A 511,850-nucleotide genomic window follows, 5' to 3' on the forward strand; every position below is an offset into this window, starting at 1 on the left:
TTATGTAAACTGGAAAGGTTATTTGAATTGTTTTCTAATAAGTAGATGATTAATTGCATTTACCTGTCAGGACATGATGGTAATTTAGATAATAACACATTGTCTTGTGTTCTGAGAACACTATGGAGAATCCAAATTTCATTTTCTGGGCAATATACTGAGGTCATTTGGCACACACAAAAGAGAAAGTGGGATAAAGTTTTAATGTTAACTGCAAATAAGTTCTGGGAATAAATATTTTTTCTAGGAATATTAATACTTGCCTTTGTCATGCTAATTGCACATCTCACTTAAAAAATGGAAATGCCAAATATTTCCAGGGAAATATTACATTTCAATGGCTGAGATAGTCAAAGTGAGTCCAGTCCTGAAGACAGTAAATCCACAAGGGGAGGTGGTGGAAGATAAACTGTAATTCTATACATGAAAAGACTTAATCCCACTTGAAACTTTATAGTATCTATGTATTTGTCTACATAGTTAAGGTTGTAGACAGCAAAAGTATTTACATTAAACTACTTATAGAAATTATTTTTCTTCTATTCAGGAAGACCATTACACTAAGTTAAAATGGGGAACTTAGAGGAAATACTCCTTGGGAGACTTACTCAATTCAGAATTTCTCTTTAGCACAAAGTTCAGAGAAGTAATTAAAGAGGTCTCAGGTGTTTTCATCTGTAGGTCCTTCCTTCCAATCTGAATTACAGCCCATGGGTAAGGTTGACACTTGTGGTGGAATGGATGAATGTGAATTCAATTTCTTCTAAACACATGTCTACATCGAAAGACTGTAATCATCGCACAATTCATGGCAGTGAAGTGACCAAGGATTTAGGTGGGCCCTTTCGCTCTTACCTTTAGATGCAGTGCCTTCGTAAGAAAGCCTAACGTGGACAAGCTAGCACAGGGTGTGAAGCAGGCGGGGCCGTCTGCTTATATTTGCATTACTCTGTCCATCCCAAATGACTCAAATCAGCTAATTTTTACCATTGAGATAAAACACAATCAAAGGGAGGAATTAATAGTTACCCAATCCAAGTCATAATGGAAGTGTTTTGTGAGCAAACTTCACATTGCTCCCAACACACATGCACACACACACACACACACACACGTTTAATATGCCAAATGGAAGTGTGTTGATAGTGGTTCACCTTTCCAGTATTTCTCAAGGTATGGTTCACTGACACAATTAATGGTGACAATCTAAAAGTGGAAACTGTAATTTTTTTTTTCCCCTGGGAAAACTGTATACTGTATGAAGAAAACCCTAAGGGTGGGTAAAAATGTTCACTTTTTATTTCTACTGGAGGATGCGAGATTGGGAGGGAGGCATGAAGAAAAAGGCCAATGAAGACTTCATGGCATTAAGGACTGTGGAAAACTTTTTGCCAAGGGCTCAGTACTAAATGCCTGGGTATATATTCTCAGAATGAAATGATAGGAAAAAGGTATGGACAGATGTAGGGCTTCTGCATTTTCCAAACTGAACTCTTTTATTTTCATTTGCTCTTTCAAACCACAGGAAGAATGTTAACTGAATGAGCCTATGAAATGCAATAGAGTTCAGAATGCTTAGAGAATCATAAAAAAAGACATGGACGTTTTTGCTATTTTATTCCTGGAGAGAGATGATTGTTGTAGGCACTTTCCATGACTCACGGAGCAGATTTATTAATTTTCTGGCCATAGAGAAATCTTAACCTCACATTCTTAGCTATGTAATTCCTGTTCATCAGAAACTGAGTCCAAACTGGAACACTTGGGAAGAAGCACTAACATTCACCCATCAAAGCTGTGGGTTGTTACCAGATCAGTGGTACCTCCAGACTCTGTTCCCATATGCAATTTTGCTATAAGAAAGACAGCTGATTAAAGACATACACACCTTAGAGATAACTTGTCATATATTTTCAACTATGGTGAGTTAGGCAGAACGCAAAGCAGAGTGATAAGAATGAATGTTTTCACCTATTTATTTTTATATTACACATGTATATTTTATATGTTCAATGTAGGCAAGAATTGTTAATATTACTGTGAGATGAAACGTTAAAAGTAACTCAGGAAAGGGTAGTATACATAAAGACCAACACAAATGCATGAGGTGAAAAGAGAATAGGATAAGGTTTAAATGATTCAACTCCTAAACAAAATTAATATACAGATATACTGTTTTCCATTTGGTAGATGAGAAAATTATTTGATGTTAGAATTAAGTATCCTTATTTTCTAGTTTTCTTGAATACAGCGTCTTCAAATTTTCAACTGTCAGGAACTTAAAAGACTAGCTATTTTTAATCTGGGTTCCAAGAGAAAAAGAAATACTTAAGCTGAATTGATTGCTATACCTTGGTTTTTACTTTTTTTTTTTTTTTAAAGCAAATAGGCTAGAAATAATGGGACCCATATTGCCATCCACATTCTAATATTACCCCCAAAATGAGAGCAAGTAAAATCATGCTCATGATTCTTTGATAATAAGAAACAATACCTTCTTAGAAGGCAAATAAAAGAAATTCAAGATCACTAACAATGGAGAAGAGAGTCAACAAAATTTTCAAAATTCTAGCATTGTAAGATTAAGCTTATCACAAGACGGTCAGTGTTCACACAACTATCATAAAGTGAAAATTAAAATTATCCTTGGAAAATTCACGTGTCTGTACAAGGTGTCATCTTCAGGCTACCCTGGCTTGAGTTAAAGACCTTGTGGTCTGAATTTTTCATGAAAGCTTGTCTGCAGCTTGAAAGCTTGAAGCTGTTCTCCAGTGTGCAGTCCTAGCCTCTGCACAATGTGTGATTAATGGCAACTAGTTTGATTAGTTTAAATCTGGAACATAAATTTTAATTCAACTTCCTTTTCCCCTTTTAACAGTTCTGCCCAGCATCCCTGTCATGCACAGGCAAAAATCTTTATTTTCAGAAGGAATAAATCCTTGTGGATTTGAGAGAAGTAAGTCATCTAGGATCAATGATGAGTAAATATAATGCCAAAGTGTCACTTTAGAGACCATTTGCCTCAAGAAAGATGGATGCCCCTTACCTGATATTAAACAATGCTTTTCAAAATCTCTTGAGTTTGGATATATAGTTGTTTACAATTTTAACAGGAAGGATCAGCATCTTAGCTTTCAGAGTCTAAAGTTGGTCTTCACACTTTTCCATTATAACTTTGTTGTTTACATGTATGATGGAACACAGGAAACACAAAAGATCTGAAAAGGGCCACAGAGCGATGTGTTTTCATAAGGGAAGTGTTTTGTTTATAAATTTTTCTAATGTTTTCTGAACAGTTATACGAAGTAGAATATGACTGATGTCAATGACTACAAATAATTTCCCTCTAATGAAAGTCCTATATCCTGGGAACACAGCACCTGCTTTGCTGCCAGTGAGTAGGGACACAGTCAATTCTGCCACTAGTAAGATACTTGGGTAGACAAGCGGCACTCCAGAACCCCTGGGGTGTGATTAAAATTTTCCTTCTCCTTTGTGCTAAAAGCCTCAATCATTTGAATGTATCTCTTTGCAGTGTCTGTGTGAACATGTTCACAAGAAGTCTGAATAAAAATGAGGCACCATTTCACATTAGTATCTTATTAAAAAACAGCTCTAGCATTCCTGGTGACAAGTGACTAATTCAAGCAAATAGTTACTATGTCTGGGCTTTATCGTGTTAAAGAGAAAATGTGTTGCTAAAAATATGATGACCCCTGGCACTTTATTGCTATGGTCTAAGCAACTGCGGCTAATTACTGATTTTCTGTATCATCTAAGCCAAATCAAGAATTCCACCTAGAGCAGTTACTGCAGAAATATACTGTGTTAGGCCCCAGCTAAGCTTCTGTTGATTTGAAGTTTTTTTCCTACATAAAAAGTACAAAAATACTCACTGAAGGTTACTGAGAAATTGTTTGATTTGACATAAAGATGAAGACACACTTCTTTTCTTAGTACACGTTGTCATTCACAGGATAACTTGCATCACACGCGATTTAATGAAAGCTCTCAAATAAGCGATTTTATTCCTATCCATGATTGCAGACATTTACAAAACCATAACATCTGAGTTCACCTTAAAAAATAACTTATATAAAGCAGTGATATACACAGCACAAAATAGTTCAGGGAGGGGCAGGAGCAACTTTTAATAATTAAAATGTAAACGTGAAAAAAAGGATGGAATAAAAGTCCCTACTCATTTCTACGTAAGATGTCATGTGATAGTTATTTTACAATGTCCTGTGGGTCAATGTATGCATGTGCGTGTGTCCATGTAACATACACACATACAATACATTCTCTTTCCCACACATATACATACACAGATAATCATTTGCAGTTCAGTTGAGGGCAATTCTAATGCGCCGCTCCGTACAGTTGTTCGAATCACGTTTGGACCCGCTTTCTTCACAAAATAGGGGAGAGAGCAGGAAATAAAAAGGTTGGTTTGGTGTGACTGAGATTCCTTTGTTTAACTGTACACTGTGATGAATAATTTTCTTCCGTAGTAGTTCTGTGAAGGGCTGACTCACTGTGGTTTCCATGAGGAGACTTGGTAATGGATCACACACTCATTGTCATGCTAGGGGAGTACTAGGAGAGAAGAATCCATATTTTAACAACAATTCTACAGGCCACTGACATCCCCCTTGGTAAACAACAGTAACTGTGAATTTTAATGCTTTTTATGAACAAGCTTTTAATACAACATAAAAACTTAGAAAGCAGGAAAAGAGTAAATTATATAGAACTGACTGTCCTGAAATGTTAACTATTTCCTCTGGAAAGCAACCAGTCCTGTCCTCTCTCTGAGCGTAAGGGGCTGATAGGTACCTGGTCCCTTAGCTTTTTTTCTTCTAGCCAGATTCAGGTTTTATGGGCCCTTGGAACAACTAGGGCAAAAATCTAGCCCAAGGTCGAATCATATGAAATAAGTATGAGGGGCAGGCTAGTCTTCGTTTTTCTGCTAGCTTGGTTAAGATGGGAGGCTACTAGCCTCTTGGTGCTTGTTTCCTCACCTGTTAATTCTGCTTAATGATAGTGTTAATCTTAAAGGGGTTTTGGGAGGTTTGAATATAAACCCCTTAAAACTATGTATTTATTGGAAACACAGAAATGTGCTCAGTAAATGCTGGATTAATAATTGAACTTCTAGCTGGCCATAAGAAATCCTCACTAGAGCACTGAAAAAATATCAATACTTAAAGAGTCTGATTTATACTTCAGCATATAAACTTCCCTGAAACTCTGACTCCAATCTCAATCCACAAGCATTTCTGGGTGGAAGTAGGGGCTCTGCCGCCACGTGCTACTTGTCTGTTTGAGGCTGACCACTGGTAGAGGAGAGGCTTTCAGAAATTTGGAAACATAGTCTTATAAACGATAAATAGAGCAGTTATTCTGATAATGATGCCAATATACCCTCATAAAAAGCTTTTCTAAAGCTTTTTGTTTTGTATTGGGGTATAGCTGGTTAAGTGTTGTGATGGTTTCAGGGGGACAGTGAGGGGACTCAGCCATATACAGACATGTATCCATTCTCCCCGAAACTCCCCTCCTCTCTGGGCTGCCACATAATGGTGAGCAGAGTTTCATGTGCTATGATGAAGGTCCTTGTTGGTTATCTACTTTAAATAAGGCCCAGGTATTACTTCTTGTCCACAACTCCAGATGTGTTTCTAATGAGCAGCCATGTTTAAAAACACCTGGACTATATGATCTTTTATGTTTATCTAGTTTGTTTCACTTTTTCTATTTCATATTCAGTGCTCCCAATTTCATTTAGTTTGTTTTCCAATTTCTCCATCACTGTTGTGTTTGATGTTCTTTCTCAAGTCTATCAAGTATGTGTGTGTGTGTGTATATATATATATATGTAAATAGTATGTATAGTATATATTTTAGAAAACATGAATTTTTACCTAACTAAAAAGTTTGACATTTGGATTCCATTTTTTTGACTTAGTATGAACAGATGCTAGATTTCGAATTGAAAAATAATAGATATGCAATAAGCAACAAAGGTTTACTCTATAGCACAGAGAACTGTAGTCGATATTTTGTAATAACTTATAAGGCAAAACAATCTGAAAAATGATACGTATGTATGTTTACCTGAATCACCTTGCTGTGCACCTGAAACACTGTCTGTCAACTATACTTCAATAAAACACACAGATTAAAAAAAACTAAATACAGCAGTGTGCACATGTCCACCTAAACTCCCCAACTATCCCTTCCTCCATGCTTCATCCTCGGCAACCATGTTTGTTCTCTAAGTCTGCAAGGCTCTTTCTGTTTTGTAAGTAAGTTCATTTGTATCATTTCTTTTTAGATTTGACATATAAGAGATGCCATATGATATTTCTCCTTCTCTGTCTGATTTCATTCAGCATGAAAATCTCTAGGTCCCTCCACGTTGCTGCAAATGGCATGATTTCATTCTTCTTGACGGCTGAGTAATAGTCCATTGTATACAGGCACCACATCTTTTCTCCATTCCTCTGTTGATGAGCATGTAGGTTGCTAAATGTCTGGGCTCCTGTAAACAGGGCTTCCATGTGCCCTCATACTCTTGAGGAATAGACTGTGATGGAAGAGTTCTAGAGTAGCATTGCCCAACAGAACTTACTTCAGTGGTGGCCATGTTCCACAACCTGTGGTGTCCAGCATGAAGCCACTAGCCACATGTGGCAACTTGAGTGCATGAAACGTGGCTAGGAACTAAAATTTTAACATGATTTAACTTGAACTTGTTTAAATACAGCTGGTGGCCTCTGTCTTGGACAACACATTCTAGATCATCTGTCATGGGAGAAGCATCTGCTACAAATGGAATGTTCTCTGGATGAAGGGGGTTTCCAGATTAGATGTAAATATGAGGTCTTAAATACTTTACATGTTTTATAAAAAACTGAGGACCAGGACCTTTTCATACTGTTCATGGGGTTCTCAAGGCAAAAAATACTGAAGTGGTTTGCCATTCCCTTCTCCAGTACATCAGTTGATGCTTTTGAACTGTGGTGTTGGAGAAGACTCTTAAGAGTCCCTTGGACTGCAAGGAGATCCAACCAGTCCATCCTAAAGGAGATCAGTCCTGAATATTCATTGGAAAGACTGATGCTGAAGCTGAAACTCCAATACTTTGGCTACCTGATGTGAAGAACTGACTCATTTGAAAAGACCCTGATGCTGGGAAAGATTGAAGGCGGGAGGAGAAGGGGACGACAGAGGATGAGATGGTTGGATGGTGTCACCGACTCAATGGGCATGAGTTTGGGTAAACTCCAGGAGTTAGTGATGGACAGGGAGGTCTGGCGTGCTGCAGTTCACAGGTCACAAAAAGTCGGACATGACTGAGAGACTGAACTGAACTGAGGACCAAGGCAAAAGGGAATTCCTTTTAATGTGGTACTAATGATTGTGCCTCATGGAAAGAGGCAGATCAAGTGAGAGGGTTTGGTCCATTCTGCAAGGGCTTAACCAGGAACAATGATGATCCTGAGAAGAAAGGCATGAACCTTCTGAAAACGGAGCAGAGAGAACAGATGATGTGAACTCCAGATGAGCTAAGGTGGTGTAGGAATCAGAAATGAGGTATAAGGTGTGGACTAGATATGGATGGATGTGTTAATATGGAGAAAGCAGGATTTCCCAGGGAAGAGTGCAGGGCGACGGTGGTTCAGCTGGCAGAAGTCTGGACTGAAAGGCATCAGTTTGATCTATGGCTTAAACCCCAAAACCCCACATTGATCTTGAGTAAAAGTAGATGACTAGGCCTGAAAACGGGTCACCAGAGCCTAAGAGGAGGATTGTTAATCCTTTAAACACAGGTCCAATCAAGAAAAAATCTACTTGTTAATCATTTAATAGCCTCAAATTTCCATTCAGTCTAGAAAAGCTAAATGAGACATGTTACTGACTTTCCATGTTGGAGTACAATGAGTAGGTTGATAAAAGGGGAGACTGCTAGAAAAGACAAAGGGGATTCGATTTTAAAGACAATGTCTTCCCCTTTAAGCTTGATAGTGGCAGCAAAAAGCAAAGCTAAATAAAGCCCCAAACCCCAAACAGTCATAGACAAGGATCTGTGAAGTGGAGCCCACCCTGACCCTGTGCTGGGAGGGCTTCTACCCCCAGCTCATCAGGAGAAACCATGCAAATCTCCACAACAAGGAACGGCAGCATGCTGCCACAAACTATCCACAGACTTTGACAAATGATTATATTTTGGTATTTGACATTTAGGAGCAAGACTAAACAAGAAGATAAATGGATACCAATGTTTTATTAAAAGTAGAAAACATTAGAATATGGCAAAATGGGCACAGGAAATTGGATGTTGTTCAGTCACTAAGTTGTGTCTGACTCTTCACGACCCCCATGGGCTGTAGCCCACCAAGGTCCTCTGTCCATGGATTTCCCAGGCAAGAATATTGGAGTGGGTTGCCATTTCCTTTTCCATGGGATCTTCCCAGATCAGGGATGCTTTCTACGGCTACTCTTATTTATAGTAAGAATCGGTGAATCAGTCATGTTGCACACAGAACCTTCTGTGATGATGGATATGTTCTATTCTGTGCTGTCCAGCACAGCAGCCATTAGCCACACATGGCTACTAAGCCCTTAAGATGTAGCTAGTCTAATTTAGGACCTGAAAATTTTAACTGGATTTAATTTTAAACAACACAGCAAAATCATCAATCATTATTTTAAAGACAAAGACTTTAATGGGTATATTGTGCCAACCTAAAAACAGTAAAAGCCTTTAAAGCTTTTCTGAAAGGACTTCAAAGGGTATGTTGGAAAAATTTTCTGGGTAAGTCATAATTAATTCTACAGACCATCTCATTTAATGCACATCCTGAATAATCGGATTTTAAAAATCCCTGAATCCTTTTTTCATAAGGATTATTCCAGTTCTTTCATATGTCAAGTAACATTAGGTAATATTGTTAAGAATACATTGCAGTATTCATTCTAATTATACACTGTTTAAAAGTATGCATATATCCAAACAAATATATGTGGACATGCCCTGCTACCAAGCATGTTTATTGGTTGTTCCTATTTCTTAACACTAGCAATTGTTAAGATTTTAAATCTGTAGTATTTCAAATGTCTTAAGCAAATCTTACAGTAAAATGAGAATCTGTTACAGATTCATTGGGAAGTTAAAGAGAGTTAGGTTTATTCAGGGAGGAAACTGAGTGGAAAAATAGGGTACACCGAGAAAGTCAGGGCCAGATTTAGTCAGAAAGAATGGAAGCATCATCTCTAAGCAACACGACTCAGAAAAATTAGCAGGCATCTAATAAAATTTAAAATTTGAAAGTACAAGTAACTGTAAAATGAGGCTCTGAGTATATTTGGAATAGTAAAATAGATTGTGTGTAACTAGTAAAATAGTTACTAAATAATATATAGTTATAAAATAATATATAGTTACAAAATAATATAAACTAATAAATAGTAAAATAGATTGTGTCTATATAAATGATGGGCTATTTGCACTGCTAAGGCTGTAAACCACTTATCTGCTGTTGCTTTTATTGAAACTGCTTCAACTAAGTGAGATTGAGGGAAATTACAAATTTTCTAGGAAAACTCACAGAATGTGCAAGCAAAGAGGAATTTTGCTATTGATTGCTATTCAAGCAGAAGAGAAACAGCTGACATTTTTTTCCAGAAGTAAAGAGAGAGTAGGTGTTAAACGGGGTATCGTGCTTAGAGACATGAAATACTCATGGCTCACTGTCCTGAGGCCACACTGCAACTCTTCTGTCCTGCCACTGCGTCAGTGTGCCATGGCATATTCCCGTGTTTACGCAGGAGGCTGTGACATCAGGTTCCCCTCCGTCAGATGGGAACAGTTTGGCCTTACAAAACTGTTGACTGCGTCAGTGTTTGGTTTAGCATGTGTAGCATGAACCAGAGAATTTATTATACCCACTTAAGGTACCGTGGACTTCATCGGAAGTATCCATTAAATCTTCAACCAATGTGTGTGCATTTCTGTTCACACACTAAGAACACTTCAGATCCTATGTTTATTTCTAAGCATCTAGATATTTTCTTTTCTTATTAAATAAGAGATAATATTACAGGTACCTGAGCTGAACTAAAGTGAAATAAATCTAGTGTGTATGTGGCTATGTTAAAAAAAAAATACATGCGGGCATATGTGATTTCTTTGCAATAGCAGAAAATGACAAAAGGCAGTAAGGGTAATAAGAAATGATCTACTGCCTTGTTGATAATTCCTATTTGGCAACATGATTTTGACAGCATGTTTGCTCAGCTGATTATAGTTCAATGCTATGGTGAAGTATTATGCTAAATTAATTCAAGAAATAAGACTGCTTTCTCCTGAGAGGTATGAAGCACTATTTTGAATTAAACCTTTTTGTATTGTTTTCAAAACCAAACATTTTCTAGAGTTTGAACACTAGGGGGCATCTTTGTTTTTTGAAATAAAGGCTTGTTTATGACTTCCCCCCGCCCCAAAGAGTCTGAATAGTGGCTCTATTTTTTTGGTTCACATTTTTCTACATAAAGTATGTTGGCACTTCAAGTTTTCTGCCTTTGGGTGGACATTTCCGTCTGTATATGGGTTATATTAAGCAGCATGTATGAAATAACTGGGACAGTGTCTGTAACAATCAGTTAATAGATGTTTGCTTCCTTCCCAGGCTGCTTCTGTGGTTAAACTGCAAAATAAAGAGTGACAACGCTCAAAAGGCAGACTGCTCAAAAATTTTGGCTTTACAGACGTTATGTGCATTAAACACTAGAATCTGATTGCATGTTTAGTCACAGGAAATGTTTCCTTTTTGAATTCATTAAGCAGTTCTGCTTTTCCTTGATGATAGTAAAGCTAACTTAGGAGAGATACCAGGTCTATTTACAGCTTTAAGGCCTTACTACATTTGTCTACATATGTCTACATACTACTACAATTTGCAATGAATTTCTTTTGTCTTCCTCCTCTCTGCTCCGTTTCTTGATCTTTTAAAGTGCAAACAAAAATGTAGTAGAAGAATCCATATCAAGGGCGTCATTCATAGTGGAGACCCCCTCACAGGGTGGGGGGCGGGGATGGCCAGTGGCCAGTGTAGACCTGCTTCTAGGGCTGTGCTATCTGCTTCCAGGGCTGCGCTACACTCCAGGCAGAGGCAGGTTTTCCACCCCCATCCAAGTAGTTCTCTTTGGGGGACTTTTCTAGTGGGGACGAGAGAGGGGAGGGGAGACAGGCTGGAGCTTTTAGTTTTTTGTTTTTTGTAACTCTGCATAGCAGCTTGGCATTTTACCTCCTTCCGGGCTTCAAGGGTAGCAAGGCCGGGCTAGGGGAGGGGGAAGCCCTGCTCAGCTGCTCTCTATGCTGTGCACACAGTCCCAAAGGGATGTGCTGTTTGGTGTGTGCATAGTCCACCTGGGGCCAGAGGGCGAGGCTGGTGTTTACACAAAGTAGATTTTAAACTCCCCTTCTCTCTGGTTTTCTGATCACCACGAAAAGCTCTCTGATGCCCACTATGAAGCTGGCCCCTCCCCGACGAACAGCTGTCACCAACAAGGAGTCTGGGAAGGAAGAGTGGGGAGAGTTCCTCTCGTCCCAGCCTCTAATGTCACATGGGATCTCTTTAAAGAAGTTTTCTTGTCCAATACAAAGCTAATAAATTTCCTCAGTGCTCTTTAAACACATGGTTTCTATTAACAGTACCTGTTAATCTGACACGTGGTTTAATTAGTTGTGTGAACACATTTTCCCCATCAGATTTGCATTCTTTGAGGTCAGGGACGTGTTATGTTTATTTCAGAATACTTTGTCCTTAACCTAGTGCTCTGCATACTACAGGCTCAACACATGTCTAATGGAACTGAATTAATTATCATTTACCTCACTGAATTATAAAATTTTGTTACTGGAAGAATTAACATAAAATGAAATTAATGTCTCTAATTAGATAAAGACAATAGTAACTAATTAAAATTAATTTGTCCATAGTCTTGAAGCAAACTAGAGAAAGAACCAGGATCCAAAAAAACAAAATCCCATAACCCTAAGCGTTATGACAAACTACAAAGTTTCTCACATTTTTCTGTTTCCTCATCACTGATGGGCTAATCCTTTGATTTTTTTAAATATAAATTTTTATGTATACCTTTCTTGTCCCCACTAATCATATATAGCATGCAAAAGCCAAACTAAAAATCAGTGTAATCGTATGTCTAGTTTTAACAGAAGTCAAGTGTAAAATTACAGGAAGTCTTGTCCCAGGTAGAGGTGCTAGGTCAATAGCAAGAAGTAGAAGACTCCACAGAACACTCAATCTTGGGCTCCATTTGGGGACGTGGCCATTCTGGGTTCACGTTAGGCGCGCTACAAGCTACTGCTTCAAGTTCTGATCTCTGGTAAAGGCTGAATTAGGGCAAAATGAAGGTAAAATCAGAAAGGTTTCTCTTCTGATTCTGCTTATAGTTTGGTAGATCCTCCATAATTTTAATAATGGCAGCACATGTACTGGAGGCACTGACCCTGTGGACGTGAAATCAGCCTGGGTTCTGAAGTTCTTCATTCCAGTTCAGGCATTCTTAGCAGAGAACGTGGATCAGCACCACTGAGGAAGCTTTTTCACCTAGAAGTATGCTGGGCCCCACTCCCGGAAATCCTGAGTCACTGGGTCTAGGGAGGCTTCTGGGAAATGGTATTTTTAAAAATTCTACAGGTATTTCTAGTGTGAAAAAAACCCAGCTAATTAACTATTGTCTCGTGTGATCATTCCTTGAGAAAGATGCCATGTTGCCCTTTTGGTCTCTCCAGTGCCTAGCATATTGCTTTGGTGAGGGCTCAGTAACTGTTAGATGAAGGAATGAATTTTATTGCTTCCCTGCTGCTGTCTGGAGTAGGCAATGGCACCCCACTCCAGCACTCTTGCCTGGAAAATCCCATGGACGGAGGAGCCTGGTAGGCTGCAGTCCATGGGGTCGCTAGGAGTTGGGCACAAGTGAGCGACTTCACTTTCACTTTTCACTTTCATGCATTGGAGAAGGCAATGGCACCCCACTCCAGCACTCTTGCCTGGAAAATCCCATGGACGGAGGAGCCTGGTAGGCTGCAGTCCATGGGGTCGCTAGGAGTTGGGCACAAGTGAGCGACTTCACTTTCACTTTTCACTTTCATGCATTGGAGAAGGAAATGGCAACCCACTCCAGTGTCCTTGCCTGGAGAATCCCAGGGATGGGGGAGCCTGGTGGGCTGCCGTCTGTGGGGTCGCACAGAGTTGGACATGACTGACGTGACTTAGCAGCAGCAGCAGCAGCTGCTGTCTATTTTTATGTAGACATGAACGCTGCCTTTGTTTAAAACTATAGTCACACAAAAAATGATGTATCTAGTTCAGGTTAAATGTAAACAACGCGTTAACACAGCAGGCAGGAAAGTCTAGAGTGTGAAGTACAGGCATCTTAGAGACAAGTTTTGGAGCCTCAAAGGGTGACCCAGGACGCTTCAGTCACGTGGAGACTGAGGAAGGTGATCAAATGTGCAACCTGTTTCTAGCAGGTTCCTTCATAATGCATGATTTCTGTAGAAAAATTGTTCTTAGAATTTTCATTTTTGTAACCATGTACGTATAATCAGAGTTGAAAGTACATTTTTTTATGTTTTCAAAGAAATTCCACATTATTTTCTCTTAAAAGATCAACCTATTGAACTCTAAATAGTCATAATAATGGCTTCATGCATTTATTCTAAAGAAGAGCTTCAGAAATAAAATCTGGATATAATAATGTAGTCAAGGGAATACTTACACTCTCACTCTGAAAAGGATTTAAGAAATTTCCCCCCATTTCACCATCATCCCTTGGAGTGCCCGGCTGATTACTCAGGCTCATATTATTGGGAGAATTCTGTAAACAAGATTTAGAAAACAAAGCATTTTTAAGATTTTAATTTCCCTTTTACATTGTACTGTTTCAAACATGGAATCTATAGCATCATCTCTAAGAACAAAGTAGACATAATTCCTACCTCAGACTTCTACCATGGGTTCCAGTTCATCCTTTGTACCTTGACAAGACCTATATACTTTCCCAAATGAAAATTAAAAAACAGAAACCCCAAATGACTCACCATAACTCTTCATGTTAATCTCAGAATCAATATTTATTCAAAATCTCACCTTCAGTTTATGGAGTTCATAGGACTCCGGAGATTTTAAGAAACATTTCCAGGAGGCCCATGATGAACAGAGCGGGCTACCCATTGATTAGAACGGATGGAACAATGCCTTCCCTGGGTGATTTTACTAAAGGTCACTATTTTCATAAACATTTCCCTTTAATTCTACATGCGTTTTGCGTAAGTAACACGATTTTAGCCATTACTTTTATATGAACCATAAGGAAAAAAAGGAAAATAGTTAACGATAGTTAAGAACAAGAGGAATAAATACCCTAGAACTTTTGAGAATTCAATATGTACTTGTAGAGGGAAAGGAGGCTCCCGTGTGGAGTGATCTCGAATCTTTTCCAACCATTTGTTTGAGTAGATGTATTCAAAACTCTTAGCATAAAAAGGTTGATAGGAGCTATCCAGTCAAACACTAAGTTAGCAGTATATTGCTTTATGCTCTATTTAAATTTTCTGGTCCCATTATTACTGTGTGGTTTTAGCCACATGAGGTCATCTGACACTCCACCTCGATGGGGAATGCAGAGTGGCCAGCAGCACGCAGAGCTGCGGCTGTGACCGAGGGATTCTTGCAAAAATAAACGGCGAGGGTGAAAACTCTTACTTGGTATTTCAAATGGAAGCCAGGCTTTGGAGTCTTTTCCTGAGTCACTGCCATTTATATTCTGTTTCTGAATAAGTTTAAAAAAAATTTTTTTTAAAGAAAATTTCTGAGGATTCTGACTTATGTCATAAAAATGAAAATTTCATGAATGAGTTATTCCCAGAAGAATATAGGCTTTTAAAAAATATGGTTACAGTGTAAAGCAGAAACAGGTAGATGAGCTGGTGGAAATACAGCTCGTGTCTTGCCGTGCTCTGCACCTCAGAGGGAGGATCTGAGAAGACGGATTCTCTGAAGTCCATAGGAGCTCCATTAGCCGGTGAACCCCAAGGGCCCAGGAACCACTGCCTAATGGCATAGAGAGGGTTCTATTTTTTTGACAATTGTTTTTCCTATGAAAATGTGAATTTCCTAAGTATAAAATAACTGAACTTTGAAATGTACAGGGATAACTTGATTTCCTGGAAAAAAAATTAAGTAAAATTGAGGTGCAATTATTTAAGCTTCAACTCACTAAAATAAATTATTAATCAACTGTTTTAAAAATAAGGAATGATAATATTGACTTAGTTCAAAAAAAGGGAAAATTTATTTTTAAAAATACTGTAAGATTTACCCCAAGTCTAGCAGTCTTTTTGGTCCAGACAGATTTGTCATTTCATGGAGAAACTGTAATCTTGGAGTAAAAAATAATCTAACATAGCTCTATAAGGGTATTTGAGCTGGATACTTGGACGTACTCAAAAAAATGATGAAATAAGCCCTCTCCATCCTTGGGTAATATTCAGACCCCTAGTCAGAAGCCTGCAAGATACTCTGAGAGGAACAGCATCTCTGACTAAGCTGGGGTGCTCCCAGACTTTGTTGCACTTCTGCCATGTATCATTCCTTTAAAAACTTTTTCATTTCATATTTAAACATTTTTTTAACATTGGAGTATAGCTGATTTGCAATGTTGTGTTTCAGGTGTATCGCAAGTGAGTAAGTTATACAAATACGTATATCCATCCATTCTTTCTAAGATTCTCTTCTCATACAGTCCATTACACAGTACTGAGTAGAGTGCCCTGTGCTACACGGCAGGTCCATATTAGTTATTTATTTATTTAGAGTACTGTGTATGTCAATCCCAATCTCTCAATTTATCCCTCCCCCGCTTACCCCATAAGCTTCTTTTTTACATCTGTAACTCTATTTCTGTTTTGTAGATAAGTTCACTTGTACCTTTTTTTAAGATTCTACATATAAGTGGTAACATTTCTTAATTTACAACTCTGAAAGTCTGGCCACATTCATATTGATTCCCGATTCAAAGTGTCAATTAAAATATTTGAAGTTTAAAAGTAACAGTACATTAATATTTAAATACTTATAAAATACTTCATGGTGGTGCTTTCCCTGCAGTCTTTTCATAGCATGGTGACTCAGTGTTAAGCTGTTTTATGAGCAGGTAGTGGTGTAGGTAAGAACATTGGGAGGAAAGTTAAAAGGACACAGCCTTATACATAACTAAACTAAGTATCAGATTTCTGAAACTTTTTCCTATCTAGGTCACTGGGTGTATCTGAAAATTGTGAAATGATATAGGACATTAAAAAAAAAGTGAGGTAAATTCCGTAAAATGTTGTGAAAACAACAGAAGTTGCTCAACGGGGAGACTTAAGGAAACCATCACAGTGCTGTTGATGGTCCCTGGATGACATGATGAGGATATAGGGAAAGACATACTCAGTATTGGCATTGTAGGTTGGGGTGAGGGAGCAGGTTATGGTTCCAAACACCAGCCCAGAGCAGGTTATGACGGTGGGTGGCAATGAAGTGTCTATACGTTGCATGTAACTGCAGCTCTGTTTTTGTGTAGTATCTCCAGTAGATTTCATCCACAAGACAAGACTGTAGTGCACAAACATGGTTATGTTGGTCAAACAACTTTTTAAAATAGGAAATTTAAAAATGTTTAACACTGATGCTTGACAACCTAGAGGGGTGGGATAGGGAGGAAGGTAGGAGGGAGGTGACATGTGTATACCTGTGGCTGATTCATGTTGATGTATGGCAGAAATCATTACTGTATTGTAAAGTAATTATCCTCTAATTAAAAGTTAAAATAAATTAAAAAAAGAAAAAATACAGGTTAAATTGGAGAATTAGGAAGATGCAACTGGAGGCTCAAGAAGGATTGTGAACAAAAATAAGCAGTAGTGTTTATTAAAAAATATCATTTTCCCATTCACAAAGAATGACTAGAAAAAGAATAGGATGAAAAGGAAAGAGCCCGGGAAATAAGAGAAAAGAGAGGAGAGCTTCTTGAGATAGCTGGACATGTGTTGGAAAGGAGGAAGATAGGGAAAATGAAGTTAGTGACACCTTGCATAACTCAGTGTGAAAGACTGAAAAATTAAGCAGTGAGTGGAAAGAAGTAGGGAAGAAAAAATTGGGAGGGGAGTGTACGGTACGTTTGATGCTGCTGATTAGAGATAAAGTGACCATTAGTGTAGAGGAGATGGGACAGACAATCGTGGTGCCATCACCCTGACAGCCTGGTTAGAGCCCGCAACCTGGAATGAGCAGTGAGGCGCTGCAGAACTGAGATGCTTAGGAGTCCATTTGAAGATGGATGCAACTAGTCATTCCTAGTACACTGTTGAGTGGCAAGTTTATTACCTGGGCATAATTCTTAGGTCAACTGAAATGTATTTGAACTTCCTTTATAAAAGTTTTTCCTTATTGTAGTTGTTTGGTCTCCTTAGTTATACTAAGCTTTTTGGGGGCAGAGACTATATCTTGTTTAACTTTGGATTTTTATAGTCCAGATTAATGCCTTGGCACATTCATGTTTACTGAATGAAGGAATTCCCGCCTACATATATGAACCACTTGAGGGTGAAGATTACGTTTGTATTCAAAGAAGTCTTTTGTATTTTCCCACAGTGCACAAGGCAGTATTCAGTACACAAAAGTACACAGTTGGCGGTCAATTAATGCTTCAAGAATAAACAGTACATCCTTAGGCAAGAGAATGTTACTAGCAGTAGACACAGTGTGATGCAAAAACTTGTTTCTGGGAATAGGAATGGAAAAATAAGCATAGATGGCGTGGCAACAGATCTGATCGGAAGGTAGATTAGAAGATGGTATTTCATTTCTCACTATGGCCTTTAGCAGTTTTTAAAGTGCTTTATAATTGCAAAGTACTTCCCCATGCAAAATTTTGTTTACATCTATGTAGTATACAAGGTTATGTTAGTGGAAACTTTAGGAAGATGGCCTTAAGCAGACTGGATGTTCCCGCCTTTGTGTAAAATAAATTATCTTTAGATATTAGAATATGCTTCTCAAATTTAACTTCAGACATTTTACTGTGACCACAAAGCACAATTCAGCCAACATCAATTGTCAGATACCTAAGATTAGCCAATATAATCATGGTCACCTGGTTTGTAAAGGTGCTTCTGAGAAAGAAGTCTCTAATGGAATCATACAATGAATCTTATTTTGAAAACAAGATTTTTGAAGGCTTACCTAATATAATTTCCCACAGAGGTAAGACAGTGCCCATTGTATATATTTATCTATTTTTAGAAAAGAAAGAGCTTCCCAGTGGTTCCTAAACACAGACATCCAAACTGCATGTCAAACTTCTCGGGCCAAGCACCCAAGCGATGCAGATATAATGTCAGGATGCCAATTAAACTTCTCTCTCTCTTTTTCAGTTTGAAGTCTTAATTTGGAAATATCCATAGCTCAACTTCATTTTACTTTTCTTGGCATCAGGAATTTTACTTTATTATACATGAATATAAATTCAAAGTGGAATTAAAAATGAAGGCATCCTTTAATGAATTTCTGTATTTACTGGCAAAAAGCAGACTTCTGAGAGAGTCACTCTAGTGGTAGTTAATAATTAGTTCTTATCAGCCATTCTAAATATATATTTGACCCACAGAGAACTATTTTAAAATTCATCATGACCTAGAAACTATTTAGGTATTCTTCTTCAAAAAATATACGGCATCTTAGCAAAGGATTAATTTTAGATACTCAGATGATTGACAGAGGAAAACCATGGACATGTGCTATTAGAAGGGTAACTTTCCAACTTCTGTTAAGATAACTTCCCTCTAATTACTTTCTTACTCTATTTTATGGAACTGTAATAATGATTAAGGACATCAGCATTGCCTGATAAGGGTTTGAATGACAAATGAGATGTATAAATGTAATACTTCTTGCATATAATAATCACTTTTTCAAATTTACCTCTTTCATGTTGCTCTAGACTCCTTTACATTTTCAAGATTATCTAAACGATGTCAGTTTGCTTTACAAATGTGCAGCAGCATAATGTGATTAAACTGATTGTTATTTCCTGGGTATCAGTTAATCATGTATATCACATCCTGTAAATGAATCTTAGCATGCTTTGAAACCTTCTTAAAAGACTCATTTTACCCTTTCCCACAGATTATGTGCATTAATATTTTAAACTTTTACTTAATTGTATCTCGCCTTCTACTTTCAAGCTCTTATTCAAGAACAAAATTCATAATGTTACTCTCATAATCTTAAGAGTTCAGATTAAAATCACAGAATATACAATACTCACCTTGGAAATACTGTCCATATCTCCTGAGCCTAAAACAAAATAGAGAAAAGCCTTTATTAGGTAAATATTCTATTTATATATTAAATATTCCTTTAATATAAACAAATGCAATAATCAAGTACACTGTATGTATTTTTCAATGCATGTCTCCTGGATTTTTGAATCTCAAAAAATTACTTTTCTCTATACTATGTGGTGAATAAGTATCATCTGATGGCTAATTCAAAGAAAAACTGTAACTACTTCCCAATCATCTACTTTTTTTGTATAAAAAAATAACTAGAAACCCAGTGGCTTTTTCCCCCTTAAAATATGTGTTTAGAACTCTGTGCTAAGTTTATTTTGGATAAATGGCAACCTAATTGTAATTCAACTGCAGCTTAAAATGGACAGGGCAGGTTTTTGTCTTTTGGTTGGGAGCTCCTATTTATCTCTCAAGAATTTGTATGGCGCCCATGAAAAAATAGGTGGAAAAGCCTGCTGAGAAATTAGTGCAATAAAATATAAGATTAAAAAAAAAAAAACAAACTATGGCTATCATAAATTCCTGAAAGCAAAATAGCAGACATGCATATCCTACTCAATTCAAAATTTTAACATGTGTATACTAATATACATATATGTATATGTTTATAGATATGTAACTAGATAGCAAGAGAGAAATCTCTTTTCTGAACTGATGCTTCCATAAATCTGATAAAATGTAGAATGGGCACTTGCAACATGACCTGACAATATTCTGAACCACATTTTACTATAATAACCCAAATTGAAGTATTTTTACTATTAAAATTTTGGCAGCAATCAATATGTGTGGCAATCCGTCAAAAGTTAAAATGTCTTCAAAATATAATGTTGTAGTTTTATTTTAATTCTTAGGAAAAATGGATCATCAATACTAATTTATTTTCTTACCTAAGAAATGGAATCACAACTTAGGTAACAAAAATAATCAAATCCTTGCCACAATTTTAGCTTTATTTTCAACTATTTACATAATTATCCTGGTATAAAAACATTATATTTTAATAGCACAGCATTTAATAGACAGTCATAAAATGAGAGCCTATTAACATGATTAAGTTATAAACAAGCATAATAAGCTGTTAAATACTAAATATATATAACTATGTAAAATATATAGTAATATTCATGATAGATAACAAGTAAATGTGAAAATATTCTGAAAATTCTATTCCAGTGAGTAATATAACTGAGAATCCTCTATGACCAAATGCTATCTTTTTACAAATGATATTACAATTAAAAGACTGGAAAGTAAATCATTTTGCAATAAATTAGAAGGTAAAACTCTAGAATGGTGCTGTCCAGTAGAATTTTGTGTGATGCTGGAAATGTTTCTTTGTGCTGTCTGTTATGACAGCCATCAGCAAATGTGACTATATGCACTTGATATGTAGCAGTGCAACGGAGGAATTGAATTTTGTGTTTAATTTAAAATCAGTCACACATGACTAATAAACACTGTAATGGGACTGTACAAATTAATATTTTGAAATCTAGAAAAATAAGCATATATCCTTAAAAGTAAAAAGTCTATCAAAGTGTAATTTCTTGATTACTGAAGTTACATAGCTTTTCAGAATATAAGAGGATGGTATTTCCTGACCTAGGGTGAAAGTTAAAGGTGTTCAGTCATGTCTGACTCTTTGCAACCCCATGGACTATACAGTCCATGGGATTCTCCAGAGTAGAATACTGGAGTAGGTAGCTTTTCCCTTCTCCAGGGGGTCTTCCCAACCCAGGGATCAAACCCAGGTCTCCCATACTGCAGGTGGATTCTTTACCAGCTGAGCCATAAGGGGACCTAGGGTGGGGCTGTGAAATCTGTGTAAACCTGAGTTACTCATGGGCATGGTTTCTCCAACTTAAGTAAAAGATGGTTCTTTTTCAGAGGAAAAAAATTAGCACAAACCTCCAACCCCACTGTCAACTTTTAAAATAGTTTACGATATATGATGATGATAAACATACAGATATAAAATAAACATTTTTCCTTTATTTTTGCGTTTGGCCTGCCTACATATACAGTGTGCTGTGTGACCACATCAATTTTTTACCACTTGTTTCTGTTTCTAACTGTTGTGAACTTTTTGCTCACCTTGCAGGTAGCTGGCTTCATTTCGTAAGGAAACATCATTTATGAAGTATGTTTTCAACCATTATTTGTACTACTTGAAATCAGCTTTATTATGAACACAGACAGTATGGGCAGTGTTTTTTCTTAAGAGAATCAATTTATCCACAATATGGTAACTGGTTTTACTTTTTAAAAAGAGACAAACATTAAAAAGGAGAAATAAAATTAAGAAAGTTTTGCAGAGAACCAAAGCTCCTCTGAGCCTATGTCTATAGACCTTGGGAGATACCAGAGGCCCATTGGGAGGACTTCACAGTCCTCCAGGTGCCCAAAGCTGCAGCATCTCTTTTTATCATAAGCACTCAGATTTCGATAGGTTAAAGGAAATACCTGTGAATATGAGCTCGGATAGAACAGTTCTCACACATCTGAGTTTTCAACTGTTCTCCAGCCATCATAGCAAATATACTATGGATTAAACTATCAGTTGTAGGTAAAGCTGAAACATTTCAAAATGAGCTCCTATACACAGAAGAACTTTGTAAATCATGATATTATGTCAAATTAAGGTTTTGCTTTGAATTCATTTCTGAACATCAGATTTAATATCCTTACCTAAAGAGCCATTCATGTGATGTGACTCCATTCCTCCTAATCCACCCATAGGGCCATCTGACCCAGGGCCCATTGGAAACTATTTAAAAGATGGAAAAAATGACTGTGATCATACTGAAAACAGTTGTTTATCTCAATGTCACAATATCTATCTTCAACACTGTAAGATACTCCTACAACTTATTTTCATTTACAAGTTATAGAGATTATTTTCCTAGATTTCCCCCCAGCTTTCTAGAATCTCTATCTGCACTGCTATTTCCCTTATTTCATCTTCTCTATGTTCTGGATCTTCAAGCTAATCCTTATCCATATCCAAAATTTCCTTAAGATATCCTTAACCAGAAAGCACATATATTTCAGTGCAAATGAGAAGTACTCTCTCCAGTGCTGTTGACAAATTTTGCTATTATAAACCAGAGGTAATTCTTAAGAAGCTGTTAAAAGTATTGGCTTATTAACAAGAACAACTGAACATTATACATTTTTTGTAGCAGACAATTTCTCATTGTTCAAATGGACAAAATAAATAATGTCATTTTGCAGGTTAAGTATATTTAGTGCCTTGGGGATAGCTGAATACACCTAAGTTGTCTTGGCAATCTCAACCACGTCAGTTTAATGACAGTTAGGCATTCAAAAGCAGTTATATTTAACATTCTTTCAAAGTAGTGTTACTTTATTTTCAAGTGAAACCCTTACATTAGGAGTCTAGTTCAACACATGTGTGAACAGATGTGCTGTGATAGACTAGGTGGTGGAAAAGTCCATGGCCTGCCGCTCAGTCTTTGCCTCAACTCCCTGGATACCTCGGAGGAAGCTCAGACTCCACTTTGAAGACAGGCTATCTACAATCACCTTATATGTACAGTTAAGATACTGAAAACACTTGTTCTTAAAATTTCTCATGCCCAGATAATTTCTTCCATATTGAATGCATGTATGTGTGTGGTGTATGTATGTCTATAAATGTTGTATGTATGTGTGCCTATAGATGGGGTGGTGATGGTTACTCATCAAGGAGGCTTTAGGGGAAAAAAACTGCCTCAGCAGACATGCTGTATATCACTGACTCTGTGTGGAAATAACATGGCTTTCCATCACCGTGCTCGCCCATATCACATGCTTATATATCTTCCCAGGGTGATGCCAATTCTGTTGCCTAAAAGTATGGATTGTTTTTTATTTTCCAGTGACTACTTGGAATATGTGTGCCTCTAAAGAGAGGTCAGAGAAATTAACTTTGAACTTACTGTTGTTTTTCAGCCTCCCCCCGCCCCGCCCCCGCCGCCGCCACCAAAGCATAGTTTAGATCTGGGCTGAGACACTGGTGGCAGTGAGGCTCACAGCCTGAGCTCCTCCTTGGTTTGGTCCCTTTATCTGGCCATCACTGTGCTTTAAGCAACACTGACTGTAGGTATGATACTTCAAGCACAGAACACTGCAGTCCGAGCCCTCAACAGGCATTGGCTTTTACTACCCATGGCTCAAATAAATGATATTTGAAAGAATGACATGCTCATCGTCTACTTCTTTTGAATCTCTTCGTAACAAGTGAGAGAACCAGAATGGAACACACTTAGGTGCCATCAGTTCAGCTGCCTGCAGAAATGTCTTCAGCACCATATGCTCTTGCTTTCCTCCCTTATTCCTTCCCTTTCAAATATCAAGTCTTAAGATATGAAATTGCAGTATGAAGTGCTTTTCTATATTTGCGCTGCATTTCTGAAATGAACATTGTTCATGATTGTATTCAATGTTTTTAAAATCTCTGTGAAAACACCTTTTAGACATTACTGACAGGAAACTGTTTTTTTTCCCTGAAAAAGAATTTATTTGATTATATAAAGGGAACTGGTAATTGAAGGTAGTGCTGCTTAATAGAAGTAAAATATGTAAAGTTCAAGTGTGAAGTACATAAGTAAATTTGGATTTAGTAGCAGCCATCTTTAAAAAGTAAAAAGAAACAGGTTAAGTTAATTTTAATAGTTTTATTTAGTTATGTAATCAAAATTATCATTTAAAAATAGTCAATACAAAACTTTAATGAGATATTTTTTCATACAAGTCCTCAAAATCCAGGGTGTGTTTCATACTTGCAGAACACCTCAGTTTGGTCTAGCCACATCTCAGTGCCATACCCCACCGACGACTTCAAGTTTCCCTTTGTTGGCCTCACTGATAGGAAGCTCAATTATAATATTTCATCCCCAGTTTTTGGTATACTTTGGGGAATTCTTTACACATGTTTTGATTTTTCTTTGAGCTACCTTTTAGTCATATATATATATATGTAAACTGTATTGTTAGAAAAATATTTTGTTAACATGTAGGTTTCATAGACCAATACCATTTTTCTGTAAGCGTTTGTAGAAAAATCACAACCATATGCCTTATTAAAAATGCCCAAATTCTTTCTGTAGAACTGCTTAAGTTCTATATTTAAACTCCAGATTTCAAAAATTTAAAGAAAAACAAGCATATTCAACTTCCTAATTTAGTTTTGAGCTTATTAGGAAAAAACCAGAACCACCTGAATAAGTTAATGATGTGCAAAACGAGGTGATCATAAACGATTACACATTACCTGTCACCTTCAAACAGTCGATATAAATTATTAGATATTTGAGATGAAATAAGACCACATACCAACATTTTATAATTAAGTTCCATTTTACATTTACATTATACTAATATTAAATCTCTTGTTATGTATGTTATAGATAATGTTTTTTTCCAACCCAGAACATAGAGTCTGATATTTTGATATCCAGTAAGGTCCTGGATAATAAAATACAAAGCCAGTATCAACAAAAAGAAAGGTACTTAGAGACTTGAGTCTTCAAATACATTTCAAAAATTTTTAAAAAAGGCATAGTTACATTAGGCCTGTTAGGTCCTGGAGGTACTGCATTCATTAAAGTATACATGTTGTCTCCAGAGTTGGTTGAATCTGAAACAAAATATTATTGAATTAATATCTTTCATTATAATTTACACCCAAGTCATCACAAAATAATAATCAAAGATGATCTGGACACCTATGTATATTAATAGCTGTACCACTTGAAATAATCATTATTGATGTTCAGAAACAAGTAAGCCATTTTCTGACCCAGAAATTATCATTCTGAGGTCATAAATTAGGAATATTTACTTAATAGGAATAATCACTTGAATAGTTCAGGTCAAAAGGAATATCACTTTAAAAGTCTAAAAAATTATAGTAAACTTTTCCTTCTTTAAAAATATGAAAACCTTTTGACTTCTCTAAGCAATTTATATGAATACCTATAACAAAAATCTCTTAAAATTCAGATTTAGTAAATTTTTAGTTATTATTTATTAAGGTTTCTTAATATACCAATTTAAAAAATATATTTAGGCAGGATGATGGAATATCCTGGCTTACTTCCCAAAGAAAGAGATTAGAAAAAGACGATACAACTGGAATGAAAATTCTCTTGCTTGAAGTAAAAGCCAGCTTTCACTAGTACAACTTCCAATAAAATTTTTTTAAGTCATTTTACTTTTGATTCATTATAATAAAAATAACTGTAATGTATATCCATATAAATACACATAACATTTTACATTTCATGTCTATTACTAGTCCTCATTAAGTCTGAGTATAGGTGTTTCTAACGTATAGCCTAGAGTGAAAGGCTTAATGTTTTATGTTTAGAAACTAATAGTTATAAAATGTTTTTCTATTTTCCCACAATTATATAATTCTCTTAAATAAAATATTGTAGGCCTCTACTTTGAAAAAGTTGTTTTACACTGATTTAAGGCAGAAGATAAAAATCATTTGCTTCCTTACGGCAATAATCGTAGAGTGAGAAATAGGCAATTACTTTTCCTCTTATTTTTTCATTATTAAACATTAATTTGTTATTTTAGAGTAAGATGCCATTTATCCTTTGTTTATAAACAGTGATCCATAATCCTAAATATTATTTTTTACATCTAGATTAACACATCATATTATTAAGAAAGTTGAAATGCCCACATCCGGCTGACCTCTGTTTATACTAAGTAAGCTCCTAATCTACTTTTGTGGCCTGAAGTATTTTTACATTTTTATGTATACTATACACTTGTAAACTCAGGCTACTTTTTCTTTCCTGCATATGTGGATCCTTTTCCATCACCTTATTTTTGTTCTTTTTCCTCCAGCGTCTTTGCTACCCAATCTCCACTTACTGAGATGACATTCTCACTCTTCAAGGCCTACTGCCGATGATACCTCTTCCAAGTTTTACTTCCCCTGATACTTAAAAGTGTGTGAGTGCTCCTCCACCACTGAATTATGCTTTGCATTATAGTTAATATTTTGTCTTATTCTTCCCTCTGGCTTCAAACTAGGTTATAAGTTCTCTGAGAGGAGGAAAGGGGCCATGTCTTACTCATACTGTATACTATAGACAATGAATACCTGCTAACTTAGATTCAACTCATGGCATAAACGCTATCCCATAAAAACTTATCTTTCAGAAAAGCTGGGTTTGTTTCTTAAACATAGGAAAACTTAATGGCTTTTCACCTTTATTAGTCTTACTAATTTTAGTAATTAATTTGAAAGGAAAATGGGCTGTATATTTTAAAATATGCAGAAAGAAAATTCATTGCTTTTAAGACTAATCAAAAGAATTTAATCTGAAAATGAAAAAACATTCAGGGAATAAGTTTGGTATTTTTTAGAAAATGTCTGATTTATAGACAAAAAAAATATACAATAGATATTCTGGCACCTATTTTTTGGAGGCTGGGGAATACTGGCTTCATATTAGAGGACTGACTGATAAAGAATGAGTACATAAAAGAGCATGCAGAAAAGCCAGCAATACTGGTGGCAATTTTTGGCTTGAAAGGAAGAATTGATCAGATTACTTATCGCCTGCAAAGTTTAGTGTCACTCCAAAAATTTTATTTGAGTACTGCAAGTGAAATATTTGTTAATCATATGCTACCTTCATAAATAAAACCTTAACTTCACCAAAAGGAATGCAAACGTGGGCAAGATGTTCAATTCATATACTTCTATCTTCAATGAATTCTGTTTCACTTCACTGAAGATGTTCTGAGGACAGAGATCTATGAAATATTTATGATTCATTCCAAAGAGTTAGTGAAGCAAAGTAAAATTGTGAACCAATCAAATTTCTGCTTTTTCTAAATTAAGGTTTCAAAACTTAAAAATACTTATTGGTATGATTAATGATATTCAGTTTCAAACTTCTATATATCTTAGATTTCAACAAATTCATAAGATATGAATTTGAGGGCAACATAATAAAAATTATTTTCTAATTATAAAAATTTCCCACATATTACCCAGAAGTTAAAACTGATAGTCTATTTCTTATCTACTTTTTAGATTTCAGTGTAATATATTTAAAAATAATATTGTGATCACATTGTATTAAATCATGAACATTTATTTCTCTGTGTCATTAAAAGTTCTTTGACAGTAATCTTAATGGCTAAAGTTTTAGTCCATAAAACATAAAAATTTAAAAATATCACTAAAATTGGATTAGGCATGAAAGTTGTTTCTCGTCCTCTGCTGGCTATATCAGATGAGCATCACTGTATATGATTCTTGGGCTATACCTCAAATCGTTTCTAGTCGTAGGATTATGGAGTCAGTGGTGTGAACTTGTTCATGGCTCTGCTACACGCTGCCAGGCACTAAGAGGGCTGTACTATTAACATCACTAGAGGCCTCAAGACACAATACATCCACTAGTTTGTATTCAAGTCTCAAAGGAGAGAGGCACTGAAAATAATCATATGACATGATTCCAGGAATACTGAAGTATTTTAGTTTAAAAGATGAAAAAACTTCCCCCATTACATAGTGGATTAGCTAACCAATAAATACCTATAGACGTGTAGGATAAATGATACTGATAGCACATCCACATCTGTTTTAGGTGCTAGATACAGTGAGTCTGATTTGCTGTATTAAACCTAATGGGTCCATGTATTTCGTATGTTACTTGTGCAGAAATTTTCTCAAGCTGTGGGATTTGGATCTTTTCCACAGTTTCAAGCAAATATCTAGTCAGATAAAATTATTGGGCAATTCATACAGATCAACACTGTTTTCATTCTGTAAATCTGTTACCTACACAACAGAAGTGTTCTAAATGCTTAAAGTAATTGGAAAATAGTTACTGAAGAGCACTATTTCCTCCTACTTGCTACCTCTACTCAACTTATGAAACCACCAGTGAGATAAAGGATGCTACTGACTTTCCCTCATAACAGTTTCTGTACTCTATTATTTTACTCTGAGAAATACCCATGTGGCTCATTCAATTACAGTACCTGCTGGACTAGGCATGATGGGTGTTCCTGGTGGCCCTCCACCTCCAGGAGGACCCTAAATAAGTACACAAAATGTCAGTGAAAATAAGGCATTGCATTTAACAGTATAAGGAAAAACAGAAGTTAGACTTTATAACAATCCAATTTGAAAACAGCAGAGGCAATATATTTTCTCCATAATTTACTTTCTTTGAATGCACAATCATTTCACTGTTATACAAAATAAGATTTAGCTTAAATATACTGAGGTTGTTTGACAAGTTTCTTAAAACAGTGAGCCTATAACACTGATTTATAATTCATGACTTAATCACATCAGGTATAATGAGGTTAAGGAGAAACGATTTAAGAGGGCCTTTACAAGTCCATAAAATAGAAATAATTCATGTGTATTTGTATTTATGATTTAGTTTACTGTAATTTTCTTGTATTTTGTATCATTGGTTTTTATAGGCAATTGAAAACCAAAAGATATTCATATGCTTTAAAAATATATTGATGCTATTTCTTCTGTCAGTCTCAACTACAACATCTCTGATGCACTGTACCTTCAGCCATCACATCAATTAGAGGCAAGGCTGACTAATGTGAGGGCTCCTAAGGCTGTAGGTACAGTCAATTTGAAAGGGATGTTAGGTGACTCTAAAGTTAATTCAGTTATTTCACACAACCAAAATGGATAATTCAGGCAATGAGTTTTAGAATTTTCAGAGGGACATGGTCAAATTAACTTTTAAACAGCTAGATTTTTGTTTCATTCTGAGTACACAGACACAGTCCACTAATTATTCCAAATAATACATGTATTGCTATTTACTAAACAGCTTAAATTTACTTTTAAATATGTCAAATTTATAATTTCATAAAGCTATATATGAAGTATATTTTTAATTGACTTTAAGAAAAAATAGGTTGTACCCAAACTGTTAAACTTTCATTTTGGCTTCATGGGGAACATGAAAAAAGTTACCTTCTTAGTTTGTACAGCTTAAGGGAATTCTGAGCACTAAGTTCCCAGGCCCAAAACCGTGTGTATTTTCCACTGTGCTCATAGAACACTGCCTCCACGTAAAGTAAAACGGATCAATTGATATTGATCTTCCAAAGTACTCTTTTTTCCTACTCTGGTTAATCACCGCCTATGAATATTTCCTTGGGAAAGATTTTCTGTTTTACCATTTATTCCTGCTTCTCTGCTAAACAGTATAACAAACTATCTTCTGTGATGGCCTTTAGACGCAGCATGGATTCTAATGTGATGATGGTTAAAAGGCCATTTGTAAGTTCAAGACATCATGTAAACCCCATTGATTTGACAAATATAAATCACTGGAAATTTTTAACATGTACAAAATGATAAGTGCTCTCGATTTCTAACAGTGAAAATTAACACCTCTCTCCCAAATTATTAGTCATTATTCTGCTATCGGATTCTCTTTGTGATTGGGAGAAAGTTTAATGTCTTCTTAGACTCTGTGTATGGCAATGGGGTGCTGTGGGGGTGTAGATTATGAAGAACTGCAAATTCAAGCATACCACTGTGGAACTGAGGGTGCTTCTTCATGATTGGACAGGGTATTGTACTGGCTTACAGAAACACATGCTGAAGTGAAACACAGTACTCAGGGCAATTTTGGCCAGATTGATAACTGTTTCACTAATGAACATCAACATATGTACTGAGGTTGGCAGACGAAACAACTCAATACAAATCAGATGTTCACTTCTTGGCCAATACACAGGGGCTCTTCTTAACATCTGGACAACTATTTCATTGCCCAAATAAAACATAACATCAATTCTTATGAGCAAACAAACCCAAATGTACTTACTACATAATTCCCAGGAGATGCTGAGGAGTATGGTATCTGGAACATGAACAGGACAAAAAATAGACATATTCTGATTTATGTGGCAGTAAGGAGACTGACCTAAAATGAATCTATTTTCTAACTTTTATCAAATTTTAAAATTTATCACAAAGGATAATGAAGGATAAAGGCATTTATATATGAGTGCTAGAAAACTGAATAAAATGCAGAACTATCTTGAATTTATTAAAGGGAAAGGATATTAGTCAAGAAGAATTTAGACAGAATTACAGTTTCAAGTTATATTGCTTTCAGGGCAGTTATACTCACTGCTTGATACTAGTGACACTTATTCTATTATTAGAAAGATATATATTTGTGCAGCTAAAAACCAGAAATCAGAATTTTTCAAGTTAGCAGACTTTACAGATGAAATTTCTAATTTATGTGCATCTGGGATAGATTACTTTTTGAGAGACAGTTTTCAGGCTACTATGTTCATGCAGTATGGGTCAATACTTGATATATAAACCTCACTGTTTCCCCTTTTCCTTTCTAACTACCTTCTAGAAAACAATATAATGAATGCAAAATATGTTGTTAATTTAAGTCTTCGAGGACTACTAATCTGTGGGGATCAAATATGGGGAACATATTCCCTCTTAACCAAGCTCTTTTCTAGAGATCAGAAGGTATTAATATGACATTGCTATGAAAATTTAAGAAATGAAAACTGGGAAACATATATTTAAAAATAACTCCTTAAGTGTGGATATTAATAGAGAAGTTGATCCAAATATTCTTTTTTGCACACAAGCTCACTAGCTTACATCTTTTATCGTCTGCACATCCAGAAGAGCTATTTTTGCCTTCTTCTGAAAAAAGCCAGTAAATTACTATCTTCTTGGAGTAAGGCAGCCAGGGCTAAAATAGGACCTTAAGAATGGTGAAAAGATTATAGTGCCTGTACCTAAAGGCTCCCTCTACATCAATACCTTCCTTCTAATTAAACACAAAAATAATACGAAATCATAGAGCAGAAAGACAACAAAGCTATACTTTTTCTAATGATTTTAATATTCAGTTATTTGAAAACTCCTCATTGTTTGGCATCCTTGCTTGGCTTTAAGCCCAGACCACAGGCGTCTGAGCCTCTGCTTGGGCCACTTAATGTGTAACTCAGCACTGCACACGGCCGTTACTGGAGTGCCCAGTGTCGTTAGTGGTGATGATTATGTCTGTGAGTATCAGGATCGCTATGGCACTGTACGTTTACTCGACTGGGTGAATGAACACAGCTTTGCTCTCTTGGTCTTTTGCAGTTCATGATCAATCATCCATCCTCTGCTAATTATTTTAAATACGGGTACCTGCTGTCTCCAAATCACCAACTTATCTGCAGGCTCCAGTTTTCATCTCCTTATAACTTAAACACCAGGCTCATGTTCTTTCTGTCTCTATTGCCTACTGTCATCCTTAAGCAACTTCAAGATATGATCTAACAACTCCAATACTCTTGCCTTGAGAATTCCACGTGTCCATGGGAGACTGGCGGGCTACAGTCCATGGAGTCACGAAAGAGTCAGACATGACTTAGCGACCAAAAACCCACTCTTTAGATGTTAGGAACACACTCACTGCCTTTACTTTACAGAAATACCCTCCCCGTGCCCCTCCCCCAAGCCCAGTTTTTCCATATATGAGCATGACTACATCCTAAAAGTTTTTGCACAGGGATCTAAGATCTAAACAACTTTCCTGATTGACATCTTTCTTGTTCTTCATGATACTCACAAACAACATTCTATATTCCAACCAGAGTCTTATCCCATCACAATTCCAGCATTTTCTTTCTCTAATATCTTAAATTCATTATCCTGAAGTCTACTTTGCTAATTCCCAACTCTTTGATCATCCTCTAGCCAACTGTTCTGTTTTATAGCAGAGAGTGCCTGGCAAGGAACACAAAACAGGGTTGACGAGGTCCAACGCATGATCATGTTCTCCAGCTTCAACCTAGGTTTCACTAACATCTGGAAGCATTTTGGCTCAGCTGTTATGGAAGCCCCAAAGTATTCTAGAGGTGTGCCAGTAAACTTGAGGGAAAAACTCCCAATCTGTAGTATATGCCAATTTATGCTGTGTAAATATTCCTATAAGGCAGATTTCAAGCTACCAATGATTTTAACAATTGGCTGACAAAGTTCCTGAATTTTTAACAACTGACTTTTGTGAACTGGCTCTTATCAGTGGTTCGACTATCCTGAGTTAGTACTTTGTCCTTTGGTCATACATTAAAGCCATCAAATTCTTGCTATGCCTTCATCTTCAACTAAACACTTCATTGTTTACAGATTTAAATTTTCATCCACTCATCTCAGGTAGGGGGAAAAGAAATCTTTATTTCCAAAGTTAGCTCCTCTTGAACATCCCATTCTCCTAAGTACAACTTCTCTCTCTTCATGGTTTCTTCAAACACCATTAAATATAATAAACATTTAAAAATACTTAAAAAAGTTTGTTACCCCCTCCAGTTCAATTCCTTTCCATTTTTGCCCTCTCAAACTCTTGTACTCACTGTTTTCTATCTCAAAGTCCTTGCCCTCATTCAGAGAAAAGGAGCATTTGGGCTCTTATCCCTAGCACTCTATGGAATCTGAACTCTTACAAATAAAGCAGTGTCTGTCAGCCTAGTCTGAGAACCAAATATGACAGAAGCGGTACTATGTGGGTACAGAAGATCAGAAGATGTATTTGAGCTGGGAAACTGGGAATAAGAGAGAGAGTGGGGGTCCATTACACGGACAAAGAGAAAGGTCAGCATTTAATAAACAAATGTGAAAGTACTACACAGTTTATTAGGGAAATGGTATGTAATTTTACAGTTGTTGCAGTGTGGGACTTATAGACGATTGTGATAAATGATGAGGCTACATGGTCTGACTAAATTTATGCTGTTGGAAACAGCAGGTTTTGAGAGACGTTCAAATTTACGTATTTTAGTAAGATAACTCTACAGGCATCATGGAGCATGAATACAAGTTAGGAGAAACTGCAAAAAGTCTAGGCAAGAGACGATAAAAAGCGTTCTAGGCAATGCTGATTAAGATAAGTAGGGATAAGGGAATTTGACAGACTTTTCGCAAATGTACTCTGCAGGGCTTGGGGACAAACTGGGTGAGAAGTTAAGGAAATTCCAAGGTTTCCAACATGCTGACTGGGTGGATGATGGTGCTACTAATTCATATATAGGGAGGTAGGAAGCAAGGGACAGGTTTGGGGAATGCCTGATGTTGTACTTGAAAGCTCTAGTAGACACTGAGTTAGAACTGATCAACAGATATTTAGAAATAGTGGTTAAGAACTCACTGGAGTTCAGGACCAGAGATAAAGTTTCAATTAAATAAATCCCCATTGTGTGCCATGCACAATACTTAATATAGGATTTGATTACGTTTAGTGTTACTTGAAAATGTTAAACTGAAAAAAAGCCCAAAATTGGAATTAAAGAACATTACCAATCAAAAAAGGGTAGATAATGGTATACTAACGCATATACATGGAATCTAGAAAGATGGTACCAAAGAATTTATTTGCAGGGCAGAAATGGAGAAAGAGACATAGAGAACAGACTTACAGACATAGGGAGAGGGGAGGAGAGGGTGAGATGTATGGAGAGAGTAACTTACATTACCATATGTAAAATAGATAGCCAATGGGAATTTGCTGTATGGCTCGGGAAACCCAAACAGGGGCTCTGTGTCAACCTAGATGGGAGGGAGATGGGAGGGATGTTCAAAAGGGAGGGGATATATGTATACCCATGGCTGATTCATGTTGAGGTTTGACAAAATCAAAATTCTGTAAAGTATCCTTCAATTAAAAAATTAATTAACTTAAAAAAAAAGGGTAGATAATGTGACTGGAGGAAAATCTGGAGAAAACAGTCTATAAAATGTCAAGGTAGACTTTTAAGAAGCAAGAAGTGGGAGCAGGCTGGCTAGGAAATGCCTAAACTGGGCTTACTTTGAGCCTTACGGGGCTTGTCTTTCAGCTTCTCTGTGACACGCCCAAGAATAAATAATATAAAGGAATATGCTAGTACAAATATGGAAGAAAATATTACTTAAATGAAGAAAAGAAATTAACAGACATTTAAAACAAAACTAAGGTGATGAATATTTCAAAGTTCAGGTATGATGACAGAAAATAAGTCCTTAGTTTTGCTCAGTGGAATATCACTAGTAACCTTCACGTACTTTTCACAGGAACTGGAACGGTTGAGAAGTTTAATCAATCTTTGCCCATCACCTGCTATATTCCTGGCATCGCACTGCTGCCCAGGAATGAAAAGGAAGAGTATCAAGGAATTCACTGCCCAGCAGAATGGTGGTGGTAGAGTCAGTGTGGGAGACACAGGACTGTGGTTTGACACCGAGGAAGGGTTGAGAGAAGTCGTCTCTCAGATATCCCTTCCAACTCTAGAAGAGAGAAAGACTGGGGGTTCTAAGGTTGTCCCGGGATTTGTTAATTGGCACACTGTTAGGGAGAGTTCCAGCCAATGGAGAGAGATAGATGAAGACTCCTTTAAAAAATGAAAGAGCAAGATATGTAGAAACATTAAGAGGTGGGATAAAGAGACCAGACCAAATGGCTAGCATTGAGAAGAACATTACTAAGAGGAAAGATCCATACCATGGGACCTAACAGAAGCAGAAGATATTAAGAAGAGGTGGCAAGAACACATGGAAGAACTGTACAAAAAAGATCTTCACGACCAAGAAAATCATGATGATGTGATCACAAATCTAGAGCCAGACATCTTGGAATGTGAAGTCAAGTGGGCCTTAGAAAGCATCACTACGAACAAAGCGAGTGGAGGTGATGGAATTCCAGTTGAGCTGTTTCAAATCCTGAAAGATGATGCTGTGAAAGTGCTGCACTCAATATGCTAGCAAGTTTGGAAAACTCAGCAGTGGCCACAGGACTGGAAAAGGTCAGTTTTCATTCCAATTCCAAAGAAAGGTGATGCCAAAGAATGCTCAAACTACGGCACAATTGCACTCATCTCACATGCTAGTAAAGTAATGCTCAAAATTCTCCAAGCCAGGCTTCAGCAATACGTGAACCGTGAACTCCCTGATGTTCAAGCTGGTTTTAGAAAAGGCAGAGGAACCAGAGATCAAATTGCCAACATCCTCTGGATCATGGAAAAAGCAAGAGAGTTCCAGAAAAACATCTATTTCTGCTTTATTGACTATGCCAAAGCCTTTGACTGTGTGGATCACAATCAACTGTGGAAAATTCTTCAAGAGATGGGAATACCAGACCACCTAACCTGCCTCTTGAGAAATCTGTATGCAGGTCAGGAAGCAACAGTTAGAACTGGACATGGAACAACAGACTGGTTCCAAATAGGAAAAGGAGGACGTCAAGGCTGTATACTGTCACCCTGCTTATTTAACTTCTATGCAGAGTACATCATGAGAAACGCTGGACTGGAAGAAGCACAAGCTGGAATCAAGATTGCCAGGAGAAATATCAATAACCTCAGATATACAGATGACACCACCCTTATGGCAGAGAGTGAAGAGGAGCTAAAAAGCCTCTTGATAAAAGTGAAAGAGGAGAGTGAAAAAGCTGGCTTAAAGCTCAACATTCAGAAAACGAAGATCATGGCATCTGGTCCCATCACTTCATGGCAAATAGATGGGGAAACAGTGGAAACTGTCAGACTTTATTTTTCTGCGCTCCAAAATCACTGCCGATGGTGACTGCAGCCATGAAATTAAAAGATGCTTACTCCTTGGAAGAAAAGTTATGATCAACCTAGATAGCATATTCAAAAGCAGAGACATTACTTTGTCAACAAAGGTCCATCTAGTCAAGGCTATGGTTTTTTCTGTGGTCATGTATGGATGTGAGAGTTGGACTGTGAAGAAGGCTGAGCGCCGAAGAATTGATGCGTTTGAACTGTGGTGTTGGAGAAGAGTCTTGAGAGTCCCTTGGACTGCAAGGAGATCTAACCAGTCCATTCTGAAGGAGATCAATCCTGGGATTTCTTTGGAAGGAATGATGCTAAAGCTGAAACTCCAGTACTTTGGACACCTCATGCGAAGAGTTGACTCATTGAAAAAGACTCTGATGCTGGGAGGGATTGGGGGCAGGAGGAGAAGGGGACGACAGAGGATGAGACGGCTGGATGGTATCACGGACTCAATGGACGTGAGTCTGAGTGAACTCCAAGAGATGGTGATGGACAGGGAGGCCTGGGGTGCTGCGATTCATGGGGTCGCAAAGAGTTGGACACGACTGAGCGACAGAACTGAACTGAAGAGGAAAGAAATATGATTAAAAGTCTGATAATACTGAAGTGTAGAATTTGAAGAAATGTGAGTCTAATGTGTTTCTTTTTTTTCCCCCGTAAAATAAGAGACAAGTTTAGCTGATAGAAAAGAGGCCAAGGACAAGGAATGTAGGAAGGGCGTGTGACTAAGGGAAAATAAAAAACTGCTGGTCACACATCAGTGGGTACTCAGCAGAGGTTGAACTTTATAGATTTACTATAACATAATGTGTTAAGCACAATTATAGAAACACACATTAGGCACTGTAGAAGAATCAAAGGTGGTGCTTTACAAATTCTTGAAATTTAACATTCCAAAAACAAAGCTCACAGCCTACCCTCTAAGCCTGCATTTCCCCCTAAGTCCTTATTTCACTCTGTGTTACTCCCATCCTCCTTGGTGACGTTGTTGGGTTGCTACATCATGGCCAACTCTTTGTGAACCCATGGACTACAGCATGCCAGGTTCCTCTGTCCTCCACTATCTTCCAGAGTCTGCTCAAATTCATGTCTATTGAGCTGGTGATGCTCTCTAACCATCTCATCCTCTGCTACCCCCTTCTCCTTTTGCCTTCAATCTTTCCCAGGACCAGGGCCTTTTCCAGTGAGTCAGCTCTTTGCATCAGTTGACCAGAATACTGGAACTTCAGCTTCAGCATCAGTCCTTCCAATGAATACTCAGGGTTGATTTCCATTAGGATTGACTGGTTTGAACTCCTTGAAGTCCAAAAGACTCTCAAAAGTCTTCTCCAACACCGCAATTCAAAAGTATTAATTCTTTGGTGCTCAGCCTTTTTTATGGTCCCACTTTCACATCTGTACATGGCTACTGGAAAAACTTTTTATAGCTTTGATTTTATGGGCCTTTGTTGGCAAAGTGATGTCTCTGCTTTTAAACATGCTGTCTAGGTTTGTCATAGCTTTTCTTCCAAGGAGCAAGAGTCTTTTAATTTCATGGCTGCAGTCACTGTCTGCAGTGATTTGGGAGCCCAAGAAAATAAAATCTGTCAGTTTCCACTTTCCCACCTTCTATTTGCCATGAAATGATGGGACTGAATGCCATGATCTTAGTTTTTTGAAAGTTGAGTTTTAAGCCAGCTTTTTCATTCTCTTCTTTCACCCTCATCAAGAGACTCTTTAGCTCCTCTTTGCTTCCTGCAATTAGTGGTATTATCTGCATATCTGAGGTTGTTGGTGTTTCTCCTGGCAATCTTGATTCCAGCTTGTGATTCATTCAGCCTGGCATTTGGCAGGATGTACCTTGCATATAAGTTAAATAAGCAGGGTGACAATATACATCTTGGTTGTACTCTTTTCCCAATTTTTAATCAGTCCATAGTTCCATGTACAGTTCTAACTGTTGCTTCTTGATCTGCATACAAGGTTTCTCAGGACACAGGTGTAAGGTGGTCTGGTATTCCCATCTCTTTAAGAATTTTCCATAGTTTGTTGTGAACCACACAATCAAAGACTTCAGAATAGTCAATGAAGCAGAACTAATGTTTTTCTGGAATTCCCTTGCTCTCTCCATGATCCAATGAATGTTGGCAACTTGATTTCTGGTTCCTCTGCCTTTTCTAATGCCAGCTTGCACACATGGAAGCTCTTGGTTTATGTACTGTTGAAGCCTAGCTTGAAGGATTTTTAGGATAACATTAATAGCATGTGAAATGACTGCAATTGTATGGTAGCTTGAATATTCTTTGGCATTGCCCTTCTTCGGGAATGGGATGAAAACTGACCTTTTTCAGTGCTGTGGCCACTGCTGAGTTTTCTAAATTTGCTGACATACTGAGTGCAACACTTTAACAGCATCATCTTTTAGGATTTGAAATAGCTCAGCTGAATTCTGTCATCTCCATTAACTTTATTTGTAGTCATGCTTCCTAAGGCCCACTTCACACTTCAGGACATCTGGCTCTAGGTGAGTGACCACAGCATCATAATTATCTGAGTCATTAAGACCTTTTTTGTATAGTTTTGTGCATTCTTGCCACCTCTTCTTAATTTTCTTTTGCTTCTGTTAGGTCCCTACTGTTTCTGTCCTTTATCGGGCCCAGCCTTGTTTGAAATGTTCTCTTGACATCTCCAGTTTTTCCCAATCTCTTTCCAAGAGAGCTCTAATCTTTCCCATTCTACTGTTTCCCTCAATTTCTTTGTGCTGTTCACTGAAGAAGGCCTTCTTATCTGTCTTTGCTATTCCTTGGAATCTGCATTCCATTGGGTATATCTTTCCCTGGAAACTAGTCTCAAAGACCTGAAATCACCTTCAACTTCATTTCTTTATCCTCAAATCCAACAATCACCAGTTATTTTTGATTACATGTGTGACATTTTTATCTCCTCCATCCTTTCTCCACTGCTCTGCCTCAGACTCTGACATTCTGTAAGGCCTGTTACTCTACTCTTTTAATATTGTTTCTCTGTATATCCATTTTATATACTATCATCCTAAAACAAAACTCTGTTCCACGCAGATGATAATTCCAGATTTTTCAGCATTCAAAGCCCTGAACACATCACGGTCCCTCTTTCTTTTTCTAGCTTTGATGCCTTCTCTGCCTTCCAAAGCGATGTTCCAGCCACTAAGAATCTAATACTTTTTCCTCACACATTTCCTAAAATCCCTCTTCTCTTTACTTTTGTCCAGGCTTTTCTCCACCTCCAGTCACCAGAATCTCCCCAACATAATTAATCTTTTCCCTCCACCCCTCCCCCATATATTATACAAAATGTCCATTAAGATGAAAATGCAGATGTAGACGATAAGACCAGAGAGCTAGAAGATCAGAATCACAGAACTACACAAATCTCTTATTTGACAGATAATAAAAATTAAGGCCATATGTTTGTCTGGTTAAACTAGACAGAAAATTCAAGAGATGTGACGACAATCCAAAAATCCTGAAATATTTACGACTGGTGCCATGGTAGATGAATAGCAGAATACCTAGAGGTTCTCTTTGGCTTCGTTAAAAAAAAAAAATGATTAGCTAAGTAGCTTAACATTTTAGCTAGGGAGTTTTCATCAACTGTGAAATTCAAAACTACCTTATATGCATTGAAATTCTGTTCACTAGAAACCAGGGAGGGGAACATTCTCTGCGTCACTGTTGAGCTGAAAGTGTTCTTTTATTTTTTAGTGCTCTTTAAAAAAAATGAGCATCTTATTTTTAATAGGGCAAAGCTCCTATCTGGAGTAAGATATTTGTATTTCTCTTAGGCTTAATCACTCTAGTAGAGCCTCATTTTTCCTTATAGGAGTTTTCTCTGTCTCCTGTCAAGTCAGTGAGTTGATGAATACAATGCTGTACTGATCATCTGTTGTTTCTGCTCAGCCCCTCTTCTGCCAATTGTTCCTTGCATTTTCTTTGAACCATATCTCCCTATTTTTCCATGTGGTTCAGGTGGGGCTTAGGGGGTTGAGTGCATGACTCAGGGCTGGTGGATAGAGCATTGCACCCCCGGGTCATAACTGGTTCATGAATAAGCTTATGTATCCGAGCTAAGCAAATCTACTTCAGTTAGTTACTTCTAGTACCTATGCTTAACTGATGAGAGTTGTGCTCTTTTGTGCTTAACAGGTTGCTGTGAGGATACAAATGTGGAGCTTCACACAGCCTTCTTGCCAGACTCGTGGAACAAGGGTAAGTGATGAATAGGGACAGGGTCCTAATGGTGTTATTTGAACCCCTGGAGCCAAATGTGTCCCCCAGCAAACTTACATCTGGACTTTTCAGATACATGACCCAGTAGGAGTCTTTTTCAGTATGAGCCTAGTTAGGCTGGTACATATAATCAAAAGTATCTCCTGACAAAGCTAATTCAGGTATTTTTGATAAAAGTGCTTTCTGCTTTATGATTAAAACCTGTTTTACAGTTCAGCTCAAATGTACAGTTCTTTGTGAAAAACATAAAAAATAAAAAGGTTGGCAGACTTGTAAGTTTCCAAGTAAGAATTAGAGGCCAATACTGTTATACTCGGCATAATGGAAGTTAAAAGTAAAAATCATATTCTTATCTGAATTAAAATATAAATTAAAAAATAATTTTATTTAGTTTTGGCTGCACTGAGTCTTTGCTGCTGAGTGCAAGCTTTGCCTAGCTTTGGTGAGCGGGGGCTACTCTTCATTGCGGAGTGTGGACTTCTCACTGTGGTGGTTTGTCTTGTTGAGGAAGACACAGACTCTGGGGGTTGGGGTTTAGCGGTTGTAGCACATGGGCTCAGAAGTTGTGGCTCGCAGGTTCTAGTTACAGGATCAGCAGTTGGTGCAGGGGTTTGGTTGCTCCTTGGTATATGGAATCTTTCTGGACCAGGGACTGAACCCATGTCCCCTGAGTTGGCTGGCAGATTCTTATCCACTGTGCCACCAGGTAAGTCTCATAAATTTGTTTTTAAAAATGTTTTTCCTGCTGCCATGTAAAGGGGTGCCAAAAGATTTTTGTTCGAAACATATATGACAAAACTATGTAAAGATACAGATTACACAGATAAATAAATTTATTGTGGATAGCGGTAGGCAGACTTCTTACTTTCAGAGAAGTGAATAATAAACATGGAAAACAGAAAGTCTAGAATGAACTCTGTTGTGCTGAATCACAGTTGAAGCACCAGTGTGCACTCATGGACGTTGCTTTTACATTTTATTGGATTTTAGCTGATGTACAGTAGTGGGGTACTACTACTGTAGTACTGTTCAAGGGTACCGCAAAGTGATTCAGTTATACATACACATATATTCATTCTTTTACAGATTCTTCTCTTATATAAGTTATCACAGAATACTGAGTAGAGTTTTCTTGGTATATAGTAGGTCCTTGATTATCTATCTTGTATATAGTAGCATGTGTATGTTATTCTCAAGCTCTTGATTTATCCATCCCTTACACATTCTCCCACTTTGGGAATCATGTTTGTTTTTGATATCCGGGAATCTGTTTCTATTCTGTAAATAAGTTGATTTGTATCGTTTAAAAAATCAGATTCCACATATGGATGACATCATATGATATTCTGATTTGTCTGATTTAGCATGATAATCTCTAGATCCATTCATGTTGCCACAAATGGCATTATTTCATTCTTTTTTTTTATGGCTGAGTAATATACCATTGTGAAAGAGTGAGGACAGGAGAAGGAGGGAACTACAGAGGATGAGATGGTTGGATGGCATCACTGACTCAATGGACATGAGTTTGGGTAAACTCTGGGAGTTGGTGATGGACAGGGAGACCTGGCGTGCATGGGGTCATAAAAGAGTCAGACACAACTGAGTGACTGAACTGAACTGAATATACCATTTATACACAGCACATCGTCTTTATTCATTATGGACACTTAGGTTGCTTCCATGTCTCGGCTAATTGTAAACAGAGCTGTAGCGTGTACTCCTGGTTTTAATATGGATAGATACAGAAAGATACAGATATGTGTGGCTGTGTGTGTGTGTGTGTGTGTGTGTGTGTGTATATCTGTTGGTTGAGATGGCTAGAAGCTAGGTCACACCAATGGCTTCTAAATACTACTCTCCACTAAAAGGAACCAAGGACCCTTATATAAATGGCTGTTATCAGGGTTAAGGCTGGGAAAATATGAGCTTCAAAATGCTCAAAGTGTAACAGGGATATGTCAAAAGGACAAATGACCCAACTTGAAGGGTTCTAACTGGACAAGTCTGACATGATTTTATTTAAAAAACAAAACCCTTTGGACAGAGTAGAATCCACAAGTACATCAGATATACATGAATGATTGGAGAAGAAAGAAAAACTCACCTAGGAAAGAGTCAAGTAATAAGTAGAGAAGGAAAGACAGAATGAGAAAATAGCCATTTGACAATCAACATAGTGAAATAATTCAGGAGAGAATTATCAATGGATACAAAAAGCAGCAGATTAATGTATGATCTTCATGGCAGTGTCAAAGTACGTCTCACAAGCAGAGAATTACAAAGGGAAAAACAATAAGTTAACAGTGGAGAAACATAACAAGCACCACCTTAACTAAGTGACTGAAGTTAATAAAAGTAACACAAGTAATAGACAATTACCATCACACACCTCCTGAAATGATGCACTGAGAAAAAACACAAAATTATTTCTGGGGATTCCTGACAAATATATATAACCTGAATCTAATTGTGAGGAAACATCCACCAAGACCAAATTATGGGAGACTGCACAAAATAACTGGCTTGTGGTCAACAAAACTCCAGGGTTAAAAAAGACAAAGGAACTGTTCCAGGTTAAAGGAGACAAAGGGACTTGACAAATGAATGTAAGAAGTGAATGGGGATTTTCTTTTGTTACAAAAGACATTGTAGGGACAACTGGTGAAATCAAAATAAGGTGTGCAGATCAGAAAACAGATTACATCAATATTAATTTTAAAGTGTTGATCCTTCTACTGTGAAAGACAGTCTCTTTGTTTTTAGGAAACAAAGTTCTTAAAAGAAAAAAAAAAGTATATAAAACATATTTGGAAACAGCAGAAACAAAGCAACCAACCTTTAGCAGGCTACCCTGAGGAGCCCTGGGCATACTGTACTGACACAAAATGAAAACTATTTGTTTTAAATACAAAACAAACTATTTATTTTAAATACAAAAAGTCCAAAGAACTTGGAATTCAAAATAACACAGGTAAATTGTCACTACAGTATAATCAATGGTATGCAGGGGAAAAAAAAATCCCTCTTGAATACTTTTGCTTTGTTTCATGTAAGCCTTATGTTTTTGCTAGAAAGTCATCAGTTGCCTATGATTTTTTCTTCTCATAAACAACCATATTTCGGAGGAATGCTTTTCCTTTCAGTGCTCAGGATGATGATTCCTTTCTCTTTGTGAAGAGAAAACGACAGGTGTTCTCACAACTTTTCCCTATCCCATCAAATTCTTTGAGGGTACGAATACACATATGTGGTATACATTAATCACATTAGCAGGGATTGCTTTCAACTTGATTATGGGCCTACATGTGTGCTAGCCCAATGCCCACTTTGGAGTGGCTGTTGGACAGTGGTTTAATATGCACAGCTCCTTCTCTTAACTTCTAGTGTTTCTCCGGATCTACAATAAGGTAGAGCTGCTGACCTGATATGGTGAATTCTTCTATCCACACTGCTTGGCTCTGTGAAATCCTGAGGAGTGTTTTTGGTATTGTAAGTCCCCTAAATATGAATGAGTTCTGTTCCGTGAGTGCATTTGCAAGTCCAGTTTGTTGTAAGTCCAATAAAGTTAGCCTAGGTACCCAAACTCACATAACTGGCTATATAGTATTGTCCTGTAAGAGGTTTGTAATACTTTTCATACAAATAATACATTAAAAAAACAAACACAAAATAAACATTTTTAATCTTACACTATAGTACCTTGAAAAGTACAGCAGTATAGTACAACAGCTGGCCCTTCTTAACAGTACCACCTATATCACCGCTGCTTCTAGACATCCTGGACTTGAAATAAAGATACTGTATGGCTGTACTCTACACAGCACTGTCAAGTACACAAAGCACAACTGTTTGTGGAGGATGCAAGCAGGTGACAATATACACCAGACACGTGAATTGACTTACATGATTGGACACGTGAACACATGTTCATATCTTTTAAAGTTTGAAACTTGAAGGTTCATATGTCAGGGGCTCACTGTACTTTAAAAATCAAAAGAAAGAACAACTCTTTCCTCATCTCTGCCTCTAATACTCTTTACTCGGATGATGCTAGGTACAATGTACCACCTTCAGTATCAGTCCTTCCTCGGTGGCTTTTAGAGGATAGGGTCTCCAGTTAAGAGTACAGAAGGAGGTGCAGGGGGAGGTGGGCAGTGGTGGGTGTGAGCTCACTCCCACCCTGCCGTGTAGGCAGTGTAGGGATGGCTGGCTAAGCAGGCACTGAGGAAGGAGAGAGGTCTTTTTGCTTTTAGGTAGGAAAGCTTACTAGTGGAGGTGGGTCATCGATTGTGCTTTTTAATCCTGTTTCACCAGATGTGCAGATAACAGAAATATGTTCCAGAATCTGACAACAGGAAGACTGGCAGAATTCCTACCGTTATTAAAAAATCGTTTTCCTGCACCTTTCGGTATATTTTAATGGGAAGTTCAAAGAAAGCATCTGAGCTGCTAGTTAGATGCCATTTTAAAGGGAAGTCTTAAAGTTTGAAAGGCACATAGAGCAAAAAGGAAATAGAACCGTGAAGTATTCAAAAGCATATACGCAAATGAAAAACTGGAGTGAAGATAGTCATATATAACATAACCAGGTAAAAGAGTATCTTATAAGATCTGCTGAAATAGTGCACTGAAGACCCAAACAGAAGCAACATCATCATTCTCTCCACCACAAGCAATTTTATTTAATTATCAAACGTCACAGCTATTGAATCTAAGAGATAGGCAAGTAATACAGATTAAACATTTTCTCTAAAAATATGACAGTTACTTAATTGAGAAGTAAGTGATTTCTACTTTAGAACAGCAATAGATTCAGGATGACTCTGTCTACACCATCCACCAGGGAAACCCAAGGATACTAGGGTGGGTAGCCTATACCTTCTCCAGCAGATCTTGCACACGCAGGAATTGAACTGGAGTCTCCTGCATTGCTGGTGGATTCTTTACCAGCTGAGCTACATGGGAAGTCCATACCATCCACACTTCACATTAAATTTTCTTGAAATTTAAATTAATGTTAAACATTGGATCAGTTTCATGTTTGCTGAGAATTAAGGCCACTGCTAGTCAATGTAGGTACCTCTGCATATAAGCAAAAGGCAACCCCTCTGGGTAAATACTCCACAGACTTCACGACTGGAAACCAGCTCTTTCAGTCTCCTATTGACTCTGACTCAGGCATCTTTGTGCAGTGCACATACCACACAGATGCACAGAGCAGAACTCTCTCACATATTGAACCCAAGGTTTCAAAAGTCAAGAAAGCTATTTCCTGGGTCAGTAAATTTAAAGTATTATTTTTAAGACTGAAAGCTTAAATTTTAACCTGTGCCTATATTTGTGACATTATTAAGAAATGTATTTATGCAGTCAAATCACAGCCACAAAATGTGTAAGGAAAATTCCCATGATGCCAGATACATAGACACCATAGATACAAGCGTAAGGACGGCAGTTTAGTCCACAGACACAGGCAATGGTATACTTGCTTCCTGGAGCAGCAAGAGAGCAAGCCTAGGTACAACTAGAACGGCAAATAGAATCATAATACCTGGTAACAATCGGTTTTATTTGGCAATTTAGTGATTATTATAGTTATTTTAGAAGGTGAATTCATTATATGATAGATTTTATGATAAATGTAGGCTACTGCAGTATTCTTTTTGCAATAAATCAGGCTATTCCTCTATTTTTGAATGTCTGTTAATCTACATAGAATGCATCTTTACCTTACATCTTGAAGTGAAACAAATCACATAATTTCAAAGATTATACTTATTTTTCTAAGAATATATAAAAACACTTTTGAATTATTACTTAAAAAAGGTTAATATAACCAATTGTGGGGCTTTGAAAAGGAACAGATTTTTGTTGTTAAATGTTACAAAGCACAAAGAAAGTGAAAAAATATATATATACTCACTGAATTGGCATTTGTTGGGTTTGGCCAAGGTCTACCACCACCTGGGCCCCTACAAGACAATATGATAAACGAAATTTTAACTCATGCTCTGAATGTTTCACAATAAGCAACAACATCATAAAATACTAACATTTATAATTCAGTTACCATGCTGTTCTAGTTCAGCACTGCAATTACTCTTTATATTCTCACAGCTTTTTTAATTACTGAAATCCAAAAGCCTTATCATTCCCCAAACAGCTTTCTTTCCAAATCAAACTACTTTTACTAAGCCTAGTTTTAGGTTCAGTTATTATAATAACCACTAAAAGTGGTAATCACCTATAGCAGTAAATATATATAAATATATTGAATCATTGTAAGATTCTGCTTTTGGAGTAAAAATCACTAATTATGAGATAAATACAAACTATAATTGTGACATCAATATAAGCCCTCTCTGTATCATTCAAAATGAAATTGTAAACTACTATTATATATAAAATTATTGCTTGTATTAAGCTACAAATAAATGTATATAAAAGTTCCCTCCTCTTCAAAAAATTTGCGTAGAATATCACATTACTTTATACATCTATATGTCAATCTATCTTTCAGTGCTGACAATTTAGTTATTATTAAACAAGAGGATCACATTTCTTGTTTTCATAATTGTAGTTCAAGACAGTGGTCAGAGTAAATCTTGGGGGGAAAAAAACAGGAGGTAATCTATGCCAATGTATGTCAATACATTGCTTCATGTTAGGGTGGAGAAGCATGCTCCCTATTCTATAGCTTAAAAGAGACAATGATTTCAAGACAAAATTAATGCCTAGTTAAGTTAAAAAGTTCTCCTGTCCATATGCTTTTAGTATTAACTGCACCTGAATAAATACTGCCTGATGAAAAGGAGACTACTGTTAGCACATCCTCTGTAATTAGGGTCACTCAAAATTCCCTTTCCCTCTAATATCAATGAAAACACTGAGCTTTTTAATTAAAAAAAATAAAGTCCCCTGGTTCTTACTCTAGGGACCTTAAACCTAAAATTCTAAATGTTAGATAGAAGTTGTCCAAGTTAGCTGTATTACCCATGTTTGGTTGGAATATTTAGAACTGTTTTGAGTAGTATTTTGGGATTCCCAAGGAATGCAAACAGCAGGGAAGGGCATGAGAAATTGTGTCCTTAGGCTCCATTAGGATGCCCAAGTACAATTTTACCCAATTCTGTTTGAGGAATAGAGGGGGAAATAAGATGCCGGGGTCAAAATATTATGCACAGCCAGAAGGTGAGGGACACATGTATTGTTTCTGGAAATAATTCCTCTCTAAGATAATGATGATGACTTTACAATTAGTTACTGGAGGACTTTAGAAAGGTGATTTTACATAGAGGATTCAATGTCTTGGGCAGAAACTGAGGTTAAACATAGGATATATGTTGATCAAGTGAAATATTTGACTTGCTTGATGTTAAATAAAACAGTGGAGAAATTAGGAAATATTTATCTTACAACAACATAACAATATATTACACATATCCAAATCATGGCCAAACGTTGTTTGCAATGATATGCAGATAATCTCATAATTCTGAAGTATTATGTTTAAACAAGGCCTGTGTGAATAAGATATATTAAATATAAAATAATTTTTACTTAAAATTTGCTTAATGTTAATATATTAAACTAAATATTAAAATAATTAAACACTTAAATAAAATTAAATGATTAAGCTAAATTTATTCTAAGAACCATAAAATACCTTTTACGTATTTCAATTGTTTGACAAATACTAATGTCTCAGCTCACCATGTATTTCATAATAAACTGCATTTTACTGTAATGGGTTAAGTATTAATTCATTTGGATAAGCTAAATTTCCCCTATCATGACCACTGTGTTAGAAAATATTTTAAGTTTTGCAAATACTATTAAATAAAGTGAGGGTTATAGTAGTGAGTAATTCTATTAGAACAACTTCTTAAGTGCAGTAAGTTTTCTCTACTTTTGAGGGCCATCAGTATTATCAATAGAGTAATTTACAAACTATAATGTAAGCATTATTTTGAATGTAAATTTCTACGTAAGTATAGTTTGAAGTAGAATCAGTTAATCTCATTTAAAAAGAGAAAAATGAAGCTTAAAAGAATGTTGTTTACGTAGGAAGTTTTCAAGGCTGGTCTTCCTTTGTGTTTTATTTTAACTGATTCTAAGCGAACTCTCCTCTCTTTACATTTGCTACTCATAAATACTACCTAGACCTCAAACCTGATGGACACAGTTGCAGCTTGCTACAATTTGCTTGTCCCAAATTACAATTCCTCTGCAATTCCCAAATAAACTCATCTTTTTAAGCTCTCAAAAAAAAGTCTGTAATTTTTGGTAGGGTGTATGGATATGATGAAATGAAGGCAACCATGACTACCAAAGAGAAAAAATATCTTTTCTTCTATAATTCAGTCATTTTATTTTAAGATAATAATTATGTAAACCTTATAATTCTATAGGGTATGATCTAGAACCTAAAGGGTCTAGATCCATTGAAATTATTTGTCCTTTTAGTTCCTATAAAATACCAAGGGACACAAAGTTGAATTAGAAATGTTTTAAAATGCTGAATCTTACATCTTCTTTTTAAATTGTAAAAGTGTACTTTATTTAAAAATACAGTTTTCTTTTAAAAATCTATGATACGTTTGAAAACATTTACATTGCGGTTACAGTTTGTAAATTCTACTTTGTTACTGAAATTGATATTGAATTTTAATTCTAAATATATACTACTAGTTATAGAAACACTAAAAATAGGCTCTTATTTTAATTTTAGATGACACTACATATTTACCCTGAGTTTAGAGCATGGAAATATAAAAATCGTACCAAAATAACCATTTTCTTTGGAGATGACCAATATGTTTTTTTAACAACAAAATAATCAAACTTTTGTTCCAAATGGTTTGGTTTCAGTAAGAGAGAAAGCTTCAGTTAGAATATGGTATTTATTTACTTTCATGACCAGGGCTGAGTATTTTTTACTATCATTATATTTTGGTATCAAATAATGAAAAGTGACAAACTAAAGAAACCTCATCCAGATATGATCCTCTGGTAGATCCCTCCTGATCCCAACACAAATATCTAGACTATTAAAAAATGTAGCCCAAGGTGGTGCCTGTTGTTCAGTTGCTAAGTCATGCCCAGCTCTTTTGCCACCTCCCAGACTGTAGCCCACCTGACTGCTCTGTCCTTGGGATTTCCCAGGGAAGAATACTGGAGTGGGTTGTTATTTCCTTCTCCAGGGGATCTTCTTGACCCAGGGACTGAACCTGCACCTTCTGCACTGGCAGGAGGCTTCTTTACCACTGAGCCAGCAGGGAAGCCCTAGCCTAAGTAACACTAATTCTAATGCTCTTTCCTTTAATTTTTAATTTATCCAACAAGTAAAAAAAATGACATAAAGAAAGTCATAATTTCAGTTAGAAATACTTACTTGCCATTACACAGTAAGATTTAATTTTTTTAACGATAACAAATTATGGAGTGAATTTCAATAAAATTTATTGAGTACAGTAGAGACAATAATATGGTTTATTTATGTCTCTTTAAATTTACTTTTGCTTTATTGGGGCCAAAATCAATAAAACAATGAGTCTGTCTGGTTGGATCGTCCATATTTCAGAACTTTCTCTGTTAGAGGGAAATATTTATGATGTCATTGTCCTTAAAGGAATCCTAATTTATAGAAAACTTAAAATTATATGACCCCAAGTAACAGTCAACAGTAATTAATGGAGTGTGAATCTGTAAAGCTTAAAATTTCTTTAAAAGCCAGAAATTATACAAACAGTAACATAATATGTAATTAAAAAATATTTTAAAATATCTAGATATATTAAAATGAGAAACCCAAACACTAACAGAAATAATCACTTGAAATTTTCAGCCATACTTTTAGTCTTCATAGTCTATGGAATTAAATATACCCATGATTATCTGTTTAAACGTATGTGAGAAAGAAATTAGACAATTTTAAGCAGTTATCTGATTTCCAGCGGTCACATGAAAATGACTTTTCTTATACTAGCAAAACCAAGTTGATCTAAAGTCGACCACATCACTAATTATCATGATGAGTAATATACCAAACGATATTAGATACATTCTTAATATTTAATGAGAATTCAGGGTTGATCACAGCATTCAAAATGTATACTCCTTAACATATATACATAGAATTCAAATTATCCTTTAAAAGCTATTTCATTTTAAAGTCAGAATCTTAGGTAGGTAAATTTTATATATATCTAAATCCTATTATTGAGAGTTTCAACTTTTGATATAAGCACAAAATATCACTCCTTTTCATAGCAATCATTAATAAGGCTAAACCTTTGAGGAATTTAAGGAAAGACTTCATGTCTATCCATTTTTACTTTAAAAGTAAAAAGATGGGATAGGAAAATTTGACCTACTTTTTTCCCCCTTGTTCTGTCAGTTTTGAGCCTGGTTGGTATCCACCTATTAACCTATTTTCTATTTTAGGCAAAACTGCTTTCCATGAAAATGGTTCCAGAAACTTAAACAAACCCCTATGGACATCAAACAAAGCTTACCTCAGTATATTTTCAATGCCATTAAAGGATGGCAGAGTCATTTAGTTTGATAGATAAGTAACCAAAACATGGACTAATGGGGAATATGGAAATAGATGAGACTACCCAAGCCATATACAGAGCTCTTTCATTATTTCTGATAAATTTTATTTAGGCTACATCATGGAACTGATCTTCTAATGAATTAATGAAGGCCATTAACAAGTTCTGGGTGTATATGGAACTTTGAGGGCAAGTAAGATAATCAAAAAGAAATTAAAATTCCTTAACAAATTGGATTCTATTGACTGACAGAAGCAACTGCTCTCTTTGGTTTTGAAAGGCCTTTATAGTAAAAAACAAAAACAAAAAAAGTCTATTAGTTTACTCCCTATCTAAGTATATCTTGAATTTTCAAAAGAAATACTATGGAAAGTTCTTTAATAAAGAAGAAACTACTAGAAACTTCTTCCTGGGTTAACAGTGGTCCCAACAAAGCAAATATACATATATCTTTAGGAAGGACATATATAGGTATATATATTTCTAAAAGTTTAAAACTCATAGGAATCATGCTATATCTGTTGCAAGGAACACTATTCAATTGTCTACTTCTGGAGAGTTAAGTCATGGTCCTAGTGTCATCTCTTCATATTTTTGTATGGACTGCATGAATACTATGAGCTTATTTACAAGAGATTCATTTTTATGATAAATAGAACATGAAAATCAGGCTAGAAGTTGGCTTTGAAATGGAAAAAAACTTAAAGGTTGCAAAGGAAGGCAGAAAAACAGAGAATATGTTGTGAAAACGAAGCAAACACTACAGTTCACGTTTAGTTCATTTATACTGTCGTTTCATTTTACATTACAAAGAAATTTAGCTTAAATTGTGTTACAAATTGGTGTGACTTTAGAAGACAGATAATAGAACACTTTACAGGACAATATAGCATTTTGCTTACATGTTCATTCCAGGCATTCCAGGGCCACCTAAAGCATTCAGTGGGGGTCTCATTGCACCTCCATAGTTCTGTAATGATAACCAAGGGTCAGACTACCACAAAACAAAAAAACAAAACCAAAGAGGAGGGGGGAAAGAAAGGAGAGCAGGTTAATGATTTCCCTACATAACTCCTGGTTGGGTAAGGCCTGTGCAATTCATTCTCTGAAGGGTCCACTCTTGTACTTTTGCTTCTATTTAGCAGTTACATTGGTTTGTGTCTTTCAAAAACTACATGAATATGTATGATCATTGGAGCATGTTAAATGATTAAGGTATAGTTACAATTGTAATATTCAATTATCTTAATTTCTTGATATCTGTACAACAGTGAACTTTTTCAAGCAAGACATTTCATAAACCCCAAACTCTGTTTTTAAAGAAAAAACTAAGTCAACATGTTTGAAATTGTCAGAATCAGAACAATTATGTAGTCTAAAAACAAACAGGTGAATCTAATATAAGCAAATTGAATACAAACTTCTGTCTGCAAAATAATATATTCCAGAAAGAAATGTACTAGTATACAAATCCACAAAAATATACGAACACTAAAGTATACTTAAAATATGCACGTGTGAGTTATGACTTGACAGACTTCTGTCAATATTTGAATGTTATGTGCATTCAAAAAATAAAAACATTTACTGTATATATCAGATTAATTTCCATAAGGGCTAAAGATTAATTTTAATCTGATCATATTAATATATTTTGAACTATCAACTAGTATACTTCATGCTTGGCTTTCTGACATTACTATTCCTCAACTTTTCTGACCATTCTTCAGCTTCCTTTGCTGATTCCTTTTATTTGGCCAACTCTTTAAATATTTTTTTTTTTCCTCCAAGTTCTAGCCACAGCATCCTTATAAAGAAATATGCATTTATGGGTAAACTTATCCACTACCACTAGTTCAACAATTATTCCTATGTTAGGAATCTCAAATCTACTTTGTCACGATGTCTCCCCTAAGCTCTTAGACAACTCACATGTTGAACTTCATATTGGTTGTTTCTGTCTGGATACCATTTCACACTCAACATACCTAAAAGTCACCTCCATTTTATCCTCTCGCCGCTGCGTTCTTTATTTTGCCTTCCTCAGTCAGTTCTGTGGCATCACCTTCTATACAGTAGTCTAGGCTAAGAACCTCTGGGAGCTCCTTGATGATTCTTCCTTTTATTTCAATTTCCATATCCGAGTTACCAAGGTCTATTGATTCTACCTGTGAAATAGCTCTTGAAACACTGCTCCCTTTGTATCACTCATCTTTGTCATTTACTGACACTTCTGTCCTCTCTTAGTTGGTCTCTCTGACTAAGCCTCTCCCCCTCCCAGTCTATCCTCCATACTGCCTCCAGAACTGTGCTTCTTAAACTCAGTCCTCTTTATGTCGCTTAAAAGCCACGATGACCCACCCTGTCTATCAAATGAAGTCTATCCTTCAGCATGGCCCCATGATGTTATTCACAGACCAGGCTTAGCTGCCCTCATTTCCTATCATATTTACTTTCTTCCCTTACCCCCACCTCTACCCTCCAGATTTCTGAATTTCTTGTGGTTTAGAAACATGCAGTGGATTTTTACACTCATAACTCATCTGCTATGGCCTTCTGTGTAGTAGATGCTAAGATGACAAGGAAATATTCAGTGAGAGGAGGTCTGTTAACTCCAGGGAGTAAGCCAGTTTGTAAATAAACCTACCTAGTTACATGTTGTTCTCATTATTAAGAAATCATATTTAAATGTCTCAAATGAGGTGCTATGGAATAGGAGAATGGTATCTATCCATAGCGGAGCTATTTCTCTTAACCTCTGGATCGTACACGGGGATGGCAGCAGCGGTATTAGCAAGGAGTCTCTGAGAAGAAAATTCGAGTCTGGGAACAAAATTTACATGATAGACTATAACAGAAATTCTTGATAAAACAAACTGCCCCTCATTTTTGATCCTAGAAGGTCTGTGTTTTATTTTATCAAGGGATACATTTACTTTGCTCATAGCTCTGGACATAGATAGTGGTTTGGAAATCTGTTTCCCCTACCCCATTTCCTCTGCTCCCCTTTCTATACGTGTGTTAACTGGTCAGATTCGCCCAATGATCCATTCAACCTTAACTTTCCTGTCTACAAAGTGATAATATCATCTCTCTTACAAGCTTATTGGAGGAAAAATGAAATCATACAAAACACCTATTACAGTGCTTGATGCATTAAAGGCAAGATACCTGGTGCTCAAAAACTGTAGTTGCTAACTCTTACACTGTTGATAAGGGACCAACTTAAATGAGTCTTCTCGTTTTCCCTTGGGCCCTCAATCCTAACAAAATTACATGCTTTTGACGTAGTGACTCCCTGCCAGAGAATGCATATTTATTTTTTTGACTTTTTTTCCTACTGTTTAATAGTTTTTCTTCATGTATCTGCATCTCATGCTAAACAATAAGTACCTGAAGGTAGAATCTGTTCTACTTATCTGTGTAGGTCCAATGCTCATGTATCACAGTTCGTAAGTGTTACAGGATATCCATAAGAAATTATCCAATACGTATTCTGAGAAACTTATAATATTTTCATTTTGCAAATAATCTGAAGCAAACAGAAAACAGGAAGATAAGAAAGAATAACAACAGGCTTTCTAATGGGTAACAAAGGCAGAATGGGAAGAGCTCATTTGGAATCACTGAATTTTGAAGCTGATGGCAGCTATACAATTCCATCTGGTTTAATCTCTCTCCCAATGCAATGGTCCTGACAAAGGACTGTTCAGACTCTGCCTGGAAAGTTTACAAAGAATGTTTCTGTGATTGGGCAGTTAAATTTCTAGAAAGTTACTATACTGAACTAAATTCCACTTCCTATCTTAGATGTGAAATTACAGAATTAGTTTACTTCCTCTTAACATCTTATCATTTCTTCACCATAAGTATTTGACTTGGAAGTCATGATATGTTCCTATTTGCATATAACTCACTTTTCCTCCAGATTTCTAAAGGAACTAGAACTAGTTGGAGAGTCTTGAAGTTTTCGGTTAATCATATGTATCTGCCGAGCCTAAGAACACAGACAAGCTAACAATATATTATTACAAGAGCCACACAGAAAAATGACGTCAAGTCTGATATTAGGGAAGACATTTTTCTTGATTGAATAAGTAATTCTGCTTTTTTATTGAAATGATACTGGTATCAGTCCAAAAATCATGTATTACCACTGAACTTTGATTCAAAATAAATTAAGGGGTGGTAGAAATATACCAGGATTTGGAGCAAAGTTTTATTTCTTCCTCCATGCAGTAGGTTTTAATCATATATTTACTATATTCTAGGTGTGCATTTTGCCTCCACCTGCATTAAGAATCATTTTAAATAATATTTCTTTTAGGAATTCAATTATTTCAATAGATAACTATTGTCCCTCTTCACCACATTGGTATTAAGCTGAAAAACCTGGAAATAATATCTGTGATACAAAGGAGATACGTATTTTGTTTGTGCATAAAACTAGAAACAATATTCCAGAGATGCTTCTATAATTCAGCTATAAAAAAGCAGAAGCATCCTGTTCTTGGGTAGTATCTGTATTATTAAATATCTGTCATGAGAGTCTTTTTTTTCTCTTTTAAGAAACACAGCTAACTTTTTATTACAGATCTCACAGTTTATAATCCATATATTACATATACCAGGTGTTATAAGTAAATATCTCATAAGAATCCTTCAATTCAAGTGATTTTTCTTCACATTTAACCTACTGTATCACTCATATGAATATGATTCCTGTTTTAAGTACATGGTATGTATAAACAATTTCATTTAACCTTTTATACTTAAATACAGTATTACGTAAGTTGTTGCAGGCATTTCTGGTTTCTGAGGTAAATTCATACCAGAACACTTTACTTCCCCCAAATTATAAAGAAATAGGTAGCAGGGATATTAATCCAAACGGAAGAAATAAACTACTCTCTTTGGGTTTGAAAATGCAAAGAAAGAATTCATGCTTATATGATAAACTGAGTAAAACTCTTCAGTAAGAGATTACTCACCAGAAATGTTTTCTTACTTTCTGTTGTAATTTACTCATAACACAAAACACATAAATTTTTGGCTCAACATTTTAAAATATAAATGCTTTTTTACTTCTGCATTTTCAAATGAGATCTAAGTATTCCTATGTTCAACAGCTTAGGTAAGCATCGGTATATCTTTCAAATACTGAAAAACTTACTCAAATCAGACTCTAAAAGTGTTGAAAATATTGGTCTGGAATGACAAAAACTCAAAGAGCAGCTAGCCAAAAAGTAAGTGACCTGAATGAAGAATAACTAAATTACAGACATCAACTTTTGACATATATTCAAAATGTATCTATTATGAAAATCTTTTGAGAAAAAAAAATTCTTCAAGTTGTATATAGCTTTAAAACTGGTTGGCTTAGTTTATTAAAGACTATGCATCTGCTCCAGTCACTTCATGGCAAATAGATGGGGACACAGTGGAAACAGTGGCTGACTTTATTTTTCTGGGCTCCAAAATCACTGCAGATGGTGATTACAGCCATGAAATTAAAAGACACTTACTCCCTGAAAGAAAAGTTATGACCAACCTAGACAGTATATTAAAAAGCAGAGAGAGACATTACTTTGCCAACAAAGGTCTGTCTAGTCAAGGCTGTGGTTTTTCCAGTGGTCATGTATGGATGTGAGAGTTGGACTGTGAAGAAAGCTGAACGCCGAAGAATTGATGCTTTTGACCTGTGGTGTTGGAGAAGACTCTTGAGAGTCCCTTGGACTGTAAGGAGATCCAACAGTCCATCCTAAAGGAGACCAGTCCTGGGTGTTCACTGGAAGGACTGATGTTGAAGCTGAAACTCTAATACTTTGGCCATCTCATGTGAAGAGCTGACTCATTTGAAAAGACCCTGATGCTGGGAAAGATTGAGGGCAGGAGGAGAAGGGGACGACAGAGGATGAGATGGTTGGATGGCATCACCGACTCGATGGACACGAGTTTGGGTAGGCTCCGGGAGCTGGTAATGGACAGGGAGGCCTGGCATGCTGTGGTTCATGGGGTCACAAAGAGTCAGACACAACTGAGCAACTGAACTGAAAAGTATATTCAGCCAGTGAACTATTCTACAGATCTTATAAATTCTAATTGCCATTAACAGATTAATGATGGTTGGTCCCATAAATCACCATCCCTAACATGAGCAGAAATAGTAAAAAATAATTTAAATATCTAGATTAGAGTTTTATAAGATCTTAAGAAAATATACAGGAAAGAAATGAGCCTAAATATATTTTTTTTTATTTTGACGATCTCACAAATATTTACATAATAGGTATCTCTGAAAAATTTGTGCTTCATGTTCCAATACAATTTATATAGTTGATCCTTGAACAACATGGGATTGAACTGTGCCAGTCCATTTACAAGTGGATTTCTTTCAGTAAATATATTATTGGAACATTTTTGTGGATTTGCAACAATCTGTAAAAACTTGCAGATGAAACGCATAGTCTAGAAAGAATAAGAAAATTAAGAAAAAGGTATGTCATGAATGTATAAACTATATGTAGACATAAGTCTAGACTCAGGCATAAGGAGAGTGATATTTAATATAAAATGAATGTCATAGTTTTCTTACTGTTTTAAAATTTTGCTTTCGAAGACCTACATTACTCTATAGTATATGCTTCTCTCTCTCTCCCCCTTAATTAGAGAAACCAAGTTATCAGCCTATCATCACATGTAAGCAGTTAAAAAAAAATTAACAATATTTAAATACTGTATTCTGAATATGCCTGTAATACTAGATGCCATGAAAATGTTATAATGATTCATTCATTAGTGTATAGGCTAGGCTATGATGAAGCAAGTGTTGATTATTACACTAGGTTACCATAAAACTATCATAGTGCTGCTTCTTCATATCAATGCATGAACTGTTATACCTGTAAATAAATAGGAATATATTCACCTTTTCTTTTCATTTTTGACATCTAGTGTTTTAAATATATGTAATATCTACAATGTTTCATATCATTTAAGACTATATATATATATATATTAGACAAATCTTGTAAGCAGGTATCTACATATTTTAAGACAATATTGACATAGATACTGACAGATGATTCATCTTATAAACTTGATGATGTAAACTTATGGTATTGATAAATATAGTGCTGTACTGTAATTGTATTTTCTTATAATTTCCTTAATAACATTCCCTTTTCTCTATATTACTTTATTGTAAGGATACAGTATATCATACGTATATTTATACAATATGTGTTAATTGTTTATGTTATCAGTAAGGTCTCTGGTTAACAGTAGGCTGTTAGTTAAGTTTTAGGGAGTCAAAAGTTATACATAGGTTTTCAACTGTGCAGTGGTTTGGTGCCCCTAACTCCCACATTTTCAAGGGTCAACTGTGTATTACTACATGTTGATTAGGAACTCTTAGATATAAGCCACATTTACCTGGGTAAATGTGGTTAGAGTCTTAAAAATCTTCTCTGGGCACACAACAAAATACATAACATTTTTAAAGTAGATACATGAAACAAATTCCTAAAACCATCACTTTATATATATAGACTGTTCTTGGAGAGAATAAGAAAAGTAAATAATCCTTTTAACCAGTGGTATGATACACTGACCTCTGACCTATGAGGGAGAAATGTACAATTCTGAATTCTGGATTCGTTTCTTTGAAATATAACATTGCAAAATTAATTTCTACCTCAGGCAGTTTTCCCAAGAGAGACAAAGAGAGGTTTTAGCTAAAATAAGTGATAGCCTGGAGCAGCATACTAAAAAAAAAGTCATCAACAGCTGAATAGGTTCAATCTTGGTGTATCCTCCTGGGAAACTGTGATAGAGAAGTAGGCTAATAACATCTAGTGTATACTATTGTATTATACTTTTTCAGCAAGACCCATTTTAATATTTACTTCTAAATGGTTTTCTATTGTTTTCATACTCGAAATATGGTACTAGATAATGGTCAGTGGCATTCTTTAAAAGACTTACAGAAATATATTTTGTGCCACTTGTTCTATTTAATTCAATTAGGTTTTAAATTATCTTAGTTATCTTTTATAATAATTACTATAATTTTTCATATTTCCTCAATATACAAAAGGGTAATAGTTATCTTTTTTAGTAATAATTACTATAATGGATTTCTACACAATGTATTTTCTAGAATGTACCAAGGGCAAATGTGGTAGCATCTGTTGAAACATGGCTTGATGTTACATCTATTTGGACATGTCATAGACAACATATCCTCAAGAGCTTAAAAACTATGCCATATTAAGTCATATATATATATATACACACACATAATAGAAACCAGCAAATAATATAGTTTGTGTAAGATGAAGGCAAAAAACTCAGCCTCTGGCTTTCTGCACTTATTATTTACCTGTGGTCCTAAGGGCACCATTCCTCTTGGAGGAGTCATTCTCTGCATTGGCCCACCCATATTTGGATGACCTAAAAAGAGAAAAAAGTGTGACAATATTAGCAATGTAATGAGCATGGGTGCTAAATCAGAAGCTATAGCCTCCTTTCTGCCTCGTGTTACATCTTATTCACTAAGGGACTGAATTATTGACATCACCTCTACTTGGCTTCCACAGCCAGTCTTCTACCTCTTACACAGGGCTGTCCCTGCCCCCACTCTCCATTACTGTCTTGAAGTGAAATCTTCCTCTTCTGTGTTGAATTATAATACATCTGTCATAACATTTGCTCCCCTTCTTTTAGAACAGTGAACAGAGCCATACATGTTTGTGGTACCTAAACAGGTCAATGGAAGGACCCAGTTACTGGGTTTGTTAAACTATCAAGTAAGTCACTTGCTGCTTAGCATCATCTTTCCTCCTGCTTATCTTTTTGGTGGACAAACCTCTCTATCTGAAAAAGGCAGAGAAAATTACAAGTGATATAGTCACTTTGATTCTCACTTGCTAGAAGTTATATAAAAAGTTTTAGGAGTTAAGCATTAAAACACATTTTGGATATTTAATTATTCTGTTCCTTGTGTTATCACTGTGCTATCAAAAATAGTTAAGTTAGCAAAAAATATAATGACTTGGCCATGTTACCAAGTAAAAATGCAACTGATATAATTATGAAAGATCTATACAAATAATACCTTCCCTAATAAATACAGGGTTTCCTTTGAGATTCTGCACATCAATTTAACTTTTACTTTAAAGTAGTCACCTTGTTGTCGAGTTGGGTCCATTCCACTGGGAAGTAATGGCTGACTTCCTGGGACACCTCCAAGTGCCTAGCATATTTAGTAAAATAAAAAGCAGTTTAAGTATTGTAACTATTTATAAAATAAGAACTTTTAACAATTATAGAATGCATTTGAGTATTTCACAAGATTTTTTTCAAGTTGTATTTTTTTATATTGGATTATGTTTGATTTACAATAATGTGTTAGTTTTGGGTGTACAGTATAGTGATTCAGTTATATTGAACATATGCATGTATCTTCCTTTTCAAATTCTTTTCTATTATAGGTTATTACAGAGTATTGAGTAGAGTTCCCTGTGCTATACAGTAGGTCCTTGTTGATTATCTGTCTGTGTATACTAGTCTGTATATATTAATTCCAACCTTCTAATTTCTCTCTCCCCCACACCTTTCCCTTTTGGGAACCATACATTTGAAGTCTGGGAGTCTGTTTCTCTTTGTAAATAAATTCATTTGTATCACTGTTTTTAGATTTCACATAAGTGATATAAAATGATAATTGTCTTTCTTTTACTTCACTTAGTATGATAATCTCTAGGTCCACCCATGTTGCTGCAAATGGCATTATTTTCATGGCTGAGTAATATTCCATTGTATATATGGACCTTCTTATGGATCTTCTTTATCCACTCCTCTCTCAGTGGACATTTAGGTTGCTTCCATGTCTTCAGTTCAGTTCAGTCACTCGGTCGTGTCCGACTCTTTGCGACCCCATGGATCACAGCACGTCAGGCCTCCCAGTCCATCACCAACTCCCGGAGTTCACTCAGACTCACGTCCATGAAGTCAGTGATGTCATCCAGCCATCTCATCCTCTGTCATCCCCTTCTCCTCCTGCCCCCAATCCTTCCCAGCATCAGAGTCTTTTCCAACGAGTCAACTCTTCGCATGAGGTGGCCAAAGTACTGGAATTTCAGCTTCAGCATCATTCCCTCCAAAGAAATCCCAGGGCTGATTTCCTTCAGAATGGACTGGTTGGATCTCCTTACAGTCCAAGGGACTCTCAAGAGTCTTCTCTAACACCACAGTTCAAAAGCATCAATTCTTCGGCACTCAGCTTTCTTCACAGTCCAACTCTCACAACCATACATGACCACTGGAAAAACCACAGCCTTGACTAGACGGACCTTTGTTGGCAAAGTAATGTCTCTGCTTTTGAATATGCTAACTAGGTTGGTCATAACTTTCCTTCCAAGGAGTTAGCTACTCTTAAGTAGTACTGCAATGAACACTGGGGTGCACGATCTTTTCAAATTATAGTTTTCTCCAGTTACATGTCCCTGAGCGGGATTGCTATATCACATGGTAGCTCTATTTTAGACATTTAAGGAATGTGCATACTGTTCTCCATAGTGATTGTATGAATTTATATTCCCATCAACAATGTAGGTGGGTTCCCTTCTCTCCACACCCATTCCAACATTTATTGTTTGTAGACTTTGATGATGGTCATTCTGACAGATGTGAGGTGATACCGATTTTTGATTTGCATTTCTCTAATAAATGGTAATGTGGAGCATATGTTCATGTGCTTTGTGGCCATCTGTATGTTTTCTTTGGAGAAACGTCTATTTAGATCTAATTTTTATTGTTTCTTTATCTTAAGCTGCATGAGCTGTTTGTAGACATCTGGAGATATCCCTTGTTGGTTGCATCATTTGCAAATATTTTTCCTCATTCTGTAAATTGTCTTTCTGTTTTGTCTATGGTTTCCTTTGCTGTACAATAACTTTTAGGTTTAACTAGATCCCATTTATTTTTGTTTTTATTTTCATTACTCTAGGGGGTGGAGCCAAAGAGATATTGCTGTGATTTATGTAAAAATGTTCTGACTTTGTTTTCCTCTAAGAGTTTTATATAGTATCTGGTTTTACATTTAGGTCTTTAATCCTTTTTGAATTTATTTTTGTGCATGGTGTTAGAGAATGCTCTGATTTCATTCTTTTATATGTAACTGTTCAATTTTCCCAGAACCTCTTATTGAAGATGCTCTTCTCCATCCATTGATCTATTTGTTGTTGTTCAGTTGCTAAGTTGTGTCTGACTCTTGTGATCCAAAGGACTGCAACACTCCAGGCTTCCCTGTCCTCCACTGTCTCCCAGAGTTTGCTCAAATTCATGTCCATTGAGTTGATGATACTATCTAACCATTTCATTCTCTACTGCCCCCTTCTCCTTTTGTCTTCAATCTTTGAGCATCAGGGTCTTTTCCAATGAGTCAGTTCTTTGCATCAAATGGCCAAAATATTGGATCTTTAGCATCAGTCCTTCCAGTGACTATTTAGGGTTAATTTCCTTTAATATTGACTGGTTTTACTGCCTTGTAGTCCAAGGGACTCATGAGCACCACAATTTGAAAGCACCAATTCTTGATAGCTCAGGTAGTAAAGAATCTGCCTGTAATGCAGGGATCCCCAGTTCGATTCCTGGGTCAGGAAGATCTGCTGGAGAAAGGATAGGCTACCCCACTCCAGTATTCCTGGGCTTCCCTGGTGGCTCGGCTGGTAAAGAATCCGCCTGCAGTGTGGGAGACCTGGGCTTGATGCATGGGTTGGGAAGCTCCCCTAGAGAAGGGAATGGGTACCCACTCCAGTATTCTGGCCTGGAGAATTCCATGAACTGTATAGTCCCAAGGGATCACAAAGAGTCAGACACGATTGAGTGACTTTCACTTCACTTTCTTTATGGTCCAACTCTCACATCCATACATGACTAATGGAAAACCATAGCTTTGACTATTTGGACATTTGTTGTCGAAGTGTTGTGTCTGCTTTTTAATATGCTATCTAGGTTTGTTATAGCTTTCTTTCCAAGGAGCAAGCGTCTTTTAATTTTATGGTCGCAGTCACCATCAGCAGTGATTTTGAAGCCCAATAAAATAAAATCTGTTACTGCTTCCATTCTGCCCCTCTTCTCTTTGCCATGAAGTGATGAGGCCAGATGGCATGATCTTAGTTTTTTGAACGTTGAATTTTAAGCCAGGTTTTTCACTATCCTCTTTCACCCTCACCAAGAGACTCTTTAGTTCCTCATCACTTTCTACCATTAGAGTTATTATCTGCATTTCTGAGGTTGTTGATATTTTTCCTGGCAATCTTGATTCCAGCTTGTGAGTCATCCAGCCAACATTTCACATGATGTACTCTGTATTTAAGTAAAATAAGCAGGGTGACAATATACAGGTTGGTTGTGCTCTTTTTCCCAGTTTGGAACCAGTCAGTTGTTCCATGTTTGGTCCTAACTTTGCTTCTTGACTTGCACACAGGTTTCTCAGGAGACAGATAAGGTGGTCTGGCTTTAAGAATTTTCCATAGTTTGTTGTGATCCACACAGTCAATGGCTTTAGCATAGCCAATGGCTTTAGTATAGTCAATTGAGCAGAAGCAGATGTTTTTCTGGAACTCCTTTGCTTTCTCCATGATCCAAATGTATTTCTGTTTATGGCACTCCTATACTGTTTTGAGTACTGTAGCTTTATAGTACAGTCTGAAGTCAAGGAGCCTGATTCCTTCCTTCAGCTCCATTTTCTTTTTCAAAATTGCTTTGGCTATTTAGGGTCTTTCATTTTTCCATATTTCCAGTCAAATTTTAAGATTTTTTGTTCTAGATCTATAAAAACTGCCATTGATAATTTGATAGGGACTACATTGAATCTGAAGGTTTCCTTGGGCAGTATAGTCATTTTGACAGTATTCTTTCAATCCAAGAACATGGGTATATATTTCCATCTGTTTGTGTCTTCCATTTCTTTCATTAGCATCTTAAATTTTTAGAATACAGTTTGCTTCCTTAGGCTTGTTTCTAGGTGTTTTATTCTTTTTGATGTGATGGTAAATGACACTGCTTCCTAAACTTCTTTTTCTGATCTTCTGTTGTAAGTGTATAGAAATGCGATATTTCTGTGTATTAATTTTGTAGTCTGCAACTTTACCAAATTCATTGAGCTCTAGTAGTTTTCTGATAGTATCGCCAGGATTTTCTATGTACAGAATCATATCCTCTACAGTGGCAGTTTTACTTCTTCTTTTCCAATTTGGATTCTTTTTATTTTCTTTTCTGACTGCATGGCTAGGACTTCCAAACCTATGTTGAATAAAAGTAGTGACAGTGGACATCCTTGTATTGTTCCTGATCTTGAGACGAAACGCTTTCAGCTTTTCACTGTTAAGTATGATGCTGTGTGTGTATTTTTCATATATGGCTTTACCCTGTTTAGATATGTTCCCTCTATGCTGACTTTCTGAAGAGTTTTTTTTTTTTAATTATAAACTGCTAATAGATTTTGTCAGATGCTTTTTCTGCATCTACTGAGATTATCATATGGCTTTTATTCAATTTGTTAATGTGGTTATCTCACTGATTGATTTGCAGATATTGGAAAAATCCTTGTATCCCTGGGATAAATCCCACTCGATTTTGGTGTATGATCCTTTTAATGTATTGTTGGATTTGATGTGTTAGAGTTTAGCTTAGGATTTTGTGTCTATGTTTATCAAGGACATTGGCTTGTCACTTTGTAGTATCTTTGTATCGTCTTGGTACCATGTTTGAGGGTGGCTTCAAAGAATGAGCTTGGGAGTGTTCAGATCTCTGTAATTTTTTTGAAACAGCTTCAAAAGGATAGGTGTTAACTCTTCTCTAAATGTTTGATAGGATTCACCTGTGAAGTTATCTGGTCTGGGGTTCTTTGTTGGCTTTGTGTTCTTAAACCAAAGTTTCGATATCAGTGCTTGTGACTGTTCTATTCATATTTTCTATTTCTTCCTAACTTGGTTTTGCAAGATTGTATGTAAGAATTTGTCTGCTTCTTCTAGGTTGCCCAGTTTATCGGCATAATGTTGTTTGTCTCTTATGATCCTTCATATTTCTGTATTCATTGTAACTTTTTCATTTCTGCTGTTATTGATGTGAGCCCTCTCCCTTTTTTTCTTGATGAGTCTGGCTAAAGCTTAATCAATTTTATCTTCTCACAGAAGCAGCTTTTAGTTTCATTGATATTTTGTACTATTTCTTTGTCTCTATCTCATTCTTTTCTGTTCTGAGTTTATGGTTTCTTTTCTCTAACTTTGGGTTTTGTTTGTCCTTTTTCTAGTTGCTTTAGGTATAACGTTAGGTCGTTTATTTGAAAATTTTTCCTGTTTCTTGTAGTAAGATTGCATTGCTATAATTTTCTCTTAGAACTGCTTTTGCTGTGTCCCATAGGTTTTGGATTGTTGTATTTTCATTTGCCTCGAGGGAATTTTTTTGATTTCCTCTTTGATTGTTTCAGTCATCTACTGATTGTTTAGTAACACACTGTTCAGCTTCCATGTGTGTGTGTTTTGTTTTGTTTTGTTTTGTTTTACAATTTTTGTTTGTAGATTTGTACTCTTATTTCCTTGTGGTCAGGAAAGATGATTGATATAATTTTAGTTTTCTTAAACTTATCGAGGCTTGCTTCATGGTCCAGTATGTGATCTATCCTGGGAATATTCTATGTGCATTTAAGAAGAATGTGTATTCTGCTGCTTTTGGATGGCATGCTCTATAAATATCAATTTAAGTTCATCTGGTCTAATACGTTGTTTAAGACCTGCGTTTCCTTAATGATTTTCTGTTTGGATGATCTGTCTATTGATGTACGTTGGATGTTAAAGTCCCCCACTTTTACTGTGTTACTGTCAGTTGCTCTTTTTATAACTGTATTTGCCTTATATATATTGAAGTGCTACTATGTTGGGTGCATATATGTTTACAATTGTTATTATCTTCTTGGATTGATCCCTTGATCATTTGCAGTATCCTTCTTATAACAGTTTTTATTTTAAAGTTTATTTTGTCTCATACGAGCATTACTATTCCAGCTTTTTTAAAAAAATTTCCATTTGCATGAGAAATCTTTTTCCATCTCCTCACTTTCAGTCTTTATGTGTCCCTTGATCTAAAGTGGGTCTCTTGTAGACAGCATATATATGGGTCTTATTTTTGTAACCATTTAGTTAGTCTATGTCTTTTGGGTGGAGCATTTAATCCATTTACAGTTAAACTAACACTGATATATAGGTCCTTATGGTCATTCTGCCAATTGGTTTGGGGTTGTTTTTGTAGGTCTTTTCCCCCTTCTCTTTGTCTTTCGTTCTCTTCTCTGGTAGTTGTGTGATTGTCTTTAGTGTTGTGTTTAGATTCCTTTTTTTTTGTGGGTATATCTATTGTAGATTTTTGATTTGTGGTTACCATGAGGATTTGATATAGCAGTTCATGTATACACAAGACTGTTTTAAGTTGCTAGTCTCTTAATTTCAAATGCATTTCCAATATCCTGCATTTTCACTTTCTTATGATGGCTGGATTTGATATCTTCTTTGTGTGGATGATTTCCTATCTTTACTGTATGTCTGCTTTTACCAGTGAACTTTCCCATTTGTAATTTTCTTGTATCTAGTTGTGGCCTTTTCTACCTAGAGAAAGTTCTTTTAGCATTTGTTCTAAAGCTGATTTGGTAGTGCTCCTAACTTTTGCTTGTCCGTAAAGTTTTTGCTTTTTCCATCTAATCTAAGTGAGACTCTTGCTGGATAGAGTAGTCTTGGTTGATTTCTCCCTTTCATTACTCTAAATATATCATGCCATTCCCTTATGGCCTGCAGAGTTTCTACTGAAAAATCAGCTGATAACCTTAATGGGAGTTCCCCTATATGTTATGGGTTGCTTTTCCCTTGTTACTTTTAATGTTTTTTCTTTGTAATTTTTTTCAGTTTGTGTTTCACTGTGTTTCTCCTTGGATTTACCCTGTATGGGATTCTCTACACATCCTGGACTTTGGTGACTGTTTCCCTTTTCATGTTAGGGAAGTTCTCAGCTACTGTATCTTCAAATATTTTCTCAGGCCCCTTCTCTCTCTATTCTCCTCTGAGACTCCTAAAATATGAATGTGTTGGTGTATTTTTCTGTTGTTGTCCCAGAGGTCTGTCTCTCAGACTGTCCTCATTTCCTCTCATTCTTTGTTCTGCAGCAGTTATTTCCACCATTGTCTTCTAGCTCATGTGAATGTTCTTCAGCCTCATTTATACTGTGACTGATTCCTTCTAGTGTATTTTTCATTTCATTTTTTCTACTGTTTATCACTGTTCTTTAAATTTTTTTAGTTCTTTGCTAAAAATTTCTTGTATCTTCTCGATTCGTGCCCCATTCTTTTTCTGAGATCCTGGATCGCCTTTACCATCATTTCTCTGAATTCTCTTTTGGGTTAATAGCCTATCTTCACTTCCCTTAGTTGTTCTTCTGGGGTTTTACCTTGGTCCTTCATCTGGAACATGTTTCTTTGCCATCTCATTTGGTCTAACTTGTGCGTGGTCCCCCTGGCTGCAGGATTATAGTGCCTCTTGCTTTTGGTTGTCTGCCCTCTGGTGGATAGGGCCGGTCTAAAAGGCTTGTGCAGGCTTCCTGGAAGGAAGGATGGTTGCCTGCCAGTGGTGGGTGGAACTGGGTCCTATTCCTCTGGTGGGCAGGGCTGTCTCAAGGGCTATGTTTAGAGGTCATTAGAGGTGGCTGTTGGCTCCGGATGACTTTAGGCAACCTGTCTGCTGATGGGTGGAGCTGTGTTCCCATTCTGTTGGCTGTTTGGCTTGAGGCATTCCAGCTCTGGAGCCTTCTGGCTGTCAGCTGGGGCCAGGTCTTGGCAGAAAAATGGCAACCTCGAGCACAGTTCACACGAATGAGTACCTAGTACCTCCATCAGAAGTGTCCTCATAAAACTTCTATTTTACATTTTGTGAACTTTATAGGTCTGTACACTCTGTATAATTTCTTAGTTTTAAAATGATTCCATTTTGCCCAATTTTGTGGCAAACAAAAGAGCTATTGTTGGAAACAAAATCTAGCCAAAAATTGTCCTATTTATCCCTGAGAAGTTTAATGCCCTTCCCCCAAATTGATTTATTAAAGATACAAAAATAACTAATTTTTCTTCTTAAATGTAAATTATTTCTACAGATTATTTTACTCACTGGGGATTATAATAGAAGCAGAACTAGGAACGTCAAGGGGCTAACTGATATTATTTTGAATAGTTATATTTTCCCTAAGAAACTATTTAGAAAAATAATACTCCAATTCAAACAATTTGCTGAGTGGAAAGAGAAGTAGAACTGAAAAAAGGTGGAGATTAACAAATGTGGTTTATTTTACGCAGAGGTGTAATACTGGTTACATGCTGAATTGTAAGTTTCAAATAGTCATCTGAGCAGCATTTAGACCTGGACCAAGCTATAAATGATTTAAATATACTGACCCTATGAAAAATGTATTTATACATATATATACATAATCCTGACAAGGATTAAACCTGACATAATCCTGGCAAGAATTTCTATGAATGTTCACTAATTTAACTTAAAACCAAAAATATTTTAATTTGTTTAAAATTTTAAATATTTCAAAGAAAATGTGCTATTAAAGAATTTCCATATCCAGATCAGAACTATTTCCTTAACTGTTATATTGGGATGCAGTAATTTTGTAATCCTTTGATTTTTGTTTGTTCACAAGCACACTCAATGTCTGTCTATTGATTTCTGATTAAATGATCTATTTCCTGTTTACCTTTCCAGGCTAATCTCTTGCCACTGACACAATGACATTCTAACTTCGTTATTCCAAACCTCTTTAAGTTTTCTTTTTTTTTTTCAACTCATGTACTCAGGACTGAGGATTATATTTAGCCTTCTTCCTCCTTTTATATGTAAAAGTCAGGCATCTCCAACAGTGAGATGCCTGGCTTTCATTATCTTAATTATCTTTAATACCATTATCTACCACTTTCATATGACTCCTCCGTGCCTCCCTGAATATCTTAGCATGCAGGGGAAGTAAGGGCTTCTTATGTACTTTTATAGATCCTTATACGTCACTTTAATATGCTCATGGTTTGTCATCCATCTGCTCTGTATCCCCAATAATCTGTAAGTTCAGAGACTGGAAGCTATCTGTGCCTGTTAATTCAGAGTAATAAATACTTCCCAAAGGAATAAAAGAAATTTTTTATTGGACAATTTTAGGAATCATCAATGACAAAGTCTTAAGAATGGACTAGATTTCAAGAACTGAGAAGAAAAAAGGTCAAAAACAAAGATAATTTTCTTAAAATACCAATGAGATAAGAAAGGAAAAAACTGAATAGCTAAAAAATGAGCAAGTGGACTGGGACCATTTATTCCAGAGTGCATGAGGGGAGTTTCAAGAAGTGGCCAGCACTATCAAAAGTTATAAAGAAGTAAATTAGGAGGGGTGAAAATGTATGATTAAACAACATTATTTTCAATTGTGAGCTTGAAGTTCTTCAAGTGATTCTAGTTTAATACTCTGATTCTAAATTTCATTGGTAATACCATGTTTTATCACTGGAAATCATTTTCTTCAAAAGTTTATTTTTCTTCTTGTTTATTTTGAAATATTAGAACAATTGACAAGTCTATCTGCTATTATCACTAATCCTATAAAAATCTTTATCAAGGTCAAGTTGTCTTTCCAAAATGACTCTTTACCCACATTTAACTCTTTGGTCACTAGTGTTTGTCTTTTGGTAAGTCAAATCTTTACTTTTTAAAAACATTTTGATAAATCCCAGGATGACGAGATGATGGTTTTACGCATCAAAAGGGTATGATCACTAGACTCTTTAAACCCATAATATCAGGAAAAATATACATTTTGTGGGTTAATATTATATTCTCATATTTGTCAACATGTCAAATGTATTCCATTGAGACTTAACTAGTCACAAATTTTGGGACACATTCTTTGCTTTATAAAAGATCTTCACTTTGACAGAAAATAACACTAATGATGAGGATGCTTAATAACAACAAATAGAAAGTCAACAATAATATACACTTGTGAGCCAATATACCTGTTAACAGAGTTCCAGGAATGGTGAGAAATTCTAATTCTATAATGTCAATAAATCAATAATTTATTCTTGGTGCCACTCACTAACAGTCTCTGTACTTCTGGCTGTCTTGGTTTCCTTAGCAGTGTTGAATGAACACTGAATTTTTCAGATTAAACATTTTATCTATGAGAAGGATAAAGACTTCCAGGTTACGGATGCTTCAACACCACCGACCTATTCTGACAGTTGAACCAATTCCAGTGTAATTTCTGTTTCAGGTGTTTTCCCATAGGTATTTATTCTTTGCAACCTTGCAGATTTTTGTAATTTTACTTTTCCTTTCATCATTTTAGACACTATTAACCCTTCCTGCATTTTTGGCCATAGTGATATTAAACCATGTTTCAAATACTCAGTCCTATAAATATATAAACAGTACAAGCCATTGTGTATTTAGTCCAGAATCATGAAAACTGCCTTGGAAATAATTAATTGTAAATTCTGGAGAAGCTCTTTATTAAAGGCAAGTCTTTTGCATATTCAAACGACTAGTCAACATCACTGAAGAAGTTAATAGTTTACTTTTTATTTTCTTAGATACAATCTACCAATAAAATAAAGTTTTGATAATTTTAAATAGACTAAATTTAAAAATTGAACATTTGTTTTAATAGACATCATTCCAATTAATCACCAAAAATAGCATTGCCAATTCTACTGTAATGACTACATAATGAAATTGAAGAAATGTTCTGCTGTTTGAAAATGTTGTGCTATTAGTTAACAGTATAAATGTTGTTTTAGGAAAAGTTTAACAGTTTGCTCAAAGTTCTTTAAAAACAATAGTTTAAATGTAAATTATTATAAATTTGAAAGATGTCTGGATTAATAAAGCTTAACTATACACGGGGAGGAGGACAAAAAAGGGCCACTCAAAAGAGTACAATTGTCTTAAAATATACTTAGGTAAAGACTGTTCAAAATTATTGACAAAAAACAACCCATATTGTAACTCTTAATTACCTTTAACTTTTAAATTGCCTCTTTTAAAAATCCAAAGGCATTATATATTAGTTCTTCAAAAATATCTCAAACAGCCTAGATTTAGAATTCCACATGTCTACCGCCAATCCACTCCTCTTTCCAAAAGTCTTTCATTTTGTCAGTTTCTTCGGATGTGTAACTTAGCTTAGTAGCTTAGTATCTTATATGTAGCAGGCATTTCAACAGTGTCAAATGGATGCAATTACAGTAATTCCAAGATATTTTCATAATTCATATGGAATAATGGAGTCAGAAAATTCTCACATACATAAGGAAATTCACATTTCCCTAAGGTAGATTCTTGCTATTTAGTGGCTAAGCCATGTCTGGCTTTGCGACCCCATGAACTACAGCACGCCAGGCTTACACACCTCTTATATCTATGGATATATCTATGGATGGGATGTCTGAAACACCATGAAAACTGCAGTGAAAGATACAACTTTTTGTCCTTAAAAAGGAAATTTAAAAGACTCAGGCACCTATAAGCAGATCTGACTGTCAATATACACAGGTTCACCCACATAGAAAATAAAATCCCCATATGTTGAAACGCTTGGCATCCGTGTACTTCTTTTTCCTGTTTCCTGCCATGTTCCCCTGGCCCTATGTACTGAATGCAGATTCGGTCTGAAGGAGAAAACTCCTCCAGCTGCTAACGTGAGGACTTGAGCACTGCAGCAGTGGGATGATCCAGCAGTGCTGCCTGCGTAAAGGTCTCCCCTGGGGATGACTGTGGGTGCTGGCACGGCCAGTTGTGTGTTAGGACACTTCAAGGACACTAATTTCAGTAAGAGGAGAGGGGAAGCAAAACTCCGTTTTTATCAAATGTGCTATCAAAGAAACACAATTTTCTAGTTTCATTTTTTTGGTCAGGAAGCAAGCAGAAATTTTTTAGGAAAGAAAAAATTTATTGTGATAACAGGCTTTACTTCAGATCTGGGTAAATGATGATAAAAACAAGTGAAAGTGACAAAACAATTATCTTAAAGTAAATATTCCAAACAGTTAAGCACTCAATTTACTCTTCTACACACAAACACACACACATGCACGCATGCTCTTTAGTCTAAACTTAAAACTATAACATACCTGCAAGTAAAAACTGTGCTTTATTCTCTTTAGCAAATAAATATTTATGTAATTGATAAACTATTTGAGGACAAAAATCTATGAAATCTCAGAACTCTTGTAGGTAAAAATAGTTGGACAATCTACTGTTAACTACTGATCTAACCCTTCTAGAAGAAGCTGATTATATGTCAGATACGTGACTATAATTGGGCTAAATTGATATGTTACAGCCATGATATCGTAACTGTATAATATAAAAATAAACTTAAGTATGTTCATAGAAAATTTCACTGCCATCCTTTACAGTGTAATCTGCATTTACCAAAATCATACATATTTTGAAGGTTTGGATCAAAGTATATGGTAGACTCCAAGGGTCAGCAAATTTTTTCCTGTAAATATTTAGATAATAAATATTTTAGGGTTGCAGGCCACCTACGGGCTCCATCATGACTCAAATCTCCTATTGCAGTGTAAAAGAAGCCACAGAAAATGCATGAATGAAAGAATGCGGCGTTCCAGTACAATTTTATTTACAAAAAGTCAACCAAACTATGGGCCAACCGTTGATGTAGATTATACACCACTAGAAGTACCATAAAATGAGATGAAGGATAATTTAGCATTTTTATAAGAAAGAAATATATGTGACATTGTCAAGATCTTTATTGACTCTTTAGAAAAAACAGAAACAACAAAACATCAAACTTCAGTAGCACACATAAAATCTTACCTGGTTAGGTATCCTCAACGGGGGCCTTGGACCTCCAGGGTATCGAGGTGACATAAAAGGCTATTGAAGCAAAACAAATAAATAAACAAAACGAAACAAATGTAAACTACAGATCTGAAAATAAACTGCTTTGAAGAATTTTAGAATTATGCAAAACATAAATCAAGTTTACTTCTGCGGCTAATTTCAGTAGAATAAATGCTTTTGAGAAAAAGTACTGTCCTATTTTTTTTAGTTTGTAAAATATCTGGAAAAACTGCCAAATTTTTAAAAAATGTGAATTATTAAGATAATGCTATACAATTGGCAAAAGGTAAGATTAAGAAATTTAGGCAACTGAATTTTAGTAACGACTTCAGGAACAGGATTACTGGCTACATCATTATACAAGTTGGATTCTGAGTATATTCTTTGGACCAAATTACCCAATTTGGTTTTTGTTTTCCTCTAGTAATTTTAAAGTTGCCAAATTTCTTCATCTTTTCTTTTGTTGTTCTGTTTAAAATGGTAAAGACATTTCTTTCCCAAGGGACATTTGTAGTTAGAAAACCTTCAGCTTTCTTTCATTAAGAGTTTGTTGTAATTCAAAATTGATTATAAATTTTAAAGTTGAAATTTCTTTGCATATTTTGAGCCTAGCAGACTGAGGTGTGTACATTTTTAATAAAGTTTTTATCAAAGTATAGTTAATTTATAATGTGTTAGTTTCAGATGTAAAGTGATTCAATGATACACATACATATATATGCAAACATATATACTTATTTAGATTATTTTTCATTATAGGCTATTATAAGATATTGAATATAGTTCCTGTGCTATACAGCAAGTCCTTGTTGTTTATGAATAGTAGTGTGTATGTGTTATGAGGTGTGTACTTTTATTAACAGAAAAATGTCCTTATATTAAAATACAAGTTGACTATTTTGTTAGATGACTCAGAGGCTGCTAAGATGTGCTGACTCTGACAGTCCCAAAACTATCTGAAAAATATGCTAAAAGTATCATTTTGATGATTGTTCAGTGTTGAGTGGAAGAATATTTTTGACACAGATTTGAGCACAAATTAAAAAAATTATTCAAAATTCCATTTTTATAAATATAATTGTTTGATTATAATACATAATTACATGTAATGTAAGCAAATTATCAACTTTGAAGGGTTGAATATTAAATATTAAGAATGAATTCACTGAAGACTTGTACAGCCAATTCTATAGTAGTTCACATAATTCTAAATTCCATTTTTATACTTTCTACAAATATTGTTAGAAATTAGACCTGCAGTTCATGGCTACACATATTTTCCAGGATTATTTTACAAGCAGCATCTGAAAGATAAAACTATAACAAATTTACGTGGTACAGACTTTCTCTTTTGGAGACTCGGACACATCAATAAGAACTTTAGAATTCAGCAATTTGGCTTTTTTGCTCACTGTGTTCTCATATGTTAATGTAGTCTTAGGAGATCGTTTTGAATAGAAACAGTGGATTATTCAGGTAATAGGGTCAACTTCAGCTGATAAAACTTAAATGGATTTTCCAGTTTAAACATTTAAAAAATGTTTAGTTTTTACACATTTGATCAAAGTTGACTCTACCAATTCTGAAGTGCTGCTCTAAATTGAATTAATTAGTTAACTATACTGTCAACTAGAAGCTCATCTCAGTATTCACACTCTCTCTGCTACTTTCTTGATCACCTAATTTCATTTATGAAACTGTCCTGGACTCATTTAAACAATTTAATAATTAAGTGTGGTGTCACTGATTTTCGAATGGTTGGCTTTCTTTCATAAAGTGTTTTATGACATAGTCACTAAGCCAAAATACAATATCAATTTAGTGTTTGAGACATGGAGAAATAAAAATAGGTCACTAATAATTCCTGTCTATAATAAAATCACTTCAAAGTGGAACACAAGGTAGAAATTGTTAACGCTACTAAATCCTGGTAGACATTGAAATGCACCTTGTTTGGGACAGAGAATCTGAGATTGTATGTTCCTCTGAATGTAAAATAATGTTACAGTATTAATACAAATGGACTATTTAAAAAGGGAAACTTTTCTCTAATCAGTGGCATTGTGAGTAAGTGTGTTCTAACAGGACTGTTGTACTCTCCTATCTGAACACAAGGCCCCATTGAGACACTACTGAGACAGAGGGGCAGTGCACGTGGTTGTGAACCTGAAGGCCCCTCAATAAGATTGGGAGAGAGGGTCTCTTTTAAATTTATTTCCCCTTGAATGCCCTCCAAGAAGTTCACTTTTTTCTTTGGGGGGCGTGGTAAAAAACAAAATTGAAACCCACTTATAATTTTCAATCTATTGCTATACAATTAAAGCAAAAAATAACAAAAAGCTAGTTAATTTAGATAACAGTGTACTACTTTTCCTTAAAATATAAAAAATGGGTAAGGATTTTTCTTTGGGTAAAGCATTTTAATACTAAATTAGCACTGTAGCCCTTACTATTCAGATTGATTCTTAAGTTATTCAGTTAACCACTGAGGTCCTCAGCTGCTTGTTGAAGTGCAGACACAGTAACTGAACCAAGAGTTTAGTATTAGAAACAGAACATTCTGCTATATTTGTGTTTCACTATTCAGAAGTCAATTTGCTTTCAAATATAATTCAAGATATTTATTTTGGTAAAATGCTAATATAAGAGATGACCTATCGATAGTATGTGTGTGTGTGCTAAGTTGCTTCAGTTGTGTCTGACTCTTTGCAACCCTATGGACTGTAGCCTGCCAGGTTCCTCTGTCCATGGGATTCTCCAGGCAAGAATACTGGAGCAAGTAGCCATGCCCTCTACCAAGGGATCTTCCTGACCCAGGGACTGAACTCGAATCTCTTACATCTCCTGTGTTGGCAGGCGGGTTCTTTAATATTAGCACCACCTGGGAAGCCTCTACATCTTTTGATAGACCTGTCAGTACTCTCTCTGTTGATAACCTGCAAAGAACAGATTCCTCAAAGGAGCCCTTAGCTATGAGAGTGTGCTTACTTTTTATATTTGGGGAATTCTTTTTCATAGTTGGGACATCAAAACATTTGCCTGAAAATGTCAGGAGGATGAATCAATATTTTAAGTGGAAAAAGCCTTCCCCTGAAAAAATGGGCTAAACAGTTATAATGCGTGCAGAAAAAACATATGACTGGGAGTCAAACGGAGCCTGGATTCTAGTTTTTGTATGTCCACTAATTAGCAGAGGGACCCTAAATTAAAAACCTTTCAGGGCTTTAGCTTTCTCAATCTAAAATGAGAGTTAGACTAGATGATCTCAAAAGTCTCTTGGGAAATAATTTTAAAATAATAATTTTAAAAGTCCCATGATTCTGTGTTAATTATTTCCAACACTACCCCTAAGTGTAAAGGTTAGCGTACTACAGCTATAAATATTTGAAGTGTGCGGATGGGACTGGGATGGGATATCCGTGTATGTTCCTAAGGCACAAACTATCTTTATCAAGGAGCTAGAGAAGTTTGTTCCCACGCTTTCCAGAGAAAAAGAAAAACCTAGTTGAAGAAAAAAATATACTCCAACAATGATGCTCTTTGTTCAGATCAAAGGTCAACAGAGAGAGTAAAACAGCTATACTTATTGATTAAAAGGTATGCTAGAGATTTGTTCATTTACCAAATGTTTACTTAACACCCACAAAGCCACTGTTCTCAGTGGCTGGACATATCAGTGAACAAACCAGATGAAGATCATTGCCTTCTGCTTAGGATTTTTCAAAGTTCACAGTCCTAAAATTAACAGGAGAAACAATTTTATGGAAAAACTATTTTCTACAGTCCACTAATCTGGAAGAAACAGACTGTTCTCTTCACCAAATGGCAAATATCAATGAAAACCAAAAGAAAATAACATTTCAATCTGGTGCCTTCCCTCAGAAGTCATATGACATCATCCCTACTTGACAGAACATGTAGCACTATGAATGACTGAAATTCAAGGCTCTGCTTTTAAAAAAGCTTTCCAAATTAGGGCTTCCTAAGGTTCTTTATAATATATAAGACTAACTGAGTAGCACAGTTAGTACCCTGACATATGGAAAACATTTACAGGCATAAATTCTCATTTCTACATGTTTCAGCGATTTACTCAGAATGAATGGGATAAGCCAAAGTGGAAGCAATAAAAATATATACAAAGCCAGAAAAATCAATAAATTATTTGATGACTAAATGAAAGAAAAATAAAAAAAACTAGTAGAAATATAAACCAAGTGTTCAGCTCATTTCCTCCAAACAGTCTTTTAGAGAAAAGATCACACCACTTAGAATCATAATTTATTTCAGAAAGAATGTCATTCCATCTTAAAGGATTATTATTTTCCACTATATCAAGAATTATTCATGAAATATTAAACTTCTGCTTTCCTAAAAGAGATTTTCCTTTATGCTTTTCCATTTCTGCTAGTAGAAAGTCGTAGTCTCCCTATTATTTGATCTTCATAAGCCATTAGTGCTTTATCTCAGTTCTCTAAGATTTAGAAGGAACTGGCTCTTTCTCTTCTTTCCTTCTCTGAAAACTTGGAACCCATTCCGCCCTCATGGAAATATTTTCCAAGTAATTTACCCATCCTGAAATTATAGGTGGTGAGAACCATTTTAAGCCCTAACTTCTTTTCATATACATATATATATATATATAAATCATAAATATGATTAATAATCAACAGCAGAATATTTTTTGAGATAACTCTGTTCTCTCCTTTCTCTGCCGAGTCAGTTTCTACTAACCCTCCAGAGGCTGGTTCAGGTGCCACCCCTCTTTAAGGAAGGTCCATAGACTGAGCGACTGAACTGAACTGACAGGCTCCTTTCCCTCCGTTTTCTGAGCACGTTGTTCACACTGTTCTCATAGAGCACTGAGCACACTGCAGGGGAATATGTGCCTTGATATGAAGGGAACCCACTTCAGAAAAAGAGCACAAAACCAGATCAGAGCCAAGTACCTTAATGTCAAGGTAATCAATCCCTGAAATAAAACCGGTATTTCTAAGAATCCTTAAAATTGATGTAGCAATGTACAAATCACCTTATTTTAAATATTTCAACATGGCTTTTGAAACTCTTGATCTTTAAGAGCAAATTGATAATAAAGAAAATTTAAAAATCACTGAAAAAGCTAAAAGCTTCTTTAAAATACCATCTTAAGCATTTTCTATATACTACATTTTATTTTAGGAGCACAATTTAGAACAAATCAATGATGAAGAGAATACTACTAAGTTCTTTAGTATAAACAAATCTAACATTTAGGACACTTTACAACTCTGAAAATTTGTAAGTCAGAGGTATGTTATACAATTTAAAATACTGAACTTTTTTGAGGATAAAACTGTGAAATTTGCTTCTATTTTTGAAAATACAGTATTTTTAAATGACAAAGAAATACACAACTGCAAAGTTTAAGAAAATATGAACTTAGGAAATAATCTAAAAAATACATACACACTTAGAAAATGACTTCACAAAACTACTCAAATGAAGTTTTATAAGTTCTGTAATTGTATGATTATAATAAAATCTGATTTAAAGAATTTTATTTCAATACACCTTCCTGACACATTTTACAGCAAAAAGTTTTTAGACTTAACTAGGTCAACCTCCTCATTCTATGTAAAAGCAAACCAAAGGTCAAATTTCTTAACTGCCACTTTAGTTTTCTTGGAGCTATATAACATCCTACTACAGTAATACCTTTGTATTGCAGAATAAAGGCAGGTACACAGACTACATTCTTATGACCAACTGACCATAAATAAACTGCCTGACAAGGTACTTCCTCCTAGGCCCCTCAGCAACCTTGCAACCCTTCATTTAATGCAGAATTCTTTATCTTTGCTCCCATTCAACTTTGAAAAGCTGAAAGGACAATGGTATTTCAAGTAATCAAGTTGCACATAAAGTAGTAATTAGCATGTGTTCTTGATTCAACAGATGAAATTCAACAACAGAAATATAAAATAAATCTAGTAAGCTCTAGCTCTCCTTGAACATTTTTGGTAGAGTTCTGATAATATACGGCTTCCCTGATAGCTCAGTTGGTAAAGAATCTGCCTGCAATTCAGGAGACCTCAGTTGGGTTCCTGGGTCAGGAAGATCCCCTGGAGAAGGGATAGGCTACCCCTTCCAGTGTTCCACCCTGGAGAATTCCATTGGTCACAAAGAGTTTGACACAACTGAATGATTTTCACTTTCTTTGATAATACATGTTATCTTCAGTTCATTTATTATTTTTAAGTCGAATACAGGAAGAGAAGAGAAGACAGGTTAGGAGAACAGTACTATCATTATAATGAAACTGTTCATTATAATGTGATAACTTATAATGAGGTTCAGGAAGAAGGGAAGGAAGCAGTTAGCACATTATAAGAGAATTTGCAGAGTTACATTCAATAAATACTTGGTTGCTTCCATAGCTGGCTCACTGACTGAGTGAACAACATTGATGAAAGACTGTAAAAACCAGCAAAGGTGTAATAAAGTTTGGTTCTCTTGTATAAAATCTCATCTGGCCAATTTATGTGTCTTGTTAAAAATAAGTAGCATCAACTGATATTGCAAAGGGTAAGGAACAGTATTGGCACATTATATTTGGTTGTCTAATGAGAAAATGCTTATATGTATAGAGGGGAAAATTCAGCTTGTTTATGTAGGATAAATCATATCTTTTAGAGGACCTAATAAAAGTAGGTAAGGAACAAAGTGTTGGAGACCCCAAGACCGTATCTAGTTATAATGACAATATCCACATTAACAACATATAAGATAATTTCTGATTAAGATGACTTCCCTGGTGACTCAGACAGTAAAAGTGTCTGCCTACAATGTGGGAGACCCGGGTTCTATCCCTGGGTTGTGGAGATCCTCTGGAGAAGGAAATGGCAAACCACTCCAGTACTCTTGGCTGGAAAATCCCATGGATAGAGGAGCCTGGTGGGCTACAGCCCATGGGGTCACAAAGAGTCAGACACTTCACTTTCTAACATGACTGAGAAGGTCTTAAACTCTCTCCTGTTTCTGGGGTTTCAGGGTTGAAAATAGTGATTCTTAAGCAGTTTTACAGAGTGCCAGTATTTAGTAACCACTTTTTGGTATAGAAGGATGTCAGGTTAATGTATGTATGATTTGGAGGAAAAAACGGTATGACGACTTACTAATTTTTTTCTCTGAAGCAGAGGCCAGCTATGAGAAATGCCACCAACTTCATATAGTGGGGCATTTCAGTGGGGGTGTCTGTCTATTACAGTGCTGCATGTACACATGAGACTCCATTCTTTTTGGACTTGATTCAAAGAGCTATAAGCCTCAGGTCTTAGAAAAAATGTTTTAGCTTACATATTTTCTTTGCATTAAGAAGAGGCTGGGCACTGTGTAAAAGTATTAAACATTCTCCTTTCTTAACATCATATTGTCTTTGGCACATAACCATTTTTAGTGCAAAAATGTGTAAGAAAAATGGTTATTTGCTAAAAAGTAATTTGCTTTCAGCAATATTTAGGCAAAAACAAGGTACAAAGTGATAAATAAGAAAATATGGGTTATTTTCAGTAACTATATTAATTACATAAAGATCAAATATCTACCTTACTTGGTCCTGTGCAGATATGACTTGAGATAGATTAATCTTCCGATATTTTTTATGTACTGTTTTAGGCAGACACACAGAAATAATATAAAAGTCTGTGACATAAAAATTATTCTAGAATCTTTCAACAGAAAAAAGTGTCTTGAATACAATTTTTTTAATTGATAAATATAGAAGGTTGTAACTATAGTCCTATAAAGGTAATAAAAATATGTTCATTATGAGATTTTTATCCCAAGCATAAACATTGTCTTAAAATTTAAACATTACCTTTTTTATTCATTCTGTGTCCATTTTTTTAGTTTAGTTCAGTTCTCTCTATATGATTCTCCTATATAGATTTCTATTCTCTATTTTGCTATTTGATATTTCACTAAGAAGTAAATCTTTTTCCTTAATTGTGATGAGTTGAAAGCATATGCTATCAATAATAAACACTATTGAGAATACTATTTTGAAAAAAAGCATCAGTGTTGTGACTTGTACATTTGTTTCTGCCATCGCACATATAGTAAAACTGTTCACATTTTTATAATTCCATGAGATGCTTCATGATTTTTCTGGGAAAAGTAATGAAGCATAAATTATACATCAACTGAATTTCTTCAAAGTTATTTTACAATTCATATATCTTAATTTGTTCAGTTCCTTTTCTGTTTTTCATGAAAATCTCCATCAGACATTACTGACACCCCAGTGGATAAGACACTCTTGATTAACACATCTTAATTCCAACTAGTATTAAACTAATTTAGCTCACAAAATGACATGCTTGTGCTGGCATATTCTGCTAATAAGCATATAAATATGTAGTTTATTTTCCATACATCTTAGATATTCTATCATCAACAACACAACACGCATAAAATAACTGTAAAGTAAGATGTTTTTTGGGCAAGACTAATCCAATTCAGCACAGAGTTATTAGCAGGTTGATTCTTTGGATATAGATTTAGTCTAAGCATCCAAATTGCTCACTTCTATTATGGGCCTTTTCAAAAAGATGAGACAATTTCTCAAGCTTTCATTACCATATATTAGATACTGGTTTTTGGCAATGGACTTGTCGATTATGAATGACCAAGCTTCCTCCAAGCTGCCTTCTGGTCTAATCAACTAACAGAAGTTTGAATACAATCTGTAAAAACATTAATAAACTGTTTTAGATCAATTTATATTCATAAATACACAAAGACACTTTTTTTTGGTGTCTGTGGGACAAGTAGCTGGAGTCCTATATAAGCTGAATTTGGCTCTGTGCTGCCTCCTATCACTGACTCAAGTCACAAGGACAGATCAACCCACATTATATAGTTTAAAAAAATCACCATGGGTATGAAAATAAATATGTAAGATTTATAATTCAGGCTAAAGGATTAGGCTGACTCAAAACAGATGCCAAAATAATAAGTTTTCAAAATTACTCTTAATTTTTCATTGAAGGATGCAAAAGTATTTCCCTCTTCCCCAGCATTTTCCCTATTTTATATTCATGCTTCCATCTAAAGTTCCAGATGACAGTGTTGGAGATAGACACTTTAATTTACCTAAACATACCATTAGGTTTAAAAAAAAAAAGTTATGTTGTTCTTATCCTTCTGATATCTTGATATGCTGCGGAAGTTTCTACTGATTAAGCAGCAGTCTTTTCGAATTCACAAGCAGTAATAACATTTGCTATAGAAACCTGCCTATGGGCTTGGTCTCTGATACAAGCGGCAGATATATACACACACACACACACACACACACACTTTCTTTAGAAATGAAATGTTATGCTTCATATTTGCTTGGTTACTTACCTGCAAACATGAAGTCTATCTAAAATTACTTATGTCCAAACTATATAGAATACTCTTTTCTACTGAACAGATTTTTACAGAAATTATTAATGCTCAAAAATGTCTGTTTTGAAACTAGAGCTTGCTAATTTGACTAATGCCAAACATTACGAAAATAAGCAAGATGGGAGAATTCAAATTGAACCAAGTGAAGTGACCTCTTCAATTTAACGGATGCATTTTGAACCACGTGTGTTAAGCAGATACAGAATACATGTACAGAATAAAACTGAGAAGACAAATTTGAGTGGAGAAAATATTATTGATGTCAGTTATTTGTAATGTCAGATTATTTATAGAATATAGAAATGACAGAGAACCGGCAGTAGTCACAGTTGAAGGTATCTTTAGTAAGTAATTCTGTTTTACTTTCTCGATAAGCATCCTTCTGTGTACAAAGAATATCTGATTACTCTATTCCCTAGCACTGTGTCTTTAAACTCAAGATTATACCTGATAGTTGGGTATAATAGATAGTATCTGGCAACAGCCAATACTCTCTGCTCACAGGTGCCAGCAGAGCTGTTTTCTTTGTCCCTCGGCAGGGATGGACAGTTTATCATAGCCAACACTCATTCGCAGCAGCATTTCTTTGACCTCCCCCAATTCCCCCTCCAGTTACTGCTTCATCTCTTACTTTCCCTTTAGAGCAAAACTCTTTGAAAGAGTTTGACACACTCGTTGCCTCCAATTTCTCTCTTCCTGCCACATACTGAATCCACTTTTATGCGACTGTCACCCCCATCACTCCACTGAAACTGGCCTTATCATGGTCTCCAGTGACCACCTCATTAGGTCCAACCGTCAGGTGTGAGCCCTCAACTAATTTGAACCATCGGAAGCATTTGACACAGCTGATCATTCCTTATTTCCCTGAAACATTTTTCTTCTTGGCTTCCAGGCTCCCACAGCGCCTGATTTTCTTCCTAACTCATGTGCGCCTCCTTCCCATTTTTCTTCCTGGTTACTCATCTTCTTGCCTTCTTCATATCAGAGCCTTGGGATGCTTCTCGTCTCTCTCTACTCATTACCCTGGTGATGTCATCCAGGCTCACAGCTTTCAATATTATCCATATGCTAATAACTCCCAAATGTCTCGAGCCCAAGCCTCAGGCATAAAACTCCAGATCTGATACCTTTGCTCTCTACTTGACATCTCTTGAATATCTAATAGTCACCTTAACCTTAACAAGTTCAAACTTAAGCTTCCGATATTCCTCTCATACTTCCTCTTGCAGTTTTACTTACATGAGTAAATGTCAGCTCCGTTCTTCCAGCTGAACAGGTCAAGAACCTTGCAGTCACCCTTCATTTGTCTTTTCCTCTCACAACACATTTCCAGACCGTTGCCAAGATCTATTGGCTCTAACTCCAAAATATATCTAAAATCCAATCACTTCTCACCATGGTTACCACCTTTGAGCCATAATAACCTCTTGTTAAAATTTTGTCATGATATCCAAACTGGCCTCTCTGCTTCCACCATTCCCTCCAATAGACAAATCTCAGCATAGCAGCCAAGAAGACCCTGCTAAAACCATCCACTCAGCAAAACCCCAAATGACCTACAAAGTTCTACTTGATGTGGCTGTCTACTACCTACGATTTTGTGTATCTGTCTTCCCCACTGACACTCCACTATAGTTACTCAGGCATTTTAGCTGTCCCTGGATAAGGCCAGTCATGTGCTGAACTCAGGGACTTTACACTGGCTGCTCCCTAAGTCTACAACACTCCTTCAGACACCAGATTCTTGTTCCCTGACTTCCTTCAGGTCTTCACTCAAATAGCATCTTCTTGTTGAGACCTTCTGTGGCCAATCCATCCAGAACTTCCTCTACATTGTCAGTTCTTTTCTGATTCATTTTTCTCTCTAGTCTTTATCACAATCTAACATGTCTTCTATTTTTAAATATTTATCTTGTTTACTGACTGTCTCTCATAGTGGACTCTAAGTTGAGTGTGGGCAAGGGTTTCTATTTAGCTTGTTTATTACTGCAGTAACTCTAGCATGGGTAAGGGGGAGGCAGTCAATATTTGATGCTGAATGTCATCAGCTATCTTACCCAGTTGTTCTCAATTTTAGCTTGTAAGACTCACTAATTAAAAAAAAAAAAAAAAAAAAGAACAAAAACCAAAGGATTTCCAGCACCATGGCCCCACCACCAAGAATTCTGATATACTAGGAGGCAGGTGACCCCCAGGACTCTTTGCCAGTGTTACACAGACCATGCTTGGAGAAACACTGTTCTTAGTCCTAACCCTTTAGATTTCTTACAGGCTGTCATGATCATATTCATAAAGAACTGGAATGGGCCACTTATAGCTCACAGGCTAAATGTGGTCCACGGCTTGTTTTTGTAAGTAAGGTTTGATTGCAGCTGCTGTTGTTCAGTCACTAGGTCATGGACGGCTCTGCTACCACACGGGCCGCAGCACACCAGGCTTCCCTGTCCTTCACTGTAGCAGCGCTCTTCAGCCTACACAGTGTCTATGACTGCCTTTACACCACAACAGAGTTGAATAGTGTCACTTCCGAGCCTTCAACTCCTTCAGTATTTACTACTGGGCATTTTATAGAAAACGTTCATTGACTTCTGATATAGACAGAAGACACATTATTTCGGAACAATATCATCTAGTGATAAGTTATTTTAGCTTTTTTAGGGTGTTTTTTTTTTTTTTTTTTTTTTTTGGTCACACAACGCAGCATGTTCGTTCCCCGTCTGGAATGGAATCTGTGCCCCCTACAGTGGGAGCACGGAGTCTTAACCACTGGACTGCCAGGGAAGTCCGATATGCTATTTTTTCAAAAAGCTGAAGGTATTCTAATGTATACTTAGGTCAAATCTATCCCACCTATATAGGGAACTTGCAATATATTTAATATTTGATTTATATTTGATGGGCTTCCCTTGTGGCTCAGCTGGTAAAGAACCCACCTGCAATGTGGGAGACCTGGGTTCAATCCCTGGGTTGGGATGATCCCCTGAGAAGGGAAAGGCTACCCACTCTAGTACTCTGGCCTAGAGAATTCCATAGGGTTGCAAAGAGTTGGACATGACTGAGCGACTCTCACCTTATATTTAATAATTCATTTCTTGATCTTTAATTCCCCAAAGAATGGTGACCATTTTTGTTTTTGTTTCTATAACAAACATTAAATAAAATACTAAGATTCTGTTATAAATTGTCTTTGGATATTTGCTATACATTTTTTGTTTCCCAGGGACCTATAATAAAAATGGACGTATTCTGGGAAGAATTTTCAGTAGTAAGACATTGGTCTAGGATAGCCAGGTTAACTTTTTCATAAACTCATTTTGGCAAATAAACAAAAAAGTAAGCTTTCTAACAAGAAAGTATTTCATTCTGTTCTAACTGAAAAACCCAAGTAAAGACTCTGAACCCCTGGTACCCCCCTCTTTGCTTGTTGTCCATCTAGTCAAAATGTTGGGTCTTTAGTTTGAAACTAATTTTTTTTTTTTTAACTTAAGTTACTCATGCCGAGAAGTTTTAATTTGTTCTAAGAGTTGAGGCTGGAAAGACTACTACTACAACCGTAGGAAAGCATTATCAAAGCCAGCAGCTGTCAGGCACCTTTATTTTTTTAGGCTGCTTTTATCTGTATAGTAGAGAAAGATTTGTTCTGTTCTTGGTATTTAGAATCCTTGTTCTTTAAAGATTCAAAACTACATTTCTAAGAAAATGAAACTTCAGCTTTATTTCTTGAACTTTGGTAAATAACCTTCTCCACCTCTACTCTCCATATCCTGGTGTATTTAATTCTGAGAAATACTATACTTAATGACTGAATTTTAGACTATATATTAAATACACTGATAATGATAAAAGTTATAGTTCAGTAAGTCAATTCAACTTGCGATATTCAGTAATCATTCAAATTAAGAAATGATACACTTCCTAATCTTTTGGTTTGTTACCTGAGGTCAAAGATGATATCTACAACTTCTGGAGAGAAGGAAAAAAGAGTTTCTCTTGGTTTAGAGTATTTCCTAAGACTAGCTTCTGAAACAGACATAATCAGAAGGGATAAGAAGAAAGGCAAACCATTGGGAGAGAAGACAATTGAAAGCTTAATAATAGAAGGGAACTATTTAAGAATATGTGTAAGTAAGGCATAGACACTAACTATATATTAAATAATAGGGTAAAACAAGTCCTCTGATAATAGAACAGTTATATTGTGAAAGTCTGAACATGAGGAGCAGAGCAGAGGAGTATGCTTAGTTATGAAGGTTCCCTGATAGCTCAGTTGGTAAAGAATCCGCCTGCAATGCAGGAGACCCTGGTTTGATTCCTGGGTCGGGAAGATCCTCTGGAGAAGGGATAGGCTACCCACTCCAGTATTCTTGGGCTTCCTTTGTGGCTCAGCTGGTAAAGAATCCACCTGCAATGAGGGAGACCTGGGTTTGATCCCTGGGCTGGGAAGATCCCCTGGAGAAGGAAAAGGTTACCCACTCCAGCATTCTGGCATGGAGAATTCCAGGGACTATATAGTCCACAAGGTTGCAAAAAGTTGGACACAACTGAGCAACTTTCACTTGTTATGTCCAGAAATAAGTCAAATAAATATATACCTCCAGAAACATTTAATGTTGTAAAAATATTTCTTCCTGTTTGTCCTTTTCAGTTGCAGTGTTAGATTAACTATTTTTCTTCTTTTTGACTCTTTTTTCCTTTAAAATATTAAGAAATCATTATTACCCTGAGTTTTGTTTTTGTCTTTGGTGCTTTATAAATGTCATTTATACTGAGCTTTTTCTAGCCAATAACAGTATCATGGAGAAAAGCGGAGATTTATTTCTATTTGTTTGTACTTCTTATTACGTTATTATTATGTCAAAGCATTCGGTCAGCTTGCAACTGTGCAGTCTTGATAAAAATAGAACCTTCGGAAAATATACCCAAACAAGTAGAGACACTGGCAAACCACCACTAGATGGCAAAGCCGCTTTACCATTGCTGACACTCTGCCTGTAAACAGATTGTGACTTATAAACGTGCTACAACACATTTTCTACCATATGAGAGTTTTGATCAATTTGGATTTTAAAATATGGATGGCCACCACAGTCTGAAACTAAATTACTTGGTATACTTTATCTTAAACAAGTATATATAATCTTATTCATGTCAAACAAAGCTTTACATTTATAATCCATCATCAATATATTATTAGTTTTCAACAGTTTTCAGTAAAGATTACAGATCCAGTGACTAAGAAGATAGCAAATGGATCAAGATGAAAATTAAAGCACAATATGGTACACGGTAAAAATGAACAAAGGGTGACACAGAATTCAGAATTAGATATTTACAAGTATATCCCACATTAGTTGTACACTCAAAGATACCTACATTAAACCTATTAAAAGGTTACATTGTGTTTTCATATGAAAGTTTTAGATGTACTTAAAGTGATACAAACAAGATGTGGTTTTCTTAAAAGTTTTCTTGTGATAAGGGCAGAAAGGAGGAAATAAAGTATTTTTCACTCCCCAGATTTTTTTTTTTTTTTGGGTGAAATCAGAAATGCTTTAATTAGTATGTTATAATAAATATGTTTAAATAACTGTAAACAGTTATGTTTATAAATAAATGAATTTAAATAAGTACAAGTAAGTTAAATAAGTATAAGTTATAATAAATTCACAAGAAAAGATTTCTTATTGCTCAAATCTAGAAAATTATAACACTTCTTAAGGTGACAGAGTTAACAGTCTATTTTAAAAAAAACACAAATGAGAACTTTGTTTATAAATGCATTTAACTAAACTATTTTATTATATACAAATGTGAAGAAAATCTAATTGGTTCAAGGATTAATGCTGCCTATTTGATAAAACTACAGAATCAAATTTTACCTGATTTTTAGTACGAATGCTACAAGAATGAATATATAGCAGACTGAAGCTTTCAATCCATGATTCAAATTTCTTAGCATACAGTGAACCCTGTGAATAATACTCTGGCACTGGGACAGGAGAGCCATAGTACAGATTTAGTTCAAAGGGCCTGTTATGTGTATTCATACCATGCCACAATACTGTATTTTCTTCCACCAAAACTGCCAAATGGCCACTTACACTATCTTCCCTCTGACCCTAGTAACAAGATTCCTCATCTTAAGAAAGTTATTCTAAAGTTATTCACCCTTTCTGTGATAGGTCGCTCTGAGAATTCATAGTATTTCTTATACAAATTACTCCTTTGACAAAAGACTCCAAGTAAATGAATGTGCCTTACTTCAAATGGCTTCATTTTACTAAACTAACACCTTTGTTTGTATGTTCAGCTATACCCCTTGATTTTACTTAATTGAGCTCATACTCAACAATACAAGCACTTCCATTTCAATAAAAAATGACAGTTTAAGGGTTTAAGTCTGAACCATGTTGATTATCTGTCACTAACAGATGCTAATCTAGAGTCTGTCTTCCAGGATGGACTTATTAAATGTATAGGGAATTGACCATATTTATATTGGAGTCTAAGTTAACTGTATTCTTGGGCTCTAAAATCACTGCAGATGGTGACTGCAGTCATGAAATTAAAAGACGCTTCCTCCTTAGAAGAAAAGCTAGACAGCATATTAAAAAGCAGAGATATTACAGTGCTGACAAAGGTCCATCTAGTCAAGACTATGGTTTTTCCAGTAGTCATGTATGGATGTGAGAGTTGGACCATAAAGAAATGAACTGTGGTGTTAGAGAAGACTCTTGAGAGTCCCTTGGACTTCAAGGAGATCCAACCAGTCCATCCTAAAGGAAATCAGTCCTGGGTGTTCACTGGAAGCACTGATGCGGAAGCTGAAACCCCAATACTTTGGCCACCTGATGCAAAGAACTGATTCATTGGAAAAGACCCTGATGCTGGGAAAGACTGAAGGCGGGAGGAGAAGGGGACAACAGAGGATGAGATGGTTGGATGGCATCACCGACTCAATGGACATGAGTTTTGAGTAAGCTCCAGGAGTTAGTGATGGACAGGGAAGCCTGGTGTGCTATAGTCCATGGGGTTGCAAAGTCGGACACTACTGAGCAAATGAAATGAACTGATTCTTCATGCTGTTGTTATGACTTCACAGATTTAGAGTTTGTAATAATTTCATTTGGTAATGTATTTGTCTATAGTTATAATAGAAAAGGGGAGCTTCCCGGGTGGCTCAGTGGTAAAGAATTTGCCTGCCAAGCAGGAGATGCGGGTTGGATCCCTCAGTTGGGAAGATCCCTTAGAGAAGGAAATGGCAATCCACTCCAGTATTCTTGCCTGGGAAATCCCATGGACAGAGGAATCTGGCGGACTACAGTCCATTGGGTCACAAAAGTACTTCTTATGGTATGATCACATATTGAGTGAAGCTCAGAATTGAAGATGGCGAAGCTTTATGCTTTAATTCAACGCATAAAGTGTCGCCTTTCTTTACTTCCATTTATTCATTAAATTCTATTAGGCTCAATCCTTTCCTGGTCTAGTACCACTCCAACTGTTCCCAAATAAGCTTTGCACTTCCTCACTAAGAATGGGGATTCAAAACTATTTTCATTCTCTGCGTAATTCTAGGACGTCACTATCTCTATGGAGCTGGACTAAAAACTGGTATGTGGCCTTGAATTATCATTGTCTTGATGACATGTCTACTTACAGAAGGCAGCTACTCTCCATTAACAACAGGCATTGTGGCCAGAATCATGCTGAAGGACAGGAAAGTGATATTGATATTTAGGAAACAGACCCCGAGCCCATCATCAACATACTGCTGCTTTTAAAAAAATGTTTGATGACTTGAGTTTCCCAGTATTTTAGAGAGGGATTTCTAGGGAGACTGAACATACTTAAGCCTCCTGAATAAGGAAAATGAGTATTTAAAGGATTAGGTGGAATGGTCTCCCTGGATAAAAAGGGATGACATTTATCATGCTCAAGCATATTTAAAACTTTTTGTACCTCCTATCTTTCCTAACTAGATAAAGACATGAAAGTTTTCCAAGGGTCTAAAGTAGAAACCTCAGAATCATCTTCGATTTCTCCAAGTCCAACTTGTTTAATCAACTAATGCCTAGTGAACATAACTGTGTGTTGCTTCTTCCTCCCCAGTCTGCTGCTGTTGCTCCTAAATATTAACAGGTCCACAGAGCCTCTTTCTTGAGCTACTGTCGCAGCCGTCCAGCTGGCCCCCTGCAATAGCCTCTCTCGTGGGTTCTGCTGCCTTCACTCTTCTTTTGAGTGTTAGTGTTTTGGGAGTTCAAGTATACATCCCTGTAGTCTCTCATTCTGTACTTCCCCCCTGAACAGTCAGCCTACACCTGTGGATTCAGGTCCTTGATATGATGACAATCCCGCAACTTTTATGTGTAGACTAGATCACTGTCATGGCCTTCAAACTTTTATGCTCATTGGTCTATGGGCTATTTTTAATTGGAGGTCTCACCTCAAATTCTGTGGTCCCTATCATCAAATCTCATGTGGATTACTGTAACAGCCCTCCTAAATAGTCTCCCTACTTTCAAAACTGTCCCTCTGCAATCCTCGCTACATCCTATAACTGGAGTGATTTTTCAAAAAAATGCAAATAGGAACAGGCATCCTTCTAGCTTAAAACCCTTCAATAGCTTATCACTGCCTTTAAGATCAAGCTCAAACTCTTAACTAACCTATAAGGCCCCTCAAGGTTCCTTTGGAGCCTCACTGCTAGTCATTCTCTCTTTAGCTAATAATTAAGCTCCAATTTTTTGGAATTATTTGGTCTCTGCTTTCTTGTCTGGGTTTCCACAATTTTTTTCCCCTTCTCCCCGGAATGTTATTTTCATCTCTCCCTGCTTCCTTTGCCTAATCATCTTTAGATGCCAACTTGGATTTATTTAATGTTTTGGCAATATTTTTCTGACAATGGTTCTCCCACGATTGAGTCTGGTGGCCTTCTGATTTGCTTAAACACACACTACTCATTTAATATAGCCATTTCTTTCTAAATTTGAATTGCCTTTTCTCTTTCTCATTTACCACAGTGTACGTTTTTGAGGGCAGGGATTTTGTATACAACTATATCATAGGTGCTTAACAAAGCGTAAATCTGCCCTATAGTTTGAATTCTGGTCACTGACCTTCTTAAAGATGTCCAACAGCCCCTACAAGCCTAGTGAATAAAGCCTCAAGTTCTTTACACGGCACACAAGGCCCTTTTCAAGATGCTAGAGTTTATCTTCCAATTTCATTTCCAGGAATTCTTGCCTGCCTCCCTCCTCTATTGTCCATTCATATTTCGCTGAACACCTCTGCATAGGTAATTCTGACGCTTCCATGCTTTTGCTTACATTTTTCCCACTTTCTAGAGTATTGTTCCTCTGATTGCTTTCTTGGAAAACTTTTTCAAAACCACCTTTAGCTCTAGTTCAGGCAGACTTAATAGTTCTCGTCGCTAGGTCAACATAGAACTTTACTCTGTTTCAGCATATATCTTGCTATATTACAGTTATTTATTTTAAATAATGACTCACTGGTTAGACAGTGAGCTTTAGGAAGGTACATGTAAACACATTCATGTTTAGATGACTGCCATAGTGCCTGACATCTACTGGGAGTCAAATGTTTATCTAATTGGATTAAAACAAAAATTAATTTTGTTTCAACTACTCTTACCAAGACTTAGGCACAAGGCAGGTAAAGCAAGAATGGTTCATTCTACAAAATGTGAAAATGAAAATGTATAGGTTTATACATCTTTGCTTGACCCTAGGAAGAATTTGGCTTCTTTCCCAACTCATCCTTTATTTTTATTTTTTTAAGTGCTTCTACTAGCTCTTATAAGTAGGTAAACTCTTCTGATTTATTCCCTAACTCCAATCTATCCTTAGCATGAGGAAAGCACATAAAATGAGCTAGAAATATTTTATGAATAATGATCAACTATGAGCATTGGCTCAGAAGGTAAAGAATCTGCCTGCAATGCAGGAGGCCCAAGTTTGATCCCTGGGTTGGGAAGATACCCTGGAGAAGGGAATGGCAACCCACTCCAGTATTCTTGCCTGGGAAATCCCATGGACAGATAGGCTACAGTCCACAGGGTTCCAGAGAAGGACACGACTGAGCAACTAACACACACACACAAATGAACTTTAAACAGTAAAGTCAAGGGCAGAAGTTCAGAAAGCCTTGCTTTGAATCCCAGTCCTGTGACTTTCTGACTTTGTACAAACTGCTTATCATGCCTTGGTTTTTTTATTTGTGCAACAAGAATGATGATAAGACTTACTTTACTCTTAGGTTATTGTGAAGATTAGGAGTTTATATATGTGAAACATTTAGAACAAAAACATGGCATACAGTAAGTAGTTACTAAGTGTTAGGTTTTATTATCTTAAATAGTGATTAATTATATGTTCCTATATTTTAAGGTGCTTCAGTACAGAATGTGAGCTCTAAGACTTTGAATATCAATATAGAGTAGCCAGACAAATAAGCATATCCTAAAGGACTTTACATTTCAGAGTTAGTACTCAGTTCTAATTATGACTTTTTAATTCAATTGCTGTACTGTGGAAAATTACTTATTTTTCTATTTTCACATTTATAAGTACATTGATCTATTCTGTAATGATGATATGTATCAACAAATGATTTTCAAGAATCTTGAAAATACAAAACACAAAAGTGACAAAATAGTTTGTAAGTACCCGATGTAATTCCTTAACAATATTGCCTATTACATTAATTCCCATACTGCCTTCCAATTGCAGCTCTAACGCCTAACTTCTTCCTAATTTTCTCAAAGGGTGTTATAAAATTAACTATGTAGTTAAACTTCAGAATCTATGTTGGTTTGGGTTAGAAAACTGTCAGATTTAAATGTGGATGCCATAAAAGTAATGCAATTTAAAAAATCATTATCATCTTTTGCTAAAATAAATGTGCTTGTTGCAAATTTAAAATACTAACATATGCATTTTAAAATCTGATTTTGTTATATAATGATATTGATAAAAATCTCAGTTTAAAAGCCACAAAAATGATTCTATAACAAAAATATTTTGTTATAGCCTATAATTTTGATAAATGAATAGGTTATGATTTAGCCATAGCGTGAAAGTTCAGCCAAATCTTGATTATCTTTGGTCTATGGAGATATGGATGGCTTTCATAGTTAAAATCCATGTATTATTCTAAAACCTCATCCATTAGCCTTTTCTTCCACCAAATCTTCACCACATTAGCTTAATGGGCTAATTTGCACTTAAGCTACCTTTCTTACTTGAACAGTGAATGGCAAAATAAATACACGAATAAAAATTGGACAACAAATAAAACCTTGGAAGGAAGGGCTAATCTACATACTAAAACAGGTCTCTGAATAATCAAGAGTTGGCTGCACAGTATTATGTTTACTTTAAGGATTACAATAGCCTCATTCTCTTTTGTGTCTTTCAATAAAATTGAACAGGAGTTCCTATGCCTTAACAGTCCTAGTCAGAGTTGCTCTGAGTACCTGAAAGAACCCTGGTGGTACAGGGCCTACTGGCATGCCATCTCCTGGGGGAATGTTTCCTAGCACTGGACTGGGAGCTGCTGCAGCACTCTGCAAAGAATAAAGGAGAAACAAACCTAGATCATTACAGAGAAGGCACAAAACCAAAGACTGATGATAACAGACTGTAGGAAGGGAAGTTTTTCATTCCTGGGAACAAATATTGGTAATTTTTCCCACTCCAGAGGTAAACTAAGATATAGTAGTTACTTTGGTATATGACTAAGTTATTTGGTTTAAACAGATCTCTTTAAAACTTTTTAAAGTTACAAACTATAATAAGATGCTATATTTGAGTGATATATAAAAGGCAATTAATATGATAAAACGATAGAAATTTAAATAAATGCTTTATTTTAAGGCAAAGACTTATGAAATGGCAACATCAACAACCAATAGGTAAATAAGTAACAAGTTTGAAAATGATGGTTGTATGAGATGGAAAAAGGAGCTCTGTTTAGATTAATTCTCTGTCTTTAGGTGGCAACACTCACTTTATTCATTTTCTAATATAAATGCTATAATTGGTAGCCAAAATAGCAAAAATAGGGTGGTGAGGATGAAAAAGTAATTAGGAGACTGAATAAGAGAAAGGAATTAGATTTGCACAGATTAGTCTCATATAAACAGATTATTAAAAAATCAGATTGAAAAATTCAAAGTCTACTTTACTTGCAAATTATTTCATGGAATCCTACAGCTTCATGAAATAGTAATATGAAAAACTTTGGGATAGGCTCTTCGTAATTGAGTCAAGGTTTTAGATTTAATTCTTACATAGAGCAGTAATACATACAACTATTTTACAACCATGGATTTCATCCCTCAGTCTGTTTAGATACATTATAAATCCTAAGAACAGTCAAGAAGGGATCAGAAATATGTAAAAGACAGATCAGTATGAATCCAACAGTTCTGTTATGAAAGTAACTCAAATCCAAGATCTAGTGTATGTGTTACACTTTTCTCCCATCAGTTTATTCATTCATGCATTAAATTCCATGAGAAGATGTAATATCTCAGTATATCTGCAGCATATATTTCCCAGTATATAAACTGATAAGATACTAAAGTATGTTTATTCTATAGTACTGGAAGTTATTATCAATCAAGGCCAATGATTTTGGGCTTTCCTGAGGAAACCTAGATTAATTTGGTTATCTAAAGTGTTTCCCTATGAACGCCAAAATTCTAAACTTCTGATAAAACACATAAATATTAAAGGAGAAATAGTATTTCTTAGATATTAAGATTAAACATCAATCTATCCCATTTTAAACAAAAACATGCAATTTCATTCAGTGTACATCAATACCTACCATTTGTCACATATTGTTGTAATGTGCATTTTATATCAACACTCATGTTTTTTTAAAAAATTAAAGGCAAATTGCTTTCTCATTTTAACTAAACTTGTATAAATTTTCATATATAATATTAGAGTAAGAGAAAACTTTACCAAACATTTATCTTCTTTTAGTTAAATATATATGGTTACAGGCAGATCTAGGAAGAAAGATTTGATCTACATCTTTTGACAGTCAATTACTATAACGGGGAAGTTGCTCTTAGTACTAAAAGTTAGACAGAGGGTGTCACTATTGTTCTAATTAATTGTAGAACAGTAACCTTTTCCTGTAAGAAAAAATTTACTTAAAAGAGACAAGTTTGTAAACCACACTCACCTTTGCTTTTACAGAAACATACGCTACTATGTTGAGCAGGTTTACAAGAAAAAAATAGAATTTAGTGAATTGCTGCAACTGCTTAGTGCTGTACAAATATGCTATTTCTCTTGTAATTCTTTAGCAAGTATACTGGGGCTTAGGTGGCTCAGTGGTATACAGAATCTGCCTGCCAATGCAGGAGCCGCAGGAGACACAGGTTCGATCCCTGGGTTGGGAAGATCCCCTGGAGGAGGAAATGGCAACCCACTCCAGTATTTTTGCCTGGGAAATCCCATGGACAGAGTAATCTGGTGGGCCACAGTCTACGGTGTTGCAAAGAACTGGACATGACTGAGCATAGCATAGGACTGTAAGTATATTGAAAAAGCTTTTGCCTATCTAAAGGGAGAAATATTTGTTTGTATCGAAACTAAAACTTAACAAGTAAAGATGTTAGGTTGTCATCGGCTCCTTTTTTTTTTCTCTTTTCCGGGGGTCAGGGGGGCAGATCACATTGTTAAAAGGTATAAAATATACTAGTTTTTTATTCAAAGTTCTTCACTGTATATGTTTTGTAAGGGCTTTTTTCAGCTATTGTTTAAAAATGAAACAAATGATATAGATAAAGATTTAAGCAAGTTAAATCTGAAATACCTTTTTAATTTTATGACTTCAAAATTATTTAATAAATTCAATCAAAATATATCTTGCCAAGACACTCTTATCAAGCTCTACAACATAATAGCTGATGCAATAGAGAAAAAAAATCCTTGCCTTTTTGGAATTAACATTCTAGTGAGGGGGGAAAAACACAATTAGTGCTATGGAGAAAAAGAAAACAAGAAATAAGAGAGTTCCCAGTTAAGAGGGTAGAAATTATAATTTTAAATAGAATAGTCAGAAATGAATGAATCAACCAAACAAATGGATCAAATTATGGTGACTGATTTAAATATGCTGTAGTTGAGATCACCTTCCTACATTTTAAAGATGTCTTCCATACTTATATTTTGCACCTATTCCTTCACAGTGTCATGAGAATTATTAGAAAATTTTTCTTTCATAATAATCATATTGTGGCCATAACAATAGAGAGGTCTTGAAAATAGTTTTGTAGCCACATTCTAGTACAGAGCATGATGCTTTAGTTTTCTGGTGTAATAGCAACTTCTAGACTTGGCCTAAGGACATAAATCGAAGTGAACGGAATACTAGTAACTATCAAGTTTATTTACCCAGTACAAAGCACTAGTGTAGAGCATTTCAGTCCACACTTCACTTTGTGGATCACAGTTGTGAGCTGAATTATCCGTCCATTCTTCTGGGATTTACTGACAAGGGATAATTGCTCCCTTTGTTGTACTGTGTGGACTCAAGCTTAGAGGACCATTTGGTACACCACGGTAATCAATAACAAATACTAGTCTGAAAATAAACACTAAAAAGACACGTTAAATGTTACTCTAAGCACTGGAAAACAGTGTATTTTTCAAACTACCTAAATTGCTCATTTATATACAGTAGCAATATAAATAATATTAAAACATGCTTTGAAACTGTAAGCCACGGAAGGATCAGGTTTTAGGGATTAAAGCTTTATGTAGAAGGGCGAAATACTGCATTTCTTGGGTTTCATGGCTGAATTTCTGAGACTTGTTTCAAGTTTACTTCCAACTCATGAGACAAATTTATCTCATGACTGGAGGATCCACAAAAATTTTGTTGGTTCTAACTCATAAAGTATGTATTATTCGGGGCGGGGGGGTGGTGGGTTGTGACTGAATTACAAAAGGAGAACAAATAATTTAATTATACTAAGAGCTACTACAAAGCATTAGCTTCACTGGATTTGTGTGAATTCCCATTAGAATACCATGGAAAATCCTTTATATATAATATATCCACAATTATTTAGGGTTGACTTTTTATGTTCCCTCTGCTGTGAAAAAGAAAGACATAAATAATATGGTTTTAAAATATTTCTTCTAATTAAGTGAATATTTTTGGAGCAAATATAAAAATATTAATTACCATTAAAAACATTTTTCTTTTTACTGGTTTAATTTATATGATTTTAATATATACTTTCAGATTTGTATTTTCTAACTGCTCTTAAATTAACTTTGCCACGTGACTTGAATTTCAATGCTTTTTTTGAAAGTAAAAATTTTAATTTAAAAAATATTTTCCTAAATCACTATCTTTACTTACTTTTTATAAATACAATATATTAAATTTTATATTTTCAAATGAAATAAATTATGGAACAATTATTTGCTTTCCCAAGGAAAATATTACAATGAACTTTAAAGAGTCACCACAAAATGAGTCTTCATGTTGCTATATATTTAAGTCTCCTTTCTTCGACTTTGTGTTTTCATATCTTTCTGCCTTGTAACAAGGCACAAGTCAACCTATGCTCCTTCCTCATGTTATTTACTTTTCCCTTGTATATGTGTCTAGCACCATTTCCCATTTTCTCTTCAATGCTATTATATAACTGAATTTTAATACTATTTTCATTCTCTAATTCCCTATTTCTAAATGTAAAGAACAGTGAGGTATGCTGTTATTTTATATTTTCATTTTTTTAACAATCTAAAATAAAAGCTAGAAGAGTTCTTATTTTAACCTTAGTTATTATCACTAGTAGCCTCTGGTAGAAAAAAAAAGTTGTATATACTTTTGTAAGAAAGTTTCAAAACAACAGGCATAAAATAAAATTTTGCTTAAAATTAAAACTAGGATGCAGTCAATTATAAAATACACATTAAGTAACTAACAGTTTTAGTTACTAAGGTTGGTATAGAACCACCTGCCTAGGAATACACTGGGAATCAAGACATAAAATCTATGTTTGGTAGAAAAGGAAAATGATCTTTAAAGCATATGTAAAATTGTGAAGGTAATAACAGAAACTAAAATAGTGATACACTTATTGGAAATAGGAAGAAATGAGTAGGAAGAGACCTGGCAGAGAATTATTGGTATTTACTCTTAAGACATTTGTGCTATTTTTAAGGCAGATACAAGTGTTGTTTTGAGAAACATTTAAAATGTTGATTCAGTAGACTCCCTTATCTATGGGGAATAGATTCCAAGACCTTCACTGGATGCCTGAAACTGCAGATAGTACTGAACCCTGTATATGTTTTTTCCTATACATATATAATTATGATAAAGTTTAATTTATAAATTAGGGACAGGAAGAGATGAACAATAACTAAAAATAATATGATTATAACAAGATACTGTGATGAAAGTTCTATGAATGTGGTCTCTCTCCTTTCCTTCCTCACTTCTGGCAGTGGCTTTTTCATCAACAGATGCAGCTCTTTTGTAATTTTTATATCATTTGATCTAAACCTATTTCTGCATCTGTGTAACCATCCCTTACTGGCAGAAAATGGCTTGATATCACCTGGTTCAGAGGATCTCTCGCTGAAGTCTTGTTCATGTCTCCCAGCCACAAGTGCTATTATGCCTTTTCTACGTTAACCAAGTGCTCATCATGCTCTGTGGCCATAACGTTTGCAGTCTGAGGTGTGAAAACCAGCAGAGATGTCTTTTTTCCTTTGTCACAATTTCATAGAAGACTTGTTCTTAGCAAAGATCTTAGCAACCTCAGCATACGATTGCTTTTCTTTCCTTATTAAGTCTAGAACTTTCAACTTTTCACTTAAAGGAAGCCTTTTCCAACTTCTTCTGGTGTATCTGAATTGCCCACATCACTACTGTTGTGCTTTGGACTATTAATAAGCAAAGTAAGGGTCACATGAACACAAGCTCTGTGATACCATGAGAGTGGATTTGATAACCCAGACAGCTGCTGACTGATCAATGGGTGGGTTAAGCTGGACAAAGGGATGATTCATGTCCTAGGCAGGATGATGCAGGACAGGGTGAGACTTCATCCCACTACTCACAATACTGTACATTTTTAAACTTATGAACTGCTTATTTCTGAATCTTTAATTTTTTTCAGATCCTAGTTGTCTGTGAAAAACAAAAATTGCAGAAATCAAAACCACGGTTAAGCATGGCTCTGTAGTAGTTTTTCTGTCTTCATAATTTTAATGCAGAGCACAGTTAAATACTTTGGCTACTGGTTGAAGACATGTTCTTTACCATACTAAGAAATATTTCTATGCCTAGTATTTTTTAAACAATTTTCAAAGATCAGGAATAATAAGAGATACATTGCTTTTTCATATTTGATTGGTATTATTTAGTTTTTCTTTTGGGAAGCGTGATATAAGTACTATATATTGACAGTTTTCTTAAACCATCATTGTATTTGAGATAAGCCATGCTTGATCATTATGGATGATCCTTTTAATAGACTAATAATTTTATTAGCTAAAATATTTTATTTAGGATCTTCATATCTATTTTCTAAATGAGACAGATTTAGAAAATTCCTTGCTAGATTATATTTTCAAATTTAAGCATTAGGATTATTCTGCTTCCTTAAAATGGAGTGGATGGCAAACTCTTTTGCAATGCTCTGAAGAAATTTACATAATATGGTGTTTATCTACTTTGTGAAGTTAAAAAATATGCAGTGATAAAACTGCCTGAATACAAAGGCAATTTTGGAAGTAATTATGGTCCTTATTATTTTTTATAATTTTTACCTTATTTACTTCAATTCTGTTCATTTATCCTTTTCCCAGAAAACTTCATTTCTTTGGGACTTTTTGTTTATTCATATACACACTACTCTCACATGTTTTACAAAGGTCCTCTGTAGCAGCTGTGAGAGCCTGCAGGTAGACCACCACCATCTGTCCAGAGAACAGCAGCCAGGGACCACAACCCAGCTACGTGATGCTGCTCAGTATCCGTTGCTCTCACCAAGAATTAAGCTCTTACTAATGTGAGCAGAAGGGGTACACATCATTTTCTGGATGCCTCCTCCTGCAGCTGCTGCTGCTGCTAAGTCGCTTCAGTCGTGTCTGACTCTGTGCAACCCCATAGACGGCCTCCTACCAGGCTCCGCCATCCCTGGGATTCTCCAGGCAAGAGTACTGGAGTGGGTTGCCATTGCCTTCTCCTACCTACTTTTAATTGCAGATCCAATTTCTGTCATGCCTATAAGACCAATGACCTGAACAATGGTGGAGGACTCGCTAGCCTTAGTCTCTGGATGACTCGGGAGCACAGCCGGCCTACCTGCTCTGGCCTGCCTTCCTGAACCGTTGGTCCTTAACAGAGGCTGACTTGCTTTCTCCTAAATTGAATTAGTGTTGTCATCATTGTCATCATTATCTTTGCCAGGAATTGTTCTATTAATTCACCTTTTTTTCCTATTTAATATATTTTATTCTTTAAAATTTTTTTCTACTTTCCTTTGTTTAAAAAAGGTTTTATTTTCAAACTTTTTAATAAATTAGTAAATATTTTCTCTTTTTTAAAAAGATAAATAATATGAAACTGTAAATTTGGCTCTGAATTTATCCTTGATTGCATCTGCAAGCTCTGATGGTGGTATTCATGGCTTTTTCCCTAGATCATCCAATAAATACAATTTTAATTTTCCAAAGAGTTACTGGATATAACTGGAAACCAAAATTATACTGATTAGATGATTTAGAAAAAAATGAGAACACTAATATCAAACTTTGTACATGTAACCAAAGATATACTTTAATTTACAAATGGATGGAGGTTTTATTTTCATTTTTAGTTTCTAGTTTCCCAATTGTGCCCAGGTAAGACATACCATGAGCTCCCCAGGTGGTGCCAGTGGTAAAGAACCTGCCTGCTAATGCAAGAGATATAAGAGATGCAGGTTCCGTCCCTGAGTCAGGAAGATCCCTGGAGGAGGGCATGGCAACCCTCTCCAGTATTCCCGCCTGGAGAATCCCCATGGACAGAGGACCCTGGTGAGCTGCAGTCCATAGGGTCACACTGAGTCAGACATGACTGAAGTGACTTAGCATGCACGAAAGATACACAACTTCTGTATTTAGGAACTTTTGAATAATTTTTATATGGCCTCATCAAGGATCAATTTTCATAATATTCCAGGAATGCTTAATAAAATATCTGTTTTCTTGGTCTACATTTTTATCCATTTGCCAAATACCTTTATATTGTCCCTAATTTTTGTCCTCTTGCTCTTTCAAATATATATATAATACCCTACAACTGCTGCTTGTCCATTTAACTTTTCTTTTTCATGTTTAATAATCACTGCCTTGAATCTATTTGTCCTAAAATTAATATTTCAAGGTCAGCTTTTTGTGTGCTCATATATCAAATCACCTCCCATCCATTTATTTTAAAACTTTACGCTGTATTTTGTTTAACTGTTCCACTTGTCAGCAGAAAAGGCCTCTAATATGCATCTAATGAGATGTCCTTTAAAGCTAGAAAGAAGAAACTTTTTTCCATCTTAAGCTTTAAAGGTATTAACGTTAATACAAACAATACTGTTTACCTTTCTTTATGAAAAATGAAGGTGGCTTTCTCTTATTCTATATCACCCTCTCTATTTCTTAACCCTTATTATAAACACCTAGAGTTATAGGTATAAATTTTTGTCTTAATCACTTCTTCTTTCAGTAATAATTTTTACCTCTACATTCAGTTTTATAATCAGTTTTATACTTTCAGCATTAAAAAAACCTCCAATTTTGTCTAGTTTTTTCCCTTTCAGCTTAAAATAACATAACTGTGCTCCTCATATGAGTTGCAATTTGCATACATTTCTTAGTTGGCTAGAGGATGTATGAATACCATTTTCCAAATCCTTATATGTGCAAATGTCTTTTTTAACTCACATCAAAACTACAGATATCACTGTACCACTGTTGTCTGGTATTAATGTTGCTGAGAAGTCTGATGCCATCTGATTTTTGTTCCTTGGGATGTAAACTGTTTTTCTCTTCTAAAGATATGATGGATGTTTTCTTGATATTTATAACTACCAGTGTTTCAATTCCATAGGTATTGATCTCTAAATTTCTTGTCTAGTGAGATGTGAACCTTTTCAATGATTGTATCTGGGTTATTTTTTTCTAATTACAAAAGTTGAGGGGAAATTTTTTTCAGTTAATAGATGTAAAGGAAAGACCTGGCAAACCTTGCAAATGTTTTTAGCATATAAGTATATAGTTATGATATTTTTGATAACTTTGGAAATATGCTTCGGAATCTTGCTAGGACAGGATTTTTACAAGTTAATAGTGCCATGGAAGGGCATCCCTGATGGCTCAGTGATAAAGAATCTGCCTGCCAATGCAGGAGATGTGCGTTCGATCCCAGGGTCAGGAAGATCCCCTGGAGGAGGAAATGACAATCCACTCCAGTATTCTTGTCTGGGAAATACCATGGACAGAGAAGCCGGACGGGCAACAGTTCATGGGGTCACAAAAGATTCGGACATGACTTAGCAACTGAACAACAATAGTGGCATGGAAAACTGGCCAGTACACTTGTAGAAAGCACTTCGCATGCATACCACCATGTGCTATAAAAAGTAATAAATGTTGATTAAGTGATCTTTCTTTTCAGATACTATCCAGTATAAATTTTGAAGTATGAGAAAAACAGTGTGCATTAAACATGTTCACTGTCATATATTTATAGTAAGAAATAGTCAAATTTAATAATAATATAATACGTCTATAAATTGCAGTACAAATAAGTGACAGAACCTGTTTCAACCATCAAAAATCATAGTTACAAATGGAATTATTTGGGAAAAAGGAATTTATTTATGATATGAAAAAGGAAGTGTTAGTCACTCAGTCGTGTCTGATTCTTTGAGACCCATGGACTGTAGCCCACCAGGCTCCTCTGTCCATGGAATTCTCCAGGTAAGAGTACTGGAGTGGGTTGCCATTTCCTTCTCCAGGGAATCTTCCTGGCCCGGAGGTCAAACTGGGTCTCCTGATTCTTTACCATTTGAGCCATCAGGGAAGGTCTTATTTATGATGTAGTGCTATTTAAAACATTCCAAATACAGAATTGGGTGATTATAATTATGAAAATGGTAAACAATTATCTATCAAAGACAGTAGATACTAAAAATTAAGTGTTAGAATGTTATAACTGATAAACTGTTCACACACTTTCTGAAATTTCATGTTTCTGTTTGTAATATAAATAAAAATTACTATAGGTTAAAAATACACACTGCCAGTTTTGTCAATAGCTATAAAAACAAGACCAAATGCTATTAATAACTTAAGACAAACCTAATCCCTAATTTTAAGTTTAAATAAAATGCAGACATTTCTAATTTAAAAAGGACCTCTTATTTCAACAACATATGAAACACTTAATTTTCAGACTGTGATGAACCAGTTTTTCTGTTTTGGAAAGTTAGATCCCAGAAACAATCTAAAAATCACTTTCATTATTGCCAGGCATTAGTTTGCTCTGTCTTCACTTTCATTTTTAGTGTCACATGCTTTCTACCCTAGTCTACTCCACTCAGTCCCCCCTAAAGAGTCTAGAGAACCAGTATCATTGACTACTTGTTTTAAAAATATTTTATAGGTAGTTTTCACAAAACTTAATTATCCCGGGTATAATACTCAAACCCTTTAGGCTTCCAAAAGAGGGCAAGACCCAGAAATAACATTAAAAACAAAATCAAAAGTAGTTCCTGAGTACTCAGAAACACAGAATGTAAAAGAATTGATCTAAACATTACAGCTAATGTTTGCCATGTGGAAGAAAAAAAGTGCTTTGATTTGGCTGGTAATTTCTACAAAATGCTACCTTTTTCACACGAAAGGCAAGAAGCATGGGAAATATGATAGGCAATAGAAGGGAAGCAGCAAGTGATGCTAAAATATGTTTTAAGTGCAAGAGAAATGCAAAAGGACTCTGATAAACACAGTGATGATTTCATTCCTAAAGAATACTTTAGCAGGAAGACTTTGATTTAGTTGTTAATTTTCAAAATAGCAGAAACCATCATATTTCATAGTTCAGAAATCAGCTTCCTTAAATTCTCTATTCAACTTTAATCAGAGAAGGTAGATTATAAGAAAAATGGCTGAAAAATTGGGAGATTTAGTTGGGTGAGGGGTATTGAGTACTCACTGTATTATTTCTAAACTCTCCCTTTATGTTTGAAATTTTCAAAATAACATGTAGAAAAAATATGAAAACCTGAAATAAGCTAATGAAGTTAGGCTGCAGTAATGTAAAATAATTCAGCTTAAACATGTGGCAAGACTGTACTTCCCAAGATAAATTGAGGGAACTCTACTTGAACTGCACCACCACATGAACTATTCTCTACTTCCATATTTTCAATAACTTTATAAAGGAAAAAAAAGAAAAAGAGTGGACATAAAGAATCTGCTTTGAGACAATTTAGTTCCAGGTGATATCTTCGCATCCGTACATGCAACCCAAATATTAGGTACCTACTATGTGCCTGGAGCTGATCTAAGTTGCACAGATTGATTTTGATCACAAAGAATTTTGAACCTAGTATGATGATACTGCTTGAAATTATGAGTTGTGATGAAAACTCAAATAGCATATAAAATTTTCTGTTTAAAAATGAAACAAAATGGGGACATTTTAGTCAAACGCTTACTAAAATAACCTTAAGCGGTATTTCAAAATACCATAGTTTAAAGGAAAAGCAAGGAAAAAGTGTTAGGTTTTTAACCATTATTGATTCTAATCGTTGCCCTACTTTTTCCTTTTTGACTTCAAAGCTGGAAGCCTTTGTCTTTTTTCTACACTATTGATTCAGTATAAAAATCCCTAGGTTTCTACCAGTTTGGGGTCTAGGTATTTTAACTATTCTTATGGTAAGAGAAATTGGACAATCAAAGTCATCCCTTGGCAAAAAATTGCTTTCCTCTATGGTAGACAGACTAGCTCCACTAAAATACCCATGGGTAATCCTTGGAGCCTGTGCACATTGTGGTTTCTAGAACCTGAAAGCAGTCTCTGGCTGACTCCTACAACCACAAAGAACTGAATTTTACCAACAACCTACATAAGTGTGAAAGCTGATTCTTCTCAGAGCCTCCTAATAAGAACCCAGCAGGCCCAGACCTTGATTTCAGCCTTGTGAGACCTAAACAGCCCAGTCAACCCTGACTTCTGACCTAGAGAACTGTGAGATAATAAACTTGAAAGCTGCTAAATCTGTGGCAATTTGTTAAGTCATAAATAGAAAACTAATAACACTCTTCCTCCAAAATTACTATTTCACTTTTAAAAACGTTTTCCAGGAGGCACCTAGAAATGAGGGAACTCTCTGGGTTCTTAGAGGTTATTGGATTTGCTCTGATGCATAGTGCTTATTTGCAAATACTATAATTTTGATTAAATGAATTGTCTTTCCAATCTCCCAACTGAACGTTTAGTTTTGTGGTATTCTTGGTCTCACAAATCTTTTAGTGGCTTTGAATCATATCTCAGGCTTTTCTCTTCCACAGTTAAGAGTCAGGAAGCACAGTGAGAAGAATGGCACAGGAAGCGTCTTTTCTCCGGTTATAATCACCTGCCAGGACTCTTAACTCCACCTTCTTAGCCACAGAGACACAGCTCCTTAACTATTAATTGAAGGATCCCCAATCCCACTGAGAGTCCAGCCAAGCTAGTTCCACTGACAGGAAAATACAAAGACACCTGAAACCATCATTTAGGATTCACCATCATATCAACTTTGCTAGTGGTCCCTGACCCTGTACACTGATTCAAAGAAACTAGGATCCAGCTTCCATCCTTATACCAGGAAAAAGCCCTTTCCTTACTTTGATTTGCTGACCTTTCAGTACCAGGTCCCATCTACTAGCATCTCAATGCCTTAGAGACAATAAGAAAACATTATATTGAGTTCGTTCCTCATATTCATTCTAAGAAAGTATGTTCTGCCACTGGACTTCTGCCACGGTTGAGTCATCAGTCTTTGCAGTTGGATTCCCTTGGCACCAAGAGTTAACTTGTTTAGACATGTACGCCTTGTTTCTTGCCATCCTCTTCCCCCTCTCCATGAACAGCTTTTCCCACCTGCTGAACATTCCCATTACTCATTCTCTAGCATCCTACCCTCTCTCAATTGCTTTCTCTCATCTTACAGTAGCTTGTCTTAGAATCCAAGGCACACTTTCTTTCAAGTCATGCACACATGACTGCAGAATATCTATTTAAGAAGTTTTTTTTTTTTTTTTTAAAAAAAAAACTTTGTCACAGAACAAATTACAGTCATGGAAGTATAGCTCTGTATCAATAGCAAGAATTTCTGTCATCTCTGTGCAGTTAATTTTTCCAGGAGGAAGATAACCACCCTATACTCATCTTTTAAGAAGTCATAGTCCATAAGAGTCAGTTAAAATGTTTATGTAAAAGGCACAACTTCTGTGAAATATCTTTTTCTCTTTTGTAATTTACAGCTTTTGTAGGAAGAAATTTAAAGTTAGTATTTTTGAGTTTTTTCCTTTAACAGCATTATTAGCATGGACCTGAAACAATGCATATCTAATATGACAAATTTTTAAAAGTTCTTAAATTTTATACATAACAAATAGTTCAAATATGCTTCAGTTCAATTCAGTTCAGTCACTCAGTCGTGTCCAACTCTTTGCAACCCCATGAATCGCAGCATGCCAGGCCTCCCTGTCCATCACCATCTCCCAGAGTTCACTTAGAGATGCCATCCAGCCATCTCATCCTCGGTCATCCCCTTCTCCTACGGCCCCCAATCTTCCCCAGCATCAGTCTTTTCCAATGAGTCAACTCTTCACCTGAGGTGGCCAAAGTACTGGAGTTTCAGCTTCAGCATCATTCCTTCCAAAGAAATCCCAGGGTTGATCTCCTTCAGAATGGACTGGTTGGATCTCCTTGCAGTCCAAGGGACTCTCAAGAGTCTTCTCCAACACCACAGTTCAAACGCATCGGTGCTCAGCCTTCTTCACAGTCCAACTCTCACATCCATACATGACCACAGGAAAAACCGTAGCCTTGACTAGGCGGACCTTAGTCCTTAGTCCTTAGTCGGTGAAGTAATGTCTCTGCTTTTGAATATACTATCTAGGTTGGTCATAACTTTTCTTCCAAGGAGTAAGCGTCTTTTAATTTCATGGCTGCAGTCACCATCTGCAGTGATTTTGGAGCCCAAAAAAATAAAGTCTGACACTGTTTCTACTGTTTCCCCATCTATTTCCCATGAAGTGATGGGACCAAATGCCATGATCTTCATTTTCTGAATGTTGACCTTTAAGCCAACTTTTTCACTCTCCTCTTTCACTTTCATCAAGACGTGAGGTGTCTCCCAAATATGCTTAAGAAGAAATTTTAATAGGTGTGAAAAAATTTATATTATTTCACTACATGTTGGGATGATTTCTATGCAAAGGTTAATTTCTAAGCTTCAACATTGATATCATTTCTCCAAAAGTTATAATGAATAAAAAGAGAACTTGAAAGTAACTTGAACAGAAATACTATTGTTTACTTTTAAAAGATGGTAATTACTGTTTTGTTAAAAGTAGTATAACAGATGGATTATAAAAGTCACAAAATAAAAATAATAATAATAAATGAAAATATTTGTTTCTATGGCCTCCAAACTACAAACAGGGGCTAAGTCACTGAACCAGTTTTCCAAATCTTTGTTTACTAACATAAAGTCTAACTTGGCTTAAACTAATTCTGCCACTAGGTTTGGAGGAATTTAATTGCTGCCACAGACAAAACAAAACGTTATCGTGTGTTAATACATATAAATATACAAATTAAGGGATACCTGCAAAGGGAGCTTTTATATCTGTGTAATGTTTTGGTGGAGAGATAATATAAAAAATGCCTTATCAAAGATCTGAAAAATAATGCCTATAAAAATAGACTAAAAATGAGAAATTCAGTAAATAACTGGAACTCTCTATTAGATCAGAGAAAGGTAAAGAAAATCATGCTAAAGATCTGCTTTAAAGAAAGTAAATCTCATGAGGCAGTGATTAAGATAACATTTTGGCCAAACTTGACCTGCCATTCTTTTTCTCTAACCTTCAACTGCAACGTAATAGTAATAACAGTAATCACTGATGGTCACTGATATAAAATACGTACGGCATTGAGTTATTTAAAATATTTAGAGAAGGATAGTTAAGTATATGTTCAACACAAAGAACTAGTGTGACTTTTTAACAACAATAACAAAAAAACAAATGCACAAAATCTTATATTACACAGTGGTAGTGGGCTCTAGAGTATGCCAACACCCCTCAAACCATCTGTAATTCCTTCTAGGAAACTATCTGCCTTCAGACACATTCTTTAGGATATTCCCAAGATAAGGAATATTTATCCTTAAACAGTTAATTTTCTTTTATTAACTGGAAGAAGGCAAAATTCATTTGATCCAGTGTTTTGTAAATAATGGTTAATAAGGGTAAAATTTTGATTCTAAAAAAATTTTCATATGACAGTCTTTCCACATAAAAAGGCTTTGAATTCAATCACAAAAATTTGTAATTTTTAAAGTGATGACATGATTGAGATGCTTCAGGTTTACTTATATTTTTAAACCAATTTTTTGTCCTCATAATTTTCACTGATTAGTGCATTTTCTATCCAACAAATATTTGTGCCCACTACATGTTTGATACTATATCAAGTAGACCTTGGGCTTCCCTTATAGCTCAGTTGGTAAAGAATCTGCCTGCAGTGCAGGACCTAGGTTTGATTCCTGGCTTGGGAAGATCCCCTGGTGAAGCAAATGGCCACCCACTCCTGTATACTTGCCTGGAGAATCCCATGGATAGAGGAGTCTGGCAGGCTACAGTCCACGGGGTTGCAAGAGTCAGACACGACTTAGTGACTAAACCACCACCATGAGTAGACCTTATCCCTGTTCCCAGGAGCTTATGATTTAGCGAGGTAAACAATTATATATTTATTTGTCAAAGTGATAAATGCTAGAAAAAAAAAAAGGAGATGTACTTTAGCGGATTACAGACTGTCCCCTAGAAGTAAAATTTAAGCAGATAACTGAAGAAAGTGTTGGTGATAAAGGGGCAAAATGAGGCAACAGAGTTAAATTATTACAAACTAAAAGAAATGAAAAGTAAAGGCCCTAGCATGGGCAAGAGAGTGGCAGACTATAAGAAACAGTAAGGAAGGTCAGTGTGGCTCAATAAGTGATTCCAAAGTGTGGTATGAGAGATGAATTTAACTTTATCATAAGGCCAATAAGAAGCTGACAAAGGGTTTTGATAGATGCATATGATCATCAGATTGATTGTTTTACATAGGTAACTCTGATAGCTCCCTTGAGAAAATGAAACAGAGGGAGCAAGAGAAGATTCCTTCTGAAGTAGCACTGTGGTGGGCTGAGGTCTTTGGGCAGCAGTGGAGAAGAAATGTGAATAGATTCAAAATGTTTCAAAATTTAAGAATTGCCAAGACTGGTGAAGGACAACAAAATGGGAGTAAGGAAGAAGGACATGTCACGGATGACCCAGATATCTGGCATAAGCAGCGTGAGGATGCAGTGGGATGGGCATCACTTTATGTGCACCAGGTTTGGAGGCAAAGTGTGACGAGAGGGGGAGAAGCATCAGCTCAGTTTAGAACATGTAAGACATGCAGCAAGAACGTTTATTTACTAATAACTGGGCTCTTACAGAATATTTCCAGAGAGGAAATTCCATACACCCTACCTACTTTAACAATCTTATTGATAGTGAATTTTAAACACACTTCTTTTCATTTAAGTCCTTCTTTTCCATTTTCTTATAGAGAAAACAATTGATTGCTACCTTAAGTATGTACTTATAACGATATATATCTTCATTAACAAATGATGAATAAGAATTTATGGTTTACGTAACTCTTGCATAAATTCTCTTGTAGTACCAACCATGTTGCATTGAGATTTTCTCTGTTCAGTTTGAAAATACTTAGCCCTAAAAGGTCAAAGGTGTTTTCCTCTTTTTGTTTACACAGCGTTTAGTCATGCCTGGTGTGTGGTCAGTAAAAAAAAACAGCTGAACAGAATCCATGCTATTACGATGGCATGTTTTGTTCCAGCTAAAATAAGTATTATGTCACTTATAGAATTAATATCTTAAATCTAAACTAGCCCATGTTATTTTATGTCAAGCAAGCATATCAAGTTCCTGGAAGACAAGTTGACAGAAGTCAATGTGGCTGGTACATGCTTTGCTATTTTCTAAACAGGCTTGGACAGTTTTAAAGGACACTAAAGTGAAATAAATTATACAATCTTCATGTTAGCATTCACTGCAGGTGATGAACATGAATCAGTGGTGCCATTACATGGGAAATGTCAACTTATTTTTAGTATCATTTCATCTGAATAGTAATTTGACTACTGTAAGATGACCACATAATTCATTTTCAGGATCAAGTTCTAATATATGGTTGCCAATCACATATAACCATTAAGTTAACTCCACTTTAAACACCATTTTGAAAATGGATACATAAAATAGCCATTTATTTCTTTGTGAAATCACTATTGGTGATTACTCAACTAGATAAAACTAGATATTTTGTCTAAAAATAAAATTTAAGGCAAAAAGCATCAGTATATAAAGAGGGTCTTAAGAATAAAAGGAATGATTTACAAGCAAATTATATAGATCCTAATGCATCTAGCAGTACATCTTTAAAATATACACAGCAAAACAAATTGGGTAACAAAATTACAAATCCATCATCACAGTGAGAGACTGAGTCTTCTCAGGAACTGATATATTCAAACAAATTAAAATTTAGATTTGACCACCATTAACAAGCTTGATTTAATGGACACTTCTAAGACCCTGAACCCACAAACAGAAAATGTACACTTTTTTTCACTTAGAATATTCATAAAAAACTGATCACAAACTAGGCCACAAAGAGGCACAGAAAAGCCAAGAATATATATAATATGGATTATATTCTTTGAACACAAAGCAATAAAATTAAAAATTTTTTAAATTATCCAGAATTATATACTTTTAGAAACTGAAAATACATATTTCTAAATATGTACAACCACAATGGAAAACTATTTAGATCAGAACTACAAAAGTCCTACATTTTAAAACTTGGATAGCTAAAACAGTACTTAGAGAAAGTTCACAGCTTAAATGTACACATTAGCTGATGAGAAATGGCAACCCACTCCAGTATTCTTGCCTGGAGAATCCCAGAGACAGAGGAGCCTAGTGGGCTGCCATCTACAGGGTCGCACAGAGTCAGGGACGACTGAAGCGACTTAGCAGCAGCAGCTGATGAGAAGAGCTATAGAAACATTAGCTGTTTTAGATTTATCACGGTACAGTAATATAGGGAGCCACCATTTGAAATTTACAAACATATTTATTATGTTTCTATTTTAGACTTGACACTTGCCAGATGTAGTTGAGTGGAGCAGGATGTAAGACTCTATTCTTAAGTTTATTGTAGAAAAGAAAGAATGATTATTTGATTGTGTAAGGTACTGCATATAATCAAGTATGATACGTAATGGTAAAAACACAGCTATGGGGTGAAACCAACTATACTGTGTGTATTCTAGCCCCCAAAACTGCACTGAAGTGGAAAGTTAAAAAAAGAGATCTCAGAAGGAAACAAACAGCATTCAGACTGGGGGAAAAGTTATTATAAACTGTAGTGTATTTTATTGCCTTGTTAAAAATATTACACGTTCTTTGTATGAAACCATCTCACGTTCTTTGTGAGAAACCATGGGTATTCATGCCCAAGTTGAGGCACGGCAACCTATCCCACACACACTAACCCCCTGATGCAGCTCTGATAAGGCGATCCCAGAGAAGTCTCCGTCCTTTCTGCAATACCCAGGAGACCAGTGCCTCACCAAAGTGAAAGTGAAAGTCACTCAGTCATGTCTGACTCTTTGCAACGCCATGGACTATACAGTCCATGGAATTCTCCAGACCAGAATACTGGAGTGGGTAGCCTTTCCCTTCTCCAGGGGATATTCCCAACCCAGGGATCACCTCACCAAAGGCACAGGTAATTCAGAAAACAGCTTATTATAAGTGCTACAGGAACCTACATTAAGACAAAAACAACCAAACATTGGGATTAACTTCACAGAAGATAATCATGGTTAAGCTGAATCTTGAAGAAGGGTATTCCTTATAGAAAGGAATAAAAATAAATAAAAATTCAGACCAGAATAAAAACAAAAAAACTAAGAAAGCAATGAAATACAAAGGAACTATAGAAGACAGGAAATTTCCTTGCTTGGTCATTGGGGGAAGAAAGAGTTGTATACATGAGATAGGACCAGTTGCTGGGAATTCTGGAAAATATATCAAGAATGCTGAGAACTATACCACAGTGTATTTGATTGAGTGAGTTGATAGATATTATATGTCTCAAAGATACAAAGCAACTCAGTAACATGATGATAGTGACATTTTTCTGGCAGTAAAAAGATGAAAGAAAAACGAGTAAAAAACGAAAGCAGACACCAGCATTTTAAAAGATCCAGGTTTTCAGTTTGAAAAAATGGATGGCAGACAGGGTGATACAAAGGAATGGACACAGAAGAGAAGGCAGCAGAGAAACAATGCAGGTTTCAGACAGTATGCTGCTGCTGCTAAGTCACTTCAGTCGTGTCCGACTGTTTGCCACCCCTGCCAGGCTCCTCTGTCCATGGGATTCTCCAGGCAAGCGTACTGGAGTGGACTGCCATGCCCTTCTCCAGGCAAGAATACTGGAGTGGACTGCCATCCCCCCTCCAGGGTTCAGACAGTATAGTACTGTGCTTAAAAACAAACAAACAAAAAACCAGAAGAACAGGGATCTTGTGTGATACTGGTCAGCTGCTGAAACTCTCAGTGCAATGGTTCCTCCTTCAGAAAATGTGCATAATAAACGTATCTATCATGTAAAGTTGTTGGATAAATAATGAGTGAATTCAAATAAAGCAATTAGAATAACTGACATAAAGTAAAGGATCATTCAGTTCAGTTCAGTCGCTCAGTAGTGTCCAACTCTTTGCGACCCCATGAACTGCAGCATGCCAGGCCTCCCTGTCCATCACCAACTCCTGGGGTACACCCAAACCCATATCCATTGAGTTGGTGATGCCATCCAACCATCTCATCCTCTGTTGTCCCCTTCTCCTCCTGCCCTCAATCTTTCCCAGCATCAGAGTCTTTTCAAATGAGTCAGCCCTTCACATCAGGTGGCCAAAGTATTGGAGTTTCAGCTTCAATATCAGTCCTTCCAATGAACACCCAGGACTGATCTCCTTTAGGATGGACTGGTTGGATCTCCTTGCAGTCCAAGGGACTCTCAAGAGTCTTCTCCAACACCACACTTCAAAAGCATCAATTCTTCGGTGCTCTGCTTTCTTTACAGTCCAACTCTCACATCCAAACATGACCACTGGACAAACCATAGCCTTGACTAGACAGACCTTTGTTGGCAAAGTAATGTCTCTGCTTTTGAATATGCTATCTAGGTTGGTCATAACTTTCCTTCCAAGGAGTAAGCATCTTTTAATTTCATGTCTGCAATCACCATCTGCAGTGATTTTGGAGCGCAGAAAAATAAAGTCAGCCACTGTTTCCACTGTTTCCCCATCTATTCGCCATGAGGTGATGGGGCCGGATGCCATGATCTTAGTTTTCTGAATGTTGACTGAGCTTTAAGGCAACTTTTTCACTCTCCTCTTTCACTTTCATCAAGAGGCTTTTTAGCTCCTCTTCACTTTCTGCCATAAGGGTGGTGTCATCTGAATATCTGAGGTTACTGATATTCCTCCCGGCAATCTTGATTCCAGCTTGTGCTTCTTCCAGCCCAGCGTTTCTCATGATGTACTCTGCCTATAAGTTAAATAAGCAGGGTGACAATACACAGCCTTGACGTCCTCCTTTTCCTATTTGGAACCAGTCTGTTGTTCCATGTCCAGTTCTAACTGTTGCTTCCTGACCTGCATACAGGTTTCTCAAGAGGCAGGTCAGGTGGTCTGGTATTCCCATCTCTTTCAGAATTTTCCACAGTTGATTGTGATCCACACAGTCAAAGGCTTTGGCATAGTCAATTAAGCAGAAATAGATGTTTTTTTGAAACTCTCTTGCTTTTTCTATGATCCAGCGGATGTTGGCAATTTGATCTCTGGTTTCTGTGCCTTTTCTAAAACCAGCTTAAACATCTGGAAGTTCACAGTTCACGTATTGCTGAAGCCTGGCTTGGAGAATTTTGAGCATTACTTTACTAGCATGTGAGATGAGTGCAATTGTGCGGTAGTTTGAGCATTCTTTGGCATTGCCTTTCTTTGGATTGGAATGAAAACTGACCTTTTCCAGTCCAAATGCTGAATTTTCCAAATTTGCTGGCATATAAGGATCATTAAATATTAGCTATTGTTTCTATTGTTATTTGTTTCTAGTTTGAGTTGATATACATGTAGAGGTATTTGAGAGTCCAAGGGGAAAATACACAACTGGAAACATGGATGAAAGATGAAAGTTAGATAAATATCTTGGATGTTTTCCCATCCTTGTCCCATGGCCATTGTCAAAATCAAGTCCTCCCTTGTGTTTTATGAAAGATTGTTACAACAGCCCCTGTTTTTTTCCTGTTTCTCTCAGGCCCACATTTAATGCTGCCAATAATTACCTTTTTATAAGCACATATGTGCTCATATCAAATCTTCACATGAAAACTTGAAAATGAATGAATGAAGGTACCTCATGTCATATGGGAGAAAGTCGATTACCTGGCATAGTGTAACATATAACTTATGATCATTTGAATGTTCTTCTCTCGTTTGAGTCAATGAAGTTTTCAGGAGAGGAGGGCTACCTATTTAAATCACTAAATCTCCTGTGCCCAAGAGCACAGAAAATGTTAAAAGACATGCTCACTGAAAGCTATGTTAATACATATAGTGGTTATTTTATGGTGCCGAGCAAACATTGGCAAATACAGGCTCTGAAAAAAAGAATCTGGAGGGAATAAACAAGAAAGGTTTAGAAGGCAGGAGAGGTAATCATTTGGAATATTAAAAATGCTGAATGACACACTGATCAGGAAGTTTTAGGAAAGGAAAAGATGCTGACTTTCAGGTCAGTTAAAAAAACTAATTATGAGCTTATATATTAACCTGTAAATACAGGTAAATACAAATAAGATATGATTACAGCTCTAAAGGAACAAATGTACTATAAAGTGGGAACTAGACACACTAAAAAGAAAGAGAAATTCATGAAGAGTTCATCTGGGGAGTTTAAAGAAGCCTTCTTGTAAATTATTATTCTGGAGCTTACTCTTGAAGTAAATAAGAATTAACAAGGCAAAGAAATATAATTACAGTGAGGTTTAGTGTGAAAGCTATAGCATAAGGTGTGAAAACAAAGTTGCTAGGAAATACAGGTAGTAGCTATGGATCTTAAAATCTTAGCTAAGAAAGACACTACAGAAATCATAAGGTAGTTAAAAGGAATAAGACAGTCAAGTGGAGGTTTTATTTAGATAGGGAGAGCATATAAGAAAATGATAAATTGAAAGCAGGACTTCTAAGAGACAAAGAAATGAAACTGAGAGCATAGCTGAGAAAGGGAAGAAGGACCTTTCTTCTGAAACAGAAAGCAAGGACAAGATTATAATCATCTATTGGTAAAGAAAATAAATATTAATCGTGGTGAAAGCAGTATATCATGAAGTTCATTCCAGATGGTCTTGGTCGTCTGTCAAAAAGGACATGAAGTTATCAGCTGTTACTGAGAGAAGCTGAAACTGAGAACATTTGGAAAGGAGATATTTGAAACAATTGCTATAAAAAGGAAGCTGTGAACTAAAGAGCAAAGAGTGGTACTGCCAGGAATATACATGGCCAAGTTTATGTTGAAAATGCACACCTGAAAAGACAAAGTCTGTTTGATAAGAAGAATGGTTCACTGAGTTTTTCCTAAAACTGCCATTTTGAAATTCTTCATCAGGTGAATTGCAAATATCCATGTCTTTGGATTTGCTTATTAGAAGATTACTGGGATCTTTTGGTGATGTCATGATTTTGATTTTTCATGTTCCTTTAAGTTTTCCACTGTTGTTTGCATTTAAAATAGCAGTCACCTTCTCCAATTTTTATTAACTCTCTTTAGAGTAAAAATACCTTGTATCAGTCCTGATAGAGATTCCAAGGTATTCTTTGATCTATGGACACAAATGCTCCACGCTTGTTGCTCCCTCCGGTGGTTGAATTCTTAAGCTGGTCTGCTTCAGATTCTACAGTGTACCAGGCCAGATGCTAACAGCCCTCTGTTTTTCTGAAGGTGGCACCTCAGCTCAAGTTTATTATTTCTCCATTGCCCACAGAGCCTGGTCTACTGTCTGAGTGAGCACCTTGCTTATCAGAGCTTGCTCTCACAGCAGCCCTGGGGGCCACCCAGGGAGCCAGCGACAGAATAGGGAGAGGTGTGGGTTTCGCATGCACACCCTGGGGATGTCCACCGGTCAGTTGAGGGGATCCACGGGTGAAGTTTTCCCTTTGGCTGGTGGGTGAACATTCTAATAGAGTCCAGAGCACAGTCAGCAGGTTTATCCAGCTAATGCCCTTTGGGAGCATTACACTGCTCTCCTATTCTGCTTCCTCCCCTAGCCAGGAAGCTCCCTCTTTAATGCTCTGGATGTTGTGAGAGAGGAATGTGTCTCTCTGGCAGTACTCCACACAGCTACCACCTGTCTGGTGTAGCCCTAAACTGCGCCTCCTTGGAGGACGAATGATGCTGGCAGAGAGGAGCTATTCCTCTTACCCACTTCACTGCAGCCACTCTTTTTTCTCCCTCGTCTCTAATAGGGTTTTGGAAACCTGGACTTTCACAAAGGCTCTCTCCCATCTCTGTTCTGCAGGTGCTCCAAGACTGCAGCCAAGAGTGTCCAGAATTGGTTCACAGTCTCCTGTATGTTCCACAGCTGGTACCCAAATTGATTACCTATTACCCCATGCACTGGTTGGCGAGGTTGCTGGATTCCACAATTCCACAGAGTTACTTCTGTTAATGTTTAGTTGCATCCAACTTTGTGCAACCCGATGGACATGACAGGCTTCCCTGTCCGTTACCATCTCCCAGAGTTTGCTCAAACTCATGTCCATCAAGTTGATGATGCCACTGAGTTAATGGATGGATGTCAGACTTTTGTTATTGAAGTTGGGGGCACAAAAATGAGGGTTGCCTTATGCTACCATTACGCTAATGTCACTCTGCCTGGGCATCCTTTATTTTATCTGGCAATCCTAGCCACACTTAAGAAAGAAACAAATTTTTACTACAATGCACTGAAATTTACAATTGTTCTATAACCACTTGACTAAAGTATGAAAATATTTCAAGGAGTAGTAATAGAAGTAATTAGTAGTAGTAATAATAATAATGATAGTCATAGAAAGAATTAGGTTTGTGAATGAAGTCTGAAAACATAACCACATAGTTTATTCTGATTAAGTTGATAAAGAAACAAGTAGCTCTCTCAGGCATAGTATATGAAATAACTGAGGTTCAGGGGATTCATTTATGATACTTGTTGAGTGTGTATTAGTTGTGATGTATTCTGGGAAATATAAAAATGAATAAAACACATTTTGTGTTTTCAGGGGCACAGCAGGGCAGCTGGTACAAACATTAGAGTAATTCTTGTATAATGCAAAAAAGCAACATACACCAAACTAAGAGGGAAAATGGTGTTAATGCAAAATCTTTAATGTGACACCACAAAAAGTGTTTCAGAAGAGACAGGAAGAGAAAAACTGATCTGTAAGAAAACAGAGTATTTTATTTTTGATTTCTTCGTCATGCTATGACATGCTATGGCAAAGAACCTATGCTCCTAGAATCTAAAGTCCATTCCATTCTTGGCAGACAAACGAAATTCACTTACTTTCCTTTTGCCTTTAATAGTTTTTAAAGAGAATGCTTAAGTATAAACCCAGCTGATCTTATTAAAAACAAGCACGATGGCTACCATTTATTGAGCACATACTGGTTGTTAGGCCTTGCATGTACCAAGTGCTTTATATGATCTCATTTAATCACATGATCTCACTTAATCATTATGCTAGCCATGAATAGGATTATGTTTCCCACTTTACAGATAAGAAGCTATGGCACAAATATGCTATTCAGTTTGTCCAAATTCAGTTTGGTACAAACTATGTACCAAAATCACTTTAAATTCAGTTTTGATTTCAAAGCTTGTATTCATCATCACTAACCTATCCTGTATAATGATAATATTTTTAAAATTTATTTATTTTAATTGGAGGCTAATTACTTTACACTATTGTATTGGTTTTGCCATACACTGACATGAATCTGCCACAGGTGTACATGTATTCCCCATCCTGAACCCCCTCCCATCTCCCTCCCCATCCTAGCCCTCTGGGTCATCCCAGTACACCAGCCCCGAGCACCCTGTATCATGCATCGAACCTGGACTGGCAATTTGGTTCCCATATGATAATATACATGTTTCAATGCCATTCTCCCAAACCAACCCACCCTTGCCCTCTCCCACAGAGTGCAAAAGACTGTTCTATACATCTGTGTCTCTTTTGCTGTCTCGCATACAGGGTTATCATTACCATCTTTCTAAATTCCATATATATGCATTAGTATACTGTATTGGTGTTTTTCCTTCTGGCTTACTTCACTCTGTATAATAGGCTCCAGTTTCATCCACCTCATTAGAACTGATTCAAATGCATTCTTTTTAATGGCTGAGTAATATTGCATTGTGCATATGTACCACAGCTTTCTTATCCATTCGTCTGCTGATGGACATCTAGGTTGCTTCCTGCAATGAACATTGGGGTACATGTGTCTCAGTGTGTATGCCCAGCAGTGGGGTTGCTGCGTCATATGGAAGTTCTATTTCCAGTTTTTTAAGGAATCTCCACACTGTTCTCCACAGTGGCTGTACTAGTTTGCATTCCCATCAACAGTGTAAGAGGGTTCCCTTTTCTCCACACCCTCTCTCTAGCATTTATTGTTTATAGACTTTTGGAGAGCAGCCATTCTGACTGGCCTGAAATGGTGCCTCACTGTGGTTTTGATTTGCATTTCTCTTATAATGAGTGATGTTGAGCATCTTTTCATGTGTTTGTTAGCCATCTGTATGTCTTCTTTGGAGAAATGTCTATTTAGTTCTTTGGCCCATTTTTTCATTGGGTCATTTATTTTTCTGGAACTGAGCTGCAGGAGTTGCTTGTATATTTTTGAGATTGTCAGTTGCTTCATTTGCTATTATTTTCTCCCATTCTGAAGGCTGTCTTTTCACCTTGCTTATAGTTTCCTTTGTTGTGCAAAAGCTTTTAATTTTAATTAGGTCCCATTTGTTTATTTTTGCCTTTATTTCCAATATTCCGGGAGGTGAGTCATAAAGGATCCTGCTGTGATTTATGTCGGAGAGTGTTTTGCCTATGTTTTCCTCTAGGAGTTTTGTAGTTTCTGGTCTTATAGTTAGATCTTTAATCCATTTTGAATTTATTTTTGTGTATGATGTTAGAAAGTGTTCATTTCATTCTTTTACAAGTGGCTGACCAGTTTTCCCAGCACCACTTGTTAAAGAGATTATCTTTTCTCCATCACATATTCTTGCCTCCTTTGTCAAAGATAAGGTGTCCATAGGTGCGTGGATTTATCTCTGGGCTATTTTGTTCCATTGATCTATATTTCTGTCTTTGTGCCAGTACCATATTGTCTTGATGACTGTGGCTTTGTAGTAGAGCCTGCAGTCAGGCAGGTTGATTCCTCTAGTTCCATTCTTCCTTCTCAAGATTGCTTTGGCTGTTCAAGGTTTTTTGTATTTCCATACAAACTGTGAAATTATTTGTTCTAGTTTTGTGAAAAACACCATTGATAGCTTGATAGGGATTGCATTGAATCTATAGATTGCTTTAGGTAGTATACTCATTTTCACTATATTGATTCTTCCGATCCAGGAGATTATTATATACCTCAACCAATCAAGTCTTTAAGCCAAACTGCTATACAGTTTGAGTTATTATATTGATATAGAAGTCAATTTTTCGGTGAAATTTGAAAATGTCTCCTACCACAAGATGTGTGAACACTTTCTCAATGTTTTAAACCTTAACTTTCAAGAGCTTTAGTACTTTTTAGGTTTGTTACATTTATAGTAACAGGTCTTTGAAGTCTAAGGGATAAAACTTTTTATTAGCAGAATTCTTCATATATGTTCCAAGATAAAACTGCTGGTCTTTGTTACAAAGACCTTAATTTTCTTAGAACAAGTGTCATTTACATTTACCCTCTTCACTAAATTTAGTAAAATATTATGGCTCCATGGTAACTATTGAACAGGCTACTGAAGAATAGAAAAACCAGCAGATGTATAATTCAATTATTTTTATAAAAAGTGACTTTACAAAAGAAATTTGCCTCCTAACACCATGCCAATGGCAGCCCACTCCAGTACTCTTGCCTAGAAACTCCCATGGATGGAGGAGCCTGGTAGGCTGCAGTCCACGGGGTCACAAAGAGCTGGATACGACTGAGCGACTTCACTTTCACTTTCATGCATTAGAGAAGGAAATGGCAACCCACTCCAGTATTCTTGTCTGGAGAATCCCAGGGACGGAGGAGCCTGGTGGGCTGCCGTCTATGTGGTCGCACAGAGTCAGACACGACAAAAGAGACTTAGCAGCAGCAGCAGCAGCAGCAGCAACACCATGCCAATCTTATAAATGTAAAATTTTAAATGTCACAATACATTCTGTAGAGTCTGAATATATACATTTTCTCAAAAATCACTCACAAAGGATTCTCTTATAATTTACTGGAATAATGATTGATTGGCATTCTCAGCTCGACTAATACTAATCATCACTCATGTACTTTGGGCTTTTAGTAAGGGGCAAATCTTGACCAAAGAAATAAATAAGGCCCATCAAGAAATATATGTTCAGATAGTACTATACCAGGCTTACAGTTCTGAGAAAATGTTTTAACTATGGATCTAATGTACATTACTTCTGCCCAAATAGTGTTCTTCAATGACATCTGTATGAATTAAAGGGAAATGAGTTAAAACTGTCCTTCCCTTCTCTTCCTCATGCAAGCTCTGAAATGTTTTAAAATGTTTAATATTAGGAGGTAGTTTTAAAAGCAGAGATTTAATACATACTTAACTAGCATTATATTCATTTTCATATGAGAAAGACTAACCTAGATGCTTGATAAGCAAGGCATACCATATATTTTTTAAGTTATCAAAATAAACTTCTAACTGCTGAGTCACTATTTGGCTTCAAGGCTTAAAGATCTTAAATTTCCAAATTTTTCAAAATCATCTTTGTCCTTTTAACCTATAACTTTGTTTGTCCTATAACCCATAACTTTGTTTTTCATCTTAACTGAACCATTGAAATAAAATAGCATTTGATTTTTCTTTCTGTCTTTCTCTCTCTTTACCGATCAATCCCTCATTTCCTCTGATGTCAGATCACGCTGTCAAACATATCACTGATATATCCAAATGTCTTCCATGAATCTATTTCTATTTATCTAAATTAATTCTATGTTTTTTAAGCTATGATATGACCCTCCCTGTTCTGAACTGGGTTTCCAGGCCTATTTTCTACTACCTTCCTACATATATCCTATATCCCATTCTTGTTTTGTACATGCATCTGCTCCACCAAGCTAGAGCTGTAGGCCCCTTGGAAAGAAGAACAATGCCTACATCATTATCCTATATACAAATGGGGTTTGACAGTATCTGTTGAAAGATCTACTAAAAGAATACACAATTAGAGATTATTATGATAGTGATTTTACTGAACACTTACTTCAGTATGGCATTTTGATTTTGTAAAGTACCATAAGAAGTCATAATCTTAAGGTCACTAGGATTTGGTATATTCATCCTCTTTTTCTGTGCCTACTTTTCTGAGACAGTGGTCTTCTCTTGAGAGGATACCAGGTCCCCTTCTTTTCTATGTTATACTTCCCCATATCCTTCCTTCCAATCTCCACATGTGCAGATTCAAAGCTCAAAGATATGAAAGAATATCTGATATATTTACTCCTGCTTGTTGATGTACTACTTGAACTTCAATGCAAATTAATGTTTAGCCTTTGTTGCTATACTTGAACATTAATTAGTAGTTACCTATATTTTCTACTCCAAATCTACTTTCTAGAATTTGGAAAGCATAACTATACTTTTGATGATATTTTAATCTTTGAAGTCTAACATTAATTTTTTTAAACTTTTTATGTTTGGGTCTTGACTCTATATTGCAAATTCCATGGAGACCACAATAATGTCTTACACTCTCATTATCGAATGAAATCTGATTCAGCACCTTAGACTTAATAGCTAGGTGTTAAATAAATAGTGTTATAAAAACAACATATTAAATTATCCCAATTTGTTTTACCAAAGAAGTTTTATTAATGAGAAAATGAAAAGCAACAGTTTAAAGATTTTAAAAGAAGGATAAAAACATCACATTGATCCATTACTTAACCTTTATTCTGAATTTGTACCAATGATTTAAATCTTCAAACTAATCCTTAGTTCTTAATTGAGCTGAAAGGGACAATTTGATTCTTTATATATATCTCACATGATCAACAAACTCTACTTGACTTAAACATGTATATATAATTTCAGGATTTGGCTTTTTATTTATATTTCATGATCATGGATAAGGACTTATTCTGAGTTTCCAAAATACAGGCATCATATTTTACTGTAAGAATAGTAATCATACAAAAAAGAAAGCTCATGTTTTTATAATTAACTAAGAATCAATTTCTTTTTACTATAAAAACAGCTAATTAGCCTCTAAGATTTTTCTGTTCTGTATTATCTCATTACATCTTCAAATACATTTGGTTTCAGCAATTAGATAAACAAGACCTTATTTTTCTTAAGTATATGTAACTGTTTCATAATAATAAATTTGATGATTCTATATTCAGAAGATATTTAACACATGCATAAGCACCAGGTTTTCTAATTAATAGTATTTCAAGTGAAGCATCTTCTTTATCCACTTTTTCAGTTTTATTATACTCATAATTTTAAAACTTTCAGAAATGCAAATGCTTGTTTTATTCTGAGTTAACCTATAAAATTCTGGAATTCTAGAATCAGTCTCTTGAAATGGGAAAGCTTGAACAACAAATGAGACTCTAAGACAATTATCTACTTGTACTCTACTACTTAGTAAAAGTATCCTTTTCCATAAAGGAATATAACAGAATTTCTTCCAGTAAAGCACTCAAATCTTACTGGAATTTTTTTGATGGTCACTTGTCAATTACAGGATTCAGTAATTATATTTCAGTACTGAAAACCATATAAAAATTAAGTTTTCTAGAATTTAAAAATGTATACTCTATTAAATTTAGAATAATAAGAATTTGTATTTTTATGTCATTTTCCTTTTTATATCATGTGTACTCTTAAAAAATGGCTAAGACTATTAAAATGTTGATAACTATTAAATATTTCTAAAGTGATTATGCTTTATATGGTAGTTGTTAAGTTTCAGAGAACTTCAAAGAACTTGGAGCAGGCCATTTTACTGGAGTGGGTTGCCATTTCATTCTCCAGGGGATCTTCTCAACCCAAAGATCAAACCTGTGTCTCCTGCATTGAAGGGTGGACTTTTTACCACTGAGCCACCTGGATAGCCATTTTAGGAAAACAACTAATTAAATATGAGAAGGTATAAGTATGTCAACTCACATTTTACTAACCATCTACCATAGATATGTATTTTTAAACAAATATAAACTGTAAATATTTGTGATTGCTTTCATCCATTTTCCAGTTGCATTCATTTGGGATTAGAAAAAATTGTTTACAGATTTATCTTGTTTCATGTTATTATTTAGTTGCTAAGTTGTGTTCAACTCTTTTGTAATGCCATGGACCAAAGCCCACCAGATACCTCAGTCCATGGGATTTTCCAGGTAAGAATACTGGAATGAGTTGCCATTTCCTTCTCCAGGGGATCTTCCCGACTCGGCGATTGAGCCAGTGTCTCCTGCTTGGCTAGTATGAAGCTAATAATGTTAGCTGAATGTGTGAATATATGTGTTAATTCTTGTATTGAGTGATACATAAGCAAACAACAGTCTATAAAGTATGTTTAGCCCTCATCACATGGCTGAATTGGTTTCACAAAGTATATATTTAAAATAAATATCCATATTTAAGAAATGGAATAAACCATCGATTTAATTATAGTCAGAAACTATATGAAGAAACCAGAGATTTTACACACTCAAGACAAATAAGACAAAATTACAGAAAATAACATAAAGGTGTGCTTGTAGGGAGGAGATGGTAGAATAAGCACTGTTTGTAAGAGTTTAATTTCTTAGTTAATTTATGACTTGAATGGTGATAGACATTTAGTAATTATAAAGAGCTTGCACGTGCAAAATAGACTCACAATTTATAAATTTTTCATCTATTTTGCACACCAATGTATGTAACATAACATGCAATACTATCTCATCCCTTGAAAAGGCAACATTAAAAATAGGTCACAGCTTCTGACGGAGATACAAACTGCCAGGATGAGGACTGGGAGCACAGCAGGAGTTCATGGAGGACTGGTAATGATGAGACTGCATTACTGCTGATTCTCAGCTCTGCTGAAAAAGTTGGAATTCTCACTCCAGGCCAGTGGTCATCCAGCCCTATCACAATTTCTGTGTGGTCTTGGGTGAGTCACTTAAACTCTCTCATTTGATTAACAGCAATCCTGAATTGACTTTGCTCACAAATGTATTATAAGGTACAACAGAGCCATGATAGAATGTGCACGTAATACATATTCCTACACTCACTACCCTCATCTTCCTAAATACCTTTTATATTTTATTTTCTCTAAGACAACTTTTCCTTGGAAGAAAAGTTATGACCAACCTAGACAGCATATTAAAAAGCAGAGACATTACTTTGCAAACAAAGGTCCATCTAGTCAAGGCTATGGTTCTTCCAGTGGTCATGTATGGATGTGAGAGTTGGACTGTGAAGAAAGCTGAGCACTGAAGAATTGATGCTTTTGAACTGTGGTGTTAGAGAAGACTCTTGAGAGTCCCTTGGACTGCAAGGAGATCCAACCAGTCCATCCTAAAAGAGATCAGTCCTGAATATTCATTGGAAGGACTGATGCTGAAGCTGAAACTCCAATACTTTGGCCACCTGATACGAAGGGCTGATTCATTTGAAAAGACCCTGATGCTGGGAAAGATTGAAGGCAGGAGGAAAAGGGGACAACAGAGGATGAGATGGCTGGATGGCATCACTGACTCAATGGACATGAGTTTGAGTAGGCTCTGGGAGTTGGTGATGGACAGGGAGGCCTGGCGTGCTGCAGTCCCTGGGGTCACAAAGAGTCAGACACGACTGAGTGACTGAACTGAAGACAACTTTCAGATTTTCATATGTCACAAAAGCTAAGAGATTAATTCTAAAAATATGAGAATCTTTCAGAAAGAGGATTTATTTTAGAAGGGTGAAGGGTAAAACCCTCCAAAATACTGGTTTTACTTTTTCCTCACTTCATGTAGAAGAAAACTTGAAAGCAACGTCATGAAAATGAACTAGACACTTGATCTCTGACAAATGAAGAGTGGCATGCAACCTAATACTTGTAGCAATATACTAGTTTGGAAAGACTACTCAACTAGATTCCATTCAAAACTCTAAGAATGATTGTGAAACCATCACTATAATACCTCAGAGCAGGGTTCTCCAGCCTTTAAAATCCATCACTCTAACAGACCTTATCACTCCACCTTTCATATATATACCTGTCAGCTAAAACTGTTAGATTTTACCTTCTCTAGCTTTTAATATAAAAATATAAAAATTATATCAAATATGTAGTTTCCATTGCCTAAACTCTCTTTCCACAACAAGATTTTGATACATTGCCACTGAACGTTTCCATTTACTACCCTACTAGCCATATCCTAGATTTGTACAGGATATTTTTCTTACTCACAACATTAATACACAGCATTACCGAAGTTAACTTAGAAAGCTCTGAGATAGCTATTTTCCAGTAGTCATATAAAAAAGTTTTTAAAGTATAACCAGAACAACTTTCCTTTATGTTTCAATTACTCAGAAATTCAGTAACTACATCACCAAAAATATACATATTGTTTCATTTATTTATATATGAATAAAATGATATCATTACAGCAGCAGGGAGTAGAAATGAGACAATGACAGGGTCTTGTTCTGGCAGAACAATTTATAATTAATTTTTATACAAATGAATTATATGCATAGCTAACTCTTTTCCTTTTTTCCTCTTTTCTTGCTATCCCTTCCTCCCCTCCATCCTTTCCTCTCTCTCCCATTCTTCCTTCTTTCCATCCAACGCTGGTTTTTGGCTGAGACCACAATTTTGATAAAAAATAAAAATTGCATTACTCAGGAAGGAAGCTAATAAGTTTACCCTCCTTAAATGCCATTAGAGACTTCCTGAATAAATGAGAAGCACATTAATTTAAAAAAAAAAAGAGAGAGAGAGGGTGCTTACATAAGCAACAAAAACAGATTTTGGTCTACATTATGTTTAAAATCAACCTGAATAATAAATGTCAGATATGGATAAGACCTATTAGAACACCTTGCACATCTATGAACAGTGTAGTTTGCTTCCAACAATTGTGTGGATTTCTTCAGTGCTGTGTTAAATAACAAACAGCAAGACTTCTACCACTTCCCTTTAAGGTCATCCCATAATACACTGCATTTTAGTAACAGCAAATTTTTTAAAAATATAATCCTTACTAAAACCTTCATTCAAAATCATTGTTTTATTCATTGTCATAGTAGTAGAATAGATGGGGTATTATTTACACATATAAATACACAGACATACATGTCATGTGTTTAATTATAAATATATTACTGAATATATTTAATTTTATATAATTAGTTTCATATTTGACACGTGGGCTTAAATTTTACACTTTATATAAAAATCCATCTGTAACCACATGTATTCTGGTTCTAAAGCTCATTCACTTTTTTTTTTTCTTAACAAGGTTATATAAAAATTCCTCTTACAAGTTACATTTTAATTATAGTTAACCATCAGCCTATTGACTCATTTTACTCATTTTAAAGGACAAAGAGAACAAACATTCTGGGGGTTATTTTTTGCTTGGTTTTATGTTTGTTTTGCATGACAGTTTATCTGCAAGTCATCAGTTTATAGTCGAAGCTTCAATCTTGAGATTGCCTTAAACAAATGATTTGGTCACTATAGACATAATAAATACCATTCAGAGTGATACATTAAATTAAAAATATATGACTTAAGAGATGAGATTTGGTAAAAATTGGTTTCTATTTCGATGACTCCTAGCATAGTGCAGCCCCTGAAGTCAATTTAATGTTTGTCAAAATCCACTGAACTTTATAGCGAGCATCTGGGTAGCGCTGCAGTGCAGATGTTGAATGGAATATCACAATAAAATTACTTAACATCTCATCTGGTTAATAACAATACTTCATTGAAAAAATTACTTTCTGTAATTTCTGACTTAGTTTTGCCCAAATAAAAGCTGTTCACTTTTTTTTTTAAAGCACAATTGTGATTGCCTACAAAACAAGCCCTCAAATATATTAAAGGTTTTATTCACAGCTAAATAATATTAATTTTTCAAATTAAATATAAACCACTAATATAAACCATTATCTACAGGTCACAAAAATTAAAAACATCTTCATAAATCAAACTTAAAATTCTGAATCTCTGTAAATGAGTAAAAAAGTCTAAACATAATTTATAACTTAGAAACTTCTATTTTCTCTCTTTTTTGTGGGAAACTATATTATAGGGTAGTGCTCATATCAGAGGCTGGTCAAATATAAGGAATTGAGGGATCTGCAAGTGTTTATTAGAGATGTCATCTAAAAATTTCTCCAACAGTTTGGTAACCAACAAGAAGCATTTTCTTTACCCATCTTCCAGGAGTCTCATCTTTGTCTAACCCTGACACACACTCTATTCTTTCTAATTAATTCATTTTGGCTCCTATGTCTCATCCTATTCTACCACTAGATGATTTTATTAGTGGTACAGTTAATACATGTTCACTGTAGAAAAATCAGAAAACACATGAGAGCCAGTAAGAAAATAAAAATCAACTGTAATCTTACGATTCAGAAACTATATTTTTATATAAATTTTAAAAAATAAAAATGAGATTAAGGTGTAATCTATATAGATTTGTAAAGTGATATTTCCATTTAGCAATATATACTAAATAGCTTCCAATTTTCTAATTCCGTTCACATTTTTAGTATCTTAATTTCTTTTTCTCAAAAAATGTTTCCAAGTCCTTACTGCCTTATTGTAGACAAAAGGTCAGCAAACTTGTCCTGAAAAGAGCTAAATAGCAAATAATTTAGGCTTTGTAGGTTATAGAGTCTCTACTACAACCATTTAACCCTGGTGTGGTAGTGCAAAAGCTGCCACAGACATATACCAAGAATGGATGTGGTTATGTCTCAGCAATGTTCCCAGCAAAATTTTATTATAAAAACAGGCAGAGGGCTATAGTTTGCTGACCCCATATTCTAGACGACTGCTTAAAAAGAAATATTGCATATCACAATCTCTATCACCCATAGCTGAATATTTTACAGATTATCTTTACACTCAACCTTTTCTATAAATGCAGATTTATCCCAGCACATACCACCAAGGGGTATGTTCATTTCCTTTGGTAACTGTACGTGTGAATTCTTCAAAAGTGGTTGAAAATCATCCATGCCAGAACAGTACCAGAAAGACTTCCCCAGCTCATTCTGTGTCATAGAAACCTGTATTTCAACAGCAAAGTGGAAGGATGCTCTTCCTTCTCCTCTCTAGCCAACAGAAGTCCAAGTTAGTAACTTGGTGACACAGAATTTTCATCCCTGTTTCAAATCTATGAGTGAGAAATTGAGATCGAAGGAGTTGGAACAACAGAAAACTTACAAGCTTATATGCATCCACATCCATGCTTTCCTCCTTCCCCAATGTGACAATATGTCCCTCAATTCATTTATATTCACTGTGGCTCTTATTCCCTATTGCTGTGTCCAAAAACTCTTTATTCTCTGTCTCCCTCTTTCCCTTCCTTCCTTCTGTTTTCTCTCCAATCCTCCCTTCTTTATGTGTTTCCTCTCATCGGCATTTAATTTAAGATTTGCTTATCTTAGAAGGTCTGGCCTTTCCTAAATCTCAAAACAGTGCTTGCCTATGGCCCTACTCTCCCTTTTCACACCCCAGTTTCAGGAAAGAATTGTCTACACTTCCCTTTTCTCATTTTTCTCATTTATTCCCCAATCCACTGCAAAGGTTTTTGCTCCCATTTGATTCACAAAAACTGACTGAAGTTGTCAGTGAAACCCTTATTTTTAAATCCATCTGTCATTTTCACTACTTCTCTTGCTGGTCAAAAGCATAAATTGCATAGTCAAGTTATCTGAGCTCAAATCTTGATTCTATTAGCCAAGAGTTTTCTTGGGCAAGTTACTTAGCCTCTCTGTACCTCACTTACCTCATCTGGAAAACTGGGATATGTTAATATGCAGTTCAAAGAACTGTGATAAAAGTTAATACAGCATTGCAAAACTGTTTCCAAGAGAGCTTAGTCCACAGTGTCCTATATATGAAAAGTAAAAGTCACTCAGTCGTGTCCAACTCTGCAACTCCATGGACTATACAGTCCATGGAATTCTCCAGGCCAGAATACTGGAGTAGCTAGCCTTTCCCTTCTCCAGGGGATCTTCCCAACCTAGAGACTGAAACCCAGGTCTCCCGCATTGCAGGCATATTTTTTACCAGCTGAGCTGCTGAGAGGTCTAATAACTAACAACCTCTACATAAATGTTAGTTATTACAGAACTCTTAGCAGCGTTTGACACTATGAACCTCTCTCTCCTTTCTGAAAATGTCTCTTTGCATAACAGACTTTCTATGTTTCTTTTTCTTACCTCTTTGATTCATCCTTCCTAATTTCACTTTCATATTTCTCTCTTTATAAGTTGGTTGCTCTCCTAAGCTCACCTTTCTACTGACATCTTCTCCCTAGGCAATCTCTCTCATTCCCATGACTTCAATTACCATTCTGTGTCTTCTAGCCATTATCAACCATCAAGACTTCTCTCTCTCTCAATACAGACACTAGTATAAACTGGCTCTAGTACGTCACCACTTGGCTATCTCAAGTCAAGCTACACATGTTTAAAGCTCATTCCATCTTTCCAACTCCTACCCCATCTTCCACATCCAGTAAAGATCCTGTCACTTCCAACTCTTAATAGGTACTAATATCAAATCTGTTCACATCTCTCCTTCCCTCCTGCAGTCGAGGAAACTATCAACTTTCATCTATATTATTTCTATAGACTTTACCTGAGTCTCTACCTTGAGTATTAAGGCCCTCTTCAATACAGTTATACAATGCAATCAAAATATACTAACTGCAAATCTCATCAATGCTGAAAAAAGTTTAGTGGTTATGCACTGCCCTTCTGAAACTCTGGCACTCCATACTGTAAACAGATTTTAAAAGTATTTATGGCCTATTTACCTCTTCAGCTTTGTGTCATACCACCCACTCACCATCTACTGCAGTTTTCTACATAGCTGATCACCTCATCTGCAAATAAAGACAATTTTACCTGTTCCTTTCTGTTTGCCCTTTTTTTTCTTTTTTCTTGCCTGAGTCCTTTTTTCTAGCCAGTCTAGTTCCTGGCTACAACCTTTAGTATGGTGTTGAACTTAAGTAGTAAAAGTGGACAGATACCCTTGCTTTATTGTTGATGGTAGAGGGTAACATTGAGTATTTTACCACAAAATTAAGGAAGTTACTTTTTATTCCCAGTTTGCTGTGGGTTATAAAAAAGTGAATGTTGGATTTTGTCAAATGCTTTTTCTGTATTTACTAGACGACACATTGCCTTGACTGATTTTCAAGTGTTAAACCAACCTTATATTCCTACAACAAACTCCACTTGCTTACAGTATTTGTCCTCTTTATATATTGTTGGACTCTGTTTACTTAAATTTGTCAAGAATCTTTTGCATATATATTCACATGGGATACCAGTCTTTAGTCTTCTGATGAGCCTTTGTCTCATTTTGGTGGCAGGATAATGCTGGCCTCACTGAATGAGTTGGGAAGTGTTCTCTCTTTACTTTTCTAGAAGAGTTCATGTAGAGTTGGCATGATTTCTTCCTGAAAATGTTTGATAGACTTCTGGATAAATCTGTTAGAATATGGATTTTGTTTTGTGGAAATGTGTTTACATATAAATTCAGTTTCTTTAATAGCTATTCAAATTATCAATTTCTTCTTGAGTTGGCTTTGGTAACTGTGTCTTTCAAGGAATTTGTCTATTTTATCTAAGTTTCAGAATTTATTGGTACACAGTTGTTATTATCTTAATACATATAGAATCGGTAATGATGCCATCTCTCTCAGTCTTGATACTGGTTTCTGTGTCTTATTTTCTGACCAGTTAGCTACAGATTTATTCATTTTGTTCATTTTCTCAAGGAATCAACTTTTGGTTTTACTGGTTTTCTCTATTTTTGTTTATCTTGTTAATTTCCACTCTGATCATTATTATTTGTTTTCTGTCTGTCTTCGGTTTTATTTTCTCTTTTCTTCCCCTACGTGCTTGAGGTTGAAAACAAGGTCACTAATTCAAGGCCTTTCTTCTTTTCTAAATAAACAGATGATATTACTGCAAGTATTGGTTTAATGGCAATCCACAAATTTTTAAGTCGCTTTTCATTTTCATATAATTAAAAACTTCCAAGCATTTGGGAATTTTCCAAATATTTTCCTGTTCAGTTCAGTTGCTCAGTCGTGTCCAACTCTTTGTGACCCCATGAATCGCAGCACACCAGGCCTCCCGGTCCATCACCAACTCCTGGAGTTCACTCAAACTCATGTCCATTGAGTTAGTGATGCCATCCAGCCATCTCATCCTCTGTCATCCCCTTCTCCTCCTGCCCCCAAACCCTCCCAGCATCAGTCTTTTCCAAGGAGTCAACTCTTCACATGAGGTGGCCAAAGTACTGGGGCTTCAGCTTCAGCATCATTCCTTTCAATGAACACCCGGGACTGATCTCCTTTAGAATGGACTGTTGGATCTCCTTGCAGTCTAAGGGACTCTCAAGAGTCTTCTCCAACACCACAGTTCAAAAGCATCAATGCTTCAGCGCTCAGCTTTCTTCACAGTCCAACTCTCACATCCATACATGACTACTGGAAAAACTATAGCCTTGACTAGATGGACCTTTGTTGGCAAAGTAATGTCTCTGCTTTTTAATATGTTATCTAGGTGGGTCATAACTTTCCTTCCAAGGAGTAAGCATCTTTTAATTTCATGGCTGCAGTCACCATCTGCAGTGATTTTGGAGCCCCCAAAAATAAAGTCTGACACTGTTTCTACTGTTTCCCCATCTATTTCCCATGAAGTGATGGGACCAAATGCCATGATCTTCGTTTTCTGAATGTTGAGCTTTAAGCCAACTTTTTCACTCTCCTCTTTCACTTTCATCAAGAGGCTTTTTAGTTCCTCTTCACTTTCTGCCATTAAGGGTGGTGTCATCTGCATATCTGAGTTTATTGATATTTCTCCCGGCAATCTTGATTCCAGCTTGTGCTTCTTCCGCCCAGTGTTTCTCATGATGTATTCTGCATATAAGTTAAATAAGCAGGGTGACAATATACAGCCTTCATGTACTCCTTTTCCTATTTGGAACCAGTCTGTTGTTCCACATCCAGTTCTAACTGTTGCTTCCTGACCTGCATACAGGTTTTTCAAGAGGCAGGTCAGGTGGTCTGATATTCCCATCTCTTTCAGAATTTTCCACAGTTTATTGTGATCCACACAGTCAAAGGCTTTGGCATAGTCAATAAAGCAGAAATAGATGTTTTTCTGGAACTCTCTTGCTTTTTCGATGATCCAGCAGATGTTGGCAATTTGATCTCTGGTTCCTCTGCCTTTTCTAAAACCAGCTTCTAAATTTATTTCACTTGGTTAGAAAGCATATTTGTATGACTAGAATCCTTTTAAATTTATGAGATTTAAGTAGTAAAAGGATTCTAGCTAAGAATACTGCTTAACTTGGTAAATATTTAACATGCTTTTGAAAAGAATCTATTCTGCCATTATGGGTAAAGTGTTTAATAAAGGTCCCTTAGGCCAAGTTAGTGTTGTTCCCATATTTTACATTCTTACTAATTTTCTACCCAATTTTTTTTCTATCAATTATTGATAGAAGGGTATCGCCAACAACAACTTCTGGATTTCTTTCTTTTTTAATGTAATTTTTAATTTTTATCTTATATTCCAGTATAGGTGATTTACAATGTCGTGCTAGTTTCAGCTGTACAGCAAAGTGACTGAGTTTTACCTATACATGCATCTGTTCTTTTCCAGATTTTAACCCCCGTATGTTATTAGGGTATTGAGTAGAGTTTTCCATGCTATATGTAGGTCTTTGTTGATTACCTATTTTAAAAACAGTAGAGTGAATATTTTAATCCCCAATTCCTAATTTATCCCACTCGTCTCCACTTGCCCATTAGTTAAACATAAATTTGTTTTCTAAGTCTGTGAGTCTGTTTCTATTCTGTAAATAAGTTCATTTGTATCATTTTTTAGAATCCACATATAAGTGATATCATACGATATTTGGTTTTTTTTTTCTGATTTACTTCATTTACCATGATAATCTCTAGCTCCATCCATAACACTACAAATGGCATTTCATTCTTTTTTACGGCTAATATTCCATTGTATATACATACCACATCTTCTTTATCTGTTTGTCTCTTGATGGACATTTAGGTTGCTTCTGTGTCTTGGCTCTTCTAATAGTGCTGCTATGAACACACGGGTGCATGTATTTTTCAAAGTATGGTTTTCTCTAGATATATGCCCAGGGGTGGGATTGCAGAATCATATTACTGTTTTCCATAGTGGCTGTACCAGTTTACATTCCCATCAACACCGTAGGAGGGTTCTCTTTTATCCACACCCTCTCCAACATTTATTGTTTGTAGACTTTGAGGATGGCCATTTTGAATGGTGTGAAGGTTCCTCTATTTTATTTTTATAGTTCTATTAGTTCTAACTTCCAGTATTTTGAAGCTCTGTTAATAGGTGCATAAATGTTTAAGATTACAATATCCTTAACCATTTAAAAATGTTTTAAAACTAAGAATTGCATACATTTAAGGTATACAACATGGCGATCTGATATTCATGATGAAATACACAATGACTACAATCAAGTTAATTAACATAGTTACCTTTCTGTGCATGTATGATGAGAACATCTATAAAACTGCAACTTTGTACCCTCTGGTCGCCATCTTTCCCACCCCTATTAACCACTGTTCTACTTTTTTATTTCATGTATATGACTTTGTTAGATTTTACAAACAAGTGAGATCATGCAGTTTTTTCTTTTCCATTCGGTGTCTGGCTTCACTTAGCATAATGTCCTCCAAGTTCATCCATGTTGTTGCAAATGGTGGATCTCCTTTTCAAAGGGTAGATAATAATCCATTGTGGTGTGTGTGTATATCACAAAATTTATTTGACCCCTTTATCAGATGAAATGATGTCTATATCCTTGGTTTTATTTCTTTGCTTTGAAATCTTTTTCTAACATTAATATAGCCACTCCAACTTCATTTAGTATTCTCCATTCTTTTCATTTTTAATGTATTTGTTTCTTTATACTTAATGTTGGTTTCTTTGGGGCAGCATAGTTGGATCTTGTTTTTTCATCCAATCTGGAAATCTCTGCTTTTCAAATCGGATGTTTAGTTTCTATTTAATGTGACTGTTGACATGGTAAAGTTTAAATCTATCATCTTGCTGTCTTCTGTTTTTCATATCTACTCTTTACTCCCCTTTTCCTCTGCTTTACCCTCTTTTGGATTAAATGAATGTTTTTTAATGATTCCTTTTTAATCTCATTTGATGAGTTATTACCTGTAACTCTTTATTTTAGTGATTGCTCTAGGGTTTATAATATGCATATTTATATAGTATGTAGTAGTGTAGTGTGTTCGTCGCTTGGTCATGTCTGACTCTTTGCAGCCCCATGGATTGTAGCCCAACAGGCTCCTCTGTCCATGGAATTTCCCAGGCAAGAATACTGGAGTGGGTTGCCATTATCTTCTCCAGCAGGTCTTCCTGGCCCAGGGACAGAACCCAGGTCTCCCGCTGTGCAGGTACTCTTTACCATCTGAGCTATACTTATGATACCACTTCGTGCATATGCCAGCTCTTTATGTACAGCATAAAGAACCCTGTAACAGTATGCTGCATTTCTCTCCTTCCACCCTTTGCATCACTGTGGTGCACTGTCATGTGCACATGTTATAAACCACAGGCTACGTTTTTTCTGAAGTCATTTATCTTCAAGTGAGATATGAATTATAACAGCATTTTGTGTATTTATTCACATATTTACAATTTCTGATTTTGTTCATTCAGTTGTGCAGATCTGTCTTTCAATTATTAATATTTCGTGGTTTTAACATATATAAGTCCCACAATCAGTGACTGAAAAAGACTGCTCTTCCTATAAACTTAAAAAAAAATATATTGAATAACAGAATTCAGTAGTGTATCAAGTGAGTCTTTTACTATGTGCCATGATTAATTATATAATAACTTCCTATTTAGAAATGGGAGTCATGTTGCTACTAGATTCTTATGTTATTTCCAATTTTTAAAAAATGTTGTGTTTAAATTTTAAGAGTGGAATAAATTATATTTGGATTTAAACATTATCCCTAGATAATAGTCAGAGAACCTTTATAGTTCACTGTCCTGCTGTTTAGATCAGAACATAGATGTGAGTGTGCACTCTTTACTGTTAAAGAGCTGCAGAAAAATGTAAACGCCAGCCAGAACTTGGACTTGTAGGGGAAGCAGGTACTATGGCATAACAGCAGATAATTCTAGCTAGATATGAATAGAAAACTACCACAGTACATATTTTCCCACCCCTGGTCTCTGATACCCCTTACTCTCTTCACACTCCATCAGACAAGAACAGCATACTTAGATTTTATAGAGATACATTATAACAGACTTGACAATAAAGCTATGTTTTATAAATAAGTTCTGTTCTCATTAGGTATTACAATAGGTAACACTCTTGAAAGTAGAAGAATGTGTTTAAGAAATTACAGAACTTTTAAGAACCATTACAAATTGATATAGGATTTTTTGGTTAAAGACTACTGTCTCACTTCCCAGACTTCAGCACTGTCTTCTGATCAAAAGGATTTCTCCAATTCCCAGAGATCTTTGTCTACATTTAATGTTTTCAGAAATTAGTTTTCTCACCTACTTTAATAAAATACATGTCTAAAAGTGCTAGAGTAAAACATCACACCAAGTAATATAATCACCCAATAAACCTTCTTCAAGAATGTTCCTTTTCTGATTTACATTAGAAACCTCCTATGACACTGGAAAATTAAGAGACTGAGAATACAAAAAGGAAGTAAAATATTGTCCACAGTCTCTTAAAACCTAGAAAACAACGATGAGTATTATCTCTAAAAGGTGGCTATAGGTATCTTTAAAAATCTTGCTTCTTATTCATGGCAGTAAATGATGGCAATGCAGTATGTGAAAAAACAATAGTCAGTCTGTGCTTTTTTACCTGTTAACCCTAAAAAAAATAATTCTAGTTAATAACTTCTAGTCCAGGCTTCCCTGGTGACTCAGTGGTAAAGAACCCACCTGCCAATGCAGGAGATGCAGGCTCAATCCTTGGGTCGGGAGGATCCCCTGGAGGAGGAAACTGCAACCCACTCCAGTACTCTTGCCTGGGAAATCTCATGGACAGAGGAGCCTGGCAGGCTACAGTCCACGGGGTCACAAAAGACTGGACACAACTTAGTGACTAAACAACAAACTTCTCGTCCAAAACAGCAGCCTTAGGAAATACATCCACAAACAAATATTGTCAAAAACAGGCAAACTAAATTATTAGATAAAATTCTTCTATTAATTCTAAATATAAGAAAATTTTTAGATTGAGGGGAAAGAACTACATTTTGTTTCCAATGCCCCTATGTTACTGAGAAGAAATCCTGAGTTGCAGCAGAAAGAAAGAAAGAAATCAATAAAGCACTACAGAGTAGAATTGCATCTAGATAGCAACTGTACACTGTAAATGCCTCTCATTCATCATAATCTGCTCAAATTAAAGATTCATTTTCAGAGTCTTGAGAACTCACTAAAGCAATGTCACAACTCCTTTTTTTTTTTAAATCACATGAAATATGAAGGCAGTCTTGAACATGACTAAAATGCTTAGACCTTTTTTTACTTATATAACAATGATGACTAAGCAGTGCAAAAAAGAAGTACAATTCTAGCAAGAATGTATTTTCCATTTTTATTATTTATCTTAGTGGTCCATAGCAAGTGAGATACAGTCTTTCAAACCGCATTAACAGAGAGGACTCAAAGAAAAATTCACTTTCCTATATGTCATTTTTCATGTAAATGAATATCTTAAGTATATAAGGATATGGCATTTTATAAGAGATAATTGATTAGATTGGTCTATACACCAAATACCTGACACTAAAACAACCAAGGAGAAAAGGGGGAAAAAACAAGTCATTAGAATCATCTAATCATATGATATTGTATGTAAGAACAACCACATCATGTCCTAAGGATCTCATGAATTAAACAAAACATACTTTTTTGGAAAATCTGAGATATTAGTGTTTATATATAAACTCCAAAAGAAACATAAAACAGGTACTAAAACTAAAATTTAGTAGTTTAACAAGGTAGAAAATCAATATATAGGATATAAATGATTATATATTAAGATTCTAAAAGCAGAACTTATACCATAAAAATCATAAAAATATTTTGCTATTAAAAAGCTACAATTCACTAATAAAATAAATTTAAGATTTAGGTCAAGAATGGGAAGGCTCAACATTGTTATTATTTCCCTTTCCTCAATCTATAAACTCAACAGTTTATAGATAGTTCCAATCAATATCCCAAAAGGATTGCTTTGTAGAAATCAAAAGCTGACTTCAAAATTTATTTAGAAATGAAAAAAGAACCAGGATAGCCAAAAAAGTTTGAAAATGAAGAACAAAACTGCAAGTCTCACACTATCTTATTTCAAGACTTATATAGAGAATAGCAAACAAGATAACAAGGCCATGGAGAAAGAATCACACGTGCCGGTGATTTTGAAAGTGAAGTTGCTCAGTCGTGTCCAACTCTGCGTGACCCCATGGACTATAGCCTACCAGGTTCCTCCATCCATGGGATTTTTCAGGCAAGAATACTGGAGTGGTTTGCCATTTCCTTCTCCAGGAGCTCTTCCCAACCCAGGGGTTGAACCTAGGTCTCCCGCATTGTAGGCAGACGCTTTACTGTCTGAGCCACCAGGGAAGTCCAAGATGCAAATACAATTCAATGGAGAAAGAAGAGTCTTTTCAACAAATGAATAATTGGATACTGATATACCAAAAACCAAGAGTCCAAACTGTGGACCATACATAAAAATAGAAATGAGTCACAGTGGGCCACAGAAAGAAAAACTTGAAACTAAAACTTCTTAGAGAAAACATAGGGGGGGAAAAAATCTGTGGAATCTTGATCTAGACAAGGATTTCTTAATATATCACCAAAGTAAAAACTGATAAATTGGACTTCATCAAAAGTAAGAACTTCTCTGTTCTTTGAAGAACACTATTAAGAAAATTAAAAGACAAGCCACAGCAGGGAGAAAATATATTCAAAGGACATTCCTGATAAAAATTTTGTATCCTGAATATATAAAGAACTCTCAACTTAAGAGTAACAACCCAGTTTTAAAAATGAGTAAAAGATCTTGACACCTTACCAAGCACATGGAAAGGTAATCAGTCTCATTATTCAACAGTAACATGCAAAAAACCCAACAGTTAGAAGCCAGTACATACCAATTAGAATGACTAAAAACAGGAACAAAAACCCCCACAAAACCTGCGGATAACAAGTACTAGTGAAAACACAAAGCAACTAGAACTCTCATGCACTGGTGGGGGGAAAGGAAAGCACAGACACTTTGGAAAACAGTTTGGTATTTTCTTATAAAGTCAAACACAGCACCATACAACACAACAATCCCATTCCTAGGTATGTATCCAAATAAAGAAAAAAAAACCCATAATCCTCTGTTTATATTGGCTTAATTCATAACTGCTTCAAACTGGAACAACTCAAATGTCTCTCAATCGGAGAATGAATAAACAAGCTGAGGTATATTCATACAATGGAATACTATTCATCAAGATGAAGGGCAAACTCCTAGTGTGGTGTTGTTGCTTAGTCACTCAGTCATGTCTAACTCTTTGCAACCCCATTGACTGTAGCCTACCAGGCACCTCTGTCTGTGGGATTTTCAGGCAAGAATACTGGAGTGGGTTACCATTTCCTACTCCAGGGGATCATCCCAGCCCAGGGATGGAACCCATATTTCCTGCACTGGCAGGCAGGTTCTTTATTTGCAACAGGGAAGCCCAAACTACTACTAATAACATGCAACATTATGGAATAAGCTCAAATATATTACCTAAGTGATTGAAGCCAGATTCAAAAGGCTACATACTGTGTGATTCCATCTTTATGACATTCTAAAAGGACAAAACTAAAGGGACAGAAAACAGATCAGTGGTCATCAGTGGCTGGGAATGGGTTAACTACAAAGGGCTAGGGGATAATTTTCTTAGGTGATGGAATTGCTCTGTATCTCCACCCTAGTGGTGGTGGCATAATTACACATTAATATAAAGAGTGGGCAGGAAAAACACCATTATCAGACAATGAGAAATACTCAGTACTAAGTTATTCGATCATGACTATAGGTTGAAAAACATGATCTTCCCAAATGTCAACTAGTCCTGGATACTGTTCAAGATTTTACTACTATAAGGGAATATTCTACCATTTAGTAGGTAAAAATAACATTTAAAATAATTGAAAATCGGGAAACTACTGCATATACAGGTAACATGCAAAAATAGGGCATGCATGTTCTCTGTTTTCAAGACCATCTCATTTCTTGTATTGAACACATACCTACTGAAAGCAAGCACACATAGTAAAAAATATCATCAACGGACAGAAATAACACACTATGCCGTCTTAGGGAAAAACTCACGGGCTGTCAGGACAGACAAACAGGCCTAACTTCCAATTTCTTTTATGCAACTTACTTAAATTAGGAATGTCAATTAAATTACCTTAGTTGATTACACAAGAAGTAACAGAAAAACGCCAAGCTCCTTGCTGGCTTCTATATATTCAATGAGTCCCTCCCTTCTTTTCTTTCCTTGTTCTCTTCTCAAAACCCAAGTTTTACCCGAAGTTCTAGATTTGAGAATGTAAAGTAACTTCTTTTTAAAAGAATAGTGTTCTTATTAAGAAAACCCACATGAATTAGCCCCACCAGCTTCCCTCTCATTTATATTGCCACAACCCCAATTGGTGATGCACCATTGATCTATCATTATCAATGAGTAGTTAGCATCTCAGGGGCGGCCAGCATCGAGGCTAATCAGTGATCTGTGAGGCAGACAGGTTTGAAGAGCTCTGCTTATAAAAAGTGATGATAATTTGTTTAGCTAGTCAGACTGAATAGTATTTTCAGACCTAAGAGAAAACTGGTTCAGCAGCAGCAGCAGGAAGAGCCAATACACAAAGACAAGTAGTGTGTGAATGATTGTATACATGCAAAAGAAGGGTGTGTGGGGGGGTGTGTAGAGAGAACATATTTGTGTGTGGGGGGGGTGTGTGTAGAGAACACATTTGCCAGGAGAGGGCCTGTGTAAAATGGCTGGGTAATGAGAGAGAGAAAGAAGCTAGAACTTAGAGCTGCCTTGGTACCCAACAGCTTTCTAGATTTGGCTCTTTATCCTCTTTATCAGTCCTTATAATCAGACTCCTTTTTCTTAAAATGGTATATGAAACATGTTTCATTGCCTATTCTGTACTAACCACTTTCAGAATTTTTTTTTCCTGAGATTGTCATCCCTAAGGACTATGCACAGCTTATTGGTCCAAAGGAAGCATCTGAGCCAAAGCAGCCTACTCCACCCAGACTCTCTCAAGACCAAGTTACTCATACAGACAGACAGTGACTGATTCTCCAGCAAAAGACAGATAGACTTGTAATCAGCATCTTAGAATATCAAAGTTTCATGTAAAATAAGGCTATGAGTTATGAGAAATCAAGAGAAAACTGGACTAAAGAACGAGCCTGTCATTTACAAGCTTTGGTATTCAAAAGCTCTCTCCTGGTTTCCTGCTCCTCCTTATGATGGTAAACATCACCTTACAAGACTCTTACAAGGACAACTATGATGTCAACAATGGGTGTGCAACTATCAACTGTAAACTGTATCCCAATTACAGGAACATTACAATGTAGAAAAAAGTGCATCTTGTAAGTGGTGAAATAATATTTCAATTTGGTTGAAATAATATTTCTACTTGGTTCATTAACTGTATTCAAAGGGATGCTCTGGTGCTTGAAAACAGTTCTGCTCTCTTATTTAGAGTTCCTCTTCCAGTCTCTTTCCACACGCATATCCCTATCATGGAAATCGGTGCTAGAAACATCTTTCCAGTTGCTGCCAAAGAAACATACATACATACACTTTTGTGTTCCCTGTCTAGTTAAAATTTCAAAGCACCTGAAAAGAATCAATTCCTATGATTCTCACAACCTACTTCCAATCAAAGTCAACTGTGCAAATGATACAATATTATGTACAGCTTTCTTGTGCATCTGCTCCTCTCACTATCCCTTTCCATTCGCAATGCTTGATGATTCTTTACCATATAATAAGAGCTGCTTATTACTGTCTTTAGTTTCTTTTAGTTATGTACTTCAAAATTTAAAAGTTGGGACTGCTTTTTTCAAACAGTACAGTAATGTGGCATGGTATCTGAAATTAACCAATTTTTAAAAAATTTAGACAAAGTCATATTACCAGAAGTAATGTCTGTTGGTTATCATCCTGTGATAGCAACTCTTAAAAAAATTTCTTACATACATAGAGCATAGCGTAAGTAATTTCTAATACCGGTAATAAACTCATATCCTCACATCACGAAAACATAAGCACAATGACCTGGAATTTTTAGGATCAAAAGATAATTTTTGAAAAGTCTCACAAGGATTTTCTGACGTGCCAAAATATATAAATAACACAGATGTAGTTTTTGAGTATTGTAAAAATTGTTTTTCCATTTTATATGTCTGTGGTTCCACAGCATTGTACACATAACTTCTATTATAGATTTATCAAGTCATATTATAATTTGAGTTTTGTCTCTTCATAGACCATAATAAACTCATTGAGAAAAATATACCTGCCAATGCAGGAGATGTGGGTCTGGTCCCTGGATCAGGAAGATCCCTTAGAGTAGGAAATGGCAACCCCTAAAGTATTCTTGCCTGGAAAATTTCAAGGACAGAGGAGCCTGCAGGCTATCAGTCCATGGGGTACATATCCCTCACTGTGGAGTCTTCAGTACCTATAATAACTGCTTACCTCAGAGTAGGCACATTATAAGGATTTAATGAATGAAATAAATATTCATTTCATTGCATATCTTGGTAAAATGATCAAGGAAATTTATGCTAGTAACTCTTAAATTTGTAGCATCTCACACATTCAGAGAAAAGTTTCCAGCCTATATACTCAACTTTCTTAAGCTGGCTAAAAAAGGTTGTATGTTCATATTTCTTAGCTTTCATTCTTAAAAAATACTCAACTAAGAATTATACTTCCATGTCATCTATCATTTAGCAGTAAAAATTCACAGGAGAAAATATCAGGCTCCCAGAGAACCATAATAAAAATGAAAATTCCTGGATACATGTATACAGTAACTAAAAAAAATACAAAGATAAAATTTGGGACTATATTTGTTAAAAACAGGCTATGAGTAATATATCTTCATTCGGTTTACTAATCTAGACTCTGATAAACAACTGCTAAATAGCTTTTTATAATATTAATGCAGTGTGTATAAAAGGCTCAGATCGTAAACTGAGTCCTTATGAGAGTAAGATAATTTTATTCTGTCCCATAGTTTATTCTGAAAATGTGTGTTGTCATTCAAAGGGAAGACAGAAAACAATACAGTTGTCTACATACAAAAACAGTCATTAGAATGTATATGCTTACACAACCATTAAAAAATTTTCCTTTGTACACAGGGGACAATTTTTTTTCCTCTATAAATAACAAGCCATTATTTGAAGCTGGGTATTAATCCTGCATGAATGGTCTTACAAAATCTAGCTTGTAGAAGAGTCTACGTTAGAAATGTAAACATATGTGTGAAAATATCATAAACAAAGATACACAGAAAAATATAAGAGGAAAGAAAGAAAGAGGAAGAGAGGCAAGATCTACCAAAATCTTGCCCAAATATCAAACTTTTCTGAGGCTCTTCTGAAGTAGAGAGGATGGCTGAGAATTCTAAACACGTGCTACTAACCTAGGTCTTAGAATAAAAGAAAGGCAAAGGGCACCAAAATGCACTTAGTATCTTTAAAAGTACTGAATAAATTTTCCAAAGAAAGAAAGGATTGCTGTATTTTTCATTTTTTTGAAAGATTTTTCTGATGTGGAGGATTTTTAAAGTCCTTACTGAATCTGTTATAATATTGCTTCCAGTTTATGTTTTGTTTTTTTGGCCATAAGGCATGTGGGAGCTTAGCTCCCCGACCAAGGATTGAACCCACACCCTCTGCATTAGAAGGTGAAGTCTTAGCTCTTGGACCTCCAGGGAAGTTCCTTCATTTTTCTTTTTAAATTATATATGGTAAAATTCACTCTTTTCTGGTGTAAACTTCGGTGAGTTCTGACAAAAGCACAGTGTAAACACCACGTTAATCAAGATAGAAACAGCTTTTTCATCCCCCAATTCCCTCATACTCTCTCTCTCTGTATCCTGCATCTTATTCCAGCCACTAAATTTTAGCCATCCTTTGTTTAGTGAAAGCAGTTTAACAAAGGTAGATGGGGGAATGGGGGGATAACTACTTTTAGTTAAAATCTTAAAAAAATATTGCACAGGAGATACATTTACATCCTAGAAGTAATCCTCCATTACTCCACAATGTTACAAAACAAAATAAAATACACAATTAGACTGATGACTTTCTCTAAACATCTGATTGCTCTCCAGTGATGAGAACTTCCACTGCTGGTACAGTCACGCCAAATCTACTTTGTTCCACAGAATTAAATCAGTAGTATCCTCACAAAATGTCCACAACTAAAGTCAACCTCTACATATATAAGCAGCAACTAATACAGTAATAATTTAAAAGGCATATCAGACAGCTTTTTGCTGCCAGGGTTTTTTAAAATCCTCTCACAGGTAGAGCAACAGCTGTTACTGAATAGTTCTGGCCACTAGAGAATTTCTTTTAGCACAGTTTGACATCATGGCCTAAATTCAAAGTGACACCAAATTAAAGCTTGTTATGGTAATAATCATGGCAGTGTAAAGCGGTTTAGAAAAACCTGAAGTCTGAAACTTCAGATATAATTTCAATTTTATCACTGTTGAGTCTAAGCTAATTTCAAATATTACTTTAAGATAACACTAAAATGACTTAAAAATGTTCAAAACCTTGATAAAAAAGGACAGCCTATAAACAGGCAATATATTAACAACAAAGTCTTCCATTTAAATGCTACATTACTTGTCCAGCAGAGGAACAAGACAGGGTAAATATCTTTTCAGAGCCTAGATACCTAACTTTGGAGCTTTTATAAGCTTCCAACATTTAAAACATAATACACAGAGTGATGTCAGCAGGGTGGGGGGACAGGAAGGGCCAGTTCTCATCCCCACACAGCTACACTGATTTAACAACCCCATGTAGGCCAGAAAACCTTGAGAACCCCAGAAGCCAGCAAAGAAGATGCCACACCCTAAAAGAGTACAAAATCAAAAACTACAGTGACATGGTAAAGAAGGGCGATCTCACTGTACTTGTGTCTCCCCTGACTCCCAATTCAGCACGGAAAAAAATCCCTTCAGTGTGTGATTTCTATTCACTTAGGAGAGGGCGAGGGGGAATCCTATGTCCCGAGACCCTCAGGGTGCTGCCCCAGAGAAACGCTCCTGTTTCACCTCACCCAGAGCACTAACATTCCACCACAGTCTGAATGCCCCGGGAAAGCTGAGAACAAGGAGGGATGGCAGGGGGCACTCAGCAGTGGCCGGTGTGGACTGCAGCTGCCGGTGTGGAGGGCAGCCGCGGGCATGGGCCCCAGCAACAGAAGAGGACCGCAGCAGCCAGCTAGGATCTGAGTAGCCTGGGGGAGGCTCCCAGCAGCTGGGGTGGCTACTTGGCTCTGTGGGACTGGAAGAAGGCACACAATCCTGAGACTTCCTCTGTGGGAAGGAGGGAAAGGGCAGAGTAGTGGAATATGCACCTAACATCCCAGCGGCATCTCAGGGCACTGCCCTGGGGAAAAGGTGGCTACCAATAGCTCTGTGGGATTGGGAGAACGTTTACTGAGAATTCTCCCCCAGGAGGGAGGGAAGGGAATAGGATATGCACATCCATGAAATGATCTGAGACATTCTCAGAACTTCTAGTGGGGCTGACGGGTGAAAGCCTTTTCTTGGCCAGTGCTAATCCATAAAGCCTGGAAGAAGTTTCTCCAAATATACAGACACCAAATGCAAACTTTGCAAGACATGTTCATACAAAAAATCAGGGAAACACGCACTGCCAAAGGAGCAGAATCAACATACTCCAAAGTAATGGAGATCCATGAATGGCCTGACCAAAAAAAAAAAAAAAAAAAAAAATCATCTTTTTTTTGGGCTGTGCCCCATGACACAAAGGATCTTGGCTTCCTGATCAGGGATCGAACCTATGTCCCCTGCAATGGAAGTGTGATGTGTCTTAACCACTAGACCACCAGGGAAGTCCCCCAAACAGTCACCTTAAAGAAGTTCAGTGAGACACAAGAACACACAGATAACCAGATGAAGTCAGAAAAACAAAACATGAACAGAATGAGAATATAAACAAAGAGAGAAGCTGTTTAAAAAAACCACAGAAATTCTGAAGCCAAAGTATAGAATAAGTGAACTGAAAAATCCATAAGGCAGAAAGTTCCATAGATACACAAAAAATAACACAGAATAGCCACTGGACCAACAGGGAATTTCCTAATCAGCCTTCAAGAGAAGTAGAACCACCTATTTGTGACAAAACAGACGGAGCTGGAGGACATTGCACTAAGTGAAGTCGGTCACAGAAGGACCAATACTGCATAATTCCAACTATATGAGAAATCTAAAATAGCCAAGCTTACAGAAGTAGAAAATAGAGTAACAGGTGCCAGGTGATGAAGGGAGAGAAGACAGGAAGTTATTCTATAAAGTTACTGGCATACAAGATGAGTAAGTTCTAGAGATTTGCTATACACAGAGCCTACAATTACTGATAAAGTATTATGCTTTAATTTGTTGAGAGTAAGCAGATATCAAGTTAAGTTCTTACCACAAAGGGACACAAACAAACTTTCGAAGGCGAAAGATATGTTTAACACCTTGGTGTTGGTGATGGTATTACAGATTATGCACATGCCCAAACTCTTCAAGTTGCATATAATAAATATGAATTTTGCATCAATTTTACTCAATGAAGCTATGGATCTCAAATATATATATATATATTCATATACCCATAATTCCCCAAATATATATAGAAGAGAGGTTAAATTCCCTCTAATAGTAATACTATAATGGTGTTACAAATATTATAATCAAACATGGTAGATCAATTAATATTTTCTGGCTGACTAGTATCTGAATAGTATCAGAGTTCTTGAAAATTAAACCTTCCAGTTATCTGAAATAAAGCAAATTACAGAACTTTTGATAACTAACTTCATTGAGTGGAAACAAGTCTTTGAGCAATAGTACTTAGTATGTTTAGTTTTTCAATTACCCCAACCTCTGACAAGCAATTAGAGAAATATAAAAAGATCACAGTACACTGAAATGAGTCTACAGAGAAATGCCCTCAGAACACCAACCACCAAATCAGAGATGCTGCATATGGTGGTTCTGGGTTTGCATATTGCTCACTGTTCAGAGGCACCTGGCTGAGAAAGCAGAGAAGCCTGGAACTGAACACTCTTCACAAGTTATGCCACGTCCCTTAAGGGTAACCCACAGAAAATATAAGGGCAAATTATTACAGAATAGTTTTGAAAAAATATTACCTTGTCAACCATTAAAGCAGCTCAATGTTAACATTATCCAAGGAAGCTCTCAGACAGAATCTTAAAGTCAGAATTAATCTGAAGTTATTGCCTCTCTACTTCCTCCAAATGAAATCCATCGTTTCCCACTGTAACCTATACTGAGTACTTCCATGCACAGATGTGACCATTAGGTAATTCCTTGTGATAAGCCAAACTGTATCTCTTTGAAACTTCTGCCCTTTGTAATTACTGCTATTTTACATGATAGCCCTAAAGGATTTTTGAAGACCACTAACAACTGTTCTTTTCCCCTCTTCTTCACTGCAAATAACTGGAGTCCCTTTAATTCATTATTTTATGACATTATCCTAGACAGTGGCTACTCCAAAGTTCCTAGGGCAGGATAGAGAACTGTCTTAAAGTTTCTTCTGTGGGGAAAACAGAGTTTCTAATTAGCTTTTATATGATACCACTTTTGTCTCCCTAATAGCTGTCCAATTATGTCAAAGATAGTAGTGATAGCACTTAGTTTTTGCCACAAATCAAACTTTGACCTACTGACTTGTAGGTTTTAAAAGATTTGTTTTTTGTTTCTTTGTTGATTTGTTTCTTCCTTGAATGTTTTTAGGGGGATAGCCTTAGCGAGACTTTGGGGGTGGGAGTGCAGGAGGCAAAAACACATTTTGTAGCCCTCTAATAGCATCTAGGCTAGTCACATTCTTCTCAAAAGGTTGCGTGCAGGAAGAAGTGAAAACAGAAACAAACAAATGTGGAACAATTCCTTCTTATACTACTGGAGCACAATATTTAACTTATCAAAACCCCTCACATACATTTTCCCTATTGAGCTGCTTTCTAGTCATAACTCTAAATTAATACTTTATTTTTTTAACTTAAATATAAACTTTGTTATATTTATGTAATTAGCTAGTGTTGGATTATATATTTTGTAAAAATTGAACTATATAAGTTCAATTATGTATATGAAAGACTTGTTTTCTTTTTTAGTTATTAGAATAAAGCTTCCATGAGTAAATAAACTAAAATACTTAATAATATTATTTGTCAGGAAGTCCTACAGGCAGGATGTTTCCTAATTCTACAGGCAGGATTCTTCCAGTGGTCTTTTCCTATTAGATTTCTAATAAGCCAAAAGAGACCTAAATTCTTTTGATACTACAAATGAAAAATGCCTTAGGAAAAAAATGTGAGCTCAGTTTCAAAGTAGTCATGGCAATCCATCTAATTAAAAATTTTATACTTTTCTTCCCTTTCTAACTCTTCTACTTCAGTGAAATTAATCAGTTAACATTAAATTTTAAAAATTAGTAAATATTTTTAATTTAAAAGATTCAAAGAAAAAGCAAATCATCCATCTGGAAAAATCACCTACAAGTCTCTACATATAGTATCACACCAGATATTTAATGAAAATGAAAAGGGCATTCTACTTCTCTCACCAACTTGATGGCCTAGTACATATATACTTTACAAAGAATATGAATTCATGGGATTCCAGGAAAATATCGAATAACCAATTAATCTGAAAATAAATCTGGGTAGCTCTAGGAATGTTCTGCGTTTATAGTAACATTTTTAGAGCCTCAGGGACAAGTGTTGAGGAATAAATCTGTTTTACTTTCTCATGCCAGTGAATTCCTTTGTGGCAACTTTTAAACCACAGGAATTATCCCATTTGGAGGCTATAATTCTCTTATAAGATGTGCTTCCCAATTAAAGACCACATCCAGGAAAACATGTCAGTAAACATTATGGCTCCATGGGGAAATCTTGAGGGGTGATTTAAGTTGTCATTAAGAAGGTAGCTTATTTACATTAGATTTACAAATTTTCAAATAAATTCTAGCAGAAAAGGAAGGGCTTCCTGGTGAAAAGACTATAGTTTTAGGCAAACAATAGAATCAATATATTCTGGCACTGAAGAGGAATTTCAGAGATCATATAAGAAAGCCTTCATTTCACATAGAGTGGTTCATCCAAAGTACTTGACTTTGGCACTTTTCCTTTTGTAACTTGCCTGATCTCGAGCAAGTCAGAACTCCATACTAACAAGACAATACCATCCCCATAGACTATGTCACATAACTGGTTTTCAGGGTATGATTTCAACATGTACACTGCTACCATCCCTGTCACATCTACAACTTGGTAGCCCAGATGTAGGTCCTCAGGGACAGGGAATGAAGGAAATGGCTGCAGTGACAGTCTCTTTCCCCTGCTTTCCAACAAATCCACGGTACCACAAAAGGTCAATCATCTAATTATTAAAGTTTTGGGGAAAGTACATTGTTGTGCTTCATAGACTTCTACCTGATGTACATGTAACTGGTTGTCTGAGTAGCCAAAGAGACTCCTTGGCTCATCATCCCCAGACAGATGTAAACAAAGGCACTGGAGGCTGTTATTAAGGTTACCAAAAGATCCTCTTCAAAAGTATTTGAAATGTCCTGACACGACCCTTTTGGCAGAAAGTGAAGAGGAACTAAAAAGCCTCTTGATGAAAGTGAAAGAGGAGAGTGAAAAAGTTGGCTTAAAGCTCAACATTCAGAAAACGAAGATCATGGCATTTGGTCCCATCACTTTATGGGAAGCAGATGGGGAAACACTGGAAACAGTGTCAGACTTTATTTTGGGGGGGGGGGGGGGGCTCCAAAATCACTGCAGATGGTGACTGCAGCCATGAAATTAAAAGACGCTTACTCCTTGAAGGAAAGTTATGACCAACCTAGATAGCATATTCAAAAACAGAGACATTTCTTTGCCAACCAAGGTCCATCTACTTAAGGCTATGGTTTTTCCAGTAGTCATGTATGGATATGAGAGTTGGACTGTGAAGAAAGCTGAGTGCCGAAGAAGTGATGCTTTTGAACTGTGGTGTTGGAGAAGACTCTTGAGAGTCCCTTAGACTGCAAGGAGATCCAACCAGTCCATCCTAAAGGAGATCAGTCCTGGGTGTTCATTGGAAGGACTAATGCAGAAGCTGAAACTCCAGTACTTTGGCCACCTCATGTGAAGAGTTGACTCATTGGAAAAAGACTCTGATGCTGGGAGGGATTGGGGGCAGGAGGAGAAGGGGACGACACAGGATGAGATGGCTGGATGGCATCACCGACTCTATGGATGTGAGTCTGGGTAAACTCCAGGAGTTGGTGGTGGACAGGGAGGCATGGTGTGCTGCGATTCATGGGGCCGCAAAGAGTTGGACACAACTGAGTGACTGAACTGAACTGAACATTTCATCACCTTTACAAAATCGTATTTAGAATCAAACACCGTATCAATACCTGTAATGCTTGGATTCTCATCTGGAATGGGAAGGCACACCCCTGAGAGACCAGAGGACCTGGGAGCTAAGGGGCTCTTTCAAACTTGCAACTCTAAAGATAAAAACATGCTAATGCCACAATCCACAAACATGTACCATGGGATATCTTCAATATTTAAGAGAAACACAGGAGTATTCACAAATGTTGAGTATTGTGTGAACTACTAGCTCACACTAGTGCAGTTTTGATATTAGATGATGTGAAAATTAATGTGAAAAGGAAAATGAATCATGTGGTGTCTGATCTGATTTCAAGATTTGAGAGGTTGTGCAGTGCCCAACAGGTGCTCAGACCCTGAAAATAACTGTGATTATTTTAAAATGAAAATATATTTTTTCTATAAATTTATATATATTTTTAAATGGCTATTAAACTCTTAGATCACAGATACTTATTTACTTAATAAACAACACTGTTAAGGTTGTTTGTGTTAAGGGGCCCCAGGAAGAATACTAAGGTACTAAGGACTCTATGAACTGAGACAGTTTGAGAATTCTATGCTAATGTAGAAGTGAGATACATATAGTGACTTAAGGTTATACAAAACTTCAAAATAAAAAGACTAGAATCCCTAGTCATAAACACAGATACACCCAAAATTATAAATCATAGACTCAGTATTATCATGTATTATCAGTTGTCAACTGTACTTTATTATATACAGCACTAACTAGATAAGACAGGTTTCCAGAGTTCAACAGCCTCAGGTTCAAAAATTAATTTTATCATTAACTGTGCATCTTGACTATTTAAACCTGTTTCCTAATCTGTGGTAAAAGGTACAATAATAGTACTTACTTTATAGTATGTACTGTAAAGATTAAATGAAATAAAGCATGAAAACTACAGAGTAGGCCCGCACCCAGGGTGCCTCTTTAAGGACCTGACGCGCTGATCCACAGACTAGGACCCCAGCCAGGGGGGCCCCTCTATGTGGCTGAACTGGAGGAGCTACGGAGAAAGACTGGTCAAAGAGGCCTTCTGATTGCCAGCTACAAGAAGCTCGAAAGAAGACTCTGGTAGGGCCATAACTCCTGCCATGGAGGCAGTCCAGTGTCCCTGTAAACGTGGCACTGCCAGGGTCCCCGCAAGCCAAGTAGCTGCACCACCTTTAGGCTCAGCCCTGAGCTGCCACAGGCAAAAAAAAAAGCCTTGCGTCTATGCACGTAGGGTCGTTTCGGTTCTGTCCAATTCTTTGTGACCCTGTGGACTGTGGCCTGCCAGGCTTCTCTGTCAGGGGGGTTTCTCCAGGCACTGGTGCATATTGGCTAGTACTGGTTGCCATACCCTTGCAGAGCACTTTATTTCCTGCTTCCCTAGCTGCCAACTCCCCTGAGTAGCTGGTGCTGCCAGAACCCCTTAGACCCAAGCAGCTGCACCACCTCCACACCTGGCCCTCACAGGCAAACCCAAGTCCTCCAGGGAAGCCTCAGGAGCAAACCCCAGTGGACAGCCCACATGCAGAGGTGGAAATAAAACCACAATTGAAACCCACGGGCAGTGTGGCTAAGGGAGAGGACCCAAAACCTTCCCATCAGCTGTACAAGCTGCAGATTAAATCCACACAATCAACTAGGCAGACTGTATGTCTACGGAATATATAAAAAGTCATTGAGAACTCCCACAAAACAAAAAGTACTAGTTCTGATAGCTGTGGACACCGGAGGCAGGAATATACAGGAGTAGGACCAGATCAGAATCTGAGCTGCCCCCACAGCAAGTCCAGAGATAGCACTGCATTGCAGGGCATCTTAGGGAGGTGAGGTGGACTGTGACTACCAGGGAGGGAAAGGACTCTGACAGCAGTGACTCAATAAAAGCATTTATTTTTCTTATGTTTTGACTTGTTCTATAGATGCTTTTGGATTTTTTTCTTTTTTTTCCTTTTACCCCTCCCCCCTCGATTTTATTGCCAGTAGGAAATCTAATTAAGTTTATGAGCCTTTTTTTTTTTTTTTTGCTTTTTTTCTCAGTCACATTTTTTATTGTTGTTATAAACAATGTTGGGTTTTTGCAGTTCTGGGGAGTTTTCTTTTTTCTCTTTTCTCCTTTTTTATTTTTTTAACCTATTATTATTTTTTCTACACGTATTCCTTTGTTTGCTTTTCCCACTGGTCTTTTCCCCTTGCAGTTAATCTTTAAATATAAATCTTCTTCATCTACCTCCATTTAACTGTGTATATCTGTTCTTTCTTTTTTGTCTTTCTTTCCTTTCCTCTCAATATATTTGTTAGTTTTGTCTTCACTGCTTTATTCCCTACTTGGCACCTTGCTTTAGTTTTGTTTTCTAGTTTGTGCTTTAGTTAGTTTGGTTCTTAACTGGTAAATAAATTTTTGATTCCCTTTGTTCATTGGGTTAATCTACTGTATTTTATTTTTGTTGGACTCTTTTGACTTTGCTCATGGGTGTATATGTAAATGTGTATATTCCATTATTTTAATTATTATTTATCTGATTTTGTAACCGCCATTTGTCTTGGGTTCATCTGTGGTTTCTTGTTTTTGGATATTTGTTTTAATCTCACTTAATGCCGTAACAAACCGTGTGTGGGATCTTCATTCCTCACCAGAGATCAAGCCCTGAGCGTTTGGAGTGGGAGCACTGACTCCAAGATCCTATATTACCAGAGAACTAACCCTAGGGTGTATCAAATAGTGAGAACTCACACAAAGGAAACCACTTGAAACAAGACCCAGTATCACCCAACCACTAGTAGCACCCTGTGCAGGACGCCTCATCTAAACAACAAACAAAACAAAAATACAAACCCAGTCATCAGCAGACAGGATTACCATCCCACTCAGCCTTGCCCCTCAGAGGAAAAACAAACAAACAAAAACTCAGCACAAATCTCACCCCATGTGAAGCTTACACAAACCACTGGACTAACCTTAGAAGGGAAGAAACCAAAAGGTAGAAAGAATTCAACCTTGAAGCCTGGGAAAAGGAGATCTCAAACACAGTAAGTTTAAAAAAAAAAGAAAAGGCAGAGAAATACTACACAAATGAAGAAACACAGAAGTCCAAATAAATGAAGAGGAAATAGGCAAACTACCTGAAAAAGTATTCAGAATAATAGTTAAGATGATCAAAACCCTTGAAAACAAAATGGAGAAAATGTAAGAATCAATTAACAAAGTCCTAAAAGAATAAAAGAATAAACATGCAGAGATAAACACAATTACTAAAATTAAAAAATTTCTAGAAGGAATCAATAGCAGAATATCTGAAGCAGAAGAACGAATCAGTGAGCTGGAAGATAAAATGGTGGAAATACCTTCTGAAGAGCAGCATAAAGTGAAAAGAATGAAAGGAAAGGAGGGCAGTCTCAGAGACCTCAGGGACAATATCCAATTCACCAACAGTCTAATTATAGGAGTCCCAGAAGAAAAAGAGAAAAAGAAAGGGTATGAGAAAATTTTTGAAGAGATTATAGTTGAAAATTTCCCCAACATGAAAAAGGAAATAGTTAATCAAGTCCAAGAGGCACAAAGAGTCCCATACAGGATAAATGGAAAATTAATGAGGAAACACAAGTCTTATATGATACATTAGATGAGATGGATCTCACTGATATCTTCAGGACATTCCATCCAAATTCAGAAGAATACACCTCAAGTGCACATGGAACATTCTCCAGGGCAGACCACATCTTGGGTCACAAATCAAACCTCAGTAAATTTAAGAAAATTGAAATCCTATCAAACATCTTCTCCAACCATAATGCTATGAGACTAGACACCAATTACAAGAAAAAAACTGTAAGAAATACAAACACGTGGAGATTAAATGACACATTTCTAAATAACCAACAGGTTACTGAAGAAATCAAAAGGGAAATCAAAAAATTATGAGAAACAAATGACCATGAAAACACAACAACTCAAAACCTACAAGATGCAGCAAAAGCAGTTCTAAGAGGGAAGTTTATAGCAATACAATCCTACCTCAAGAAACAAGTAAAACATTGAATATACAGCCTAGCTTTACAGCTATAACAGCTGGAAAACAAAGAACAAAGAAGACCCCAAAATTAATAGAAGGAAAGCATAAAGATCCAAGTAGAAATAAATGAAAACAAAGTGAAGGAAACAACAGTAAAGATTAATAAAACTAAAAGCTGGTTCTTTGAGAAGGTAAACAAAATTGACAAACCTTTAGCCAGACTCATCAAGAAAAAAAGAGAGAAAAATCAAATCAACAAAACTAGAAATAACAAAGGAGAGATTACAACAGACAATGCAGAAATACAAAGGATTTTAAGAGACTATTATGAACAACTATATGGCAATAAAATGGATAACCTAGAAGAAATGGACAGATTCTTAGAAAAGTTCAATCTTCCAAACTGAACCAGGAAGAAGTAGAAAATATGAACAATCCAATTACAAGCACTGAAATGGAAGCTGTGATAAAAAAAATCTCCCAAAAAAACAAAACCCCAGGACCAGATGGCTTCACAGGAGAATTCTATTAAACACTGAGAGAAGAGCTAATGCCTATCCTTCTAAAACTCTTTCAAAAAATTGCAGAGGAACATTATCAAACTCATTCTACGAGGGAACCATCACCCTGATACCCAAACCAGACAAGTTCAGTTCAGTTCAGTTGCGCAGTAGTGTCCGACTCTCTGTGACCCCATGGACTGCAGCACACCAGGCCTCCCTGTCCATCACCAACCCTAGAACTACTCAAACTGATGTCCATTGCATTGGTGATGCCATCCAACCATCTCGTCCTCTGTCATCCCCTTCTCCTCCCATCTTAAATATTTCCCAGCATCAGGGTCTTTTCCAATGAGTTGGTTCTTCACATCAGGTGGCCAAAGTATTGGAGCTTCAGCTTCAGTATTAGTCCTTCCAACGAATATTCAGGACTAAAAGAAAGCTACAGGCCAGTATCACTGATGAATACAGATGCAAAAATCCTCAACAAAATTTGAGCAAACAGAATTCAGCAAATATCAAAAAGCTCATACATCATGATCAACTTGGGTTTATTCCAGAAATGCAAGGATTCTTCAATATATACAAATCAATCAATGTGATATACCATACTAACATATTGAAAGATAAAAACCATATGATAATCTCAATAGATGCAGAAAAATAATTTGAAAAAATTCAGCACCCATTTATGATTAAAATTCTTCAAAAAATGAGCACAGAAGAAACCTACCTCAACATAGTAAAGGCCATATATGATAAGCTTACAGCAAACATTATTCTCAATGGTGAAAAACTGAAAGCATTCCCCCTAAGATCAGGAATAAGACAAGCGTGTCCATTTTTACCACTATTCAACATAGTTGTGGAAGTCCTAGCTAGAGCAATCAGAGAAGAAAAAGAAATATAAGGAATCCAGATCGGAAAAGAAGTAAAGCTCTCACTGTTTACAGATGACATGATACTGTACATAGAAAATCCTAAAGATAATATCATAAAATTCCTAGAACTAGTCAGTGAATTTAGCAAAGTTGCAGGATACAAAATCAATACCCAGAAATCACCTGCATTTCTATATACTAACAATGAAAAATCAGAAAGAGAAATTAAGGAATCAATACCATTCACCATTGCAACAAAAAGAATATCTAGGAATAAACTTACCTAAGGAGACAAAAGAACTGTACACAGAAAATTTTAAGACACTGATGAAAGAAATCAAAGATGACATAAACAGATGGAGAGATGTTTCATATTCCTGGGTAGGAAGAACAAATATTGTGAAAATGACTATACTACCAAAGGTAATCTACAGATTCAATGTGATCCCTATCAAATCACCAATATCATTTTTCACAGAACTAGAACAAAAAATTTCACAATTCATATGGAAACACAAAAGACCCAGAATAGCCAAAGCAGTTTTGAGAAAGAAGAATGGAGCTGGAAGAATCAACCTTCCTGACTTCAGATTATACTACAAAGCTACAGTCATCAACACAGTATGGTACTGGCACAAAAACAGAAATACAGACAAATGGAACAAGCTAGAAAGCCCAGAAATAGATCCATGCACCTATAGGTATAGGTGCATTTATTTTTGACACAGGAGGCAAGAATATACAATGGGGCAAAGACAGCCTCTTGAATAAATGGTGCTAGGAAAACTGGACAGCTGTATGTAAATTGCACTCATCTCACATGCTAGTAAAGTAATGCTCAAAATTCTCCAAGCCAGGCTTCAGCAATATGTGAACCATGAACTTCCTGATGTTCAAGCTGGTTTTAGAAAAGGCAGAGGAACCAGAGATCAATTGCCAACATCCGCTGGATCATGGAAAAAGCAAGAGAGTTCCAGAAAAACATCTATTTCTGCTTTATTCACTATGCCAAAGCCTTTGACTGTGTGGATCACAAGAAACTGTGGAAAAATCTGAAAGAGATGGGAATACCAGACCACCTGACCTGCCTCTTGAGAAATCTGTATGCAGGTCAGGAAGCAACAGTTAGAACTGGACATGGAACAACAGACTGGTTCCAAATAGGAAAAGGTGTACGTCAAGGCTGTATATTGTCACCCTGCTTATTTAACTTATATGCAGAGTACATCATGAGAAACGCTGGACTGGAAGAAACACAAGCTGGAATCAAGATTGCCAGGAGAAACATCAATAACCTCAGATATGCAGATGACACCACCCTTAAATGGCAGAAAGTGAAGAGGAACTAAAAAGCCTCTTGATGAAAGTGAAAGAGGAGAGTGAAAAAGTTGGCTTAAAGCTCAACATTCAGAAAACGAAGATCATGGCACTTGGTCCCATCACTTCATGGGAAATAGATGGGGAAACAGTGGAAACAGTGTCAGACTTTATTTTGGGGGGCTCCAAAATCACCGCAGATGGTGACTGCAGCCATGAAATTAAAAGACGCTTACTCCTTGGAAGAAAAGTTATGACCAACCTAGATAGCATATTCAAAAGCAGAGACGTTACTTTGCCGACTAAGGTCCGTCTAGTTAAGGCTATGGTTTTTCCTGTGGTCATGTATGGATGTGAGAGTTGGACTGTGAAGAAGGCTGAGCGCTGAAGAATTGACGCTTTTGAACTGTGGTGTTGGAGAAGGCTCTTACTGCAAGGAGATCCAACCAGTCCATTCTGAAGGAGATCAGCCCTGGGATTTCTTTGGAGGGAATGATGCTGAAGCTGAACTCCAGTACTCTGGCCACCTCATGCGAAGAGTTGACTCATTGGAAAAGACTCTGATGCTGGGAGGGATTGGGGGCAGTAGGAGAAGGGGACGACCGAGGATGGGATGGCTGGATGGCATCATGGACTCGATGGACGTGAGTCTGAGTGAACTCCAGGAGATGGTGATGGACAGGGAGGCCTGGTGTGCTGCGATTCATGGGGTCGCAAAGAGTCGGACACGACTGAGCGACTGAACTGAACTGAACATGTAAAAGAATGAAATTAGAACACTTCCTAACACCATACACAAAGATAAACTCAAAACAGACTAAACACCTAAATGTAATACCAGAAACTATAAAACTCTCAGAGGAAAACATAGGCAGAACACTGGATGACATAAATCAAAGCAAGGGCCTCTATGACTCACCTCCTAGGGTGACGAAAATAAAAACAAAAGTAAACAAGTGGGACTTGATCAAACTTAAAAGCTTTTGCACAGCAAAGGAAACTATAAGCAAGCTGAAAAGACAAACCTCAGAAAAGGAAAAAATAACAGCAAATGAAACAACTGACAAAGGATTAATCTCCACAATATACAAGCAGCTCATACAACTCAATGCCAGAAAAACAAACAACCCAATCAAAAAAGTGAGGAAAAGACCTAAAAAGACATTTCTCCAAAGACGACATACAGATGGCTAACATACAGATGGCTAACAAACACATGAAAAGATGCTCAACACTGCTCATTATCAGAGAAATTCAAATCAAAACTACAATGAGATATCACCTCACACTGGTCAGAATGACCCTCATCAAAAAGTCTACAAACAATACATGCTAGAGAGGGTGTGGTGAAAAGGTAACACTCTTGTACTGTTGGTGGGAATGTAATTACTAATACAGCCACTATGGAAGACAATATGGAGATTCCTTAAAAAACTAGGGATAAGACCACCATATGACCCAGCAATCCCACTCCTAGGCATATACCCTGAGGAAACCAAAATTGAAAGAGACACACGTATTCCATTGTTCACTGCAGCACTATTTACAATAGCTAGAACATGGAAGCAACCTAGCTGTCCATCGACAGATGAATGGATAAAGAAGTTGTGGTATATAAATAAATGGAATATTACATAGCCATAAAAAGGAACACATTTGAGTCAGTTCTAATGAGGTGGATGAACCTAGGACCTATTATACAAAATGAAGTTAGGCAGAAAGAGAAAGACAAATAGCATATTCTAATGCACATATACAGAATCTAGCAAAATGGTACTGATTAATTTATTTACAGGGCAGCAATGGAGAAACAGACATAGAGAATGACTTACGGACATGGGAAGACGGAAGGAGAGGATGAGATGTATAGAAAGAGTAACATGGAAACTTACATTACCTTATGTAAAATAGATAGCCAATGGGAATTTGGTGTATGGCTCAGGAAACTCAAACAGGGGCTCTGTATCAACCTAGAGGGGTGGGATGGTGAGAGAGATGGGAGGGAGGTTCAAAAGGGAGGGGATATATGTATACCTATGGCTGATTCATGTTGAGGTTTGACAGAAAACAACAAAATTCTGTAAAGCAATTATCCTTCAATTTAAAAATTGAAAAAAAAAATAATCAGACCAAAATGAAACCAAAAAAAGTAACAAAACAGAGAGAATAAAAATTTTTAAATGATAGATTAAAACTCCCATGTGTCATAAGTATACTAAATGTATACAGAATAAACACTGTGATTAAAAACAAAAGATTGTCTTATTAGATTTTTTTTAAAAGTCCACTACATGTCAGTAACAGGTCACAAGTCTTAAATATAAGGATGTAGAAACTTTGAAAGTAAAAAGAAAGACAGAAAAAGATATAGTGGCAGCTATCAGCCAAAAGAAAGCTGATGTAATAGCAGGCAAAGTATACTTTGAAGCAAATATATAATTGCTAATTAACATATATACACTCACTGCTATATATAAAATAGATAGCCAATAAGGACCTAGTGTACAACACAGGGAACTATACTCAATATTTTGTAATCACCTATAAGGGAAAATAGTCTAAAATATATATATAACCTCATATACATATGTATAACTGAATCACTGTGCTGTACACCTGAAACTAATACTGTGTATCAACTATAATTTTAAAAATACAGGAGTCATTATCACAAAAGCTGCTTAACAAAATTTAAAAATAAATAATGCCTGGAGTCTGTGACAGCATTCTAAAGTGATTAGACAGCAATCAGTAAAAGGGAAATTTGTTCAAGAATTCTATTTCTTACATTCTTGTCAATTCAGTGCATATACTACATAGCTTAACCTCAGATCTGAGATGGTAAAAATGTTCTAGTTGAATTCCCTGTATGTAAAACAAGAAGAAACTGAGATTTATTTTTAAATCTCTCCAAAGAAATTACAGTACGCCCATTTTAAGATCACACAGACAATTTGTGGAGAATTTAGTTCATATTATCATTGAGAGTCTCCAATGCCAAGTCGCATGGCCTCTGTCTCCTTAAAGCTTAAAAATTCAAACGCGTTATTTACTCTGGACTAATTTTATACTCAAGTGAATTATCTGAGCTTAACTTGCTAAAATATTAACCAGTATATAACACATATGGAACTAACTATGTTAGGCACTAAGTATCTTATGCCTTTTAACTCGTTCAATCCTCATAACCAGAATTAGAGATAAGTACCATAATTATCCCTTTTTTATTAACAGAGAAAGTGAAACACAGAGAGTTCAAGTATCAAGATCACACAGATAATAAAGAGAGAGGACTGAAACCTAGGCTCCAGAGTCTGTGCTCTTTATCAACTAAGAGAAGCCTCTGGGCTTATGGTTGCCTCTACCACAAGCTAGATATCTAACTTTGGCAAGACATTTCATATTTCTACATGTTTTTCTTAACACAGAGAAATGGAAATTTTACCAAACATTACCTAAAATCTATTTTAATTTTTATGTATTTATATCCTTCACCAGATATAAGTAAGCAAAGCTTTATTATATATTTATATCCTTCTATCATGTAAGCATACAAAACTTACATGAACACTGCTAAGTCACTTCAGTCGTGTCCGACTCTGTGCGACCCCATAGATGGCAGCCCACCAGGCTCCCCCGTCCCTGGGATTCTCCAGGCAAGAACACTGGAGTGGCTTGCCATTTCCTTTTCCAATGCATGAAAGTGAAAAGTGAAAGTGAAGTTGCTCAGTAGTGTCCGACCCTCAGCGACCCCATGGACTGCAGCCTTCTAGGCTCCTCCATCCATGGGATTTTCCAGGCAAGAGTACTGGAGTGGGATGCCACTGCCTTCTCCAACATGAACACTAGGCCTTTCCAGATAGTTTAATTATAAGTTTCCAATTTCTGAACAACATAACTAATATTACCATAAGAGTAAAGAAAGCAAAACTATTAATAAAATGCCAGCATATTTTTCCGTAATTTTTTTTGTACAATCATTATAAAGGCAACTGTATTTTCCATTAAAAAGGTAATTCTTGTTTCTTGGATTTTGAATCTCCCCCACACCCTGCCCCTGCCAAAAAAAATCTCTTTTCTTACAAAACTATAGAAAATTTTCAATTGGACACATATTCATGTAGCTGAAGATCACATTTTCTTTTGAAGCTTCATATGGCGTATGACTAAGTTTCGATCAGCATGACTTGAGCATAAGTGACCTGTACAACTTTGAGGTCATTCCTTTCAAAGTGAGGGATGTGCTCTCTTCTTTCCCTTCTTTCCTCTTTTTAGCTGACTGGATTTGAGTATAACTGAACCACTCAATGGAAACTGTGTGTTGAAGGTGGCATAGCAACAAGAAAAGAGAAGCCTAATTCTCTGATAATTGTGGGCCCATCATAACAGCCAAGATATTTATGAGTGAAAAATATACTTCTATATTACTGGGGAGCTCTTAACTTCAGTCACTGATCATGAATCCTAACTACTTTAGAACTAGGAAATCAATCACAAACTGATTTGTATATTCACACAGAAAGCTATAATTAGGGCATATGTTCTTATCCCTAGTCTTTAAGATAAATGTCAATAACACAGTAAGAGGAAAAACTAAAACCAATACCATTAAACTCCCATACAATATAAAGCTATGACATGTTACTATAAAAGACATGTAAATATGCTATGTACATTGATTATACAAGGCTAATATGACTTTTGCATGTAAATATAAAATATATATTAGTACAAATCACAGCTATATGTGGTACTGCATAAATGTGACCTAGAATTAAACCAGTCAGCTATAATCTGACTAAACATTTAATTACTAACTTTGCTTGCTCCCTTGGAACTTAATTCAAGGAAGTTTTACTTATTTCTGTATTTTCGTAATGACAGCTTCTTGTTTTCTTTCAAACCAGCCCAGGGCAGCTTAAATATACTCGGTTCAGTTCAGTTCAGTCGCTCAGTCGTGTCCGACTCTTTGTGACCCCATGAATCATAGCACGCCAGGCCTCCCTGTCCATCACCAACTCCGAGAGTTCACTCAGACTTGCATCCATCGAGTCGTTGATGCCATCCAGTCATCTCATCCTCTGTCGTCCCCTTCTCCGCCTGCCCTGAACTACCCCCAGCATCAGAGTCTTTTCCAATGAGTCAATTCTTCGTATGAGGTGGCCAAAGTACTATATACTACTTCTCTCAAATAGTTTCCTAAGTGCAATAATTTTATTGATCAGAGAGCTATATCTTATAAAAATATGCTGAAATTCTTCACTACTCTTCAGTTTAGTTGGCATTTGATGACAAATTTGATGTGCTATGGATAATTAATGCAGGATATTAACCAGAGTTCTAACGTAAACTGTAGTATGTCTGAGAATCTGGGTCCACATCGATTCATGTGTTTCTAATGAACACCAGAAGATGGTCTTTTAAATAAGGTTTAATTTTCTCAGAATTAACTGCGAGGAATTAAAGACAACTCTGTGGGTGATGTGTGTACAGAATTACTTGTCACTGACCACCAATCACAAAACTTTAGTCACTAGACTGGAAAAAGAAAATCTGTAAGGCACAGAGGCAAAGTCCTAGGCCCGGTTTTGTGTAATTCCCTTCTTAAGTCAGGAACTATGGGTTGACTGGAGTCTAGATGTCTAGATGCACAATGACCTTAGGAACTCCTCACCTTAAACTTTTCCACTTATATGAAGCCACTTTGTCATATATTACTTCTTTCTGCTTTTACTGTAGGTTTGGAGGTTCTCTCATCTTTTGTCTGTCTCTGACTCTTGGCATTTGTGCAGGAGAAATACTTGTCTCTGCTAGGTAAGGAGAAACATCCCTCTTCTATTGATGCTATATTAATTAGCAGGGTATTCAGCTTCCCAGTGTTAGACTATCATGCTAAACTAATCTGCGCTCCTTTCTTGTGTTGCTTAAGGCTGAATATTTTCATTAACTCGGTGGCTTTAAGAAAACTTTTCATTTTTTACTGTAAGTTTTTTTTAATGTTTATGATATCAATTGTGATATATTTATATTCCTCCAAGTGAAAAATTTCCCAACATTTGAAGATTACTTAAGTTATTTAAAAAATAAAAAGTTATAAATAATTTGTGGAGGAAATACAATATAATTTCTTCAAAAGAAGAATAATCTTTGCATTTCTCTGATAACGAGTGATGTTGAGCATCTTTTCATGTGTTTGTTAGCCATCCGTATGTCTTCTTTGGAGAAATGTCCATTTAGTTCTTTGGCCCATTTTTTGATTGGGTCATTTATTTTTCTGGACTTGAGCTGAATAAGTTGCTTGTATATTTTTGAGATTAGTTGTTTGTCAGTTGCTTCATTTGTTATTATTTTCTCCCATTCAGAAGGCTGTCTTTTCACCTTGCTTATAGTTTCCTTTGTTGTGCAGAAGCTTTTAATTTTAATTAGATCCCGTTTATTTTTGCTTTTATTTCCAGTATTCTGGGAGGTGGATCATAGAGGATCCTGCTGTGATTTATGTCGGAGAGTGTTTTGCCTATGTTCTCCTCTAGGAGTTTTATAGTTTCTGGTCTTACATTGAGATCTTTAATCCATTTTGAGTTTATTTTTGTGTATAGTGTTAGAAAGTGATCTAGTTTCATTCTTTTACAAGTGGTTGACCAGTTTTCCCAGCAAAAATTAAAAAAAAAAGAAGAAGAATCTTGTGTTAATATAAACACTATTATACTCACTTTAAGGCTGCTTTGAAATCATACTTAAACAGTGGCCACCATGGACTAGATTACAGAGAATAATAAGGACTGAGGGAAATAAACTTAAAATATCCTATGTAGTACAAAGAGAATTAGAAAAGCATAAGAACAAAATTACAAGGAAAGCAAAATCATGTCTTTAATGAAACATATTTGTATTTTTCCCACATAAAATTTCCAATTTCCACATAACTTAAGCCAAAAAATTTAATTGTAACCCTATATAAATCATTACATCCTTTTTTCCACCTCTTTTGCTTCATGTTGAGATTAACTTTCAAGATGCAAACTAAATATTTACTTTAAAAATGGTAGCAGAAATATGTTATAGCAAAAGTAGGAGTAGCAGCTATCATTATTAAGTGCTTACTATATACCACTGTAAAATGTTAAATGAATCCTTCTTACACCTCTATTAGACACATTTTAGCCCCATTTAACTGGAGCAAAAAATATATAGAAAGAGGAATTAAGTAAACTTGCCCAAGATGAAACAGTTTACAAATGTTTCAAACAGGACTTAAACCCAGGTAGGTGCACCAGGAGCATACTTCCAAACTTTTCAAAAACATATTAAGAGCATTCATAATTCTGTAATTACTCCCTTAGAGTCAAGTTTTCCTTTAATTAGCAATTACACACATACAGACTAAATAACAGGTCGAAGATACCACATTGGCAACTACTTCCAAACAACAATCAGAGGATGTTTGAGTTACAGAGCCTTAAGGTTGCATGCTGACATAATTCTACTAAAAGTACTCTGTTCTCATTGTTTTCTCTTGGCCACTCCAAAATCCCAAAGAATTTTTGAACTTGGAAAGAATCAGAGTAGCATTACAAAGACCACACTGACCTATTACCTTAATTAGAAGATAAATTTTACTTCAAAAGAGATGTTATATGATTGAATTTAAATTATTTCTAGATTTTTAAAAAATGTATACAATGCAATGAAAAGAAAGAAAAGGGACAAAAATAAAGTGTTGAAAGACTGGAAAGCAATGAGAGGGAAAGAAAGATGAGTAGGAAGGAATATAAACAGGGCAAAGAGAAGAAAATGAATAAAGAGAAGAAAATTTAATAATGAAAAAGATTATAAAAAGTAAACTACTAAAATAACTTAGAAATTTACAAAAGTAAGTTACACAAATAAAACAAATCATAAAAAATAGACTGAGGAATTCCCTTGTGGTCCAGTGGTTAGGACTCTGCTCTCACTGCCAAGGGCCCAGGTTCAATCACTGGTGGGTAAAACTAAGATCCCATAAACCACACGGTGCAGCCAAAAAAGAAAAAAACTATTAGCAAAAGTGAAAAACGAAAAGTGAGAAAAACCTGTGGCTATAACCACTCTTTCCTTGCAAACATCTACTAAGTACAGATCTCTTTGTCACTCTTTTTTCTAGACTACTATTCTTAGGCAGTAGCTCTTCAGATGCAGTGCATGCTATTCCATAAGTCAGGAAAATACTAACACACCCTAATCCCTTACTCACAGTCTCTTTCTCTTTTAACACTTTTTTCTTTTTGAAGTGCACAAACTAAAATTCAAGAATCTAAATGTCCTCAGTCACTCAGTCGTGTCCAACTCTGTGACCCCACGGTCTGCAGTCCACCAGGCTCCTCTGTCCATGGGATTTCTCATGCAAGAACATAGGAGTGTCGATGCATGAGACAGGGTGCTCGGGGCTGGTGCACTGGGATGACCCAGAGGGACGGGATAGGGAAGAAGGTGGGAGGGGGGTTCAGGATGGGGAACACATGTACACCCATGGCTGATTCATGTCAATGTATGGCAAAACCACTACAATATTGTAAAGTAATTAGCCTCCAATTAAAAAAAAAGAACATAGGAGTGGGTTGCCATTTCCTCCTCCAGAGAATCTTCCTGACTCAGGGTTAGAATCCATGTCTCCTGTATTGGCAGGCAGATTCCTAACCACTGAGCCACCTGGGAAGCCCAAGAATCTAAATGGTTATATGAAATACTAAAAAGCATTTTACAAAACACATATTTTATTAATATACTATTAATCAGTTTATACTGCTCTTTTGCAGTATGACATAAGCATACTTCCTTTCAAAGGTTAATATATTACTTACAACAGGCAATGTTAGAAGCTCTTGCCAACTTGCCAATAACATATTTGTCATAATGCAATAAAAATCAAAAGGAATGATGCTTTCCTGTCTGGTCCTTTTCCAGGCTAACACTCATTTATATAAGTAATTCCATTTATCTTAAATCTGGAATTTATTACTTATGAACAAACTTAAGAACAATGCTTTAACCAAAAGTATATATAACATAAACCCAAATTCCACCAGAAGGAAATGTTATTTCACAGAATTGAAAGAATATGAGATGACATTACATTACTCCTAATTCATTTAGAAACATCACTGGTGTTTCTTCTAATGCAGATGAAATTTTGATTATAAATAAAATCTGCCTTTATAAGAATATTCACAAATCCACTGATTCACAGCTGGGTAAGTATATTTATAAATTAACTTCTGAGTGGTTTCAAAATATGTTCACGGACCCTAACTGGAAAGAAACAGACATAAAATGAAACTCTCTTTGGAAAAAACTTCCAATTTATACACGTTCATGAATAGCCATTCGAGAGTGACTCTCTTCTAAAGTCACCAATGATTGTGATAATACAAAATCAACCAAGTTGTTACTGCAACTTGGTCTGGGTAACACTTCAGCTTTGAAAAATTGAGGAGAAATTTTAATAGAACAAAGGATATACTTCATAAGGAAATATAATCTATTTAAAAATTAGCTATGTAACTTGTCATAGTTACATAGATATGTAACTATCCTGTATTAACAAACAAAATAAAATGAACCCTAGTGATTAAAGGCACTGATACTTGAGAACACTCCAGGAAATACTCTAAAATGTGTCAGAAAAAAAATTATTTAAAACTACTTGTTACCATAATATCTTAAAAAATAGCTAACTTATACTTTTTCCACACCCAGTCTGGGCAGGAAGAAAACAATACAAAGGGGCAGTCAGGGAATAACACACTGATCTGGAATGAACTTCTTGCCACCACTCTTTGGCAAGGCATAAGACCCTAAGGCAGTGACAACAACCTTCTCTGATATTGCCTCTCTGTCCTGTCAGACTCCTCTATGCATGTATCTTAATGAAAAATGGGGTCAGTCAATCAACTTTGGCACAATAAATGTGTTCCCAATCCTAAGATGTAAAAATAATCTTTTAAAAGACCAATGTATCAGAAGTGAACTTATTTATAAAACAGACTCAGGGACTTGAAAAACGAATTCATGGTTGCTGGGAGGAAGGTTAAGGGGAAGGGATAGTAAGGGAGTTTGGGATGGGCATGTACACACTGCTATATTTGAAATGAATAACCAACAAGGACCTCCTATATGGCACATGGAACTCTGCTCAATGCTGTGTGGCACCCTGGATGGGAGGGGAGTTTGGGGGAGAGTGGATACGTCTATATGTATGGCTGAGTCCCTCTGCTGTCCACCTGAAACTATCACAACATTGTTAATTGGCTGTACACCAATACAAAAACAAATTTTCAAAACAAAATTTTACAAAACCAACGTATCAGCACAAAGTAAATAAGAGACAGTCTGAATGAAATTAAAAAATACATGTTTATACACATGTATGTATATGTTTGTGGAGAAATCTGAGGGCAGAAGAATTGATGCTTTTGAACTGTGGTGTTGGAGAAGACTCTTGAGAGTCCCTTGGACTGCAAGGAGATCCAACCAGTCCATTCTGAAGGAGATCAACCCTGGGATTTCTTTGGAGGGAATGATGCTGAAGCTGAAACTTCAGTACTTTGGCCACCTCATGCGAAGAGTTGACTCATTGGAAAAGACTGTGATGCTGGGAGGGATTGGGGGCAGGAGGAGAAGGGGACGACGGAGGAGGAGATGGCTGGATGGCATTGCTGACTTGATGGACGTGAGTTTGAGTGAACTCCGGGAGTTGGTGATGGACCGGGAGGCCTGGCGTGCTGCGGTTCATGGGGTCGCGAAGAGTCAGACATGACTGAGCAACTGAACTGATGTATATGTTTTATACTTGAATTAAAGTTTACTTTTCATTTTAAAGATCAGGAAATGAGCCTGGCTGAGGTTCATTAACATACTGCTTATGGTCCATGATCACATGGCATTTAAATAGCAAGCATGAATAAAAATCTAGATCTATCCATCTGACTCCAAAGACACTGTTTGCTCTCTGTGATTATACTACATTGTCTTCCACTCAAAGTAAGTATAGCAAAATGATTAATCATTCCGTATTTATTCAATGTTTGTATAAATATACTGGGCATTGTGCTGGGCACTGAAAGTTTACATCAATATATAGTGGTACCAAATTATACCAATAATTAAAATTTGTTTTTGTTAACAGCCATTGCTATATATGAGGAAATAAAGGGTAAAAAGTACAGATACCGAATGGACCAAGAAAGGATTTATGAAGAAAATCATATCTAGAGTAGGATCGCAAAGGATGAATTATATTTAACAGGTGAATAAAGAGTTCAACCATTAGAAAACCTCAGGGAGATAGTTCCAAAGTCTCATGACCGAGAAAGGGCTGCACTGGTTTCAAAAGTAATGGATTTGAGCACAGCTTTAATGTATATTCACAGGGGAGTAAAATAGGCATATTGAAAAGCAGAGATATTATTTTGCCAACAAAGGTCCGTCTAGTCAAAGCTATGGTTTTTCCAGTAGTCACGTATGGATATGAGAGTTGGACTGGGAAGAAAACTGAGCGCCGAAGAATTGATGCTTTTGAACTGTGGTGTTTTTGAGAGTTCCTTGCACTGCAAGGAGATCCAACCAGTCCATCCTAAAAGAGATCAGTCCTGGGTGTTCACTGGAAGGACTGATGCTGAAGCTGAATCTCCAATAGTTTAGCCACCTCATGCGAAGAGTTGACTCATTGGAAAAGACTCTGATGCCGGGAAGGATTGGGGGCAGGAGGATGAGATGGCTGGATGGCATCACCGACTCAATGGATGTGAGTTTGAGTGAACTCTGGGAGTTGGTGATGGACAGGCAGGCCTGGCGTGCTGTGATTTATGGGGTTGCAAAGAGTTGGTCATGACTGAGTGACTGAACTGAACTGAAAATAGGCAGAATTGGCTGAAGTAGAAAATTAATAATGAACATAGAGAATAGAACCAGATCATCATGAAACTGAATGCCAGATAAAGACATCTGGATTTCTTCTTGAAAGTACTAAGAAATTATTAAACTTTTTGAGTAGAGGAATTACTTGAGAAAATCAGTATTTAGTAACTATGTATTAGTCTGGTAGAAGGAAATGTAGCCAAAAGCAAAAGATAATTTGCAGGATGTTAGTAAAGAAAGAGAGGGAAAGGTCAAACTAAGTTTCAAATCATGGAAAAACAGAAGAAAAATGGTATCAGAAACAGAATTATGGAAGTTAGAAGGGGATAATAAGTCTCTAATTGCTTTTTCAAAAAGTTTCCTGTTTTTTAGGTTTAGCTGGGGTCGAGTGGATTTAAGTATTTTAAAAACACTTTATATAAAGTGGGATAACCTAAGTATAAATGTCCAATGGACCAACTGGTGAAGTAAGACTAAAGCTTGAGAGGGACTGGGGAAGTCATGTTAATAAGGATGATGAAACGAAATATGAGGACAAAAGAGAAAAACTGACAAAGTAGTAGTTCTGAGTGTTAAGGTGCAAGAAGGGGATTGACAGAGGAAAAAAGAGATTAAAGTACACAGACCTTGTTAAGGACGGTTTAAAGAATAGTTACTTCATTATGTTTTTAATTTTAGCTGCCCTGTCATCATCCATTGGAGAAATCGGAGTGGAAATATACTGGTTTTAAATGATACAGTTTCTACCATATAGTTTCAAGTAGCTGACGGTAAAAACGGTACCTGGCCTCTCAGTCCATGTGCACAAACACACACACCCATTATGTAATCAGACAAAGGCTTTCACAACAGGAAAGGAAGCTGTCAAACAGCCCCCAGATACTACCTGGTGAATAGTTTTGCCAGTTCCCGTCCTAACCAACTGCCAGCAATGGTTTGCAAATTAATTAAAACATATGGTCATTAAATTCACAGGAATGCATTACAAAAAGACATTTTTTGCACAATAGATGTATTCATAAGAAGTTACCAGTAAATATCATTTTTAAATTTAAGAAATGCTGAATCTTAATTTCTGATCTTAATTTGGCAGTGACTCAACTCAATTTTCAGTTTATTTGCTTGCCCTCTAGCCCCTCAGTTAAGAAGCTAATGTTCTATAAATAACATTTAATGAATTAAGAAAGCTTCTTATTTCATAGACCATACAAAAAAGTTTTGTAAAACAAACAAAAAATTAGTACCCCTTGATATGCACTTTGAAAATTTGAAGTGTAGGGAGAGGGTGAGTGATGTAAGGTTGGACAAAGAGGTTTTTCTATAGAACAAAAACTGTTCTATTAAATTATGGTCTCTACAATACAAGATACTAAAGCAAAACTATAGCAATGATTTACTACTGTTAGAATTTTTTTTCACAGAAATCTGCCTAATTGAATAGCAATTAGACAGAATTTACTTCTTTGAGGGAAAAAAAAGGTTGCATTAGTAGGCTAAGAAATGGAGTCAGTGATAAATCCTCAAGAGTGAAGAACCTATGTTAGGTCACACTCTTGGCACTGCTCAGGTGGGCAGTGAAGACCATCAGCCGTGTTAATTCCAAACTCTACTCAAGCTCATGAATATTTACTTAGTACCTACTGAGCAAGGCTTGCAGGGAAGACAGATAAATGACAACTCAACCAAAAGACAGCCGATGCAGAATCAAAATCCATACTGGTTTTCGGTGTCAGTTTCAATTTCAGATTATAAATCTTAATTTTTTGGTTGGGAAAAGAACATCACTGTGTCTAATCTCCCAATTCTATGTTCATATCTCCATATTTTATTGTTGTTTCTGTGTTGTATGTATTAGAATTACTGTGTATCCCTGGTAGATTGGTCCTGGATGGAAGAGACTGATATTTTACTACAGATATTAAACAATAATATAGGTATCTTAATATCATCTCAGGTCTAATACAATACATCAAGTATACATCTGTTCAATGTCAAGGTATTTATGAGGCAAAACATGTTAACTAAAAAAAAAACTTATGTGCAGGTGAGTAAAAAAAATATCACATGTAGCTGAGGGAAAAAAAAAAAAAAATTCCTGAATAGAAGACAAGGACACCCAATGACACCATATGTTAACACCAAATGCTGATTATATTGCACTTACCTTCTGATTCCTCCATTATTTTAAGGCATAAATGGTTAAAGATAATGAATACAGTTATGTTCATGAAGGTCTTAAGACCATTTAAGATCTCAGATCTAAAAAAAGAAAGAAAAAACTATAGACCAGGTAAACAAAACAGTCTGCTTTCTATCCAGAGTAGCAAGCAACGCAGGAGAAAGTTAAGTAAAAGTACAGATTTTATAGGTCAAATATATAGTCCATCAACCTGGTTTAGTAGAAATGTTAATGATCTGGTACCTGATAAGCACCCACTGATTTCAATTCAAACATAACATTTATTGCCTAGGTCTGTAAGAAACAGAGAGAAAAGAATTAGTGGTGAGGTATACTGCAAGTGAGATCAAGAGTACCCACAGGTCAGAAATTTGAAGCTGGAAATAACCATGAGCATATAATCCCTGAAGATATGTAGCAGTACTAAAGAGGCCAATGGATGGATAGGAGGCGTGAGCTGACACTGGGTTTAAACGTAAAATGAAAGTGTATGACTAGATGAGCCGAAAATTCACTTTTAGCTCTAAAAATCTGTTACTTTATACCATATAATCTTTGCAGAGGCAGTACCATGTTAAAGGAAACCTCAGAGCCAAGAAAAGATATCCAGTAAAAATAAGAGCAACTCTACTAAGCTGAAAAATTCAATTTCAGCCTTTTAAAAACAGTAGAGAGAAAAATTATGACTTCTCCCCATAGAAGATAAACGCAAATGTTTCTACTGAGAGAATCTATCATTTATAGCTACTTATTGCCTAAAATTGAACATAGTACAATGATTTTTTGAAGTATAAGTACAGGAGATAAACTGTATTTTATATTTTAAAAATGCTAAGAAGAATAGTCTTGTTCTCATAATGAAGTCTATGTGCCCTGTCTCCTCAATATTTTCTATTTGATTGGCTCCTTTTAAGAAGGATACATGCAAAATACACAGTCCAAAATCAGGAGTGCTGTGCTGTGCTGGGTCGTGTTTCACTCTTTGAGATCCCATGGACTGTAGCCTTCCAGGCTCCTCTGTCCATGGGATTTCCAGGCAAGAGTACTGGAGTGGGTTGCCATTTCCTGCTCCAGGGGATCTTCCTGATCCAGGGATCAGCCTGGAGTGTCTTGCATCTCCTGCACTGACAGGCAGATTCTTTACCACTGAACCACCTGGGAAGCCCAGTACAAAATAGCAGTAGGTCATATAATTGTTCCAGAAACAAAATAACTTAATTCAACTTTGTACTAGCTATAAATTCTAAATAAAACTTAATTCAGAAATTTAGAGCTTACTAGGTTAAAAATATAGAAATGTCTTTATCGGCAACAATCAAGTTCTTTCTCAGCTAAGGCCTTTGATTTTCCTCAGTTTTTCAAAGGGCTTCTTAAACTGAGTCTCAAAGTAAATAGCTTATCCCTTGGAATTTAAGTTCAGTTTGTTTAAGTATTAGGTTAAAGCTCTGGTTGTTTTGTCTAAGAAAATCCATCTTCTTGAGACAAAAGTAGCTTTCTTTGTTGGGGGTTGAGGTCTAGAGCTGCTATTATTTTTCCCTTTATAAACTTTCTAAAAATACTGAAAATCAAACAGGTAACAAAATTAAGTTTTATTTTAAGGAAATTGAAAAATTTATGATACCACAGATGAGACTTTTTAATCCATTTTAATCATTAAAAACCTATTAGTTCAATATGTAATTTCACAAATTCACAAAAAGAAAACATTCTTCTGAAACAGCTTATATTGAACCTAGTATATATGTACTCAATTTTTGTATTAAACTTTTATTATACCATATGAGTTCCTTTATAATATGCATTTCTCATTTACAGAAGACATGTGAAGAATCTAAGTGAAAAAAATTTTATAGTGATTATTGAAATTTGATAGTAAACACATATGATCAGAGAGACTGCTCTCCTCTTTGAACATATATTCTGAAATATAAGTAAGCAACAGAGGAACTATTCAGAAAAGTACATCAAACAAATAACTGGCACAATCACACGTATGTTTCTCTTGCATTTTATAAAGGAGATATTTTCATATATTTCCAATCAGAAATGTGGTTTCCCATGGGGCTTCTTGTAGCTCAGTCAGTAAAGAATATGCCTGCAATGCAGGAATCTACCCGCAATGCAGGAGACCCAGGTTTGATTCCTGGGTCTGGAAGATTCCCCTGGAGAAGGAAATGCAACCCACTCCAGTATTCTTGCCTGGAAAATCCCACAGTCAGAGGAGCCTGGTGGGCTATATAGTCCATGGGGTCGCAAGAGTCACACATGACTTAGCAACTAAGCCACCACCACTGTCCAACTAGTTTTAGAATACATTAGATTACTGATGACAGATACAAAAACTACTAATAAAGAACAGCTTCTTGGCTTTCAAAAAGAACATGGAATTTTTTCCGATATTTGCCTGACATAAATTCCTAAGTCATTCTAAAATTTCCACCCAAAGTTGTTTTCTAGCTCTTATTTCAAATCCAGCTTCACCAAATGCAGTTCTCCACTGAACTAATGTTAACACACCAGATGCTGAACATATTTGCTATTCTTCAATTTTTTAATATAATAACTATATCATGGTAGTCTCCATGCTCAAAAACTAGTTTGAAACAGGAGAATTATAGTTAGTCAATATAACACTGGTATGTGCTATTTAATTAACACTGCAAATGTTACTATACACGTCATAAAGCTGGAGAAAAGAGAATAAATCAGCCAATTACTGAGCTATTCATTAATAGCTAGGTGGTGCTTTTAGTGATACATGACATATTCAAATATTTGGTTTAAAATGTTTAATGTCCCATCTAGAGGTTTGCCAAGAGTTTTGTTGTATTAGTAGACAATGATTAGTTAGCTGAATTTCTAATAGTTCTTACAGTGTATCTTATATTTGAAAGAATTAACTTTTCACATTAAGACAAATATTCATACATAATTATAACATGCAAGGCAGCTTCAGGTTAGGCAATAGGCTCTCATGAAACATTTTCTACTTCTTATTAGTACAAAGAAAGAACTTTTTATGATATAGCTTTACTATCCTGGACTAGACAACCCTTTAAAATTCTATTTTAACCTTAAAAAATACTGCAGGGGAACAAAGCACAGAAGATTCATTCTTATAAAAGTTGCTTTCCAAATAATTGAGTACTATGCCAGAGGAAAAACACAGGAAACAAAGGCCAAGTAGGGAACCTACTATGATATGAAGAATCAGAAAAACCCAAACCAGTACATATATAAATGCTTAAAGCAGGAGAACTATAACATTTAGCAGCAAGAGAACCTTCTGGTATAAATATTCAGTGAAGCAGCAGGGGACCAGGTAAGAGCAAACTGAGGAGGATACACAGCTTTGCTGTGCAGGAATTTCATACAAAATAAAAATTACATGTTCAGCATACCTAATGAAACAGTTATAATTTTTAAATGATGGCCATAAATACTTCCACACAGCTTTTTCACATATATCATCATATTTAATCTTCAAAACAACCCTATGAGTTAAGCAGTTTCCAATTAGGAAACAACACGAGACAAATATATAATACTTGTATCTCATATAAACTATTAAATAAGGAAAGTAAGTCTTCCTAGAAAGTCTTAGAGTCCTCAAAAGCAGAAAATATATGGTCAACAGCACTGATACAAAAAGTGTCTGAGTTTACATTTGCTTCAGAGCAAAAATACACAACTTTCTTTCCCCCCTCGCCGACCCTATCTTCAGTTTTCCCTTAGTCATGCCTCTCTGTTTCCCTAGCATATGCTTTGTCTTTTTTTTTCCTCTTCTATTTACACTCCTTATCTTCAGTTCAATACCAGTTTCCTCTTAAAAGGCTTCCCCAAGGAAACCATTCTCTATTTCTCTCTTCTCTGCATACCACATGTAAGAAAATCCTAAATCTAGATCTTCTAAATTTCATTTGCAAATCAGTTGTTTGAAACTTGCAACGAAGTTTTATGTGAGAAAACGTGCTATAAAATTTCTGGGTGTTTCATAAAAGCCTTTGAAATTCACAGCACAAATGCTATTTGCGGAGAAAAGCCAACGGAAAATTGTTTTCATGACATTAAACAGCCTATAACAAAAGCTAGCATTTGCTCAATTAGCAAAATTAAGGTCTGTATTGACCTTAATGGAGCTTTTTGGATGCTTTTTGGAAGGATCTTCAAAGTCTAAAAGCAGTGTGCCAAAGGAAAAAATAAAAAAAGACAACATTGCAGGCTTGAGTTGCTACCCTTAGAGAGGTCTGCATGCAAGGCTGGTCTCTAGATGTCTTCTGGAAACTGACTGGGGAGGGTTCGTACCACTCGCAAAACAGAAGCTCACTATGTCTAAATTCTTTGTATAAGCAACATGGTCTCTACTGAACACTTGTTTTCTTTCTAAGAGAGTGTGCCTGAATGACCAGCCCCCAGTAAAAACCTCAGGCACTGGGTCCCACAGAAGCCTCCCTGGTGGAGGTTTTACATTTTTTTTCTTCCAGTTTTATAGAGACATAATTGACATAGAACACTATCTAAGTTTAAGGTGTACAGCATAATGATTTAACTTATATACATCATGAAATCATCACAATAGTGAATATCCAGCATCTCATATGGAAACAAAATTAAAGAAATAGAAGAGATTTTCCCGGGATGAGTATTCTTAGGACGTCATTTATAACATAGGGCTGTAGTAATTATATTTATCATGGTGCACATTACATCACCAGTACTTATTTATCTTTATAACTGGAAGTTTGTACCTTTTGACCACCTACATCCAATTCCTCCTTCCCTACCCCTTACCTCTGGGAACCACAAATCTGATCTCTTTTTCTATGAGGTATTTTTTTAACTACAACAATATATTAGTTTCTCTTACACAGCATCAGTTCAGTTAGGTTCAGTTGCTCAGTCGTGTCCCACTCTTTGTGACCCCCATGAATTGCAGCACGCCAGGCCTCCCTGTCTATCACCAACTCCCGGAGTTCACTCAGACTCGCGTCCATCGAGTCAGTGATGCCATCCAGCCATCTCATCCTCTGTTGTCCCCCTTTTCCTCCGGCCCCCAATTCCTCCCAGCATCAGAGTCTTTTCCAATGAGTCAACTCTTCTCATGAGGTAGCCAAAGTACTGGAGTTTCAGCTTCAGCATCATTCCTTCCAAAGAAATCCCAGGACTGATCTCCTTTAGGATGGACTGGCTGGATCTCCTTGCAGTCCAAGGGACTCTCAGGAGTCTTCTCCAACACCACAGTTCAAAAGCATCAATTCTTCGGCGCTCAGCCTTCTTCACAGTCCAACTCTCACATCCGTACATGACCACTGGAAAAACCATAGCCTTGACTAGACAGACCTTTATTGGCAAAGTAATGTCTCTGCTTTCCAATATGCTATCTAGGTTGGTCATCACAGCGATTTCATATTTCTATACATTTCAAAATGATCATCTGTCTCATCTCTTTCTTACCTCCCCACCCTTTTTTCCCCTCTAGTAACCACCTGTTTTGTCTCTGTATCTATAATTGTTTCTAATTTGTTTTGGTTTTTAGATTCTACATATATGTGAAATCATACAATATTTGTCTTTCTCTGTCTTACTTATTTCACTTAGTATGATACCCTCTAGGTCCACTGATGTCTCAAATGGCAAGATGTAACTCTTTTTTATGGCTGAGTACTAGTACACTGTATACCTATACCACATCTTTATCCATTCACCTGTGAAGGGACACTTAGATTGCTTCCGTATCTTGGCTATTGCAAATAATGCTGCAATGAATAAGGAAGGGGAGGTGGTGCTGGGATAAGGAACCTGCCTGCCAATGCAGGAGACATAAGAGACGTGGGTTCGATCCCTAGGTTGGGAAGATCCCCTGGAGGAGGGCATGACAACCCACTCCAGTATTCTTGCTTGGAGAGTCCCACAGACAAAGGAGGCTGGCAGGCTGTGGCTGGGTTGCAAAGAGTTGGCCACACTGAAGTGACTTTGCACACGTGCTGGTGTCTGTTGCTACCTGTGGGCTTTTCTCTAGCAGCAGCAAGTGGGGACTACTCTACCTTTTCTCTACCTGTGGGGCACCAGGTTCTCCTTGTGGTGGCTTGTCTGTTGCAGAGAAGAGGTTCTAAGGCACACGAGCTTCAGTAGTTGTGGTGTCAGGGCTCAGTAGCTGCGGCTTGCGGGCTCCAGAGCAGAGGCTCAACAATGGTGGGGCAAAGGCTTAGTCACTCCATGCCAGGAGAGATCTTCCTGGAACAGGGATCAAACCCATATCTCCTGAACTGGCAGGTGGCTTCTTCACCACTGAACCACCAGGGAAGCCCCTATATCCTTTGGAATTACTCATAGCAGTGAATATGCCTATACACTGGGCTCTGTGAATCCTTCTAGAAAATCACTGAATTTTCAAGTGGTCTTAGTACAGTAACCCAATACAGGCTGTTACTATGTTTTCATCTCATTTCCACTAAATGTATGAATATTTAATCCTTAATACAAATAAACTAGTAACAGTATTCTGAGTCTTCTCATTTCTGATTAGGGTTGTTTGAGGTTCTCTATATATAAAGGAATGAGCAAAAGAGGAAGATTAATAATAATGAAACCATGTTTAGAAGAGGAGAAAAGTTCAGTAAGATGTCAATATACACATAAGAGGGGAAAAAATACTGCTTGAAACAGAATAAACTGAGATGTGACTTGGGAAACGGGTCCAGAGTAAAGAGGGGAAAGGGAGGAAACTTGGAATATAACATTCCTATAAAGAAGGAAGAGGTGGTATATGGAGACGATGAGTCCAGTCATTATGTCCTTGCTGCCATGTTGGTGCAGAATGTCTCCACTGCTAAATGCAGTGAAGAGCAACAATTGACATCTGAAGCACATGTGGATGAGTACTTAGTTAAAACTTGTTTATCAAGCTCAACTTTCTCATAAAACAGTATGGGGTCACCAAATTTTCAAAAAACTATGGATACATGAGATAGATAGCCTTTTCAGAGAAAATCTTTTTTTTTTTTTTTAATACTTATTGACAAGATGCCTAAATCCAACAATATGTTAGGAACAAATACGAAATGGAAGGTCACATATCAAAAAACCAGAACTTCAAAAATATCAAATAGGAGCAACCAACTGTTACATGGGCAACTAATAAAGTAAACAAAACAAAACAAAAAGATCTTTAAAGGTAAAGGGGCATATTTTGAGATAAGCAAATTTTGACCACAAAAGAAAAACAGGGAAGTCTATGAAGCAGAGCATGAGAAGTGAGATAAATCAAAAAACAATTCAAGCCCTTACCAAGAATCTTTAAACCAATAATTAAAAGTTCTTTAAATAAATCCAAAAAAAAGGAAGTCAGATAGACTATAGCTGGTCCACTTGATCTTGGTAAAAATAAATGCACTCATGGGTGAAGAGTATATAGGGAAGGGTAATAATAAAATCACAGTTTGTATAGAGTTTTACATTTTTCAGAGACCATTTATACACAACATTTCAGTTGAGTCTTACAACAACTCTGTAAGAGGAACAAAGGTGTTAAAATACTCTTTTAAAAATGAAAAAAGGATATTCAGCTAAATGACTGATTCTAGATGAACTGATTCTAAAAGAAGACCTACATAGGACCCATATTTTTCTAATGCTTAAAACTGGGATTTCCTTCCCCCGCCAATATATTTCAAAATGCGTCTCTCAGAAGTTGCCTTAGAGATGTATTTAGGGTGAACAGGAAACAGTTGAAAAGAACTATCAGGCTCTAGCCAGAAATTTTAAAAGAATTTATCAGAGAGAAAATCAAAGTAAGAACGGCGTACCTTTCAGCTCAAATGTGTAACCCCGGAGCATAAGCAACACAGGTGAACAACATGATTATATAATACCTAACTACATATTCTGTTTCCCACATAGGATGTAAAAAGCTGGGAACAGCATCATTTCCAACCTTACAATTAAAAAGGCAGTTAATCTACAAAACTGCCAATTTCCTTGAACCCATCAGAGAGCTCGTCTAAATACAGACAGATATCTCTGAGGAGAAACATGCTATGGACCCCAGATAACCTGAAGCGGAGACCAGAGGGAATGCAAACTGAAAAGGACCCAGCTAAAATCTCTAAATTGCTAAAGGCTGGGTGTGAACTAGCATGAGAACACAGAATCCCTGAGATCCAGAAAGGTCACAGCAAAGCTCATCTAGTCACAGACTCTTCTCCACATACCTCACAAGGTGCTCACAAGAAAAACTAAGAGAAAGCAAGAGACTGGAGAGACTCCCTCCTGGAGCAGACCTGGAGGAGAAGAAAAGCAGCTATTGTGGGGCTGGGGAAGGGGGTGAAGCGCCAAGCTCCATCTAGTCCCCTCTCCCCTAAGAAAGGTAACCTCCCTGATGGCTCAATGCAGGAGACCTGGGTTCGATCCCTGGGTTGGGAAGATCCCCTGGAGGAGGAAATGGCAACCCACTCCAGCATTCTTGCCTCAAAAATCCTGCGGACAGAGGAGCCTTGTAGACTACAGTCCATGGGGTCCCAAAGAGTTGGACATGACTGAGCAACTTCACTTTCACTTTTCCCCTAAGAAATAACAAAAACCTATGGCCTTCAGGGCACAGGCAAAAACCCATTAGAGATGAAGGAAAAGAACAGGGGAAAAAACTCTCCACTGTGGAGAAGGGGTAGAAAAAAATTCTGAACCAAGACTACTAGTGATCCTCTACCACTGGGACAGGACAGGACTGCTCACAGTGTGAAACACTTGAGACCCAGGGAAACAACCCCTGACTAACAGGCTGAATCAGGGCAACAGAGACTGCCATCCTCTGTCCAATACTACCAGGCTGGTGAGCATCTAGTAACAAGCAACGCGGCCAATGTCTAGAGGAGGTGCCAGATAGTAAAACCCTCTTCAAAGCTCAGAAACAAACAGGGGACTTAAGAGCTAAATGCAGACCAGATACTGAATAAAACTCCTAAGCAAATCAGCCTTCATCCTGAACACAAAGTAATGCTAGAGAAATTTGAAGTCTGTGGTAGACTGACACCAAAGCAAAATCCAAATCCAAATCCAGCTCAGTCCCTGACTAGATTAACCTAACTGCTCTCCCCATACTTGAAAGGACTACAAAAAGAAGGGATCTGTCAGTTTGCAACATGAATAAAAGTTACCTTAGCCTCTACTGTCCAATACAAGATGTTTAGCTTTCAACCAAACAGACAAAAAAAAAAGATATACAAAAAAAACAATAAAAATGATACACTTTCCATCAACAAAGAGCTAGAAATAAATATTGATATAACATCATTAGAATTATCAGGCAGAAAATTTTAAACATCTACAATTAATGTGTTCTAGTGGCAAAGATGGACCACAAGCATGAATGAATGGAAAATTTCAACAGAAAAAAGATGGAAATTAGGTAAGACAATCAAATAAAAATGCTAGAAATAAAAACCCTAGTAACAGAGGTGAGGATTGCCTTTGACAAATTCATCAGTAAACTCAACACAGTGAAGAAAGCAGCAGTACATATGAACGTAAGTCAATAAAAAGTACTCAAACTGAAACACAAGGAAAGAAGAAATAAAAAAGGGAACAGATGATTTAAGAGCTATGGGACAATATCAGTTTAACTTATCTACAAGAAGAGAAAAGGCAAGGATGGAAAAAATACTTGAAAATACAATAAACGAGAATTTTTCAAAACTGATAAAAGACAACAAAACATAGATCCAACCTGCCCAGAAATTATCAAGAGGATAAAAATCCTACATAGACACATCACATTTAAATCCCTGATAATGAGAAAATCTTGAAGGCATCTAGAAATAAAAAGACATATTACATACAGAGGAACAAGGATTGGAATTACAATAACCATTCATCATAACAGCATACACAAGACAATGGAACAGTAATTCTGACAGAAGCATCAAATGTCATGGGGCACAGACAAGCTATGCCTACTATACGCCCTTTCTAAATTCTTCAACCAAGGACCCGTAACTGCTTTATACCATTATTTTGGGGGATGATACAGTTACACAGACACAGGAAGTAGAATAGACAGCTACCTACATATCCCTACCTTGACCTTTGTTTCCTCCATATTGATACCTGAGAAGACTTTTTTAAAAAACACAAATCTGATCAATGTTTTTCCCTCTGTAAAGTAAAAATTCCCATCAGCTGCAATGTGCCCTCAGAGAAAATCACAACTTCTTAAGTTGGTCTTCAAAATTCTCTCTGATCTGGTCCCTTTCTACCGATCCAGTCTCATTTCTCAGCATTCCCCCTCATACCTTTTGTTCTAGCCATATCAAGCAACAAGATATCTCTTAAGATTGCATACTTAGTTTTACTTCTGTACTGGTTTATGATTTATCAAAATTTGAGAGGCTCCCTTCTGGTCCAAACCCTACCTTGATTCTTAATAACTAAAATCATTAACCCTGTCCCACCAAAAATGCAAAGAAATTGGGCTCCGCCTTTATTCTTCAGACATATGTGATGCTAAGCAGTAACATGCTCTTCTTCTTCTGAGGAAAGTAACAGTCTTAAATAGTTCAGAACCTTACAGCATGGTTGGCATTTGGCAATGTATAATACAGAGAGTACTTGAAACCTGATACCTGAAATTTAGCCTCGCCAGTAGGACAATTCTCTGGAGGGAGGGGAAAAATGAAGAATGCCACATCTCTTTTCTTTTCCCAGGCCCCAAGTTGTAGGCTAATGATGCTAGATAATCACAGGTCTCATACATCATTAGGTAAAAAGTTCATTGGTGAGTCCAATCACATCACTTTTACTTTCTTTAGGACTGAAAAGGACAAGCTTCTATTTTTTACCTTATTCTTAAAAAAAAAAAAAAAAAAAAAACCTGAACAAAAACAAGCACATTTTTCTAAACCAGAAGGCCTTTGCACAGGGACTTTGAAGCTATTATGTATTTTGTTATCTAACTTCTGGGAGAAGCCAGAGAGACCCTCACAGCTGTGTGCTTAGAAACAACCGGCAGTGGTCACAGTCTACTGATTCCATAGGGGGAGAGAGCAAGAGAAGGGAGGGGCAGAGGGGGGGTGGGGCGGGGGTGCAGGGGAAGGGGGCAGCGAGGCAGGGAGGAGGGAGACAGAGAGGGGCAGACAGGGAGAAGCGGGCAGGGACGTGGGGGGAATGAAGTTCCAGAACGCCTGCCTCAGGAAAGGAGTTTTACCAAGGACAAAAGTCTGTGCACACGCTGCTCCCTCTGTCTAGAACAACCTTCCTTCAGCTAATTTTTCACTCAACTCATTCCAAAGTTCCCTGTCAAAATGCAGTTCGACATCTCTGCTTTTCAACAGTCATCAAATACCTACGGAGGGCCCACTCTACTCTGGCAATGAGAAGAGAGGTCGTGGGGATACAGGCAGGGTTAGGACCTCAATTTTCCTGCACTCACAGAGAAGCCTACCGAACTCCAACCTCCTCCTCCTCCTGGAAGCCTTCTCTCACTTGTGAAGGCTACGTTTAAAGCGTGGGTGTGCTAAGTCACTTCAGTCCCCCATGGACCACAGCCCACCAGACTTCTCTGTTCGTGGGATTCTCCAGCTAAGAATTCTGGGTTCATTTTTCTGTCAGAGCTCATTTTATTATAATCATCTGTCAACGAGTTTCTTCTAGTAGAAGCTCCTTAAGGGCTGGGACTCTTGTTTTATTTCTACCCCTTGAAGACCTAGACTTTTGTCCGGCAGGGTCAATAAATGAAATTTTAATTAAAGAAGGAGTAAAATAAAAGAGTGTTTTGAGATGGTCCAACTGCCTTTTTAAAAATAAAAGATGTAGATTAGATGCTAAAAATAAGATAAATCACAAATAATAATAATTTTAGAAATTTCTATCTGTGGGTCACACATAATGCATATCATACACTAAAGCTCTACAAAGTTAAAGATCCTGCAGATATCTTAATTAAAAAATAAAATTCACACCAATGTTTCATAATACTCGTGGCATTGTTATAAATAATCATAGAAAAAACTGTAAGGAAGAGCTGAGTACATGAGACAGGAAAAAGAGGAGGGAAAAAACAAATAATTTGATAATCAAAAAAATTTAAAGGACAACACTAAATTCCTTACAACTTACTTTGCCTGCATTTCTTACCATAGCAACAAAACAGTACAGTAGAATAGATATTAATGAAGCACAGAAAGGCAATTCTTTCCTTTAGGAATGCTTTCTTTATAACTCTTCATACTCAGTTACCTGTGACTGAATACACTGAACAATAGAGAATAAAAATATCACTATGTAGGGTATACGTTTTTTTAAATAAAAAAGCAAAGTCCTTTCACTGTTGGCCAATCTATCTATACAACCGACCACATGCAAATGAAGCACTTATATCACTGTTTTAAGCCATCTCTGGATAGTCGTGAAAAACAGTAAGTGCAAGTAAATAATCTTTAGTGATATAATAGTTATTTCATTAACAGATAAATTCTGAACTTGGAAAAATCAGCCTTATATATTTCTAAATTGAGGCCTCTGTGGATAATTTCCATAGATCCAATTTAATAAGATGATCCTGTGAAGAAGGCTGAGTGCCGAAGAATTGATGCTTTTGAACTGTGGTGTTGGAGAAGACTCTTGAGAGTCCCTTGGACTGCAAGGAGATCCAACCCGTCCATTCTGAAGGAGATCAGCCCTGGGATTTCTTTGGAAGGAATGATGCTAAAGCTGAAACTCCAGTACTTTAGTCACCTCATGCAAAGAGTTGACTCACTGGAAAAGACTCTAATGCTGGGAGGGATTGGGGGCAGGAGGAGAAGGGGACAACAGAGGATGAGATGGCTGGATGGCATCACTGACTCGATGGACGTGAGTCTGAGTGAACTCTGGGAGTTGGTGATGGGACAGGGAGGCCTGGCGTGCTGCGATTCATGGGGTGGCAAAGAGTCGGACACGACTGAGCAACTGAACTGAACTGAACTGAACTGATATGTAATATATATTCATTTTTCAAAGGCTATCTGCATGTATAACATGAGCTAATGCTGAAACAAATCCATCTGGCAGGATCAGAAACAGACTGGGGAGGGAGGTGTGGCTAGACAAGAGCAACAGGAGGAATCCTGGTTGGGTACCTTGACTCTGGTGGTGGATACAGGGACCTACAAATGATAAAACTCACACAAAACTAGATACACAAACACTGCTGCAGCTGCTAAGTCCAACTCTTCAAGACCCTGTACACACACACACACACACACACACACACACACACACACACACACACACACACACGAGTACAAGTAAAACTGGGGAAATCTGAATTAGATTGGTGGATTCTATCAAGATGTTGGAATCCAAAGACTAGAGGACACAGAGTAGTTCCAGTGAGGGACTAGGTCCTGATCAAGGTACTGACTGGTTACAGGTATTCTGCTGAATATCAAATCTAGTTATTGTACTAGCATTTTGCAAGATGTTACCATCAGGGGAAACTAAGGGTACATGGAATGTATAATAATACAAATGTATTTGTGTTTCTTACAAGTGCATGTGAGTCTATAATTATCTTAAAAGTTTTAAAAGCTCAATCTGGCACAATCCACCCAATTTTCACAATTCACATTCCAACACAAGACTCACTCACTCCCTTCCCCACAATCCTCAGATATCTCTTCATAATTATAGCAATAGTTCAAAATTCAGGATCTAATCACCTAAATCAGGTCAAGATTCAAATGGTGTTCCTGAGTACTGCATCTTGAGTATAATTCTTCTCAATACAAAGACCTGTGGACTGAAGAGACTAGTTCTTTACCTCCCACACATCCAAAATACCCAGCTTTCCAGGCCAGGATAATCACAACAGATCTCCATTCAAAAAGGTAGGAGAGGAAGTAGAGTCTAGGAGGCGTGTAAATGTCACTGGTCTATAATAATTCGAATATCCAGCAGGGTCCATGTAACCAGTACCTTCATGAGACCCAGGTCCTATTCAGTGGGAGTATTTCTCTGTGTTCTGGGTTCTGCTCTCTTGATTCTACCATTTGAGTCACATTTCCTCTTCCTTAAAAAAGAAGCCTGTGTTTGTAAAACTTCTCTCAGCTTTCTTCCTGCCTGTAGGGACCTAAAAGTCTCTTCATTTCGTGTTGCTTCATTCCAAGTCTGAAAGTGAAAGTGAAGTCGCTCAGTCGTGTCCGACTCTTTGTGATCCCAGGCTCCTCTGTCCGTGGGATTTTCCAGGCAATAGTACTGGAGTTGATTGCCATTTCCTTCTCCAGGGGATCTTCCCGATCCAGGGATCGAACCTCGGTCTCCTGCATTGTAGACAGACGCTTGACCGTCTGAGCCACCATTCCAAGCCTAGGCTCATATAAATAAATATTTTAAAAATTTTATATATAGGCTTCTTTTGAATCAATTTATGAATCCATTAATTCGGGCAAAAGCCATGACATAGATCGCTTTGAAGTAAGTCCTTCTCAACCTTGGGCCCTCTGTGAGGCTGCTGTAGGACAAAGCCCATGGATTCTTAGAAGCCTTTCTGTTTAATGGACAGGAACTAGGAGGCAAGCCCTCAAAGATTCTGGGGGTGGGGTGCTTTTTCTGTGCCTGAAAGAGTCCATGAGGACTACCTCAAACCTTTCTGAGACTGTAAAGATATAGTTGCACCTTAGTTTCATTTTTGCCTTGAGACCGCATTTCCCTAACTTCATTCTGGATGTGATCTTTGTTTCGAGGTCCCTTCTTACTTTGAGAACCCTTTGCAGGCTGGAAAACTGTCCTGAATCCTTTATATTTCCTCAAAATTGTTGAAAACAAGAATTCCTGTTTTAGTTCATTTTCCTCCATCCATATCTCATGAGATATAGCTAAAAGAAACAGTTGACAACACTTAGACATTCTGCCTGGAAATCTCCTTTGCCAGATCTATCAGTTCACTAAGTACATTTCCTATTTTCCATGATACCCTGGGTGACAGTTTTGCTTAACTTTCTGCCACTAGACAATAAAGGTCTTATTTCCAGCTTCAAATACCATTGTCATAACTCTCTTTCAAGTCCTCACCAGCCATCACCATGAGTCCCTTCCAGGTTTCACCCACTGGCTGCTCCCATGTACTTCTCAGCTTTTGTTACAGCGCATTCTGTATCAGAACATATCAAATTACATTCTGATTATCTACTGCTGTTCCATTCCTGGGTTGAGAAGATCCCCTGGAGAAGGGAATGGCAACCTACTCTAGTATTCTTGCCTGGGAAATCCCATGGACAGAGGAGCCTGTCAAGCTACAGTCCATGGGGTCGCAAAGAGATGGACACAACTGACTAACACTTTCACTTCATTTATCTACTGCTGTATAACAAACCAAACTCAGTAGCCAATAAATAAATAAATAACACTTTTTATTTATTATTAATGCTTGTGTGTTCTGCAATTCAGGACCTTGGGCTGTGAGTAGCAGAAACGGCTATGTGTTCAGACTGTAAGATACCTGGACCTCAGCTGTAAAGATCCAAACAATTAAAATTAAACTCTAAATGTCTATCAGAAAAAAAACATGGTAAATCAGCTTGCAAAATCTTGCTTATATCTTTAAAAAGCAGGCTAAGCTCAATGAGGTCACAACATGCTTTCAACCCCAGCTAAAATGGCAACAAAGGCCTTAAAAATTAAATGCTTTGATTATAAGACAAAACTAAATAAACCTTAACTGATTTAAAATTTAAATATTTCATACAGATAGGCACTGATGATCAGATTTTTTAATAACACCATTGACCATGTAAAGTGTTATAAGATACATGCTATTTTCCATTGAAAATGAAAATATTATTTGAGAAATCTCATGGCAATTCCTTCAAGATTTCAATATGATATAAATTTACTTTTAATATTTTGGACCAGTTTGATTAAAGAGAATTTTTTCCTCCACTTAAAATGAAGTAAAGAGATACCAAGAACTCATGAGACAATAATTTAAATAATTTTTTAATAAATCTGAACAATGTTTAACTATATATTTAAATTGAAGAGCTTTTATTTTCATTAGATCACTTGTCCAATATATAAATTAATCTCTGATTTTCAGAACTTTCCTAAATATTAAGGTCTTATTTCTCATTCTTCCTTTCTGGTTCATTAGATAGAGCTGAATCATGGAAAATTTATTTTATTAAGTAGAATTTTATATTTCTTACTCTTTATTGTAAAAGTCAATCCTCAGCATGATTCATTAAAAAAAAAAAAACCTCTTTCTTTTTAAATAAAATGTACAGAAATAAAAGTCTAAACTGAATTACTGTTTACCATCCTGAATTTAACTGATTCAATTCATTGACTCTCTCCAAAAGAGAGACGGGGAGAGCAGCACCACACAGCAAATTAAGTAACTACCTACTTATATTTACTCAAGGGGAAAAAAAAAACACGCACTCTTTTTTCTCTACAAATATTTATGGACAAGATCTATTATTCATTTTTTACATTTCTAATTAACTCCCATTATTAGTAAAAATAAGTAAAGTTTTATAGAAATCACAGTTGAACCAAAAAAATCCCTAGAGTTTTGTTTAATCTAAATTAATCAACCCTAGGTCTCTAAGCATCTCCCTTTATTGCTTGTCTAGACTATGCCAAAGCCTTGAACTGTGTGGATCAAAGCAAACTGTGGAAAATTCTTCAAGAGATGGGAATACCAGATCACCTGACCTGCCTCCTGAGAAATCTGTATGCAGGGCAAGAAGCAACAGTTAGAACTGGACATGGAACAACAGACTGGATCCAAATCGGGAAAGGAGTACATCAAGGCTGTATATTGTCACCCTGCTTATTTAACTTATATGCAGAATACATCATGCAAAATGCTGGGCTGGGCTGAAGCACAGCTGGAATCAAGATTGCCAGGAGAAATATCAATAACCTCAGATAAGCAGATGACACCACCCTTATGGCAGAAAGGGAAGAACTAAAGAGCCTTTTGATGAAAGTGGAAGAGGAGAGTGAAAAAGGCTTAAAACGCAACATTCAGAAAATTAAGATCATGGCATCTGGTTCTATCACTTCATGGCAAATAGACAGGAAAACAATGGAAACAGTGACAGACTTTATTTTGGAGGGCTCCAAAAATCTTTGCAGATGGTAACTGCACCCATGAAATGAAAATACACTTATGCCTTGGAAGAAAAGCTATGACCAACCTAGACAGCATATTAAAAAGCAGAGACATTACTTTGCTGACAAAGGTCCATCTAGTCAAAGCTATGGTTTTTCCTATATGGAAAGCTATGGATGTGAGAGTCGGACCTTTAAGAAAGCTAAGCACTTAAGAATTGATGTTTCTGAACTGTGGTGTTGGAGAAGACTCTTGAGAGTCCCTTGGACTGCAAGGAGACCAAACCAGTCAATCCTAAAGGAAATTGGTCCTGAATATTCATTGGAAGGACTGATGCTGAAGCTGAAGCTCCAATACTCTGGCCATCTCATGTGAAGAACTGACTCACTGAAAAAGACCCTCATGCTGGGAAAGATTGAGGGCAGGAGGAGAAGTGGACAATGGAGGATGAGATGGTTGGATGGCATCACCAACTCTATGGACATGAGTTTGAGCAAGCTCCAGGAGTTGGTGATGGGACAGGGAAGCCTGGTGTGCTGCAGTCCAAGGGGTTGCAAAGAGCTGGACATGACTAAGTGACTGAACTGAACTGAATTGAGTATTCTGATACGAATAAGGAAAACATGGGGTGCTGTTTGTTCCTGACAGATACTAACAGCCAATGAAAATTACATATACATTTAAATTACAGAAAACTGTATATAATTATCATTTCTTAAACTTGCTAAACTAAGGGGAAACAATCCTTCTGGTTTTTGTATTATTTTTAAAAAAACTACTGAGATAATTTTTTCGTTTCCATTCAATCTTGCTATTACTTTAACTCTATGAAAATTGTTTTAAAAAAGAAGAAAGGCAAAATATTTTAATCACATTGTCTAAGTGAAAAGCAACTTGGTTAGAGCACTGATATACAATCTTATATTTTATCTTTTAATGTAGTTGATATACAATATTATGAAAGTTACGGTATACAACTCACCCATAAAAAAGAATGAGATTGTGTCATTTGCAACAATATAGATGGACTTGGAGGGTATTACATTAAGTGAAATAAGTCAGACAGAGAAAGACAAATACTATATGATATCACTTATGTGTGGAATTTAAAAAATAAGACAACCTCCTATTTTAAATTGATAAAGTGGACAATTTACTAAGGTCACAGTAATTAGGAAAAGTCCTCACTAAAGAGGCAGAATGTGACTTTTATCCTGAATGACAGGAGCACTTGCAAAGGCAGAAGCAAGGATATTATAAAATGAAAGCCTACTTTTCCCTCTGATGGAAACTGTTAAAGTTGACCACTGTTCAACAGAATTTAAATTTGAGAAAGGAGGCTGAGAGTTTATCAGATAGTATCTGAAAAACTGATCTGAGCAAGTGGGTCCCTGAGCAAGGGAACCAATCAGTTTTGTTCTAGAAATGAACATTTCTCAGATAAGACAGAAGAATTCTGTAGATGATCCAACTGGATGCACAACTTTGACATAGGAAAATACAGAAATGGGATAAAAGTAACTGAAAGGAGCTACAGTAACAAAAAGCAGAAAGCTTCCCTCACAGTAATGCCTGATGTTAAATCTCATTGGCAAGCCTAAACATTCATTAAGAACACAAAAGCTTAGTTACTCTCAAAGCTAGTATTAGCCTGAAAATCCCAGCAAGTAGACAAGATGATGGAAAATTAAGCATTAAAAGGCAGCAGAAGACCCAGGAGGAGAACCTTTTAGGGTCAGCTAGGAAAGTACCATCCTTATTTATTCTGCCCTTTCACAGAGACCTCTTGGAAAGTGAGAGGTTTCCAAGGATACCACAAGTTCTAAAGAACCAGGCAATGGTGCCAGCTCAATCCCTGCTCTGAACTTGAAGGAGAATGAGCTCTCATTCAGTCAAGAGAGGAGAATAATTCCCAAATAAGAGATTTAAAATACCCCTACCCACACCACTTTTCCAACAACTCCTTAAATAAATAAATAAATAATCAGGAATGTGGTCTTGGAGGTAAAACCAGGTAAGTTCCATTTATATTTCCAACAAAATCTTGCCAGGATTCCAAAGTCTCTGCAAACTCCCCGGTGACTGTTTTGTTACTTCCTGTATGTCTCTGTAGTGAATAAAATCAAAATTCTAGACATAAAGAAAGAGAGCAGGCACTGTGGGAGAAAAAAATTGACAAAGGAAAATGGGAAGAAAAAGTCAAATGTTATACTCAAGGTCTGGAAAAGACAGAGGAGTATGCAGGCAGGTGGCCTGTGATGGAACAGGTCTCCAGATTTAACTTAAAACAAGTTTCCAATGTTTCTTCATGGGGATATTACAGGTTAGAGCAAAGAGGAACTTAGTCTGGTTATGTGGTTACATGCTGATGAAAAATGCATATGGAAACTATGCCCATAATTTTTAATACACATTAAACTAAGATATACTATTATAAGCAATAAAGGAGTTATTTCTTGATATCTAAAGACATCTCCCCATTCCTTTTATATATTTGAGCTTTTGTCCATAGTAAAAAATTATAATTTCAGCTCTGAATATTCTTCTTCATTTTCTCTTTTCATCTCTCTCTTAAGGCTGACAAAGAAACGATGATGATCAGGAAGAGGGCTAAGGTGATAAACAGGGTAATTATCAAAGGAAAGAAAGAAGAAATATCAAATGGATCACGTATGAGCAGCAGTACAAAGCTTCCACGGAAGTTGGGACACAGTTTAGAAACAGACGCTAGGAGTTCCCTGGTGGTGCAGTGGATAGGAGTCCTCCTGCTAATGCAAGAGCCATGGGTTTGATCCCTGATCCAGGAAGATTTCACACGCTGTGGAGCAACTAGGCCCATGGGCCACAAGTACTGAGCCTGTGCTCTAGAGTCAGTATGCTGCAACTGCTGAAGCCCACGCATCTAGAGAACGCGCTCCCCAACAAGAGAAGCCACCGCAGTGAGTCCTCACACTGCAGCAAGAGTAGCCTCCACTTGGCACAACCAGAGAAAGCCTGTGCAAGGCAACAAAGATCCAGCACAGCCAAAAAAGTAAGAAGTACTAAAAAAAGAAATAGCATGCCTGAAGAATGCATATTCTTTCATCAAACACTGAGTACCAATTAAGTACAAGCCACTAGACCACCAAATTGAATGTAATGGACTTTTACAGTCTTCATGTATGGTTACCTCCCTAAGGTATGAGAATTTTTACTGATCTTTATTTAACAGGCAAGTCAACACATGTTTACTAAAGCAAAGTTGCAAACAAACAAGGAAGGCTAATACATTGGGGTTTCCCTACTATTAATCTAAGTTTAAAAACCTTCTGGAAGAAGCCATAGGTCATTTAAGTCCACTTAGTTCTTCTCCAAACTTGAATCTACTTTCTCCCCTTGACAATACATGACTGCTTTCTAAAATGAAATTGTAGCCTATAAAAATCATCCAGGCATTTGACATAGTAGGAGTCTCAAGTCTTGCTTCAAAAACCATAAACAACTTTTGAATATCTTAGGAACTCAAGATAGTACGTTAACACCAACACATTGTATTGGTTGTTCTAGGATAGAGAGTTCACATTGGACACAGCCAGCAACAGGGAACAGATCTGGGAATTTACTGGGTTAAAGTACACACCACTCAAGCCATCTAAGCCTGACTGGCTACTGTGTAACTGTTCACCTCTCATCCTTTCGTATTTTTCCTCTGTCTTAATGCTAGCTTCTTCCTTTCTGTCAACCCCTAAAGGTATTTCTTTCCAAAGTTCTATCACCAGGACTCTATTCTTATTTTACCCTTATTCCCTCGTTAATTTAACTCACATTTATAACTGAACCTTCTTTCTTCCTTCCAAATTTCAGATTTCTGATAACAGTATCATAAGTCTCAGTTAATAAGTCATGTTATTTTTAAATAATTTTACAGATTATTTTTAAAATTTATTTCTTCCTCAATGCTTACAACTAGATAATCTCAACTTTTTAATTCTTCATTTTCATTCTTAATTTTTCATTTCATTTGCCACCACCCTCATTCAAGGGCTTTTCAGCTGACATCAAGACTACTAGGATAGCCTCCTCACAGTCTTTGCCATTAGCCCTTTCCCTTTTTCAGCTCCTCTTACACATGCCCTCAGATTAACTGTCCTGAAATAGAATTTACTATTTTCTGAATATGCTTTTAAAAAAATGACTCTTGAGTACAGACAGAACGAAACTTTCATCCAGAAAGGTTGAAAAAGTACTCAGTGAAAATTTGGAAAGCCTGAGTTTTCCCAGCTAAACCTCACTCCATTTTTAAACAATGGCATACCATATCGTTTATGTCTCTAAAGACCCTGATGCTGGAAAAGATTGAAGGCAGAAGGAGAAGGGGATGACAGAGTATGAGATGGTTGGATGTCATCACTAACTTGATGGACTTGAGATTGACCAAGCTCCAGGAGATGGTGATGGACACGGAAGCCTGATGTGCTGCAGTCTATGGGTTCACAAAGATTCAGACACAACTGAGTGAAAGATGTCTTCTCTGGGTATGTACCAAGTTTTTATGTATTGTAAACAGATAAATAGTAAAATAACTAGGTCAGGCCAAATAAGCAGTTTTCAACCTTTTTTAAAGTTTTTTATTTAAAAAGGAGATTAAAAGAAGATTTATTTAAAGGTGAAAAGGTAAGCCTCAGAATGGGAGAAAACATTTGTAAACAAAGCAACTGACAAAGGATTAATCTCCAAAATATACAATCAGCCCATAAAGCTCACTATTAAAAAAGCAAGCAACCCAACCAAAAAGTAGGCAGAATACCTAAACAGACATTTATACAAAGAAGACATACAGATGGCAAACAAACACACAAAAAGATGTTCAACATTGTGAATTATTATGGGGTTAGTCGCTAAATCTTGTCCAACTCTTGAGATCTCCATGGAGTATAGCCCACCAGCCTCCTCTGTCCATAGGATTTTCCAGGCAAGAATACTGGAGTGGGTTGCCATCTCCTTCTCCAAATTATTATAGAAATGCAAATCAAAACTACAATGAAGTATCACCTCATACTAGTCAGAATGGCCATCACCAAAAATCTCTACAAACCATAAATGCTAGAGAGGGTGTGGAGAAAAGGGAATCCTCTTATACTGTTGGTGGGAAAGTAAACTGATATAGCCACTGTGGAGAACAGCATGCAGGTTCCTTAAAAACCTAAAAAAGATCTACCATATGACCCAGCAATCCCACTACTGGGCACATACCAAGAAAAAACCATAATTCAAAAGGACATATGTACCTCAATGTTCACTGCAGGACTATTTACAATAGCCAGGAAGACATACATGCTCAGTCAGGTTCAACTCTGCAACCCTACTGACTGTAGCCCGCTAGGCTCCTCTGTCCATGGGATTCTCCAGGCAAGAATACTGGAGTGGGTTGCCATGTTCTCCTCCAGGGAATCTTCCCAACCCAGGGATCAAAACCGTGTCTCCTGCATTACAGGCAGTTTCTTTACCACTGAGCCACTGGGGAGGCCCAAGACATGGAAGCAACCTAAATGCCCATCAACAGAGGAATGGATAAAGAACAAATGGCACGTGTATTCAGGGGAACATTACTTGGCCGTAGAAAAGGAGCAACACTGGGTCATTTGCAGAGATGTGGATGGACCTAGAGACTGTCATACAGAGTAAATCAGAAAGAGAAAAACAATATTGCACATTAACACATATATTTAGAATCTAGAAAAATGGTATAGATCTTATTTGCAAAGTAGAAATAGAGACACAGACATAGAGAACAAACATGTACACGAAGCGGGGAAAGGAGATAGAGGAGGAAGAGTTAGGAGACTGGGATTGACATATATACACTATTGATACTATGCAAAAAAATAGATAAGTGATGAGAAAACACCGAATAGAGCAGGAAACTCTACTCAATGCTCTGTAGTGACCTGAATGGGAAGGATATTAAAAAAAAAAAAAAAAAGTGATGCATGTATTCATAGAGCTGATTCACTTTGCTATACAGCAGGAACACAACATTGGAAATCAACTATATACCAATAAAAAAACAAAAGAAGATTCATTTATAGCATAAGTAACTAGTTAAATTGGAGTTCCATTTAGTAAGAAAGAGAAAATACAAGAAACTAGGAATAGGTGGAAACTGAGCTACTCTGGTTAACACAGAGGAAGCCAAGCACCTTCTGGTAGGATTCTCTCACTCTTGCTCCTAGGCACCTTCAATGGTCCTTCCACTGCACCCCAAAGTCCAGGGAACTCAGCATGAAACCACTGAAAAAGATGACTTACAGTTTTAAAATGCTACCATCTGTTAGCGAAGCATTGATCTTGAGTCTGATTTTTCTACTCTGGTCAAACAGCTCTTCTTACCATTCCTTAAACATACCTAGGATTGTTTAAAAATCAGCCAGTTTTTCAAAATCTCCAAAATAAATTTATAAGTTTCAAATCTCTAATAGAAAGTTTGATATGCATGCTACTTTTGAAAGAGTATCATATTTCTGTCATTTATGTTATGATGCTATTGGCAACATAATCACAGGCAGTGCAACATCTGCCTCAAAAACAGTTAATTAAGGCCTTTCCATCTTCATTTTTCCACATTCACCAGAAATTAGACTTTAATAAAATCACATTAGTGGGAGGAAAAGGGCCAAAGATGAATCCATGAAACAACATACTTTGATGAAACAATATGTTATTTTTCACAGTGAAACAAACTATGAAGTCAGATCTGCTCTGCTGTTTTACCTCTTTTCCATATTAACTTCTTCACTTACCTCTTTTTGAACTTTATGTCTATATGCTGGTTTAGTCGCTAAGTCATCTCCGACTCTTGTGACCCCATGAACTATAGCCTGCCAGGCTCCTCTGTCCATAGGATTTCGCAGGCAAGAATATCGGAGTGAGCTGCCATTTCCTTCTCTATAGGAGCTCCCCGACCCAGGGACTGAACCTGCGTCTCTTGCATTGCAGGCAGATTCTTTACCAACTAAGCTGCCAGTACCCTGTATCTCTATATAATGCAGTAAATTATTCTAAGAGATTAGGTGAAGTAGAATTCTTCCCCAATGTGTTTATAGTTTCCCTGATTGTCTCCTGTTATGCATGTTTACCACTGAATGACTGAAGTAACATATTGCCCTACAGGAAATCTCAGGATCAAAAGTAACAGGGAGAATATCTGATAGCTCTTAGCAGTACTTAGATGCCCCCCAGAAGCCATCCTATGCCCAAGGACAAGTTGATAACACTCATACACCTCACAGGTAAAGTGATGAACGTAATTCTTCAACACAGCTTGCACAAAAACAGAACAAAATAATCAACTTATATTGTGCTATAAAGGATATAAGCTGGTTTATAGCACTTATATTTGGCAAGAGAAATTAAACTTAATCCTACAGGAAATGAAAGCAAGAGCAGAAATAGTATGGCAGATAAGAATAAGGCAAAAATCTGCAGCAACGTGGATGGACCTAGAGAGTGTGATACTGAGTGAATTAAGCCAGACAGAGAAGGAGAAATATCATACAACACCCTTTATATATGGAATCTAAAAAGAAATGATACAATTGAACTTACAAAACAAAAGAGACTCACAGACTTAGGAGAACGGACTTATGGTTGCCAGGGGGAGCTTGGGTGGGGGGAGCGGGCAGGGATAGTTATGGAGTTTGGGATGGACATGCACACACTGCTATATTTAAAATGGGTAACCAACAACGACCTACTATATTGCACACAGAAGTCTACTCCATGTTATGTGGCAGCCTGGATGGGAGGGGAGTTCGGAGAAAATGGATACATCTATATGTATGGCTGTGTCCCTTCCCTATTCACCTGAAACCATTACAACATTGTTTATCAGCTACACTCCAACACAATATAAAAAGTTTTTTAAAACGTTTAAAAAGAATACAGCAAAAAATGAATCTCATTACAGTGGTCCTTTGGTATCTGTGGGGAAGTGGTTCCAAGATCCTGACAGATACCAAATCCGCCCATGCTCAAGTCCTTGACATTAAAAAAAAAAAAAAAAAAGGCACAGTCCAGTTAGCCTTCTGTCTCTGCAGATGTGGAACCTGTGTGTCCCTACCCGTTGAGCTGAACAACTACCAGTATTGACCGACAAGTATATTTTGGCTCGATCTTTGTTTTAGGACAATTAAGGAATCATCTATTCATACTAGAGAACTACAAATATAATCGCTGTTTTGACAGTTTTTATTATCTTAATGGATTTAAAATATAACTTTATTTGTTCCTAGTCTATCAAGAACTCTAGTTTACATGTACTGTTTAGGAGAATTATGGTCCAATGTGAGACTTTTCATCCATCTGAGCATTTACTAATTATGTCTACTATATGCCAAAACTGAATACATATCAAAAGTTATGTGTATTTATTCTCCATATTCTAATCTATTTCTCTCCATATTCTTATATATCCATAAGTTTTGATGAGTCTATCAATATAATGCTATCTCCACATATATTATTCAAACTTCTTGAGAGAAGGTCTCTTTTGCCATGAGTGTGGGAACTATATCTGTTTTGTTCACCACTACATTCCCTAGAGCCATGCCTCCCCAAAGCCTCTGCTACCTGCTTTGATTCACTTATTTCTTTACAAGCTGCCATTTTATCTCAATTTGTTTCCAAATACAAAGTGAGTAAAAGTAGCACTAAATGACCTCCTTGCAACTACATATTCAGTTATATTAAAATAAGAAGTGATAAATACTTATTAGATAATATTTTAGTCATTCATTTATATAAACACAAAACATGATTTGAACATCTCCTGTCAGGCACCCTGCTGGGTAGAAAGAATGAAGAAGATAAATAAGACAAAGTATATTCCCTAAGGAAGCTCACAAATATTAGAGAAAACATCCTATTATGAAAATCTAATATATAGGGACATTCAGAAGATGGACAGAGGATGTTATAGGATCATGGCAAAGAATGCACCTAACTCTCTACAGTAGTTTCTGCACAAATATCTTTCTAACATACAAAAATATTCTTCTCCTACTATTTTATGTACAAATAGGTGTTTTTATATCATTAAAAAAAAACTACCCCATCTCTACAATCCTGTAACATAATTCTTTTCAGATGTTACAAACACTCTCTTAGGTAAGAATAAAAAAAACAGCCACATTTTATCAACAATCATAACTCAAGCCTATCACTTTACCTAAACAGTTGAATGATTTAAAATATTTCCAGTTTAGCAATTAACAGACTACTTCATTCTGTGGATATTTATTGAACATCTATTATTTGACAGACCCAGGGAAAGAATGGGTCTAATCTTCTCTGCTCTCAAGAGCTCATTGTAATAATGCAATTTCATTACCATCATATTACTAAGGCAATAATATATTTTGGCTCTATCTTTGCTTTAGGACAATTAAGGAATTTTCTATCCATGCCAAAGAACTAAAATTATAATCACTGTGTATGTTTTTAGTTAAAAGTTTAGTAGCATGCATTGACATTTTTGCTAAATATTTTGGAAATAAATGAAAGCAGAAACAAATTATTAAATAAAATAATTCTATGTTAAACTGTAGCAGGAAAAAAAATTCAGTAAACATTAATTAGCTCCACATGAAAGCACTGCCTGAGATTTCAGAGTGAAATAAAAACATACTAATGGGGAGAAAAGGAAAGCTAGTCCACTAAACTTTATAAGGTAGCAGGTATTACTTCTAATCACTTGAAATGATGGTTTACTTTTCAATGATAATATTGTATGTATATAATAATAATTTTATATTTAGATAAACCTGGTTTTCACTTAGGTTAAAAATAACAGGCTAACAGGCCAAGCAAGATATCTCCAAAACAATCATCCTAAAATCTCTCTTTTCTTACAAAATGAGTTCTTAATTACTAAATTTTCCTCCAACATTTCTGATCTTATTGTGTACTCCCCTCTAGACAAATCAACAGGTAACACACTTCATAGAATCTGTCACAGAAGAGTAGAAACACAGGTTTCTGTGTAAACCATCCCTACATTTTCTCCATCAGTTCTCAAGGATGAACTATAACAATGCCTGGAAACACATTAGAAATGACAGTGCTCATTCTTTTTCTAAAGTTAATTATTATAACTTATCTAAAATCTTGTTACTTTAAAATAAAAGTATAAGAAGCCATACAAAATAAATTTGAGACACTATGTAATTTTATAAAGCAAGCATATGGTTAACCACCACCATCTCAGAAGCCCAGGCCACAAGCCCCATTTCAATCAGAACCTCTTCCTACCTCTCACTGTCCTGACAAGTACAGTAGTCATTTTCTTGTGTTTTTTATAGCTTTGTCATCCAAAAGTACATTCCTACACACTATTAACTGCTGATTTCTAAAGATATTCTTATTTTACAGTTGGTACTCCATACAGATTGTAAATAATGTATTTTAAAATATAAATGCAAGAAGATAAAAATTTTACTCATTTAAATGCTTCCTTTCTTATTTTTTCTCACAGTAAGTATGAACAGGGTGTTGTTTTTTTTTTAAAGAAAAAGATATTAACTAACACTGCATCTATAATTATTTCACAAATAAAATGATACAATGACAAAAGTCTGTATTCTTAAACAGGCAATGGTTAGAAAACAAATCAAAAAAAGTTAAAAACCAAAAGTCAAAAAAATGTTGCTGGGATAATTATTATCAAAAAAGTTATGGGAAATTATAGAATGGCTCAAAATAACATCTATTCACTTTACCTATCTCTCTTTTAGTATGTGTATTTACCCCAAAAAAAGTTTTTAATGGGAAGTACTACATATGTTTATGACTATAACATGGTACATGAAAACATACGACCACTTCAAATTTACTGGTTTTTATTTTCTAATTTTAGAAGATTAGAACTCACTGTAAGGTGAAATTTGATCTGCTTTAAAGTAACTTTCTTGAATATAAAATATAGAAATAGATAAAAATCATGCATAACCCCAATGTCAAAAGCTAACACTTTTAACATTTTAACCTATTTTTTAATTAAAAGGATTATTCATAATTTACCTTATTATCCCTCTACTATTTCTTTTTAAAAAGCAGTTTATTCTTTCATTATCCATTCAATCTCAAAGATAAATGAAGACTATAAAATAACAGGACTTTTTAAGTGTATCAGAATTTACACATGGAAGTATTTTTTTATTCTAAAAACGCAGTTAATAAATAAAATATTTTTAAGAATGTTTCTTTGAGAACTACCTTGAAATTCAGTGGGTATATATATTAACCACTATTCTAAAATGGTTCCCAGTGGACTCTAATATAACAATATAACAGGACAGAATGTTACCAAAATCTGTTTGTTCCTGTTTCCTGTTTCTTCCCTGAATCTTTCAAACATCATCTACACCTTAAACATGAATCATGTTGATCATTCAGAAACTGTCTACTATTAAGAATTTAGGAAATCCCACCCACAAAAATTACCATAAAAGTGTGCTACAGGAAACAAACATTCTTAAAAATCCAGTTGCAAAATAAAATTACATAAGCCAAACTCTACCTTTACAGCAACCTCCATTTAAAAAACATTTAGAGATGTATTACTGTTAATTAGAGATGTATTACCATTAAAAGTAAATTGACTTAAAAAGGTATAATAAAAATTCCATCTAAGAAATCAAATCTCTTAAAACTAATGTTTAAGATAAAAGTGAAGACTCTTGAGAGTCCCTTGGACTCTAAGGAGATCCAACCAGTCCATTCTGAAGGAGATCAGCCCTGGGATTTCTTTGGAAGGAATGATGCTAAAGCTGAAACTCCAGTACTTTAGTCACCTCATGCGAAGAGTTGACTCATTGGAAAAGACTCTGATGCTGGGAGGGATTGGGGGCAGGAGGAGAAGGGGACGACAGAGGAGGAGATGGCTGGATGGCATCACTGACTCGATGGACGTGAGTCTGAGTGAACTCTGGGAGTTGGTGATGGACAGGGAGGCCTGGCGTGCTGCGATTCATGGGGTCACAAAGAGTTGGACACGACTGAGCAACTGAGTGAATGAACTGAACTGAACTGAACTGATGAAACACTTGATAAAACATGTGCTAACTGATAACCAATTGCAAAATCCAAATAATGATTTTTTTCTAAACTACATTTTCTTAGGACCAAATTAAATGAGGAAGAGTTATTCTTCCTATAAAATCTACTCTAATTTCACTCCTACCTCTGGTCATTGCTTGTTTTCAAAAACCTTGAAATATTTAAGTGGGCTTCTCAAGTTAACAAGTGTGAGTACTCTCTGAAATACTGAAAAATGCCTTATGAACGCAAAATGATTACAATGATAATGGCTAAGGCAATGACAATGGTGATTATCCAATGCTTCCAAGAAGGAGATACTAATTAGTTCAGTATTCCTTTTAAGATCTCCATGGTGAATAGACGGTTGCATCTTTCTATACAATGGGATTTTGAAAAAATGCTTATATAATTGATTTCTTAGGATGTAGATCCATAAATACTGTATGTCATTTACAGCAGAACACTGGTACGCTCTAACGCCATCTAGTTGTCAAAATTATCCCATTAAGGGCAGGCCAAATCTAGGCATGTCTTTCCTGACGTAAGAGACAGATGAGATGAGTATCTTACTCTAGCCAGAATCTTCACACTATTCATGGTTGGGTCTCTGTTTTCCTTTACAGCCATTACCCCAAGGGTGAAAAGGGAGAATCAGATTGTTCAAATAAATGCCGTGGCCTGGGCCCTGTCTTCTCTGCCTTTTCTGTGCTTTTTCTTTATATGCAGCACCATCCCTTTTACTCACCTTGTCCCCAAGAGCTAGTGTTTAGCACACAGCAAGCTTTATGAGTACAATCAATATCCGATGAAGTAATCACAAGCAGTCTCACTTTAATCAGTTTAGTACACGTTTAAAGTATTACACAGTCCCTGTCAGATGCCCAAGATTTTCACTGAAGTCTGCGTACTCTTCCTTGTGCTATGTTTGGGGTTATAATTCTGGCTATTTCCACCCTCCAGTCTAAGGCTGAAATACTTCCTTTGGAAGTAGTGGAAGAAGTTCCTTTTCCTTTTTGAGGCCTGGTTCTGGTTTTGAAGGGTATTTACACAGAATGATGCCACCCTTTCACCAACTAAACATGCATCCCTCTGGTAAATTTTCAGGTACTTAAAATCAATATTTCCTCAGGCTCCAGGCCTAATTGCACTTCCTCTAAACCAAGGAAACTAGTTTTCCTCCATCCCAAACTCAGTCTGCGCGTCTTATGGTCAGTTCTGCAAACAGTGTTTTCCTAGCCCCTCTCTCACTGAAGCACAGTCTCACTGAAACTTCCCAGGTGATCCAGAGGCCAAGATTCTGATCTCCCACTGCAGTGGGCCCAGGTTTGATCCCTGGTCAGGGAACTAGATCCCACATGCCACAACTGAGATTTAGCATGATGTAACTAAGGGATCCCACATACCACAGTGAAGATTGAGGGTCCTATGGTTCTGACACTGAGACCCAGTGCACTGCAGCCAAACAAATAAATTTTAAAAACAAAACAAAACAGTCTTGCCATTATTCAATGCCACTTTTCCCTAAAGAAAACCTACTCCCCCTGTCCTCCACCTTTCTTTTACAATTCTGCTTCCTTGTGCCATCAATTCTCTAAAATCACATTTATAATTCTTCTTAAAAAACACACACAATATATATCACCTAGTCACGGATAGTCCACTGCCCTGAAGAACTTAACAAAAAGTCCATATTTTCATTTTTTGTCCAGATATTTTTGCTCTCTTATCTTTTATTTCCTTTAATTCACAATAAATTTACTTATGGAACTGAATACAGCCTTATAATAATGTAACTCAAAGTTGTAAAAAGAATAATGTAATACTTCTATATATTTTTTAATGGAAATGCAGAAGAACTTTTATAACATTCTTATGATGACTTTTTTGTGGAATAATTACTACTTAATTTTTACATATAGGCAATTACACAAATCAGGCACACTTAAAGGTAAGAAACACCTCTAATAGCTTGAAGTTAGGACTACTCTCTTGCCCTAAGCTTCTTCAACAAGACTCACACATCCATTTTTGTTTCACTTTTAAAGTGATAAGCCTATTTCCCAAGAAAAAAAACAGTAATTCCTTAAGTACCAAAGGAAAAAAATGGATGGTCCAATATATTTTTCAAGAACAGTGGTTAAAAACAAAACTGACAATATAGCTTAGTAAAACTGTACAGAAACTTACGTAATCATGGAAGGCTTTTGCTTCACTTGAATGTTCACATGTTTCCCGTCTTTCTGGAGCTGCACAGTAGAGATCCCAAAATACACTAAAAAAGTAATTATAGAAACATTAAGAAAATCATATAATGTCAAATGAGAGAGCACAATTCCAAAAACAGAAGGCAAATATTCCTTACACAATATGTGTTTTCTTCTTTAGGACAAATATTTATTTGAAAGATTTAAATTCAGAGAAGGCTCTTATTGTAGTAATAGGTATAACCTAGCCATCATTCAGAAATGCTAAGATTTTTCTAAAATGACAATAAAAAAATTAAAACTGTCATTCTTAATTGTCTTAAGAATGACTTAAACATTTGATTGAAATAATTATAACACTTTTCACAACTTTCCCATGAAGAATAAAAGATTTCTTAATATCAATAAGAATAAATTAACTTTATTTTTAAAAGTGAAATTCACTTTTTAAAGATAATTTTATTGTCCAACCCCAGGCCAATACCCTAACCATTAGGTCACACCTGCCAAATAAATATATTTTCTTAAAATATCCTCTGGTTTTCCTTCGAAGATAGGTTGGTCATTTTGAAAATTAAAAAAATCACACACTACTTTTTTTTCTTCCTATTCAAGAGCAATAAAAGCAAAACAGAACTGGCTGGGAAAAATAATTATACTGCTTACAAAACACATAAAAATTAACAATCATGTTTCATAAAATTAACAGTGAACATGAACAAGGGATTAAAATCAAGAAAGCAAATGTCTGAAAGTCCTAATGATAAACAAAAGCAGTTTTACTGATCAACAAATATTTTTTTACCGTACATTTCCCTCTCTAGAGAATTGGAAAGTATGCTAAGCCAAATGGTTAATGGCGTAAGTTTAGGAATAGGACATATCTGAGATAGAAGCTGGCCCTTCCACCTACTAGCTCAATTCGTTTAAACAAGAAACGATTTTCTCCTCTATAAAATGGGGCTGTTGAGAAAATTAAATTCTATAAAACAAGCACAGGGTCTTACAGTAAACATATTATTAATAATATAACTAACACTATAATTAGCTTGCACAAAAACTTAAAATGCATACATATTGTTAAGGCAGGTCATTGGGCTGAGGGCACAGTTAACAATGGCACAATGAAGCTTGGTAAATCAAACTGGTCTCTTTGTTTTGACCTTTGAAGTCTCATTTCATCTGGATCTCTCTCCTGAGATAGGATAAAACATTCTCTAGGCATTGTAACAATTAATTCAGTAAAATAAGATTACTCTTAGAGGCAAAATATATGAAAGATTAAGTACTGACATTTATTTCCTTTTAAATTTCTACAATAAGCAAGAAATACAAAGCAAACAATAAAGACCAAATTAATTCAAATAATTTCAATTCCTGAACTAGAGTGCAAGCAGTTTAAAGTTGTGCTTGGCTTTCCTATATCCCTTTTGGGATAAAAAGTATAATAATTATACACAGACAAGGATACAGCTTAAAGTTTTCCACCTAGATCAGGTGTGTTATGAATTATTATGTATTGCAATTATACTTATTTTCATGTTCTTAAGGAGCTTCAAAGTTCTTAAAACTAAAATTTTATAATGGCTGTCTTTAAATTGTATTTAATCACAGAATATTATATGCAATATCATGACAATGTTCCTCTTTATGGATTTAGTAAGTGGTCAAAAATTTATAAGAGCCAGAATAAGGATAATAAAACAAATTACTAACGTAGCATAACTTTATATATAGTGTTTCTAACAATCCTACAGTATTAGATATATAAAAAAATATAAAAATAAACATTATTTTCCTGAATAAAGGTAAAGAAATATATCCTTTTAAAAACATTTACCCAAAGAAGAAATACACTGTTCTACAATAATAGAGATAAGGTGAAGTCTTAACCACTGGACTGCTAGGGAAGTTCCTAAATTATTTTAAAACAGCATACAGGTATTAAAAATATTCTAGAAAGACTCATAGAGTTATTATGGCCAAAAAAATTTTCTTATTAACTAAGTAAAATTTGTCTCAATTTCCTTTCCAATCCTTTGTATTTAGTGGAAAATTCCAAGTTGTTGTTGTTGTTGTTGTTTACAATGTCTTCCCACCAAATCATCCTTTGTATTCCACATTCCTTCCCTACTCTCCAACACATTTCACTTTTTCCATACAGTCTGACCACTTCTGTTGTTTACTTTCTTTCTTGCTAACACTATTTATTCCCTTCTTACTGTGATTATACTCCTCTTTTTATCCTAGTTGTTGCCTCCTGCTGCTGCTGCTGCTAAGTCGCTTCAGTCGTGTCCGACTCTGTGCGACCCCATGGACGGCAGCCCACCAGGCTCCCCTGTCCCTGGGATTCTCCAGGCAAGAACACTGGAGTGGGTTGCCATTTCCTTCTCCAATGCATGAAACTGAAAAGTGAAAGCGAAGTTGCTCAGTCCTGTCCGACTCTTCGCGGACCCCGTGGACTGCAGCCTATCAGGCTCCTCCGCTCATGGGATTTTCCAGGCAAGAGTACTGGAGTGGGATGCCATTGCCTTCTCCCCATCAGAGTGCTAGCATGCTGCAAAATTTGACTTTTCCACTGCCAGGCGACAGAAACTGGATTCTTATGATAACCTTATTTATTGGTTCATTTTTTTCTGCAATGTTATACATATTTAATTACAGGATATAAATACATGAGCCCAAAGACATTCCAAAAGGTTTTTATATATAAAATTAAATTTTAAAGTTTCTTCCATTAAAAGTTGAAATAGGAAGTTTTAAAAAGTGTGTATTTTTAAATTATACAAATAAAAAAAGACATTAATTTCAGGGGAAAGAAGTTCTTTGGCATTTGTATCCCTGAAATTCATGGAAGAGAGCTGGGAACTTTTATTAAAGCATATTAACAGGAAACATGGTTTCAAGATGGATTTGATCACAGTGAGCGTAATGAGCACGGGAGAGAGGCATAAAAATTACAACAGTACTGGGCATGATACAAACTGAAAGAAGAAAAGAAATCACAAGGGACATCATATTAGGAACAAGAAAAACATTTCCAGAAAGTAAAATCACACACTTTCCCCTAAGCCATACTAAAGGGAGAAATTTCTCTCCTCTCCAAGGCCTCTGCCCCTCATTTCTGCATACTTTATTCTGCATTTTTGTTCACGTTTATTCTCTTTCAGCATCTTCAATCTCCCCTACTCTTTTTACCTCCATCTATATACATGCTGAAATCTATTCCAAAAATAAAAATACAAAAATGCTAGGTACTATTCTATGTTGTTAATCCTGAAACTACTATATATATCACCACATACTTCAACTATTCTTCATAACCCTGGAGCTGGAAAAATGGAACATAACAGTCCCCTAAATTTCATGTTCACTATTCCACTGAAACTGTTCTCCCCAAGAAGATCTAAGAAAACCTTAGTTCCCAATTCAGGAAAACTTTTTTTTTAACTTATACCTGCTGCAGAATTTACTCTCTCCTTTGAACACCTTTTCTAGTTTCCATATATTATTCCTCCCTGATTACCCTCCTTCCTCTCTAGGTATTTTCTTTTGAGGCTCCTCTTTATCTGTTTACACTTAAATGTTGACCTTCCTCAGAGTCCCAACCCCAGGCTCTGTTCTTACTTGTTACGCTGTATATTACTATAATTGTGGATACATGTCATTATACATTTGCTTAAGGCCACAGAATGTACAACACCAGAAATGAACTGTAATGTAAATTATGGACTTGGTGTGATTATAGTGTGTTAATGTAGGTTCATCAGTTACAACAAGGGTACCACTCTGGTGGGGAATGTTGATTATGGGAAGGCTATACATTGTGCAAGCAGGAGTTATATGGAAAATCTCTACCTGCTCCTCAATTATGTTATGAACTGACCAAAAACTACTCTAAAAAAGTAAAGCATTAATTTTCAAAAAAAAAAAAAAAAAAAACAAAGAGATCTTTGAAACAACGGGAAAAAAAAGTTAGAACCCTGCTGGACTTAAGGCCCATAATAGTCATGGTTAGCTACACACAATGATCAGAAAAGCTTAGGATCTGGGCAATGTCCTGAAAGAGGGGATCCTTAGCTTTTCATCAGTTCTCAGAGGACCCCATAACTTCAAAATCATTAAGAATCACTCATTTATATCGATAAAACAGGCACCTCAAAAGCTACATTTAGTAGTTTTAGGGAAGAACATTAAAAACACTGAAAATAATGTACCTTTCGCATGTGCTAGACTTAAATGAAAATAAATATGGCCTAAAATATTTATGTGCCCTTTATTTACAATTTCTTTGATATCTATAACTAAGTAAAAACTACTAAAAATACCAAAACCACAGAGAAAGAGCTCCTCTGAATCTAAGAGCCACGGAAAAAGGAAGAGCCATAGCAGATTTAAGAGCTGCACCTACTGATAAAAACGACCAAAAAACTGAAGTCTGATAGAGCAAAAAGCCAAAGTATTCAGTGACTTATTATCAACCATCTACAGGAAGAGGACAGGTTAGATTCATGAGGAAGGGAGTAAAAGAGAAATGGGTGTGAGAAATGGAATTAATTCTATAATGAAAAACTTAAAATCTTCATTTTGTTAGCCCACTAATCCAATAGGGACAGACCTCTAACGTGGTTTCTTGTGTCACTTTATAGATATAATAGGAAACATATAAAATATAAGGGTGTCGATAAGTGGGGAACCTCAGTTACATTCAGCAGGTAAGCATTTATAGTCTAGATCTAGATAGCATAAAAACAGCTTATGTAAAATGAAAAACTGACTTTTAAAACATTATGTTACAAGATGTCAGTCTTAAGCCCCAGGAAAAAGCACAACAACATTGCTTAACTGCAATGAACCGTTATTCCGAATACAGGAACAACTCTGAACCAAAGGACCGCACCTGTTCCTGCCATACGTATTGGGAGACTAACAAGGGAAACCCACAATCATAACTGACCAAGTGTGGTTCCATTCACCATGGGACTTCTAGTAAAGCATGTTTTCAGGAGAGAGATTAAAAAGATGATGGCATTAAGTAACAGACCAGGAAACCACATTCACAGCTCTAGAATAGAACTTTTATTTTTGTTTTTTCCTTCTAAGTATGATGCTAAGAGATGAGTCTATAATATACTGAACAGGAAATGCTTCTAAATGAAGAAATTTTTTAAAAAAAAGAAAAGAAAAACTTTAGCTTGTCCATTTGAATACCTAGACTAATAACTGCTGCTGCAAAAAGTCACAAACCTGGGTGTTCTGGTGCCACAATAAAATTTATAAGTTCTGTTATCAACTGAGCCTTTAATACTGACTGACCATTTGTGTGTACATTCCTAGGCAGTTCTATCTCTGAATCTATCTAGAACTATTTCAAACTTTTTTAGACTATTCTAAAAATTCACCACCACCACCAGCACAAGTCACAAGGGTGGGGCCCTCATGATGCAATTAGTGCCCTTACATAAACAGCCGTCAGAGAGCTAGTCAGGCAGTCAGCATGTGCTTGCTCTGTCTCTCTCATTCTCTTCTGTGTGCGCTCTCTCTATCCATGTGAGGACACAGTAAGAAGGCCACTATCTACAAGCCAGGAAGAGAGTTCTCATTAGAAACACACCATGCTTGGCAGATTGAACTCGGGACTTCTGGCCTCCAGAACTGTGAGAAAGGTAATTTCTGCTGTTTAAGCCACCCAGCCTATGGTATCTTCTTATGGTAACCAGAGTTGACTAATACACACTCATACTTACAGCTGGAGAGTCCAAATTGGTCACAATTCCATCTTGACTTAATAGCAGTATCTTTAAGTTAACTATATTTAATGCTGGTTTTGAGCTTGTTTTTATTTTTTTATTTTTATAAGTGCTACCTTTCAGAAAATAATTGCAGAAAATTAAAAAGTATAAATGAGAAGCACGAAACCACAAACAGGTACGTGCAAGCCTAGTGAAATGCATCATCAATCTAATGAAAACGGAATAAAAGATACTTACCACCACCAAGAATGTAAGAATCCTGGTGGCTCCCCCAATGTGATGTTCTTTTCCCATCTTATCTAAAATGAATAAAATAGATATTAAACACTTCTAATAGTACTTTCCCCACACATATGGCAAAGCAATATTTTCCCACTTAAAATATCAAGATAATATATAGGATTTTAATCATTTTCATGTTATTCTTTATCCAAGTTTTACAAATACTCATTTTATATTATAATTTGCTGACTGAATAGTCGGAGAGAAATTGCCACCATTATTTTCCTGAATTTGCTTCCCACTGTGTCAGAATTTCAGAAGCTATTTCAGGATCCTAAGGCACATGAAAATCACAATTATTAACACCAATATGGAAATCAGCTATCACCACTAACCCAGACACTTGCAAGTACTTGGGCTTAATATGTACAGACTCCAAATTAAACTTCAAGGATTGAATTTTTGAATAAGTTTCTGATTTGAGGGGATGGAACTAAGAAGGCATATGTAAGAATTTTAAAAGATGGTAATATTGACTTTCCAATTATTTATATTTCAGATGAATTGAAGTTCACTATAATAAAAATTTAAAACAAGGTCAATATTCTCAAAATTAAAAGTTCTGATTAAATGTTTTTTACAAATTAAATTTAAAAATTGCAAAGCTGAGTGTGTATTTATACAGTGCCTTTTCTAAGCACTGGATAGCATTAAGAAGAAAAGATGAAAATCTTTGCATTCAAGGAGATTACATTTTAGAGGAAGGATTGCTGTTGTTTAGTCGCTAAGTCATGTCTGACTCTTTGTGACCCCATGGACTAGCCTGCCAAGCACCTCTGTCCATGGGATTTCCAGGCAAGAATACTGGAGTGGTGGTCATTTGCTTCTCCACAGGATCTTTCTGACCCAGGGACTGAACCCACATCTCCTGCATTGCAGGTGGATTCTTCACCATTAAAGAGAAGCTCAGTAGGGAAAACAGACCATAACAAACAAACGCCCTTGCCCCATCCCCTCTCCAAAAAAGACTGCATTTATACTAAAAGGTGACAAATGCTATGGAGGAAAATAAAGCAGGGAAGGAGGATAAAGAGAACAGACAAACTATAAGAAGTTATAATTTTAGCTAAGGTGATCCAGCTTCAAGAACAAACAACCCTTATATATAAGTATAGCTTTTAGTTTATTAAATAACTAAAAAATGATTTAACAATATTCCAATCAGTAAAATGTGCCTGTTGGCCCTTACCACTACTAGGAAGCAAACAACTATAAATACTGACTGATTCAAAGAATTCTTTTCATCACCTACTATGGAAGACGTTATCTCAACAGGATAAAAAAAAACAAAAATATTTTAAAATAAAAACTCATATTGTGATTCTCAATGTTAAAACAAACAAAAAAAAAACCCTCTTTAAGGAAGAGATGTAAAACTTAAGCATAATTAAAATCACTGAAACTGACAGCATTTTTACAGTGCTTATGCATACAAAATATAAATCAATGAAAACTCTGATGTAAAAAAGCAATTTGCTCTCAAAAACCAGAGAAATTCTCTGAAGATTAGAAAATTATGTATGTGATAGCCATTTTAAGAGCTAAAAAGTGAAACTCTAAGAGTTAATCAACTTAAATTTATAAAGTCTAAACATAAACAATGAACCAGAAATGTTATATAAATGGAAGTCAGACCCTAACTTGAATTCTCCAAAGTAGAAACATTCGAATTTTTTTTTAATCTATGCTACCTTTTATCTGAAAATTTCCGATGATCAATATTTTCTCTTTTTTGGTTCATGAAAAATAAGAAATGGTACTTAATGAGTCTTATGAGAAATAAAGCTCTAAAGCTCTTCAGACCGCTAAAGTTATAATTTAGTCAAAAACCTGTGTCTCATCTTTTCTCTCAATCTTTTCTCTTACCATCTTTTCCCAAGTTGATGTCTTTTTGAAAGGGCATAATGATGCACCTCACAGATGTGCCCCAGACATACTAATATTCCTAATCCCTGGAATCATCCTAAGCATATAAACAGGAAGTTTTTCAAAGTAGAGTCCTTACGTTTCATCTCAGCTCATCTTGACTTTTCCTAATACAACTGTGAAATACTTAAAAGGAGAATGTGAGAAGACTTATGAAGAGTCAAAGCGGCATGACTAGGTCTGAATGACAGACTGTGCTAGAGGTTATTAGACTCACAGTCTAACAAGAGTCCTGCTGCACTGCATCACCTACTAAGCAGATCATTTTCTTGCACTTTCACAACTTCCACAGCCAGTCATCAGATGTTTCTGGAGATAAGGTACTCTAGGAAAACACCTATATGATTTATATTTGATATGGTCTTCTATAAGAGGAAGTCTGAAGGTAATGTATTTGGATTTTAAACAATATGACATCTTATTACTCCTAAGAGAAACAAAATGTTTCACAAACATCATCTCTTTCATCCTCAAAATACTCTTTTCTATATCATGAGGGAAGTTCACCTTTCTCACTTTAAATCACAAGTCTATGGAAGAAACAGCTAAAACTTTGGTCAAACATATTTAAGTTAACACAGAAGTCATCCTGTCACAGTTATTCAGTGAACAACAACCAATGTGCAATGTATTTACAAAAAGGAGATGGTTCTACACAGGAATTATGTTTCCACAGTGAATGGTAGTCTTTTGCCTCCAAACTAATTACTATTCTTGCTACATGCGTGCTTAGTCGTGTCCAACTCTTTGTGACCCCATGGGCTGTAACCCACCAGGCTCCTCTGTCTATGGGATTTTCCAGGTAAGAATAGTCGTTGGGTTGCCATTTTCTTCTCATGGGGATCTTCCCAACCCAGGGATCAAACCCATGTCTCCTGCACTGGCAGGTGTATCCTTTACCGCTGAGCCACCTGAGAAGCCCCAAATACTATTCCAGATAATACTTATTTAGAGAAAGCATGAGGTGATATTCAGGAAAACAGACCCTGATCTACAGAAAGCTTTGTCACATTAACTGCAGCACTGTTACAAACAATGAAAATTAGAAACAGCCTGAGAAACATTCACCAACAGTGAATGCAAAATAAAATTTACTACTTAAACACTACAGAACAGTGTGTAATCATTAAAGAGAATAAGATAAATCTATATGGAAAAAGCACTATGATAGACTGGTTTTTCAAATGAGATGAAGAAAGGCTACAGAATAATACATACAGTATAAAACCTTTTCTGTTCAAACATATGTGTGAATATGTATGTATGAACTTGGTTTTATGTATATTAAAAAAATGACACCAAACTTATAACTATTCTCTCTGGAAAAAGGTAAAGGACTTACATTTTGAAGTCATATTCATACATATAATTTTTTTAGCAAACGTAATGATGGATGAGCTTGAGGAATAGCCAGAAAACACCTCTAAATGTCAAAAGTCACTTTAGAAACAATTCTTCTGCTATCTAAGAAGAGGTGTTTTCTGTTGTACTGAGTTTCATGGGCTTCAGGCTTGTTTAGGTGCTTAAATGGTATCTATGCAAATAATTTCTATTTTTTCTTCTTGTATTATCCCAGCCTCTGTATGTATTCCCTAGTCCTTAGGCTTTTTCTCTTTAAATCCTCCACCTCCCTTCCTTCCATCATCAGTCCAGCTAAAAGCTGTATTCTCCTGTAACCTTGTAAATTGCAAGGCCAATGCCTACCACCATACTTTACATCTAAGGGCCTTGTCTGTGATTAGGCAGTGTCTCTGTAATACAATCTAGTGTTTTCAGCATTTCTACATAAATGCAGAGCCAAACACTGAATCATGAATGAACAGTATACTGGCAAGAATAAGATATGCCATATGGTTTATAAATGAAAATTATAAATTTCAATGAACATACTCTCTGATACAGCCATTCTTCTAGGAATTTATTAATACGGTCACATGTGCAAAGTTACATATAAAACAATTTTTGATGAAACATCATTTATAATTGCAAAAGACTGGAAACAATATAAATGTCCATTAGTAAGGGGACTGGTAAACTATATTATGGCACAGGTCATAGAATGAAAAATGCTACAACCACAAAAAGAGAATATTTATAAAGTTTAGTGAACTGACAGAAAACAAAGTCAAGTAAAACAAAAATCAAAGCACAGTAAGTGTGTATAATAAAGAATCTGTGACACATACACACATACATACAGATGTACTTATTATTTCAGCATTATTTGCTCTGGCAAGGTATACTAGTCATTTATTTACCTATTACCTCTCAGCCCCACCCCCACCGTCCTATATCCTCCATTCTCCACTCAGTACTTGGATTTTGAAAATTACATTTCCTAGTCTCCTAGCCAGCTAGTTTCCCTTAAGTTCTATCAGGAGATACTACTAGGAGATCAAAGGGCAGGAGGAAGAAGAGAAGCTGCCTGCCCCTGGCTCCAAAAGAAAAGTGGTTGCTTGTTGCAGAAACAGCAACAAAGTAGAGGTGGGGCAATTCTGGATGCTGGTAGCACCTTTTTTGGGGGGTTCAATGGCACCCCACTCCAGTACTCTTGTCTGGGAAATCCCATGGATGGAGGAGCCTGGTGGGCTACAGTCCATGGGGTCACGAAGAGTCGGACTCGACTGAGCGACTTCACTTTCTCTTTTCACTTTCATGCACTGGAGAAGGAAATGGCAACCCACTCCAGTGTTCTTGCCTGGAGAATCCCAGGGACGGGGGAGCCTGGTTGGCTGCCGTCTCTGGGGTTACACAGAGTCGGACACAACTGAAGCGACTTAGCAGCAGCAGCTTTGTCAGTGTGGGACCACGTCAGATAATATAGATCTACTTCACCAGCATCGCCAACAGCACAGCAGTACATCCGAAGCTCATGAAATCCAAACTTTACAGAGTATTCCTAAATCCTTCCATATTTTTTGAAAACCAATATTAAAAATTTAATATCATAAAAGAATAAAGCTAGTTCCTATGTTAAGAAAAGAATCTGAATACCTATGTATATATAGGCTTCCCTGGTGGCTCAGATGGTAAAGAATCTGCCTGTAATTCAGGAGACCTGGGGTCAATCCCTGGGTTGGGGAGATGTTTGTTCCTAGAAAAATTCCTGAGACTTCTAAGTTAAATATAATCTACTGTTTACACTAATTTTCTAAAACCATCCATGTATAGAAGTATAGGTGCAGCTATACACTAAATGTAATAAAAGTTAAAACTTTTACATTCTAATTTTAAAAATTAAAGCAAACAGATGTACGACAGGAAGAAAAATCTGACTGCCCTCTGAAGGAAATGTAATTCAAAACTGTGCTATTTAATGTGGTACTCATTAACCACATGTGGCTCTTTACATAGAATTAATTGAATGTTCTTCGATTTTTCTAGCCACTTTTTAAGGGCTCCGCTGTCACATGTGACTAGTGGAGAATTTACTAAACAGCAGAGATTAGAGATCATTTCCATAATCACGGAAAATTTTAGAGAATAGTGCTGTTCTGCTTTAGAAGGAATGCAGAAGTCTTTATAAAGGAAATTTTTTTCTTGGGAAATTGGGAAAACTCCTTGATGAGTCCTTCATATTTCTGGCCCAGAAAGGCAGAGGCTCTTAGAAATGGTTTGAAAGTAAAGAACAGATAGCTAACATTCTACATAATAAAATAACAAGGATTTAGGAGGCTGCTAATTTAGGAAGGAGTACTCTGGGGGTCTGGGAGTATTCAGAAAAGGAGCAATTGGCAAAGTTGTAAGGACTCAACAAGACAAAAGGCAGGAGTTCAGGACAACAGCTTGTGAGAAATTCTCTGTGGCAAAAAGACCAAAGAACTTAAGGATAGTTGTGTCTAATATCCGAGTCAATGTTGTTGCTTGTGCTGTACTTAATCAACGCTTAATAGTCTTCAGTTTTTCCCTAACTTTCAGTAAGAATCCTTCATACCCAAGAGCAATGCGTTCGTGGGGCTTTAGGCTATGAAGGCAACAGGAAAGCTGAGGCAAAGAAAAGCTATCAAGCTCTTGCCGTAAGGAAGAGCAGCAGTGCTGCAATACTGAGTGAGGGCAAGAAATTACAGCAAGTGAAACATTAACAACCTCCCCTTCCTTGTAAGCCCCAGAGATATGAAAGAGGACCTGAGACAATGTGTCACATTAGGGTTTGAGTTGGAGTCATTTTGGCAGAAAAGGTAACCCTAGGAAGTAGGAGGGTTGTGGGCTATCGAGGTGACAGACACTTGGAGCTATATGGCACACAGGCTATATATTTATATTATTGTTGTTCAGTCGCTAAGTCGTGTCTGACTCTTTGCAACCCCATGGACTACAACACACCAGGCTCCCCTGTCCTTCAGTATCTCCTGGAGTTTGCTCAGATTCATGCCCACTGAGGTGGTGATGCTATCTAACCATCTCATCCTCTTTTACAGTTTTATTTTTAAAGAAATAAACTACACAAGATAGAAAAGAATTTTCAAAATAGCACTTTTGAGCACTTACCACATGCCAGGTCTTTCAAGTTATTTCATAGGTACTAACTCATTATTATCTTTTTTTCATAATTGAGAAAATGGAATAAGTAAATACGATTTAGAACACAATTCATATCCAGCAGTGTGGCCCCACAGTCGTTGCTCTGACCCATTATACTATGTTGCCTCCAAGTTAAAGTTCAAGAAACATAGGGAAGTCACTACTATTATTTCCTCTCTTCACATAGATGAAAAAATAAACAGAACAGAATTTTTGAGTCTATGGAGTTCAATAATTTAGCATTCCTAACAAAAGCTGAAGAAGCCACCCACTAGATGTCTTTAAGCTTCTATTTCTGGCTACCTTACTGGCTAATTTATGGCAAATAAGGGTTAGTAATATAGTATAAACAAGGTAAAATTATTAAGAAGAGAAAATCTGGGTCTCTGCAACACTTTTAATTTTATTTGCCTCATTCTGAGGCACAAATGCCATGCAAAATTTCAGGAATAAACAGGAACTATCTTATCTAAAATGAAACAATATAATCCAGCAAAAAGACAGTTTTTAATGAGTCCAAAGTAACATTTAGGATTTAGACATGGTTTGGAATCTATGATGAATCAGAGGTAACAGTGAGCTGGTCAACACAACCTGGCTAGACAAATGTTTTAATTTCTATTGTTAGTCCAATGCTACCTCTTTTAACTAGGAAAAAAACTGCTGGACTATGGATGTGAGAGTTGGACTGTGAAGAAGGCTGAGCACCGAAGAATTGATGCTTTTGAACTGCGGTGTTGGAGAAGACTCTTGAGAGTCCCTTGGACTGCAAGGAGATCCAACCAGTCCATTCTGAAGATCAGCCCTGGGATTTCTTTGGAAGGAATGAGGCTAAAACTGAAACTCCAGTACTTTGGCCACCTCATGCAAAGAGCTGACTCATTGGAAAAGACTCTGATGCTGGGAGGGATTGGGGGCAGGAGGAGAAGGGGACGACAGAGGATGAGATGGCTGGATGGCATCACTGACTCGATGGACCTGAGTCTGAGGAACTCTGGGAGTTGGTGATGGACAAGGAGGCCTGGCGTGCTGCAATTCATGGGGTCACAAAGAGTCGGACACGACTGAGCGACTGAACTGAACTGAACTGAATGAGTGTCCTACTATTTTGACTGATAACCAAAGCTACCAAAAGCAATCCAATTTCTGACAGGCTAAGCTAAGGGCACTATCAGAAAGGCTAAGCCCAAGTGAGAACTTAGATGCTGAGATTCACATCTTCCTTGCTCAGATGATGCCTGGAGTTCCAACTTGACCTTCTCACAACTTCATCCAGAAGGCAAACCCACACAAAATGAAAGAAGTGGCCCAGCACAGAAAATCCTGGCTGACAAGGGCTCACTAATGTCATAGCCATCCATATCCTCACTCATCCTAAGGGAGAAAGCCGAAACTGGTAGAAGCATTCTACTTCACCTTGAGCCAGAGTGAGAACATTGAATACTTGAGTAATTGGTGCCACTTCAGTCATTTCCTTTTTATCACAAATATCCAATTCAAATAAGTAAGTCTCATTTTTTAAGTTCCCTGTTTAACAGTACTGAATTAGGTAAAAATCTAGTATAGTGTAAGAATTTAGGTAACATGGTCCTTTACTACACAATTGACTCAAGAAGTCATTCTACAACGTTCTGAATGTGCTAAGTCACTTCAGTCATGTCTGACTCTGTGCAGCCCCATGGACTGTAGCCTGCCAGGCTCCTCTGTCCATGAGATTCTCCAGGCAAGAATACTGAAGTGGGTTGCTATGCCCTCCTCCAGAGGATCTTCCCACCCAGGAATCGAACCCATGGCTCTTACGTCTCCTGCATTGGCAGCTGGGTTCTTTACCACTAGCACCACCTGGCAAGTCCCATTCTACAACAAGCAGTCTTAAATTTTCCAGATGATCCAAGTGAAAGTAAAGAGAGAAAAAGCAATGCTAAATAGGATATAAAGCTATAAAAGATTACACTGTCCATAGTTTAAGAGGATGGGTATTCACACAGACACTACAGTACAAAGCTAATGATGCTATTCTTTTACTTAAAAGAATAAAAGTTCCCTTTTGCTGAGATGATAAGCCCAAGCTTCTTGGCAGAATATGCAAAGGCTTTCATGTTAAGAATGCACTATCAGCACGGAGAGGTGGAGCCCTGAGAAAGGTTTCCTAGAAAAAGCTACCTCTGAGCTAGTCAAGGAGAGAAGGGGAGGAGATTTTAGGCAGTGAATAGCACTGACTTTAAGCCCAGATGAGAGACGTCTTCTGGTACGTATAGACAAACACAAGCAGTTGGTATGATGGAAACTTAAAGCATGAAGGAGGACAATATAGCAAGCTATTGAAATTTCACCAACTGAAATTATAGTCAACGGTCCCTATCTGCAGGTTCCACATCCACAGATTCAAACAACCACGGGTAGAAAATGCTTGGAAAAAATGTTCCAGAAAGTTTCAAAAAGTCAAACTTGAAGTTGCTCACAATGGGCAACTATTTACATATCATTTACATTGTATTTACAACTATTACACAGCATTTGCACTGTATTAGGTATTATAAATAACCTACAGACGATATAAAATACATGCAAAAATGAGTGTAGGTCATATGCAAACCCTGTGCTGTTTTACATAAAGGACTTGATCATCTGGATTTTGGCATCCCCAGGGGAGGGGGGCAGGGTCCCGGAACTGATCCCCAGTGGATATGGAGGGATGACTGTATCTAGAACTCTAGGGTGTACTCAGCAGTGGCCTATTACAAATCTACCGCCAAACTTTCATTTTAAAATCAAGATAATTTTAACTATACAAGTATCTGTGTGTGTGTATGTTTGTATATATTTGTTTTTTAAACCCTACAAGTATTTTTTATTGCAGGATAAAAATTCCTTTCTGAATACTTTTAACATCTGCACTCCCACAAACAACTACTCTGGAATGTATATTCTTTCAGACCTTTTACTTTACTTCACATTCATAAATATGTACCCACAAAAATATATACTATTGCTTTATGTTCAATGGTTTTCATGTAACTATCCTGGGAATCACATACACTCATCTCCAAAGTCCAGTAATACTGTATATCATCCTGGTGACAGGAGTTTATTTTCAGCTTAACTGATTCCCCTTGTGAAATCAAACCAGACTGATAATGGAGAAATCCTCAGTTTTATATTCCAAATGCAACCGGAGAAACTAAAATCATGGTAAATACTTGTTTAAAAAATGTGCAAATCTCTTCTGAAATTATAATTTTATTTTTACCAAATAGCACTAAAAACAGTTTCCATTTTCCATTGAGTTCAGAAGCATATCAGTACAGTATCTATTATCTGCTCAATCTACATAACTTATTTGAATCCAAATATCTGAATGTCCTTAAATAAGTTAGCAACATTTCTTTTGTTTGATGAAATGATTATGAATGTTGGCAAGAAAAAACAGATTCAGAAAGTTGAGCCAATTCAAACAATTCTTTATCTAGGAAAAGTGATCAGTAACTCCTTTCATCAAGTTTTCAACTGCATTAAAACAAAAGTTTAAAATCTCCATAACTGACTTTAGTTTCTTTTAAATATAAGTTGGCAGTAATTAAGGATATAATTATTAAAAGTATCCTGTTTGCAATTTCCATTGCTTCCTTTGTAACATCAAACAGTGATTGTGACTCAGAAAGGTGATAGACCAAAGTCTTCTAATTAATGATTTAATCAGGGATAGATACGTTAAACGTGTTTTGATTTAAACATACTTTGAAATCACACTTTTATTACACTGCATATATTCCTTCTATGGTAAAACAACTGACTTAAGTTCTGAGCATACCTCTCAATTTTCTTACTTGCAAATAGGCCCCAATGGTTCACATATACTAATTAATTAGTTCAATTAGACTGGGGGGATACATGTGTTTGTTTACTTGTGTGCTCGTTGGGGGATAGTGAATCTCAAGAAGGCTGTACCTCAGGCAGGGACTTTGGTCAAAGGGTTGCCTGTCATGTCCCTGATCTTGTAGAGGCAAACTAATGAGATCACTAGAGACAACAAAATTTTGATCAGCACTGTCCCACAGAAACATAATCATAGGCCACAAATGAGAGCCACAGATATACTTTTAAATTTTCTAGTAACTACTTTTAAAAAGAAAAATAATGCTAGTAATTTTATTTCACCTAATATATTCAAAATATTATGCTGTCAATGTGACCAAATTTTTAAAATTATTGATATTTTGTATTCTTTTTTTCACAGCAAGTCTTCAAAATCCAGTGTGTAACTTCATATTTATAGCACTTTTCAATTCAATCAGTCATATTTCAAGTGCTCAAAAAGCCACAGTTAGCCAGTGGCTACCCTACTGGACAGCACAGATACAGAGGGAAAAACAGGGGCTTGGGAATTAACATGGACCTAAGGTTTGAATTCTAGTTCAATAACTTACTAAGCTGTGTGACCACAAACTAGTTATATAGAGCCCTGAAGTCGTTATCAGTAAATCAGAAATAATAGCAGATGCCTGGCAAATTTCTTAGAAGAACTAGAGATAATATGCTCACACATAATGTAACTCAGTAAAGTCCTCCTCTTCCTCATTATTACATACATTGAAGAAGAAAAGGTAACACTGTATGAAAGCTAAAATTTAAGGTTTAAAAATTGTGAAGGAGAAAAAGAGAAACAAGAACTTGAAGCAAGATTATCAAAATCTTTTCTAACTTAAGTTTGGTCATCAACCCACTATTATCTATACAAAATAAAAACAAAAACCATATTTTCCAAAACTGTGAATAATGCCAAAATAAAATATTTCTAAAACTAGAGACATGATGGTGTTTGCCTTTTTTTCTTAAAGCAAATATGCTTTCTTGATTATTGTTGCTGAGGGTACTATTAGTTTCTATTCCTCAGGGGGGATAAATAGCTAGGAAGTTGAGTAGGAAGTTATTTGCATGGAAGTGGCATCTTGGGATACTGCAGATGCTTCCAATAATCTGCAAAGACTACATTACGCATTTGGATAACTGAACATTCACTATTTTCACATAACTGTTACATTTTATTTTTCATTCACTTATATAGGATATCAAAATACAATGCAGAAAATATACATAACATACCTCTGATAAAAATGTTTGGGCCGATTTCTGAGCTCCTACATGGAGCAGATACTCATATACGTAGAGTGCTAACCTGGGAAAAGAATAAAATATTTATTGAGAAGAGGTATATTTAAAATTCATTCTTTAAACAACGCATACACCTTTTCATTACAAAAGTATTTTTCACACTAACAGTGACAGAAAATCAACTCTTCCAACATCTTTTCAATGGGAGTTTATGCATGTACGTTCAGAAAGAACTTAATAATTAAAACAGGACACAAAAGAATAAGATACATTGTATCTTTTGGCAAGAAACACCTAAATTGTCTTGTATCATCTAATTTATCATACCCTAAATTCTCTTTTGTGTCTAACATGAATTATCAATTTAAAACCAAACATTAATAATTCCCACAACCTATGTTAAGGTATAATTATTAGTATAATAAATAATTGGACTTTTAAAACAACACTATATCCTTCCATCTTTTTAGTGAATGTTATTATAAACTTCAGCTGTTTACACATCCATATGCCAAAATGGATGTTGAACATCCATTGTAATATTTATTCAGCACTTTCTCCTTATTCTTTAGATGTTCTTGTTAAACCAACAATATTTTAGTTAATAAGAAACTCAAATTAACTACAAATCACATCATTAAGTAAACTTTAAAGATACTAGATTATATTAGGCATTTGGGGACTTACAATTTAAAGGTTAACACAAAAGTACATATAAATTCATCACTCAAATATAGAATATTAAGTATGCACTATCCTCTTATAGTACTCTCATTAACTAGTGGATTCAGAATTTTAAGCTAGACCATGTGGCTCAATTTTAGTTAAGCTGTTAACAAAATATTATTCATAAACCCAAATTAGTCTGAGGCAGTATTTTTAATGATATCTTGGACCAATGCCCAGATAGCTCACAACACTTCAGTTTCTGCTACACTGTATTTACCAATATTGAGCCAGGTTTACAGTAAACAAAACAATGTAACAATAACCACAATTCTGTGCAGCTACACCATTTATCTTGCCAAGTGAATTTATGATTGTTAAAGACTGATGGCATTTGCAAAAATGAGTATTTTCTTCATGTTTATGAAAACATAACATGTACTTGCTATGAAAAGGGAAAGCCTGTATATAATAATTGCTCTGTCCATTTAATTATTTCTCCATTCCCAAACTGTCAGACACTTAAGATGAGAATCATTCTGTAGTTACTAAGCACCATGAATAGATACATGTTAAAGTTACTCATAGATGAAAAGCATGTTGTTGACAGTGAGCATAGGAATATAATTTAGAAACATCTATTCTCCTCAAGTTGAATGCCATTTCCCAGGTCAGTGCTTCTCAACTCGTCTTCTGCCCTAACACAGCTGAGGCACATGTCACATATCTGTGTGATGCTCCGTGGGGAAGGTTCATACCCAACATACATCATATAGGATATGGGAGCTAAAATGTTCCTGTAGTTTCAAACAAATAAACCCCACTGGTGATTCTTATCACACATTCTTCACACACACATATTCCACATACCCTGTCCCTCTAGTAACTGCTTTCAACCCTATCACATGATGCCCTGGCAGGTTTCATCTTGAAAGAGAAAATATCCGTGAATTTCGCCTAGAGAGACCAAAGCCTCAAAATTGCCTGCCAGTGGCATCATGGCCCTCCTGCTGTTGCCCTAGAGCCTCACGTTATTCCTGTGGGTTGTAAAATCTTAGGCCTAGAGCCAAACCAGTCATGAAGGCTAGAAAAGAAAGCCAGGTCCAAGTCAAGGGCCCAGTGGTGAGGATGTTCCACCAAGGTGGAGAAGCTGTAAGTTGAGAGGCACTGAGTGAAGCGGGGGCATGGTGGCAGATCCAGGGATGGGGATGAGGCAAGAGAACTGACCGGAGAACAGTCAAGGCCAGGGCTCGGCTTAGCTGTATCCTTGCAATACAAACCATTCCTTAAAGCTGAGCAAGCCATTTCCTTGGAATCTCTTCTTTGTAATATTAAAGAAGATAATATATTTCTTATATGTTTCTCCCAATTAATTAGGTAACAAAAAGTGTATCTCTTTATGAGTAGAATTTAAAGCAACAATCTCCCCTCTTTGAATGACTCCAGGACAGTGATTCTAAAAGATGTACTGGTGGGGGTAGAGAGGAAGGGGTTTCAAACTATAAAACTAAAGATTCTGAAGCAGCTTCCTAGGTGTGTGCCTGTCCTCCTATCCTTCAAATCTCAGCTGTAACAGCACATCATATTTTTACCAACAGCATGAGAAAACAGGACAGGGCTGAGAAAATCTACCTACAACACCGCCTAACATATCCTAACATTCTATCACCTCCCTGGAACAAAATGAATGCTTCCCAGGCAGTCAGGACCTGTGCTCTGGAAAGAGTGGCAGGGAGCATCAGACAGGTGAACAGTTAATCAACTCCACTGCCATGGTGACTATGAAATACATCACTAGCAAATCTCTGAATTTCGCTTCTTTTTTTTTTTTTTTTTACTTTATTTTACTTTACAATACTGTATTGGTTTTGCCATACATTGACATGAATCCACCACGGGTGTACATGCGTTCCCAAACATGAACCCCCCTCCCACCTCCCTCCCCATAACATCTGTCTGGGTCATCCCCGTGCACCAGCCCCAAGCATGCTGTATCCTGAGTCGGACATAGACTGGCGATTCCTAGAGGAGAATATAGGCAAAACACTCTCCAACATAAATCACAGCAGGATCCTCTATGATCCACCTCCCAGAATACTGGAAATAAAAGCAAAAATAAACAAATGGGATCTAATTAAAATTAAAAGCTTCTGCACAACAAAGGAAAATATAAGCAAAGTGAAAGACAGCCTTCTGAATGGGAGAAAATAATAGCAAACGAATTTCGCTTCTGTCATGGTGTCCAACTCTGCAACCCCATGGACTATAGCCTGCCAGGCTCCTCTGTCCATGGAGATTCTCTAGGCAGGAATCCTGGAGTGGGTTGCCATGCCCTCCTCCAGGGCATCTTCCCAACCCAGGGATCAAACCTGAGTGTTTCACACCTCCTGCACTGGCAAGTGGGTTCTTTACCACTAGCGCCACCTGGGAAGCCCACCTCTGTGCATAGGATTTTCCAAACCCATCTCTTTAAGTCCAATCCTCTCTACCAAGCTACAAACCAGCTTCTCCAAATCAGTTTGAAATTTCTAGCAAGGCAGTTCTCTCTTAACTTGACCATGTCCAGGGTTAAATTCACCTTCTCCGTCTGTTTACAGTACCCGTGCTCACTTTCAAGGAAACATAATTTCTGAGTCAGTTTCCTCATTTGCAAAATGGGAAGGATACTTTTCTTGCAGTGCTGTTGAAAGGATTGGAGAGCACAGCAAATAGTAACAATGATTGCGACAGTTTCAGCTAATTATGTCACGTATTACATTGCCAAGCTAATTATGTCGCAGCTAATTCTGCCACATATTACCAAGTCACCGATGCCACAGTCGCTCCCACATTTGCCATTCCTTTCACTCCTCCCCTGCTCCCCTGCTTAGTGGTTCTCCTGAAGGGCCACTAAGTGCCACAGTGACAGAAGTATTTATTTTACCTTCAGGTACAGATACTGTTGATTCCCATTAGCTTCCTACAGAGGCATGAGGGTCACCAGAAATAAGAACCTTCAGCTGGTTCTGAGGGAAAAGCCCTGGAATAAATTAATTTTGTATGACGACAAATGTTTCCAGGGGAGTGGGGAGTGACACCTGTCCATCCGTGCACGTGAATCACAGCTTGGTCCCTTACCCACTAACATGAGGTCACCAAACATTTTATTCAGATTCAATTTCTACTGAACAATGAAAATCTAAAGGTAAATACTGAATGCACAAATATTTTAAATGGGTACACTGTCATATTAACATGTGCCTTTTCCTTCTTAGGATCTTAAGAAATTTATCTACTTTTGAAAAAGCACAGAGTGGCTATTTAATCTAATGGCTCATGAAATGAAAAAGTGAAAGTTGTTAGTCACTCAGTCATATCTGACCCTTTGTGACCCCATGGACTGTAGCCCTTCAGGCTCCTCTGTCCATTGAATTCTCTAGGCAAGAATACTGGAGTGGGATACCTACTCCAAGGGATCTTCCCAACCCAGGGATCGAACCCAAGTCTCCCACGTGGTAGCCAGACTCTTTACTGTCTGAGCCACCAGGGAGGCCCCAGTGGCTTAAATAATGTAATTCAATTACATAGAAAAAAAAAAATTAGCAATCATGCAGCTAGAGTTTGGTTCCAGAAAGCAGACACACTTTTTTTTGAAACACAGATTAACAAAAAAGTACATCAAAGGTACATGGATCATATATCTTTTTCTTCATTTCATTCTAAATTTCAAATAGATATCAATGACTGAGTTAACAAAATCATTTGACCAGCAACTCTAGAGAGAGACCCAAATCTGAAATAGCTCAAGACCTGCTTTACTCCCTGGTTACTGTAGGCACTATACTTTTAAATTAAGAGCAAAGACAGAGGTTACAGAGGAACACTGAAAACAGCTAAAGCCTGAGCCCACTTGGCACTGCCCTCAAAACACCAATTACATATCAGCTACAAATGTGATGCACATTCAGTTCACTGTCTGCAAGTTACACACATATACACTCATGGTGCCACAGGAGGCAGAACAGAAGAGGCACTGACAAAACTTCACAATTCAAATTCTATCAATCTCCAGTTCTGATGGAGTGAAATCTATTTCAGCTAGGTTTCATGGATTCAAAATCTCTAGTAAGTTGGGGTGGACCAGTCTACAGTTTAATGTTTTAAACTGTTTACAAAAGGAAAGGGGGTAATTCCAATCACATTTTATTTGGTACGTAATTCTAACAAACGTAGATTTTTTTTATGAGTCACAAAATATATAATTAGAAGGGAATTAAAGATATATAAAAATGTTAAAACTCTGATGATCCCTCAAAAAGAACCAAATAAAACTAAAAAGTAACAATGGACTGAGAAAAATGGATATATGACACATAGGACAACAAAAAGCTAATATGCTTAATACATTCTGCTCATATACTATGACCTGCCAGAACATGAGAAATCTTAATTTTTAAATAATGAGCAAGGATGGACGTTAAAGGCCAAGTAAGAAGAATGGCTACCTATGGCCAGTAAATAATCCTAAGGAAAAATATTCAACCTCCCAGCCATAAACAATATTTTAAAATTTCACCAATGAATGCAGCAAAGACTCTACAAACATTAAAGCATTCAGTGCCTAAACGATAACATATGGAAGTGTAAATGTACAAGTGAAAAACATAGGATGTAGAATAGCTTATATAGTACACTCCCGTGTGTACTACACATACACATGTATATTCCGCCAGAGACAGTTCACACACATACAGGCACAGGAGCAACAAGTGTCACTCCCCAAGCTTCCCCTTCTGGTGAAAACATATATAGCCAAACAATATCTTTTATTGGAGGATTTTTTTATCCCTAGGGAGTGGGAGCCTAGGATAAGAGGTAGACTTTTTTTTAACTGCATAAACATTCTTCTGTTTGATTATTTACCCAGTACTTCTATTACCTATTTAAAAAAAAAAAAAAGGAGTAAATGGGAAAAAATTAAAATAATAAACATTTTGTAACCCCTGATCTAGTAATTTTTATTCTAAAAAACTGTTTTAAAGAATTAATCAGAAATCCAAGCAATTTATAATGAAGTTTATGGCAAAAGTGTAGCAGTGAAACACTGGTAACCTAAATATCTGATGAGAAAAATAATTAGATTGTGATATATGCAGGTAATGGGAAAATACATTTTTGAAGATGTTTAATGAAATGAAGAAATGTTCATAATTCATTGGTAAAAGTGCAAGAATGTATATGCACAAATATACCATACTACATTTAGAAAAAGAGTAGAAGGAAATTTGAGTTATAGCTACTGGTAAAAACATCAATAACTGTAAGAAGAAACAGATGATAAGCAACTAATATGGATGTGGCGGAAACAATAAACAAAGCATAAAACCAGTATGGTCTAACTAGGCTAGGAGAAAACACCCCCATGCCTCCTTCAGAAGGCCTGAGGACAACTCTTGTAATAGCACTGTCATTATTATATACATATCATTATTAATAATTAATAATCATAATGTTAGCTTTGGGTCTCCAGTAAAAGATCACACTTTGTGCCATTCATGCTGCATAAAGATCCAAGATATGTGGCTAGATAAAAATATTAAACCGCTGATGTTTTCTGCAAACATTTTTCCCCTAGTTTGTTATCTGATGTAATTTTGGTCAGGTTTTCTGGGGCTCCCCTGATAGCTCCGTTGGTAAAGAATCCACCTGCAACGCAGGTGACCCCAGTTCCATTCCTGGGTCAGGAAGATCTGCCAGAGAAGGGATAGGCTACCCACTCCATATTCTTGGGCTTCCCCTGTGCCTCAACTGGGAGAGACTGCACCTGCAATGAGGGAGACCTGGTTTGATCCCTGGGTTGGGAAGATCCAGTATTCTGGCCTAGAGAATTCATACAGTCCATGTGGTTGCAAAGAACTGCAAAATACAGCTGAGCGACTTTCACTTTTGGGGGGGGGGGGAGCGGAGAGCAGAGAGGGGTGACACATTTAGACACTTCTGATTAAACTTTACATGTAGAAATAACTATTAATAACATGAAAATAAAAATTCTAAATTTCATAGAAAATGGGCAGAAGCAATAAGAAACATCACAACTAATTTTGAAACATGGAAAACATTAAACCTTACTGGGAATCAAAAAATACATATTAAAGCAACAATGGGCTTTAAATTCTCACTTAAATAATATGTTTAAAAACTGGATATTCAAATACTACTGATGGCAATAAACTGGTACAGTTTTCAAAACCAATTTGGCAGTAAGTATAAATCAACAACTTGCTAAAAAAGTTCACACACTTTGATCCAATAATATAATACCATTACTTGATAGTCTAGCCTAAAGAAATTTTCCTAAATGTAGAAAAGCTTAATACACAAAAATTTTTAACCAAAGAACATGTAGAACAATAAAAAAATAAAAAAAATAAATAATAGGAAAGTGGCTGGATCTGTAGTAAAATATTTTGCATTAATTTCATGTTTGAAAATATAATTCAGAATTTATATATATTCATTGAAAAAGCACTGAAGAGACTTCTCTCTGCTTAATTCTTGAACTTTAAAATGTGAAAAAAATGTCATAACCATACCCTCAAATAAAATTATTTCAAATTTACCTTGTGAAAATTGCCAAATCTAACAAGGAAACAAAGGTTTACTATTCATGTAAATAAACTCTATTGCATGGTTGCCACCATGTATCATTGGAAAGACCTAAGGCAATGAAGCATTTAACTAACAGCACATCTACAACAGACACTGTCATTTAAGAGTTTGATTACAGCAAATTCTCAACTACACTTATGATAGGGACTTTACAGTCTGGAAAAGGAGTAAAGAATCCACTCTATAACCCAGCTATCTAATTTGAGATTAAATCTCTTGCTCTGGAAACTGGAGCCGATTATACAGAGTGAAGTAAGCCAGAAAGAAAAACACCAATACAGTATACTAACACATATATATGGAATTTAGAAAGATGGCAATGACAACCCTGTATGCAAGACAGGAAGAAAGACACAGCTGTGTATAACGGACTTTCGGACGCAGAGGGAGAGGGAGAGGGTGGGATGATATGGGAGAATGGCATTCTATCATGTATACTATCATGTAAGAATTGAATTGCTAGTCTATGTCTGACGCAGGATACAGCATGCTTGGGGCTGGTGCATGGGGATGACCCACAGAGATGTTATGGGGAGGGAGGTGGGAGGGGGGTTCATGTTTGGGAACACATGTAAGAATTAAAGATTTTAAAATTAAAAAAATAAAAAACTATTTAAAAAAAAAATCTCTTGCTCTGAAGGAAGCAGTAGAAAATAAGGAACTTTGACGAACGTATAAAAAGAGTTTTTAAGACTACTGTTAATCTACAAAAAGGTTTTCCAAGCTACATATAAATAAAAGGTGAATAGTGCCTGTAGTACAGAGCTAATTCCTTACTCACTCTCTACATGCACATATATGTATGTATGTCAATGTCTATGTATGATAGATCTCTATAGAAAAATTATTATTTCACAAAAGTCAGTCAATAAAAATGGCCTAATGTGTTTGAGCTGAATTTACAAAATAGTTAAGATGGATATGACTGTTTTATTCATAGATTTTTAAAAATCTGGTGAGCAGGATTCATCACAAGTTTTCTTTACGTTATACATGCTAGTTATAATAATGATTTAATGTTTATAAAATGTTTGTTTGGGGAATGTGCGCCACTCTTGGATAATATTTAATCATGCCCCCACAATATTCCTGTGAGGCAGACAGTCATGAACTATGTATAAACATCATTAGGTAAGAGCTCATACAATGAAAAGTCCAACAACCAATAAACACGTATGTCTGTCAGCCCGGCCACAATATCCTATATTTACTTTTCACAGGCAGGTCTACTATCTACTACCTGCCTTTTACATGTGATTCTTTTAATATTCCAAAAAGATGTAACATTGAAGGTGAAAAGCAAGATAAAGTGTGTGTGTGTGTGTGTGTGTGTGTGTGTGTGTGTGTGTGTGTGTACGTGCGCATGTGCGCACTCAGTCATGTCCAACTCTTTGCAACTGCAGTCCACCAGGCTCTTCTGTCCATGGAATTTTCCAGGCAAGAAATACTGGAGTGAGTTGTGATTTCCTTCCCCAGGGTGATCTTTCCAATCCAGGGATCAAAACTGTGTCTCTCATATCTCCTGCACTGGCTGGCAGAGTCTCTATCACTTGTACGACCTGGGAAGCCCTCAAGAGAAAGTAACCATTTAATATGAGAAAACAGATATCCATCCCAAATTTCAGTGATGGAAACTGATTTTGTTAGTATTTCACCATCTTATGTTTAGCAAGAAGAAAAAAGATACAAGTAAACATAAAGCCTTCAGAGTAACAAATTCCAAACTCATAAAATTATTTTGGTTAATTCACCTGTCTGCCCAAAGGTAGAGGGAAGACATGGTAAGAGAATAACTTCAAAAAACAGCTATTTCTAATTTCTATTGAAATTTAACTACTATAACACATTTTGTTTCATTTATCTCTGTATCTCCAGGACATAAAGAAGTGCGTGCCCAATAAAATAATTTTTAATGAAAGAATGACTCTCTTAGACCAGGCATCAGGCATTAACAGAACTTTCTGGTTTCCTCTAATCAAAGCAATACAAGGGGAAGCACAAGGAATCTCCTTAGCTATTTCAGCATTAGCACCCTCTTACCATTCGTAAGATTCAGCCTCTCAATAAATACTACAGTTTAACAACATGAATGGTACCCAAACAATTTCTTCACAGATTCCTAATCCTTATATTCAAAGGATAATTTTTTTTAAGAAACAAATTAGTCCATCAAGTTGTGGGTGGTAGATATTTGTTGTTTTGTTATTTTTAATGAAACAAATCCTCAAAAGACAACAACCTCCCTATTTCCTTACAGGAAATAAATCAAGGTCAGAAAATAAACAATAAAATGACTGTGGAGGGTTAGATGAGGGCTATTTTATACAGAACGGTCTAGCTGTTACATTTAGCACTGGTGGGCAGTATGTGGTGCAAACTGGACATCCAAAATGCACTCCCCATCTTTTGTCATTAACCATGTCAAATCTGCATGTCATTAACCAGAGAGGCCTCAGAGAATTTAGAACAGAATTAAGTTCTCCTGTGCATGCATGCTAGGTCACTTTAGTCATGTCCAACTCTTTGTGACCCCACTGACTGTAGCCCACCAGGCTTCTCTGTCCATGAGATTCTCCGGGCAAGAATACTGGAGTAGACGGCCACACCCTCCTCCAGTGAATCTTCCCGACCCGAGGATCAAACCCACATCTCATGTCTCCTGCATTGGCAGCTGGGTTCTTTACCACTAGCACCACCTGGGAAGCCAAAGTTCTCCTAATGGACTATTAAAAGTCATGTTGGATCTAGACTCCTGCTGCTGCTGCTGCTAAGTCGCTTCAGTCGTGTCCGACTCTGTGCAACCCCATAGACGGCAGCCCACCAGGCTCCCCCGTCCCTGGGATTCTCCGGCAAGAACACTAGAGTGGGTTGCCATTTCCTTCTCCAGTGCATGAAAGTGAAAAGTGAAAGTCAAGTTGCTCAGTCGTGTCCAACTCTTCGCGATCCCGTGGACTGCAGCCCACCCGGCTCCTCCATCCATGGGATTTTCCAGGCAAGAGTACTGGAGTGGGGTGCCATCGCCTTCTCTGCTAGATTCCTACCCACTGCTATATTTAAAATGAATAACCAACAAGGACTCACTGTATAGTGCAGGGAACTTTGCTCAATATTATGTAACAACTAATTGGGAAAAGAATTTGAAAAATAATAGACAATGTACACATGTAACTGAATCACTTTTTATATACCTAATCTAAAATGTTTGTTAGTTTCAAATATATTCCAATATAAGTTTCTTAAAAAGGTCATGTTGGATCTAGAAAATAGAATTCTCTTATTCCTGATGCACTGTATAATTCCAGTGTTGACTAATGACACATATCAGTGTCCGAATTTGTCTCCTAAGTGATAAAATGCCAAGAGTTAGCTGGATCACAGCTAGCTAACAAGTAGCAAGGAGCATTTGGCAGCCTCTGAGAGACTGCTCATGGGATTTTAAGTAGTTTAGCAATGAAACTATATCAGCCTGATCAAATTTTCAACAGAGCTTACAACCTGGTGCTAAGGAGGTGTGAAAAATTAGAAATCTGTTTCTAACATTGTCTTTGTAAAGTTCTTCATCGTTAACAGTGAAGTGAAAAAACAGGTTTAGCATGTCAAAACCAGTGTCTATGCAATCACACAAAATATTAATATCCATCCTTTGTTTTAAATACACTTAGAAAGTCTATTTTTTTATTCTCAATATCAGTTTGAGAGAAACAGATACCTCATATACATAAAGATATTGAAGATACTAAACCTTCTATTGATCTGTACTTCCCAAATTTTCTATAATCAAGAAAAAATGATTTTAAAACTTAGTCATGAGCTCATGTTTCCTTCCCCAAGCTTATTTTAAATTATAATCTATGTGCAACATTTTCCTCAAGTACAAATGAACAATAACAGTTTATTCTAATCATGTTAATAGCCAAGAAAATACCTTCTTTCTAAATAAATTACATATCCCAAGAAATTAAGATGGAAAACATTTAAAAGCAGTTTAATGTTATTTCTCTTACTACTAAGCACTGAAAATAACCTACTCAGAATTTCTTCCTGGCTTTACCATTTTTTTTTTTTTTAATCTCATGCAAAAGTTTATCATAAAACTAAAAATGAGTTGTTCAGTCACTAAGTTGTGTCCGACTCTTTGTGACCGCATGGACTGTGACATGCCAGGCTTCCCTGTCCTTCACTATCTCCTAGAGTTTGCTCAAACTCATGTTCTTTGAGTTGGTGATGCCATCTAACCATCTCATCCTCTGTTGCCTCCTTCTCTTCCTGCCCTCAATCTTTCCAGGTGTCAGGGTCTTTTCCAATGAGCCAGCTCTTCAAATCAGGTGGCCAAAGTACTGGAGCTGATTGGAAATTAAGCTGCATTATTTAAATCTCTCTCTCTCTCCTACTTATTTACAAAACAGAAACAGACTCACAGACTTTAAAAACAAACTTGTGGTTACCAAAAGGGAAACATGGCAGGTAGGGATAAATTAGAAGCTTGGTACTAAAATATACACACTACTATATATAAAAGTAATCAACAAGGACCTACTGTATAACTCAGGAAACTCTACTTGATATTATGCAATAATTTACATGGGGAAAGCATCTGAAAAAGAATGGATATGTGTATATGTACCATATAACTGAATCACTTTACCATTCCCTTGAAACTCACACAACACTGTAAATCAACTGTACTCCAACATAAAATAAAGACTAAATTTAAAAAATCTCTTATTTCTGTTTTTTAAACAGTGCACATAGCAGAAGCTATATGTATAGGTAGCACTTTCTTATCATTAAAGATCATTTCCCTGGTGTACCACAGGTCACATGCCAGATGGTTGCAACCCACATCACACAACTAAGTCTAAGATCTGTAGTTCAGGATCTACCTTTTCTTCTGAAGCTGTTCAAACTTGGGATCACAGATGTGAACACTACATTCTGATAGGGTATTAGTAACTTGGATCCACCACAGGTCTAGGGAACTGTAAATCCTTCAATATCTTTCTATTCCCTGCTTCATGCAAATAGTCTCCTCACGAAAAGACTGAGGCTCCCTGATGTGGACTGAAGTCACTACAGCTTACTTCTCTACCCTCATGTTTCCATGTGATGAGGACTTCTAAGGGGACTTTCACTTTCACTTTAAGGAGTCCATGAATAGAAATGAGAACGTAATGTGACATTCTTATTTTTTAAAAGTCTTCCTGTTAATTTCCTTTTCTAATCTTTGCACATACTATTTTCGCATTTAGATCTATTCTGCTTTGTATCTGCTTTTCTTTAGCACTCACTTTACATTCCCTGTTATTTCTTGCACCTTTTTATGTTTCACCTTGTTCTAATTTCCTTAACCCCAGTCAAATCCACAGTCATCAGTTCAGTTCAGTCGCTCAGTCGTGTCCGGCTGCGACCCCATGAATCACAGCACGCCAGGCCTCCCTGTCCACCACCAAGTCCTGGAGTTCACTCAGACTCACGTCCATCGAGTCGGTGACGCCATCCAGCCAACTCATTCTCTGTCGTCCCCTTCTCCTCCTCCCCCCAATCCCTCCCAGCATCAGAGTCTTTTCCAATGAGTCAACTCTTCGCATGAGGTGGCCAAAGTACTGGAGTTTCAGCTTTAGCATCATTTCTTCCAAAGAAATCCCAGGGCTGATCTCCTTCAGAATGGACTGGTTGGACCTCCTTGCAGTCCAAGGGACTCTCAAGAGTCTTCTCCAACACCACAGTTCAAAAGCATCAATTCTTCGGCACTCAGCTTTCTTCACAGTCCAAGTTATAACATATTTGGTGATGTCTTTAGTTGGACCTACCTTGTTATTGCTATATTTCAAGTATCCGCATTAATATGCACCATTCATTGAGGCCAGTGTTTATAGTTCATTTTCCACTTTCCCTAGAGGAATTCTGGAAGACTATTTCTCTTAACAAATTCCAGCAATGTCTCTGATCTGTACTTCTTAGGGCACATGCAGAACTGGAAAGAAATGCTTCAGAAGAATACACCCATAGACACAGGACCCAGAACACCACAGAAGGAAATGGGCAGGTATTCAAAGGAAAATCCAATTCAGGAAAGATAACAGGATAATTTTTCTCTCTGATTTTCAGAAGGTATAAATGTATGATAATTGATTTTTTATCATTAGTTGGAGCTATTTTTTTTAAAGTTCCATATAAAATAATTAAGACCACAGGGTTTTTCCCTATGAGTTAATTCATTTCCTAGCATTAGTCAGAAATATTTAGACATTTAGGCATTTACTCTTTCATTCTAGTTATTTATCTCTTTATTAGACAACTCTTATGCAAACATCTATCTTGTGTAAATTACTGAGAACCAAGGAAATAATAATTTAGGACCCACCACAGCAGAATGTGTAGCAATATGGTCAAAGAATGAATCTTTACACTAAGAAAAAATTTTTACAAGTTAGTAGCATAAAGATAATTCTAAAATCTAATATTAGAAACAAAAATTATTTTGAAACATGAGAAATTTTATAAACACTTAATACTCATCCCCATCAACAGTTAGTAAGCTCCTACCATTATTCTAACTCTTAAACCAAAGGGAAAAAACACAGAAGATATACATTTTGTCTTCCAGGAATTTTCAGACTTGTTAATGGGAAGAAACATATAATTAAAAATAAGATCAGTAAACACAAAGTGGCATATGACTGGCACACAGGCAACAAAACATCAAGAATTCAGAATAGGAAGAGACCATTGTAAGAGACTCTTGACAAAAGGGCTTTAGCTGACAGAGGAAATAGTACTTAAGCTAGGTATTAAGGGAAATGGGATAAGCAGGAAGAAAAGAGGATGTTTAACCAAAGGATAATAGCCTGAAAGAATTACCTAAATTATATACAACACTGTGGCCAAAATAAAATTCTCTATATACCTTAAAGCAATAAGAATGGTTTCACAAAATATTATTGAGACAGATTTCTACTATCACTATGCAATATAAAGATTTTACTCTATTATATAAAACATGATGGAGTAATAGTAGGAACTTCTAGTATTTTACAGCTTATAAAATGTGTTCACATATGAAAGTAAATATTCAATTATTTACTAGCAGTTTATAGCAGTTATTTTATTAAGAATTCCTCCGCAGAGTTATCAGGTTTTTTTTCAACTTTTTAAAAAATAAGCTTTTCTATGTACATTTGTAATTCAGAAAAATGTTCATCTAAAAGGGATTCCTTATGGTATTTCCTATGGATGGATGTGCTGCAGTCCATGGGGTCACAAAGAATTGAACACACGACTGAGCGACTGAACTGAACTGACGGCATTTCCTAATTAAAATTTAGATTTTAATTTTAAAATACAAAAGCTTATTTTTTACCCTAAAATGTAAGCAGAAGCCCACATTTTTACGTATCAGAAAGGGATATATATCAAAGATATATATATTTTCCTACATATCTATACATTTAAATAAAGATATTCTGATTCTCCAGTTACATTTGTATCTAAAATAAATGTTTAAAATGTATCTCTACATAAGAAGCTAAAATAATCAATAGATAAAAGAGAAAGACAGGGGGAGATAATAGGATTAAATACAGGAAGCTCTACTAAATTAATCTCCAGATATTCAATTTCCAGTCAGTTCCACAAAGAAGCATTTAGCATCCATGGATGCCTAAATCAATGAAAAGAGTAAGCTAAGAGACTGTGACTTCCTTAAGTAACTATACAAATAATCAAACTAACTCCCTGATCTTAGATAAACAATCATAGCATAATCATCAAATTTAAAAATAAAACGGAGATAACTAACATATTTAGATTCCTACATTAGTATCTGAAAAGAACAGGTACTCTGAAACACCGCACTAAATCTGATAAGTTAACAAAATTAAATGTACAACTCTGCACTTGAATCAAAACTCTTGTATTGACAAAAATCTTGTAGGACTGACAAATGTAACAATAGCCTAAATTAAAAGACAGGTTTTAGTCGACTGCAAGTTTAACATGAATTAATAGTGTACTTAACTACCCTTGCCAAAAGAGCTAATTTTACCTTAAATGCATTAATGGAGTATAGAACTAGAAAAGGAAAGATAATAAGTCCTAGAAAGACAAGGGGGAAAAAAAAAAAAAAAGACAAGTTGTGAGCAATGACTGGAAGTATCACTGATGCATAACCTGAAGAAAGGGAAAGCTCAAACCCTTAATAGGTTGTCAGCTATTAGAGGGATTGGTCTTATTTCACATGGCTAAAGAGGGTGGAAATAAAACCAATGGGTTAAAGTGATAAGAAGGCAAATTGCAACTCAATATCCCAAAGACCTTTTCTGTAACCATTAGAGCTATCCAAAAATCTTATAGGCTGGAAAAAGAATCATTTTGGGGTTGGAAAACATGAGAGCCCAATCTCTGAAAAAGTAAAGGCACAGTATGGGTTGAAGCTGGGGATACTGCATGGGCTTTATTCGTTAAACAGAAGTTTGGATCAGAGGAACTTTAAAATACCACTCAGTACAAGATTACCTAATCCTAGTATCACTAAAATATGGCTCAGAGCAACTGAGGGGCTTCCATATCAACAGAACTATATGGTAAAAGGGTTGAGATTAGGATATATGACCCAAAGCTTAGTCTGCTATATTTAGAAAAATACTGCAAAACAGCCTAAGTCAATACCTTTCGTGAAGAAATTATACTGCACAGGAAATATCACTCTGTGACCAAGTAAAAGATGGAAAAGTAGCAAGTTTACCTGTCCAACTCGACCTAAGCAACTGCTGGTACAACCACCACTCCCGCATGCTGCTCCTCTGCTCAAACATGAAGCAGATTAACTGTTTCTCCACAGCCTAAGTCTGCGTGGTTCCTACAGATCATATGGCTCTATGCCCCAAGGTTTCCAAACCAAAAGTGGAAGATAAAAGCATGCTATCTATCTATACTTACGGGGAAAACCTAGCCATACGAGTTAAAGATTAGTCAACTGACTCCATGTAAGTTGGTTTGATGGGTAAAATCAGAGCATGCAGAGTTCCAATCAATAAGTGGAAAGAGGCATATCATAATAAAATTCCTATCTAACAGAATATGTGATTTCTAAACATATTTACTCGTTCCAAATTCTCCCAGATGTTAGCAGAGAATTGCTACATTCTACATTAGTTTAATCCTTTTAACCTAATCTACCCTATAATTAGAAACCATATATTTTATTCCAAAACAGTTGAGGATAAATTACACTAATGTTGACAATTACAAACCCAGTTAAATAGAAAATATTTTATAATAGGTTCATGGTACTAGACCAGATTACTATGTCATTTCAGTGTTTCCTTGGCATACCAAAATATAATTTATAGAATGGAAGGAAAATATTTTAGCAAAGGTCTGCCTTCCGTAAGTGACAGCCCTAAATATCTGCAAAATTAAATGTTTAAAAGCAGAAAGGTTTATAGATCTAAACAGTGTCAGGTGCACAGTCTATCTATTTTTAATACTTCCCTTACGATTAACCACAGTAATGTCCAGGAGAAACAGCACGGAAGCTCCAAAAAAACAGAGAAACCAAATTTACAGAGCTTTAAGTAAGCTTTTATTCACCTCCCTCAAACATGCACACACCTGAGCGCGCACACACGTTTAACCTCTTCTAGAGCAGAGACTCTTAAGTTGCTTGGAAGTCTCTCCTCTGAGCAGTGAGAAACCCAATTTTTAGCTTGACATATTGATACCAACCAGGGTTCTTGGCCTTTCCCAATCAACAGAAATTGACCAGAGGCCAGATAAATTCAGGCAAGGCTTTACTGGGGCCCCTGCTGCAGCAGGAGGGAGCATGAACAAGTAACTGGTTCCCTTGCACACGTGCTCCCTGAGTGGGGACGAGCTTGTCCTTTTTATGGGGTGAGGGTAGGGGTGTGTCCGGGCATTGGGGCATTGGGTGGAGGGGTGACTTGGGTGTTCTGCCCACCCCTCTGGTGATGGTCAGTGCAGGGGGCATGCTCAGCACTCTATTTTTGCTCCTGGTTCTTCAGAGGTGACAGATGAGTTTTTTGGTCTTCTGTATCTTTTGGTCCAAAATTTGACCCAACTATTTATGCAAGCAGTTGTTTTTAGTTAAATAGTTCTTTATATTTTGCTGTTTTAGGAGAGGTTAGTCCAGGTGCAAGTGTTGGAGCACTCGCAGCAAAGGGTTGCAGGTCTCAGTCTGTCTCAATATCACGCCTCAGCTAAAAAGCGTATGTGAGTAGCTCAGTCGTGTCCAACTCTTTGAGACCTCATGGACTGTAGCCCGCCAGGCTCCTCTGTCTATGGAATTCTCCAGGGCAGAATACTGGAATGGGTTGCCATTCCCTTCTCCAGGGGATCTTCCTGACCCAGGGATCAAACCCAGGTCTCCTGCATTGCAGGCGGATTCTTTGCCATCTGAGCCACCAGGGAAGCCCCAGCTAAAAGGTAATATTCCCCTATTTCCCTTGAATTTGGGTGTATTCACCTGCCTCAAGTTTGGCCAAGGAGATGGAGATTTAAGTTGGAAGACTTACACAAAGGGGTGTTGTTCTACATTCCCGTATCCTACATTCAGCCTATAAGGCTGGTATGACTGCTGGAGTTCCAGCCTCCCTCTTGGACCATAAGACCACTTTAGGAATGTCAAATACAATGAACTGAATGTTTGTGTCCTCCCAAAATTGATTTTGGTTAAAACTCTAATTTGATTTGTTAAAACTCTAATTCCAGTGTGATGGTATTGAGAGGTGGAGCCTTTGAGATGTAATTAGGTCATGAGAGTAGTATTCATAATGGGATTAGTACCTGACAGGCAGAGACTAGGGAGCTAGCTAACTTTCCACCATAGAAGGACACAAGAAGAAGTCTACAACAAGGAAAAGCACCTCCCTCCAAACACACCATGATGGCACTTTGATCTTGGGACTTCTAGCCTCTAGTGTTCTTCATAAGACACTCTGCCTACAGTACTTTATTATAGCAGCCCAAGCTTACTAAAACACTAGAATAAAAAGACAGAAGAGATATAGACCCATGACAGCTTCATGGAACTGCCATTTCAGTCGTGGATTCTCAACCTTCAGACTTCTTTTACTTAAAAGGAAATAAATCTTAATCTTTTTTAGGGTTTCCAATTATATGCAACCTAACCAATTCCTAAGTACACATGCTGATTAAGTCAGGCTTATTCTCCACCCTTCCCACTGTATGATTTCCACACAACTCTACCTGAACTGCTCTTGCTATGCAATCAAATGTGGTCACTGGTTATTCCTTGTCTTAGTTTATCCTGTTAGTATATTTGATAACACCACAGTACAAAAGCATCGATTCTTTGATGCTCAGCTTTCTTCATGGCTCAGCTCCACATGAAATGCACTGCTGCTGCTGCTGCTGCTGCTGCCAAGTCACTTCAGTCATGTCTGACTCTCCGCAACCCCATAGGTGGCCATTGCTTGCTCCTGAAATGCACTAGAGCATTCTGTTCTTAAAAAGGCCTGCCCTCAAGAGAAACCAGTTTACAGCCCAAACTGTTGGGTTTCCATTGGAGCCTAACCTACTGGCGTAAGTAACATACACAACATAATATACATCCTGTCCCACCAAAGAAGGTAAAAAACAAAAACAAGAAACAAACAAAACAAAAAACTGAGAAGCACTGGTGAAATTCACGGTCCAGGAACACAGGGTCACCAAAGACTAAGACCCAGTCCTAGGACCGTGGAATACACACCCCACCTCTTCACTGTATAGCTAAAGGCCTTCGTTACTACAGCTCCTTTTACCCAGCACATCATGTCCACCTTTCAACAAAAAGTTACAAGGTACCCAAAACGACAAAAACACAGTTCAAAAAGATTGAACAAACACTGGAACCAGAGTTTGACACGGCAAGAGTTTTGGAATTATCAGACCAAGAATCTTTTAAATTATGATGAATATGCTGAGGACTTTAATGTAAAAATTAGGCAACATGAAAAACATATGGTTAATGTAAGCTAACTAGATTATTATTACTAGAAACTTCTCCCTTAACATGACTGTAACAGTGCTCTCTTCATTTAATGGATTTAAGTTCTTATTTATGCTAAATGATATAATATTTATCTTGAAACGATCACAAATATTAGGTAACTTAAAGATGATTTTAATAAAGACTTTCAAATGCATAAAAATAGCGGTTTTAACATTATCCTCAATGGTGAAAAATTGAAAGCATTTCCCCTAAAGTCAGGAACAAGACAAGGATGCCCACTCTCACCACTACTATTCAACATAGTTTTGGAAGTTTTAGCCACAGCAATCAGAGAGGAAAAAGAAATAAAAGGAATCCAGATTAGAAAAGAAGACATAAAACTCTCACTATTTGCACATGACATGATCCTCTACATAGAAAATCCTAAAGACTCCATCAAAAAATTATTAGAGCTAATCAATGAATATAGTAAAGTTGAAGGATATAAAATTAACACACAGAAATACCTTGCATTCCTATACACTAACAATGAGAAAACAGAGAAATTAAGGAAACAATTCGATTCAGCATTGCAACGAAAAGAATTACATACTTCGGAATAAATCTACCTAAAGAAACAAAGTGAAGTCACTAAGTCGTGTTCAACTCTTTGCAACCCTGTGGATTGTAGCCCGCAATGGATTCTCCAGGCAAGAATACTGGAGTGGGTTGCCATTTCCTTCTCCAGGGGATCTTCCTGACCCAGGGATAGAACCCAGGTCTCCCACATTGCAGGCAGACGCTTTAACTTCTAAGCCATCAGGGAAGCCTTAAAGAAACAAAAGACCTATATATAGAAAACTATAAAACACTGGTGAAAGAAATCAAAGAGGACACTAACAGATGGAGAAATACACCATGCTCATGGATTGGAAGAATCAATATAGTGAAAATGAGTACACTACTCAAAGCAATCTATAGATTCAAAGCAATCCCTATCAAGCTACCAATGGTATTTTTCAGAGAACTATAACAAATAATTTCACAATTTGTATGGAAATACAAAAAAACTTGAATAGCCAAAGCAATCTTGAGAAAGAAGAATGGAACTGGAGGAATCAACCTGCTTGACTTCAGGCTATACTACAAAGCCACAGTCATCAAGACAGTATGGTACTGGCCCAAAAACAGAAACATAGATCAATCAAACAAAATAGATAGCCCAGAGATAAATCCACGCACCTATGGACACCTTATCTTTGACAAAGGAGGCAAGAATATACAATGGAGAAAAGACAATCTCTTTAACAAGTGGTGCTGGGGAAACTGGTCAACCACTTGTAAAAGAATGAAACTAGAACACTTTCTAACACCATACACAAAAATAAACTCAAAATAAATTAAAGATCTAAATGTAAGACCAGAAACTATACAACTCCGAGAGGAAAACATAGGCAAAACACTCTGACATAAATCACAGCAGGATCTTCCATGACCCACCTCCCAGAGTAATGGAAATTAAAGGAAAAATAAACAAATGGGACCTAATTAAACTTAAGAACTTTTGTACAACAAAGGAAACTATAAGCAAGGTGAAAAGACAGCCTTCAGAATGGGAGAAAATAATAGCAAATGAAGCAACTGACAAAGAATTAATCTCAAAAATATACAAGCAACTCCTGCAGCTCAATTCCAGAAAAATAAGCAACCTAATAAAAAAAATGGGCCAAAGAACTAAAACAGACATTTCTCCAAAGAAGACATAAAGATGGCTAACAAACACATGAAAAAATGCTCAACCTCACTCATTATAAGAGAAATGCAAATAAAAACCACAATGAGGTACCATCTCACGCCAGTCAGAATGACTGCTATCCAAAAGTCTACAGACAATAAATGCTGGAGAGGGTGTGGAGAAAAGGGAACCCTCTTACACTGTTGGAGGGAATGTAAACTAGTACAGCCACTATGGAAAACAGTGTGGAGACTCCTTAAAAAACTAGAAATAGAACTGCCATATGACCCAGCAATCCCACTACTGGGCATACACCCTGAGGAAACCAGAATTGAAAGAGAAACGTGCACCTCAGTGTTTATCGTAGCACTGTTTACAATAGCCAGGACATGGAAGCAACCTAGATGTCCATCAGCAGACGAATGGATAAGGCGGCTGTGGCACATATACACAATGCAATATTACTTAGCTATTAAAAAGAATGCATTTGAATCAGTTCTAATGAGGTGGATGAAACTGGAGCCTATTATACAGAGTGAAATAAGTCAGAAAGAAAAACACCAATACAGTATATTAATGCATATATATGGAATTTAGAAAGATGGTAACAATGACCCTATATGCAAGACACCGAAAGAGACACAGATGTAAAGAATAGACTTTTGTACTCTGTGGGAGAAGGCGAGGGCGGGATGATTTGAGATAACAGCATTGAAACATGTATATTATCATATGTGAAAGAGATCGCCAGTCCAGGTTTGATGCATGAGGCAGGGTGCTCAGGGCTGGTGCACTGGGAGGACCCTGAGAGATGGGGTGGGGAGGGAGGTGGGAGGGAGGTTCAAGATGGGGAACACATGTACACCCATGGCTGATTCATGTAAATGTATGGCAAAAACCACCACAATATTGTAATTAGCCTCCAATTAAAATAAATGAATAATTTTTTTAAATGGTTTTAAACTGATCCATGTGATCTATGGCCATTTAAATATTTCATAATGAAGGACTTCCCTAGTGGTCCAGTGGTTAAGAGTCCACACTTCCCAATCTAGATTTCCATCGACAGATGAATGGATAAAGAAACTGTGGTACATATACACAATGAAGTATTACTCAGCTATAAAAAATGCATCAGTTCTAATAAGGTGGATGATGCTAGAGCCTACTATCAAGAGTGAAGTAAGTCAGAAAGAGAAAGACAGTATCATATATTAATGCATATACATGCAATCTAGAAAGATGGTACTGATGATGCTATTTGCAGGGTAGCAAAGGAGATACAGACATAAGGAACAAACAGGGTCACAGTGAGGGAGGGAGAGGATGGGATGACTTAAGAGTGTAGTACTGAAACATATACATTACCATATGTAAAACAGACAGCCAGTGGGACTTTGCCGTATGATGCAGGGAAACCAAAGCCAATGTTCTGTGACAGCCTAGAGAGGTGGGATGGGGAGGGAGGTTTAAGAGGGAAGGGACATAGGTATACCTATGGATGATTAAAAATAAAATAAAAAAATTTAAAAACTACTAAAAGTTATAACTAATAAATAGAGGGAAGATGATTGCAGAAAGAAAAAAAAAGAACCCACGCTTCCATTGCATGGGGCACAGGTTCGATCTCTGGGTGGGGAGCTAAGATTCCCCATACCATTTAGCAAGGCCAAAATAAATACATAAATAAAAATGTTTTAAAAAAAACTGGCTTAAAAGTAAATATTTCTTAGTGATATTACAGAAAAAAGGAAGTGTCAATAAAAAGAAACAGCACACAGGCAGAACCTGACTTGCAAATATTAATTCTGTAAATCTGCCACATCTGAGAAATTCAAGTCCTTGGGCAGGCTGCCTGCCAAGATTCCAGTTCCCTTTTGGGCAACTATTATTAAATATTCCCCTCCAGTTTCCTGTTCTACTCATCCAACTTACATTACTCTACTCCCCTTTAACACCATCTTGAATCCATCCCATTACTACTCCATCTACCCTGAACTCCTGTTCTTCTTCTTCTAGGTGCAAAAGCTTCTCTACCTCCTGAATGATCTTTCATACATCTGGCCCCCTGCATAACTACTTCACCCATCCCCCTAACTGCCCAAAGCCCATACCTCCTTCCTGTCACAGCTGCAGGGGACACTCATTCTCCTATTGCCATCATCACTACCACAGTTGGTGAAGAAATCTCTGACTGCCAGTGGGTGGGGAAAAAAATGGAAACACCCCTGCTGTTTAAGGCATACGGAAACTGGGGTGGGGAAGGAAAGAACATTCTTCAGTTATTAAAATTTCTGGAAAGCAAAATACAGTCTCTGAATTTTAAAGTTACAGCTGGAACCTATATCCCCAAAGATGAGACCATAATATTGTTAGTTCTGGAATTCAGCTATATTATGGGTACCATTTGGGAATATAATTACAATTTATAATATTTCCTCTTTGGGGATATGTTCCCTTGTATCAAACAAGCCAATATACATACCACCTTTTGAAAGACAACCTACCTAAACACTGGTGACAGCACGTAGAGTTATTCTTTCATATTATCCTACAGTAAGAAATTAAAAGTATGAGGAGATAAAACTAAGCTGCTGAAGAGCAGGAGCCTTGACTGTCTTGTTCAGCATTTTATCTTGCACCCAGCATCTGATACACTTTAATCTCTCAACAACTATCTGGGGGGGAAAATGGTGGGAGGAGACTGAGGACAGGAAGAAACCCAACATCCACAAGAGTACTGTTCCATGATGAACTTGTGTCCATGATTAGTTAAGGAAGACTACAGTGCATTTCCCTGGTGGCTCAGATGGTAAAACATCCGCCTACAATGTGGGAGACCCAGGTTCGATCCTTGGGTTGGGAAGATCCTCTGGAGAAGGAAATGGCAACCCACTCCAGTACTCTTGCCTGGAAAATCCCATGGACAGAGGAGCCTGGTAGGCTGCAGTCCATGGGGTCCCAAAGAGTCAGACACGACTGAGCGACTTCACTTTCTTTCATTTTCACAGCACATTTCAGAGAAGAAAGGAGTCCTCTTTAATCTTTCAGGTTACCTGAGATAAGCGGGGATTTTATTTTTGAATAACCTTAATTTATTCATACCCAAAATCTTACCTATCCAGAACAAGCTATCAAAAATTAGGTCTGTACAGTTGAAAAATGAGACATTAAGTCATCTTTCACTGGTAACACTGCAAGTTGACATTCGATTTTAACTGGCCAGAAAAATTAAATGGAGGACTGAGAACATTTTTCTACATAAAGCTAAGAAGCAGAAGAAAAAAAGACTAGTCACAGTAGAAAACTCTCTCAGACTGAATTATCCAGATTGGCTGGGTTTGGTTCCACTTCTTCTTTCATTCATTAAAATAGTTATACTCTTAGGTAATGTTTTTATGACAACAGTCTATGACAGCTTTTATTGGAATTTACAACCTGGTATTTATTTACATAGAATGCTTCATTAATATCACTTGCCTGATCTTCTGTTTTAATTAGATTAATATCATTTGAAATGAAACCACTGTTTCAGGACTAAAGCACAAAAAGGTAAATGTAATAGTTAACAACTATGATCACTAGCTTTAACATTTTTAATATTACTGTTTCTTTAACTATTTAGTAGAAAATTTTGAAGAATAAAGTGAAGCAAGACCTGAGGTTCCAGTTCTAGTCTCATGTTCTGGAGATGACTAGAATCTCGTAAGGAAGAAAGTCAGTTCTTAAAATAGGCAAGGCAAAACACTGAATTAAAATATTACATTCCATTAAGTATAAATCCCTTAAATCCACTAATAATTACTCACACACCCAAAAGATACAGTAAGATGATAAATGTGTCAAATGAACAAACACTGACATTATAAAAATAAAGCCAAAATTATCTGCCCCTCAAGTAAAATTTTCTAAAAAAATTTATCTAAGATCTCATCTATACATCCTTTTGAAAAATAAGTTCTTTACAGGTGTTTTATATCCTAATTAATTTTTATATTCAATTTCTTTCTCAAGACACTATCTCCTCAAAGGCTAAAAATGATTTTGAGAAATTTATGTGACTATTTAAAATAGACTAAAGTAAGTCATACAAAGACAAATATCATGATATCACTTATATGCAGAATCTAACAAAGGCTACAAATGAACTAACTTATCTATAAAACTGAAAAGTTGCAGATGTAGGAAATAAACTTGTGGTTACCAGGGGGAAAACAGGGTGTATAAATTTTAAGACAGGGTTTGACATACACATACTACTATATATAAAACAGGTAACTAATAACGACCTAGAGTATAGCACAGGGAATTCTACTCAGTACTCTGTAATGGTCTATATGGGAAATGAATCTTAAAAAGAGTGTATACATGTACTTGTATAACAAGTTCACTTTGATGTATATCTGAAACTAACCCAACATTGCAAATCAATTATACACCAATAAAATTTTTTCTAAAATAAAATACTCAACTATGACTAACACAGAATATGAATGAACTACAAAGAAAATATACAGGAAGTAAAATATTTTACATATAAAATACCAACCTAAAAAGCATATCATCAAAATTAATTTTAAAAGTTTTTAGTATATTAAACTTAATTATTCCACTTCATATGTAAATGGTAAAACAGGTGGCCTAATATACTATATGATGCCATCTATACTACAGGTATTTAATAAACACCTTTGTCTAATGTTCTACCTATTTCCACAATTCTTAATTTATACTAGTTTATTTTTTATAAATGGCAAAAAACAGCTCAAAATAAAAAGGTAAGACAGTACACACCAAGAATTACCCTATAAACAAAAAACTCATTTTCAACAGTAAGGAAGGATTGATGGATAGCAAGAGGAGTGGAAAGAGAAAAGGCATTTATTTCAACTGTGCATGCTTTCGCCAAGTTCAGATAAAATAATAAACACCAATCTCCACTGTGCAACTTGAAAAAAAAGAAAAAAAAACGAATTAGCCAGTGGTTGACAGTAGAGTCCAACAAATTTTTACAATTTTAGTCTGTCAGGAGTAAGTTTAAGAAATAAAGCAAAAGTGAAAGTCTCTCAGTTGTGTCCGACTGTTTGCAACCCCATGGACTATACAGTCCATGGAATTCTCCAGACCAGAATAATGGAATGGGTAGCCTTTCCCTTCTTCAGGGAATCATCCCAAGGTCTCCTGCATTGCAGGCTGAGCCACAAGGGAAGCCCAAGAATACTGGAGTGGGTAGCCTATCCCTTCCCACCAGATCTTCCAGACCATGGAACTGAACAGGGGTCTTCTGCATTGCAGGCAGATTATTTACCAACTGAGCTATGAGGGAAGCCCCTAATAAAGCAAAAGAAGTGCATAATTTAAGCTTACTGAGCAAAAGAATTCTGATTTAACAAGTACTCTGAATGACAGTGGTATTCACTAGTTTAACTAAACTAATATAACTTTTTGTTAGTTACAAAGTCCTTATTCATCACACATTGTAAAGTATTAGTTTGAGACTGAGAAAGATTCAAGATCAAAACAGGAAAAATACTGCAACAGTCTAAACCAATAACTGCTAGGTGTAATGTAAGGTACAGTGTTGGTCATAATCACTGAATGCTCATTGCATCTACTCTGGGTAGCCATTCTTCAATTCCCACATCATGAAGAAAAAAAAAATCCACTGAAAAAATCATTAAGAACTTCCAGGCAGCTCTCTGGTGCCACTTTGCCCAAGATGGCAGCAGGACAGGGAGTTAAAGTGATTATCTTAGCATCACAGTCTTTACCCTCCCTCAATAATCCTGATCTCTGCAATAACTGCCATGCCCTGCCTATGCCTAACTCACAGGAATGAAAAGCAGTGGGGGAAAAGTGGAGATGAAGGAAAGAGATTAAGTCCTTGGTCTTAGCAAGCATCTTTCTGTTCCACTGGGTTATTTCTAAACAAGATACAAAAAAGGAAGCCAAAAATTATTAGTATGATGGATGCATAAAAAAATAAAAATATGTAAATGAGTAAAAATAAGCATGAGTTTTAAAAGACGAGAAATAAGTGGACTTTTCCCCTATTGTTACTCTCCAATATTATACCGAATCCTAACTAAAGGCTTTAAGAACAAGTTTTAAAAGATAAATTACAGACTATCATATGAGGAGAACTACAACAAAACAAACATAAATCTCTCAGAGATCCTATCTTGCCTGCAAAATTGAACTGCCCAATAAATTACCATTTGGGGTGGTTGTGACAGTTAGAGATCAGCTATGTAAAGTGTCTAGCCCAATGCCTAGCACGTTATGGTTAAAACAGTAGCTATTATTATTACGGTAAACAGTCAGAATATACTGATAAACTTGAACTTGACCACATTATGAAAGTACTATAATCCTTTTTCCTTCAAGCAGGACTTTAACAGCCAGAAATGTAATCCTCCAAGTTGTGTAAGACTTCAAGATTTCTAAAGCAAAACAGAAGAATAATATGGTCATAAATTCAATTGGCCTGATTAGCTCCAATCCAGCAGCAACTTCAGCTGAGACCCTGTAAAGACAGACTATCATGAGTATAAAAGAAAAGAAAAAGAAGTCCTAAATGAAACCCTATTACAGTACCTGGGGTAGCTAGGTTCAGGATTCCAGGATTCCTAAAGCTCATATCCTGGGTCTCCCAGGTCCTGAGTCTCTCCATCCTCCACCTCCTAACTCCAACTGTGAAGCCAGAAAAAGCCAGAGGGATAATGTGCTTAATCGCTCAGTTGTGTTTGACTCTTTGTGACCCTGTGGACTGCAGCCCGCCAGGCTCCTCTGTCCATGGGGATTCTCCAGGCAAGAATACTGGAGTGGGTTGCCATTGCCTTTTCCTAGGCCCATCTAATCCTCAAGTCTTTGTATTTCACTGTCCATCCTCGATCAATCTGAACAAATTCTTTTCTTTATTAAGCATCTAAGTGTCAAACACTCTGCTAAATGATTCCACTAAAGATGTCTCAAATGAAAAGAACTTTGAGATTAGGTTAATCTCATAAGGTCTTTTATTTTAGTCCTATCAAAACAAGCCCAGCAAAATACAAAACCAGTAAGGCAACAGATATTCTCATCATTTTATTCTATCACTAGCCTCCAAAGAAACCCTGGACTAAAATGATTACTTCCTTAGCAACTCAGAGCCTTTATACACAGTACGTACCATTCCATAAACCCATCTTACCTCTGAACCCCTTTTTCTTAGAATGCCAATTTACATAGTAATTGATGCTTTCACAGAGGATTAAAACTTAAGTTTAACTGCATCATTAATAAGGATGATTACAAACAAAGATACATGAGACTAATAAGTCAAACCTTGAAATAAATAAATGTCAAATTTATTTTTTCATAGAAAAAAAGACTCTGTAGTACTTGGAACGGACAAAAAATATAGATTCTTCCTATTACTCAGTGTCACTCATACACAGGGCTTTTATGCAAAGCAATGGAAGGAAAGTAGCGGATGCCCCAAAACAAGATTCTGAAGATACAAAGTATATGAAACGCAATGCCAGTAAGTTCTGAACAAATGCAGGAATGCTATTTTTCAACCAAACTTATCAATTTACTCTTTTATCCAGACATTTGAGAATGAATTCTCTGCTAGTGCTCCAACCCAGTAGGGAGAACCCATATGTCACACAACCCAATGCCAATTCAAATGGTGTCACTATTTTTATTGTTTTACTTTTGACTGTGTGGATCACAACAAACTGGAAAATTCTCAAAGAGATGGGAATACCAGACCACATTACCTGCCTCCTGGGAAACCTGTATGCAGGTCAAGAAGCCAGCAGTTAGAACCAGACATGGAACAATAACAGTGTTCAAAATTGGCAAAGGAATAAGGGAAAGCTGTATATTGTCACCCTACTTATTTAACTTAAATGCAGAGTACATCATGTGAAATGCAGGACTGGATGCAGCACAAGCTGGAATCAAGATTGCCGGGAGAAATATCAATAACCTCGGATATGCAGATGACACCACCCTTATGTTAGAAAGTGAAGAGGAACTAAAAAGCCTCGTGATGAAAGTGAAAGAGGAGAGTGAAAAAGGTGGCTGAAAACTCAACATTCAAAAAACATTCCAAAAGATCATGGCATTCGGTCCCATGACTTCATGGCAAACAGATGGGGGAAAATGGAAACTGTAACAGGTTTTATTTTCTTGGATTTCAAAATCACTGTGGATAGTGACTTTAGCCATGAAATTAAAAGATGCTTGCTCCTTGGAAAAAAAAACTATGACAAACCTAGACAGTGTATTAAAAAGCAGAGACATCACTTAGCCACCACAGATCCTTATAAGTCAAAGATATGGTTTTTCCAGTAGTCATATACAGATGTACAAGGTGGACCATAAAGAAGGCTGAGCACTGAAGAATGGATGTTTTTGAATTGTAGTGCTAGAGAAGATTCTGGAGAGTCCCTTGGACTGCAAGGATATCAAACCAGTCAACGCTAAAGGAAATCAATCCTGAATATTCATTGGAAGGACTAATGTTGAAGCTGATGTTTCAACACTTTGGCCACGTGATATGAAGAGCTGACTCATTAGAAAAGACCCTGATGCTAGGAACGATTGAGGGCAGGAAGAGAAGTGGGCAGTAGAGGATGAGATGGTTGGATGGCATCACTGACTCAATGGACATGAGTTTAAGCAAACTCTGGGAGAGGGTGAAAGACAGGGTAGCCTGATGTGCTATAGTCCATAGGGTTGCAAAGAGTCCAATATGACGTAGCAACTGAACAGCAACAATATAGGAAGGTAGATCAGAACTAGTTTTTGCCTCTTTCCATTATGTACCCTTAAACAGCTACATAATATCTTCATAGCCTTTAGCCTGCTAAGAGATCTGTGACCCACTCCAAGCTGCCATTAAAATCTCAATTGAACTACTGGACAGTGTAAGAAATGTGACTTCTCATGCTATGTCTAAACCTTAACATTCTCAAGCTCCAGTAGCTAGGAATAAGAGCAGATATTTATACACAGTCTCCACTGTTTACTACAAAAGACAAACTGGTCATTTTAATGAGGGATCTTTGTCTTTCACCCTCCCTTTTCCCCCCGCATATCTTATTCTGTATTCTTCGTGTGGTGGCTACTTTATTAAAATGGTTCAATATTTAATTAAGGATTAAATGGTAAAGCAGTTTGCCCATTAAATTATAAGAACCTTCAGTGTTTACATAGCTTTTTAAAAATTAATTAAATAACTTAATAGAAGTTTCAAAATTAGATTTAAACGTGAGCTTTGAGAACACAAATTATTTTGAAGATATTAAGCCATGACAAAACACATGCACAGTCATGACTTCAGAAGACATATGCAGTGTTTTCAGCCCAGGAGGACTCCCAAAGCACTAGCATCCTCCACCATTATCTGCATTTGTCCGTCAGATGGACACACAAAATTCAGCATTCATTTAGTGATTCTGTGGGACGAGAGAAGCAGATCACGTTATCTGAAGAGGCCCAGAGGGAAATGCAACACATATTTCCAGGGGAAAAAAGTCAAAATAAATTACTTTAAAACTCTGTTATTTAAATTCAGTTCTTCTCTCACCTAATTATTAAGCATTGAGTCTAAGTCTTCATGTTTATTTTCCTAGTAATAGAAAACACTGGATTTATTCATGCTTATTAATGCTTTCTCTTCAAAAAGGAGTTTAATAAAGTCAGCTTACTTCAGATTACCTTTCAGCTTATTTTAAACACTTTTTAAAAAAATTTACAGATCCAGAATTGAGTGCTAAGGTTTCCCTTGTACCCACAGGCAAATTCTACATTTTGTTTCCTTATTATATTTATTCTATTTTCATGTATAATAAATGTACTGAGATAGAGCTGAAAATATCTACTACCTAAAATATCAGAATAAATGCCAATGGAGCTTTCCTGTTGCTTTAGTTTCTTCGACATGTGAGCAGAAACCTGGAAGCTGAGGTGCTGAGTGAATACCTAAGGCAGGCAAAAAGCCAGGCTATCCAAGCCCTGTTAAGTGGTCACATGATCACTGTGGTCACAAAGCAGCACTGGTACTTGTCCTACCTAAGCAGTGAGGTGGAGGGCTGGTGATTCTCCTTAGTCACCTGGTACTCTTTTGTTCTCCTTTCTCAGTCCTCGCACTGTGGCATATAATTAATGATGGCATGATTACAATTTGTGAAGGGTGTGGCAGGTTTTCACTATCCTATTCACTAACTTCTATAAAAACTGTAAGCTTACATATGCTCTCAGTTACCTACCAGTCTTTAGAAATCCCATCACCAGCTCCCATTTCCCTGCCACATCAGCATCTGGTTAGTTCTGTCACTTACATTATATTATAAACCCACTGTTTTCCAAATTTTGCATGCATAAATACATACACATAAACACACACACACAATTTTGGAAATGTTGGGCTAAACTTGAGTAAGGTTCTTTATTGCTGGACCACTTAGAACCTTTAATGTGCTAATCTCAATTTCTTGACACAAACATAATATGCCACATTTCCAAGTCTATTTGGCGATAGAGACCTTTTCTTAAAGAACATTTTCAATGGTACACACCTTGAAAAACTCTCATCTAAATTACTCAGAACAAAATATTTTACATGTAGATATAAATTATCTATTATATATAAAACAAATATGTATATGTAGCAGCAAATATGTATATATCTATATGGAAAAAGTGTATATTCATACAAATATGTATATAAAACAAATTTAAATATATCAATTTATCCACTCATCCATTTACACACCCATTCCACCAGTCATCCAACAAATAACACAGAGTATATAAAAATGTAAACATTTCTGTGCTTGGTGCTCTGGGAGATAAAGAAATTTGGAAATATTTTTAACACACTTTCTATTATTTTCTTATTAATCTCCACATAAAACAATGGTGCTTTTTTTTTTCCTGTGCTCAGCTTTCTTTATTTTTATTTTTATTTTTTTTTAATTTTAAAATCTTTAATTCTTACATGTGTTCCCAAACATGAACCCCCCTCCCACCTCCCTCCCCATAACATCTCTGTGGGTCATCCCCATGCACCAGCCCCAAGCATGCTGTATCCTGCGTCAGACATAGACTAGCGATTCAATTCTTACATGATAGTATACATGATAGAATGCCATTCTCCCATATCATCCCACCCTCTCCCTCTCCCTCTGAGTCCAAAAGTCCGTTATAGACAGCTGCGTCTTTTTTCCTGTCTTGCATACAGGGTCGTCATTGCCATCTTTCTAAATTCCATATATATGTGTTAGTATACTGTATTGGTGTTTTTCTTTCTGGCTTACTTCGCTCTGTATAATCGGCTCCAGTTTCATCCATCTCATCAGAACTGATTCAAATGAATTCTTTTTAACAGCTGAGTAATACTCCATTGTGTATATGTACCACAGCTTTCTTATCCATTCATCTGCTGATGGACATCTAGGTTGTTTCCATGTCCTGGCTATTATAAACAGTGCTGTGATGAACATTGGGGTACATGTGTCTCTTTCAATTCTGGTTTCCTCGGTGTGTATGCCCAGCAGTGGGATTGCTGGGTCATAAGGGAGTTCTATTTGCAATTTTTTAAGGAATCTCCACACTGTTCTCCATAGTGGCTGTACTAGTTTGCATTCCCACCAACAGTGTAGGAGGGTTCCCTTTTCTCCACACCCTCTCCAGCATTTACTGCTTGCAGATTTTTGGATCGCAGCCATTCTGACTGGTGTGAAGTGGTACCTCATTGTGGTTTTGATTTGCATTTCTCTGATAATGAGTGATGTTGAGCATCTTTTCATGTGTTTGTTAGCCATCCGTATGTCTTCTTTGGAGAAATGTCTATTTAGTTCTTTGGCCCATTTTTTGATTGGGTCGTTTATTTTTCTGGACTTGAGCTGCATAAGTTGCTTGTATATTTTTGAGATTAGTTGTTTGTCAGTTGCTTCATTTGCTATTATTTTCTCCCATTCAGAAGGCTGTCTTTTCACCTTGCTGATATTTTCCTTTGTTGTGCAGAAGCTTTTAATTTTAATTAGATCCCATTTGTTTATTTTTGCTTTTATTTCCAGAATTCTGGGAGGTGGATCATAGAGGATCCTGCTGTGATTTATGTCTGAGAGTGTTTTGCCTATGTTCTCCTCTAGGAGTTTTATAGTTTCTGGTCTTACATTTAGATCTTTAATCCATTTTGAGTTTATTTTTGTGTGCGGTGTTAGAAAGTGATCTAGTTTCATTCTTTTACAAGTGGTTGACCAGTTTTCCCAGCACCACTTGTTAAAGAGATTGTCTTTACTCCATTGTATATTCTTGCCTCCTTTGTCAAAGATAAGGTTGTCCATATGTGTGTGGATTTATCCCAGGTCCAGACGGCTTCACAGCTGAATTCTACCAAAAATTTCGAGAAGAGCTAACACCTATCCTACTCAAACTCTTCCAGAAAATTGCAGAGGAAGGTAAACTTCCAAACTCATTCTATGAGGCCACCATCACCCTAATACCAAAACCTGACAAAGATGCCACAAAAAAAGAAAACTACAGGCCAATATCACTGATGAACATAGATGCAAAAATCCTCAACAAAATTCTAGCAATCAGAATCCAACAACACATTAAAAAGATCATACACCATGACCAAGTGCGCTTTATCCCAGGGATGCAAGGATTCTTCAATATCCGCAAATCAATCAATGTAATTCACCACATTAACAAATTGAAAAATAAAAACCATATGATTATCTCAATAGATGCAGAGAAGGCCTTTGACAAAATTCAACATCCATTTATGATAAAAACTCTCCAGAAAGCAGGAATAGAAGGAACATACCTCAACATAATAAAAGCTATATATGACAAACCCACAGCAAACATTATCCTCAATGGTGAAAAATTGAAAGCATTTCCCCTAAAGTCAGGAACAAGACAAGGGTGTCCACTTTCACCGCTACTATTCAACATAGTTCTGGAAGTTTTGGCCACAGCAATCAGAGCAGAAAAAGAAATAAAAGGAATCCAAATTGGAAAAGAAGAAGTAAAACTCTCACTGTTTGCAGATGACATGATCCTCTACATGGAAAACCCTAAAGACTCCACCAGAAAATTACTAGAGCTCATCAATGAATATAGTAAAGTTGCAGGATATAAAATCAACACACAGAAATCCCTTGCATTCCTATACACCAATAATGAGAAAGTAGAAAAAGAAATTAAGGAAACAATTCCATTCACCATTGCAACGAAAAGAATAAAATACTTAGGAATATATCTACCCAAAGAAACTAAAGACCTATATATAGAAAACTATAAAACACTGATGAAAGAAATCAAAGAGGACACTAATAGATGGAGAAATATACCATGTTCATGGATCGGAAGAATCAATATAGTGAAAATGAGTATACTACCCAAAGCAATTTACAAATTCAATGCAATCCCTATCAAGCTACCAGCCATATTTTTCACAGAACTAGAACAAATAATTTCAAGATTTGTATGGAAATACAAAAAACCTCGAATTGCCAAAGCAATCTTGAGAAAGAAGAATGGAACTGGAGGAATCAACTTGCCTGACTTCAGGCTCTACTACAAAGCCACAGTCAACAATGGTGCTTTTAAAAGAGAGTTAATATGTTAAAATTCTTGAAGAATCTATTAAAAGAAAAGATAACAATAACTGATGTTCCTAAAGGAATTATAAGTGGCAAAGTAAAAAAAGATCTACTTCACAAAAGTGCTTTAAAATACTAAATGTTACAAGTATAACTTAAATTATATTTATGTTACACAATTTTCCAGAAACAACTAAAGTTAAAATAATCAACTGATTTTCTAAGCAAAAATTTTAAATGTGCTTACATATCTACTCTAGGTTTTAAAAGCCATAAATACACTAAGACAGTTAAATGTATCTTAATTAGATTCAACTAATCAACTGACAAAGGTCCACTGAGTCAAAGCTATGGTTTTTCCAGTAGTCATGTATGGATGTGAGAGGACCATAAAGAAAGCTGAGCACAGAAGAACTGATGCTCTTGAACTGTGGTGTTGGAGAAGACTCTTGAGAATCCCTTGGATTGCAAGGAGATCAAACCAGTCAGTCCTAAAGGAGATCAGTCCTGAATATTCACTGGAAGGAGTGATGCTGAAGCTGAAGCTCCAATACTTTGGCCACCTGCTGTGAAGGACTGACTCACTGGAAAAGACCCTGATGCTGGGAAAGATGGAAGATGGGAGGAGAAGGGGACGACAGAGGATAAGATGGTTGGAGGCATCACCGACTCAATGGACATGGGTTTGAGTAAACTCCAGGAGTTAGTGATGGACAGGGAGGCCTGGCATGCTGCAGTCCGTGGGGTCGCAAAGAGTTGGACACAATTGAACAACTGAACTGAATCAACCACTGTGTAATACCAATTACTTTGAATTTTTGCCCTGAATTCTTCTAAGCCAAGCCTTCTTTCAGTTCTCTCATTTTATTCCTGACTTTTATACTGAAAAACTACCAGAAAAATCTTTAAATTATTTGACCATAAATACTTTTTATCAAGTAAAACTTAAGGAACCAAGATGCAGATGTAGAGGACAGATTTCTGGACACAGCAGGGGAAGGAGAGGGTGTGACAAACTGAGAAAATAGCATTGAGACGTATATATTACCATGTGTAAAACAGATAGCTAGTGAGAAGTTGCTGTATAACACCAGCAGCCAGGTGTCCTGTGATGACCTAGTGGGGTGGGATGGACCGGGGGTGGGAGGGAGGTTCAAGAGGGAGGGAACACATATACTTATGGCTGAGTCACACTGTTGTAAGGCAGAAACCATCACTATATTTTAAAGCAATTATCCTCCACTTAAAAATAAAATTTTTAAAAAGTGGTAGGACATTCCAATCTGGACAAGTAGGCAACCAAATACACCCATGATTAGTATGTGCTGTACTTTATAAGCAACCTTCCTTAATTTAAACAAAGACTACTTATGGCTCCGGTCTCTACAGCTTTGCTAGGTACTCCTCTGACCTTTCCCTTTCACACATCACTGCCTTGTCATGGCGAAGGGGCAGAAGACATCAAGAAGAGATGGAAAGAATACACAGAACTGTACAAAAAAGACCTTAATGAACCAGATAACCACGATGGTGTGGTCAGTTGCCCAAAGCCAGACATTCTGGAGTGTGAAGTCAAGTGGGCCTTAGGAAACACTGCTGTCAATAAAGCTAGTGGATGCAATGGAATTCCAGTAAAGTTATTTAAAACTTTAAAAGATGATGCTATCAAAGTACTGCAGTCAACATGTCAACAAATCTAGAAGACCCAGCAGTGGACACAGGACTGGAAAAGGTCAATCCTTATCCCAATTCCCAAGAAGGGCAGTACTAAAGATATTCAAACCACTGGACAATTGCATTCATCTCTGATGCTAGTAAGATCATGCTTTAAAATCTTGCATGCCAGGCTTCCCCATTACATGAACCAAGAACCTCTAGACATCCAAGTTGCGTTTAGAAATGGCAGAGGAACCAGAGATCAAATTGCCAACATTCATTGCATCACAGAGAAAGCAAGGGAATTCCAGAAAAACATCAACCTCTGTTTCATCGACTATGCTAAAGCCTTTTGACTGTGTGGATCATAACAAGTGTGGAAAACTCTTAAAGAGATGGGAATACCAGACCATCTTAACTGTCTCCTGAGAAACCTGTATGTGGGTCAAGAAGCAACAGTTAGAACCCTGTATGGAACAACTGAACGGTTCAGGATTGAGAAAGGACTGGCTATTTACTGTCTCGATGTTTAATTAACTTATACTCTGAGCACATCATGAGAAATTCCAGGCTGGATAAGTTACAAGCTAGAATCAAGACTGGAGGGAGGAATATCAACAACCTGAGATATGCAGATGATATCACTCTAATGCCAGAAAGCAAAGAGAAACTAAAGAACCTATTGATGAGGGTGAAGGTGGAGAGTGAAAAAGCCAGCTTAAATTGAATATTAAAAAAAAAAGTAAAAGATCATGGCATCCAGCCCTATCAGTTCAGTTCAGTCGCTCAGCGTCTGACTCTTTGTGACCCCATGGACTGCAACATTCCAGGCCTCCCTGTCCATCACCAACTCCCGGAGTTTACTCAAACTCATGTCCATTAAGTTGGTGATGCCATCCAACCATCTCATCCTCTGTCGTCCCCTTCTCCTCCCACCTTCAATCTTTCCCAGCATCAGGGTCTTTTCCAATGAGTCAGTCCTTCACAGCAGGTGGCCAAAGTATTGGAGCTTCAGCATCAGTCCTTCCAATGAATATTCAGGACTGATTTATTTTAGGATTGACTGGTTTGATCTCCTTGCAGTCCAAGGGACTCTCAGGAGTCTTCTCGAACACCACAATTCAAAACCATCAATTCTTCGGCACTCAGCTTTCTTTACAGTCCAACTCTCACATCCATACATGACCACTGGAAAAACCATAGCCTTGACTAGATGGACCTTTGTTGACAAAGTAATGTCTCTGCTTTTTAATATGCTGTCTAGGTTGGTCATAGCTTTTCTTCCAAGGAGCAAGTGTCTTTTAATTCCGTGGCTGCAGTCACCATCTGCAGTGATTTTAGAGCCCAGAAAAATAAAGTCTCTCACTGTTTCCATTGTTTCCCCATCTATTTGCCATGGAGTGATGTGACCAGATGCCATGATCTTAGTTTTCTGAATGTTGAGCTTTAAGCCAACTTTTTCACTCTCCTCTTTCACTTTCATCAAGAGGCTCTCTAGTTCTTCACTTTCTGCCATAAGGGTGGTATCATCTGCGTATCTGAGGTTATTACATTTCTCCTGGCAATCTTGATTCCAGCTTGGGATTCATCCAGCCCAGCATCTCGCATGGTGTATTCTGCATATAAGTTAAATAAGCAGGGTGACAATATACAGCTTTGACGTACTCCTTTCCCTATTTGGAACTGGTTTGTTCCTCCATGTCCAGTTCTAACTGTTGTTCTTGACCTGCATACAGATTTCTCAGGAGACAGGTAAGGTATTCCCATCTCTTTCAGAATTTTCCACAGTTTATTGTGATCCACACAGTCAAAGGCTTTGGTATAGTCAATAAAGCAGAAGTAGATGCTTTTCTGGAACTCTCTTGCTCTTTCAATGATCCAACGGGATGTTGGAAATTTGATCTCTGGTTCCTCTGCCTTTTCTAAATCCAGCTTGAACGTCTGAAAGTTCACAGTTCATGTACTGTTGAAGTCTCGCTTGGAGAAGTTTGAGCATTACTTTGCCAGTGTGTGAGATGAATGCAACTGTACAGTAGTCTGAACATTCTTTGGCATTGCCTTTCTTTGGGACTGACATGAAAACACGTTTTCCAGTCCTGTGGCCACTGGTGAGTTTTCCAAATTTGCTGGTATACTGAATGCAGCACTTTCACAGCATCATCTTTTAGGATTTGTAATAGAAGGGGAAAAGGTAGAAGCAGTGAAAGATTTCCTCTTTTTAGGCTCTAAAAATCACTGCAGATGGTGAATGCAGCCATTAAACTAGATCTCTCGGCAGGAATGCTATGATTAACCTAAACATCACAGTCATGTATGGTTGCGAGAGCTAGACCGTGAAGAAGGCATAGCACCAGAGAACAGATGCCTTCCAACTGTGGTTCTGGAGAAGACTCTTGAGAGTCCCCTGGACAGCAAGGAGATCCAACCAGTAAATCTACCCTGAAAATTCATCGGAAGGACTAATGCTGAAGCTCCAATATTTTGGTCATCTCATGTCAACAGTCAACTCATTGGAAAAGATCCTGATGCTGGGAAAGATTGAAGGCAGAAGGAGAAAAACGGTGTCAGAAGATAAGATGGCTGGATGGCATCACTGATGCAATGGACATGAACCTGGGCAAACTCTGGATGATGGTGAGGGACAGGAAGGCCTGGCGTGCTATAGTCCAAGGGGACAAGAGTCGGACGTGACTGGGCAACTAAGCAACAGCAATAAGCTCTGTGCTTTTCCTTTCATTTATGCAAGGTCAACACAGCTTCCTGAAATTAGTTCAACCCCTAATCCTGTGCAGTTATTTTCGATGTTTCCACCCTACCAGTATCTATCTTACCCATCTCAGAAATCACAGTACTTATGATCTATTATCACTCATAACACCTATTATGTTTCAGCTTATATTATTACTTTATACTGCCATTTAGCCTTTCGTGTATCATAGTTTTCTATCTATCTATACTGTAACCTCTCTGAAGACAAGGAACATTTCTTACCCTTCTTTACATCCTGTAGTAAACCTTAAATAAATAAGTACACAAATTACTTCACAGAATAATAAAGTTTCACATCTGAACGTGCAGATCTCTCATTTTGCAAATATGAAAGGAAGTCGAGAAAGGTGAAGTAACTTGCCCAAGGTTATTCAGTCAGTTGGGAACTGAATCAGGGCAAGAATTCAAGTGCGTAGATCTAATCTAGCATTTTTTTTGGTTTAGCCTAAGTTAAAAGAAAGAAATTGTGCTAACAGATACTTGTTTACTTTGCAGCTTTAATAAGCACAAAAAGCCAACCTGTGTGTAACCAAAAACTTTGCACTGCCTCAAAATTTTCTTCAATATTAATCACTGGCAATCCTAAGAGTGATGATGATGATACATATAAGATGAAGGCAATCCAGTAAAATGTCTAGTGGCCCAGAGCAGTGTTACTTCTTCCCTTTAAAGCATGATACAGTGGTGGTGGTAGGGCTGAGGGTGTTAACAAACTAAACAGGTCGGTTACCAGGTTTAGTTAATTGGGGTTTTATCTAAATAACACTAACGAGCTACTTGTCTCCCTCTAAATCTTACTGTTCAAGAAGTCTTCTCACCATTTATTTATGGAATAATCTTAAAAAAAAAAAAAACTAGCTGCTTGATAGTCTGATTAACCTGATTTCCTTCAGAGACTCTTCTATCATCTGCCTAAGTCCTCCAGGGAAGTAGGGCCATTTAGATGCACAAGAGAACAGCTGGAGCATGAAGTGACAGATAGATTTACTTTAGAGATTTGCCCCAAGAGAAGTGCTTGGTTCTCAGTTAACTTTGTGTATTCTAACATAAGAAAATACCAGGGAAATAAAATTATATATAGGGGTATTTCCACAAACTACTCATTAGATAACTTTATAGCTCTAAGAACCAGAACAGGGAGAGTTCTGTCAAAAGTGCCTTCCATTGGCATTAAATTAATTTCATCTGAGAGTTAACAGTGCAGTGAAGATCAAATGAGTTTCTATTAAGCTTAAGCTACTGGGGAAGAAAAAAAAAAAAAAAAGAGTCCTGACCTCCAGTTAGGCTTCTTTTACTAAAAGGTTTAAGTGTTATTGGTTAAACAGTCCCCACCCAAAAGAGATTTGTTAGAATACTAGCCCCCAGTACCTCAATGTGACCTTATTTGGAAACATGGGTATTATAGATGCAATTTGTTAGGATGAGGTCATATTGGAATAGGGTGGGCCCCTAATCCAATATGACTGGTGTCCTCATAAAAAGAAGAAATTTGGAGAAAGACCTGCTTAGAGGGAAGATGATGTAAAGAACCACAGGGAGAGGATGGAAAGAGGTTTGGCCAGGCTACTCCCTCATAGCCCCCAGAAGAAACTAATCCTGCCAACAGTATGATTTTGGACTTTTAGCCTCTTGAACTGTGAGACCAGAAATTTCTGTTGTTTAAGCCACTCACTGTATGACACTTTGTTCCAGCAGCCTTATCAAACCAATACAAAGGTATCTGTAAGGTAAATGTAAAATAGCAATAAGCTAGAAATTTAAAAGTCCTAAATCCTAGGTTTCAAACTGGTTACTTCTGGCATAAATCTCTGCTTCAGTTCCTTACCTAAACCTCTTTTAGGCTGTTGTGAAGATAAGGCTTAATAACATGTATGATAGTTCTTAAAAAGTACAAAGTATTAAACAGAAAATGTTATTTCCCAGCATTTAAAATTCACTCAAGAAAAAAAGCAAAGGCACAAAAAAGGTATATATGATCCCTACATTTTTTTCCTCAGAAACAAATTAAAGTATTAGTCACTCAGTCGTGTCCAACTTTGGCAATCCCATGGACTTTAGCCCTCTAGGCTCCTCTGTCCGTGGGATTTCCAGGGCAAGGGTACCCACTGGAGTGGGTAGCCATTCCCACCTCCAGGGATTTTCCGGACCCAGAGATCAAACCTGGGCCTTCAGCATTGCAAGTAGAATCTTTACAGTTTGCTGGCTCAGACTGTATGAAACTAATGACTTCAGATGTTAATCAAAAACGAATTCAAATACACAGTGCAAATTAAAGCATATCATGGTCAATATTTCCTTATCTATTAATTTTTACAATAGCAATCCCCACTAAAAACAAATAAACAAAAACCACCCAGAAACATTCATAACTATCTAATGATTAATTTTTCTGATCTTGTTCTATGTCTGCTATATTCCAGGAACTGGATACCAGAGCTCAGAGACATGAGTACTAATTTCGAGGCGCTCCCTCTACAGCAAAGGAAATAGGAAGTGATTAAACAAAGATTCATATAAACTATGACACAGTTATGCACATAGCACAATAGAGCAGATACAATTATTTGTATGTATACTGAATACAATAGGGCTTAATTTTCTGGAATTAACAATGCTTTACATAGCACATATAGCAACACTTTAATGAGTTAATTGAAAAGCTATTCAATGTTTTTTCTTAACTGTGAATCATTGCTTAATGTTAGAGATAGAGAACTTTATCCCTCATATTTTTTAGAGCAGCCTTAAAAGCCGGTTGATTGTTTTTTTTCTTCTTTAATTTGCTACACTTGTATTTTATCATTCTCTTTTACTGGGGAAGAGAATTATAGTTGAAGCTAGGTAACTGGATATTTATTTTCATAAGAAAATTAATGTTCTAGTCCACACTGAAAATTCTACTAAAAATACCTTTCATATCAACTTTGTATATGTGGCCTGTGTTTCCCAATTAAAGCTGTCTTTGATGGCTAAAGATCTCCCAGGTCCTTAGGAGTCAGCTGAGTACCAATGATCCAAGCATGGTCTTTTAACTAAATACAAAAGAACAGTATTCTGGGTTGATCTTTACCCCTAGGTGGAGGATAACTGGGAGAGGCAGGGACTAAAAGTCAATTTAAAGACAATTAAATCTACTAGAAAAACACTTTTACCGTAAATTGCTGTTGTTTTTTTAAGGGGGAAAAAAAGTAAGACAACGAATTCATTCTGAATCAAAGTTAAAGGTTGACTATGAATAGTCTGATCTAAGAGCCAAACTACACAGGAGTGTAAAAGTAAGCATGAAATAGTGAAATGACTCAAAAAGTCTTTATCACCCTCTTTGTTTACTTATGTCAATAAGAACTTGAAAGCTATATTTGCAAAGGCTAAAACACAAAGCAGATAATCTCTCGATGGATAACTGAGTTGACACTACTAGGATCTGGGAGTTGCAAAGGCAGCAGAAGCAATGGCCCCCATTTTCTGGAAGTTTAAAATTCAATGAGCAGAGAACAAGTAAATTAAATAAATGGAAACAGAAGCAAATACATATTCAACTATATAAGTAAGTCTCTCTGAATTTTTTCTCCTGATCTTTCTTTTCTAAGTTGTACCCCTTTCCTCTTTCCTGCTTTCTCTTCTACAGCAATTAAGACAATAACCTCTCGAATACATAGTTTCCTTCATTTTCTCCACCACTGTGTGCACAGTTCCCCTTAATAATATCTGAATTACAACTCACAATTATTAACAAATCTTAACCTAGCTCATGATATACAAAATACAGACATATGAAAATGTGAAAAAGGAAAAAGAGAAACCCTAGAAACTTGACATATTTATGTCCAATTTGATCTCCAAGAACTTAAGGAATTAAATCATAAACGGAAAAAGAAAAAATAGAGACTTCTAAATGATATGTGGTTTCTAAGAATTTAAGATAGATTTTTCACCTTTCTGAAAATTTAAAAATAAGTCCATTTTAGTTTCTTTATATACCATTATTCTTTTAGAAAGAAAAAAAAACTTATAAGAACAGTAAGATGAAAAAAAACATTAAAAACTCACCATAGCCAGATGTGTAACACTTAGAGAATTATTCTTTTGTATATGTTAGGAGTAAGTCGGTCTGGGAGGCAGAGGTTCTCTTTAATTCAGTATTTTAATTTAAAAACTTAAAAATTCATCAGCAGAAAAGCAGACACCAATTCTTACCAATACTTTTTATTTGTGCTTTTAATTTTACACTGTCAATCCAAATACTCAACTGAACAGGCAGCTCTTACAGAGTACCCTCAAATTTACCCTCTTTATTAAATTAGAAGAGAAAAAAAATTTCATGAGAATGAACTCTGGCACAATAATTCCAACTCTACTACAATAATTCAGTAATGATTTGTTGGGGGTAAAAAAAAAAAACAACACCTCCCTTTTGATCCTAACTGCCATGAGTAGAAAAGGTTGTATGATACAATGGTAACTAGCAGCCCAACTATAATGGGATGTAAAAGGTAAATTAAATAATGGAGATGGGAATGAAAGAAGATTGTCTAGTAGATACTCTGGGAGAAAAACGTAGCTTCTTCACAAGCACAGTGCTTCCTGGTGTTTGACTGTAATTTCAGTGTTTCACATCACACATCATTTTTCCTTCCTAAATGAATCCCGAACAAGAAACTTTGTGATCAAGACTAGCACTGGCTAGTGTTCCTCTCAAACAGAACTGAAACGATCACAATGAGCTTTTAAATTACATGATAAATACCTACATAATTATGAAATTAAGTCAAATTTTTCTGTGAAATTCCTGAGAAATTTCTGTGAAATTCTGTGAATTTCTAGAAATTGGTCATTTTCTAGAAGCCAAAGTATATTATGAGAGGCTAACAGATGGAAACAGAACGGAAGACTTGAATTAGAAAATAACCTCTCATGCTTAATAATACCAAAAGGAAACTAAAAAGCACATTTCCATAGAAACAAAACAGTGTTTCAAATATAATATGAATACATAAGTACTAAGGAAATTCCAAGCATCACTCTCACAGAGTGAGTTGGAATAGTGATAGATGAATTCTAAAAACAAATAAGTGAGCCATGTTTGAATATAAGAAAGAAGGAAAAATATTCAGGGAAGAAAGAACATTACAGTCATGAAAACAAGAATAGAAATCTGTTAATCAGGTAAAAAAATTAAATGTGATTAGGATTTGTTTATATAAATAAATAATTATTTTAATATCTTTAACAAATTACAATAAATCCTAAAGAACAAAGGCAAGGAGATATATTTTTGAATGTACACTTGAATATGACTACATCTAATGCTCTTATAAAAATAAAAATAAAACCTTTTATTCTTTCTTTCAGGCATAAACTGAAATAGTTAAGAGGGTGCAAAAGCCTAAACAGAGAAAGTTTAATTCTACAAAGTTAATTGTTTATTCACAACTTGATGCAGGAAGGGAATTAAATAATTAGGTGCTTATCTTTAAGAACATCTTTCTTCCAGCGCCTACTTAAACAAAGGAAATAAAAAGCCAGTCTGTTTTTAAACAACTAAACTCAGCCAACTGACTGATTCTGCCCAATAATTCTCAATGAAATATCTGTTCCAAATATTCTCAAATATGGATAATTCCCCTTTGAGATAATTACTTTGTGAAATTCGAAAAGGGAGACAGTTTCCTATAGCTCAGCCCTTTACCAGAAATTCACCATATGTTTAAATAAAAGTATAATGAAGCAAGAGGTAGTCTTTGGAAAGTATGAATCAATGACAGTTCAATAAAGGAGGATCATCAGAAATATATCCATTTGTATAATGAGGGAAAAAGTAAAGCCTCTGAAGTGAAGTGAAGTGAAAGTCGCTCAGTCATGTCTGACTCTCTGGCGACCCCAGTCCTGTAGCCTGCCAGGCTCCTCTGTCTGTGGAATTCTCCAGGCAAGAATACTTGAGTGGGTAGCTGTTTCCTTCTCCAGGGGATCTTCCCAACCTGGGGATAGAATCCAGGTCTCCCATACCGCAGGCAGATTCTTTACCATCTGAGCCACCAGGGAAGCCAAAGCCTTTGAGCATATACCAGAAAAATCTAAGTAACAACTTATCTTCAGATAAATCATCAAAAGGAAAATATTTTTATTTCTATAGCCTCTTTGTGATAAATGATGCCTAAACAGATATATGAATTATGGCAAACAAATAAATTGATCATTCTGCCTGATAGGAGAAAATTTAAATCTTTATCTCAAACAAAAGAGATAATAATCACAACAGCATATGGAGGCAGTACAGCACAACCGTCAGGTGTGTGGGTTCTGAAGTCAGATTATCTAAATTCATATTCTTACTCCACCACTTCTTAGGTTAGTTGTGATGCACTATGGCAAAATTACATAACCTTTCTATACCTCAATTTCTTCATCTATAAAAGGGAGGTATAAGAGTACCTTTTCCAAAAAGTTGGTGTGGGGTGTAAATGCGTTCAGTGGAGAACTCAGACAGTCCTTGGCGCTTAGTATGCAACTGTAAACTATTTAAGCTATTTTTATTATCACTGTTGATATCATAGACATGACCTATTGTAGCTATCATTAACCACTAGCTCTACATGCAAAATACCAAATTATGACCTGAAGAAGTCATATGAGAGTTTAGCTGAAACAGAACTTGTGAATAGACAGAGGGATATTCACCAGGTTTTCTAAAAAGCAGGGGGTGGGGGGAGACAGTACTATCAATTAAAAAATTAAGATTTATGCTTTACGGTGGTAGACTGAACTTATATTGACAAGCACACTCTCCCACCAAAATGAGAGTAAAGGGTTTTGGGGGTTTGCTTTTTTGTTTTAAGGCTTAAATGCACAAGGACAAAGCATTTAGGAGACGAGGTTAACAATAACAAAATTACAGTAAATGTCTTTTCAGAACCTAGAAATGTGAATACTTAACAGACAAAAATGGAAAGTAAAACCAACTCAATAAGCATGACAGAACACCCGAAAGACAAAGGATTATAAACAGGAGGACTGGTTAAATATCTGCCTGAAGAGCTGTTATATTCCTAATTCCTCACTCCATTTCTCCGAAACTTCAGATAGCTTAACGCTCCTCCCCCACCCCTGAAGAAGACTAAAGGTTTCTTTTCTGGAGGAGATCTTTTTAAAAATGGCCGTATCATTACTGAATGACATAAGGCAAGTTTAGAACAGACGCATAACACTAAAAGAAAGAGAGGACTAAACAAAGTTTATGTACTGCTTCCTAAACCTGGCTTCCAAAACACTAGACAGGCTTATACCTTCCAGCCAGGTAATCAAGAGTCTTCTCAGGGGGATCTAAGCAGCCTCAAATAAATCATTTAAAAATATGGACATCAGAGATTCCCCAGCTGAACAGCGCAGCCCATTTTCCCTGAAAAGTAGATTACAAAACTGATATTTGTAAATTTACAAGCCTCATCCAGAGACACAGAACTACTGGTCAACTTTTTAGAACTCTTATCCCTGGGTCGGGAAGATCTCCTGGAGAAGGAAATGGCAACCCACTCTGGTGGAAAATCCCATGGACGGAGAAGCCTGGTACGCTACCGTCCATGGGGTCACAAAGAGTTGGACATGACTGAGTGGCTTCTTTCTTTAACTGAATAGATGAGCCAAAGGCCACCACACATTTAAGGACTCCTGAGGCAAGAAACGCAGAGATCAAAGCAAGCAAATAAAAAATCATAACTTGGAAGGAACAGATAACAAAGAGAAGAAAATTTCCTAAAACTGTCATTAATAATCTTCAAAGAAACAAAAGAAAACAAGCATCCATGAAACAAGAACAAGACAATACTAAAAAAGAGAAAGAGGTCCTGTAAGATGAAAAAACGTCTAATCTATAGATGATTAAAGACAAAACTTTATGGAAGATAAAACTGAGGAAATCTCCCAATAAAATAAAACCAAAGAGAAAGATGTGGAAAACAACTGAAGAGAAAAGCTAAAATAATTGGAGACCAAACCAAGTTCTTACAGCATCTGAAGAAAACAGGTATTCTAATGAGGGGATTAAGGGAAGGAAATTAAGAACTAACTCAATAAAACTTCCCCAGAACTGGGTCTGATTTCCTATATCAAAAGAAGCCACCAAATACTTAGGATGCTGCTGGAGAATGTGCTCTGCCAGAGGAGGACCCAACAAAGTACAGTATCAGGTGACAGGGGATCCATTACAATAAAGAAGCAGAAGGAATCTCTAGGATGATGGACAGGATGGGAAAGGAAGGGTCTAGGATAACAAACTATGAAAAAGACCAGAAAAATACCCAGTATAGATGAGAACAAGTCCAAAGAGACTGAAAGATTATCTTCAAGAAAATAAAATTAATAAAATAAGAGGATAATTATACAATAGGGTAAAATTTGAGGATAAGTATACAGAAAATGATGCTACCTTTTAACAAATAAGTGTATTCCAGGAATAAAACTATGTATAAGAAAGAAAAAATAATCATAGAATATTACTACATGACAGAGCTATGAAGAGCATCTATATCATTATAATAATGTCATCATAAAATACTGTTCTAACCAAAATTAGAATAACTGTCCTGGGAGGATGAGAAGGAAAGAAACGTATATACGGATGTGGAAAGAAGACAAGCAAGAAAACAAAATTTTCACCTTCAACTGTGGGAAGTCAAACAGCATCTAAAAAAATCAAGTAACAGCAATGTAAGTTTGTTATTTAGAGACAGAACAATACGTAGCAAAAGAATCAGTTAAAAATTGTTGAAGGCAGTTATCCCTCAGAAAGAGAATATGCAAAAAGCGTGATGGTAGCCAATGTAGTCTGCCATTACAAGCCTCACAGAACTATTTGGCACTCATTAAACACTGTGTTTATAAAACACTGATAAAAATTTTATTAGATCAAAATAAAAAATAATTTTCCTAATCATAATTTTAATACATGTTCATACAATATGAAAACTGCAGAGACTAAGAATAAAGTAATCTTCCCATCCAAATAAAACTATTATTAACATACTGCTGTACTGCTTTTGGGCTCCCAAATCACTGCAGACAGAGATTACAGCCATGAAATTAAAAGACACTTGTTCCTCGGAAAGAAAGCTATGACACATCTAGACAGCATATTAAAAAGCAGAGACATCACCTTTCTGACAAAGGTCCATAGAGTCAAAGCTATCGTCTTTCCAGTAGTCATGTATGGATGTGAGAGTTGGACCATAAAGAAGGCAGAGCGCTAAAGAACTGATGCTTTTAAATTGTGTTGTTGGAGAAGACTCTTGAGAGTCCCTTGGACTGCAAGGAGATCAAACCAGTCAATCCTAAAAGAAATCAACCCTGAATGTTCATCAGAAGGACTGATGCTGAAGCTCATGCTCCAATACTTTAGCCGCCTGATGTGAAGAACTGACTCATTAGAAAAGACCCTGATGCTGGGAGAGATTGAAAACAAAAAGAAAAGAGGACCAAGGGGATGAGATGTTAGATAGCATCACCAACTCAATGGGCATGAATCTGGGCAAACTTCAGGAAATAGTGAAGGACAGGGAAGCCTGACGTGCAGTAGTCCATGGAGTGGCACAGTCAGACATGACTTCTTGACTGAACAACAACTGCCTTTGAATACTGTGCTACACAAACTCACACGTGAAGTGTGGTGTGCGTGCTCAGTCATGTCTGACTCTTTGCGACTTCATGAACTGTAGCTTGCCAGGCTCCTCTGTTTATGGGATTCTACAAGAAAGAATACTGGCGTGGTTTACCATTTCCTTCTCCACACTTATGTAAGTAGACTTTTTTTAAATTGCGGGTTCATGCAGGATATGCAAATGTACGTAATTTTTAAAATTATATCATTAACATTTTTATGTCCTTAAATACTCCTTTAAAACCCTATACTATTCCACGTTATCCTCCAGCATCACATATTTAACCATTTTCCTATTTACTCTTCAGCAAACAAATGGTTAACAAAGGTCTCCTTTCTCTCCTGACTTCCTTCCTCTCTCTAGACCCTTGGGTCTCTCCTCTCCCCAGTCTCCCCCGTAAACATTAGTGTCCTGCAGGATTTCATCCTCCATTTCCTCTCCTCACTCTGGATAACTCCCTAACAACACAATACCAAGATAAATGACAATCACAGTTTCCTTAATTCAACCTTTAAAATAACTTGAATGTATCCATTTCCATCGATCTCCACTACTACAACCCAGTCTAAACCGTCATTACCCACCAGCCTAGAATCCTAGTTGATCTCCCAGACTCTATTTCTCCTCGCTTTCACAGCATTCTCTAACATAACAATTAGAATCTTTTAAAAACACAAATCTAATCTCACAGCACCCTCCTTCAAAGTTTTCAATAGCTTACTGTTGCAGAATAAACTCCAAAGTGCTTTCCTGCCTACGAGGTCCTGAATAATCAGGCCCCTGCCAATTTCTCCAGCTTCATTTCATACTACTCTCCCTCTGCTTCACTATGGTCTGACCACACTAGTCTTTCTGTTCTTTGAATTTACCAATAAGTCTCTTGCCTGGAGGGCTTGGCACATGCTGTTTCCTCTGCCTGAAACAATTCTCTCCACATTTCCCCAGCTCCTACCTTGGCTGACCCCCACTAACTCTGAACAAGACCTCAAAGCTGCTCATTTTATTCTATGTAAACAGTATCTCCTGCAGTTGGGTAACATGGGAGCTCTGAAACCTAAGGCAGCACTTTAATAAAATAATTTGTATTTTTCTGTTAAAAGTCTGTGTCCCATGAAAATGTAAACTCCATAGGAGCAACTTGTGTGCAATGCTGTTTCCTCAGGGCCTACCATAGTGCTTTATAAACAGTAGATAGCCACTGAGAAACTTTCAGTAGGCAGGTCAAGAAGCAACAGTTAGAACTAGACCATGGAACAACAAACTGGTTCAAAACTGGGAAAGGCTGTATATTGTCACCCCATTTATTTAACTTATATGCAGAGTACACCATGCGACATGCTGGGCTGGATAAATCACAAGCTGGAATCAAGATTGCCAGGAGAAATGTAAATAACCTCAGATATGCAAATGATACCACTCTAATGACAGAAAGTAAAGAGAAACTAAAGAGCCTTTTGATGAAGGTGAAAGAAGACAGTGAAAAAGGTGGCTTAAAAGTCAACTTTCAAAAAACTAAGATCATGGCATCCGGTCCCATCACTTCATGGCAAATAGGTAGGGTAAAAATGGAAACAACAACAGACTTTATTTTCTTGGGTTCCAAAATTACTGCAGATGTTGACTGCAGCCATGAAATTAAAAGGTGCTTGCTCCTTGGAAGAAAAGTTATGACAAACTTAGATAGCATGACCTTGCTGACAAAGGTACGTACAGTTAAAGTTATTTTTCCAGTGGTCATGTACGGATGTGAGAGTTGAACCATAAAGAAGGCTGAGCACACAAGAACTGATGCTTTCCAATCGTGGGGCTGGAGAAAAGTCTTGAGAGTCCCTTGGACTGCAAGGAGATCAAACCAGTCAATCCTAAAGGAAATCAACCCTGACTATTCACTGGAAGGCCTGATGCCGAAGCTGAAGCTCCAATACTTTGGCCACCTGATGTAAAGAGCAGACACACTGAAAAGCCCCTGATGCTGGGAAAGATTGAAGGCAGGAGGAGAAGGGGACGACAGCAGATGAGACTGTTGGATGGCATCACTGACTCAATGGAACTGAGCTGGAGCAAATTCTGGGAGATGGTGAAGGACAGGGAAGCCTGGCGTGCTGCAGTCCATGGGTTCTCAGAGTCAGATACGACAGTGACTGTACAATAAGCCGTTTGTTGAATGAGTAAGTGGCCCCCAAATGTATATTCTGTTGTTCAAAACTCTAAATTCTAAATCCATATAATCAACCAAAATCTTCACCTAGATGCCCTATAAGCACCTCAAACTCAACATACTCAGGCCTGAACTCATCCGTCAGATAGTATCTCCTCAACAACCTTTTCCTCATGCTTATTTTCCCATTAATGGTGCCCTGTTAATTCTGCTCAAGTCTTTCTTGAATCAGGCCCCTCTTCTCTACCTATTTCGTCAAAGGCTTTCAAGCTCAGAACCTTACCAAATCTTACCTTACTTACCACACTAGCTTAATAAGGCATCTCCATACCTTCACATCAACCTCACCTGTCTTCCAACCTCACTGTCAACATAATGATTTTTTTAACTAAAAAAAAAAAACTTGATACTATCACTCTCTTGCTTAGGCTTTTTCCATGACCTTTTCCCCACATGTGCAATATTTCTACTACTGGCAAGTCCCTGAATGTAGTAATCTCCCTTAATCTTGTGCTTTTGTCTTTTCTAATCCCTCTGCCTGTATGACCATCGTTTCTTACCCATTTTGTTATTTTTTTTTCAAGACTTGACTTAAAGATATGCTTTTCCTGACCGCCTCAACCCAGGCAGAGCTGGGAGCCCTTCTTCTTGTTTCCACAGCGTCCTAGGCATCACAGCATTTACTGCCCTATAACAGAATTTACCTGTCTGCCCCTCCATTCCATCCTCAGTGCACAAAAGTGCTACATGTTGTTTAATCTTTGAACTTCCTGAGTCTATTAAACAGTAAGCCCCTCCCCCCAAAAAATTTGCAGCATGACTGCTTAATATCATCGGTAATACAAAGTTTGGTATAAATTTTTCTAACTTCTGCATAATTAAATAAATATATGGTTTGACTCTCAGTAGAAGAATTTTCCATTTTAAAATGTCCTTTAGTTAATTATCCTTTAAATACTATATTCATGGTTCTAAAACTTAAGAAAATAGATTGTACTTATTGACTCAATACAACCTGTTGGAGACACTTCTCAGTGATCTCTCACAGCCCTATATGTCTTGCTGGGAAGGCCAGAAATGCGAGATCCTGACCACTCTGTACCACAGTCATTTCTCAGGAGTATGTCTGCAGTGAGCAACCTTGAGGGATGAGGTAGTATCACCCTCCAGGATAAAGAGCAGTCTTGGTTACTATGACAGCAGAGTCCCCATCCATGGTCCTTAGCAGCAACTCACTACATATACAGCACCCAAGTGTGCCACACTGTATCAGGGACCTGGGGCAAGCAGTCTTTTCTACCAGCAGTCATGAAACAGTAACAAGCCACTTATAAGCAGAGTGAAATCAAATCCCAGACCTACCAGCCCACGTCATAGCAATTCACCAACCTCTGGGACCAAATGGTTTAAACATGACATTTAAACCATGGAATGACACTGCCATTTCTTCTTTACCACCCACGGCATCACTGACTCAATGGACTTGAGCACACTCCGGGAGATAGTGAAGGACAGGGAAGCCTGGCATGCTGCAGTCCATGGGGTCACAAAGAGTCGAACATGACTTAGCGGCTGAACACCAACTTATTTAAAACAAGTATAATACATGAAAATCTACATTCCCCACAGAACTCAACTTATTATACTTGTCAATATTTTCTGCCTGCTTATTTATACAATTTTACTGGTTCAACTATTTTGTCCCCAACAAAACTTCATGATTCTATTTAACTTTTTTATTCTTATCCTTAAATGGAAGAATTTTCCAGTATATTAGCTCTCCAATAATAAGATCTAAAACCCACACCCAAATAATTCACAAAACCTACCTAAAAGGTACCAGAACCAATCCCTGGAGCATATGTTGTTGAGGTCTCGCCACGTTAAAAAAAGTCATCAACGCACAGCTAAAGCATCCTGGTACCTATTCTGAGTCATAAATGAGTCACAGAGAACTTTAGATTGAATTCTAGTCTTATAGGCCCCTGAGAACTCTTTTGTACCACCCTGTGGAAGTTAAGTAGGCTTTTCCATTATTTTAAAGTTTTTCTTTTTGATAACACTTTTCACACCTTCCCAAGCATTAATCAAATAACGAAGAAATTATACTTCTGGAAAAGACAGGGAAAGGAGACAAGGAAAGCTCATAGTGACAGATTATCAACAGGGAAATATTTTTTAGGAATTTACGTAAGAATAGTAGATGGGGGAAGAAACTACCAGGGTTTTTCAGGCAATAATTTAAGTAATGTACAGAGACAGAGGTCAGAGGACTAGCAGATCTAAAGTGGCAGACTAGCGAAGAAAAACTACACAAAAACTGAGAAAAATAAAAGATAGCAGTGAGAAAAAAAAAAAAAAAGAAAAGGGAACAGACATGGATTGGCTTTGAAAGCAGGTAAAGTAGGCTAGCTCTCACCAGGTCATCCAGTAACTACCATTCAGCCTCACACCATCAGCAGAGCTCAGGCTCTGCTAGGAAACCCAAGTGGAAATAGTCTCTACATTCAGAGGAAAGCAAGTGAGACTTCAGAAATCAGGAAGTCGGTGGAAGCTGAAGGTCGCACAGCTTCATGGAACTGAGGCTCTACATTAGTTAAATTTATTAACACAACTGTGGCAAGAAAGAATATAAAATTTGCACTTCACATATTCCCAGGAGTGCCGCACGTGGAAAGAGAATCTGTCAATATTCAATGAGACTGAATCCTTAGGGGAACCTACCTAAAAAATGCACTGATTAGGGTCTTCCCTAATACGCAGCCACTACTAGCTGCATCACAAATAAGACTGGAGCTTCATTATCACACGAAAGCACTTTGGGCCACAGAAACTCTAACGTAAACTTCTAAGGCCATTTCTAATCTAGAAATTGCTATAACCCCTTACAATAAATCTCTCACTTAAAATACAATTGATATTTAGTGAACACTAAATCTGTGATTTTTCTCTACTTTTCCTCCACTTATGTTTCTAATAAAAAACATGAAAGATACTTTTGCCAGAATCACATAATTCATCTTTTCTTCAGTAAACATTTGTTATGTTTACTCCTACAGTGTTCCCACTGAGGCATCCGTGTTTATCAATTAGGATCCAGATGAGGTCACCACAGGTTTCCAAACAGAGTATGATGATAACTTCCTGCTACAGAAGCCAACGGGCTGCCTTCAGGTCGGGAGCAGCAGCAGTATAGAAGATCTGGCCCTATGCCTTCTGCAGCGGTGACAGCTGCTGGTGGCTGCCCTCTGAGGTTACCCAGCTCCCTTCTCCAGGACTTACAGCCACCACGCTCCTCCTCTCTCGCCCATTACATCCCCCAAATCCCCCAGAAAAGCTAAGGCCCATCCCAAAGGACAGATTACCACCATCATCCAAGCGAGCTCATTACTTCTCAAAAGACAGGTCTTCTCATTGTCCACGATGGAGACAGAGAGGAAAGGTGAAGAACAGACTCCTCGCACTAACAGAGGGGACACCACAAGCACCCAGGATCTTTCTACTCATCCTGATCATGAAACTGAATTGAGGCTCGACCAGAGCAGCTAAGGGGACTCCAGAAGAGAGCTGGGCCCATGTTTTAAAAGGTACTCAGGACTGGTTTTCATCAGGTTTAGTAAGATGACAGGAATGGACACAACTGCCTTTCAAAGAAGAGTTTATTACTCTCAGTTCCTTAAAGAGGGCAAGTGGGCAGGCGGGCAGGCTGCACCACAAAGGGCTACAGGGGAAACACCAGATGGGGCAGGAGGCAGAAGGAACAAGGGGAAGACATGGGCACAAGCCTCTACTGTGGTTTTCCCAGGAAAGTCAAGGTAGGGCAGGGTACTTCACTCAGGATTGGCAAGTCTGAATCATTTCAGCAGCCTCTAGGTCACAGGGGCTTACCACTGTTTGGCTGCAACCTGGCCCTTGGGTGCTATTAGGGCCAAGGCATGGCAGGTTAGCCTGAAAGAGCTCAATAAAGGTGCTGAGTAAGGGCTCTTGGTTGGTGGGTTTGTAAATGCAAGGCACATTCCCAGAGGACTGCTATCTTGAGGAATTCTAGCTATCTCCAGGAATCAGCTAGTGCTGGGAGGGGCAATCTGACCCCAATCAGCAAGGTTCCAAGATATCAAGGTATCATAAAACACAGAAAATAAAAAATATGATTAATACAGCCAGATTGTATTTCTGGGCTCAGAGTTCATCTAGGCTGCTGTTTCATAATCTCTGGTCGCATGGCATGTTCTTAGCTAAAGAGTTTTCCTAAACTAAGAGCCCTCCTTGAAGCGCGATCAAGCCCACCTCCACCTTATATCACCACAACCATGTGTTGGTGGAAAATATATCAGAGCAGCCACTTCAAATGGTCTTCCCTTAGTCTCATGTTGATTACTTTTTACATCACAATTTGAAACCTGTATCACAACCCATCCAAATGATGGCTGGCCTTTGTTACAACTTCTGAAGAAGGCACACTACTGCTGTCAGAATCATTCAGAACAGTAAGCTTCAGGTGCTATAAAAGCATACACGCTAAGCTTTACAAGCTCAACTGTTAGCTACTGTTCAGATGTTTGCATAAAATTTCAACAAAAAGAACACAAAAATAATGCCTCAGGATTTCAAAGACATCACTAGTGTTTATCATCGTCTAGAAAAAAGGCAAGAAAGCTGACTAGATAAATACCAAGGCATCTCCCCCTCTCCTCTGTTGCTAAGCTTTTGAACAAAATTTTTGCTCTACTTTACAAAGCCATCAGTAATGCACTCTTTGAATTTACAATTTGGGTATAACCATAGTTCAGTCCAGTAGATGTTTAGCCATAGGAAAAACTTAAATCTCTACACTCGTTTTTTTTCAATGCATTTCACTGTTGAACTATTTGTTATACATGCTGCTTGATTATTTCATGCAAAAGTAAAACTAGATCTGTGTAAAACACACACAAATAACATCTGTAACCAGGGGTTTTCTTTTTGCTCTATTGTTTTCACAGTCACAGGCATGCCTGCTTATTAACCTAATCATCACAAAACAAAATATTGGGTAGAACAGTGGTTTTAAAACAAAACTAAGTGGGAAAAAGTAGCCCAGATACACAGACAGGTTCAGTTCCACATTCTCTAGTATGTTTATCAACCACCCAGCTTAATACCATTTTCAGAAACTTCAGAAAATAGTCACAATTGTAGAAGACCTAAAATCTGCGAGCTACTAGTCTGGATGGATACCACAACAAATATTAAGACTACTACTTGATGGGATGGTTGGTCACAGAAACAAAATAAGTCAGCTATTTAATCCTTCTAGATCAGACTTAAGAATCACAAGATCTAAAAATATTTCCAAATATTTTTCTTAACTTCTGGAGAACTCTCCCAACCCAGACAACAAGCAAACAGTGGAATGGATTATGTTACAGTGTCTAAAGTCAACAACTATTAGTGTCTAGAATATTCAAGGAATCCTTGCTGAGTAGGGGAAATGGGCAAATGATATAAATAGCAAATTGACCTTATTCACTCAGCACATATTTATGAGTACCTACTTTTTTAAGTGCTAGGATTATAGGTGTGTACAGCACAGATAAACACACCTGCCTTCAAGGAACTTGAGCAGGAGAAATAAACAAATAAATGAATAATAAAGTTAACATAGTATGTCTTGTGATAAACACTAGGAAGAAAGATAAAACATAACAAAGACACAGGGTGATGAAGAGTGCTCTTTTCGATAAGATGGTCAAGGGTTTGATATTTAAGCAGAGATCTGAATGAAGCGGGTGAGCCAAGCAAGTAAGAAAGAGTTTTCTAGGCAGAAGAAACAGCAAGAACAGAAGACTCTAAGGATATTGGTTAACAAGTACATGAAAAGATAACCAACCTCACTAATAATCAGAGAAAGGCAAATTTTAAGTAATGCTATATACCACTTTACCGGAGAAGACAATGGCACCCTACTCCAGTACTCTTGCCTGGAAAATCCCATAGACGGAGAAGCCTGGTAGGCTGCAGTCCATGGGGTCACAAAGAGTCGGAGACAACTGAGCGACTTCAGTTTCACTTTCCTGCACTGGAGAAGGAAATGGCAAGCCACTCCAGTGTGCTTGCCTGGAGAATCCCAGGGATGGGGGAGCCTGGTGGGCTGCCATCTATGGGGTCGCACAGAGTCGGACACGACTGAAGCAACTTAGCAGCAGCAGCAGCAGCATACCACTTTACAAATATCAGACCCACAAAAATATAATGTGAGAGAACACCAAGTGTCAGCAGAAGTGGAGGGAGAGGGAGCCCTCGTGCACTGTGGGCTAGACTGCAGAGGTAAGCCGCTCTGGAAAGCCAGCGGGCAGTACCCAGTGAAATGATGAGTGTGTACACTCCAAGATCAACAGATCTTGCCCTGGAACATCAGAGCTCTCCTAAAAGCCCTCAAGAAGACATGGATGAACCTAGAGATCATCATACCGGGTGAAGTCAGACACAGAAAGAGAAATATGGTATGATATAGCTTATATGTGGAATCTAAAAAAATGATAAAATGAACTTATTTACAAGACAGAAGCAGATTCACAGACTGAAACACTGAACTTATGGTTGGGGGAAGGAGAGAGGGGAAGGACAGTTAGGAGTTTGGGACTGACATGTACATTACACACTGCTATATTTAAAATGGATAACTGACAAGGCTCAATATTATGCAATAACCTAAATGTGAAAAGAGTTTGAAAAGGAACAGATAAATGTATAACTGAGTCACTCTGCTGTACACTTTAAACTAACACAACAGTGTTAAGCAACTGTACTCCAATACAGCATAAAAAGTAAAAAAAAAAAAAAAAAGGTATTCCACTTTAATTCTTTTAAAAATTGTACAAAGAAGGTATGCTCAAAATGTGTTTAAATACATTAAAAATCAAATTTAAAAAAAAGACATGTATGAAAATGGAAATCAGAGTTACATAAAAGGTATGATTAGAGTGTTGAGTGAAAAGATCTAAAACTACCACCACTGCAGCAGAATACCATTTATATAAATGAAAAACATACATGTGCATAAAACACCAATATATTTTTTAAAGATACACACATATTCAAAAAACTCAAAAGCAGGTCTGGCTCAATCTCTGTGAGATCTCTGGGTCCTGGTGCGCATAAGGGTTTGTTTCAGCCATCCGAGCATCTCTGGCTGGTATGCGGTTTGATTCTACATGCGTTTTCACCCCTCCAACCATCTTGTTGGGGCTTCTCCCTTGCCCATGGGGTAACTTTTCTTGGTGGGATCAAACACTCTCCTGTCAATGGTTGTTCAGCATCAAGTTGCAATTTTGGAGTTCTTGCAGGAGAAGATGAGAGAAAAGTCATCTTTTCTCTGAAACGATGAGTCTGAAGTCAGTACTTGGGTGCAATCTCAAAAATGAGAGAATGATCTCTGTTCGTGTCCAAGGCACTCATTCAGTATCACAGTAATCCAAGTCTATCCCCTAATCACTAATGCCAAAGAAGCTGAAGTTGAACGGTTCTATGATGACCTACAAGATTGTCTAGAACCAACACCAAAAAAAAAGCTGTCATTTTCATCATAGGGGACTGGAAAGTAAAAGTAGGAAGTCAAGAGATACCTAGAGTAACAGGTAAGTTTGGCCTTGGAGTACAAAATGAAGCAGGGCAAAGGCTAACAAGAGTTTTGCCAAAAGAACACACCAGTCATAGCAAACACCCTCTTCCAACAACACAACAGAGAATTCTACACGTGGACATCACCAGATGGTCAATACCAAAGTCAGATTCATTGTATTCTTTGCAGCCAAAGATGGAGAAGCTCTATACAGTCAGCAAAAACAAGACTGGGAGCTGACTGTGGCTCAGATCATGAACTCCTTATTGCCAACTTCAGACTTAAATTGAACAAAGTAGAGTGAACCACTAGACCATTCAGGCATGACCTAAATCAGATCCCTTACAATTATACAGTGGAAGTGACAAATAGATTCAAGGGATGAGATCTGATAGACACAGTGCCTGAAGAACTATGGACGGAGGTTCATGACACTGTACAGGAGGCAGGGATCGAGAACATCCCCAAGAAAGAGAAATACAAACAGGCAAAATGGTTTTCTGAGGAGGCCTTACAAATAGCTGAGAAAAGAAGAGAAGTGAAAGGCAAAGGAGAAAAGGAAAGATACCCGTCTGAATGCAGAGTTCCAAAGAATAGCAAGGAGAGATAAGAAAGCCTTCCTTAGTGATCAATGCAAAGAAATAGAAGAAAACAATAGACTGGGAAAGACTAGTGATCTATTCAAGAAAATTAGAGATACCAAGGGAACATTTCATGCAAAGATGTGCTCAATAAAGGACAGAAATGGTATGGACCTAACAGAAGCAGAAGATATTAAGAAGAGGTGGCAAGAATACACAGAACTATACAAAAAACATCTTCATGATCCAGATAACTAGGTGTGAGTGATGGTGTGATCACTCACCTAGAGCCAGACATCCTGGAATGTGAAGTCAAGTGGGCCTTAGGAAGCATCACTACGAACAAAGCTAGTGGAGGTGATAGAATTTCAGCTGAGCTATTTCAAATCCTGAAAGATGATGCTGTCAAAGTGCTGCACTCAATATGCCAGCAAATTTGGAAAACTCAGCAGGGGCCATAGGACTGGAAAAGGTCAGTTTTCATTCCTTTCCCAAAGAAAGGCAATGCCAAAGAATGCTCAAACTACTGCACAATGGCACTCATCTCACACGCTAGCAAAGTAATGCTCAAAATGCTCCAAGTAAGGCTTCAGCAGGATGTGAACCAAGAACCTCCAGATGTTCAAGCTGGATTTAGAAAAGGCAGAGGAACCAGAGATCAAATTGCCAACATCTGTTGGAGCACAGAAAAAGCAAGAAAATTCCAGAAAAACATCTATTTCTGCTTTATTGACTACACCAAAGCCTTTGACTGTGTGGATCACAACAAACTGTGGAAAATTCTTAAAGAGATATGAATACCAAACCACCTTACCTGTCTCCTGAGAAATCTGTATGCAGGTCAAGAGGCAACAGTTAGAACTGGACGTGGAATATGCACTGGTTCCAAATTGGTAAAGGAGCTTATCAGGGCTGTATATTGTCACCCTGCTTATGTAACTTATATGCAGAGTACATCATGAGAATTGCTCGGCTGGAAGAAGCACAAGCTGGAATCAGGATTGCCAGGAGAAATGTCAATAACCTCAGATATGCAGATGATACTACTCTAACGCCAGAAAGCAAAGAAGAACTAAAGAGCCTCTTGATGAAAGTGAAAGAGAAGAATGAAAAACCTGTCTTAAAATTCAACATTCAAAACACTAAGATTATGGCATCCTGTCCCATCACTTCACGGCAAATAGATGCAGAAATAATGGAAACAGTAACACTTTATTTTAGGGGGCTCCAAAACTGTAAAATTTTAAAGAGATAGGAATACCAAACCACCTGACCTGCCTCTTGAGAAACCTGTATGCAGGTCAGGAAGCAACAGTTAGAACTGGACATGGAACAACAGACTGGTTCCAAATAGGAAAAGGAGTACGTCAAGGCTGTATATTGTCACCCTGCTTATTTAACTTTTATGCAGAGTAAATCATGAGAAATGCTGGCCTGGAAGAAGCACAAGCTGGAATCAAGATTGCCAGGAGAAATATCAATAACTTCAGATATGCAGATGACACCACCCTTATGGCAGAAAGTGAAGAACTAAAGAACCTCTTGATTAAAGTAAAAGAGGAGAGTGAAAAAGTTGGCTTAAAGCTCACCATTCAGAAAACTAAGAGCATGGCATCTGGTCCCATCACTTCATGGGAAATAGATGGGGAAACAGTGGCTGACTTTATTTTGGGGGCTCCAAAATCACTGCAGATGGTGATTGCAGCCATGAAATTAAAAGACGCTTACTCCTTGGAAGGAAAGTTATGACCAACCTAGATAACATATTAAAAAGCAGAGACATTACTTTGTCAACAAAGGTCCGTCTAGTCAAGGCTATGGTTTTTCCTGTGGTCACGTATGGATGTGAGACTTGGACTATAAAGAAAGCTGAGCGCTGAAGAATTGATGCTTTTGAACTGTGGTGTTGCAGAAGACTCTTGAGAGTCCCCTGGACTGCAAGGAGATCCAACCAGTCCATCCTAAAGGAAATCAGTCCTGGATGTTCATTGGAAGGACTGATGTTGAAGCTGAAACTCCAATATTTTGGCCACCTGATGCAAAGAGCTGACTCATTTGAAAAGACCCTGATGTTGGGAAAGATTGAGGGCAGGAGGAGAAGGGGATGACAGAGGATGAGATGGTTAGATGGCATCACCGACTCAATGGACATGAGTTTGGGTAAACTCCGGGAGTTGGTGATGGACAGGGAAGCCTGGCATGCTGCAGTTCATGGGGTTGCAAAGAGTTGGACACGACTGAGCAACTGAACTGAACTGAAAATCACTGCAGATGGTGACTACAGCTATGAAATTAAAAGATGCTTGCTCTTTGGAAGAAAAGCTATGACTATCCTAGACAGCATATTAAAAAGCAGACAGATTACTTTGCCGACAAAAGTCCATCCAGTCTAAGCTGTGGTTTTTCCAGTAGTCATGTATGGATGTGAGAGTTGGACCATAAGCCAAGTGCTAAAGAACTAATGCTTTTGAACTGTGATGTTGGAAAAGACTTTTGAGAGTCACTTGGACTGCAAGGAGATCAAACCAGTCAATCCTGAGGGAAATCAGTCCTGAATATTCACTGGAAGGACTGATGCTGAAGCTGAAGCTCCAATACCTTGCACCTGATGCAAAGAGGTAACTCAATGGAAAAGACCCTGATGCTGGGAAATATTGAAAGCAGGAGGAGAAGGGGACAACAGAGGATGAGATGGCTGGATGGCATCACCGACTTGATGGACATGAGTTTGAGCAAGCTCTGGGAGTTGGTGATGGACAGGGAAGCCCTGCATGCTGTAGTCCATGGGGCTGCAGAGTTGGACAGGACTGAGTGACTGAACTCAACTGACTGAACATACTCAAAAACATTAGCATGGATGTCTTTGGAGGGAAACGATAAAATCAAAATTGAGACTATATGAGAGTTGTTTCAAATAAAATAGGAGAAGAAGGGCATACTTGTCAAAGCTGACAGTGTGCCATTATCTTAAGAGTTCAATTCAACTTTTTTCGCCTGAGGTCAAGTAAGGAAACATGAAGCAAACACAAAGTTCTCTAGGATCAGAGGATCTAACTTGGGGAAGGGGTATTCCCGCCCACACCTTGGACCCACTGAATCAGACTCCAGAATTCAACAAAAGGTACTACTGTTCAATTTCCATTTCACAGACAAGAAACTGAAGGAAAGAAGTGAAATAACATTCCACGCTCATAACCCAGCAAGCAGAAGAGGTGAAATTCAAGCCCAGGGCCAGAAATGCCACACCTACTCACTGCGCTCCCAATGCTGCACTGCTGCTGCTAAGTCACTTCAGTCGTGTCCGACTCTGTGCGACCCCATAGACGGCAGCCCACCAGGATCCCCCGCCCCTGGGATTCTCCAGGCAAGAACACTGGAGTGGCTTGCCATTTCCTTCTCCAATGCAGGAAAGTGAAAAGTGAAAGTGAAGTCGCTCAGTGTGTCCGACTCTTAGCGACCCCATGGACTGCAGCCCACCAGGATCCTCTATCCATGGGATTTTCCAGGCAAGAGTACTGGAGTGGGGTGCCATTGCCTTCTCCTGCACTATTCTAACATAAAAACTACACATTGCTACCAAATTCAACTTCCTGAAGTCCTACTTCATGCCACAGTGCCATTGTTCTTGGCAACCTCAAAAAAGAATTAACTTCTTTATAGACTATATACTGCCCCCAATTACCTTCATCCACTCTTTCAAAAATATCCTTTAAAAAAAAAAAAAATTCTAAATCCTCTCTTCCAGTCACACTAGTCCTTATTTCTTTCAAGATACAGAGAACACCTCTAAGCACTTTCTCCAAACTGAAATACCGCTCCTCTCCTTGACAGTACTTACTCGTTTCCCGTGTGTCCTACAGGGTTCAGTATTCTGAACACTTGTGCAGCACTAACTGAACGAAGTTCCACAGATATTCCAAGAAGTCTCCCTCATGACGTCAGCACACACCTTTTCCTTCTTTAATGTCTTTTGCACTTATTCTCTGAGCCACTCAATTAGCCCCTATTACAGTAACACCTCATTTATCCAGCATCATTGGGAAGGGTAAGTGTTCATCAGAAGTGCATTTTCCAGACAACTTAAGCATTCATTTAGCAAGCAGCAAAACAGAGTGAAATTAATTGGGGAAGCAGCAGAGTCTTGCTGACTTAGCCACAGAAAGACTTAGGCTCAAATCTCACTACTAACTAGCTATGAGTAGGTGACAACTGTCTGTTTCATCATCTATAAAGTGGGGACATACTACTGTCTTCACAACACTGCTGTGGGTATTAAAGAAATCACACGCAAAATCTGGTACAACATCCCTTAAATCATGGCTGTGTAACTCCAACTAATAGTATACACCAAGACAAAATCATTCTTATGGAAATATTCATCAAATGTATATATTTTGAGACTCTTCTCAGAGAACAGTGAATGTAAATTGACTCTTGATAACTTATTATGTATTCAACGTTTACTCATTCAATTCAGTAAAGCTGTGGGATACCAAATCAATATACAAAAATCACTTTTGTCTACTAAGAATGAACAGCAACATTTTTACATCCCATTTATAATAGCATCAGAAGAATAAAATATTTAGGAATAAATTTAATGAAGTAAAAGATCTGTAAACTGAAATATAGTGATGAAAAAAAGACTGAAAACACAATAAATGCAAAGACATTCCATGTTCATGGATCAGAAACATTAAGACTGTTAAAATGTCCACACTATGATACCCACTCTTTTTCTCATTCTTTTGTGGAATAAATTTGACCTAGAGTCTGCATCCCAAAAGAAAAGCAGCAGCAATGATACAGAGCAATGACTTTCTAAATTTTAATAAAAGGAATAGCAACTAAAAAAAATAAAACATTTCTTGTTACTCCACTACCTAGAAACATAAATACTGGAGGTACTCTAATGGGGTCTCATTTAATATGACATTACCTCCTTCAGTTCTTTCTGGAAGTGTTAGAAAACATGGATATACAATTAAGAAGATATACATGAAGAAAGCTGAGCACTGAAAAATTGATGCTTTCTAACTGTGGTACTGGGGAAGACCCTTGAGAGTCCACTGGACTGCAAGGAGATCAAACCAGTCAATCCTAAAGGAAATCACCCTAAATATTCATTGGAAGGACTGATGCTGAAGCTCCAATATTTTGGCCACCTGGTGTGAAGAGCTGATTCATTGGAAAAGACCCTGATCTGGGAAAGACTGAGGGCAAGAGGAGAAAGGGGCAACAGAGGATGAGATGGTTGGATGGAATCAACTCAGTGGACACGAATTTGAGAAACTCCAGGAGACAGTAACGGACAGAGGAGTGTGGCATGCTGCAGTCCACGGGGTCACAAAGAGTCAGACATGACTTAGCGTCTGAACAACAACAACACTATTAAGAACATTGGCCTAGAACTCAAAGGATCCCAGTCCTTGTCCTGAGGGTGACTTGGTAACAAAGTCACCTATGCAAGTTAATGTCTTCAGTTGCAACCTCTCCTTTATTAAAACAAAGATAAACCTGATGTACTTACCACACACAACAGTGTGAATCAAAAGCACCAATATTGAGGGGAATATTGTCACCTACTAGATTGTAAACTAACAACACATCTTTTACTGCTTTTGTAATAAATTCAGATTGCTTGTCTGATGTCCAAGTCATATTGAAATATTAAGGGCCCCAAGAATGAATTAACTTTTGCAAATGACCAAGCCAATTTACAGACTGGTAACTGTGGCATCAAATGGAATAAACACATTTATTGAATCCCTACTACATTTGAGGCCCTACGCAATGCTACAACCAATTGCAAACAATAACTAAATTTGGTGCTTAATGGAAAATGAAGTTTATCTTTTAATTACTTATTGAGTTTAAAAAGTCAATGAGTTAAAAGTAAATAACATACTCTCAGATTTCTCAATGGTTTCAACACGTTAAACTTATTTACTTTTTGCAAATCACTGAATTAGGTTATATTTGTTCTTGTGTGTGTGTATCTACATATACATCTATAGAGAGATATATTTATACATACAGTAAGATAGAAAGACCTGAATTTATCTAAGATAGATGGTTTCCTTTGGGCTGGGAGTTGCAGAAATGGGGAATGCAAGTAGACTGGCATCCATGAATGAGTGTAAGAATAAATGATTGTGAATTAAACAATAGAGAGGCCTGACATGAACCAGAGATGATATTACACCATGAACTGGGGAATATTATTTACTCAACCCTCTATATTTACTGTATATTGATGGAGAAAAAAACTAAATCTCATAATTTAAAAAACCTAATTCTAAACAATTTGTTCATATTATTAATCTTTTTAATCTAAAAGACAAAATAAAAAGTAACAATTTAACACAATATATTTGCATAAAATAAAATTTCTCACAGACATGTGAGAGACACAGGAAAGACACTATCTTTCTCCAGTAGTTGGTTATTGTTTTAATTGAGATGTTGTTGGTTTTATTTTTTTTCTGTCCATGCTGCACAGCTTGCAGGATCTTAGCTCCTGATCAGGGATTAACTGTGGGCCCTCAGCAATAAAAAGTCCAGAGTCCTAACCACTAGACCATGAGGGAATTTCCAGAGATGTTGTGTTTTTAAAAATAAACATTATTTTTGAAAGAATTTTTAAATAAATTATTTTCTTTTTAAAAGACATTGTATTTTTTAAAAAAATTTTACATAGTCAAAAACATCTGTAACTAAAAATCTGCAGGCTTGAGTTTTATCTCGATTGAAAAGCAGACTGCTCATATAGAGTGATACACTGAAATACACTTATTCTGGAAGGAATGATGCTAAAGCTGAAGCTCCAGTACTTTGGCCACCTCATGCGAAGAGATGACTCATTGGAAAAGACTCTGATGCTGGGAGGGACTGGGCGCAGGAGGAGAAGGGGATGACCGAGGATGAGATGGCTGGATGGCATCACGGACTTGATGGACATGAGTCTGAGAGAACTCCGGGAGATGGTGATAGACAGGGAGGCCTGGCATGCTGCAATTCATGGGGTCACAAAGAGTTGGACATGACTGAGCGACTGAACTGAACTGAACTGATGGTACATAATTCTGATTTATATCTATCATTTAACTTTACATCATTGACTAGATTTTTTCAAGGAATATAACCTTCTGCTAATTAAAAAAAACTAGACTTTTTATATAGCTCAATCCAAATCTAAGTAGAAACTGAGGTTCCTCCTAAGTGGTAAAATTTCAGCAGATTCATTTTAGACAAGAAATGAACCAAAGTGATGAACATCTTACCTGTTATCATCACTAAAAAATCTATTTAATAAGCAAATCCCCCCCCAAAATCATTTCTAATAGTATTGTTACTGTAGTAAAAACCACATAACATAAAATTTACTATCTTAATCTGTTTTAACTGTGAAGGTCAGTAGGGTCAAGTATATTCACATTGCTGTGCAACAGATCTCCAGAAATTTTCATCTGGCAAAATTGAAACTCATTTGAAAATAAATGTTCAATGGAAAACAACAGGTTCAAATACGGATTCTATAAACACTAAAATGTATGACCTTAGGTTTTGAACTACTTTTGTCTCAGATTCTTTGTCCACAAAAGAAGATAATGTCCACGTGTTGGTATTACAAGACAATGAATGAAACCACTAATTTAATATCCTGTGTTGCTTAGGTTGTTCCTTAGCTGGTTCAAATATGTTAATAGTTGATTAAGAAACAATATGTAAACGCTTTACCTTTTTTAGATGACCAGGGATTTAAAGACTAACAACTAATATTTTCACGGAGCAGAATTATTGCTCTCAAGAAGTAATCACAAATCCATGTGACTGCCAAGCCAAATGTATCTTTGGCAATATCCTTTGGAAAAGTATCTTAGCTTATGCCAACTAAGGGAGAAAGATTTCCTGGCTGCCTAAATAAGCTTCAGGCAAAAAGTGCTTATCCATTTCAAGTGTTCCAGTAACCATTCCAGTAAGGAACCTTAAAAAATAGAAAGTCAATTACTTTATCCAAATAGAGTTCAATTAATATGATTTTTTTTCAACTTCAGATTTCAACATATCTACAGGAGAGATGTCATCCAAGTTAAAAGGATTCCCTTTCTTTTTCCGTAAGAACAACGAACCATTTATTTGTAGATTATTTGGGAGGGCTAATTCCCAGGGCTTCTCTTCTCCCTGTTGGCTCTGTATAACTTGCGAAAGTGCTAAGATAAAACCCAAATTGGAACTTCTATTATAAAATTAATTTACATGGAGAAATGAAAAGTTCTATCTTCATTTCAATTATGTCAAGAAAACAAAATCTTTTGCCTTTTTAACACTGTAATGTGTTGGAGCATCATATTTTAAGGTCTTAAAACTGTATTCAAAAGATGATTTTTGATTTAATGTCTTACCTCAAATCAAGGTTGTCTGTGATATTCACTTCTGTAAATTAGAAAATCTTTATAGTAATACTTAAAATGTTATATCAAGAGTAGAAGAACCTACTCAATCAGAAACATAATATAAATGGATTTCAGAAATTAAATATGCAAAAATTAATGGCGTATGATGTTAAACCATCAGGTTCTTCAACTGTTGCCCTAAATCTTTTATCTTAGTTTCTAAATATTAAAACTATCATTCTCTTTTTTCCAAAATAATGTTGTAATCCATGATCCATAGTATGGATAAATTATTTATTTTTTAAATACAATATGATATATAAAAATCAGAAATTTATTATTCCTGAAAAAAAAGAGATCAAATAAAATGTCAGGTCACTTTAAAAGTATAAAAATTAAAATCTGAAGTTTATTTGTTTAAGTAAATATTAACATTTATTTGAAGAAAGATATAAAATAATAGATAATTAAAATTTAAAACATACTTTCTATAAATAAAAATCATAAAGAAAAAAGACAAAAATGTGGCTCTTGGTAATCTGTATCAAGGCTGGGGAGCTTTTTTATTTTTTCATCTCCAAGAAATACCTTTATTGTTTTATACCCCTGCTCCAGTTTAGCAATCAATGCTATAAGTCCATTAGTAGGACTGGAGTTACTTATTTTTTTATTTATTTTAATTGGAGGCTAATTACTTTACAATATTGTGGTGGTTTTTGCCATACATTTACATGAATCAGCCATGGGTGTACATGTGTTCCCCATCCTGAACCTCCCTCCCTCCTCCTTCCCCATCCCATCCCTCAGGGTCCTCCCAGTGCACCAGCCCTGAGCACCCTGTCTCATGGATCAAACCTGGGGACTGGCGATCTGTTTCACATATGATAATATACATGTTTCAATGCTATTCTCTCAAATCATCCCACCCTCGCCATCTTCCAAAGTCCAAAAGACTGTTCTATACATATGTGTCTCTTACGCTGTCTCACATATAGGGTCATCGCTACCATCTTTCTAAATTCCATATATATGTGTTAGTATACTGTATTGGTGTTTTTCTTTAAACATATATTAAAAACCACTGGTCTTTATGGAAGAAAATAATAATAATTTACAGCCTAGACTGCAACACATGCAATAAGAGTAATGCCAATGCACTCGGCAAATTTACTCTAAACATCTTGCAAATAACATTTTAAATGTTTTAAACAGTTTTGCTTTCACATGTTCAACTTTCTATCAAATTCTATCAATTTTTATCAAAATTCTACCAAGATTGAATAGAACCTCCTACTTAATTTTTTAAACTAAGTTCTGAATGATAATCTACCAGACGAAATGACTATTTGCTTGTTTTTCCTGTTTTGTTGCTTTTTATAAGAACTTCCCTTTTTACAGATACAATAAATCACATATGCAAATACGTAAAACAAGCAGTCTGAATGCAGCTTTTATCTGTGATATGAAACTTTTTGTAGCTTGGTTACTTTGAGTGTTTCACATAGAGGAAAGAAATCTTGACTACAGGTGAAATTGAGTTTTGTATAGGTGCACCTATCACTACAATAAAGTATCTTATGCTCTTTCTAATAAACATTAAAAAAAAAAAAAAAAAACAGCCAGACATCCACAATCATTCCCCCTCTCCACTTCACTATTTCAGTAGCCTGATCCATTGCTGGTTAAGTGGTACCTTAACATTTTAAACAATTAGAAAAACAGCACACTCAAGAAACATTCAACTTCTACCTTTATACATTTTAAATGAATAATTCATCATTGGAAGGAAAGAGATCTGAGAAAGCAATTCTAAATTTAAAATTCTCCAACTAGGATAATTTCAAAAGATTTAAATATCTGAAATATTTTAATTGATTGTTAAAACTGTAGACTTTGTCAGACAAAATTAATATGCCCAGAATCCCCCAATAATCAAGGTCTTATTAAGCTTCTTTTAATGTCAATCAGCAAGATCAAATGCTATCAGTCAATAGAAAAAACATATGAAGGCCCCAATAGTCTCAGGATTCCACTGAACGAAAAATATAACTTGGAAGTCAGCCAGAGAAGAGAATTAGTCATATGGTAATAAACAGAAGAAATAGAGAGAGTGCCCATGACTTTCAAGCATCAGAAAAATGAGTCTCCCTTAGTCACACTAAATTACGATTGTAGGAATTCTCATCACACATCAACAGCTGGAAGAGAAGGATCAGAGACAGCCATTACGGCCACACAGGTGGAAGCTCATTAGACTTCAAACGGAAGTATCTGCACTGATAAGTGATATGTAACACATAATGTGAATTTGTTATAATCTACCTAAATTGGATTACTCAAAATTAAACAGGCTCAAGAACTGTCCTTCAATACCCCAACTTTGCTGACAGATCATATCTATTAGGCAATGTAAGAAATTATTAACCTAGATTTTACTGATTCCTTTTTTCTTTCTATATAACTCACCTTGATCTGACCAAACATCGTACACTAGACAGTATTTGCCTATAGCAATATAATTTAGGAAACTGAAAGATCTCCCATAAGCCTGGCTATTTTTGTCTACATAGAGTCCTGAATACTAAACAGTACTTGTTTCATCTAGCTGAATTTCTACGCATTTAAAACTTATTCTCTGCCCTGTAAAGGAAGTCCAAAAAATTATAAACATCATCAGTCTTGCAATTATCTGGAGGAAAAAAAAAGCAAATGTATTAGCTAACGAGACTATGGGAAATGTGCATGTCGTATCATAAATACCTATTCATTCAAAGTAAATGGCCAAAAGGATGACATTTTCTGACTAGAATAGAGTTAAATCCTTTATTTTAATTACAGCCACTTAAATGAATTGGTAGGTGATGTGGAAAAGTAACACCAACCTGTTATCTGATACTCCGCCTTCTACAATTTTTTAAATATATGGATAAAAATGTTATTGTTTAATTTGTTGTATTATTTACATATTAACAGTAAGAAAAAAATGTGGTAAAACAGAAAACATAGCAAGATATCTCTAAGCAAGACTTTATATTTTAAAGGGCTGGTAAACCAACTATAAGGTATTTTTCATCTTGGTTTCCGGTTGCAGTCTGACAAAAATATCTCCTTCCCTCTACTTTAAATGACAGCAGGCTACTATCAATACAACACATATACAATTCTTAAAGTTCCTAGCCTTGCCAGGAGAACAAGCCAAACAGATGAGAAGTACAACCACAACCTCAACAAATTTCCAGTACACACCATGCAGACAACCAACCAGCACAGGAAATGGACTTAGAAAGGGCCGCATGAATCTATTAAATAGAAAGATTTATCTATGTTTAAGAAGTATTTATAAGGAAGACATTTAAAGGTGGTATGCTACACTCTGAAGCCAGTACCATCACTGCCTCTCCAATCAGTAACGGGTTGTCTTACAACTGGTATCAAGACCATTGCCCTTACTGGAAGATTTTGCAAATAAATGCCACTTTCTTCAAGTTCCCAAGAGAAAAATCAAACTGACTTATACGTGCTCCTCACTGTTGATTTTAAATGAATATAAGCATACTAAATTAGTGATCAAATGAAAGTATTTAAGAATTTTGCTGACAACAGCAGTGGTTGAAAACTTTAACTCATTTCATGTGGATCTCCAATTCTATTAAATATACACTGACAAACCTTAATTTGTTGTATCTTTTATAACTAGATAACAAAAAATAACACGTTAAATACATTTCAAAGCACAAATGAAACAGTCACAAGATTTATGTAAAAGGCAAATATGTTATTAACAATGTTATATAGAACTAATTCTTATACTCTAAATTTTAAAAATCCAAATATACTCTTAAATAACTAAATAATTGATGTTACTATTCTACAAACAGTAATTAACAACCTATTTTGTAAACTTCTCTACTGACAAGGCAAAGATGTTACAAATTTTATCATGAAATAGTAATATACATAAACAGAACACCAGTAACAAACTGTACTTCATATCATTTTTACATATCCATTTGTTTTCCTCTGTGCTTAAGCTGATCCTGTTACAAATAATAAAACACATTTATCAATCCATTTGTGCTTTTGTATCACATCTGGGTAAGACTGAATGGACATTTTTTTTTAAACATCTCAGATGACCTGTTTCCCATTTTTAAGCTGGTAGAAAGTAAATTCTAACCAAGGTACTTCCTGGCTTGAACCCCAAGTAGCCTCAGGGTGAATTCAGAACTTAGCATGGCTTTCACAATCTATACAACTCTCTAAATCCAACATTCAGTTTACAGGCGATATGGAGAACAGGAAATCACCTTAAAGAAACCAAACAAAGTGAATTTGAGTCATTCTATAGGACAAGGACTGGACTTTTCAACACTTCAATTTTATGGGGAATATAGGAGGAAGATAATGCTCCAGAATCAAGATTAAAAGATTTTTAGGAAATAAAATTAGTAAAAAGAAAGAAAAAAACTAGGCTTTTTTATCTCTGTAGCCTCCACAACCTTTTCAAAAATCACCCCTCCCCTCAAACACACAACTAAAGCGCTGCTGAACTTTGTTTCTAGAAAGGGTGAGAGTCCCTCTCACTTCTACACTTCTCCAAAGCACAACCTGCTCCTTATGCCAAAAGCCCTGCTAACTTCTCTGGCAGGGTGTATCTTACCCCTTGGTGTATCCCCATTGTCTAGCACATACCTGGCACAGAGCAGAACTTTGAATAAGTGAATTCAGTAAGTGAATACAGTAAATAATTTTAAAAGCTTTATTTTAACCTTCTGGTTTTGAAGAAGGAATTTACTGAGGGCTGGAAAATGATAAATGCCCACAAATGGAGCTTCCCAGGTGGCGCTAGTGGTAAAGAACCCACTTGCCAATGCGGTTAGATGCCAGCAACACAGGTTCGATCCCTGGGTGGAGAAGATCCCCTGGAGAAGGAAACAGCAACCCACTCCAGTATTCTTGCCTGGAGAATCCCATTGACAGAGGAGCCTGGCAGGCCACAGTCCATAGGGTCACAGAGTCGGGCAGGAATGAAGCAACTTTGTACACACGTACACATACACACACACCCTCTTATTTAAAAGAGTATGTTTTAGTCAAGTAACTTTGATGCTTTTCTTATTAGATAATATTAAAATTTTATATGTATGTATGTAGAGAAAAATCAGGAACGTTATATGAGTACTTTTATTTTCTTCATTTTGCTTATCTGCATTTTTAACACTGAATATTACTTAAATACTGAAAAGCATTTTAAAGAGTACTATTGGGCACTACAGGAGTTTTACTTAAGTATTCTCGTTTGTCCCTTTTACCAATTTTAAAAGTAGAAAGGCAATGTCACTAAGTCATGTCCAATTCTTTGCGACCCCTGTGGACTGTAGCCTGCCAGGCTCCTCTGTCCATGGGATTTCCCAGGCCAGAATAATGGAGTGGGTTGTCATTTCCTTCTCTAGGGGATCTTCCCCACTCATGGATAGAACCCGTGCCTCGTGCTGGGCAGACAGATTCTTTACCACTGAGCCACTTGGGAATCCAGAAAGGAAATGTAGAGATACTCTACAGGGAGGAGTTAGAATATGCTAACCAGAGACTTTAAAAAATACTTTCCCAGCAAACTTTTGCTTTAAGGCTAACAGTGAACTGACCGGTAGCCTTACAGGCAGCTATTAAATTCTTAAACTATTCCACAGTCATTTCCCAAGCATCACTTGAAAATGTTCCTTTCATTCCAATCTCCTAAGATTTAAAAAGGCTGTTAAAAATCAGCTGAAAAAAGCTAGCAATGTCGGAGAAGGCAATGGCACCCCACTCCAGTACTCTTGCCTGGAAAATCCCATGGACAGAGCAGCCTGGTGGGCTACAGTCCATGGGGTCACTAAGAGTTGAACACGACTGAGCGACTTCACTTTCACTTTCCACTTTCATGCATTGGAGAAGGAAATGGCAACCCACTCCAGTGTTCTTGCCTGGAGAATCCCAGGGACGCGGGAGCCTGGTGGGCTGCTGTCTATGTGGTCGCACAGAGTCGGACATGACTGAAGCGACTTAGCAGCAGCAATGTAACCCCACCAAAGAATCTCACTGCATCCTAAAAATTATTTTTAAAAATTCACTTTCTAAGCCCATCCACTAAAACTACACTCACTTTACCTACTTTCTTCTTACCCTTCCATATCCCCTAGAGAAATCTAGTTTTGTCATCTTTTAATAAAAAAAGTAGTCCAAAGCAACTGATAAAACTTCTTTATAAGATAATAAAACCAAATAGTGTTTCCCAAATAATACTTCCCCCCACCTGCCATGCAAAATTACCCAGTTAGAAAATCAATATCCTCTTCTATCAGACTTCTCTAAGCTTCCTTTCTCAAATGAAGGCTATCCACATGTAACGTCTCCACTTTCTTGCCTGATTGTTGTTTAGTCGCGACATCGTGTCCAACTCTTTTGTGACCCCGTGGACTGTAGCTTTTCACCAGGCTTCTCAGTCCATGGGATTTCCCAGACAAAATAACTGGAGTGGGTTGCTATTTCCTTCTCCAGGAGATCTTCCCGACCCAGGGATCAAACCTGCATGCCCTGTGTTGGCACGTGCATTCTTTACCACTGAGCCACCAGGGAAGCCCCTTCTTGCCTCACACCCAAGCCATTAAAACACTGCCTGTTTGCTTGGGTGTATTCCCTGGTGGCTCAGCTGGTAAAGAATTAGCCTGTAATGCAGGAGACTCAGGGTTCAATCCCTGAGTTGGGAAGATCCCCTGGAGAAGGGAAAGGCGACCCACTCCAGTATTCTGGCCTAGAGAATCCCACGGACTATACGGTCCATGGGGTCGCAAAGAGTCGGACGGAAATGAGCGACCTCCACTCCAGTGAAGCTGCTCCCCACAAGGTCACAGCGGATCTTTTATTCTAAATATTCACCCTGTCTAACCTCCTCATTCTTCTCTATCCTCTATCACAGAATCTTATGCTTCTGTTCTCAAAAGTCCCCTTCCTTGACTTCTGTGATGCCAGTTCCTTAGGAGTTTCCCCTCATAACCCTCTACTGCCCTTTCAGTTCCAATCTCAAAGCTTGTTCTTCAACCTATCCTTTAAATTGTCCCTCAAGTTCCAGCTTTGATCTCTTCACACTTTCTCCTTGGACATTTCCGTGCAAAATTACTTCATTCCCACCCAACTTACGGCTTCAACACACAAAAATGGGCCATATATAAGGGGTGAAAGAGGCAGAATGAACCTATGCTGTGAAAAGTCGGGGAGCGGGGTAGGTTGGGGCAGGAGGGTACAATGTGTCAAACTTCCAGAGTGCTGGTAATGTTCTTTGTCTTGATATGGGTGCTTGGTTAACACTGCTGTGTTTAGTAAAAATTCATCATGCTATATACACTTACGATACGTACGCTCTTCTGTATGACTGACTGTCTTACTTTGATAAAGAGAAAAAGTTTAGATTCCAGGTCAGCCATGTGTAACTTAGCTAACTCACGTATCCTATTAAAGCCTTAGTTTCTGCATCATTAAAACGGAGATGATGAGATGATAACACCTACTTCACAGCACTGTTGAGAATGAAATAAAATATAAATAAGTTGCCTGGCCCACCGCTTGAAACACAGGTAGCTTATGCTTACAAATGTTCCTGCTCTTTCCCCATACTTTCTCAATTCCATATCTCTAGCCTAGACATCTGTCCCCTCAATGCCCAACCAGCTCAAGAACTACATATCTAAATTCCCCCTAAAGCACTCCATTTCTAGGTCTGAAAGGCATCTCAAATTGAACATATCATCTTCCTTCTTAATAAATCTATCTCCTCTTCCTCCTGTAGTCCCCTGAAGTCTGACTGAAATTTCTATACAAAATTACAGCCTTAAAAACCCTCATTTTTCACATTTAAGCTACCAAGTCCTACGTATTCTACATTTTAAGACATCCATTGGACTGCCAGTAGTGTAGAATATGGTGTATTATTACAGCAGTTAATTTGTTACAACAGCTTCCCAATATCGCTCCCCCTTTATCCCAGCCTCCATACTACTTTCAGAATAATTATTCTAAAATGTACCTCAGATGATGTAACTTTTCTGCTTTAAAATCGCTTATCTTAGGGCTTCTCTAGTGGCTCAGGGGTAAAGAATCTGCCTGCCGATGCAGGAAACACAGGTTTGATCCTTGGTCTGGGAAGATTCCACTTGCTGCGAACAACTGAGCATGTCCCCCATAACTACCAAAGCACCTAGTGCCCACACTCTACAGCAAGAGAAGCCCCGGAATGAGGAGCCTGCGAACCACAATCAGAGAGGAGCCCCGCTCGCTGCATCCAGACAAAGTCCATGTAGCAATGAAGACCCGGCACAGCCAAAGTAAGTAAGTAAAATTTTAAACAACAACAACAAAAAAATATATATATATATATATAATTGCTCATTTCCCTGATCAAGTTGTCATTGAATTTTGTTCTGGAAATAGTTCCTGTTGGATATAGAGAACACACTAGTGATTGCCAGTGGGGAGGATGTGGGAAGGGCATATAGGGGCTGGGAAGTGGGAGGTACAGACTCCTGGGTGTAAGGCTACAAGGATGTATTGTATAACACAGGGAATATAGCCAATGCTTAGTAATAACTTAAAATGAAAAGTAACCTTTCAAATTATATGCTGCTGCTAAGTCGCTTCAGTCGTGTCCAACTCTGTGTGATCCCATAGACGGTACCCCACCAGGCTCCCGCGTCCCTGGGATTCTCCAGGCAAGAACACTGGAGTGGGTTGTCATTTCCCTCTCCAATGCATGAAAGTGAAAACTGAAAGTGAAGTCGCTCAGTCGTGTCCAAATCTTTGCAACCCCATGGACTGCAGCCTTCCAGGCTCCTCCATTCATGGGATTTTCCAGGCAAGAGTACTGGAGTAGGGTGCCATCACCTTCTCCATTCAAATTACATAAAAAATAAAATTAAGCAAATGAAACAGTTTCTGTTAAGAGTATTCCTCAACAGCACATCCAGGTGGCTCAGTGGTAAAGAATCTGCCTGCCAATGCAGGACGCATGGGTCCCTGGTCTGGGAAGATCCCACGTGCTGTGAAACAACTAAGCCCATATTCCACACCTGCAACTTGCTGCAGTTCACCATATTCTGTAATGCCTTCATGTTTCTGTACGTATTTCTCTCTCTCTCCCTAAAATACTCTTTTATTTGTCCCCTCTCCCAATTTGGCTAATGCTTATTTCTCATTTAATAAACATCCTCTTGGAAATATCTCCTGGGTGTGCCACAACTTCTGGCTGGATGCAATGTCCTATTGCAGAACTTCCACAGACACTCTGCAGAGCCATGACAGTGTGTGTAACCCAGAGTGGTGAGCACTGGTAGTGAGCCTCCCCTGACAGTGAGTCCCAGTGGGCAGAGAGTGCTGTTATTCAGATCTGACAGAAGGCTCAACAGAGACTGACCTATGGGAGACAGTGAGCATTTAAGTGAATAAAGGCATTAGAGATAGCAGAAAGCAGAAGGAATAGTATCCCTATCTCATAAAATGTATACAAATTTACAGTATCATAAAGTCGTGAAAGTGAAGACGCTCAGTCGTGCCCGACTCCGTGACCCCACGGACAGTAGCCCACGCCAAGCTCCTCCGTCCATGGGATTTTCCAGGCAAGAGTACTGGAGTGGGTTGCCATTTCCTTTTCCAGGGAATCTTCCTGACCCAGGGATTGAACCCAGGCCTCCCACATTGTAGATAGACACTTTATCATCTGAGCCACTGCTTATTCCCATGAAGTCCTTAAACAGGTTCTAAAAACTAATTTTAAGTGCTATTTTGACCAAACCCAATTTTTTAAAGAGCTCTGTTTTGTCAGGGCATTGTATACGAAGAACTGAAAGACTTACTTCAAATCTATAAAAATTCAGAACTTGAACACAGGGCAGATCTCTACCGAGTTCATCACCTCAGCTCCCTTACCCGATGGCTCCAGGTTGAGCTCTACAGAGAGGCGGCACTGACCAATCAGAGAGCAGGAGAAGAAAGAAGCGCCCCTCCCCGCCAGGCCCCCAGCCTCTGTTGACAGTGGGCTTGACGTGGCTGTGGTCCCCATCATAAAACCGCAGCTCCAGGAGGGGAGCCCTTCAACAATGACCACAATGTTCACCGGATTCTAGTAACTGCTCTCTCTCTTTTCCCCTCAGACTGGAGAGGGGAAAAGCTTCTCTTGTTCCTAACCCCTGGGTGTTAATCCATCCCTAGCGAGTTTTAATCGTGCACATACCTTCACTAAACTCTCTTCACATGTTCTTTTAAGGGAGCTATCCTACTGGGGATCTAACACAAACACAGAAATATTACTAACTAGCAGCACTTTAGACAGTGATTGCTATATCATGGACTCACTTGTTAATGATTCCCCATCTTACAGAAAAGCATCAACATCATTTTTTGGCATCAACTAACATTGCTGCTGCTGCTGCTGCTAAGTCGCTTTAGTCGTGTTCGACTCTGTGCGACCCCATAGACGGCAGCCCACCAGGCTCCCCCGTCCCTGGGATTCTCCAGGCAAGAACACTGGAGTGGGGTGCCATTTCCTTCTCCAAACTAATGTACATATATCCAATAATCACAATACACATCTTAAACTTATCCATACTGTATGTCAACAACATCTCAAAAACTGGAAAACAAAACAAAAAACTGAAATTTTATATTAACTATTTCCCAATCCAAAACCAAAAGAAAAAAAACTGCCTGTGCCTCACCCTGGATATAGCTTGGTACTTCCAGCTTAATATGGTCACAGTAGATTCTTCTGTGGGTGCAAAAATTGTATATTAGTTTCCTATGGCTAGCTTCCCTCATAGCTCAGTCAGTAAAGAAACTGCCTGCAATGCAGGAGACCTGGGTTCGATTCCTGGGTCGGGAAGATCCCCTGGAGAAGGAAATGGCAACCCATTCCAGTATTCCTGCCTGGAGAATCCCATGGACAGAGGAGCCTGGCGGGCTACAGTACATGGGGTCGCAAGAGTCAGACACAACTTAGCGACTAAGAGAGAGAATGTGTGTAACAGATTCCTATAAATTTAATGGCTTGAAACAACACAAATTTATTATCTTCTATACGGGAGATCAGAAGTACTAAAATCAAGGTGCTGGCAGGGCTCTGTTTCTTCTCAAGGGTCTAGAATCCATTTTCTGCCTTGTCTAGCTTGTTAAGGATGACTGCGTTCCTTGGCCGCTGGTCTTACCCTTTCCCTTCAAAACCGGCAGCATTCCCAATCCCCTTCTCTGCTTCTGTCACCACATGGCCTTGCCTGACTCTGAACCTCTAGTCTCTCTCTTACAAGGGCCCACGTGATTACACTGAGCTCATGCAGATCATCTAGGGAGGAAGTAACCCATCTCAAGATCCTTCATCCAACATCCTCGACTTAGTCATATCTGCAAAGTTCATCTCCTAGGTAACACAGTCACATGTTCTAAGGGTTAGGATGTGGCCATCTTTGAGTTGCCATTATTTAGCCTATCATAGTAAAAATCCAAGGTGCTGATTGGGGAAAAAACACAAAGACAAGAAATGGAAACATCATTTAAAGTTTTAGTTAAAAACTTGCCTATACTGTAATCTTTTTGGCCCTGAATCCAATTTACTGACTGAGTAACAATCTGAATTAAAAATGAATTAGTAAGTCATTTCCCAAGATGAACTTCTACCTGAAAACTATTCCCAGTATATACACACAAACATATATATTGTGTAAATGTATGCATTTTATGGTAAAAACAAAAAATCCTCACTGAAGTTTTTTTCATTACAATATTTCTAAATGAAAGAATAATAGTATCAGTCCCTCAGTTTGAGGGGGAAAAATGCTTATTGAAATACCTTTAATAGCTTCCTAATAACAGCTATTGCTTAAATGCACTGATAGAGTATAATAATCACATAATTTTAATCCCATTTTAATGACAAATAGCACATGACACTGTGAAAAGTGAAACAAAGGAATTGTTTCTATTTTCTCCAATAGTCAGTACTATAGAAATTACTATGTAATAGACTCAATATGGTTGTACTATTGCTCCTAGACCACATGGAACTTTCCAGATGCCCTAGTCCAAAAACAAAAAAAAGAAACCAACAGGCCATATGTTGGGTAGAAGAGAGAATGAAAGGAAACTCATAATTAGAGGAGAAAGCATTTTTTCTACACATTACATATTCTACTTATTTCTGTCTCTAAAATTTACCAAGTAAAGTAATTCATTCCAGATTACTTTGCCTCTAGATACAGAAAGAATGGAGAAACAGCTCTACCTGAAAATATAATCTGAACTCTTAATTGGCATCGTCCTCTCTGAGAAGCATTGTATCCAAATTGTTAAATCTCAGATACCAGCTAACAAATTTGGAGCTATGTGTGGAGGGACCACTTTGGGTAGCTATAATTCTGCCCACCTTTTTAGCAGCTGTAAAATGTTTTCTTTAACCTTCTTCCTTAACCTCTTTCTTCTTCAATGCATCCAACCCCAGGTAAAAATGGATATGTGTAAAGAGAACTATCCAAGCAATTCTCCCCCCCCCCCAACTACCCTCGTGACTTCCATTATTTTTTTTCCCATATGAGGCAATAAAACACACTGAAGCAAGATGTTTAAAATCGGCAGTGGACTCAGAAACCTGGGTCTGAATTCATACTATACAATTTACTACCTGGCCTTGGACAAAGTATATAACCTCAGTGAGACTCAGTTTCCCCCTATGTAAAATGGGGCTTTATATAAACTTTATGAAGCTAGTGAATGGATTAAGTGAGCAAATAAAAAAGCCAGATAAAAAAAGACAAACATTGCATAATTATACTTTGGCTCAGTTGGTAAGGAATCTGCCTGCAACGTGGGAGACCTGGGTTCAGTCCCTGGGTTGGGAAGATCCCCTAGAGGAGGGCATGGCAACCCACTCCAGTATCCTTGCCTGGAGAATCCCCATGGACAGAGGAGCCTGAGGCGCTACGGTCCATGGGGTCACAGAGTCGGACACGACTGGGCACCTTACAAACACACACACACACAAAGTATTCTTGCCTGGGAAATCCCACGACTGAGCGACTTTCACACATACATACACAAGTATTCTTGCCTGGGAAATCCCACGGACAGAGGAGCCTGGCTGGCTACAGTCCATGGGGTTGCAAGAGTCTGACACGACCTGCCGACTAAACCACCAGAGTCGGACACAACTTAGTGACAAAACCACCACCAAAGTATCCAGAAGAGTCAAATCACTGTGGCAGAAGGGTGACTGCCAGGGGCTGGGGGGGAGGAGAAATGGGGAGTTATACAATGTTTCAGTTTGGGAAGATGAAAAAGTTCTAGAGAGGGCTGGTGATGATCCTGCACAACAATGTGAATGTGCTTAATAACCACTATATACACACACATACGTATATTGTGTAAAAGTATTTTATGGCAAAAAAAAAAAAAGCCTCGCTGAAATTTTTTCATTGTGTGAAAGTTGCTCAGTTGTGTCTGACTCCTTGCAACCCCATGGACTGTAGCCCACCAGGCTCCTCTGTCCATGGAATTCTCCGGGCCAGAGTACTGGAGTGGGTTGCCATTCCCTTCTCCAGAGGATCTTCCCAACCCAGAGATGGGACTCAGGTCTCCCACACTGCAGTTGGATTCTTTACCGTCTGAGCCACCAGGGAAGCCTGGTGTTTTTTTATTCATTACAACATGTCTAAAAGAAAGAATATTATCAGTCCCTCAGTTTGATTCCAGGGGAAAAAAATGCTTATTAAAAAACCTTTAATAGCTTCCTAATAAATAGCTACTGCTTAAATGCACTGATAGAGGGTAATCATCACATAACTTTAATCCAATTATAAATGACAAATAGCACATAACATTGTGAAAAAATGAAATGTACACCTAAAAATGGTTAAAGTGGTAAATGTTATATATAATTTATATATATATATTTACAACCATAAACACAAAAATAAGAAAAGAATATTCTATCAATAATCCATATCAAAAAAAGTTCTCTCCCTTATTGGAGAGAGGCACAGAAGGAAAAAAAACACTACCTCAGCTCTCCAAATTGAACCTAACTGGCAAAAGAATAGAGTTCATCAACCTAAATTAGCATAAATCTTCACAGACTAGAAATCCAAACTACCTCCAAATCCCAAACCAATCAATTTATATAACAAAAGCATATGAAGTTCAAATAAATAACAGATTTTACTTATGGTGTAGCACTTTTGGAGTTAAGTAATTATATAGGATTCTGTATAACCCACGTTGTAACAATATTTTTCACTTAAAGTATTGATATATTCACTTGAAGTATTGACATGAACTTTTACCTATCTTCTAGTCCACAATTCTCCATTCAATCAAATCCATACTTAAGCTTTCTTAAAATATATATGAATCTCTTATTTTAAAAGAGGCAGCTGTAGTATAATGAAACAAACACTGACCTAGGAACCAAAAAAATCTAAATATGACTAAACTCTGCCGTGTATTACCTATATTACCACAGTTGGGTAAGTCAATTTCCATGTACAAAGCTCTACAGTCAATGGGAATTACCACCTAACTCATAGAATTATTGAGAGATTTAAATAAAGCACATTAAAATGCCTTGAAACTCTAAAGCATAATTCCATTTATAGTATTAATTTGCTGAAACACAAAAAGACTATTCTATCAAAAATTCATACTAAAAATGTACATGTATTTCACACTGATACAACTAGGTAATCTCCTATAGTTCTGAAAGCCACAGAAGGCACTAAACGCCTATATTAGAGAAGACTCTTCTTTAGGAACTACATACTAATCCTGATTCTAAATGTTAGAAATATTGGGGAGAAAATGAGCTAAATATAGTGACATCCTGTTGTGATATATTTATAACCAGTTACATCCTTGATCCATTAATTCCACAAATAGCTAATCAGAACTCCAAGCACTGTGTTAAGCAGTAAGACTACAGTGGTGAAGACAATGCCCATGGTTCTTTCTCATCAGGGAACTTCCAACCTAACCAGATGAGACATTAAACGAAACATCACACAAATGATCCATAAATTTGTGACAACATGAAAAACGAAAAGTAGAGGTTGCTATGAAGCACAGTAAGGGGGTCTTATCCAATATAGGAAATGGATGAGAAATAATTATCCAGTTGTACCCTCCTTTCTCAAACCAACCAGCCTTAACTGTTCAATAAATCTTAAATATTTCTTCCATCAATAATATTATAAAAGCCAAATGTTCCACTCCCTTCATTAGGAACAACTATATCCCTGTATCCCTGGGGTTCAGAAGCTAAAAGATAGGCAACCTTATTATTTAGGAAGACATACAAACTAAACTCACCACCCAATTGCTCAATAAGAACTAAAACCAGACTCTAGGAAGCATAGCTTCTTATCCCAATTTTGACTCATATTTTATATATCCTTGAGCAATTATGCTGATGCTGAGAGGTTACCTCAATGGTAGTTTAGCCTGTTTAAAATGCTCGAACCCCAAATCTTCTCATGACTGACTCTCAATATTACTCAGGTCTCTACTTACTCAGGTCTCCCCTGAACCACCCAATCTAACGCAGCCTCCCAGTCATTCTCTATATTACAATTACACTACTTTATTACCTTTTTAGCACTTCTATCTAAAATTGCCTACTGTATATATTGGGTTAGCCAAAAGATTCATTCAGATTATTCCATAAGATGTTCCAATATTTACTTGTTTATTATTACGTGCTTCTCTTTCAAACTTGAAAGTAAGTTCCATAAGGCAAGGACCCATTTCATTCTCTCCATATCTTCAAGATACATCTTCCTTGCCAAAGACCTCCAGTTGTGTTTAGGTAGTTCAGATACAAGGGAGGAATGTTCCCAGCCTGGCGATGACCAATTTCAGTCAGTTATGGTTATCCCATTACCGTCCCCAGTAACTGGTTTAGCGGAGGGAACCTAATAGTTTCTTCAATAAAGCATAAGAAGACATCTGCTAAGTACCTCAAGAAGAAGCTTTTCTCTCTGATTAATGAGACATAAAGGAAAAACTTTACCCCTTCTCCTACGTTTATACTTGGTTGTATGAGGAAGTGACTCTGGGAACCTGTTGCAGGGACACTGCATTCATGGAAGGGAAAAAATGAAGATGGCAGAGAAGCTGATCTCTTGGTGTTCTTGAGTCTAAATCAGCGCAGAAACTACCTCTTCTAGACATCCTGTTATATGAGAATTTCTTAAGCCCTGACCAGTTAAGCCATTTTCTATCTCTCGTTTTGATACCCGCCACCAAAAGCTTCCCTGGTGGCTCAGAGGTTAAAGTGTCTGCCTGCAATGCGGGAGACTGGGTTCAATCCCTGGGTTGGGAAGATCCCCTGAGAAGGAAATGGCATGCCACTCCACTATTCTTGCCTGGAGAATCCCATGGACGGAGGAGCCTGGTGGGCTACAGCCCACAGGATCGCAAAGAGTCAGACACGACTGAGCGACTTCACTTTCACTTTCCTTCCTTACCAAAAACACAATAATCTCCTAAGTCTCTCGTTTCTCCTGTAACATTAACAGAAAGCAGCACCTACAGTCTAGCGGATTCTTGAGATTAAATGAGACAATGCAACTAAAGTGCACAGCCACTAAGTCACGTCCAACTCTTTGGGATCCCATGGACTGAAGCTTGCCAGGCTCTTCTGTCCATGAAATTCTCCAGGCAATTTCCTTCTCCAGGGGATCTTCCCCATCCAGGGGTCAAACCCACGACTCACACTTGGTAGCCAGATTCTCTACCACTGTACCACCTGGAAAGTCCCAAGTAATGTGGCAAATATAAACAAATACTCAAACGACAGCATCTGCTGTTACTGTTGCTATTAAACATTTAACTTTCTATGACAAAACTCCACAAACTCTTTATGTAGTATTTGGGATTGTGTTATTTTACAGAAAAAAAAAAATCATTTTAATCCTGTTTAAATAAAATCATTTTTAACAGGATTACTCATTCACTTTCTTTACTTTTTTATATTAGTAAAGAAGATTTGGTTTTTTCCCTCAAGTTTGAAGTAGGTAAAAACAAGATTAATCAAGGTAAATATCAGATCACTAAAGAAAAATAATCATATTAATTTCAGGTGAGACTCTGTTTTTGGCATCAACTCCTCCCTTGACTTACACAGAACTAAATAAAAATTTTCATCTACTCTTCTTATCTTCACAAATATTTCATTAGTATTTTGAGATGGCTTGTGTTGTGTTAGTTGCTCAGTTGTGTCCAACTCTATGCAACCCCATTGACTACAGCTTGCCAGGCTCCTCTGTCCATGAAATTCTCCAGATAAGAATATAGGAGTGGGTAGCCATTCATGTCTCCAGGGGATTTTCCTGACCCAGGGATTGAACCCAGGTCTCCTGCATCACGGCAGATTCTTTACCATGTGAGCCACCAGGGAAGTAGATTACACTAACTACAAATGTATAATATGTTAGTAACTAAATCTATGTTATAGACACAATTACAAGAAATTCTTTTTTTTAAAAAGCGTTATCAGTTTCTACAATTTTTTTCTGTGCTCAACTACTTGTTTGATACGCCATGAAGCAAAATTAACACAGAAGATCAAAAATAGATTTCCAGGTCATTGGTTTAAGCTCACTCCCGCTGAATTGTGATCTAAAATGTTGATGGCTCATTACTATTGGAAAGGTGTATGGGTCCTACATGAAACAGAACAATCAAAATTCTTAAAGTAAAATATGAAGGTGGTTTTGTCACTACTTAAGAAGTGACACCAACTGAAGTGTCTCTTTTAAAGAGGAACAAAGAACAAATATTAATTCCTTCACTGCCTGGAAATGCCCAGGCTCTTGTGAGCTCAGATAAATTTCTGGTTCTGTCAATATTACAAAAACATTATTAGCACCACTTCTCAAAAATCTTTACTAACCCACTCTGACAAAAATTACCAGTTACCCATTATGACCAATAAAAATTTGAGCAACTTCTACAGCTATTAGAAGTTATCTGGAAAAACACTATTCTTCCCTGGTTTTTCTACCTGTTTTTCAACATCTCACACAGTGACTGAGATATATAGTTCAGGGAAGAATAGCCTCTACTATTTCTGTACTACTGAAAACAAGTAGGATATAAATCTTGGCAGACCACCTTTCGGATCACTCTTTAGCATATACACAGGGTTTTAGTAGTATAGTCAAATAACTCACAGTCCAACTCATGTTAAGTTGTATATATGAATTACATTAATAGATGTTACATATGTAAAACATATATAAAATCTGACAAGCAAATTTTAAAATCCAAATATAACCACTTGCTTTTTAATTCCAAACTCTTTTCAGATTTCAAAATATATCTTATTCTATTGCTCCAGTGCTATTTTAAGGCCTTCCTTTGATAAGCAGTAAGTTATTAATAAAGTAATATTTTAGCATGTTTACAGAGGCTTACTAACCAACAATACATCACTAGTACACAAATATTTTCTATCCTTCCCATACCAACGTCAAAGCAATAAAGTACACACAATAGTAGGGAATAATCCCACATATTACAGAATAAAATTATCTTCAATATATATTTTAAATTAAACATTCTTAGTAGTTTCCCGTCTTTAAAGTCTAGTACATTAAGCCTCAACCTTATGTCCCAACATTAATGTAACAGTTGTGATCTCTATGGAAGGGAGAACATTCTAAATTCCCCAAATTTTACTTCTAATTCTAAACTATTGGGGTGGAGTGTTAATAAACAGCAACCTCGGTATTCCAATCCTTGTCTACAGCGTATGTTTCAATTTTAAAACAAAATAATTCTATTTTCTGGTAGTAACTGAAGATGTAAGATGCATTTAGTTCACTACTGCAAAGTAACTAAAACTTAATTTTTTTCACCCTAAATTGGATTTATATGGCAAACTGGCTGTAGGGTGTGGAAATAAACCTGTTTTTTTTCTCTTTCACAGCTCTGAAAAAATACATCTCAACATTATTACTATTTCTAAGAGTAATAAACCTCTAAATAAACAATACTAAAAGTTAACTCTCAACATCTTACACTTTTTTCTTTAGATTTGTTCCTTCAAAAAAAATCATTTTTTGGATACTTCTAAAATAATGGAAAGGAGATCGATCATAAGTAAGGCTCCCAGAGCTGACATATCAGATACAAGTTATTCTGGAGGAAACATCCTGGGGATTGAGAAGGGAAGAGTCAATTGAATATCGTACAGAAAATTTAATCCCCATAAAGGTAGTCCTTCATTGGTTTTAGAAATCTTGAATTGTGTTAAATGAATTAACTGCTTCTCAATCAAGTTTCTGAAAGATCTGTATTATTTCACTTGCCTTATTTCCTTCAGGAAAAAAAGGAAGGAAGGAAGAAGAAAAGTTTACCATTTTTAGGGGGGAAATTTAATAACAAAAAAGAGGTCATGCTGATGCTAATATCTACAAACTCTCTCATATGGAGTAGTATTTATTGTTTTTTCCAAATTTCCAAAATTCATTTGACTAAATTCTATTTCATGCATAATCATGGCAGTCTATGTGAAATCATACTTAAATGATCATTAGATTTTTAACCACTTAAAAATGAGTTTATGTTGTCTTCATAGTTTAAAAACCAAAGTTACTTCTCACAGCCCAGGGTCAAAGGTACAGATTTCTATAATTTCTGACAAGTTTAACTTAATGTCACTATTTAGTATCTTTGTTCAATGTTGTTTTATAACACATTCATCTTTCTGTGCTATTACATAATTTTAAAGAAGAAATTAGTTTAACAAAAAGTAGTATCTCACTCATCAATTTGCAGGTGCTAGGTACTCTTTCTGTGGCAGTGGTGGCATAGAGTGGTCTAAAATTCAGCAACATTTCATATATAACTTGTTCACTACAATGTCTAATTTTAAAACTTAAATGATCACACAAAAGTTCCAGAAGGAAAAAATCTCAAGAAACAAGAATGTTTCATTATTTTAGGCTTTCAACTTTCCCTCCTAAAATTTGTCTTCCCCACACCACACACATGTCTGCAATCTGTCAAAATGGAGGTATCAGCATAAGGTGCACCAATGGTAAAGACTACATATCTGATCAAATATTTAAAGTCTGTTATATCTGATTATGTAAAGCTGTTCCCTAAATCTGTAGCAATCTACCCTAAATCAAGAAGGCAAACTAGGATAGTGAAAAAAATGTATCTTTCATCTTCAACTACAGATTTTAAGCAGAGATATCTTTGTTAGAAACCCAGCCAGTAGTGTACCTCTGGGCAAAGTTACTCAACTAGTCAAGAGTTCTCTTATTTCTTTAATGGAGAAAAAACAAATCAGTATCTTGCAGAATTGATGGGAGAATTAGAAAAAATAAAGTGCAGAACACGGTGACTTACACACAGAATGACAATTTAAATAATGATTACTCTTTTGTTATCAGTTATTTTTAAGCTAGAGAATATGGAATTCAAACTTTCAAAGTCCTTATTTTGAAGGTCACTGAAAATTTTTTTTTCACATTGAAAAAATGCCCTTGAATCTAACATCTTCATCTATTCAACAGTATTTAGTTGGTGCTTTTGACATTTGAAACTATTCAATGTCAAGGACACCTCAGAGAAGAAATAGAAGTATTATCCCTTGCCCTCAAGAAACTTACATTTTAGAGGAAGGCAGATATTAAACATCCAATTGCATAGTTTCTTAATTGCAATTGAGACTGCAGTACAATGTTACAAAGAAAGCCTGCTAAAGGGGGAAATGACCTAACAGGATCAGAATTTATATTTCTACACAAACATCCCTCCTCCCTCCAACGGTTTTCAATCACCCTGTCTATAATTAAACCTAATCCAAACTTCTGTATAGACTTGATCCGTCTGGCTTTTAAAACAATGAAATCAGTAATTAACCTGACTCTAGTCATTTTTATGTTCAGAAGTGTATAGTGAAAATATAGAACCTGCATAAAATCTACAAATTAATTTGAAGTATCCCATATAGTGACTTAATGAAAGAGAAAGCAAAGATATAATATAGATAAGGGCCTGTCTGCTCTCCTCTATGAACTTATAAGAAAATGGTATTTCTTGATGGATTATAAAACCAGTATTTTTATTTTATGTACATGCCATTATTTTTAATGATGACTCATTTTTCAGGATGTTTTTATTGTAAAATGTTTACATATTCATTACTGAAAAACATTACTTCTGTGACTTTTAAGGTCAGTAGAATTCTAATTTGCTATATAAAAGAACATTCTTCACTCAGGCACTTTTTGAGGTCTGCCTCCTTAAAAAAATTTTTTTTTAATCTGGTGATACCATTTTAAAGACAACTTCAAGACACCTATCTTCAGAAGTCAGTAGGTTATTGTGGAACAGGGCCATTAAAGTCCCAAGTACACAGAAAGGGCAAAAAATGAGTAATCAGATCAACTCTTCTAGCAAAATGAAACTTATTGCATCAAACAGAGTCTACCTCAATATTTGTCTTAGATTCAAACAACATTCGCCTAGAAATTAATGCAACAACAGTTAACTCAGAATGGTCATTGTCAATTCTCCAAAAGTGGCCTCTTTACCTATATTTAGTCCGTGAGGCAAAGCAATCCAGGATTCCTGCTGCCAATTATAATGAATGGAAGAAATTTATTTAAATCAAATAGCACCATCTAGCAGAACTCTCACCACCTGGCTTACAAGGGTAGATGTTACTTGGTGTTCAGTTTGGTAGACTTGACAGCAAAATGGCAATTATTTGTTTTCATGACATAACCACAGAATTAGAGCTAGAAAGGACTTAAGACACACCAGGTTCAACTTCCTCATTATTATGCTAGATGCTTTGAAAATTTTTTTTTGCAAAGTTATCATAACATAGATTAAATTCAGCCATCCCTGGAAGTTCAAGTAAAACCCAAAATTTGGATTCTCAAATTCAACCACCCTGAAAATACGTTTAAGATATACCTCAATACACATTTCAATTCCTTCACTCCCAAACATATGAAATCCAAATACTCTGTAATCATTAAAACATCTTCCCTAAATGTTTCTATTTTCTCAGATATATTGCCACTAAATGATAAACGCACACAAATTACGCTATCTCAAAACTTCAATTCCAGTAACTTGCTATCTCTTAACCAACCTATAATGCTAAATCTTTTACATACTCCTTGTCACAGCAACAAGATCCTGAATACAGTTCAGAAAATACCTTGGAGGTGTAGGGGGGAGTATCTTTTTTTGGTTTGTTTTGATACGCCAAGGCCGCCCCTAAATCCTATAGGAATTGCGTTTATTGCTGCCAACACAAAGATTAGCCAATGTTCCCAACCCTAGGGCACAAGAAACTTTCAGAAGACTACTAACTGCCTAAAACTAGGAGGCAAACCCGGTAGTTTCTGCACATTGGGTTTTTATTTACTCAGCTATTTCCTTGTGCAAGGTGACTAAAGTAGCTTTTGAGAGATGCTCTCAGACTTTTCTCCAGTCTGAAGTCCTCGGAAGGGCAGAGCACGTCCAATGACAGGGATACGCCTCATCCTCAGAATGGAGGTGGTTAGTGGGAATCACCATAAGAACTGCTGCACAGAAAAGAGGGGTTCTTCCTCAGTGGTCACAGTCACTATGCGCTCTCATTTTTAGTAACAACCAAATCACCGTTACAAGCACATAAGAATAGAAGCAAACAACCCTGCTTCGCAGCGTGCCGTGACGGTGGCATCCCAGGCCGGGAGGGGCTCTTTTCTCGCCAGCCTCCCCTGGGCTCCCACCGGAGTTAACACCTGTATCTCCTCGCCACACCGACCGAACAACTAACTCCTCCCCGTCTCCACGCTTCGACCCTTCCTGCAAGTCCGGGTTCGGACCACTGCCCCCTCCCCACCGCAGACAGCCCTCCTCGCGCCAGCGGCCGCGGCCCCCACCGCTACTCCTCTGCGCCCCGCGACCCCCGCTCGCCGCCCGGACCGCCACGGCCCTCTACGTTTGGGAGGCTGCAAGTCTCCAAAAAAAAAAAAAAAGTTCTCCAGCCGCCGCCGCCTCCGCCGCCGAGTTGGGTCGACTGCGAGCGGCAGAAACGCCAGCCTACCCCAGCAGCTCCCGCTTCTCGCCAGCACACTTTTCCTCCCCGGGAACTCGGTCCTTTGACTCCCAAACTTCAGCGGCGCCCCTGACGCCCCCTGCCCCAGGCTTGCGAGGCACACAGGGCTGCGAACGCGGCGTCCCTCCTCCGGACCAGGAAAGCCCCGACGCCCACCCAGCCCACGCCCCGCACACGCCCTCCGCGCCCCGCGCGCGTCTCCGCGCCCAGCGGGGCCCCGCTCGGCCGCTCCACGCCCGGCTTCCGCCCGCCGCGCGCCCGGCCCCGCTGCCTTCGCCTCGCCAGGCGCAACCGGCCCCGGCGCCCGAGGCCCCCGCCGCGGCGCCCCTCGAGCAGCCCGCCCCGACCCCGGCCCGCCCCCACCGAACACCCACATTCCCTCCGCGTGCCCTCCTCCACGCAGCTGCCCCCTCTCGCCCAACCTCTACCCCCGGAGGCTCTCCGCTCCCCGCAGCCCCGGACCCCAGCTCCAAAGTTACTTTGCGAGAAGGTGAACCCGCGGGTTATTTCCCTCAATCACCCAAACAAGTTTCCATCCCCGCCACCGGCACCGCCGCCGCCCCCCGACACACTCGCTCCCTCCCTCCCGCCAGACCCCACGGCCGCCAGCCCCGCGCGAGCCCCTCCTGGGAAACAGCCGCTCCCAGCACCGCACGCCCCCCACCTCGCGCACCCCTCCCCCTGCCAGCCCACCCCCCGGCTCTCCCCCGGCAGAGAGTGTCTGTGTGTCTGGGTGTCTCCGAGAGAGTGTGCGAGTGCGTGCGTGTGTGTGTGTGTGTGCGCGCGTGAGAAGGCGGAGGTGGGTGAGAAGCGGAGACACTTACTTCTCCCGGGCCTGGCTGTCGGACGGGACGGCGCTGCTGTTACTCTTGCCTTTGCCGTACATGCTTGTGCCGAGAGCAGCTCCCACTGTCACGCACCTGTCAACCCATCACAGCCTCCCCGGGAACAGCCCCGTCCCCATGGCGACCCACGCAGCCACCCCCACTATTGGCCGCCCCACGCCAAAGCTCCGCCCCCTTCGCCCAGGCAACGCACGAGACTGACAGGCCTTCCCCCCCGCGACTCCCTCCGGCCTGCCGAAGCGCGCGGCGGCGGCTACAGCCTAAGCGGCAGTCTCCTCCCTCCTTCCCTCCCTCCCGGGTTCCCTCCCTCCTTCCCTCTCCGCTCTCCTCCCTCCTCCCGCTCGTCTCCCTCCCTCCCCCCTCCGAACCCCGGCGCAAGGGGGGAATTAGAAACTGCTCTAGAAGGATTTTAAACAACTGGCTGTTCCCTCCGCCGCCGCCCCTCCCCCCGCACCGCCCGCGCTCGGCTCCTCACTGGAGAGAAGGCGCCGGGAGGAGGGGAAAGTGCGGCCTGGAGTCTCTGGCAGGAGCCGGCGGAGCCGGAGCGGCCGCGGCCCCAGACTTCAGGGCGCCCGCCGAGTACACAGGCAGATCTACGGCCCCAGCCGCCCTGGGGAGCCTCCCCCACCAGCCCCTTTCTCCCGCTCCTCTCCTGTCTGTGACCCCGCGCCGGTACCCAGGATTGATCTCTGCGGTCCTCGGCCCTACTCCCTGCGGTGTCGCCCCCGCCCAGCTCCCAGAGGGCCGGCTGGCGGGGGACACGCGCACTGTTCCCTCGACCTTCTGGCTGAGCGACTGGGAGCGACTCGCCTTCCCTCCTTGGAGGGACTGTGCCTCCGGCCCTTGGCGCCGCTGGGGTGGCCTCGCCTGGCTCCTGGGGCCGCGCCCTGCAGCGCGGGGGAGCACTCGGCCTCGGGCCTGGCTCCTCTCTTTAGAGGTGAGCCTGCCTCCAAAAGGTGGCCCAGTGACTCCTGGGGCCTCAGTGGCCCCCACCTTGTCCTCCTAAGATCAGAGCCCCGCGACATGCCAGACCTACTGCAGAAAAGGGTCCCTGGTATCCCCACCTGGCCTGCCTCTCTAGCCTGGGGCGTTGATGCCAACTCATCCTGACCTTTGGAGTGGAAAGGACCGTAGAAGGCTTTTAAAAACATCCCTGTCTTTGTCCGTCAGAATAGGCCCCAGCCGTGCTCCAAGGTGTACAAAGCTTTTGCCAGAGCTGAAACGCTGCCCAAGAATATTCATGGATCCCAGGCCCCAATCCCATTTCAGTAAAGGCAAAAAAGTTTCTGAAAACACACACAACCTGGCTCCCAACTGAACTCCATCCTTTATCTTGTGGAGATCCTTGGATGTAAAATGAGACAGAGTGCAAACACGTTTAAAAAGAAGAGATGGGCATCAAATAGGGAGTGACAGGGGGAGTGGGGTGCAGTTGCCGGTCAGATAGGGGAAAACATCAAGAAAGGATAAAAAGACCCGGAACAGCTATGGGAGGGGAGAGGAAATAACATTCAAATGGAGGAAGGTACCTTTCTTTTCCTCACATGCAGCTTTAAACTTTTAGTAGTAGGATCATAAAAATGTATATGGAGATTCTGAGATAGATGGAATGGAAAGAAATGGGCTTGTGTGGGCATTGACAGCAAGTGATAGGAATATAACATCAACAGAAGGTTAAGGAAGGGCAGTTAGTAAAAATGAAAGAATCAGAAAAGGTGCTGGCAACCAAACATAAATCAAACACTGGGGAAAATGAAGAGAAGGGACTTGATATGTTAAGGAAAACAAAAACAAAAAATGGAAAAGGTAAAGTGTAAAAAGAAAAATAAGAATAACAACCAAGATTAAATGAAGTAGCCATAGAATATGATAGCAAAAGATGACAATTACAGAAGAGGATTGACTAATACAAAAGGCTACAAGAAAAATAAACATGCTTTTATTGAAAGGACAAAAATTCAGCCAATAGAAGTGAAGATAAAGTCAAAAAAGTCACATTGGCTTAAGTTGATTTTTGAGAGGTAATTTACCTTTTCTTATTTAAAATTCTCCTGTTTACAATAACCTGCCGTGGTGGGGACAGGATATTCTTGGGCTCTGAGGTACTTGGAAGTGCTGTAGGAAGGGGGAACCCCTTCCAGGGCCTGAAACTGGGCTCTTGTCTAACACTCAGAAATGAATTGTCTGAGGAGACACATGTGCTAACAAAGCAAGAGATTTTATTGGGAAAGGGCACCAGGGTGGAGAGCAGTAGGGTAAGGGAACCCAGGAGAACAGCTCTGCCACGTGGCTCACAGTCTCGGGTTTTATGGTGATAGGATTAGTTTCCAGGTTGTCTTTAGCCAATCATTCTGACTCGGAGTCCTTCCTGGTGGTGCACGCCTTATTCAGCCAAGATGGATGCCAGAGAGAAGGATTCTGGGAGGTGGTCGGACATGTGGTGTCTCCTTTTGACCTTTCCTGAACTCTTCCAGTTGGTAGTGGCTTATTAGTTCCGTGTTCCTTACCGGGACCTCATGTCGTAAAACAACTCATGCAAATAGTTACTATGGTGCCTGGCCAGGGTGGGCGGTTTCAATCAGTGTGCTTCCCCTAACAGAAGGAGTAATAACCTCCCTCTTTCAACGAAGTTCGAAGTGCCCAAATGTCTATCAGGCTGTCACTGTTTACAAACTCTACCTTGAAGTTTGGTGCTATGTAATTTGCTGTTCAGTTTAATCTACTTCCATTAGCTTTAACTCAAAAAATTATTAGCATCCCCAGGTTCCATCACCCATAGAACATTCCCTATTAGATACTGGTTAGAGAATGCTGTCAAGGAGAAAACTGTCGGCTGCTGCCCACACCTGGAATAAGGTAAGGTTTCCGTTTAAAACCAAGAGTGGGCTTTGTACTATTACCTAAGTTCTATATTATCTTTGCACTGGTCTTGGGATCCTCTCTAATTCTCAGTCACAACACATTAGAATTGCTTTAGAACTTTTTTCTTGTTGTTGTTCATTTGTTTTTAAATACCAGATCTGGAACCCCAGCCCAGACTAAATAAATCAGAAACTTTGGGGATGGACCCAGGTGTCGGTATATTTTTGTAAGCCCCAGGGCTGTTGAACACCGCTTTCAGTACCAATTTACAGACAGCCAATGGGCACCATCTTTCAGAGAAAGATTTTTAGGCTGTGGCTCTACAAAGCAGATGACCCTCTCCATGTAAGACACTAAGACATCTTTACAGTGGACTTTACTTTTTCTCCATTGAGCTAATAGATTTGTTAATAGGATGAAAATATATGACTACCTGTGTTCTTATAGTACAAGACCACAAATAGCCATGGTTTAATTTGCTATTTCCTAAAGAGAAAGGAAAATGAAGAAAGAAAACAAGAAGGACTGTTCGCTGTTTATTGCTGTAAGTTATTCATTTGATTGGACTCTACCCAGATTTGTTACATGGAAGAGTCTTTGGAATAATGGTATGTTTTCTGATATTTAATAAATAAATTCTAGATCTGCACAGTGAGGTATGGGATTCAAAGCAATTTGGTCTTAGTATCTGGAAAGAATAAAATGCCAAAAGGTCTTAGTTCAGAACTTGCCAACTTAATGTCAGAGTTACCTTTACAAGAATGTTATCATGCAACAAATACACAAAGCGAAAACATGATTGTTACTCTATCTCATAACCTGACAACTTAAGTAATCAAATCAATTATCTTTAAAATATCTAAGCAGCTACTTGAAACATCATCTCTGTTTTATTTTTCTCTTAATGTTTACACACGTAAATAAAATGCTTCTTTGCCCTTGTTCAAATTATTTTGAGTACAAAGAGTGTTTTTTGCATCAGCAACTGTATCTCATGGGGCCAATATTCTAATTAATGAGATTTGAAACACATATTCAGAGCCAAATTTGAGATCCCAGACACAGAATTGAAGACCCATGTTTTGTTTGTTTTCATTTTTTACAAGCGTGAAGAATTAGGACACTTAAAGATTCCTACTGTAAAGAATCTCTCTCTTTTTTTTTAAGAAGTTTGAAGGTTTTTTACCTCGCCTATAAGGCTGATTAGATTTAGAGTAGGGGAATGCTGATCAGCTGAGCCATCAGAATGGAGCATTTCCATTTGAGGTTGATTGTTTTAAAAAACTTTTTTCTGTCAGATATAGAACACCAGAGTTATTCAATCATTAGGTCTTTTTTCCCTCCCGTTTAGTTTGGGCACATATGCACAATTTTCTCTTTCTGGAACCTGCATCTTATTCTTGGAAGTCTTTATCATTTTAAAACAGGGAGTTTATTATACCACCCTATTGAAGCTCTAGATTGACTATACATTTCTTAGATTCTAATTTTTCTCTAAAACATTGAGGTTAATAATGTCTGTATTCTTACAGTGCATGGAACTTTAGAAAAGATTTCCCTTTGCTATTAATACACAGAACAAAGAGACTATCACTTTATGTTTAAATGGAAGCTAATCATGAATTTAATTATTTCCATCACATGAAATACTTGGCATGTTAAAACAAGAAAAACATTTAGTGTAGAAAATATTTATTTAGAAAATTTAAACTATTTATACATAAAGATGGATTTTCTTGTTGAGGGGATAATTTTTCTGAAGGACAAAACTGTTCTATTGTTTGTTTTATAGAACTCATTCGTTTATGAAAATAATATCTCCCTACTTACATTTATATCACTTTTCATATGAAGTCACTTATCAGGATATATGCCAGTTAATTAGATTTTCCCGACCAGCTTTCTAAACCTGGTAAACTGAGTCCAAAGAAAAATTCATTAGCATTATCTGCTCCATAGAGAAAACAATACTAGTTCCAAGATGAGAACTCTGTGTTCCTGGCTGACAGTCCTGTTCCCAGACCACGAAGCCGCACCTCTTTCTCTCAGAAGTGACTATTCCACGGAGGAATGTGAGCAAGCTCTGAGATGTTTGTCACTCAGACTACTGTTTGAAACTTCACTCGGAAGCAGAAGAGACCAGCATGCTCATATTCACAAACTGTTCACATGCCATGTACCAAAGTAATGGAATGAATGGAGTCATTACAACTATAATATACTATGCAACATGGTCTCTCATACCAGAATAATAAGTAAAATGGGGACTCATATTAACATCATTTGACACACTGCTGTTGGTTTAACATTAGTTAATCTGAGGCAAGACTATTTTCTTAACCTATTGCCCTAGATTTTTTAAATCCCAATTTAGATATAAACACTTACCAATGACTTAGGAGAGACAATGTGAAAAGCTACCACTTTTAAATAGTTCCTTCTCTAGAGTGCCTAGTTTTTCTAACACTGTCAAGAATTTGCAGTGTAGGAACTTGGAATAATTCTGATTCAAAGAACTGTGCATAAGCTAAAGACGAATAAAAATTAAAAAAAAAAAAAAACAGGGCTACCATGTATGGGAATTTCTTACACTTTAGCACATTTTGCAAAATAAATTCCAAGTGTTGCAGTGTTCACTGGCTGGATTTTTGTCATTAAATGTTGAAAGTTATGTAATAGGAAGTGTGCCAAAGAGTGTTCCTTATTCAAAAGTATTACTATATTTTTTTAGTGCATTCCTAAATCTTCACAATGATTTTTCACCTACTAAGGTTGTGCCAATGTGATGTCTTTGCACTGTTGGAGTTGACAAAAGCCCCAGTCTCAAGAGGGAAGCTGTACAACATTTCAGGCAGTGTCATTTCCTTCTGTTGGGAGTGGAAACATAGGAGAAAAAAATAGCACTACATTTGCTTTTCATAATTTTCCAACATAACTGGATCTCCTCGACCAAGTGTGGCAAAAAAAAGGAAGATGACAAATATATTACTACGGTATTTTATTTACCTTGAAACGGTGTAAGTGTTAAAAATCTGCTTAAGATAAATGCTGAGTATTGTCATTGCCAACAGTCAGTCATAAGGAATAAACAATCTTTTCAGGGTCATGTATACTCCCAGAGATATAGAGGACACTTTAATATTTTATTTTGGGGGTATTCAAAAAGTGTTTGAAAGCAGTTGGACTCCATCCTATAAATTGCAGTGAGTTCTGAAGATTTACATGTACTCTGTGGTAGTTAACTGCTATCTGCTAGCATCATCATTGCATTATACCTGTACAAACCAAATTCCTCAACAGATAAATAATGTTATAATCCCATTAGCATCTTTCAAAACTCCTCAGGCCTTTTTCTCCGGACCTAAATATTTGATGCAGAAGAGAGACAGGTCCCTGCCACATGGTGCTGCGCTATTGACTACTACGAGGCAACCCCCATTAGCCTCACCCAACTTCTCAGACCCACGCTGTCTGGACTGGAGGGATAGTGTTAAGAAATTTAAGGAAGAAGACATTTTTTTTAATTTTTACTTTATTTTACTTTATAATACTGTATTGGTTTTGCCATACATTGACATGAATCCACCACGGGTGTACATGCGATCCCAAACATGAACCCCCCTCCCACCTCCCTCCCCACAACATCCCTCTGGGTCATCCCCGTGCACCAGCCCCAAGCATGCTGTATCCTGCATCGGACATAGACTGGTGATTTGATTCTTACATGATAGTATACATGTTTCAATGCCATTCTCCCAAATCATCCCACCCTCTCCCTCTCCCTCTGAGTCCAAAAGTCCGCTATACACATCTGTGTCTTTTTTGCTGTCTTTTGATGTCATTGCCATCTTTCTAAATTCCATATATATGTGTTAGTATACTGTATTGGTGTTTTTCTTTCTGGCTTACTTCACTCTGTATAATCGGCTCCAGTTTCAACATCTTTGTCTTACGGTCTGTTACTGCTCCTCTGAGTGTGCCTCCTACCCTGTAACACTCACGGGATTTTAGTTCTTTGCGGAGAAACTTTATCAGGGTCCACAGGCCTGTGGACACTTCTTAGGGCTATGTTGCTTTGTTAAGGAGAGTTTTGACCAAGGATACTGACCACTGGAATGTTTTTCTTTAATACAATATTTGGTGCCAAGGTGCCCGGAAATTAGAGGCTTCACAAGCACCGTGTCCGTTTGCCTGGCTTTTCAGCCTGGTCCCATTTCTAGGAGGAAGGCAGTCAAAGAGGTCACTCTGGTGATGGATGTGGGTAGTCTATGGAGAAGGGTGGTCATGGAAGAACCCGGCTCTGGGCACTTTCTGCTGCTCCTCTGGAAGAGCTACCCACGTACTGCAGCGTTCTTGTGCTGCTTCGCTTGTCTTTGCTTTGGCACTGTGTCCTTTTAGGAGCTGTCAGTTCTACTCTATGGTTTCGGTGTTTTATTTTAAAGGAGCATTTATCATTTGTGGAATGAGGGGACACATCCATGTCTCAGGAATTTTCTAAAAACCTGGCGAGTTCACTAAAGGGCTGTGAGAGGGGTTGCGGGGAACAGGGCTATATTTCATCACTTCAGCTTCCTGTCAGTGCAGGTTCTTCAAAAAGCTCTCCCATGTAAACTCCCACCTTCCCATTCCTTCTTTTCCCCATTCTTCCTCTCTTCCCTCTTCCCTCTCTTTACCCCTTAACCCCTGACAAAAGCACAAAATGTGAGAGAGATTGGCAAGTTTCATGGGAACACATTAGATTGAAATACGTGAAACTGCTATATTTGCAAGTCAAATATGGTTGATTTGGCAATGTTATATGGTTCACCATGCAAGAATTTCAGTTCTCACAGACCACACTACAGGCTTCTTATGTATTAACAACACTAATATTTATCAAGCTCTTGCCAGGTACTATCTAAGTGCTTTACATAGAATATCTCATGCAATGCTCTACCTCAAAGCATTTACTCTTTCATGCACCGTGATTCTAGAAGGGCAAGCTTCTCTATGAATTCAGGTTGGATTAAATATAGGCGGGGCCACTCGAGCAGGGCTTACAGGACCTTGCTTCACCATGGTAAGCAGCACTGAATTCTGTTCTTACAGCTAACCCCCTGATTAGGTAAAATCAAAAACACCAAGCCACACCCTGCTTTATTACAGCCTTGTCTTTTATCAAATACATCATTTCCTCCCATTTTGACTGTTGCAAAGTAAATCCCTTGGCTCACTGTAGGTTATTAAAAGGAAAAATGATGTGGCATGAATCTATGTTTTTATGTTTAAAAGAGATGAGTATTCTCCTTACTCTGACTAAATTGGTCAGTTCATGTCTAATTTCCAATCTTCACTTTGCTCATTCCTCTGAGAAATATCAACCACATTTCCCAGAACTAGGTGGCTGTGTGATCTATGGAAGATGAAATCCAAAACCAAGGTCTTCATTTTAACTCACATTCTGCTTAGGAAAAGGGAAACCTGAATCACTGGATTCCACTGACACCCATTCATTGATCACTGTAAATAAGTGCCCTACCTCTGGAAATGGTAAAAAACGTGTCCCCCGCATCTAAATCAGCCGATTGCAGTTCCCTTTGGGTCTGGTTTTTTTTTCCCCCCTGTGTGGTTTTCCTTTCCTGGTGAATTGTTGGAGTTCACTGTTACTTTTCCTTCTTCCCTTGTTTTTTGGCTTCACTTCCTCCTCCTATTGTTGTCGCTGTCTTTTCCCCTCATCACTTTTCCTGTTGCCTTTCCAGTTGGGTGGGGCCCCCATCCAACTCACTCACTGTCTGGCTCTAGAGACTTTTCATTTCAGGACAGAATAATCTTGTGCCAAATAGTCTCAATCTCTGGGGCATCAGAAGAAAGATCTTAGAGGCTATCCGTAAAGTTTTCTTTTATTGATCTTATATTAAAATGAAATCCAAGGATGCCTAATTAGGTAAGAAAAAATACTCATCCTCTTGGCCTCCTAGCCCCAGACCATTCTGAACTATGACAGCACCAACATCCATCAAATCCAACAATGAAATCAACTTTGGTTACTTAGCATAATAGAAATAAACTTGTAATATTCTATTAGTGAAGGATCAATGTCTCCTGTCTTGAAAATAAACATCAGAGCTTGGTCTCAACATTTATGTAGCAGCAGGAGACCATTATTTTGTGGCAGCATTCGATTACATTGACATCAAGACAGATTTATTAAATTAATAAATAGTACATGATTTTCAGCCTTTAATTTCCAATCCTCACTACCACCCCTCCTCCTTCTCAAGCTCAAGGTGATCTTCTGACATCTTTCATCCATATTTTGGATTCCCCCATTATCTATGATTTTTATTTCTTTTTTCGCTATTTGTCAGTTTGTACTCAATTTTTTTAAATATCCATTTGTTCAGATGGAGTATTTTAAATGGTTATTAAGAACAATGTTAATAATGAGAATCGCTGAATTGCTGATTGTTAAAATATTTCATTGACATAGTACATGAAGAAGTATTTCAGATATGCTTTTCAAAGTTCTGAATGTGGCTAATAGCAATAGCCCAGGATCTTGCCGCCTCTTCCTCTAACTTCCAACCTCAGGGCCTCTGTCCTGGCTGTTTCCTCTGCCTGGAATGCTCTTCCCTCTGATCTTTGTATGGCTGGCTCTTCATTACTCACGTCTGCAGGAATGTCAGAGAGGTTTACTGAGAGTCCTTTTTAAAGTGCTTACTCCTCCATCCTGTCACTCTTCATCCTGTTGCTCTGTTTTGGTTTCTTCAGTGTCACATGTCACTATCTAAAGGTTTATGGTATAAATAACCCTGTTGGCTTGCATACTCCATGAGGACAGCTGTCTTACTTACTTATACTAGACTCTGCTATGTTCCAAGACTTACAACAGTACCAGGTACCCAGTGGCACTCAATGAACAAATACAGTTGAACCTGAACAATAGGTGGGTTAGGGGTACTGGCCCTCCAGGCAGTCAAAAATTTGCATATAACCTCCATATACTTGGCTCCTCCATACGCTTGGCTCCTCCATATCTGTGGATCCACATCCATGAATTCAACCAGCCTGGAATTATGTAGTCCTGTATGAGGAGACCCACACAGTTCATATCCATGTTGTTCAAGGGTCAACTGTAGTCATCGAATGACAGACCCACTGCATGAATGGATAACTAAAATGACCAAACATGAATGAACATATATCCTCAGTTCAGTTCAGTCACTCAGTCGTGTTCGACTGTGTGACCCCATGGACTGCAGCATGCCAGGCTTCCCTGTCCATCACCAACTTCCAGAGCTTAATCAAACTCATGTCCATTGATCTGGTGATGCCATCCAACCATCTCACCTTCTGTTGTTGCCTTCTCCTCCTGCCCTCAATCTTTCCCAGCAACAGGGTCTTTTCCAATGAGTCAGTTCTTCGCATCAGGTGGCCTAAGTATCAGAGCTTCGGCTTCAGCATCAGTCCTTCCAATGAATGTTCAGACTGATTTCCTTTAGGATGGACTGGTTGGATCTCCTTGCAGTCTAAGGGACTGTCAAGAGTCTTCTCCAACACCACAGTTCAAAAGCATCAGTTCTTCAGTGCTCAGCCTTCTTTATAGTCCAACTCTCACATTCATACAAGACTACTGGAAAAACCATAGCTTTGACTAGACAGACCTTTGTCAGCAAAAAAAAAAAAAAAAGTCTCTGGTTTTTAATATGACAGGTTGGTTATAGTTTTTCTTCCAGGGAGCAAGCATCTTTTAATTTCATGGCTACAGTCACCATCTGCAGTGATTTTGGAGCCCAAGAAAGAAAGTCTGCCACTGTTTCCATTGTTTCCCCATCTATTTGCCATGAAGTGATGGGACCAGATGCCATGATCTTTGTTTTTTGAATGTTGAGTTTTAAGCCAGCTTTTTCACTCTCTTTCACTTTCATCAAGAGGCTCTTTAGTTCCTTATAGCCTGGAGGCGGGGGGGGTGGGGGGGGGGGGCGGGGCGGTGGAGGGGCTCCTTATATTCTTAGGAACAATAGTGATTGAACAAAAAGCATCAGCATGTCTTCAGATTTTATGCTTCAGCTTTTACTCCAATTTATTATTCCAGCATCTACGCCAATTTAGCAGAATTTTGGTGAGCAGGACATGGGAGAGAGAAATATTTCCTCCTCTTTTCTATACCATGTATCTAACTTGCTTAGAGTTCCAAGTGGTTTAATGTTGCTGACAATAAGGAAACAAGGAGCACAAGTCAGCAGATTAAGTTTTCAGTAATAAGTTTTCATCACATCACTCTCCTGCTCAAAAACTCAATTCCTTTTATAGGATAACTTTCTCTCCCCCTCAGATTTATCCAATCTGATCCATCAGTACCTGTGGCCGTCTGTGCATTGTAGTTATGTATATATGTCTGTCTTCCCTACCAGAGTATAGACACCTTGAAAATAGACTTTGAATTCACAGACATTTACAGAAGACCTACATGTTGAGCTTGATTAGGGAGAATATACTTTTGAAGACATTTTGCTACTCTCAAACTCTACAATTCCTACCTCAGTTTGTGCTTTGCCTTTAGGAAGTGATAACTAATGTTTCTGGAATTAAATTTTAGTCCCAGTAGCTGAATTCTGACAACCTGAGTTTGAATTCCCTGCTCCATCAATTGCTCACTGTGTCATCTTAGGCAACTCACTTAACCACTCTACGCTTTCATTTTATCAACAGCAAATCGAGATGATGCTTCTAACCATATGTTAGAGTTATTATGAGGACTCAATGAGCAAATGCACAGGGGCCCACATAGGGCTTGGTGCTTAGTGAAATGTTTATGAATGTTTTATTCCTTAGTAGAGCTTGTCTATGCCCTACATTGTCTGAAACCAACACAAAACGACCTGGCACCTCTGTCAGCACCCCATCGCTTTACATGCTGTTCACTGTGTCTTGAATGGCCTTACTTACTCTGGTTCCTAATTCCTTTGAAAGCCATTCTCTGTGCTTGTAATCTGTATCATGTATAAGAAAAAGCTACCTTTTACCAGAACTTAACTTTTCCTGTCGTCTCCCCAGTGAGATACATGCACAAGAATAATGCTGTGGTTCTTCAGCAAAGCCTAAGACAGTCCTACACTCACAGCAGGTACCCTCTGACTCTACCTGATGGCAGTGACTGCAGAATGTAATGCCCAATTCAACAGCCTCTTCATGGGTGGCAGTTGGTCACTGCAATGACATCATTTCAAATTTCATAGATTCAAAGGTGAAAACAGGGATTTTGATGTCATCGAGTCACCTCTGCAAAGCGGGAATCCCCACAGTATACCTTAATTCCACTGAGGAAAGTCTTTCTTATTTTTAACTATTGATACAATGTACTTTCCCTCATTGAATCAGCAATAACAGTGGGGGAAAAAATTACCTCCTCCTTATAATAAGCCTACATATACTTCAAGAGAGTCATCAAATAATCCTCTTCTCCCAAATGAATAATCAAAATATTTATTTTGCTGCTATCATAGTCTAGGCAAGCAAAGCCACTCTCCTATGAAGAAGTCAAGCCCAGTGTAGGCCTGATCATGCTTCAACCAGTCTGGTGGAGTTCTCTGGAGCAAATATTATCCATCAGAGTGTCCAGACTGCCTTCCTGGCTTCAGCAGAACCAAATCCACACCACTCCAGTTGCATGCTTAGATCTCTTACCCTTAGAAGTGCTATATTCAGAATTATAGAAATACCAAAATGGTGTTCAGAAAATAATTTAAAATTGAGTTTAAAATCAGTTATGAATAATAAAATAGCAATGGGAATTAGAAGAAAAGCAGGAAGTTTAAAGGTATTGATTGTTCTTTTCTTTCCACATGTATGGTGAAAATCACAGAAATAAGACAGCACATAAACAATTAAGCTCCATAGAACTCAAAGGAATAGAAGAAAGTAACGTAGAGGATTTTGGAACATAGGAGAAAACTGTGTTTTCCTTTCTCCATCCAGTCAGCTACAGTCTCATCTGAGGGGCCTCTTCCAAAACATTTAAATTCTCTTTGCTTGAATCACTGATAATTGGATAGTACTCATAACAGATATACTATCATGTGGAAATCATGCAATGAGGTACACTATGGAATCAGAGAAATTGAAAACTCAATAGAATGATTAGAGAAAGAATGGCTCATCCAAGCTCAAAATATCAGTCTTTTTCAATATCATGGCAGAGCAAGGCACAGAAAATAGTGAAGATCTTTAACTGTCATTTCTGTAACTTAGTACTATATACCGAGTTCATAAATCCTCATCCCTCAGAATTTATCACTATGGCTAAAACTCATTGATTAAGATTCCATAAATTTGCAATGTTACAGTAATACAGTATGTCATTATGGCTAAGAAAACATCTGATGATTTTTTTTCCTCTGAAAAGAAAGGGCCTATAATATTCTCCAGGCATACCTTCAAATTTTGGGACCAGCTATTATTTCCATAACGTCACAGGTGGTCATGATCTACCACCATAAGATCACAGGTGGTCCACTATCATGCACCAATAATGACTTGTAATTTTTAAACAAATTCACTTAATACCATTTTTTCGCATACTATGCAAATTATTTGTAAAATAATAAAATAGCATTTACTTAAAAAGATTATTTTTCACTGATTTGGATTGGGTGTTTGCTCCTTTTTTCACATAGGTTTAGTATAGTCTTAGTGTAACCCTTTTCCCCAATCCAACTAATGGAGCTCTACATTCCTACCTAGATGCCTTGCATGTACCAAAGAACTTCTTTTTACCCCTCAAAATCAGATTAGTGCAATAATATAGATGTGGGAAGAGACTGGAGAAAGAGGGAGAAGTTAGCTCAAAAATGGGTAAAGGATAATTTCCAAAGTAAATATAAACTTACATGTACCCCTAAAATATCTGAAGAGTAATCACGTCACAACAGTTTCCCACAAACGCTTTGGTCTTTGAATTTATTTATCAGAAGCTATATTATTACCTACATAAAATAATGCACTTTAAAGTATATCTTATGAATGGATAAAGAAGATGAAGCATATATATACAATGGACTATTACTCAGCCATAAAAAGTGTGAAATCATACCATTTGCCACAACATAGACAGACCTAGATATGATCATACTAAAATACTATACAATGTCACTTATATGTGGAATCTGAAATGTGACACAAATGAACACATTTATGAAACAGAAACAGACTCACAGACATGGAGAAGAGACTGTGGTCACCAAGGAGGAGGGGGGTGGGGGAGGAAAGGACTGGGATTGGGGATCGGCAGATGTAAACTATTACATAGAGAATGGACAACTACAAGGTCCTACTGTAGGGCACAGGAAACCATATTCAATACCCTGTGATTAAACCATAATGGAAAAGAATACAAAAATGAACACATATATATGTATAACCAAACCACTTTGCTATTCAGAAATTAAAACTACACTGTAAGTCAAGTATATTTCAATAAAAATTTTTATAAAGTAATCATCTTAATAACTTTTAAAAGTTTCAACAAATCAAGTTAAACACTTTGATGCTTTGATTTTCAGAGTGTATATATCTAATGAACAATTACATTAGTTTTTTTTTTTTTAGTATCATTATTGCAAAGAGGATCGTGGTTTTAGGCACTGCATCCACCACAACTGCCACAGGAAGACCCATGCTGCCCTAAGCCCTTCATCTCAGTGAACTATTAGCACTGGACACCATGTGCTGGAACTTCCACGTGTCCTCCTCCAAAGCCAAAGCCTCCACTGCCACTTTTTCCAGAAAATGGATTCTGTGAGGCACCTACCCCCTCTCTCACTGTTCTCTTCCCCAAGCACCTCTCCTCCAGCAAGTGGGACTGATTGAGCCTGAGTCTCAGATTTGGCCTCTTGCTACAAGAGAAGCTGGGAAAGTGCAACTGGGGCTCATAAAATGGGGAGGTAAGACTCAGACTGTGGGGAATTCCTCAAATATAGAAAGGGTGTTCAAAGGTGGTAAGTGGCCACAAAAACCTCAGCATGAAAGGCAACAAAAATACAGAGCTCAAATGCCTGGGAGTGCCTGGGAAGTTTCCCCAGTCAAGGAACTGGGTGACATACCAGTCTTCCCAGGGGGAGCTGGAGAGGAGACACTTGAGTGCTTCTTGTTGACATCATTCCTGGTGCGCCAGACTGTTCCAGATGTCAGGAAGTCCCTGCTCAGGCCTCTGGCTGGGCCTTTCTCCAAGAGCTGACCCTCAACTCCTGCACAGGGGCAAGCTGCCAGACCAGCAGGGAGGTTCACCTACTCAGGCATAGCCCATTCTCTGGAACAATTTGGAAATTTAACTGACACACAGTGGGGAAAAGAACAGGTTTTCAAGGCTTGTTATTATGCATATGCTAATTATTAGACAGAGGGGAACAGTATAATTGAGTTATGAAACAACTAAATACAAATAAGAGTACCTGACAGAAAGCTTCTTTACATGATGTTTTTTTACACAAGAATAAACAATGTGTTCTTTGTAGAGCTTAAAAAAAACAGGATTCATTTCATTCTGTAAACTACAGTTTCTTGTTGTAACTAGACTAGTGCTTGTGTTTGCTGACATCTTGATTTATAAAAACCTGAACAAGTCCAGTTTCAATAATTCTTTTTGTTCAAGCAATACCAGAGAAAGGGGGAAAAGATGGATGTCTGCCCCACCCCCTCCTAAAAATGGCATATGCAAAAGTTTTAGAATTCTCTTTGTTCAACTCTGGGTCAGATTTCATGAAAAAGTCATTGAAATTCCTCTTGCTCCCCATTCTTCCACGCATGTATGGAAGCTTGTGTTCTTAATGAGTACCCAGAAGCTTCCTTCTACAGAATGTTATCTTTGAAAGATGAAATCACCTGTTTCCCTCAACTCTTCTGTATCTTGTTTCTGTTTTATTAACACCCCCTTTCTCAACCGCAACAAACAACATGTGCTAATTAAACCACTGTTGAAAAAGTCAGTCTAATGCCTAAAATGGGTGCCATGTGCTAAGAGTCAAAGTAGAACCTACAGCAGAGAAATAAGGGATACCAGGTACTGTTTTTAACACTGAATTACTTTGGGTAAAATCAAGAGTAATTGTGCCTGTGAAATGACAAACAAGTGGTTCACCATATATTCAGATTATTGAATTTGTGTGACATGTTTAAATAAGACAGGTAACAAATAAAGATGATAATATATAAATGAAACAATTTGGAAAAAGTCTTGTGTAAACCATACTTATTGATAAGATGTTACTGTCTTCACATAATATGATAAAAGTAACAAAAGAAAGGAATATTCAAAGTACAGTTTCTGGCGAGAGAAAGCAACCAAATTGTCTAAAGAAAATGTCTCTAAATTAGATGCTAATATGTGATAACCACAGAGAAATCCCCCTTCTTTAAGTAGCCACTAAATTCAAATACATATATGACTATAAGGCAGTGCCCTTCCTTACCCATACTTATCTGTATAATTCACCGTCCTGGAATCATCCATGACTTCTACCATTAAAATAATAAACAATGGAGATTTCTTTAAAAATACTCTTGTCAGTATGACCACTTCTGGTAAATGTTCCATTTTCAAACAAATAAACCAAGGAATTAAATTCAACTGCTTACCCAAGCTCAACATATCAGAATCTACCAGATAAGTGATACTTTTTAGCAGGTTACCTACTGTCCCCCTCTTCTAAGTCAGTTCCTAAACCAAAGAAGTTGAATATTGTACAAGGGTAAATATTCAGAATGCTGTGTCATAGCTTAATAGATTACTACTATCCTGGAGCTGAAAGGGCTCAGAAAGAGATTCACATTGCTGTTGCCCATGGTGCACTGGCATGCTCCCATATATCCATCACATGAGACGGACAATGGAGAAGTATGGTGACTGATATTTTCTGCTGATCTGGTGTCTGGTGTCACAGATGACATTTTAGGCTTTGTGAACCAGAGTTATGGGCTTCCCTCATAGCTCAGTTGGTGAAGAATCCGCCTGCAATGCAGGAGACCTCAGTTCCATTCCTAGGTCGGGAAGATCCCCTGGAGAAGGATAGGCTGCTGCTGCTAAGTCGCTTCAGTTGTGTCCGACTCTGTGCGAGCCCATAGACGGAAGCCCACCAGGCTCCCCTGTCCCTGGGATTCTCCAGGCAAGAACACTGGAGTGGGTTGCCATTTCCTTCTCCAATGCATGAAAGTGAAAAGTGAAAGGGAAGTCGCTCAGTCATGTCCGACTCTTCGTGACCCCATGGACTACAGCCTACCAGGCTCTGCTGTCCGTGCGATTTTCCAGGCAAGAGTACTGGAGTGGGGTGCCATTGCCTTCTCTGAAGGATAGGCTACCCACTCCATATTCTTGAGCTTCCCTTGTGGCTCAGCTGGTAAAGAATCCGCCTCCAAATGTGGGAGACCTGAGTTCGATCCCTGGGTTGGGAACATCCCCTGGAGAGGAGAGAGGCTACCCTCTTCAATATTCTGGCCTGGAGAATTCCATGGGGTTGCAAAGCATCAGACATGACTGAGTGACTTTACCTTTCCCTTTCAGTCAGAGTTATTATCTCAGCTTTCAACAATGGGAATATTAACTGTCAGCTAACAACTGGAGCCAAACTTGCCTGAAAATCTGAGGAGGGAATTTGCCCCCAACGGCACTGTTTCCAAATCAAACAGACCCCAGTGGAAGTTCAGATGTGACAATGACCTATCTTATCCAGTTTATTAAATGTCCAGCTTCCACTCTGCTCTCTTGATTGCATCTTTGTCTTGGCCACTACACTGTTCTTCCACCAGAGAGAAGATCTGTAAAGAGAAAACTAAAATTGTAATTTGTGAGTTATTCCTTATTACCAGTATTTGGTAAAATAAATTGGGTTTAAATGTTTTGCAAAAAAATAAGTAAATAAAGTTTGAAGGTTATCTATGGGTTTGAATCCTTGTTCCTATTATAAAACCAAGTTAATTAAGAAATAATATGGTATTTTTACATACAATTATGAAGAAAAGCCTTATTGTTTCTAAAGTGATTTCATGTCATCATCTCATTAGAAACTCCTGAAATTCTTGTGAAATATTTTAAGCAGGTGTTATTTTTATTTTAATATTACCATGAAGTGTTAGTTGCTCTGTCATGCTCTGTCTGTAGCCTTCCAGGCTCCTCTGTCCATGGGATTCTCCAGGCAAGGATACCAGAGTGGGTTGCCATGCCCTCTTCCAGGGGATCTTCCCAGTCCAGAGATCAAATCCTGGTCTTCTGCATTACAGGTGGATTCTTTATCATCTGAGGCACCAGGGAAGACATATAACCAATTAAGCACTCCATTTTGCAGAAACTGAGGATGAAATGTTGAGGGTTGCCCAGGAATCTCCCGCTAACAGTGGTAAAATTGAGACTGCTGCTGCTGCTAAGTCACTTCAGTCGTGTCCGACTCTGTGTGACCCCATAGATGGCAGCCCACCAGGCTCCCCCATCCCTGGGATTCTCCAGGCAAGAACACTGGAGTGGGTTGCCATTTCCTTCTCCAATGCATGAAACTGAAAAGTGAAAGTGAAGTCGCTCAGTCCTATTTGACTCTTAGCGACCCCATGGACTACAGCCTAAAATTGAGACTAGATACCAGCTTTTCTGACTTATGATCCAAGGTGCTTTCTATGTGGTCATCAGCTCTGTTTCCTGGGTAATCACCTAGTTCTTAGCTGGAAGGGTCTTACATACAGTTTTCCACTTCATTAACTACTGGGTTCCAAAAATGTAATTGTAGAACCTAGAATGTACTGTCCTAGCAGAAAAACAATGCCTTTATCTCTGCGTCAACTCACAAGAACCTATGCCTGAGCCAAAAAGCTACATATATTACTTTTAGATAAAATACTTTTCACAGAAGAATATTCTCTCAAGAAAGTTTCAAGAATAAATTCCGAGGTCATATAAGTTTGGGAAACCCTGCATATTATATCATATCCCACTCAGAGAGTTCATAATGTACATTTGCATATTAAAGGCTTTAAGAAGTTCTGCAGGAAAGAAAACTGCTTAAAATTGTTCCATTGAGAATTCATCAACCTTCTTTGACTTTGAAACCCTTTTATTGAGTAACAGATATTAACACCCAAAACTAGAGCTCCCCAAAACACATTCTGAAAATTACTGCTGTAGGAAAAGATGTTGAGTTGCTATGTGCAATGTTAAGAGCATCTCTACTGCTCTAAGATTGGGTGTTACCCTGAAATTAAGACAGATACTGGTGATGATTCCTGTGAAATCAGTCTGGGCTTAAAATCAGTGATGGATGTTGGGACACAGAGCAGAGTCCGACATTGAAGGATAAGGAACAGAACAGTCAAGGATGGGAATGATCCCTGGGAACACTGAGCCGAGACCAGGACGATGGGCCTGGGGGCACGAGAATGGTACATATAATAAGAGAGCAGCTAACTTGGGGATTTTTCCTGCCTGCCTCTCTGTCGTTCCTCAAATTCTGTTACTGTAGACACTCCTGTAGCCAAACAAACCAAAAGTAGGAAGTAGGGATAAAGCTGAGAGAAAAAGGGGTAGACCCAAGCATTAGAGGCTGTCCTTATCTATTGATTAGTAACCTTAATTCTCTTTGCCCATGTTGATTAACACACTCACAGGTGGGATTAGAACACTTTTGGGGGCTATTATTCTGCTCACCACAGCATCCTAGCAGTCAGGCTCTTCCATGATTTTGTTCCTCGCCCCACTTCCCTTCGTTCCAGGCACCCCTGACCCTCATTGTTGTGTATAATGAAATTTTACTGAAGATTTGTGGACCATGAAGGGTGATCATAGTACAGTATAGTATAGAAAAGAACTTAAAATCAAATACAAAACTTCTTTGCTTCTAAAGTTTTGGCTACCAGGAGTGTCTTTTTAGCCACCTCCCCCTCTTGTCTGCTCATTCTCCCCATCTCCAAGTATCTTTCTTTCCCCTTATTCTCTCTTTTCCAAGTGCTTAGCCTCTCAAAACCTCGTCCTCCCAATTCTCACTAGAAATGGAAAATTCCCCTTACTTTATTATTTAAAGCACATCAGCTTGTTTTGTCTCAGTCTTCTCCATCCAGGATGTGTCCTGGGCCTTCCTTTTCATTACCAAAAAGATCCATCAGCGTCTTCAGAGACAAATTCTGAGTCCAATGTTCATTTTATTTCTTTTTAATAGTAATCATTTTCTTCTCCCTACACACTATCAGAGAAGGCATTAATGCCAGTTTTAGAAAGAACATTCCCTTTCCATTACAGGTGGGTGACCTTCTACAATGCAGGGACTAATTGGACAGTGGTTTACAAAGAGCTGAAACCAACTGGCATGCTGTTCCATGGGATGGTGAAACTGACCTGACTCTGGGGCTCAGGAGACCTGGCTAACCGATTCTGGTTGTGCTTAAATGGCCTGGTGATTTTGGGCAAAGCCACTGTCTCTCTGAGTCACCACTTTGTCACGTGTAAAACAGAAACATTGAATAAGATTTTCTCTGGGCTCCAAAATTCCAAAATACTTGGCACTTTTTTGGTGTAGACAGAGCATGTGGCTCTTGGAGAAATCAACTCTACATGATTCGGTAATGTTCAGCCAGTGGGTCACTCCTCAAAATTTAGAGGATTTTGATAAAATGATGAAGCTGGAATTGTATATTAAAAACATTCTTTCTAGTGCCTCAGGGGTCACTGATCACAGTGTAAATACCTCATTGAATTAATGGAGTTTATGTTTGTAGCCTAGGGGGTTTATTTGACATAATAAGCAGTTAGAAGCAAACCAGTGTCACAGGAGCTTTGGGGACTCCCAGAAACTCTGCTACTGGCCTAGCTGGCTTACTCTCCTGGGATTACATTCAATTTGGGGATCCTGGGCTTTTTCTTTTTTCTTTGAAAGGGCTGTTGGGATGGTAGCCAACCTGCAGAAGCCACAGTGATGGACTATAAAGAAAAACATGACAAGACCAATGTCTTTTGAGAAAGATTAATCTAGCAGTTAGGTATGGGATGAAATGAAACAGTGGGCACTAGGCGGCAGGAAAACCAATTAGGAGACAGTTGTAAAAGTACAGGCATAATAAAAATGTAACAGGATACTAGATGGGACCTTTCCTGTTGTCTCAGAGTTTCTGCCAAAGCACCCTGGCCAAGGACAATGGTCAGTGGGAAGCCACACGTTGTAAAGACAGTTGCTAAACTCATCCAGCCTAGACTTGCTAACTGGTTCTTTGAGTGTCCATTCAATTATGCTCCTCTCCTACATAAGAGAAGTTAGTGAATCATTATGGGAAGAATCTGGGGTAGAAGTGGAAAGGCCTACCATTTGTCTTTCTTCTCAAATTGCATATTTGCTGGAGTCTGGGGAAAAGAGAGGCTGATGCCTGCTTCTCACCTAGAGGTGGACAGGGGCAGAGAGAATAGCCATGGGAGAGCCTGGCTTCTAAAATGTGATGGGAAAGAGGGGTAAATTTCGCATAAGCTAAATAGCATGGGAGGTAGCTGGGGTCCATGGCAGCATACTGAGCCCAAGCATCACTTTCTTGGGAGACCAGAGCAGTGTCTGACATTCCTGACAGCAGAGTTTGGCATTCTTGACAGCACAGGGCTGGAGGGATGAGAACCCAGAAACACCCGTGAAAACTTTCCTTAAAGTAAAGGGCCAGCTTTGGACAGTTACTGTGACCGAAGCCATTTGAGAGAACTGTCATGAGAGAATCAAGGAAGAAGTACAAGGAGGAGCAGCTACCATCCCTTCTGGTTGCCTCCAGCCCTTCCACCCCCACCAGTATGAAGGAGCCACAGATGGGTGACAGAAGCAAAGAGAGCCAAGGAACAGACTCTGTGTTGCCCCCTCCACGGATCTGTGGGCCCCCTGGCAGGCCTGAGCTGGGAGGAGGGAAGAAGCTTTAAACTAGATGGCAAACAGCAGTTTCGCTTTATATTGGGCTAGTCCATTCTGAAGGAGATTAGCCCTGGGATTTCTTTGGAAGGAATGATGCTAAAGCTGAAACTCCAGTACTTTGGCCACCTCATGCGAAGAGTTGACTCATTGGAAAAGACTCTGATGCTGGGAGGGATTGGGGGCAGGAGGAGAAGGGGACGACAGAGGATGAGATGGCTGGATGGCATCACGGACTCGGACGTGAGTCTGAGTGAACTCCGGAAGTTGGTGATGGACAGGGAGGCCTGGCATGCTGCGATTCTTGGGGTCGCAAAGAGTCGGACACGACTGAGCAACTGAACTGAACTGAGACTTTTTACATTTCGAAAATGACACTGTTGTCTAATATCCTAAAGTAACAGGAAAGTACACAGAATCTGTCCGAAGTGTCACCCAGGGGCAGGAAAGGGAGATAAGACAGAACATGTTTAAAGGCAATGAAATTTAAAAATGAAGCTATTTTCTGTTTGTACCTCATATAGCCCAGATCCTATAATTCACTGGTATGACAATAATAATAAACAACCCTGACCAGAGTGGCAACAATAATAACAACTATTTGTTAAGCATTGGATACAGTGCGCCTGACTGCCTTAGATGCTAAAAATACATTATTTCATTGAATCCTTACAACAGATCTCAAGAGGGAGACACCCTCAAATTTAGCCCCATTTAACAGATGTTAAAAGTGAAACTTTGAGAGGTTAAGAAATATGCTGCAAAGTGCAGTTAATAAGTAGCTGACTTCAGACTCCATGGCTAATTTAAGGCTAGAATAGGGTGACAGTTATAGAAGATGAAAGAATTCAGCAAGGAATGAATAAAATAATCTGTTTATTATTCTAATCCAAGAATTGATGGCATAATTGACAAAAAGCCATGATAAAATTTTTGTCCATTGATAGTACTCCAGTTATCATACAGCCCACAGATATTCAGCATTTGTTGTTAAGGATAAAATTATACTTTAAATAACTTGTTTTTGGTGGGTTTCATTTTGTTGTTTGGTTTTGTTTTTTAAAGAAGTGTTGCCTGGTCATTTTGAAATTAGTTCTCTGGAATACAACCAATATATTAATTAGTCCTTTATACCATGGAGATGTTTTACTAGCTTAGGATACTTGATGGAAATAATCTAGTGCATGTTCATTGGTTTAGTGATGAAGTAGCCGCTGAAACCGTCACCAAAATTCAATAATGACTTCGATCCTCTGCCCTTCTTGAAGCAGGGATCTTGTCTGACTCTCAACCTCAAATTCATGAGATAAGTATCTGGCACAGTGTAGATAATCCTTAATGGAGAATCTTTTTATTGAGCACCTACTAGATTTCAGGCACTGAAGTGAGCACTACACGTGTGAGACAGAGCAAACCTCTTCATCGTGTGTGTTCACAACCCTAGCTACATCCCTGCTGCTCTCTAAAGAGAATGCTGTCTTTTGCCCACAGCTTCTAGTCTCTGCACTCTGAGAGGAATCAATGACTTTTGCCTGATTCCAGGACATTTGTGATACTGAATTAACAGACTAGGAGCCAGAGAAACAGAACTAATGAGGTGGGAGGAAGAGGGAGAGAAAGAAAGGATAGCCCTATGAAGGCTAGACTCTGGGCAGGAGAGTGGGGAGTTTATTTTAGGGAATGCCATTGTAGATGACAAATAGGACCTGCTTCATTGTGCTCTGAGAAACCCAAGTAAAGGATATCATTTGCTTCTAACTGCTCCTAGTTGCTATTTCTTCTCCAAGATAGGAACATGGGGGCTCAGATCATATGTGTATTGTTTCTAGTCCTTAAAACACCCTGCCTATGGAGATATTAATATCTTTAATTTCCAGGCGAAGAAAGAGCCTTGAAGCAGATAAACCATTCTCTCAGGCAGTACAACTAAGGCTAGGATTTGAATCCAGCTCTGGTGGGCCTGAAGCCTGCTGTCTTTCCAGAATGCCACAATACGTCCCCATCACCATCTGTTGAGCTGTGCTGAATCAAAGGGCTTCCTTTGTGAGGGACCTCTACTTATTCTAGTATCACACATAAATGGGAAAGTCTTATTTCTGATATTTGAATCAGAGGAGAAAAGCTTAACTCCTAGCCTGGAAACCAGGCCTGCTTGCTGTACTAAGCTTGCCTGTGGGCTTGATGGTTCATTTTGAAGTCCAATCACTTTGCACCCAGGAAATGGCATTGTTTACCCCAAAGATTCAGCTAAAATTGCTCTATGCCCATTCCTGTTTCTGGAAATCAATTTTCTGACTAGGTGGCTGCCTGATGCAAAAAGTGAGGAGTAAAAGGTTACTTCAAACAGCCAACCAAGTTACCCTAGACCTTTCAATGGCCAGGTAGTAAACAAAATTATTTACCTTTGTTTTGGCAGATTATCATTTTAAATGGCTTGAAGCAATAAGCTAATCATCTGTTGCCATAGAAACCATTATATAATTTCTTATAAATACCTCAGAACTAGGACTACCTACCCTTATAGAGATGGATAGTAAATGCAATGGACCTGCAAGGAAATAAATGACTGCTTGACAGAAAATAATACAGCACATTAAAAGGAATCTATGATCCAAACTCTAATGGACAAGCTGAGTGTATGAACAAGTAGGGAAAAAAGGATCTGAAAGTAGTATGAGGTGGTTTTGGAAGAGTTTGCAGATACCACTTTCCAAAGTTGAACGAATTTCTCACTTGTTGAGGAAACATTCCAATGAGGGGTTAACAGTAGACTGATTTCTTCTATATTCAGGGAGTACATGCCATAGAGTCATTATAGACCAGACAGGCGTTGTATAAAAATGACTTGACAAAAAGAAATAGTCAGTCTGCTATGCCAAAATTCAAAGCATTCTTCTTCAAGGTGAATCATATTCCCTTCCAAAATGTCAAGTAGATTTAGTCATTTTAATCTTTTTATTGGATTAAAACTTGATACCTTTATAATAGCTAAAGGAAATGACTGGAATATAAGGCCCCACCTCTAATAAATTGTGATAAATTGTGTAATCTTGGGCAAGTTGCTGGGCCTCTCTAAGCCTTCTCCATCTCTAAATTGAAGGTGGTGCTTTACTAATAGCAGAATTAACTAAAATGATCCGCACAAAGGACTCAGCACTGTCTTCAGCACTTTAGCGAGCAGCCAGTAATAAATGTTAGAAATGACTGTTTGTCATAAGGAATAATAAAAGTAATAAACTGATAATAAGTTTTCTGAAGTCATCGACACATACTGTTGGTTTTTACATTCTGCCTTTCCCTTGAACCCATGGACAGTACCTGATCTTAAATAATTGAAAAGGGTGCCAAGGAATAAAGAAAACATAGATCTTAAAGGCAGAATCAATGCAATCTCTGCATAGCTCTGACCACTCTGGGACTGGTGGATCCAGAAGTTTGCATGTACCATGGGTGTCCTTCTGAACTATTTCCTCCTGATGCTTGAAAAGAAAGTCTGTTTTCATAAGACCTTGGGTGTGATTTCCAGTGGGAAAAAGGCTGAAGAAATTTGGCTTCCTTTCCAAGTGTCTTTGCGCTTTTCCCAATTGCACAGAACCTCCAAGCTTCTCCAGATTACCTCGTTTCAATGACATCCAATCTTTCAACGGGAATGTAATAATTCCACAGAGAACTTAGCATTTCTGACAGCCTACCTCCCACTGTCCTCAGTGCTTCATAAATTATGCTGCTTCTGAGTGTGAGCCGGGCAGCACCATTTTCCCGGCCCCTTGTGATTCATGGTTTCTCTTAACTATGTCAGTGCCTCATCAGCAGAGCTGCTCCTTTTGGACAGAAAGTGATGTGATCTGCTTCCTGGAGGGCAGCTTGCTAATTATGCACTCATTTTATATACAGATGATTTTTTTTTTGTAAATTTCAAGGTAACTAATAACTATTAACTTTAGGAATTACTTCCAAACTCAGAAAACATTACCATTTAATTAACAATCTGCTCTCTAATACACTGTGACCTGAGAAGGCACTCTAATGATAATATGCTGCTATCATTAAAACGAACTAACAAACCAGAAGAATGGTGCTGTTCAGGTCAGATATGGAGAGACTATAATTAAAAGAAATTGAAACTAAAAACAAATATCAGACCAATCAACACAGCATGGATGGCCACTGGTCCAGCTTCCCTATTTTGCACTGCCCAACAGCTCCCTCCTGACCTGCGGCTCCCCAGAATGTCCAAATGTGGGTCCCCGTTGATCACAGGACGGAGCCAATTTGTCTGACAGTTTGTCTGGCGGGTCAAAGAAAATAGGAAGAAAAGTTCCTGAAAATGACTTGCTGCTAGAGCACCTTCTCATGTATCTCCTATCTTTACATGTAAGAATTAAAATCCAGTCTTATCTTTCCCTAGCCTCTAGGAACTCACTGGCGTCTTTCCAGCCACACCGGTTCTTCCTGACTTAGGAAACTTAGCTCAAGGGGATGTGATGGAAGTCGATATGTGGAGGCCTTCTTAGCATTTCCCTTAACCCCCTCCTATCCTCTCAAACCCCCATCTACTCAGAAAGGGTTCTGCCATTGTGAGGGTACTTCTTTGAGCTTAGGGATTGCAGAATTAGGAGAAAGGGGATGGGAGGGGAAGAAAAAAAAATGTGCATGGGATATGGCTAGGAAAAATGATCTAGAGGTTTAGAGAAGGAAATTCTCAAAAAACTATAGGATGAAGCCAGTGTGTTAGTTGCTCAGCTGTTATTTCACTCTCTTCTACCCCATAGACTATAGCCTGCCAGGCTCCTCTGTCCATGGAATTCTCCAGGCAAGAACACTGGATTGAGTTGCCATGCCCTCCTCCAGGGGATGAAGCCAACAGGAAAGCAAAAGGAGATTAAAACAAATACTTCGTGGATTATGTATTGACACCACAGTGTTCGAGAGGGGCAAATATTTAAATTATTTTGAGATGACCTTTTCGTTGGTGGGCCATGTTTCTTGGGTAACGTGGTGCCCCTGAGATTGGATTTCCTGAATTTCAACCTTGTAGAATTTCTTTGAGGTAGTAATGCAGCTTTAATGAATGTTAATACAGGTAAACTGATGCTACTACTCAGTTCAGTTCAGTCACTCAGTGGTGTCCAACTCTTTGTGACCCCATAGACTGCAGGACGCCAGGCCTCCCTGTCCATCACCAATTCCCAGAGTTTACTCAAACTCAAGTCCATTGAGTCGGTGATGCCATCCAATCATCTCATCCTCTGTCATCCCCTTCTCCTCCCGCCTTCAATCTTTCCCAGCATCAGGGTCTTTTCAAATGAGTCAGTTCTTTGCATCAGGTGGCCAAAGCATTGGAGTTTCAGCTTCAACATCAGTCCTTCCAATGAATATTTCAGACTAATCTCCTTTAGGACGGACTGGTTGGATCTCCTTGCAGCCCAAGGGACTCTCAAGAGTCTTCTCCAATACCACAGTTCAAAAGCATCAATTCTTCGGTGCTCAGCTTTCTTTATAGTCCAACTCTCACATCCATACATGACTACTGGAAAAACCATTGCCTTGACTAGATAGACCTTTGTTGGCAAAGTAATGTTTCTGCTTTTTAATATGGTGTCCAGAATGGTCATAACTTTCCTTCTAAGGAGTAAGTGTCTTTTAATTTCAAGGCTGCAGTCAACATTTGCAGTGATTTTGGAGCCCCCCAAAATAAAGCTGGCACTGTTTCCACTGTTTCCCCATCTATTTGTCATGAAGTGATTGGACTGGTGCCATGATCTTAATTTTCTTAATGTTGAGCTTTAAGCCAACTTTTTCACTCTCCTCTTTCACTTTCATCAAGAGGCTCTTTAGTTCTTCTTCACTTTCTGCCATAATGGTGGTGTCATTAACTTATATGGAGAGTACATCATGAGAAATGCTGGGCTGGAGGAAGCACAAGCTGGAATCAAGATTGCTGGGAGAAATATCAATAACCTCAGATATGCAGATGACACCACCCTATGGCAGAAAGTGGAGAAGAACTAAAGAGCCTCTTGATGAAAGTAGTTGGCTTAAAGCTCAACATTCAGAAAACTAAGATCATGGCATCTGGTCCCCTCACTTCATGGCAAATAGATAGGGAAACAGTGGCTGACTTCATTTTTCTGGGCTCCAAAATCACTGCAGATGGTGATTGCAGCCATGAAATTAAAAGACGTTTACTCCTTGGAAGGAAAGTTATGACCAACCTAGACAGAATATTTAAAAGCAGAGACATTACTTTGTCAACAAAGGTCTGTCTAGTCAAGGCTATAGTTTTTCCAGTGGTCATGTATGGATGTGAGAATTGGACTATAAAGAAAGCTGAGCACTGAAGAATTGATGCTTTGAACTGTGGTGTTGGAGAAGACTTTTGAGAGTCCCTTGGGCTGCAAGGAGATCAGTCCTGGGTGTTCATTGGTAGGACTGATGTTGAAGCTGAAACTCCAATACTTTGGCCACCTGATGCGAAGAGCTGACTCATTTGAAAAGACCTTGATGCTGGGAAAGATTGAGGGCAGGAGGAGAAGGGGACAATAGAGGATGAGATGGTTGGATGGCATCACCAACTCAATGGACATTGGTTTGGGTGGACTCCAGGAGTTGGTGATGGACAGGGAGGCCTGGCGTGCTGCAGTTCATGGGGTCACAAAGAGTTGGACACAACTGAGCGACTGAACTGAACTGAACATCTGCATATCTGAAGTTATTGATATTTCTCCCAGCAATCTTGATTCCAGCTTGTTCTTCTTCCAGCCAAGCATTTCTCATGATGTACTCTGCATATAAGTTAAATAAGGAGGATGACAATATACAGCCTTGATGTACTCCTTTTCCTATTTGGAACCAGATTGTTGTTCTATGTCCAGTTCTAATTGTTGCTTCCTGACCTGCATACAGGTTTCTCAAAAGGCAGGTCAGGTGGTCTGGTAGTCCCATCTCTTTCAGGATTTTCCACAGTTTGTTGTGATCCACACACTCAAAGGCTTTGGCATAGTCAATAAAGCAGAAATAGATGTTTTTCTGGAACTTTCTTGCTTTCTTGATGATCCAGCGGATGTTGTCACTTTGATCTCTGGTTCCTCTGCCTTTTCTAAATCTAGCTTGAACATTTAGAAGTTCACAGTCCACATATTGTTGAAGCCTGGCTTGGAGAATTTTGAGCATTATTTAACTAGCGTGTGAGATGAGTGCAATTGTGCAGTAGTTTGAGCATTCTTTGGCATTGCCTTTCTTTGGGATTGGAATGAAAACTGACCTCTTCCAGTCCTGCGGCCACTGCTGAGTTTTCCAAATTTGCTGACATATTGAGTGCAGCACTTTCACAGCATCATCTTTTAGGATATGAAATAGCTCAACTAGAATTCCATCACCTCCACTAGCTTTGTCCGTATTGATGCTTCTGAAGGCCCGCTTGACTTCACATTCCAGGATGTCTGGCTCTAGGTGAGTGATCACACCATCGTGATTATCTAAGTTGTGAACATCTTTTTTGTACAGTTCTTCCGTGTATTCTTGCCACCTCTTCTTAATATCTTCTGCTTCTGTTAGGTCCATACCATTTCTGTCCTTTATTGAGCCCATCTTTGCATGAAATGTTCCCTTGGTATCTCTAATTTTCTTGAAGAGATCCCTAGTCGTTCCCATTCTATTGTTTTCCTCTATTTCTTTGCACTGATCACTGAGCAAGGCTTTCTTATCTCTTCTGGCTATTCTTTCAAACTCTCTTTCAAATGGGTCTATCTTTCCTTTTCTTCTTTATTTTTTGGCTTCTCTTCTTTTCACAACTATTTGTAAGTCCTCCTCAGATAGCCATTTTGCTTTTTTGCATTTCTTCTTCTTGGTCTTGATCTGGATCCCTGTCTCCTGCACAATGTCATGAAACTCCATCTATAGCTCTTCAGGCACTCTGTCAGATCTAGTCCCTTAAATCTATTTCTCACTTCCACTGTATGACCTTTTATAAAGTCAACAGTCAGACAGCCTCAACTCTCAAATGGGTGAATAGAACTGAAGACTGAAACTAGTTTGCATCCAAGCCCGAAGCAGTAGAGCCCACCTGACTGCTGAAGTTCACAGAAAAGAACCTCAGAGTCAACACTGGCATAGACCCCTGAAGGGCCCCGGCCTTGTGATAAGGCTGCTCCATCCTATTGGGCCACCTCCATCTTGCGTCTCTCTCCTCTAAGGCTTTAAGAGATCCAGAGCTTATGCAGGGAATAAATATGTGCAGACAATGCTCCCTTAAAGAAATAGGGTTAGAAAAAGGTACAGGTCAGAGCGCTAAAAACCATTATGGGTTAAGTAGGGTTTTTCTCTGTGGGCCTGAATTGATAACCTGTCATTTGAATATGTTCTGATTTCCAAACAATGAAAGTACATAGGGATTTTAGAAAGACAGTTCAGTGGAAGGTTCCCTTTTAATGCTTCTTGAGTTACACTGGTGTTGGTTAATTTTTAAAGGACAGAGTCCCCATTCATATTTTAAAAATATGTATATGTAGGTATGCATATAAACAAGATATTGAATATTCACCAAGATGCTAATAATAATTATCTATAGATGGTAATATTATAATTGATACTTTCTTCTCTACATATTTTCCAAAATGAGAAAACTATGAGGATTTTTCATTTTTTAATAGAGCAAATAGGATTGAGAAATGAAATTTAATATAAGATTTAAAACCTTTGTAAATATTTAGGTATAATTTCATAATAAAAGAATTACAAGATTTCTGTGCTGAAAAAATATACAGTATTGCTGAGAGGTTTGAAGAAAAAAAACAAAACACCTAAATAGAGATAAACATGACCATGGGTTGATATACTCAATATTGTCAAAAAGTCAATTCTCTCCAAAGTGTGGTATAAAGTCATCGCTAGCTAAATCAAAATCTTGAGAGGTGTTTTAGTAGAAACTGATTTCAATAATACATGAGGAAAAACAAAGCAACTAGAATAGCAAAAGCAATTTTGGGGGGAAAAAAAAGAACAAAGTTGGAAGACTTTCTAATCTACCTGATTTCAAAATATAAAGCAATAATCAAAATGAAGTAGTATTGACAAAAGGGCAGGAAGATAAATCAATGAAACAAAACAGAGAAGTCTGGAAATAGACGCTCATTTGTAGGGTAAAAAGACTTTCAACAAAGGGGACAGAGAAATTCAATGGGGTTGGAAGGATGGTTTTATTTAGTAATCGGTTCTGTGAGAACTGGATAACTGTCTGTGCAAAAAAAAGTGTAAACACAAAACATTAGCTTCAGATGTATCCATAGACTTAAATACAAAAGCTAAAACTATAAATCATTTAAGAAGGACTAGGAGACATTTTTTATGATGAAAAGTAGGCAATGATTTTTTTCGACCAGACAAAGTCCTAATCATAAATGAGAATATTGATAAATTGGACTTTTATCAAAGTCAAAACACTCTGCTTATCAAAAGACACTATTAAGAAAATAAGTAAGCAGTCTGCAGAGTGGGAGAAAATATTCATAACACATAGATTAGGCAAAACACTTACATCCAAAATACATAAAGTATGTCTATAACTTAATGATTAAAAGACAAGCATACTTTAAAAATGCGCAAAAGACTTGGAAATGCCATGAAGGATGACATACAAATAGCCAATAGGTATATTAAAATATGTTTAATTCATTAATCATCAGGGAAATGCCAATTAAATCACTGATATGCCACCACATATCCACTAAAAAGACTTAAAAATCTAAAAGATTGATAACATCCAATACTGGCAAGAGTGTGGAGTAGAAAGAATTCTCATAATTGCTGGTAAATATAGTATAGTATATGGAGGGCTTCCCTGGTGGCTCAGAGGTTAAAGCATCTGCCTATAATGCAGGAGACCTGGGTTCGATCCCTGGGTCAGGAAGATCCCCTGGAGAAGGAAATGGCAACCCATTCCAGTATTCTTGCCTGGAGAATCCCATGGACGGAGGAGCCTGGTGGGCTGCAGTCCATGGGGTCACGAAGAGTCGGACACGACTGAGCAACTTCACTTTCTATAGTATATGGAATGGGACAATCTCTCTGAAAATTTGCATTACTTCTTATAAAGTTAAATGTATATGTACTCTATGATCCAGCAGTCCCACTCATAAGCACTTATCCATGAGAAAATTTTTTAAATGTGTTCAGAGAAGACTTGTGCCATATTCATAGCAGCTTTATTCATGATAGCCAAAAATCTGGAAACAACTCAGTTAGGAGGCTCTTCCTTGTCAGACCCCTACCTACCTGTCTATTGTCATCTTATATGAATCATCTTGCCCCTCCCACCCTTTCACTTATGCTCTCAGAACACAACACTCCCTCCCCTGTTCATGCCTCTAAAATGAACAGGGAAGCCTGGTGTGCTGCAGTCCATGGAGTCGCAAAGATTTGGGTATGACTTAGCAGCTAAACAGCAACAACAGTCTACCCAGATTCCCCTCTTCCTCTACTCCTGTTCTCCTAATATAGGATCAGCCTGTATTCTCTGAGTTGCCTTCCTTTACTCCTCTGTAATCTTGCTTGCTTTCTCTTAGGAACCTGGAATGATCGTGCTGCATTATAATTTTTTGTGCATGTTCATCTTCCCTACTGCTTCATAAACTTCTATCTTCATGTATCTCTTGCACATAGCATTGCACCTAGCATACAGTACATATTAAAAGAACATTTAAGTATATGATAGAATCTAACTTATGCTGCATTAAATACTGAAATATACACTTGTCATTTACCTTTCTTTTCAAATGCAAGTAAGTTTCATAATGAGGATTGCCAATTGAATACTTTCTCTGGTATGACCCTCTGTACTAAGCAGTGCCTGTAGGAACATTAGTCAGTGTTTGTACAGTGCCAGTTACTACAAGTTCTCATTGAATTTTACCTGTTGCTCTTAGCCCTTTCAATTTTTTGATGATTTATACACTAGTGGAGGATACTTAAGTAGATGATCCTCTGAAAAGAGTGCTTTTTACTTTTTAATAGTGGCCTTGGCATGTAGGTGCCTAGTCACTTATAACCTACATAAATCCAGAGGAAATATTACCTTTTAATAGTAGATACTTTCCTAGAGATGGTTTCTTTGTTGTAGAGGGCTGTGCAATGTATTGCATGATATTCAGCAACATCCATAGCTTCTACTCACTGGAAGCCAGCACCGCCAAATTACAGCTACCAAAATTGTCTCCAGGCATTGCCAAATATTCCTTGAGACATACCCTCACCTCTAGTTGAGACCTACTGCCGTTTAGTTTAAGAGAAGTGTCCCTGGAATTAGGCAGACCTTGATTGGCATTTAAGCTCTATTGCCGAGGGATCCAGGTTAGGCTATTACCACTCTAAATTTCTTAATCTATAAAATGTGAATTGTAGGTAAAGTCATGAAAGAAATTTAATGGACCAAACGATTACTCAGTGTCTTTAATTGAAAACAAGTCATATGCATCTGACATATCCTTCTCAGGTATCTGATTCTCTGGAATCTCCCAATTTTTGTTGTCTTTGAGCTACTGTAAACTATGATTTGGACTTCCCTCATAGCTCAGTTGGTAAAGAATCCACCTGCAATGCAGGAGACCCCGGTTTGATTCCTGGGGTGGGAAGATCCCCTGGAGAAGGGCTAGGCTACCCACGCCAGTATTCTTGGGCTTTCCTTGTGGCTCAGCTGGTAAAGAATCTGCCCGCAATGCGGGAGACCTGAGTTTGATCCCTGGGTTGGCAAGATCCCCTGGAGAAGGGAAAGACTACCCACTCCAGTATTCTGGCCTGGAGAATTCCATGGGCTGTATAGTCCATGGGGTCACAGAGACTCAGACATGACAGAGCAACTTTCACTTTCAAAGTATGACTTGTAGAAAATTAATAAAAATGTAATTCTTGATGATATAAGCCCAAAGTGTATCTGGCAGTGTGATCAGTTGCAATATTTACCTGTGGCTATTAGCCCATTTGTCCTGTTTTTGCATTTGTTTTAAAATTTACTTCCACATACATTATTTGACCACATAATGTGTGGTGGGTTTCTGAGGTAATGCAGTAGTAAAAAGTTGGCCTGCCAACGCAGGAGACGTGGGTTCCATCCCTGGGTCAGGAAGATCCCTTGGAGGAGGAAACGGCAACCCACTCTATTATTCTTGCCTGGGAAATCCCATGGACAGAGGAGCCTGGCAGGCTACAGACCATGGGGTCACAGAGGCAGACACTACTGAATGACTGAGCATACACACACACACACACACACACACACACACACTTATGTGTGGTTTTGTGAATTTTCTTTGAATCCACTGTAACATCTTAGTTTTTTACTAAGATTATTTTTTTAAGTAACAAATTAAATGAAACCTTTGACTTGTGTTAAAAGACAAAGGGGGTGATTGCTTTTACTGTGATTCACTCATTCTTTAGGAGATGAAAACAGACACTTGCCTAAAAACCTTTGAGAGGAGAGGTTTTCAAAATGCAAACTACTCAAGACAAATCACTCCTTTCTTGATTCTTTACAATGCCTATAATTTTTGTATGCATTAATCAAGGGGAATAAAGTGAGTGCTTTGGAAGAAATAGCACAGTCTACAATGCTACTTAGATTCTCTAAATTCCTTGTTTTTGTTGTAGACATCTACTAGTTCAAATGTCAATCCATGCTATATAACACTAATCCAGTTGGTGACAATATCTGGAAAATTATCCCAGATTTCCACTGGGACACGTCTGCCTCATTATTTGCAGAACCACAATGTATTTCATAGGTTGGTAGATATCATATTTCCTATGGAAGTTATTAGTTATAAAAACCAGTTTTGGTGTGTTTCCCTGGTGGCTCAGATAAAGAATCTCCCTGCAATGCAGGAGACCTAGGTTCAATTCCTGGGTCTGGAAGACACCCCGGAGGAGGGAATGGCAGCCCAAGCCAGTATTCTCACCTGGAGAATCCCACGGACAGAGGACCCTGGCAGGCTACAGTCCATGGGGTCACAAAGAGTCAGACACAACTGAGCGACTAACACACACACACACCTCCCCCATAGTGTTTCATTTTAGCCTACTTATTGAAGTGAAGTGTCCCTATTGCTAACAGGGCTTCAGAAGTGTGGAAAATTTACTGGAACTCCAAAAGCACTGTCCTGAGATCGAAGAGAAATTGACTGGTTCTTTCTAGCTTTCTGCCCCTAATCTGTATGTGACCTTGGGGAAGCTCTCGGATCTTCCTGAATCTCCCATGCCTTGCCTCTAATTTGATTAGAAACCCTTAGGTTATTTTTAGCTTCAAGATTCTATGACATCATGGTTCCTTCTCTATGAGTATTCTCTTGAGAACAAAGTAGAATCAATATTTTTCAGGGGAACACAAGTACAGAAAAAATATGTTGCATTGCCAAGTTCTCCCCCTCCCAGGTTAAGACACCTTCTGTTACCTTTGACTGGGCTCTACCTTCCTTCTTTGGTCCAGCAACAGGGCTGCCATCTGGGAACTGACACTCGGGCTCCAAGTCCTCCCCAGGAACAGCCCCAGCAAGTCATTTTACCCTCAGCTTCTCACTCTACATGGGTGAGTCTCTTTGAGAACATCTTAACGAAATATTCCCTCATCACTGTGGACAAAGGAATTTTTATTGTTGGGGTATCCCAGTATTTTCAAGCTCAGGGATTCCTCCTTTCTTGTTTCCCTTCCCTCTCATTCCTTTTCCACCCTCAGCTCCTCTTTCATGGCTGCATCTTTCTTCTTACAGTGTTGCGGGATAGGTCGGCAGCTGCAGGAGAACTTGATTAGTGCCTTGCCTCTGAGCAGATGCATTTCCCTGACAGCATCGATCCTGGGTGCTTTCGCTTTGCAGGCAGCTCCACAGAGGAGGAGCTTGGACTGCAAAGGAGGTGGACTATTGTCTGTTCAAGGTGAGTTTGGGGCAGGCGACTAATTCGTTTCTCTTTGCTCAGCTGTGAATTTTGCTTAAATAGGACCTGCTTGAAAATTTTTATTTAAAATCCACTGCCTGACTGAGACCTTGTGATGGCAAGATTCAAAGACAATTTTTATTGCCAAGTTATTAGTCCTTTGAAAGAAGGAAAATTTGATGTTTAATATTTAAACAGTTTCTATTTTGCTGAATTCTTTGATATCTGAACGTGAACTGGGTAACCATTTAAGGTCCATTTCTAGAGACTTTTCCAGATATTGCAAGCCCTACAGGAATTTATTTGTAATGCTCTTGCATGAAAAGTTGCCATTCATTTCTTGCCATGGTGGCCACTGCCAGAAGATATGTTCATTAGGGATGAAATAAAGAAATATTTTATATTTTGATGCATTTCAATTTGTCCACAGTACTAGTGTGTTTTTGAGGATAGATATCTTGACATCCTTTCATCTTGAAAATGTTATCGCTCCTCTAGATTTTGGAAAAAATTAATAGTATTTAGCACAGGGAAATTATCTGTGGGCAAACAGGAAAACTCCAAGCATTTTTATTTAATTTTTTCCCCTTGATTTTTGGTTTGAGGCTCAGGAGTCATTGAAAAAAACTGGCACAAATGTGCCTGGGTGTAGATCTGACTAAGGGCTCATTTTTCCATGCATTTTAAGGACATCCCCCACCTTTAGGGAACCTGTGCCTCCCTTAGCCAAAATTCCAGCTTCACAAAACCCTTAGCCAAAATTCCAACTCCACAAAAGCATCACATGACATTTCAAAAGCATATTCTATTACTTGTATAAAATTGAACTACAGTTATTGAATAACCCAAAATAATCTATTATTATTCTAAACTTATTCTTTTCATGATATCCATAATTCCTACAAGTTTGTACCATATAAATATAAGAAAATGTATTCACAAGCTTCCAGGGGAGTATAGTACTGACTGTTAGGTACAACATTAAAATGTGGTATTATGAGAGGAAGCTAAAAACGGCTGTGGTTTCAAATTAGCAAATTCATCCATGAGTGCTAATTGTGAATTAAACTGTAGATATAAAATTACCACCACAGCAACCTTCTTCCAAAACTTGTGTCCAGTTCTGTGGACAAAGAGACAGCCTATATATGGTAGAAAGGCCAAGGGGCTTTGGTATCTAGTCTTGGGTCCTCCATTTTCTTTGTCAGATGACCATCACCAAATCATTCAGCCAGTTGGCCACAGCTTCCTTAGGTATAAAGTGGAAATAGATAATTCAAGCTCAAAGGAGACTATATGAAAACATTCCCCAAACTATAAAGTCATATTCACATACTTTTCATTTATGATTAGAGATGTGTTAGTAATATTTGCTTCACTCAGAGCCATTTTCTCTAGAAACTGCCCAATTGCCCATATGCTAACCCTTCCTAAGGAGGTAGGCATAGCAATCACATTTGTGCCTCCCTTCCTGGTGACACTGGTGGACGCCTGATCAAGGACACAAATGGTGGTGAGGAATCAGATCCCTCAAAATTAAAGAGACTCAAGAGTGTCCTTAGATGGCAATCCAGGATCGTTAGAAACAGATCTATGGTGACCATTTTCAGCCATGAGCATGCCGATGCATAGGCAGAGAATGCTGGAGAATGAAGTAGATATACAGAAAGAAGCAAAAACAGTAATTGCATGCTCACAGGGGTGACAAAGGAAGTACCTGATCTCATTGTTAATCCAGCATATGGGCTGAACATTGATTTTTTTCCCCTAGGATGACCAGAAGATGGCCCATTTTAACGTCACAAAAGAGTCGCCTTGATGGCTTTCTCTTCCTGGCATCGAGTAGAACTTTAGCTAAGACATTAATACTGCAATTGAAAGGTCATTACCAAGAACACCAAAAAATTTGAAGATTTTATTGTACCAAAAGCAAAAGTTTCCAACTGTCCTTTGTAGCTACCAAGATGAAACTTTCCAGGTATGTTTTTCCAGCTATAAAATGCAGACTACAACATGGAAGATTCAAGAACAGGTTCAATTTGCAGCACATAAATTTACTAATTAGATTTGAAAATGTAATTCAACAATATGAGGTGTAACCCTCCAAATGAATTCTGTCCCTTTTAGTCCTCCCTAAATGAAACTTCAGAATTCACAGACGGCACCACAGGATAATTAAAATAGCATAAATTTAAAAGGTAGTCTCAGATGGAAGTTCTGGCTCCTCTAAATCTGAGATCTATAAATTTGGTTAAGTTATTTAACTTCTCTTAGCCTCAGTTTCCTCATCTATACATTAAGAATAACGATATTTCCCTTTCCGTCTGTTGTAAGGAATAAATGAGGTAATTTATGGGAAGAGTAAGTATCAGTTACCCAACAAATGTTCGTCTCCTCCTTCCCCTCACTCACCATGTAACTCCTACTTTTTTAAATAACAACCACATAATATAACTCCAGATTAATAATCAGAGTGTGGAAACTAGAAGGAAAATAAGCTCTGTTTGATTTCTTGGTCCAGTCAGCTAGAAAGTTTCTTACATTATTTTTAAAAAGAAAAAACACATAGGGCTTAAAATCAGACTTCAAGCAGAAGGGATTTTAATTCAGATATGCATACTTCGGTCAACAAATTAGCTTTTCCTTGTAGTAACATGTGATGCTAATACATGTCCAAGACAGTGTGTGCATGTGTCTACATGTACTAGCAGGACCCAGCCAACAGAGTGGTTTAGTTCATCACATAAACCCAAGATTGACTTGTTAAGCATATCTGCTCATTTGCATGAAGAAAGCTAGAAAGCTTCACCCACTGGGCACCCTGCTTCAATATTCAGTAATAAAATCTATTAAGCCCATAAGTCATTATTTAGCTTAGGAGAGGAATATTCTTGACAAGGAAGTCCTGTGAGAAATGTAGTACATGATATCATAGGAAATAATTTCTAGGGGATGGTGATGAGTCTAACCAAATCATCTCAGATCACTCTAGCCCTGTCAGTCCATGTAACATAGTAGAAAACCATATGCATTCATAAAAGGGTCTGATTCTGCATGTAATAGATACAGCAAATAATATCCTGAAACCAGACTTCGGTGACTATGATCAGTTGACAGTCTAAGGTTTAAATTGCATGTTTTCAAAGGAGGAGCACAAAAAGAGAGCAAGAGGACCATGCACTATTAGTTTCATATGCGAATAATTATTCCTTAAGTAGCCTGACATGAAAACATGCAAGAATCCCAAATACTTTTCTAAAGGTACTGTCTCTAGCTTCTCTCCATCCATCTATGTCTAGCCTTGGTGCCAGGCCCAAATAACCTGAAAGTGGATAGAAAATATAGAAAAATATTGATATTATAAAAGCTTTATTAAATGTGAGTTACAATATCAGCTATATCCTAATATTCTAACTATATTCTGACGTTAATATTCTTTTGTGGTTGTGGAAAACCATACTTTCATAAAGAATAGGAACAAAGCACTTCTATTTATATTATTATTCTTATGCTTATTATTCTTATTCATTTTATGCTAATTCAACATCCAAAGGAGAGGTATCAACAATGACAAGTCAAGTTTAAACAGGTTATTTAAATTGGGAAATATGATAGCATACCAAAATTAATAAATCATAATCCATTAGTCCATAGTTTTTTTTTACCAGTCTCTGACTATTTAAAGTCAATTTAGAAAAGTTTTCAAGCAACTACTCTAAACCTAACTCCCTTTTCCATTTGCTATCTGATTAGTGTTTAAATAAGTTTATGATATAAGAGCATCATGACTCTCTAAAAGAGCACTCCCCCTCCAACCCCCCCCCCCCGAAACCCCTCACTAATTTAGGTTAAAAACAAAGTAATGGCAGCAAAAGTGTCTTTAAGTTTTGCAATAATCCTTCCAGTACTTTTGCATCCCAAAAGGCTCCAGATGTGACCAGCCACTGCAAAATGGTAAGTTGTTTATCAGCATTCTACGCTGGGAACTGGCACCTGTAATTTTACTCTTATTTTGCATCAGCATTATTAAAACACCTAAAAAATGACCAAGTGAAGGTTTTGTGTAATCACACAGACACCTTCAGGGTGAGATGCCCTGTTAGCTGTCTGTGTCCGGAAGGTGTGCCGGCTGTAGCCAGCAGCTTCCTTCTCTGTCCTCTGGATAGCTGCTCTGAGCCTCCTTGGATAGGGAGTTTGTGCTGGTAGCTGGAGCTGGAAAATAATGGTGAAATGTGGTTCTGGCAGCCTTGAAAGAATCGATTGTTGATCACTTTTGATAATGCAAATACTCACAATCCTTCTCTTTCATTCATTTTTTTCTTTTTCTTTCTTTCCCCTTACTTGCTGTTAATAGTCCTCTGTAGCTAAAAAAGAGGCCCCTTATCCACCTCAATCCAGGGTGAAGATTTAAGAAATAAACATGAATCATGTGATGACAATTAACCACTTTGTTGAGCCAGAGATCCCACTTCACCCTTACCTCCTCTTTTTAACCTCCGGGCTCTGTTACATCTTGCCTACAGTTTTCCTAGCTGCCTGCTTCAGCCTGCTCCCATCTTACCAGTGGTTTAGAAACATGACAAACTACCTTTTGCTTGCTGGCACTTTAACAGTGTAGATTCTTGGAACTTAACTTCTGCTTAACTGCTGATTCCTAACCCCGTATGGCAACAGACTGTAATTTGGTACTGCTGTGCAGTCAACCCAAACTTGAAGTTTGCTTTCCTAAAGTTTCTTTTTTTGAGCCTATGAAATGATTTCCCACTCAGATGCTTGAAAATGGATCATTTTAAAAAGTCTTCTTCGGCAAGATCTTCATATACATGTTAAAGGGAGAGAAAACAAGTGGGGAAACTGAGGAGCAGAGGGTTTAAGGGACTCACCTGGGATTGCAGATTGAGTTGTCACCAAGCCGAAGCTGGGACTCAATATTCCTGACAGTTGATGGTCAGCATGATATATTTGATTACAATACTTCTGGAATTAAAGCTCCACAAAATTCTCCTTTCTTGGGTTTTGACTAGTTTTGTTTCAGCTTCTTATTCATGGTTGTACTGATATATTAAAATAACCCCAAGACCAAGGACAGTCTAGATAAGGTCATGCAGGAACATCTAATTGTTACTCCCTGAGGCAAACAGTGCTAAGAGTAGCCAGCAAAAACCTCCTGCTATCATTGTTTCAGAGTTAGTTGTTAAAGTATCTGTAGCGTCAGTGATGGTCAAAATGTTTGTATCTATTCAAATAACTTACTGTAAAACAGATCTTACATCCAGCGGTTCACCCATTGATCAGTGTTAGGAAAGTCTCTCATCAACTATAGAAGACTGTGAAATGTGTAGGTGTTTGGGAGGACAAGGAGATGATCTACTGGATATAAGATCTCATGCATGGCCTTTCAGGTGAGGGTGACCATGGTGCCCCAGTGAGGGCTAAATCAGGACGCAATAATGTTTATAGCTTATGGAGTCCATCATTAAGCGTGCCTCACCTTAACAGAGTTTGGGGGTTTGACCCCAGTCATCTGCATGTGACTTCATCTTGAAAAGCTATTTTTCAAAATTGGGAAAACTTCCATCATCAGAAGTCTCAAGGTAAGTTCTTTAATGGATAATACAGTATTTTCTAGTAATGTTAGTTATTTTAAAGGAATAAGGTGAGACTTTTAAGAGCTGGAGCCAAAAGATCCTTCTGATTTGGGGGCAGATGCCAAGACCCTACCTTCTCCATCATAAGCCCTCAGTGGAGGAGAGTCCTTTGAGAGCAAAGAGAGGTCTAGAGAGGACCAGGATCTCCCCCTGAATCAATCAGAAACCCTTGGAGGAGTCCTAGAACCACCTGTCTCTAATTAAACTCCTCTCCTATATTCCCTCAGCACTTACACACTCATAATTATATTTATGCTTGTAATTGTATTATATTACAGTTCAGATCTCCTTACAATAAATATCGCCATAATGAATACTTCACTATTATCAAAAATTCTCAGCCTGAGCCAGCAACTTACTTATTCAAGCATTTACCATAAAATTCTAGTGAAATAAAAGAGTTTGGATGTTATGTCAATTCAGTTATAATGGAATTTGACCTTGTAACTATAACTTTGTCATATGGAAGTACTTGGGCTCTTCTACTGGATCACAAGGTCCTTAACAAATAGTCCCCAACACAAAGTTCCATACATAGAAGATGCTTAAGGAACACTAGAATGAGTGTCCAACTTACAGTGAAATGTGAGAGCCATTATTGGTTATGTAGAAAATCAGACTGATCTCCCTGGTCTTCAGCAGTGGCGCTGCTAGAATGGCTGAACTGAAATTCTCATGGCCTTCATTTTTCATCACCATTTTCATCACTATTTGAAGGAACTGAGTGTGAAACTGTAGCTGGTCATATGAAATCTTTTAGACTCTTTTTTCATCCTTGATGCCTCCTTCAAAAAGTAATCAACTTATTATCATCCAATAACAGAAGGGCTAGTTGTGTCATCACCGTGCTGTTTACAGTGGCATTAACTGGCTGGTCATCATCTGGCCTGGGATATTCATATTTCCCTAAATTTGTGATCGTACTATTGACATACATCCTTTATTACTAGTGGAAAACAATTCTACTTGAATATGGTTCGACTATAGTATTATTTTTATATGCAAACCACAGCATATTTTGTCTATTCTTTCAAATATCTACATTTGAAAAAGGTAGTGCCATAGTGCCTACACTGAAAATAAAAAATTTTCAATGTGAAAAGATTAAGAAGAGAAGCAAAAAACAGTTTCTACCAAATGTGAGTGGGATCACTAAAATAAGGGAGCAACATGAGTACCTGTACTTCTACCTGATGAGAAAAGACAATATTAGAAGGTAATGGAATCGGGGAGAGCTTGAGTGTTACACTCTGGAAGGATATTTTTCTGGGTATATGCTGTGCATACTCATGAAGAAAAGAATTAAACATGCAGGCTCTATGTATTTCACAATCATTTCTTTCATCACTGGAAGTGGAAAAAACATCTAAATAAAATGGAATATGCTTGTAATTCATATTAATGAACTCATATTAATATGCAAAATAAAGTGACCTGAAGAGCAGAACACAGAAAACAGAATTCTGGACTTTTTTTTTTTGCACCAGCAACTTATTTAAAGGTAAATAGCTATTAAGAAAAAATTTCATTTCTCCATCAGGTATATGTATTTGGAAAAGTAAGAATCACTAGATCTAGGGAATATAGAGAGAATATATCCCAACCTTGAGAATATACTAATAACCATGAAATTGTGTCCTTGAAATGATTCACTTTATGGAATGTGAACTATATCTAAAGGAGAGGGACTCACCAAGTCTTTTAGGTCTTCCGGGTCCCACTGTGCCTGGGTGGGAATATTCACTAGTTCCCCAGATTGCCAGGGAGGGAGGTCTGGCTGATCCTGAGAGAAGCCTTGTGTTGTAAAAATCAATCAGCCCATAAACCAACAAACAAGGGGATAAACTTGTCATTTGTCTGAGTTCAAATGTGTGTTATATTCAGACTCCTGGCATTATGCCTAAAAGCCAACCCGTTTCCTGAGCTGTATAGGCAGATACCACTGTTAAGTCTGTGGCATGAGTTCAAGCCAACAGTGAACTGACTGAGGCCGCCAGGATTCCAGCGAATGACATCCTACTAAAAAACCACCCAGTTCTGAACGTGAAATAGAGCCAAGTGGGCATCTGATTCTGATAGACACATTTTATAGATGGCAGTTGGAGCCAGTAAACCTTACCCTCTAATCATCATGACCAGAATCACTAGTCATTCTTTTAATCAGACATTTATTCAGAAAGGTTTCATATATTCATATATGAATATATATACAATGAATATATTACATATGAATATATGAATACATATGAATATATGAATACTATGTATGAAAGAGGAAATATCTGTGAACAAACTCTGCCAGAGAAGAGAAACCTATTGTATTAGTTTAACGTGTGTAGCATTAGAGAAAGTAGATTTCACTACAAATAAAGCTGCTCTTGTCAAATGCTTGACAGGTACCAGCAGAGGTTAACTAGTCAAATCCTCAAGAACACTGCAAGGTAGGTCTAATGATCCCCATTTTACAGATGAGTAAACAGGAGCTCCTGGAATTTTAATTTCTATAAGCACAAACAGCTAGTAAATGATAGGGCTAGAATGCAAAATAAGAGCCTCTTCTCACCACACACTCTATACTCCTTGCATTATGAGAAGTTATCTTCCCAACAACTGAAAGCAATTCATGTTGGGAGAAGTATTCAGTTCTGCTTAATTAATAATGGCCCACAGGTTGATGAGAATCGAAAATAATTCAATAGGATGGAATGATAAACCTAGGAAAGATAAATAATTTCGGGCCATACCCCACAGGTTTTGAAAAACATGATGGGATCTTGAGAGGATGGAAGACTCTAGAGATTAACATTAAAATTAAAATCTTGAATTGCTGAAGGAATTATTGGATTATCAAATACAAGTTATGCTTTCTGTACTAGTCTTTGTTTATACATGTTTATACTCTAGCCTTTTGTCAAACTGGTATCCAATATCCAGCCCAAAACGAGGAGCTAAGATACCCCAAGATCTCTAACAAGAGGGGTTATGGGAACAAGAAATAAAACATAACCTGCTGCTGCTACTGCTAAGTCGCTTCAGTCGTGTCCGACTCTGTGCGACCCCATAGACGGCAGCCCACCAGGCTCCCCCGTCCCTGGGATTCTCCAGGCAAGAACACTGGAGTGAGTTGCCATTTCCTTCTCCAATGCAGGAAAGTGAAAGTGAAGTCGCTCAGTCGAGTCTGACTTTTAGCGACCCCATGGACTGCAGCCCACCAGGCTTCTCCATCCATGGGATTTTCCAGGCAAGAGTACTGGAGTGGGGTGCCATTGCCTTCTCTGAAAACATAACCTCAGACAGTTCAAATCCCAGCTGTCCTACTTAATAACTATATGGCTTTAGGCAAGTTGCATGGCTTTTCTGAGCCTCTGCTTCCTGATTAGTGAAATGGGGATGGTGGTACTACTAGTATATAGTTCATAGAACTATTTTGAGTATTAAATCACTAAATGCAAAAATCACATTTGGCACATAGCAAGTGTTCAACATTATTTAGTTTTTATTTCTAACAGTTTTTTGTTGACAAGTTAAAATCTGACATCTATCAAAAGTATTTTCTTTTTCTACAGGCTCAAATCTCTTACTAGATTCAAACTTTTTTGTTATATTGCTGTCATTAGAGAAGAGATGCTATTGTCTTTCAAAAAAAAGAAATAAATGATTATGCATTCTTCAACATTTTTGTAGGATTTGGGGATTTTGTAGATTAGTTAGGAAATAACACTAAAATTTGATTACAACTACTAACATTATTATTGTAGTTAGAGATTTTCCTCAAAGTTGAAAATTTTATAATAATTTATTTAAGGACATTATCATCCGTGCTCTAATATTCCTCCAGATTCATATCCCTGACAAAAAAAGCCACCAGGAGCTTCAGATAAATAATAAATGGGACTACAACCTTAAAGATATTTGAGCAATACTGTCTTCAAAGTTCTCCAGAATTAAAGGATGTACATTGGAATAAAACCAATATGTTTAGGAGGTGGGGTATTTGCATTGCTGAAGTGTCTCCTCACCCCCCCCGCCCCCCCCCCCCCCCCGCCCCAACCACCTGTTCTAGAGCCCATGTCAGCCATGGGAGTTACCCAGCCCCTCACAGCACTTCGTACACAATTCAAACAGCAGTTATCACACCTATGCTTTGGTTTGGCTTATATTTCATCCAATGGGTTTTTTTCCCTAAAGAATTGAAATCGAAATATGCAGCCTGCCTGCTCAAACTCTCTCCCACTAACTTCAGGCAAAAGGACCAAACAAACTCCTCAGTGTGGCATGACAAGTTGTACATGATCAGCCACGCTTCATTCTCCAGCTTCACCTTTTTCCTCTATTCCCCTCCTCACTCTTCATACTGTCGCTGCAACCCTGCAACTGCACTGCCCTGTCCCAGCCTGGGGCGGACTATGTTCTTTCTCCCCTCTGGGTCTTGGACCCATTGTTTCTTTACTGGAAAGCTGTCTCTACCCTTCGCTTCCTCCCTAGCACTTTCTCTGCAAAGCTTCCTTGGACTTTCCTTTCTCAAGAAGGGGTGGCGTAACTCTTGAAAATATTCCCCTAACAACCAATACATCCCTTAATACACACTTGGCACTTTTGAGTTGAAATGTGTGTTTTCTAGTCCTTCTTTCCTACTAGACAGTAAGCTCTTTGAGGGTAGGTACTGGGTCTTGCTCATTGCTGTAGCTCCAGCTTCTGGCCCATTACCTGGCGGATAAAAAGACTTAGTAATTATCTATTAAAGAGATGAATCTGAATCCATATGAAGAAACTCAACAAATATTACCTTTAAAATAATAGAAGGAGGTAACAAATGAAGAAAACACTATCTTCTTGCCTGCTGGTGTGAGAATTCCTCTGTAGGAAGAGGCTTGCTCTGCTGTGAACACTCTGATAAGCTTGCTGTGGTGTGAGAGGAAGGCTTGTGCTGGGGTCCAGGCTTTGTGCCTAATAAAGGAAAGGGGAGCAGGCAGGTGCAAAACCAAGGGCTTCTTGGAGGAAGGGGTCAGAGAAGATTCCAACAGTCTGCCCACCTACAAAGGGACTTTGAAGAAAAATGCACCAATGGGGGCATTATTAAGTTGTTTCCTCTGTGGTGTGTGATTAAAAACTTTCCATCTACACTATTAAATCTTCATTAGGTCTACTTTGATGATGCTTTTGTGTAAAAAGTTTTTTGATTTGGGAAGCTCAAAGACAACAAGGGAAACACTTATTACACATGTTTTTTTTTAAAGTATACCTCTTCCTGCATCTTTCTTTGCACTTTTAAACAAGTTGGGCTCCTAAGAGCCTATAATGTGAAGGTACCGGTAACCCTGAATTGTCCATAGATCTGTCTTTCTTTCTTGAGAGAGAGGATTCTGCAAAAATTATCCTACTCACTTGGTTACATCTTGAGATAAACCAATCCCAGCCTATCACATAAGCATACATAACTCAAGGTTACTTTGAAAGAGTTTATTTTCCTGCGTGTGACTAGGCAAGTTTGGAGAAAGTGGAGAAGTCTGTTGAAATGGCTATGCATAAAGCAGTTTTAAGAGACTGAGGAAGGAGGGGTGGGATTTGGAAGGCTGAGTATTACATTACAGTAATACATTGTAGTGGGGGGAAGGGCAGAAAATAAAAGAAGGTCTACTGTGGTGTGGGTCTAAGTGGCATGCCAGAGAGACTTGGGCAGAGACGCACTGCTGAATAAAAAGAGGGTTTATGAGAGTGTATCATGTGCAGGGTAAAACCTTCCTTGATCTTCCTTCTAAAAACTTTAGTAAATTTTACAAGACTGACTACTGTTTTGGTTTTAAATAGATCATAGCCCTGGGGGCTCAGATGGTAAAGAATCTGCCTGCAATACAGGAGACCTAGGTTTCATCCCTGGGTTGGGAAGATCCCCTGGAGAAGGGAATGGCAACCCACTCCAGTATTCTTGCCTGGGAAATCCCATGGACAGAGGAACTAGGGAGCGGCTATAGTCCATGGGGTCACAAAGAGACAGACATGACTGAGCAACTTTCAGTTTAGCTCACACCATCAGTATTTATAAGTGACTTGAGGGTGACTGTCAGGACTGCACAGAAAGCTTTGTTAGTGGACAACTGTAACAATTTACACAATTAATTTTTTTGCTTCTCAGATAGCTTACTGCTCAAAATTTCCCACTTTTCAATGATCCTTAAGGATTTTTTTTTTTTGCAAGAACTTTGATCATCATCACCCAGACTTTGCACTGGGGCAGTTTCAGAATCAGTACTGTTCTTCCTCCCCCATCTAATGCAGCACAGCGTGGTGTCAGCTAGCAGATTTGATATTGGGGTCTCTTTATGCAGAAGAGTTGTGTGGTCTAGGATGCTACTCTTGCAGAGGAAAATGATGCTGAATACTATGGCCTGACCTGGAATCTATTGGTCATATTCCTGCCATATTTTCCCTAGCTTTCTCATACTCCAAATCCCTGTGGAGGAAAGAAAGTAGATACTAATATGTTAGACATTTACAAGTCAGCTATCAGGATAAACACTTCATATGAGTTAACCCCAGGCCCACATATTTCCAAAAGTATCCATCAAGGAGACAAGGAACTTTATCTGATTATGAGCCATTTAGAGCATTGCCTGATTCTACAGCATTCCAGCCATAAAGATTTGTAGGCAGATTATTTGAGGCATGAAGACTGATTTCGTTTAGGGTGTTTAAACAGCCATATTAATTTAGAGACATTCTGGAGGACCCAGTTCAAGTTTGCACCAGGCCCAGAGATTTACAGGATGGGTTGCTTTTTTTTTTTTTTTTTTAATTAAGACTTTCTAATTGACAGTTACAGACTCTGTATCTTAAGAGTCATCTTGAAACCCACCCACAGGGTTTTAATCTATTCAGCAAGGCATCCCTCTTCTCCGGAGAAGGAAATGGCAACCCATTCCAGTATTCTTGCCTGGAAAATCCCATGAACAATGGAGCCCGGCAGGCTACAGTCCATGGGGTCACAAGAGTCGGACACAACTTAGGAGAGTAAACCACCACCAGCAAGGTATCTACAGAGCAGAAAGGGTTTCACAGAACACCACCTCTCCCTGCTTTATTTGGAACCCTGTGGTTTAGGATGGGGGAAGGATAATCTAGAGTTCTTTTTGTCTTCTTGAGTCAGAAGAAATGAGCGAGGGTGATTCTGACTGCAAAGAATTGTCTAGATCCAAATCCAAATGGGTTCAAATTCAAAACATCCCCAAACCCTAAGTTAGTAAACAGATCGAAGGAGGTGAGGCCATACTCTGGCCCTCTGTGGCTGCTAATTGTATTGGTACCACTTAGGGACAAGGTGACATTCCCACTTATATAATATCACGTATATGACTTCAGTGATGAATGCTGTTTAGAAGAAACTGAGATTTAGATACAAGGCATATCTAGGAATGCTGGAAAATCTTTTACCTTTCAAGGAATGAAAAGATTATACAAGGGTTAAAAGGCTTATTATAAGTGGGAAAATAGCATTAAAATATCAGTCAGTGTTAGAACCAAGTGGACATTTACTGAGGACAAAACTAAAAGTATAAATAGCTTTGTACATTACCATTTTGGGGCTCATAGTGTTCAAAATAGTTTTAATTCTTAAAGAGAAGGAACATTATGAATCCAAGATAAAAATAAGATATGATCTATTAAAATAGTAGTTTAATGAAAGCTTATTTGCCTTTGTTTTAAAATCTTAAAGCACATAGTAGCCTTACCTTGAATAAACATTGTTATTAACCTTCAGCTGTAAAGTGACTTTCAATAATCAGAAGAGGTATAATACAGTTTCTAATACAAATAACAATGTTTAGAGAGACTACATATAAGGTGAGACTTCTTCACTGAAACTGGCCAAAGGAAACTGCAAATTAAGAATTTACCAAAATTAGAGTGGTTTAGATGCTAATTCGTGTCTGACTCTTGCGACCCCATAAACTGTAGCCTGCCAGTCTCCTCTGTCCATGGGATTTTCCAGGCAAGAATACTGGAGTGAATTGCCATTTCCTTCTCCAGGGGATCTTCCTGACCCAGGAATCAAAATCTCCTGCATTGCAGGCAGATTCTTTACCGACTGAGCTATGAGGGAAGCCCCCAAATAGAGTAGGAACCCATTTTATTAGAAGTAAAGCAAAAGAAGGGTTCAGCCACCCAAAGGTCACACACAAGTGATTTAATTGGAAAGATTTTTCCTTGTAAAAAGGATTAGTTCCAATTAATGGAAAATTCAAATTATGTTTATCACTATAAACACTAACAAAATGCTATCATTCCATAGCATATTACTCGCACAACACCTATCCTATAAGACATTTTGTAAGAGACAAAGGTTCATTAATTTTCCTAATTCTCAGTTTTATAGATGAAGAAGCTGAAGCATAAAGCATTTAGAAGACAAGCCACTGAAAGTTTCCAGAAAAACTGAAAAAAATTCCTTTTGTTCATGGTACTCCCCCACGGGAAGAAAACTAAAAACAAGCCCTAAGTAGCACAAAAATGAAAAAGGGAAAGTTTTATAAGGGTCTATAGCAGCAATCCAGAAGAGAGGTGAACCTGAAAGTGAGAAATAAATATTTACAAATCTCGAAGACTGCAATTGCCTCCTTCTGGCCCTTCTAATAAGGTAGGAACCCAAGGTACTGCCTTTGTATCAAGGAAAAGCTCCTTGATACAAAGCTCTTAGGTTTGTACCTCCTGACAACCTCTTTTGTAGCACTTGTCAGACATTTAACATCCTTGAGCAGGCACAGTTCATGCCATTGTTGACACTACCAGCCACAATATAACCTGGAAAAATGGGGCTTCTCTACGGAGATATATCCTCAAGTCATAGGGCCAGCACAACCCCTGACCTGCTGCACTGGGGCTAAGATATCAATTAGTAAAAGCCCACAGCCCAGCAGGTAGGGGCAAAACCTGTCTGACCAACCAGCAGAGAAATACACCTACTGAGATTCTCTATGAGAAGCCAGAAGCCATGGTTGTGATTGTTCCAGGCTGCTGTGTGTGTGTGTGTGTGTGTGTGTGTGTGTGTGTGAAAACCCAAGGGATTTTTGTTGTTGCTACCTGCCTGCCCTCCAGAGGACCTTCTGTAGTTAGTTACCCAACAGAGGCTAGGGCAGGAGTCGAGCACCAAAAGATATGGGGAGGAAGGAGGGGCCAGGTCATGGAGGGCACATGCTGCTCTCCATACTGAAGGGCTCAGATTTCATCCAGAGGGCATTTGGAAACCAATGAAGATTTTTAGCACAGAAATGCACTTGAGAATGATCTCTCCTGCCTGCTGTTATACAGAGTGAAGTGAGCAGGTACTGCCTTGTTCATCACTTTGTCACAGTATCTAGGGCAAAATAACTCCATGGATGCTCAATACGTTATCTGTTGACTGGATGAGTGAATGAATGAATGAATGAATGAATGAATAATTTTAGTGGGGAGAAGCAAGAAGGGCCTGGCAAAGAACTTACTTTGTTGAAGGTTGCCAACAGTGTCTTAATCATAAGACAAATGAGATTTCTTAATGTACAAGGGGGATGGGGCACACTCTCTACTTTGTAGGATTGATGATGCCTTTTGGACGCTTTCATTATGGTAGAGGAAGCAGAAACAAAGACAATTGAGTAAACTATTAACAAATTGTGGTTGGTATCATGAGAGAAACCAAGGGCCAAGATAGAAAAGACCAAAGGGGACCTACTCTAAAGAATATGCTTGAAGAAAGTCTCCCTATGAATGTGGTCTCTAAGCTGAGCCCCAAAGGAACAGACAGAACGAACTCCGGGAAAAATCAAGGAAAGAGCTTTACAGGAAGAGAAATAGTTTATGTAATGGCTCAGAGGCAGGAAGGAATTGGTTTTGTTCCCAGAATGGCAAGAAGTGACTAGAGTGACTAGAGCTGAGAGCCTGAAAGAGGAAATAACTGAGGCAGAGGCCAGGTCCCCCAGGGCTGGGTGATCAGGAGCTGACAGCTTCATCCCGCCAACCCCCTTCCCTGGTCCAGCAGGAGGAATGAAAGGAATCAAAGAGAGCTAGTGGAGCAGACAAACGACTGGAAGAATGAGGGGAATGTCAGGCCAGTTTTATTCTAGGTCTTCCCCAAAGGGATCATCACATTCTAGAAACACTCCAAAAGGAAAGGAGAGCTTGTATTAAAGATAAAAGACTTAAACTCCATCAAAGGAGATGCTTAGGAAGCCAGATTCCTGGACAACCAGTCTTGCTCCAAAGGAAAATAATCACTAACCTGCCGCTTGGAAAGAAAGGCTTTGGGTTTTTTGTTTTTCCTTCAATATTTTAAGTAACCCCAAAGTAAAACTGATGAGGGGAAAGATATAAAACTGATGAGGGGAAAGATATGAAAGAAAGAACCAAGGAGATAAAGCAGACTGGGCAGGTAGTGAGGTGCTGGCAAGTCAGCAGAGGGAGAATGGCCCTCTTTGGCCCTGCCTCAGAGAGCTCATCCTCCTCCTCCTGATGGACTCTGGCCTGGCCAGGAGAACGATTAGAATAGAACAGACCCAGAGGGAAGAGGATTGTTTACCTTCTTTCCACCCTGAACATGGTGCATGACTATGGTGTAGTTTTCTCCTGAACAAGCTACACCTGCATAGGAAGTTTCCTTACAGTGGGGGAAAAGGCCTTTTCTTTTATTCTCTTTGATAATTCCCAGAGTTCTTCAGATTTTTGCCTGCAGCCCCGTGGTTCCACAAGTTGTCTAGGAAGAAACATTTTGTAGTTGAAAGCAAATGCGATCCCAGTAGTAGGGGGAGAAAGTGTGTATCCCACATGAACTGGGAAAGTCTGAGAGATGAAGACTGGCTGTATCTTGGGTACCTCTGATTGATGGGTGGGGTTTCTCCTTCCTGGGGCTCCTTCATGCTCAGCATAATAAGTGTGGGGTAAACCCCAGATCCACCATTTAAACTACATCAGTTCAGTTCAGTCGCTCAGTTGTGTCCGACTCTTTGCAACCCCATGGACTGCAGCATACCAGGCTTCCCTGTCCTTTACCAACTCCTGGAACTTGCTCAAACTCATGTCCATCGAGTCAGTGATGCCACCCAACCATCTCTTTATACTACCTGATCTTGAGAAAATTACTTAGGTGGGTCAAAAAATAAGTTTTCTATAGCTCTGTGTTTTTCTAAGATTGCCAACCATTAATAGGTCATGAAATCAATTTATAGGTCCAACAAATATGTTTTTGAAACAGTAATAGAACAGAGTATAAGTATTTTCCATGAAGCTTGTTTTATATGTGTGTGATGTGTATGTGATGGGGGTGTGTGCATATGTGTATGTGGGGAGTGGAGTATACACACTCCTGTGTTTACTGGTTGCAATGTTAGATGCATTGCTTATTGTATGTCATGATCAGAGAAGTTTGAAAAATACTGACAACTTATTTTCCACCTCCTATTCCTACTCAGAAGTAGGAAAAAAGGTGGAAATTGTACATTCAACACTACTCAGCATTTTTCAGTTTCCAGTTTGAAGAGGTTTTATGTCCATTCTCCCCTCCCCTTTTACTTCCTTCTTCTCTCACTCATGTTCCACCCTGCTTCCTTAGGCTGTGGGTTTCCACCTCAGTGCATGGTTTTGATGGAGTTAGAGCTTCAAAGAGACCAACAATAAACCCCTAACTTACCAAGATAGGGGAAGACAGCAGAAAATGCTTTTAAAATAACATTCCCCACTACATGTAGAATTAATTCAAGGCTCAGTTCCTTTATCTATTAAGTGTGGTGAAGATCAGATAAGTTTAACATTTAAATGCCTATCACATTTTAGGTACGGATAAACATGAAGGTCTTTCCTCTTCGGGCACTTATTTGCTGAGAGAGTTTCTCTAAGCCAGCCCTAGTCCTCTGGGAACTTGGGCTGTGATATGGATGCTATGGTACATAGAGACAGCAAAATGAAAACAAATCAATACATCAATGGAGTGGAAGGTATTTATACCATACTCAGGTCAAGTGCATTTTATGGCCCATGGCCAAAGGTCTAAGATACCTCAACTGATGAATCCCCCAGGAAACTAGTTCCAACATGCCCAGCTTTAAAGATAAACAAATACTGAATTACAACTGCATGGACACAGACAACCCTAAGCAAACATGAGAGCGGTGAAATGTCTGGACCTGAGCCCTCTGTCTGTCTGCCCTGCTCCCTCATTCAGAGCCTGATCTTCTCACTGAACGTGTGGTTGCCCATATGCTCCTTTCACAACCCAATCATCAACTACCCTCAGAAGATTCTGATAGCATGTAACATAACTGACACTCCAACCTTTTCTCACTGAAATGTTTCTGTGGAAACATACACACACACACACACACACACACACACACACACACATATTTTTCCCCTAAAGGAATTTCCAATAGAATCAAGGGGCCTGAAGGAATCTTAATTTAGCCCCTGAGTGTGGCACAGCAGGTAAGGAACAGAAAGGGGAACAGGGCCTATAGTCTGGCCTGCCCATAGAGCATGCCATCCTCAGCTAAAGACCCGACCTGGCCCTGAAGCAAATGAGGTAGAGAAAGATGCCTCCACCTGCCATGGATGGAAGCTTACTCATTTGCTGTTGTTCAGTCACTAAGTCATGTCTGATTCTGCGACCCCAAAGACTACAGCATTCTTGGCTCCTCTGTCTTTCACGGTCTCCTGGAGTTTGCTCCATTGAGTCAGTGATGCCATTTAACCACCTCATCCTCTGCTGTACTCTTATCCTCCTGACCTCAATCTTTCCCAGCATCAGGGTCTTTTCCAATGAGTCAGCTCTTCTCATCAGGTGGCCAAAGTACATCAGCTTCAGCATCAGTCCTTCCAATGAGTATTCAGAATTGATTACTTTAGGATTGACTGGTTGGATCTGCTTGAAGTCCAATGGACTCTCAACAGGCTTCACCAGCATCACAGTTCAAAAACATCAGTTCTTCAGTGCTCAGCTTTCTTTATGATCCAAGTCTCACATCCATATATGACTACTGGAAAAACCATAGCTTTCATTATATGGATCTTTGTCAGAAAAGTGATGTCTTTGCTTCTTAATATGCTCTTGACTGCAGCCATAAAATTAAAAGATGCTTGCTCCTTGGAAGAAAAGCTGTGACCAACCTAGACTGTGTATTAAAAAGCAAAGACATTACTTTACAGATAAAGGTCCATATAGTCTTAAAGCTATGGTTTTTCTGGTAGTCACATACAGATCTGAGAGTTGGACCATACAGAAGGCTGAGCACTGAAGAATTGATGCTTCCAAATTATGGTGATGGAGAAGACTCTTGAGAGTCCTTTGGACAGCAAGGGGATCCAAAACAGTCAATGCTAAAGGAAATCAACCCTGAATATTCATTGGAAGGACAGATGCTGAAGCTGAAGCTTCAATACTTTGGCCACCTGATGTGAAGAGCTGACTTATTGAAAAAAACTCGATGCTGGGAAAGATTGAGGGCAGTAGGAGAAGGGGACGACAGAGGATGAGAGATGGCTGGATGGCATAGTTGACTCAATGGACATGAGTTTGAGCAAACTCTGGGAGATGGTGAAGGACAAAGAAGCCTGGTGTGCTGCAGTCCATGGGGTCACAAAGAGACACGACTGAGCGACTGAACAACAGCTTTGTCACAGCTTTTCTTCCAAGGAACAAGCATGTTTTAATTTCATGGCTGCAGTCACCATCTGCAGTGATTTTCTACCACTCACCTAATAGAAACTAAAAGGCCTCAAACACCCCCCACCCCAGGTCTGCCCCCAACTTTACTGCTATGATGATCATGATTCTCCAGAGGAAAAACAGAACCAAAGAAGGAGGGTGGGAGGGAGATAGTGAATTGAGATTTATTTTAAATAGTTGGTTCACAGGATTATGAAAGCTGGCAAGTCCAAAATCTGTAGAGTGGTTCGACAAGCTAGAGATCCAGAAAATAGCTGATGCTACAGTTGAAGGCTGTCTGTTGGCAGAATTCCTTCTTGTTCAGGGAGGTTAGTCTTTTGTTCCATTAAGTGAAGTGAAGTGAAGTTGCTCAGTCGTGTCCAACTCTTTGCGACCCTGTGGACTGTGTCCATGGGACTTTCCAGGCAAGAGTACTGGAGTGGGTTGCCATTTCCTTCTCCAGGGGATTTTCCCGACCCAGGGATTGAAGCCGGGTCTCCTGCATTGTAGGCAGACGCTTTACCATCTGAGCTACCAGCCTTCAACTAATTGGATGAAGCCCACCCACATTATGGAGGGCCACCTGCTTTACTCAATGTCCAGCAATTTAAATGTAAATTTCAGGAGGACTTCCCTGGCAATTCAGTGGTTAAGACTCTAGGCTTCCACTGCAGGGGGTATGGGTATGGGTTTCCCCTCTGGTTGGGGAACTAAGATCTCACCTGCTGCACAGCATGGCCAAAAACAAAAATGTAAATTTCACCCAGCAATTTACACCCTCACAGAAATATCCAGAATAATGTTTGACCCAGCCACCTGGTGATCTAGCCAAGTTTACAGGTAAAATTAACCATGACAACTGCTAAGGCCAGAGTGAGCCTTCCTCAACACACCAACTTTAATCCAACTGTTTTTCATCTCAGGCACTCTTTAAAAATTTCCAGATTCAAAATGCTTTATTCTAGCACACTTTAAGTTATTCAAGAATTTAAAGATTACTCATGGTTATAATTCCTTCTTCCTATTTGACACACAGAAACATTGTAAAGTATTAGAGGCCAAGATACTTTCATATATACATACAGTTCTCAGATTCTTTTGTTTCAGGATTCTTTTATACTCTTAAAAATTAAGAATGTAAAAGAGGTTTTGTTTATGTTGGTAATATCTCTAGATACTATGCTTTAGAGAAATATATGCATCATATTAGAAATAAAGATGAGATAGTTAAATATATATATTTATGAGTTTCATTCAAAATAATAAGGCAAACAAATGTTAGCATAATAAATTTTTAATTAAAAAATAACTGTTTTTCAAAATAAAATAATTGGTGAGATATGTATCACTCATTTAAATCTCTGCATTTCTCTTTAATGCCTGGCTTAATAGAATATGGTAGGATTCTCATACCTGTCTGCATTTAACCTGTGCTATGCTGTTTTAATTAAAATATATGAAGAAAATCTAGCCTCATATGAATATGTAACTGAAAAAGGGAAGACTTGCCCAGGACTACTCGGACCACACTTTGAGAATCACTTGTTTCAGAAAACTAACCTTGCTGTGAGTCAGAGGTCCCAGGTCCTGCTCTGCCAGTAACCAGATGTGCAACCTGAAGCAACTCACTAAACCATTCTGAACTGAAGCTTCTTTATGTAAACAAGGAAAGGAATTAACATATTATTGAACACCTATTATGTGCCAGGCACAATTCATTTAACTGAATCTTCACAACTTACCATGTAAGCAGTGGTGTGGTGGTAAATGCTTAACTATGGTATGGGGGAGGATAATCAGTCCAAGATGCTCACATGGACGTGACTTACATTGTTTAATGGGATGCTGAGCCCCATTTTCCAGTTTAATCTACTGCCTGTAAAGACCAATGTACACCCTGATTAGTTCTTTCTCAGGAAGGATGGTGAGGAAGGGGAAGAGATGCAGTGGAAGGGAAGAACCAAAATTAAATTTGAATAATGATGTAGGGTGTGCCAGAAGTGAAAGGGAGGGGCTCCAGCAAGACATGCTGCGAAGGTCAGGGGGTTAGGGTTAGCTTACTGGCCTAGAGGAGCCTTGGCTTGTAGTATTTGCCAATTTTCATGTATAAATATGTCCACCATGGCCAACTTTACGCTACCAACCTGACATTTGAAAAAGGAGTTGCAAAAAGCTGGGCGCAATTGATTTTCAAAAGCCAGTCCAATGTGAGCCTATGCTTCTTATAGTAAAAATGAGAAACTGAGGTTGAAGGGATTAAAGGAATGGACTGAGAACATGCAAGCATCCCTGGTATATGAAACAAAGTAAACCTCAGATTATAGTAAGCATGAACTCAGACACTTAATAATTTTTTTAAAAATGCATTTGCACATAAATTAACTGTATATAAATGATAGAAAAAGGTCCAGACATCTATACAACAAATTATACACACTGATTTATTTGGGGGAAAGAAATGACACAGGCATGAAGATGATAAAGAATTTTTATTTTTCTACTCTTTATATTTCTGTATTTTTTTTTAATGTAAGTGAGCCTGTAATTATGTGTTCCTTGTAGAATCTAAAATAAAACATTTTTCAAAGAGACTTAGGGATATGATTAGATATTTAATTATATAGAGTTAACAAAAATGATTCAAAATTTTCAATAGGGGACTTCAGAGAAAGAGAAAGAAATTCAGAGACAGAAAAAGACTATATGTTGATGTAGTGCCTCCTCTGTCAGGTGTCTTGGCAATTCTCTTTTCAAATAATTTCTCTCCGGTGGTTATACTTGAAGTAGTTAACATAAAATGTCTTATACTATCTGGCTAATTGGAAAGGCCAGTAGCTTTTTTGAGTAGACTAATACTAAAATAAACCTTGAATCCCATATACAAGCCAGAGCTCAGGTCTTAGTTTGTCAATACTTAGTGAGCCACTCGGAGAAGGCAATGGCACCCCACTCCAGTACTCTTGCCTGGAAAATCCCATGGATGGAGGAGTCTGGTAGGCTGCAGTCCATGGGGTCCGCGAAGAGTCGGACAGGACTGAGCGACTTCACTTTCACTTGAATCCCAGGGACAGGGGAGCCTGGTGGGCTGCCGTCCATGGGGTCGCACAGAGTCGGACACGACTAAAGCAACTTAGCAGCAGCAGCAGCAGCAGTGAGCCACTTAGCTAAATTGGTTAAACATGGGGTCAGCCCCAAAGCAAGCTTCAAGTTGTCAACCTTTTAGTCTTCAAGGGGGGTGGGGTGGGTGTGGGGGTGGGTGGGGTGGGTGTGGGGGTGGGTGGGGATGTTGTATGCATGAATATATGCATGTGTTGGTGAGAGTGCTTTTTGGTGAGTTGAGCTAAGTAAGAAAGAATAGAAAGGGACCCAGCCAAGATCATTTTCCCACATGTTCCACAAATTAATAATTATCTTAACCTGACAAATTCTTTTAAGGACAAGACTCATCAATATCATAACATAAATTAATTTAGTTAGGCAAATGTCTTTTTTTTTTCTTTACAACAAAAACTTAAGGAGTCAAAAAATTAGAGAAAAGGAGAGAAGTTTTTTGTAGTATGGGGCACTAAATTTGGGTAGAGAGAAAGGCTCCCACAGTGGTTTGGTGGAAAAGGCAGCCTTGATGTAAATCTGGGCTTTGTCATTTGCTAGTATTGCTTCCTAGGGCAAATTTCTTAACCTCTTCAATGCCAAATTTCCTCTACCATAAAATAGAGCTTGTATAAAAAGCAAGGTCATTGTAAGACATCTATATGTGTGTGTGTATAGACATATATATGAACATGGGACCTGGCATAGAGCCTGGTACATAGAGACTATGCAATAAATGGCAGCTACAATTTGGACAGAAAGAAGGGATAGTCAAAAAGTCTTGTGGGAAACTCTCTGAATTGATACATTTAAATAAGCTTCAACTCTATAAAAAACAAACACTTTTACTTAAGCACCTACTGGTTAGACTGACATTCAGACATCAATAGTTGGAACCAGCCACTTTCTGAAAATGGGGTACCTGGACACACTAGAAGCTGCAAGGTACAGAAAGGGCTGCAGAAAGAAGCTGCAGGAAAACACTATTCTGGGGTGACAGAAGAAACTACAATGCCTGTTTCTCAACTGTATGCCTAGGGACAAGCGGATCCAGGAGAGTGTGGGTGATGGCTCACTACCATTCTCCTTAACTCAGAAAACACCACCAGTGGCCAGCCTAGGAGGGTTGGTCCCCAGTGCCATTTTTCTGGAACAAGAACATGGTGTTAATGTCTACCTGCTTTACCCATAAATAGCAATGATGGTACCGATAACAAATTAGATGAGGGAAGCCAGTTCCCTTCAGGAACTCTCAATTCAAACAGAGGGCATTTATGCTGAGAAGAATGGAAGATATGAAAGGCAGAGGCCAACGGACGACAGGGAGAGAGATTAGCTCCTGTCATTAGTCACGACCGACACTGGGTGTTTCTGAGATTGTTGATGGTTAAGGAAAGAAAATTACAGGAGAAAATGAATCTTTTAGAAGATGTGAGGTTGCTTAATCTGGAAGACAGAGGAGAAGTTTGAAGAAGACTGGAGTGATGGGAGGGAAAGATTACTCTGAGAGAATTTTGAACTGACTGAATCAGAGAGGAAAGAAAATGAGTTTGCAATAGTTGAAAGTACCATGACACTGGGGAAGGTGGTGTGGTGATGGTGATGACAATAATTTCAGAGAGTTTAAGAGTACAACATGAAACTACCCTTCACTTCAGTTCAGTTCAGTCGCTCAGTCGTGTCCGACTCTGCGACCCCATGAATCGCAGCATGCCAGGCCTCTCTGTTCTTCACCAACTCCCGGAGTTCACTCAGACTCTACCCTTAGAGATACCAAATTACTTTCATATTCATCTTTTCATTTTTCCCTCATAATGCCCTGGGGGTACATAGAGATGTACAAGTCAGAATTCACCCAAAAACAAGATCAGAATTTGGGGAGAAGGGATGTAAAATTACCAAGTTTTTACATACAGGTTTCTCCTCTTTGTGAAAGTAGAGCATTCCTAAGAAAGCTTTCCTAAGCTGGAATGATGTGAAGCAAAGAAGCAATTACCTTTTTTAATAAAAGTGAAAATTCTCTTTTGGTTCATGAAAACAGGTACTAAAATAGGTCTTTCGTAAAGGAGAAGTGATGTAAATCAAACTTTCAAAACAAAAACAAGGGAAGATTGTCTTTCGGATTCATCACAACTTTAAATGTGCTCTTCAGTCTGAGGAACCAAAGATTTTGCTATTAAATTTATTTATTTACTTTAATTTTTGGTTGCACAGCATATGGGATCTTAGTTTCCCAGCCAGGGACTGAAGCTGCACCCTTTGCACTGTAAGTGCAGTCTTAACCACTGGACTGCCAGGGAAGTTCCAGAAGGTTCTGCTCTCAAAAAGAAGAGTTAACTATATGAATTAGTGTCCCTTAACAAATATGTCCCTTAACATCAGTCAGGTAGAAACGCCACATTCCAGGCATCAATGGTGAAAATTCAACCCACTCAACAATGTTCATCAAACTAGGTAAACTATCTCTGTACACTGGCCATGTTCCGCTTCTGCTAAACATTATTGTAAAATACTTGAAAATCTAAATGAAAATAGTTGCTGCAAAAGCAGACTAAAGGAATGAAATAAAGATGGCAAGGACAACTGCTAGCAAAAGCACGGTAGAGCCAGCAAATAATACGTTTAACTCCACATGAATTCTCTGAATGAATTTAACACAACTTCTCCCATTCTAACTCAAAAATTAATTTCTGTATATTGTCCTTGAGATTTGGATTGGGAATGAAAAGGAGAAAACCATCGAAAGTGTGAAGATTTTATGTGAATTAATCAACCAAGGGCTCAGACACTGGGGAGTGAAGATTAAACTTTATAGTTTAGAAACCCAAGGACAATACTCTTCTCATGAGTGTACCTCACATCAAAAAAAAATCTCTACTGATATCTATGTCTCATTTACAACATTCAAGTGAAGAGGTAATTTTTATGACATCCCAATGAGAAGATGCAAAGAGGTTAAACATTTTATAGAATAGTCCAGGGAGAGTCGAAATTAGAACAAAATGTCCCTGGCCCTGGCACTGTCTTGCATTCCAGATGAAAAGATAATTTTGTCCCTCTGTCCATTTGCATTAGAGCCTAAGCAGATAAGACAGTTCAGCCTCAAAGAATCAGAGTAAGAAAGTTGTCCATAGGGTACTGGTATTCAGAAAGAAGCTGCTATATTATTTCAGGAGTAATAGTGGTTTCCCACCCATTGACCACCTCTGTCCACTGCTGACAGCCTGTCAAAACCGTCAGTTACTGCTTGAAAGAATTCAGTCTGCAAGATAAGATACAGATACAAGGCTTGTACATAGGTTCCTCTGGCCTGGTTTTCCCAGGCCTATTCAGAAGTACTCTATGGGACTAAGGTATGGGTGAGCCTACATGTCTCACTGTGTGGCCAAGAGCTTACTTTTAAAAGTTGCCGATTCCAGATATCATAGACTATTTAGCCTTTTCTAGAAAAAAAATCTGAAAAGAAATATGTGAGCAAATGACCCTATAGGGTCTGCCAGCTTTCATCTCCCTCAAGCACCAGTAAACTTACAAGAGTCCAGAATACCATATGCTAAAATGAGGAGTTAGGTTCTATATCCCACAGAGTGAGCAATCTTTTCATTTCTGTCATATGCAATCAAGTTGGCGGACTAGACATAAAAGGTATGCCAGGGTAATTCATTCTGTGCTAACTTTAAGGCCTTTGAGAACATGTGATTTTTTTTTTTTTTCCTGCACACTTCTCTAAGATTTCCATACAGCTTGATCTGTAGTAGATATTCTTTCTATGTATTCAATCAATAATTATTAGACACCTCAATGGTTAACCAGTTAGGAAAAAAAGTATAAGATGTTGTCTAGACCAAAGACTTCAGAGTGGAACTGAGCTTACAAGAAATAGCTAAAAACATGTGTAAAGCATAAGGAAACTAGGCATCTAAGGATTAAGAAAGGGTCAGCATGACTTTAGAACTGGAAGCCTTAAGAAGAGTAGCTTCCTCTGCTTTTTGGAGCTTTCCAAATAGTCTATTCCTTTGTTCTTCCCATAGGTGGTGGTGGTTGTTGTTTAGTCATTAAGTAGAGGACAACCCTTTTGCAACCCTATGGACTGTAGCCCACTAGGCTTGTCTGTCCACAGGATTCCCCAGGCAAGGATACTGGAGTGGAATGCCATTTACTTCTCCAGAGGATATTCCTGACCCAGGGATCAAACTCAAGTTTCCTGCATTGGCAGGCAGATTCTTACCACTGACCAGGTAAGTCCCTTCCCATAGGTAGAAAACCCTAGATAAAATAGAATGTGTATATACTTAAAAACATTGAGAAATTTCCACTTCTGGGAAGATGGAGCAGACATACTTTCCCTTATTCCTCCCTTATTTCCTAAATACAGGAAAAAAAAAAAAAAATCCCGGGCATTATATATGTAAAATAAACATAAGAAGACTCTGGAAGGCAGAGAGAAAAGGCGAACTTAACAGGGCCCTCAGGATCTGAGAAGTGATGCAGTGGTTAATACCCTGGGTTGCCATTTGGCTCATCTATCTCACACTTAGAACTGAAGAGGTCTGCAACCCGGAAATGCCAAATGAGTACAGGTGAAGAAAACACAGACATACACACAAAAAAAGTCTGCATTCTCTAGAAAAAGGGCATGGAAAGGGGCCACCAGGAAAGAAAGAAAACTTGTAGACAATAACTTCTCTATTCTAGTGAAACACCAAAGAACTGGGGCTCCGGTGATAGTTGCACCAGCAAAAGCCAAGTGGAACCCTAGAGTTTTACCCTCAGGAGGCTGAAATAAGTAAGACGCTTTCAGGTGGGATGAGGGAAGGCAAACAAGGAGCCAGGACTAGCATCAGGGCAGATGCTCCCCTGTGTACTCACATGTGAAGCTACAATTATCTTGAAAAGCTTAATAAAAAATTAAAGGAACTGAGTCATTTTTGACACGAGGTGTCTCTATTGGGAAAGAAAATTTCATTGATAGGTTAACCCAAGATAGTAATCTAAACCTTGCCATCTCTTCTTAATATGTTCTGCTTCTGTTAGGTCCATACCACTTCTGTCCTTTATTAAGCCTATCTTTGCATGAAATATTCCCTTGGTATCTCTAATTTTCTTGAAGAGATCTCTAGTATTTCCCATTCTATTGTTTTCCTCAATTTTTTTTCATTGTTCACTTAAAAAGGCTTTCTCATCTCTCCTTGCTATTTGGTGGAACTCTGCATGCAGATGGGTATATCTTTCCTTTTCTAATCTAAAAGTCAGGAATCTGTAGTAGTTTCCCATGGCTGCTCTAACAAGTCACCACAAACTTGGGAACTCAAAGCAATAGAAATTTATCCCCTTACAGTTCTGAAGGCCAGGTCTGAAATCAGTATTACTGGGATCACAGCTTCTGCTGGCATTCCTTGACTTGTGGTCACATCATTCTAACCTTCAAGTCTCTCTCTGTTTCATCTCCGTGTTAGCCTTCTCCTCCATGTGTATGTTAATTCTTGCTCTGCCCCTCTCTTATGAAGATACTCTGAGTGAATATAAAGTACATGAAAAGATGTTCAATGTCACTAATTATCGGAAAAATGCAAATCAAAACTATACTGAGGTATCACTTCACACCAGTCAGAATAGCCATCATCCAAAAATCCACAAATAATAAGTGCTAGAAAGGGTGTGGAGAAAAGGGAACCCTCCTACACAGCTGATGGGAATGTAAATTGGTGCAGCCACGATGGAAACAGTATGGAGGGTCCTTAAAAAACTAAAAAAATAGAGTTACCATATGATCATGCAATCTCACAAGAAAATTCTACTTTGAAAATATACATGCACTCCAAAGTTCATACCAGTACTATTTACAATAGCCAAGGCATGGAAACAATGTAAATGTTCATCAGATGAATGGATAAAGAAAATGTGGTATACATGCTGTTGTACAGCAGAAACTAATAGAATCTGTGAAGCAATTATACTCCAATTAAAAAATAAAAAATGTTCTATATACATACAATGGAATACCACTCAGCCATAAAAAAGAATGAAATAATGACATTTTCAGCAACATGGGTGAACCTAGAGTTTATCATAGTAAGTGAAATAAATCAGAGAGAGAAAGATGGGTATCATATGATAACACTTATAAGCGAAACCTAACATACGATATGAATGAACTCATTTATAAAACAGAAACAGATTCTCATTCATAGAAAAAAATTTATGGTTACCAAAGGGGAAAGAGGGAGGAGGGATCAATTAGGAGTTTGGGATTAGCATATACAAACTACTGTACATAAAATAAATGAACAATAAAGTCCTACAGTATAGCACAGGGAACTATATTCAGTATCTTGTAATAAACTATAATGGAAAAGAATATATATATGTATATTTATACCTGAATTACTTTGCTGTATATAAAGTGATATAAGAGAAAGTAAAGCAGCATTGTACATTAACTATAGTTCAATAAAAAACAAATAAAATAAACTGTTAAAAAAAAGATATTTAATGTGATAGCATTTAGGACCAACCTACTAATCTTAGATAATCCCTCTTCACATTAATTTAATGGTTACTGTAAGATCTTTTTTCCATATAAGGTTACATTTACAGGTCTGAGATTTAAGACTTGATATTGTGCTATCAGAATATCTTATTATCCAAATAAAATATTGTTGTGCCTACCACAGTATGCTAAGCAATCCATTGTATGAATGTAGTGTAATATATTTTACAAATCTACAATTTTATAAAATACTCAGTGTGTTTTGATTTTCTTTACTATAAAGATAACAAAGGTAATTTTGCATTAACAAATATTTTTTGAGCATCTACTATGTATCAGCTTTTCTTCCAGGCACTGGGGATAAAGCAGTAAACAAAACAGGCAAAAATCCCTCCCTCATGAAGTTTATAATCTAGTAGGAGAGGAGGAACATGGGCAATGAATGATTAAGAAAAGGTGTAGAATTTTAGGTGATGGTAAGTGCCGTGGAGAAAAATAATCAAATTGCCAAAATCTGCTGGATCATTGAAAAAGCAAGAGAGTTCCAGAAAAACATCTACTTTTGTTTTATTGACTACACCAAAGCCTTTGACTGTGTGGATCACAATGAACTGTGGAAAATTCTTAAAGAGATGGGTAATACCAGACCACCTGTCCTGCCTCCTGAGAAACCTGTATGCAGGTCAAGAAGCAACAGTTAGAACTGGACATGGAACAACAGACTGGTTCCAAATCAGGAAAGGAGTATGTCAAGGCTGTATATTGTCACCCTGCTCATTTAACTTATATGCAGACTACATCATGAGAAACGCTGGACTGGAAGAAGCACAAGCTGGAATCAAGATTGCCGGGAGAAATATCAATAACCTCAGATACTCAGATGACACCACCCTTATGGCAGGAAGTGAAGAACTAAAGAGCCTCTTGATGAGAGTGAAAAAGGAGAGTAAAAAAGCTGGCTTAAAACTCAACATTCAGAATACTAAGATCATGGCATCCAGTCTCATCACTTTATGGCAAATAGATGGGGAAACAATGGAAACCATGAGAAACTATTTTTGGGGGCTCCAAAATCGCTGCAGATGGTGTCTGCAGCCATGAAATTAAAAGATGCTTGCTCCTTGGAAGAAAAGTTATGACCAACCTGCTGCTGCTGCTGCTGCTAAGATGCTTCAGTCATGTCCGACTCTGTGCATCCCCATAGATGGCAGCCCACCAGGCTCCCCCATCCCTGGGATTCTCCAGGCAAGAATACTGGAGTGGGTTGTCATTTCCTTCTCCAATGCATAAAAGTGAAAAGTGAAAGTGAAGTCACTCAGTTGTGTCCAACTCTTTAGCATATTAAAAAGCAGAGACATTACTTTACCAACAAAGGTCCATCTAGTCAAAGCTATGAAAAGGCAATGGCAACCCACTCAAGTACTCTTGCCTGGAAAATCCCCTGGTAGGCTGCAGTCCATGGGGTCTCGAAGAGTCTGACATGATTGAGCAACTTCACTTTTATTGGGTCCTGTGCCCTAAGGGAACACACATTCTTGCTGTTCTCTATCAAAGGGAGAGAGAGGAAAGCTGCCTGGGGCTGGGGCAGGAAGAGAACTTTCGGGCAGAGTATTTGAGGGTCACAGCTCCAAAATACAGGCACAAGGAGTGAGGGGAGAGGATGCAAAGGGATCTAATATATAATTCCAGGAGCTCATCCTTTCCAAGCTGTTTGACACAAACAAGTAAAGGGTGTGTTATTTTGAAATGACTTTGAACTATGAATTTACTTTGCACTACATGAACTCTGTATTCTAAGACACCATTCATGGGGCACAGCCCTTTTCTTAGGATAAATAAATTCCTCCAAGAAAAATTTCTGGGCCAAAAGGAACACTTTAAATTTTGATACACAGTATCAGGTCCCCTCTCACTAAGCAGGGTATGTCATTTTAGCCAACTGTCCCAATAACAACTTGTTCCCTACAAGTTCACCACATTTGAATATTAGCACTCTTAATTTTGGGGATTTTAGGAAAAATATGGGAAGAATGATTTCTCAACAATATTTTAAACTTTTGCATTTTGGGAATGTGATGGCAAAGTCTTTTTCTATGTTTATTGGCTAAAAGGTCTTTATCTGTGTTTATTTCCTTGTGACTGAATTGTCTATTCATATCCTTTGTTCTATTTTTCTATTGGAATATGCATCTTTCCTTATTGAATTTGTTAGACCCATTTGTACTGGGGGGTATTTTCCTTCAAACTGTGAAATGCTGTAGGTAGGTTTCCCAGTGTTCTGTCAGGGGTTCTTGGATGCATGCAACAGAAAGTTGATGGGCTCGTTCCAGAAGAAAATGAATATTTTGAAAAGATATTTATTAGACCACAGAATCATTTGAAAAGCTAGGAAACTGGTCAGTGAAAATAGAGCAGTACTAGGGGAGACTGGGCAGAGAAACGCCCAAACTAAACGCAGTAACGACTGGTGAGGACTCTGCCTTCCTGACACGAGATGCTGAAAGATACTCTTGGCACCCTTGCCCCCACTGTCCCTGGAGTAGTCTTTTCTCTATCCCTGATTCAGAGTGTCGTTGGTGTGCCTCTCTCACAGCCTGCTTCCTAGTTGCCAGGGAGCTGAGAGAGTGAATATGGGGCATTTTCATCTCCTGAGGTGGAAAAAAGGTCCTATGTCTTACCTGGAGTCACACAGTGGAGAATTCCATGAACAAGGAAGTCAGAGGCTAGGCAGAGACACAGAGATAGAAAGCTTGCTGTTTTAACTTTTAACTTGTTCATTAAAGCTCTTAGCTTTACAGAGAACTTAATTTTCGGGGTGAAAATAATCTGAAAATATCTTCCTTTATGACTTCTGATCTTAACAACTCTGCTCTGACCTTCACCCTGTCCGACTTTCTACACTCTCCCCGTTGAACCAACCAGGGCTGCAGTTTTCCTTTCAAGGACTCCTTGTGCATGTAGCCAGGGCTTTGTAGACTATCCTTTGAGTCCATAGGCAGCTCTGATGTCCCAGGTCCTCTTCCAGTGTCAGAGATGTCCTTGACCCTGATGTGTGGTCCTGCTCTGGAGGCTAATTATCTTAAGTGGTGGCCTTGTCACCTCCTAGGTTGGGAACCCACCACCTCTCAAAATGTTTAACATTCTGTCTTTCAGACAGGGGAATTTTTCTGACCTGTTCATCAAATATGTGCTTTCATGGCTAAGGAGTCTCCTAACTCTCCTACTGCTTTAGGTGTATTTTATTACTCAGTTTCATTTGGCCTGGAAAAACATTATGGGACCCTGGACATTTTGATGTCTTGGGATGTCATTTTCATACAGAAAGTCTAAGTTCCTCTCTCCTACTGCAAGGAAGATGGTGTAGTGTGAGGACACTTTGAATACTTTTAACTGGTCTTTGAAGGGCTTAGTCATCGCCTGTCTTCTTGTCTATACTGTTAGAAGCCTGTCTACGCATGTTGGACAGACCAGTAATGCCTAGTCTAGAGGAACTTCTGGAGGATTCTCTGCTCACTCAGGGTACCCTGAGAAAGCTCTCATGCTGGCTCCCTATAAACACCCCTTCCAGACTCAGCAGTGGAAAGAGAGGGAAGAATTAGGAGGTATGAAAATGACAGTCAGGGCCCTCCTTGCAGAGAGAAGCCCCGGCTAGTCACCCTCAGGGGTGGCGCTTGGACCACTGTAGTAGAAACCACGCCTGGAGTCGCTAGAGCCTGGATGTGGGCTGTCCAATGTAGGTGAGCAAGGGGCTTGAAGATCAAAGTCCCTGTGGGGGATGGAAGGAACCTGGCCAAAAAAGGTAGTATCTGGAATGTTCTAAGACAGGAGGCCAAAAATTGAGTGGCAACTGGCCTAGGACTCAGGGACAGGGCTGCAGCTCCTGAGGACTCAATGGTGAGGACTTAAGACCCCAAGCAGCTCATCACCACAGCACTCAGGCAGACAGAACAAGTTGAAGTCTTGATTTTTAGAATGGGAGAGCAAGCTGGGGCCTGAGACAGAGGAATAAAGAGAAGCTAATGAGGGGGAGTGGTTCAGTGCCTGGCCTGTACAGCCAGCCAGTCTGGGCTCAAATCTCCATTCTGTCACTTAATGCCTGTGTAACTTCTGTCAAGTTACCTAGCCTCTCTGCACTACAGTTTCCTCATCTATAAAACGAGAGAAATAACAATGCCTACCTCATAGGGTTTTTGTGAGAAGCAGGTGGAAAAAGTAAAATGCTTAGAACAGGACTAGCACAGAGTAGGTGTTAAAAAATTAGTTGTTATTGTGCATATTATCTTTACTAGAACTGGCACAAATAAAGCCAAAGAAGCAACAGGGTGGCCCTGACGTGGAATCACCAATGTTTTTCTTATTCTTGTTTCCTATGAATAAGAACAAGATTTTTCACAGACCTGGGATGAGGCTAAGCTTACAGAGGGGAGTCAAGAGGTGGAAAAGAGCTGCAGAGAAAAGGAGCCTGGCAAATTCTTGCAAGTGCAGTTGGCAGTATGGCATTTTCTCCTTTGGTGAACTCTGCACACAGTCACTGTGCCCCCTGGCCCAGACAGCATCTCTGGGGTCCCTGCAAGGCCCTCTGCCATCTTGGAGACTCTGTCATAAGCTGGCTCATCTAAACCCTCATGGTGTGCAGTGGCCACAAGAGACAGCATGCACCTCTGGCCTCACGCAGGCCCTTTTTTGGCGGTGAACCTGGAGTTGGAGGCATTAAAGTACAGATTCTGTTTGACAAGTCATGCCCTTGTGGATCCTTCCCATATACAAGCTGACAAAACAGGGCCTTAAAAAAGAGTTACTGGGGGAGGGGGTTGGGGAAGAAGTGGAAAGGGAGGTTGGGGTTAGCAGCTGTAAGCTATTATATACAGGATGGATAAACAACAAGGTCCCACAATATGGCATAGGGAACTATATTCAATACCCTATGAATAAACCATAATGGAAAAGAATATTAAAAATATATATATATATGTATATATATATGTGGGTATATATTTTGTCAACAAAGGTCCGTCTAGTCAAGGCTATGGTTTTTCCAGTGGTCATGTATGGATGTGAGAGTTGGACTGTGAAGAAAGCTGCTGCTGCTGCTGCTAAGTTGCTTCAGTTTTGTCCGACCCCGTGCAACCCCAGAGACAGCAGCCCACCAGGCTCCCCCGTCCCTGGGATTCTCCAGGCAAGAACACTGGAGTGGGTTGCCACGCTAAAGAATTGATGCTTTTGAACTGTGGTGTGGAGAAGACTCCTGAGAGTCCCTTGGACTGCAAGGAGATCCAACCAGTCCATTCTAAAGGAGATCAGCCCTGGGTGTTCTTTGGAAGAAATGATGCTAAAGCTGAAACTCCAGTACTTTGGCCACCTCATGCGAAGAGTTGACTCATTGGAAAAGACTCTGATGCTGGGAGGGGTTGGGGGCAGGAGGAAAAGGGGATGATAGGGGATGAGATGGTTGGATGGCATCACCGACTCGATGGACCTGAGTTTGAGTGAACTCTGGGAGTTGGTGATGGACAGGGAGGCCTGGCATGCTGCGATTCATGGGGTCGCAAAGAGTCGGACACGACTGAGAGACTGAACTGAACTGAATATGTATATAACTGAATCAATTTGCTATGCAGCAGAAATTAACAAAACATTGTAAATCACTTATACTTCAATTGTTTTTTTAAAAAAGTTATTTATAATACACTTGACCCTTGAACAACATGAGTTTGAAATGCATGGGTCTGCTTACAGGCAGATTTTTAAAATAGTAAATATTACAGTACTGCCTGATCTGTGGTTCCATCAAATCTGTGGATCAGGAGGAACCATGTACTAGGCAGGCTGTCTGTAATTTCCAGCCCTCGCATGGTTCAAGGGTCGACTGTAATAATAATGGCCACCATGGCTGGAGTGTTCAGTGTGTGCAAAGGCACAGCGTTTGGATCTGAGGGCCACATGTCCCTCAGCTCATTTAGGCCTCATTACAACACTGTGAGTTAAGTTAGGATAATTTTACAGATGAGGAAATGGGCTCAGGAGGGTCAGGTAACTTGCTAAGGCCAAGCAGGCAGCAAAAGGTAGAGCCAGAGTTCCAGCTGAAACAGCTCCATATTCGAGCCTGAGCTTCTAATGAGAAGAAACAAAGAACGCTTTGCGGTTGCTCTCCGAAAGGAAATACTGCACTTTTGACAGAAGTGAAATATGTGCTGTTTGCTCCCTTCCTTGGTGAGCTGACACCGACTTGAAACATTTGCTCCCTGCAGCAGCGTCTGTTTTGGTTCTCCAAGGACAAGGGTTCACGCTGTGGAGACTCTCTGTGAGAGGCCAAAGTTCCTTATAGCTTCTGGGATCACAAAACCCTTTTCAACAAAATCCCTCAGGCCCAGCCCCCTAAAAACTATGTAATAAATTTACCATCAAAACAATCTCTCTTGGTCCCTCTGAGACCATTATGCTACAAACAAAGGTAACATGATATGCCAATAAATATTTCTCCTGTGAAGTCATTAGGGTTTTTTCTCTCATACACTAAACTGTAGTCTTCAAATTTAATATCATTTCATAGTTCCCCTAAATCATTCACGGATATATGTAAAACATTCAAGTGCTCCACATCCTGTCATTTGAATAAGAATGATTATTAAAGTTTAGGCTGAGTCTAAAATGCAAAAGCATTTTACTGTTTTTATTATTAAAAATGCCGTAATGAAATATTTTTAAATGTTATAGCAATTATCTTTTCATTGCACAAAACTGCACTGTCAACTATGCCACATTAAAATGTTAAATCACTATTTTAATATCAAATTACGGAAGGAGAGAGAGAAACTGCTAAAATTCATCTTCCTGTACACTGTCTTCCCCTGCAGAATTCTAGCACATGTGGATTCTCATGACTGAGAGATACTGTGTCATATAAAGGAAACATCAGGGATTCTGGAGGCCCCAAAGTTGAAATAATCAGGGGTCTAGGAAAGGTGTGATTCTCCAGCATTTTAAGACATTGGGACATTAGAAATGGGATTAACACACACATGCACTATTGTATATAAAATAGATAACCAACAAGGACCTACCATATAGCACAAAGAAAGTGAAAGTTGCTCAGTCGTGTTGCACTCTTTGCAACCCCATGGACTTTACAGTCCATGGAATTCTTCAGGCCAGAATATTGAAGTGGGTAGCTGTTCCCTTCTTCAGGGGATCTTCCCAACCCAGGGATCAAACCTAGGTCTTCCACATTGCAGGCAAATTCCTTATCAGCTGAGCCACCAGGGAAGTTCAGGGAAATTTATGCAATATTCTGTAATAGCCTATATGGGAAAAGAATCTGAAAAAGAACAGATATATGTGCATGTACAACTGAATCACTTTGCTGTACATTTGCAACTAACAAACCATGATAAATCAACTATACTACAATAATTTTAAGATAAATAATTAAATACCTTGCCCAAATCAATAAAACATTGGGATAATTGGCTATTTTGCTGGGTTCCCAAACCCAAGCCTGCACAACATCCCTGGAAAGTGAGCAGAACCAGAACAGCTGGGCTTGCAAAAATGAGATGATTCACAGAAGCCATTCTGTAGATTGTCTGCTTTGGGCATCAATGCTCTGGTCTCCCCAAGTCCAGCCAGGCCAGCGCTTTGGGCTTTCACCACTGGAGGTAACAGCAGAACGTCAGAGCAGCTCTTGCTGCCCTGGGACGAGTGATAATGAGGAAGGGGCACAGAGATGAGAGAGACTACACCTGGGCTTCTGCCTGCATGGTTCTCACAATGTTATCTATAAAACTGAGCTACCTGTCTGGATCGCACGGAGTATAACCATTATGCAGAGGACTTTGACCTGAGACTTTGTCTCTTTAGGTGATTAAAAAACAAAAGAGTATGTTTTTTAATAGATTTCATGAGGAGCTGGTTGTGTGCAACTCTACTTGCTTACAGGAAACTATTAGATGAGGTCCACACTGGGTCAGTAACTCACTTTTAAGCCCTTGACATTACTTGGTCTTTTTTCTATGCAGTTTTAAAAACTGGTCTTGTTAACCTAAAAACTCATAATCATCTGAATAATGCCAATAGGTTATATTGTAAACAAACTGCCCCTTAATAGGGAGTCAGAAACTAGTTATCTTATGGGTACTTAGTAAATACTTGACTAATTGATTCATACTGGTATTATTTAACTTAATCCATCAAATCAGCCTTGAGGGATACTACAAATTCAAAGCGTATAACCGAAAAAAAAAAAAAAAGATTAAGATTGAAGTAATGAAGAAGTAACTCCTACCTCTTCTTCCTGCTCCATATTTACATCTTTGTTTAGTTTCTTTGTTTCATATCTTAGCTTTGACTTCTTGGAAAACAGACAAAGATGAAGACACGTTTTATGAGGATGTGCTTTGGAAAGTGAAGCTGGCAAAAATGGGTGAGAAAAGCAGGACTGGGCAGAAGGAGAAGTTGAACTGTTGGTGCAGGAGGAATATGATTTCAGCCAATCCTTCTGGGAATCTGAAGGTGGATGGACCCTCAGAGAGGCCCCATACTGAGGCCAGGAAGCCAGGACTTGGTATAACCTCATCAACCAGTCACTGGATGTGGGCTATCCCTTGAGAAAGATACATAACCTGGAGCAAGAAAGCACCTTTCGCCTACGGGCAATTCCTGGAGAGGGAGTCGGCTATGAATCAACAGCAGGTAAGGAGAAGGGGACAATAGAGGATGAGACAGTTGGATGGCGTCACCAATTTAAAGGACACAAGCAAACTCTGGGTGATGGTGAAGGACAGGGTGGCTTGGTGTGCTGCAGTCCATGGGGTTGCAGAGTCAGACATGACTTGGAGATTGAACAACAAAAACTACAACACTCTAACTGCTGTGGGCTAAGTCCTTGGTCCTGTCCATGGAATTTGGGTAGCACACCACAGTGCCCACTATACTGGGTTACACTACCATGGTAACATAACCATGTAAATTCACCAGTGGGAAGTAAATTCAGCCTCCTCTTAACAAGTTAAATTTTCCTTCTGACTTTCCTCTCTTTGTTATCAGCATCACCATTTTTCCTTACCCAAGGTAGCAGAAAAGAAATCTGAAGATTCTAAAAATTGCCTTGGGCGATTTTTAACAGTCTGTCACATTTAATTTCCAGCATATTTATCCTTTTAAACAATTTTAAATAATTCACTACAAAGTGAAATCTGGCATAAGTCCTATCTGTCTTTTACTCCCTGAATTACGGAAGAAGCCAACACAACAGATTTCTAGGCAGTTTCCAGGGCTTGGGTTGGGGACTGGTGGTATAACTAAGGAATGAGGAAGGGGGCTGTCTCTTCTTCCTAATTTAGAGAAGAAAGCTTGAGTCAGTGGTCAGGCAAATAAATACTCCAATATTCTCTGGGAGTCCTACTCTGTTTATAAGAATGCAAATGAATAACCTTGACAAAGAATGTTATTTCATGTAAAAAAATTTTTCCTCATGAGCTGTTTTCAGATATTGAGATTTTTAAAAATCTGAGAAGTAGTTGTGGGTACAACCTCACCTTCCACTAATATAACTACACTGTCAAAGACCTAGCTGCCACTCCAAACACTGTCCTCCAAGTACTTGCAGAGTAACACAGAGGATATTAAATTATCATGTAATTAAATTAAATTATCACTTTGCAATCCCACCAATAAGGCTGAGATGGCACTTCTGTTATGAAACCTTGCTTGCAAATCCTTTTACTTTGAGATGAAAACTCGTTCCTGGCAGAAGCAGTTTCAGCCCAGAGGTGAAGTTGTGGATTACATGATTATACTCAGAAGATTCTAAGGACAAAAAATAAAATTTGCTTTTTTTTAAGATTTATGATTTTTGGTTTTTGAATAATTTAACTTGTCCAAAACAAGGATCTATATGTTACCTATTGATGATTTCATATTCTAAATAGAAAGCTTTTTTTTCAAATCTTCAGAACACTTAATTCTGTTGAGTAGTAAAGTGGGATATTTTAATGTTAAGAACTTTTGGATATGCAAAGAAAACATCTATTCCTGAATAACGGACCAGAAACCAGTGCTGATGGTTTGAAGCGAGAACTGTGGGAGGAATGAAAGTCTGTCATCTCCACACCTCCTGTATGCACAGCCCTTACAAGATACTATAATGACGAGCACAGTGTAGGAAAAACACAATCTCAGATTTCTAATAATATAAAAAGGAAAACAGGGCAGGAAAACCCTTGGGGTTCAGTTTTCCTCTTTAAGCCCATGAGGTTTCTTAAGCAAGGTTTCCCATTGGGTGCATGGGAAAGATGAGGTTCCTCTAAGGACCACCTTAAAGCCTCTAGAGGGGTCCACAAGGAGCCGTGCAGCTGACACTAGGTGCCCCCAGTACGGTTTAGGTGTGTGTGCTTGTGCCTATACAGGTGATTGAAGATTCTCAGTGCAGGAATGCCTTGTTATGAACAAGCCATACACAAGCACCCTACAGAATGGCTTCATCTATCCTCCTTATCCTTCAGACTCTCCTTGGCATCTATCTGGGAGGCTGATGCAAGTGGCAATGGATGGATGCATGTTGGCATAGTGCATAGTGGTCCCATGAAGTGAATACTCAGAGACAGGGGATGATACGCCAACATCCCTGGACCCAACCGTTTTCCCTCAGGGATGTTTTGGAGAGGTCATCTAAACAAGGGTCTACTGAAATTCTTAGACTTGAACCTGCTTCAGAATCACCCAAAAGGTTTGTTAAAACAGATTCCTGGGCCCCATACCCTGAGTCTCTGATTCAGCACATCTTGGGTAAAGTCTGAAAAATGTGCATTTCCAACAGATACTCGGGTGATGCTGATGCTGCTGGTCTAGGCATCCTACTGTAAGAGCTCATAGTGTAAAGAAAAGTCTCTACTGTCCTATTCTAGGGACTTCTAATTCATTGCTGGACCTGGTGGTGAGGATGACTGCCAAGCGGAGGAGAGTGAATGTCTTAGGTAATGATTCTAATCCCTGAGATGAGCCACAGACCTGAGGGGGGAGCAGAAAGTGTGGAAGAAGTCTGTATGAGAACCTTGGGAAATGAGACAAAAAGCCCATTTGCTTTTCTGCTCCTTTGTGGAGGATAAAGCACAGTTGTATCACTATACCTCTTGTCATTGATACAAGGGTTCTGTCCGCACGGAGAGGCATTCCTGTCCCCTTGGGGAACTGCCCTACGCACTCTCCAAGCATATATTTCTGGTGGGCTTAAAATCAGAGCGTTATACCCCAGGGCCACAGGGATGCGTGACCTTCCCTTGGCAAATATTCCTTTGGAACATGACAAGAGCCTAGCCAGTCAGAGTTCTTCCTTGGGAATTCATTAAGTTTACTGCTGAAGAAAGTAATTCATTCATTTTTGGTCACAAAGCTGTAAGAATGTGTCCGAGAGCTGCTGTCAGCCGTACCCCGCACAGTGTAGAACATGCAAGAGAATGAAGAAGACAAAAGCCAAAAAGACGGAGAAGGAGAGAGCCATGGCAGCAACAAGTCTCTGCCTCTAGACACTAAGGACTCAGAGCTATGTGGGTTCTGCAACAATTTCCTCAGTTCTGCGGTCTCTATCAGTATCTTTCTAACTTCCATGCTTCTCTCATTTCTCCACTCACCCCTGTTTGCCTGCTTCAAGTAATTTTAGTTGTGTTTCTGTCACTTGTAAAGAATCCTGACTACCACCCCTCTTATAATCAAACCACCACAGACAGAGGTAGAAGAAAGAAGCCTTGGAAGGGCATTGGTCGCGGGATGCTCACATGTGCTGTCAGGCTCTTGTAGCTGCAAGAAACAGCTGCACTCAGATCTCCCTGAGTACAAGGACACATATGTGGAGATGGGAAGTGGAAAGCCACCAGAACAAGGAGACAGGTCAGGGCCAGCTACTCTCTAGGGGTCTCTCTCCTGGTCTCCCCTCCATGTCAACTCTGCTTCTCAGAGTGTCTGTTCCATTCTCCACTTGCTCCTCTCTGATCAATACTCTCCCACGTTTCAGTCCAAATCCCAGGAGACCAGCTACTGACATGGCTGTTCCTACTGGGCAGAGCCCCTTATTCGAGGTTGCTGGTGGGTGAGGCACCATCTCTGGTCCCATCAGGGTGTCCTCTGAACAACAATAACCAAACCTGGGGAATTCAGGATGAAGCAGACACTCCATTGTGCCCATTGTAGGAGAAGTCTTCCAGAACACCAAGAATGAAGAGTCATAATATGAAAAATCAAACACTAAATCAACATTTGCATGATATATGTATACGTATAGCTGGTTCACTTTGTTGTACAGCAGAAACTAACACAACAGTGCAAAGCAATTATACTTCAATTTAAAAAAAAAACAAACTTAAAAAACTAATTGTACCAGGAAACCGAAAGTATACCAGAGAGGTGGGTATGACACAGAGCAAGGACTTGATGAAGTGATCTGCACTAGAGCCAGGTGCATTAGGTCCCAGAAAAAACAGTAAGCCCAGGGTGAGTGCTTTCCAAATCAGAAGTATGAGGCCTCTCACAGCCCCAGCAAAGCCACGGCCTCTGCTTGGCTTGCATCCCACTACCGACTGGGGGAAACTAGGGATGGTCCCACATTGCCTACTATTTCCATCATCTCTTAAAGACAGGTCACACACTGAGAGCTCACTCAGACCGAGGATGGGGTTCTCGAAAGGGACTGTGGGCTAGTTTCTTAGCTTCCGAAGCCTCCGTTTCCTCATCTAAAGATGGCATTATCTGCTTTCATAGGATTATTGTGAACAGCAAATTAGACAACGCCTGTGAAACACTTAGCCCAGCTCCAGGCACAAAGCATTCATTGAGTACCAGCTATCATTGCTACATCATCATCATCATCATCATCATCATCATCATCCTCATTCTCATTAGGATACTTTGAAGGTGAGTGAGTGCAATGTGACTCCCGGGACACATCTGAGAACAAAGCTTATCTCTTGACCTGTTTGCTGATCCTAGTCATTTCGCTAACAAACACTCCCCACTTACAGATGAAATTAAAATCAGAATATATTTTAATTGGACAGCTATGTGTGCAAAGTGAACACTATACTATTTAGAAGGTCTTTATTTTTAAAAAAGAAAGAGAGGAAGGAAGAAAGAAAGAAAGCAGGGAGGACAAGAAGAAAAGAAGAAAATTGCTTGTCAAAGTCCTCTTTCACTTGTAAGATTTTATACTTAATTATAAAGAGACGCCAACTGCTACCTGAGGTTTCAATACAGCACCAACTACCAAAAAAAAAAAGCCAGAAGAGATACCTCAAATCATTTCACTCTGTAATACAGAACATCTGGGTGTATTTACCTAGTGTAAAATCATTCATTTGGTCTGACATGCCCCTAGTATTACCAACAGTTTACTTGAAAAAGATATGAAAAGGTTGGGAGGGTGTGGTTTAAATATAATCTGCAATTTTAAAATTTAACTTTACATATTGCCATGCTGTTCCATTATATATGCAGGAAAGGGAAGAGCAGTATTCTTCAGGCTTGAAAAAAATTAATCCATGTTTCTTGGCATGAAAAACCAATGTTATGTTTAAAATATACATGTATAATGTGAGACATATTATCTAATAAAAATCATGCAATCTAGCTTGTTCACTTTGTAACACATAATAACTGGGAGTTGATCAAAGAAAACTACTTCCATTTTTATTACTACATTGTTCCTATTTTTATGAACAAAATTTAAAATGCATGATAAAAATCCAATATACAGTAATTGAAACATACAGTCTGACCTCACATTGCTCTGATAAATCTGTTCATTTCTGGCCATTTTCAGTGTTGCTATAGTGAACAGTGTTGACAAGTGGATGAAAAAAAGCTTACAAATGGAATTCTGATCATAGATAAGACTGAACATAAACTATCTCCCCACATTTCTGCATGTTGGGAGGCCCGGTGTGTGCCACAGATGGCCATCTCCCAATAATACATAAAACATTTCTTGCTGGAGCTCGGCTCACACTGTTGAATTCACAGGTCATTTGAACAGAACAATAATTCAATTCACTTAATAATGACCTCACTGGGAACAAACACAGACACAGGATGATGCTGTTAGAAGAACAAAATCGGACTAGAGTTTTAAAAATGAAATTCTTAAAAAGCCGCCATGCTCTCTTGTCAAAATAGCACTTAAATGTATTCAGTGTTTGGCGGCCAGGCAGGCTCACTGGGTTAATTTTAGTCTCTGGAATTTTGCTGCAGCGTCTCTGTGCCATGTTTTGTCTATGTTCAGGCTGGTAGCTTTCCTGGGAAGGTCAGTGGTGACCACTGAAACCACTATTGGCTTATTGGCTGAGCTCATTGATGAAGAAGCCTTGAGTATATCATTTTTTTTCTTCTCAAATGGCTGAGATGGCAGCCAATGAAGAATGACTGCAGAAAGTTTCAGAAGGGCACGTGGGAATCATTTAACCAAACCAATAAAATCAGCTATTTATGTAAGTAACAGTTATTATAACCTTAACCATCCAGGCCATATTTCTCTGAAATAATTTTTAGGTTTAGGGCTGATTTTATTTCTAGTTTATAAGACGTAAAATCCTGCATTTCTGGCTTTGGAAGAAATGAATGGACTCAGGAGAAATCAGAAGCTAGAGTGACCTCCTTCTAGCATCTAGTTGCTTGCTAACAAGATAGTATGTATTGATTCCACTAGTATTCACAAGATCAGGTCTCTCCTCCTCAGATATTTTAGCCATGATATTTCATCTCTATACTATAAAACCAAGACCAAGTGCTACTGAAATCAGGCCCTTTACTGTCGTAGTTTTAACTATTAATACCATGCTATCCTTTGTCATTCACACATATTATAAAAGCATACAACAAACAGCAAGGGCTTTAATATGTTTTTGCTTGATACATTAAAATGATTTTTAACTTTTAAGATCCAAATTACAAACTTGCAGAATTAGAGGGATTTTTTAAAGGCAGCTAATGAGGATACAGTTTACTCAAATTATTACTATTATAATGGACAGAGGAGCCTGGCAGGCTATAGTCCATGCTAAGTTGGACACAACTTAGCAACTAAACCACCACCACCAATATTGGAGAACAGGGAGAAAATTTTGTAGGACTTCCATCAACAATCCTCTCATTGTTTAGTTTAGTTTAATAGTTTAATTATTTTATTCTTTATCCCCCACCCACACCATCTAATCCGAGCAGACTGGAAAAAACTAAATCTACTTTCCTACAGAGTAGGGCCTTTATGCTTGGGAAACATTTTTTATAGGAACTAACCCATTAACTTATTTCTGTACCTGCCTCATCAATATCAGCTGGGAATACCCTGTAATCATGGCAATTTATTAACCTGGCTGTAAAAGCAGGAGAAAGAACACTCATGCTATTTTTCCATGAAAATAGTGACTAGAGGAAGGTGTGTTTCAGGGGTATCATAGTATGGGGTGGAGGGGAGGAAAGAAGAGTTAAAGAAACAGAGTACATTTCCAACTACACATGCATAAGCTTCTAAAGCTTAAAGAGGCATCTATAATCCAAACAAGACATCTCTTTTCCTTCCTCATCTCCCTCTCCCTCCATTTACTGACACTTCTCCCAGAAGACACAGTTCTTGCCTCTAAAAGAACTTACTGTGTGAAGGAAAGAAAACACAGACAGTAAATAAATAAGTGGCAGCTGGTAATTTAGGGAACACATTGGCATTATAGGCATTCAGAGAAATAGCCATCAGGAAAGGCTTCTAGCAGGAATTGCTAGGCATGTGTGCGGATCCTGCTCCCGTGACATGTATTAATGATAGGTTGTCTATCAATTCCCAGTGAGACAGAAGGGAGTTTCTCTTCTTTTCCCACCCCAGAGGGCTCCTTTCTCCTACTATCTCCTGAGAGGCAGGAAGTCCTTCTGAGGCCACATCCACCATCTCAGTAGCAAACTCAGCTCCCCAGCTTACCTGGAGGTAACAGGCAACAACTCAGCTCCCCAGCTTACCTGGAGGTAACAGGCAACAACTCAGCTCCCCAGCTTACCTGGAGGTAACAGGCAACAACTCAGCTCCCCAGCTTACGTGAGGGCCAGCAAGGGCTTTCAGAGACCGAGTATGATGCTGAAGCATCTCTGTACCTTCCACTCAAGGGAGAGGGAGGAGGATGGAGCACAGGAAGCTACCTCCTCTCTGGGCTTAGGCACTCTGAAAGGGGGAGTGGTAAGAAGGAAAAGTCCAGTGAATGCTGTTAATAATCACAATAGTAACATGTGCCCAGCATTTACTGTGCATGGAACTGTTCAAAGCAACTGACATGGGTTATTAACCCAAGTGATCCTCACGACAGCCCTGTGAGGAAGTCCTATTAATATTCCCATTTTACAGATGAGGTACAGAAAAGCTAAAGAACTTGCCTAAGATCACACAGCTACTTAACTGGCATTGTTTGGACTGGAGCCCAGTCTCAGCTAGACTCCAGCACCTCTGCTCCTAACGTGGCTTGCAATTCAGGCTGCACTTGGAGAATTGTTAAATGGTATTGATACCTGGGCCTGCATCCCAGAAATATGGATTTAATTTATCTGTAGTGGGGCCCAGGGCAGGACTCTGCTATTTCCCCAGGTGACGCTAATGTGCAGCCAGGATCGCCAGCCATGATATTCCTCCTCCCGCCCTCCTGCTTTCTCAGTATCTCTGCACCTCTCCCCTCCTCCCTGTCACTCAGAAGGTTCTGTCTTGATCCCTTTATCTTCCCACACAAAATGGCCCTTGAGATGGTTTGAAAATGTGTCCATGAATTCTCTGACATTCCTTCCTTCAAAAGGTAGAACCTGAACCCCGTCCCTTAAATGCAGGCCAAATGTAGAGACTGGCTTCTAATGAATGGAATTTGGTGGAAGTGATGGTCTGTGGCTTCCAAGACCAGGTCCTAAAAGATACTGCAACTTCTTTCTTGTCCTCCCTTGTGAATCGTAGAGTGCTCACTCTGGGGAAAACTAGCTGCTCCACCACAAGAACACTCAAACAGCCCCATGGAGCAGACCTAATGGCAAGAAACTGTGGATTCCTGCCAATGGGCAATGAAAAACTGAGGCCTTCTGAAGCAAACAACTCCTCAGTGAGTGAAACTGGGAGTGAATCTTCCGACCCCTCAAATGAACCCTCAAATGAACCCTCAAAATGACTGCAGCCCCAGCTGACATCTTGAATGCCGCCTCATGAGAGACCCTGTGCTGGAACCATCGTGCTAAATTGCTTCCAGATTCCTGACTCTCAGAAGGTGAGATAATACATGTTCGTTGCTTTGTGCTGATAAATTGCGGGGTGGTTTGTTATGCAGCAAGAGATAACTAATACAGGCATCTCCCTCTCCACTCCACGCCACTCCCTCCCAGCCTTGACTTGGAGCAGGGGAAGTTGCCAGGGCTGCAATAGAAAAGTGTCTGACATCCCAAGGTGGAATTCTGAATGTCTTTACCATAGAAACGTAGCTCTATGCATATTTATATATGTACATATATGTATGTAAATACACAGGAAAAGTCTGGAAGAGATGAGCCATACTATTAACAGTGTTAGAGGTGGAGATAAGGGAGGAGTGGGGCTGGAGAAGAGAGCCAAGGGGAATTTTCCTTCCTTTCTTGTCAGCTGCTGTGTTATTTGGATATTTTACACCAAGAATGTATATATGCATCACCTGGGTAATTAAACATATTTTTCCTACATAAAAGCAGGGGAAGTTTTTAAAAAAAAAAAAAAAAAAAGAAGTGCAATCATACCTGAGGATGGGTTCTGTTGGCAGTCGAGTTATTAAGAAAATAGTTCTTCAAGTACATTATGGTTAGGAAATGTTGATCTTCGCAGCCTTTTCTGACTGCCTTAGCACCAGGCAGAACACTGGATCGTAGGCACTGTGGTGATGAAGAATTAAGAACAGCTGGGCTTAGAGCCTTGATGCTCATGTGTTTTCGATTCCAGACTCTGACACTTACCAGCTTGGCAAGTCATGCAACTATTCTGGACCCATTCTTTCCTATCTGTAAAGTTGGGAAAATAAAAGGGGCCTGAAACAGTAAATGATCCAAAGGCAGCACTCATTGAATTTTAGCTATCATCCTATGGAAAAAATATTTTTCTAGTTTCAAACACATAATGGGGATTATGACATGAAAATAAACTGAAAAGCAAAAGTGTTAGTTGTTCAATTGTGTCCCACTCTATCCTACCCTGTACACAGACATTAGAGGTTTGCACATGGGGAGCCAACCTGTAGACCTCAGAAGTGAAAACGGTGTTTTATTTGACCCACATAGTGTTGTTGAAAACAGTGAATTTTTTGCCTGCATTTAATTTTGGAAGATGGATTTCAAGGGCTTCCCAGGTGGTCTAATGGTTAAGGCCTTCCACTACATGGGGCAGAGGTTCAATCTCTGGCCGGGGAACTAAGACATGCCAGTGGTGCAGCAAAAATATATGTATATATAAATAAATAAATAAACATGGTGTTTGTGGTTTAGTCGCTAAGTTATGACTGACTCTTGTGATCCTGTGGACTGTAGCCCACTAGGCTCCTCCATCTATGGGATTCTCCAGGCAAGAATACTGGAATGGGTCGCCTTTTCCTTCTCCAGGGCATCTTCCCGACCCAAGGATCTAACCCAAGTCTCCTGCACTGCAGGTGAATTCTTTACTGCTGAGCCACCAGGAAAACCCACATAGATATATACATACATATTTCAGGCTGCTCTTAAAAAACGGATACATCTGCCTTTCTCAGGCCAGTTGGCTGGCACTGAGTCACGGATTTCTCTTTAGTCAGGATAAGTGTTCTCCAGAAGGTCACAATTCCTCCATGGACTGGCCTGTGTTACTCATTGGGGTGACCCCACCCCTCCAACCCCGCCCCTGCAGGCTCTGAGTTTGCACCACTGAAACTTGGGATGTTTACTTCAATGCAACGAGAGTGTTATTGGGGTAGGATGATCACATGTTTCTATAATTATAAAAACTGCCTCAGCGTGCCTGCAATGTAGAGATCCCAGAAATGAAGGCCATCTCTCTCTGTTTACTTTTTAATGAACTGAAGAAAAGGAATGTAGAGCTCTCTAAAATGTTTCTATGAGGAGATGAAGAGCTGCTATTTATAATCTACTATGCTTCTGCAATGAGCAGATATTCATTTATGAGAAGGACCTCAGTCTCTCAAACACCATGGAGTTGCATGGCATCATAGCCCATCTATTTATGTCATCTTTTCCATTTGACCAAGTAGGCTGGAATTCTTTCCCTCTGCACATGCTCAAATCCTACAAACGGAAGAAAAAGCTGAACCACGACCCTTGCCTTTGATATATGGAGATGCTTATCAACTTTGGTGATATTGAGTTCTTTTTTTAATATCATGGAGTCACTTGTGAATCAATACCTGTCCCATACTTGCTTAATAAATGCTTCTGTCTGACCGTTATTAAAAACAAACAATAAAATCAGTCCTATTTCCTTTACTCTGCTTGAAGATCTCTCCATGGCAAAATTATTCCATAATTAACAAAAGCAAAATGTGAATTTGTGGTAAAAAGAATCTTTCATTTGCTAGTTAATTTTCTTAGCCTAAATCATTTCCCCCCAAGTTTTCTTTCAGAGATTCCGTTGTGGCTCAGTGGTAAAGAATCTGCCTGCCAATGCAGGAGACACGGGTTCAGTCCCTGGTCTGGGAAGATCCCCTACGCGGCGGAGCAACCAAGTGCATCCGCCACAACTCCTGAGCCCTCACTCTAGAGGCCATGCTCTGCACACAGCAAGAAAAGCCTCCACAAGGCGACGCTTGCACACTGCAACTAGAGAGTAGCCTCCACTCACTACAAGAGAAAAGCCTGCACCGCAACAAAGACCCACCAGGGCCAAAAGGAAAGACAGAAATTTATAAAAAACAAAGGAGAGAAGGCTGGTAAAAAAAAAAAAAAGAAAACTTGCAAACATGCAAAAAAGTTGGAAGAATGGCAGTCAATACCTATATACTTACCATCTAGATTCTGCAAGTTACATTTGCTATACTTACCGCATAGTCCATCTATCAATTCATGTTCATTTCTTTTTTAAAAAAAATTAATTTTTTTGCTGCACTGGGTCTTCCTGGCTTTTGCATGGGCTTTCTCTAGTTGCAGTGAGTGGAGGCTACTCTCTAGTTGTGCTGTGTGGGCCTCTCATTATGGAGGCTTCTCTTGTTGCAGAGCACATGCTCTAGGTATGTGGGTTTCAGGATTTGTGGCACACAAGCCCTGTTGCTCTGTGGCATGTGGAACTATCTGGACTGAGTGTCAAACCATTGACAGGCAGATTCTTATCCCTGGGTCACCAGGGAAATCCTCATCTTCATTTCTTGATACCTTGATACCTTTCAAATTAACTTACAGACATCAGTACATTTTACCCCTAAACACTTCTGCATGCATATCATTAGAGTCCAGTATTTGTTTACGGGTTTTAAAAACATGTTTTTAGTGTGGTAACATATCCATAACACCTATCATTTGAATCATATGTAAGTATACAGTATGTTCACCTTAGCGTGTAAATCATCACTGCATCCATCTCCAGAAGTTTTCATTTTCCCCAACTGTAACTCTACCCATTAGACACTAAAGCCCCACTATCCCCTCCCACCAGCCCCTGCAACCACCATTCTACTTTCTATCTCTGGGAATTTAACTATTGAAGGTACCCATGTAAGTGGAATCATATACTATTTGTCTTTCTGTGACTGGCTTATTTCACTTAGTATAATGTCTTTGAAGTTCACCCATATGGAAGCATGCATCAGAATGTAATTCCTGCTGCTGCTACTGCTTCTGCTAAGTCATGTCAGCCATGTCCAACTCTGTGCGACCCCATAGACAGCAGCTCATCAGGCTCCTGTCCCTGGGATTCTCCAGGCAAGAACACTGGAGTGGGTTGCCATTTCCTTCTCCAGTGCATGCAAGTGAAAAGTGAAAGTGAAGTCGCTCAGTCGTGTCCGACTCTTCGCAACCCCATGGACTGTAGCCTACGAGGCTCCTCCGTCCGTCATTTCCCAGGCAAGAGTACTGGAGTGGGTTGCCATTGCTTTCTCCATAATTCCTGCTACAGGGTGAATAATGTATTTTGTTGTATGTACACAGCACATTTTGTTTATTGATTTATCTATCAGTGGGCATTTGGTTGCTTCCACCTTTTGCCTATTGTGAATAATGATGCTATGAGCATGAGTGTACAGATATCTAATTCCCTGCTTTCATTTCTTTTAGGAATATTCACAGAAGTAGAATTGCCAGATCATATGGTAACTCTGTGTTTAATTTTTTGAGGACTCTATGGTTTCTTTTTTATAAAAAATTTGTACTACAGTGAAACGCACAGGTCTTAATGTACCATTTGATGGGTTGTAACAAATGCATACTCTAGTGGATATTTTTTGCTTCTTTTTTAGGCCCTCCAAATATGTAAGAAATTTTCACTTAGAACGCTGCCACTTTCTTTGGCCAAAATCCTAATGGAAAGTGTATGAGCTTGGATGACATCAGGTGTCTAGTTTCAGGATCTACTGACCTTTTACCTGTTCACAGATTTTAAAGGAACTCACAGTCTTGAAAACAGGAATTTGCAAAAAATTATCTCCATCTTCTACTACTGACTATAAACACTTTACCCTTTGTGAGCAGTAAGTACGATAGTTTCAAAAAGGGATTTTTTAAAAAACAGATGCATGCATGGCATGCTCATTTTTTTTAGCTTCTGCCCATCACCAGGGGTGAGATGATCTCCCCTGCATCTCTCATGCATTTTCCAGAGTCTATAATGAGGCTCTTTCTAAAAATTCTAAGCAGGCAGTAAGCAAAGTTTATCTTGCACATCAAGAATTTACATTATTGAAAATGAAAACAACAACAGCCGTAGCCTGTTTTTGCAATCTGATTGGTAAAAAGTGATAGTAGTCTCTTTGTGAAGGCTGCGGAGAAACAGGCATTCTCTGATACTGTAGATGGCATTAAACGGTAGGACAGTTTGCTAAAGTCTGTTAATATTTTTAATATACCTTTTGCCGACTCCAGGAATTTCACTTCTAGGAATTTTTCTTGCAGAAGTGCTTATACAAGTGCACCAAGATATACGTGTACGCTGTTGTTCATTGCCACGTGGCTTATAGTAGCAAAAAATTGGAAAGAACCCAAATATCAGTCAGTAGCTAACTGCTAAAAATAAATCCTAATATACCCACATTTAACTGGTATAACTTGCTTTACCAGTTTGGACACAAATAAGGTTACATCTTTTTTATTTTTTTCAAATTACATTAGACCCAAATATCTATGTGCCAGATTAGTGCCAGAGGAAGTCCACTGCCTGTTTTCCTTCTTAAGGCCTGTTCCCTCCTGTGAATTATCCAGCCACCTTGGGGCTTTACTTCTTGCAAAGTGGCCAGTCCTGCTTCTAAATGCCTCATGGAGAGAGAACTAGGGAATCTGATTAGTTTATTAGAAGCCTTATTTTCAGCGTCTGTTGCTTCTGTTTGCCATAATATGGCTGATGAAAGCTGTAAAAGTAATAAATAGGGTTGAGCATTGTAAAATGAAGAATAAAAAAAGGTTTGATTGAAACTTTATTTTGGAAAATTTAAAGATTATCTTATCTTTAAATATGATTTATCTTTGAAGATATACATATCACAACTCTAATTGCAACAATGCTCTAATTTTTAGAGTAAACAAAGGATGAATCAAGTGTTGATTTAGTGAAGGGAATAATTTTTCTAGCAAAATTATGTGATAGCAAATTTTGACACCCTTCACTTCACACTGACTTTTATAGCAGAATCATACAAAGGTCATTTTGAAAAAAGATGTGAGGGCTTCATCAATTTTCCCGAGAGCCTATCTTAATCCTTTGATATTCAAATAATTTTCCTTTTGAAGAATTTATCCTCTTATCATCCTTGTTGTTTTTCTCATCTCTAATTGTTAACCGGTCCAACACTGCCGGATACCCATTTGGTTATGGAACAGTTCTCCAGAATCACTTTCAATGACTTCATAAAATCCTGCATCTTTTGCAAGATTAGCAATTTTACATAGCAACTGAAATGCATTTTATTTACATTGTATTGTTGTATGTTTACAACATCTACAATCAGCAAAATTGACTGGCTGAGTGGGAATAAATGCTGGTATTAAATTGGGAGGGCTATTTGAGTGGGGACTAATTTAGTAAGTGGCCAGTTCATTAGTGGTTATCTTCCTGTTATGACCAATTTCTGCTTTCCTACACAACTTATCCACTATAGGGATTCAGATAATGGTAATGAATAGTTAGATCAAAGAAACTTGTACTATGCAGCTCTAAGTAAGAATGAAGTGTGTGTTGACATGGAGGAATGTTCACAATGCATTGTTAAATGAAAAAAGCAAGCACCAAAAGTCAATGAACTGTGTAACCGTTTCTATGAAATAACAATAAATGTTAGTATATGCATTAAAAACATAACTAAATAAAAACAAAATAACAATAAATGTTAGTATATGTGTCAAAAACATAACTAAATAAAAACAACCTGGAAGAATATAGTCCAAAATATTAGCAATTGTTTTCCAATAGGTATGTGGAAAAATGGAGAAAGCCATCTAGGGAGCCTTATTTTTAATGAGTACTTATTACACTTTCAAAAAAAATTAAAGATATTTTATATTAGTATAGTTGAGATAGGGCCAGAATTTTAAAAAAGGGAAAAAGAAATGGGCTGTTATTACATTAGTGTCCAAACTGGGTTTTCCTAGCAAGAACTTCTATAGACCTGTTTTGAAAGTGCATAATAGGATTCTTCAATATGAACTTGTTTTGTTATAAAGACCCCAGAACGCTTTCTCAAAATAACCAAACCACAAACATTGGCTGAGAATCTGTTATTTTCAAGGTACTGTGTTACATTTAGTGCCCAGAGGGATACAAGGACCTATGAGACTGCTGGAACCTGTCCTCAGAAAGCTCACAGTCTAGTTGAAAGGTGAGAAGCTGCTCAGTGAATGAGGCTGGCAACAACACTTGGTCATCAGTGACTGTGGTCTGAGCAATAGCATGCATAGGACGAGACGACTGAGAAACTGGCGCTCTGACTTCTGAGTCTTTGCTTCTACTTTGGTTTCAGTGGGTCGGATACTAGATGAGAGTGTAAGATATTATACTGACTGTAAGGTATTAACTTTTAGAGAATAATGCAACCCTTCACCTCCATGGGAAGGGAAATTCACAGATTGATTCAAAGGTTATTTAGAGCTCCATCAAAATATTGTGAGAGCTTCAGGGGTGCATCTGATGGGGATACTAATGAAGTGAGATGGTAAACAATGGATATGTATTTTGTTTCCATCTTCTGCCCTATTTTATGAATGAGGAACTTAAGACTGACTCAGGGGTACACTGCTGCTAAGACAGAATCAGGATTTGAACCCAGCACTATGACAGTTGAGCTGGCACTCTTACGTTTTCTGACCCACTCCTTCCTCATTGTAGGCTAACCGTCACCTAGAAGGAAGAAATGTTCAGCATGGCGCTAATTGATGTGTATATTTACTGTGAAGTATTACCCCAGGAGAAAAGAGGCAACCAGCTGCATGAATGGAATTTGGAGAAAGGTAATACCTCCTGGCAAACAACAGCAAGATCCATGAAATCTCTGTAGTCTTCCTGGATAAGAGTTTGCCAAGATTTCTGTAGACTCGGTCTTCCTTTCCACTCCTGGAAATAACCTCTTTAGGGCAGAGTTGAAGCACAAAACACAGTAGCACTTTCTCTTCTGCCTGTATTCTACCTAAGCAGTGGATAATTAGAAGTGCTTTGGGTTCTGAATTCAGCTGAAACAAAAAACACTTTAAATAGTTGCCATTAAGATACCTGAATTACAGACTCACTTTGTATGGCATCTTCAGTATCTAGAATGAAAGCGCTTTCTGTGTGTTATATAACATAACCTAGAGTGATTAGCGTAGTGTGCCATGCTAGTTACCACTTAATTATACCAACCCATTCTGTAGAACACTTTGAAATACAAGGCAAGTACAACTGTCATTAGATTTTGAAAGTGAAGTGTTAGTCGCTCAGGTGTGTCCAGCTCTTTGCGACCCCATGAACCTCACCAGGCTCCTCTGTCCATGGGATTTTCCAGGCAAGAATATGGGAGTGGGTAGTCATTCCCTTCTCCGGGGGATCTTCCAAACCCAGGGATTAAACCCAGGTCTCCTGCTTTGCAGGCAGATTCTTTACTGTCTGAGCCACCAGGGAAGCCCCTTATCATTAGAGTTTAGGTTGGATTTATGACCCATTCTGGAAGAGTTAAAGAACCTTTAAATAGCGTATATTTTTAAAAGAAAAAAAAAATCACTTAACCTTTTAGGCAAAGTGTATTATGTATTAGCTTGCAAAATTGTATCGTAGAAGAACCAAATATAAGGAAAAAAGGTTTCAGTTCACTACTGTGGTCATTATGAAATTAAAGACAAATTATTTAGGTCACTTTTCTTGTTGCAGAGTGAAAACAAACTGCTTCTTACACCCACTCTTGGGACAGTACATGAAATGCAAAAATACCCCTTTTATGGAAAATGCCCGGGAGTCATCTCCTTGAAAAATTTCTAAAAAATGTTCTCGACATCCTGAACAACAGGAAAATAACTTGTGGATAATGAGCTACACATTCTTTCTCTCCTTCTTTCCCTTCTTTATCTCTGAGAATGTAAGGACTTGGCATCAAACATTGCAATGACTTATCGACAACCTCAAAGTTCTATGAAAAAAATAAGTTGCAGATTTGCTGAGAGAAGCATCAGAATCTGAAACATGACTGTCTCAGAGCAATTCACTTTACTAGTGAGTGGACCCAGCTATCCACCTGGTAGTCACAGCTTAAGCAAGTTCTTTGGTTCTCTTTATTTGTTACATCTGCAATAAATACTGCCAAAAGATAATAGCTTTGTTTCTTTGTGAAAAATGTCTCTGAAAAGAAAGTCAACTGCTAGAGTAGTGCTGAAAAGTGAGGGCATTTATTAATTGGCATGATTAATTTAGATAATTCCATGATTATATTTAGATTATGTTAAAAATTAGATGCATGGCATTGAAGGCCTCTTGCTCCTGTTGTTACTGCTGCTAAGTCGCTTCAGTCATGTCTGACTCTGTGCGACCCCATAGACGGCAGCCCACCAGGCTCCCCTGTCCCTGGGATTCTCCAGGCAAGAACACTGGAGTGGGTTGGAAGTCCTCTTAGTATACTTTTATTTCTTAAAATTTAATTGTAGTATAGTTGATTTACAATGTTCAGGTATATAGCAAAGTGTTTCAGTTATATATATATGTGTATTTATAAGGCTTCCCTGGTGGCTCAGACAGTAAAGCGTCTGACTGCAATGCTCAAGACCCGGGTTCAATCCGTGGGTCGGGAAGATCCCCTAGAGAAGGAAATGGCAACCCACTCCAGTATTCTTGCCTGGAGAATTCCGTGGACAGAGAAACCTGCTGCAGGCTACAGTCCATGGGTTGCAAAGAGTCAGACACAACTGAGCAACTTCACTTTCTTTCATATATACTGTGCTTAGTATACATATATGTAAAATCAGTCGTGTCTGACTCTTTGTGAGCCCATGGACTGTATAGCCCTCCAGGCTCCTCTGTCCATGGGGATTCTCCAGGCAAGAATACTGGAATGGGTTGCCATGCCCTCCTCCAGGGGATCTTCCCAAACCAGGGATCAAACTCTCGCACTGCAGGCAGATTTTTTATCATCTGAGTCACCAGGGAAGCCCATATATACACATATATATTTAGATTTTTGTCCCTCATATAGGTTATCACATAGTATTAAGTAGAGTTCCCTGTGCTATACAGTAAATCCTTGTTGATAATCTACCATAGATATAGTAGTATGTGCACATTCATCCCAAACTCCTGATTTAGCCCTCCCCGCCACGCTTTCCCTATGGTAACCATGTTTGTTTTCAATATCTGTGAGCCTGTTTTGTAAATAGGTTCATTTGTATCATTTTAAAAATTAGATTTCACATATAAGTGAAATCATATGATATTTGTAGTTCTTTGTCTGACTTACTTCACTTAGTGTGATAATCTCTAGGTCCATCAACGTTGCTGTTGATACAATTCTAAATTTGAAGACTCCCTGTGTATTTCTCCTCAGACTGGCATGTTACTTCTCTGAATAGGTACAGAAAGACAACTTCTGGTTTCACCTCTTGGTTAAGAAAAAAAAAAGAAGAAAATATTATATTGCTATGATCTTTTGGGGGCAAGCACCTTTGGAAAACAAAAGTACTGTGTAACTTCTGGGCTTTGAGATGGCTGTGTATTGGGGGACAGGGGGTGGGGGGTTGCCATTTCCTTCTGAGATGGATATTTGGCAACAAAAGCTCTCTTTCCCCTAAATTGTGCTTTAAAAAAATAATCCTCTGTGGTTGACCTTGTTGTTCACCATTTGCAGCTGAGAAAGGGCTCCTTGTTTTCAGCTGAGAGTCCCATATATTAATCGCAGTAATCCCAGAATTTTACAAACCACATTATTAAAGTGGCTCCCAGCCAGGTATCATCGGACTATTCACAGGTGAAGAGCTGATGCCACCTTTGATACACAGTCCCCATAGCCTTTTCCAGGGAATGTTATTAGGCATGTTAAGTTTTAACTTGGGCACTAAGACTCAAATCGCTTATTATTCTATACATGCTCCTTACTGGTAGTCAGTGAAACTCAGACGAGAATGCCCTATCCAGGATTTGATTGTGGTGATACATGGCAAGATGTCAAGCATTTCCAGAGGTCTTAGATGTCTGGCCTATTGCCATCAGAGAGATAGTCTCTGCTTTTACAAAAAACTATTCTCATAACTGGTTCTAGCTGCAATTTTTAGTGGTTATCTTGGGAAGGTGGTAGCATCATACAGTTGGGCCTGTAGATTCTGAAGAATCTTTGCTGCCTCAGAAGAACTCAAGGAAATTTAATTTCCAGACCTGGAAGTGATCCATTTTTTAGAATCACTTGTTTAGTCTTGTTGCCTTGAGTCAAAATTAAGTGAGTGACTCTTTATGAAGCATGAACAATGCCAGAAACATTGTTAAAATGTTAATTTAATTTGGTTGGTTGAAGTTAGCATCCAGACAGTTTGGTTCACCTAAAAGTGTCTGGGATTTATGATATTATTTTTGATCTAGAATAATTTTGGTCACATGAATGAGAGTTCTAAGGCAGTGTAGTTAAGAGTCATCACCTTTGCTGTAGGTTGGAGACAAAAGAATGAAACATGCCTTCTACAGAGTTGTCGATTTTGTACTTTTGGCAAACAATAAATTCACTTTTATGAGGAAGGTAAAAGTTAAAATCTATTTGGCTGGTAAGTCTGATTTTGTGTCCTTGGGTTGGGTTTTTTTCATCTGTTGTTTACTTCCTTGCCAACTTCTCTGAACAGAAATGCTCACTCTCAAGTAATACAGACCTTATTTTACTAGTCACCAGCAGGTCCACAGAAGAAATTAAAACTTTTTAGGCCAAGATAGCACAAGAGTATTCTTTTTCTATTTGCTGAGATAAAATTCCAACTTTTGGATTGAGATCATACTGTAAATTGTAAGTAACATTTTAATGAGCTCTGTAGAGGAAGAGTGTGTTAGGCTGGTTGCCCACCACCAAAGGGCTGGATTTAGTGTTCCTTGGGTCATAATGAAACTAGTTTGGTGGTCTTTGCCTCCCCAGTCGACATTTTCCCACATTAGAAAACCAGCACAGGAGTTCCTGCAATTCCCTACAAAGGACAATTGCAGTTCTGCCCAAAACCAGAACTGGAATGTGGATGGGATAACTGGAGGAGAAATTAGAAGAGAATCCATACAGAGACTTTTAATCCTAAATTAAACTCTAGCCTAGATTTAGAATGAAAGGGAAAGGGGAAAATAATTGCATGTGTATTTTTATTTCTGTCTATATTCTGTAATCTCAAACACTATGTAAAGACATCTTGTTTCCATTTCCTTTGCTGTTCATGTTCTTGACTCCGTGAGAATACATTTTCAGAAACATTGACTAGAAGCATGTGTTAACCTCTCTGAACTAGTAACTCCAGCTCCTGGGGCTATCGGACTGAATGCCCACATCTCAACAAGATTCGATGTGAATTGTACTTCTGTCTTACTTAACCTCTCCCTGATTCCAAATTCATCTTAAGTGTGAAACTGCACTGGGCTCCTCTGTCCATGGAATTCTCCAGGCAAGAATACTGGAGTGGGTACCCATTCCCTTCTCCAGGGGATCTTCCTGACTCAGGGATTGAACCTGAGTCTCCTGCATTGCAGGCAGATTCTTTACCATCTGAGCCACTGGGGAAACCCATCTTCTCTAACTAACTATTTAATATAACTCATTTGATCCATAATCCAGGCACAGCCCCTGTTCCTACAGGAAGTCCTCTGTCAAAATAAGTGCACGTCTTCATCCCTTCTCTTTTGCATCTGTCTATATGGAACAGTGAGACTCCCCTGGTGGCTCAGCAGTAAAGAATCTGCCTGCCAGTTTGGGAGACCAGGGTTCGATCCCTAGGTCAGTAAGATCTCCTGGAGCAGGAACCCACTCCAGTATTCTTGCCTGGGAAATCTCACAGACAGAGGAGCCTGGCAGGCTACAGTCCATGGGGGTCACACGAATCGGAAACAACTTAAGCAACTAAAACAACGGCACATGAAACAGTTAAGGCCTAATCATATACATCTGAATTTCCTATTACTGTTCTATTTGACTGAAATATATGTGAACATTTAAAAGGGAGAGAGAAAATAACTCTTCAAATATAAGAAGCTACATTCTTGACCTTGATACCCTTCAACAAGGAGTATTCTTTAGGTCCTTTTTTCCTTTGGAAAGAGACACTAGCTCTAAATCCCTTAATAATTCTACTTGATTTAAATCTGACTTTAATCCTGCATGATAAATTAAGATTGTGTATCTCTTCACCTTTGCTTTTTGGAGTAATTTGTCTAACCCAACACCTGCATAAATAGATCAGCTCCTCTAAGTGATATGAAGGCACCGGGAAAAGTATCATTAGCTCCAAGACAGCAACCTTACCAGGGGGCACCCTGACCCCGCGCGTGCTTGAGAGCTTCAGGAGTGGTTGCATTTAGAGCCCCACCCACTGAAGGAAGGACATCTGATTCCTCTGATTGCATGTAGAGTTGCTGGACAGCTGCTACAGGTCTCCTCTTACAGTAGTCCCAATCCGCCAAAGTCCTCCCACAAAAAACTCTACTTAGAAAGGGCTTCCCAGGTGGTGCTAGTGGTAAAGAACCCACCCACCAATGCAGGAGACATAAGAGATGCATGTTCGATCCCTGGGTCAGGAAGATCCCTGGAAGAGAGCATGGCAAGGCAACCCCCTCCAGTATTCTTGCCTGGAGAATCCCATGGACAGAGGAGCCTGGCGGGCCTCAGTCTATAGTGTTGCCAAAGAGTTGGACACGACTGAAGCGACTTAGCACGCATGCAGAGGAAGAAAGCATTGTCCCTGGGAGGATGCCAGGTAGCCAGCCAGAAGGAGGAACCCTGAGGTCTGTCCCAACACAGTAATTCCCTGTAGCAAGATAATGTGCCTTTCCTGGAGCTGGGCCGACTTTGCCCTGAGGTTATATTTCCACACAAAGAAGCCTTTAAGGGTGCCGGTGCAGACCTCCACACTGAAGGTTTATGTCTGTCAATCTTAGAAAAATAGGAGGCCGTAATAAAACTACAGGAGCCAGCAGTAGGGAATTACAACTTCAGGATTAGTGGAGGTCTGCCTATAGCCCTGCTAGCTGCTGAGCACTGATCTAAGGACGAGAACAATAAAGCGAAAGGAATTTAATTCAATTGACTGCTGGATTGCATGAGTAGGACTCAGAGAAGCGGGTACTTGCTGAGGGTGGCGCCTGATGCTTGGCCACTGCCATCATGTCACCCCAACAGGGGGACCCAGAGTTGGAGAGAAGGGGAAAGGTTCACCCAAGTCAAACGAGTTGAGCAGGACTGCAGATGCCCAAGTTGGAGGTTTTGCTTGCAGCAGCCAGAGCAACTCCAAGAGTAATTCAAATGATTCAGTTAATAAGAACAAATGCTACTTCAGGTCTCAGTGAGTGACCACAATAGGCAGAAAAACAGGAAATACAGCAGAAGGTGGAGCGGCACACTGCAAACAGACACAACAGGGAGAAAAAAGTGGTGCCCTCTGGGAACTAGGCAGAGGGAAAGGTGGGGAAGTCATTGAGTGCATCAGACTGGCTGGGGTGAGGTCTCGGGGGTAAGGTGGGGGAGGGATGGGACAGCAAGTGGGGAATGGAGCTGAGAATAGAGAGGGCATCATTGCCACCTGTCCAGCATCTCCACAGCCCTCATTTTGGCAGTGTGGCCCTGATTCTTGCACAGAGGCTGGTTGGACCCAGCTTGAGAGCTTCCTAAAATATCCTTGGGTCTGATGCAATATCACTTTGTGATGGCACTGCATTGCGATGCGGTGACAGGCTAACCTGGTGGTGGAGTAGGAAGGCCTTTTATGTCTTCATATGACCATGTCTGAGAGAGACCAAGTGAGCAGAGTGTTCCCAAAGGGCAATGGGGCACTTGGAAGACTGGTTAAGTTCTCTGATGAGGAAGGAATCGAGTTCCCAATTCCCCACTCCCACTACAGAGAACAACCACGTTTGGAGAGCTCAGTCAGGACAGGGAGACTCAGGCAGACCCCCAGGGCACCCTAAACTGCACAGGGAGCAGAGGCAGGGTTGTGCTAAAATCAGCCTTCACCCTGAAGAAAGCAGGAAAAAGCAAGATAGCTTGTCCCAGAGCATGCCCTCTGGGCAAAGGAGTTGGGTTGGGGAACTGGAGAAGAGACAGGCCTAATCTGGAGAAAGCCACCAAGAACTACCAAGAGCTGGCAGCAAGGTCCAGGTTGGCCTAGGTCTCCAAATAAAAACAATTTGTCTAGCTCTAGGCCAGTCCTTGTTCTGCATCATGATATGAAATTTGAAATGTGAATTAAACCTTGCAAAGGAATGTAACTCTTTCCTCCCTCCCCCAGGCCATTCTATCTTTCTTAGAGAGGGTGAGGTGGGTCAGAGAAGGAAGGTTTAACATTTTTGCCCCTTTACCAAAACATGGAAAGTGTCCCCACCACCTCTCCCACCATCGCCGTGCCCACCCCACCCCCTCCCCAGTGCTAAGAGTGTTCAAAACTAAAAGCCGAAGCATCTTTTCAGCAAGTAATCAGCACAAGTTGAAAAGCACATGCTGTTGCATTTCTGATCAGATTGTATGTTAAGCAGGAAAATATCCCCCCCCCACTCTCCCCCACTTTTTTTTTTTTTTTGGCTAAATGCTTGTCTGTTTAAAGAAGCCACCAGGCAGTGCCTCTCACTTTGTCTTGGCAGGGCACAACCATCAGACGAAGTGGGAGGAAGAAACATTAACTTCAACAGCTGTTTCTTGACCCCGGCTGTCAGTCTTCCCAAGAATAAATTTTGGAGAGTCCTATTTGAAACAAAGAGGGAGTTTTGGGGGAGAGAAAAGTTGGTTGATTCCAGGGCGGCCGCCTAAAGGAGCAGGGACCAAGATGCTGGCAGTTACCATGCAGCCTGCCAGCCTCTGCCGGGTGTAGGGGTGGAGCAAAGTAACTTGAAAGCTCCCCTCTCGGCGCCCTGTGCCTGCAGCTTCCCCCCCTAACGCGCGCCCAGATCCAGCGCCGGTGGTAAGAGCCGTAGCTCGACTACAGTAATTCCCCAGCTCGGGCGGCTTGAAACTGCTCGGGCTGAATAGCATTTGCTGTTCCGTCCGGCGGCCGCCTCCCGCCGCGGCTGCCGCGCTCCCTGCAAAGCAGCTCTCATTATCCCGGAAGTTGTGCTGACACTGTCTCGCTGCCACCAGAAGTTTGTCAACATCAAACTTCTCCTGTGTGGGGTACGTTCACCTTCCACGAGTATTTAATCGAGCCAACAAGCAAACAAACAAACCCAAATAAACCTGCCCGTGATGTCATGGTCTTTTTTTTTTTTTTTTTTTTTGCTTTTGCTTTCCTGGAAGGCTGGGGCTGGTAGGAATTTGCTGGTGGGCGCTCAGAGCGCCGGTAGGTTTTAGGGGGGCTGGCGATCAGGGACGCCCCCGACCCAGGGTGAGGAGTAGGGAAGGGATTGGGATGGCGTGGGGAAGACTGGGGCTGGGAGGCGGGGGCCGGGGCCGGGGCCAGCGGATGGGTCCTGCAATGTCTTGGCTGCGGTGGGTTTGGAGGATGCCCTGTCATGGGGCGAAGGTTGTTGCTTGGCGGCCCCGACCCCGCAGCAGAGGTTACCTGGACCAGGTGGCCAGGCGTGTATACCGCGGGGGTTTTCTTCACTCCCACTGCGCTCTGTACGCCTGCAGGACGTTTCTACAAACACCCGTTGGGGTCTTTGGGAATAAAGGGCATTAGGGTCATAAATGTATTTTTGAGGCTTCAGCTGCAACATCAAAGAAATCCTTGAGATCTGAGGGCAGCACCTTTTCAGCTACCTTGATAAAACCGTTTGGTCTAAACTTAACTCCTTTCCCTAAGCCAGGTCTCCAGGTTTAGTTTGAGTTGCTCCTGGGTTTGGGTGTTTGTGGTTTTCAGTTGCTCTCCCGCTGAGACACTCCTGGCTCTGTCGCCGGGTGGAGGGGGGAGAGGAGGAAGAGGAGGACTGTGATTAACCCTTTCCGCCCCGTGCTTTTATCCGGGTACAGTCAATCCTACTCAGACTGGAGAGGACAAGGCCTGACTTGCCCAGTTTTGGCACTCATGAATTAGTACCCCTTGAGGGCTATGGGTTTTGGGGGAGGAGCTGGAACCTCGGACACTGATATTAACTTTATGTCTAGTTTGGGGAGGCCACACTCCTCCCAAACTAGATATAAAGACAGGGGAGATCCCAGGGAGGGTGCTGCTGTATGTCAAGTCAAGTCAGGTATGGGCAACTGAGAGTGTTCAAAATCCCTAAAGCAAGCGGCAGCCCAAAGCCTGCCCTCTTGAATTGGAAATCTGTCCACTTGTGGATGCAGCAAAATTTTTCTGTATTCTTCAATAATAAGTCAGAGTGGATAAATACCTCTATAAAGAATATTACCCATTATCCAGTATGGTATTGCAGAGACGCTGATTTAATCCATTTAGGGAGGCAGGTACTCGATTTACTCTTGCTGGTAGACTGTTATTAACCACGTTTTTAGAAAAATTATATCTACAATCACCTATGTTTGATAACAAGAAGCAAGACGATCTCTCTTATTTTCCAAACTACCCTAAACAGGAAAATTGTGCTAGTCCCAAAGGGCTAACTTACCTTAAACACAAAACAAAAACGAAAAGCTAAAAATAAAACCTAAAGAACTGAGGTGTTTCTCTGGCACTGGAAGTTACTTTTGACAAACACAAATCAAACTGATTCAAATACATTTCTAGAGCAGCCAGCCCTAAAAAAAAATAAAAAATAAAAGCCACACACAAAGAAGTGTGTTTTCTTAAAAGTTTCGCTATTCACTACAGTGAATTTTCCTTGTTGGTCTTGCCTCAAAAGTCTCCCTGAATTATTCAGACTTATTTTCTTTGGGTGGTACTTTAATTTTTATTTATTTATTTTCTTACAATCCACAAAGTACTACTCAACATTGTTGTACCTCAGTGTGGACATGAATCAAGAAGGACGTGTGGAGGATTCCATTTCCAACTCCATGTGCATGAATTTTTTGCCCTGGCTGTTAATCTGTCATGGTGTAAAAAGCCTGATTTACAAAGGCTGGAGGACTTTTTTGCAGATCAAGGTTTTGTATGGTTTCTATGGCTGGGCTTATATACAAATAAAACTATTTTGCATTTCTGTCCACAATTTCCTAGTTGCACAAGGATAATTTTCAGAGTTTTCAGCTTCTAGTCCCTGAATGGGAGTGGCAAGCATGAGGAAACAATTTCTTTTTACAGTGATGTGAGCTCAATGCTCTTCTGGATTTAGTTACTTCATAAGGTAAATATCACTAAATGTGCGCTGAGATCTTTGGGGATCTAAGGTGGTGGATGGGTGAAAACTGTCTACTGTGAAATGCTAAAGAATGTTAAACAACAGAATTCGTTTACAGAGCTAATTGGGTCAACTATGGTACTCTTTTAAAGTGGAAATTAATTCGAACATTTGAAAAAAAAGTACTCTCAGTTTACTTTTGGTTACATTTAGGTTATTTTAGTCACTATGATTTTTAGAATTTTACCCCAGGAATTCAATTAAAATAGACCCTTCCAAAAAATGTACATTATCCAATGAATAACATCCTCTAGTGAAAATGTAGGTTTTAAACTTCATGCTAATTACATTTTTAAATAATGAAGTTCTTGTAATTATTTTTATTTAAAGGCATAATATCTGATAGACAATTGCCAAAGCTAACCAAACTGGTTTTAAAATTAATGAATATTAATGAAGTTCACGAATAGCACAATACTGCCCCTGCCTGCCTCAGGAAAACAAATGTATTGACTTCATTCTCCTAAAATAACAACCCTCAGTTATTGATGGTTAAAATAATTCTTATTGCTAAAGAGATTGTACATAATGCAATTTTTACAATTCATAAGACTTGGCCCTGTTTACTGGACTTCACTGGATCTCTTTCCAAAAGCTAAGCATATTTTATCTTTTTACCTATCTGAATGTTATTTTTTAGATTAAATTGCCACCTCAAGACATTTTGTTTTCATTTTTCTAAGTTCCCCTCCTCTGTCATATAAGTGGCTCTCATGAATGACTCAGGATTTTCAAGTCTTCATTTACATTTGCTACATAGATAATGGCATCATTAGTTAGCACCTCCATTCATCTAAATTTGTCTTAAGCATAGTGGAAGCTGCCCATGACATTTTCCAATGAAAGAGACAAATGGATGTCAATCAACTGACCCCACCCATTTCAACCTTATTTTGTATGGTGTGTACATGTTTGTTTATATTTCTACCGTTAAAATAGGCTATTTTTTTATCTGGACATCTGCCTGTTAAGGTAGGTTTCCCAGGCAGATCACTGTTGGCATTAGACTAAATTTGGAAATTTTAACACCAAATGAATGACAAAAGAAGAGAAACAGGATATAAAATTAATTATGGCAGAATCCATTCCCTAAAGATAAATAATTTTTGATGCTCTAAATTTCAAGATTCCACAGTTTTACTTCAAATGAATTTATAATGAGAAAGGCAAAATCATTTCAAGTAAGCCAGCAAATTTGGGTCAAAATGAAAGCAGTTCTGAGAGGGAAAGATGTTCCTGCTTCCCATAGGGCTGGTTGTAATTTTCTATTAACAAAAATGTATATGTATTTATTTTCTATTAATATATGTGTGTATATAAAAATACACACACAATAGCATACTCTAGTGTCCTCCTTATTTCCCTTTGTTTTTAATAACCAGTCCAATCTCTAGTGCTATTTGGAAGGTGAATGCTTATTAGAACCTGATGCCAGTTTTAATCTGAGATTACTTTGCACTTGAAATCAATTGCTGTTTTATAATCTGTGACATGTTTTTACATGTTTAGAAGTACTGCTGCTGCTGTAAAAAATTCTGTGTTGATATTATAATGAGTTTATGTGTTTAGCCAAAAAGTACGGTATGCTAAGATTAGACAGTAAAGATTCTAAAATCCTAAATGGGTTAGTAAACCGTTGGTAATAATTATAGTTTTATGGGTAAAAAATATTTCTAACAGCTTAATACTGCATTAAAGTGCATTTTTCCCTAAAGTTGTTATGGAATTTCTTTGTCCATAAGGAATATTTTTTAAAAGTTTACCATGTAAACTTATTTGATTTGGAAATGCATTGGAGTGAAGCTAATCTTTACACCCAGGACCACAGACTGCAATTTCACTTACCATTATCCATGGCAGGATGTTTAATTTTACTCCTGTGACCTAAAGAATTTTTAGTGACTTTTTAAAAGTGGAATGTGGAAAGTAGCTCCAGCTCATTGTGAACTTGGGAATTTGATAAATAATGCTCTAAATGACCATCTACTCTGACTTGTAGTATAATGAGTAAATGTGGAAAAGCAGCTATCACCTAGACTGTAGGTTTAAAGTTTAGAATGTTTTTTGGTTGTGGCTATAATCAGAGTCATCATGGCAATTACATTTGTCATGTAATTGGCAACGTGTTTTTTGATCCATTAGTCCTTTTTCCCCCCAAATTTGCAGAAGGCATAAATGTATATTCTGCAAACTAAACTTGCTTTCTAAAAACCAGACTGGGCATCTCATTCTGTTTACATATGGAAACAAAGAATCCTGAATTAGAAAAATACCTGGCTTTCTTGCTTAAGATTTTGGGAATAACATTAAAAAAAAAAATATATATATATATATATATAGATGTATATGGAAAGAAAACTGCCTTCTTTTTGGAGGAAAGCAGCAGCCTTGGTTTTGTTTATAAACAGTTCAAACCCAGTTCAAAACTACTATTGGGAATTAGATATGGAAAGGTTCAAGCTGTTCTGACTTCAATTTTTAGATACGTAGCATATGTGATGACCACCCACCTAGTGGCTGAATACTGTGTTTACTTTCCTACAGTTTTCTGAACCCATTCAACTTTGGAGATTTAAATACGGCATAAATCTCTGTGCTCAGGAACCTGATGTGGGAATCCCTGCGTAGCAGGATCCTCCAGCCTTGACTCTGGTTCTTGTCAGTTTTTTTCTGTAAGTCACTGGTTCCTTCTCCATCCCACACACTTGACTCTTCTCTTCCTCTAAGCCATCCCCCCTGTAGTGTGCCTCACTGGGCCTGGCTGGAGTACCTAGAAGGCAGTTGTTTAATGGCTGTACTACGTCCTGGGGGTACAGTTTGACAGATTTAGCCTTGTACACAAGCTCTTTAAGGCTAAAATTAGCCAATTTTTTTTTTTTTTTCTTTCCTCCCTTCTTCCTAAAGGTTATATTTAATCAAAGGATCTTATGTTTGGGAGAAGTTCTAGAAGAGGCTGATAAGCTGAGGTTGCATTCAGGTTCTGGTTCCTGAAGAATCCACAGCCTAGGGCCCAAAGTCCCTTTAAAATGTTTCATGATCGTTAGAGGGCTCCGAAGGAATCCCTGAATGACTTTAAAAGTCCTGGTCCCCTCCCTTCTCATCTAACCAGGGCTTGCAACCACACTGGGCCCATTGCCTCAACAAGGGCATAAAGAAGTTTGGAAAGCTTGGGGAGGCTTGGAAAAATGACAAGGATAGATGTTTCCCATCCCACTGTTTCAAGGAGAAGATTGGAGGACAGGCGGCTGAAGGGACAGATACCCGGTGCAGACACTTGACAACTCCTGGGCGGTGGGCCAACCACCAGGCCGAGTACTGGGCGCAGCTCCAGAGCCCGGGCCCATGCCCAGGGCACTCAGTGGTTTAAAGCTGGCATGAAAAGAACACTCCCGCCGGCAGGAAACTGAGTTGAACAGATTGGGAAAGAGCAAAAACGGGCTGCCCAGGAGGCTGTCTCCTGGCCTGGAGCTTCCAGTTGTCAGTGGCAACCTGGAGTAGAGCAGATTTTGGGTTTCCTCCTGCCTTGGGGCCTGGGAGAGATGGGGTTGGATACAGGGTGAGTGGAGTGCTTAGAATTGAGGGCGGCACAGAGGCATACAGGCCCCTGGGGAGAAACTCTTCATCAACTTAGGCCTCCCAGGCCAGCTTTGTCTGGGCTTTGTAGTGTCCTCTGAGAGTGAGTTCTGGTGCGTTATAATTTCTGTAAAACGTTCGAACTTCCTTGCCCCAGATTTATCTCAAGAAGAATTTTTGAAAGGGTAAGGCAAAGAGCAAAAATTTCTTAGCCTCTTATTTAGTGCTTACCCTGTTTATAAGAAAAGGAAAATCAAAGAGTATGATCAATCCTCCTCCTGTTGCATAATTAACTCCTATTTTTATATGTTAAACCCCTGCAGCTATTTCTTAAGGGCTAAAAGTTGGTAAGTCCCACTTGCCTATACCTGAAGGCAGGCAAAATAATTCTGAGTTTTATTAAACAATTCTGGACCCTGGAGAATCCAGGCATTGTGTTAGAGCCAAGAGAACAAAAAAAAAGAGAATGAAGCTTTGGGTTTGCAGAAATCCAAGTGGGCTTCAGGTTAATAGCAGAGAGTTGCAGCTTGTGGCTCATATAATTAGCAGAAATAAAAAACAAAAACAGAGACTTTTTTCTAAGTAAGACACAATACTAAAACTCAGTAGATGCCTCAAGGAGTGTATTGAGGAATCTGACGTTTCAATAAAAATTTCACAAGTGATTTATATATATGTCGAATTTTGAGAGCTATAGCCATGTAGCTTAAGAATAATGCCATCCTTCCATGATCTAAAGCATGAAGGTAAATATAAGACCTCATCTGAAGTCATTTCTCTATTGTTTTTGAAAGCACTGTAATCGTTTTGCAGCACATTTTTCCTTCCTAGTTGCTTTCATCTAGGGCAAATTTTTCATTGGTTAATATGTGGTAGAGGAAGATTACTGAGAGGTTCTAACCTGGCCATTAATAATCATAACAGTAAAAAATAAAGTATGCTACCCACTTTTCTAAAGTGCTTAAATATAGTAGCCCCACTCTACAGGTGGGGAAACTTGACTGTAGAGAGGTCAGACAAATTTCCCAAGGTCAAGATGAGTGGCAGAGTGAGGTTTCAAACCATAACCTTGTGGTATCATAGTCCTGACTTCTAATCACTCTGTCCTGGGCAACCAGTTTATAAAATGTAGGTGTTTTTTTTGTTTTTTTTTTTTTTTTTGTGGCTTCCATAGGGGCAAAACCTACTTTAAGAAGGTGTGAGGGTTACATATTAACATAAATAAAGTTCCTGACACATAATTGTCACCCAATAAATGGTTGTTCCTACCATTACTAAGGAGTAAACCAAATAGTGGAAAATCCACATGGAGATACCAGTAATTGACTGGCTCTTCTGAATCAGCTTCATGGTGACATTCTATCAGGCCTGCACACCTACTTCATCCTTATTTTGTATAAGAAAAAGTCATTTCCTGGTCATTACCCAGTTCTCTGATTGGGGACAAGAATACCCAGGCAATGAATAAGCCACAGGGCTAGAAATATCTTGCTGGTTTATCTAGTGCCAGTCTAACAAAATATAAAAGTAATTTCTAAATACTCAAAATGACTGGCTGAGTTTTTCTTGACTAATGTATACAACATCTAAGGAAAATTTCTTAAAGCAGCTATGATGCCACGTGGCATCTCCAGAGCTTTGAAATCCATTTTCAGAAATTGATTTGGTTACCTCATTGCTTTATTAAGGCCATAAAGTCTGTCTACCTTGCCTGGTTCATCTCCCTAGACAGACTTTCTAACACTTTCCAAAATGTCTTCCCACTGCCTGTTCTCTGTGCTGGAATATACCTTTTTTTTTCCTCTCTTCCTGGATTGCTCCAATTCATTCTTCAAGGCCATGTCTTGAATGCTACCTTCTGTGTGAAGTCCCTCCAGCCCACTTCCCCAGAGAGAATTACTCTCCTCTGTACTCCCACAAAACCCGGTTACCACTCAGAGCACCATCACAAGATGTTTCATTGAAGTGATTTGTCTTGTGGACCCTTCCAAGCCAAGGACCATGGTTTACGCATCTGTGTGTATGTCAGCACAACTATTGCAGTTGATGTCACAGTTTAAGTTCTATGTAACTGCTTGTTAAGTGACTAAAAAGTTTTAAGTGATGTAATTCAGAGTTTTATTATTATTATTATTAAAGGAAATTGATTGTACAAAGTCCCCTGACTGGTTTTCAGTGGGGTATCATAGGAGTTCTTGGTCATTCGTTGTGATGGAAGAAATGAACTTGAAGAAATGGACCTGACTTCATGAAAGTACATACTCTCTGCTTTCATCTGTAGTGGTGGAAGTCATGCTTAAGAACCTGACCTTGAATGGGTTAAAGAGAACACACACCAGCAGGAATGGTGGCCATGATTGCGTTGTTAGGGGAAGAACCACAGAGTAGATGGCCTTAGTTTAACATCCTAGCTAAGAGTGGAATGAAAGATGACCTTGGAACATTTTAAGTTCAATAGGATCTGTTACTCAATTTTCAGTTGTCCCTTTATTCTGAGCTGTGCCATATTTCCTCCTCTCTTACTCTCAAGCTTTCTATAAAATTCTACTCTTCACAGCAGTCTTGGGCTAGTGGTGAATGAAGAATTAAGGGAGACAATGAGCTGATTTAAAGCCCTTTCTTATTTCTCTTTGGCTAAGACCAGCACCTTGTCAAGAAAAATGGTGTCCTGAATGGTAGAATGAGTGAAGATTCTGGGCCCTAATCCTGTTATTATGATTGTCCTAACCAGCAGCACCCAGCACAAGAGACTCTTGTCTCTTGTTCCCTTTACCTAGGGAGCTTGTCCATTCTCCTTTTGTCAAATGAACTATTTCTAATCTTCAACTCAATCATCATTTACACAGGGAAATTTTCCTTGACTAGGTCAGTCTCCTCATGACTGCTGCTTCATAGTAGCATGTATCATAGTTATGGGTTTACATTTATTTGTAAGATAATTTAATTTATGTCTGCTTCCCCTGTGGTAAGAAGCTCCATGAGAGCTGTTTTTTTGCACCATTATAATCCCAGTTCCTCAAATAGTGCTAGATGCAAGGTGGGTCTCATTAAATACTTGTTTAGTGATGTGAGAAAAAAACTATTTTCCCCCCAAAGGTATTAGAGGTCGATAACCCCTGAAATGGAAGACAGTGGATAACTTGAGTTCCACATCCATTCACTGAGTCCCTCCTGTGTTCCTGACGCTGTTTGAATCTTAACATCACCTGATGAATGGGACACTGAGCGTTGCTCTCATGGCTTCTTTTAAAGCTTCTCTTAACTATGTATAAGCTAATTACAGTGATGATGACAATGACATTAATGTAAAAGTAGTAGTAAATATGTGTAGTAGATTGAGCATCTACTATATACCAGATATACTGCAACATAGTTAACTGCCTTCTATTCATCAGTTCACCTGATTTTTACATAACATATGAGGCAGGCATTTATTGTCTCTAGTTTGTAGCTGAAGAAACAAAAGCATCAGAAAAGTTAAGTTTCTTGCTCAAGATGACTCATCTAAAGCTCAAACTCAGAAATTCCTTGGTGGCCCAGTGTTTAGGACTCCATGCTTTCACTGCTATGGTTCTGGGTTCAATCCCTGGTTGGGGAACTAAGATTCCACAAGCTGTGTGCTCAGACACTTGGTTGTCTGGGACTCTTTGCAACCCCATGGACCATAGCCCGCCAGTCCCCTCTGTCCATAGGATTCTCCTGGCAAGAATACTGGAATGGATTGCCATGTCCTCCCAATCCAGGGATTGAACCCAAGTCTTTTATGTCTCCTGCATTGGCAGGCAGATTGTTTACCACTAGCACCACCTGGGAAGCCCCAAGCTGTATGGTGCGACCAAACAAATAAAGCTTGAACTCAACCAGAAACTCTGGTCTAGATAACTTGTTAGACTCTATTTTTGGATATTAGAGATAGGAATGAAAGTCAATCAGAAATGAATCTGAAATCCCTCTAAAATATCAAACTTCAGTATTCTGCTCTCTGAGTACAATCTGTCCTTCCAAGTCTCATTCCCAACCCCAATCAACCTCACAGAGACCCTCAGAGCCTCAACTTCTCACTCTGCCTATTTACTGACCTCCCTTCAGCCCTGCTTCTATCTTAGCTTTCACAGAGGCTTGATCCCCTCCTAACCTTCTGCTTTTACTGTATCCATCAATGAAGACTCAATTCCATGATCATCTCCTCTACTCATCCACAATTTGATCCTTGGATCTGTCTCATAGAGTTGTTGTGAAGATTAAACGAGTCAGTGCATGCACTCTTTAAAGCAATTCTTCACATATACATAGTATTATTGCTTTTGTTTATCCCTGGTCAAGCACTTTTGGGTAAACTTGTCTGTACCGACTTAGACAACCTCAGTTGGATCCTTAATGTTTCTGTCAATCTTCTTATTTAGCAAAGTCTGGTGTGCTGCGATTCATGGGGTCGCAAAGAGTCAGACACGACTGAGCGACTGAACTGAACTGAACTGAAGCTCTCATATATTTTTAAGGAATATTTCAAACCTCTATTCTTCACATGTCTTTTACTCAACTACTAATACACTTGCCTTTAGCAAATGACCTTGGCAGTGAACATATTTTGTTACCTGCTTAGCATCCATTCCCCTTTTATTCTGGTAATCACCACCACCCTCCTCATTCACCATTCTCATGTCTATGGTTTGGGTGGATGACTGTATCTTTTTGGCCATAGTGATTGGTTCAGGAGTAGGTATTGGACCCAATGTGAGCCAATCAAAAACTTTCCTATGACATTAGAAACATGACTGTAAAAGGTATCTTTAGACCATACGTAAATGGACCTCTCTTTTACTTTTGACAGTGTCTATCACTTCACTTCTCAAGCTCTCTATCTAGGTTCCTAGATGAGACAGCTCTCTCCCAGCCCCTCTAAAACCACTCTTCCTTATCTCTTCTATCCCCTGCTTTTCTCATGCTACATTCTCCTTGTGTACTCTAACTGCTGCTGCTGCTGCTGCTATGTCGCTTCAGTCGTGTCCGACTCTGTGCGAGCCCATAGGCAGCAGCCCACCAGGCTCCTCTGTTCCCGAGATTCTGCAGGCAAGAATACTGGAGTGGGTTGCTATTTCCTTCTCCGACGCATGCACGCATGCTAAGTCGCTTCAGTCGTGTCCGACTCTGTGCGACCCCATGGATAGCAGCCCACCAGGCTCCTCTGTCCACAGGATTCTCCAGGCAAGAATGCCGGAGTGGGTGGCCATTTCCTTCCCCGATGTACTCTAACTACTGCATGGTTTTCATTTTTACTGTATGCCAGTGACTTAAATCTATGTTTACTCAATCCAGTGTTCTACCTGGAACTTCAAATGTTTGCTCTGTATTTACATCTTGACATTCCAAGGGCATCTCAAATTCAACTTAATAAAAACAGAACTTATTATCTTATTTCCAAATCTGCTTTCCCTGCTATATTCTCTGTCTCTGTTTATAGTACTGCAATCTCCCAGAGGTACAAGCCCATGTTTGTCTTCTGACCTTCACCTCACCTGACCCGACCCAACTCTTTGTTGGTCTCCTAAAACATTTACTAAATAGATTCCCCATTTTTAGCAGATGCTGATGTCCACCTGCTCGACAAACATTCTCCCTGCCTTCTTCCCTGCTAACAGAATTCCAGTTTTGCTCAGGTATCCACGTGATGCTGTAAAGATATGTGCTTGAGGCAACTGGCTTCAGTTTCTGTCCCAGATCCAAAGGATGAGTCTTGATTTGTCTATTCTAAACCAATCATGATAATTCTTGTCAAAGAGTAACTCAGAAATAGTTAGTTAGTTATCTGCACAGAAATATTTGACTCATATTTGAGAAAAACAGTCATTAGATTGTTGTCAAAGAACAAAGGCAAAACAACAGGAATTATGGGAGGAGGGGCAGATAAACCTCCAGACATTCTGTACACATTACATCTTGTTTTATATTTTGGATGAACTGATTAGCCAGCAGCTGCTTTTGTTCATTGTGCTGCCACTTTTTGCAAAATCCTTTTACCCTTTCCACCTTCCACTAGCTCAGCAGGTATCACATTCTCTAGAAAATCTCCATGGTCAGCTCCTAATCCCTGTTACACACCAAGTGTATTAGAATCCCTTCTTTTGTTTAGGATGGACACACACACACACAGAGTGATGCATGCTGGCTGCTAGATTACTCTTTCTCTAGTTAGACGGGGAAACTCTACAGTTTAGAGGGGAAATATGTGCTATATGCTAAATATAGATCTACTTGGGTAAGGCAGGATTTTGAAGAGGAAAGAAAAAGCCACGTTCATTGCCTCTGATTAGTTGTGACTAAGGACCCTTGTATGCATGTGAGTTAAGTTATTTCAGTAGAGTCCAACTCCGTATGACCCTATGGACCGTAGCCTGCCACGTTCCTCTATCCATGGAATTCTCCAGGCAAGAATACTGAAGTGGGTTGTCATACCTTCCTCCAGGGGATCTTCCCAACCCAGGGATCGAACCCATGTCTCTTTTGTCTCCTATATTGGCAAGCGGGTGCTTTACCACTAGCGCCACCTGGGAAGCCCTTTTCAGTTCAGTTCAATCGATCAGTCGTGTCCGATTCTTTGTGACCTCATGAACTGCAGCACTCCAGGCCTCCCTGTCCATCACCAACTCCCGGAGTTTACTCAAACTCATATCCATTGAGTTGGTGATGCCATCCAACCATCTCATCTTCTGTCGTCCCCTTCTCCTCCTGCCCTCAATCTTTCCCAGCATCAGGGTCTTTTCAAATGAAGCAGCTCTTCACATCAGGTGGCCAAAGTATTGGAGTTTCAGCTTCAACATCAGTCCTTCCAATGAACACCCAGGACTGATCTCCTTTAGACTGGACTGGTTGGATCTCCTTGCAGTCTAAGAGACTCTCAAGAGTCTTCTCCAACACCACAGTTCAAAAGCATAAATTCTTTGGTTCTCAGCTTTCTTTATAGTCCAACTCTCACATCCATACATGACCACTGGGAAAACCATAGCCTTGACTAGACAGACCTTTGTTGCCAAATAATGTCTCTGCTTTTTGGTGTTCTGCAGTTCTAGAACATGGATTATCTGATGTACATCATTTCTGAAATGGGTGGTTACTAAAGTTGACCTCCTAAATAACTGGAGACAGACAGACTCCCTTAGGAAACACATAAAACTTGACTGTCATTTATTTAGCATTTTATTCAAGTTATAAAGTGCTTCATAATAGCCTTGTTAATAGATGCTTGCCCAGGGCAAGTAATAATTTACTGGACAAGGTATAACAGTTCCCATTTTATTCATTTCCTACGGTATATTTTGTATGAAGGAAAACAACTCACAAAACTTTCAACTTTCCCTGCTAACTTTTTATTTTGAAAAATTTTAAACATGATGAAAACTCATTATACCTTTCACCTAGAACCACCAACCGTTAACATTTTATTATACACACTGTCTCTCCTTCCCTTCTTCCTCCCCCAACAGGAAAACACCATACTTTTTATGACTGAGGAGTCTGAAAATAAGTTGGAAACACCACACTACCTCTTCATCCTTCAGCATGCATCTCCTATGGACAGTTTCTCTTACACAGCCACAATATCATTGTCATACTCAAGAAATTCAGCATTAATACAATGACATGATCTAATACAAAGTGTACATTCAAATTTCTCTAATTGTCCCAAATCTAATTTAGCTTTTTTCTCACCTAGATCTTATCAAGCCTGTTGCATTACATTTGGTTGTTATGTCTTAGTCTTCTTTTCCCTAAAACAGTCCCTCGACTTAAAAATCTTTCACGACATTGATATTTCTGAAGACTCCAGACCCATCATTTTGTCAAATGTCCCATAATGTATTAGCTTATTTCCTTTTGGTTGGATTCAGGTTAAGCATTTTGGGGAAGAATACTGGGTAAGAGATGCTTCCTTCTTAGTGCAGAGCAGGAGAAAGTAGTTTCATTATTGGTGATGTGCTGTTTGATCACTTTTATCTCTCCTTTTTTTGGGCACACTTCTCAAGTGAATAATTTTTTTATAGGAACCTCACAGAGATGAGACCAATGTCTCCATTTATTGAGTGTTTAGTAAACTGAAATGGTGAATAAGGTAATTATTAAAAAAATACTTTAAAGTGGTCAGGTTTCAATTATCTGGATATTTTCATTAAAACATTTTTAGTATCTTAGGGAACAGAATTATCTGCAGAGTTGTTTCAAATCTGCAATTCTCTTTGTTCACACAGATCTGGCCACCTAATGGCATCTATTATCTCCAATTCACAGATCAGCACAAAATTCAAATGGCTTAAAAGAAGCACGGTATAGTGGAAAATACAGATTCATCTAGAGTCCAGAGTAGTCAAACTTGTCTCATCCCCTTAGCAAATCACATGCTTTTCCTGGGCCTCAATTTTCTCCTTTGTGGAATGAAGAAAGAGGACTTTAAGATCTTTAAAATTCTCCCATTTTAATAGTTCATTCATACTTTAGTTCACTATCAAATATACCCTGGATCATTGTGACTCCTAACTTTAAATGCTTATGACTTGTGCAAGATCAAATTAGCATTATTGTTTTTTTCTGGTGGAAATAACAGAATTTTAGTAATAAGGAGTTGTGGAAATTATCCCTTCAACTTCCCACATGATGTGGGAAACCCATCCTATTGGGCCATCTGGACGGCACTTGAACACTTTAGGTTATGTGGGAGTGATCCTGGAAAGCAACCTGTTCATGTGTGGGCTCTCTTAAGTTCTGCCTCAGCCGTTTTAGGTCCTGCCTGATGATTGACGATGCCCTCACTATCTTAGTTTGCTCAGGCTGTTGTAACAAAATACCACAGACTGGGGAACTTATAAACAACAGAAATTTACTTCTCACAGTTCTGGAGGCTGAGAAGTCCAAGATCAGATGCCAACATGGGCATGGCCCAATAAGAGCTCTCTTTCTGGCTCTTAAGTATGAGCCTTCACTGTATTCTCACATGAGGGAAGGGAAGGGATCTCTCTCAATTCTCTTTTATGAGGACATTAATCTCATTCAAATTGAAGAATTGATGCTTGCTTTTGAACTGTGGTGTTGGAGAAGACTCTTGAGAGTTCCTTGGACTGCAAGGAGATCAAACCAGTCCATCCTCAAGGAGATCAGTCCTGAATATTCATTGGAAGGACTGACGCTGAAGCTGAAACTCCAATACTTTGGCCACCTGATGCAAAGAACTGACTCATTGGAAAAGACCCTGATGCTGGGAAAGATTGAAGGCAGGAAGAGAAGGGGACTATAGAGGATGAGATTGTTGGATGGCATCACTGACTCAATGGACATGAGTTTGAGCAAGCTCCAAGAGATGGTGAAGGACCTGACTGAGCGACTGAAATGAATCTCATTCAAAACCCAAGGCTCTGCATTTATGACCTAATCACCTCCCAAAGGCCCCACCTCCTAATACTATCATATAAAAATTAGGATTTCAACATACACTTTTTTTTTCACTTCAAAAGCTAGACTTTAATTTTTTAGAGAAGTTTTAGGTTCACAGCAAAAGTGGACATGAAAGTACAGGGTCCCATATGGCTCCTGCCCCCTCACATACATAACTTCCCCCATTATCAACATCCCACAACAGAGTGATATACTTGTTACAATCAATGAACCTATGCTAACACATAATAATCACCCAAAGTTCGTAGTTTACATTACTTTCACTCTTAATGTTGTACATTCTATGGTCAACACATGAATTTGAGGGCAAGACAGAGATATTCAGCTTGTAAGCCTTCACCTTCTCTTGACTTCAGGCATCCTTTCCTTTACTCTCCTTCAACAACGCACCTGTGTGTCTGTACCTGAAACTCATAGCTCAGCTCTTCTCTGCCTCTGAGATCTAGACTTTCAGTTTTCTTCCCTTCCTCCCTTCTCATTGCTCTTGAACAACACCTGGATGTAAAATCTCTGGACCTTTTCTTCCTCCCCATTGAGTCCACCAGTCCCTTACAACTATATTTATCTTCTGCCCAGCCTGGGCAATCACTTCAGTAATGCCCATACAACTTCCTCAGCACTCATAGCATTTCTGATTATACCAGGTATACCTGAATATTTATTTGCACAATACACTTGCATAATATAAAACAGCTGTGCAGGGAAACAAAAAATCAACTTGTGAAGAATACTGTAGGGTAAGTGTACAGTTTCTAGAATAAAAATATATATTTAATGATATTGTAACCTAACCAAGCAAATACCACTGACCAAATCACATATTATTCATATAGAGTAATAATGGCAACTTTTCCGGGTGAAAATGAGATACCTGCCAATGAAATTGAAAATATTACATATGTAATCTTAAGGACCTTAAAATATAGAGGGTTGCAGACATGTGAGGTAACAAATGTTTCCTCTGATGTGTACTGATGTGCTATGGTTAAAACTGGAGATGGAGTACAATGATTGCAGATCAAGAAATGTGACCCTGAGGGTTTGAATGTGTTTTTATTATATTTTTCAAGAGTAAATAAGTACACCATATTTCAAAACAACATGCTTTTAATGCTAATGTAAACCATGGGTGCCTTTCTTCATATTTTATTCCCAATAGATTTCTTTGCAAAGTCTTTATGTGAATAGTTATATTAGAAATCAGAATAAAATATTGACACAAGAAGGACTCTTAGAGAGCATTCAGTCTATTAGCAAGGGAATTGAGGCCCAAAGGGGCAAAATCACTTTTCCAACATTGTATAACTCTGGTGATCCAGCCAGATCTAGAGCCTGGTTTTGAGGTCAAGTTATTTTCCCAGTGATTTTCAAGCCTGTCTGTCTAGGGGCTTGAGGGGTCTCTGGAGGCATGTTAGCTCTCCCTTGGAAGTGAGCATTGATTGTTTCTCATCTTCTTAAGCTAGCATCCACTACTTTTGAGTGTCTTACATTTTGTGGTTCTGCTTAAAAATTTGAACTAGGGAAAAGGATTCCAGTGTTAAAACGTACATATTTTAAAAAATTGGTAACCAGGCCTTATTCATTCAAATGGTAATTGAATTTTCCCCTATAGCTAATTAAATGCTAATAATAATTAAATAGTCAGTATTATGTTCTGGATTATATGCATTTCATATGTTTTATTTAAATAGGTTCTTTACATAAATGCAACAAACATGTTTCTACAGACAAAAATGCAGATCAAATTTAATAAAATCCTCTCTTTTGCTGTCTTTGAAATCAGCAGCCTTCTCCTTGATTTTGCCAGTATGCTACCTGGCTATTTCAAAATGAAGAGAAATAAAATAGACACTGTAAGATGAAATTTAAAAAAACAAGCAATTTTAGGTTTCTACAAACTACCCACACTCACCTAGTGGGAGTCTGACATGTTGCTATGTATACATGGCTAGAAACCTGTCAGATTCATATTTCTATGTAAAGAAATTTATTTTCACAGCTCTATTCCTTCTCAAGAATGTCTTCCCAAGGAATTATAAATATTGATTGAGATCAGATTAATAACAGCATACATTTTCCTAAGTGTTTTGTGTATTATAATTAATAATGAGTCCCTCAACATTCCGGTGACTGTAGCCATGTTTTCCTGGGTCATACTTTCTCTGAGTATTCTGGATTTCTAGTTAACCGGTATTTTAGTGCCTGAAAATTTTCAGTGATCATTTCATCCTTCCTTAATCCTAAAATGTATTTGACTACCAAAATGAATTTGAATAGACTATTAAAAAAATAAAATCCAATTTCTTGAAGTGGTTATTTTCCCCACTAGAACAAACTCAGCTTGCACAGTGATAATTCACAAATGTTTTGAATTCCAGTTATGAGCTTCTTTCCTTTATTAGAGCAATTAAGATCCAAGAGAATGGAAGCATGTTTCAAAAATATCAGGAGCACAGATTTCCCTTAACATTTTTTTAACTTTCACAGAAAATTAAGATTTTCTGAGCTATAATTTTCACTTTTTTGACAGTCTAATAGGTGTATGACTTTCCTCAATATAGCTGTTTTTCTTCACTACCTGTGGTGATGTGGTTGTGATATTAAAAAACCAAAGGCGTGCACTGAACTCTGGCCATAATGTTTCCAAACTAATCCAGCATGAGGAAAGAAGTGATTAGAAAGGTGACAGTTCCCAATGGAAGATGGATAAGCTATTTCTAGAAACTACCATTACTACTGAAAAAACTAATTGCTTTCCTCCCATTTTTAGATATTTCCACCAGTTCAGGAAGGACAAAGTGTGAGGAAACTTCACCTTGTTGCAACTTACCATGTTTCTTTCCTAAATTGTGGAGAGCAGAGAGCACTGGATCTCCAAAGCAAGTTTTTGAGATGATAGACTAACGTGCTTAAAAGAGAAACTATGAAAGTGTTTCTGTGTCTATGAATGATTAGGTCAATAACTCACTATTGATTTGATAAATATTATGGGGTGCCCACTATATGGCAGGCACTGAGTTGGACAAAAACAAAAAATATAGAGTCTTTGCCCTGGATGGGCTTCTAATGTGATGTAAGTAGTAATAATCAGTAAGAAAAATTACTGTGGTAGTCCCAAGTGAAGGAATGCCTCAGATATCAACCTAATTTTAAGTCAATTCATGCCTAGAGAATTCTGTGGACAGAGGCTACAGCCCATGGAGTCACAAAGAGTTGGACACAACTGAGTGACTTACACTTTCACTTTCATTTTCTATCAAACTTTATATTAGGCTAGCAGTTTATTATGCGTATGGCAGATATATTACCTATTTTAAAGTTCTACAAAGCTCAGTATAATATACTAATAATACATCATGAGATCTTGGAATATTTGGGCTGATGACTGAAAGCAAGAGCCTCAGAGCTATCCTAGTGACTGTATTCCATAGTGTAGTATCGTGGAAAGAACATAGGCTTTGATCTAAATCCAAGTTCTTCCAGTTATTAATTGAATTAGCAGGAGCAAGTCACTTAAGAATCAACTTCCACCTGCTAACTCAGATGAGGGCTGTGCAATTTGCCCTCTGTTCATGTTATATCTCGCTGATAGTTGCCTTTACATAATTCCCTGTTTTGATAAAGCTGGATCTAAGTGGTGACAAATTGCTTTTTTAAAAATCCTATCTCTTCAATTCCCACTGGTTCTAGCCAGAGACACACCACCTCATGATTCCACTGAATATTCTCTGAGAAGGAACATTAGTTTCAGAAGGAACATTATCTGAGGACAGCCTAGGAAGGCGATGACAATGTGCAATGTGCATTAGTTCAGACTTTGAATCCCTACTAAATTTTAAAAAGTGATCCGTCTTAGGGCTTATTGGTTTTGGCACTTTAAAAAAGCTTTCTTTTTCCTCCCTTACAATTTTAATAAATTATAACAGCATTTTTGTCATGCCAGACATCAGATAAAATGAACACATTGGCGAAAAAAAAAAATCCAAAAGAATAAATTAATACAATTACAACTTCGCTCTCCTCCCGTTCAGTTTACTCCATCTTTCAGTCTGGTTTCAGATATTAGTAAGTAATGGAATAATACACAGGAAATGAATAGCCCCTCCCCTGCCCTGTAAATCAGAAAAGTCATTTACAGGAGCTGAGTGAATGCAGGGAGAGGTATGTGGTAAGGGAATTGAACCTTAATGGCCCCTCAAGAGTTATAACATCTGTCTCTCTGCCAGTCTGCCAGTCTCTCTCCCCTCACCTTACCATCTTTCTCAGTATTACACCCCACCCCATTCTCTTTTCTTTTTTTCAGTCTCTTTCTCTCTCTTTCCCAGTTTATAGATCTCAGGGGACTTCCCTGGTGGCTCAAGGTAAAGAATCCACCTGCAATACAGGAAATGAAAGAGACTTGGGTTTGATCCTGGGTCAGGAAGATCACCTCAAGAAGGGAATGGCAATCCACTCCAGTATTCTTGCCTGAAGAATCCCATGGATGGAGAAGCCTGGTGGGCTGCAGTTGACTTAGCAATTGAGCACACACCCAAGCTGAGGACCTATTGTCTTACTGAGAGGTGATCTCTGTGTTTCAAACATTTGAGTGAAAAATTTCTCCCAAGTGCCTAAGATACTCCTTAGGGTGAATTTTCCCTTTTTTTGACAGTGGATGCTTGGTTACTGGTCCTTCCTGGTGGCTCCTGTTTTTGATTTGTGTCAAATTCTGCAAGATATTAATTGTATGAGTCAACTCTATATTGCCATGAAAGAAGTCAGAGTCATGAAAATAATCAAAATTTGAAAATAAAAATATCATCAGAACATTGTCTGGAATGTATCTCCTGCTGCTAAGTCGCTTCAGTTGTGTCTGGCTCTGTGCGACCCCATAGACGGCAGCCCACCAGGCTCCCCTGTCCCTGGGATTCTCTAGGCAAGAATACCAGAGTGGGTTGCCATTTCCTTCTCCAATGCATGAAAGTGAAAAGTGAAAGTGAAGTCGCTCAGTCGTGTCCGACTCTTAGCGACCCCATGGACTGCAGCCCACCAGGCTCCTCCATCCATGGGATTTTCCAGGCAAGAGTACTGGAGTGGGGTGCCATTGCCTTCTCCAATATATCTCCTAGTTATATTCAAATATGGCCACTGTGGTAAACTGAGAGTTTTCAAAATTCAAGCAAGAAAATGGATAGCTCTGTCAGGTTCTGAAGCAAGAGGTATAAGGAGTTACCATTCTTTTTTAATCTACTTTCTACTATTTCTTTTCTTTCTTCCAGCTTCAGGCTAGGAATGAACTCTATCACTTCTGAAGATACCAGCGATCATATAAACCTTCTTCTAAACCTTGACTGTACATTTGGAATCGTCTGGGAAACCTCAAAAAAATTTTGATTCTGATGTGTCTCCCGGAAATTATTATATCATTGGTCTTCAGTAAGCCCTGAGTATCAAGATTTTTAAAGAAGTCCCTGATGTTATAATACCAAACCAAAGTTGAGAACCATTGACGGTTGTGGAAGAAGTTGTGAAACAATGATGGAAAAACATGTCTGGTGGGCAGATCACTTTGTGAAATGCTGTGCAAGTTACGGTATAGTTTTGGCTTCTTTGATAGAAATCCAAAATAAAAGTGGCTTAAACACTACAAAAGTTGTTTCTTTCTTATATCACAGACTGAGGTAGTAGACATCGCTGCTTTGAGAAGTTATTAGAGACCCAAAGTTTCTTTATCTTATTGCATTGCCCTCAATCACATGGTTCAAAACAACTCACCACTATGTCCACATTCTAGTTAGCAAAATGGCATACTCTTTCTTTTTAAGGAAATAACCTTTCTTTTTAAGGAAATAAATGGTTATGTCACTTCTACTCCCATCCAACAAACCAGAACTTAGTCATAAGGCTTGTTGCAAGGAAAGCAAGGAAATGTGAGCAGTTATGTAGCCTGACAAAATGTGGACTTTTATTATTTTGAGGACAAAGGAGGAAATATTGGAGGGAAATTGGCATTCTTTGCCACAAACATCTTATTTGTCTTTCCAAGGTAAAGTATTAGAGGTCCTGACATACTTGGATTCAGCAGGAGGGAAGGAATAAGAGAAGAGGAGAGAACTCTGTGGATAAAGAGAGCGAGTTCAGTGTTCAAAGTATTGGAGTAGGAGTCATCTAGGAGTTGGCCTGGGTGACTCAAGTAGTGATAGATGAGATTTCCAGAATAAAGGAAGTACAGGGACAATGGGACTACAAGAAGTTACTTGAAGCCACTACACAGAAGGCTGTTGTTGCTTGATCCTTCACTGTAAATGCTGTTGCTTCTCCCATCCTATGTATTTAATAACAAAAATAAAATGGAGCTATTTATCAGGTCATATTCTGATCCCCGGAAGGGCTTGTAAAGAAATACAGCACAGGATTGCAAAAACTTAGTGCTGAATGAGGAATTCACACTTTGCTTTCAAATACAGGCCACTGCTGGTGGGCATAGAACGCTGGGTATGTTGATCACTAACGTGATTTATTGCTGTCCCTGTGTATTCAGCTACATTCTGTGACCTTTCTTCCACAGTGTCCTCTGCCTTGATAAAATCGCTCTATTCTATGTCAAGTCTTTTTAATTCTTTTTCTGAATCAAGTAAGAAACAATTTCCAGTGCATTCAGCTCTAACTTTTTTTTGCTCATTGTTTATTCCCTGAAGACTGAGTAATACCTTTAGAAGTTGAAGAATTGTAAACTGCTGCTTTGTACACAGTGTCTTTTTTGTCCAGATTTTCAGTCTGGCCTCAGACGAACCTTTTATTTTTATCTCCTTTACACATGAGTTTTGGGTGTTCAATGTTAATCACTTGGGTCTGCAATTAACCATTTGTATCCCTCAAATGGTGATACAAATGGTGATACCATTCCCTGGTGGCTCAGCTGGTAAAGAGTCTGCCTGCAATGCGGGAGACCTGGGTTAGATCCCTGGGTTGTGAAGATCCCCTGGAGAAGGGAAAGGCTACCTACTCCAGTATTCTAGCCTGGAGAATTCCATGGACAGAGAGGAGCCTTGCAGGCTGAAGTCCATGGGACAAAGAGTTGGACATGACTGAGCAACTTCCATTTCAGCCCCCAAATATGTGAAATCATCTCATTGGGCAATTGAGGGATAATTGTACATACTAGAAAGAATGGTAATTAATCAGTTAAGCACAGAAGTAGAATTTCAACAAAAAGGGGAAGGGAGGCCTTAGGAAAGGACCTAAAACTTTAGCCCATGGTGGTCCATGCATCTACCCATCCAAGTATCCATCCATCATGCCACTTCTTGCAAAGTGTCAGTCTCTATAGAACTCACTAGGGTTCAAAGATTATTATAAAATGTTTCCAGTCTTTGAAGAGTTTATATGTCATAACTTGAGCAGACCCAGTTTTGAGGAAGGAAAGGAAGTCTGTCAGGAAGAAAGGAAGGAAGGGAGATTATACACAAACTGTGTCCTAACTACTGTGCCAAGCTTTACATACATCATCTCATTAATTATCAGGACTAAGGAAGACAAAGGCTATATCACAATTTAGTAGAAGAATATAAATGCATAAATAACCGTAACTGTACTGTACAGTTATAATAATGTACTGTACTGTACATTACTGTACTGTAATAAGAGTAGGAGCCTAGGATGAAGAAAGAAAGTTTCACAGGGGAGCCCCAATTTCAGCTGGGTCCTGATGAATGGTCAGGAGTTGCCCAGGGAGAAAGATGGGAAGGACACTGTAAGTGAAAAGAACAACGTGCATGAAAGCATAGAAATGTGAGGAGCAGGGCAGGTTTGGATGCTGCTGAGGGGCTAAGTGCAAAGAGGAGAGACTGGAGAGAGAGACTGGGACTCTGCATGTCAAGCTAAGGCATTTGAGTTGTATTCTGTAGGTAATGGGAAGCTAGTGAAAGTTTATAAGCATGGGAGTAACATGATCAGATTTATGTTTTGAAAAGATGACTGGAAAAATAAGCAAAGGGGGAAAAAGACTAAATACACTCATTTTCACCAAGCAAATATTTATTGAGTACTGTCATATTCCAGGCATCTTCTAGGGGCTGAAGATCATTGAGCTATTGATAAATAATCAAAGATTCTTGCCCCCATGTAGCTTTAAGGAGGGGGCAGGCTATAAACAAATATATGTATATAATCACTGAGTGGTAAAAAGTTCTGTGGAGAAAATAAAAGCAGGTAAGGAAAATAGATACGTTCTTTGCAATTGGTTGACCATTTCACTCCATATATATTGTAACTCCCGGTTGGGAAGGAAGGGGACATTTGAGCAAAGATCTGAAGGAGGGGAGAGTAAGACATGCAGATATCTGTAGGAAGATAATTTTAGGCAGAAGGAATAGTGCAAAGCCCTTTGTATTACATGAGAGCTCTGAAAACCCTAAGATGACAAAAGAAAGGGATTTAAGACTTAGTTTTCCATATATATATGAAGGAGGCATTGCCCTAAAGAAATACTGATCACCTGTTACATATCATTCAGAACTTCTACTCACTTGTCTAAAAGTATGCGACAGGATCTTCTTTTATAGATCATTGTTGTTGTTGTTGTTTAGTCCCTAAGACATGTCTGACTCTTTGCCACCCCATGGACTGTAATCTGCCAGGCAAGAATACTGAAGTCAGTTGCCATTTCCTCCTCCAGGGGATCTTCCTGATGCAGGGATCAAGCCTATGCCTCCTGCATTGGCAGGCGGATTCTTTACCACTGAGCCACTGGGGAAGCCCAAGCCCTTCAGCAAATAAGCAAGATGAGTGAAATTGAGAATGTATCTGGCTGATCATGGTCTAGCTGAGTGCATTGCACACCCAGAGATAAAAATGAAGCCAGAATCTGGAATGAGATCATTAGTGTATACCATCCTGAAACTTTAGTCAGACCACACACATATATTTAATGCACTGAACACACCTTGAAATGCCTCTCAGCCCCTAGGGAAAAAAGTACTAGAAAAACTCAAGGGGATGGTGGGGAGGATGCTGCATGATCCATAATGTTGTCAATGTCATAATTCATCCTGAACAGCAGAATAAAGTTAATAGAGAAAGTTCTTTAGTGCTTGTTCAGCTGCCTGCCACCCAACTCTGTGGCAGAAAAACAAGGCGGAAATAGCTATATCATTATAGAATGTATCAAAAATAAATTATAGAAATGTCTTCTATATAAGGAGTAGTTCCCTGTATTTATTTGAAGTATCAGTCTTTAGGATTGTGTGTTTGACCACTCAATGCCAAAAAAGAAGTAGACAATATTGTCATTTTTTACAACTATTGTCATTTTAATAATTAATTAATGTAATAGTATGAGTCAAAAATATTGAAGACAAGAATTGAAAAGTGTCAAGAAAAAAGAGAAGCAATGTATTTTCTAGAGTTCAATAAATAAAAAATTGCCTTGGGATGAACACTGAATCTATTTATAGCATACATAAAGGAATATCTCTGGAAGTCAGCTATTCTATCTGAATTTTAAGTGTTATTTTTCAGCTGAGAGAATTTCATGGTTTGTAGAAGAATATTTTCATCCCAAATCTATGTACCTTTACCTCCTAAAAATTTTTCCTAAACTTTTCCAGCATTTCGCTACTTGGTTATGGAATCAAGAACTTGGACAATTCATCTAAAATCTATCAAATATTTATTTAGATGTTAAATACCTTCTGTGTTTAAGGTGCTGACTGGGCAACATACAGCAGGAAATGTAAACTGAGGAAAATCTAGTGCTTCCTCCCAAAGACCACTGGAGGCAAAGTAAAAAATGATAGTAAGATGATACAGAATATGTTCAGTAACCGGAAGGTTCAAAGGAGAGAGAGAAGACCATAGGTTAGATAAATCAAGGAAGGCTTCAAGGAAAAGCAATATATGACCTAGAACCTTGAGGCCTTGATGGATGGATAAGATTTCCATAGGTAGAGATGAGACTGTTATGAGCCGACTGGGGAAAATAGTTCAGGGCAAGACAGGACCTGAGAGGAGAGTTTCCTGTTTTGCTGGGGCAGGCTGTATGTACTTGGGAGTAGCTGGACTAAAGCTGGAAGGTGAGCAGCAGTCATGGAGTCTCTGGACTTGGATGTCAGCCTGCAGGCTGGACTCCATTCAGTCAGCAGTGGGGCTCCATGGAAGTGGGTGGATGTGACATGATGCGATATGACACTGCTCTGTTTATGCTCTGATGCCCAGGCTCTTGTACTCACAGTCACCTGCTCAAAGGGCAAAGCTAGTTCTCCAGCCCAGGGGGAGAGATTGGTACTATACTACAGATTCACTTAGACAGAGTGTGGTAGGGGGCACTTAGGTACGTTCCTCTCACTCCCCCAGGGATGATCTAGGTGCTGAATGTGGCCTCTGTCTTGGCTATTTAAGAGTCATTTGAGCTCCTGAATATTTTCAGAAGTGAGGGAAAAAGTCATCATCAGCCACAAGTAATTTTTGTGTGAATTTAAAATAAGCTAAATAAAAATTTTAAAAATACCTTTTTAGTTCACCTACTAGATGAACAGCAATAGTTTTGCCCTGCTCTAGATTGGTGGTAAGGGAGAAGGCAATGACACCCCACTCCAGTACTCTGGCCTGGAAAATCCCATGGACGGTGGAGCCTGGTAGGCTGCAGTCCATGGGGTCGCTAAGAGTCGGACACGACTGAGCAACTTCACTTTCACTTTTCACTTGCCTGCATTGGAGAAGGAAATGGCAACCCACTCCAGTGTTCTCGCCTGGAGAATCCCAGGGATGGGGGAGCCTGATGGGTTTCCATCTATGGGGTTGCACAGAGTCGGACATGACTGAAGCGACTTAGCAGCAGCAGCAGCAGCAGATTTGTGGTAAAATAGCAGTCCTAGCCAGATGCTAGATAAAAGCTTGAACTTGGAATAGGAAAGAACTAAAGCTAAGGATGATGTACCCAGTCTGTAGGCTATGGAATACTTGCCTTTGCAACATTGCACCATTATATAATAATCTCTTAGATATTTTGTTTTTTACGTTATTTAGGAGAAACAAAGATAGTGTTAGGAATTTAGCAAGATATAAAAGAAGTGATTGCCATTCTAGAAACATAGAAATTCAAGAGACTTTAACCTATCACTAATGTGCACCATAAAAGAGCTTACTCCTTGGAAGGAAAGTTATGACTAACCTAGATAGCATATTGAAAAGCAGAGACATTATTTTGCCAACAAAGGTCCATCTAGTCAAGGCTATGGTTTTTCCAGTGGTCATGTATGGATGCGAGAGTTGGACTGTGAAGAAAGCTGAGTGCTGAAGAATTGATGCTTTTGAACTGTGGTGTTGGAGAAGACTCTTGAGAGTCCCTTGGACTGCAAGGAGATCCAACCAGTCCATTCTAAAGGAGATCAGTCCTGGGTGTTCATTGGAAGGACTGATGCTAGAGCTGAAACTCCAGTACTTTGGCCACCTCATGTGAAGAGTTGACTCATTGGGAAAGACTCTGATGCTGGGAGGGGTTGGGGGCAGGAGGAGAAGGGGATGACAGAGGATGAGATGGCTGGATCGCATGACTGACTCAATGGACATAAGTTTGAGTAAACTCTGGGAGTTGGTGGTGGACAGGGAGGCCTGGCGTGCTGCAATTCATGGGGTTGCAAAGTTGGACACGACTGAGCGACTGAACTGAACTGACCGAATGTTCACCATGTAACATGATATATAGGTAGCATATAAAGTTCCAGAGTGTTTTCCACTGGGTTATGTTCAGCATACATAAACCCTGTTTAAACATCATCTTACCAGGGAACTGTTTGCCCTGTTTGTCTATTCTGGGCACCAGTAGCTAGGCTGCAGGGGTTAGTTGGGTTTATAGTCCACGTACAGACTTTTAACAGTACCTAAAGTGGTTCTTTAACTGGTTTTTTTTTTTTTAAAGACACAGAAAACTTAATTAAGAATGACTTAAATCCCTGTGGGTTGAGAACTTTATAGTATACAACTCTTATCTGATCAGAGCAACACTGTGTCAGTTAATCCAAAAATTTGGTTAAAGTCCCAAATCCTAAAAAATACAATGACAAAATATGCTGAGGCAATATTTTGATGTAGAGTCAAGGTCTTTTTTCCCCACTAAGCGTAGATCTGTATTTTAAAGACTTTCTTGCATAAATCACATCTGTAATGCAATTATTTCTACTTTCAGTTTATTTAAAGTAAAGCAGATATTTCTGAGGCAGTCTGAGTCTAGAACTTGTTGGGACTTTTAGGATTCCTTCTGTGGTCTTTTTTTAATTTAATTTAATTTATTTATTTATTTTTACTTTATTTTACTTTACAATACTGTATTGGTTTTGCCATACATTGACATGAATCCACCATGGGTGTACATGCATTCCCAAACATGAACCCCCCTCCCACCTCCCTCCCCCCTACTGTGGTCTTTAAACATTTTTTTCTCTGACCTTTATTTTAACTATATATATATATATATATATATATATATATATATATATATATATATAAAAGACTTTCCAAGGCATTCAACTTAATTTTCAGGTTAACAATTACTCTCTTTTTTTGTTATCCTACTTTGTTGATTTTCATAATATTTAATTAAAATATGCTTAATTTAATTAAAGAAAATACTATAATCACAATTCTAATTAACCCAAACAGGCTTGGGAAAAAAATACAATGAACTCTTGGTTAGTAAACCACAGCAGAAGTCAGAACCGGATATATTGGAGAGTAGTTACTGCCCTCATGTGCTCAGCCTGTTGTGCAAATCAGAAAATTGAGTCCATAGAGGGAATGGAGAGCATCTGTGAATCTGGCAAGTTAGTTAAGTGGAAGTGGTTGAAAGTTTCTGCTGTATAAAGTTAGCTAAGCAGTTAGTGGAGAAGGCAATGGCACCCCACTCCGGTACTCTTGCCTGGAAAATCCCATGGACGGAGGAGCCTGGTAGGCTGCAGTCCATGGGGTTGCACAGAGTCGGACATGACTGAAGTGACTTAGCAGTAGCTTAGCAAGCAGTTAGTTTATGTGTATTTAACTACCCAAAATACACTATGTGATTCTAGATAAACATTACTAAAGAAATGGTTAAACACATACAGACATACATATACCAAAAGCAAAGGTATTTTTCTCAGGTGTGGAGAGAGGAAATGTTGGTTCTGGCCTCGTTGTGAGCTTCCATTTATACGCTGTTGATATTCTTGAGTGTTCCACCCGGAATATCCATCTGTGCTGTAATTTCTACATATCAGGGCATTTATATTAATTATAGAATTTTTAAACTCCTAAAAATGCAGATAGTGCTTATTTTATAGGCTTTTCTAAGAATTAGTGAAATAATACATATGGAGTGTTAATCACAGAGCTAATGAGATTTACCTCTTTATGCCATCTTCTTGTTTGAATGTAATTGCCCGAAATCCAGACTTTCAGTAGAGTCTTCTTCAAAAACATATCTACCAACTTGAAGGGGCTGCTGCTGCTGCTGCTGCTAAGTCGCTTCAGTCGTGTCCGACTCTGTGCAACCCCACAGATGGCTGCCCACCAGGCTCTGCTGTCCCTGGGATTCTCCAGTCAAGAACACTGGAGTGGGTTGCCATTTCCTTCTCCAATGCAGGAAAGTGAAAAGTGAAAGTGAAGTCACTCAGCAAGTGTCCGACTCTTCATGACCCCATGGACTACAGCCTACCAGGCTCTGCCGTCCATGGGATTTTCCAGGCAAGAGTACTGGAGTGGGTTGCCATTGCCTTCTCTGTGAAGGGGTTCCTATTGGCCAAATTTGAAATAATTCAAGCATCAGAATGAATAATGATAAGAATTGACAAAATGCATTAAATGTTTAAAATATCTATGAATTCATATGCATAGGAAATAAATTTAAGAGAGGGGAAAAGGGAAGGCTCTTCTCTAGCAAAAAAAACAGGCCAATTAATAAGTGTAGAAAAAATAATAAATTATCATTTTTAAATCACCATAGCAATTACAATTAGTCAAAAATTATCATGGGTGCTAAAATAATTGGGTGAAAGAAAATTGGGGAATGGGATGTCCAGACAATTTCACCTGATAGAATCTCATTTACTACAAAAGGAAAACATACCCTTAACAATGGAGAAATATGGTCTATCTTCACCAATAGACCACATGGAGCACCACCAGTGAGGTACTAGCTGGCATCAGGAGGTAGGTCCCTATTTACTGCACACAAAGTCATCTGTGTAGTACTCCTGCTTCAGTTCTCCAAGTCGCAGTTTAGCCTGAATCTAATTATAAGAAGGCAATCAGACCAATCCAAATTGAGAAGCACTCTGTAAGACAACAATATCAACAACAAAATATGTAAACCAATGTTGCAAAAGAGAGAAAGGCTGTGAAATGATTTAAGTTAAAAAAGACTAAAGGGACAATTGAAGAAATTTGAACATGGCCTGTAGAGTATATAATGTTATCATATCAATATCAAATTTCCAGTTTTATGGTTATGTAAGAGAACATTCTTATTCTCAGGGGTAAAGTGTCAACAAAACAATAATAATAACAATGTTTATATTTATGTAGATATATAAAAACATATTATGAGACAGAGAGAGAAATAAAATGTGACAAAATAATTAGGGAATCTCCATAAAGGTTATATGGATCTTAATTGTACTTGAAAACTTTCTGTAGGTTTGTAATTTTTCAAAATAAAAGCTGAGAGAAATAAATGTATATCTACAACCTAGGTACTGTTTCTCCTAATTTGCTATTATATAGATTTGTGCAATGTTGGATCATCCAGTGCAAATTGCACAATTGTCCTGTCTGTCATCCAGTTATAGGCTTGCTTTATGATATGCAGTCTCTCCCATAGCCACCACTTGTAGATCATATGCTTCCCTAGTGGCTTAAGTGGTAAAAAAAAAAAAAAAAAAAAAAGTATACCTGTAATGCAGGAGACCTGAGTTCAGTCCCTGGCTTGGAAAGATCCCCTGCAGAACAAAATGGCAACCTGCTCCAGTACTCTTGCCTGGGAAATCCCAAGTAAGACAGAGCAGCAGAGGAGCCTGATGGGCTATAGTCCATGGGAGTCTCAAAGAGTCAGACACAACTTAGCGACTAAACCACCACCACAGCAGAACAAGAACCAAAGACTTCCTTCTTGCACAGTAAAGATATTAGTGAAACTTGATAGTAGAAGAAGACATATCAAAGAACAAACCTCCTGACAGGGCCTCAGGGGCTCCTGCTAGAAATCCCACTAACTGCATGGAATATTAAGCTACTCACCAAATGCCCGATGCAATACTTAAACCTGAAGTACAATTCAAGAGATGGCTGAAGCAACTTAGCACACAAGTACACATCACTGATACTGTTAGGGAAAATAAACAGGCCAAAAAGTCGACATGAGAATTACCAGAGAAAATAAGGTAGATGGCAGTCATATGACACAAGTCTTTACTGAGCCAGTTAAAACTTAAAAGTTCAACAGAAGTTTTCTGACCAAAAAGGTCAAAAGGCCAAATGGAGGAAGAGCTTGCTCTGGGGAAGTTTCCCAAGGGAGATTCCACAGAGCAAAAGCAATAGGGTGGTCCCTGCAACTCAAGCACAACAGAATCACAAGGTGTAACCGTGACCAGGGCAAAGATATCACCACTGGAAACTTTGGTCTCTTTAAGAAAAGTTATTTATGTTATCAATAACCTCAGCTATGTGGATGACACCACTTTTATGGCAGAAAACAAAGAGGGACTAAACAGCCTCTTGATGAGGGTAAAAGAAGAGAGTGATGAAGTTGACTTTAAAACTCAGCATTCAAAAAATTAAGATCATGGCATCTGGTCCCATCATTTCATGGCAAATAGATGGGAAAACAATTGAAACAGTGAGAGACTTTATTTTCTTGGACTCCAAGATCACTGCAGATGGTGACTGCAGCTATGAAATTAAAAGACATTTGCTCCTTGGAAGAAAAGCTATGACAACCTAGACAGCACACTGAAAAGCAGAGACATTACCTTGCCAACAAAGGTCTGTCTAGTCAAAACTATGGTTTTTCCAGTACTCATGTATGGATGTGAGAGTTGGACCATAAAGAAAGCTGAGTGCTGAAATATTGATGTTTTTGAACCGTGGTGTTGGAGAAGACTCTTGAGAGTCTGTTGGACTGCAAGGAGATCCAACCAGTCAATCCTAAAGCAAACCAGTCCTGAACATTCTTTGGAAGGACTGATGCTGAAGTTGAAGCTCTAATACTTCGGCCACCTGAGGCAAAGAACTGACTCACTGGAACAGATTCTGAAGCTGGGAAAGATTGAAGGCAGGAGGAGAAGCGGAAGGGGACAACAGAGGATGAGATAGTTGGATGGCATCACTAACTCAATGAACATGAGTTTCAGCAAGCTCTAGGAGTTGGTGATGGACAGGGAAGCCTGGTGTGCTGCAGTCCATGGGATCACAAAGAGTCGGACATGACTGAGCGAATGAACTGAACTGAACTGAAGAAAGGTGTAGACATTTTCTACGTGCATCTCACAAAACATTCCTGTCACCAATATCCATATATAAGAAAGAGCCTTCATATTAAGGGAAACTCTAAGATACAGTCTAAACAACAAGATCAGAAAGTATACACAGACAACAAGATTGTTGTATACAACAACAGAGAGCTAAGGGTGACTTTCCACCAATAGGGTTGATTAAGACACTTTCATCCCTTCAGCAGATTGGCCAAGTTTGTGTGTAGTTAATTCTCTTCTTCTACAAACTAAGAACTTCCTTTTGGTGGTAGTAAAAACAGAAGATGCAGATAACAAATCTCATTTAAGAGAATAATCTCTACCTGTGTTGGCTATGTCCTATAGTTTTAGGATCAAAGAAAGAAGAACTGTGATTGCTGCTTCTGTCATGAGAGAATGGTCATATTTGTTTGAGCCAGTAGTCTAGAATGGGAAGGCATTTTGAACAACAGCAACAAAAGCATTAGGATAAATGTGAATACCAAAGAGCCAAAGCAGATGGGCCATGGGAATTACTGACCATATAAACTCTTGCTTCACCTGCAAGGGTTTTCTGACCCTAGAATCAGGTCCTATAGGAATCACAAACATTCTAAAGAACATAAGACATCAAAAAATAAATGAGGGCTTTAAATATGATAATACATGTGGGATAATAATGTCTGAACCTTTCAAGTTCTTGCCATGTGCCAGGCAGGCAGAGTTCTAAGTATTTTATCTCATTTGGTCTAATTCTATGAGTTAGGTGCTGCTATTCCCATATTACTTACAGGAAAATGAAAGCACAAGGCAGCTAAATAAACTACCCAAGGCAGAGCCAGGGTTTGAAATCAGGCAAACTGGCCCACATGCTCTTATCTACTGTTCTTTGCTGAGATGTTATTAAATCATTAAAATAATCTTTAGACCATTTAACAGCATGGTAAAGTGTTTTAAAAAATTAAAAACAGCAAATATGTATGCACAGTATGTTCCCAATTTTAAGAATATAATGATTAAAGGAGAGAGAAAGACAGGGAGAAAAAGCAAACATGAGCAAGCCCAAGAAAAGATAGGAAGACACTATGCAAGATGTCAGTGATAATTGCTCAGATGGTCTGTCAATAATTTTATCTTCTTCTTCCTATTTTAATGAAATTTAAAATTTTTCTATGGTGAAAATATGGCATTCTTTAATTTAAAAAATTATATATAAAAGAAATATTCCTAGAAGCACACCTAGTCATCAACTCACTCTTCCTCCATGTACATGCCACTTTGAGTTACTTAATAATCCTTTCAATTAAATCACTATTTTAGTATCCTAAGTAATATCTATGAAATAATACTTTGCTATTGTATGGGTTTTTCACTCTACCATCTTGAATTTGCTTCATTGACTATGCTAAAGGCTTTGACTGTGTAGATCACAACAAACTGTGGAACATTCTAATGAGATGGGAATACCAGACCACCTGACCTGCCTCCTGAGAAATCTGTATGCAGGTCAAGAAGCAACAGTTAGAGCTGGACATGGAACAACAGACTAGTTCCAAATTGGGAAAGGAGTACATCAAGGCTGTGTATTGTCACCTCACCCGCTTATTTAACTTATATGAGAGTACATCATACAAAATGCTGGGCTGGATGAAGCACAAGCTGGAATCAAGATTGCCGGGAGAAATATCAATAACCTCAGATATGCAGATGATACCACCCTTATGGCAGAAAGCAAAGAGGAACTAAAGAGCCTCTTGATGAAGGTGAAAGAGGAGAGTGAAAAAGCTGGCTTAAAACTCAACAAACAGAAAACTAAGATCATGGCATCTGGTCCCATCACTTCATGGCAAATAGATGGGGAAACATTGGAAACAGTGAGAGATTTTATTTTCTTGGGCTCTAAGACCACTGCAGATGGTGACTGTAGCCCTGAAATTAAAAGATGCTTGCTCTTTGGAAGAAAAGCTATGACAAACCTAGACAGCATATTAAAAAGCAGAGACATTACTTTGTTGACAAAGGTCCATCTAGTCAAAGCTGTGGTTTTTCCTGTAGTCACGTATGGATGTGAGAGCTGGACAATTAAAAAGGCTGAGCACTGAAGAACTGATGCCTTTGAACTGTGGTGCTGGAGATGATTCTTGAGAGTCTGTTGGACTGCAGGGAGATCAAACCAGTCAACCCTAAAGTAAATTAACCCTGAATATTCATTGAAAGGACTGATGCTGAAGCTAAAGCTCCAATACTTTGACCATCTGATGTGAAGAGCTGACCCATTGGAAAAGACCCTGATGCTGGCAAAGATTGAAGGCAGGAGGAGAAGGGGATGGCAGAGGATGAGATGGTCGCATGGCATCACTAACTCGATGGACATGAGTTTGAGCAAACTCTGGGAGATGGTGAAGGATGAAGCCTGGTGTGCTGCAGGCCATGGGGTCACAAAGAGTCTGGCATGACTGAGTGACTGAACAGCAACAATAAATGTATTTTTTAAATGTCAGTTCAGTTCAGTCACTCAGTCGTGTCCGATTTCATGGCTGCAGTCACCATCTGCAGTGATTCTGGAGCCCCCCAAAATAAAGTCTGACACTGTTTCCACTGTTTCCCCATCTATTTCCCATGAAGTGATGGGACCAGATGCCATGATCTTTGTTTTCTGAATGTTGAGCTTTAGGCCAACTTTTTCACTCTCCTCTTTCACTTTCATCAAGAGTTTCTTTAGTTCTTTTTCACTTTTTGCCATAAGGGTGGTGTCATCTGCATATCTGAGGTTATTGATATTTCTCCCGGCAATCTTGATTCCAGCTTGTGTTTCTTCCAGTCCAACGTTTCTCATGATGCACTCTGTAAATGAATATAAATACATGACTCCTGTAATCTCTTTGCCAACTACATTATGAATAGCCACTTTGGGACAGACTATAGTCCTTTAATATGGGCTTCAGAATCACTTAGTTGTACAAGACAAAGAGGCAGTTTCCTAGTTTCCTGAAGTGCAATTGTAGGTAAGGGGCCTGGGAAACTGGCCTTTTAAATACACTCTTTGGGGTATTTTCCTCAGCCTATAGTTAAGGAGTTCCTTATAGGTTTCCTAAGAGGGTGTCATGATCATGGATATGCTATTGACTCTGAGGTAATTAAAGAATTTAGTAAGATAACCAGGATTCAACCCAGAACTGTACCAAGCAACCCCAGGGGATAGCTTGTGGAGAGCATTAGAGATAACCTGGGTGACAGTGGAAGGGAAAAGCTCATTATTGCAAACTAAATGAAATCCTCCAGTTTCTTTTGTTACCAAGAATGACACCCTGGAGAGTGACTTTGCTGTCTTGTTTGAGTGACAATTCTTACTGCTGATAAATCTTATCATAAACTATATTAAGGTAGCAGTATGTGACAGTTTGGGTTGAGGTTGAGGAAGACCTATAAAAGTAGAGACAGAAGATTTGCCTCCAAATTCAAAGTCCAGAAAGAACTTGGTGCAGCAGAGGGAGCAAGAGAAGCTCATGTGAAAGAGCCAGTTAAGAGCTGGATACGGCAGGCAAAACAGAAGTTGGCCAACCAGTGGGAATCAGAAGCATGAGCTCATCTGAAGAACTGAATGAAGGAAGTTTTCAGTTTAATATCCATGTTGAAGATGACCAGTCTCCAACTGAGGTGCTTTGATGAGCCCTCTACAGGGTGGAAAAGAAGACTCAAGACCTAGAAAAGAAAGTTGCTTGAACTTTCCTGAGGTTATTAATATTTCTCCTGGCAATCTTGCCGGGAGAAATATCAATAACCTCAGATATGCAGATGACACCACCCTTATGGCAAAAAGTGAAAAAGAACTAAAGAAACTCTTGATGAAAGTGAAAGAGGAGAGTGAAAAAGTTGGCTTAAAGCTCAACATTCAGAAAACTAAGATCACGGCATCCGGTCCCATCACTTCATGGCAAATAGACGGAAACATGGGAAACAGTGGCAGACTTTACTTTTTGGGGGTCCAAAATCACTGCAGATGGTGACTGCAGCCATGAAATAAAAAGATGCTTACTTCTTGGAAGAAAAGTTATGACCAACCTAGACAGCATATTAAAAAGCAGAGACATTACTTTGCCAACAAATGTCCATCTAGTCAAAGCTATGGTTTTTCCAGTCGTCATGTATGGATGTGAGTTGGACTGTGAAGAAAGCTGAATGCCAAAGAACTAATGTTTTTGAACTGTGGTATTGGAGAAGACTCTTGAGAGTCCCTTGGGCTGCAGGGGATACAACCAGTCCATCCTAAAGGAGATCAGTCCTGGATGTTCATTGGAAGGACTGATGTTGAAGCTGAAACTCCAATACTTTGACCACCTGATGTGAAGAGCTGACTCATTTGAAAAGACTCTGATGCTGGGAAAGATTGAAGGTGGGAGGAGAAGGGGACCATGGAGGATGGGATGGTTGAATGCCATTCCCAACTCCATGGATATGGGTTTGAGTAAACTCCAGGAGTTGGTGATGGACAGGGAGCCCTGGTGTGCTGCAGTCCATGGGGTTGCAGAGACGGACACAGCTGAGCAACTGAACTGAACTGAACTTTCCTAGTGGTGGTCCAGTGGTTAAGAACCACCTGCTAATGCAAGGGATGGGGGTTCAATCCCTGGTCCAGGAAGATTCCACATGCCATGGGGGTGAGTCCATGTATCTAGAGCACAACAAGAGAAGCCACCATGAGAAGTCTGTGCACCACAATGAAGAGAAGCACTTGCTCACCACAACTAGAGAAAGCCTGAGCACAGCAAAGATCCAGCACAGCCAAAAATCATTAAATAAACAGAGAGATCAATTAAAAAAAAAAAAAGGAAAGAAAAGAGAGCTGTTCTGCATAACCAAGAGACAGAACCAGAAATAACCTGGGTATCCTCAGAATAGTCTGAGAAGGGCCCTTGTGGCAGCTGTCAGCAGGAGGAGACACTTGGGGTTTGGCAAGAGGTGTGTAAAAGGGGTGTCTCTGTTTACATGCTGTCATTGTATGCAGTGACTCTTCTCCATAAGTTACCAATAGAACCATACATATCATAAGGTGTGTGGGTGACCAGACTCCTAGAAGCTAGGGAGGGAGGAGCTAACCGCTGCTGTGTGTTATATATATTTTTTTGCTATGTGTTACATTATTGTATTGTTATACAATTAATGGAGAATGTGCAGGTGTGTAAGAACAGAGGAGCCTGGTGGGATATAGTCCATGGGGGGGCCACAAGAATGTCAAATGGGACTTAGCAACTGAACAACAGCATAAGACCAGACAGAGACTGGAGATGGCTTCATTCGCATATGTAACAGAGGCCTGTGGGCTGATAGGGCCTGAGTGAATCTAGCTAGAGTTGGGCTAGGAGAGAAGTATCTGTAAAGAGGCATTCCTGGGGGGATTTCACACAGGGACAAAGTGGAACGTTCACTAGGTTACTGTTAGGAGCACTGGGGCTAGGGAGTTTGTAGTTAGTATTACAAAGATCCAGAAAAAGAAACTTTGTGCTTAAGAGGAACAAATATATGGTAACATAAGTTTCCATGTTACAAATAGATAGCCAAGGTATGGCTCAGGAAACTCAAACAGGGGCTCTGTATCAATCCTTCAACCTAGAGGGGTGGGATGGGGAGGGATATGGGAGGGGGTTTCAAAAGGGAGGGGATATATGTATATCTATGGCTGATTCATGTTGAGGTTTGACAGAAAACAGGAAAATTCTGTAAGCAATTATCTTTCGATAAAAAATAAATTAAAAATGAAATAAAATAAATATCAGTGTCAAAGCCGAAAAAAAAAAAAAAAAAGAGGGACCAATATTTAAGCAACTGGGAGGAATATTCTCTGGTAACATGAGGGGAGGATAAGAACACAAAACCAATGTAAATGAAATCATGCTGTAATTTGAAAAGGGTTTGATAAAGATGGCAAAGGGAAAATGTGGAAAGAGGACCTGGAACCCCGGCCTGTGACCTGGAAGCTGTTCTCTTTCTGTTGCAAGTGCATCCTGGGGCACTCAGAACCCACTAACCTGACCACCTTCAACCCAGCAGCCCTTGACTTATTGGTTTAACTATTGGATTGACCAAAAAGTTCAGGTTTTTCCATGTTACAGAAAAAATTGAATGAATTTTTGGCCAACCCAGTACTTCCTATACATTCTCTGAGTCTGTTATTCCTCCTCTGAGATTCTGACATGTGTCATTGCTATTTATTTCTAATCTCTTTCCTATTATATACACATCATTTTGAAACCTCATTCCATTCTTAATATTGGTGGTTCTCAAGAATTTCCTGGTCCTCTGGAATTCCCTTTCCCTGAATGCTCACATTAAACTTTGCACAATGTATCTGCCCACTCCCCTGTCCTCTCTCTGCAACCCCCTCCAAAAGAAAATTCAGGGTAGCTAATCAGTAAGGTGGTTAGAAAAGGAATGGAAGGGAAGCTAGTATTCTGGGGAACAGGTGGCTCCAATTGTGGGTTAAAGCATGGTTGGGACCATATATTCTGTCACATAATACTCTGCAAATTGACTTTTCCCTTTTGTATTTAAATGATGTAAGTGTCAACAAAGATATGAGATAGTATTGTTTGCCATGATTCAATGAATGTACATCCATCTTTCCTTGTTCCACCAAGGGAAATAAATGGACTAGGTTGGTAATGAAGGTCAGCTGTCCAGGATGTGAAGTCAGCTAGGCTGAGGGAGCACCAAAAAGGGGTTTTCACTTCATTTTGTGCTCCTACTATTTCATTCTAAGACCAAATTACTTCACATGGTGACAAAAACTGCTCTGGGCTAGCCTTATCATCTGGACCTAACATTCAGGTTTCAGAAATAGTTTCCTCTAGGTCACTGAACTGTGTTGCCAAACCAGCCACAGACTATAAAATAAACTCTGGGCATGTGCATGAAAAGCTGCATGACAACATTGTGATGATGGCCAGTCTATGCTTTCATACATCCTGTAGACCGTGGAGCTAAGGTGGCACTGAGCGCTGAACTGGCCACTACTAGTAGCTAAGCTGTTTGAGGAAAAGAGGGCCCTGGGCTTGCAAAGAAACTGCCAGCAGTAAAGAAAAGGGAGACACTGGGGCAGCGTGGAGTTGGTGGTGTAGTTGTTGTTCAGTTGCTAAGTTATATCTGACTCTTTGTGACCCCATGGACTACAGCAGGCCAGGCTCCCCTATCCTTCACTATCTCTCGAAGTTTGCTCAAATTCATGTCCATTGACTTGGTGATACATCCAATCATCTCATCCGCTCTCACTGCCTTCTTCTCCTGCCCTCAGTTTTTCTCAGCATCAGGGTCTTTTCCAGTGAGTTGGCTCTTAACATCAGGTGGCCAAAGTGGTGGTGTTGAGAAGTTCCAGTTGGCCCTGAGACACATTGCTGAGAGTCTGACCAATACTGCAGGGAAAGAAACTGACTCACTTTCAGAGCACCTGAGCACTCACAGCCAGAGGTCACTCTCTAGAACCACTGCTACCATCAGCTGAAATCTACACTTACCAAGACTCAGGTTATTTGTTCCTCAGACTACTTCATGCTGGTTAAACATGTCATTATTATTAACAATTAAATTAAATATTACATAAAAAATGAAATGTGAACACAAAAACAGAAGTTGTTTCTATGAAAACTTGTTTGAAAATAGTAAGTTATTAGGCAATGGTTAAGGTGGAAAAACAATTATAGAAATTAAATACATTCTGCACTCAGCTTATCTAACAGGTGTCTAAGTTTTTGCTTCTTTTTCAAGAAATTATAATTGGAAATAGTACAGGATATATTAGGGGTGCAGCTTATGCATGAAAGATGAGGTAGAACGCCAATGAACTGACCAACATTCAAAGAAAAAACCTTTGTATCAAAAGCTTAGCAAAAGAATGAAGCTATTTTAATTTAAAATACAAATGTTAGGGCACAGTGTATAGGAAACCGCCTGCCAATGCAGCGGAAATGGGTTTGATTCCTGGTGTGGGAAGATTCCGCATGCCAAGGGGCAACTACTTGGCCATGCGCAACTACTGAAGCCCACAAGCCTGGAGCCTGTGCTCTGCAACAAGAGAAGCCGCCACAATGAGAAGACCGTAACAAAGAGTTGCCATCCACTCCTCACCATCCCCTGTCCTGCTCACAGCAAATAGAGAAAGCCTGCAGGCAACAATAACAACCCAGCACAACCAAAGGTAAGTAAATAAATAAAAATGCTTTTTTTGGATGCTTTCGAACTGTAGTTTTGGAGAAGACTCTTGAGAGTCCATTGGACTGCAGGGAGATCCAACCAGTCCATCCTAAAGGAGATCAGTCCTGGGTATTCATTGGAAGGACTGATGTTGAAGCTGAAACTCCAATACTTTGGCCACCTGATGCGAAGAGCTGACTCATTTGACTCATCAGCTCCCTGATGCTGGGAAAGATTGAGGGCAGGAGGAGAAGGGGATGATAGAGGTTGAGATGGTTGGTTGGCATCACCAACTCAATAGGCATGAGTTTGAGTAAACTCTGGGAGTTGGTGATGGACAGGGAGACCTGGTGTCCTGCAGTCCATGGGGTGCAAAGAGTTAGACATGACTGAGTGACTGAACTGACCTGAACTGAAATAAAAATGCAAACTTGATGTATATATCCATGACATTTTTATGATTCATCTCTTTAACTAACATCTACCTCTAACCAACCAACTCTTTGTCCTGACTACATTTGATTAAAGGGTCTCTGTCGAACTTCCTCTCTCATTATTCCAAAGAATGAGGAATTCCCATGATCAGTCTCTTCTTCAAGGTACAGGACAGTAGCATTTCAAGAAGGAGGGACTTCTAAAGATCTGGTGTGATTCAAAGCTTTAATCCCAGCATAATCATGACCCCAAAAGGACAAGTATTTCTAGTTATCTGCTAAAAGTGGCAACATATAGTGTTACTGACCTTCCAGCGTGGGGGAAGGATCCTTATAGGGTGTTGTTTGTGCTAATAGAAGGAGACAAAATTTGGTTCAGAAGCAAAGAAAGTTTTGCTCTTTAATCAAAAAATGAAGATGTGGGAGCTCCCACTCTGAAGAACACACTCTCCGAGACAGGCTGTTGGTAGGACTGTTTTATCTGTGGGTTCATCTGTGGAGGGAGGGGTGGAGTGTGGTGGGGGCAAGTGTGTTGTGAAAGGCACCCCAGATCTCAGTGCCAGGTAAAACGTCTCTGTGTTGGGAATTCTAATCTCATGCCTTAGGTGCAAGGCCTCTGCAGGGTCCCCTGTAGGCAAGCAAAAGTAGACTAAGAACAAAAGAAGTGGTTAGACCTTATATCTTATCACCTAGATTCCATCTTATTTTTCCCAGGACTCCAGTGGGCTTTGCTAGTGACAAAGGTGACAGCAAAATCCAATTTCTAAAAGGGCTTCCCAGGTGGCTCAGTAGTAAAGAATTCTCTTGCTGAGCAGGAGACACAGGTTCGATCCCTGAGATGGGGTGATCCTCTGGAGAAAGAAATGGCAACCCACTCCAGTATTCTTGCCTGGGAAATCCCAGGGACACAGGAGCTTGTGGGCTATAGTCTATGGGGGTCACAGAGTTGGACATGACTTAGCAACCAAACAATTTCTAAAAATTCATAACATACCAGCTTTGAAATCGATATTCTTGATAAATTCAGAAGCAATTTCAGAATCTGCATTCATTCCATTTTGTTCACAAAGATGTTACTATTTTATATTACATAATTTAAAATTTCCCTGTATCAAAAGCAACTCTTTCTCTGTGACAGTAGAAGTAAACCTCTTTACTTAAAAGAGGATGTTTCCCAGCAATACCTCTTTTCTTGGTGACGCGGGTCTCTCCCCTTGAGCTTCCTTTTGGTGTAGAAGCTTATGCTCATGATCAGCAATGGTCTTCTCTGAGCTCTTCCCTGGAATGTCACTTTTTGAATTTCTTCTCTTTCATCATAAGCTATGAGTCTCTAGTTTTATCAGTGGGCTTCAGTTCATTATCATTAAAGTTCCTCTCTGAAGCTTGTGAATGACTGCAAGTTGTTTTATTTTAAAGTATAGGACTGAGATATTTAACTACAAATAAGTTTAACGAGTCTAGGAAATTTGATTCCTTCAATATGTCTGTCTGCATCGCTAGGTCTCTGACCAGAATGTAAACCTTGCTGCTAAGTCGCTTCAGTTGTGCCTGACTCTGTGCAACCCCATAGATGGCAGCCCACCAGGCTCCCTGGGTCCCTGGGATTCTCCAGGCAAGAACACTGGAGTGGATTGCCATTTCCTTCTCCAATGCATGAAAGTAAAAAGTGAAAGTGAAGACGCTCAGTCGTATCCGACTCTTAGTGACCCCATGGACTGCAGCCTACCAGGCTCCTCCGTCCACGGGATTTTCCAGGCAAGAGTACTGGAGTGGGTTGCCATTGCCTTCTCCAATGTAAACCTTAGCCCCTTTCTAATACTTTGATGAATGCGTGCTCAGTCACTTCAGTTGTGTTCGACTCTTTGGGACACTATGGACTGTAATCTGCCAGGCTCCTCCATCCATAGGACTCTCCAGGCAAGCATATTGGAATGGGTTGCCGTGCCCTCCTTCAGGGGATCTTCCTGATCCAGGGATCAAACCCACGTTTCTTATGTCTCCTGCACTGGCAGGCGGGTTCATTACCACTAGCGCCACCTGGGAAGTCTCTAACACTTTCAGATGACCGGTTAGAGTCCTTCAGGTTAAACATGAGGCACTGATACACATTATCTTGGTTCTATCCAATGGCTTTCACCAGAGCTTCTCAAATTGGATTCTAGGACCTGGAAAGGTCAAGAGGCAGTTCTGAGGGCATTATAGGAGTTAATGGAGCAGAGACAAGGACCCCATCAAAAGGAACTGTTCTCCTCTTCCCCTGTGCCTTCCAACTTTCCCACTTTTATTCTGAAACAGCTCCTTTACCTGGAGCACCCTTTTGCAGTTACATCAGTCAACGTACCTATGTGTAGGACCCAGAAGTTGAGTAGGAAAAAAGCCCCGACCCCTAAATTCCCCAAAACGTCAAAATGACTTGCACAACATTTAGGCCTTTGACTCTTTTATAACAGCTTAACTGAAATGTAATTCACATGTTATAAAATTCAGTCCTTTAAGTGGTTATACATTGTTGTGCAACTGTCACCACGGTGTAATTTCACAATATTTTCATCACCGCAAAATTAAACACTAAACTCACTAGAGTCAGTCTTCAAACCCTCATCTTTTCAGCTCTATGCAATTACTAATCTACTTTTTGTCTCTGTGACTTTGCTTATTCTGGATATTTCGTGTAAATGGAATCATATAATAGGTGACCTTTTTTGTCTGGTTTATTTCACTTAGCATAATGTTTTCAAGGTTTACCTATGATGTACATTGTATTAGTATGTCTTTTTAAATAGCTGAATATTCCACTGTATGGATATATCACATTTGTTTAGACATTCATCTTTCGAGGGACGTTTGGGTTGTTTCCACCTATCAGCTATTGTGAATGGAGTTGCTCTGAACATTTGTATACAGATTTTTATTTTAACACCTGTTTCAATTCTTTTAGGTATATGTCTGGAGGCAGAATTGCTGGGTCATGTGGTGATTTTATGTATAACTTATTGATAAATTGCCAAATTGTTTTTCATAGCAGCTGTACCATTTTACATTCCCACAGTGCTGTATGAGAGTTCAGTTTATTCACATCCTCTCCAGTACTTGCTGTTTTCCATTTTAAAAAATTATTATTATTATTACAGTCATCCAAAAGCTATGACGTGAAATAAGGTGAATCACCTTACTGGTGTTTTGATTTTCATTCCTTGATGACTGACAATATTAAGCATCTTTTCATGTTCTTATCGGACAGTTGTATACCTTCTTTGAAGAAGTGTATATTCAAGTAATTTTTCCTTTTAAAAACTGGGTTGTTTATTGTTTTGTTCCTGAGATGTGTGACAGTGAATTTTATGGTTCTATTTGGCTAGGTTATATCAAACTGTTCAGTCAAACACTCATCTATGTGTTGATATGAAGGTATTTTGCACATGTGATTACCATTTAGAGTTGACTTTAAGTTAAAGAGATGACCCTTGATAATGTGAATAGACCTAAATTCCATAAGTCTTAAAAGCAAAATCTGAGGTTTCCTGAAGAATAAAGAATTCTGCCTCAAGACTAGAAATCCCACCCATGCGTCTGTCCAGCCTATAGGCCAGACCCCAGACTCACAATAATATTGTGACCCAATTCCTTAAAATAAATCTCTTCATAAGCAAGTATGTGTCTGTGTGTGCATTTGTGTGTAAATACGTATATATGTATGTTTATATATATTATTATATATATTATATATACATTACACATATATTATATATTATACATAATATACAAATATAAATACATATATGTATGTTTATATATATAATATACAAATATATATATTTTTATATATATACATAATATACAAACATGCTCACACTATATATATATATTTATCCTATTGGTTATATATATATATATATAATCCTCTTGGTTCTGTTTTTCTGAAGAACTCTGATGGATAAAAATTGCTAAAGTTCTTTATGTAGTTATACCTTCTGGATACTAGACCCTTACCAAATGTATGAGTTTGCTTAAACCACATCAGTTGAGTTTGTTACATACAGTCATAAAATCCTAAATAAAACTCATAAGTGTTTCTGAGGATCAGATAGGATAATGCATGTAAGACATTTAAAACAGTGCTTAACATATAACTCAATTAATGTTATTATTATTATTTTCATCACATCTGAATTCATTTAGAGAAATGAGCCCTGCTCACTGAAGCTTAAAGATATTCATTATCAGTAAATGCTTATGAATTCCTATTACATTTAAAGCACAATATGAGGTTTGATGCAGGGTCAGCTTTATGGGGCACAGTCTGGGCAGTCATACAGGGCCCTGGGCCTGGCTTTAATGCTTTGCTGTAATCATCTTAAAATTCTTATCAAGTCTTGAACAAAAGGCTCTGCATTTTCATTCTGCACTGGGCCCTACACATTATGTAGCTGATCCTGTTATGATTAATAAAAAATTCTTTTTGCTCAGAACAATAACAAAAATTACCATGCATTATTCAGAAAAAAACTTCTTCTAAATGTACGCTGTTTCAAAAGACTGAGAAATATACAGAAACATCTTAACATAATTAAATGAAGTTTTGAAGTATAACTGATAAACTTACATTATCTGAAAATAATGACTACTCCCTTATTTAGAATAGTCAAGTGCCTGATAAGTGAAATATCAATATATTTTGCAGTAACAAGAAAGAGAGAAACTGTAGGTTTTGTTGTGGTAGTAGTTATTAAGAGTTGGGGAGTTTATACTGCTGAGGTTTCGGGAATTATGAAGCAAAATTTTTAAGTAGTTATCTTCTTCCCAGTTATTTTTGGTCACCTACAGGAGTTCTCTCTAAGAGCTGGACATGTTGCTTAACGTGTCTTTGTCTTAGTTTCTCTTTCTGTAAAAATGAAAGTGACATACAGCTGACAAGTCTATCCAGAGAATCAGATAATTAGCATTCTGTCATATGCAGGACAATAAATGTCCTTTTCCCAGAATTTCTTCTTTCAAAGATGTATTAAGCACCTACTATGTGCTATGCCTCATCTAAGCTCTATGGACACATAGCTGAGTAAAGGTCTTTTTTCTCAAGGAGATTATATTCTAGTAAAGAAAGACATGACAAGCATGCAGAGAGGTAAATATAACCACCCCAGGCTGGTAATAAGTGTTCATGAAGAGGAATAAATAGATGGGGGGGGGGCACTTTAGCTAATTTGGTGAAGTCAGTGAAAAGTTCTCTGAGAAGGTGACCATGTGAATTGAGATCTGAAAGAAGAAAACGCAGAAGTCAGATGAGGATCCCAGACAAGTGTATCCTTAGCAGAAGACAGCAAGAACAAAGGTCCTACAAGTGAGATGGGCTTGGTTTGTGTGGAGACAGTGATTAGAGCACAGGAGTCAGGGAGCGGGGTGACCTGTGAGAGCTAGAGGACAGACAGGTGCCAGGCCAGGTAGGGCTCTGGGGACCAAGAGCAGGAGTCTGGATTTTATTCTGGTTCAGAGAGAGGCCTTTGGAGCATTTCAAGCAGGGGAAATATGTAATCCAGTTTTATGTTTCAGAAAGATTCTTCCATCTGTTTGCTCTGTGGAGGACTCAGATGGACTGAAGGTTGGCAAGGCTGATGGCAGTGACCATTTATTGGGGATGTTGCCGTAATCCAGGAAAGGAAGGTGGGGGCTTCACCTGTGGTTGTGACCTTGGGAGATAGTATGAAGTTAGATTCAGGGTATACTTCAGAAACAGAGTGGGTAGGACTTACTGTTGGACTGAATGTAAAGGTTACGAAAGGAGAGAGTTTTTTGTTTTTCCCTGATGAAAAGTTTAACATACAGAAAACTTGGAAAATTCAGGAAAGTGTTCAGCAGGCTATCTGTTCTAATATGGAAACTTAACTTTTTCTTGCACAAGAAAAATTCTATTATTATTGTTAACCTTTTGAAGATGTCAGAGCACCTTAGCTTATTAGAGGTTCAGGGGATTATTCAAGTTAAAAAACAAAGGGGAGTGGAGAGAGGCAGAGAAAAATAAAAAACTGTTTCACTCTGTTAAATACAGTGTTTCCTAACCTAAGTTGAACTTTAAATTTTTTTGATGTTGTTTGGTATAACACTTATTACCAACTCTATCAATGATCACCAGTAAACAAGATCTAATATTGCACGGGATTTTTCTTCTTGCTTTTCTCCGTTTCCCTTATGTATAGAGTTCGATTTGCAGGTTCTAAGCTCAGGGCCGTTTACTGAGTGCACCAACACAGTTCTTCATGAGAACTTCATGAGGATTTAATCTTGCACTGACTATTCCTTCTCTTAATATTCTAGGAGGTACATGGTGCCTGGATTTCAACTGTCTTCCTAATCCACTGTGTTTCATTTGCCAATTATTCTTTTTCTCTTTTTAAAAAAAATTTTAATTAGGGGACAATTACTAACTGACATAAATCTAATTGACATAGATCATTCGTATTGTGATGGCTTCTGCCATACATCAACATGAATACCAATTATTCTTATAAAAGTGGTAGGAAATGTGTAAAATTTTGTTTAAAATTGACATCCACCATCTTCCAAATAACTTCTCTCTCTCCTAATGGAGAAAATGACAGCCAGTGGAATATGAACTACATTGATAACATACAACTAGTTGCAATGAAATAAATTGTTTTAAACTTGAGAATGCACTTTTAAGGTGTTTATACATTTATATGGTCAAAAATCCTTAACATACATCTATTTAATTTTAATATGGGAGCAACAATATTGGACAGTTGGTGAGGTTCCAAGTATCCAGGGTCGAGGAGGGGGGTAGGTAGTAAAACAAAAATATTTCTTTTGTCCTTGTATGACTTGGAATTGTCTAAAATGTCATGAAGAAAGAGTACCTCATTTAAAAAATATTTGGGGATAGGTATTGGTAATAATAATAATTAGTGCTTTTATGCTCCAGCAGCAGTTGGTACTGCTTGTCCCATGAAAGTGGACATGATGTGCCTTATACTCAGCTTAATTTCAAGATTTTAATAAAGGAAAAAAAAATTGTAGGAAGTGTAGTATATTATCATACTTAAAGGAGTCAATTAAATTAGTCTCCTGATACAGACTACTTTATAAACTCATTTGTCACACAAGTTAACTTGGTCTGACCTTTCCACCCCTTCCTGGATAAGGATGGTAGCAATTTCTCAGTAGCAAAATTATTGATTTTTTTTTTTTTTTTGGACAGAGAGTCTTCTCTAGTTTGAGTTTCCTATTCTGTACTTCTATTCTTGAATCACCTTCTGAGAGATTGGAGTCTCATTTACACATTGGCAAGAAAAAAATGCTATTTGGAAGGACATGGGACACTGTATCTTAGTGTCCAAGCTGATTTAACACACCTAAACAGTTTATGAAAGCATTTTGCTCCATATGGAGTGTTTCCCTTATTCAATGAACATAAGAAAGTGGTGATTATCTATTGAAGCTTAGTGTGCTCACCAGGCAAATGTCAATCCTTTTTTACACCATAGAATCTCATGAGCTCTAATATCTTTTTCCCTGAATTTTCATGTTGATTCTTACGTGTTAAATGACAATCCATTTGCCACATGCAATATTGACATAGATCATTCACTCAGCTAATTGAAAATGTTTCCTTTTATTAACAATTTTTCATGTTCAGGGGCAAGACGTCTCTTTCCAAAAAATAATTAGAAGGTGAATTTAGCTTTTTACCAGATTTGAGAAATTTGAGAAAAATAACTATCTTTGCAAAAATTTTATTTGCACTCAGTTTTTCCAAAAGATGAAGAATGTTCCAGAAAAATAATGGGGGCAGCAGTCATGGATGGACGAGGTCTTCCATTTACTGAGTACCCATTAAAAACCAGAAACTGGGCTCTGAGTTTTACATGCATTATTTCCTTTAACACCATGAGGTGTTTCTTTTATCTGCATTCTGTGGTGAAACTGAGGCTCAGAGAGGTCAAGTAACTCATGCAATCAGTGATGGATGCTTGGCCTGGGCTGTAACACCAAGTCTGTTGATTACATGTCACACTCCTTCCATTTCACTACGCTTTACTGCTTCACTGCTTTAGTTGGTGTGATCAATGGAATCTCTACACTGAGGGCTGAAGCAACTCAGTGATCACAACTGGTTCAGATTCACAGTTCCCTTGAGTGCTTTCTCAGTGGCATTGATAGAGGGACAGGAGACTCTTATCCCATGTAACTTTGATCTCTCACCCATGGTCAAAAGCAGGCAGTCTCCCACTGGGAGGCTAGGATACTGAAAAGCTCCATGTGCTCTTACAGAAAGAAACAAGACTATCATTGCTTCTTATCAGTGATGGTCTTTGTTTTCTTTTGGTAGCTGGGATTTTGTTCTAAGGACACTTTGTTCTAAGAAAGGATACATTTTCCTCTATGCTGCTCACATCTTTGCTGGTGGCCACACAGCCAACTGCATAAATAGGCTTATGTAGTTGGCTGATAGGTTCAATATATATTCTAGTATTTTAGACTATTACTCATAGTATTCACAAAACTGTTGGAAAATCTATTTAAGAGAAACCAACCAAGAATCATAAGAGTAGTATTCCTGTGTTTATGCACATTTATAAAGATGAGTGATACAAAGAAATGACATATTGCTTTGGATTGTGTTAAGTTTCCATAAACATACACAGTCTAGTTTTCTCAGACCACCCTTTGAAGGACTGATTCTAAAACAAATTAAAGAAAATATGTGTAGATCAGGAGTGAAAGGTAAGATTGATCACAGGGATTCTTTTTTACAAAATATATTGGCATTTTTTCCTACCAAAATACCTACGACTTGCCCAGACCAAGGTTGAAATGACCATGTACCTTATTTTGATAGAACAAAAATAGACTCCACTTGAGTAATCAAGTTAATTGTTTTCCAATAATTAAGATCATCATAGGTGCAAAGAAATATCAAGCTTTAACTTCTTTTCTGACTACTAAGGTAATACTATTTTAACTAAAATTTTTAGAAAATGCACCTAAGAAAAAAGAAGAAAATTAAAAAGATATGTGATCATACACGTCTAAGGATAACCATTGTTAACACTGAGTGTACATTGAGTCTTTTATCTTTGCATTTTAAATAACATTGATAGACAAGTCAGAGGGCTTCCCTGGTAGCTCAGCTGGTAAAGAATCCGCCTGCAATGCAGGGGACCCTAGTTCGATTCCTGGGTCAGGAAGATCCCCTGGAGAAGGAATAAGCTACCCACTCCAGTATTCTTGGGCTTCCCTGGTGGCTCAGATGGAAAGAATCTGCCTGGAACGTGAGAGACCTGGGTTTAATCCCTGGGTTGGGAAAATCCCACTCCAGTATTCTTGCCTGGAAAATCCCCAGGGACAGAGGAGCCTGCCAGGCTACAGTCCATGGGGTCGCAAAGAGCCGGACACAACTGAGCAACTAAGCACACATATTAGTCAGAATTCTTAGCTGTAAGCAACTGAAAGAGCTGTCACTTCTTTAAGCAGAAAAGAATTTATTGAAAAGATATTTGATAGCTCAGAAATTCACAGAAAATCCTGGAAAACCAGTCTTGGTAAAAAGGAAGAGTAAAAATGACAAAGAATGGCTAAAAAACCAGAACCAGAAGCTGGCTAATACCATGCAATAATTCTAGTGAGGTTCCTACTCTAAAGACTTTCACTGAAGCTGGTACTTCTGACACCATGGGCCCAGACGCTGATGTCGATTCTGCCTGCCCTGCCAGCCCTGCTGCCCTAGAAACTGGGTCACCTTCACTAATGGGATGAAGTTTCTACTATCCTTGCTTCTGTGGGTCGCTGGTTCCCAATTCCAAGTCTGGACGGGTGGGTGCTTGATCAAGTCCATGTGCTGGCCCCAGATGTCTGGGAATGGTGACAGAAAGGTTCTCAATTCTTACCTCTCTAGTGGTAGGAGAACTTCACAGCATGTGAAGAATCACATGGTGGGAAATTCCCCAAACCTGGGAAGGGAGTTGAGATACTGAGAGGCCAAAATCCCACATGATGTCTGATACAGTGAGCTCATACAACCTTATATAGCTCTGTATCCTGCTTGACCCTCAAACATGAAGTCATGGCTTATTTTCCTAAAACACGAAGTATTTTTCAAAATTAAGACTTTCCATGACTCTGTAAGTAAAGTTTTAATTTTAATCAGTAAATTAGCTTATGTGATATTCTGTGTGTGCTCAGTCATGTCCAACTCTTGGCAACCCCATGGACGATAGCCCTCCAGGTTCCTCTACCCATGGGATTTCCCAGGCATGAATACTGGAGTGAACTGCCATTCCCTCCTCCAGGGGATCTTTTCCACCCAAGGATCAAACCTGTGTCTCCTGCATTGACAGGTGGATTCTTTACCACTAGCGCCAAATATGTGATATTAACCATCCTAAATAAAGCTTGAAGAGCATGGCAGTTACAAAGGAAGAAGCATCTTAATACAGAGATATCAGAATTATTTTTCTAGCTTCAGTTAGCACTCATCAGGAAGAAGTCACCCTCTTGAATTCCAGGCTTCATATCTTGAGGCACCATCTGAGATGACCTAGATAACTTGAGTGAGGCAAGACTGACTGGAAAAGGCAGGTTAAGGAGTTGCCTCTCCTGAGAGGCTGAGGCAGGCAGCCGGGGCACAGGCCCAGCTGCAGAAGCTGGAAGTGAGTCCAACCCAAGAGGAAAAGAAGTCTGCATCTGACCTGGTTGTAGTCTAGCCAGAAGGCTGCCATCTTCCAGTTTGATGCTGAAGGAAGGATCCAGAAGCTGTCAGGGATTGGGAGTTCCAGCCTTTTGCATGAGATTCAGGAGTAGCCAGGGGACTGAAAAACAGGATCAAGGTGAGCTTTAGTTCTAGAAGGACCCATAATAGGTAAATTACCAAAGAGAAGAAACACAGCAGTTATAAGACCCTGATGCTGGGAAAGATTGAAGGTGGGAGGAGAAGGGGACAACAGAGGATAAGATGGTTGGATGGCATCACCGGCTCAATGGACATGAGTTTGAGTAAGCTCCAGGAGCTGATGATGGAGAGGGAGGCCTGGCATTCTGCAGTCCCTGGGGTCGCAAAGAGTCGGACACAACTGAGCGACTGAACTGGACTGAACTGAACCAAAGAGAAGAAACACAGCAGTTACAGGACCAGTGAATAGGGTGGGAAGAGGTCTTCCAAGTCTGGGTGGCAAAACTAAAGCAGTCATTGACTTCAAGGCTCAAAGTGGAAGTGCTTGCTGCTTAATTGTGTCCCACTCTGTGCAACCTCATGGACTGCAGCCCGCCAAGCTCCTCTGTCCATGGAATTCTCCAGACAAGAATACTGGGATGGGTAGCCATTCCCTTCTCCAGGGTGATTCCTGACTAAGGTTGGGCCCAGGGAGCTAGGTTATAGGGGTGGGGTTGGCAGAATAGCTACATATGGAGCCCAGGGACTCCCAATGAGGACAACTTCAGGGACTGGGAAAAAGGCCATGGGCACAGGCTGTTTGGTGAGGTTGTGCATCCTTGTGTCAGGAAGTCAGGCTGGAAAGAGAGGGCACTGGTGGTCCAGATGAGGCTTGGGAAGAATTTGCCTGCCTCCTGTTTTTGTTTTTCCTGAGGCTGTGGAGATCTACCTCTTGTTTTCCCTGGAACCCTACTAAAGGATTTATCATTGTGTTCAATTTGTATGTGGTGTTACCATTCCTATGGGTTTCCTGAAAATTCTAATACAGGCTTCAGATGTCCCAGTAGTCATTTACAGATATCATGACTCAATAATTTTGCCCTGAAGATGCTTATCTTTTAGGGAGTCTGTTACTTGTTGAATGTTTAAGGATCCAGCACAGCAATGCAGAGTCAAAACCACATATGGAGCTAGAGCCCTCAGGTACTAGAGCAGAATTAACTGGAGTAGCAATTTCCAATCTATTTCACATAAGTTCGTGTTTTGATTTCATGGGACTTTAGCCATAAGAACGTTATTCACAGAAAGTGTCTGTGGCATGTTTTGCACTAACAAAAGAGAAAACTGCATTGATCATGGTATAATTACACTTCCTTTTGCACAACTTGGTCCATGCCTGACAGGTGGAATCTGCTCAGGACTGGCTGTGAACCCTGCAAAACTGCTATGCTGCTGCTGCTGCTAAGTCGCTTTAATCGTGTCCAACTCTGTGCGGCCCCATAGACGGCAGCCCACCAGGCTCCTCCGTCCCTGGGATTCTCCAGGCAAGAACACAGGAGGTGGGTTGCCATGTCCTTCTCCAATGCATGAAAGTGAAGAGTGAAAGTGAAGTCGCTCAGTCGTGTCCAACTCTTAGCAACCCCATGGTCTGCAGCCTATCAGGCTCCTCCACCCATGGGATTTTCCAGGCAAGAATACTGGAGTGGGTTGCCATTGCCTTCTCTGCAAAACTGCTATATGATATGATAAATTATTGTCATCCTGCTTCATAGGCTGTGTCACATTGCCTGCAACCATTGGATGGACCTACCTTTTAAAAATAGATGTGTTTTTGCACTCTTGAAACTACTTATTTTCTTACTCTTTGTCACAGCCAGCCTAGTTTAAGCTGACGGTAAAAAGAGGTTTTGGAGGTTTTCCACCACAAGGTTATTTAAAGTTCTTTGAGCTGCCGCCAGATCTTCATTTAGCATTTTAATAAACTTCCTGGGCCAAGGAGTAATTTTCCTGTATCCTCTTTGTCCTCAGCATGAAGTAATAGTACAAAAGAGGGTCATCATTTTTAGGCCAGTCATCTGCATGAATTATAAAATTATCCTTATGAATAACCAGATATAATGTCTGGGGTAGAAAAAAAGGGAGCAGGTTTCTTTCTGTGGTTAACATTAAACAGGGATGGTCATATATACATCAAGGGTGTAAGAAAGTGCCAACAGAAATATTTTTAACACAGATAGTTAGAAAAGACATTAAAAGAAACTGCAAATACAGTCAAGTTATAGGAAGATAACTAGAATTAAATTGCCTAAACATTTGCTTACTGGTGGCGTCCTTATCTGGAGGCTCTCTAAAGGCAAAAGTACTGATAGATACCCATGTTTACATGGTGATATGGAAATTGGCCTCCAAGACAGTTGTAAGGCTCCCCAGAGAATTTTTTGGAACCCGCATCTCTGGGTGCGGTGTGATGTCACTTTTTAGTGTTTCTAGGCATTGTGCCAAAACTCAGTTTCAGGAAAATAATTGCAAAAATGTTTAAATAATTTGCATGAGGTTTGTGAAAGCTAAGGAAAAGCTGCCTGTTCCATTCCCAAAGGAGATTTCAAGACACAATCAATGTTAGGCCGCAAAAACACTGTTTAGACAGAATAATTATCAGCCCTTTCCCTTCTCTTTCATTATTAAACTGAGGCTTATTCCCTCTGAGGGTTTCACCTGGCATATGGAAAGACTGTTGTTGCTAAGTCCCTTTTATGGATGTTCAAACAGGCTAAGCAAATTCAGAGTTTACTAAATTCATTCATGGACATGATTTGACATGAAGTTGCTTCTGTGTCATGATTAGCTTTTTTGTTTCTATTCATGTTACAATCAAGTATGATGGAATTATATAGAATGGTTCCAAACTACATGGAGAATTCTTGAAAATATATCCCAATGCTGAGTTCATTTCAGTCATTGTTGGCACCTTAAAACTGAGCTCAAAGAACCCGAAGTGACAGGATCATCAAAACAACACACAGAAGGATGCAGTGGGTGGAATAGTATTAAGACAAAAAAGTGAAGTCATGTTTAAATTGTGTTACAGCTATCAATGCCCAAGTTACAGTACAGTTATTTCTTTAGGGAACTACTCAAAGTATTGTTTGAGTGGAATCAAAGTTATTTTCACAGAGATTCTTAAAATGACATCTTGTGATTTAAAGAGACATGGTACTCTTCATATCGTAGTTTATTGATTTTGGCAGCTCAGGAATGACATTGAATAACTGGCACAACTTATTCTTGCCCCTCCCCTTATACTGCCTATTCAAACCACTCTGTGCAACTAGTTTTTCCTCTGCCTTGTCTGTGGAAGGCACTATTATGTAAATAGGTAGGTAGATAACTGCATATATATGCTTAGCTAGCAAAAAGTCTTTGGACACTTACAATCTAAACAGACTTATGCTACTAATTAATGCCTGCTAAGTCACTTCAGTCGTGTCCGACTCTGTGCGACCCCATAGATAGCAGCCCACCAGGCTCCTCCGTCCCTGGGATTCTCCAGGCAAGAACACTGGAGTGGGTTGCCATTTCCTTCTCCAACGCATGAAAGTGAAAAGTGAAAGTGAAGTTGCTCAGTCGTGTCTGACTCGTAGCAACCCCATGGACTGCAGCCCACCAGGCTCCTCCATCCATGGGATTTTCCAGGCAAGAGTACTGGAGTGGGTTGCCATTGCCTAGTTCTGTGTAATAGTTAAAGATTTAAAACATTAATTTGAGGGGTTTCTCTGGTTACTCAGTGGTAAAGAACCTACCTGCCAATGCAGGAGACATGGGTTCAATCTCTGGTCAGGAAGATCCCACCTGCTGCAGAGCAACAAACCTGTGTGCCACAACTATTGAGCCTGTGCTCTAGAGCCCAGGAGCCACAACTACGGAAGCCAGTGAGCCCCAGATCCTATTCAAAAGTCACCATAAAGAGAAGCTTGTGCACTGCAACTAGAGAGTAGCTGCCACTTGCTCCAATAGAGAAAAACTAGCAGAGCAATGAAAACCCAGCACAACCAAATAAATAAAAATTTAAAAAACACATTAATTTGAAGCTCAGCATTATTTCCCACTTTGGGCCTCCAGTGGGAAATAGGGAGAAGTTGGCTTCTTCACTTCTGACTGCCTTTTCTTCCCTAACGATCACTAACTGTGACTTCTGATCTCAGTAGAGTTGGGATGTGAGTGAGAGAAAAAAAAAACAAAACATAAGGAAACAGGCAAAGGTTTACTTGATTCCCTATGTGTTGACACTCTTCAGACTTGGTGAACGTTTAAGCTGATTTTTCCCTCATGGGTTCATCTATATATATATATATATATATATATATATATTTTTTTTTTTTTTTTTGAGATTCCCACATCACTGGATGTCTCTCATCTGGAAAGTGCTTTGAAAGAAAGAAATGTATCTTCTCAAAGTGGTCTTTTCTGATGCCTCCATTACCCTCCTTGAGTATCTAGCAGAAAACTTGTACCTTTTTATGCTGAGGTCTCCTCACACTTTGTGTGGTCCTTCTGGGCAGAACCTTAGATAACTCTGGCTCATTTTGCTCTTTTATAACTTAATCTGGTCCACAAAACACTAATGATATCAACTACATTATTGTTATTCCCCTCCACATTGTGGCTAAATGTAGCTTGAAGCTTGAGTCAGTTTTTACTTTTTTGCCCATGTGTCAGACATGCAGTCCCCATGCTAGGGAACACATAGAATGCATTCTGAGTGGATGCAAAATAGGCCCTCTTACATTTGAGGTGAAGAAGAAGTATCTCCCATCCTCCCTAGTTTTTAGAGCATTAGACTCTCAGTACAACTATCTCCAAAGACATTCTTTCTCTGGACACCTCGAAACTCTTTTTGGAAGTACTTCTTAGGTATCCTCAAAACTCACTTTGGAATATTGCTGTAGATGAAAGTCAAAACTTCTGCAAATGATTATCCCCTACACAAGGATATCGAGCTAAAGGATGAGTGAATATAGAATTACTCCTTTCGTCCCCTAGCAATACAACAGGCCAGAGGGCACTTTACTGTAACTCACCTAACCAGTGGTGTTGCTTTTTTGCCAGTTTGCACAAAAGCACTTATTGCCTTGAAGCTCTCATGTGAAACTGAGTCCCACTTGAAATCTCACTTTGTTTTGATGAGTTATAAGATTAGAATTTTCTCTGTATGAAAACCATCTATGGATATTGTTGACATTTGCAATAACACTTCAACAGCATATCAAAAAATTGCCAAGAGGCCAAAGTTGTCATCCTGTCACTTTTTATTAGAACAAAGTATCATGTTTTTAGAGTTTTTCTTCCAACAAGAGTTCTAAAATAGTTCAATGAAGAAAGAAAAATCTTTTCAACAAAGGCACTTAGACAACTAGGCATCACATGCAAGAAAAAAGTGACCCCTACCTCATACCATATACAAAATTTAACTCCAGATGGGTTATAGAGTAAGAACAAAAACTATAAAATCTTAGAAAAAACATAGGAATAAATCCTGAGGCCTTGGACTAAGGGGAACAAGATGGCAAAGGAGTAGGTGGACATGGAGTGTATTTCTCTTCACGGATACATCAGGAATATACCTTCAGACAAAAAAGTGCATTCAGAACTGAGAGCAGACAGGAGTACCTGACCAGCAATAAAGAATATATAGAACCACACAAAACTCAGTAGGACAAAGGAACTAGGGGGAAAAATGGGAGTGTTAGTAGGACTGGACCTGCCCTCAGTGGGTGGGGGAACTGAAGCAGGGGTCCCATCCCCACATCAGGGCAATTGTCTGAATCAGAGGAGAAATGTTTAAGGCTGAGAGTGAAACAGCTGATCTGTGGCAGCCTAAAATGGAATGAGAATCAGACAGTACTTGCCACAGCCATATATACTCTGGACAGGGATGCAGGTCCCCTGGAAGGTGTAATGGCTGGGAGTTTGGGGATTGTGAAGGAATCCCAGGGTGAGGGCTGCTGCTGACTGTAGAGAGATGGATTAAGGGGATGTGAAGGAGGAGATTGTGGGGGAAAATACCTGTGGAGGAAAGCCAGGCAGCCATGGAAGCAAGGCACATGTAGGGGGTGAAGCCATCACCATAGCGTCTCTCTCCCCACACTCCAGCATAGGCATCTGAACAATAGAGAGGCTGGCCCATCAAATGCCTGATGCACTGAACTACAGACTAGGACCCCAGCCAGGAGAAGGCAATGGCACCCCACTCCAGTACTCTTGCCTGGAAAATCCCATGGACGGAGGAGCCTGGTAGACTGCAGTCCATGAGGTCGCTAAGAGTCAGACACAACTGAGCAACTTCACTTTCACTTTTCACTTTCATGCATTGGAGAAGGAAATGGCAACCCACTCCAGTGTTCTTGCCTGGAGAATCCCAGGGACGGTGGAGCCTGATGGGCTGCCGACAATGGGGTCACACAGAGTCGGACACGACTGAAGCGACTTAGCAGCAGTAGCAGCAGCAGGGTGATCCTTTAAGTGACTGATGTGCCAAACAACAGAATAGGACCTCACTCAGGGTGCCCCTTTAGGAGCCTGACCCATGTGTCTACAGAGTAGGACCCCAGCCAGGGGGGCCACTCTGTGTGCCTGATGTGCCAAACAACAAAGAAGGCCCCCAGGCAAGGGAGCCCTCTAATTGCCTGAATGGGCTAAGCTACAGAGAAACATGGGCCAAAGAGGCCTTCTGATCACCAGCTACAAGAGGCTCAGAAAGAGACTCTGGTAGGGCCATAACTCCTGCCACAGAGACAGTCCAGTGTCCCTGCACACTTGCTGCCACCAGGGTCCCTGCAAGCCAAGTAGCTGCACCACCTTCATGCTCTGCCATGTGCTGCTACAGGCAAAAAATTCTTGCAATTCTGCATGCAGGTCACCTTGGTCGTGTCCAGGTCTTTGCGACCCTGTGGACTGTGGCCTGCCAGGCTTCTCTGTCAGGGGGTTTCTCCAGGCAGGAATACTGGAGCATATTGGCCAATACCGGCTGCCATACCCTTCTAGAGCACTATATTTCCTGCTGCTCTAGCTGCCAACTCCCGTGAGTACCTGGTGCTGCCAGAACTCCTGCAATCCTCCACCGCTGACCCTCACGGGGGCAGACCCAAGTCATTCAGAGCAGCCTCAGGAGCAAACCCTAGTGGACAACCCACATACAGAGGTGGAAATAAAACCACAACTGAAACCCAGGGACAGTGTAGCTAAGGAAGAAGATCCTAAACCTTCCCACTAGCTGTACAAGTGGCATATTAAATCCACACGATCAACTATGTAGACTCTGTGTCTATGGAATATATAAAAGGACATTGAGAGCTCCCACAAAAGAAAATACACTAGTTCTGATAGTTGTGGACATTAGAGGCAAGAACACACATGAGTAAAATCATATTAGAATCTGAACTGCCCCCTCAGCAGGTCCAGAGACCAGCACAGTGTTGGAGGGTATCCTAGGGACATGAGGTGGACTGTGACTCCCAGTGAGGGAAAGGACTCTGACAGCCATGACTCAAGAAAAACATTTATTATTCTTATATTTTGACTTGCTCTGTAGGTTCTTTTGGATTTTTTTGCCTTTTATTTTTCCCCTCCCCCCCCACTCTGTTGTAGTTGCTGATTTTATTGGCACTATGAAATATAATTAAACTTCTGAGCTTTTTTTTTTTCCTCAGTCACATTTTTTATTGCTGTTATAAACCTCTGCCTCTATGTTGGGCTTTTGCAGTTCTGTGGAGTTTTCCTTTAGTTTGTTTTTTTTTCTTCTTCCTGTTTTTATTTTTCTTTTAATTTTTTAGACCAATTATATTCTTTCTACATACATTCGTTTGCCTTTCCTACTGTTCCTTTCCCCTTGCAGTTAATCTTTAATGTATATAAATCTTCATCTACCTCTATTTATATTTGCATATCTATTCTTTCTTTCTTTCCTTTCTTCTCAACATATTTGCTATTTTTGCTTTTGTTGCTTAATTCCCTACTTTACACCTTGTTTAGTTTTTTTTTTTTTTTCCCCCAGTTTGTGCTTTAGTTAGTTTTGTTCTTAAGTGGTAAACATAAGTTTGGATTTCCTTTGTTCACTGGGTCTGCCTACTGTACTTTATGTTTGTTGGACTGTTTTGACTTTGTTCATGGGTGTAAATATATGTATGTATGTATATTTCATTATTTTAATTATTGTTTGCCTGATTTTGTAACTGCCATTTGTCTGGGGTTCATCTTTGGTTTCTCATTTTGGGGTATTTGTTTTATTCTCACTTAATGCAATAACAAACCACTTGTGGAATGTTCGTTCCTGACCAGAGATCAAGCCCTGAGCCTTTGGAGTGGAAGCACTGACTCCAAGACCCTAGACTAGCAGAGAACTAACCCTAGGGGGTATCAAATAGTGAGAACTCATACGAAGGAAACCACTTGAAAACAAGGCTGGTTAGCACCCAACCACCAGTAGCACCCCATGCAGGACGCCTCATCTAAGCAACAAACAAAACAAAAATACAAACCCAGTCATCAGCAGAAAGGATTATCACCTCACTCAGGCTTGCCCATCAGATGAAAAGCAAACAAAACCAGCACAAATCTCACCCTATACAAAGCTTACACAAACCACTGGACCAAAGCATCCCATACAAGATAAACCCAAGGAGAAACACGCCAAGACACATAGCAAACAAACTAACAAAGACTAAAGACAAAGAAAGAATATTAAAAGCAGCAAGGGAGAAGCAACAAGTAACATACAAGGGAAACCCCATATGCTTAACAGCTGATCTTTCAGCAGAAACTGCAGCCCAGAAGGGAATGGCAGGATATATTTAAAGAACTGAAAGGGAAAAATACAACCAAGATTACTGTATCTGGCAAGGATCTCATTCAAAATTGATGGAGAAATAAAAAGCTTTTCAGACAAGCAAAAGTTAGAGAATTCAGTACCACCAAACCAGCTTTACAACAAATGTTAAAGGGACTTAGTTATATAGTCAAGAAATACGAGAGAAGAAAAAGATCTCCAAACTCAACCCCAAACAATTAAGAAAATAGCAAGGAAATACAAACAATTAAGAAAATAGCAAGGAAAATACAAGGAAAGAAAACTGTAAAAAACACAAACACATGGAGATTAAACAATACATGTCTAAATAACCAACAGGTTACTGAAGAAATCAAAAGGGAAATCAAAAAATTTCTAGAAACAAATGACAGTGAAAACATGACAACTCAAAACCTACAAGATGCAGCAAAAGCAGTTCTAAGAGGGAAGCTTATAGTAATACAATCCTGCCTCAAGAAACACGAGAAGTATTGAATAAACAACCTAACTTTACAGCTAAAACAACTGGAAAAAGAAAAACAACAACAATAACAAAACCCCCCAAAATTAGTAGAAGGAAAGAAATCGTAAAGATCCAAGCAGAAATAAATGAAAAAGAAATGAAAGAAACAATAGTAAAGATTAATAAAACAGCTGGTTCTTTGAGAAGATAAAACTGACAAACCTTTAGCCAGACTTATCAAGGAAAAAAGAGAGAAGAATCAAATCAACAAAATTAGAAATGAAAAAGGAGAGGTTACAACAGACAGTGCAGAAATACAAAGGATTATAAGAGACTATTATGAACAACTATATGGCAATAAAATGGATAACCTGGAAGAAATGGATAGATCTTAGTTAGAAAAGTTCAATCTCTGAAGATTGAACCAGGAATAAATAGAAATTACAAGCATTGAAATTGAAGCAGAGATCAAAAATCTTCCAAAAAACAAAATCCCAGGACCAGATGGCATCACAGGAGAATTCTATCAAGCATTTAGAGAAAAGCTAATGCCTATCCTTCTAAAACTCTTTCAAAAAATTGCAGAGGAAGGAGCACTTCCAAACTCATTCTACGAGGCCACCATCACCCTGATACCAAAACCAGACAAAGACAACATACACAATAAAAACCTACAGGCCAATATAGAGTGAAGAGATGGAGCCAAAGCAAAAACAATACCCAATTGTGGATGTGACTGGTGACAGAAGCAAAGTCCAATGTTGTAAAGAGCAATATTGCATAGGAACCTGGAATGTTAGGTCCATGAATCAAGGCAAATTGGAAGTGGTCAAACAGGAGAAGGCAAGCATGAACGTCGACATATTAGGAATCAGCAAACTAAAATGGACTGGAATGGGTGAATTTAAGTCAGATGACCATTATTACTACCATTATTACTACTACTGTGGGCAAGAATCCCTTAAAAGAAATGGAGTAGCCATCATAGTCAACAAAAGAGTCCAAAATGCAGTACTTGGATGCAATCTCAAAAACGACAGAATGATCTCTGTTCGTTTCCAAGGAAAACCATTCGATATCACAGTAATCCAAGGCTATGCCCTGACCAGTAATGCTGAAGAAGCTGAAGTTGAACAGTTCTATGAAGACTTACAAGACCTTCTAGAACTAACACCCTCAAAAAGATGTCCTTTTCATTATAGGGGACTGGAATGCGAAAGTAAGAAGTCAAGAAACACCTGGAGTAACAGGCAAATTTGGCCTTGGAGTACAGAATGAAGCAGGGCAAAGGCTAATATAGTTTTGCCAAGAGAACCCACTGATCATAGCAAACACCCACTTTCAACAACACAAGAGAAGACTCTACACATTGACTTCACCAGATGGTCAACACTGAAATCAGATTAATTATATCCTTTGCAGCCAAAGATGGAGAAGCTCTATACAGTCAGCAAAAACAAGACCAGGAGCTGACTGGCTCAGATCATGAGCTCCTTATTGCCAAATTAAGGCTTAAATTGAAGAAAGTAGGGAAAACCACTAGACCATCAGGTATGACCTAAATCAAATTTGTTATGATTATACAGTGGAAGCAAGAAATAGATTCAAGGGATTAGATCTGATAGACAGAATGCCTAAAGAACTATGGACAGAGGTTCATGACATTGTACAGGAGACAGGGAGCAAGACCATCCCCAAGAAAAAGAAATGCAAAAAAGCAAAATGGCTGTCTGGGGAGGCCTTACAAATAGCTATGGAAATAAGAGAAGTGAAAAGCAAAGAAGAAAAGAAAAGATATACCTATTTGAATGCAGAGTTCCAAAGAATAGCAAGGAGAGATAAGAAAGCCTTCCTCAGTTATCAGTGCAAAGAAATAGAAGAAAATAACAGAATGGGAAATACTAGAGGCCCCTTCAAGAATATACGAGATACCAAGGGAACATTTCATGCAAAGATGGGCACAATAAAGGACAGAAATGATATGGACCTAAAAGAAGCAGAAGATATTAAGAAGAGGTGGCAAGAATACACAGAAGAACTATACAAAGAAGATAAATAAACCCATGCACCCATGGGTACCTTATTTTTTCAAAGGAGGCAAGAATATACAATGGGGCAAAGACAGCCTGTTCAGTAAATAGTGTTAGGAAAACTGGACAGCTACATGTAAAAAAATGAAATTAGAACACTTCCTAACACCATTCACAAAGATAAACTCAAAATGGATTAAACACCTAAATGTAAGACCAGAAACTATAAAACCCTTAGAAGAACACATAGGCAGAACACTCGATGACACAAATCAAAGCAATATCCTCTATGACCCACCTCCTAGAGTAATGGAAATAAAAACAAAAGTAAACAAGTGGGACCTGATTAAACTTAAAAGTTTTTGCACAGCAAAGGAAACTATATGCAAAGTGAAAAGACAACCCTCAAATGGGAGAAAATAACAGCAAACGAAACAGCTTACAAAGGTTTAATTTCCAAAATATACAAGCAACTCATACAACTCAATACCAGAAAAACACAAACAATCCAATCCAAAAAGTGGCAAAAAGACCTAAACAGATATTTCTTCAAAGAAGACACACATATGGTAAGAAATACATAAAAAGGTCCTCAAAATTGCTCATTATTAGAGAAATTCAAATCAAAATAATGAGATTTCATCTCACACCAGTCAGAATGGCCATTGACAAAAAGTCTACAAAAAATAAATGTTGGAGAGGGTGCAGTGAAAAGGGAATGCTCTTGTGCTGTTGGAAGGAATGTAAATTGATCCAGCCACTATGGAAGATGTATGGAGATTCCTTAAAAAGCTAGGAATAAAACCATCATATGACCCAGCAATCCCACTCCTAGGCATATATCCTGAGGAAACCAAAATTGAACAAGACACATGTATCCCATTGTCCACTGCAGCACTATTTACAACAGCTCAAACATGGAAACAACCTAGATGTCCATCGACAGATGAATGGACAAAGAAGTTGTGGTACATATACACAATGGAATATTACTCAGCCATTAAAAGGAATGCATCTGAGTCACTTTTAATGAGGTGGATGAACCTAAAACCTATTATACAGAGTGAAGTAACTCAGAGAAAGAAAGATAAATATTGTATTCTAATACATATATATATAGAATTTAGAAAAATGGTATTGAAGAGTTTATTTACAGGGCAGCAGTGGAGAAGCAGACATATAGAGAATAGACTTATGAACATGGGGAGAGGGGAGGAGAGGGTGAGATGTATGGAAATGGTAACATGGAAACTTACCCTACCATAAGCAAAATAGACAGCCAACGGGAATTTGCTGTATGGCTCAGAAAACTCAAACAGGGGCTCTACATCAATCTAGAGGGATAGGATGTGGAGGAAGATGGGAGGGGATGTATGTATGCCTATGGCTGATTCATGCTGAAGTTTGACAGAAAACAAGAAAATTCTCTAAAGCAATTATCCTTCAATTAAAAAATAAATTAATTTAAAAAAGAATTCTGAGGCCTTGGATTAGATAATGGTTTCTTAGATATGACACCAAAAGCACAGTCTACAAAGGAAAAAATAGATTGAATAGACCTCAGTTCAGTTCAGTTCAGTCAATCAGTTGTGTCTGACTCTTTGCAACCCCATGGACTGCAGCATGCCTGGCCCCCCAGTCCATCACCAACTCCTGGAGCTGGCTCAAACTCCAGCATGGTCCATTGAGTTGCTGATGCCATCCAACCATCTCATCCTCTGTTGCCCCTTTATCCTGTTCTCAATCTTTCCCAGCATCAGTCTTTTCCAATGAGTCAGTTCTTCACATCAGTTGGCCAAAGTTTTGGAGCTTCAGCTTCAGCATCAGTCTTTCCAACGAATATTCAGGAATGATTTCCTTTATGATTGACTGGTTTGATCTCCTGGCACTCCAAGGGACTCTCAAGAGTCTTCTCCAACACCACAGTTCAAAAGCATCAATTTCACTGCACTCAGCTTTCTTTATGGTCCAACTCTCACATCCATACATGACTATTGGAAAAACCATAGCTTTGACTAGATGGACCTTTGTTGGCAAAGTAATATCTCTGCTTTTTAATATGCTGTCTATGTTGGTCACAACTTTTCTTCCAAGGAGCAAGTGTCTTTTAATTTCATGGCTGCAGTTATCATCCACAATGATTTGGGAGCTCAAGAAAAGAAAGTCTGTCACTGTTTCCATTGTTTCCCTATTTGCCATGAGGTGATGGAATTGGATGTATGATTTTCATTTTTTGAATGTTGAGCTTTAAGCCAACTTTTTCACTCTCCTCTTTCACTTTCATCAAGAGGCTTTTTAGTTCCTCTTCACTTTCTGCCATAAGGATGGTGTCATCTGCATGTCTGAGGTTATTGATATTTCTCCCAGCAATCTTGATTCCATCATGGGCTTCATCCAGTCCAGTATTTCACATGATGTACTCTGCCTAGAATTTAAATAAGCAGGGTGGCAATATACAACCTTGACACACTCCTTTCCCAATTTGGAACAGGTCTGTTGTTCCACGTCTGGTCCTAACGGTTGCTTCTTGACCTGCATACAGACTTCTCAGCAAGCAGATAAGGTGGTCTGGTATTCCTATCTCTTGAAGAATGTTCCACAGCTTGTTGTAAACCACACAATCAAAGGCTTGGTGTAGTCAATAAAGCAGAAGTAGATGTTTCTCTGGAACTCTCTTGCTTTTTTGATGATCCAGTGATGTTGACAATTTGATCTGTGGTTCCTCTGCCTTTTCTAAATCCAGCTTGAACATCTAGAAGTTCACAGTCCACATATTGTTGAAGCCTGGCTTGGAGAATTTTGAGCATTACTTTGCTAGTGTGTGAGATAACTTCAATTTGCAGTAGTTTGAACATTCTTTGGCATTGCCTTTCTTTGGGATTGGATTGAAAATTGACCTTTGGCAGTTCTGTGGCCACTGCTGAGTTTTCCAAATTTGCTGGCATATTGAGTGCAGCACTTTCACAGCATCATCACACCATGATGTGTGATCACACCATCATGGTTATCTGGGTAATGAAGATGTTTTTTGTATAGTTCTTCTGTGTATTCTTGCCACCTCTTCTTGATATCTTCTGTTTCTGTTAGGTGCATACCATTTCTGGCCTTTATTGTTCCAATCTTTGCAAGAAATATTCCCTTCTTATCTCTAATTTTCTTGAAGAGATATCTAGTGGATCTGGAGTGGACTTAATGAAGATTAAGTTTTGTGTCTCAGAGTACACCGTCAAGAAAGTGAAAAAACAACCCATGGGAAATGTTAGCAGATCATAAATCTTTTAAGAATATATAGAGAACTCACAACAACAACACAAAAGGAACAACTTAAAAAGGGACAAAGAATCTGTATAGATATTTCTCAAAAGAAGACTTTGAAATGACCAATAAACACATGAAAAGTTTTTTAACATTATTAGCCATGTGTAAATATAATCAAATTATATGAGATATCACTTCATACTCACTAGGATGGTCATTAAGAAAACAGATAGTAACAAGCATTGTGAAGATATAGTAAAATTGAAACCCTCTACAGCACCGGTAGAAATGTAAAATGGTGCAGCCACTTTGGATAACAGGTTGACAGTTCTTACAAGTTTAAATATATAGTTACCACATGACCCAGAAATTTTACTTACAGGTATAAATATAAGAGAGTTGAAAACATGTCCGCACAAAAACCTGTACTTGAGTGTTCATAACTACATTTCTAATAATAGCCCAAAAGTGGGGGAAAACTCGAATAGCCGTCACCTGATGAATGGATAAACAAATGTGGCTTATCTATACAATGGAATATTATTCATCAATAAAAAAGAATGAAGAACTGATTCATGCTACAAGTTGGAAGAATCTTGAAAGCATCTTGCCAAGTCAGAGAACTCAGTCACATACAAACACACACATACATAAAACCTACCTAAAATATCATTCCATTTATATGAAATATACAGAGTAAGCAAATCCATAGAGACATTAAGTAGATTAGGATTTGCCTAGGATTTGCAAAAATTTCTTTATTGTATAGTTCATTACTAATGTATAGACAAGAAATTGATTTTTGTATGTTGATCTTGTATCCTGTAACTTTGCTGTACTCTTCTCACTAGTCTTAGTGGATCCTTCCGTACAAGAACATTTCACTTGCAACAGAGACAGTTTTACTTCTTATTTCTCCATCTTGATGCCTTTTATTTCTTTTGCTTGCCTGACTTCACTGGCTAGAATCTTCAATACCATGTTAGATAGAAGAGGTAAATGCAGACATTCTTGCCTTGTTCCTGATCACAGAGGGAAAGTGTTCAGTCTTTCACTATAAAGAAGTATTTTGCTGTGGATTTTTTTGTAGATACTCTTTAGTCTGGTTGAGGAAATTTTCCCCTGTTCCAAGTTTGTTAATAGGTTTAAAAATAATAATGAATGTTAGGTAGGATTTGTCAAACACTTATCTATGTTTATGAGTTGAATATATGCTTTTTGTTAATTATTTATTAATATGGTGTGTTACATTGAATAATTTTCATATATTAAGCTAGCCTTGTATTCCTAGGGTAAATTCCATTTAGTTATAGTGTATAATCCATTTTATATATTGCCAACTTTGGTTTGCTAGTATTTTGTTGAGGATTTTACATCTACAATTATAAGGGCTTTTATATTTTAGATACTTTCTCTTAGCCTATTTGTTCACTTAGCTGCCCATTGTGTCTTTAGCTGTGCAAAATTTTCCAGCTTTTATGCAACCAAACTGGTTTTCCCAGGGCATCCCTGGTGGTACTGTGGATAAGAATCCATCTGACAATGCAATCCCTGGTCTTTGAGGATTCTTGGATTGTAGCCTTCCAGGCTCTTCTGTCTTCGGCTTCTCTGTCTTCTCTTTCCAGAGAAGAATACTGGAGTGGGTTGCCATTTCCTTCTCCCGGGGATCTTCCCCACCCAGGGATTGAATCTGGGTGTCCTGCATTGCAGGCTGATTCTTTACCAACTGAGCTACCAGGGAAGCCCAGATTCAATCCCTGGTCTTGGAGGAATCCACGTGCTGTGGAGCAATCAAGCCCACATGCTGCAAATACTGAGTCCATATGCTGCAACTCCTGAAGCCCAAGCACCGCTAGAGCCTGTGCTCCGTATCAAGAGAAGCCACTGCAATGAGAAGTCTGTACACCACAGCAAAGAGCAGCCCTAGCTCACCACAGCTAGAGGAAGACAGCGCCCAGCATTGAAGACCTAGTGCAACCAAAAATAAATAAATACATTAATGAATAAAGACATAAAAAGAATTAAAATTTTTTCCCCATATTTACCCAGGTTTATCTCCAGACTCTTCCATTCTACTTGTCTATTCTACCCTAAGCACAGACAAGGTGCTGAATCAACCACTACCTTACCTTGGGCTGTAATTTTCAAAAGGATTCTGGCTGCTCTTGTGTATTATTTTTTCTGCATCTACACCAAATTGTCATACTCCAAATAATCCCATTGGAATGGCCTTGAATTTATACTAGCATTTGGAGGAATATTGAAGTCTTCATAACAGTCAGTTTGTCTCACCAGGAAGAATTCTTCCATTCAGGTTTTTTCCTATTTATAGTTTTCTTCCTGGAGGTCTAGCTTGTTTGCTCATAAGTTTATTCCTAGATAGTTTATGGTTCTGGTTGCTAACATATATCAGCTTTTTTTTTATTGCACTCTTTAATTGATTATTGCTGGGTTTTATTAGAGTTCTTTGTTGCAGCCCACAGACAGCATCTCTGACCAACTCTGACCAACTGAAGTAGATGGGGGAGTTTATTTGATTAAAGAGAGACTGAAGAAGCAGTGTCAGAATACATAGTACTTTTTATAATAACAAGAAAAGTTATTTTAATTAATACTTCTATAAAACCAATAAAGTTAAAATGTAGTAAAGAAGTAAAAAGTGGGAACATTTTAATATTTTCATTATTTAAATAACTCCTAAAACTATAAAACACTATGAAGCCAAAAATAAATGTACAAAGGAGAAAAATAAACATGCACTAAGTAGAAAAAACAATATGAAAAATTTAAAATTATTCAAGCCTCACTGGTAGTGGAAGAAATGTCATCTACTAAGCTACTGCTTTTTCATCTTCAAATTAACAAAGTCTTTGTTACTTTTGTTAATGATTAATTCTGGCAAGGGTTTAGAAAAATGTATTCTTATCCACTATTGGTAAAATTTAAAATGATATAAGAAGTGTCAAAAGCCTTAAAGATGTTCACAATTATACTAAGTCATTCGTTTCATAGTTAAACATTCAGGGTTCTATCTCTTGAAACTGATTCTAAATATAGGATATATTTTATGTGCAAAGATATTCAGTTCAGTTTTATTTATGAAATAGCAAAAAATTAGAAGCAAAAACGCTAGAAATGTTTAAGGATATTATAGCATAGCCACTTGGAATATTAAGTGAAATTTAAATGTGAGATTTATGAAAGCTAAATGATAGCTAGAGGTACTACTGTTAACATGTGGAGGACAAAAAATCACCCAATTGTCTAATACATTCTAGTAGTTATCTTTGTTTCCTAGAACTTCAGTTTTTTCCACTTTTCCAAAATTTTTCCAAATTTTCTATACTGAGTACATTTTATTTCTATAATACAAAAAAAAAAAAAAAAATTCCAGTAAGGCCTGTGTCCACTTTGAGGTGATTGCTCTTTTAATTTGTATTTTCCAAAGGCCAGGAGCTCAGACACGAATTTTCCCATCTTTCCTTGCCTCTAAATGCTGGTCTCTCTGCACCATCTTGGGTGCTTCTCCCTTTTCAAAACTGACTTGTCTTCTCTGGAATCCTGCTCTGTCAATTTCTCCAGTCTTCCTGCATTTTCAAGCTTCAAGCAACACTACATACAGGTCTTATCTTTCTTTATACTTCCCTGGTGACTCGGACAGTAAAGAAACTGCAATTCTGGAGACCTGGGTTCCATCCCAGGGTCAAGAAGATCCCCTGGAGAAGGGAATGGCTACCCACTCCAGTATTCTTACCTGGAGAATTCCATGGACAGGAGCCTGGCAGGCTATAGTCTATGGGGTCTCAAACAGTCAGACATGACTGAGTGACTAATGCTTTCTGCGAAACAATCGTTACTTGACCCTTTTGCTTTTAATGCTTACAATCCTTTTTCTTTATTTTTTTTACCATCTAACACTTCTTTCATTATTATTGTACTTTTGTTCTCTCTCACTCCTGAGAGGGTCACTATCAATTTTCTACTTTGTATATATTGAAATGACAGAGCTAGAGTTTATCTTTGCCCTTAAGTTTCCCCCAAAGTGCAATCCTAGCTCTGTGATCTCTTCCTGGTTTGTTGTCTTATTATGTCTTTAGTCTTATTGTATTATGACTTCATCTGTTTCCTCCACAGGCTGTGTGTTGATTCCCTGCCCTGACAAGACTTCAGCTTTATACAACTCCAGTACTCTTGCCTGGAAAATCCCATGGGTGGAGGAGCCTGGTAGGCTGCAGTCCATGGGGTCGCTAAGAGTCGGACACGACTGAGCAGCTTCACTTTCACTTTTCACCTTCATGCATTGGAGAAGGAAATGGCAACCCACTCCAGTGTTCTTGCCTGGAGAATCCCAGGGACGGGGGAGCCTGGTGGGCTGCCGTCTATGGGGTCGCACAGAGTCGGACACGACTGAAGTGACTTAGCAGCAGCAGCAGGGTTGTCATGTACCTCCTAGTCCATGTGAATGCCACCCCCTAGAATTATGCAGTACGTGGCCTGTGTGTCTATCTGCTGTGACTCTGGTCTTGACCTCTCTCCTTAATTACTACCCAACCTGTTAGACTGCACATCAGACATTCCCACTGATATGTTGTGCTGTTAGTTGCTCAGTAGTGTCCTACTCTTTGTGATCTTATGGACTGTAGCCCACCTGGCTTCTCTGTCCATGGAATTATCCAGGCAAGAAAACGGGAGTGGTCAGCCATTCCCTTCTCCAGGGGATCTTCCTGACCCAGTGATTGAACCTGGGTCTCCTGCATTGCAGGCAGATTCTCTACTATCTGAGCCACCAGGGAAGCCCACTGTCCCATTGACACCTCTAATTTGTATGTGAAAATTGATAGCCTCATTTTACCTTCCAGAGTAGGGGCTCTTCCTCACCTTTCTACCTCCAGATAGAGAAATCCCATTTAACCAATCCTCAACCCCAGGTCCTAAACCCCAGGGTCATATCCTCTCTCTTAATGTTTTATCTTTCATCCTGACCAAACTGTCAGGCAATAGTTGTGTTTTTGAAGCCAGTACAAACCTAGAGAGAATTCTTTAGTAGCCTGAGCTGTCCTAGAGAAGATGTGTCACCAGATGTGAGGCAGGGAGACCGATGTGACCTGTAGTGATAGAAAGAGTCAGAGGTCAGAACCAGAGGAGCAGTGTCTGGGATCAAATCCAAAGTGAGAGGGATAGGTGTACAAAGGCAAGGGACTGGTGCTGAAGACATTGCAAACAAGCGATGAGAACACAGACTGTAAGGCTAGGTGAAAACTCAGGAGAGGGTTGAGGTCTAACTCTGAAAGGTGTTTCTTATGTGGCATGGGGACTCATCCTTGGGGTCTTCTTTTTAAAAGTGGCTACATATTCCCACCGCCCCTTTCTTAACTCACTGCCTCAGTGCTTTCACATCCTATTGGATCTCCTTGCTTCCAATTCTATCCCTCCTCTCACATTAATGTTTTCTATTCTTTGCTTTGACCATCTGTCTTAGTCTGTTCAGGAGGCTACAACAACAACACCATAGCCTCGGTGGCTAATAAACAACAGACATTTATTTCTCACAGTTCTGGAGGCTAGGAACTCTGAGATCAAGGTGCCTGCAGATTTGGTTTCTGGTGGCGTCTACGTCCTCTTTCAGAGACAGCATCCAATGTCATGTCCAAGAGCAAATAAACCCAGCAAGAATGGGGCCTGATAAGTAGATGAGGGTGGTGTGTTTGTCCACTGGAGGATTTGCTTAAGATTTGAGTAGCAGAAGCCTGGGTAAACTGCGGAATCTTGAATGGGTACTTGCATTAGAAGGCCTACCAGGTCATTCTAGATGGAGGTCCACTGCCAGGGAAGCCAAGTAGGGAACCAGAGGGTTTATTCAAAGAGAAGCCAACTCTTTATTCTATATCCCAGATGAGACCAGTATGTGAGCAAAAGTGGGAGGGAGAAAGGCCAGGCGCCATAATGAGGGATTTCAGGTGCACTGTTGCTCTCTCAGCCAGCTTGTGCAAGACACACAGTGGCCTTCAATGTGAATAGCACCTAAGTCTGCATCTCCTTATAAAGCAAGGGTAAAAAACACCTGGTTTGGAGGGTTTTGTGCTCTTATTTAGGCCACTCTCCCCCAAAAAGCCAGGGCTTATCGATATATCCACATGTCACAGGATGAACGCTTGTGGAGGTCAGGATCTGAATCTTGAAAGGAATCATGACGCATATGGAAGACACAGTATCATCACTGTCCAGATGATGCTGTGTTAGATGCTTCCATTTCACCAGGTCCCTGCAGTGCACTTTGTTTTAGATGTTCCTGGCCAAACTGTGGACTTGGATGGAAGCCAAGCAGCTGAGAGTGAGTCTAGGTAAGATGGAAGCTGATGCTGCTCAAGAGAAAACAGCTGGCTAATGGTATTCAACTTATCTTGGCTCTTCTACCCGGGTAATTTTCCATTTCTATCAAATTGCAATATTTGATATCTCAATATCTGGGATTGTTTTTGAGGTTTTGAATGATAGCTGAAAAGATCAAGAATACAATACCATGATGAAAAAAATTATATTAGAATCATCATATGCATGATTTGGGGGCTTCCCCAGTGGCTTGGATGGTAAAGAATCTGCCTGCGATGCAGGAGACCCAGGCTTGAGGTTGGAAAGATCCCCTGGAGAAGAGAATGGCTATCCACTCCAGTATTCTTGCCTGGTCGGACACGACTGAGTGACTAATACTTTCACTTTTCATGTATGATCTTATGTTTGTGAGAAAATTGGTATATATGTGTATATGCAAACAACTGGGTATATATCAAGGTCATTCAACCATAAAAAAGACAACATAAAAAAAAAAGTTCCTTACCAGGACCACTAAAATGAACAAAAGGTGATGGCGGTTCTCATTATGCAGATACACTGAAAAGATTAGGGCTCTTAATCCCACAAGGGGCTAGGACTGCAGCCTACAAATCAAGAAGCAGTGGGAAGGCTAGTGAAGATATCTCTTTGTCCATCAGATCTTGTGGTGCTGCTACTGAGAGGGTCACTTAAAGCTCAACGAAACTTTCGGGACACAGAAGGGTAGGTGAAAATTTACACATGAGGTAACAAGAACTGTGTTATTTCATGGACTGTGCTGACTGATTATTTAAGCATGCATGTTTGATGAGAGTTTATAAACATTGATCAATGATCCATAACGTCCAAGTTAGAGATATGTGAAAAATACTCCTGGTATAATTATTTGAGGTGATAGATCTGACGCTTTGGGTCAGATCGAACATATGACCTAATATGGCAATTCCCTACACTACTTTGAGGCACCTTTTTATATCTGACATTTCACTTCTCATCATCTACCTCTGTATTTTTATCTCATTTTTCATTCTAAAATGGAAGGGGAGTTAAAAACTGGTGTGCTAATTTTTTTTTAATAGTAGAATGGTTTAAAATATAGGTACTTCTTTATGCCATTTTGATGGGTTGGGGGAAAATGAGGTCATCTGCCAAGAAATTAAAAAGTTATGTTTAAATAGAATGTGGGGGACTTTTCTGGTGGTCCAGTGGTTAAGAAAACACCTTCCAGTGCAAGGGATAAAGGTTCAATCCCTGGTTGGGGAACTAAGATCCCACAAGCCATGGGGCAATTAAACCCACACCACAACTACGGAGCCCGAGCTCCAGAGCCCTCAAGTCACGACTCGTGAGCCTGAATGCAACAATAGAGAAGCTTGTGAGCCAACAAAGCCCAACAAAGATCCAGAGCAGCCAAAAAAGAATTTTTTTTGATTCTTAAAAAAAAAGAATGTGGAAATTGCCTGGTGGGAGTATAAAACGCAGATTCCAAGAAGAAATAAGCACACACACACACACACACAATGCAGGTGCCAAGGTCCGCCTCAGTAGTCTGAAGTGAGACACAAAATTTTTAAGTCAGTTCATAAAGGAACTGTGAAAAAGTATCAAGAGTTAGTCCCAAGACAATTGTTTGAGAAGCACTGAATGAAGAGGATTTCCCGGAGCATTGTTGCTAGCCTATACAGTGTCTGAGTGATGGAATCAAGTTCTTGATTTCCATCTGCCAGAAATTAAATATACAAACCTACAGAGGGGAACAGCACTCCAGAACCATGTAGTGCACAGCCTGCACACATGTACACTGCCTTGTTTTCTTTCAAACCTTCAGTTAAAGCTTGAGTGTCCTTTGTGCACAGGAAGCACCAGAGAGCAAGTATCTCTGTCCCTGGCAGGAGGCCCAGGCAAGAGGCTTCTTACTCCCTTTTCACCCTTGTTATCATAACTGATTTCTAGCCAAAGCATGGATATGAGAAGAGATACCTCAACAAAGCAAACAGTAAGGGAACAGAGAGGAGATGTTAGTATGAGAGAGGTAGTTTTTAAGGAAAAAAAAAAGTAAATATATACTACAAATAGTAAATTTATACTAATAATTTAAAAATAAACTAGAAATAAGACTGCAGATTTGTCATGTATTTTAAAACATAATTCCAACAATAAACTTCAAATCTGAGTCACAAAACAAATTGCCACTTTCACCTGACATTTCAGAATATTGGTCATTTTACACTTAAGATTTCCATCTACATAATAGCAATTCTCAGTACAGTTTCAAATACTTTATAATCTAGGTTCCTTACAAACAACTAGCAGTTCACATTTCTAGACACAGCTATCTCTTCTTACCATGCAAGTGTCTTCATTATCTCATCCACTTTCTCTCTCCTCACTTGTTTTCTTCCCCCACTCTTTGTGTTTCTCTCTTTTCTTACTAGTGACACATGTTACAAGCCATGTGGCAGTTTCCCAGCACTGTCACTCAGCTTCACTCACTTTTTTCCATCCCTCCAGTCGTCACCTCAGCCATCTGCCATAATCCTATGCTTGGATTACTATGTTCAGCTCTTTTTGGTGTTTCTGCCTCCAGTTTCTTCTTCTAATCTATTCTGGACATAACAGACAAAATGATTTTCTAAAATTAAATTTTCAGAGTATGTTCCCCTTGTTTAAGAATGAGGCGACCCAATCAGTTGACACCTCCCCCCCCCGCCCCCCCCGCCACCACCCATCTCACTGGTCCATCTTTTCTGCTGCTGCTTCTTTCCTATTGATTTCAGCACCATTTACCATGCAAGTGATTTTGTCACTAACTCGGTTCCTTTGCTCAAATTTCCTCCCTGTGAAGACACATTAAGGCAAAGAGGTTTTCAAATATATGCATTTAAATACACCCTTCAATGGTGGTTGCCTAACTGGGCTGTGCTTCAAAATCACTGGGAGAGATTTTAAATGACACAGTACCTACTGTTCAGCAACCCTGTTGTTGCTGAGTCGCTAAGTTATGTCCAACTCTTTGCAGCCCCATGGACTGTAGCATGCCAGGCTCCTCTGTCCTCCACTATGTCCGAGAGTCCATTCAAATTCGTGTTCACTGAGTTGGTGATGCAATGTAACCATCTCATCCTCTGCTGCCTGCTTCTCCTTTTGCCTTCCATCTTTCCCAGAATCAGAATCTTTTCGAAAAAGTCAGCTCTTTGCATCAGGTGACCAAAGTATTAGAGCTTCAGCTTCAATATCAGTCCTTCCAATGAATATACAGGGTTGATTTCCTTTAGTATTGCCTGGTTTTATCTCCTTGGTCCAGGGACCTTGAAGAATCTTCTCCAGAACCACAATTCAAAAGCATCCATTCTTTGGTGCTCAGCCTTCTTTATGGTCCAACTCTCAAATCCACACATGACTACTAGAAAGACAATAGCTTTGACTATACTGACCTTTGTTGGCAGAGTGATTTTTCTACTTTTTAATACACTGTCTAGTTTTGCCATAGCTTTCCTTCCAAGGAGCAAATATCTTTTAATTTCATGGCTGCAGTCACCATCTGCAGTGACCTTGGAGCCCAAGAAAATAAAATCTATTCCACTTTGTCCACTTCTATTGGCCATGAAATGATGGATCAGGATGCCATGATCTTTTTTTAATGTTCAATTTCTCATCTGCTTTTCCATTCTCTTTCACCCTCATCAAGAGGTTCTTTTGTTCTGCTTCATTTTCTGCCATTAGAGTGGTATTATCTGCATATCTGACTTAGGTTGCTGATGTTTCTTGCAGCAATCTTGATTCCAGCTTGTGATTCATCCAGCCTGGCTTTACAAGTTCTGATTGGGTAGGTCTGGGTGGAGCTTGGACTCAGAGATGTTTAAAAGTTCTGCAGGTGACTTTGGTTGGCAATATTACTCAGTGCTAGATATACATCAAGTGTTCAGTAATTAAGGAGAGAGTGAATGCATGCCCCCCCTTGCCTTACAATCTACAAATGTTCCCCATAGCTCTCAGGATGAATATCAAACCCTAGTTTAGCACACAAGACTCTTAATGATCTTGCCCTTGTCCGTTCTCTTGATTTACCTGCCATTTCCCCCATCCATGCTTTGCGGCAGTCATACTGAATATGTGCGTACTAAGTTGTTTCAGTTGTGTCTGACTCTTTGCGACCCTATGGACCGTAGCCAGGCCCCTCTGTCAATGGAGTTCTTTGGGCAAGAATACTGGACTGCCATGTCCTCTTCCAGGGGATCTTCCTGACTCAGAGGTCAAACCCACGTCTCTTATGTCTCCTGCATTGTCAGGCGGGTTCTTTACCACTGGTGCCACCTGGAAAACCCCCATACTGAATATACCTTCCCCTCAATTCCTACCATGTTCAATTTGTGCTTCCTATGATATAGCACACCTTATTTTCTGCATTAGTAACTGTGTCCATGCCTCATCTCTCTTACTAGATTGTAAACCTCTTGAGGACAGTTCTTTCTCTAATGCATCTTTGTCTCTCCCACTGTGCGAGCACAGTATCTCACACATATATTTGTTGCTTAAGTGAATACATTTTGCTAATGTCATCACTAATAAAGATTTGAATGAATGAATATTTCTCTTTTCATTGTTCATTTTAGATCAGAATTATTGTGGAATGCAAATGTTCTTTACAACTTTTAAAAAATGCCCCTTCAGATGGAGTGTTGACATGATTTTTAGCACATAGTTTGTGTGTGAAATAGTAAATTAAGTTAACACATACAAACTTTTCATCAAAATTGCCATTGTTGAGGATATAACTGAGAGTGAAAAAATGAGGGTTCATATTCATCTCAAAGTATAATTATACTCATGGTAACATGTGAGTAACATTAAGTTTGTTTCCATTTGAATTTAGGATAAATTTCTCTTCAAATTTTGTTTGAAACCTAGAATAATGTTTCTCAAACTGTGGTCTAGGGACTGCCTAGGTCAATATCCCCTGGGGTGTATTTTAAATATAAAGCTAACCCCATCCCAGACACCTCCCAAGTCAAAATCCCCAGAGGAAGGAAACTAGAATCTGTCTTTTTAACAAGCTTCATACATGATTTTTGTCTATGGGGTCTCAAAGAGTCAGACATGACTGAGCAAGTAAGCACGCACAGCAGCATACACGATTTTTGGAAAGATCCGCTAGAGGAGAAAATGGCAACTCATTCCAGTATTCTTTCCTGGAAAATCCCCTGGACAGAGATATCTGGCAGGCTACAATCCATAGGGAAACAAAGAGTTGGACATACATACGTGATTCTTAATGTCAGAATTGTTCGATACCAACCTTTCTAGAATTAAAATAAATGCTCCACTGCATTAATTTAGTATAGATAATGGCTTGGTTTTAGAGCATATTCTTATTAGTGAGAACTACTTAGGTGAAGATATATTAAATTAAGGACTGGTTTGAAAACAAGATAAAAGAATAAAATAAAAATCTCTGATATTCATTAGAATGGCTTCTACAGCTAAAACTTTCTACTTTTCTTGAAATTTCTGAGGTGTTTACTTTCTCAGAAAAAAATTTATAAAGGTCCTTTGGAACATATAGATACTAATACAACAGTAGAGATACAAATTCTGCAACAGGTATTTTTGCAGAATTTGAAATTTTCAAAATAGTCTCAGGAGTGAGAGATTTACCATTCTTGAGTCTTTGACTGTGTTGAGGACAATAGTTGTGGCACATAGGTATAGTTAGGGCTTCCCAGGTGGCACTAGTGGTAAAAAACCTGCCTACCTATGTAGGAGACATAAGAGATGTGAGTTCAACCCCTGGATCAGAAAGATCCCCTGGAGGGCATGGCAACCCACTCCAATATTCTTGCCTGGAGAATCAGGCTGCTCTGTGACATGCCGGATCTTCCTGGACCAGGGATCAAACCTGTGTCTCTTGCACTGGCAGGTGGATTCTTCACCACTGAGATATCAGTAGGGAAACCCAGGGCCCCTTCTTATGACCTTGTTTAGCTTTAATTACCTCCTTAAAGATCTTCGTATATAGTCACACTAGGAGAGAAGGGTCAGTATGAATTTGGGGTGGGGTGGGAGGACACAATTCAGTCTATAACAAAGATATTGTCAGTGCAGTCTTTCAACTCTAGAAGTTCACAAATATATTCTATTTATTTCCATAGGATTTTTCTTTCACATATCAGTTTTCAGTGACCATAGGATCTTGTTGGGATCAGCTCTAGCTTTTACCTATTTAGCTGTTTATGGTAGCTTTCATAGCCACAGTATGGTAAGGTCTGTTAGTAGGCTGTAAAAAATGTAAAATTGTTTGTAAGTGGACTTGTATTGTGGGCTTCTTTGTGGTGAGCCTTCTTTTGAATTCAGTGCAATGATAAAACATTGGCCTTTTCTAGTGCAACTTACTATGTTTTTGCCTCATAGAACAGTAAGCACAGTGACATTTGCTCGTGAGAATAACCCTGTTGGAGGTGGTGTTAGTGGACATCTTATCTAAACACAAAAGGGCCAGGGCCATGTTGTTATCTCTAAATACAATAAATACAGTTATATCTAAAAGACTGCTATCCAAAAGAATTATAATGCAAGCTGTAAATGTAATTTAAAATTTTCTAACAGCCATATTTAAAAATGAAAAAGAAACAGGTTATTTTAAAAAAATGTGTCAACGCAAAACATCAAAAATATTCTGATTTCAACATATGATTAATATTTTACAACATTGATGAGATGTTTTACATTGCTTATTTTTAAAATGCTTTTGAGATATGATGCACAGTTTATACTTACAGACACCTCAGTTCAGACTAGCTGCATGACCAGTGCTCAGTAGCCACGTGTGGCCAGTGGGTACTCTATTGAACAGCACAGGTCTAAAGTATCCAAATATGGATATAGATCTCACAGTTTCAGAGCTGGAAGAGAAATCCAGGCTCTAGAAGATTTCACCTTTTTGTCGTGGTAAAGGTATCCATCTGGTATACATTTCCGCACAGTAGGAAACTACTTCTGTCATGTTTTTTTCTCCCTGTGGTAGTAAGTGTCCCTCTTCTAGGTGTCAGCATTATGACTTAAGGTCCTCTTGACAATCAGTTAGTCAGGTGTCCATTCTGATATGAATCATTTGTCTGCAGTGACTCAAATCTCGTCATCTTCCATCACTGGACATCTATCTTGTTATCTGTCACCACATGACAACATGATAAGGTATGCTCATTAGGGGAGCCATGTTCTTCCAGTTGTAGCCATTTAGGGCCTGAGGTGGGAACTTATTGAAAGAATTAACCCAGGCTCCAAAAGTTTTCATCGACTTGGTAGTAGCTTAGGCACCAGGAGATGATGGCTCCTCATGGACAGACAGGTATTCAATTTAGTTGAAATTTATTCAACTGCTTTGAGTGTTTATTCATCTTTCTGAATAATAAACCTCACCATCATTCATTAACCTTTGGAAGCAATACAGGCTTTTCTTTATTTGGCTTAGCCTCCCATTGTCCTAAGTCAGATTTTTAAAGGTCAAATTTCAGAATGTAACAGGGTTGATATTAGCACTGATGAGAATCTTCAAAAGAAGATGCCATACCTGAACTCCTTGGTCATTGGTCTCAGGTGGAAACATGTCAATCTCATACCTGAGTGCTGTGTGCTATGCGTAGTTGCTCAGTCGTGTCCAACTCTTTGCGACCCCATGGACTGCAGCCCTCCAGGCTCCTCTGTCCATGGAATTCTCCAGGCAAGAGTACTGGAATGGGTTGCCATGCCCTTCTCCAGGGGATCTTCCCAACCCAAGGTTTGAACCCAGGCCTCCTGTATTGCAGGCGGATTCTTTACCATCTGAGGCACCTGCCTCTAATTCTCCATTGTGGCTGCCACAGCTTCCAGCATAGCCCCTTGCATGTAACAGATGTTACATTGATGGTTTTTTGAATGAATAATGAAATGTTTTATATCTAGATAAACTGAAATGCATTCATCACTTTACCAAGTGATATGAAAGGAGAGTGAAAAGTCCTTTCTATGTTTGGGGTCAGGGACCAAAGCAACAATGAGATGGAGGGGAGAAGGTGACTTCTGGTTATCAAGGCCTACTCAGTACTCAGGGGCCAAGACTAATCCCTGTGGAAAGGTCATTGTCCCCATTTATGCATCTGAAGAGCCTAGATTCAATGTAGGGAGAGTAGAATGTGTCACTGTGACACTTCAGATGCTTTGCTATAAGAGACACCACCCTAGGTAGGTCAGCTTCCTTCCTGAGGAGCACAGGAAGCACCCGTGTGGAGCCTGGGGGACCCACATGAGTTTGAAGAAACAGAGAATGTACAGAGGAGATGGGGTGTAAAAGTAGCATAGCATAGGCTCTTGAATATATTCAATCCCCCACCCTCACCGGGCTCCCAGAATGACTTGAGGTGGAGAGAGAGATTGGCAAGATGCTATGAAGGTTGTTATAAAAGTTGATGGTACCCTCAGGTGATATAGGTGATATTGGCCTACAGACATTTGGTTTACAGTTCCAAAACATTTCAGGATCTGAGCTAACTCTGAACGCTCAAAACAACCTCTCTCTACTTGCACCCATACTCTGAATTCCTCCTCCCTTCTCTTTCTCTAATCACAAAGACATTAAGTAATTTATCACACAAATCATACTGTACTAAGAATTAAAGGGGGGATCAGAATATAATTTTTTAAAAGAACTTTAACAATTATGACAACCTCTATTGGAAGAAACCTGATGCAAAGAGCTGACTCATTGGAAAAGGCCCCGATACTGGGAAAAAATTGAGGGCAAGAGGAGAAGGGGGCAACAGAGGATGAAATGGTTGGATGGCATCACTGACTTAATGTACATGAGTTTGAGCAAACTCAGGGAAATAGTGATGGACAGAGAAGCCTGAAGTACTGCAGTTCATGGGGTTGCAAAGAGTTGAACACGACTTAGTGACTGAACAACGACAAATTGTTGTTGAGGAAACACTAAAAAGGTTATAATTTTGAATAAAAGAAGGCTTTTGGAAGGATTGGCTATATATGGCTTGGCAAATACATAATTAAAGATCCAAGAAGCTGTAATTTGATTAAAATCTAACTGTATGCCAAGTGACTTAATCTTACAGAATGTCAAACATTGATTGTGACAAATAAGGGAGTTTATTGAACATCATATAATGCCTTTACAAACCATGGAGCAGGAAAATTCAGGACTGTATACCTGAGCAAGAAGGCTGTCAACTATTGAATTTAGCACTAACGATATGTTGAGCTGCTTGGATAATGAAGTTCCGTAATACTCATCAGAAGAGCTATTAACAGATAGTAAAACACACAGACATTCATATATATTTAATAGTAAAAACGAATATGGCAAAACCTGAATTGAAGGTAGATTTTTCTAGTGAGGATTTGCCTTTGCTTCTGCCAGATGCCCTGTGGCATTATTGAGCTAGAAATATTTGGCACAAACTTTCCTAGACCACACAAATTAATGTAAACACCAAACTCAGTGTGGGCAGATTTGTGCTTAGGAATCCATCAAGTAAAAAAATGTTCTCCCTCAGCCCATACATAATAAGACCTGTGAGAAGCAGCTTTCCTTTATGGCTCTTTTTCTCAGCAGAGATTTTCTTTCTAATTCTCTCACTATAGCCCTTCTAAGATCTTGGCTAATGTTCGTAAAGGCCTCAGTTCTAACTCTTCATTCTTTTGTCCAAGTTTCTTCTCCAGTCTCCTACATTGCTTTTAGTCAGGAGGCTCTAGGTTCCTTTCATTGGCACATCTCTCAGAGTAGCCTGTGATATTTCCCTACCATTCTGGTTTCAGCTCTCTTTTCGACATTGGTTGTGGTGGATTTCCCTTTGTCGTACGAAAAGGCTGAAGGTGAACACCAGCCACAGTGGCAGAGGCAATCAGCAAGCACATAGATGCCCCTGTCTCTTGCCATCTGGCGATGAGGCAAACTTGGTCTGGGGTGTGGCAGGATGCACTGCGAGGCTGGGTCACAAGCAGGGATGTGGCCTTCCTTTATGCTAGTTGATGTGAAAATAGCCTTTCATATAGTGGGGATGGGGGTATTGCCTATTGTATTGACTTTTACTTAATATTTACACTATCTCCTATATTTTATTTCTTTGTAAGTCATCTGCATATTCTTTATGGTGACTCTGAGTAGTTACCCTTTTTTTTTCTTTTAAATTAATTTATTATTTAATGAAGGATAATTGCTTTATAGAATTTTGCTGTTTTCTGTCAAACTTACATGAGTCAGCCATAGATATACATATATCTCCTCCCTTTTGAACCTCCTTTCATCTCCCTCCCCACCTTACCCCTCTAGGTTGATACAGAGCCCCTGTTTGAGATTCCTGAGCGATACAGCAAATTCCCCTTGCCTATCTATTTTACATACGGTAATGTTAGTTTCCATGTTACTCTTTCCATACATCTCACCCTCTCCTCCCCTCTCCCCATGTCCATAAGTCTATTCTCTATGTTTGTTTCTCCATTGTTGCTCTGTAAATAAATTCTTCAGTACCATTTTTCTAGATTCCATGTATATGCATTAGAATACGATATTTATCTTTCTCTTTCTGACTTACTTCACTCTCTATAATAGACTCTAGGTTCATCCACCTCATTAGAACTGACTCAATTGTGTTCCTTTTCATGGCTGAGTAATATTCTATTGTGTGTATATACCACAACTTTATCCATTCATCTGTCGATGGACATCTAGGTTGTTTCCATGTTCAAGCTGTTGTAAATAGTGCTGCAATGGACAATGGGATACATGTGTCTTTTTCAATTTTGGTTTCCTCAGGGTATATGCCTAGGAGTGGGATTGTTGGGTCATTGTTGGGTTTTATTCCTAGCTTTTTAAAGGAATATCCATACCATCTTCCATAGTGGCTGTATCAATTTACATTCTCACCAATGGTACCAGAGGGTTCCCTTTTCTCCACATCCTCTCCAGCATTTATTGTTTTTAGACTTTCTGGTGATGGCCATTCTGACTGGTGTGAAGTGGTATCTCATTGTAGTTTTGATTTGCATTTCTATAATAATGAGCGATGTTGAGCATCTTTTCATGTGTTTGTTAGCCATCTGTATGTCTTCTTTGGAGAAATGTCTGTTTAAGTCTTTTTCCCATTTTTTGATTGGGTTGTTTGTTTTTCTGATATTGATTTGTATGAGCTGCTTATATATTATGGAAATTAATCTTTTGTCAGTTGTTTCATTTGCTATTATTTTCTCCCATTCTGAAGGTTGTCTTTTCACCTTGCTTATAGTTTCCTTTGCTGTGTAAAAGCTTTTCAGTTTAATCAGGTCCCACTTGTTTACTTTTGTTTTTACTTCCATTACTCTAAGGAGGTGGGTCAAAGAGGATCTTGCTTTGATTTATGTCACTGAGTGTTCCGCTTATGTGTTCCTCTAAGAGTTTTATAGTTTCTGGTCTTGAGCTCAGTTCAGTCCAGTTCAGTCGCTCAGTCGTGTCCAACTCTTTGAGACCCCATGAATCACAGCACCCCAGGCCTCCCTGTCCATCACCATCTCCCAGAGTTCACTCAAACTCATGGCCATTGAGTCAGTGATGCCATCCAGACATCTCGTCCTCTGTCGCCCCCTTCTCCTCCTGCCCCCAATCCCTCCCAGCATCAGAGTCTTCTCCAATGAGTCAATTCTTTGCATGAGGTGGCCAAAGTATTGGAGTTTCAGCTTTAGCATCAGTCCTTCCAAAGAACACCCAGGGCTACTCCTTTAGGATGGACTGGTTGGATCTCCTTGCAGTCCAAGGGACTCTCAAGAGTCTTCTCCAACACCACAGTTCAAAAGCATCAATTCTTCGGCGCTCAGCTTTCATCACTGTCTGACTCTCACATCCATACATGACCACTGGAAAAACCATAGCCTTGACTAGACGGACCTTAGTCGGCAAAGTAATGTCTCTGCTTTTGAATATGCTATCTAGGTTGGTCATAACTTTCCTTCCAAGGAGTAAGCGTCTTTTAATTTCATGGCTGCAGTCACCATCTGCAGTGATTTTGGAGCCCCCCAAAATAAAGTCTGCCACTGTTTCCACCGTTTCCCCATCTATTTCCCATGAAGTAAGAGGTTTAGAAAAAATTTAAATTAAAATTTTAAAAAGAGGAAGAAAAAAAAAAAAAAAAGGAAAACTCCATAGAGTTTGAAAAGCCCAAGTAGAGGCAGAGGTTTAAAGCCACAGCAAAAAATGTGACTGGGGGGAAAAAAGCTCAAAAGCTTAATTGGATTTCATAACGTCAATAAAATAAACAACTACATCAGGGCAGGGTTGGTGGGGGGAGGGAAAAAAATCCAAAAGAATCTACAGAACAAGTCAAAATATAAGAATAATAAATGCTTTTCTTGAGAAACTGCTGTCAGAGTCCTTTACCATGCTGGGAGTCACAGTCCACCTTAGCTCCCTAGGATGCTGTCCAACACTGTTCTTATCTCTGGACCTGCTGTGGAGGCAGCTCAGATTCTAATCTGGTCCTTCTCCTGTGTGTTCTTGCTGCCAATGTCCACAGCTATCAAGACTAACACATTTTCTTTTGTGGGAGCTCTTAATGACATTTTATATATTCCATAGACACAGAGTCTGCCTAGTTGATTGTGTGGATTTAATCTGCAGCTTGTACAGCTGGTGGGAAGGTTTTGGATCTTCTTCCTTAGCCACACTGCCCCTGGGTTTCAATTGTGGTTTTATTTCCACCCCTGCCTGTGGGTCGTCCACTGGGGTTTGCTCTGGAGGACTTGGGTTTGCCCCGGTGAAGGCCAGGTGTGGAGGTGGTGTAGCTGCTTGGGTCTCAGGGGTTCTGGCAGCACCAGGTACTCAGGGGAGTTGGCGGCTAGGGCAGCAGGAAATATAGTGCTCTATAAGGGTATGGAAACCAGTACTGGCAATACCCTCCAGTATTCTTGCCTGAAGAACCCCTATCCCTGGCAGAGAAGCTGGGCTGGCCACAGTCTACAAGGTCACAAAGAGTCGGACACCACCGAAGCAACCCTGAGTGGATAGATGCAAGAAGTTTTTTGCCTGTGGCAGCTTCTCCCCAGTGAGAGTTGAGCGTGAAGGTGGTGCAACTGCTTGGCTTCTGGGGACCCTGATGATGCCAAGTGTGCAGCGACATGGACTGCCTTCGTGACAGGAGTTATGGCCTTATCAGAGTCTTTTTTGGAGCCTCTTGTAGTTGGCAATTAGAAGGCCTCTTTGGCCATTCTCCATAGCTCTGCCCATTCAGGCACTTAGAAGTCTCCCTTGCCTGGGTCCTTTTCTGTTGTTTGGTGCATTAGGTACATAGAGGGGCTCCCCTGACTGGGATCCAACTTTATAGATTGGTGCATCAGGCACTTAAAGGGGCACCCTGGGTGGGGTCCTAGTCTGTTGTTTGGTGCATCAGTCACTAAAGGAGCACTCTGGCGGGGGTCCTACTCTGTAGTTCAGCGTGTCAGGCGTTTGATGGGCCAGTCTCTCTATTGTTCAGCTGCTGATGCTGGCGCTGGTTTGTGGGGAGAGACAGGCTATGGTGATGGCTCCACCCCCTATGCATGACTCAGCAGTATTGCCTTGCTTCCATGGCTGCCTGGCTTTCCTCCACAGGCATTTCCCACCACGATCTCCTCCTTCACATCCCCTCAATCCATCTCTCCATAGTCAATAGCAGCCCTCACCCTGGGATTGCTCCACAATTTCTAAACTCCAGCTCCCAGATGCTGTGCCTTCCTGGGGACCCGTGTCCCTGTCTGGGGTCTGCATGGCTGCATCAAGGACTGTCTGATTCTCATTCCATTTAGGCTGCCACAGATCAGCTGTTTCACTCACAGCCTTGAATGTTTCTCCTCTGACTCAGACAATTGCCCTGATGTGGGGATGGGACCTCTGCCTCAGTTCCCCCACCCACCGAGGGCAGGTCCAGTGCTACTAACACTCCTGTTTTTCCCCCTAGTTCCTTCATCCTACTAAGTTTTGCATGGTTCTATATATTCTTTTCCACTGGTCAGATACTCCTGTCTGCTCTCAGCTGGTGTTCTGCATGCACTTCTGTGTCTTGAAGGCATATTCCTGATGTATCCATGGAGAGAGATGTACTCCACGTCCACCTACTCCTCTGCCATCTTGTTCTTTACTCTGTTTTTGATGTTCTGTAGTTTCATTATGATGTGTCTATTTTGGGGGGCTCCAAAATCACTGCAGATGGTGACTGCAGCCATGAAATTAAAAGATGCTTACTCCTTGGAAGAAAAGTTATGACCAACCTAGATACCATATTCAAAAGCAGAGACATTACTTTGCCGACTAAGGTCCGTCTAGTCAAGGCTATGGTTTTTCCTGTGGTCATGTATGGATGCGAGAGTTGGACTGTGAAGAAGGCTGAGTGCCAATGAATTGATGCTTTTGAACTGTGGTGTTGGAGAAGACTCTTGAGAGTCCCTTGGACTGCAAGGAGATCCAACCAGTCCATTCTAAAGGAGATCAACCCTTGGATTTCTTTGGAAGGAATGATGCTAAAGCTGAAACTCCAGTACTTTGGCCACCTCATGTGAAGAGTTGACTCATTGGAGAAGACTTTGATGCTGGGAGGGATTGGGGGCAGGAGGAGAAGGAGACGACAGAGGATGAGATGGCTGGATGGCATCACTGACTCGATGGACGCGACTCTGAGTGAACTCCGGGAGTTGGTGATGGACAGGGAGGCCTGGCGTGCTGCGGTTCATGGGGTCGCAAAGAGTCGGACACATCTGAGCGACTGAACTAAACTGAAGTATATTTCTTTTATTTTTTTTAGTATCTATGATCCCTGAATCTTAAAATTCTTATTCTGCTATTTTTAGAATGCATATCCATCAATTCTGGAAAATTCACATTGATATCTCTTCAAGTATTTTTTCTCTCCCATTCTTAATAGACTTTTATCTTGGAATTCCTATTTGGCCCTTCTTGTTCTATTCTTTGCATCTGTTAACTAGGATGACCAAGCACCCAGTTTGTTCAGGATTTCCCAGAATGTAGTTCCCAGATTTCCAGATTTTCAGTACTAAAACCAAGAAAGTCCTAGGCAAAACAGGATCTGTAATTATAACTGCATTCTCTGTAATTGTTTCAGAGCTATCTTCCAGTTCATGAACTGCCTGTTTAGCTATGATTGTTAAAAATTTTAGTCTGTGTATTTTTCTTGAAATTTTATTTTTCAAATAACTTTTCTCTTTTTTAGAGTTTCTCAATTTTTAAAACAGAATTTGGATTTTTAAATTACTTTAGTAAGATTATATTTTTATGATAATCTCTGTTAGAATGTTGTTATATAAAATTCTTAGGGCTATATCTTACAATTTAGTGTATATTCTGACTCTAATTCATGGTAGCTTATTTTTATATATGTTTTGTAATTTTATATTTTTAAGCTCATTTTCAGTGAGGTTTAATCTGTATCTTTCTGGACAGTCTAGTAAAGTGTATTTCTTCAGAAAAGTTTTATATGTTTCTCTTTGAGGTGAACTAAGTGTATCAGTAGCCTTCCCTGGTGGCTTAGTGGTAAAGAATCTGCCTGCCAATTCAGGTTCGATCCCTGAATTGGGAAGATCCCCTGCAGAAGGAAATGGCAACCCATTCTAATATTCTTGCCTGGGCAATCCCATGGACAGAGGAGCCTGGCAGTCTATAGTCCATAGAGCTGCAAAAGTTGGGCACACTTAGCAACTAAACAACAACAATGGGTATATCAGTAGCCTAGAATTAATTTTATTGTAATTTCTTAATTTGAAGGGCTCCAGGACTAAGCAGTAGTATTAATCTAAACTCTATAGTCATGAGAGTCAAAGACCTATGGTTATAAATTTTTAAGGGAGACTTTTCTATCCAGAACTCAAACCAAAGTAAACAAACTTTTTAATCAGGTAAGTGGAAATTTTGTTGACTCTTTTATAAAGGATATAGCTTTAGGGATATCTTTCTTCATAGGCATAAAATCGAGTCCCTTAGATTGCTGAGACCAGTAAAGCATAGTGCCTGATCTGGTTTTTTATTCTATTTTAGCTAAACACCAGTACACTTCCCATATTTTCTTTGCAGACAGTAATATAATGATAATAGCAACAATAATAAAAGCTAACATTTCTATAGAGTATGCACCATGGGGCAGACATTTTCTAAGCATTTTGCATTTAGTTCTCATATAATCCTTTATATAATATATAATAACATATATATGTATATAATAATATCTTTCCAACCGTCCAGATGAGGATACTGAGCCACAGAGAGGTGAATTAACTTGCTTAAGATCACACGGCTATTAAGCGACAGACCTAAGTTTCAAATCTGTACATCATGACTCCAAGTTCTTTAAATGTTAAAAACCACTACCTCTCAATTATGGATTTAAAGTAATATTTTCCCCAATATTTCTTATATAGTCATCGCAGAACTTTCAGTTCAACTGTCATATTTCTAGAAAAGGATATTCCGAATCTTGATTTTAACATTTGATCATTGTGATGGTTCATTTTATGTGTCAAATTGATTGAGCCAAGGGTGCTTAGATTAAACCTTATTTCTGTCTGTGAAGATATTTCTGGATGAGATTAGCATTTGAACCAATGCACTCAGTAGATCATCCTCCCCAGTGTGGGTGAACATCATCATCCAATCTGATGAAGGTCCGAATAGAACAAAAAGCGGAAGAGGGAGGAAATTTCCCCTTTGGCTGGGTCTCCAACTTGCTGGGGGCAGACTATGGAACTCAGCCTCCATAATCTGTGAGCCAGTTTATCATAGTAAATGTTCTCATATTTATCTCCTATTGGTTCTGTTTCTGTGAGGAACCATGATCAATATAATCATACTCAAATATTTCTGACCTTTCAGTTTCCCATCCTATTATTAAGAAAATACAAGAAAAATGTATGTTTGTTGCAATGATCTATATTATTTGTATCTCAGCATTTCTAAGTGATTTCCAAATAGAGAAGTTTGTAAAAGAAAATCCTGAATTTTACATGCTGAGGAGAGATATTTAAATCTGAATAAAGAATTGAGGGTTATAATAATAAGTGAAATCACTAAAGCAATGGTAAAATGTAAATGATTGCTATAGTCCAGTTCTTCTCCATGTGCAGCCCCCAAAAGGCAGCATCAGCACACTTAGAAAAATTTGTTAGAGTTAGATTCTTGGTCTCACTCCAAATTCACTGAATCAGAAACTTTGGGGGGTACAGGCCAGAAATCTGTGTTTTAACAATCTGGATAATTCTGAACCAGTTCAGTTCAGTCACTAAGTCATGTCCAACTCTTTGCGACCCCATGAACCGCAGCACACCAGGCCTCCCTGTCCATCACCAACTCCCGGAGTTCACCCAAACTCATGTCCATTGAATCATCGAACCATCTCATCCTCTGTCAGCCCCTTCTCCTCCTGCCCTCAGTCTTTCCCAGCATCAGGGTTGTTTCAAATGAATCAGCTCTTTGCATCAGGTGGCCAGAGTATTGGAGTTTCAGCTTCAACATCAGTCCTTCCAATGAACACCCAGGACTGATTTCCTTTAGGATGGACTGGTTGGATCTCCTTGCAGTCCAAGGGACTCTCAAGAGTCTTCTCCAACACCACACTTCAAAAGCAGCAATTCTTCTGCACTCAGCTCTCTTTATAGTCCAACTCTCACATCTATACATGACTACTGGAAAAACCATAGCCTGGATTAGATGGACCTTTGTTGACAAAGTAATGTCTCTGCTTTTTAATATGCTATCTAGGATGGTCATAACTTTCCTTCCAAGGAGTGTCTTTTAATTTCATGGCTGCAGTCACCATCTGCAGTGATTTTTGAGCCCCCCAAAATAAAGTCTGACACTGTTTCCACTGTTTCCCCATCTATTTCCCATGAAGTGATGGGACCAGATGCCATGATCTTTGTTTTCTGACTGTTGAGCTTTAAGCCAACTTTTTCACTCTCCTTTTTCACTTTCACCAAGAGGCTCTTTAGTTCTTCTTCACTTTTTGCCATAAGGGTGGTGTCATCTGCCGGGGTCCAGCCCCGGTGGATCCAGGGTGATTCGAAGGTGGGGACAGAGTCGGCGTCCTTGGAGAAATACATATTTAATCACAGATATATAGAGATTAGAAACGGATAGTGTAGTAGGAAGATTAGTGGAGCAAAGGGGCTGAATAACTTGGATTATGTGGAATAGCATCCATGCTCCAGATGGGAATTCAGCCAGAAAAACAAGGAGCAAGAAAGAACAACATGGGGGAATCAGTCTTTCTGGAAACTGATCCGATTTCTTTATTTTTGGGTTCGCTTATGTACCTTTTGTTACATATAGGGATGAATACAGAGTCACATGGGGGTCAGCAGTCCTGACCTTTATCAAAATCAGGTGCTTTACATAAAAAGGTCTTAGGGATTTTATGATCCTTTCTTTCGATAACCGAAAACTTATTTTTTCCAAGGGTGTTTTTTCTTAAACCAGGCACCACCCTCCAAATAGTTACATTCCTATAGGGTGAGGGTGTGGTGAGTTACATTCAAGAAAGGAATTTATTTAACCCAAGGTTAACATGATTAATCTTAAAGGTTAATACTTATTTCTCCTATATACTTAAAGGTTAATGCTTATTTCTCCTATATGCTAGTTATATTCATTATAAGGGCAGGGAATATGGAGATTTAGCAGCAAACATCAGCCCAACAAATGAAAATCCTTTCACCAATGTTTCCCTTAAGATCTATTTAGTCTTAAGATAGTGATAAAGTTACATTTTTACATAGCAAGGACACAGTGATTTATAACAAAGTACAGTGATCTATTACAAAAGAGAAAATCCATTAACTCAAAAAGTCTAGTATTGCTAACATCAAAAACTACTATATTTCCTTTTCTATATTCCAAATACATTGATTAATATATTCCCAGGTGCCTAAGGATATGGAGGCCTGGTGGCAATCATTTACTCAACAAGAAGAAAAAGCCCTATGCTAATTAAGACTCTCAAAATACTCCAAAACTCTCTGTGCTGTTTATGGTTGAGAGGTGGTAAACAATCATGTGCATAGTGGCAGGAGTATGGATAATCCTGTCACACAAGCTAGTCTGTCAGCAGAGAGGTTTGACCTAAGACATGCTTGTCCTACCCAGAGCAGGGAATTAGCAGCAATTATTGACACAACAAATGAAAAACCCTTCACCAATAAAATTCCTAACCAACCCATTATACTAATAATTTCTAACTCCCCAAAAGAATTTGCCTTTAGTAAGTCTAAAACATCTCGTGCCTCTCAATTGGGAGGCTGTAAACAATCACATGTGGCCGGACGAACCTATACAGGTGGGCTAGATAACCTTCAGAGGAGTCCGTAAGCTGAAACACTCTTGTCACCCCCAGGAATTTTTATTGCCTTGGAGCTGCACGTTTACTCCTTCTCCGAGAGAAATGGTGATGGGGGAGAGCATAAAACAGACTCTGGTTTTGGGGTAGATGCTCGGGAACAGGGGGTTTCCTGCGGCTTGATCACGCCTTTGCGTATGCCAAGCCTCCTTCCTTACGACATTTGCCATGGGCGGAGTTCCTCACGCTGGCCCCCGGCAGTCATCTGCATATCTGAGGTTATTGATATTTCTCCTGGAAATCTTGATTCCAGTTTGTGCTTCTTCCAGCCCAGCGTTTCTCATGATGTACTCTGCATAGAAGTTAAATAAGCAGGGGGACAATATACAGCCTTGACGTACTCCTTTTCCTATTTGGAACCAGTCTGTTGTTCCATGTCCAGTTCTAACTGTTGCTTCTTGACCTGCATACAGATTTCTCAAGAGGCAGGTCAGGTGGTCTGGTATTCCCATCTCTTTCAGAATTTTCCACAGTTTATTGTGATCCACACACTCAAAGGCTTTGGCATAGTCAATAAAGCAGAAATAGATGTTTTTCTGGAACTCTCTTGCTTTTCTGATGATCCAGCAGATGTTGGCAATTTGATCTCTGGTTCCTCTGCCTTTTCTAAAACCAGCTTGAACATCAGGAAGTTCACAGTTCATGTGTTGCTGAAGCCTGGCTTGGAGAATTTTGAGCTTTACTTTACTAGCATGTGAGATGAGTACAATTGTGCAATAGTTTGAGCATTCTTTGGCATTGCCTTCTTTGGAATTGGAATGAAAACTGACCTTTTCCAGTCCTGTGGCCACTGCTGAGTTTTCCAAATTTGCTGACATATTGAGTGCAGCACTTCCACAGCATCATCTTTCAGGATTTGAAATAGCTCAACTGGAATTCCATCACCTCCACTAGCTTTGTTCATAGTTATGCTTCCTAAGGCCCACTTGACTTCACATCCCAGGATGTCTGGTCTAGGTGAGTGATCACACCATCATGAATATCTGGGTTGTGAAGATCTTTTTTCTCTGATTCAGTAGTCATGTACAGATGTGAGAGTTTGGACCATAAAGAAGGCTGAATGGTGGTGGTTTAGTCACTAAGTCGTGTCCAACTCTTGCAACCCCATGGTCTGTAGCTTGCCAGGTTCCTCTTCCATGGGATTCTCCAGGCAAGAATACTGGAGTGGGTTGCTGTTTCCTTCTCCAGGTCGTCTTGCTGACCCAGGAATTGAACCTGGGTCTCCTGCATTGCAGGCAGATTCTGTGAAGGCTGAATGCTGAAAAATTGATACTTTCAAACTGTGGTGCTACAGAAGATTCTTGGGAGTCTCTCAGACAGCAAGGAGATCAAACCAGTCAATCCTAAAGAAAATCAACCCTGAATATTCATTGGAAAGACTGATGCTGAACCTGAAGCTCCAATACTTTGGCCATCTGATGCTAACAGCCAACTCATTGGAAAAGACCCTTATGCTGGGAAAGACTGAAGGCAACAGGAGAAGTGGGCAGCAGAGGATATGATGATTGGATAGCATCACTGACTCAGTGGACATGAATTTGAGCAAACCCCGGGACATAATAAAGGACAGAGAAACCTGGTGTGCTATAGTCCATGGGGTCACAAAGAACTGGACATAAGTTAGCAACTGAAAAGAAACAATTCTGATCCACCCTAATGTTTGAGAATCATTGGTATCACCTATTTAGGATTTAATTTATTGTGAACACTGAGCTTTTCATAGTTGAATGTTGTTTTCCATGCAATCACAGTAAGTTTCCATGCATCATAAAGTATTAACCCTCAAGCTGAAGTTTACTGCCTCTCCAGCTAAAATAGGGATATTAGATTCCTTTTCAACTTCTTTTCCTTCCTATTAAGTTGCAGCATTGTAGTACTACTTTCTTTAAACATCTGAGTTTTTTTGAAAGAAGTCTTGTCATTAAACTTAATGGGAAAGTAAAGACCATTAAGTAATCACTCTTTTTTAGATTACAAAAAATATGAAGACCACTGCTCTTAATCTCTCTTGTGTTGTTATTTAGTAAGTAGTAGGTGAGTCTTTGGGTCTTTCACAACAGATCAAAGATAAAATTGCAGTTTTATGACTTGATTAGCCCAAGCACTGGCTGAAACTAAGCTACATTAAAGTTGTCTCTGAAGTTTAACAATATTTTAACTATTTGTCAAGATTGAGTTTCCAGAAATTATTTCTATGTCCATGTGTAAAATGTTCTGATGTTTTTCCTCCCTTTAGCATGCTAGGCACTGTGCTAGATGATGAGAATACAACCATGATCAAGACTGACATGGTGCTTATCGCCACAGAGCTTAAAGGTTGGTGGAAAGGTAAGACGAGGAGTTGATTACAGAACAGCATGATAAAGGACTTTCATATCATGGTTAAAGAAGTGGTTGAAGAATCTGCCTTCCAATGCAGGGGACACAGGTTCAATCCCTGGTGAGGGAACCAAGATCGCACAACTACTGAGCCTGCACGGCCTCAACTAGAGAGCCCAAGTGCTACAATATACAGACCCCCACACACTCTGGACCCTGCAGGCCACAACTAGAGAAAAGTTCACATGCCACAGTGAAAAAGCCCACTTGCCACAACTAAGACTCAATGCAGCCAATAAAAAAATTAACTGCAAAACACCATGAGTGTTATGATAGGTGAAGTAAAGGGTGCTATTGGAACTGTTCTCAATAAAAATGCAATACAACTCTGAGTGATTTATTGCTCTTGATTATAAAATACACTCACAAGACAGAAGCTAACTCCCACTCATCCTTTAGAAGGCAGTTCAGGTTGTCATATCCTCACATCCTCTACCCTGCCCCCCTACCTTTGAGATTATGGCCTTTCTGCATGCTTCCATGGAACTCTCCATATATTTCTTACAGTACTACTCACAATATATTCCAAATGTCTATTCAAATGAGTCATTCTACTGTACTCTAAACACTTGGAGGGCAAGGGTTCTATCTTGTCTTTGTCTTCTCAATTCTAGCACTGGTATCCTTTTGAATTCTTTTTATTGGATTATTTAATGTTGCCTTCTGCTATGGATTGCTTTTATCCTTTATCATCTTGGAAAAAGAATGCACTTTTTAAAAGTTGATCTTTTCACTGCTAGGAACATGAGTTCACTATAATCCTTTCCCCCCAGTACTGATGGTTATATAGAAGTTGTACCTTAATATTAACTGATTTTTGTGGTAGTAAGTGTAGATAGAGGGAATAATTAAAATATTAAATCATTCCCATCCCTCCTTAATAAATATAGCATACTGAAAAGATGCAACAGTGACGGCCATAGCATCTCTTTGGGGAAGTATAAGGAAAAGAGTATATGCTGGATGGTTGAAGTTCTGGACTGAAGTCACCATTTATAATTTTTCTGGCCATTCAGCATCCAAATACTCCCCCTGTTTGAGAGAAATTCCTCATTGTGTGAGTCTTGGTGAACTTTACAGGTCTAATTCCCTCTACAAAAACCCAATGAACCAGATATCCCCTCTTTCCAACCCCAGCAGTGACAGCAAGAGCATGAAACCTGGTTTTGGTCAATCAGATTTGGGAATCTGAATCTGAAGTGAATCACCTGGGGTCTTACCTGGTGGCTTAGTGGTAAAGCATTGACCCAGGTTCAGTCTCTGGTCCAGGAAGATCTCCTGTGCTGCTGGACAGTTAAGCCTGTGCTCTAGAGCCCAGGAGCTGCAACTGCTGAGCCCACATGCCACAATTACTAAAGCCTGCATGCTTAGAGCCCATGCTTCACAAGAGAAACCACTGCAATGAAAAGCCCATGCACCACAACTAGAGAGTAGCCCCTGCTCACTGCAACTAGAGGAAGCCTGCTAGCATCAACCAAGACCCAGCACAGCTATAAATAAATAAATAAATAAAAATAAATCTTGAAGTGAATCACTTGAAGAGTAAAGATGGTTAAAATATGCTCCCAACAGCCAATGGTTTCAGTATGGTGTCTAGCAGTATCTTTACTTGTAGTGGGGTTAGCAGAAATATCCTAACCAAGCTTGGATATAATCCTATTTTGATTCTGAATGTCTGATTGCCTTGGTTCCTGACTGTTTTTCAGGATGGTTCTTCAATCTTCCTGTTGACCCTATGAGATATTTTATATTCTGCCGATAACTTCTTTCTTGCCCAAATTAGCCAGTCAGTTTACATTGCTTGTGACCAAGAACTTCATCTTTACACTGTTTTCCTCAAAGTGCTTTCTGTTTACTGAATAAGCAGTTGTTGAATGACCAAGTGGCTATCATTTTTTATGCCTTACCCAAGGATGTTTTCTGTGGGTCCCTATTTCTGATTCTATTTTATGACAGAAGAACACTTATTTCATGAAATATTAATGACTGTTTTCTGGAATATGTGAGTTCTGTAAGACAAGTGATACCAATGAAAAATTTGCAGTGCAACAATAAGATAGGGGGCCTCTGGCACAATCACATGGAGCCTGAGGAGGCAAACACAGGATTGAAAGCCCTAAACCTATCCGAAGCCAAATCCCTCCTCCTAAGGGAAGGTCAGCTTGTGTTTCAGCCTGGTATTTGTTCACTGAACCTTATCTACAGTGAAATCTAAGATGACAAGCCTCCCATAGGCTTTACTCAGCCCTAAAAGCTTATGCTCAAGCCTCAGGTTGTGAGGATACACTGAGAAGGCTAACAGGAACTGTTAGCTGCAGGATTTGAGGCTTGAATGGTTTTGTAGTCTCAGAAGATGAGTGTACAGTGAAAAGTGTTTGTGTCTCTGATGTTCTTTCTTCTTCCTTTTTATTTTCTCACCTCTTTCATAGCACAAGTTATAATTGATTTTTAAAGGTTTTGATGGGGTTTTTTTGGTTTTCAATTTTATGTATTATCATTTCATTACATTTATTTATGGAAAATTTTATCTCTGATAATTTGACATTGTGAGTTTACATTTTATCTTCCTGATACTATTTTTATAGAAAGCTATTAATATATTGATTGTATTTATAGATTAGGTGATATGAGAAAATTTTTTCAAAATAGATCTAAAAAGACTGAATGTTAAAAAAAATAAAATGGTTGAATGTTTATCTCTGAAATTTACTGATTATAATTGAAAAAACTATTATTGTGTAAAGCTTGCCAAGTGTCAAAGGAATAATGAACTTGCATGTAATTTACATATCACATATTATCTACCTACAATTTATTTGTGGTTCTTTTTACAGTTCACATAATTTAGTATTCAGAATAGCAATCCACTATAATGCTTCTAAAAACATCTAGGAAATTTTCCATCTCCCATGCATATAACATTTAAACAACTTTCATGTGGATCTCAGGTATCATGTTTTAGAATAACATTATACAGTTCTACAGTTGTTTTGCTATTAAAGCATTCTTAACTGATTTCCATATCAATTGATTCTATGCCTTGTTGTGATGTACATAACCCTTAAAGACACAATAATCTAGTGTTTGCTCTTTAGTAAACAGCTCCATCAATGACTTTCTCAAAGACATAGGAAGGCTTATCAACATAATCAATATCAATGCCTGCCAGACTGTGTACATATCTTTATTTTCTTGGGGAAGGTTTGGTTGATTTAGACTTTAAGCTTCCTCCAACAACTGTCTCATAATATGCTCAGGCAGGAATATTTTTCCTGCATATTTGTCTGGGCTCTTGGTGACTAAAGACAATTTTATTAAGGTAGGGCAGTGCCTTCATTGTACTTCCAACACCTAGCACAGTACCTGGCATATTCTAGATTCTTGATAGATTTGTGCAAAGAATGGATGAATGTTAACAGGCTTAACAGTTTCCATTTTCCATAGAGAGAGCCAGTATGATATAGACTGGCTCTCTATATCATGAACAACATTTCATCAATGAAATGTTCATTTGCTAAGTGATGTCCATTGCGGTTGTTCATTCACTAAGTGATGTCCAATTCTTTAAGACCCCATGGACTACAGCACACCAGGCTTTCCTGTCCTTCACTGTCTCCCTGAGCTTGCTCAAACTCACATCCATCGAGTTGGTGATGCCATTCAACCATTTTATCCTTTGTTGTCCCCTTTTCCTCCTGCCTTCAACCTTTCCCAGCATCAGGGTCTTTTCCAGTGAGTCAGTTCTTTGCATTAGGTTGCCAAAGCATTGGAACTTCAGCTTCAGCATCAGTCCTTCTAATAAATATTCAAGGTTGATTTCCTTTAGGACTGACTGGTTTGTTCTCCTTGCAGTCCAAGGGACTCTCAAGAGTCTTCTCCAACACCACATTTCAAAAGCATCAATTCTTTGGCATTCAACCTTCTTTACAGTCCAGCTCTCACATCTATGAAATTAAAAGATGCTTACTCCTTGGAAAAAAAGCTATGACCAACATAGACAGCATATTAAAAAGCAGAGACATTACTTTGCCAACAAAAGTCTGTCTAGTCAAAGCTATGGTTTTTCCAGTAGTCATGTATGGATATGGAAAAGGTCAGTTTTCACTCCAATCTCAAAGAAGGGCAATGCCAAAGTATGTTCAAACTACTACACAATTGCATGCATTTCACATGCTAGCAAGATCATGCTCAAAATCCTTCAAGCTAGGCTTCAATTGTTTGTGACCAGAGAACTTCCAGATGTACAAGCTGGATTTAGAAAAGGCAGAGGAAACAGAGATCAAATTGCCAACATCCGTTGGATCATAGAAAAAGCTGAAGCTCTAATACTTTGGCCATCTTATATGAAGAGTTGACTCACTGGAAAAGACTCTGATGCTGGGAAAGACTGAGGGCAAGAGGATGAGATGGCTGGATGGCATCACTGACTCAGTGGACATGAATTTGGGCAAACTCTGGGAGACAGTTCATGGGACAGCAGAGAGTTGGACATGACTTAGCAACTGAACAACAGAAATATGAAACTATATTCAATATCTTATAATAAATTATGATGGAAAAAAATCTGAAGAAGAATATATAACTGAATCTTTTTGCTATATACCAGAAACTAACACAACACTGTAAATCAACTATACCTTCAATAAAAAGATGTTTATTTTGAAGAAAAAAAAGCTTCACCTCTTCAACATCACATACATCATAAAATATAAACAGGGACTTCCTTGGTGGTCCAGTGGCTAAGACGCTGTGCTCCCAATGCTCCCAAAGGGGACCCAGGTTTGATCCCTCATCAAAGAACTAGATCCCACATGCAGCAACTTAGAATTTGCATGCTGCAACTAAAGATAAGTGCCTCAACTAAGACCCAGGACAGCTAAATAAATAAAAGTAAATATTAAAAAAACACTCCCCCAAATATAAATAATTAAAAATTCAAAGCATCATAATACAAAGCAGTCGGAAATTACATTAAAAGTGTAGCAACAACTTTGGCCTGTTTCACTCCATATTGAGCACTCTAACAACACATCACTTCAGTGCGACTGGACAGCTTTTATGGTGCTTTCCTTCCTGTCATCACTTGAGTTCCAAAATATGCTTTTTAGCATCCTTGAGTATGCAAAGAATAAAGATGTCTCTTTATATCTTTCTACTGTCTGTTTTATGTCTTTATACTATCAGCCCCTTAATTTGAGAAAGACTGAACCATGCAGGGGCATTCTCCATGGTCAACTCTGGGTTGCGGAAGATAGGAAATTGCACATTTGGAATGTCCTATTATTATCCTTTGCTGGGCATCACATTTTGGCTTTCCTCCCTTTGAAGTTGACCTCTTTACCTCTATTGTTACTCCCTTTAAGATCAACAGGATATAATCTATATCCAGATAACACTCCTTTCTTTGTGTCAAATAAATATTCAGTAAAGATTATAAATAATTTGCTCCCATCTCAAATCACAGACATCGATTTTTTAAAACTGTAGATAGCATTCTTCATTTTTATTATAAAAAGTGACATTAATAATACAGTATTTTTTCTTAAATCTGAAATGGCTAAAAATATGAAAAATAAGCATCATTCGTAACACCTGGTAAATGAAGTCATACTTTAACACACTGTTTTGTACCTGGTCATTTTTTCCATGTTAGAAAACACAGATTACATGATTATATTAAGGACTGGGTTATTCCATTGCTTCTCGGTATCAATCTCATAAATTTGAAAATGTCAAACTTATCTTTTTGTTCTCCCCAGCTCTGCAAAGCTGGGATTACTAATTATATAGAAATACAGATCCTGAGGTTCAGAGTGGGTAAGTGACTGCTGAAAATTTACATACCAAGTAAATGGCAGAGATAAAGCTTACTCTAAGATTTCTTGACTCCAAATTGGTAACCCTTCCATAGTGTGTCTCCTGTCTCTCCAATGAGATAGTGCAGATGAAGGGTCTGGGCAAGTGCACCCTATTATTATTTATTTTAAGAGGCATCCTAAAAGGAGTCATTGCCTCAGGAACAACTTCTGATTTTGTCTGAATCTAGGGCAATTTCCTGAATTAAAAATACACAAAGTCTTCTAGGGCTGCAGATTGAATTCGTCTTAATGCAAAGCATCATTATAACACACCAGTGTGTGCTAAGTTGCTTCGTTGTGTCCAACTCTGTGTGACCCTGTGGACTGAAGCCTGCCAGGCATCTCTGTCTATGGGATTCTCCAGGCAAGAAAATTGGAGTGAGTTTATGCCCTCCTCAGGGGATCTTCCCAACCCAGGGATCGAACCCGTCTCTTATGTCTCCTGCATTAGCAGGCAGGTTCTTTACTACTAGTGCCACCTGGGAAGCCCATAACACACCAGTATCAGTATGCAGTTGAATCCTACAATAAGAATTAATTCCTGACCAATGAACATAGCCATACAACGTTAAAGAAAACAGTTTGACCCCTAGTCAAGGAACTAAGATGTCTCATGCCACACAGCTTAACCAGAAGATTAAAACAAAAACAAAGTCAGGTCACTATTGAACAAGGATATTCAAGCCCCTGCTAGCTTAACAGCAGACCCTAGGTATGTACATTGATCTTGTCTCATTGTCCCCTGCCCCCCTTATTTTTTTCACAGAATGATAAGTGAAATGTCTAGCAGGGGAGGCATCTTGCTACATAGGTCTAAGGAATCTAACCTGGGGCCTAGAAGTCACACGGACTTTGAACCAAAAATTTCAAAGCGTTTACGAGATTCTGCAGTCACTTCTCTTCTCTATTCATTGCTTGCCAATGATAAAGAGTACTGCAATTTCTCCACATATTCTAAAAGTGTTGCACATTCTTTTATCACAGATAATTTGCTATTGATCTACTTTCTCATTTATGTTTTCTTGGACCTTACACTCTCTGGGTCAAGATTTTGGTTTCCCCTGGGGCAGCTGTCCCCATATGCCTCCAAAGACTTTGGATTGTCTTTCCCTTCAGGGTCCTGGACACTTCAGTGAGACCTGAGACTAAGAACCCACAGTGAGAACTTATTCTTAAGAGGTTCTCAGGTATAAATTGCCAGGCCTCCACCAAAATATAATTTTCAGAAAAAGACAAAACTGTGACTTTCATACAGATACAAAAAAGGGCATACATTAAAGAATTCATTTTACTCATATAATATGAGAGAACCAGGCAAAATGGAATAGCACTGAATTTTTTTTTCCCATGGGTAGGATGGGATGCATAAAATCACTACCAGAAGTACAGAAGTTATATATTTATCAATTACCCAACTTTCAAAGAACAGTGAAATAGTTCAAAGACAATGAATAAGGCTAGACTCTAATAACACAGAAATATACATTATAGACACGTACAGTTTTTTAAATACCACCCCCTGCAAATGGAAGAACATAGGGCCATCCTAACCAATTCCAGTGGAGTAAGACAAGTATCCTGAAGAATATCAGATTACTCCAGAGTGATCCCTTTAGAACACTGAATTTCCTTGACAAATTTAAAACACAAGTTATAATTTCCAATAGTCCTTACATATTTAAAAGGTAAAAATATCTGACAAATAATATTCAAAAGCAGAGTTAATGTCAAAATTCACCAGAATATTTCAACCTTTATTAAGACAGTTCAAACTGGATTATTTCTTGATTATACCCTTTCCTTGCACAAACTAGGCCTTCAAGAACAAGATCCTCAAAATACAGTCACAGCTACGCAAAATCACTTTATACACTGTTAACTAAAATATCTCACTGCTGCAGTTCTACGTTAACTTTAGCCTGTGCCATCACCAAGAACTTTAAGCAACATTCAGGATATTTCTACTGTATAATCATAAGGGATTTGATTGAGGTCACATCTGAATAGTCTAGTGGTTTTCCCTACTTTCTTCAATTTAAGTCTGAATCTCGCAATAAGGAGTTCTTGATCTGAGCCACAGTCAGCTCCTACTCTTGTTTTTGCTGACTCTGTAGAGCTTCTCCATCTTTGGCTGCAATGAATATAATCAATCTGATTTTGGTATTCACCACCTGGTGATGTCCATGTGTAGAGTCTTCTCTTGTATTGTTGGAAGAGGGTGTTTGTTATGACCAGTGCCTTCTCTTGGCAAAACTCTTGTTAGCCTTTGCCCTGCTTCATTTTGTACTCCAAGGCCAAACTTGCCTGTTACTCCAGGTGTCTCTTGACTTCCTACTTCAAGGAGCACGTCAAGGCTGTATATTGTTATGCTGCTTATTTAACTTATTTGCAGAGTACATCATGCGAAATGCCAGGCTGGATGAAGCACAAGCTGGAATCAAGATTGCCAGGAGAAATATCAATAACCTCAGATAGGCAGATGACATCACCCTTATGGCAGAAACTGAAGAGGAACTAAAGAACCTCTTGATGAAAGTGAAAGAGGAGAGTGAAAAACCTGGCTTAACACCCAACATTCAAAAAACTAAGATCATGGCATCTGGTCCCATCACTTCATGGCAAATAGATGGGGAAACAATGGAAACTGAGAGACTATTTTCTTGGGCTCCAAAATCACT

The 511,850-nt window shown here is 38.3% G+C and overlaps 1 protein-coding gene across 4 annotated transcripts; it reads right to left on the minus strand.

Moving 5' to 3' along the window:
• Nucleotides 1-3,910: 3,910 nt before the first annotated feature.
• SSBP2 (single stranded DNA binding protein 2) lies at nt 3,911-312,335 on the minus strand. 4 transcript variants are annotated; one of them, XM_052644047.1, is made up of 17 exons: nt 312,197-312,335; nt 220,796-220,868; nt 209,201-209,262; nt 203,194-203,278; nt 93,753-93,842; nt 72,791-72,850; nt 60,036-60,102; nt 59,230-59,300; nt 51,749-51,840; nt 46,211-46,259; nt 30,292-30,327; nt 28,460-28,514; nt 25,006-25,076; nt 22,124-22,202; nt 19,408-19,436; nt 13,816-13,914; nt 3,913-4,599 (listed from the first exon to the last, which is right to left on the minus strand). In XM_052644047.1, exons 1-17 carry the CDS (start codon nt 312,256-312,258, stop codon nt 4,570-4,572), a joined length of 1,110 nt encoding a protein of 369 aa, XP_052500007.1. In that variant the 5' UTR covers nt 312,259-312,335; the 3' UTR covers nt 3,913-4,569. The 4 variants fall into 4 exon arrangements, with proteins under 4 accessions (XP_052500009.1, XP_052500007.1, XP_052500010.1 ...); XM_052644048.1 differs by having other exon boundaries at nt 3,916-4,599; nt 51,749-51,816; XM_052644049.1 differs by lacking the exon at nt 93,753-93,842 and having other exon boundaries at nt 3,911-4,599.
• Between the last annotated feature and the right edge of the window lie 199,515 nt (nt 312,336-511,850).

This window comes from Budorcas taxicolor, chromosome 7, assembly GCF_023091745.1.
Source record: "Budorcas taxicolor isolate Tak-1 chromosome 7, Takin1.1, whole genome shotgun sequence".
Taxonomy (NCBI): Eukaryota; Metazoa; Chordata; class Mammalia; order Artiodactyla; family Bovidae; genus Budorcas; species Budorcas taxicolor.

Bases quoted from the DNA above. Each gene is read 5' to 3' on its own strand.
- SSBP2 (XM_052644047.1), bottom strand. From the start codon at position 312,258: ATGTACGGCAAAGGCAAGAGTAACAGCAGCGCCGTCCCGTCCGACAGC. The intron at 30,328-46,210 runs GTGAGTATATAT...TTCATGTTCCAG, and splicing joins ACCCAACAAATGCCAATTCA to ATACCATACTCCTCAGCATC. The intron at 19,437-22,123 runs GTAAGGATATTA...ATTTTGTTTTAG, and splicing joins TCACATGAATGGCTCTTTAG to GCTCAGGAGATATGGACAGT.